The following is a 576,716-nucleotide window of genomic DNA, read 5'->3' as shown; positions in this document are numbered from 1 at the left end:
TCCCCGCTGTTGCAGATAGTAGCCATCTTGAAAAGCAAAATAGTTGTACCTTAAGACTACACCGAGCAGGTCCAATATGAACTCCCTAGCTTCATCTGTATATTGAGTGGAAATCAGGCATTTCCTAACTGCCTCTACACCCCTATCATGATTGATAGAGGTGTAGAGGCTCACCACATCAAAAGAGACTAGCAGAGTCCCAGCCGTCACTTGCACGTCAGCAATCTTATTCAGGAAATCACCTGTATCATGTATATATGATCTGGCTCCCACAGCAAACCTTCTCAATATCTTATCCAGAAAGATAGCTATGTTGGAGAACACAGATTCCCTCCCGGAGACAATCGGCCTCCCCGGAGGGTTTTGTAAACTCTTGTGAATTTTAGGTAGCACATATATCAATGGTGTTTTGGGGTGTGTTATCAATAGATACTTGTATAGCGCTTCATCGATCAAACCTCCTGTTTTTGCTCTATCAAGTATACCAGTGATAACCTTGATCACATCAAATTTGGGGTCATGGTTCAGCTGTCTATACACCAGGCAATCTCCCAGCTGTCTCTGTATCTCTGAGATGTACCATTGGGTGTCCATCACAACAACGGCTCCCCCCTTGTCGGCCGGTTTGACCGTGAGGGAGCCGTTGTTGCAAAGTTCACCCAATGCACGTATCTCAGCTGACTTCATGTTAGGATGTTTAAGCCCTCCTTCAGATATAGAGCTTTTTAACAGATCAACATCTGCCCTCACAGCATTGATATATGTGTCTATGGCTGGACATTTAATCTGCGGTGTGAAATCACTCTTGGAGTGTAGACCCACACTCTGAAGGGAGAGTTCACAACCCTGCTCATCGTCACCAACTCTCATATGCTGGTCACTATCAGAAAACCACACTTTTAATTTGATGCTTCTAAAAAACTTTTGCAGATCTATTTCAAGTTGATACCAATCGATTCCCACTGCAGGGCAAAAGGTTAACCCCTTGGATAGAAGCTCAGTTTGTGCATCAGTCAATTTGTGGGAAGATATATTTACCACTATGGATTCCTTTTCCTTAATGGCCGATTCCTCACGCTTCGTTGTTCTTTTTCGCCATTTAAATTGTCGCTGTCCACCACGTCTGGTCCTTTTGGATCCATGGCAGGGCCTAAAAAATCATCATTATGCTGCTGCGCAGGTGTGACTCCATCTTCATTGGCAGATGCCATTTTCCTCTTAGGATTGATGTAATTTCTCTTATTAGCATTGGGGTTACCATAGAACGGTGGTCGTCTTTGGCCTCTTGGTTCCTGCCAGGTGTACACGTTACCCCGTCGGTAATCCTCTTCATCACGCAACCATTTGCGCCGTTTAACAGCCTCTTGTTCTTTCCTGAATTTCTCCAGATAGGTAGAGCAATTAGTTAAATAAACATCATAGTCCTGTATAGGGAGGGCTTCTTTAAGCTTGTTAACAGCTTTATCAAGATGTTCCCGTATACTGCCCAATTCATGTTGCAAGAATTCCAAATTCAGCAATATCACATCCAGGGCATATTTATTTGAAATCTATGTAAACTTTTGTGCAAACTTACTGTCAGCTGGAAACAGACTCGGCTTCAGTTGGGAGCGCATACCCCTTGGTATTCTGTGCGACTTGTAGTATTACGCTAGGGTAGCTAGATGCAGCTCCATTGAAGCCAGCCTTTTACCATCAGCCTCATAGCCTTTCTTCAGCTCTGTAACAGATGGGGTGGATAAAAACGTGCAGTCGCTCACCAAGTCATGGAGGATAGTCTCCTCATCCTGTCTGGTGTAGGAGAACACATCAAGCGGGTCCCTCTCAGGTGGATCAGGCATTATAAAACAAAATTCAGTGCTCAGCTGCTAAGTCCTTATATAAAAAACACAAATAGTGCAGCAGCACAGTCAGATAAGGTACCAGGTGCAAAATCCCCACAGAGGTCGGCTCTTCCTCCACGAAATGTATCAGACGAATGAAGAGGCAGCACTTCCAGTATAGCGTAAACGGGTGAGGACCCCAAATTTATTAAAGCGACGTTTCGGCCTGCTCAATGAGGCCTTTCTCAAGCTACATAACAGTGCAAATCACAAGGTATATACACTGCGTGCAGAATTATTAGGCAAATGAGTATTTTGACCACATCATCCTCTTTATGCATGTTGTCTTACTCCAAGCTGTATAGGCTTGAAAGCCTACTACCAATTAAGCATATTAGGTGATGTGCATCTCTGTAATGAGAAGGGGTGTGGTCTAATGACATCAACACCCTATATTAGGTGTGCATAATTATTAGGCAACTTCCTTTCCTTTGGCAAAATGGGTTAAAAGAAGGACTTGACAGGCTCAGAAAAGTCAAAAATAGTGAGATATCTTGCAGAGGGATGCAGCACTCTTAAAATTGCAAAGCTTCTGAAGCGTGATCATCGAACAATCAAGCGTTTCATTCAAAATAGTCAACAGGGTCGCAAGAAGCGTGTGGAAAAACCAAGGCGCAAAATAACTGCCCATGAACTGAGAAAAGTCAAGCGTGCAGCTGCCAAGATGCCACTTGCCACCAGTTTGGCCATATTTCAGAGCTGCAACATCACTGGAGTGCCCAAAAGCACAAGGTGTGCAATACTCAGAGACATGGCCAAGGTAAGAAAGGCTGAAAGACGACCACCACTGAACAAGACACACAAGCTGAAACGTCAAGACTGGGCCAAGAAATATCTCAAGACTGATTTTTCTAAGGTTTTATGGACTGATGAAATGAGAGTGAGTCTTGATGGGCCAGATGGATGGGCCCGTGGCTGGATTGGTAAAGGGCAGAGAGCTCCAGTCCGACTCAGACGCCAGCAAGGTGGAGGTGGAGTACTGGTTTGGGCTGGTATCATCAAAGATGAGCTTGTGGGGCCTTTTCGGGTTGAGGATGGAGTCAAGATCAACTCCCAGTCCTACTGCCAGTTTCTGGAAGACACCTTCTTCAAGCAGTGGTACAGGAAGAAGTCTGCATCCTTCAAGAAAAACATGATTTTCATGCAGGACAATGCTCCATCACACGCGTCCAAGTACTCCACAGCGTGGCTGGCAAGAAAGGGTATAAAAGAAGAAAATCTAATGACATGGCCTCCTTGTTCACCTGATCTGAACCCCATTGAGAACCTGTGGTCCATCATCAAATGTGAGATTTACAAGGAGGGAAAACAGTACACCTCTCCGAACAGTGTCTGGGAGGCTGTGGTTGCTGCTGCACGCAATGTTGATAGTGAACAGATCAAAACACTGACAGAATCCATGGATGGCAGGCTTTTGAGTGTCCTTGCAAAGAAAGGTGGCTATATTGGTCACTGATTTGTTTTTGTTTTGTTTTTGAATGTCAGAAATGCATATTTGTGAATGTTGAGATGTTATATTGGTTTCACTGGTAAAAATAAATAATTGAAACGGGTATATATTAGTTTTTTGTTAAGTTGCCTAATAATTATGTACAGTAATAGTCACCTGCACACACAGATATCCCCCTAAAATAGCTAAAACTAAAAACAAACTAAAAACTACTTCCAAAAATATTCAGCTTTGATATTAATGAGTTTTTTGGGTTCATTGAGAACATGGTTGTTGTTCAATAATAAAGTTAATCCTCAAAAATACAACTTGCCTAATAATTCTGCACTCCCTGTATACCCACAATCCAATACAAATCAATTACAGAATGTGGTAGGGCGTATCTCTAGTCTGGTCACATGATCATTAACCATATCTTCACATGACATATGTGCATAGTAAACATTCTCATATAAAAAACATCAAAATTACATACGTGATCATAATAGTATCAAGATAATTCATTGAAATAAAATTACTGTGCCTCCATTACACTTAAGTAGGATATATCTATCCATTCCATACATAATTATACATAGCAACCACTGTGCATAAAGTGACAAGTGCATAAAGGGTTAAAATCACAATCGCTGGTACAGCTGTACCTAATCAAAAGTTAAAAACATCAGGACGGAGCTCACCACACTTAGACTCTTGAAACCGGCCGGCATTGGCGTCTCCTCGTCGACGATGCGCCTGCGCCGAGCCAGACGTCACTGGCCACGCCCCCGACACAGCCGCGTTCCCACGTGACCGCTCCATGGACCGCAGCGTCATCCATTGGAGCGCATCGTAAGGGAGATGGCTGTGACCGTAGTGTGGAGATCTGCTGGACTGCGACTGATGGCCAGGACTGATAGCGTGATGCACACTTTGCTTAATATGCCTGTGAGTTGTATTAATAGTATGGATGGTGTGTGTCATTTCACCTTCTACACTAATGTGGGCAGGTGGCGACACACATACATCAATGCCATGGGTGTAGACAGATGGGAGGTGAAATCACATACACACAAGGTGTATTTGTGATGATCACTGTTGACTAAGCAATCGCTTTTTGCGTGCAACTATAGTATAATTACCCTCCCATTGGGTGTTTTCATGCACCTCATGGCATACTGATATTTGGATTGTGTGCACAGTTATGCTTTCTGGAATCAGAGCGTATGTCCGCACTTCCCCTTAATGTTTACATCACTATGGTTACTTGTATACACCCCCGTGTGCGGCGCGCGTGACGCTGAGTCACATGTTCTGGCCTCCCTCCCCTCACAGCCGTCTCCCTTACGATGCGCTCCAATGGATGACGCTGCGGTCCATGGAGCGGTCACGTGGGAGCGCGGCTGTGTCGGGGGCGTGGCCAGTGACGTCTGGCTCGGCGCAGGCGCATCGTCGACGAGGAGACGCCAATGCCGGCCGGTTTCAAGAGTTTAAGTGTGGTGAGCTCCGTCCTGATGTTTTTAACTTTTGATAAGGTACAGCTGTACCAGCGATTGTGATTTTAACCCTTTATGCACTTGTCACTTTATGCACAGTGGTTGCTATGTATAATTATGTATGGAATGGATAGATATATCCTACTTAAGTGTAATGGAGGCACAGTAATTTTATTTCTATGAATTATCTTGGTAATTTTGATGTTTTTTATATGAGAATGTTTACTATGCACATATGTCATGTGAAGATATGGTTAATGATCATGTGACCAGACTAGAGATACGCCCTACCACATTCTGTAATTGATTTGTATTGGATTGTGGGTATATATACCTTGTGATTTGCACTGTTATGTAGCTTGAGAAAGGCCTCATTGAGCAGGCCGAAACGTCGCTTTAATAAATTTGTGCTGCCTCTTCATTCGTCTGATACATTTCGTGGAGGAAGAGCCGACCTCTGTGGGGATTTTGCACCCGGTACACCTTATCTGACTGTGCTGCTGCACTATTTGTGTTTTTTATATATATATATATATATATATATATATATATATAAAACACAGAATATTTTTGCTCTATAAGACGCAACTGCCTATAAGACGCACTGACGCTGCGCCTGAAATTCCATGCTCTTCCTGCGTGCTGTGACCCGACATCACACAGCGTGAAGTCACAGAGCACACGGATGTCCTCATGTTGTGCGCAGGTCACAGCATAGCATGTGGCCAAGGAAGACCAGGAAGTGGTGAGTACAAAGCCCGGGGAGTGCTGCATTCACCGCACCCGGTCCTCCTTTACAAATGAGCGCTTTCATAATGGAAGTTCTCAGTAGTATTCGCCCCATAAGATGCGCTGACATTTCTCCCCCCTCTATGCGTCTTATAGAACAAAAAATATGGGTATGGGAATTTTTTTTAATTTGATTATTTTAGTTTTTTTTACTATTTTAAAAGACTTTATTTGAACATGCGATACTTTGCACTGTAATAGGCAGAAGTTGGTACAAAGAACAAGCAAACAAAATAACAACACAACTTATTGCTCAGCCACCCTCCCACAGGGGAAGATTCCCTTAAATACCCCAGGGTCAATCCCTCGCCATTCAAAGCAAACCAACAGATCATAGATGACAATGTTTGTTCTCTGCAGCCCTGTACATTTGTGGTGTCATATAAAACATCGGTTGACCAAAAGGAGCTTATAGTCTCATGTCTGTGGACCAAAAGTAGTTTGGCAAAAATGCCTTGGAAATTTCCTCTATTCTGTGGCATTGGTGGGATGTAAGATCCTGTTTCTTTCATACTACTATATGGGCTAACTGGCCAGAGTATATAACTTCAGCTGGTATAAAATCTTAAAAATGCTCCTTATACAATATGTTATCAATTTTTGTTTGCAAGGCAAAACTGAATTTAGCGCAAAGCAATATTTGAGGGCACCCAAATGAGGTCACTTGAGCTAGAAAGACTGTTGATACACTTTGTCGCTAGGAATTGTGTCATCCTCACTGGCACAGCATGACATGAACCTCCATAAATATATTACATATATTTTTAAACCTAAAATGCCTGAATTGGGTTGTCTGGCCTAGGAGATGACAACCTGTATGGTCACCAATTTTCTGCTGATTCAATAACTGCCGAGTGCCAAACTTCCTCTGGCATTAACATTAGCAGAAAACCTGTACGTTGGGAGCTTTATGGCATAGGTTTTTATGGGCAATCAGCTGTATGCAAGCCTTATCACCAAGCACAACGCAAAGCATCGGATGGGGTGGTATAATGTATGGCGCCACTGGACTCTGGAGCAGGAGAAACGTGTTCTGTGGAGTGAAAAATAATGCTTCTATCTGGAAGTCTGATGGCTGGGTTTAGGGAATACCAGGGAAACATTACTTACCTGACTGCACTGTTCCAATTGTAAAGTTTGTTGGAGGAGGGATAATGCTATAGAGTTGTTTATCAGGGGTTGTCCCAGCCCCCTTATTTCCAGTGAGGGGAAATCTTAATGCTTTTTTTGGACAATGGTATCATTCCAAATTTATGGGAACAGTTTGGGGAAGACACTTTTCTGTTCCAGAATTGCAGTGCCCCAGTGCACAAAGCAAGGTCCATAAAGGCATGGTTGGGTGAGTTTGGTGTGAAACAACTTGATTGGCCTGCACAGAGCCCTGACCTCAATCCCCATTGAAAATCTTGGGGATGAACTACAAGGAAGATTGCGAGCTAGGCCCTAACATCTAACATCAGTCTCTGACCTCACAAAAGCTGTTCTGGATGAATGAGCAATCATTCCCACAGACAAAATCTTGTAGAAAGCCTTCCTAGAAGCGTGGAAATTGTTTTAGTTGCAGAGGTGGGGACCAACTCTCTCTCCCTATATACTGTATATATACACTCATCTAAAGAATTATTAGGAACACCATACTAATACGGTGTTGGACCCCCTTTTGCCTTCAGAACTGCCTTAATCCTACGTGGCATTGATTCCACAAGGTGCTGATAGCATTCTTTAGAAATGTTGGCCCATATTGATAGGATAGCATCTTGCAGTTGATGGAGATTTGAGGGATGCACATCCAGGGCACGAAGCTCCCGTTCCACCACATCCCAAAGATGCTCTATTGGGTTGAGATCTGGTGACTGTGGGGGCCATTTTAGTACAGTGAACTCATTGTCATGTTCAAGAAACCAATTTGAAATGATTCGAGCTTTGTGACATGGTGCATTATCCTGCTGGAAGTAGCCATCAGAGGATGAATACATGTTCTCATTCTGTTTACGCCAAATTCGGACTCTACCATTTGAATGTCTCAACAGAAATCGAGACTCATCAGACCAGGCAACATTTTTCCAGTCTTCAACAGTCCAATTTTGGTGAGCTCGTGCAAATTGTAGCCTCTTTTTCCTATTTGTAGTGGAGATGAGTGGTACCCGGTGGGGTCTTCTGCTGTTGTAGCCCATCCGCCTCAAGGTTGTGCGTGTTGTGGCTTCACAAATGCTTTGCTGCATACCTCGGTTGTAACGAGTGGTTATTTCAGTCAACGTTGCTCTTCTATCAGCTTGAATCAGTCGGCCCATTCTCCTCTGACCTCTAGCATCCACGAGGCATTTTTGCCCACAGGACTGCCTCATACTGGATGTTTTTCCCTTTTCACACCATTCTTTGTAAACCCTAGAAATGGTTGTGCGTGAAAATCCCAGTAACTGAGCAGATTGTGAAATACTCAGACCGGCCCGTCTGGCACCAACAACCATGCCACGCTCAAAATTGCTTAAATCACCTTTCTTTCCCATTCTGACATTCAGTTTGGAGTTCAGGAGATTGTCTTGACCAGGACCACCCCCCTAAATGCATTGAAGCAACTGCCATGTGATTGGTTGACTAGATAATTGCATTAAAGTAAACCTGTCACCAGGATTTTGTGCATAGAGCTGGGGACATGGGCTGCTAAATGGCCGCTAGCACATCTGCAATACCCAGTCCCCACAGCTCGTAGAATTAAGGCAGTTCTGAAGGCAAAAGGGGGTCCAACACCGTATTAGTATGGTGTTCCTAATAATTCTTTAGGTGAGTGTATATAGATAACAGCTATATTGCAGAGACCTCTGTGCTGTTCACTTTTTGAAGAGCTAACTGGCAAAAAGTTCTTGAATTAAAGAGGATCTGTCACTACTAAATGCAGTGTAATCTGCAGGCAGCGCTTTGTAGAGCACGAGGAGATATATAGTTATATATAGTTTTGTAGGGAAATATGCCCACAAAACTATATATCTGATCTCACACTGTCAACATACAGTGATGCCCCGTATTAAATTCAGTTGAGTTCAGGGCAGGTTCTGGACAGAACTGGCATCAAAATAGATGGACACTTTTTGCTGATTTGAATAGGTTTGGCTGGGATCACATCTGTGTTCTTATTTAGGTTTTTCTGTTCTACTGAAGAAACAGACTTAAATGGATGGTGGTGCTGGATGTGGCATGAGGGACACCTTGTCATTTCAGAAGGTTAAAGCATCTTCCTTCGTCAGGGACAACATTAGGACTGCAAAGAAAAAAAATGGGGGTTAGTCAGCATATCCCAATGCTCAGGTGCACGTCACCATGGCTGAAAGCACAAAAGCAACAACAAACACAATGCAACAGCTCTCTGCAAACTCAAATAATAAAGTAAATACAATAGTACCATACTCACTATAGTAAATGTGAGATTCTTGGCAAATATATTTTGTACAAAATGATTTGTGCCTGTCCGCCAGCGTCAAGGCGATCTCTTTAGGACAGGAACCTGCACTAAATACTACCTCCTCTGGTGCCATACTGGCCTCCATTAAATGCAGGAAGAGCAGGCGACAGCTTTATACTGGCACTAATTAAAATCAGCCTATAGGGCAGACAGGCTAGCTAGGAGTGCACAATCAATGGCGCCAAGGCAGACTGCAAAGAAAGAAATTAGGGCTAGTCAGCACATCCCAGTGCGTAGGTGCACATCGCCATGGCTGGAAGCGCAAAAGCAAAAACAAACACAATGTATTTAGTGTTAGGTTCCTGTCCTTAAGAGATCACCTTGTAGTTGGCGGACAGGCACAAATAATTTTATACAAAATCTCACATTCAGAGGTCGCACTACGCTTTTTCCAGAAAAGTAAAAATACTCCTCTGACCATTTTTGAGGAGTATTTTTACCAAAGGAGGAGTACGAAAGGTACGGTAATTAAAATACATAATACATAGGCCTGCACTCACTCACATCTGCATTTGGAGCCTCTGTTGCAGATTCTGTTGAAAGACCAGACAAAAAAGCCTCATATGCAGCACTTTTTTATCTGGTAAAAAGACAGGATCCCAAATGGAAACTGAACAGATCCAATCACAGTCGGCAGAGTCTGTTCAGCTTCTTCTCTGTGGGGTGACAGGATGAGGGGGGAGCAGGGTCAACAGTGGGGTGACAGGAGGAGGGACGAGCAAGGTTACTAGTGAGGTGACAGGAGGAGGGGGAGCAGGGTCACTGGTGGGGGGAGAAGGGTTACTAGTGGGGTGACAAGAGTAGTGGGGTACAGGGTCACTAGTGGGGTGACAGGAGGAGGGGGGGGAGCATGGTCACTAGTGGGGGGACAGGAGGAGGGGTCACTAGTGGGGTGACAGGAGGAAGGGGGAGCAGGATAGTGAACGGAAACTGAATGGATCCCATCAAAATCTGCAGAGTCTGTTCAGCTTCTTCCCTGTGGGGTGACAGGAGGAGGGGGGAGCAGTGTTATTAGTGGGGTGACAGGAGGAGGGGGAGCAGGGTCACTGGTGGGGGGGAGCAGGGTTACTAGCGGGGTGACAGGAGGAGGGGGGTGCAGGGTCACTAGTGGGGTGACAGCAGGAGGGGGGGAGCAGGGTCACTAGTGGGGTGACAGGAGGAGGGGGGAGGGGTCACTAGTGGGGTGACAGAAGGAAGGGGGAGCAGGATAGTGAACGGATACCATAATAGTAGACAGAGTCTGTTCAGCTTCTTCCCTGTGGGGTGACAAGAGGAGGGGGGAGCAGGGTCACTAGAGGGGTGACAGGAAGAGGGCGGAGCAGGGTAACTAGTGGGGAGTAGAGTTACTAGTGGGGTGACAGGAGGAGGGGGTAGCAGGGTCGCTAGTGGGGTGACAGGAGGAGGGGGAGCAGGGTCACTAGTGGGGTGACAGGAGGAGGGCGGAGCAGGGTCACTGGTGGGGGGGGAGCAGTGTTACTAGTGGGGTGACAGGAGGAGGGGTGGTGCAAGGTCACTAGTGGGGTGACAGGAGGAGGGGCGAGCAAGGTTACTAGTGAGGTGACAGGAGGAGGGGGAGCAGGGTCACTGGTGGGGGGAGCAGGGTTACTAGTGGGGTGACAGGAGTAGTGGGGTACAGGATCACTAGTGGGGTGACAGGAGGAGGGGGGGAGCATGGTCACTAGTGGGGTGACAGGAGGAGGGGTCACTAGTGGGGTGACAGGAGGAAGGGGGAGCAGGATAGTGAACGGAAACTGAATGGATCCCATCATAGTCTGCAGAGTCTGTTCAGCTTCTTCCCTGTGGGGTGACAGGAGGAGGGGGGAGCAGTGTTATTAGTGGGGTGACAGGAGGAGGGGGAGCAGGGTCACTGGTGGGGGGGGAGCAGGGTTACTAGCGGGGTGACAGGAGGAGGGGGGGGGCAGGGTCACTAGTGGAGTGACAGCAGGAGGGGGGGAGCAGGGTCACTAGTGGGGTGACAGGAGGAGGGGTCACTAGTGGGGTGACAGAAGGAAGGTGGAGCAGGATAGTGAACGGAAACTGAACGGATCCCATCATAGTCGACAGAGTCTGTTCAGCTTCTTCCCTGTGGGGTGACAAGAGGAGGGGGGAGCAGGGTCACTAGTGGGGTGACAGGAGGAGGGCGGAGCAGGGTAACTAGTGGGGAGTAGAGTTACTAGTGGGGTGACAGGAGGAGGGGGTAGCAGGGTCGCTAGTGGGGTGACAGGAGGAGGGGGAGCAGGGTCACTAGTGGGGTGACAGGAGGAGGGCGGAGCAGGGTAACTAGTGGGGAGTAGAGTTATTAGTGGGGTGACAGGAGGAGGGGGAGCAGGGTCGCTAGTGGGGTGACAGGAGGAGGGGGAGCAGGGTCACTAGTGGGGGGAGCAGGGTATTAGTGGGTGACAGGAGGAGGGGGAGCAGGGTCACTGGTGGGGGGGAGCAGGGTTACTAGTGGGGTGACAGGAGGAGGGGTGGTGCAAGGTCACTAGTGGGGTGACAGGAGGAGGGCGGAGCAGGGTAACTAGTGGGGAGTAGAGTTACTAGTGGAGTGACAAGAGGAGGGGGGAGAAGGGTCGCTAGTGGGGTGACAGGAGGAGGGGGGAGCAGGGTCACTAGTGGGGGGAGCAGGGTTACTAGTGGGATAGCAGGAGGAGGGGGAGCTGGGTCACTGGTGGGGGGGAGCAGGGTTACTAGTGGGGTGACAGGAGGAGGGGTGGTGCAAGGTCACTAGTGGGGTGACAGGAGGAGGGGTGGTGCAGGGTCACTAGTGGGGTGACAGGAGGAGGGGGGAGCAGGGTCACTAGTGGGGTGACAGGAGGAGGGGGGGCAGGCTCACTAGTGGGGGGGGAGCAGGGTTACTAGTTGGGTGACAGGTGGAGAAGGGGGGAGCAGAAAAATGGGAGACTGGACGGAACCATGATTGGGGGAGGGGGGAATCACTTCAAGACTGACAGGCCGGGCTTTTCACTGCCACAACACAGCTGTGGGAAGGGGGAAACAGACCCGGGGGCAGCTCTTCTCTCAGACCAGTCACATGAGTCCGCAGCTCCTTAGCTTTCCAGCGGCCCTGTCTTGTTTGCCGGGGTCCTTGGGCAGCGCACCCTGCTCTCCTTTCTACAGCCACCCCCGGGACCGGCCCCTCCACCTTCCAGCTCCCGTCGGCTTCCCCTGCCTGACCCGACCCGTATCGCTCTGGCGCGCCAATAACCAACCAATAACAAAGCTCCTTGCTATAAGGAGCTTTGTTCTTGGTTATTTCATGCACAGGCAGCATCGCTGATAAATGTGGGGGAAAAGTCTAAGGCGTATTGGTTTGCCTTAGACTTTTTCCAGGGAGTAAAATCGCCTGAACAAGAGTCATAGACGCTTGTACAGGCGTTATTGCGACCTCTGCTATAATGTATAGGGTGGCCAGACGTCCAGTTTTAGGCCAGACCGTCCAGTTTTCTGGCTCCCTGTCCTCCGTCCGGCGCAGGGCCTGGACGGACACAAGGATGTCCACCCTTTCAGTAGCTCACGCTCTGACAGCGGCATTGCGCTGTCTGAGCGTGAGCTGCAGCAACAGACTGAGGCTTTTCTCACCCCTAGTCAGTCACTAGAGCTGCAGACATGGCTCCCTATGGCTGACTGAAGGGGAGAGAAGCACCCTGGCTACCCCCAGCTCACCTTCCCTTCTGAAAGTTCTCCCACTCACCCTTTTTTGGCCGGTGATGGGGGCATGGTTTAGCCGTTTGGGGGAGTGGCCAGTTAGGTCCGGCTTTCTGGGGTGAAGCCAGTGGCCACCCTAATAACATATAGCATTAGTACATTTTCTCTAGTGAGTATAGCACGGTTGTATCTATTTTAGTATTTGTTTGCAGAGTGCTGTTGCATTGTTTTTTGCTTTGCTTTTATGACATTAGGACTACATCCCCGACGAAGGAAGACCTAGTAGTAGCGCACACTGTAATTTAACATCTCCATTCTGGCGTCAAATTTTCTTTACCAAATAAAATAGTCCTGAATGTTGCACTATTTTTCTACTGTTTATGTCTGGTCAGTTCTTCTGCCTAGAACCTGTTCAGGCCAGTCTGAACGCAGTCGAATGTAATGTGGGAATCACCCTCTGTATGTTGGCAGTGTGAAAGTAGAAACTCAAAGACATTTGGGCCACTTTAAAACACCAGTTACTTATTCCTATCAGTGAAAAGTGTCCATCTGCCCACTTTAATGCCAATTCTTGTGCCCGAAATCTGTTCTGGCCTAGGCTGAACTGAACTAAATGTTATATGGGGCATCACCCTCTGTATCTTGACAAAGTGAGATCAGTGCCCCAGCCATTTAAAGAGGTTGTCTCATGTTGCCATCACTAATACGAAATGGGACTATGCTGGGACCACCAGGTGGCTGGGATACAGGGGAGTGGGCCAGTGCTCTGATTGTTACCGCGGAAACAGCATAGCTTGCTGTGTGTTTCTGCAGCCGCCATGCACTTTAACCACCTCCGGACCGCCTAACGCAGATTCGCGTTCCGGAGGTGGCAGCGCTGCGCACAATCACGCATATACGCGTCATCTCGCGAGACGCGAGATTTCGCTCCAAGCCGGCCCGCGCATGCGCATCGCGGGCCGGCAAAAGTTAAAGAACAATTTCGTCACCAGCCTGCCAGCAATGATCATTGGCTGGCAGGCTGGCGATTTTCAAAAAATCCAATCACAAGTCATATAACAGATCATATTAGTAAATATGATCTGTTATATGGCTTCTCTGCTCCTCTGCTGGTCCTTTTCGTCGGTTGGATCCAGCAGAGAAGCAGACTGAACTGTAAGTACACCAAACACTACACCTTAGCCCCAGATCACCCACCTGCACCCCAATTAACCCTTTGATCACCCCTTTGATCGCCCCTGTCACCAGTGAAAGGAAAAAAAGTGATCAGTGTAAACTGTCACTTTTTTTTTTTCCACTAGTATTGGCTGTTAGGTTTTAGGGATAGTTTAGGCCCCTTGGTTAGGTAGTTTAGCGTGAGTTAGCGCCCAGCCCACCGCACCGCAGTCACTTATTCGCTGTTTAGCGTATCGCTAATCAGCATTTGTACTTTTATAGTATCTGTAAGTGATCAAAACTGATCACGGTCAGATCTATAATTGTATTAGTGTCACCTTAGCTTGCCCTCCACCCAAAACGCAGTGTTTGCCCGATCAGGCCTGATCGGTCGCCCACACGTGCGTTCACCCACGCCCGCCCCACCGCAGTGACAAAAAATATATATTTTTTTTATCACTGCACATTCATTTTACACGCACTGCGGCGATAAAAAAATCAGTTTTGATATTTTTATCAACCGCAGCGGCCTCCGGTACTTCGCTAGCCTCCCCTTTGTAAGACAGGCTTGCTTTTTTTCTTGGGTAGTCTCAGGGAATACCCCTAAATTTAGTAGTCCAAAATGTCAAACAGGGGGTATTCTTCTGAAGAGGCCTACAGGATTCTGACCCAGTCGGATGAGGAGTGGGAACCCTCATCTGACGAATCTAGCGGGTCAGAATATGAACCTGTGGAAAGCAGTGGCTCTCTGACCCAAAGTTCGGACGAGGAGGTTGAGGTCCCTGGCAGCACCAGGCGTACCCGGCCCCGTGTCGCTAGACCACAGGTTATGCAGGATCCGCTTCAAGAGCAGCAGAGTGGGGCTGTCGCTGCCGGATCACGTGGTGAGGCATACACCAGCAGCGCAGCCCTCCCTGGACCTAGTACCAGCACTGCCGTACAACATGGTGACGTGGCGAGCACCAGAAGGGCAGTTGAAGCTGGTACAGTGGCACGTGCACTAGTTACCCCATCGCAGCCACCGCACAGACAGGCCCGTAGAGCCCCTAGAATCCCTGAGGTGCTGGCAAACCCTGATTGGCAGTCACCAACTTCAGCCGCACCTGTAGTTCCCCCTTTCACCGCCCAGTCTGGAGTTCGGGTTGAGACGGCTCAAATCGGTTCGGCCCTGGGATTTTTTGAGCTGTTCTTGACTGCGGAGCTCTTGGACTTAGTCGTGGCAGAGACCAACCAGTATGCCACACAATTTATATCCGCCAACCCGGGAAGCTTTTATGCCCAGCCTTTCCGGTGGAAACCAGTCCAAGTTTCCGAACTTAAATTTTTTTTGGGCCTTCTCCTCAACATGGGCCTGACAAAAAAGCATGAATTGCGGTCATATTGGTCCACGAACCCGATTCATCACATGCCCATGTTCTCTGCTGCTATGTCCAGGGCACGATTTGAGGCCATCCTCCGTTTCCTGCATTTTAGCGACAACACCACCTCCCGTCCCAGAGGCCACCCAGCTTTTGACCGGCTCCACAAAATTCGGCCCCTCATAGACCATTTCAACCAGAAATTTGCAGATTTGTATACCCCCGAGCAAAACATCTGCGTAGACGAGTCCCTAATACATTTTACCGGGCGCCTTGGCTTCAAACAATACATCCCAAGCAAGCGTGCCCGGTATGGGGTCAAATTGTATAAGCTCTGTGAAAGGGCCACAGGCTATACCCACAAATTTCGGATCTATGAGGGAAAAGATCAGACCCTGGAGCCGGTCGGTTGCCCTGACTACCTGGGGAGCAGTGGGAAGACAGTCTGGGACTTGGTGTCACCCTTATTCGGCAAGGGGTACCATCTTTATATGGACAATTTTTACACAAGTGTGGCCCTCTTTAGGCATTTGTTTCTAGAACGGATTTGCGCCTGTGGCACCGCGTGAACTAGTCGCGTGGGCTTCCCCCAACGGCTTGTAAGGGGGGAGAGGGCTGCCTTGTGTAACGAAGAACTGCTCGCGGTGAAATGGAGAGACAAGCGTGACGTTTACATGCTCTCCTCCATTCACGCAGACACGACAATCCAAATTGAGCGAGCAACCCGTGTCATTGAAAAGCTCCTCTGTGTCCACGACTATAATGCGCTCATGGGAGGGGTGGACTTCAATGACCAGATGTTGTCTCCGTATTTAGTTTCCCGCAGAACCAGACGCTGGTATAAGAAGGTGTCTGTATATTTAATTCAATTGGCGCTCTACAATAGTTTTGTTCTCTACAGTAAGGCTGGGAGAACAGGATCCTTCCTCAAATTCCAGGAAGAGATCATCGAGAACCTCCTATATCCAGGAGGTTCCGTGGCCCCATCCACCAGTGTAGTTAGCCGTCTACACGAGCGACATTTCCCCAGTGTCGTTCCTGGTACCTCAACCCAACCGTCACCCCGAAAAAGATGTTGTGTCTGTAGCAGGAGTGGAATAAGGCGTGACACCCGCTATTTCTGTCCTGACTGTCCTGACCACCCTGCCCTATGCTTTGGTGAGTGTTTCCGGAAGTACCACACACAGGTACACCTAGCATAGGGATTGCATCTCACAGGACAGGCACACAGGGCTATTAGGGCCCTTTTACTCTCAGCTGCTGCAAACCTCTCCTTTCACCTGGGATAAAGTGCATAACGTACTTCGCCACATCTTTGGGCGATTTGCGCTTTGCACATTGTCCCATGGGGAAGGAGAGGTTTGTTCTATAAAGGTAAAAAAAACTAAACAAAAAAAAAATTACCGGTAAGTAAAAAAGTTAAAAAAGTTAAAAAAAAGTTAATATGTTCTGTTCTAAAGTTAATAAAGTTATTGCTTTGCGGCCTGGTTTTTTCTTTTTTGTTTTGTTTTTTTTACCTTCCAGGTGGACCAACCGATCAACTAGCTGCAGCACTGATGTGCATTCTGACAGAAGCATTGCGCTGCTGTCAGATTACACGCAAGTCGGTGTATGCGGCGCTGCAAGACGAGATTTCTCCTCTGCAGTAAAAGATACGTTTGCCGAGGCATATGAGCTGAGGAGGTGGCGGTGTTCATATACTTTGGAAAACACTTTGTATATATAAAAAAAAAATCCCGGCAATGATTTATTCATCCACATCTATTGATGTGAATGGATAAATCTGGTTTGCCAGGGCATACGAGCTGAAGTGGGTATGGATGTTGGGCGGAGCTCCTATGTCCTGGCAGACGCCTTTCCCCTCCTTTTTCTTTTTTTGGCAGAGATTTTTTCATCCACATTGATCGATGCGAATGAAGAAATCTGTGCCGTTCATTTTTTTCTTTCAGCCCAGAGGCTGAACGGAAAAAAAAAATCTCATTACCCGTATGCTCAATATAAGGAGAATAGCAGAAACTCCTAATGCTGGGCATACATGTAATGATTGCGGAGACCCTCAAATGCCAGGGCAGTACAAACACCCCACAAATAACACCATTTTGGAAAGAAGACACCCCAAGGTATTCGCTGAGGGGCATATTGAGTCCATGAAAGATTGAAATTTTTGTCCCAAGTTAGCGGAAAGGGAGACTTTGTGAGAAAAAAATCAAAAAAATCAATTTCCGCTAACTTGTGCCAAAATTTTTTTTTTTCAATGAACTCGCCATGCCCCTCATTGAATACCTTGGGGTGTCTTCTTTCCAAAATGGGGTCACATGTGGGGTATTTATACTGCCCTGGCATTTTAGGGGCCCCAAAGCGTGAGAAAAAGTCTGGTATCCAAATGTCTAAAAATGCCCTCCTAAAAGGAATTTGGGCACCTTTGCCCACCTAGGCTGCAAAAAAGTGTCACACATGTGGCATCTCCGTATTCAGCAGAAGTTGGGGAATATGTTTTGGGGTGTCATTTTACATATACCCATGCTGGGTGAGATAAATATCTTGGTCAAATGCCAACTTTGTATAAAAAAATGGGAAAAGTTGTCTTTTGCCAAGATATTTCTCTCACCCAGCATGGGTATATGTAAAATGACACCACAAAACACATTCCCCAACTTCTCCTGAATACGGCGATACCACATGTGTGACACTTTTTTGCAGCCTAGGTGGGCAAAGGGGCCCACATTCCAAAGAGCACCTTTCGGATTTCACAGGTCATTTACCTACTTACCAGACATTAGGGCCCCTGGAAAATGCCAGGGCAGTATAACTACCCCACAAGTGACCCCATTTTGGAAAGAAGACACCCCAAGGTATTCCGTGAGGGGCATGGCAAGTTCCTAGAATTTTTTATTTTTTGTCACAAGTTAGTGGAAAATTATGATTTTTTTTTTTTTTTCATACAAAGTCTCATATTCCACTAACTTGTGACAAAAAATAAAAACTTCTATGAACTCACTATGCCCATCACGAAATACCTTAGGGTGTGTACTTTCCGAAATGGGGTCATTTGTGGGGTGTTTGTACTGTCTGGGCATTGTAGAACCTCAGGAAACATGACAGGTGCTCAGAAAGTCAGAGCTGCTTCAAAAAGCGGAAATTCACATTTTTGTACCATAGTTTGTAAACGCTATAACTTTTACCCAAACCATTTTTTTTTTACCCAAACATTTATTTTTTATCAAAGACATGTAGAACTATAAATTTAGAGCAAAATTTATATATGGATGTCGTTTTTTTTGCAAAATTTTACAACTGAAAGTGAAAAATTTCATTTTTTTGCAAAAAAATCGTTAAATTTCGATTAATAACAAAAAAAGTAAAAATGTCAGCAGCAAAGAAATACCACCAAATGAAAGCTCTATTAGTGAGAAGAAAAGGAGGTAAAATTCATTTGGGTGGTAAGTTGCATGACCGAGCAATAAACGGTGAAAGTAGTGTAGTGCAGAATTGTAAAAAGTGGCCTGGTCTTTCAGGGTGTTTAAGCACTGGGGGCTGAGGTGGTTAATGGGAGCTACTGAAACTCGGCACCGGGCCACTCTGCTGGTTCCCAGCCACCCGGCATAGGCTCATCTCACCTTTGTAACAGCGAGATTAGACAACCCCTTTAAATGACACTCTTTTCTCAGTTATTTCAGTTTTCATGCAGCCTACAACGGATTTCCCCTCTGGACCGCTCAGTGCAACTTCTTTTATTGGTGACTTAATGTTTCCTTATAATTCCTTAATAAAAAAATAAAAATAAAAAACATATATAATGCGACTAAGAAACCAGCTTCAGCAGCGTCACGAGGAAAAAAAAAAAAAGGTGCCTATAACCTCCTAAAGGCTTTTTACCTGCGCCTCAGTCACATGACCTCTTCACGTGACCTAAACCTCAGGGGAGCCCATACATTGCTACCAGTACCTTTCCACCACAACTACACGATACACAGCCCACATCCGTATCCACTACACACTGCTCCCGCCCCAGCCGTGGCTCCGCCCACACGCCCTCTACCGTCCTTCCTCTTGACCTGAGTGTTAGGACCCGGATTTGGGTGTCCTAGTATCGCCTGTCGGTATTTGATTGGCCACCCAGTAGGCCCCGCTGATAGGTGTCCATGCAGTGCCTGCTGGTCCCAGGCTCGTGAGGAAGCTGTAGGCATTAGCTGTAGTTCCCGGCCATTCCCTGTCAGGTTCCCCCGTAGGTTCCTCCATATTAGCGCTGAGCAGAGCTCTCCACGGAGCGGCAGGATGCTGGAAGAAGCGGGCGAGGTGTTTGATAATATGCTGAAGGCGTCCTTTCCTCTCACGTTCTTTGTGTTCATCCCGGCGGTGCTGCTCCTCGTGTCTCCTCTGCAGGCCGAGGCGGCCCACGAGTTCACGGTGTACCGCATGCAGCAGTACGACCTCCAGGGCCAGAGCTACGGTCAGTCATCGCCTCTGCCGGCAGGCAGGGGTTAATGAGTGACAGCTCCGGGCACGCTGGGCGCCTGGATGGGTTAATGGTGACGATTTTGAACTGTATGAAAGAAGACTTGGTAGTTCCATGTAATATCTATCAGCATAGCCTTCTGCCTGCATGCAGCCATCAGCAGATCCACCACCATTTTGTGTCATTGTCGAGCTGATCATCCTTGCTAAAAATCCTTTCATAAAGGCAAAACCTCAGTCCAGATCATATAAACGAGGTTGCCACTGGGCTTGGACGATGGGCACACGAGTGCACAAAAACCGCACCTCCAGCGTGCTCCATTCAGTGTTATGGAAGCTGAGCAAATGTGCATGCTGGGAGTTGTAGTTTTACAACAGCTGGAGTGTGGGTTGCTGACCCCTCCACTATGTATGAATTGTAATGCCATGCGGGTATTACAGTATGTTGTGAATTGTGTTTGGCATCTGTCTTCTTTCTTGTGCCTCTCTGTTATGGTTGACTTAAAGCAGTATTCCCATCACAGACAATGGGGGCATATCACTAGGATATGCCTCCATTGTCCGATAGGTGTGGGTCCCACCTCTGGGACCTACACCGAGAATAGAGCGGGGGAGGGGGCATGCGCAGCTGCCCTCCGTTAATTTCTATGGGGCAGCCGGAAATAGCAGAGCGCTGGCTCAGCTGTTTCCGTCGACCCCGTAGAAATGAATGGGAGCAGTGGCCGTGCAAGTGTGGTGCGCTCCCATTCACTTGTATGGGAGAGCGATTGGCCAGACCCCGGGAAACCCAAGGTCCTCCAGCCACCACTCTCCACACTTCATTCTCGGCGTAGGTGCGGGTCCCACCTCTGGGACCCCCACCTCTCAGGCAATGGGGCATATCCCAGCGATAGGCCCCCATTGTCTGTGATGGGAAATCCCCTTTAAATGATTAAAGTGCTTTTTGTACTTCAGTGGCACATCCACTGGAAATCTCCCCTGCCAATTACCTCAAGAAAAGGGGAAGTTCAGACCATGAGGCATATGATTTATCAAACTGGTGTAAAGTAGAACTGGCTTAGTTGCCCATAGCAACCTATCAGATTCCACCTTTCATTTTCAAACGGAGCTGTGACAAATGAAAGGTGGAATCTGATTGGTTGCTATGGGCAACTAAGCCAGTTCTACTTTACACCAGTTTGATAAATCTCCCCAATAGAGTGTTATAACACTAGATGGGGTATCTGGGATTTAGAAATTGGCCTCAGGACAGATCATCAATATCAGATTGATGGGGTCTGACTAACTGTGGTTTGAATGGGGCTGAGCTACGCCTAAGTCATGTGACCGGGCCTAGGAAGAGGCCTAAGTTCTCACGGGGTGCCGTAATTTGTACTCCATCCATTTGGATATTGATGACCTATCCTGATTTATACAGGTTACAGCATCATAAACATTTGACTTAGTATAGGACATGTGTCAGTAGCCGTCTGGTTGCTGGGACCTCCACCAATGTTCTGAATGTTAATGGTGGAGGATAAGCGGGTAAATGCTAATAGCTGTAGGGGTTGTGACGATGGAATATAAACCTTAGTAGCTTTTTCGTTATTACATGTAGGTCCACTATAAATTCCAGCCATACACTGCTTCCCTCTGCAATAACAGCTGATCATTGTGGGGCTGGTGGGGTAGCCTGAACTGCGGCATTCTGTCAATCGCCAGCCCAGTTTCTTCACAACCCCTTTCAAATGGGGAATTCTCGTGGTCATCAGGCGTGTAGTGGAGACATGTTAGGCTACGTTCACATCTGCGTTTTTGCTGTCCAGTTTTGAGATCTGGAAGGGGATCTTAAAATCACAACAAAACGTTATAATAATACAACCGGCTGCATCCATTGAGAATGGCTCTGGTTGTATTGGGGTACTTCCACACTTGCTGCAGAGGATCCGGCAATCCGGACGCAAATGGATGCTTTTGTCAGAAGGATCCAATGCCTTGCAATACCGGATCCGTCTTTCCCGGTTGTCACCCGGAAAAACCGATCCGGTATGCACAAACCGCAAAACCGTATCCGTTTTTCTGGATACACTTGGGGCAGATTAATGCATTTTAATGGAAATTAATACCTGAGCCGGCATTCCGGCAAGTGTTCAGGATTTTTATGCGGAGAGAAAACTGCAGCATACTGCGGTATTTTCTCCGTCCAAAAAACGTAAGAGGGACAGAACTGATGCATCCTGAACGGATTGCTCTCCATTCCGAATGCATTAGGATAAAACTAATCAGTTTATTTTTTTTCCTGTATTAAGCCCCTGTGACAGAACTCTATGCCAGAAAACAAAAACGCTAGTGTGAAAGTACCCTTATATTGAAAATGAAGGAACCAGATCTGGCGCTAAAACCATTGTAAGTCAATGGGCACCAGATTCATGTCTGAAAAAAAACGCATCCAGCACCATTGAGTTAGGCTACTTTCACACTAGCGGCAGGGACCTCCAGCAGGCTGTTCCGGCGGGTGAACAGCCTGTCGGATCTGTCCTGCCGCTAGTGGACGCGTGCCCCCAGACTATAATGGGGGCGGGCGGAGTTCCGATGGCAGCGCACGCCAAGAGGCTGCCGGAATAAAAGTACGACATGTAGTACTTTTATTCCAGCGGCCTCTTGGCGTGCGCTGCCATGCTGCCGCTGGAACCGCCCCCATTATAGTCAATGAAGCCAGAGCGGTAGTCTGGGGGCACGCGTGCGCTAGCGGCAGGACGGATCCTCCAGGCTGTTCACCTGCCGGAGTCCCTTGACGCTAGTGTGAAACTAGCCTTACATGGTTTTCTTCAGTTTCCCATGCCGCACAGAAAAACATTGCTTGGGAACGCAACAAATCGGAACAGAACGCATTCTGGTGCACTCCGTTCCGGTTTGTTCAGTTTTGTCCCGATTGACAATGAATGAGGACAAAACTGAAGCTTTGTGCTGCTGTTCTGGGAGCCTGGGCCGAATCTCAAAACCGGAAAGGAAAACGCAGATGTGAAAATGACACTGACCAGCAGAACCCATTCAGCCCTACTTACACATTTTCATCAACCGAAAACCCCAACACGACATTCTAAATAATGACCATTCATATTAAAGTACATTTCCATACAATGTCATTCGCAGATTTCCAGTAACTGAAATCTTAGCTAAGACTATAGCAGGCCAAATGCTTGTTGAGCCGACAGCTATAAACATGGCGAGCATGCACCTACCTGGCACATCTGGTGACTGCTTACTGTATCTCCTTTGAAATCCAACATTCTTGACCCTTTTTTCCCCCCAGCATCTGCCATCTGGGAAGAGTTGGGACCCACCCATGCCCATTAGACCATTTAATGGTTTAGCCAGCATTCATCTAATGTATGTGACGACCATCTATAGAGCAGCACTGCCCATATATTCTGGATACCACTGGAGGCTGAGGCTGATTGTTCTGGGATTTCTGACCTGTGACCTTTGTTCCACGCAGGTACGCGGAATTCGGTTCTTAACACAGAGGCTCGTACAGTGGAGGCTGACGTCCTCAGCAGGCGATGTGTTCTCATGCGCTTAGTGGACTTCTCTTTTCAGCAGTATCAAAAAGCGCTGCGCCAGTCAGCGGGTGCTGTCGTGATAATCCTGCCTCCTGACATGGTGGCTCTGCCACAAGATATTGTACAGGTTTGAACTCTTTTGTTAGTTTCATGGTTTTTACCTGACACCCATTACAATTTTTTTTCTATACAAGAGATAATTGGATCTGGAGAGGAGACATGGACACATGCGGAAAGCAATGGTCCATTATCTGATGTATCATCCGGTGTGACATGGTAAACATGAATGAAGAAAGTCCTGTTGGGTTGACCGTTTCTCAGTGAACACTAACCTGTCTGAGAAATCCCATTCACTATGCTGTGCTGTCTGTTTTTGGTTCTGTGGTGTTGTGCTGTTTTGCTTCCCTATTACTTTTAGGCCTGGTTCACACCTAGAGCCTGTTTGGCAGTGCTGTATAAAAGGGTCTATTCTTCCTTCGCAGCAATGCTGCAGTAGACGTACAGATGAGGCCCCATATGCTAGAATACAATGGTGTTGTGCAGGAAACCTACTGCTCACTTACTGAGGAATACTCACTATTGCAGCGCTGCTTGCCTGCTTATCTTTTGCGGCTGCCTACCTAAGGTCTTTCTGACCTATTGCTGTGTTCTAGAGCTAAGGGGGAGGGGGGTCCCAGTTAGATAACCCTTTAAAATAAAAACTGCATGCCAGTCAGCTGCTGACCAAGGAACCCTGTAACCCTCCCAGGGATCAGCTGTTTTTGGTAAGGAAAGCTGCAGTGCCTGTAAACCATGCAGCCAAGGGCCCTCTACGTGTGACCTATCAGGACCTATAGAAAGGAGCTGCTTTGCTTTTAGTTGAATTGTAGGTGGTGAGATGAAATGTAGCATTGAATACCTTTTTAACTGGCTTTAATGTTTCGCTTCTAGCAATTCATGGACATAGAGCCTGAGATGCTTTCAATGGAGACTCAGGTTCCTGTCTACTTTGCTGTGGAGGATGCAGAGCTTCTGTCTATCTATGAGCAGACCCTTTCAGCTTCTGCTAACCAGGGCACCTCTTCTGCCGCCGAAGGTGAGATGGTAATAGTACGTGACCATTAGCTTTTGTGAATACATGTGTTTAGGATAAAGATTTGCCATGCTTTATGGTATTTACTGACTTTGCTGTTTATGCCCATGTAGTACTCCTTCATACTGCTACTGCCAATGGCTTCCAGATGGTGACAAGTGGCACTCAGAGTAAAGCAATCAGTGACTGGCTGGTAACCAGTGTGGAGGTGAGTGTTTGGGCTAGAATTTTTCATATTGCTCTACATTGCAGTGTTCCTCTGTTATTCCTCCTAGAAATTTCTGAATAAATTAAAAAGTACGGTAGGTGTTGCCAGTTGTGGATGTGCCAGTCTCATACTGTACAGGGACTCGCCCCTACAGCTAACACCAAGTTGTCACTTTGTTCACAGATATTCAGAAGTAATAAATGGAACAGCACAACATAGACTTAGAGAAAATATGTTCCAGAATTGTTATGGAGAATAGAATTATTTACAAAAAAAAACTAGGGGGGGGGAGGAGTATAACCTGTACCGTTTCTCTATTGCTGTGTCTGCATGGACATATTTAAACTGCTACAGAAAGCAGTCAGAAATGCCTCCTTCCTCCCAGCCCCTCCATCTTTGGCTGGGGACAACTCTGTGCACTAGCACCTGCAAAACGTCCCCCTGTATATGTGCAGATATACTATACAGTACTAGGGTTCTGACACTGCTGTAGTTTGATCATCAACGTACCTGCACATGCTACCCAGCTTTCCAAAGCTGGCTGAAAATCAAATCTGCACAATTATGTAGTGAAAGTAAGAATTATCACTGCATGACTTCACCGATTAGCTATTCAGCTGTCTACAAAAGTTGGGTGACTTTCCCTGTAGAACTGTAAACAAGCCCCATATGACTGAGCACACTGCTGTCCTGATGTCATACATACTGGTATTATGGCTGGTAATATTGGCACTATGTAAGCTCTTCCAAGATAACAAAGCGGAACAGAGCTGTCAACTTCTCTTTTGCCTGCCAGCCATGGGCTCCGCCCTCCCTCACTAGCGAGCTGCCACAACTGCGTGCCAATCGCTGAATGGGTGACTGCTTGTTCCATAAGCTGCTAAAGCAAAAAGGATGAAGATGGGTATTTTGGGATTAGGTATGTATCTGACTTACCCTGTGTAGGTCTTCCATGGTAGGCCTCCATTTCACTGGACCACTACCAACTCAGCCCTCCTCAGTACTCGAATCCCCAACCTTTGTGGTTCTTGGATGGATTCGGTGTAAGAGCTCTGGACTTCCTAGGCACCCCAAATCAGTTTCTCCTGCTGGGTCTCACACCAGTTCGCCAGACCTGCATTGTGCCAGCTCCCTCGGACCTGCCATCTATTACTAGTCAAGGTCACAGGTTTTGTGGCCTAGTAGACTGCATGTGCAGCAGCCGCTCCGTAGCATCTGGTGCTGCACCAGTGCTCAGGACAGGCAAATTGCAAAGACAGTAAGAGAAGGAAGCTCTGTATGCCACACGTGCCTCCAGCAAACAATCGGCAGTATACAGCATGAGACAGCTGAGCCTAGTGATTGGCTACAGTGGTCATGTCTGGTATATGGGCATATCACTGCGGCAGTCAGAACAACAAAGCTCTTTAGGGCTCTTTCACACGAGGGTGTGCAGTAGGGAAATCGTACTCTGTGTGAGCGTGATCCTCCGTTCTGGACACTGCTCATATTGCAGGAGCCCACGGCATTATACTGATTTTATAATGCTGTGTGTGTCTGCATGACCTTCAACAGGGTCACACTGACCTAAAGCTGCCACTATGATTCTGTAGCAATGCGGTCATGCAGAGGTACACAGCAACATGAGCTGCGTCCAGAACTGAGGATCATGCTTACTCACAGATCGTGATTTCTGGACTGCATGCTCTCGTGTGAAAGAGCCCTTAGAGAGGTAGACCAATTAAAATAATGGACGTGACAAATTAGTGACATAACTGAACGGAGCCAAGAAAGACCCCATTGACTTTTATATATTTTTTTTTTTTCAGGGACGTTTGGCTGGCCTTGGTTCAGAAGACCTTCCCACTATTGCAATTGTTGCTCACTATGACGCTTTTGGAGTTGCTCCGGTAAGTGGTGCATCATATGGCTTTTCAGCACTATGGCCCCTATTTAACTGGTGCAAAGGAAAACTGGCTTAGTTGCCCATAGCAACCAATCAGATTCCATTTTTCATTTTCCAAAAAATTAATGGTGGAATCTGATTGGTTGCTGTGCACATTTGCGCCAGTTTTGATGAATCTCCCCTATAATTTTTTCAAAAGCACAGTATTTGCCGGTGACATAATTTTGCTGAAAGTGTAACGGGGAGACTTGTTAATCATATCCGTTCTCAAAGTCTAATTTCCTTTTTTTGTTCCTAGTGGTTGTCTTATGGTGCAGATTCTAATGCCAGTGGTGTGGCAATCCTTCTGGAGCTGGCACGCCTCTTCTCTAGGCTGTACACATACAAGCGAACACATGCAAGGTAAGTGTCCCACACCCTGAAACTTTGGCCTTGTTTTACCAGCCTTACAGCCTGCTCGTGTATGTAACAGCTAGGAAATGGCTCAACGCTTTAACCTCTGCTTCACAGACTAATAGGATTTTTTGAAACTTGATTAGAGGGGCATAAATATGACAGGTTAATACATTTCATTTTCTTTCCTACTGTTTCATGCAGAGACCAGACCTATTAGGGCTAAAGTCATGTATGTGTAAAATTAAGTCTCTTAGTAGACCAGTACTGCAAATCATGTACAGTTTGAAAGCATACTGACAGGGCCTCCGAAAGGTGGGAAATTACTTTAAAGGGATTTCCAGGATTTTTATATTAATGGCCTATCCTCGTGATAGACCATCAATATTGGATCAGCAGGAGTCTGACACCCTGCAAATAAGCTAGTGTCCTGTAGCTTGGGCACCAGAAGACACTGAAGTGAATGGGAGAAGCTCTGCAGGTACCAGCTCCCACACTGCATGCTGCAGGTAAAATGACTGACTCCATGACTGAACCCAGGAGGCTCCACTACAAGCCACTGGTGTCCGTAGGACAGTGTTGGTGTCCATCATGTGACTGATCTGTCACAGCTTGAATCGCAATTGTTTGTTCCTATGATGGATTGTAAAAATGAAGGGGCACACTTATTAAGACCAGTCCATAGCTGGCGTTGATCCGCTGAAGTTATGAAGAGTAGCAGGCCTCTCTATAACTTTGGCGCATCCAGCGGCAGTTTTTAAATGTAGGTCTGTTTCTGAGCTGTCTTTACATTTAGACCATTTTCTATGCATAAAACAGGCGTAAAAAATGGTGAATGAGGCCGGCCTGATTTAGGCATATTTCAGATTAAATCAGCCCTGAAATCCCTAACACAGAAGTAAATTCAACCTGAGCTGTGAAAGGGTTGCTAAGAAGAAGAAATAATGTCATTTTAATCTGTACTTTCTCTTCCATTACTTCTTTTAGCGTGCTCTGTTTTCACCCTGTATTAATTAGTGTTACTGGAATATTCTGTTCATTTTATTTTGCTTGCTACTTACGGTCACCTGTCCTTACATTCACATTTCTCCCATGCACAGTTACAATCTGCTGTTTTTCGCATCAGGAGGAGGGAAGTTTAATTATCAGGGAACAAAGAGATGGTTAGAGGATCATCTGGACCACACAGGTAACATAGCATGTAGAATAGAAGCAACATTAGTAATGCCACCAAGGTCTCCTTCAGAAGGATGACTGGAAACCCATACTGTACTAGTAGGTAAAAGCCGTGCATTTGTTAAATGTAATTTTTTTTTTAGCACAAAGAATTCTCTTTGTATGCAGACATACCATGTAATGGCAATAAAGGCGTTTTATAACTTCCTAACCTCATAGATTGTGAATAACTGATTGACGGGAGTCCAACACTCTGCACTTCTGACGATCAGCTGTTTGAAGAGGAGATGGGCGCTCCATGTGAGCGCTTCTTCCTCTTCAATACACTACCCGTCCTCTCCCTTGCAGCGTAGTGTAATTACATATACTCGCTCCTTTCAAGTGAATGGAGCGAGTACTTCTAATTACACTCCCTGCCGAGACAACGTGCACTGTAATGAACATAAAGCAGCGCTCGCATGGAGCCTTGCCTCCTCTTCATACAGCTGATCGGCGAGGGTGCTGGGTGTCAGACTCCCGCCAATGAGATATTGATGGCCTATTCTGAGGATAGGAAATAGAATGATAAGCAGCACTACAACTCCCCACATAAGAATAAGAAATGCCATTAAGAAGGGTGATGGTGCTCGCAGATAGGGATCCTGGCCATGGGTCCCAGCGTGAAATAGGTATATAGAAATCCGCAGCACTCTTCCAGTAGTGAAAAAAAAAAAAAAAGACCAGAGACGGTCGAAACGTCGCTGGTTTAATTAAACTTCACTTCTGGAAGAGTGCTGCAGATTTCTATATACCTATTCTGAGGATAGGTCATCAATTTAAAACCCCTGCACAACCCCTTTAAGACAGAACATCCAGTGATAACCAGTCTTTACGTAGTCCAGAAGTCAACATCCATTAAAGGGGTTCTCTGCTTTTCCTATTTTAATGACCTATTCTCAGGATAGGTCATCAATATTAAATCAGAGGGGACCCGACTCCTGGCACCCCCACCGATCAACTGTTGAAAGAGGAACACACAGTGCTGCTGCGAGCACTGAGTTCTCTAATGTTTACTGCCTGCCGTCTACATTGCAGCAAGGTACAGGTGTAATTACAACTCCTCCGTCACCTCTGTCCTATTATCTTCATACAGCTGATCAGTGGGGGGGGCTCTAGTTGGGCCCCCGCCCATCTGATATTGATGACGTATCATGAGGATAGGTCATCAATGTAGGAAAAGCGAATAACCCCTTTCACTCCTAACTGTCTAACCCTTTCATATCATATCAATAAAACACTTTTGGGGTCATTTATCAAACTGGTGTAAAGTAGAACTGGCTTAGTTGCCCATAGCAACCAATCAGATTCCACCTTTCATTTTGCAAAGGAGCTGTCAAAATTGAAAGGTGAAATCTGACTGGTTGCTATGGGCAACTAAGCCAGTTCTACTTTACACCAGTTTGATAAATGACCCCATCACAGATACCCATTCAGCTTGATGGGTAAGCGTTCAGTCTGGGCACTGTCCGTACTGAATTCAGACAGCACCTGGACAGAAATCTCATCTGTCTGAAACGGGCCTAAGAAAACAAGGGGGAGGCATGGTGTGGTTGGTCCCTCAGGACTGTAATAGTCATATAGTTTGCATTCTTTCTAACCTGTGTCTTCAGCAAGAATACAGCTGCTTCTACTTCATTTTGTTTGAACCCAGGGAAGAAGGAACCATATGGATGTCTTCACATGCAGCAGATTTTGTTGCAAAAAATTTCTGCGACTTAAAGGGGTTATGTCATGATTGATGCAAAAATGAAAATCAGACATCATATAGTACATGACAATCTCTAACAAAGCTAGAACCATCACATGGATCCAAAGATCTTCCCCATTCATTGCTCCAATTGCTCTGCTAGATTATGTTCAGTCTGGCATGTCCTTTCTGTTTCAGCTTTCTCTCTCTGTAAGGGCTCATTCAGATGGCTGTATGCTGTCTGCCAAAAAGCGGATCCGTTTTTTTTGCGGATTAGATGTTGTCCCATTTATTTCTATGGGGCCCTTTTCTTCCATTGCACGGCTCAGCATAAAAAATGAAACATGTCCTATACTTGTCAGTGAAAATCAGGACATGGCCCTGTTGAAGTCTATGGATCAGCAAAAAAACGGATCCGCATTTCTGCTGACAGCATCTGAATGAGCCCTAACTGCCACAGCTACTAACAGAACATATGGTTGGTGATTTAAACTGAGCAGGTATGACCAGCTCAGTCAGACGGACAAAAAAAAAATAAAGAAAAGAGCAAACAGCAGGTGGTCCAATACAGATACACTTTATGGAATAGCTCACTGGCAAAAGTAAATGCTTAATTACATGCTATTACAAAAGTATTCAGATACAGGTGCTGGTCTGAAAACTGTAGAACATGTTTTGTGACACAACCCCTTTACACTCCCTTCCATTCATTTCATTGAGGTCGTTTTGGCAGGGATGCACATGGATTACTGCAAGCCCTATTCAGATGAGCAGAACTGATTTAGTCGCAGAAAAGTTTCTGCAAAAAAATCTGCGTGTGTGAACTGTGAAGTCACCCTTATGGAAATGCCAGGGTAACCTGAGAAATTTTAATCTCATCTCAATCTTGTTTTAGATTCAAGCCTACTTCAAGATAATGTGGCTTTTGTGCTGTGCCTGGATTCTGTAGGAAGTGGAAACAGCTTGCATCTTCATGTCTCTAAGCCTCCTAAAGAAGGAACTTTACAGCATACCTTCCTTAAAGAGCTGGAAATGGTAATTGAAGAAAGCAGATATTACTGTATTAAACAATGTTTTCATGATGGGGATAGGTAAATATTTTTAGTAGAAGTTTTAAAAATATAACCACCTTTCTTTACCCAGATTATTTCAACCCAGTTCCCTGAAGTGACGTTTTCTATGGTTCATAAGAAGATAAACCTGGCTGAAGACACACTAGCTTGGGAGCATGAACGCTTTGCTATCCGCAGGCTTCCCTCATTCACTTTCTCTCACTTAGATGGTCACCGTAATGGTCACCGCAACAGTGTTATGGATCTAAGGTGAGATAACTAGAAGAATCTCCCCCCAAAGCCCAAACTGGATCTTTCAAGAGAAGCTTCTCTGTATGTTTTTCAGTCCTGTACAGGAATAATTGTTCATAATAATCATTCTAGTAGAATACTGTACAACTTGTGTTGTCATGCACTTTTTCTAATAGCAGCACTGCTAGAAATAAGGCAAATAAGGTTAGCTTTACCATCACCTAATACTTAAAGGGGTGTTTGGTTTCCGATTATTGATGACCTTTCCTTAGGATAGGACATCAATATCAGTTCGGCAAGGGTCAGACTCCTGGCACCCCCACCAATCAGCTGTTGGAAGAGGAACACACAGTGCTCCTTAGAGCGCTGAGTTCTCTTCAATGTTTACTGCCTGCTGTCCGCATCGCAGCAATAAGCAGGTGTAATTATAGCTCCTTCGCCCCATGCACTTCACTGGGATGGAGCGTAACTACAATTGCTCTGTACCATTTTAGTGAATGGAATGGTGAAGCTGTAATTGCAGTGCACCACCGCTGCAGTGCTGACGGCAAGCAAGTAAACAGTGAAGAGAACGAGTGCATCATTCTCTTCAAACAGCTGATCGGTGGGGGTGCAGGTATTCAGACCTCTGCCGATCTGATATTGATGACCTATCCTGAAGATAGGTCCTCTATATCAGAAACCAGACAACAGTGGTAAGTGAAGATCTTGCAGTAGATCCGGTGGAAAACGTCTGCCATGTCTGAATATGTCCTAATAAATGGCTGTATTCCAGTTTTGTGTTTTTTCATTCCATGAACGAAAGCATAGCAAGCTGCGGACAAACGTGCATGCATTACGTTTATAGCATTATTCCACAGATAGGATTTTATATATTTTTTTTTTTTCCTGCTTTCCTATTAAGCAGATGGTTTCCATTTGTAAATGGAATGTTTCAGGGATTGTGAATAAGATTCTTATATATTAATTAGCTCAATATTCTGCCTGGAAAATATTAATAATTTTACAGCTTTTCTATGAAGGTGTGTGTTTTTATTATTTTAATTTTTTGTATCATGATAATCATGCTTGTAAATGTTGTTTTTATTTGTACCCTAGTTGGAAAGTGGACACAGAGGTGCTGGCCCGTAACACTCGTATACTTGCTGAAGCGCTTACGCGTGTCCTATATAATCTGACAGAGAAGGTACATGTATAACCTTATCCAATTTTAAGCTCTGCTATTTGTCCACAAGTCTGTGCTAACATTTAGCTTTGTCTGATTACAGGGAGCCCCGTCTGATCTACAGATCTTTACACAGCAGATGGTAAGCAGGAGAGTGAATGGCTCCAGAGGCCTGGGAGAAATACATGTTATATTACTTGTGTCTAATGAAATTACCATATTTTTTTGGAATATAAGACGCACCTAGGATTTGGCGTAGGAAAATAAGAAAAAATATATTTTCCATCAGACCTCATACCAGACCCCCAAGATCCATAAACCTCAGATCAGCTCCCCATCAGCCTCACATCAGACAGTAAAAATAAATAAAATAAACTTAGCTCGGACGGCGGTGCATATCAGGACTTACTGCACCGTTTCTTCCGGCCCGTGCTGCACAGTGACCTGACGTCGCAAAGTGCACTACGTCCTGACGCTGTGCTTGGCCAGGGAGGGTGAGTACAGCCAGCGGTGTGCTGCCCTTACCTTTTCATACCTCCCGCATGCTGATGACCGCTGCCATAATAAAAAGCGGTGTTTAGCATTCGGACTAGAAGATGCACTGCCACTTTTTGGAGTCCTATAGTCTGAAAAACTAACTAAACTAAGGCCCTTGCAGACGAGTGTTCCTCCCACAGTGAGTCCGCATCGCAGCACCCGGCCTGACCTCCCAGCACTGACTGGATTCACATAGCATTATATTGATTTATGATGCTATGTAACCCTTACAGTTCTGGAATGTATTTGATAACACTGGCATAATGCTGCCAGTGTTATCCAATACATTCCAGAATTGTAAGGGTTACATAGCATCATAAATCAATATAATGCTATGTGACCCCCGGCAGCGCTGGGAGGTCAGGCCGGGAGCTGCATTGCGGACTCGCTGCGGGAGGAACGCTCATCTGCAAGGGGCCTAACTAATTTGTGCTTAATGCTGTAATTAATACTATGAGAAGGATACAATGATCATTATCTATACCAGGGCAGGCCAACCTGCGGCTCTCCAGCTGTTGCAAAACTACAACTCCCAGCATGCCCATAGAGCCTACAACTATCAGCCTACAGCAGGGCATGGTGGGAATTGTAGTTTTACAACAGCTGGAGAGCCACAGGTTGGCCAGCCCTGATCTATACCATTGGTTTGTTGTCTTTATCTAGAATGTTCAGTTTTTTTTCCCCCCTCGCCTATGACAGCACCCATGGAGAGACCGCGTCCTACACCTCAAGACAGAAACCGCTTTAAAAGACGGACCGTCCTCTCCACCTCCAGTTCTGTTTCCTGTCCTAAGAGGACAGGAGGGAGTCGGAAACCGTTAATAGATGGAGCTGCGGGCGCCCCGACTGTAAAAGTGTGAAGGAGCGCTTACCCATGCGGCGTAAGTCTTCTTTAGGAGCCGCTGCTAAGTCTGGGCCTCTTTCTCCCTAATCCCCGCTCCGCTCCTTCGCAGCCCAGGGGGGGTTTTTTAACTCCCTGACGCTGGCGACTTCTGTCGCATGTCCGGCTGTACCGGGACGCCGCGGCCTGAACGGTGACTTACTTCTGGTGCGACAGTGGAGGGAAGCTATCCCTGTAAGCTGAAAGTGGGGTGAGAAAAGCCTGGTGAGAAAAGCTCAGCGCGCAGAAGCCACTGAAATCGCCAATGATACGCCGGTGTCTAAGGAGTCTAGGAAGGTCTCCAGATCTAAGGACAAGGGGTGTGCTATATGTAAAAAGAAACTACACTCTGCCTGGGCGAAGCCCCTTTGCCTGGCTTGTGTGAGCAAGTTAATGGAGGAGGAAGCTCCATCTCTGATGGGCAGCATCAAGCAGATGATCCGGGAGGAGGTTAAGGAGTCGGCTAGCGGTCTGCTAAAAAGCCGCCCTAGTACCTCTGCAGCTGCATCAAATCCCCCCTCCAGCGACAGTGATAAACTTTCTGGATTAGAGGAAGAGGGAGAATGCTTTTCATCAAATGACTCCTCTCATGAGGAAGCCGCTTTTTCATAGAGAACATTAATTCTCTAGTAAAGGTTGTGTAAGCTACTATGGGATTAGATGACCAAAAGCTGACGCAGTCTGTTCAGGACTCTGAGGGTCTGGGCCCTAAAATAAAAAGAAATATTCAGGCTGTTATTGCTAAAGAATGGAAAAAGTCAGATAGGAAGTTTTTTATTCCCTCCTCTGTGAAACGTAAATACCCCTTTGAGGAGGAGATGACTGCCTCTTGGGATAGAGCCCCTAAGCTAGATGCCCCTGTGGCCAAAGCAGCTAAAGAAAAAAAAACTGAGCTTCCATTTTGAGGATATGGGTTCTCTAAAGGACCCAATGGATAGAAGAGCAGACCTCTATTTAAAGAATAATTGGGAAGCCTCGGCAGCGGCCTTTAAACTGGCTATTGCCGCTACTTCGGTAGCTAGATCCCTTTAAGGCATGGTTAAAGGAGTTGGAAGATCACATTAAAGGGGGGACCCCTAGGGAGCAGTTGTTATCCTCTTTTTATAATGCCCTAGATTTTATGGCGGATGCTTTGGCCGACTCTCTAAGATTATCGGCCAGGGCTTCCGCTTTATCCAATTCTGCCCGTAGAGCGATCTGGTTGAAAAGCTGGAGCGGAGACTCTAGCTCTAAGGCTCCATTCACACGTCTGCATCCGTTCCGCAATTTTGCGGAACGGCTGCAGACCCATTCATTTTCAATGGGGCCGGAATGTGCTGTCCGCATTTGAGGATCCGTGCTTCCATTTCCGCAAAAAAAATAGAACATGTCCTATTCTTGTCCGCAATTACAGACCAGATTAGGCATTTTCTATTATAGTGCCGGCGATGTGCGGTCCGCAAATTGCAGAAATGCACATTGCCGGTGTCCGTGTTTTGCGGATCCGCAAAACACTTACGGACGTGTGAATGGACCCTAAGGCTAAGCTTTGTGGCATTCCGTGTCAAGGGGAATTCTTATTTGGCCCGGTCCTCGACGATCTTCTTGAGAAGGCCTCTGATAAAAAGAGGGGTGTTCCTTCCATCAGTCAGCCACCTAAAAAATCTTTCCTCCCCAAGTTTAACAGGGAAGTTTTCAGGGGAAGAGAACGATCTAGACAATATACAGGAGCGGCAAAAAAGTCAAAGGGTTTTTTTCCAGGGCAGAGGCCTAAAGACGCCAGGCCTCCAGTGGGTAGTCGTCTGTCTCACTTTTCAGTGGCAAAAAATCTCCAACAGCCCATGGATAAATGCTATTATAAAAGAGGGCTTAAAGGGAACCTGTCACCTGGATTTTGTGTATAGAGCTGAGGACATGGGTTGCTAGATGGCAGCTAGCACATCCGCAATACCCAATCCCCATAGCTCTCTGTGCTTTTATTGTGTAAAAAAAACTATTTGATACATATGCAAATGAACCTTAGAGGAGGGGCTGATGACTGCCGCGATTCCGGGAGTGGAATGGGCCTAGTACCACTCAAGGCCCCTTCAGCTTCAGATTCTGGAGGTTTGGGACATGCGTACTCTGTCTCTGTATCGGGAGTTTCAGCTATCATCCCAGACATTGCTTTCTCTGGAGTGGTGGATGAATCTTCACAATCTACAAAAGGGTGTTCCCTGGCACAGAGATGCAGTTCTCTCTGTGGCCACGGATGACCGTCCCTTCTGTTGGGGAGCCCATGTAGAGTCTCTACTACTGCAGGGAACCTGGGACTTTGGTTCCCGTACCCAGTCTCAAAATTTCAGAGAACTGAATGCTATCAGATTAGTCTTCCGTTAATCAGGGGCAGAAATGTCAGGATCTACTCAGACAATATGACAGCAGTTGCCCATATCAACAAGCAGGGTGGTACCAGAGCTCAAAGTCTGATGACCCTAAGCCACCAGATTTTCAGGCTAGCAGAGGATTTTCTCTTTCTGCAGTGCATCTAAAAGGGGTAGACAACATAGAAGCAGATTTCCTCAGCCGTCATCTATTCCAGAGCGAGTGGTCCCTAGATCAGGGGGTTTTCAACAAAATCTCGGCCTTATGGGGTATCCCTGAAATAGACCTCTTTGCCACCAGGTCAAACAGAAAGATGGAGGGGTTCTTTTCTGTCACCAAGGGATCAACCGAAGGCTGTAGAAGCGTTGGCTCAGTCCTGGAGAAGGCGGTCTTCTTTATGCCTTTCCCCCTCTGAAACTGTTGCCAAGAGTACTCAAAAAGATCAGGGAAGATTGTGCTACAGTTATAGTGATAGCCCCCTTTTGGCCAAGGAGGGTGTGGTTTTCAGAGCTCCGCAGAATGTCATTCGCCACCCCCTGGGTTCTTACAGTTTTCCGGGGTCTTCTAGCTCAGGGACCAATCCTTCACCCAGAAGTGGAGAGTCTTCATCTGACTGCCCGGATTTTGAGAGGAAAATTTTAAAAAGAAGGGGTCTCTCTGAGGTAATCAGCACTTTGTTGGCTAGTCGTAAGAAGGTCACTTCTGACATTTATTTGAGGATTTGGAGGGCTTTCTGCAGATTTGTCAATAAACCAGTGGATGTTCTGGAAGCTCCAGATATTCCTAGTCTTATATTTTTTACAGGAAGGTTGGAGGAAAAAACTCTAGACCTAGCACTTTAAAGGTACAGATCTTAGCCTTAAGTGCCCTATTTGAGTTTAAATTAGCGGGTCATCCCTGGGTAAAAAGATTCATCACTGCAGTTTCAAAATTATCCCTAGTTTGCAAAAATAGGGTCCCTCCTTGGGATCTAAACTTATTTCTTTCAGCCCTGACGTCGGATCCTTTTAAGCCCATAACCAGCATTTCCACTAAGATGATCTCCCTAAAGCTGGCCTTTCTCCTAGCTCAGGGATCCGCAACCTTCGGCACTCCAGCTGTGGTGAAACTACGACTCCCAGCATGCACACTTGCTTAGCTATTTTCAGGACTCCCATAAAAGTGAATGGAGCATGCTGGGAGTCGTAGTTTCAACACATCTGGAGTGCCGAAGGTTGCTGGCTGCTGTCCTAGCTATTACCTCTGCTAGAAGGGTTAGTGAGATGTCTCTTTCCATTGACCAGCCTTACTTAAGGATCTTGGAGGATCGGGTGGTTATATCTCCTGATCCTTCCTTTTTGCCAAAAGTGTCTTCTTCTTTTCACTGTACCCAAGAGATACGATAGTTCTTCCCTCCTTCTGCGCTTCTCCAAAAAATTAGAAGGAATCAGTTTCATTGTTTAGACGTGAGGAGATGTTAAATTCAATATCTGCAGGTCACGCAGCCATGGAGGTCTTCCTCCCGTTTGTTGCTTCGCTTTCAGGGAAGTAAGAGAGGCTCTGCTGCATCTTCCCAGACTATCGCTAGATGGATCAGGCAGGCTATTTACTTAGCATACTCTTCCAAGGGAGCTGTTCCACCATCGGGGTTCGGGGCTCACTCTACTAGATCAGTCTCTACTGCTTGGGCAGAGAGCGCTTCCGCTTCTATAGAGCAGATTTGCAGGGCTGCCACATGGAGTTCCCCGCATACTTTTTTCAAACATTATAAACTTCAGCTGCCTTCTAATGAAGGCCTGATATTTGGCCGTAAAGTACTTCAGGCCGTTGTCCCACCCTAGATCTCGCTTATATCTCCATGGGTGCTGTCATAGGCGAGGGGGAAAAATTTGATTACACTTACCAAGTTACCGGTAATTGGTTTTCTTTGAGCCTATGACAGCACCCGGCTAATTCCCTTCCCAAAAAAAATAAAAATCATGTGTATATCTTTATATGTCTTAGTTCTCGGAAAAGGACTGGAGGTGGAGATGGGGGGTCCCGCTTTTAAAGCGGTTTCTGGTTCCTGTTTCTTGTCCTGAGTAGAAGGGGCTCTCTCCATGGGTGCTGTCATAGGCTCAAAGAAAACAGATTACCGGTAAGTGTAATCTAATTTTTTTTTCTGTCTGCAGCAGGTCCAGAAGGAGCAGCTAGAAGCAGTGATGCAGTGGCTGACCAGCCAGCCTCGTGCAGCACAGCTGGTAGATAAAGATAGCAGTGTTCTCAACACTCTGGAATATTACATGAGCCGGTACCTGAAAGACGTCAAGCTTTATCACGTCAAGGCCGATAAAAGGTAAATAAGGGGATACAGGAGTAATGGGTAGTATGAAAATTTTAAGATACCAAAGGCATATATAGTTTACCAAACTCTTGATCTTGTTTGTAGTTAAGTGCCGTTCATTTTAAGTTAATTAATATTTCACTCCATGATGTTAAATACTTTTAACAAACAAAAATAAAAGTATTATAACAGTGATTCCTTTATTGGCTAACCAAACATAAATTTTGTTTGCACCCCATGCCAATCAGCTGTATGAGGAGACGGCGCGCGCAGTAGGCACGTGCTGTCTCTTTTCTCTCTTCCTGTCAGCTGCTGTTGTCTATGGCAAAGACCATACACAGCAGCAGTGGGCAGGAAGAGAGAAGGGAGACAGCACGTCCGCACTGTCTACTCATCCAGCTGATCGGCTGGGATGCCAAAGATGTCAGACCCCGGCCAGTCTGATATTGATAACCTATCCTGAGGATAGGTTATCAATAGAAAAAGCCCGGACAGCCCCTATAAATCATTGCTGGACAGCAGATTGTGCTGTGTAAACTGCAGTCTATTGCCCAGAAAAAAATTAATCCATATGATTACGAGTGATGGCAGTAGCCCATACAGTGGAGGTGATTAGGGTTGAGCAAAGCACACTTCGGATCATTGATCCGAAGTCACTTAGTTCAAAACTTCGTTTGAATGCTGTACGGAGACCTGTCTCCGTACAGCATTCAAATGTATGGCTGTATGGGCTGTGCGGAGGTGTTAACCCCGAAGTCTCGAGAGACTTCATTAAAGAACTTCGGACTTTGATTGTACAACTTGAAAACAGCTATCCAAAGTCTTCTTTGGTACTGACTGGTCCAGTGTTCTTCACCAAAGTTTCATGAGACTTCGGACTTAAAGGGGTATTCCCATGTTAGACAATGGGGGGGCATATTGCTAGGATATGCCCCCATTGTCTGATAGGTGCGTGTTCCACTGCCGGAACCCGCACCTATATCTAGAACAGAGCGGGGAGCGCTGTGGCTGGAGGACCCCAGATTTCCCAGGGTCCGTCTACCACCAAGAACTAATGCCCGCCTCTCCCATAGAAGTGAATGGGAGCGTGCCGAGCATGCGCCTCCCATGCTCCTATTAATTTCTATGGGGCAGATGGCAATAGCCGAGCCAGCGCTCGGCTATTTTCGGCGGCCCCATAGAAATGAATGGAGGGCGGCTGCGCATGTGCAGTGCGCTATCCTGCACTTTCGGGGCTCCGTTCTCAATATAGGTGCGGGTCCCAGCGGTAGGGCCTGCAGCTATAAGACTATGGGGGCATATCCTAGCGATATGCCCCCATTGTTTGAAATGAGAAAACCCCTTATAATAAGTTACCTCTGCGCAGCCCATACATTTAAATGCTGTACAGAGACAGGTCTCCGTACAGCATTTGAACGAAGCGACTTTGGATCTATCATCGAATGCGCACTTCCTTCAACCCTAGAGGTGATCTCTACATGTGAATGCAGCTCTTACCTTCACAGACAAGCAGGCAAATTATCAGGAAGGAACTGTTCTTTCCCTTTAGTGAAGATGAGTGGGAACAGGAGTGGAGCCTGATAAGACAGGTCATCAATATCGGATCAACCAGCACCCACACCGATCAGCTGGTCCGAGAGAAGGTGCGCACCATGTGACTGCAGCCTTCCCTTCATTGTTTAGCAACTCGCTGTCGCAACAGCAGGGGTAGGTAAAAGTCGACCCATTCACTTCTATGGAACAGCTCCTTCCTATACAAGCCATCCTGGCTTACATGTAATTACACCGGCTCACCACTGCTGTTGCAACGGCAATCATTCAAACAATGAAGGGAAGGCTGCGTTGGCATGGCACGCCCCTTCTCTTCAACAAGCTGATCGTGGGGTGCCAGGTGTTAGACCCCCGCAGATCCGATATTGATGACCTATCCATCAATAAAAAATAACTTGGACAACCCCTTTAAAGAACAGGATGAGCTGAGCAGATTGATATATAGTTTTGTGGGAAAAGATTTAGTATAACTTCTTGTATTGTACCGGTAATTTATACATTTAAATTCCTGCTCATTATGGGCTTTGAATTAACAGGGGCGGTCCCATCAGTGATTGACATCTGCATACAGAGATAGTTGTCAGTCCCTGCTAGGACGTCTCCTTGACTTCAAACATCAGAATGAGCAGGAATATAAATGTACAAATGAAAAGTGACCCTGAATCTTTCCTCAAACTATATATCAGCCTGCTCAGCTCCTCCTGCTCTATAACATGCTGCCTGCAGCTCAGACACCATGTTCAACGTGACAGGTTCCCTTTTAAGCTACCAATATGGACTAAAACATGTATGGCTGCATTAGTGAAAAATCATTCACTAGATGATTTTGTTCAACTATTTGCCTATTTCTATTTAGTGTGCGTTTCACTACCTTTACAATGAGTCCTTCTTTCCTGCCACCCAGTTTGCAGGGAACTGTAATACAGCTCCATTGCCACATCACATTGGGTGACCAGAAGCAGCGCTATACTTGAGACAAGCCAAAAGGACACCTTCCCCTCATCCTCTGGATTGGCAGGGGTTCCTTAGGTCAGATCCCATAGGTTAGATTCAGAATGTTAAGCTATATGTTGTAACCTTTGATGGCAATAACCCTTTCCATGATTTATGAATCCTTGTATGGATTTGCATGTGGTTTCAATGTCCTATTATAATCTTGTCTTCATTTCTCAAAGGCCATTTTTTTTCCCCACAGAGACCCTGAATATGTGTTTTATGATCAGCTGAAACAAACAATGAATGCATACCGGTGAGTAGACTTCCCTAATAAACTGCAGTTTCCGGTAACTTCTGTGTCAAAAATAAAATGTGAGCATACAGTATGGAATGAACCGGTGTTAAAAGGGGTTGTCACTTCAGCAAGTGTCATTTATCATGTAGAGAATGCTAATACAAGGCAGTTACTAATGTATTGTGATTGTCCATATTGCTACTATAGGGAAAAGCATCAGCCTGTGTGCGCCGCTCACCAGAGAGGCTGGCACTTTTTCTTATAGTGTGCAAGCACGACCACCGCTGATGGATTGCAGGGTGGTCGTAACCATGGAAACGAGCAGTGTATAATGTGATGGAAAAATGAATATAGCCAGCAAAGGAGGCAATATGGACAATCGCAATACGTTAGGAAGGGCCTTGTATTAACTTTCTCTACATAATAATAAATGTCACTTAACCACCTCCGGACCGCTGTACGCACAGACGCGTCCTGGAGGTGGTTGATTCATTCCGCCTGGACGCATATACGCGTCATCTCGCGAGACGCGAGATTTCCTGTGAATGCGCGCACACAGGCGCGCGCGCTCACAGGAACGGAAGGTAAGAGAGTTGATCTCCAGCCTGCCAGCGGCGATCGTTCGCTGGCAGGCTGGAGATGTGTTTTTTTTAACCCCTAACAGGTATATTAGACGCTGTTTTGATAACAGCGTCTAATATATCTGCTACCTGGTCCTCTGGTGGTCCCCTTTGTTTGGATCGACCACCAGAGGACACAGGTAGCTCAGTAAAGTAGCACCAAGCACCACTACACTACACTACACCCCCCCCCCCCCCCCCGTCACTTATTAACCCCTTATTAGCCCCTGATCACCCCATATAGACTCCCTGATCACCCCCCTGTCATTGATTACCCCCCTGTCATTGATTACCCCCCTGTAAAGCTCCATTCAGACGTCCGCATGATTTTTACGGATCCACTGATAGATGGATCGGATCCGCAAAACGCATCCGGACGTCTGAATGAAGCCTTACACGGGCGTGATCAATGACTGTGGTGATCACCCCATATAGACTCTCTGATCACCCCCCCTGTCATTGATCACCCCCCTGTCATTGATCACCCCTCTGTAAGGCTCCATTCAGACATTTTTTTGGCCCAAGTTAGCGGAATTATTTTTTTTTTTTCTTACAAAGTCTCATATTCCACTAACTTGTGTCAAAAAATAAAATCTCACATGAACTCACCATACCCCTCACGGAATCCAAATGCGTAAAATTTTTTAGACATTTATATTCCAGACTTCTTCTCACGCTTTAGGGCCCCTAGAATGCCAGGGCAGTATAAATACCCCACATGTGACCCCATTTCGGAAAGAAGACACCCCCAGGTATTCCGTGAGGGGCATATTGAGTCCATGAAAGATTGAAATTTTTGTCCCAAGTTAGCGGAACGGGAGACTTTGTGAGAAAAAAATAAAAAATATCAATTTCCGCTAACTTGTGCCAAAAAAAAAAAATTTCTATGAACTCGCCATGCCCCTCATTGAATACCTTGGGGTGTCTTCTTTCCAAAATGGGGTCACGTGGGGTATTTATACTGCCCTGGCATTCTAGGGGCCCCAAAGCGTGAGAAGAAGTCTGGTATCCAAATGTCTAAAAATGCCCTCCTAAAAGGAATTTGGGCACCTTTGCGCATCTAGGCTGCAAAAAAGTGTCACACATCTGGTATCGCCGTACTCAGGAGAAGTTGGGGGAATGTGTTTTGGGGTGTCATTTTACATATACCCATGCTGGGTGAGAGAAATATCTTGGTCAAATGCCAACTTTGTATAAAAAAATGGGAAAAGTTGTCTTTTGTCAAGATATTTCTCTCACCCAGCAAGGGTATATGTAAAATGACACCCCAAAACACATTCCCCAACTTCTCCTGAATACGGCGATACCACATGTGTGACACTTTTTTGCAGCCTAGGTGGGCAAAGGGGCCCATATTCCAAAGAGCACCTTTAGGATTTCACAGGTCATTTACCTACTTACCACACATTAGGGCCCCTGGAAAATGCCAGGGCAGTATAACTACCCCACAAGTGACCCCATTTTGGAAAGAAGACACCCCAAGGTATTCCGTGAGGGGCATGGCGAGTTCCTAGAATTTTTTATTTTTTGTCACAAGTTAGTGGAAAATGCTGATTGTATGGGGGAAAAAAAAAAAAAAAAAATCAGCATTTTCCACTAACTTGTGACAAAAAATAAAAACTTCCATGAACTCACTATGCCCATCAGCGAATACCTTGGGGTCTCTTCTTTCCAAAATGGGGTCACTTGTGGGGTAGTTATACTGCCCTGGCATTCTAGGGGCCCAAATGTGTGGTAAGAAGTTTGAAATCAAATTCTGTAAAAAATGACCTGTGAAATCTGAAAGGTGCTCTTTGGAATATGGGCCCCTTTGCCCACCTAGGCTGCAAAAAAGTGTCACACATCTGGTATCTCCGTACTCAGGAGAAGTTGGGGAATGTGTTTTGAGGTGTCATTTTACATATACCCATGCTGGGTGAGAGAAATATCTTGGCAAAAGACAACTTTTCCCATTTTTTTATACAAAGTTGGCATTTGACCAAGATATTTCTCTCACCCAGCATGGGTATATATAAAATGACACCCCAAAACACATTCCCCACCTTCTCCTGAGTACGGAGATACCAGATGTGTGACACTTTTTTGCAGCCTAGGTGGGCAAAGGGGCCCATATTCCAAAGAGCACCTTTCGGATTTCACAGGTCATTTTTTACAGAATTTGATTTCAAACTCCTTACCACACATTTGGGCCCCTAGAATGCCAGGGCAGTATAACCACCCCACAAGTGACCCCATTTTGGAAAGAAGAGACCCCAAGGTATTTTGTGATGGGCATAGTGAGTTCATAGAAGTTTTTTTTATTTTTTGTCACAAGTTAGTGGAATGAGACTTTGTAAGAAAAAATAAAATAAAATAAAAAATCATCATTTTCCGCTAACTTGTGACAAAAAATAAAAAGTTCTAGGAACTCACTATGCCCATCAGCGAATACCTTAGGGTGTGTACTTTCCGAAATGGGGTCATTTGTGGGGTGTTTGTACTGTCTGGGCATTGTAGAACCTCAGGAAACATGACAGGTGCTCAGAAAGTCAGAGCTGCTGCAAAAAGCGGAAATTCACATTTTTGTACCATAGTTTGTAAACGCTATAACTTTTACCCAAACCATTTTTTTTTTACCCAAACATTTTTTTTTTATCAAAGACATGTAGAACAATAAATTTAGAGCAAAATTTATATATGGATCTCGTTTTTTTTGCCAAATTTTACAACTGAAAGTGAAAAATGTCATTTTTTTGCAAAAAAATCGTTAAATTTCGATTAATAACAAAAAAAGTAAAAATGTCAGCAGCAATGAAATACCACCAAATGAAAGCTCTATTAGTGAGAAGAAAAGGAGGTAAAATTCATTTGGGTGGTAAGTTGCATGACCGAGCAATAAACGGTGAAAGTAGGGTAGGTCAGAAGTGTAAAAAGTGGCCTGGTCTTTCAGGGTGTTTAAGCACTGGGGGCTGAGGTGGTTAATTACAACCGCTTTAATAATGAGCAGGAATTAAAATTCATAAAATACAAGTTTTACTGAATCTTTTCCCATAAAACTATATTTCAATCTGCTCATCTCCTCCTGCTCTATAATATGCTACATTCAGATCGGACACCATGTCCAATGTGACAGGTTCCCTTTATATAGTGGACTACATGTGTGTTTTGCTAATTTGACTATTGTTAAATTATTTTATGGTTTATTGTTTTCAGCGTGAAACCAGCAATATTTGATCTCTTGTTGGCGATGTGCATTGCAGCCTACCTTGGTCTAGCATATCTTGCTGTTCAGGTACATGGGGAACTTCTTTTTAATTTTTTTTTATTAACGATTTGAAGTCCAAAAATAGCTGTTACCCACAGCACCAATCAAAGCACTTGTATTTAGCCTGCATTGGAAAAATGAAACCTGGATTGTGATTGGCTAATATGGGCAGCTGCAGTTTCTTTCTTGTACATATTAAATTTTTACCTTCTCATTAATGCCTACTCCAACTCCTCTTCTAAGTCATTGTGATATTTAGCTTTATCATGTCTGATACATTTTGTGTAATTGTAATTTGGTCTTTTCACAGAACTTCGGATTGCTTTATAAATTAGTCCAGAGAGTGGCTTTGAAACCAAAACAGTTGTGAAGACACGTTCCTTAGCCAAGTCTCACCACTTGGGATCCAGATACCTCTGGAGGTTCTGCTTCCCTAAAATCTTTTTTTTATCATTCTAGGCACTGAAGGCTGAAATTCAGACCTTTTACTCCTTTGCATGGATCTCAATGTGAAGCTTTCCTTTACTAAAAAGTTTTGAGCAGAATAGTCATTTCATGTTTTTAAATATTGTGTAAGGGCAGTAATTTCAATCATTTTTGTAATATTCTTTATTAGGGAAATGCGTGTTTTTTATTTTTTTGTGTTTTTTTTTTTTTTCCTTTTATCATTAGAGAACATGGTGTAAAGTGTCTCCTTAACAACACACTAACTGAGCATTGCTAAGAAGAGTCCATATTCAGCTTTCTACTTTGCTCCTGAAAACTACTATGTGGAGCATACAGAGGCAGTTTTCTCTTCCTTCTTCCCCCCCCCCCCCCCCCCTCCCCTGCAATATTCCTGACCTGTCCCTGCCTATCTGACTTGCTGCCAGCACTGATCACAGGCAACTCTGCTCATTTCTGTGTCCCCTATGCTTTTCTGTTAGTGCAGGGAAAAGAATGTCTGCCGCAGTCAACACTGACAATAAGTATACAGGAGCATACTGTAGTACACTTACTGCCAGCGCTGATGGCTGCAACACCACTCCTCTCCCTCTTTTCTGGTTAGTGCTAGAAGATGGGGAGCGGTGCTGCAGCGATCAGCACTGGCAGTATTTGTACTATGTTGTATACTTACTGTCAGCCTTAATTACTGCAGCCCTGATCCCTCACTTCCCAGTGCTTACTTACAGAGAAGCACAGGGAAGGTAGAACTGAGCAGAGCTGCCAGTGATTAGTGCTGGGAGCAAGTCACATAGGCAGGGACAGATCAGAGATATCATAGGAGATATGTAGGGAAGCAGAGGCTGGAGAAGAGGCGGTCTGTATGCTACACATAGACATCTTCAGTGTACAGTATATGCTGAAGACTGGCTCTCCTTAGCAACATTCGGTTAGTATTGTTGAGACTCTTCACTAATTTCTCTAATAAAGTACATTACAAAAATGGTTCAAATTACTGTCCCTACACTATTAAAAACTAAAATGACAGTTTACACTTTAAATGTGGTAATCAAAGAATGCAGATGTTCCCTTCTGCCTTCGAGAAAAAACTCTTCTCTTTGTTAGTACTCAGGATTTAACTGTGAGGGTTAAAGATTTTTTTAATATTTATGACACCGGGAATTATCCCACCATTTTGCCTTTTTTCTTTTTGGTTTATTTTCATTCATGCACTGAATCAACCCTCTGTAACTATTTAATTAAAGATTTTGATCAAAGTCTAAAATGATCTTATGAAATTATTGTGGAAATAATAAAGAAAACCTTAAAACAGTTGGTGTGAATGTCTGTCCAGATCATGATATCTTTATGACTGCTTTTTAAGATGAACCTACAAATTCAGCCACTGAACTGGAGGACAAATTTATCTTTGGTCCAGTTTAGCTAAACTGGGCAATGTACAAATGAGGTTAATAAAAAAATATATATATATTTATTATTTACACAGGGCTTTTTTTTTCTCAGAGAAAAGGTGGTGGAACTCACCCCTCCCCTCCCCTGACCACGCCCTACTCACCCTTAGGACCGCCCCTTTAGAGAACAGGGATACACTGTGCCACACAATACTGTATATTGTGTGGCACAGTGTAGAGGTATACTGTACATTGTATGGCACAGTGTAGAGGTATACTGTACATTGTGGGGCCCAGTGTAGCGGTATACTGTATTGTGTGGCACAGTGTATGCTAGATGTCTATAACATAAACATATTTCACATGAAAACTTACTGTTACTTGGCTTGGCCCTTGGGGATCTCGGACACCACTTCAACACTTTGGCCGGGGGCTCGGCGGAGCTGATGTTGTGTTTTATCCTAATGAGAGAGATTTTATAATAAGGATTTGGAGAAGGGGCTGAGGGGTCACAGAGCAGGGAGAGGCTGGTGCTGCTACTGGGGGGGGGGGGGCATACCATGGGGGAGTAATAAAGCCCACCATAATGCCCCCAGTAGAAATAATTCGCCTTAGAATGTGACAATGCAAAAAATACCCCCTTATGCCCCCAGTTGAGCTAATGTCCCCCATAATGTGCCAGTATAAAATGCCCCTATAGTGCTCCTTTCCCCCTTCCTCCTAGTGCCCCCCATAATGTACCAGTATAAAATGCCCCAGTAGATGCCCTCAGTGTCCCCCATAATTTGCAAGTATAAAATACCCCTCCTTAGTGCCCCCCGTAGATGACTCCATAGTACTCCTCTCCCCCCTTCCCCCTTAGTACAGAGCCCCCCCATATAAAATACCCCTTTATTGTGACCTCAGTAGATGCCCCTATAATGCCCACCAATAATGTGCCAGTAATAACTGCTAAGCAGCGGGGCGGCTGGGCCCAGTAACTAAAGCGGGGTGGGGGAAAATAGGTGGCGGAACGCTTAGTAACTCTTAGTAACCAATGAATGCATATGTCATTGGACACTAATGTATGGAGTGGGCTTATGAGCTGAGCTGCTGCATTCATGGCAGCTAGTGGCTTTGTTAGACACCAGAAACCTGACAGCAGCAGCCATCGAGATTGGCAATAAGTCCAATTCTGGCCATTTAACGCCTCTGATGACTGGCATCCCTTGACACCTATTGTAATGTAGTGTAATAAAAAGCTATATATTTATTTCCCCAGTCGTCTCCGTGACAGCACACACTGAGATTGACTTCCTCTGATAGGAAAAAGCACAGAGCGGTTAAAAACCCCACCCCACCCCTTCCCTTCATCGCCAGTGTTTTTTCCTGTCCAGAGAGGTGCTGGGAGCTCCTTTGGGTTCCTGGCAGCATTATTCATGGACATGGTACTTTTACAGACCGGAGGTCGGTGCCGACGTCTTCGGCTCTCACTCCTCCATTGGGGTCTGTGCCCGGGCCCCTGGTGAATGATGGGGCCCCAGCGAAGTTCCCTCCTGCAGCGGTCCAGGAGGGTTGTATTGCGGAGCAGTAGTGGCGGCTGGAGCGACGCTAGGATGCACTTCCCTCCAGCTGCCGGATGATGACGTCAGACGCATGGAGGCATGGCTTGCGCCGAGACATCACGCAGGCGCTCACCGGCGCTTGCCCAGTGCATAAAAAGAGGGCAATGCCAGATGGAAAATGGCGCCCAGTAGATCTTCACCCCTGTCGTGCCTCTGGCGTTTCTGGTGGACTGGACCTGTGCAACATGAGTGCCCCTACCACACCTGGCTCAGGATCGGAGCCCCCACTACCCAGGGTCAAGTGAGTAGCCTGAGTCAGGCACCCTTCATGTACTGTTATTGCCCTTTAGTGGTTGACCCTTCTTTCCCTTATATATTTTCAGGGAGAATATATGTTTTCCTCCTCTGTTAAAGTTAAGGCCAGGAAGTGCGGCTTGTGTTTAAAGCGTCTGCCCTCTTCCGGGTCTAAACCACTGTGCAAGCATGAGTGTACTCCATCAGTTGTGAAATCTGAGTCCTCTAGCCTGTTGGAGGACATCAAGCTTATGGTGAGATAGGAGGTTCAATCAGCCCTGGCCTCACAAAAAGGGAAGCTTCCCCCAGGCCCCCTCCCCCTAGACCGGGAACTTCTAGAGATCTTATTAGAGAGATTAGTGTGGGAAGTGACTCAGATTCAGTAAATCCTGATCTTGGATATGCCACAGGAATCTGATGATAACGAATACAGAAGGTTTCTGTTTAACCCTGCAGATATTGAAGAGTTAATCAGAGCTGTAAGGGCCACTATCAGGATGGAAATTCCTAGGAAGCCTAGAACAGTTCAGGAGGAGATATTCGGGGGTCTGGGGGAAAGACAAAGGTCTGTGTTTCCGGTGCCGGATAACGTCCAGAAGCTGATTAAAGCTGAATGGGATAAGCCGGAAAAACGGTTCCTTCATTCCCCGTGGCATTAAGAGGAGGTATCTTTTTAACGAAGCAAATTGCACAGACTGGGAGTCCATCCCTAGAGTCGATGCTCCTGTGGCCAAGGTCGCATAATGCACCGTCCTTCCCTTTCAGGACGCTGCGCAGCTGAAGGACCCTATGAACAGGAAGGCGGAGATCCTTCTCGAGAAGACGTGGGAAGCTACTGCAGCCCTTTTAAAACCGGGGTTAGCTGTGACGTGTGGACCGTACCCTAAAAGTATGGCTGGAGCAGTTAGAGTTACACTTAATTAATAAAACCCCGAGGGAACAGATCTTGGACAGCCTACCCCTACTGAAGATTGCCACTAGCTTTCTAGCAGACGCCTCAGCAGAGTCCGTAAGACTATCCGCCCGTTACTTGGCCAGTATGTATTCTGTCCTGACTTGGATAAAATCCTAAAAAAAAAAACACTGATAACAATTTTTTTTCCCCGAAGACAGATCTAAAAACAGGAGGCAGTTTTTTCGTAACAAACCACAACCTCAGGATACCAAAACAGGTGGAGGGAAAACAGGGAGGTGGAGCTATACGAAAGGGGGGAAAGAAAGGAATTTTCTCTTCAATCCCAATTAAGGGGATCCTTCACCTTGCTCCCCTAAGCAATGAGGCCATCAGAGTTGGGGGAAGACTCAGCTCCTTCATAAACACCTGGGAGCAAGTCATCGCAGACTCTTCTATTGTCAACATTATAAGAAAAGGTTATGCGATAGAGCTAGAATCTCTGCCCCCACAAAGATTCACCTTAACCCGGCTTCCCTTATCTCAAATGTCTTTTATGTCTGACATAAGAGAATTATGCCTAGGGGCAATATAATGTGTTCTCAGGAGGGAAGTAGGAAGGGGTCACTATTCACCTTTATTTTTTGTTCAAAAACCAAACGGCAAGTTCAGGGCTATAATAAATTTGAAGCCACTTAGCAAACATATCACCTATCGCAGATTCAAAATGGAAACCGTGAAGTCTGCAGTGAAATTTATCAAGACAAGGGGCTATGATGGCCACGATAGACCTCAAGGATGCGTACTTCCACATCCCGATCCACCCTCAATCCAGGAAGTATCTAAGATTCGCGATACAGCTGGAAGGAAGGGTTCATCAATACCAGTTCAACTGCCTTCCTTTTGGAATATCTTCTGCCCCTCGCATCTTCTCCAAAGTCATGGCAGAAGTAGTGGCCTCCTTAAGCCGGAAGGCAATACTAATAGTTCCATATCTGGATGATCTGTTAGTCTTAGCAGAGAGTACAGATCTGCTTCAATCACACATCTAGGTGGTCCTTGCTTATCTTCATGATCTTGGCTGGATAGTCAATTGGGAGAAGTCCAGCTTTTTTCCAGCTAATCAGAGTCTTTCTGGGCATCCTTCTAGACGCAGTCATCCAGAAATCTTTCCTACCGTCCCCAAAGGTCCAGGATCTGAAGGTCAAGATCCTCAGTAAATGGAACAGGTCTCGGCTAACTCTGGACCAGAAGATGTATATACCCAGGGACATAAAAATCTCTTTTACAGTGGTGGCTCAGAGACCAAAATCTACAGACTAGGGGTCTGCTGGAATCAGGAAGAAGTTTTCTCATTGAAGACAGACGCCAGCTCCTGGGGCTGGGGTGCCCTTGCAGCTGGGAATCCCTTCCAGGGGACTTAGTTCGAGTCTCAGAGGGGGATGTCATCAAATTACAGGGAGCTTCGGGCAATATGGGAAGGTCTAAAAGCAACACAGACCCAGTCAATAAACCAGCATGTATTGGTCCACTCGGACAACTCCACAGCAGTGGCCTTCATCCATCATCAAGGGGGTACGAGGCACGGTCATCTAAAGAGTCTCTCAAGACAAATATTCTCGTGGGCAGAAAAGAATCTAAAATCCCTTACAGCGGTACACTTAAAGGGCTCCCTCAATCTAAGGGCATATTTCTCAGCCGGCAGAGACTAGATCAGGCGAATGGTCTCTTTCTCTGACAGCCTTTCAGAAGATCCAGTCATGGAGACTTCCAGAAAACCGGCTTACTGGTGAGTGTGATACACACATATATACCGTATTTTTTGCCCCATAAGATGCATCCCCCTCCCCCCCTAAAATGGGGGGGGGGGGGGAATGTTAATGCGTCTTATTGGGAGAATACAGTGCAGGTGGGAAAAAAATGGCCGACGCATTGCATGTTGCCGGCACATCGGAAGGCTGTGCAGCATAGGGATAGCAGCCTGCAGTGTACCGGACATCCGTCTTACTCTGTCTGCAGAGTGAGTGCGGCGGGGGCTGGAGGCTGGAGGAATGTGCTGCTGGAGAGCCCGGCGGGGGAGGCTGAGGGAATGTGCTGCGGCTGGTGGTAGGAGAGCGGTGTCTGAGCCGGTGTTCTGAGATATTTTCCTACCCGGCAAACCTAGCATGCTCAGTACGAGTGAAGTCCCCACCCATTATATTTTCCTACTGCTTCTGTTCCCAATCTACTGGATTCATTGTGTCTCTTGCTGTCACATTCAACAATTTAAAACCAGTAGGAACTTACATGTGACAGCAGGAGACACAATGAATCCAGCAGATCGGGAACAGAAGCAGTAGGAAAATATAATGGGTGGGGACTTCACTTGTACTGAGCATGCTCAGTTCACGGTAGGAAAATATCTGAGGTAGGAAACCGGCAGATGCACAGTAGCAGGGAGACCAGGGGCTGGTGTGCTGGAGCAGGCAGACGATGGGCGGGAGCAGGGTTTCCTGTCACACATGGCTGCTCTTCCCTTACGTATTCCCACATGCCTGCTCCTGTGTCCCCTGGTGACTGTGCTGCTGTGAAAAATTCTCTGGAGTGGAGCTAAACTGCTGACAAAAGGTACCCTACAGTGTCCCCCTAATAAAGTGTCCACCAAAAGCCTATCACTGGACATCCCCCTATATATGTTTCCTCCCCTCCTCCTGTTAAGTGAGCAGTACCCACCTTCTCAGCGCAATGGTGGGGGGGGGGGCAGGGGGTTGTGTATGTTATGGAATATGTAACTATCTCTAACTCACTACATTACAGGGAATATCATTACAAAGAATATAGGTGATCTAATAATTAAAGGGAACAGAACCAATCAGTACTCAAGTATGTCAAATACCCTTGTAATACAACGTGTTAAAAATTTTAAACATAACTGAATAAAAAGTCACATGTACATAATAATTGTATCATTAAAGACTACAGCTAGCCTTCATACAACTTCATCAGTAGAAAAATAAAGCTATGGGTGTCAGAATATTGTGACATTAAGCAATTTTTTTAAGTTTCTAATTCTTCAAAAGTAGTAAAACATAAAAACTATGTAAATTTGGTATTGCTGTAATTATATTGAGCCACAGACTAAAGTTAACTTGTTTTTATGACACCTTTAAAACAAAATTCAGACGTGGAATTTATTTTTCCCTATTTTCACCCCACAAATAATTTTCTAAAACGGGGATCAGCAACCTCTGGCACTTCATCTGTTCTGAAACTACCGCTCCCAGAATCCTTATTTCACTTCTATGGTAATTACAAGAACAGTCAAGTATCTGTGCATTCAAAAATGCGTGGAGCTTTCCTCTCTTTTTGCTTTTAGGGAGCTGAATTGGTTTGAACGCTTGCTATCGTTCCCGGGTCAACCTAGACACTTTCTGTCCTTTTGCTATAGCAAAATTCTGACTGCAAAGGCTCCTCAGAAACCAACATATGTACTGGCTTGGAAAAGAGATGTGCAGCTTCAATTCACTGATTCTGAAGTTCAGATTTTGCTCCAACGATTGCATGGCCCTTCTAGGTGTGCCCCCCCTTAAGAAGAGAATTCATTTAAAATACTGACCTGGTGGCACAGGTCACCTGACATCGTGTCTGAAAATAACTACAGCTGTCGTAAATGGTTGGGAGTCCTGGTTCATTGCTTAAATTTGCGGTCCCCAACGGATGGGCACCATCCGTGCAGCTGCTGGAGACAGATCCAGACCCATTCAACTTGAATGGGTCTGTGATCCGTCCGCACCGCAAAACAAATAGAATATGAGGAGGCACGGAGAAAATCCCCACGGAAGCACTCCGTAGTGCTTCTATGGGGTTCCGTGCCTCCGTTCCGTAACTTCCGGATTGCGGACTTCCGCAAATGGGTCTGCATCCATGATTCGGTTCACAAATGGCTGGGGCCCGTATAATGTGGACCTACTGTTTGTGGGCTGCAATATGGGAACAGCCGCCTGCATGATCCCTTACTCTTAGGGCTTATTCACATGGCAGTAGTGCTCCCGTGGCCGTATTGTGGCCCGCATAAGGCAGGTCTGCAATACTCGGGGCACCGGCCGTGTGCATTCCGCATTACAGATGTGGACCCATTCACTTGAATGGGTCCGCAAATCCAAAGATACGGAACTGAACCCCATGGAAGCATGCGGCTGCCCCGCGGTCGGTGCCCGTGCATTGCGGACCACAATTTGTGGTCCACAGCACGGGCAGCACATGGTCGTGTGAATGACCCCCTACTCTGAACAAAATCTGTTCTACTTCACCTACCTGATAGGTTGTGCCCTCTAAACAAAAAACATTTACAGACCTACCTTATCATGCCTGCTAAAGTATTGATCCCATTGCATTGGTTGGATTCATCGCCCCCTTCAATAGCTGAATGGGTTGTGAAAGTACAGCAGATACAGTGCTGCCCATAATTATTCATACCCCTGGCAAATTTTGACTTGAAGTTACTTTTATTGAACCAGCAAGTAATTTTTTGACGGGAAATGACATAGGTGTCTCCCAAAAGATAATAAGACGATGTACAAGAGGCATTATTGTGGGGGAAAAACATTTCTCAGCCTTTATTTACATTTGAGCAAAAAGTGTCCAGTCCAAAATTATTCATACCCTTCTCAATAATCAATAGAAATGCCTTTATTGGCTATTACAGCAATCAAACACTTCCTATAATTGCAAACCAGCTTTTTGCATGTCTCCACAGGTATTTTTGCCCATTCATCTTTAGCAATGAGCTCCAAATCTTTCAGGTTGGAGGGTCTTCTTGCCATCACCCTGATCTTTAGCTCCCTCCACAGATTCTCAATTGGATTCAAGTTTGGACTCTGGCTGGGCCACTCCAAAACGTTAATGTTGTTGTCTGCTAACCATTTCTTCACCACTTTTGCTGTGTGTTTTAGGTCATTGTCATGCTGAAATGTCCACTGGTGCCCAAGGCCAAGTTTCTCTGCAGACTGCCTGATGTTGTTGAGAATCCTCATGTATTGGTCTTTTTTCATGGTGACGTTTACTGTGATTAGGTTCCCTGGTCCATTGGCTGATAAAGCACCCCCAAAGCATTAGGGGATGGTGTTCTTTGGGTTGAAGGCTTCTCCTTTTTTTACGCCAAATAAAGGAAAAATCATTGTGACCAAACAATTAAATTTTGGTTTCATCAGACCATAACACAGAAGACCAGGAGTCGTCTTCTTTGTCCAGATGAGCTTTTGCAAAAGCCAAGCGAGCTTTTGTGTGCCTTATCTGAAGAAGTGGCGTCCTCCTCGGTCTGCAATGTGCATTGTCCGTTGGATTGTCTGCCTTGAGACATTGCCACCAGCAGAGCCCAGATTCACAATGATGGCCTAGGTGGTGATCCTTGGATTCTTTTTCACCTCTCTAACTATCCTCCTGGCCAGCACAGGTGTCACTTTTGGCTTCCGACCACGTCCTCTGAGATTTTCCACAGTGCGGAACATCTTGTATTTTTTTGCTCAAATGTAAATAAAAGCTGAGAAATGTTTTTTCCCCCCACAATAATACCTCTTGTACATCGTCTTATTATCTTTTCGGAGACACCTATGTAATTTCCCATCAAAAAATTACTTGCTGGTTGAATAAAAGTAACTTTAAGTCAAAATTTGTCAGGGGTATGAATAATTATGGGCAGCACTGTATATTGCCTAGAGGAGCTTTCCAGTTGGGAGCAATGGGACCCACTCTAAATTTCTACACTTATGGGGCTCTTGGCTGACATGGACTTCGGCCAATCCTCCACCTTAATTATCTTTTGAAGTGATCTGCTATTTAATAATGCGTGGCTACAACTTAACGAGACTATAGGGGTCAACCCCGTTGCTTTCCACCATGAATACGGATGGACTCGGAATTTCCATTTCATACATTGACTGCATGTTTTGAGTTGCTTGGGTAACTTCAGGGCATTATTATTGTTGAAATTCCCTATCCCTCTCCCCTAGGTTTTCTTTCCAAATGCCCACACCCGAACCCTCTCCTGCCCCACCCTCTTCTTCTCATGTCTTTTCTATCATTGTTGTTAGGCTTACGTTATGTATCTCGTGTGTCCTGTATTTAATGTATGACTTTAATCATGGTCTTTTTCTGTGGACATTTATGACGATTGAGAATGTAAGTTCTTTTATATACTTGAAAATAAAGAATAAAAAAAGTAACTGTGCGTGCTGTAGTTTCACAACAGCTGAAGGGCAGCAGCGCTGTGTGGTACTACAGGGCGCAGCATCACCTGAAGACCTGCTACTGTATCATTGAACTGTTCTAAATATATGAAACACTGCTATCTAGTTACAAGTTGGTGACTTTAATACGTGCAGGAACATTTCATCCCTTAACGACCTTTATCGTACTAGTACGTCATGACCAGAAGTGACTTGACGACCTATCAGTGTGCGCCCAATCAGTGCAGAGTTCCTGGCTGCATCTGCCAGCATCGCTGCAAAAGCTGATGGTGCCGGATTAACCCCTTATATGCAGTGAATGCTGACCACAGCATTTAAGAGGATCACAGAGTTAGAGGGCTGCCTCTCCATTGGCCCCTCACGCTGCAGTGACAAGGGGCCAATGGCTGCCATGGCAATGCAAGGCCTCGGGGTCTGTCATGTACAGAAGTTTGTGAGACCCAGCCCCCAAGTCAAAATATCACATGATGTACCCCCTCAGGTGGATGTGGTAAGAAAAATTAAATCTGTGCCAAAACAGCAGTTTTTTTTGTCACTTTGCCCCAAAAAAGTGTAATATTGAACGATCAAAAAATCTTATGTACCCAAAAATGGTACAAATAAAAACATTAAGGGCTGTTTCACACGAGCGGATGCCGTGCGTGGCATCCGCTCCGTGAAAGAGTGCCAAGACCCGATGCAGACTGCAGAGGCACGGAGCATTAACATGACTGGTAATGCTCCGTGCCTCTCTGTGACCTCTTTACTATGAAATCACAGTTGTCACTGTGATTTCGCAGTAAAGAGATCACAGAGAGGCACGGAGCATTATCAGTCATGTTAATGCTCCGTGCTTCTGCAGTCTGCATCGGGTCTTGGCACTCTTTCACGGAGCGGATGCCACGCACGGCATCCGCTCGTGTGAAACAGCCCTAACACAAGACGATCAGCAGAAAAATTAGAAAAAATATGGCTTTCAGATGCTGGAGGAACACAACATTTTTTTTCCAAAAATTATGTAAAACGGAAACAAAAAAAATTAAAATAGACCTATTTTGTATTGTCACGTCCGTAACAACCTGCCCTTTAAAAATAACACATGATCCATCTTGTCAGGTGCCAGAACAGCCTTTTTTTTTTTTTTTTTTTTTACCGTTCCTCACAAAGTGTAATATCGAGTGATAAAAAACCATATGAACCCCTAAAAAGTACCAATAAAACTGTCTCCTTATCACGTAGTTTACAAAATGGGGTCACTTTTTAGGAGTTTCTACAGTAGGGGTGCATCAGGGGGTCTTCAGATTGTCTTGGTAACTTAAAATTATCCCAGTGAAATCTGCCCTCCAAAATCCACATGTTGCTTATTCTCTTCTGCGCCCTGCTGTGTGCCCATACAGCAGTTTATGACCACATGGGGGTGTTTATGTAAACTGCAGAATCAAGGTAATAAATATTGAGTTTTGTTTTGCTGTTAACCCTTGCTGCCTTACAGGAAAAAAATTGATTAAAATGGAAAATCACTAAAGTGAAATTTTGAAATCTCTCCTGTTTCACTTTAATTCTTGTGAAGCACCTAAAGGGATAACAAAGTTTGTGAAAACCATATTTGAATAACTTGAGGGGTGTAGTTTCTAAAATGAGGTCATTTATGGGTGGTTTCTATTATATAAGCCCCAAAAAGTGACATCATAACTGAATTGATCCTTTAAAAAGCAAGTTTTGGAAATTTTCTTGAAAAAAACAAAACATTCAATAACATTGAAATTTAGCAAATTGCGAATTTGTTTTCAAATTTTTGGTAATTTTTATTTTATTTTTATTTTTTATAAAATTTAAATATAGTGACTCAAATGTACCACTGTCATGAAGTACAATGTGTCACAAGAGTCTGAGTGGCTTGGATAAGGAAAAACGTTCCAAAGATAATATCACATAAAATGACATGTCGGATTTCCATAATTTGGCCTGGTCCTTATGGTGAAAAATGTGTATGTTTTTAGTACGCACAGTACTATTTTATAATAGATGTTATTAAAGGGGTTGTCTCACTTCGGTTAACCCCTTAAGGACTCGGCCCTATTTCACCTTTAAGGACTTTTTTGCAAATCTGACCAGTGTCACTTTAAGTGCTGATAACTTTAAAACGCTTTGACTTATCCAGACTATTCTGAGATTGTTTTTTCATCACATATTGTACTTCATGACACTGGTAAAATTAGGTAAAAAAAAATTATTTTTATTTATAAAAAAAAAAAAAAAATTTACCATTTCAATAATTCTCTACTTCTATAATACATAGTAATACCTCCAAAAATAGTCATTACTTTACATTCCCCATATGTCTACTTCATGTTTGGATCATTTTCGGAATGATATTTTATTTTTTGGGGATGTTACAAGGCTTAGAAGTTTAGAAGCAAATCTTGAAATTTTTCAGAAATTTTCATAAAACCCAATTTTTAGGGACCAGTTCAGGTCTGAAGTCACTTTGCGAGGCTTACATAATAGAAACCACTCAAATGACCCCATTCTATAAACTACACCCCTCAAGGTATTCCAAAGATTTTACAAACTTTGTTAACCCTTTAGGTGTTCCACAAGAATTAATGGAAAATAGAGATACAATTTCAAAACTTCCCTTTTTTGCCAGATTTTCCATTTTAATAATTTTTTTCCAGTTACAAAGCAAGGGTTAACAGCCAAACCAAACTCAATATTTATGGCCCTGATTCTGTAGTTTACAGAAACACCCCATATGTGGTCGTAAACAGCTGTACGGGCACACGGCAGGGCACAGAAGGAAAGGAATGCCATACGGTTTTTGGAAGGCAGATTTTGCTAGACTGTTTTTTTTTTTTTACACCATGTCCCATTTGAAGCCCCCCTGATGCACCCCTAGAGTAGAAACTCCAAAAAATTGGCCCCATTTTAGAAACTACTGGATAGGGTGGCAGTATTGTTGGTACTAGTTTAGGGTACATAAGATTTTTGGTTGCTCTATATTACACTTTTTGAGGCGCAAGATAACAAGAAATAGCTGTTTTGGCACCGTTTTTTATTTTTTGTTATTTCCAACATTCATCTGACAGGTTAGATCATGTGATATTTTTATAGACCAGGTTGTCACGGATGCGGTGATACCTAAATATGTATACTTTTTTTATTTATGTAAGTTTTATACAATGATTTCTTTTTTGAAGCAAAAATAAATCATCATGTTTTAGTGTTTCCATAGTCTGAGAGCCAGCGATTATCTCGGGTAGGGTATGATTTTTGCGGGATGAGATGACGGTTTTATTGGCACTATTTTGGGGTGTGTGTGACTTTTTGATCGCTTGCTATTACACTTTTTGTGATGTAAGGTGACAAAAAATGGTTTATTTAGCACAGTTTTTATTTTACATTTTTTACGGTGTTCATCTGAGGGGTTAGGTCATGTCATATTTTTATAGAGCCGGTCGATACGGACGCGGCGATACCTAATATGTATACTTTTTTCTTTTTCCTATTTTTTACCAATTTTTTTTTACTTTATTTGGGGAAAATGACATTTTTGTTTATTTTAACTTGAAACTTTAAATTTTTTGGGGGGGAAACTTTATTTTTTTAACTTTTTTTTTTTCACTTAATTTTTTGTCCCACTTTTGGGGGTCTAATCCTTTACAATGCATTCCAATACTTCTGCATTGGAATGCATTGGCTGTATGAGTAATACTGTGTGTATTACTCATACAGCTTCCGGCCAGTGAGATCCATATTTCCTTCATTTTTCCATCACATTATACACTTACGGCCACCCTGCATTCCAGCAATGGTGGCCCTGTTTGCCCACTATAGGAAAAAGAGTTGACTTTTCTGGTGCCCCAGACCACAGGAATGTACATAGGTCGGAACTTGTTCCTGTAGTGTGCAGGCATGGTCACCGCTGCTGGATTGCAGGGTGGTCATAACCATAGAAAGGAACAGTGTGATGCAAAAATAAATCTAGCCAGCAAAGGAGTCAATATGGACAGTCACAATACATTAGTAAGTGCCTTGTATGATCTTTGTCTACATGAAAAATGGCAGTTGCTGAAGTGAGAAAAACTTTAAGCCTACAATCACTTGAGCTAGTCTTTTGGTGTTTATGAAAAATAGTAATTCAAGTGTGTAACACATGTTTTACAATATAGAGGGTAGCGGTTTTAAATCTTTCAGTGAAAACACCGGAAATAGAAGCTGAACTATTTTACAGGGCATATGCAGATAGTTCAAGTGGTGTGTGTGTGTGTGTAAGTTAATATCATCGTAGGATTACAAATTTTTTTTAATTTTTTTTACACTGGCTGTATTCTGACTGTGCGTATTTGAACACACATAACACATTAGGCCCAAATCCGTTAGTGGCACCGATACCGCATTATTTCCAATGTAAATTGTCAGTAGCAGTGTCTTCAGTGTATTTGTAAAACAGGAAGGACATGTTATTTCACCTTCTTGTCTTTTAGAAAAGAGACTTGCAAACCGTTCCATAATGAAAGACCCAGTGCCAGGCCTTGTCCTCCTCCTAGTAGTAGTAGGCCGCATATTTCCCCGGCTTCAGAAAGGTGCACCATTATTATGGAGGAGAAAGAGGACTGTGAGGATTGTGGCTTGGATGGCTCACTCCTGCTCTCAGTCACAGCAGGATTATGTGGAGGGGACTTCTGAGTCTAAAACCGTCACAGCATTCCTCCTGTTCCTCCTCCTTGCAGCTCCAGAGAAGTGTTTCTGTGGAGTCCCCTCTGTCTTCACAGCCCCTTCCTAGTGGGACACCTTTTTTTCTAAAGCAACAAAATGCCACCACACCTTACGACAGATAGTCAAGAGTTTCCCTTTTGACAACTGTTATGAGATGATTTAATGTTTGGACTGTGCTGAGGAGGAAGTTTAGAATGCGGAGGACTCCATATATATTAGTGGTAGTGGTGGTGGTAATCGTGGCGCCGTAGTAATGATATTAACAGTGGGGGCAGAGATTGTGTCAGTCAGGGTAAATGCAGAGCAGGGAGTCGGGAAGGGGACCAAGGAGCCCACCATGATATATCACAATTTGATAAAAGTGGCATGGAGGACTCTGATGATGATTGCGTGTTGGACATGTAGTGTCCCACTATGTAAGGGTGGGCACTACACAAGGGTCAATTGGGTCACGTTGTTCTCCACCTCCTGTGGAACATGGTCATGGTATTTTATATTGCATTGTAATGTATAATTTCATGTTATTTCCTGTGTACCAGGCCTGCTAGGGGTGTAGTTTCTCCTCCTAAGCTGTAGAGGGAGCTAGGGAACCCCCTAGTATATATAGTCAGGTCCAGTTCAGGAAAAAGAGAGGAGAGTATAGTCAGAAGCCAGTGTGGACTTTAACCAGAAGATAGCTGGGAAGCAGCTTCTGACATGCAGCTAGATAGCCCAGGCTCCTAGCTTGCACCCAGGGGAAGAAGTTACCTCCTGAGGATATATAGCACCTTACCAAGTACAATGCAGAGCCACATTTATCCAGCCAAATAGAAAGCTGAAGGGCAGAAGGATATTTACAGCAAGAGGATATATACCGGAGGAAGGTTTCCCTACCCAAGGATAAAGCCAGCAATAGGGCATACGGGCCTTGGTGAAAGCCAGACAGGATATGAGGAAAATACAGCCTGATCTGCAAGTGTTATTCCCTCTGAGTATCTTGCAAAGACTTTGCCTGCCAATTGTATGAAGCCTGCCTGTATTCAACATTATACATATGGAACTAACTGAAGACTGTACATAGTTGAACTGTTCAGTAAAAAGAAGTTCTGGTTCACTGCAACTGTGTGTACCTCAATTCTTCCTACAATAAACCGATGTGCCACCGTTACCGGCACTGGCGTCATGAACTATAAGGGATCTTGCCACAGGCACACTAAACCTACAACACCCAGGGCACCTCACCTACCACCTGGCCTGGTCCCTATACACAGAGAGTGCCCCAGAGGATCCATGTGCCAGCCTCTCCATCACTGCTGTACACCTGTCCAGGGTATATAAAAACTGTGAGTACCAAGAACAACCTTCGGTTTGTTAACTACCCCTGTGACCTCACATTCGCTCACCCTGCAGGGCTGCGTACTGCAGACAGGACCTGGAAGCCAGATCAGGGAGCTAAGGAAGAAGAGGTGACATCAGAGGAGGAGGATGGTGGCAGCAGCAGCAATAAAGAGCAGAGGCAACGTGCCTCCTAAAGAATTGGTGTTGCCGCTGACAATGTGAGTCCATTAGCCCAAAAATGTGCGGGAGCTAAGCAAAGACCAGCTGCCACTAGCTTTGCGTGAGTATCTTTTTTTCTCCACACTGACGGATGACAGAAGCATTTCCCTGTTTAAACTCTACAGGAGTAAAATAAGCTGTGGGTAGTCAAACACAAGCATAGGCACCACAGCTCTATTGAAGGACATGAAGCGGCATCACCCTATCCCATGGGCAAAGAGGTGGCAGCCAACTACCTCAGCAAGAGTTTCCTCCTTCTCTTGGTTTCCCTTTTGGCAGCTAGGCCACCCTCAGTGCAGTACCATGTATTACATAGTCATCCTCACTTTCTGCCTCTCCCCCTCAGACTCCTTCTCCTCTACATTGTCAGTCATCGATAACGAATGCGTGGCCAGGAAACAAATTTACACCCCAAGCTTAATTCCCACCCGGCTAAGTTGCTGGCGGTGCAGTTGCTGCTGTACCATTTATTAGAGTCTGCTGCCTTTAGGGAGCTGATGGCGTGCGCTCAGCCTTGCTGGAAGATACCAAGATACCTAGCTGGCATTACTTCTCCTTAAGTCATCCCTGCCTTGTATTCTCACATGGTGGAGACCATGGGCAGCTCCTGAAGCAGCTGTTATGGGCAGGGACTATACATGTCTTTCACGGCACCCTGGAGTAATGTTTTTTGCATCAGCTGTGAGGTAGGACCCCCAGGTCCTTTTGAATTCCCCCCATGATTGAATCGGGTTGGCTCCCATACCTGGCACTTGCTCACCTCCACCTCCATGGACATGCTCACATTCCCGACAGCAGCATGACATAGCATCACTCCCCCTCCGTCCTATTACCTGTGTCATGTCAAGTGTTGCCATGCAGTGTTGGAGCTGATCGGCCTGGGCAAGAATAGCCACGCAGGCTAGCAGTTGCTAATGTACATCAAGCAGCAAACATCCCACTGGCTTTCACCCCACCAACTCCAGCTGGGCAAGGTGGTCAGCTACAATAGCTGCAAAACAGTGGCCACACGGAGTCTGGGTGAAAAAAAAACATGCTCCCTGCATGGTGCATGTCATTAACCTAGTTGTGCAATGCTTTTAAAAAAAAAAAAAAAAAAAAAAAGAATACTGGCTTGCGCAAGGTGAGGAACACTCTCCTGGATTTGCAGTGACAGAATGGTCTGCCATTTCACAGCTTAATCCGTAAAGTTCCAACTCGCCATAATTCAACATTGCACATGCTAGAGCGTCTGTCCGAGCAGCGGAAAGCCCTGAAGGATTTTATCATGCACCAGACCACCTCAGCAGGGAGCATGTGTTGTTTCAAGGTCGGGCAGTGGCAGCTCATCCGAGATGCCTGTCGGGTGCTGAAGCCTTTGGAAGCGGTCAGTAGGTACAATTGTGGTATGAACAATCTCATCTCCCTCATATTTATGTTAGAACAGACTCCCTCATGCAGCAGGAGGCAATAGTGGAAGAATGGCTAATGCATCTTGCTGTCAGGAGAAACTCCCCATGGAGGAGGAGGAGGAGGAGGAGGATGAGGAGCTACCACTGGAGAGGAGCAGTAGGATGAAGATAACAATGTCACCAGTCGCGACACCCAATCGTCTCAGTGGGAGGCATAACTAAAAACAACTGGCTTCTTGGGCACATTAGCCAGAATTGCAACCTGTATGCTCTCTTGCTTATGTACTGACAGGCATATCATTTACATCAAGCAGTCTGATGATTACTGGATAGCCATGCTTTTAAACCCTCACTATCAAAGCAAAATGGGGGAATGTTTTCCTCCCTCCGAAAGGGAGGACAAATTACATTATTACCAGGAAACTTTGTGTACGCAACTTGCTGTAGCTTTTGGCGAGCAGAAGCCTGTCGACAGAGTGTCTAAAAGAGAGGCCCCTCTCAGCCCTCTGCAGGGTCACCCACCTCCTGCCACCACAAGCAGCAGAAACCGCAGCAGCAGACAGTTCAGTCTCCATGATGGAGCAGTTATTTTATATGCCACGGCAGGCTGGGACAAATCAGCAAGCGGAAACTTCCTGCCTCAACGCTCAGGTTCAGGCCTACCCAGACTCTGGCTTGTCTCCGGCGCATACTGTAAGGAATATTCTTTTCTTTCCCTCTTATTTGTACCCCTGGTACAAGACTTAAGTATTTAGCTTGATTTGATTCTTATCTGGCGCCAGAGAGAGCAACGTTGACACAAGACACACTTCTAGTGTTGTTCAAAGTCACTAAGTTTTTATTGATCTCGTGAGACATATATAGTCCTAATCTAATGACATGATGTTTAAGTTAACCAATTACAAAGTAATACACGTCTTAGCCAGCTACACATTTCAGTTATCTTATATTTTAGAGTCCAAGGCTATATGTGAGCTATATGTGAGCAAAAACACTTAGCTCTTATGAAATAGTTTTCCAAGAACGCTTTACCCCCTATGTGTTACGTGATGATATATTAATGTATAGATAGTGATGAAATATAAGCTTATATAAGAAATAGATTTTGGACTGAAATAGAACCCTTCAATAGAACATCTACATATTTCTATAGAATGTGTTTTTTTTTTTTCAGTTCCTTTCTTGTTTTTCCTTAGTTTGCTTGTAAGCCTTTAGATATTCCATATACCCTTCAGGAGTATAATCCTCAGGCTTTGTTGGGGTTGTGTTTACCTCTTTTACCTCTACCGGAGTATAGAGAAATGTTGAGTGTACCCCTCTTTCGGACACATTTTTATATATGGTAAGAAGGGAAAGCACACACTGTAGACAACAGCAGAGACACACTATTGCAGCGACCACGGCGAGTGCCACTCCTAAAACATACCTTATTTGACCAAAGTCAGGTATCCAGCCAAAGAGCCAGTCCCACCAACCTTGGTCAACATCTTGTTTTATATGTTTAATCATCTCTTCTAGTTGGCCTATTTTATCTTTTATTCCACGGGAGTGATCTGATAAATTGAAACAACACATCCCTGCGAACGCTGAGCATCCTATACAATGTTGAAGCAATAAATAGTCAATAGTTGCCCTATTCTGCAAGATAGCCTTTGTATATCCAGCAGCATATCTTGCAGAATTGCACTAGTGACATTTATTTGTTTTACCATAAAACAGGCAAGTTTTGATATTGTCCTGTGGTTATATATGGCCAACCCTGGTACCCCTATCAAAGACATCCCTAAACTCATGTATTCTGATCTAGAGAGGAGATTCACATTATAGTCACAATTTTCTGGTAGCTGTAGGGATGTGTCTCTCGTGTGTCGTGTCTGCATTGCTGGGAATAGTGGTATCATTGCTAATGTCAACCTAGCTATTGTACAGGGTCCCGCTGTAATTTTGGCTGGTATGTACGTGTAACTAGTATTTCCACAGGCCAATACCCATCCTGTTGGTAGAGGTACATGTTTGTCTAGGGATGATACTGTTTTTGTAATATTACATTGCATATTCTTTCCTGATACTATCTTTTTACAACTTTCTAGATTACTTTGCAGAGTCTCATATGTAGGACAGTTATAACAAGCATGATAAGGATTTACATATCCATATTTAACATCATGATCCTGCAAATCTGAGTCATTCGATTGGGAACGTAGGAGCCCCGTCCATACATCTACTGGGGTGGGGACTGCTACCAGACATGTCTCCGAAATGTTAGATGCGGATAAAGTGGTTCGGAGACAGAAATCAGTTAAGTTCAGAGTTTTGGCCAGGTACAGCCATAAGTTCTCCTTTGTCTTCCACAGATTGTCTTCCCCTCTGCATTCCGTTTTCAGGTATGTCTGTCTGTTCCACAGCCGTGGGACAGTAAGTAGGAGACACAAAATTGCAATTATTAAGGCACTGCATCTCAGCCATCTCGAGGAATTTCCTGACTGCGTCATCTCGTTGGGGGTCAAGACTGTCTGCCTCCGTTAGTACCCCTTCTGTATCTTCTTCGAGGTCAAGGCTGTCTGCCTCCGCTAGTACCTCCGGGCCTTGTTGGAGGTCAGGGCTGTCTGCCCCCGTTAGTACCTCCTGTCCTTCTTCAAGCCCAAGGCTGTCTGCCTCCGTTCCTGCCTCCAGTCTTTCTCTCACAAGCTTCACTCGGGTGGCATGGATCCAAATTGGAGATTGTTCAGTTAGCACAGCTGTTCTGGTTACTGCAACCACGGTAGTAGGTGGGCCATATACAAAATCACCTTGAGCTCTTCCTTTCTTCAGTGTTTTGACCACCACCTCATCCCCCACCCTGTATGGGTGGGTGGGTTCCTGTGGAAGAGAGGGAGACTTACAAGCAACTTTTTTCCTCAGTTTTGTTAAGTACCTGTATCAATTTGGTGACATAGTCTTCCCTTATTAAATCAAGGTCTCCTCCCTGCACTATCATTGGGCCCAAGGGGTGGAGAAAGGCCTCCCCATGAGTATCTCAATGCTGTTATGTCCTACTCCGTGGAAATGTGCTATTAAGATGGAAGCACTGTGTTGGGGAATGCATAGCTTCCCCTCTTCGCAGACTAATCCAGTCTTAGGATTTTTCAGCAATACTGCATAACACCAGTCTTACTGTTCCTGTTCAGTGGCATACCTTTGAAGATCATTAAGCATTTGCAACATCTCAGGGGTTGGAGGTGCCAGACATGGCATCTCCCAATGGTTACACAAACCTGTGGGGTTGCATTTGGCCACTCATTTCGCCACCTTATCTGCCAGCGCATTGCCCTGTGAGACATGAGCCTTACCATCTGCTGCCATGAATCCTCTCCTCTGCCAGATCATACCATGGTCCCACACTACCCCATGTGCGTACCTACTCTCAGTATAAATGATGACAGGTCTATCAGCATGTAGAATACATGCTCTAGTGAGTGCCATGAGCTCAGCTGCCTGCTGTGTTGAGTGTGGATGCCCTTGAGTAGGCCTACAACATCATGAGTAGTGTGCAAAATGGTGTAATGTCACATTGTGAAAGGAGTTGCCAACTCTACCATCATAGCACAGGCTGCAAGAGAACACAGACATGCCGGCATCCCTTGAACAGGGGTGGGCATTACCTTTGAGAAAAATACACAAGGACGCAACTTGCCTCCGTTTTCTTGTGTCAGTACACCCGCAATGGTTTTACAATTTTGGCGTGCAAACATGTGGAAGGGCATATTATAGTCAGGGAGGCCCAGCCCTGGACTCGACATGAGTAAACATTTCAGATAATCAAATGCATTGTACATTTCAGAAGACCATTTAATCAAATCTGGATTTCCGTCCAGAGTGGCTTGCCTCAAAACATTGTCATAATAGGAGCAATCAGGAATCCATTGTCTACAGTAGCTTATCATACCAAGGAAAGATAACATTTCTTTCTTGGTGTGCGGGGTGACCAGACCCGCAATAGACTGGACTCTTTCTATGCTGATTCTCCTTTCACCTTTTGTGAGGACAAAGTCCAAGTATTCAACCTACATTTTACACCATTGCATTTTCTTAAGTGTCACTTTGTGACCACATCCCGACAACCATTGTAAACCATCCTGAATGCTGGCCTCCGCTGACATGCTACACAGTAACAGATCATCGACATATTGCAGCAGCACAGAACCTTGGGGTGGGGGGGGGGGGTACCATGGTTTTAACGTGGCTTGGAGGACTATGCTGTACACTACAGGTGAATCAGCATATCCCTGGGGTCTGCACCAGGTCAGTTGACGTCCGTCAAAGGAAAAAGCAAAAAGTAGTCTGGTTATCTTATCAACTGGGATAGAAAATAATGCATTTTTCAGATCTATCACACTGAACCAAACAGCGTCTGCTGGAATGGCAGATAATAATTAAGTGACATCAGGTACAACAGGGGCTATAAGCACAATGATGTTGTTGATGGCACTTAAATCCTGTACAAAGCGGGTAGCACCATCTGCCTTTGTCACTGGATTCACGGGCATGCTGTAGGGTGAAATCACCTCTTCCAGGATTCCCTTTTGTAGGAATTCTTCTATCATTGGTCTAAGTCCATCAAGTTTCTCTTTTGACAGCGGGTATTGTTTCTGGAACACTGAAATTACACCTGGTTTCGCAGTAGCTTTGTAAGGTGTGTAATCTATGAGCCCTGTGTCATATTCATTTGAAGACCATAATGCAGGGTTAATGTTATTAAGTTCTGGGTGGTCCTGTATGTTTGCAAGAATCAGTGGCACTGGTGTAGAGATTGGAATGAGATCTGAGTGTACTCTTATGTCCTGATTCTTTGCTGATACTTGCAGGTCAAGCTTAATGAACAAATCTCTCCCTAACAGGCTGACTGGGCAATCTGGTATAATGCTGAATACATGATCTGTGATGTATTCCCTGTCCATGGTCTCGAGTGGTAGTGCGTCAGTTTTGAAAAGTTTTGTCAAAACCCCATTAATTCACATAGAAGGCTCAGATCCTCCTTCCTCCCACTCTTAGTCATCTAAGTCCACCCCTTTTAGTCGGACGCTGTGGTCCTCCTTCTGTCTGTCATTAGTGTCCCAGCTGCCCATAAGAACAGAGCTCTGATGTTTAGCACAACACTTAACATGTAACACGTAACTGCAAACATTGAAACAAACAGATCTTACAATACAGAAATGAACACACAAAGGGCCCATAAAAACTTTTCATTGACTTCAATAAAAAAAAAAATGTACAGCTTGATCAATGCTGTTGGCACCAATAAAAACCAAAAACTTCCAAGAAAAATAAAATAAAATTCTCAATGCGCATATTATATGAAAACAAATACCGTATTCCACACGCATTCACATTTTCATGTACTCATTTTCACAAACAGCTCATAACCTTGCTCTCATACATAAAAACTGAATTGCACACACAGCTCTGCTAAAAACATCTCTGTCTTCTTATATTTTCAACTCCACTACAACTCAGAGCCACACCCATTCACATTCCACTGAATCATGTATCTTCCCACCCAGTCAAACGATTTCTTTGTTACATTCCAAAACTTGTAGCACAGACAAACACAGCTTTCCTGGAAACAGATATCCACACCACACCCAGAATTGCTAATGGAGTATGTCACTGTTTGTGCTGCATTTTCCAATGTCTTCTGGTCTTCACTCTGTGATTAATCAAATCTTATAGGAAGACAATATATATGTTATAATCATACAGTCATTTTGTTAAAAGCTGGATTCCCACATTACACTGCTTGGGAAAGAAAATTATTGAACAATTCTTTGTCTTGTATAATATATTACACATCATCACTTACTCTGCATGATTCCCTGCCCGCTTCCCTTATCTCAGGAATTTTTTGTGTGAAGGCGGGGGAAGTGAATCTCTGTAGCTCACACTGGATACATACAATACTTATCCAAAACTGACCATCTTTTACTGCTGTAATCTCTAATGCTAGGGCTATGGATTTCCCTATTTAAAACACACACATATCATTAGGGCAATAAAACTTAACCAGTTCATTTCTGAACATTTAACACAAGCCCTTTCTGATTGCAGACACTGGGGCACTTTTTCCCTTGCCATCAATTAACTTCCTGACACTGCTCTGTTTTCTCACTCACCAGAGCCCCCCCTTCACCATCACAGGAGTTCTGATGTACACAGTCTGTAAGCTCTAACTTCACAGATTCTTACAGATTTTCATCCCTGTTGCCAGCCGGGTAACCTGCTGTCCGGGGCCATACTTTCTGTATAACATTCTGCTTCCTGCATACGCATGTGTGGGGGCAGTGGATTTGCTAATGTCGAAACACCCTGCGGCTTCCTTTTCATAAAGGTGTTTTTCAAATTGATCTATGCTGTCTGAAGTCCACGTGGAGACGTTCTGTTTTACTGTAAGCATTAGCCTATCAGATAGATTGTTAATAAATGTGGAAATAATTAGACTGTCATTCTGGAGAACCGGTAGCCCTGCCTCCAATTTCCAGCAATCCATAAATCTCCTCCAGAAATCAGTAACGCTTTCTGAGGGTTTTTGCTTACATGCTACGGCTACTGGGAGTGAAGACTTTTGTTTAAATACCTCTATGATGTGTTCTTCTATCTCCTTTCTGCATATAATCCATATCCCATGAAGGGTCAGGTTCAAAATACGGCCAGGCGGCAGTGTCGCCTAAGCATAGACCCTTGACCATGTCCATGTGATATATGCTATTGTCTCCTTCCCTGGGAAAGGGGTCTACCGCTTCCATTGCCTCTGTCCACCCTGCCAAATTATCTACCCATGGGTTAACAAGGTAATACTTTGTAGGACTGACTCGGGCAACATATTGTTTACATGTTTCTCCTGGTTCTGGTTTAGGGTATTCTGTCTTAGATTTTTGACTACCCATTATTAAAACTTATTTTCTTACAAAAAGAATTCAAAACAGTAATAGCAAAAAACAAAACAGAATGTTAGTCTTGGGACGACAGCTGTACACTTACGACCCAGCCTGTCACTTCCCCTTATATAACTGTGTTAGACAAAACAACGTATCATGCAAAACTTCTACAATTATCTTATTAAGAATCAAATCAAGCTGTAAAACCTTCTGTTCCCTGAACAGATCTTTTACGGGACTCCCTGAGCCCTCTGAAGTGCACTTTCCTTATTACTGGACTTCCCTGAGTCCTTTCTGTTCCCGGAACAGATCTTTTACGGGGCTCCCTGAGCCCTCTGAAGTGCACTTTTCTTGTGGGAATTTGGTATCTGATATTACTGTAGGGGAAAGCTTGGGATCTAGTGATCACCAGTCAGTGTGGTTTACTATAAGTACAGTGACTGAGTCACACCACACAAAAACAAAAGTTTTAGATTTAAGAAAAACAGACTTTTCTAAAATTAGATTAGTGGTATACATGTCCCTATCAGACTGGAACAGTTTCATTGGAGTCCAGGAGAAATGGGACTACTTAAAAGTGGCACTATTGAAGGCAACAGAAAATTGCATTAGGCTTGTCAGTAAAAGCAAAAAAAAGGAAGAGATCACTGTGGTACTCAGCAGAAGTGGCCAAAATCATTAAAAACAAAAGGATAGCATTTAGGAATTATAAAAAAAAAAAAAACGAGGAGGACAGACAAATTTATAAGATTAGGCAGAGAGAGGCCAAACAAGTTATAAGAGCTTCCAAAGCACAGGCAGAAGAGAAATTAGCTCAGTCACGGAAAAAAGGCGAGAAGGCATTCTTCAGATACATAAATGAAAAAAGGAAATTAAAACAAGGAATTACCAAATTAAAAACAAAAAAAGGAAGGTATATGGAAGATGATAAAGAACTAGCTGACTGCTTCAATGAATATTTCTGTTCAGTTTTTACAAAGGAAAATGAAGGAGAAGGACCTCAGTTAGGAAAGAAGACTAATGAATCTTTTGATGCATGTGTCTTTACAGAGGAAGAGGTTCTAAGTCAGCTGTCTAAAATTAATACAAATAAGTCACAGGGGCCTGATGGGATACACCCAAAGCTATTAAAAGAGCTCAGCGGTGAACTAGCAAAACCATTAACAGATTTATTTAACCAATCACTGGCAACAGGAGTCGTCCCAGAAGATTGGAAATTAGCAGTAGTAGGGAGGAATCGGGCAACTATAGGCCAGTAAGCCTGACATCAATAGTGGGGAAATTAATGGAAACCATACTTAAGTAGAGGATTGTGGAACATCTAAAATCCCATGGATTGAAAGATGAAAAACAGCATGGGTTTACTTCAGGGAGATCATGTCAAACTAATCTTATAGATTTTTTTGATTGGGTGACTAAAATAATAGATGGAGGAGGTGCAGTAGACATCGCTTATCTAGACTTTAGTAAGGCTTTTGATACTGCCCCACATAGAAAGCTTATCAATAAAGTGCAGTCTTTGGGCTTGGATTCCCATATTGTTGAATGGATTAGGCAGTGGCTGAGGGACAGAGAACAGAGGGTTGTAGTCAATGGAGTATATTCAGACCAAGGTCTTGTTACGAGTGGGGTACCTCAAGGATCTGTTCTGGGACCCATATTGTTTAATATCTTTATCAGCGAAATTGCAGAAGGCCTCGATGGTAAGGTGTGTCTTTTTGCTGATGACACAAAGATTTGTAACATGGTTGATGTTCCTGGAGGGATAAACCAAATGGAAAAGGACTTAGGAAAACTAGAGGAATGGTCACAAATATGGCAACTAAAATTTTATGTTGATAAGTGCAAGATAATGCACCTGGGACCTAAAAACCCAACAGCAGAATATAAAATCAGTGATACAGTCCTAACCTCAGTATCTGAGGAAAGGGATTTAGGGGTCATTATTTCAGAAGACTTAAAGATAGGCAGACAATGTCATAGAGCAGCAGGAAATGCTAGCAGAATGCTTGGGTGTATAGGGAGAGGAATTACCAGTAGAAAGAGGGAGGTGCTCATGCCGCTCTACAGAGCACTAGTGAGACCTCATTTGGAGTATTGTGCTCAGTACTGGAGACCATATCTCCAGAAGGATATTGATACTTTGGAGAGAGTTCAGAGAAGAGCTACTAAACTGGTACATGGATTGCAGGATAAAACTTACCAGGGAAGATTAAAGGACCTTAACATGTATAGCTTGGAAGAAAGACGAGACAGAGGGGATATGATAGAAACTTTTAAATACATAAAGGGAATCAACAAGGTAAAAGAGGAGAGAATATTTAAAAGAAGAAAAACTGCTACAAGAGGACATAGTTTTAAATTAGAGGGGCAAAGGTTTAAAAATAATATCAGGAAGTATTACTTTACTGAGAGAGTAGTGGATGCATGGAATAGCCTTCCTGCAGAAGTGGTAGCTGCAAATACAGTGGAGGAGTTTAAGCATGCATGGGATAGGCATAAGGCCATCCTTCATATAAGATAGGGCCAGGGGCTATTCATAGTATTTAGTATATTGGGCAGACTAGATGGGCCAGATGGTTCTTATCTGCCGACACATTCTATGTTTCTATGTTACTGGACTTCCCTGAGTCCTAAGGCAAAACTCCCTGAGTTATGCTTACTGTATCCCTGACAAAGTACTTCACCCGAAGTCTATCTAAGGGTCCCTTATGTACTTACTTGAATCGAAACGTGGTCAGTGCCCTCGGATTGGCCAAAGGACAAAAATCGGTGTCTCTTCCCACCAGACCCGAGGATGACCTTCTCAATCCCGGACACAAGCCCCCAAATTGTAAGGAATATTCTTTTCTTTCCCTCTTATTTGTACCACTGGTAAAAGACTTCAGTATTCAGCTTGATTTGATTCTTATCTGGCACCAGAGAGAGCAACGTTGACACAAGACACACTTCTAGTGTTGTTCAAAGTCACTAAGTTTTTATTGATCTCGTGAGACATATATAGTCCTAATCTAATGACATGATGTTTAAGTTAACCAATTACAAAGTAACACACGTCTTAGCCAGCTACACATTTCAGTTATCTTATCTTTTAGCAAAGTCCAAGGCTATATGTGAGCAAAAACACTTAGGTTTTATGAAATAGTTTTCCAAGAACTCTTTACCCCCTATGTGTTATGTGATGATGTATTAATGTATAGATAGTGATGAAATATAAGCTTATATAAGAAATAGATTTTGGACTGAAATAGAACCCTTCACATAGCCTGACCTCATAGACTTCTGTGTAGGCAGACTAAAACAGTGGCCCGAACTGGTCTAGTATGCTCTGTTTTCTTTCTTGCCCATCCTCCAGTGTCATCTCGGAGAGGGTTTTCAGCGCCTCAGGAGGTGTGGTGACACCCAAACAGACCAAGTTGTCCTCTGCCAGTGTTCAAAACATCACAATTGTCAAAATAAACCAAGCCTGGATTTGGGAGGATGTTCACACTCCTACGGCTAAGACCCATGAATAGATGTGGACTTGCTGATGGTGCCCCATCTTGCTATCTGCTTACTATCATGTTGCCTGCCTACTATCATGTTCCGTACAGCTGCTGCTGCCATTATGCCACTACTGTTGTCTGCCTGCCAACTTGTACCATATGGCAGCTGCCGCACCTCGCTGCTAATCCCATACTGCCATCACTATTAATGCTACGCATCTACCACTACTACTACCACCGATATACAGACAAACTACTATTGTGGCCACGTGCCTCTAATACCCTACACTTTCCACATTCACACTGTACTACTGCTGCTCCCAATTAAAAGGAAGAATTTTTCACTTGTGCATGTCGTATGGGCGGGCATTCTGACCCCATCAAAGCATAATTTATGGACGGTTGGTCCCTCAACAATCCAGTTTTTTGTTTTATATCCCACAACACCGTGACTCTTTAAACACCACCTGCTTTCAATAAGGGACAATTTTTGAAAGCTTTGTAATATGAAATAGCATAATACATGCGTCTGCAAGGTGTGTTTTTAAAAACTCTGTTAACAACGTCAAACATTATCTTACCATAGCTATGTATGTCAGTGTCACTCTGACACTGTCTAATTTACTTGATTTACTATTGCAATCATTGCATTCAAGAGCTTAGGGAGGCAGAAGAGAAAGCGTAAAAATTCATTAAAGAAATTATGAAAAGAGATAACATGTTTTCCTAAAATGTCTGAGTCCTAGGAGGTTAGAGGGTGTTATATACCAATTTCCAGGGTAACTGGAATGACTTTGGTTCAGGCCAAATCGATTCCGAAATGAACTTTTTCAAAAATTTGGCAAATCAGAACCGAGTCTCAAAAGGTTTGCTCATCTCTACCCTGTACCTCACATGTATCCAGAGATCTCCCTATCCACCAATTTCAGGTTGGCAGCTCAGGGGATTGTACTTTCTGCTGCAACTCTCTTGCTATAAGTGTCACAGCTTTTAACAGTAGAAGTTGCTGGTGGCAGTTGATGGCTGGAACTGAGCATGTGCGTCCACCTCCATGATGTTACTGAGGTGGACAGAAAAATAAGGAAAAGAACAAACAGCAAGTGGTTCTATACTAAACTTTTAATCACATGCAATTACATATGCATTAAGATCCACGTGTTAGGTTGAAAGATGTTGAACATTTTTATAGGACAACCCCTTTAATGGCCAGGTTGCTGCAGTTCGTGTCCCTGGGGTACAGAACTCAATTCTAGTTTCTGTGTCACAGTTGCAAATGGAACAGTTGCAATCCACTTGTGCAGTAATATTGATGACCTGTTCTCAGAATAGGTAATCAATATCCCATTGGTGGGGAACTGACCCCTGACACCCTAACCAATCAGCTGTTTGAAGAGGTTTGCGTCACTCATGCGAGAGCAGCTTCCTGTTCAAAGTTTACTTACACTTCATCTCCTTTGCAGAAGTGGTGCATGTTAATTACATCTCCTCCGGCCCATTCAATTGAATGGGACAAGCATTTGTAGTTATACTGCATGGCCACTACAAAGAAGATGCAAGTAAACTTTGAAGAGGAAGCAGCTCTTACATGAGTGGCAATATAGTTGAATTTAGAAATCAGGAGGGGAGCATCAGATCATTACTTATCTGGCTGGCAGCCGTGAAGAGGGCTCAGGCGGCCCCATTGACATCGGCCCACCGGGAAGTTTCCCTGTAGGGTCTATGGCCAGTCCACCCCTGAGTGCCACCTACAGAGATCAAGTATAATGGAAAGCTTTGTACCTCTTCTGTGATTGGAACTTGCTCCTGTTTTTTGGCTTACAAATACCTATGAAAAATACTGACCAAATACTGACTGTGTGACAATGACCTAAGTCATTTTCATTGAAGTGGAATGGTGTGTGGGTCAGAAATAAAAAAAAATAGAAAATTAATGTATTTAAAATTAAACTGCAGAATAAGATTTAGCAAGTTAATTGGATGAAGAATGTGCAGACTCTTTAGACATGGCAACTACATTTTTCTACAAAAAGCTGATTTAGGCTACTTTCACACTTGCGGCAGTGACAAATGCATTGCAAGAACGGATCCGTCTCTCCGCTTGTCATGCGGACAGACGGATATTTTTTTTTTCACATTTTTACCGGTCTGCGCAGGCCGGAAGGACGGATCTGGGGAAAAATGCCGGCATTCAGGCAAGTCTTCAGTTTTTGTTGCTGGAGATAAAACCGTAGCATGCTGCGGTTTTATCTTTTGCCTGATAAGTCAAAACAACTGAACTGAAGACATCCTGATGCATCCTGAACGGATTACTCTCCATTCAGAATGCACGGGGATATGCCTGATCAGTTCTTTTCCGGTATAGAACCCCTGTGACGGAAAAGAAAAACGCTAGTGTGAAAGTACCCTTATTAGGGCTCATGCACACGAGCGTCTGCAGCCAGTACCATGTGGCCGCTATTTGCGGCTGCAGACCCATTCACTTGAATGGGTCCGTGATCCGCAAGAATCAGTCCACACTACAAAATTTAGAACATGTTCTATTTTTTGGTGATGCGAAGACATGAACCGAAATCCCATGGAAAGACTCCATAGTGCTTACGTGGGCTTCCACTCCATGCCTCCGCTACACTCTGCATCTTGTGGATTGTGGACCCATTCAAGTTTTGTGGGCTGCAAAACGGGCATGGGCCGCACATATTCGCCCATGTGCCCTTAGATTCCTCCATAATGTTTTATATCAGTGATGGGTGAGATCCAGGTTAATTTGCCCAGTGGGCAATTGACTCCAATATGGTCTCTTTAATTTACTTTAACTGGCTTTAAATTCCTTTGCACTTTCATGAAAGTTGAAACAAACATTATGATGTAAGTGATGAAGATGATCAGATTGATGATGATGACAGTGGTCTTATTGCTCTGTGAAAACAGGTTGTCTGGGGTACTGTAGCCCCCATTAATATTTAAATGAACAGAAAAATACACAGACATAGACAAAGACAGTTCCTGGTTCATTTTTTCTCTCTAAAAGTGTTGCTAGTGGAGTAAATTTATAGCATAAAGTACCTTGTGAGTATGTAGGTGCAGACAGCGCAGATGGAAGCAAAGGAATGATAAGACGGAGGTTAGAAGCCTGGAGAGAGAACTTTGCAGAAAAACTACAACAAAGGCCCATTCTCTTAGTGGCGTAACTAGAAATGGTTTGGGCCCCAATGCAGCCACTTCCCCCTATAGCTACACCCCTGCCCTTAGTGATATGCCATAGCATTATAAGAAAGGAATAGCCTTTTAAGGAAAGTCTATATACTTAGTTGGCCACAAGGAGGCAGCATGACACCTCTGGAAATTTGCAGACTTTACACAGATCAGATTTAATAATAGACATCCATTGATTTTTTTTAATGTTTTTCAAAATGATGTAAGATGTTTTCAGATTTTGTCTTCTGTTTGACATTTTTATTACTGAAATACGTCTGACATTACTTCACGTTCACGTCTAACAATTTAATCTGACTTGATTGGCTAATAATCATTGCATATTGGCAAGATCTCACAAGTACAGTAATTGATCGTGTCAGTTAGTAACATAGTACATAAGGCCGAAAAAAGACGTTTGTCCATCCAGTTCGGCCTATTATCCTGCAAGTTGATCCAGAGGAAGGCAAAAAAAAAAACCTGTGAGGTAGAAGCCAATTTTCCCCACTTAAGGGGAAGAAAATTCCTTCCCGACTCCATTCAGGCAATCAGATAACTCCCTGGATCAACGACCCCTCTCTAGTAGCTATAGCCTGTAATATTATTACACTCCAGAAACCCATCCAGACCCCTCTTGAATTCCTTTATTGTACTCACCATGACCACCTCCTCAGGCAGAGAGTTCCATAGTCTCACTGCTCTTACCGTAAAGAATCCTCTTCTATGTTTGTGTACAAACCTTCTTTCCTCCAAACGCAGAGGATGTCCCCTCGTCACAGTCACAGTCCTGGGGATGAATAGATGATGGGATAGATCTCTGTACTGACCCCTGATATATTTATACATAGTAATTAGATCTCCCCTCAGTCGTCTTTTTTCTAAAGTGAATAACCATAATTTTGATAATCTTTCAGGGTACTGTAGTTGCCCCATTCCAGTTATTACTTTAGTTGCCCTCCTCTGAACCCTCTCAAGCTCTGCTATGTCTGCCTTGTTCACAGGAGCCCAGAACTGTACACAGTACTCCATGTGTGGTCTGACTAGTGATTTGTAAAGTGGTAGGACTATGTTCTCATCACGGGCATCTATGCCCCTTTTAATGCAACCCATTATCTTATTGGCCTTGGCAGCAGTTTTTTACTGCTTAGTTTGCTGTTCACTAAAATTCCTAGATCCTTTTCCATGTCAGTGTTACCGAGTGTTTTACCATTTAGTATGTACGGGTGACTTGCATTATTCCTTCCCATGTGCATAACCTTACATTTGTCAGTGTTAAACCTCATCTGCCACTTCTCTGCCCAAGCCTGCAATCTATCCAGATCCCTCTGTAGCAGTATACTGTCCTCTTCAGTGTTAATTACTTTACACAGTTTAGTGTCATCTGCAAAAAAAAATATTTTACTGTGCAAGCCTCCTACAATAGTGACAGTGACCCAATCTGAGTGTGTACCATTAATAACCACCCTCTGTTTTCTATCACTCAGCCAGTTACTTACCCACATACAGACGTTTTCTCCCAGTCCGAGCATTCTCATTTTATATACTAACCTTTTATGCGGTACAGTGTCAAATGCTTTGGAGAAGTCCAGATATACGACATCCAATGATTCACCACTGTCAAGTCTAGAACTTACCTCCTCCTGACATGACTGATCCCTCATGAAGCCATGCTGATATGGCGTTATTTGCTTATTTCCGTTGAGATGCTCTAACATAGCATCTCTTAGAAAACCTTCAAACAGTTTACCCACAACAGATGTTATACTTACCGGCCTATAGTTTCCAGGCTTTGTTTTTGGACCCTTTTTAAATATTGGCACCACATTTGCTATGCGCCAATCCTGTGGGACATTCCCTGTCAGTATAAAGTCTGCAAATATCAGAAATAAGGGTCTGGCTATGACATTACTTAATTCCCTTAGGATACAGGGGTGTATGCCATCTGCTCCTGGTGGGTTTGTCTGTTGACAAACTAGATCTTCTCAAGTTTTAACCCTCAGCTTCATAAGATGAATACCATGCATAGCTTAAAGTGGTTGTGCAAAGTTTTCAAGTTATCTTCTATCCACAGGATAGGGGATCACTATTTGACTGGTAGGGGTCCGACCACTGGGACTGCTACTGATCCTAAGAACAGGGGTCCCCTTCCCCATCCTGATGGAGCGGCAAGATGAGCATGTGCCCTGCTGCTTCATTCATTCTCTATGGAACCGCTGGAAATAACAGCGCGCTGTACTTGGTTACCTCTGTCAGTCCTATAGATAATGGATGGAGTGGCAGGGCACATACTCGACCTGCAGCTTCATCAGAACATGGGAAAGGGACAGCTGTTCTTGTGTTAAGTCTTGGTCCCAACCAGCGTCGGACTGGGAATCCTTGGGCCCACCAGAGAAAATTATGCTCGGGGCCCAACCTCCATATCATCGATAAAGTCTTATTGATTTAAAACATAAGGCATAGAACCTAGTGGCCAGTCATTAGCGCCAAAGTCATTCAATTGCAATTTTTCTTGGACCTTTTGGGGCCCATTATGGCTTCATTGACTGGGCCCACCAGAGGATCCTCTGGTACTCTAGTGAGCCAGTCCGACCATGGTCCCAACAGGCAATCGATATAGATCAGTTGGTTGAAAACTTGGCTGGCACACCATTAGATTTTTCATCCATGTGCTATCCTCATGTTTGGCAGTTAGCACACTGACCTATTTATTTCTATGGGACCATGCAGACATCCATATTTTTTGTGGATATGTGTGGCCCTTCTGCAAATTATACATATTGCAAACATGAACAGCCGTTTTTATTGATGGGACCGAGAAAAATACAGAATATATCCATATTTTGCGGATCCATTGTTTGCGTACCGGAATACATACACGGCCGTGTGGATGAAGCCTAAACCACATGTCTAGATCCATAATGAGTGGTAGATAACCTGTAAGGTACATTGTATTTGGAAAGTTTTCAGACCCTTTCACTTTTTATTTTACATTTTGTTATGTTATGGCCTTGTGCTAAAATAGAAAGCAATAATCGAGTTTTCCACCATCAATCTGCACTGAATCCCCCTTAATAAAAAAAAAAATTAACAGATTTTTTTGACATTTTTGCTAACTTATTGAAAAGGAAAAACTAAAATTTCACATGGGTATATGTATTCAGAAACTTTGCTATGACACTTGAAATTTAGCTCTGGAGGCCTCCCAATTCTCTTGATCATCCTTGAGATATTTCTGCACCTTTATTGGAGTCCACTTTGGTAAACTGAGTTGATTGGACATGATTTGGAAAGACACATTCCTGTCTATATAAGATCTCACAGCTCACAATGCATATCACAGCAACAACCAAGCCATGACGAGTAATTAACTGCCTGTAGAGCTCAAAGACAAGATTGGAGGCATAGATCTGGAGAAAGGTACAAAAACATATATGCTGCACTGAAAGTTTTCAAGAGCACAGTGGCCTCCATAATTCTTAAAGGTAAGTAATCGGGGGAGAAGGACCTTGCTAAAATAGGTGACCAAGGACCCAATGGCCACTCTGGCAGAGCTTCAAAGATCCTGTGTCCAGATGGGAGAGATTTCCAGAAGGTCAAGCATCACTGCAGCATTCCACCATTCTGGACTTTATGGCAGTAGGGCCAGAAAGAAGCCTCTCAGTAAAAGACATGAAGGCTTCCTACACAACCTTTTATTGCAGTCCATCTGAATATTTTGACTCCCCAATAGTAGTCAGGTTTACAATAGGTTCTTCTATTACAGGACAATCTTAGTTAGGCTACTTTCACACTAGCGGCAGCCCTCTCCAGCAGGCTGTTCCAGCGGGTGAACAGCCTGCCAGATCTGTGCTGCCGCTAGTGCACGTGTGCCGCCGGAGGTGCGCTCTGGCCCCATTGACTATAAGGGGGGCGGGCCAGGCCGGGGTTCCGGCGGCAGCGCGGCAAACATGCCAAGAGGCGGCCGGAATAAAACTATGACATGTCGGAGAAGGCTGCCGCTAGTGTGAAAGTAGCCTTATAATAACTTCAAAGGGCAACCATATATTAGAGAGGCATATCAGGAGATCACATCAGTGGTGTTTCCAAGTATAGATCAGGTGCTGCTATACTATTACTTTCCAGTACGGAAGTATATGGGGAAAATGTGTGAAAGAACACACAGGGCATCCTGCAATTAAAAAAGGCCAAAAAATGCCAGGAAACTATCTTAAAATATCACTACAAATAATGCACCTAATTTTATCATTTCCTATCAGCTGGCAGGTAACATGAATGCTTTTTTTTTTTTCTTTTTATATACAAAAAGCAACAAAAAAGCTAAATTTTTGAAAATAAAAATCTATGCAACCAATATCAAAATGTTCCTGTCACATTTATCTATCGCATAAAAATATTTGGTTGGCTGTATTCTCCCCTTTAAGCACTTCTAGGACAAAATGCCCACTTGCATATCTTCACCCCCAATGTAATTGTTCCATGTGGGTAGCAATATAGTGAATGTTAGCGCCTCTTTCATCACTGGCCATTGCTTGGGGTTTTTTCACACAGCTATATTTTTTACCTTTGTCTTGTCTACATATTTCTTAGGCCTCTTTCACACTCCTGTGTCATTGATTTAGTCCATGACAAGTCAGTGTTTCATTGCTGAAGATGTCCTTGAAGGGTCCGTTGTTGGTCCGTGTGTCTGTTTTGCCCACCGCATGTCATCCATATTCCATGTGCACTGCTAGGCTTAAAGGGGTTGTCTCATCTCAGACAATGGGCTCATATCGCTAGGTGCGGGTCCCACCGCCGAGAACGGAGCCCCGCAAGGTGGAGGCTGGGGGACACCGGTCTGGCCACCACCTAGCATTCTCCCCATAGAAGTGAATGGGAGCATACCGTGCATGACCAGCCACCGCTCCCATTCACTTCTATAAGCCCGACAGCTATAAGTCCGGATATTTGCGGCGGCCCCATAGAAAATGAATGGAAGGTGGCTGCGCATGCGCAGTGCACCCTCCACCACTTTCTGGGCTCAGTTCTGGAGGGCCGGAGGTTGCTGACCCTTGCTCTAGCTGCTAGGATGTGATCAGCAGGGTCTGCGCCCATAACATGATAGACCCAGGGTGCCCTCACACACAGCAGATTCTGTTACAGTAAATAGTATCCGTTCCATTTGTTTTGGCGGTAAGCAAATGGATTTATGTAAGCCTTTCATGTGAATGGAACGGATTCTCAAAAATCTAGTTAGGCACCCTAGTTATCAGAAATGGCTCGCTCAGGGGGCAAGAGTTCAGGCCATTCCTTGGTCCACCATTTCCAGTGCATTTCCTATGGCAGGTGTAGGAACAGGAGCAGATCACTAGCACTAGTCCCGCCGCTGTTGTGCAGTACATTCTATTATTTTTCTGTTGTGGGTGAAGGAATGGGCACCTTCCCTCTCAGGCTACTGGCACTGGGGCGAGTATTAGTCTGACAAGTGTGAATGAACACTGTCCAAGGTTCTGGAAAGCAGCAGATTTGAGGGGAGCAGCGGCTGTAACGACGTTCAGCGAAGCCGCCAGCAGGAGGCGCTCTTACGTTCCGGCTGCTGGAATCGCTGCTGTTCAGCTTTTCACTCACACCCCAGTTTCCAGCTGAGAGCTCTGCCTGTGTGACTGATCCAGCCTACCGAGGGGCTGGAGATGGCCAGACTGACGGAGAGAGAGGCGAGGAGGCAGCAGCAGCAGCAGCATCCCCCGCAGCAGCAGCAGCCCCGAGCCTGCCCCATGAGCGGCCCCGAGCCCCCTGCTCAGCAGTCAGACAGCATGAAGGACCTGGACGCCATCAAATTGTTTGTGGGGCAAATCCCTCGCAACCTGGAGGAGAAGGACTTGAAGCCTCTCTTCGAGCAATTCGGCAAGATCTATGAGCTCACAGTGCTGAAGGACCGGTACACGGGCATGCACAAAGGTGAGCACTGCCTCCCCTGCACACACCTGCTGCCCCTCATATATCCAGGGGTATTCATTTATACATATACGTCCGGGGGCTTTTATACCGTGTTATATATACAGGGGTATTCATACAATGTCATATATCCAGGGGTATCATACAATGTTATATATCTGGGGGCTTTCATACCGTGTTATATATTCAGGGGTATCATACAATGTTATATATCTGGGGGCTTTCATACCGTGTCATATATCCAGGGGTATCATACATTGTTATATATCCAGGGGTATTCATTTATACATATACGTCCAGGGGCTTTCATACCGTGTCATATATCCAGGGATATCATACAATGTTATATATCTGGGGGCTTTCATACCGTGTTATATATCCAGGGGTATCATACAATTTTATATATCTGGGGGTATTCATACCGTGTTATATATCCAGGGGTATCATACATTGTTATATATCCAGGGGTATTCATTTATACATATACGTCCAGGGGCTTTCATACCGTGTCATATATCCAGGGGTATCATACAATGTTATGTATCCAGGGGTATTCATACCATGTTATATATCCAGGGGTATTCATTTATACATATACGTCCAGGGGCTTTCATACCGTGTCATATATCCAGGGGTATCATACAATGTTATGTATCCAGGGGTATTCATACCATGTTATATATCCAGGGGTATTCATTTATACATATACGTCCAGGGGCTTTCATAGCATGTGGTATCATACAATGTTATATATCCAGGGGTATTCATACAATGTTATATATCTGGGGGCTTTCATACAATGTTATATATCCAGGGGTATTCATACATTGTTATATATCCAGGGGTATTCATTTATACATATTCGTCCAGGGGCTTTCATACCGTGTTATATATCCAGGGGTATTCATACAATGTTATATATCTAGGGGTATTCATACCATGTTATATATCTGGGGGCTTTCATACCATGTTATATATCCAGGGGTATTCATACCGTGTTATATATCCAGGGGTATTCATACAATGTTATATATCTAGGGGTATTCATACCATGTTATATATCTGGGGGCTTTCATACCATGTTATATATCCAGGGGTATTCATACCGTGTTATATATTCAGGGGTATTCATACAATGTTATATATCTGGGGGCTTTCATACAATGTTATATATTCAGGGGTATTCATACAATGTTATATATTCAGGGGCTTTCATACCATGTTATATATGCAGGGGTATTCATACCATGTTATATATCCAGGGGCTTTCATACCATGCTATATATGCAGGGGCATTCATACAATCTTATATATCCAGGGGTATTCATACATGTTATATATCCAGGGGTATTCATACATGTTATATATCCAGGGGTATTCATACAATGTTATATACCTGGGGGTATTCATACCATGTTATATATTCAGGGGCATTCATTTAATGTTATATATCCAGGGGTATTCATACAATGTTATATATACAGGGGCTTTCATACCGTGTTATATATCCAGGGGTATTCATACATTGTTATATATCCAGGGGTATTCATACATGTTATATATCCAGGGGCTTTCATACAATGTTATATTTCCAGGGGTATTTATACATGTTATATATCCAGGGGCTTTCATACAATGTTATATATCCAGGGGTATTCATACCATGCTATATATGCAGGGGCATTCATACAATCTTATATATCTAGGGGTATTCATACATGTTATATATCCAGGGGTAGTCATACAATGTTATATACCTGGGGGTATTCATACCATGTTATATATTCAGGGGCATTAATTTAATGTTATATATCCAGGTGTATTCATACAATGTTATATATCTGGGGGCTTTTATACCATGTTATATATGCAGGGGTATTCATACCATGTTATATATTCAGGGGCATTCATTTAATCTTATATATCCAGGGGTATTCATACAATGTTATATATCCAGGGGTATTCATACATGTTATATATCCAGGGGTATTCATACAATATTATATATTCAGGGTATTCATACATTGTTATATATATCCAGGGGTATTCATACAATGTTATATATTCAGGGTATTCATACATTGTTATATATCCAGAGGTATTCATACAATGTTATATATCCAGGGGCATTCATACAATGTTATATATCCTTGGGGCATTCATACCATGTTATATATCCAGAGGTTATATATCCAGGGGTATTTATACCATGTTATATATCCAGGGGTATTCATATCATGTTATATATCCAGGGGTATTTATACCATGTTATATATCCAGGGGTATTCATATCATGTTATATATCCAGGGGTATTTATACCATGTTATATATCCAGGGGTATTCATATCATGTTATATATCCAGGGGTATTCATATCATGTTATATATCCAGGGGTATTTATACCATGTTATATATCCAGGGGTATTCATATCATGTTATATATCCAGGGGCTTTCATCCCATGTTATATATCCAGGGGCTTTCATACCATGTTATACAGGGTGGGCCATTTATATGGATATACCTTAATAAAATGGGAATGGTTGGTGATATTAACTTCCTGTTTGTGGCACATTAGTATATGTGAGGGGGGAAACTTTTCAAGATGGGTGGTGACCATGGTGGCCATTTTGAAGTCGGCCATTTTGAATCCAACTTTTGTTTTTTCAATAGGAAGAGGGTCATGTGACACATCAAACTTATTGGGAATTTCACAAGAAAACAATGGTGTGTTTGGTTTTAACGTAACTTTATTCTTTCATGAGTTATTTACAAGTTTCTGACCACTTATAAAATGTGTTCAATGTGCTGCCCATTGTGTTGAATTGTCAATGCAACCCTCTTCTCCCGCTCTTCACACACTGATAGCAACACCGCAGGAGAAATGCTATCACAGGCTTCCAGTATTCGTAGTTTCAGGTGCTGCACATCTTGTATCTTCACAGCATAGACAATTGCCTTCAGATGACCCCAAACATAAAAGTCTAAGGGGGTCACTGGATATGCAAAATTGCTACATGATGATGTGTTTCCCTCTTTATGCACTGAAGCTGGCACGTTCCCTGAGTTTTTCCAGCAAGATTGTGCACCCACCACCACATTATGGGTGTCAGGTCCGAACATTCCTAGATGAACAGTTTCCTGGAAAGTGGATTGGTCATCGTGGGCCAGTTGAATGGCCCCCAAGGTCTCCCGATCTGACCCCCTTAGACTTTTATCTTTGGGGTCATCTGAAGGTAATTGTCTATGCTGTGAAGATACGAGATGTGCAGCACCTGAAACTACGGATACTGGAAGCCTGTGCTAGCATTTCTCCTGCGGTGTTGCTATCAGTGTGTGAAGAGTGGGAGAAGAGGGTTGCATTGACAATTCAACACAATGGGCAGCACATTGAACACATTTTATAAGTGGTCAGAAACTTGTAAATAACTCATGAAAGAATAAAGTTACGTTAAAACCAAGCACACCATTGTTTTTCTTGTGAAATTCCCAATAAGCTTGATGTGTCACATGACCCTCTTCCTATTAAAAAAACAAAAGTTGGATTCAAAATGGCCAACTTCAAAATGGCTGCCATGGTCACCACCCATCTTGAAAAGTTTCCCCCCTCACATATACTAATGTGCCACAAACAGGAAGTTAATATCACCAACCATTCCCATTTTATTAAGGTGTATCCATATAAATGGCCCACCCTGTATATCCAGGGGTATTCATACCATGTTATATATTCAGGGGCTTTCATACCATGTTATATATCCAGGGGCTTTCACTCCATGTTATATATCCAGGGGTATTTATACCATGTTATATATCCAGGGCTATTCATACCATGTTACATATCCAGGGTATGCATTCATACAATGTTATATATCCAGGGGTATTCATACCATGTTATATACCTAGGGGTATTCATACAATGTTATATATCCAGAGGTATTCATACCATGTTATATATCCAGGGGTTTTCATACAATGTTATATATCCAGGGGTATTCATACCATGTTATATATCCAGGGTATGCATTCATACAATGTTATATATTCATGGTATTCATACAATGTTATATATCCAGGCGCTTTCATACCATGTTATATATCCGGGGGGCTTTCATACCATGTTATATATCCAGGGTATGCATTCATACAATGTTATATATCCAGGGGTATTCATACCATGTTATATACCCAGGGGTATTCATACAATGTAATATATTCAGGGTATTCATACATTGTTATATATCCAGGGGTATTCATACCATGTTATATATCCAGGGGTATTCATACCATGTTATATATCCGGGGGCTTTCATACCATGTTATATATCCAGGGTATGCATTCATACAATGTTATATATCCAGGGGTATTCATACCATGTTATATACCCAGGGGTATTCATACAATGTTATATATTCAGGGTATTCATACATTGTTATATATCCAGGGGTATTCATACCATGTTATATATCCAGGGGTATTCATACCATGTTATATATCCGGGGGGCTTTCATACCATGTTATATATCCAGGGTATGCATTCATACAATGTTATATATCCAGGGGTATTCATACCATGTTATATATCCAGGGGTATTCATAACATGTTACTGTATATATCCAGGGGTGATCATACTATGTTATATATCCAGGGGTATTCATACAATGTTATATATCCAGGGGTATTTATACCATGTTATATATCCAGGGGTATTCATAACATGTTACTGTATATATCCAGGGGTGATCATACTATGTTATATATCCAGGGGTATTTATAACATTTTTTATATATAGGGGTATTCATACCATGTTATATATCCAGGGTATGCATTCAGACAATGTTATATATTCAGGTTATTCATACCATGTTAGATATCCAGGGGCATTTATACAATGTTATATATAGAGGGGTATTCATACAATGTTATATATTAAGGGGTATTCATACCATGTTATATATCCAGGGGTATTCATACCATGTTATATATCCAGGGGTATTCATACCATGTTATATATCCAGGGGTATTCATACCATGTTATATATCCACGGGTATTCATACACTGTTATGTATCCACGGGTATTCATACAATGTTATGTATCCAGAGACATTCAGACAATGTTATATATCCAGGGGTATTCATACCATGTTATATATTCAGGGGCATTCATACAATGATATATATCCAGGGGTAGTCATACCATGTTATATATCCTGGGGTAGTCATACCATGTTATATATTCAGGGGCATTCATACACTGATATATATCTAGGGGTATTCATACAATGTTATATATCCAGGGGTAGTCATACCATGTTATATATCCAGGGGTAGTCATACCATGTTATATATCCAGGGGTAGTCATACCATGTTATATATCCAGGGGTAGTCATACCATGTTATATATCCAGGGGTAGTCATACCATGTTATATATTCAGGGGCATTCATACAATGATATATATCCAGGGGTAGTCATACCATGTTATATATCCAGGGGTAGTCATACCATGTTATATATCCTGGGGTAGTCATACCATGTTATATATTCAGGGGCATTCATACAATGATATATATCCAGGGGTAGTCATACCATGTTATATATCCAGGGGTATTCATACCATGTTATATATTCAGGGGCATTCATACACTGATATATATCTAGGGGTAGTCATACCATGTTATATATTCAGGGGCATTCATACAATGATATATATCCAGGGATATTCATACGATGTTATACATCCAGGGGCATTTATACCATGTTATACATCCAGGGCTATTCTCATTACATTATGCCGCCGCAGGGGCATTCTCCCCCTCTATCCTGGTGAATTTTTAGTAATAAGCTGTCTATCATACTTCGCTTTATATATTTCCACCACTCTTGCTCAAATTGTGCATCCTTCTATTCATTGACCATTTAGAATGGTAAAAAAGTGAGTATGTATTTGGAAGCCAGCATTATTGTACAGTGTCAATCATACATCCCTCCTCATCATCCACTGAGCACCTCACTTAAATTGTCAGATGTTGATTTTTCTGTCATTTACTCCTACAGGGGGCGTATATTGTGCAATGCTATCCACCCATGCATGATGAGTTTATAATCTGCTGCATCCCCACTCTTCTTTTTGTGTACGAATCAAGTCAGCAGGATCAACCCTATATGACTGAGAACACATATCAGTAGGAACAACTCTATAGAAAAAAGCAGGTTGCCTGGCAGGGTTAATCCTACTGATTAAAATAATACCTGTCCTGTGAATATCAGCAGCGTTACTTCTTTATGCAAATTAAGGAGTAAATACATCAAGGGCGGGGCCTAGCCCTTTAGTGGGCGTCAGCTTTCTAGTGCTGGCCACGCCTTTCAGTGCATTGAAGTCTTCATTTGCATAAAGAATAAAAGTCTTATTTCTTGGAAATGCCACAACTAATTTTCACAAGGCAGTTGTTATTTAGTCAGCAGGATAAACCCTACAAGGTAGCTTGCTTTGTGTAATGGGGTTGATCCTGCTGGCACGTGCTCTTTAACTGTACTCAGCACTCTAACCCTTTCATTGAATTATTTGCAATTTTCAAGCTCATCTGCATTGATCAGGTAGTTCGTACCACCCTTCTTTATCCACATACTGTATCTATACGATCATATATGCACAGGCCCACTTCACCATCTGAACCAGAAGTCTCAAACTCAGCCAGATTTATGGGCCGCACATAGAAATAATGATTGTAAATAGAATAAAGCACCACATACCTCTTACATCCAGTGATGTCTCCTCAGATGTAGATGTTTCATCTTCCCCATTCGGACCAGATCGCCTTGATGACTTCTTTCAGCCGCATATCCTCTCTGCAGAGTTTGGCTCACAGACAGGTTTCTCACTTTTACATGATCCTCCCCTTTCTGGTGCCCCAACATTGTCATCTTGCTGCTACCCCCCCAATATGTGACTGCTGTGCTCCCCAATGGCCACAAATATTATACTGCAGAAATAACAGTACCATACAGATAATCCTCCTAGTTGTATCCCCAATATTGATAATGCTCCCCAAGAATGCCCCCATTAGTAGTAATTATGCCACCATGGTGCCCCCAGTAGAAATAAGGCCCCCCTATAGTGCCTCCAGCAGTAATGAGGCCCTTCTATAAGGCTTCCCTTTAGAGCCCCCAGTAGTAATAAGACTGATCTATAGGCAACCCTATAGAGCCCACAGTAGTACGAAAGCCTCCTATTGTGTCCCCAGTAGCTGTTATGCCCTTATAGTGTCCCCGATATTTATGTGCCCCATAGTAGCTCTAGTAGTTATAATACCCCCTGTAGTAGCCTCAGTATTTACATAATGACCTCCTGAAGTGCCTCGTGTAGTTATAATGCCCCCTCCTGCAGTGCACCACATAGTTATAATACCCCCTGCAGTTATAATATCCTCCTGCAGTTATAACCCATCTGTAGTGTCCCCTGTATTATAATGCCCCTAGTAGTGCCCCCAGTAATTTAATACACCCCTTGTAGTGCTCCAGCCTGTATTATTTCCCCCAGTAGTGCTCCTGTAGTATAATGCCCCCTTGTACTGTCCCCTTTATTATAATGATCTCTCCTGTATTAATATCCCCTTTGTAATGTCTCCTGCATTATAATGCCCTCTGTAGCTATCTGCAATGTATTAATGCCCCCTTGGTAGTGTCCCCTGCATTAAAAAGTTCCCTATAGCGATCTGCTTTCTATTAATGCACCCCTTGTAGTGTCTCCTGCATTATAATGTCCCCTTTAGTGCTCTGGCCTGTACTAATGCCCCCCTTGTAGGCCAAAGCAGTACAGGAGGGCAATATAATACAGGGGGTACAACAAGGAGGGCATTAATATAGGCCAGAAGACTACAAGGGGCATTATAATACAAGGTGCACTACAAGGCGGCCATAAATGTAGGCCAAAGCAGTACAGGAGGGCAATATAATACAGGGGGTACAACAAGGAGGGCATTAATATAGGCCAGAAGACTACAGGGGGCATTATAATACAAGGTGCACTACAAGGCGGCCATTAATGTAGGCCAAAGCAGTACAGGAGGGCAATATAATACAGGGGGCACCACATTAATGGCCGCCTTGTAGTGCACCTTGTATTATAATGCCCCCTGTAGTCTTCTGGCCTATATTAATGCCCTCCTTGTTGTACCCCCTGTGTTATAATGCCCTGTCGTGCTCTGATCTATATTAATGCCCCCTTGTATTGCACCCTGTATTATAACGCCCTCTTGTAGCGCTGTGGCCTATATTAATGCCCCCCTTGTAGTGCACACTGTATTATAATGCCCCCTGTAGCGATCTGCTCTGTATTAATGCCCCCCTTATAGTGCCCCCTGCATTATAATGTCCCCCTGTTCGCTGCGATGTGATGAGTTGCAATGACATCACAGCGACCTGCTGGCGGCGTCAAAATGACATGATCACAAACACCTGCGTTAGGACACAGGTATCAAGGTGCTTGAGACCTGGTGCAGGAAGTCACAATGTCGTTGTGACCTCCTGCACGGTTTTTACTGCCCTAATGGCCTGTGGCCTTTGAGGATGAACAGTAGGGACCGTAGTCATAGACTCCAGTGGCCTGCCGCAAACTGACGGGGTTGCAGGCTGCAGAAAAGTGCTGACATGCCAGTATGAGCAGCAGCTTAGCTTTCGTTATATGGATGTGTATTAGGGTCCATTCACACGTCCGTATATGTTTTGCGGATCCGCAAAACACGGACACCGGCAATGTGCGTTCTGCATTTTGCAGACCGCACATCGCCGGCACTCTCATAGAAAATGCCTTTTCTTGTCCACAATTGCGGACAAGAATAGGACATGTTCTATTTTTTTGCGGAACGGAAGTGCGGATCCGCAAATGTGGATGCGGACAGCACATTCCGGCCCCATTGAAAATGAATGGGTCTGCACCTGTTCCGCAAAATTGCGGAATGGATGCAGTCCCATTTTGCGGACGTGTGAATGGACCATTGCTGGACATCCTCACTCTTCTATTAAGGCCTCCTGCAGACGAATGTTATTTTTTTCCGTTTCCGGTCCCTTTTTTGAGTTCCGTATAAGGAACCATTCATGTCAATGGGGTCTGCAAAAAAACGAAATGTACTCCGTATGCATTCCATTTCCTTATTTCCGTTTTTCCGTTCCGTTGAAAGATAGAACATGTCCTATTATTGCCCGCAAATCACGTTCCGTGGCTCCATTCAAGTCAATGGGGCTGTAAAAAAAACTGAAAGGATACGGAATGCATCCGTACGTCTTCCGTATCCGTTTAGTTTTTGCGGAACCATCTATTGAAAATGTTATGCCCAGCCCAATTTTTCTATGTAATTACTGTATACTGTATATGCCATGCTTCCGTTTCCATTTGCGATCTGCAAAAAACGGAAACCAAACATGGAAACACTACTGAAACAGAAAACGGAAAACGGATCCGTTTAAAACGGACCGCAAAACACTGAAAAAGCCATACGGTCGTGTGCAGGCGGCCTAAATTTGTTACCCATTTGTTTGTCACAGTTTTGGGGGTCATTTATTAAGACCGGCCTTTTAGACCTAGTCTTAATAAACCCTATATCTAGCGCCGGCCTCTACATAACCTCGCCACATCCAGCGCCAGTCTAAATGTAAGGCAGCTTGCTTGCCTTCCATTTAGACCATTTTCTACGCCTAAAACAGGGGTAGAAAATGATGAATGAGACGGGCCTGCGGCCTGTCCTCTTCCCCGCCCTTGCCACGTTCACTTTTTAGACTTGGCTTGGCTGAATAACCTTTGCTGTGCAATCTGCGCCTGAAATACGCCTAATATAGGCATACTTCTGGATAATAAATGACCCCCTTTATCTTCATGCACTAGATGGCTGAGATGTTCATTTCTGTCATTTTGATTATGCATTCCTATTGCGTTTTATGCTCTATTATTAACTAATTACTGTATCATTGCATGTGAAATACATATTCATGTCAAAGGGAAGGGGCTTTGCTTCTTCTGGTATCCCCTTTAATATATTATTAATTGAATCTATTTACCTATATAGTAGCACCACAGAAACTGCATCTAAATGAAGAGATTTTAATATCCTTCCCAATCCGTACGGACTACGCTGTATGTGAAATTCTGTAATGACCTAAGGAATAGTTTACACATTTTTACTTTGCAACCCATGCTCTGGGCTCAGGCTACTTGAAAGCCTAGGAGCAGCGCCATTTTTTTATTTTCTTTTGGTAGGCTATGCATAGTATTGTTTCTGAGTCCGATTCAAGTGAGCAGGGCTGTACGGCAATAGTAGACAAGAGTAGCACTGTCTAATGGGGATCTCATATGTAGCAGCCTTGGAGCAACTGAAAACGGCAGACAGATGTGCATTTTAACCGCAGATCGGCGCAGTTTTCAAATTGATTGTTAATGGTTGCATGGTTTTGCAGTAAGGCCAAGTCGTCATGTTTTTTGGTCATACTTTAGCTTTATGTGAACTCCCTCTGAGGATATTCATGACATATATTGAATTTCAGAATTCGTGGGCCCTTGATTCTGGGAGCTGTACATCATCTTTCACCTATTACAGATGATATACCCTGACCAGCCATAACATTAACCCTTTTGCTGCCAGGGGATTCTGGACAATTTGCGCATCTGGTAACCAGGGCAATTTTTGCAGTGTTGACATGTACAAACAAAACCTAAATTACAAAATAACAAAAGTCATACTAACCCCCCATATACCCATAAATTTTCTGAAAGTAGACACCCGGCACATTGTCAAAATGATTAGTCAAAATGTCATTTTTTTTAATAAAAGTTGATATTTTATGAAAAGTTGATAAAGTGTGACCAAGCAGAAAGCTATATACAGCACACCTCCTAAAAATAAAAGTTCACTCATACCTCTTAGGCCTAAATTTACATGTAGATATCGTCATACAATCACCAGAATCTGGTTTTAAGCTGTGAATTTAAAAAAAGTAGCAACCTATAAAATACAGGTATTACACACTTTGAAAAGTAAGTGCACCCACAAAACCTACAGTATATGTTTTGTGAATGCAGAAAACCTGATGATTTCAGTTGCCTTGATGGACTGATGACAACCAAGTCCACCTTCATGTAACTTTAACAAAATAATATATTGACGTGTGCAAAGCTCCTATTCAGACCTCAGATCAGACCCCAGTGTTTCTAAGACCCCCAGTCAGACCTCAGATCAGACCCCCATGTTAATCAGAACTCAGATCAGAGACAAAAAAATAAATCAACTTACCTCTCCTGCTCCAGACGCTGCTGCTCCTCCTGAGATCCAGCTTCCTGCCATGCAGTGACCCAACATCTCATAGCTTTAGATCACAGAGCGCGCCGATGTCCTTGCCCTGTACACAGGGTGCACAGGTCACAGCACAGCGTGAGGAAGACCAGAGTGGTAAGTACAGAGCCCACATAGGGAGCATTGGATTCACCGCTCCCCGATCCTGCTGTACTAATGAGCACTTCCATAATGGAAGCGCTCATTGGTATTCACCCCATAAGAAAAGCGGCTGAATACAGTTTTTTGTTTTTGTTTTTAAGTATGTTAATTGAAAACTATTATTTATGGAGACAGTCATTGAAAATGTCAATTTTGACTGATTAAAATCTTGTCCATCTGTCAGGAATATATATGACTTTTCTCTTCTGATCATTGTCGCTATTACTGCAATGTGTAATGTATATGTGACAGTCTGAAAGGAAATATATTCTTTGATGAAGGAATTGGGATTAATAACATGCACAGAAGTCCATGTTACCCTCCCCCTAGGGTCATATATAGTTAGACAAGGAGAGTAAGATCTGTGTCTCTCCTCTCCTCCTGCAACCTGTCACCACGTCCTCCACTAGCTCTTCTCTCCTTCTCCAGGCTGGCTGAGATCACAGCAGCCTGCTTTAACTCCTTCAGGACTGAGCGATTTTTCATTTTTTTGTTTTCATTTTTTACTCCCAGCCTTCCCAAAGCAATAATTTTTTTATTTTAACATCCACATAGCTGTATGAGGGCTTGTTTTTGCAGGACAAGTTGTACTTTCTAGTGGCAACATATACAGTTGCATACAATGTAGTGAAAAGCGGGGGGAAAAATCCAAATGGGGTGGAATTATAAAAAGATGTCACGAACCAGCGGGTGTGAAGCCACTGTGCCACGTGTCCTACCTCCTCTAAGGCAGCTGGTCCAGGCGGTACCTGAGAAAGGTACCAGAGGTACAGGCGTTGTCAGCAGGCTGAGTCATTACCAGGAGCAGCAGTGCAGGACCGAAGGATAAGGCAGAGGCGGTCAGACATTCAATAGGTGAGGGCAGGCGGCACAGGTCAGGCAATCCCGGTCGGCAACAGGAGTGTCAAGGCAAGCAGGCAGGGATCAAACAGGTAGCAGAGTCCAGGAACACAAGTATGAGTCAGGACCACAAGCAGATATCAGGAACCTTAGCAGGACACAAGGACCTTGACACTGAGGCATCTGGGAAGGAGGCTGAGCCACTTATATATGTGCAGGAGGGCTAGGATTGGTCAGAGAGGTCACATGACCTAACCCATAAAGCCGAGGAAGTGACGTGCGCCGGCCCTTAAGGAAGTGCTGCAGGAAACAAGCAGCAAGCATGCTGTGGCCAGGGCTGAGAGGAAACTGTGGAGTGGATCCTAGAACAACAGTACCTACACAGACAGAGCCCAGGACTGCAGCAGTGAATGGAAAGCACTGGCTGCAGATCACCGCTGAACACGGCGCCCGGGACCGCAGCGGTAAGCAGGGGAAAAGCGGCGCACAGCAGCCGCTGTTACAAAAGACACAATTCTGCCACAGTTTTATTGGTGTTTTTACAGTGCTTCCTATGCGGTAAAACTGACCTGTTACTTTCATTCTCTGGGTCAGTACGATTAAAATTATAACACATATGTATATATTTTTTTCTTGCGTTTTAATACTAAAAAATAAAATAAAAATTTTTGGGGAAAAAAATAATTTTTTCTTTGTATCGCCATATTCTGTGTATGGAGCTATGTGAGGACTCATTTTTTCTAGGTAATCTGTACATTTCATTTTGGGGTGTGCGTGATTTTTTGATCACTTTTTATAAAAAAAAATTGTGGGAAGTAAACCGACTGAAAAACAGGGAATCGGCCATATTGACATTTTTTTCAGTTTCGTCATTTGGGGTAAACATTTTTATATTTTAATAGTATGGGTGTTTTTGCACGAGGCGATACCTATGATGCTTATTTTTTTAATTGTTTTTTTATTTTTATTTTGGGGAAGGGGGGTTGAAGGGAGTTTTATATTTTTTATTTTATTTATTTATTTTCATCATAGATTGCTTCTCTCAAAGACTCAAATGCATTATCACTGGAGTCAATGAGAATTGTACTGTGTTCCTATGGAGCAGCCTCGGATCATTCAGGAGGACAGAGGCTGCTGCACACACCATCCGGCTCCCCCGATCCTCGTTAGGGGGAGCCGATGCACGGCCAGGAAAGCGCACTCATGGGTTTTAAACTCACAGATGTTGTGGTCGCATTTGACCACGGCATTCGAGGGGTTAAATGTGTGTGATTGACGTTATCGTCAATCGCATACTTTAGTGCTGGGTGCCTTCTGTTTAAAACAGCGGGCACCCCGCGGCAATTGCGCCTGCTGCACTCTCGAGCGGGCGCCATCTTTAAATGTCTGACTGGTGTCCAAACTGGCACAAGAAAGGACAACCTGTGACAGCTTCATTCACACTGCAAAACTTGTTCTGGAATTTTTTGAGGAATATAAAAGAGTTCAGGGTGTTGACATGGCTTCCAAATTCCCCAGATTTCATTCTGATCTGTGGGATGTGCTGGAAAAAAAGTCACATCCATGGAGGTCCCACCTTGCAAGTTAAAGGGTTTCTGTCACCAGAATTAACCCTATTAAACTGTGCTAATGTCATCAGACCCTAACTCTCCTATTCTTATGCTTATGGTTGCGCCCCTTACGGCACAATTTTAACTTTGATAATAAGCAAATTAGCCTCTAGGAGCAGGCGGGGCGTTGCTCCTGCTCCTAGAGCAGTGATGGTGAACCTGTTAGAGACCAGGTGCCCAAACTGCAACCCAAAACCCACTTATTTATCACAAAGTGCCAACACGGCAATGTAACCTGAACACTACAGCCCAATATAGTATATCTTCCATGTACTTTATCTTTTAGCTATAATAGCCTGCCTGCATTCAACGTGCTGCCTGTGCTGTTCATGGTGCGCCCTGCGCTGATGAATGGCAGGAAAGGTCTAAGGCATATTGGTATACACCAAAGACTTTTTCCACGGTGTGGGTGCCCACAGAGAGGACTCTGAGTGCCGCCTCTGGCACCCGTGCCATAGGTTCGCCACCACTGTCCTAGAGGCTCCGTTCTCCCACCTCAAGTCATGCCCTGCCGTCCTTGATTGACAGGGCCAGCGTTCGTCTTCTGCCGGCCCTGTGTGCTGGATAAATCCAGTGCCATTTACCCAGCACACAGGGCCAGCAGGAGGAGATGTCAATCAAGGACGGCAGGGCGTGACATGAGGTGGGAGATCGGAGCCTCTAGGAGCTACAACGCCCCCCCTGCTCCTAGAAGCTAATTTGCATATCATTAAAGTTAAAATTGTGCAGTAAGGGTCCATTTACATGTCCGGATCCGCAAAACATGGACACCGGCAATGTGCGTTCCGCATTTTGCGGACCGCACATCGCCGGCACTTAATAGAAAATGCCTAATCTTGTCTGCAATTGCGGACAAGAATAGGACATGTTAAAAAAAAAATCGGGAACGGAAATGCGGACCCGGAAGTGCGGGTCCGCATTTCCGGATCCGGGCCGCACATCGTGTGGCCCCATAGAAATGAATGGGTCCGCAATTCTGTTCCGCAAAATGGGGGGGCATCCATAAGAATAGGGGAGTTAGGGTCTGCTGACATTAGCACATGTCAGCCAGTTTAATAGGGTTAATTCTGGTGACAGAAAACCTTTAAACGGGTTATCCTGGAAAGGCCGCTTTACAAACGTGCGTATTTGCGTATATAGTCCAGATTTAATGTACCAGAATCCGCTGGCAATGTTAATGAATGGAGCTATTCACATAGACAATTAATTTCCGTCAGTATTTGAAATCCGCAGCATGTCCGAGTTTTGTGCGGATTAGTTTCCAAATACGCACATTACAGTCTGTGCAGTGCATAAATAATGAAGGAAGGAAGAAATACGCATGTAAATCCTGATGAAATCCTGAAGCAATCCTGATGACAATACTGATGTTATATCATCAGGATCCTGAGCCAGAATACTGACGGATTTCAATACACTCGTCTGAAAGCGGCCAAATGGTAATGATGACTTATCCTCAGAATAGGTCATAATTATCATATCAGCGGGGCTCCTGGCACCGCTGCCGAGCAGCTGTTTCAAGGAGAGCTGTGGTGTGCGTTGCAGGGGATGGAATGGGGCTGAGCTACTGTACAACTAGGCCACATGACTGATGTACAGTGACGTCACTGGCCTAGGAAGAGGTTGCAGCGCTCAAGTCCTCTTCTAACAGATCATCGGTGGGGGTCCCAAGTGTCGTACCCTGCAGATCTAATACTGATACCTATCCTGAGGATAAGTCATAAATATATTTTCCTGGATAACCCTAAATGATTTAAAAAAAATAGAGACATATCAAAAGTTTTGATTGGTGAGGGTGTGAGACTGAGTGAGGCGCTCACATAGCATACTCTTTTTCCTTGCTGCAGGAGACTGAATTGAGATGGGCCCATATTGCAATGAGGAGAGAGAGCTCTATGAGTGCTGCTCTCTCCTTCTTCTAGTGATGGGGTGGAGTTCTCAGCGCTTAGACTGCCACCGATAAAAACTTTTGACATGTCTCCATGACATACCAAACATCTTCTGAAAGTACAGTATCACAGTTAAAAGCTATGTACACCTTTGGGGGCAATTTTTTAAAATTATTGCATTGTACTTATTTTGAGCTAAAAATCACCTTTTGGTCTTTATTAATAATATGGAATCCTTTGTCGTGTACAGAGCTGACATGCTCTACTAGCTGCCTGTGGATTTTCTGTCTTTTCCGTCATCTGGGGAGCAGACGGACTCCTTATCTCTGCTGTTTGACATTATAAACACTCATTATAGCTCAGTTCTTATCTTACTCATAAGACTGTGGCTTAAAGGGAACTTGTCACCTGGATTTTGGGTATAGAGCTGAGGACATGGGCTGCTAGATCGCCGCTAGCACATCCGCAATATCCAGTCCCCATAGCTCTCTGTGCTTTTATTTTGTTAAAAAAAACAACGATTTTATAGATATGTAAATTAACCTTAGATTAGTCCTGTCTCCTCCATGCATGAGAGATGAGTCCAGCGTTCTCTGACTCTGAGCCCAGCCACGCGCTGCGCGAGCTAGCGCATGCACAGTTCGTTCCCTGAGGCTGATGCCAGCACATGGAAGGAACACTATACTGACACTGTGCATGCGCTAGCTCGCGCATCGCGAGATTACGGTGCTCTAGCTTTGTGACGTCGGGGAGCAAGGAGGAGATTCGGAGAATGTGGGGCGGTGCTGGGCTACTTCACAGTGGGTGTGCCTGGGCTCCAGAAACGTTAGTAGCCTAATTTACATATATATAAAATCTTTTTTTTGACACAATAAAAGCACTGAGAGCTATGGGGACTGGGTATTGCGGATGTGCTAGTGGCGATCTAGTAGCCCATGTCCTCAGCTCTATACCTGAAATCCAGATGACAAGTTCTCTTTAAATAAGTGTTTATGACCTCTTAGCAAATTAGAGATAAGGGTTATTAGATGATTGGCACAAAGTGAAAGTACCAGTCGCACAGCTAGAAAAACAGTTAACCCTTTGTGACAGAATGGCTCAATATTTTTAATAAAGGCCAATTGAAAATATGATTTTTAGCCAAAAATGAGTAAAACGCAATCATAAAAAAATACTTCCAAAGGTGTACATAGCCTTTAAAGTATTTGCTGCTAATGTCTTTGTGGCAGATACCACAGGACACCCATGTTTTGTTCTCATGAACTTAAAGGGATTCTGTCATCAGATTTAACCCCTCTAACCTAAACATATGCTCATGTCCAGACTAATAAGAAGAATCCTAAGCTGGCCTTATTAAACCTCACTGTGGCTCTATTTGCCCAAAAAACTGGTTTTTATAACCTGTCAATCACTTACTTAAGGTGACCAAGGGGAGGTCCGTTAATACAGGGTGCCAGGCCATCGCCGCCTTCCCTGTCTTCAGCGCCGCCTCCGCAATCCTCCCCGTCCCTCTGCCAGATCCCGCGCCTGCGCACTAGGCTCAGCCTGATGCGCCCATGCGGACTCCTGGCAGCGGCTTCGTTGAGCGAAATGCGCATGCGTCGGCCTGATGCGCACTTCGCTCAACCCTGATATGACCTGCAGATTGGCTGAGCCTAGTGCACAGGCGCGGGATCTGGCAGAGGGACGGGGAGGATTGCGAAGGCGGCGCTAAGCTGTATAAGGCGGCGCTGAAGACAGGGAAGGCGGCGCTGGGCACCGGACGACGAGGGGTGCGGCCGGGCACCCTGTATTAACGGATTTCCCTTTGGGCACCTTAAGTAAGTGATTGACAGGTTATAAAAACCAGTTTTTTGGGCAAATAGAGCCACAGTGAGGTTTAATAAGGCCAGCTTAGGATTCTTCGTATTAGTCTGGACATGAGCATGTTTAGGTTAGAGGGGTTAAATCTGATGACAGAATCCCTTTAATAATAGGCAGGTGGTATCAATGTTATGGCTGATGGGTGTACAGTCTTCTTTTCAGCTCTTCTTCTACATTTTCTTTACTACTAACCCATCATATACAGTATTATTACACTATCCATCAGTGTTGATAGAACAAAGCCCGGAAGATTTCTGTGCCTTAATTTACTAATCAATACCTTGTTCTTTTCCTATCCTCTCACTACTGTCATCTAGTATGGTCTATAGTCTTGTTTTGTATACTTTCTATTACCATTGCTGGGTTCATACCAGGCGTTTTAGGACATTCTAGCATTTCTTTCTTACTGTAGTTTCCAGATGTTTATCTTGCTGTGATTTTCTTCAGTGATTTTAGAACATTGAATAATAGCATGCTCTAGGTACAGGTGCAGATCCCAGACTGAGATCCAGAGGGTAAGAAAAATAGCAGAGTGGTAAATGCACCGCAGCAAATTTTGCTTTACATGGTCATGGTCCTTGCCACTCCCTTAAATATGTAAGGCTGTGGTTAAACAGTGATCTTGCCACGACACACATTGGATTGAATGCAGCAGTGTCACGGTTGCAACTAATTACAGTTGAGTCATAACCCCATTCAGATCAGCGCACTGCCACTCAGTGATCTTTGGTCACACGGTGAGTGTATCGGCAAAGATCAGCGCATGAAGCATGGAAACACCTAATCCCATGATTAGGGACACGCATGTGCTCACTTTTTCAGTCAAGTGTATACTACCACTATGCATACACTAGTAATACCACCATATAGTGACCATATAGTGGTCAGATACCAGGTCTACTTAAGCCCTCTGCAGTATATTATCACTATATACAAGAGAATACGCACTGTTCAGATGTAGTGTCAGGCAGAATGCTTTTATTCCCCATAAAATAATTCTGAAGCATCTTTTCTTACATACCTGCATTGTGCTGTTCCTCTGTTACTTTTCCTGGAAATGTATGACAACTGGGTGGTACCACTGCCCTTGTCCAAGGGCTGTATCCCTACACAGTCTGCCAGTGATCCATCATCACTGACGGGTGCTATTACACGTGCGATTTGAGCTCTGGGTTCTGCACTGTGGTTACCACTAACTGCCAGGTCGCATCGGTACTCTGCATCTGGAAATTAAATTAAGTAAAGGTACGGCCTGACAATTAGCGGTAACTATAGTGCAGTTGCTGCAGCTCAGGCACACACGTTCTAGTGCACAAAGACTTCCTGATTGATTTTAAAGAGAATCTGTCAGCAGTTTTGACAAAGTAAGACTGCTGACAGTAATATGTAGGGGCTGGAGAGGGCAGTTCAAACATAAGTTTTGTGGAGCTTTTATCATATGGAGACTATGAAGTTATAATATGTTTTATTCTTCTCCTTAAAAGGGTTGTCCCTTCTGAAACATTTCTGACATATTGACAGGATATGCCTAAATGTCCAATATATGTAGGTCCCACCTCTAAGACCCACTCCTATCTCCAGAACTAGACCCCATCACTCCTGGCTGGAAATGGAGAGGTATGTTGGTCTCATATAGAAGTATTCCTTGAGGGGGCACCATTAAAAAGAGTAATATTTTTCCTGCTTTGACTTCATTTCAATAGCATATTAGAAAATGTCTCATTCAGCTCTATTGAAGATGCTATTGAAGCAAATGCACAGTCACCTCTCCTTTCCTGGATGTATGTGGCAAGGCCTTGGAGAATGGAGTGGTTCCCAGAGGCTGGACCTGCACCTATCAGGCATTTATGCCATATCCTATGGATATGCCATAATAGTCTCATATAAGAATACTCCTTTAAGTGCACTGGAGGTGGAGTTTTACTGTAAAGTGCTCTTGACTGAGCTGCTTCATAACCCCTCTCCTCACTAACACTTTGCTCTGACATTAGCACATACTCCATATTGGTGAGTTTTCTTGTCAGGCTGCTCAGCCATGATGGCATATCATATGCAGGTTCACATCATTACCATGTGTTGTAGAGCAGTGTACTGTGTAGTGAGGCTCCGCCTCCTCATCCCCCTAGACGGTTCTGCAATTGGGGGCAATTGGTCCTGCTCACATTCTGGGCAAGGTTGCTTGTAGCCATTTTAAATCATTCCCAGAGAACACATTTAAGCAGAACCTGGCAGGATAAATGTTCATCTTCACAGTACTGCTGATAATAAAAGCTCCACAAAAGATATGTTTGTACCAGCCGCCACCTAGTGCCATCAGCAGTTTAGCATGGTCAAAACCGCTGACAGATTCCCTTTAATCAGTGACAGCTGCAGTCCACACGATTGCATGTAACTCAGTTGCTTAGTACTGAAGATGTAGCTCCATATTTCAAAATATTAGGTTGTCTCAATTTAGGCCAGGCCTTATTCATACATTTCCAAGAGGAATAATGTACGAACTTCCCAATATGGATTAAAAATGGTCCAGAAATCTTATGACAAAATAATGCTAATGTGAGTGTCCCGTGCACATACAATGTCAGTTCATTTTTTACAAATCAATGGAGAGTGGCTGCGCAAGCGCAGTGCGCCCTCCACCACCTTTTCCCTCTCTCCACTGGGACCTGCACCTATACCGATAATGGAGCGAGGAGAGCGGTGGCTGGAGGACTCCGGGTTTCCTGGGGTCCGGCCAACGCCAAGCGCTTTCCCCATACAAGTGAATGGGAGCACACCGCACTTGCGCGGCCACCGCTCCTATTCATTTCTATGGGGTCAACGCAAATAGCCGAGCCCCATATAAATGAATAGAGGGCGGGTGCGCAAGCACAGTGCGCCCTCCACCGCCTTTCCCCTCTCCGTTCTCGGGACTCGCACCTATCACAAAATGGGGGCTTATCCTAGTGATATGCCCCCATTGTCTGTGATGTCCTTAGATGGAAAAGAGAGATACAAATAGTGAAATACAATGATGTCAATATAGAGATATACCCGGACTTTTCTAAAGATAAAAGAAGAGAATATAAGGATGTAAAAAAGAGATTGATACAAGCACAACTAAAATACTCCATGATGTACCCTGCGAAACTACGGGTCATCTATAAAAAAACTGTCCAATTCTTTTCTAACCCAAAGGACGCAGCTGATTGGATGGACTCTAGGGGCATCAGATAATCTGCCTGTGGTGCTTCGAGGGGGAGCTAGGGGGGTCGACGGCGGGGGGGGAGGGGGGGGGGATAGTCTATAGTTAGAGACCTATGAGTTTTTTCGCGGGGAACTGTCGAGGTATGGAGGGCGTATCGTTTGGGGCGCCCCTGCCCCTCCGCCCAGTGCTGCCTTAAAGTTAGGGGAGACCAATTATAAAAAAAAAAAAAAGGGGATGTCTAGAATACTGACCTGGAATATCCGCGGTTTTGCGGATAAAATTAAGAGATGTGTAGTGTTTGATCTGGTTTCTAGACACTTACCAGCAATAGTGGCCCTGTTAGAAACACACCTTACAGGTGAAAAAGTGGCAGCGCTCGGCGGAAGGAGATGGGCCTCTCACGATTATCACTCTTGTTATTCCACATACTCCCATGGAATCAGTGTTTATGTGCATAGACAGGTAGAATATGAGCCGATAGAACAGCTAATCGACCAAGAGGGTCGGTATATTTTTCTTCACTGTCATTGGCAGGGGCAAAGGAGAATTATTGCCTTTGTATATATTCCACCTCCTTTTACGACGACGGTATTATGCAGACTTATGGATTATATCTCGACCCGAGAGGAATGCCCGGTGCTGGTGATGGGCGACTTCAACTCGGTCATGGACATTAGAAAAGATAGGACCTCTACCATAACTAACTATGAATCAAGCTCTGGTTCAAGTTCTTTACTATCTAGAATGTGTAAAGAAATGGCATTGGTCGACATATGGCGGTCTCTTTATGGAGATAAGCAAGCATTTTCATGTTTCAGTAATACATATAGGTCCATGTCGCGAGTTGATCTGGCCCTCGCCAGCCCCGGGCTCATTAATAAGGTTAAAAAAATGAACTATGAACGTCATGGCGTTTCCGATCACAGCCCGGTCATGGTAATACTGCATAACCAAAATAAAACAAACCAAAATAAAAAATTTAAACTCAATCCTCATTGGATGACATTAATAAGGGACCTGGACAAGATTAATGAAGAAATAAAGCTCTTTTGGAGCGATAATGTTAATTCAACCCATATTCATATGGTCTGGGACTCGCTTAAGGCATTCCTTTGAGGTAGATATTCATATCAAATTAGGAAACAGAAAAATGCCTTTGCAGAAACTCAAAAAGAAATAGAAGGCCGGCTTGGTCAGGCAATGGAAGAGATCACTCGTGTAAATACCCCAGAAAAACAACGTCAATTAAAAAAAGTACAAGATGAATATAAACAATATCTATATAAAAAAGCACAGAATAAAATGTTCTTCTCAGGGTTGAGAACCTTTAGCGAGTCTGGCAAACCAAGTAGACTGGTATCTATGATAGTAAAAAATCAAAGGGGGAGTAATAATATAACCGGAATTAGGACAGAGGCAGGAAATAGTCTACGAGACCCTGACGATATTCTAAGGGAGTTCACCAGATACTTTACGATGCTATATCAAGCTGTGCCTAAAAATCAGGGAGTAAAAATAGATCAATATCTAGACAACATCAAGATCCCTGAATTTGATCAACAAGATATTGAGTGGTTGAATAGACCTATTCAACTGAATGAGCTACAAGCCACATTACAATCTATTAAGGCCAATACCTCCCCAGGGATGGACGGCTTCCCATTTGAAATATACCGAAAACATGAGGGAATTATCCTTCCCCAAATGTTGGAGGTATTAAATCAATCATGGACAATGGGTTCTCTTCCCCCCTCATGGAGGGAAGCAACCATCTCTTTAATTCCCAAAAAAGGGAAAGATCCGCTGTCTGTCACATCCTATCGCCCCATCTCTCTGTTGAACACAGATTATAAAATCCTGGCCAAGCTTTTAGCTAATAGATTAAAAACAGTTATCCACAAAGTTGTTCACGTGGACCAAACTGGGTTCATTCCGAAAAGGAATATACAGGACAACGTAAGGAGAGCCTTTTTGAATATCCAGATGGGGGACGGGGAGGACTGCTCCATCCTGTCCTTAGATGCCGCCAAGGCCTTCGACAGGGTGGAGTGGCCCTTCCTTTGGAGAGTAATGTCTCGGGTTAAAATAGGTGAATACTTCTCCAAATGGGTTTGTATTCTCTATCAAAATCCAGTATCTAGGGTTCGAATCAATGGCGAATACTCTGCTCCTTTCCCCTTGACACGTGGAACACGCCAGGGTTGCCCCCTCTCCCCCTTGCTCTTCTCGTTGTTCTTGGAGCCAATGGCATGTAAAATTCGAGCAGATGGGGAAATATCGGGTTTTGGGTGTGAGGGAGAGGTAGATAAAATCAGCCTTTACGCGGAGTAATGGCTGGAGGACTCCGGGTTTCCTGGGGTCCGGCCAATGCCAAGCGCTTTCCCCATACAAGTGAATGGGAGCACACCGCACTTGCGCGGCCACCGCTCCTATTCATTTCTATGGGGTCAACGGAAATAGCCGAGCCCCATATAAATGAATAGAGGGCGGGTGCGCAAGCACAGTGCGCCCTCCACCGCCTTTCCCCTCTCCGTTCTCGGGACTCGCACCTATCATACAATGGGGGCTTATCCTAGTGATATGCCCCCATTGTCTGTGATGGGAAGACCCCTTTAAGACCAACATAATTTACAGTAAGGACTGTATTATTGATGTAGATTTTCTGTAGTTTGTGCATTTACCGTATATAGGCATGACGAATGATATGAGCTTATTATAGCTCAGGATTAGAATGACTGCATCTTTTCAGAAATAGTCTACCTGTCCATTGGTTGTGTGTGTGGCATTGAGGTTCAGCCCTGTTCTCTTCAGTGGGTTTACCAGGCCCAACCTGTGGATGGTTGTGTCGTTTATTGGTGAAAGCAGCCATGCTTTTCTCATCCTTTACTATCCCTTTATAAGCCTACGATATTGTGCTTTCTGGCACTATGCTACATTTCCAGTTCTGATATCAATACAACCTCTTATATATTCCTTTCACCTTTTCAAGCTTTCATGGCCTTGCTTTATTCCCTAGCTCCATAGTTACATAATTTCTCCTCTTTCATCTTCTAGCTCCTACTCCTACTGCTATTTCCTGATGCACATGATCACTGCCTTTCAATAAATGTCCTCCATTTTCTCCTACACACTCAGTAGATTTCACCAGTAGACCTAATAATTTTTAAAGAAATCTTTTTCAACAAAAACTGAGAAATCATAACCATTAAATGTATGATGTATGTAACTGTCAACCATAGAATTTTAGAAGCACAGCAAAATGCATCCCTTTGAATAATACAACTGGCTACATCCGTTTACAGCAGATCTGGATGTATTATATTAAAAATAAAGAAATCGGATTCGGCACTAAAGCCATTGTAAGTCAATGGTGCAGGATCCGTTTTTTTTTTCGGTTTCCCATGCCGCACACAAAAATGCTGCTTGCAGGGATTTTGTGTCCAACATGGGAACACAAAAAAACAGAATGGAATGCATTCTGGTGCACTCCATTCCAGTTTGTTCAGTTTTGTCCCCATTGACAATGAATGGGCTCAAAAGTAAAGCGTTGTGCTGCGGTCTTGGGACCCTGTGACGGATATCAATTCCGGACTGCACATCGCAGCCTAAGAAAGTGCTGACTGTCTGTCATCATGTGTACTGCTGCAGCCATTGTGATGCTTGGAAACTGAAATTGGTGTGAACGTAGGACAACACCTTTTAATAAAAAAAATTAAAAAAGAGGCAGGATAACTGAAAAGATTCATACTCTCCGTATCCATCCCCTGCTGCTTCCCGCATAGTAGCATAATACCCGCCTCTAAAGCGCTAGAGCTTATGGCAGCCTATACACCACCCATCTGTTCCAGTGACATCACTAGGCTCACTGCTAGGTGGAAGGTTCCGCCTGGCATAGTGTTGTGAACCCCGTTATTGTCACCGTCTCACAACAAACAGTGGTTCGAGCTGCTCAATGCAAAGGAAATGCTCCGATGCTCCTCTCATAAAGGAATACAGAAGAGTTGGTATCTGGGTTCAGCCCTCAACCTGGACAACCCCTTTAAGTCGCAGTAATTTTTTCCCTTTTTTTAATTTCTTTTTTTCCATAGCTGGACAACCCATTTAATGTATTAGGCTTAGAAAAGGTTATTAATGTTTGACTGTTGGCGGTTCAACCCCTGGAACCTGGTCAGTCAGCAAATTAAAAGGGCTCTCTATTTTTTTTAATATTGATGACCTATCCTCAGGATAGGTCATCAATATCAGATCGGTAGGGTCCAGGCCCCACTGCTGATCAGCCATTTGAGGAGGCCGCAGCGCGCCTGTGAGTGTTGTAGCCTCCTTTCAGCTTACCAAGCACAGCACCATCCTTTGGATAGTGGCTGTGCTTGGTATTGGAACGTAGCCCCATTTACTTGAATGGGACTGAGATCCGCCTAGGCCATGTGACCAATGAATGTGACATCACAGGCCTAGGAAGAGGCAGCAGCAATTACCGGAGCACCTTCAATCAGCTGATCGGCAGGGATGTCAGGAGTCAGACCCCCACCAATCTGATATTGATGACTTATCTTGAGGATAGGCCATCAATATCAAAATCTCAGACAACCCCTTTAATATAGCTCATTCATTATTTAAACAGCGGCTTATTAAACAGGTGACTTTGCCTGGTTACTACAGTTCAGTCCCATTCAGATAGTACTGACATAACTACGGTACCCTGTGTTGAGGGTAGACCATCAATGTTTGACTCCTGGAAAACCCCATTAAATACAGCATCTTCTCACCTGAAACAAAGTCACATTCATGGAATCCAGAAACCCGAGATTTGGGGTGTTCTACTATGGGTTTTTACCTCATGCCTATAGAACTGGCATGAAATATGGATGTCTCCATCTGTGTTTTTTGGTTTTGCAGGGCCAGGGAACACTTTTACCACCATTTTGTCAGACTATGAACAGGCAACCTTGCTTGATCCCTTCAAGAGCAATTCTCCAGTGTATGGTCCCTACAGTAGATCTCCCCATATTTCTTTATTTTCTCCTTGCATATATGACTTAGAGAGATGATGTAAGAGCTTTCTCTCTCAGGTTTGGGTAAAGTTGTCTTTTAAAGTGGTCTTACTAGTGTTAAAATGGGAGAGAATACGTCACCAGTAAAGGGTAGTAGCAGTTATCCTCTGGAAATATCCTGCCCTGTATGCTGATTAACATTTGTGGGGGATGGGGCCTGACATTTATAAGGGAATTTATAATGCTGAAGTTATTGCTTTTGAAAGATCAATAATATCATTGAATTAGATCTCATAGCTTCTGGCATTGTTGTATTGCCATCTGTGGGAAGGGTCTGAACGGGCTGGTGAAAAATGACAGTGCAAATAATAAGTCATCTTAAATGACAGTAGCATATAAAGTAGGTATTCCCCATGAACAGCAGACCCTGTTTGGGACTTCCCCTTTAAAAATCTGGGCTTTAAAAAGGAAGGTCTGTACAGAATTTAGTGTTTTCATCACAAAATTCTCTTTTCACATGATGTTGGTTATATAAGCAGTACTCCTATTAGGCCTTATTCACACCAGCGCTGTGGATTTCCATTGTTCGCTCCATTATAGCAGGTGCTGGCTTTGGCACATACCTGACAAGAACGGAGCCAAACAGATCCCATTGACCATAATGAGGTCCATTCGATTTCCTTTTTTTTGTAGCGGAGAAGAATAATTTTTTTCTCAGCTGTTTTTGACAGAATCTGCAGTGGAAGCCCCAGATGTAGTCTGCAACGGAGATGTGAGCAAGCTCTTACTGGTCCAGAATCTGGTGGCTTTTTTTGGCCCTCAGCGTGAAAATCGTCACCGTATGCAGTAACAAGCCATGTGATAAACAGCTGATAGTGTAGTCTGTGGTTGAGGTGTCCCATTAATGAGTAGATCAATAGCTATCACTAGGTGAGACCTGACTGCAGATAGAGGCTCTACTACGCAGTGGATAGGCACACTTACCTTCATTAGGCACACTTGTGCCTTCAATCTAGAAGGCTAAAATATTAAAAATATATTAAAAATATTAACTTGAAATGTACTTTTCATAGCTTTGCATCTTCTATTCTATATTTGTTTCATTTTTGTCATTCTATGTGAATCCGCAAGTATCAGAGCTTATTTTATTTATGAACCACAGCTTTCTTAAACAGATGTGTTAGCGGGCCTGTAGTTTGGCCCAAATTCTAGTCCCTTGGGGATATTTACTGTAAATGTGATGAAGTCTGTTTCCCTCTGGCTTTCTGGATTACAATCTGTATACACTGTGCCAGATGTGCAACAACTCACTATATCTGAGATCTTATGTGCACTCTTCTCTTTCAGTACTACTGTGGCTACACACTAATAATCCAGTTATACAAGATATCTTTATTTGAGTTTTTTCTATGTCTTGATTTAGGTTTAAAAAGATTATCTCATCAAGACAGTCCATTTTTATAATGAAGCCGGCTGTAGGGAGATATAGTATATTCCATGGCACAGATTCAAATGATTGAGTGAGCTTGTGGCTGGGCCGAGTTCACTAGATTATTCAACTATTATTTCACCTTGGTTAAAAAGGGAGATTCGAGTGGGTGACTGCCTCTAGGACAACCTTATAAAATATGTAAACTGCTGCTAGTTCTGGCAGGACTGGTTGGTAATTGAATGCATTTAGGGGGCCTCCCGACCATCAATCAATATCTGGATTTCAACTTGTTTCTACGGAAGATAAGCAGCTAGAAGTGTCTAATGACCACTGTAGTATACCAGTATGTGAAGAATTTGTTTAGCGCTTTTCAGTTTACTACTTACTTCTAGGGTAAACATATGTTTAGGAGGATATACTGTGTTAATTGTATTTGTTATTGGTTTTAGGTGACCTGCCCATCGTATACTCATTTTTAATATATCTTTTTTTGTATTTCAATAAAGATGTGCTTTATTCATTTGTAAAATTTCGGGATAGGAAGCACCCGTTACCGATGATTGGCCCATATAATTTTTCCACCAATGAACGAGCAAACCCTCATTTGCACCTTTCATCAGGATGAAAGATACGCGATTATTGGGCAGCTCATCTCCCTGTGTAATCTTGGATGTGTTAACGATAATGAGTTGAACTAAACGGGGGAAGAATAGCTGCAGTATCAATCATTTCTCCCATATTCACTTTGCATCATTGGGCAGGGCAGTGCAGTAGGGCCCTTTGAAACAGGGGGTCCCAAATATACCCACTTTACTCATTGTGATATTATTATATGATTAGCTACAGAGACTGTGTAATAACAATAGCAATCAATGTATAAAAGTAATTACAGAATGGTAATTAATGCAAGATTGACTCCAGCCAAAACCTATAAATGTATATCTTTAGAGTTTGAATCAGTGTCAGTTCTACAGACTTGGAGACAGTTAAGCATATTTGCTGACTTTTGAAAAGGGATATGTGAGAAATTTTAAATTAGGGGTGTACAAAGCTGTAAAAATTTCCCTCATGCTCTCCCCATTTATGTGAGACATTACCCCAACCTACAGCATGTGAATCACAAATAGTCCAGCAGTGAGCCTGATGACGCTGTAAAACGGCTAGGGCAGCGCTAAAGCCCGCCCATCAGAGCCGGTGACGTCACCGAACACACTGCTGGGCGGAAGCCTCCGCCCGGCAGTGTGTTATTGTAATTTAAAGAGCCCTTGCCCTGCGCGATCCAGCTCTGAACCCGGACAACCCCTTTAATGTTTAGTTACATTTCTAGTACTCCCATCTTATGGGAGAATACATGAAAGATACATGTGAGCAGCCACAAGAAATAGACATACCAGATGGTTGGGTGCCGCACAGAGTGGTATCGAGGGCTGCATGTGGCCCCCGAGACGCAGGTTGTGCACTCCTGCTCTAAACTAATTCCACAGACCAGACCCCAGAACCTCTAAGCCAATATAGCACCAGACAAGAACCCTGACATAACTATAGACCCCAGATCCCCAAACACATACAGCTACTTCAGAGTCCCTATACTTTGAGACCTCAGACTACCTATACTTTGAGACCTTAGACTACCTATATAAATACAGATCCAGATCAGACCATCTTAATAAATATTGACCCCAGACCAGACCCCCAAAATAAATAAAGACCAGACCAGACCCCCTTAATAAAGACCCACAGACAAGACCCCCTTAATAAAGACCTCAAACCAGACCAGACATGCAGATACGCACCTTTTTCCCACTCCTACGCTCCACTTCTGTGCTTCTGACGCACACAATGTCCTGATAATGGAAATGGCATCAGGTGCCTGTGAGTGAAGAGGAGTGCAGGAATGGGAAATGGGCAGTATGGGCAGTCTGAGAGAGCCTGCTCTTCTTGAAGTCTGTAGTCACTCCTTTTTCAAGTCTGAATTCAAACAACGATGTCCTCTGTGCAGACAGCGCATCTTATACAGAGGACATCGTTGTTTGCATTCAGACTTGAAAAGGAGTGTCTACAACTCCGAAACCCGTTGTCATACACGAACAATAAAGGATTTATTCAAAACCTCCTGAGGTCATGTCTTTGCGCCAAGAACTACCAGAAAACAGTGGACCATAACCACTCTACACCCCTACATTGTCTCTCCATCGCTGCTCCAGAGAACTGGCAACCCTACTAATGAGAAGCGAATGGTACTGGCAGCACCGACCACCTTATAATTATAGATACACGCCTACACTAGTGTTGTGCCTATGCATGCACAACACGAAAGGTGAGCATAAGTGATTTTATTTACTTTGTCAGTTATCCACAATGAAACTATTACCCTATGAGCGCATCTTCTCCCTTTTCTGCCACAATTGCTTCTTGAAGTCTGGATGATCTCCCTTTCTTTTTTTCTGGGAGTCTCCCAGACAAAATTTCCATGAGATTCGACAGGTATGAGCTAAAGCAGCTGTCCATTGTAAAAACCCTGCTAAACAACACAATAGATTGCAGCTTTGTGGAAAATTTACATCTAATGTGGAACAGTTTTTTTTGCAGTTAAACCGAAAAGTTCCAGTTTTGTAGTTAGTGTTGAATGCTTCCTTTCCCTACCCAGCAGACGTAGCATGTCTCCTATGCTACCCTGCCTGATGAGATGCTGAGCTCAAGGATATATACACTCACCTAAAGAATTATTAGGAACACCTGTTCTATTTCTCATTAATGCAATTATCTAGTCAACCAATCACATGGCAGTTGCTTCAATGCATTTAGGGGTGTGGTCCTGGTCAAGACAATCTCCTGAACTCCAAACTGAATGTCAGAATGGGAAAGAAAGGTGATTTAATCAATTTTGAGCGTGGCATGGTTGTTGGTGCCAGACGGGCCGGTCTGAGTATTTCACAATCTGCTCAGTTACTGGGATTTTCACGCACAACCATTTCTAGGGTTTACAAAGAATGGTGTGAAAAGGAAAAAACATCCAGTATGCGGCAGTCCTGTGGGAAAAAATGCCTTGTGGATGCTAGAGGTCAGAGGAGAATGGGCCGACTGATTCAAGCTGATAGAAGAGCAACAATGACTGAAATAACCACTCGTTACAACCGAGGTATGCAGCAAAGCATTTGTGAAGCCACAACACGCACAACCTTGAAGCGGATGGGCTACAACAGCAGAAGACCCCACCGGGTACCACTCATCTCCACTACAAATAGGAAAAAGAGGCTACAATTTGCACAAGCTCACCAAAATTGGACTGTTGAAGACTGGAAAAATGTTGCCTGGTCTGATGAGTCTCGATTTCTGTTGAGACATTTAAATGGTAGAGTCCGAATTTGGCGTAAACAGAATGAGAACATGTATCCATCCTCTGATGGCTACTTCCAGCAGGATAATGCACCATGTCACAAAGCTCGAATCATTTCAAATTGGTTTCTTGAACATGACAATGAGTTCACTGTACTAAAATGGCCACCACAGTCACCAGATCTCAACCCAATAGAGCATCTTTGGGATGTGGTGGAACGGGAGCTTCGTGCCCTGGATGTGCATCCCTCCATCAACTGCAAGATGCTATCCTATCAATATGGGCCAACATTTCTAAAGAATGCTATCAGCACCTTATTGAATCAATGCCACGTAGAATTAAGGCAGTTCTGAAGGCAAAAGGGGGTCCAACACCGTATTAGTATGGTGTTCCTAATAATTCTTTAGGTGAGTGTTGTTCTGTATGATTCAGAATTTGTGGATTTAAAGGGGGTATTCCTATCTCTGACATTGGGGGCATATCACTAAGATATGCCCCCAATGTCTGATAGGTGCAGGTCCCACCTCTGGATCGCATGCACGGATGCCCTCCATTCATTCCTCTGGGACTGCCAAAAATAGCCAAGCGCTGGCTTGGCTATTTCCGGCATCTCCATAGAAGTGAATGGAGCGGGGCAGTGCTTGCGCGGTGCGCTTGCCATTCATTTCAATGGGACTTCCAAAAATAGCCAAGCATGCCGCTTGGCTATAATCGGTGCCCCCCATAGGAATGAATGAAGGGCGGCCACTCATGTGCGTTGTGCCCTCTGTTCTAAGAATAGGTGCGGGCATCCTAGTGATATCCCCCACAATGTCTGAGATGGGAATACCCCTTTAAGCCCTCGCAGGTAGGGTCCTGTCTCCCTCTGTACCAGTCTGTCACACAGGTATTTCATATTTGGTGTAATTGTTTTATAGATTTTGTATGCATACTCTTTTCTTATGTACAGCACCCTGGAATTAATGGAGTTTTAAAATAATAATTTATCTGTGAGTCCTGACTAAATACAGTGATTGGCAGCTTAGTATTGCATGAACTGTCAATCAGAAATTGCTGGTGGTAGCAGAATTCACATTCTGGGCTTTAAAGTTAAGGAGGCTGTCCTATCCAGCCTTTCCTCTATGACTGAAATCAGAGCTAGCTGGTTAGATCACTGGACCGCCTCCTCGACTTCAAAGCCCAGAATGAGCTCGGATATAAATGCAAAAAGTACAAGTCTTACTGAATTTTTTACCATAAAATTATATATCTCACTCTGGTCAGCTCCTCCTCCTCCTCCTCTATAACTGCTACATTCAGCTCAAACACCATGTTCAATGTGACTGGTATCTTTAAACATTAATTACCTATCCTCAGGTTAGGTCATCAGAGTCAGATTGGAGGGAGTCTCACTCAGAAAGGCCATGTGACCTACGCAAATGACATCACGGGCCGAGGAAGAGACCTCAAGCTTCAAACAGCTGATGGGGTATCGGTAGTTGAACCCCCATGAATCAGATATTGACCTATCCTGAGGATAGATCAATAATATTTAACAGATATCTAAACTTTCAGATAGTTTTTCAGAATAAGCTGCCATATGTGTATACATGAGCTATGGTATTTTATCTCACAATTCTATGATTTGTATCTGGCATTTGTTTAGCAGATTTCACCTTTGAATGCTGCATCTCTAATTCTCAGTTATCTTAGAACTGGTGAGCGGAGATTATTTGTTCTCCATAGAGTACACAGAGACAGCAGATTCTGCCTCCTAACTCTCTCACTCAGACATACCATATACCACATTATAGAGAACAGCTGAGTAGTATAGATGTGACTAAAGCACTTGGGGTGAGATATAATACTACCATTGCTGCCGAATCATGTCACGCTCACTCTGATCCTTCGGTGAGCAAGCTGCCAGTCTTGATCGCGCAAGATGTATTTCTCAAAAATTTCAGTGAGAAAGTTAATTTAGAAAAAGGGGCAGGGAAAACAAGTGATAACTCTAGAGCAAGGCATTTTTTCTCTGATGTGAAATATTACAAAGTTTCTTATATTCACCTGTATTATTCATTTGTGCAAAGTTGCGTGAAAGTACAATGACCATTTAAGTCAACCCCTATAAACTGTAACAGTAAGTGAACTCCTTTTGATTAATCAGGTAGATGGTTTGCTTGTCAAGGTTAAATTGTTAAGGAGGGTATTCGCTAAATAATCAATGCTTCTTTCCCTTATATCAAATCAAATTTCTAGATTGCTTTAAGCAATTGAAAAAGGCTACTCTGGGGGTTATACAGTTCTTTTAGATATGAATCAGCTGCCAGTTCATCTGTGCCACATGTGTATGCTCTGCTTTGATTAAAATGAGGTTATTAAAATGTGTAATAATTGAATTGGTGACAATCCTGCAGTACAAGTATCTTAGTCATACGCTCTAAAAATGATCGTGGTACAGGGCAAGCCATGTTCCTTTTATTCTAAACTATACATTGCACACACGGGCGTTTAGAGCTGTATGAGTCAGATTCTCCATCTCCTGTAAAATTGTACGGGTAATTGTACGAGTTTCATTCAGGTTAGAAAGTCTGAATGTTGCACAACCACATGGTCATACATATTGACACTGTAAAAGGTGCATTGATTAAAGGTGCGAACACACAAAAGAAAATCACTAGATGTATTTACCAGTGCTAATTCCCTATAAATTGATTGTGTGCCACTTCAAATTAAGGAAAGAATGCTGAGAAGGCTTTAAAATAATAAAGAATGTCATACTTGCCTTACTAGCCCTCCTCTGCTCTCATTGTGATGCTCCCCAAGTCCCCTGCCGGTCTCCGTTTTCCTGGTCCCTGTCGGTCGTCATGTACATGAGACCTCTCAGCCAATCACTGGCCATAGCAGTCATCTATTGCAGCCAGTAATTTGCTGCACCATCATGTTTCGGTGTCGATAGAAGCAATGAAGTACAGAGACTGGCAGGGGATCGTAGGGGAGCATTTTTCCTTTAAAAATCTAAGGGGATGGATAAACCCTTTAAATGTCAATGATATAATAAACATTACTAGGTTAAATTTGAAAGCAAAAGGGTGTAAAACCCAGAAAAGTCAATATTAATAGGCAGGGAGGGCTAAGACATTACATGATATAATCGATTAGGTAAGAACCATCAATCTACACTGTCAGCCAATATTTCACATCAGTGATCCATCACTAGCAAATTGCATGTGCAGCCAATGTAATTATCTTTTTTTAAACATTTTCTCAACAGCTCTTCTATATAAAAGACTTTATGTTAAAAAAAAATCATATTCTTACATGGCTAATATTATTTCTTGAAGTAAACGTGAACAAAGGGCTGACTTTTGGTTGCACCTTTGCCTTGCTGCCAATAATTGTTTAACTTAACGACATGCAGGGAAGTAACCCGTTGTTAGACCTAAGCTAATTCCTCTGACCTCATTGCGTATAAAGTTGACTTCTTTGAGACGGACTCTGCCTATCTGAGGGCAGTATAAACTAGTAACGGAGACCATGATCGAAACACTGAGTTACATTTTTGTGCTGTAATTTTCTTAAACTCCCTGTTGAGAAGCTCCAGGGGGACCCAAGGCTGTAGTCCTCATATCCATTTCTTCCTATACTTTGTATAAGGAGAAAGCTGCCAATGATTGAAGCCGATGCTGCTCAACTACAGCACAGTTTTCCAATATAATTAAGAATCTCAGGCAGGCCCCTGGTTGATGTAAAATAAAAAATGTATTCTATACTTACCTGTTTCTCCGGCGCTGTTCTCTACGTGTTTACAGACTGTAGCAGTGACTTGCAGATATATGGTACATTACCATCGGTCACATGCCATATACATGCACGTCACTGATTTACTCTGTTAACAAAATAGCAGCAGAAGGCTGCTCCCCAGAACCTAAACCAGGCGTGGAAAATGATGAATGAGACAGGCATGCTGGCCCATTCCCTTTCCTGCCCACATCACACCCACAATTTTGGACCTGGCATATAGAAAAGCACAGCAAACTACTCTTAGAGTGAAACGAAAGGCATACTAACACAATCTTGGCGAGAATATGCCAAAGTAGAACCTTTTGGCATATGCTGGGTGCAAGCAGCCTTATGGGTACATTCAGTGGAGATTTATCAAAAGTAAAGTAAAGTAAAACTTTTTTAGTTGCCCATAGCGACCAATCATATTTCACCTTTCATTTACCTAAGGAGCTCTGAAAAATTAAAGGCGAAATCTGGCAACTAAGACCGTTTTTCTTCACCGCACTTTTGATAAATATTCCTAGTGTGTGAGTGTGTGTGAATTGAGCCTAACCTGTAAATATTTAGCATCATTATTTTATTCCAGTTTTTGTCCATTTTTTCGACAAACTGAAAAGGTAGCATTTCTGTTTTGATGCCATTAGATAGATCTCTTTATCTTCTAACAAACCTTACACTGTGTCTGTATATAGAAAGAAAGGGGTGCAAATGAGCTCTTAACAAGCTCTGCCTCTAATGCCACCAGATGTAAGGCAGCTATCCTATAAGTCAATGTTCGACCCTTTAAATAGTGCTTGAGACATGACTCGGATATTAAATAAGCCAGAACCTCATCTGCAGACAGCTGTTTCAGGGTGATTGCCCCTCATCAGTGCAGAGCAGAGAGTACTGGCTTAACTGGGTGAGAGGCCTAAGTCAGGATTTGGGAGGTACTATATCTCCTTATAGGCCATACTTGCTCCTCTGGAATTCTGGGAAGAAAGGGGTGCAAATGAGCTCTTAACAAGCTCTGCCTCTAATGCCACCAGATGTAAGGTAGCTATCCTATAAGTCAATGTTCGACCCTTTAAAGGGTAGAGTCCTGACCAAGTTTTCACCACAGGTAGAAGAGGGCATGATCCCAACTGGGCCCCTCTTGCCCTGGGCCCCATAGCAGTTGCATGGTTTGCCGCTATGGTAGTTACGACCCTGCCGTAGACACAGTGGTCTGGAGATGACCCTATTGACTTCTATAGGAGAGTCTTCTACGCATGCTCTGGAAAGAAAAGAATAGATAAGCTTTAACAATTACCCATCGTGAATGGTTGGTCCTGTGTTATCTATACACAGAGATGATATAATTACAGGCAGGATTAGAATGACAGATAAGCATATAACTGCAGTAAAGTGATCTGTACAGACCAAGAAGTGGTGCCTATTATTAGGCTTAGTGGGCAGTGCACAAACTACAGGATTTTGTGTTTTTTGTTTAAATATAGATGTTGGCATGGAAAATTTTAAATAACGTTGAATAACAATTTATTGAAAATATGTTAAACAGAAAAACGTGATTAAAAAAATAGGTCATTTTCTGATTAAACATTCTATTAAAGCCCCTGATATATTGATCAGCAGGGTGTGCATCCTTATAAATGTGTCACTTGCCTCTTTTCCTCCTAAATTTGTGTCAAAAGGGATAAGCATTTTATGACAGGTTTTCTAATAGTAGCAGTACCTTTAATATTAGAATTATAATCACTTTAATACTATTATCTGCAATGGAAAAAATCAAGAGAAGACTTTATTCAGGTTTAATGTACTTTACAATCCGTTTCCACAGGTAATGGTACATGTTAACCCAAAGGCTAAGCAGAGTAAAGACACCTTAGACTAACCAATTATGGTTATTGAATTTTTCAAGGGTTTACAGCTCTCTTTGACTGATATCTGTGTGACCTACATAGGATAGTTCTGTACAACTACCTTCAGATGTATTCTTTTTATTTTATTTTTTCCTTTTCTTCCCATTTCTTTATCACTTGCATTGGAAATAGAATTGTTTTGGAATGCTTTCTCTGTCCCATTTACTTCTAGATGCCTTAGGGTGAGTTCACACGGGCGTTGCGGGAAAAGGTGCGGGTGCGTTGCGGGAACATGCGCGATTTTTCTGCGCGAGTGCAAAACATCGTAATGCGTTTTGCACTCGCGTGAGAAAAATCGCGCATGTTTGGTACCCAAACCCCAACTTCTTCACAGAAGTTCGGGCTTGGGATCGGTGTTCTGTAGATTGTATTATTTTCCCTTATAACATTTTTTTTTTAACCCCTCCAGCCCTATTTTACTATGCATTCTGTATTCAGAATGCTATTAATTTCCCTTATAACCATGTTATAAGGGAAAATAATAATGATCGGGTCTCCATCCCGATCGTCTCCTAGCAACCGTGCGTGAAAATCGCACCGCATCCGCACTTGCTTGCGGATGCTTGCGAATTTCACGCAGCCCCATTCACTTCTATGGGGCCTGCGTTGCGTGGAAAATGCACAATATAGAGCATGCTGCGATTTTCATGCAACGCACAAGTGATGCCTGAAAATCACAGCTCATGTGCACAACCCCATAGAAATGAATGGGTCCAGATTCAGTGCGGGTGCAATGCGTTCACCTCCTGCATTGCACCCGCGCGGAATACTCGCCCGTGTAAACCGGGTACTTTCACACTTGTGTTGTTTCACACTTCTGTTGTTAGATTTCGGCAGGCAGTTCCTTCGCAATCTGTATGCAAACGGATACCATTTGTAGACAGGTCCGGATGCGGATCTGTCTCACAAATGCATTGCAATACCGGATCCATCTCTCCAGTTGTCATCCAGAAAAACGGATCCAATATTCACATTTTTCGCATTTTTAAAGATCTGCGCATGTGCAGCCCGCAAAACCGGATTCCGTTTTTCCGGAACACTTGGGGCCGGATCCGGCATTAATGCATTTCAATGGAAAATAATGCCGGCAAGTGTTCCGGAATTTTGGACGGAGAAAATACCGCAGCATGCTGCGGTATTTTCTCTGTCCAAAAACCGGACAGTGACTGAATTGAAGATATCCTGATGCATACTGAACGGGTTGCTCTCCATTCAGAATGCATTAACGCAAGTGTAAAAGTACCAATGAGATAAAAGGTAGCAAAAGGATTTATCCAAGGTCATAAGGAAGTGAGGGTCTTCTAGAGAAATTCTAGTACCTTTTAAATTACTAATGGTAGATACCTGATAAAAACACCCCAGACTGACCTTTCCCGATAATCCAAATGAATCAGTAGTAAGTAACCAAAGGAATCAAGCCTAATTATGTAATGTCTTGTTTCAGTCCTAATGTTGGCATGTTATGTTATGTAGATACTGTATGTTCCTAGTAGTATGGGAATTCTTATACAAGTAGGTTTTATAATAGCCAATCTGAATGGGTACACGGCTCCATTCATTAAATGTGTTGCTTATTGTTTTCCAATTGGACCTTACTACTGCTGTTTGTAGTTATCCCTACTCTAAAATATACCAATAAAAGGGTTTTATTTTAGAGTAGGGTTTTCCCCAATTTTTCATTGATAAGTTTGTAACAAGCCTAATTTTGTATATGTTGGAGTTTTAGTGCATTTATTCACTGTTAGTACTGGAAATGAATAAAAGTGTTGTCCCTGTTAATGGGAACCCCAGTTATCGCTCATAATCAATGCAGGAAACATGTGTAATCAAGTGTAAAATTCCCCCATAATGCCACGAGACAAGCAGGAGCGGACTGGCTATAGACTCTACATAGGATCTTTCCAGAGGGCCGCCAGAGCCCTCTCACCTGTTTTAACATTACAATGTCAATGCCTTGCACTGTAGGGCATGTTTACTAGATGTAATACAGTCCTGATCAAAAGTTTAAGACCACTTAAAAAATGGCAAAAAATCATATTTAGCATGGCTGGATCTTAACAAGGTTCCAAGTAGAACTTCAACATGCAACAAGAAGAAATGAGAGTGAGACAAAACATTTTTTGAGCATTCAATTTAATGAAAACAACGAATAAACTGAAACAGGCTGTTTTTCAGCTGATCAAAAGTTTAGGACCACACCTCCAAAAAAAAACAAAACCCCCCCAAAACAGAAATCCAACTTCCACACATGAACTCAGTAATGAGTAGCTCCGCCGTTATCACTTCAAAAATTAGTTTCTGCATGCTTGATGCAAGCGTTTCCATGAGGTGAGTGGGAACATTTCTCCAAGTGGTGAAGACGGCCGCACGAAGGCCATCTACTGTCTGGAACTGTGGTCCATTTTTGTAAACTTCCCTTGCCATCCATCCCCAAAGGTTCTCAATTGGGTTTAGATCAGGGGAACACGCATGATGGGCCAAAAGAGTGATGTTATTCTCCTGGAAGAAGTCCCTTGTCCTGCGGGCATTGTGTACTGTAGCATTGTCCTGTTGAAAAACCCAGTCATTACCACACAGACGAGGGCCCTCAGTCATGAGGAATGCTCTCTGCAACATCTGGATCCCAGACCATTATGGTGCCCCCTCCACTGTGGCGCGTAGAAAACATCTCAGGTGGGATCTGCTTGTCATGCCAGTAACGTTGGAAACCATCAGGACCATCAAGGTTAAATTTTTTCTCATCAGAGAATAAACCTTTCTTCCACCTTTGAATGTCCCATTTTTGGTGCTCTCTTGCAAAGTTCAAACAAGCAGTTCTGTGGCGTTCAAGGAGACGAGGTCTTTGAAGACGTTTTTTGTTTTTGAAGCCCTTCAGTCTCAGATGCCGTCTGATGGTTATGGGTCTGCAGTCAGCACCAGTAAGGGCCTTAATTTGGGACGAGGATCGTCCAGTGTCTTGACGGACAGCCAATTGGATCCTCCGGCTCAGTGCTGATGAATTTTTTTTGGTTCTTTCCCTTGAATTTTTTGTTCCATAACCCCCAGGATCATTTAAGAAATTCCAAATGACTGTCTTACTGCGTCCCACCTCAGCAGCGATGGCGCGCTGTGAGAGACCCTGTTTATGCAGTTCAACAACCCGACCACGTTCAAAAAGGGAGAGTTTTTTTTTCCTTTGCCATCACAATGTGTGACTACCTGACAGAAAATGACAATGAATCCACATCTTTGCACAGATTTGGCCTTTTAAAGGCATGTGGTCCTAAAATTTGGATCAGCTGAAAAATAGCCTGTTTCAGTTTAATCGTTATTTTCAATTAATTGAATGCTCAAAAAATGTTTTTTCTCACTCTCATTTCTTCTTGTTGCATGTTGAAGCTCTACTTGGAACCTTGTTAAGATCCAACAATGTAAAATATGATTTTTTGCCATTTTTCAAGTGGTCTTAAACTTTTGATCAGGACTGTATCACGAATTGTTTTTCTGATCCGTTGCGCCGTTGTGCCCCCCGTTCTGTTTTGGTGCCCTGTATGCTAATCAGTAGCGTCTGTATATGGAGGAAGAGATGGCAGCTTTTTTTCAGGGGATGTCTCCTTCTCCCTGGCTGTGATTGGACAGCCACGCGGACCACTGTGATTGGAGAAGGAAGACACCCCCTGAGAAAAGCTGCCGTCACTTTGTCACCTTCTCCCTGTAGCTATTCTTTTAATTAGCATACAGAGCACCAAAACAGAACGGGGGGCACAGCGGCGCAACCGAGCAGCGGATCAGAACAATAATTAGCGATATTACATCTAGTAAACATGACCTACAGTGCAAGGTATTGATATTGTAATGTCAGAACAGGTGAAAGGGCCTTTTTATTGTAGGAACATCAGGACCCTGACCAACAGCTGCAGGTGCCCTTCTGAATTCACGGTGATACAGTTGAATACTGTGCCGAGGGTGAGAGTATTTTGTACTGTGCTGTGGTATTTGGTTCTGCTGAGGCAGTAGTCTGTGCGGCACTGTGGTATTTGGTTTTGCTGGGGTGTTATTATGTGCTGCTCTACTGTATTGCTGACTCTGCCTACTTCTGTCCCTGCTAATTTATGCTGGACCTATCTACTTGTGTTGCCCCACCATCAATTTGGAACTGCCTACAACATGGGGCCACTTTAAGTTCCCAGTCTGTCCCTGCAGAGATGATTGTACATATTACATGTTACCCTCTGAAACCTATAATCTATCCATGTAAGGCCTCTTTCACATGTCTGTGTCTATGATGACATCCATGACAAGATGGTCAGTGGTTGATCCATGAAGGATCAGTGTTTGGTCCGTTTGTCTTTTTGTTATCCATGTGTCGATGGATCCGTGAAAACCATGGACCAAACACGGCAGCAATCATGTTGTGTCCGTGGTTTTCACAGGACCATTGACTATAATGTGCCTGTAGGATCTGTAATCATGAACGAAAATAGGGCATTCCTCCAAGGTGTCACCATGGACCCACAGCCCATGGAAAACCACTGATGTGTGAATGCACACATCAAAGTCAATGGATGCATATGCTGTCCATAGAGACCACAGACAGCACACATCTGTGATTTACTGACGTGTGAAAGAGGCCTAAGGCATGGTGGTGTCAGATTCTCCAGATAGATAGACATTCTTTGTAGCTTCCCTCCTCTCTGAGGCACCCCACATTTAATAACTAAAAATTCTCTAATAGGATGAATGGGTTTTCTGAACCTTTCCTAAGAGGTTAGTTTTAGGAACTATTCTGGAGCATTGTTTCATGTAACTCTGTGTTGCCATTCCTCTATTATTCCTTCTAGAATGAACTGCCAGCGGTCTGCAATAAAGATCCAATTGGGTAATACTGATTGGATAGTGTCAGACTGTGCAGGGACACCCCTCCATCTGGTAACACATAGTTTGACCTGCTGTCAATTAATTGTCTAACGCAAACAATACTTATACATAGGGGGCAATGGTATGTAGGTTTATTTGCACATTTTACAAAGTTGATCCAAATAGATAAAAGTAAAACAGTCTACTTGTTATAATACTGCTGGTAGCTTTAGTGTAAGTACCTATATGTATTTCTAACATACATATTTAAAACAGTCTTTTGGGAAAAAAAAGACTTCTCTTAGGCACTTGCCTGAAGTGGCATGAGAATGGTTTATTGACTTTTCATTTTATGTAATGTTTACATGTTCATTAACCAGTTCTGGGCTGCCCGTTGACAAAATACATACTGACAATGCAGCTGCTTCCAGGTTCGGTCCTAGCGATCATGTGATCGCTGGGGCCAGGTATCTGTGCAAGCTGCTGGGTCTTAGCAGACCCAGATCAGCTGTGCAGTGATGCTGAGCATTATTTGAACCTTTTTCCCAGGTATGAAAAAAAAAGGCCCAAAATGTATTTGCATAATGTAAAAAAGTTATGGCTCTCAACGACACATGTACTAAAAAACTAGAAGCTGTGTCTGGTAAATGGCCCGGGTTTGAAGTGGTTATTAAGAATATACATGGTCTTTGCTCACCAAGAAAAATGAGAGGCGGAAAGAGAAAGTATAAACACAGGTACAGTTTTAATAGTGCAAACACCTGCTTGTAAGCCTATTTTCAATCTCTAGCTTACTAACTAAAGAGGATTAGACTGGAGTTTGTGCATTTCTGACTATTGCGGGTACCAAAAGCTATTCAGTAATGCAATGCGGTTAAAAGCATTATATTAGATATAGTGTACATCATTAAAGGAGTGATCTGCTTTTTACAATCACTTTTTATAAATAAATAAATAAAAAGCTGTTGAATTCCCCACAAGACCATCACAGGAAAAATTAAACATTACACAGTTTTCTATGAAATCATTAGACTTGGTGTATAATGCACAGATGTGCCAGATCCTCGAGAGAGAGAGAGAGAGAGAGAGAGAGAGAGAGAGAGAGATGCTCTTTTTTTGGCTGCTTTATCTAATGGAAGGAGGTCTCAGATCAGGGGCACAACCCTACTACATATGCAAGAAAATGTAATTGAACCCTTGATTACTAATAAAATGTGGTCGGATTGTTACAAGTCACAATCTAAACTAGGGCTGCCACGAATACTCAATTAAATCGAGTAATTCGACACAAAAAAATCCTCAATGCACATTTTTTGCATCGAGGATTCGTTTGTGTCACGTGACCACGGAGCTGGAGTGAAGCTCTTGCTATTACTCCCGCTCCCTGGTCTCCCGCTGGCCTGCAATGCACTCAGAGAATGTGCAATGCGCTGTCCTCTTCTCTCAGAGAATACTGCCAGAGCCCCCTTCTCTCTCATACACTGCTCTTCTTTCCTCTTGTTCTCGGTCACTTCATCACTTTCCACCAAATTAGTAGCTTCCTCTCCCTTTAGTTTTCCCTACTTAGAGTTACATTGGGATAAGTCTCTCCCCCTTCCATGCCGGTAAAGTAACCTCACGTGACTTGTACTACACTACAGTAGTGCAAGGACTGCCCATAGCCAAAATGTCCGTCTTCCTTCTGAAACGTCACACCGTCCGTAGCCCTTCCCTATTGGTAGAAGAATCGTCACGTGGCCTGTATTGCGTCCTGCACTGGCTGATCACAGTTGTCATGGCAGCGAGCACTCTAGGATCATGGCGGCGGCGCTATAGATAGAGCAGGCCATCGGACTTGTGTAAGTAATCCTCCTGCATGTATGGTTCTGTGCCCTGCTCCATCCAAGTGGTCGTCTGAGCCCTTCTGTGTCTTGTTACCTCCAATACACCTACTCCTTTAGTTACCACTAACATTCCTATAGAGCAGAGGCAGCAGTCTGAGTGTGGAACTATAAGTGGCAGCATGTCCCGTCTGTATTAGAACATGTCAGCTTGCTGGGACTTGTAGTACTATGCATCCTGCAAGCTACAGATTAGCTGCCCAGCTACCTGGAATTTCTCCCTTGGGTCAATGCACAAAGCTGAAGGCATTGGGGTGGGGAAGAGCTGATGGCACTGGGTGGGGAGAGCTGAAGGCACTGGGGTGGGGAAGAGCTGAAGGCACTGGGGAAGTGGAGCTGATGGCACTGGGGTGGGGGAAAGCTGATGGCACTGGGGTGGGGGAAAGCTGATGGCACTGGGGTGGTGGAAAGCTATGGCACTGGTGGAGTGGAGCTGATGGCACTGGGGTGGGGGAGAGCTGATGCCACTGGGGTGGGAGAGAGCTGAAGGCACTGGGGGGACGGAGCTGATGTCACGGGAGAGGAGCGGATGGCATGGGGGGGGAGCTGATGGCACTGGGGGAACTGATGCACTTGGGCTGATCTCACAGGGGGGAACAAAGGGTGTTGGGACTGATGGCAGGGGGTCTGATGAGTTAATATTAAGGAAAACAGTCTATTAATTCATTTTTTCTTATTAGATTACTCAATTAATCGTAAAAAATAATCGGTAGAATACTCGATTACTAAAATAATCGTTTACTGCAGCCCTAATCTAAACTAATACCAGACAGTTGTACCATTCATGTCTATTATTAAGTACATTGAGAAAAAATCCACATTGCAGGGAGAAAAAGTAAATGAATCATTGAATTTAATAATCTATAGATCCTCTAATAGCAGCAATCACCTCCACCAAACATTTCCTGTAGATATAAATAAGATTTTGTCAGTATTTCTGGAATTCCTTGCATATACAACTCTCTTCAGGTCATTCTGCAGCATCTTCTTAGATTAAGACTCGGCCATCCCAAAATACAAATTTTCTATTTCTACCATTTTTAGTTGATTTAGTTTTGGGTTTTGGGTCATTGTCTTGTATCACCCAACAGCTCTTCGGCTTCCATGAACACCATTCATTTTAGTGTTTTTCTAATAGTGTACAAATAAATAGAGGTTTTTACCATTTACTAGGTTTTTTGCTGTTACCTTCCTTTAGGTTCTTTCTAACTTCTTTCAATATTGCCCATTACGCTCTTTGGTGTGATCTTAACAGAATGCCCTCTGCTAGCCAGAGAGCAACAATCCTGAATTTTCGACATTTGTGGATTGATGCGCAGGTCATTAACAATGCCTTTATAGCCTTTTCCATGCAGCTGTATAACATCCCTTCTGAAAGTTGTTTGCATCAGGGCATGCTTCACTCTAACTAGCCTTTCTTGAGAAGAATAGATTTGTCAGTAGCTAGGCTTTGTGTGCCTTTATTTAATTGGCAAAGCATCTGTGAAACCCACACTTCCTCATCATTTTCTCATCTCAAGCCTCTTTAATGTTGCCAATTAGCTCTTGGAGAAGTCATTACCACAGAGGTTCACTTAGGTTTTCTCCCTGTTATGTGGATATTGAGGACTCAGAGTCCTCAATAAAAGATATGAGCAGCACAACCTTTTGTCTGTTTACTTAGATTGTGTTTTTTTTGTATAATTGTGACTTGGATAATAATTATCCCACATGTTGTTAGTAATCATTGCAGAAATTCAGGTAATTCTAAAATATTCACATTTTCTTGCAACTGTAACTAGGAATGCCCTAATAGAGTATTTAAAATATAGATTTTTTTTTTTTTAAATAAACCCATTTATCTCTGCAGCGAGGAACATATGAAACAAACATTTGCTTCCCATCTTGTAAAGTTAGTACTCATTTACATAGGCACAGAATGTGCCTGGAAACGAGTGCCAGTGAACAGTATAGTGCAGGGATGCCCAACCTGCGGCCTTGCAAAACTACAACTCCCAGCATGCCTAAACAGCCTACCGCTATTAGGGCATACTGGGAGTTGTAGTTTTGCAACAGCTGGAGGGCCACAGGTTGAGCATCCCTGGTATAGTGTGTCATTATGCTTTAGTTTAGTACATTTAAATAGAGCTATCATTTTGCAGTATGGGGGCGAATGATCACTGGTGTGATCATTCATCCCTATACAGTTTTAAACCTTTGCCCCTCTAATTTAAAACTATGTCCTCTTGTAGCAGTTTTTCTTCTTTTAAATATTCTCTCCTCTTTTACCTTGTTGATTCCCTTTATGTATTTAAAAGTTTCTATCATATCCCCTCTGTCTCGTCTTTCTTCCAAGCTATACATGTTAAGGTCCTTTAATCTTTCCTGGTAAGTTTTATCCTGCAATCCATGTACCAGTTTAGTAGCTCTTCTCTGAACTCTCTCCAAAGTATCAGAGAAGAGCTACTAAACTAGTACATGGATTGCAGGATAAAACTTACCAGGAAAGATTAAAGGACCTTAACATGTATAGCTTGGAAGAAAGACGAGACAGAGGGGATATGATAGAAACGTTTAAATACATAAAGGGAATCAACAAAGGTAAAAGAGGAGAGAATATTTAAAAGAAGAAAAACTGCTACAAGAGAACATAGTTTTAAATTAGAGGGGCAAAGGTTTAAAAGTAATATCAGGAAGTATTGCTTTACTGAGAGAGTAGTGGATGCATGGAATAGCCTTCCTGCAGAAGTGGTAGCTGCAAATACAGTGAAGGAGTTTAAGCATGCATGGGATAGGCATAAGGCCATCCTTCATATAAGATGGGGCCAAGGGCTATTCATAGTATTCAGTATATTGGGCAGACTAGATGGGCCAAATGGTTCTTATCTGCCGACACATTCTATGTTTCTATGTTTGCATATTGTCGGCAGTACATCTTCTGTTTGTGCTGCTGATAACTAATTATTTAATTCCTAAATATAAGTTGCAATCAATATTTCAGCTGATCGCTGGGCATGTTTCAATGGGACATTGATCAGGAATGTGTGGTCATACAAGGGTTCATTCACGTGATCATGAGCCTGTGTAAAATGGCCTAAAAGTAACCTGTCACCATGAAAATGCAGACCAATTTACCAGCATCACATTATAGAGCAGAAAGAACGAGCAGATTGATATTTAGTTTTGGCTTAGGAGTCCAATGGGCAGTCTTGTCCTTGAATGAGCTTGTATAAAGAGAAAGCTGTCGGTCATTAATTATCACCGCCCACTGAAATACTAAATCAAGAATGAGCTGAGATTTTTATAAATAAGTTACAGGCTATACTAAACCTTTTTACACAAAAGTAAATATCAATCTGCTCAGCTCCTCCTGCTCTATACCATGATGCTGGCAGATAAGACACCAGGTTCACCATTCTGCTTAAAGGGAACCTGTCACCAGGATTTTGGGTATAGAGCTGCGGACATGGGCTGCTAGATGGCCGCTAGCACATCCGCAATACCCAGTCCCCATAGCTCTGTGTGCTTTTATGGTGTATAAAAACCGATTTGATACATATGCAAATTAACCTGAGATGAGTCAGAGCTTGAAAATATGACTCTTCTCTGGTCACACAAGTAATATATGACTCTTTTATGTTAATTTGCATATGTATCAAATTTTACACAATAAAAGCACACAGAGCTATGGGGACTGGATATTGCGGATGTGCGAGTGGCCATCTAGCAACCCATGTCCTCAGCTCTATACCCAAAATCCCGGTGACAGGTTCCCTTTAAAGGGCTTCAGACTAGGGCAGTGCTTACAGGCTAGGGCAGTGCTAAAGCCCGCCCATCAGTGCCGGTGATGTCACCAGGCTCACTGCTGAGCGGAAGCCTCCACCTAGCATCCCTAAGGAGAGCCCGGTATGTCACTGGATGTCCTGAAAATACCTTTGCCCTGCACGGTTCAGCGCAGGGCAAAGGAGAGTATCGGAGCATGTCAGGTGGGCTGCCTGGGTTAAAATATGGGTATGTCTGGGATCAGCTCTGAACCCGGACAACCCCTTTAAGTGGGAACACAAAAGACTACAGGGGAGGTTTATCAAACTGGTGTAAGGCCGAACTGGCTTGTTTGCCCACATCAAACAATCAGATTTAAGCTTTAATTTTCATTTTCCAAAGGAGCAGTGAAAAATGAAAGGTGGAATCTGATTGGTTGCTATGGGCAACAAAGCCAGTTCTACTTTACACCAGTTTAAGAAATCTCCCCCTAACTTTTTACCATGATAGCACTGATGCTAACAATAAAGCATCATGACAGCCAATCAAACTTGATCATTGCTTATGAAATTATAATTTAGGCACTTTCACATAGTCCGTGTTTGATCAGTTATTTCCATCAGGGATTGTAAGGCAAAACCAGGAGTGGAGGCTATACAGATATAAGGTATAAGGGAAAGATCTTCACCTGGTCTGTGTCTTTGACCCGCACCTGTTTTTGTCTCACAATCACTGATGGAAATCACTGATCAAACACTGATTGTGTGACAGCAGCCTTAAATGCTATATATGCTATATTTCATATTGTTTTTGTATATAGTATATTATTTTATCTGGCAAAAAACAAAAAAATTTTGTATTCTAAGTAATTCTCAGTAAGTGCTGTAACCCATTCTCCAATCTCCTGGTTTTGATTACTTGACTGTATATTCCCCTTTGTTCCTTTACATAACTATTAATATATTTTCTCTTTTTATTGTTCCCATTATTGCCCTTTATTCTGGAGTGTAGTGCACAATCTAGATCTTTCTATATTTTTCCTTCATACTTTGAGCAATTTTCTTTCAGGCGCTTCCCCAGAGTATTAATCCTGTCACAGCAGCACTGGGCTATTGACTACATCCGTTGTCATGTCGTGTCCCTGCATTTTATTATCCTTTTCTAGATTTACAGAGTTTAACCCTTATGCCATCATAATTCTTCCCATTTCAAGCAAGTGGAGCACAATATGAATTGAACTTTCAACTCGGTTAAAACCAAGACGCAAAGCAAAGTGAAATGTCACTTTGGATAGGTGTTTTTATTGTGAGTAGAGATGAGCGAATCGAAGTTGACGAAAAAATTTGATTCTCACCGAATCCGAATTTCCTCACGCTTCATGGCAACGAATCACATTTTTTCCTAAAATCGCTGCTGCACATGTGAGGACATGGAGCAAGGAACTCTGGGAAGGTGGGATCACCCATAAGGCCATGCATGCAGCCAATCAGCAGCCAAATAGCCCTGTGATGTCACAGCCCTAAAAATAGCCTCAGCCACCTTGGATTCTGCCATTTTCCAGTGTACTTAGTGCAGGGAGAGATGTCAGGAGGCGCTAGGGAAAGTGCTAGGAAATACTTAATTGTGCTAAAAAAATGATTTACAAGTGCAGGGAAAGATTATTCAAGGTTTAGGGAAAGGATAGGGAGGAATCATTCCACAGCATTTATGCAGAACAGGGTCCAGTAGGGGAGGTTACAGCCTGTGTAATAGGAACAATCCTATTACACCTTGCTGCACTGACTGGACACCCAAATTGCCATTATACAGCTCTGTAATTCCAGCAAACTGTTCTTGTTTTGGGGTGCAAGTGCTGTTTGATACAGCCATTAACAGGGTTTAAGGAAATATTTATACGTCTTATTTGCCCTTGTGCTGTGCAGTTATATGTTTTAAAGCATTTTTTGGCTTGTATTAGTGGGGGAAAAAAGGGCTTATTAGCCGTTTTGTGGTGAAGTGCAAAAATTACAGCCCTTTTTGTCATGTATAAGTGGCAAAAGAAAAATATATTTGCCATTCAACGGAGTAGTTATATGTTCTAAAGCCTTTTTTGTCATGCATTAGTGGCAAAAGTAAAATATATTTGTCATTCAGCGGTGCAGTTATATGCTCTAAAGCCCTTTTTGTCATGTATTAGTGGCAAAAGAAAAATATTTGCAGTTCAGTGGTGCAGCTATATGTTCTAAAGCCCTTTTTGCCATGTATTAGTGGCAAAATAAAAATATATTTGCCGTTCAGCTGTGCAGTTATATGTTCTAAAGACTTTTGTGGCGTGTAGAAGTAGAAAAATATAAGGGCCTGTTTGCCGTTCAGCGGTGCAGTTATATGTTCTAAAGCCCTTCTTGTCATATAATAGTAGCAAAATAAAATTTATTTGCTATTCAGCAGTGCAGTTATATGTTCTAAAGCACTTTTTGCCGTGTATTAGTGGCAAAAGAAAAAAATATTTGCCGTTCAGCGATGCAGTTATATGTTCTAAAGCCCTTTTTGTCGTGTATTAGTGGCAAAAGAAGAATATATTTGCTGTTCAGCGGTGCAGTTATATGTTCTAAAGCCTTATGTGGCGTGTATAAGTGAAAAAAAATAAGGGCCTATTTGTCATTCAGCGGTGCAGTTATATGTTCTAAAGCCCTTTTTCTCATGTAATAGTGGCAAAATAAAAATATATTTGCCATTCCGAGGTGCAGTTATATGCTCTAAAGCCCTTTTTACTGTGTATTAGTGGCAAAATAAAAATATATTTGCCGTTCAGAGGTGCAGTTATATGTGCTAAATCCCTTTTTGTCATGTATTAGTGGCAAAAGAAAAATATATTTGCCGTTCAGCAGTGCAGTTATATGTGCTAAAGCCCTTTTTGTTGTGTATTAGTGGCAAAAGAAAAATATATTTGCCGTTCAGCGGTGCAGTTATATGTTCCAAAGCCCTTTTTTGTGTGTATTAGTGGGGAAAAAATGGTTTATTAGCCGTTGTGTGGTGAAGTGAGAAAATTACAGACTTTTTTGAGGTGTTTTAATTTCCTTTTTATTTAATTATTTAATCTAACAGTATGTCAGAGAAGTGGCAGGCCCTGCACAGGGGAGTGGCAGAGGCCTTAAATGTTTTTGGCACAGGCAGAGGTCGCAGCAGAGTAAGGGGCCGTCACTTCGAGAGGCCTGAACTCTTAGTGTCAGCTAGCGGTCGTGTCTTGACCAGCAACCCAGCAGTTCTTGAATGGTTGACTCGATCTTCGACTTCATCGCAAGTGACATCAGACACCCCCAGCCAAGGTGGGTTCGTCAGACACAACCCTTAGTTGGCATGGCCCGGGAGCAGGCCCTGTGCCCTCATCTATCCTCAACCTGCCTCTGTCCTTTTCTGTTCCCTCAGTAGGAGAAGTGTTGTATGCTGTGGGCTCAACTCCACTATACAGTGGGGATGAGCTACTAAAAGACAGTCAGCAGTTACTGGCAAGCCAAGATATGGAGGAGACATCCGCCGCTTCCTCCACTAGGCGTGGGACCTGGTGTTGCGAGCGGTCAGGCAGTTGAGGAGGACATCAGTGACGTGCAGACAGTACTCGATGATGAGGATGTAGCTGATCTCACTTAGGAGTCGGGTGACGAAGGGGCTTCATCATCATCGAGAGAAGAGGGTTGCAGCTTGCCCGTGAGGCAATGCCGCAGCCAGCAATTCGCTAGCATGGGCGGGAGTCAGCAGGGTGGTAGCAGTGGGAGGTTAGTAGCCAAACGTGCCCAGGATACACCACCAGCTTCACAGGAGCCTACCTGCCCGGGAAGTAGCGGTGCACCGGATCGCGGAGGCAGCGGCGGTAGCAGTCACTCAGCGCATGTTGTTGGGGGTAAAATCACCTACTCGTGGTGTGGCAGTTTTTCGTTAGTTGCCGGTGGAGATGAACATGGCCATATGTAGAATCTGTGGGCAGAAGGTGAAGCATGGCCAGAGTGCCAATGTTGGCACCACGGCCCTGCGTCAACATATGCAGCGTCACCATAAAGTCGCCTGGGAGAACCGTGGCTCCGATGTGGTGGTCAAGCCTGCCTCAGCAACTGCTGAATAACCCAGAACCCAGTGGCACGCAGCTGATTTCAGGCAGTCAGGGCTCCACCACCTTAGCTGAAGGGAGCTGTCTGTCCTTCCCATCATCTACCGGTCCTGATGCTCCTGCTCCTCGTCCTCCTACTCCTCGTTACTCATTCCATCAGCAATCGATCACCGAAGCGATTTCCAAGAGACAACAGTATGTGTGCACTCATCCAAGTTGCTGGTGCTGCAGTTCCTCCCTTTCCAAGTGGTGGACTCTGCACCTTTCAGAGAACTGATGGCTTGTGCCAAGCCGAGGTGGAGAGTCCCAAGCCATCATTTCTTTGCCAAAAAGGCAGTACCAGCCCTGCACACACATGTAGAACAGAAGGTGGGAAAGTCCTTGAGCATGTCGGTGTCTGCCAAAGTGCTCGGCAGCTCCAACCTGTGGAGCTGTAACTACGGTCAGGGACAATACATGTCCTTTACGGCCCACTGGATAAATGTGGTTCCTGCACAGCCACACCATTAACTTGGCCAGGTGACGCCACTTCTGCCTCCACGTTCTCACGCTGTTGGTCCTGCGACAATGTCCGCCTCTGCCTCCTCATCCTCCACTGTGTCCTCAGCCTCCACTGCAGGGACAATTCACAGTTCCCCTCCAGCATACCACATGTGCAGAGCACGGCGGTGTCACGCTGTTCTGCACCTCGTTTGCCTGGGCGAACGGAGTCACATAGGGGAGGAACTGCTCTGTGTCCTTCATCAAGAAATCGAATCCTGGCTTTCTCCTCGACAACTGAATATCGGAACCAAGGTGACCGACAAAGGGAAGAGCATGGTGTCGGCGCTGCGTCAAGGAGGGCTGAGCCATGTGCCCTGCATGGCACACGTGTTCAATCTGGTTGTCCAGCGGTTTCTGAAGTCTTCCACCCATCTGCAAGACATCCTAAAAATGGGCAGGAAATTTTGCATGCACTTCAGCTACTCGTACACCCCAAAGCACACCCTCCTTGACCTGCAGCGGCAGAACGCCATCCTCCAACATAGGCTGATATGCGTTGGAATTCCACCATCCATATGTTGGACCGACTGTACGAACAGAGAAAGGCCATCAAAGATTTCTTGATGATACAAGCGGACAAGAGTAGTCCCCTGTGTGACTTTGATGTCAGCCAGTGGCAGCTCATGCGTGACACCTGCCGTTTGTTCATGCACTTTGAGGAGGCCATGTTATTTGTCAGTCACCAGGACTACGGGATGAACAATGTCATTCCACTGCTTCATGTCCTCGAACAGATGCTGGTAAATCTGGCTGGTCACGGGACTGGAGACGTGGCGCCTATATCTCACGACCACATGAGCCCTGTGGGGGCTGAACTGGAGGAGGCCATTGGAGCACAAGCAATGTGTAGTGAAATGGGTGGTTTTTCTACACAGGTGACAGGAGAGGAGGAGCAGGAGCAGCTAGAGGTGCTACAGGGCTATGAGGAAGACGAGGCAGAGAACCCAGACACACAGTGGCAGTATGCAGTGGAGATGGAGGCAGGGAGTCCCTCTCAGTCACTTGCACAAATAGCCAGATGCATGCTCACTTGCTTGCGTAGTGACAGCCGAATTGCCACTATTCGGTAGAGGGATGACTTCTGGCTCTCCACCTTGTTGGACCCTCGCTACCAGTCCAAAGTGGGGGGCTTTTTTACACCTGCTGAGAGGCAGGACAAATTGAACTACTATAGAGACATCCTATGTAGTCAGTTGGCCGCTGCCTATCTGCGCCATTGTCCATTATCTCGCAGGTCTGACGGGAGGGGCCCTCTGCACTCACATTCCACTGCCATGGCTGCTGGGAAGGGGTGTGGTGGGGTGGCAGGAGCAGTACCAGCTCCATCAGCAGCAGCCTGAGTCTAGAGTCACTGATGAGCAGTTTTCTTCACCCGCCTAGTGAAGAAACTACTCACCAGCAGCAGCATCTAGACCTGGATCAGAACCTGAACCAGCAGGTGGTGGCAACTTAGTGCAATGTTATAGTGATTTCTATACCAATCCCACGTTCCTTTCAGATGTGGTAGGAAAATACAAACAATGCTCACAATTAGAGATGAATGAATTTTTTAAAAAATTCGATTCGGCCGGTTCGCCGAATTTTTCTAAATAATTCTGTTCAATCCAAATTTATTCGCGGTGAATCATGTTAAAAAACGGTTATTTCCTGGCAGCAGAGAGCCTTTATAGTGGTGTAGAACACTGTGCCTTGCAGTAACAGACATCGGGAGTCTGCTGTGGTAGTGAAATAATACTGTGCGTCAGTATGACATGCAGATGACAGGCGTCGCTCTTAGAATTACTGCACACTTCACTTATTTAGGCAGTCACGGGGCCAAAACTGACCAAATAATTTACCCCACATTGAGGATCCGCTGGATTACTGGGCAGCCAAACTGGATTTGTGGCCGCAACTGGCCAAGTTTGCCCTGGAAAAGCTGTCCTGCCCGGCCAGTAGTGTGGAATCAAAGCGGGTGTTTAGTGCAGCGGGGGCCATAGTTACCCCAAGAAGAACTCGCCTGTTAACCCAAAATGTGGAGAGACTGACCTTTGTCAAAATTAATCAGGCGTGGATCAGCCAGGATTTTCACCCGGCAATGCCTGATGCATCAGACTAGATCATCCATGGTGCCACACCAACACCTTGACAAAAGAGACCGGTTTCTTCTGGCTACCTGCCTCAGCTACTATTCTGATGCTGCCACCCACCTGATGCCACACATCTGTTGCCAAGTGCTCCTTCTTTCACCCACCATCTTCAACTGGTACTGGTATTGCCACCCACCTCCCCACTCTGTCACCGGGTCACTCTGTGGTCTCCTGATGCCACCTCCACACTATGTCACCTTGCCACTCTGTGGTCTCCTTATGCTGCTGCCACCTCCACACTGTCACCTTGCCACTCTGTGGTCTCCTCATGCTGCTGCCTCCTCCACACTATGTCACCTTGCCACTCTGTGGCCTCCTGATGCTGCCGCCATCTCCACACTGTCATTGTGCCACTCTGTGGTCTCCTAATGCTGCTGCTTTCACCTCACAACTATGTCATAGGGCCACTCTGTGGACTCCTCATGCTGCTGCCACCTCCACACTGTCACCTTGCCACTCTGTGGTCTTCTGATGCTGCTGCCACCTCCACACTATGTCACCTTGCCACTCTGTGGTCTCCTTATGCTGCTGCCACCTCCACACTGTCACTTTGCCACTCTGTGGTCTCCTCATGCTGCTGCCTCCTCCACACTGTCACCTTGCCACTCTGTGGCCTCCTGATGCTGCTGCCTCCTCCACACTGTCACCTTGCCACTCTGTGGCCTCCTGATGCTGCCGCCATCTCCACACTGTCATTGTGCCACTCTGTGGTCTCCTAATGCTGCTGCTTTCACCTCACAACTATGTCATTGGGCCACTCTGTGGACTCCTCATGCTGCTGCCACCTCCACACAGTCACCTTGCCACTCTGTGGTCTTCTGATGCTGCTGCCACCTCCACACTATGTCACCTTGCCATTCTGTGGTCTCCTCATGCTACTGCCACCTCACAACTTTGTATAGTCCCATCAGAATTGGCTTGTGCTTTGGTAGCCAAAAGCAGGAGTGGGTACAAAACACAGAAGACATACAAATATTCCATTCACGTGTCATCTCTGTTTTGGATCCACTCATGTTTTTTTTTTTTTGGCATTAGCAATACTGATGGATTACTGACCAAATGCTGACCAAGTGAAGGCGGATGCTCCACAGACAGGATTCGTTTTTTGGGTGTTATTGTTCTGACGGATCAGAGGAAGGGCAAAATAATCAGTGACCTCAACACAAACTTACTGCTGACACCCTCTCCACTCTGTTGGGGGGGCTCTACTTGTATAATCGTTTAGTAGAACAGGTTCTGTAGACATCTATGTGGAATCAGCTGACGAGGGTGTAAAAGGAGTGCGCTTCTTGGCGCTAACATCGACCTGTAAGGCTGAGTTCATACTTTAGTTATTTGGTCAGTTTTGGCCCCGTGACTGCCTAAATAAGGGAAGTGTGCAGTGATTCTAAGAGCGACGCCTGTCATCTGCGTGTCATACTGACGCACAGTATTATTTCACTAGCACATCAGACTCCCTATGTGTGTTACTGCAAGGCACAGTGTTCTACACCACTATAAGGGTCCATTCACACGTCCGTTTTTTCTTTCCTGATCTGTTCCGTTTTTTCAGGAACAGATCAGGACCAGATCTGGACCCATTCATTTTCAATGGGTCCTGGAAAAAATCGGACAGCACAATGTGTGCTGTCCGTTTCCGTTGTTCCGTTCCGCATGTCCGAAAAAATATAAAACATGTCCTATTCTTTTCCGCAAAAATCGGATCCTGGACCAATACAAAGTCAATGGATCCGCAAAAAACGGAAGACATTCGTATGTCATTACGTATGTCATCCGTTTTATGCGGATTCCGTTCCTGGAAATTAGGCTTCCTCCCCAGTATTAAATGTGACCAGTGCGGCCCCCCTCCCTCTATATTTATTGGTGGCCAGTGTGGCAGTGCGGATTCCCAGTAAGTTTTCTACAGATCTGATTTTTCACTTCGTGAAAAACTCAGATCCGACAGTATATTCTAACACAGAGGCGTTCCCATGGTGATGGGGACGCTTCTAGTTAGAATATACTGAGAACGGTGTACATGACTGCCCCCTGCTGCCTGGCAACACCCGATCTCTTACAGGGGGCTGTGATCTGCACAATTAACCCCTCAGGTGCTGCGCCTGAGAGGTTAATTGTGCATATCATAGCCCCCTATAAGAGATCAGGGGCTGCCAGGCAGCAGGGGGCAGACCCCCCTCCCTCCCCAGTATTAAATGTGCCCAGTGCGGCCTCACCTCTCCCCCCCCCCCATCATCGGTAGCCAGTGCGGATTCCCAGTATTAATAAATGTGCCCAGTGCGGTCTCACCTCTCCCCCCCCCCATCATCGGTGGCCAGTGCGGATTCCCAGTATTAATAAATGTGCCCAGTGCGGTCTCACCTCTCCCCCCCCCCCCCCCCATCATTGGTGGCAGCGGAGAGTACCGATCGGAGTCCCAGTTTAAATCGCTGGGGCTCCGATCGGTTACCATGGCAGCCAAGACGCTATTGCAGTCTTGGCTGCCATGGTTACTTAGCAATAAATACAAGCATTATACTTACCTGCAACTGCGAGCTGCGATGTGTGTCCGGCCGGGAGCTCCTCCTACTGGTAAGTGACAGGTCTTTGCTAAAAGCAATGCGCCGCACAGACCTTTCACTTACACTTATAATGGTCACATCCGCACTGGCCACCAATGAATATAGAGGGGGGGGCCGCACTAGTCACATTTAATACAGGGGAGGGAGGGGGTCTGCCCCCTCCTGCCTGGCAGCACCTGATCTCTCACAGGGGGCTATGATTCGCACAATAATTGTGCGGATCACAGCCCCCTGTAAGAGATCGGGTGCTGCCAGGCAGCAGGGGGCAGTCATGTACACCGTTCTCAGTATATTCTAACTAGAAGCGTCCCCATCACCATGGGAACGCCTCTGTGTTAGAATATACTGTCGGATTTGAGTTTTCACATGTTTCCGTTTTTTGCGGATCCGCAAAAAACGGATGACATACGGAAACATTTTCAGGAACAACGGATCCGCAAAAAACGGACCGAAAATCGGGATGTAGAAAAATACGGACGTGTGAATGTAGCCTAAAGGCTCTCTGCAGCCAGGAAATAGCAGTTTTTTAACACGATTCACCGTGAATAAATTCGGATCGAACCAAATTTTTCTGGAAAATTCAGCGAACCGGCCAAATCGAATTTTTGAAAAATTCATTCATCTCTAATTGTGAGCATTGTATGTATTTTCCTACCACATCTGAAAGGAACGTGGGATTGGTATAGAAATCACTATAACATTGCACACTACAGAATTGTAAGGGTAAAGATGGACATGAGCAACTAAGTTGTTGGTTTTCATTCTTTTAGTATGTTTTTGTTGCATTTCTTCTCTGGCCATAGATCCAGTTTAATGTCAATACCATTTTATTGTATGATACACTGTGTATGGAGGCCTCCTTGCAGATGTCGTGTGGGTGGTGGTGGGGAGATTTTTCTTGCAGTAGCCTTTTTCTCATTAATAAAAGTATGCTTGGCTATGCAGTCAGGCAGAATGACGGGTGAAAAAGCATTTAGCTGACGGCTGTTAGTCTGCTGGGACCCCCACAATCACTAGAATGGGGATCCTGAGCCAGTCTCATTGACTTTGAATAGATTGGCAGTGTGTACTCTCAACCACCACTCTATTCACAGTTTTTCTCCTAGCTGATGTGGACCAGGAGGCTCAGGACCCCTGTTATCCTGACTGTGGGGTTCCCAGTGATCAGATAAGCATCTTTAAATGGGGTTTCCATCACTTTTATATGGATAACCTGTCTTCAGTGTCTGATCAGCGGAGATCCAACTCCCGCCATCCCCTCAGATAGGCTGTTTTTTTTTTTTCAGTAGCTTTGGAAACAGGCGCTGGAACACAGCTCTGTCCACTGTATTAGTGGACAGAACTGGTTCCTGCAGTGCTGCTCCCATTCACTTCACCAGCTTCTGCAGAATGTGCATGTGTTTTCAATGGGGAGTGAGGAGAGAGCCACTGCCAGACACTTCTGGCGGCGGCCTATGTAGAGGAGAACAAAAGGATCGGGTGCTGAAATTTAGTGTGCCCGATCCTTCTCTTTAGTTGGAAGCTCCCTATATGCATAAGATTATCGCACAACCCTGCTACTGTATATTTGGCGGATGATAATAGTTTAATGTGTATGTGGCGCCCGTAGACTTAAAATATTATTATATGATATACCTTTCCACTCCAAAATGTTGCCTACTGTGCTCTTTTCTGTTTTGTATGGCTATAGTAGCCTATGATAAATGGAAATCAGGGTTACAGAGATAGATGGCAGGGTGTTAATTTGTTCATCTGGTCTATTGCCATGGGTGGCTTCTCTCCTCCTCTATCACATATCTGTCCTTTATTGTCACTACGTTCCCCTATTTTTGTTTGTTGCTGGTCTTCTCACCATTACCAGCCCTGTGTGTGAGCCTACATAATTTTGATTATATTGTTCTTTCTTTTTATCTCTATCCACCCGTTTGATTTAGTTCTGCATTATAAACACGGACACACAGCCTCTTACTATCTTTTCTGTGCCACCCGTTATCTGTTTCTTTCCTGTCTATTTGTGTCTTTGTACATTCCCATTTCTCTCGCAGCCTGTGTTCTACTATTTTCTGTATCTCGCTTTTTCCTTTCTACCCAATCTCTCCCTTTCATCGCCCCCTCCGCTCAGGTCCCCAGCTGGCTTTATGGCTGTAAGGGAAATCCCCCTTGTGTTCACACAGTACCTCTGAAGCGATGCCTAGGAGATAGAAAGCTCATACACTTCTGGCTATAAAGTGCCTGTCCTACTCTGCCTCCCGCAACAAAAGGGGTTAATGAGATGGTCTCAGGGAGGGGGAGGATGTTTTCCGTTTTCTCATTTTTTTTTTTTTGGCTCCCAATTTTTTCGTTTAATTGTTTTGTTTTTTTGTTACCTGGAGGAGATGGTATTTCAGGCGTTTCCATGGAAACATATCCTTCCCATGTAATGAAGATGCTTGCGATAAAGACAGAAAAATCCCTTTTTCCCACCCCTGCCCCCATCCTCCCAATACACAGCCTTTAAGGGGGGTCTTGCAGAGAGACCTTGCATTTTGAGGGGGTGGCAAAAAGCTGCATGTCAAAAATCGGAGCCATTTTTTCATTTTACGAGCACATCCAGGCAAAGGAATTTCAGCTGGCACTGGAAAAGGGTCTCCTATTGATATATAATATTTTCTTTTGCCTAGGGGCAGAACAAGGAATGCAATTTATTGAGCTAGCCTCTTTTTCCCAGAATGGGGAGCTAATCATACTAGTTTATACGCTATAAAGATTAAAATTAAAAATACATCTAAAAGGAAAATATACTGTATATAGTTATTGTTGGTCCTACTGTATAACATAACCAAATCATGCCCTGCCTTCCTTCGTTATAGAAGTCTAGTGACTTCTTGCTTGTATGATAATATACAGATATTACCCTGTACATGAAATAATAAATGTCTCGCTCTCATTCCATCCTCAGGCTGTGCCTTCCTCACATACTGTGCCAGAGACTCAGCCATAAAAGCACAAACGGCCCTGCACGAGCAGAAGACTCTTCCTGGGGTGAGTGGACATTACATAGACTGATCTTGGTTGGAGGTTTAGGGTTAGGGTCAATGTCAGTGACAGAATGGGCTTAAATTACATCCAACTGCATGGCAGCCTTCTGTATCATTAGCATAATGACTGTGTTGCTGTAGCAATCTATAGAATGATGGGCTATCAATCAAAGATTTCATGTGAACAGAACATTTTATAAACATTAAGGTGTTCAGCCGAGCATGTCATAAGAAGAAAGTGATATATGCTGGGAACTGAGTCTGAGTCGGCGCAGTTTCAGGAGAAAATATGCAGTGCGTACACATTGCACAATTTAATTTATATTTTTTTGAATAATGGATGTTCACCATTGGTAATGGTGGAGAATCATAATGGATGAGTATAAAATGTTATTCTATATCAAGCTTGATTAAGGCATTCATTTGCAAATCCATTTGTTTCGGTGGTTTATAAGGGCACAGAATTTCTCATAAATCAACTTCTTGCACATGAACGTATTTTCTTTCCGTGTCCGTTCCGTTTTATTTGCGGACCATTCATTTCAGTGGGTCCGCAGAAAGCGGAAGTTACTCTGTGTGCATTCCGCTTCCGTATGTCCGTTCTGCAAAAAATAGAACATGTCCTACTATTGACGCATTATGGACAAGGATAGTACTGTTCTATTAGGGGCCAGCTGTTCCGTTCTGCAAAATACGGAATGCACACGGACGTCATCCGTATTTTTTGGTCATACAGTCATGTGCATGAGCCTTTAGATGCAGAGGAAAATCCATGAGGTTCAAACTCCAGAAAAAAAACAACTAAAATTAATTTAGGGACCACAATACACAACATCCTAACGCTGGCCTTGTGTGCCAATCACAACTGTATTCTGCCCTCCTCAAATACACCAGTTCTTAAGCTATTTAAGACCCAGTTTTTGGTTTGAGAGCTGGTGGTAGCAGAGAACTGGTAAGAGCAGTGAACTGGCCAATGATGGCGAGTCAGGCAGCAGGTCTCTGGGTAACCTTATTGTCTTACACAGCTCACAGTTACCATGTCTGTAGGTGAGGGTAGCAAGATATGGGTATATGTAAAACAAGAGTAGAAGGAGGCCGTTCCTCATGTGAAGTGCCTTTTATACAATGAAGATGAAGAATAGTGATCCTACTCACCTATGAAGGTTGTGACAAGCACTACACTTCAGAAAGCGATATATAGTTGTAAAGCCATTGACTCCAGCCTTGGATTAGCTCCAGTGGACCGCCAGGATCATGCGATGCGGTAAGTACAAAAAATGTTTAATCCTATTGGGGCATGTCATCTAGGGTATAGCTTGTAGGCTGAGCTAGGACACTTGTGCGTCTAAGTAGGGAATCCAGGTTGGCTAATGCATCTAGTTTCAGAGGATCCCAGCTGCAGAGAGGGTAAAGAGTAAAGAGCCTGTGTCTTTAACTGGGGAATCCAAGAGGGCAAATGTGCGCCCAGAAGATCCCTGCTATAAGAACCACATCAAAAATGTAGGCATGATGGCCAATATTATGCAGGCCATAGAGTGGCAGCGGCCATGGCTTCAGATGTCCCAGTCCCCACAAGAAACAGGTGGCATACCATTCACAAATTTTATTTGGAATATCTTAGGGAGAGTTCACATCACTGTTTTGTTTTCCATTCTTCTGGATAAAAAAAAAAAAAACAGGATCCTGTTAGAAGACTGATCCTGTGTATCAGGTTTTTTTTTTCTGTTCTTCTGATGGATTGGAAGGACAGAAAATGAAACGGTGATGTGAACTCTCCCTTTTGGTTGCTTGCCGGACTCGTCTGGGAACTGGATGTAGGCACCATGCCCTGCCTAGGTGTTAGGCAGGTCTTGGACTGCAGCCCACCAGTTGATTTTGCTGCTTTAGACACTGTTAGCAATTTGGAGAAAAGAATATTGGAATTATTTTGAGGTGTGATCTTTCAAAGAGAGACAATTCAGTTTGCAAATGAAGACATCCAGGTACTGAGGAATACCACCTAAGGACTCATGCACACAGCCATTGCTGTTTTTGCATTCCGCAAAGCACCATGTGTGTTCCGCATTTTTTCGGAACAGTAAGTTTTGCCCTATATAGAACTGTCCTGTCCTTGTCCGCAAGGAGTGCTGCCCCAGTGTGCTGTCCGCATGTTTTCCTGACCCATTGAAGTGAATGGGTCCACAAAAAAATGCAGATCAGATGTGGACAAAAACTACGGTCGTTACCGCAGATGAATAAACATTTGCAAAGCAGAGATTATTATAATAACAACCAATTTGAAACTTTTTTTTCTGTACTTCAATATATATATGGCCTATCCTTAGGCCCCTTTCACACGGGCGAGTATTCTGCGCGGATGCTATGCATGAGTTGAACGCATTGCACCCGCACTGAATCCTGACCCATTCATTTCTATGGGGCTGTGCACACGAGCGGTGATTTTCACGCATCACTTGTGCGTTGCGTGAAAATCGCAGCATGCTCCTCTTTGTGCGTTTTTCACGTAACGCAGGCCCCATAGAAATGAATGGGGTTGCGTGAAAATCGCAAGCATCCGCAAGCAAGTGCGGATGCGGTGCGATTTTCACACACGGTTGCTAGGAAACGATCGGAATGGAGACCCGATCATTATTATTTTCCCTTATAACATGGTTATAAGGGAAAATAATAGCATTCTGAATACAGAATGCATAGTAAAATAGCGCTGGAGGGGTTAAAAATAAATAAAAAATAATTTAACTCACCTTAATCCACTTGATCGCGAAGCCGGCATCTCTTCTGACTTCTTTCTTTGCTGTGTGCAGCAACAGGACCTGTGGTGATGTCACTCCGGTCATCACATGATCCATCACATGATCTTTTACCATGGTGATGGATCATGTGATGGACCATGTGATGACCGGAGTGACGTCACCACAGGTCCTGTTGCTGTACACAGCAAAGAAAGAAGTCAGAAGAGATGCCGGCTTCGCGATCAAATGGATTAAGGTGAGTTAAATTATTATTATTATTTTTTTAACCCCTCCAGCGCTATTTTACTATGCATTCTGTATTCAGAATGCTATTATTTTCCCTTATAACCATGTTATAAGGGAAAATAATACAATCTACAGAACACCGATCCCAAGCCCGAACTTCTGTGAAGAAGTTCGGGTTTGGGTACCAAACATGCGCGATTTTTCTCACGCGAGTGCAAAACGCATTACAATGTTTTGCACTCGTGCGGACAAATCGTGCATGTTCCCGCAACGCACCCGCACATTTTCCCGCAATGCCCGTCTGAAAGAGGCCTTAGATTAAGGCCATCAACATCTGATCAGTGCTGGTTCGATGTTCATCCCCCCTGCTGATCAGCAGACTGTAGTTGCCATAGCATCTTATGTTCCCTTCATTGTTTAACAGGCACAGTTCTGTACATTTTGTAGTTGCTGTGCCTGGTATTGCGGCCTTTGCAGTTAGTTCATCATTGGAGATGCTGGGATATCCCAAGCATAGGCCATTAGTATCAAAGTCCTGGAAAACCTCTTTAAAGGGCATCTGTCAGCACATTTGTACCTATGAAACTGGCTGACCGTTACACGTGCGCTTGGCAGCTGAAGACATCTGTGTCGGTCCCATGTTCATATGTGCCCGCACTGCTGAGAAAAAGTTTTAATATTTGCAAATGAGCCTCTAGGAGCAACGGGGGCGGTGCCATTACACCTAGAATCTCTGCTCTCTCTCTCTCTGCAACTGCCCAATGCTCTTTAACAGGGCCAGGTAGGCGTTATGATGTTTACACTGCCTGGCCTTGTACGGAAAGTGGGCACAGCAGATGCAGAGAGAGCAGAGCCTCTAGGTGTAACAGCAACGCCCCCGTTGCTCCTAGAGGCTCATTTGCATATATTTAAACATCATATTTCTCAGCAATGTGGGCACATATGAACATGGGACCAACATAGATGCCTTCAGCTGCCAAGCGCACATGTAACACGTCAGACAGTTTCGTAGGTACAAATCTTTAAGAGGCATGATATTTTATAGCAAAACCTACCGAGCCAAGATCTGATTTGATTCTTGATCTTTTAATTACTGTTAGCTAATTAAACAGAATATTAATGTATGGCATTTTTGATGCCTAATAAATGCTTACAGAATCCATATTTACACCATATAAACGTAGTGTATGTTGAAGTTTAAACTTAAAGGGAATACACATTGCCTCTGATTAGGATAGACCAATGATGTGTGATCAGTGAATCTTGTGCCCACCCCTACAATCATGTGAATGATGTTTATACAGTCATAGCGGCTCAGCATGTGACTACAACTAGGCCTCTAATGGTGTTTTACCCCCGTAGACTTTTACAGACCGCATCTTCTTTTTATGAATATACCATGTATAGCCACTTATTCACTGGCCTCTATATTCTTGGGATTGGTGGGGGTTCCAGCAGTCAGGCCACAACAGATCCTCCTTTTATGGCATATCTGTAATGACGTGGGTTGTGCACAAGACTGCAGAACTGGACTTCACCTGTAGCCGTTTTCTTTCCCACGTCCTGTGGCATATGTTACTCAGATACCCCTAGGACTTACAGTAGGGCCAAATTGCACAATAACTGGACAGTCACCAAAAACACATGACTGAGGCACATATCAATACTGGCAGGAACAAGACTCGAAAACAGACTCACAGGTGGATGGATGACAGGACCAAATGCTGAGGGTCGCAGAAGAAGGAGATAATCCAGGAACACAGTGGATGACAGACGTAGGTACAGGTAGATAGCAGATGAATGACATTGAACAGAAATGGAGCAGAACTGAACTGACCCTATCTGAAATCAGCACAGTAATTCAGAAAGATAAATACCACAGCACAGCAACCGACCAATCCCAAACACAGGAACAAACTCAATTTTGTGGAACTACACATGCCAGAATATACAGAAGACATCCTAAACTAGAACAAGATCCCAATAACAGAATCTGCACATGGCAAACAATAGACCTAATACCCATTATGGAGTGAGACCTATGTAAATAGGCTCAACCATCAACAACTTCACTCTTATCAACCAGGCAAAGCTAGGTGATAACCTGATTCAGATGCAAGGCAATCGCATAGCAACTGCCCAAACAAAATACTAAGAACACAGAGCAGCAAGAAGACTCCTATTGCTAATAATAGACAAGAGAAATGGCACACTTTGAGCACAATTTCAACGTGGCTGTTGCCCATATTGCGGCCCACAAACAACGGGTCCGCAATATACAGGCACCATCCGTGTGCACACTGTAAGGGTCCATTCACACGTCCGTTATTTCTTTCCTGATCTGTTCCGTTTTTTGCTGAACAGATCTGGACTAGATCTGGACCCATTCATTTTCAATGGGTCCTGGAAAAAAACGGACAGCTCAATGTCTGATTTTTTTCAGGACCCATTGAAAATGAATGGGTCCAGATCTGGTCCAGATCTGTTCAGCAAAAAACGGAACAGATCAGGAAAGAAACAACGGACGTGTGAATGGACCCTAACACAGATGCGGACCCATTCACTTGAATGGGTCTGCAATCCAGGAGATACGGTGCGGAACAGAGGCACGGATCAGAAGCCCATGGAAGCACTATGGAGTGCTTCCGTGGTTTTTTTGGTTCATGCTTCCGCAGCGGAAAAACATAGTGCACGCACTACTTTTTTGTGGTGTGGACAGACAGGCTGGCAAATGGTCGTGTGTATTTTCCTGGAGGACCTGTTCTAAATTATACAGGCAACCTATTGATTTAAATGGGCACTGTGCAAGGCATAATTTCTTCTGTGGTGGCGCTGCAGGGAAATGAAACACTAGGGCTCATGCACATGACCACGATTGAGCTGGGAAACGCGCTCCCTGTATCGGCCACATCTCCCGGGCCAACCGCGGCTCCCCTGACTTGAACTGAATGTATCATAATAATTTATGATGCAGTCAGTTTGTATACGATCAAGGGGCTATTGTTGTGTACTCACATCATCACAGCCAATACACAGACCGTGTTTCCCAGACTGGTCACGTTCGTGTGCATGAGCCCCACAGACAACAGTTAATTGCCCCAGCAGTTAGGCACTTTGTTATCAGCTGATTGTCAAGGGATGCTTCTAAAAAGCGTTAAGAAAAGAATATTTCCCACAATATGCACAATTTAAAGAAGTTGTCTCACCTCAGACATTGGGGGTATATCACTAGGATATGCCCCCAATGTCTCATAGGTAGCGACTGTTCAGCTATTTTCGGCAGTCCCATTGAAATGAATGGGAAGCACACCACGCATGCGCCGCCACCGCTCAATTAGCTTCTATGGGGCTGATGGAAATAGCCAAGCCAGCGTTTGGCTATTTTCGGTGCTCACATAGGAATGAATGGAAGGCGGCCTCGCATGCACAGTGTGCCCTCCTTCACTTTGTGGGCTCCATTCTAAAGATCAGACAATGGTGGCATATCCTAGCGATATCTCCCCATTGCCTGAGGTGAGAAAACCCCTTTAAATGATTTTTGTAGTAGGAAGTATCACTACCTTGTATTTCCAAAAGTGTATATTATGGTGTTGCTTTGGCTTTGTCTGAAGAAATCATTTTAGCGTTTTGTCAAATTGCCATTATTGAGTGTATATCCACCTGAAGTGTGAACTGTTGATGACAAATGTTTTTAAGTCAGCCATATGCAAGAGACAACTTTTAGGCTGGCCATCAAAGAAAGCTGGCAGACGATCTATGTACTGTATATAGGGGCCTCCTGACTCTCCTTTCATAACATTTCTTTTTTTTCTGGGGGCATGTCTGGCAGGGTCTTTTTTCTGTCTTCCTGGTCAGGCAACATCAGAGACATCTATTTAATTTGTGTAGTGAGCCTTAAGGGGTTGTGTCACTTCAGCAATTGGCATTTATCATGTAGAAGAAGTTAATACAAGGCACTTACTAATGTATAGTTATTGTCCATATTGCTTTTTTTGCTGGCTGGATTCATTTTTCCATCACATTATGCACTGCTCGTATCCAGGGGTTATGACCACCTTGCAATCCAGCAGTGGTGGCCGTGCCTGCACACTATAGGAAAAATCACCAGCCTATGCGCACTCCCGCAGTCCCTGCTACCAGAGAGGCGGTGCTTTTTCCTATAATGTGCAAGCACGACCACTGTTGCTGGATTGCATGGTGGTCGCAACCATGGAAACAAGCAGTGTATAATGTGATGGAAAAATGAATCCAACCAACAAAGGAAGCAATATGGACAATCACAATACATTAGTAAGTGCCTTGTATTAACTTTCTGTACATGATAAATGCCACAAATGCTGAAGTGACACTACAACAGGCGCCTCCCCCCAGGGCCCTCCTCTGACGCGACCCAGGTGTAGGAGGAATGCCGAGTGGTATAGTGTGGCCTATCTGTTTCTTCATGCGTCACAGTGCTCCTACATGGATATGGCTGGACCCCAGGCTTTGGCTCCGAAGCAATAAATAGGGGGAATAATTGAGGGATTGGAAAGAATAACTTAAGTCCTGACCTTCAGATGAAGTTCAATGGCAGTTTTACTTTGAATAAACGTTTCTTCAAACAGTTTACAGGCTTGGTCTTGGTTCCAGCAGGCTTTAGCATTAAACTGGCAGGCAAACTCAACTCTGCTCTATCCTTCTTTCACACTGCTGTACTGACAAGATGACTTTGTAATTTGGCTTCTTCTTTATGCTGCACTTCACCTTTTAGTCAGACTTATCTTCAGCCAAGGAATAGGTTAGAATCCTGGCAGCTCCAACATGGAGTCTCAACCAGCACAAGCCAGAACTGCCCCACCTCCTTCTGGTAGCAAGCAGGACTGGCCCACTTCTGACCAATGGGGGGGGGGGGGGGGGGGGGGGGGGGGGGGGGGAATGGTGAGTTCCATTCTATCTAACCATAGCTCTGCCATATTTGCTGCCACCTGCTGGGCACATTACATGAACAGTTACATAACATTTTTATAAATGCACAGTGTTGAGGGACCTGGAAATAAATATATAGGTGACATACAGGTTAGACCATAAAAGATAGTAGCAAGGTGCAGAAGTGGTAACACCACTCTGGGGTGTTACAACACAACCCCTTATGGCCCCATACACATTAATCTATAGTGTATTATTGGCCAAACCTGTTGAGAATCAACCAGCCAACAGTCTAATGTGTATGGGGAACTGCTGACTTTCATCCAACAGATGATGTGGGGCAAAGTGATATCATCTGATCCTTTTGTTTTTATAGGAGATAAGCTGCCACCAGAAGTGTCTAGCAGCGGTTTTCTCCTCTCTCTCCATTGAATACACATTTGGCCGAACCAAACGTGTGTGTGTGTGTGGGAGAATTGGGAGAAATAGCTGTTGACGGAACGATTGTCCAGCTGACATCTATTAAATACAGTATATGTAGCCGGCTGTAGCTTAGCTTATCTGTTAACCTGCACATTCAGCTTGTCAGAACTTCTCAGAGCAAAGCAGTGGGATTGAGCAGATGAAATTTACTGCACAGGATATAGTTCCCCAGCATCAAACCAACATGATATGCTGACTGAAATCCAATGTTCTTAGCCACCTTTATGAAGTCAAAAGTCATTTCAGTGAAAGGAAATAGTGGCACCGTCTGTTTCTGTAGGGCCCTATCCAGAGTGCTGAATTTTGGTATGAATTTATCATTTCCAGTCCAGCTTTTGTGTTTGGAAGCTCCTTACAAGTAAGGTTGGTTATTAAAGCCTGTTTTGGACTTTAATGACGAAGCTAAGTTTTTTATTTTTCCATCAATTTAGTTGTTTTTTCTGGGCAAGTTGTAGTTTTTAATGGCACCATTTGGGGGTTAAGATAACTTACTGAATCATTTTTACTAACTCTTTTTTGATCGGATGGGGAAAAACTGTGGTTTTTATGTTATATATTTTGCTACAATCATGTTTCAGTATTAATTCTTTTTTTTCTTTTTTCTTTTTGTTTTGTTTACATTTTATGACTTTTGCACTATAAAACCCTATTTAAATACTTTTTTTTGCATCACTGCATCCCAAGACTCATAGCTTTTTTATTTTTCGTTCTACAGAGCGTGAGGGCTTCATTTTGAGGTCCATAGCAGGTTTGATCGCTTTTTTTTCATTTTTCCAGTGAAAACGTTATTTCTTTTCTTGGAATTTTTTTTATTTAATAAAACTTTTTAAACTTATTTTAACCACTTACTTGTCCCGGAAGGAGACTTTAACAGGCAATCTTTTGATCACTTCTATGATATCCTATACTGATTATGCAGTGAATGGTATTGTACTGTCAGTGCTATACTGACAGTCACCAGCAGGCTGCGCCAGAGAGGCATCAAGATATTGACACCCTGCATTCTCATTCACGGGTTACTGATGGGAGACAGAGAGAGTGCCCTCCCTCTAAACTACTTAGATGCCACTGTTGCTATTGACTGCGGCATCTAAGGGGTTAAATGGCCCAGATCGGCACTTCTGCTAGTTTGAGCCATTACAGAAGGAGCCTGGCTTTCATGCTGAGCCACTACTCTCTGCCATACAGGAGACCTGTGCAGCACCTAGAAAAGGCCACCATAAAAAGGCAGCGGCCCAGCGCCAAAGGCCTCTTAGTAACTGCTGTAAAAGGGTATATTGGTGGTCACTAAGGGGTTAAAGGGGTTTTCCGGGATTAAAATGTTTTTTAAGAAATATGCTCATGTAGTTGCTTACCTCATGTACGTCTTCCTCATTCATTTTCAGTTTGGAACCCGTTTTCTCCATGTAAACTAAATCTCTCTGATTTCCATTCTGTATGTAGCACTTCCTATTACTGTATCCAACCAAACCCATGATGCACTTCTCCTTTCTCCGCCACAGCTCCAGCACCGCCCCTAACAACGTCCAGCTAGTTTATAGCTCCTCCTACCCGGCTAGTTACATAAGCACTACCTTATCACTGCCTCTGTTGCTGCCCATGGACATAACATTACTAGAAATAAGAAAGAGCTGCATGGACATGTGACCACAGCCCAGAACGAAAGATAAGAACAATAAAAGTAAAAGAAACACATTAAAAAATTCCAGCTAACTTCATAAGTGAATATTTTAATGTTGATACAGACTGGAATACCCTTTTAAGATTACCGTATTTTTCGCTTTGAAAGAGGCACTTTTAATCAAGAAAAAATCTTGATAAAAAGTGTTTGCATCTGATAAATGGCAGTCAGGGAAATCCAGCATGGCCAGACCCCCCGACTGCTTACACAATGATCCAGCATCGCGCACATTCAGCACTCTGCCCGATCAGTGAGAAAGCTCTGCATCTGAACACACTTCTCTCTCCCTGCGGAGGAAGGTCCTACAGCTGTAGTGAAAGGAAATGAAAACTCCAAGTACAGCTTAAAGACCTTTAATGATGTCATTAATGAGAGGGACCAGAGCAAGAAACCTATAAAGTGGGCACTAGTGCAACAAAATGTGAGGTTTTATAAAATATAAGTGTGTGTGTGTGTGTGTGTGTGTGTGTGTGTAACAGAACTGTATGTGTGTATATGGGTGTAGCAGAGCTGTATGGGTGTAGTCAAGCTGTATGTGTGTAGCAGGCAGTATCTGTGTATTTGTCGCAGACAAATACTTAAAAATAATCTAGCAGAACAAGAAGCATGGCATGGCACAACAGAGCAATGACAGGAGACACATTTATTTGGATAGGTACCACATGCAGGTGACCACATGCACCATTGCTGGTTGTTACAATGGTCATCAGATGACACGCTAAGACTTTCACACTAGCATTTCTGCTGGATCCGGCAGGGTCCAGCAAAAACACTTCCATTACTGATAATACAGCCATCTGCATCCGTTATGAACGGATCCGATTGTATTATCTTTAAAGGGAACCTGTCACCTCCAAAACACATTTTAAACCGAGATCATTATCTTACAGTAGCCCCCAGTGTGTTCCTAATCATGTTTTTCATTCCTCCACTGGTTGTTGTATACTTTATAAAAACGCTGTTTTAATCTGTGTTTTCGCTATCCTCAGAGTCAGTTTGAAGTCAAGGGGGCAGCAGCCTCCTTGCTACAAGTCAAGCTAAGCCCGCCCCTTACCCGTCCTCCCTTCACTGTGATTGACATCCTGCTGTGAGGCTGGGATCGTGCAAGTCTCGCGCATGCGCGGTGTGCTCCTTGTCACTGCGCGATCCCGTCTCCTGCTCCGGCACTCAGCCGGCCGCTTTCCTCTCCTGCGCATGCGCCGGGCATTTCCATCATGCACGTGCCCGGCGCATGCGCAGAGAGAGGAAAGCGGAGATGGGATCGCGCAGTGACAAGGAGGGCACCGCGCATGCGCGAGACTTGCACGATCCCAGCCTCACAGCAGGATGTCAATCACAGTGAAGGGAGGACGGGTAAGGGGCGGGCTTAGCTTGACTTGTAGCAAGGAGGCCGCTGCCCCCTTGACTTCAAACTGACTCTGAGGAGAGCGAAAACACAGATTAAAACAGCATTTTTATTAAGTATACAACAACCAGTGGAGGAATGAAAAACATGATTAGGAACACACTGGGGGCTACTGTAAATAAATGATGTCGGTTTAAAATGTGTTTTGGAGGTGACAGGTTCCCTTTAATATTGCCAAGATGGATCCGTCATGAACCCCATTGAAAGTCAATGGAGGACAGATCCGTTTTCTATTGTGGCAGATTGTGGCAAGTCCCCATTGACTTGCATTGGGGGTCATGACGGATCAGTTTTTTCGTTTTTCTCAGGACGGAAAGCAAAATACTACATGTTGCGGTTTGCTCTCCGGTCTGGGAACACAACTAAACGGAACAGAATACATTTTGGAGCACTCCGTTCTGTTCAGTTCAGTTTTGTCCCTATTGACAATGAATGGGGACAATGATGGAACTCAATACCGGAAAACTTTAACGCTAGTGTGAAAGTACCCTAAGGGTAACAGGAGCTGACCAAAACTATTTCCTCCCCACACACGGTACACCCTAAAGTTATTTTTCTAATTTTCTGTTGCCTAAACCTGGGTGCGTCTTATAAAGCGAAAAATACGGTACTTGTGTCATGGTCTCGGCTCTGGGTGACTATCACAGGCCAATATTTGACCAAATCATGTGTCCCATACTAAGCAATATGTATTGACCTATAATTACTGTTTTCTCTTCATCACTGTAATTAGCATTTCTTAGGCCTCTTTCACACTTGCGTTGTTGGGATCCGGCATGCACTTCCGTTGCCGGAGGTGCCTGCCGGATCCGTAACAACGCAAGTGTACTGAAAGCATTTGAAGACGGAACCGTCTTCCAAATGCTTTCAGTGTTACTATGGCACCCAGGATGCTATTAAAGTCCTGGTTGCCATAGTAGGAGCGGGGAGCGGGGGAGCGGTATACTTACAGTCCGTGCGGCTCCCCGGGCGCTCCAGAATGACGTCAGAGCGCCCCATGCGCATGGATGACGTGATCCATGTGATCACGTGATCCATGCGCTTGGGGCGCCCTGACGTCACTCTGGAGCGCCCGGGGAGCCGCACGGACGGTAAGTATGCTGCTCCCCTGCTCCCCGCTACACTTACCATGGCTGTCAGGACTTTAGCGTCCCGGTAGCCATGGTAACTATTCAGAAAAAGCTAAACGTCGGGTCCGGCAATGCGCCGAAACGACGTTTAGCTTAAGGCCGGATCCGGATCAATGCCTTTCAATGGGCATTGATCCCGGATCCGGCATTGCGGCAAGTCTTCAGGATTTTTGGCCGGAGCAAAAAGCGCAGCATGCTGCGGTATTTTCTCCGGCCAAAAAACGTTCCGTACCGGAACTGAAGACATCCTGATGCATCCTGAACGGATTACTCTCCATTCAGAATGCATTAGGATAATCCTGATCAGTATTCTTCCGGCATAGAGTCCCGACGACGGAACTCTATGCCGGAAGACAAGAACGCAGGTGTGAAAGAGCCCTTATTCATGCTATGAGGATGCACTAATATATTCATTATTTTTTCATTTGGTTTTATTTTATGAAGCTGTTGTAAGGTTGAGTTTAAGAGCGCATGCTGCACTGTAACTTTTAATTATCCTTACAAAAATTGTGCTCTTTGACCTCCTTCCCTATTGTCAACATTTTGTATCGCTGAAACAATGTATAATACTGCTTTACAGAATCAGCAGTGGTTTTAGCAATATCTTATGGGTTGATGATTTATTAACCTTAAAGGTTTTTTTCTCAACTCAAAGCTTTTTTTTTTTTTTTTGTTTTTTTTGCTGCATTCACTCATAATTTGTAATTGTGAATTAGACACTTTCATAATCTACTTTGTGCTTCCTCACCATGTTCAAGATTTCTGTTTGCTGTCAATGAATAGGAGCATACTTGTTTACATAACCAGAGATGGAAAATTTGTGGAAGCCTAATACTGTTCACAGCTGAGGATTTGCTATGGTTTTATTGTAGGCAGCTAATTGGTTATAGAGATGAGCATTCATGTAGCGACAGGTTCCTTAAATAGGGCTGTCCCACCCCCAGAGCAACTTTACATAAGCCCCCAAACTGCTTGGCATAAATAAAAAAAAAGCCACGTCCTACTTCTGGTCCACAGGGAACCACTGGTGGATTTAAAGGGGTTATCCGAGACTAAAAAATGTCCCCCATATGCCCAGGCCCCTCACACTGAATCTACTTACCTGGCTCCTCGCTCCCTGCGCTGGAGGCTCCTCCCCGTCACTGCCTGCCATTGGCTGTTACCCCCATACACCGGATGTTTTCATCCGCACACGATCTGCTGTGGTGCAGGGACCAGGAGCAGCACAGGGAGCAAGGTAAGTAGATTCAAGGTGAGGGGCCTGGGCATATGGGGGACATTTTTTAGTTCCAGATAACCCCTTTAAGTATTATGCTTTTCTTTAAATGCTAAGCACTTTAAGGGGCATAAGTAAAATTGCTTTGAGGTTTGGACAACCCCTTTAAAATTCAGTGTTTACTATGGTTATGCCTTTAATTGGACTATATAATCTTAGAACATATAAGAGCTTTTGACAGCATAACCGGTTGGTGTAAATATTATAAGAAATCTTATCACTAAAATATTTATAAAACATATATTCACTAATGCGATTCCCCTCAGTGTGTCTGCCACATCCCCCTCCTCCTCCTCATCACTGTCCTGTCCATGGCTGTAAGACAAGCGGCTGCAGCAGAAGACTCCTTGCTGTGCCCTGACTGTAGTAGGACAAAAAGATTAAGCCATGCCACATTACTAAGATACGGATACCGGCCGCGAGCTTTCTGCAATTTGCGTACCGCACATGGCCGCAACCAAAATAGAAAATTCCTATTCTTGTCCTTGATTGTAGACAAGAATAGGACATGCTCTATCCTTACTGCGGCGCTGCGGAACAGAACCACGGATGTTGACAGCACACGGTGTGCTGTCCATATCTTTTGCGGCCCCATTGAATTGGATGGGTCCGCAACTTTTCCGCAAAATTGCGGGAAGAGTGCGGACCCATTCATACGGCCGTCTGAATGGTCCCTAATAGTGATCAGACATGTAATTCCTCAGCAGCAGAGCAAGCAGAAGACAGTGATTTCTGGTCATGGTGGCCTCTCAATTCACCAGATTAAGGTCACTGACCCATCAAGATCGCGTGGATGCTGTCCACGCATACTTCTCCATTTCAGCTTTTTATGCACAGGCTCTCAGTAAGGTTCACCCACTGTATATAGTGTAATCAATATTACTACAAGGCATCCAAGAACATTGGATTAAAAAAACAGCGTAGCATAGCTAGTATTGCAGAAATTTCCCACACTAACATTCGTTTTTCCCGATTCCTCTTTAGCAATGGACTATAAAGAGAGTAACAATTTGCAGCTTGTTCCTCATGGGCAAATAAGAGGATTTTATATTTCCACGTAGGACATGTCTGCAAACAAAAGGGTATGTTCACATGATTTTTGGCATGTGTTTCAGAGCGGATTCGGTTCCAAAAACCTGCAATGGATCTACGCTGAAACCGCCTCCCATTGCTTTCTTTGTGGGAGGCCATGCCGTCATTGATGCAGCCGTGGATTTTTCACATACAGTTTTCTAGACTGCACCAAAAATATCCATTCTTGGCACGGTTACTGTTTGGACACCTTGGAAATCCATGGAGGGAGTCTGCCTGCGCTGTAGCTCCATTCAGTGGAGCTAAAGCAAGAGCGGGACTCCAGCATTCAAAATAAAAACCCATGGCAGAAGCCACAGAGCTTTCTGCTGTGTGATATGTGGCGGATTATGACACTGTAAAAATCCGTTGTGTTATCGCACCCAAAGCAGTTTCCTACACATTAGCCATAAATCGTTTAGTGAGTTCCTAGTGGTAGGCTCAAAGAAATTGTCTCAACTAGACTACAGTTGGGGAATACGTACATTCTAGATCTTCTGCTTGGGAACCTCCTCTATTAGCTGGATGGAAGAATTTATCAATACCATTTTACAGTAGATCTTACACTGAAGAACATACTCAGTTGCTGATGTCTGTTCTGTGAAGAGTTAGGTAAAGTTCACAAGTCACAAATTTCCTTATGGTAAATTTGACGTGTGTTTATGGGAGGATCCGCAGCTTCTGTGCTGACGTTGAGGTTTCTTCTCTGGATGTGCAGTAGATGTGTTTGCATGAGTAAATAACGTGTGTGTGTGGCTAATTCTTGGGTTCTTACAAATGCTCATTATTTCCGCTGCAGTGACAATAATCTGCCCACGTTTTGGAAACCACGTGAATGGGCTTGCAAAAAACCCATATACATGCATCAGAGAAGACATGCTAGCGTATTTCATGAGGGTTGAGGAGCAGAATCTGCTCCTAAACCTTGTACGTAGCCTTTGTAGCCCAACTACATTCCTACTTCTTTCATTATAGTCGTTTTATAGCATATCCAACCAATTACAAGGAGCAGTGAGGCATTTCACTATATATTCTTACAGATAAATGTCTGGATCTGTTCAACAAGATAGACGAAAAGTCACAACTCTTTTAACCCATTGCCACCAAATGAAACCTAGCAGTATTTAGTACAGTGTTTCCATGGAAACTAAGGGGTGAGTCAAGTTTGCTAAACCACATGACCTGCTTTGGGGCAACCTGAGGGCATCAAATTAGAGCGGACGCATCAAATGGAAGCATAATGAAGCACATCTCAGCAGTCATCCTACATCCTACGCCATTATCCTCCTTTAGAACTGGGATTTTCTCCTCAAACAACATGACAGAGGGAGAAAGCGCGAGAAAGATCAGTCTACAGAAAAGGAAGTGGTTGGGAATTGGATGGAATCTAGTTTGTGTTTCAAGGAAGAGCGCAGCAGAGAGTAGGAGAACCCTGAGGCAGATTTTATGTCTTGCCATGTCAGTAAGGTGCTTATGTCTTATCACTGTTTGCAGTACGGTAATTCAAAACCTTTCTTGGCACAAGATAAAAAAACGGAAAGCATTATAAAAACAGAGGCCAACTTAAACATGTCTTTAATTCAGACATCACAGAACAGTATTTAATGTACCATAGAAGCTTTATTTGGTGTGACCAGCATTTAACTAGCAGGCTTCTTCTGACCACGGAACTATGCCTAAATACTCATCCAAAGCCATGGAGACATTCCAAAACATGCTGTCTGGGACATGGTTACCATTCAGGTGTCAAGAACATTGTGAAGAATGGCAGAGGATAGCTATCTCCATCTATATCTCTATGTTATAGGGTAACTGTCATATTTATTTTTATTTGCTAGTTTATTAGAGCTAGGCATGTATACCTGAGTTAGTCTGTCAATGATTGTAAAAAAATCTGTAATTACCTTATAATACCAGCTTTCATTAATGTCCCCTGTCCCTTTCCACTGCTCCCTTAAAAGACAGTTGCTATGACTTGTCTGTCTTCCTTTTAGTATAAACAGAAGACAGAGGGGCGGTCCTTCACACTGCATGCCTGCATTAGGCTTCAGAGTGAGGAGGCGTGTCTCTCAGTAATCCAATCTGATTGGCTGGCAGGGAGCTGCTGGCTACACCAAGTGTGTATGGGAAGTGTGGGAAAGCAGTTTTGGCCTCAGAGAACTGTCAGAGGAGCCATCTTGAGAATGTCCTCATATTGTAAATGTTTAAACCGCCGTAACTAAGGGAAAAACTCAAGGAAAACAGCGGTATGTGAAGAAACTAAAGATTGCTTTATGCATAATGCTGCTGCAGCAGTAACATATGCTAAAATAGATTTTTTCATGAAAACATGACAGTTACCCTTTAAAGCTTCCTTTTTACCAGACGTGGTTCACTGATGTCCATGAAAATTAGCCTACTTTAAATGTATATATATATATATATATATATATATATATTTCTCTCAAATAGTGTTTTTTTAAATAACAGAGCAAATTTTGTAGAAATAATGTTATTCAGTGAAATGGTAAGTCATGGGAGCTTATCAGGACTTTCAAAAGGCAGTCATGGGCAGATACCTCATTAGGATGCCCCCATAGCACTATATGAGGCTGTGTTTTCTCTCGGGAAAAACAAAATGATGCAAACTCTACTCTTTATGCTCAGGAAGATTGAAATTCACTACAGTTAGGGTATGTTCACATGGCGGAAAAGTCCACCATGTAATCCTTGGGAGAAATCTGAAGCTGACCTTCGCTTTATTGCCACGGTTTTGCATGCCACAGATTTATCCCATTTTAATGGGGATAATTTGTATTTGGGCAACTGCCACGGTCTATGCGTGGAAGCTGCCTGGAAACCGTGGCAGTTGTCCAAATACAAATTTTCCCCATTAAATGGGGATAAATCTGTGGCATGTCCCTTCTTGATGCAGATTGGAAAATCATACAGAAATAATCCACGGATGTATGAACTGCAGGCCATTGAAAATAAGGAGTGTTTTGGGAAGTTATTTTTGTGACAAGGGTCCTTCAACGATAAGTAAATCTCAGATTGTCCTATCTCTTAGATCCCTGATGTTCAACTATAATCTGTAGGGGAACCCGGCAGCAAGCTTTCAGTTCTTAGCAGCGCCACCACCAATGGGGTAATAAAGCATTACACAGTGTTCATTGACATCATTGTTCTGTTTATGTAGTGCATGAACATGCTGGATCCTCTGAGGCAAGAGACACTATTTTGCAACCGCTAATATGACATTTCTAAACAAGGGACCTTCTCTGTTTGAGGGTTTTATGGGAGTACAATACAGATACTCTATCCTCACATTAGGTCTTATATCTAACTGATGGGAGTCCGACTTCCAGCCCCACCTTGATCAGCTGTTTGAAGAAACCGCGGCATTCCTGTGAGCTCTACAACTTCCTCACAGCATACCAAGTACAGCGTTGTACATTATATAGCGGCTCTGCTTGGTATTACAGGCCAGGCCTTTTTACTTAATTCGGACTGAGCTCTACATGGGCCATGTGAGCGATAAACATGACATCACTGGCCTAGAAAAGGCTGTAGTGCTTGTCGGAGCGCAGCAGCCTCTTCAAACAGCTGATCGGTGGAGGTGCTGGAAGTCAGACTCTCACTGATCAGATATAGATGACCTATCCTGAAGATAGGTCATCAATATTTTCCTCCCCGAAAACTTCTTATTCTTACGACCGTATTTTCGGTCTTATGATCTGTATTTTTTGCAGACTGCACGTGGACCCATTCATTTCTGTGGGTCTGCAAGAAACGTGAACAGCATACAGATGTCATCTGTGTTCGTTCTGCATCTGTGCAGTCATGCCACAAATGATAGAATATGTCCTATTCTTGTCTGTTCTGCAGACAAAGAATGGACATTTTTACAATGGGATGCACACTGCATCAGTATTTAGCGGATCTGCAATTTGTGTGTGAATGTAGCCTAACTTTAATTTTCCTAAGAGTTACATTTTCATTGAGATCCTAAGGCATGCCCACAATTTTCTGATCTCCAGCATTTCCTCTATGTTAGGGTGCCTTCACACCACGATTTTTATTTCCAGCAGGGTCTAGGGGTTACAATTTTCATCAGGGAGTCTGTTTTTTAGAGAAACTGGATGTGTTCCAAAAACTTATGCAAGGTGATGTAAATTTTTATGACTGATCTTTTTTTTTTTTTTTTCAGTTTTTACCTGGAGACAAGGCAAATATAGAAACAAATAGACCAAAGGCAAATTAGGCTGGCTCTCAAATAAACCTGTATAAATTTTAATCTAATGATATTTATTCTTTATGCATCAAATAGAGCTATTAAAATCCAAGAAAACATTAAAGGGGTTATCTGGAAATAAATAACTTTTCAGTGGTGCCCACAGCCTGCTTCCACTATGGAAAGAATCAAACTTAGGGTCCATTCACACGTCCGTAGTGTATTGCGGATCCACAATACACCCGGCCAGCACCCCCATAGAATTGCCTATTCTTGTCCGCAATTGCGGACAAGAATAGGACATGTTCTATTTTTTTCCGGAGCTGCAGACTGGAAGATCGGGGGCACGCTCCGGAAATGCGGATGCAGACAGCACACTGTGTGCTGTCCGCACCCATTCCTGCCCCCCAGAGAATAAATGGGTCCGTCTCCATTCCGCAATTTGCGGAACAGATGCGGACCCATTCTACGGACGTGTGAATGGACCCTTAGCTGCTCCCTAGTGCTCAGGTCTGGCTTCAGAGGAGCAGGTGACCATCACCCAGGAGGAAGTGAACATTACAAGCCATGCATCGGAAGATAGACATGCGGGAGTCAGCACGCAGGAACAGAGCATCTCTGAGAAGTTATTTATCCCTGGACAACACCTTTAACCTCCTAACAGTCACATTAAAATTGGAAAAACCCTTCTAAAAATGTAACTTTTCTAGTAACTTGTAGATTTTTAATGTGTAGGAAGTCAATATTGTTGGTGCACAACTCAGGCGACACAGTTGCATTTGTAACCCCTTAGTGACAGCTAATTTTAGCCTTAAAGGGGTTGTGCAGCAATATATATTGATGACCTATTGTCAGGATAGATCATCAGTATCAGATGCCGGGTGTTGAACCCCCGCTGATCAGCTGTTTGTAGAGGAGGCGGCACTCCATGTAAGAGCTTCATCCTCTTCATTACACTGCTTGTTATCTCCTCTGGAGCAGTGGCATAGTGTAATGACATGTATTCGTCATTACACTGCACCACTGAAACTTCAGAGACGACTAGCAGTGTAATAAACAAGAAGCAGCTCTCACATGGAGCGCCACTACCTCTTCAAACAGCTGATCGACAGGGGTGCCAGGTGTCGGACCCCCGCCAATTTGACATTGATGACCTATACTGCTCCAACCCCTTTAAGTGTGCAGAGGTTCAGAGAAGCACCATTTAGATTGATCACCTAACTGACTAATGTTATTTGATTAAATTAGTGGGCTTCATGGGCCCATATGCATTATATGTCACCCCCGTTAAGGACCAGTAGCATTTTCCCCCTTTGTGTTCCAGCAGTAGAATTTTTTTTGTTTAGACTTTTTTTTTTCCTCTCCAACTGCACCCATCCTTTTCTTCAGACTGAAGGGGGAAGGCTGCTTTAGCTTCTCATATTTTGAGATTGGTAGGTCTTGTTTTAAAGCTGGTATTCCAAGCTTTTAAACAAGACCAGGATTAGGAAGATACCTGACTCAATTTCTAACAGCTATATCTACCGAAGTAGTGGAGATTATGCTGTGATTCTGGTCTTGTTTAAAAGCTTAGACTGTCTACTTTCAAACAAGACCAGGCCCAATCCTGAAATATGAGCAGCTAAAGCAGCCCCCCCCCCCCCCCCTCCTAATGCTGCTGCCCAAGCTCTGCTGGGGCTGTACTGGTTTTTAAAAGCCAAAGTAGAGCTTGGGCAAAACTGTGAGTTGGTTAAAGGGGTTGTCTCACTTCAGCAAATTATATTTATCATGTAGATAAAGTTAATACAAGGCACTTACTAATGTATTGTGATTGTCCATATTGCTGACTTAATTAATTTCTCCATCATATTATACACTGCTCATATCCACGGGTTACCACTACTCTGCAATCCAGCAGTGGTGGCTGTGCTGCAACTTTATAGGAAAAAATGCCTGCCTATGCACACTCCCGCGGTCCTGGCCACCAGAGAGGCAGGTACCTTTTCCTATAATGTGTAAGTATAGACACTACTGCAGGTTTGCAGGGTGGTCATAACCCCTGGATACAAGCAGTGTATAATGTGATGGAAAAATGAATCCAGCCAGCAAAGGAGGCAATATGGATAAGAATAATACATTAGTAAGTGCCTTGTATTAACTTTCTCTACATGATAAATGCTATTTGCTGAAGTGAGACAACCCCGTCAATATGCAACTATACATCCATTATATATTACTTATGTCGCTAATTTAACTCTTGTACTGGAAACTTACACCCACTGTGGATGCAATTCCGTATTTACTGGATTTGAATATCTGTGAATGTGTAACTGAATATAAGTGTACTACAAGTAAAATAATTTGGTGTAAAGGATAGAACACTACTGGACAGCTTGTGGCAAGAACTTATTAAAGGGATATTCCTATCACATCCAATGGGGGCATATCGCTAGGATATGCCCCCATTGTCTGATAGGTGCGTGTCCCACCTCTGGGACCCGCACCTACAAGGAGAACGAAGCTGGGAGAGCTGTGGCTGGAGGACCCCTGGACCCGGGGGTCCGTCCACCACCAATCGCTGCTCCCCGCTGCTCCCATACAAGTGAATGGGAGCCCACCGCACGGCTATTTTCCGTGGCCCCATTGAAATTAATGGAGTGTGGCTGTGCGTGCTCAGGTGTGCCCTCCATTCATTTCCCCGCTCTGTTCTTGTTGTAGGTGCGAGTCCCAGAGGTGGGACCCGCACCTATCAGACAATGGGGGCTTATCCTAGCGATATGCCCACATTGTATGTGATGGTAAAACCCCTTTAAGTAACAACCATAGACGTGGATTGTTTTTAATTTAATGCAGGTGCAGTAGCTGTAAGGGCCCAGCAGCAAGTGACTTATTGTCGCCTTGACCAGGATTAGGCAATTATTATTGTAACCATTTGTACGGTATTTTTCCAGTTCTTAATGTTTTATTGGATTTAACTGTCTATTTGTTGCATGAGGAATACATATTACTAGATTGTCATCTATACAGGTGTATTTGAGAGCCAGTCTGATTTGTCTTTGATCATTTATTGTATTTTGCTGATGGTTGGGCAGTCAGGATAGAATAGGTCATCCTCATCAGCAGAAGTCCGACACCCCTGCTGATCAACTGTTTGAAGAGTAGGTGGTGCTCCATGCGAGCGCTGCTTCCTCTTCATTACACTATGCGTCGTCTCCTTTGCAGCGGCGGCATAGTGTAATTACAAGTACTCGCTCCATTCAAGTGAATACTTGTATTTACATCCTCTTTCGAGACGACGGGCAATGTAATGAAGAGGAAGCAGTGCTGGAGCGTTGCCTCCTCTTCAAACAGATGATCAGTGGGGGTGCTGGGTGTAGGACCCCCACCGATCAGATATTGATGACCAATCCTGAGTATAGGTCATCAGTATAAAACCTCTGTACAACCCCTTTAAGTATCCAGAGAAGAGCACTGCTATATTTGGATTGACCACCTAACTGCCTAATGTTACTTGATGAGATCAGTGTACTTCATGGGCCCATATGCATTATATGTCAACGGTCATGTTTAGTGAGAGCTTGTAAGGGGTGTCTCTTTATGAGGACGTTCTCTTCTTAGAAAGCACAAACTAGCAGACTATTAATGTTTCCATTTATTTTTGGAATCCTTTAGTAGAATCTAAAGGCTCTAAAGGTGTGGTGCAAAACTTATATGCCAGTCATTTTCTCCTGCTTCCTGTACCAGCCCCTCCCTCTTTTTCCTGATTAACAGGAACACGGGAGATGACTATACAGGAGCCTAGTCCTGTTAATCAAGAAGGAGAAGGAGGAGCTGGCAGAGAAAACGGGAGGAGCAAGGGTACACAGAGTGGCTCCACTCTGCCCATGTGGCACTTAACTGCTCATTTGCATGTGAATTCAAAATACTCCTCCAGAATAAAGGAATGGATCACGAAATGAAAAGTATCATTACATTCAGCTGAGCCAGCCCTACAAGGCGTTGTGCCTGGCTTTACAGTGAATTTGCTGGTGACTGACTCCCTTTTAAAGTGGCTATACACCTTAGGTAGCTGTTGACCAAACACCTGTTCAGTTGAGAGAGTTATTTCCCCCTTCCTTTGCATGCTTGGATTAACTGAGTGTACATGTATTTTCAATGGGGAGAAGGAAATAAAGTGCTACCAGACACCTCCAACAGTGTCTTATCTCCAATGAGAACAAAAGATGGGGCATGTTGGACCTCAACATGCCTGATCCTTCTTTTCCCTGACATCTGTCATCAAGGCATCTCTGTGTTTGTTTTATTTGTGATCCCCAAAGTTAGTCGTCTTTTAAAATTTGAGCTGCCTATGCAGTAGACACAGCAGAGAGAATGTAATATTACATGGCAGCCATTCAGATTATGTGTATATACCCTAGCAGAGCATGCATTTTAAACAAGTGTTGTCCTGACAGTAGAACCATTTTAATTGGATAAACTGGTTGTCTGGGTTCAGAGCTAAACCCGAACATATCCGCTTCTTCACCCAGGCAGCCCCTCTGAGATGAGCATCGGAGTATTTCACGCTCCGATGCTCTCCCTTGCCCAGTGCTGAATTGGGTGTTTTCATTAGATTCGGTGATGTACTGGGTCTCTGCGAGACTGAAGCTTCCTCCTAGCAGTGTTCCCGCTGACGTCACCGGCACTAATGGGCGGGCTTTAGCGCTGTCCTAGGGCAGCGCTAAAGCCCGCCTATTAGTGCCGGTGAAGTCAGCGTGAACACTGCTAGGCGGAAGCCTCTGCCTAGCAGTGTAAGTTTGTAAACAAAAAAGCGCAGGGCAAGGTAGAGCATTGGAGAATGAAATGCTCTGATTCCCATTTCAGAGAGGCTGCCTGGGTGAAGAAAGGGTTATGTCTGGGTTCAGCTCTGAACCCGGACAACCCCTTTAACTCTGCTGTTATTGTATATTCTCACGTCAATGCATTTTTTGCCACATGGTTTTTACCGGTGAAACAAGTTATTTCCGCGTGAATTGTGCAGCCAAAAACCACATTGCAAAATAGCAGTATGGTGGCACAATAAGTGCTAGTATTTTTTTTTTTCACCTTCAATTTTTTTTGTGGCCTTTTTCAGCCATTTTTTGCATACAGTGGCCTACTTTTACTAAGGCTACTTTCACACTGGCGTTTCTGGGTCCGCTTGTGAGATCCATTTCAGGGTTCTCACAAGCGGCCCCAAACGGATCAGTTTAGCCCCAATGCATTCTGAATGGATAAGGATACGTTCAGAATGCATCAACTTGGCTGCGCTTGGTCTCCGTTGCGTTTTTTAGACGGTCACTAAAACGCAGCTTGCAGCATTTTGGTGACCGCCTGTCTATGTGGAGCCAAGCGGAGCCGTCTTCACTTACAATGTAAGTCAATGGTGACGGATCCGTTTTTCACTGACACAATATGGTGCAATTGAAAACGGATCCGTCCCCTATTGACTTTCAGTGTAAGTCAAGACAGATCCGTTTTGACTTAGACTTTTTTTTGAATGAATAATGCAAACGGATCCGTTATGAACGGATACAAGCCTTTGCATTATTGGCTTGGATCCGTCTGTGCAGATACAAGACGGATCCGCACCAAACGTGAATGTGAAAGTAGCCTAATTAATGGCATAAGCCTAAGGCCCCTTCACACTAGTAGATAATCGTTTAAAAAAATTTGTAAAATCAAGCGAAAGTGATGAGTTATCAAGTAGTGTAAAAGCAGTGAGCGATCGAACAACTGCCGATAATCGTTTAGCTTTTCATTTTTTACGTTTGCTGATGTAGACACCTACGGTAAATTATCATTCATCGTCCAGAATTTCACAAGTGTATACAGGTATCATTTACACCACAGACAGTGGGCGTGGAATCATTACTGTCAATTACTTCAGTCGGAAATACATGCACAAACCTCAAAATGGTGTGGATTAGAAATTTGTTTGCTGCTTTCCTCAAGCTCCTTGTCTATAACATAATCCAATATTTCCTTGGCAAAGCAACGGTTTGCCAACAAATTCATCTTGCAACCGTGGGGTCTCAACTGAAGACAAAATGGAGATTGCATGCAGGAAGGAAGGCAGTCTTTGGTGGTAAAGAAGGTGGAACAAAGGGTCTTTACACTTCCTAGACCCTTTCAAGAGTATAACACAATCCTTTTTTTTTCCAAACACCACCCACAGAGTCACTTGGAACTGGCACTGAGACATTTTTACACAATACGCTGTGTATCTAAAGGGTTATCTTTCAAACAATAATGACTCGAATAACTACAAATTTGTCACTCGATCGAATCAATTATCTACTCGTATAAAGGGGTCTTTAGACCGGCTGTCTAGACCTGCACCAGATTTATCACAGGGGCTCAGGCTGGATGATAAATCTGGTGCAGGCTAGACACTATTCTCTGACTCAGTTCAAACTGTTGGTTGGCTTAATACTTTGGCGCAAAATAGCCCACTCCCTTTTCTCTAAGCTCCACACCCTTGTTGAGCATGTCAGAAGACAGATTTTTTGGTGCAGACACATTAGTAAATTTGGGTCAGTATATCTTACCACAACCGTTGTTTATGGCACTTTGTTTTCTCTATAGGAAGGTGATATGAAAACATGGCAAGAGCTACAAAGCGTTTTTGAAAAGAAGCCAGAAAGCTAAAACCCCACCTAATTAAAGAGGACCTTTCATGGGATTATTTATTAGAAACTGGTATGCTTACCAGGTAGGGTGGCCCCTACAGATGCCAGCACTTTTTTTTTTCTAAAATACCCCTCCGTGTCCCCCGCTGTTTTTGGCACATCATATGTTAATTCAGAGTATCGATACAGGGAGGAGGAGACGCCAGGGTTTCTCAATGGGCGTCTCCTTCTCCCTGGCTGTAGCGCGGTCTAATCGCAGAGGAGAGCGTCACAGCCAGGGAGAAGAAGACGCCCATTGAGAAACCCAGCCGTTTCCTCCTCCCTGTACCGATACTCTAAATTAACATATGAGGAGCCAAGAACAGCGGGGAACACAGTGCTAGATCGGAGGGGTATTTTAGAAAAAAAAAAGTGCTGGCATCTGTAGGGCCCGCCCTATCTGGTAAGCATACCAGTTTCTAACACATAAACCCATGAAAGGTCCTCTTTAACAAAAACTCCAGTAGCAAAAATAGTGTTGGTGCGTTCTGCGTTTCATATTTCCACTAGGCATTCAACCAACATCTTGAGCTGGTGTTTTTAATGGAAAAAGAAAAGGGAATCAAAAAGTGCAGGTGCAAAAGAAAAAACACCAGTAAAAACCTACATGTGAAAGGACCCTAATGCAAAGTCAAACAGATGAGATAATTGCGATAATTGGTTATGAGGATACCCCCTTATTCTTTTTGTTTGGGTGTGCACGATTCAGAATTATATACCAGAATCAAATGTCACACTATTACCTTATGTTGTGACTCCTAATTGCCATATTAATAGAATTTTCTTTTAATACTACTTAACACATTGTTTATTCATAGACTACATTAAATGAGCTTATTAGCTTATTGACCTATATTTACTACGCATCTCCTTTAACCCTTTCTACCCGCGGCCAATTTTCACCTTCCTTCCCAAGCCATTTTTTGCAAATCCGACATGTGTCACTTTATGTGGTAATAACTTTGGAACACTTTTATTTATCCAAATCATTCTGAGATTGTTTTCTCCTGACACATTGTACTTCATGATAGTCATAAATTTGAGTCAATATATTTCACCTTTATTTATGAAAAAATCCCAAATTTACCCAAATTTTGAAAAATTCACAATTTTCTAAATTTCAATTTCTCTGCTTAAAAACAGAAAGTGATACCTCATAAAATATTTATTACTTAACATTGCCCATATGTCATTTTATTTTTTGGGGAAATTAGAAAACTTAGGCCCCTTTCACACGGGCGTTGCGGGAAAATGTGCGGGTGCGTTGCGGGAACACCCGCGATTTTTCCGCGCGAGTGCAAAACATTGAAATGCGTTTTGAACTCTCGTGAGAAAAATCACGCATGTTTGGTACCCAAACCCGAACTTCTTCACAGAAGTTCGGGCTTGGGATCGGTGTTCTTCTGTATTCTTTCTTTAGGACCTGGGTAAAGGTCCTTTGGTGACGTCACTCCGGTCATCACATGATCCATCACCATGGTAAAAGATCATGTGACGTACCATGTGATGACCGGAGTGACGTCATCAAAGGTCCTTTACCCAGGTCCTAAAGAAAGAATACAGAAGGAGATGTCGGCTGCGCTATCAAGTGGACTAAGGTGAGTTAATTTTTTTAAATATTTTTTTTATTTATTTTTTAACCCCTCCAGCGCTAGTTTACTATGCATTCTGTATTCAGAATGCTATTATTTTCCCTTATAACCATGTTATAAGGGAAAATAATAATAATGATCGGGTCTCCATCCCGATCGTCTCCTAGCAACCGTGCGTGAAAATCGCACCGCATCCGCACTTGTTTGCGGATGCTTGCAATTTTCACGCAACCCCATTCACTTCTATGGGGCCTGCGTTGCGTGAAAAACGCAGAATATAGAGCATGCTGCGATTTTCACGCAACGCACAAGTGATGCGTGAAAATCACCGCTCATGTGAATAGCCCATTAGAAATGAATGGGTCGGTATTCAGTGCGGGTGCAATGCGTTCAACTCACGCATCGCATCCGCGCGGAATACTCGCCCGTGTGAAAGGGGCCTTAGAATTTTAGAAGCAATTCTTAAAATTTAGAAGAAAATTTCCAAAACCCACTTTTTAAGGACCAGTTCAGGTCTGAAGTCACTTTGTGGGGCTTACATAGTGGAAATCCCCCATAAATGACCCCATTCTAAAAACTACACCCCTCAAGCTACTCAAAACTGATTTTACAAACTTTGTTAACCCTTTAGGTGTTTCACAAGAATTAAAGGAAAATGGAGATGTGGCGTTACGGATGTGGCAATACCTAATATGTATACATTTTCTTATTTATTTAAGTTTTACACAATAATAGCATTTTTTAAACAACAAAAAAAAATATGTTTTAGTGTCTCCATTGTCTGAGAGCCATAGCTTTTTATATTTTTTGACTTAGGTAGGAACTCATTTTTTGTGGGATGAGGTGACGGTTTGATTGGTACTTTTTTGGGTGGCATACACCTTTTTGATCGCTTGGTGTTGCAATTTTTATGATGTAAGGTAAAAAATTGCTTTTTTTACATTGTTTTTATTTTTATTTTTTTACGGTGTTCACCTGAGGGGTTAGGTCATGTGGTATTTTTATAGAGAAGGTTGTTACGGACACAGCAATACCTAATATGTCTACTTTTTTATTTATTTCACTCTAGCACAATAAGGCCTCATGCACACGACCGTTCCGTTTTTTGCGGTCCGCAAATTGCGGATCCGCAAAACACGGAAGCCGCCCGTGTGCCTTCCACAATTTGCGGAACGGAACAGGCAGCCCATTGTAGAAATGCCTATTCTTGTCCGCAAAACGGACAAGAATAGGACATGTTATATTTTTTTGCGGGGCCACGGAACGGAGAAACGGATGCAGACAACACACGGAGTGCTGTCTGCATCTTTTGCGGCCCCATTGAAGTAAATGGGTCCGCACCCGAGCCGCAAAAACTGCGGCTCGGATGCGGACTAGAACAATGGTTGTGTGAATGAGGACTAATAGCAGTTTTGAAGCAAAAAAAAATCATATTTTAGTGTCTCCATAGTCTGAGAGTGATAGCTTTTTTATTTTTTGACCAATTGTCTTAGGTAGGATCTCATTTTTTGCGGGATAAGGTGACGGTTTGATTGGTACTATTTTGGAGGGCATACGCCTTTTTGATCTCTTTGTGTTGCAATTTTTGTGATGTAAGGTGACAAAAGTGGCTTATTTTTACACAGTTTATATTTTTTATGGTTTTCACCTGAGGGGTTATGTCATGTGATATTTTTATAGAGATGGTTGTTACGAATGTGGCGATACCTAATATGTATACTATTTATTTCACTTTAAAGAGGTACTGCAGTTTTTTTAAACTGATGATCTTTCCCACCGATCAGCTGTTTGAGAAGGCAGCGGCGCCGCGGCCTTCTTGCTGTTTACCGCAGGCCCAATGACTTCACGACAGTATCAATGGCCTGTTCACTTGAATGGAGTTTAGCCGCGCCCAGGTCAGTGATACTAGTCATGGCGTCACTGGGCCTGCGGTAAACAGCGAGAAGGCGGCGGCGCTACTCCCGGGTGTCGGACCCCCGCCGGTCAGATGCTGATGATCTATCCAGAGGATAGATGATCAGTTTAAAAAAATTGCAGAACCCCTTTAACACAATATCATATTTGAAACAAAAAAAATTATATTTTAGTTTTAATTTTTTTTTTTATGTTATTTATCGGACGGGTGGATCATGTGATATATTTATAGAGCTGGTTGTTACGGACGCGGAGATACCTAATATGTGTGTTTTTTTATTTATTTTTTTTCTTTATTATTAAATCAGGAGAAAAGGGGGCGTTTTTTCTTTTTTTACTTGAAACGTTATATTTTTTATAAAAAATACTGTTTTTAACTTTTTTTTTTTTTTTACTTTATTTCTGACTTTAACTTTTGGGGGTCTGATCAGTGACGTCTCTAGCTTTCAAATTTTGGGGGGGCACACTGGGGGCCAGGACAAAAGTAGGAGGGGCAGCTATAACAACGATACATTTACACAAGTACGCTTCGAAATGCTGCGATACTTTACCCAATACCTAAAACCGCAACAGGGAAGAAAAGTCCAGCTGTCTGTGGATGACACTTTTATAGAGAGGGGGATCTGTGGATGACACTGCTATGGGGGGGGATCTGTGGATGCCACATACCGTATATTGCATCTTATGCTATATGTGTCATCCACAGATCCACCCCATGACAGTGTCATCCCCATTTCCCCCTCCATAACAGTGTCATCCACAGATCTCCCTCCCTATAACAGTGTCATCCACAGATCTCCCTCCCCGCCTCTCACAGGAGTGTACATATATAAAATAAACATATTTCACATGAACACTTACAGTTACTTGGCTTGGCCCTTGGGGATCTCGGACGCCACTTCAACATTTTGCCGGGGGCTCGGCGGAGCTGATGTTGTGTTTTATCCTAATGAGAAAGATTTCATAATAAGGATTTGGAGAAGGGGCAGAGGGATAGCAGAGCAGGGAGAGGCTGGTGCTGCTATTAGGGGGTCATACCATGGGGGAGTAATAAAACCCACCATAATGCCCCCCAGTAGAAATAATTCTCCTTATAATGTGCAAAACATACCCCCTTATGCCCCCCAGTTGAGCTAATGTCCCCCATAATGTGCCAGTATAAAATACCCCTATATAGTGCCCCAGTAAATGCCTCCATAGTGCTCCTCTCCTGCTAGTGCCCCCCATAATGTACCAGTATAAAATGCCCCATATATCGTGCCCCAGTAGATGCCCTCAGTGTCCCCCATAATTTGCAAGTATAAAATACCCCTTCTTAGTGCCCCACGTAGATGACTCCATAGTACTCCTCTCTCCCCTTCTCCATAGTACCCACCATAATGTGTCCCAGTATAAAATGCTACTGTACAGAGCCCCCCATATAAAACACCCCTTCTTTGTGGCCTCAGTAGATGCCCCTATAGTGCCCACCAATAATGTGCCAGTAATAACGTGCCACTGCCAGTAACAAGAGCCCCCCAATGTGCCACTAATAAGCCCCCATCACGTGCCAGTAACAAGAGCCCCCTTCACGTGCCAGTAATAAGCCCTCCATCACGTGCCAGTAATAAGCCCCCCATCACATGCCAGTATTAAGCCCCCCCATGTTCCAGTATTAAGCCCCCCCATCGTGCCAGTATTAAGCCCCCCCATCATGTTCCAGTATTAAGCCCCCCCATCATGTGCCAGTATTAAGTCCCCCCCATCATGTGCCAGTATTAAGTCCCCCCCCCATCATGTGCCAGTATTAAGTCCCCCCATCATGTGCCAGTATTAAGTCCCCCCCATCATGTGCCAGTATTAAGTCCCCCCCATCATCATGTGCCAGTATTAAGTACCCCCATCATCATGTGCCAGTATTAAGTCCCCCCATCATCATGTGCCAGTATTAAGTCCCCCCCATCATCATGTGCCAGTATTAAGTCCCCCCCATCATCATGTGCCAGTATTAAGTCCCCCCCATCATCATGTGCCAGTATTAAGTCCCCCCCATCATCATGTGCCAGTATTGTAATAAGCCCCCCAATGTGCCAGTAACACTATTGTAAAAAAAACAAAAAAAAAAAACACTTATACTTACCTCAGTGTCAGCGATGCGATGCAGCCTCTTCCTGTGTTATAGGGAGGGAGATCCTGAAACGGATCTCACAAGCGGACCCAGAAACACCAGTGTGAAAGTAGCCTGACGTCCGTGTGCATTCCGTTTTTTTGCGGAACGAAACAGCTGGCCCCTTATAGAGCAGTACTATCCTTTACCGTTATGCGGACAATAAAAGGACATGTTCTATCTTTGAATGGAACGGAAAAACCAAAACGGAAAGCATACAGAGTACCTTACATTTTTTTTGCAGATCCATTGAAATAAATGGTTCCGTATATGGTCTGTATACGGAACGCAAAAAACGGAACTTAAACGTTTGTGTGCAAGAGGCCTAATACATGAACAGGTTGCCTAGGAGACCCAGCCCGAGGCTGGATCTCCCTGGCACCCGTAGGAGGCAGGTCCCGATGCCGTGCAAGGTGACCTGGACCAAGGTGATGGATCATGTGATGAGCACAGTGATGTCACCACAGGTCTTGAAGGAAGAACAGGAGATCGGCAACTACACGATCAATTGGAGGAGGTGAGTTAATTTAAAAAAAAATTTTAACCCTCAATTGACCTTCTACTTTGCATTCTGTATTAAAGAATGCTATTATTTTCCCTTATAACCATTTTATAAGGGAAAATAATACAGTGAATAGACTTTTATCCTAGCAACCATGCGTGAAAATCGCACCGTATCCGCACTTGCTTGCGGATGCTTGCGATTTTCACGCAGCCCCATTCACTTCTATGGGGCCTGCGTTGCGTGAAAAACGCACAATATAGAGCGTGCTGCGATTTTCACGCAACGCATAAGTGATGCGTGAAAATCACCGCTCATGTGTACAGCCCCATTGAAGTGAATGGGTTCGGACTCAGTGCGGGTGCAATGCGTTCACCTCACGCATCGCATCCGCGCGGAAATCTCGCCCGTGTGAAAGGGGCCTATAGGAGAGTTTTCTAGGCATGTTCTGTGACCTGTGCAGAGGTCATTGTACAAGGAAATAATAGATAAGCTGTGATATCACCTATTGTAAATGGTGGATCCTGTCTTATCTATACACAGAGGTGAGATCATTACAGGCAGGATCAGAATGACAGATAAGCAAATATCTGCAATAAAGTGATCTATGTGGACCATGAAGTGGGGCCTATTATTAGGCTTAATGGCCAGTATGAAAACTGCAGGATTTTATGTTATTTGTTTAAATATGGATATTGGCATGGGAAATTAAAAATAAAGTCATCGAGAATTCTTTAAACATGTTAGACATAAAAACGTAATTTAAACAATAGGTGATTTTTGATGATACATCCCCTTTAAATTATCTACCTACCATGGAAATGCAAGGGGCACACATTTATCCTACTTTTGATAAATATAACATAAAGCCAAATGCTAGAGCAGTTGGAGGAGGAGGAAGCTTTAACACCATTTTCAAATCTAAATTGTTTACACCTTTTATCTCTTCTGTTGTTTTGTCCCCTTTCCATGTTTCCCCCTTCTGCACACAATCTGTTATATTATTACATGTCTTTGTATTTACTAGCGTATACCATTCTAAACCTAGGCTTTATATAGAAAGCATGCTGTAGGCCATTACATCTGTTCTACGATTATGTGCCATATTTGGTGTATAGAAATTACACTTTATAGAAAAGGGCCTAATTGTCAGGAGGGGTGATTCTGCCAGAAATTGCACTGCAACCAGGCCTCAATTTGCAGATTGAATAGAGGGAGAGGTACATATGCTGCACACAGGAGGCCATGGCAAGTATTGTAATATTATAGTAACACCCCTGGTTACACTTTCTTAGGGCTCGTTCACACGAACGTTTTTTGCATTCCGTATACGGTCCGTATACGGAACCATTCATTTCAATGGGTCCGCAAAAAAAACGTAATGTACTCCGTGAGCATTCCGTTTCCGTATGTCCGCATTTCCGCTACATTTTGAGTCTTTTCCTATTATTGTCCGCAAATCACATTCCATGGCTCTATTCAAGTCAATGGGTCCGCAAAAAAAACAGAAGACATACGGAAATGCATCCGTATGTCTTCCGTATCTGTTCCGTTTTTGCGAAACCATCTATTGAAAATTTTATGCCCAGTCCAATTTTTTCTATGTAATTACTGTATATTACTGTATATGCCATATGGAAAAAACGGAATGGAAAAACGGAACCGAAACGGAAACACAACAGAAACAAAAAAAACGGAACAACGGATCCGTGAAAAACGGACCGCAAAACACTGAAATAGCCATACGGTCGTGTGAAAGAGGCCTTAAAGGTAATGTGTCATCAGAAAATTACCCACGTTTTCACATGAAACAGGAATGTGTCATGCATAGCTTTTTTCTGCCTGGCAATAGTGACACATATCCCTTTTTTCTAATCTGTTTTTATTTTCTGATTATAGTTTTTTTCTTCTGTGTTCTGAACATGGTTATGGGAGCTTTAGAGAAAAGCTTTACAAACAGCCACCATCGGCCATACACACAGTAGTCTGAAGCGGTTATTTTATAAGCGAGGAGTGGATGAAATGGGACATGTTACAATATTTTTTCCTATGGCACGCCCAATGTTAAAAATATTTTAATTTTAAAGTCTTGCAGTTTTCACTGTCCAGTGAGCCTTATAATAGGCTGACACATCCTGTTAGGCCTCATGCACACGAGAAAAAACAACTAATGCGGCATCCGTTTTTTTGGGAGGATCCGTTTTTTTTCCACGTATCCCTTGTAATAAATGCCTATCCTTGTCCGCAAATGTGAAAAAAGTAGGACATGCACTATTTTATTTGCTGAAGGGAAACACGGACAACGGACGCGGAACACAAACAGATAAACTATCAGCATTTTTTTGCTGACCCATTGAAATGAATGGGTCCCCATCCTATCCGCAAAAAAAACGGAACGGAGGCCGAGAAAAACAACTGTCGTGTGCATGAGGCCTTATGTGGAGATCCCTTTTCAGCAGCCATCTCACAATCATCACAGACAGCTTTGCAATCCACCATTCACAATAGGTGATAGTCACAGCTTATCTACTCCCCCTCCTTGTACAATGACTTCTGCATAGGTCACAGAGCATGCCTAGACGACTCTCACATAGAAATCGATGAGTCTCCTCCAATCTTCAGGTTCCTATGGTCTACATGGCTGCCGTAAAGCATATCTCTGAATGCTCAGGCAAGATTGCTTCCACCATAATCAAGCAGAGAATAATAAAAACTCTACAAGCAGAATAATCCAATTTAATTAGTAAAAATATAGGTACATATAATGGGATAGTCCTTTAAACTATGTTAAATTTGTAACAGGACTCGACCTCCCCTATGCCTTTTTTATATGCTGGTGTTTGATGTGAGCAGCCTGTCACTGCCTATTGCATGTTACTTCCTTGACCTTGGTAGGAGAAGGATGTCTGTGTAGCAGGAGTGCTCCATATGTGACGTCTTGTGCTGGAAGGTCGGGGCATAGTGTAGGAATGGGCACCATCTGTCAAAATGGTTCGTCCACCCCCCTTCCCCAGTCAAGGGAGGACCTTTCTTGGGAAGAGTTAAAATAAACTATTTTCATCTTGACTGCAGAAAATATACTGTTAAATAAAACAGCCATTTACTTACATACGATGTCCAGGATTAGAAAAAGAAAGAGCATCAAACCTGTCTAGAGGTTGTGTATGGTACTGCAACTTAGTCATGGTAGAATAGAGTAAACGCATATGTTGTATATTAGCATTTGTACATATTCCTAGAAATGTTTGTAAATGGAACACACGCATTTTATGTATTATCAGTTTTTATTGAAATTGTGTCAGGCCACGCAGGGTGTCCGGGTTGTAGTTGGACAGTAGCTGTAGAACCACATCTTGGACACCTGCTCCTTTTGGCTTATACATAAGGTCATACTGTGGAACTGCATTGCATGTAACACTGTACCCATATACTTCTATAGGCCCATAATGTACCGCTGTGTCTCCAGTTTTATACAGAGGCATACATTTTTTCTCACATGCTCAATATTTGGAAAGTTCTGATGCCATATTATGAAGTTCTAGAAACAGGCCTTCTAGAAGTGAGTGTGCATTACCAAAGTACCATATTATGGCACACAACATGCCTACAGTTCCATAATACAAAAGATTAGAGACTGTACCACCAATAAGCTTCAGTCACCTGGCTTTGCATTGTGAATGCAGCCTTAAAAGGGATTTCCCATTTCAGACAATTGGGGCATATCGCTAGAATATGCCCCCATTTTCTGATAGGTGCCGGTCCCACCTCTGTTTGGTTCTGCATCCGAGTTGCCTTTTTTTGCGGCTCAGATGCGGACCAATTCACTTCAATGGGGCCACAAATGATGCCGATAGCACTCTGCGTGCTGTCTGCATCCGTTGCTCCCTTCTGTGGCCCTGCAAAAATTATAGATCATGTCCTATTCTTGTCGGTTTTGTAGACAAGAATAGGCATTTCTATGATGGGCCGCCTGTTCCACTCCTCAAATTGCGGAAAGCACGCAGGCGGCATCCGTGTTTTACAGATCTGCAATTTCGTGTGCATAAGCCCATTACAGAATGAGTCAGGGTGTGTTCCCGGGAAAAACTGATGGTTCTGCATGGAAGTTGAATCTGTTTTGTCTGCGATTGCGTTCAGTGTTTCTTTTTTTTTTTTGTGCAGATCCAATCAGTTTTGATGTGCTTTCCATACTCATGGAAAAAAAACGAAGAATAACCATCTACATCTATTGCATCCATATGCCTTCTGTTTTTTACGCAAGCCCATTCACTTCTGTGGAGCCAGGGCTGCGTGAAAAACACAAAATATAGAACATGCTGCGATTTTCCCTGAATGCAGAAATGATCAGTGATAAACGAGGCTCATGTACACGGACCCATCGAAACGAATGGGTCAGGATTCAGTCCGGACACTGAGCGTTCTCAACATGCTTTGCTTCCGGACAGAAAACTCGCTTGTGTGAAAGTGAGGAGAAAAATAAAAATAATCAAGATAAAGGAAAAAGAGGCACCTGCATTTCATTTCATTACTTTTATTTTATTTTTATTTTTTTATCCTCCATAGATGTCAAAGGGAAAATACAATAAAAATGACTACCAGAATATTCAGCAATTTTAAAGAAACTCTGTACATGACTGGCAACCCTGTGTGATCCTGTCCTTAGAATTGTTGGTGATAATTTCACGCCCTTTTCCGTGTTCAGGGTGCTTCCACCGCTAGAAAACACTCTCCTAGGAATATAAAGCGTTGGATTTTTTTCTCCAATAGATTCACATTAGTACTAGTCTACATTCAACAATTGTTTAATCAATGAGTGTTTATAGACCGAAAGAATTAGTAGATGAAAAAGCTGCGTCTGGGGGTTTTCACGCAGCTTTTTATATCTACTGTAGGCATCTACAACCTGCAGCTTTCCAGCTGTTGCTAAACTTCAAATCCCAGGATTTTCCATCAGCCAGTGGCTAACAGGGGCTTTATTGGGAAAAGAGGCTGATGGTTATACTGCTGTCCTCAGAATTAGGCCTCATGCACGCGACAGTTGTTTTTTGCATCCGTAATTTGTGCGTCCGCCAAAAAAAACAAATGGGAGGATCCGTTTTTTCCACAGATCCCTTGTAATACATCCTTGTCCGCAAAAAGTAGGACATGCACTATTTTTTTCTGCTGAAAGGAAACACGGACAACGGACGCGGAACACAAACGGATGAACTATCAGCATTTTTTTGCTGACCCATTGAAATGAATGGGTCCCCATCCTATCCGCAAAAAAAACGGAACGGAGGTCGAGAAAAACAACTGTCGTGTGCAAGAGGCCTTACAATTTCCTTCCTTTAATGTAAATCAGATAGTTTTACTTACCAACAGCAAAGAGCTGCTGCTTTTACTCCAATGTGTGTTGTAGTATGAAGGATTTGTGTTCTGGTAATCTACTGCTGTTTCTGCATGGTTTCGTCACATGTCCAATATGCACATTAGCTCTTCTAGGGGGTGTTTTTCTGAATAATGGTACTACTATTCTAAAGTGCTTGGCTTTTAGTGTTCTATGGTTTTAAATCCTTAAAGGGTTATTCCAGTTATATTAAGCTATGGATAGGGGATAACTATTCGATCGATGAGGATCCTACCACTGCGTCCCCCACCGATCACGAGAACCAGGGCCCTGTACCCCGTGGAGCCCCTGAAATGAATGGCGCGGCTGGTCGGGCATGAACGCGGTCACTCCATTCATTTCTATGGGAACGCTGGAGATAGCCATGTGCAGCACTCAGCTATCTCAGGAGCCCCCATAGAAATTAACGGAGCGACTCCACAGGGTACAGGGCCCCCGTTTTCATGATCCATGGCAGTCTCAGTGGTAGGACCCCCACCGATCCATTAGTTATAGGGATAGGTGATAATTTAGTATAACTGGAATATCTCTTTAATAACCAGACACTTTTTAGTGTTTTTGTGCACATAGTGCTATCAGAATAATTGTTGTACCCTTCTTTTTTTTGCAACACATAGGGCTGAATATTAATACCCTTTTTAGAGAATTTTTTTTTCTTTCTTAGTTTTATTTGGGGTAAACTACAAAAAGTTAAACCAATGGTATTTTTAAGAGTATAATACTTTATTTTTAAAATGTCCAAATTGACACCAAAGTGATAATGTAAAATGGGTTCCTTATTGTATTTCAGTCATTTTCCTTTATTTGTATTTTATGTTTGTTTTTTTTAGCTTGTATATGTATATATTTTTTGTAGATAGTATGTCTCCCAGGAGGTTTTAAAAGTCTTCTGGGGGGCATTTACACTCTTTTTTTGCAATTTTCCACTGTAACTGGGGCATCCCCCTGTCCTGTCACCAGGAGACCCCCATCAATCACGTGGATCCACGTTGGATCCAGTAGAGGCAGCGGCATTGGCTATTCACTTGTTCACTACATTGTGCTCATTGAATGCTAGATAACCTGTAAAAAAGAGGTCAGAGGCAGCTGACTGGCAATATACCAATGCCAAAATACATTGCTGCAGACTAGTGATATAACTGCTCATCATTGAAAAACGATGGCAGCAGGTCATTTAATTGCTAAATGTGAAGGTGTGCCTCAGTTATGGTGCATTCACATCACCGTTTAGCTTTCCGTTCTTCTGATCCGTCAGAAGAAGAGAAAAAAAACAAGGATCCTGACAGAAGCTTACTGAACTACTGGATTAAAGTGTAACTGTCATATTTATTTTTATTTGCTAGTTTATTAGAGCTAGGCATGTACACCTGAGTTAGTCTGTCAATGATTGTCAAAATATCTGTAATTACCTTATAATACCAGCTTTCATTAATGTCCCCTGTCCCTTTCCACTGCTCCCTTAAGACAGTTGCTAGGGCTTGTTTGTCTCTGGCTAAGAAGACAGGAAGACGGAGGGGCGGTCCTTCACACTGCATGCCTGCATTAGGTGTCACAGACGTTCCTGTGACAGGTGCCAGGAGATCAGTGAGACTGGCAACATGTGGTTTGATCTGACAGGTTCCTTGTGGATCAATTTGTGTCTGTGTTGTTTGTGGTAATGGCCCCTTGCCTCAAGTGTTGCTTATGTGGTCATTTAACCTTTCCTATTTATTGTGGCTTCTCCCACCATGCTGTGCGGTTTATAGCTCCAGTCTTGTTGTGGATTGCTGGTGTTTGGATCTCAGCGGAGTTCCTGTAGTTCCATAGCCTTTAAAGTTAAGTGTCTCCTTCCCCTGTTTATTGTTGAGGTTTTCTTGTGTTGCTCTTTTACCTGCCATTTGTATTTAGGCCTGAGGGAGACTCCTGTTCGTCCTACCGTTTGGAGGAACAGGTTGTCTCTTGTCCTGACATTAGTATCAGGGTCCTACAGGGTGAGTTTGGACTTTAGCTTCCCGTGTATGAACTCACCTACCTCTGGGGTCAGTTCATACTTGCAGTCAGTCAGGACTTTGATTAGGGTTTCTCTAGGAGGTGACCTGCTCCTTTCCCTAGTTTCCTGGAATTTTCCCCTCACCCCTTTCCCTCCTACGTTTGGTCTCTCAGTAATCCAATCTGATTGGCTGGCAGGGAGCTGCTGGCTACAGCAAGTGTGTATGGGAAGTGAGGGAAAGCAGTTTTGGCCTCAGAGAACTGTCAGAGGAGCCATCTTGAGAAGGTCCTCATATTGTAAATGTTTAAACAGCTGTAACTAAGGGAAAAACTCAAGGAAAAAAGTAGTATGTGAAGAAACTAAAGATTGCTTTATGCATATTGCTGCAGCAGCAGTAACATATGCTAAAATGGATTTTTTTTTTTTTATGAAAACATGACAGTTACCCTTTAAAACAGGATTTTCTATTTTAAAAAAATTTGCAAACTTTACTAACATTTTATTTGCAGAATTACTCTTCAAATGATCTGCCACTGTTTAGTTTAATTTCTGGTTCCTAATCCCTAAAATATGCCCAAACATCTCATGATGCACAACATGTAGGTTATATGTGAGACCTTTCTGAAAAATGTCCCTCAAATGTTGCTAACATGAGAACTTTCCTAATTCAGTTATTGCTTATGGCATATATAATTGCTCCATTTTTAGCGCTTCCTTGCAGCAGTCTTACAAATACCCTACTCTGCATGTCTCCTTCAGCTTTTAACATATCGCCCTTCAGCTTTTACTGAATAAACCAATTTTACGTTCTGGTTTCACTGTTGATTATTTTGCCATAGAATAATATAATGAAGATTTTTTTGTATTGTTCTGGGATAGGACACAGCTGTTGTATGACTTCTCTAATAAATATGTAGGATCTGATTTTTTTTGTTCTCATATGTATAGGAATTGTTGAAGGATAAGTTAACCCTAGGATGTATGTATGTGGCCTTCCTGATGCTTGGATGTTGGCACTCGGCAGTAGACATTCTGTCTAGGTGTGGTAACAGAGAGTGAAGCTGAAATCGGCATTTATCATAACTTCTGATGATTCAATGAAAGATCTACACATATACATATAAACAGCCTTTGCAATAAATCAAATGTCCTATTTGACGACACAAATGCCAAGAGATAAGATGGGGCTCATCTTTGGGGCACAGGGCCAGTTCTATGAAGCAACCTAAACTTGCCATCGACTACTAGACTGCGCCTGACCAGGAATATGAAATGAATCCTTTCATTGCCTAACCAGTGTTCCCTAACTCCAGTCCTCAGGGCCCACCTACAGATCATGATTTGAGAATATCTCACAGAATCACAGTGTGGTAAGTCCTGAGCCATTGACACTAATTATATCACCTGCTGAATACTAAGGAAATCGTGAAAACATGACTGGCAGGTGGGTTCAGAGGACTGGACTTGGGGAACACTGCTTAGACCACAAGGAATTTACAATGTACCCGTTCACTTCTGTAAACCACCAAAAAATCTTGAAACAAGAATAAAAACTAGGCCCAGGGGTCATTCTTCTACAAAACCTGTCTGTGTGGGCATCCCCAAAATAAAACAATAATGGATTTCCTTTTCAAACTTGCTCCTGTCCACACTGGCCATGCAGACTATGTTTCTGTCTGTAACTGTCAGCGTGAGACTTTAGGAGAAGTCAGGGTGAGGTGTGATCACGTTTACACTGCCGGGCCCTGTCTTTTAAAGTGGAGAGGGCACGGCAGTTGCAGAGATTGCTGAGCCTCTAGGAATAACATAGGGTGACCATATTTTGGATTTAAAAAAAGAGGACACTTGGGGCAGAAAGAGCTAGTGTCCACCCAGTGACACCGCCCATCCTCTTCAGAATCCCAGACATTTTTGGTAATTTATAAAACCATCCAGACACAAGTGGAACTTCATTACACACCCTTTTCTCTGCCCAGTCATGGTGCCATGGCACCCATTATGTGCCCTGCCATTGACAGCCAGCCATCATTGCCTTTGTTTGCAGTGGTGTAGTGAACAAGAAACCTGGACTGAAACCATATAGTCTTCAGCAATGAATCCAGGTTCTGTTTGGGATCCAGTGATGGTTGGATCTGAGTAATGAGACCTTGTGGTGAGCTCTTCAATTCTTCCTTTGCTGTGGAGGGACATACTGCCCCAACTACTGATGTGATGATCTGGGGACATGGCCGTAACTACCATAGCGGCAGACCATGCGATTGCTATGGGGCCCAGGGCAAGTCTTAGTTGAGATTATCTCCTCATCTACTGGAGGTGAAAACTTAGTCAGGACTCTACCCTCTAAAGAAACAACTTTTAGCAAATGAGGCAGTGGAAAAAATGGCCCAAGGGTCATTGAAAAGGGTTTATGCGGAAACCCTTCTCTCCTGTATAGGGGGCCTGGTTCGATCATTGCTATGGGGCCCTTACTTCTCTATGTACACCACTGTCTGGGGAGACATTGCACACTACAGTTGGTCACCCCTAATAGTGATATGAGGGACACTAACAGCTCAGTCATATGTGCAGGACACCCTGTGGCCACGTGTGTTGCCTCTCATGGCAGGATTTCTAACTGGCATTTTTCAGCAGGATAATGCTTACCCACACACAGCAAGGGTTTCCTAGGAATGTCTCCACCATATTGCAACACTTTCTTGGCCTGCCCGGTCAGATTTATTGCCAGTCAAGCATATATGGGACTTGCTGGGACGCCAGCTTTGGCAACCTAAGAGTGTGCAAGATCTACAGGCCCAGCTGTAACATCTGTGGACAAATGTTCTAGGGGATGCCTTATGGTACATGTATGCCTCCATGCCCAACTGTATCTCATCTTGTATCCAGGCTAGAGACGGACCAACAGGGTCCTAAAGCCTCCTTTCAGTTGTACAGTTTCCCCCAATGATCCTTTCACTCTAATATTGTAATCACTTACATATAACATCATTACATTCACACATAGAAAGCTTCATACAATTCCAACAAGTATTTCTTGGTGCGTTATTTCAATGAGTGTAATAAAATGTACCATGTTGGACAACCCCTTTAACGCTTTCTCTTCGTGCGCATCTTGTGCCAGTGGCACACTGGGCCCTGTATATACTTAACTTGATATTCTTATACACTGAGCCTGGATGTAATAAAACCAATTCAAGGGTGTGCTGTGGATTATCCTTTCGATCGGCTGCTGGTGTGACTGGCTGTGTTATTTGTGTATTCACACTGATGGTGTGAATGAGCTGTTTGAACCATCCATAATGGTTTGCTGACCCCACCTACTTGGATAACACCTTCTACCCTTTGAGCCTTGCCTACAACATATGGCTACTTTTACTTTTTTTTTTGGGGGGGGGGGGGGGGCGGGGGTTACTTTGATTTCCCAATCTTCCCTGTTTTCCCTTGAAATGAGGAAAATTGGCCTCCAACTCATGGGTTTTTATGCCTTCCTCTGGATCAACTTGCAGGCTGAACTGGATAGACAGTTGTCCTTTTTCAGATTTACACACTATGTTACTATGTAACCAGGCAACCCCTTTAATCCAACGTGGAAGGGCTTTTCTCACAGCCATATGGACAATTCATAAACACATTTAAGACCTGTGGAAGTCTAATCAGTTGCACTAAGGTTATTCGGTCTCCCATTTATAGAGGAAGTTTAATCCAGTGTAACACAGGTATTAAGCCTTTGGACACACATATCTGTTCCTAGACGTTTGAAGGAATCCCCCTTCTGGAAGCCTCTAACCTGGATTCCCTAGCCAGGGACAATGGCTACTGTATTGTGACACCAGATACTGTGCTGTTGTGGTCATACATATCTACGGAAAATGATCACGAGCCTTTGCCTATTCACCACTTTGGGTTTTCCTTAGTTTATCCCTTTTGGCAGAATGTCAGCATCTGTGCATTTTACACAAACACTTCTACACAGATCTAAAAAAAAAAAAAAAGAAGAGGTACAAGTGGCGTGTGCCTCTAAGCGCTGGTTGCCAGGGCGACAGTAAATGTCAGGTTCCGTGCGGTGAATAGTCGTTTCCATGGTAACCCCATCCTTTTCAGAGAGGTGCTGTTATAGCTGGAGTGACAGGTCTGGGGGGGAGGGGAGAGGTACAGGGTAGCACAATGTGTGCAGCTTGTATGTCTGTCTGAGAATGTATGTGCTACCCTGTGTTATCGCTATACATGAGCTAAACATATTTCCATGCATTGCTCATCATTTTACATACGTAGTAATATGTACTCACTTACATGACTCTCCACATGGGGTTTCTGGGTTTATTCATGTAGCTTTTTTTTTTTCAAATAGACGTTAAAACTGATAGCTTTAGATAGTCATGTAGTACAAGTGAATACTGCCATGCATGTTACAGTATTTGTGGTATTATTGTACGGTATGTCTGAGACATATATATTACTTGTCTATGCAGATAGAATACTGGTAAATTTCTCCTTGGTTACTCTGTGAGTTTGTATAACTTGCTATGTGTGCTCTCAGGTATAAACTGTATATATCATAATCACATACCTCCAGGCTTGGACTGGCACACAGAGGAACAGGTGAATCCATTGGTGGGCCTCTAGTCCCCCACCGTCTGCACGAGTGGCACATGGCACATGAGACCGCACATAACATCTCAACCAAAAAACTAGGTAGATTAGCTGACAGACTGCCCAGTTTATTATCATACAAATGCCTATACAGGCGTTGAACCTGTCTTGCCCCAGGTGAAAATTTTAATACTTCACTTTTATTATTATTTGAGTTAAAATAAGTGCTTTATAACTGTATTTTAATTTTAATTAACGAACCAAAGAGAAAAAAGTTAAAAATACAGTAACCACTCCTCTGTACAAACAAATGATGCTAATTAGTCAAGAGGGAGAGCACGTGCACTAACTCTCACCCCTTCACTTACAGGCAGATTGCTGCCTTCATGCCGCTTGTAGCTACACCTACAACTAGGCTGAGTTGTGGGGACTGAATTCATTCATCCCACTATGTGTGTACAACACCTCAGTAGTACCATACGCTGACTGATCTTTGTCTATCCCTATGCTGGTGCACACTACAAGCGGTATGTTAACGGTTTTCATGCCGTATCTCACTGCTAAACTACTCTAGCTTTGATAAGTAGGCCAGCCGGACTACTACTAGCTAATTGGCAGTGGAGTGGATCGCCGACTTAAAAACTAAATCTGCCCCCCGAAATGTTTCACCAGATAACTGGCTTCTTCAGGGGATTTGGGCAGCCCAAATCTGGTTTAGCAGTGAGATACGGCATGAAAACCGTTAACATACCGCTTGTAGTGTGCACCAGCATAGGGATAGACAAAGATCAGTCAGCGTATGGTACTACTGAGGTGTTGTACACACATAGTGGGATGAATGAATTCAGTCCCCACAACTCAGCCTAGTTGTAGGTGTAACTGCAAGCGGCATGAAGGCAGCAATCTGCCTGTAAGTGAAGGGGTGAGAGTTAGTGCACGTGCTCTCCCTCTTGACTAATTAGCATCATTTGTTTGTACAGAGGAGTGGTTACTGTATTTTTTACTTTTTTCTCTTTGGTTCGTTAATTAAAATAAAATAAAGGTATAAAGCACTTATTTTAACTCAATTAATAATAAAAGTGAAGTATTAAAATTTTCACCTGGGGCAAGACAGGTTCAACGCCTGTATAGGCATTTGTAAATAAATTATTTGATAAACCTTACCCAGGGTAGGTCCTGATATGAACAACAGTTTATTATCATAGATGCATTGGGTGGCTCAGGTGACTTGGAGGCACAGAAGCAGGCCAAACAGTATCCTCTTTCATCAAGGACCCGCCTTCTCACAGTCTCTGCAGGGACCCCTATAATCAATCATCTTTAGGGTCTTGCTGCTGCCTGCCGCTGTGTGAGCAGGTAACATTTGCATGTAGCTGTACAGTGGGCCCCCCGAACAAATTTTACTGGTGGACCCTAGGCCAGCCCCACACTGCATACCTCCCACACAGTCAGCTTTCCTGATGCAGGTTTAAAAGCCAAAATCAGGAGTGGATCATAAAAGGAGAGAAAGTGTTAAGGACAGATATGACTTCTCCTCTTTCTTGAATTCACTCCTGGTCTTGGTTTCCAAAACTGCATCAGGAAACCTGAATGTGTGGCCGCCCCCTAAGGAGGGACAACAGCAGCAGCACATTTATTTGACTAAGCCATGCCTCTAACTCCATCCAATAAGTACTGTACCTATACACACCCAATCCTGCCAAGTCCCCTTAGTGTCCCTGCACAGTAATTATCCCCCCTTACTGCCCCCACATAGTAGTTATGCCTTTTTACTGTTCCCACATAGTAGTTATGTACCCTTATTGCCTACACCCAGTTGTTATGCCCCTTTACTGCACAGTAGCTACTCTTACTCACCTAGGCCTGTTCCCCAACGAACGAAGAACATCATGCTCTCCCCAGTAGCAGATGCAATGTGATGATGTCATCACACGGATTGGCACATTCCCCGGCTGAGGAATGATCCTCAGCCTCTGGGCTCAGGAGCGAAGTACTGCAGGCGAGATGACATCACAATATCGTGCCTACTGCTGACGATAGCACCAGCAGTTGAAAGGTGAAGCAGGGAGCCAGATAAAGTTGAAATTGGGATACCCTAGCCTAGCCTTTCCCGGACAGCCCCTGAAATCCTGGACTGTCCCATTGGATCGGGGATGGTTGGGAGGTATATCATCGTGCCAGGCTTTCTGCAGATTTCACATATTCCTGCTGATACATTGCATGGCTTTGGTCTGTGTCATCTATATTTGTTTTGTGGGTATTCCAAAGATTCTAACTTAACACTGGGTGTGTCTAAGGCATCAGTCTGCCTTTGCTTCTAGGACATAAAGCAACTGGAGACAAGCAGTTATATGTACCAAACTATGTACATAGTGTGAAAATAGACAGACCACTGTTTACCCTAAGAACTAGAGTATTTTAGGAGGAAGAGGTGAAAAGAGATAAAACACTAGCAAAGCTTCTCAACACAAACATAAAGAGCGGACTGATATGGGAGCCGGCCCAAAATGATACAGCACAGAGCCAGTGACACAGAAATATAGAGAGACAGATGCAAAGCCTCAGGCAGAAGCACAGAGGCCTACACAAACAGACAGATAGAAAAAAGCAGATATACATTTAGACAGTTATAAGCAAACAGAAGAGAGTGCGTGATAACTGAGCTGAGAACAGGAAAAATTGGAACTTTATTTACAACTGTGATTCTATCTATCTATCTATCTATCTATCTATCTATCTATCTATCTATCTATCCACACTTGTTAACAAAAAAAACACACCAAGCAGTAGTTGTTGGTATTTAATGAAAATTTATATGCATGAATGTTTTGATGATATATATAGGTTTATTGGGGAAAACTGTACATTTGAAAGGAGGCTTGAGTACTCTGTTGGCCCACGTCTAGCCTGGATACAAAATGAGATATGGTTGGGAATGGAGGCATCCAGGTTCCGTATGTTATCCAGTGGCACATTTGCTAACATTTTTCAACTGGGCCTGTAGATCTTGCACACTGATAGGTTGCTGAAGCTGGTGTCCCACCTGGTCCCATAAATGCTCAATAAATCAGGCAACCCGGCAGGCCAAGGCGGAGTTGCAATATGAGAGACACATTCTTGGGAAGCCCTGGCTGTGTGTTGGCGAGCATTATTTTGCTGAAAAATGCCAGTGAGAGGCAACACATGTAGCCATAGGATGTCCTGCACATATCACTGAGCTGTTAATGTCCCTCGTATAACTATTAGGGGTGACCAATTGTCGTATGCGATGGCTCCCCAGATCATCACACCAGCAGTTGGGGCAGTTTGTCACTCCAAAGCAAAGGTAGGATTGAAGCACTCACCACAAGGTCTCTATACACAAACCTGATTGTCGTTGAATCCCAGAAAGAACCTGTATCCATTGCTAAAGTCAGTACAATTGCAGTCTGTAGCAGTCCAGGTTTCTCATTCACGACACCACTGCATGCCAAGTTTTGTAGCAATCTAACATTTTTATCTAGGTGCCTTATTTTTTTTCTCAGTGAGTGTGTGTGAGCCTTTAAAACAGCATTAATTCTTCTAGGTACACATTTTTTGAATGGAACTTAGCAGGGGGATTGTTCCAAACATATTGGAGAACTAACCACAATCTTCTGTGGATGTAGACTTGTTCAAATCCTTCAGTCTCTTCCAAACAGACTCAATGATGTTGAGATTAGGGCTCTGTGGGGGCCATATCATCACTTCCTTGTTCTTCTTTATGCTAGTTCTTAATGACATTGACGGTTTGTTTACGGTTCTTTTCCTGCTGCAGCCAAGCCAATCAGATGCCCCCGTGATGGTATTACATGATGGATAAGTGTTCTTGGCATTGAGGACACCATTGCTCTTGACCAAATACCCAACTCAATTTGATAAAATGCAGCCTCAAATTTGCAAGGCCCTCCACCGTGCTACACTGTTGCTTTCAGACATTCGTTATTGTATCACTCTCTAGCCCTTCGACAAACAAACTGCCTTCTGTTACACCTAAATATTTCAGATTTTGGCTAATCAGTCCAAAGCACCTGCTGCTTTTTTTCTGCTCCCACGTTCCTATGTTTTTGTACATGGTTGAGTTGCTTGGCCTTGTTTCCATGTCAAAGATATGGCTTTTTGCCCCCAGTTCTTCCATGAAGACCAATTTTGGTCAGGCTTCTTCGAACAGTAGATGGTTGTACTTGGGTGCCACTGGTTTCTGCCAGTTCTGAGCTGATGGCACTGCTAGACATCTTCCGATTTCAAAGAGAAGTAAGCATGATGTTTTTCATCTGCTGCACTAAGTTTCCTTGGCTGACCACTATGTCTGTGGTCCTCAACGTGGTCATGATTAATGCTGTGGTCTAGATTAAAGGGTTTTGCCACTTACTGGTCATTGTTGACCAATGTGTATGAAAGATGACTATATGGTACTTTGTTGAAATTCTGCTACATTTTCTATATTTCATGCCCCTTTGTTTACAAAGTCTTTTCTGCTGTCCACATAGAGGTTCTGTCCATAAAATGGCTGCTCATGTGACGAGGAAAATCAGCTCCATGCGATGCCTTCTCCATTCAAATACACTGCACCTGCACTAAACTAACAGATGGCAGGTGCAGTGTAATTGAATGGAGGAGCCATCACATGGAAGTGATTTACCTGATCACATGACCCTCCATCAGCAGCCATTTTATGGACAGGACCTCTATGTGGACAGCCGAAAAGACTTTGTAAACATGGTGGCATACCTTATGAAATATAAAAAATGGTGCAATATTTCAACAAGGATTATATTAGTACGTGCCATATAATCATCTCACAAACACATTGGTCAACAATAACCAGAAAATGGCCAACCCCTTTAATGGACCACAGACATACAGGCAATGCCATTAAGAATTATCTTCAGCGTAAAGAAGAATAAAGAGTCTTGGTAGTGATAATATGACTCCCACAGAACCTCGATCTCAACATTGAGTCTGACTGGGATTACATGAAGGATTTAAACAAAGCCTACATCCACACAAGATCTGTGGTTAGTTCTCCAAGATGTCTGAAACAACCTCCCAGCTGAGTTCCTTCAAAAACAGTGAGCAAGTGTAACTAAAAGAATTGATGATGTTTTGAAGGTAAAGGGTGGTCACACCTGCCTAAAACTTTGCACAGTACCATCTATCTATCTATCTATCTATCTATCTATCTATCTATCTATCTACCAAATAACTACACAGTGTATTAACATTTTCCTGCAGTTCGGCACTATGAAGCTTTGAAGCTTGTCTTCACCCATTATTCTGCCCTATAAAAACTGAAATTTACATAAAATATAATTATTATGTAGTTCTGCAAGCCTGCATTTAATCCTGCCATCACATTATTATTGATTAAGATGCTTTTATAACTAAAATGACTACTAACTGTCCTTTATCATTAATATTATGAGACTGAAAGTTATAGTCATAATTCACTTGTGAAAAATAGCACATAAATTTGTTCCATATGCATAAATTTGCATCATTGTTTTATGTTCTCACACTTCTGGTAAAACTTCATAAGAGGTGCCGAATGTTACAGAAATCCTTTTTCAAGTACAGAAAAGTGTTAGAAATACAGTACATAGCTGTTAACATAGGTAGCATTTTGGGCTGTAAGATTTTAAAAAATAAATTTCGAGTGGCAAACATATTGGCCACAACATTGGCCATAGAGTTCATAGCATTCAGCAGACTACCAAGTTGTACAAAGTCAGAATAGAGGGCTTAGTTTATGTGGCTGTCCCATGTGCTTGAGGTCTTACCACTTTTTTGTTGCCATTCACTGCCCTGTATTGTTTGTTGTGCAGCGTATCTGATGTATATATTAGTCCAGTATTGCATCCTCATTCTCACACAGCCCATGGATAAGTTTTTAATTACATTTTTTTGCAGTGAAAAATGCTGCATCCAGATGTTGCATGTTGGGCAATAGTAAAAAAATAAATAAAGTGCCTTACAAACATAGGGAGGGTTTTGTGTGGTTTTATGATAGTTTTCTGCCTTTTTTGTCCCTTGGAGGTTTTTTATTTTTAATCACTGTATACTGGGTGTTTTTTATTTTTTTCAAGGATGCCCAACTCCCAGCATACAACTCCCAGCATACCTGGATAGTTACAGTTATTAGGGCATGCTGGGAATTGTAGTTTTGCAACAGCTGGAGGGCCGCAGGTTGTGCATCCCTGGATTAAGGCATAGGGGAAAAAAGTCTGAAAAAAATCTTTAGAAACATTGTATGACTTGGATTTCTTGACTAGGATTTTTTTTGATTTTTTAGAAGCGCAAAATACTGTATTCCAGGGGGGGAAAAAACTAGGCCCATATTTACTAATCCTAAAGATGGCATAAGTTTAGATAGGCTGTCTAGACCTGAACCAGATTTATCACAGTGGCTTAGGCACTTTTCACTGACTTTAAATCAGCTATTGGTTGGGTTACTTTGAGATAGATTTTTATGCCAGAATTGTGTTTATCTTAGGGCACGACAACGAGATGCTGCCCCATTCCGTTAAACCCCATCCTTTGACTGAAAAAAGCGTAGAAGCCCTAGATGTGCCAAATTGCACCACTGTTGCACAGCAGGTGGCCAACAGAGTCGCTGCAAATCCAAAAACTGTGAATGAGCAGCAGCACTTAACCAGCGGTCCTGCTTCTCCAATCTAAGGATTGGGGAATTTCTCAGCAGTCTGAATCCCACTGAACCCTAGAGATATACCATATCTTACCATAGTGGGAAAAAGATGCCACTGAACTATCTTCTTGTTTACAAGCAGCAGCTGCGACATGCCAGTATATGTGTAACAGACGTACCGAGACATACGGACGTTCCCGCAACAGGTGGCAGGAGATCGGTGAGACTGGCAACACGTGGTTTGATCTGACATGTTTTCCTTTTGGATCAAATGACATCTGTGTTGTTTCTGGTGCTTGGCACACCTTCTTTCCCCAGGTGTGGCTATTGTCATTTTACCTTCTCTATTTATTGTTGTTTCTTCCACTATGCTATGCGGTTTATGTTCTGTTGGACTTGTGGGTAGCTTGTGTTAGGTTCTCGGCGGAGTTCCTGGTGCTACCAAAGCTTCGTGGAAGATAAGTGTTTCCGTTTCCCTTTTGTATTTTGTTTATATATATATATGTGTGTGTTGCCTTTCCTTCTAGTTTGTCATTTGGCCTGAGGGAGACTTCTGTTTGTCCTTCCCTTTGGAGGAACAGGTAGACTCAGTACTGACATTAGTTCCAGGGTCCTATAGGGTGAGATAGGATTCTAGGTATCCGGTGTTTGAACTCGCCTACCTCTGGGGCCTGTTCATACTGGTAGCCTGTCAGGACTGGAGTTAGGGTTTTCTCTAGGAGGTGTCCATCTTCCTTCCCTTATTTCCAGGCCTTATTCCGGTATCCCCTTTTCCCTCCTATGCTTGGTGTGGTGTTTTCCTCCCACACACGAGCGTGACATTATGACATGTAACTGCTGCAGCCAATCACTGTCTTCAGCGGTCTAACACTGAGGACAGTGATTGGCTGCAGTGGTGACGTTCCGTACGCCTGCACATCACTGTGCACGTCACAATATTGGAGCCATGCACAGTGATGTGTAGTTGTGCGGCATGTAGAGCATGGCGCTGGAGAAAGGGGTGGGTTTTAGATGTTTAACTTATCTCTTGTAACCCTTCTAATAATAAATGTTAAATGAATGCAGTAACATATACATTACCCTCATACAGCAATGTAAAGGACGCAGGGCGGAAAATATTTCTGCTATTTTCTTCTGGGGATAGAAAGACATATTAGATTACGATATCTGGACACAATCTCCTGTGGGTCAAATACCACCTCAAGGTCTACCCCGTCATATCCATGAAGACCTGCCTGGAGCAGTGTCAGAGTGTGGATCTCATATCTGCTCTCTATGTTGCAAAGGTCATTTCAGTGCTAATGTGAACAGTGTTGAATTTCTAAATCAGCGTGCAGAATACGTTCATTACTTGTGACTTTTACACTAATGGAACATAATGAGAGACGCTTTCTTGTAGTGGTTCATGCATTAACAAAACATATCATTTACATTGAAAAGAAGACTTTTCACAAAACCTAAATGCTAATGTTAAGTAAACGACAAAGAAAAGGGAAGTCGTGTATTAACCCCTTAACACATGGGCTAATTTTGACCTTTACAGAGGAATTAAGTTTGTCATCTTCATCCCCTATCATTCTAGTGCTTTTAGTTGATAACTGTATTCCCCGGGTTGTAATGGCCAGAGATGCAAAATGTGTGCAAACTGATTTGTGATCTCATGCTAATCAAGTCTGTTTTTTGTATACTCATCTTACTTTTTATGTATTATAAATGTGTGTTGTCCATTAAGGACTTTTATGAGTTCAGTGCTAAGTGGCGCTGAACTCTCTGATATAAGGTTGGTCAGTGATTTCCATCAATGAATGTGAGCCAAAACCAGGAATGAAGCCTCCAAAGAGATAAAGTATAATGGAAAGATTTCCACCTGTTTGGTGTTTTTGATCCTCACCAGGTCTTGGGTCACAACCACTGATGGAAATCCCTGATCAAACACTGTGTGACAGCGGCTTTAGATGTAAAATGGTACCATTTGTATTGTATAGGTCTACATACTTTATTTCGTTATAAGTGAGGTTAGTTGTTACACGAGTACGTTCACGCGTGGGCCGTTAGTTTCAAAATTGTCAGCGACTTAAAACCCACTCCATACATCTGGATTCTTATAAACCTCACTCTAGTATACGGAGACATGATTGCTGCAGAAACGAGCTCATTCAGACGAATGGAATTGATTTTCAGCATAAAAGCTGCTGTGTGTGAATGTACCCTAAAACAGGCAAGCATATACACAGTGGTATATAGATTGCTGGTAAGAACTGATATCCTAATACTGATAGTTATATCCGACATGCATAGGTGATTTTGCAGTTTTTAATAAGATTTAACCTGGATAATAAGTAACTATGTAAACCCTTTGTATTACTTATCTAGTAGCGATCATGACATATAGTGAATTACCGTGTCTACAGTTTCGGCTGGTTACATCTGCAACGTATATACAGCTTGTCAACCGACAGTCCAGCGCTCTCTGCTGCTGCTTTATGTTTTTGGAAAGTTTTTTTATTTTCTTGAGGTTACTGTACACTACTGCCCTGTGTTCTGCTAGGACCAAATTGGAAATGAAGCTTAGTACAGATGTTAAACAAGCAGGGAACATTGGGATATTTGAGTCGCCTGAAGAACTGCAATATATGCTATCTTCACCGGATAAATCCAGCATTGTCTATAGAATCTGGAGTTTACTAGTAAACGGTTAAAAGCACATACAGGATAACCTCTAATGCGTTTCAAGCTTACATGTTCTTAATATCTGTAATGCATTTACACATTTACTAGTGTTTAGTTGTGTCTGTATGGTATTAGTGGCCTGCTAATTAAAAGTGAACCTACACTATAAAATACAGTAAAACTTCTATGAGATGACCACCCAAAGCCGCACTAAAAATTGGCCCTCTGAGGAGTTATTGTCGTAAAGAAGATGGTCAGTAAGAAAAACGAGTGATGTAACTAAAATTCCACGAAAATATGGTCTGGATAAGGAAAGGAGATGGTCTTCATAAAGAGTCTGCCTTTTACAGAGGGTTCACTCTGTCTATCTAAATTAGAATTTCTGAAGTGCTGAATATGATCAGATGTTTCAGAATTCAAAGTTTTAGGCCCAAAATTGGAGGAACATTTCTTGACTCTTGTGCAGTGCTCGATTTCAGGGAAATGCTGAATTTATGATCCATGACTAATAGTGAGTAGCCTAAACAGCTGCTGTGGCGCTCACAATGAAGGGGTCCTGACACTGCTTTGTCACATGTTTCATTCTTTCTTTTGTATTTTTTGCTGATAATGAGAGAGCATGTGGGGCCTGTACCTGCGTGGTGTCTCCCAGGGTTTTATGATCTTGGTCTTTGGCTGTCAGCAAATTGAGTTGAGGGTGAGTAGCCTTCTGGCTTTTGCTTTGGGCCATTTGAATAGCACTAAGGCCGTGTTCACCATAGAGGCATCTGAAGATTTGGCTGCTGGTTCCTTCATATTAGTAACACAGCAGTAACCAATATTTCCCTTGTTATGATATTTTTGGGTGGATTTCCTGTAAGTATTTCTTTGTCTAGTGGTCTTGTCCTTTACAATAATAAAGCAAGTGTTATCCTACCAAGGCTTTATTTGATCTGTAGCTTTTAATCCATTGAATCATTTTGGCTCTGATGACAGTTGTGTGATTCTCCTGGGACAGATGGAAGCCATTTTGCCATTTTTACATTACTATTGCATAAATGTTACATTTGTATATCTACTAGAGAGTCCTAACACCTAAATTTGGCCATTTTGTGGGGGGAGGAACAAAAAAACAACCTATTGAGTGGGTAATGGCTAAAGGTGTGGGTGAGAAACATTTATCCTGAGTGTTCTCTGGTTCCAGATGGCACGACCAATTCAGGTGAAGCCAGCAGACAGCGAGAGTCGGGGAGGTATGTATCCTAAAAGACTAGCCCTTATCAGGGTGCAGCAGTGTTGTCTGCTCATTGTTGAAGGATCCATCACCATTCAGAGCTGTCTGTTCATTAATGGCATTGATTATGTTGCATCCCAGATCCCAGCTTGTTCATTCTCAATGTATCATTATACAACACAGCATGTTCATTATTACAGCATCATACTGGGAAGCACAGCCATCATCAGTGTATACATACTCATCGTCATGAATAGCCTGAAGCATGATAGGTGTCATAAAACCTAGGTGCTTCTATTACATTTGCAAAATATTCATGTATCATTGGTGTAAATGACATTCTGTTAAAGACGTGGTTAATAAATAACTGATAACTGGATATAGGCTTCTGCCACTGTGTTACCTTCCATTGTGCAGTGTGTTTAGGCTCATCGACATGCTATGATTCTGTCTGTGACTTGCGTTGCAGTTAAATCTGACGATCATATCTCTGATCAGAGTCTGATGCTGGGAGGACATCATCCCTATGTTAGTGACATGCAGAAAGCACCACAATTTACCTTACCTTACAAAACATTTCAATTATTACAGAAGAGATCCTTCCGTGATCATTATGTATACCCACCATAACAGTCTGAATTGTCACAAGCAGCATATCCACTATCACTGTATGTATCATCATACGGGTAGGGCTTTCATTGCTATCCATACACTGAAAGATTTTAGTGCACCATGGTCCTCTTAATGCATGGTGGACATAGAAGGGGAGATTTATCAAACTGGTGTAAAGTAGAACCAATCAGATTCTACCTTTCATTTTTCACAGCTCCTTTGGAAAATGAAAGGTGGAATCTGATTGGTTGCTATGGGCAACTAAGCCAGTTCTACTGTACACCAGTTTGATAACTCTCCCCCACCATTTTCAAGCATGCCAGAAATGTACACATCTAATTGATTTTTCTAATATTAAGAGGTAAGAAACAATCAATACCTGCAAGATATCAACGTCTACCTTTTAGTTTAGAGACGGATCTCGGCTCAGACCGCCTTCATTAATAAACAGGCATCCAGATCTGTGTTGATTTATATTAAAAAAAATATAGCGACAGGCATTTTCCTATAAGTGACAACAGGCTGGTTGTCACTTTTGACTTTGCCTCTCAGAAACTGATGACGAGCTGTCAAGCAATAAAAAAGTGACAGTTTACCGGGAAGCTAATTCAAAGGTGACAACCAGTATCTCTGTAGGTACAAAACTACTTTTGAGTCATTTATATATACCCATTTAGATGTGTTGGGTGAAAATCCTCTTTAAAGGATGTGATTTCATTTATGAAATAATGATGTTACAGTGGCGAGCAGGAGGGAGTTGCTGTGCCAAAACAGTATGTGGACCCCTTGCTATTAAAAAGCTAGTTCATCACAAGTAAGGAATTAAAGGGATTGTCTCATGTCAGCAATTGGCATTTATCATGTAGAGAAAGTTAATAGAAAGCAGTTACTACTGTATTGTGATTGTCCATATTGCCTCCTGTGCTGGCCTGATTCATTCTTCCATTGAATTATACACTGTTTCCAGAGGTTAGGGCCATTGCTGCAGCGGCGATATGAGGTAGCTATGCATTCCTGTGCACGCTCCCAAGGTCCCGGCCACCAGAGAGGCTTTTTCCTATAGTGTTCAAGCACAACCACCGCTGCTGGATTGCAGGGTGGTCATGGTCATAACCATGGAAACAAGCAGTGTATAATGCCATGCAAAAATGAGTCAAGCCAGCAAAGGAGGCAATATGGACAATCACAATACATTAGTAAGTGGCTCGTATTAACTTTCTCTACATGATAAATGCTATTTGCTGAAGTGTGACAACCCCTTTAATCATAGAGCTCCTTTCAGTGACTCTCTTGACAATCCCTCATCTGGCAGATCAGAATCCATCAGTAATTTGAAGCCAATGGAACCATCTCTTAGACAGTAGGGGAAATGAACTCCATGCTGTTTGGTGTGCTTTTAGTACCCCCCGTGCAGTATGATGCGCCCTTAATGCCTGCCAATACAGTATTATGCACCCTTTTTGCCTCCACACAGTACAATGCCCCTTAGTGCTTCCCCATGGAGTATTACGCCCCTTCGGTGCCCCCCATGCAGTATGATAACACCTTAACGTTTCCTCATGCAGTATGATGCTCCCCCATCTAGTATCATGTCCACATAGTGATCCCCACACAGCATGACGACACCTTAATGCCTTAAAGTAATATTCATCTAGCCTCATTCTCAGTGGCATAACTAGAAATGACTGGGCCCCACAGAAAATTTCTGAATGCCACTCCCTTCCCCCCAGCAACTTCTGTGCAGCCCTCTCCGCCCATGCAACCCCCACTCCTATAGCTAGTCAAGATCTCTCTCTCAGACAAGGCACGGCAGCCCTCATCCCTCAATGCAAGCCTCTTCTAGCCCGTACTGTCTGTGGCTTGCAGCAGGTACGATGATGTCACTGCATCGTACCTGTGCTAAGTCGCAGACATCAGGGGTCACAGGGTGATTGGTGGAGCAGGGAGCTGACGGTGATCAACTATTTCTGCCTCCCAAAGACGTAGATACGGTTGAATTCTGGACATGCAGCAGCCTTCCTGGGACAACAGGACATTCCCTAAAATCTGGGACTCTCCTGCTGGATCCATACTCCAGCCCAATCGAATTCCATCCAACTAGACTAAGAGCAATTATTAATAATAATAATAATAATAGTAGTAGTTATCCAGCTAAACAGGCGGTGTATAATGGCAGTCTAATTTTCTAAAAATGGACTTCCTTCCAGATTGTCAGTCGGGGTTCATCTCGCTAACAATAATTACAATTTTCACACATTACTCTCAGACTGAAAGGACATAATCTTGTCTGCTTGGCTGAAGTCCGAATATCTTTCCATGTATGATCAAGCAATGAAAGCAATTTGTCACAGTCTGCAGTGGTTTTGGCATATTCACTCCTATGTCTACTGTTAGTGTGTGATTTTGTAGCATGTTGAATTCATCACAGACGATTATCGACATCTTGTATCCATTACACATTATATCCATTTTGAAGCGCACATTCGTAAACCCTGCACGGATCATTGTTTTCCATGTGGATATGACGGTATTATTTTGGTGTATCCTCATTGACGCTTAATGGGGGGCATTGTGGAGTAATGAGTGTTTATTATCAGTGTTTGGATTCAATATCATTACAGCCCTGCTTAGTCCAGCCTCCATGACCTGGTTTTGCCAGCTCTGTCTGCAGCAGCTGAGCGCTTCCTAAACCCTTGCAAAATACATCACCACCGCCCTGGCACACCGCGTGCCGGCACTGCCCATTGTCATGGTAACCAGATGCAGCTTCCAGCTTCAAACAAATTTTCATGGTTGCTGGACAGCATGTGAAATTGCCAATCAGAGGGTGAAGAGAGAGGGAATGGGAGGGGGCTCTTGTGGGAGAAAGGGGGGCCTAGTGTGTGTCTGTGTGGAGGGAGATTGTGAGGAAAGAGAGCAACAGAGCATGCAAGATGGGAGGGGGTGAGAGGAGGATGCTCTGTGCAGCATGTGTGTGCATGGGGGAGATGGGGTGGGGGCTGGATCAGCTGTGTCTACTATGTCAGTGCAAAATTGTGGAATGTTTAGTGGGTCACTGACATTTGTGTGCCATTCTGCATGAGTTACCCATGAATACGTATCACACCACTCAGTATGCAGACGGGCACATAACCTTATATTCTGATGCATGTGAACATATGGCAAATGTGCCCAACTGAACCATATGTGCATGCAAATGTATGTCGAGAATATGTACAAAATATATTGGTCAATCATTACATCCATCGTTTTCCGCTCACCTAAATGTCACTTTATATACATAGTTCATGTGTCTGATTCATTAGGCAGTACAGTATGTTAGTGTGCAGCATGGATCATCCTTGTCATATTTGTTTTCCTGAACATACATTTTATAGCCTCATTTCAAAAGCACGGTACTGGGGTTGTACAAATGAAAATGAGGTATATAAGAAGAATGGTACAGGTTTCCCTATTATCCTTATGAGTCAAAATGCAGAGAGAGACTCAGAGGGGGGGAGATTTAGCTTTAAAATGAGGAAGAGGCTTAGCTTTAGAGAGACGGAGAGACAGCTTTAGAGAGGAGAGACAGCTTTACAAAGGAGAGACTTAGCTTTAGAGAGATAGCTTTAGAGAGACAGAGTCTTAGCTTTAGAGAGACTAGAGAGATGGAGAGACTTAGATTTAGAGATGGAGAGACTTAGCTTTCGAGAGACAGCTTTAGAGAGACGGAGAGACTTGGCTTTAGAGATAGAGGGACATAGCTTTAGAGAGAGGAAGAGACTTAGCTTTAGAGAGAGGAAGAGACAGCTTTAGAGAGAATCAGAGACTTAGCTTTAGAAAGAGGGAGAGCCTAAGCTTTAGAGAGAGAGTAAGAGACTTAGCTTTAGAGATATGGAGAGACTTAGCTTTAGAGAGAATGAGAGACTTAGCTTTAGAAAGAGGGAGAGACTTAGCATTAGGACTCTTGCACACGAGCGTGTGTGCCCTGTGCCATAAACAGCAGGTCAGCAATATATGGGCACCGGCTGTGTGAACTCCGTATCACAGAAGCAGACCAATTGACTTGAAAGGGTCTGCAATCCTCAAGATACAGAGCAGTGCACTGCAAAATAAATAGAACATGTCCTATTTTTTTTGCAGTGTGGATCATCTCTTGTGGATCGCGGAACCATTCAAGTGAATGGGTCCGCATCTGCAAACGGAGTGCACCCAGCCTATGCCGGTGCATTGTGGTCCGCAGCATGGGCACGGGGCATACACGCTCGTGTGCATGAGCCCTTAGAGAGAGTCTTAGATTTAGGGCTCATGCACATGACCGTAGCCTGTTTTGCAGTCCATAAATTGCGGATTTGCAAAACACAGATACTGGCCATGTGCATTCCGCATTTTGCGGAACGGAACGTCCTGCCCTTTATAGAACAGTCATATTCTTGTCCATAAAGTGAATGGGTCCACAACCGACCCACACAAAATGCAGATTGGATATAATAAATGTTTGTGTGCACGAGCCCTTAGAGAGAGGGAGAGACTTAGATTAAGAGAGAGGGAGAGATTTAGGGCTCATGCACACAAACATTTTTTTTCCATGTCCGTTCCGTTTTTTTTCGCAGCCCGAATGCGGAACTATTCACTTTATAGGGGCCACATAAAAACGGAAATTACTCTGTGGGCATTCCGTGTCCATATGTCCATTTCACAAAAAAATACAACATGCTCTATTATTGTCCGCATTACTGACAAGGATAGGACTGTTTTATTAGGGGCCAGCTGTTCTGTTTTGCAAATTATGGAATGCACACGGCCGGTATCCATGTTTTGCGGATCCACAATTTGCGGACCGCAAAATATCCAACGGTCATGTGCATGAGCCCTCAGATTAAGAGAGAGGTAGAGACTTAGGCTAGGGCTACACGATGACGTGTCACATAGGGCACAACTACACTGCAACATGTGTTGCACGACATTGATGTTGCACCAATGTTGCGCAACAATTTTTATAATGATAGTCTATGGTGTCACACTGCGACATGCAACTGCGACGGAACAGTCACAAAAAAATCCAGCTATTGTCGTGTCGCAGTCGCAGCATGTCACCATAGACTAGCATTATAAAAATTGTCACGCAATATTGGTGCAACAAAATGTCGCACGACACATGTCGTCGTGTAGCCCTAGCTTTAGATTAAGGGCTCATGCACGCGACCGTGTGCTGGCCGTTCCATGCATTGGGGACCGCAATTTGCGGCCCCCAATGCACGGCAACATCCGTGCGGCGGCTGCAGACAGATTCAGACCCCCTCAACTTGAATGGGTCCGTGATCTGTCCGCACCGCAAAAAAGTAGTGCATGCACAACTTTTTTTGCGGTGCGGAGGCACGGACAGAAAACCCACGGAAGCACTCCGTAGTGCTTCCATGGGCTTCCGTTCCGTGCCTCTGTTCCGCATCTCCCATATTGCGGACCCATTGATGTGAATGGGTCCGCGATCCATGATGCGGGATGCACGCGGCCAGTGCCCGTGTATTGCGGACCCGCCGTATGCGGGCCGCAATACAGCCACGGGCAGCACACGGTCATGTGCATGAGCCCTAAGAGAGAGGGAGAGACTTAGCTTTATAGCAAAGGAGAGGTTTAAAGAGAGGTAGAGATTTATAGAGAGGGAGAGATGGAAAACAGGGGCAGAGTGACCACCAGGGATTAGGGCAGTAGCTGTCACCAGCAGGATTTGCGCAGTCCTTTGGACAATCAGAGCAATTTTTTAAGTTTTGGCCTGAAGGAGAAAGGAAAAGCAGGTGATAACTGTGGTAATATTACCTCAAATTAAAAGTATTACTATTTAATGCTTGGGGTCTCAGATTATACTCAGTCCACCTCTGCGCTAAAAGTAATTAATATTAGTAGAAGGAAACAGATGTTTTTCCAAGTTCCCCTCTTAATAGTATACCGTCACATAGTTTCACCAACATATTTAGACAAGCTGGACCTGTAACTGTCTAGTTACCGCTGCTGTATGTCACCATCTTTATAGTCATTGACATTGCGTGGGTAAGCCAACATTATTCATGAAGAATGATCGGCGAGGGATTTCTGGAACACCTTCATTAAAATCTGTATTTTACATAGACTTCCTAGAACATCACTTTGCAACAGTATTACCACAAGTTCTTCTAGAGTTTGTAAGTTTGAATTTTTCTTTACCAAGTAACTTATGTGACTAGGTGACACTAACCTGACACTTGGGACCACAGGTGATCGCAAACTGTTTGTGGGGATGCTTAGCAAACAGCAGTCAGAAGAAGAAGTGACCAGCATGTTCCAAGCCTTTGGCTCAATTGAGGAGTGTTCTGTTCTACGAGGACCTGATGGCAGCAGTAAAGGTAAGACCAGCTAGAAGAAAGAAGAAATATTTATGGCCGAACATGCTTAGTTCCACTATATCCTCCATAGGTTATATAAGAGTAAGGCTTTGTTCACATCTCCAGCACGCTGTACCGGCACAGAGCCCCATCGCCACCGACTGCAATGGGGTCAATTTCCGGCATAAATGCTGGGTTACAGCCGGACTTAAACTGTTGCATGCAACATTTTTTTGTCCTGCCAACAGCCAGCATTTGCACCAGATCAGGCCAGATCTCTGAGGCTGGGTTCAGACCTGAGCATATTTGATATGCGCGTTTAACGCGCGTTTGTGTCGCGTGTTTTTGTCCATAGTCAACGCGCGTATTACGCGCGTTTGTGTGATTAACAGCAGTGTCCTATGGCTGCAAACGCGCGACAAAACGCCCCAAAGAAGCTCAAGAACTTTTTTGAGCGTAGGGCGCTGTAAAACGCTCAAATGAGAGCCAGGGCCATAGGGAAGCATTGGTTTTCATGTGTTGAGCGTTTTACAGCGCGTTTGAACGCGCTGTAAAACGCTCAAGTGTGAACCCAGCCTGAAATGAAGATGTGAATGCAGCCTAACAGTTTCTGTTCTGAAATTCCAAGTGTTTTCCCTACTGTTTTTCTTTACACGGACCATATTAGAACTGGTGCTTTCTTCTGATGTAGACATACATGTAAAAAAATACTTAGTCACTGATATATATTTAGCAAGTTCTTCCTCCATTTACACATTTAGTATTGTCCTCATGAGACCGCTACAGTCATGACTGTTTTTACTAATATATTTTTTATGCAAACTATATACTGATATGTTTCCAGGCTGTGCTTTTGTCAAGTTCTCATCTCATGCTGAGGCTCAGGCAGCGATACATGCTCTACATGGGAGTCAAACAATGCCAGTAAGTATTCCCTTCTCTAGTCATAGCTCAGGTGCCCCTTTATGTTTATGTAAGTGAATCTGAAAGCTTCACCTTTCTGCCTGTCTATGGTATACCTGGCCAATGTATAAGAAATATGGAAAATACTATACGTGTACAACAGAATGTGTAACATATATAATCTTTGTTCAACGTCAATATCTTAAAAGGGATGGCCTACAAACAGCATTTATTATCTATACATAGGACCCGTGTGGTTGGAACTCCATGATCATGAGAACAAAATTCTTGTGTCACCTGTTTCAATGAAATGGTGGTCAGGTATGCACACTACCTCTCCATTCATTTTCTATGGCACTGACAGAAATAGCAGAATACTGTGCTTGGCTACTGTATGTCTGTTCCCTAGACTTTAAATGGAGTGATTGTGTGCATGTGTGACCACTACTCCATGGGCGTCTGTGGTCAAACTCTCAGCAATGATATATTAACAGCCTATGCTGTGGATAGTTGATGTTTGTGGGCCAACCCCTTCTTTTTATCTTTCCACTTATCAAATAACAGATGTTAAAATATATTTTGTTTTCAGTAATGAAATCTACCATGTACTAACCCCATCCAGACCAACTGGACTATTACTGGTTACAATGGTCATCCACCCAGCCATCCAATATATAACGTCTGCCTGCTTTGTTAAAATGTCATCCTTTTTGGCCAATATAATCTTAGAGGTTGCTTACCATAAAGGGGTTGCACAAGACGTTCTTTAACAGAAACTGTGCCATGGTTTTCAATGGGAGGTGACTGGTATTGCAGCTCATTTAATCTGTTATGGTTAGCCACTCATGTTTTCACCGATTCCCTTAGACCCCTGGTCTGTTTCTCTCTACACCCTGTTGATGATATTTTTTATTTTATAAAGGAAATATCTTACCTTTTTAACCCAAAGCCACTTCTTTAACTTTCTGTAAGCTTATTAAATCAAATAAATATTTCTGGTTTGAAAACCCTATAAGGGAACTTGGAGTGACTAGAGAGGGGTTACCAAAGAAGAGCGTCTCTTGTTTTGGTGTATCAAGAACAACCATGTATAACCTGTACAGATCACTGATTTCCATGCAGACTGGGGAATGCCTAGTGTCTCCTGTGCTGATGCTGCAGGCGGTTAAGGCCTGGTTCATACAGTCATTGTTTGGTCAGTGATTTCAATCAGCGATTGTGAGTCAAAACCAAGCATGGAGGCTACAAAGAGATAAGGTATAATGAAAAAATTTGCACCTGTGTTCACTGATGGAAATCACTGACCAAATCACTAAAGTTTGAACTAGGCCTAATTGAACATTTGCTACTAGCTGATCAGTGTTGATCCCAACGGCAGGACAATATTCATTTTTCCAATATATTTTCCTCACAAAGACCTCTCCCTTTAAAAATGAAGCCATCTTCTGTCACCACAGGGATTATCTCATATCAATGGATGATGCCTTGTCTGGACATACAGATGCTACAGGCTAAATACATGGCCATCCATGTATGACATGGACATGCCGGGTCTGCCAGAGTGGCACATGAGGTCCTAGGTGGATGACTCCCTATAATAAGGTCAAATGTCCTACAAGGACTTAAGGACAGGGGTTGTTGCCCTGAGACAACCCGTGAAGCTAAATATCAGTATGAAATGGTGCAACCTCCATCTGACCTACATGAATCTATAGGTGATGCTGATTTGCTTTGGCTTTCATTATGTAATCAGTGACCTACTTGCTTTCTATCAAAAGGAGGTAGAAGGTAGGAATTTATTCATAGCCCATGATAAACACAGGGTGCAACATTCAAAGACAATATAATAACTTGTAGTCTTCTCCATTTGGGTGGTAGCAATTTTTTCCATAAAGCAAATTTTTCAGCCTGAACCCACTGGATAGAGCCATTGGACAAATGTAGAATATCACCATCTGTACTCTTTGAAAAACCATGATGCGCAGACATAAATGACATTTTCCATCGAGTCTTTATGTTGTTTGAACACACCATAATTGTAATTACTGACTAAGGCATGTTGCATTATACGACCCTGGAATAGACCTGATTGTCTGTGCACACTGCTTATTGATGACTCTTCTGAGACAGTGGCTCCAGAAAGTCCAATCTACACATTGCGAGGAAAACCATTGGGCCCATGTCTGAAAATGTAACAGTAATTGAATGATCTCGGATCTATGCCATATGTGGAAAAAAAGTTTCATATGTCATTAAGAATAATGTACAAATCCAGATATAGTCACTAAAATGAACTGATGACTGCCAAGTGTATTTTAAACTAGTGGAAGAAGTAGCGCTGATCATTTACCGGTACCGCACTATCATTGGAAAGCGAATTGTAGAAGAATCATAGTACTGTGTGCCTGGTCTCTGGTTTTTGGATCACTAAAATTTCTATGTATAACCCAACCTCCAAATCTTAGTGACAAATAATTGAACTGACCTGTGAAGATTGAGGCACATAGAACCCTGTTTCACTCACATTAGTGTTATAGCTTATATTGTTAATGGAGCCAATGACTGGTTTGATAGATCCTGTGGACCTTTAATGGGGTCTATTGGTTTGGTGTACCTTTGTTGCGAAGAATAGTTTTGCAGGTTACATAATTTTTGCCATTAAAAAGCAGCATAAACCCAGTGGAACCAGTGTATGTATGAACAGGGCAATATTTATTTAAATTGAAATCCCAAGTTCCAATTCCTATACAAATAACAGTGTTTATTGTTTAGAAAAAGGGCAATAGGAGCCGCACTGCGACAAACGATGTCAGCGGAGTGCAAGCGGCTATGAAGGCGGTCCCCCTCCAAAGCATATAACAAAAAGAAATTCCGCAGCACTTCCAAGGCGTAAAAATGAAAAGATAGTTCTTTATTTACCAGACAGCAACGTTTCGATCCTTCTCTCTGGGATCTTTCACTTCTTTTTGTTAAGTGTTTATTGTTTAGATATATTGTTCAAATTGCATATATTATATCAAATTCATACTTGTTGCCATATTTCATTTTGTACTAGTAAGTGTGTCTGTTGGTTTGGCTATTGATATCATCTTGGCAATGTGTACCTGGCGTGGTAAAATTGGTAGATAATTTAATGTTTCAAAACCAAAAAACATAGACAGATGATTGAAATAAAAGCTAAGAATCCTATTATATATTTATCCTTCAGGATAAAAAGAGTAGCCAATTATTGCAATCTGCTAGTCACTGCAATTGGCTCTGATTACACAGGCTGATGGCAGACTAACTGGATCTAGTTTGGCCATCTACAAATGACAAACTTACAAGCTAGCATAATTTAAAATGTGCATTCAGGTTAGGTACACATTACTGGGATTATTGTAATGCTTTGTTTGAAAAAGATAACTATTTATGAACAAAACATTACATGTTCTACTCCTTTCCTCCTCTTTTCAGGGAGCGTCATCCAGCCTTGTGGTCAAATTTGCAGACACAGACAAAGAGCGAACTCTGCGTCGAATGCAACAGATGGTTGGACAGTTGGGAATCTTCACTCCATCACTGGCACTTCCCATAAGCCCTTATAGCGCCTACGCACAAGCGGTAAGTATTTTAGCCTTCTGCTCTTTGGAACTACCTGAAAAACCTTATAAAAAAGCATTAAATATTTATGTGTGTGTGTATATACAGTTACAGCAGCAAGTCTTTTGGGGTATGACTACCAGCTTTGCAGATCTAGAGGCTCGAATTTTTGCTCATTCTTTACAAAATAGTTCAAGCTCAGTCAGATTGGATGGAGCACATTTATGAACAGCAGCTTTCAAGTCTTGTCACAGATTCTCAATTGAATTTAGGTCTGGACTTTGACTAGGCCATTCTAACACATGGATATGCTTTGATCTGAACCATTCCATTGTAGCTCTAGCTGTATAGGTTCATTCTCCTGCTGGAAGGTGAACCTCCACCCTAGTCTTAAGACTTTTGCAGCCTCTACCAGGTTTTTGCCCTATATTTAGCACCATCCATTTTCCCATCAACCCTGACCAGCTTCCCTGTCCCTGCAGAAGAAAAGCATCCCTACAGCATGATGCTGCCACCATGTTTCACGGTGGGAATGGTGTGTTCAGGGTGATGTGCAGTGTTAGGTTCCCGCCACACATAGCGTTTTGCATTTATGCCAAAAAGGTCAACTTTAGTCTAATCTGACCCAAGAACCTTCTTCCACATGTTTGCTGTGTCCCCTACATGGCTTGTGGCAAACTGCAAATAGAACTTCTTATGGCTTGTTGTCAAAAATGGCTTTCTTCTTGTCACTCTTTCATAAAGGCCAGATTTGTGGAGTACACAACTAATAGTTGTCCTGTGGACATATTCTCCCACCGAGCTGTGTATCTCTGCAGCTCCTCCAGAGTGACCATGGGCCTCTAGGCTGCTTCTCCAATTAGTGCTCTCCTTGCCTGGGCCGTAAGTTTACATGGACGGCCATGTCTTGGTAGGTTTGCAGTTGTGCCATACTCCTTCCATTTTCAGATGATGGATTAAACAGTGCTCTTTGAGCTGTTCAAAGCTTGGGATGTTTTTTTTTATAACCTAACCCTGCTTTACACTTCTCCACAACTTTATCCCAGACCTGTCTGGTGTGTTCCTTCATTTTCATTATGCTGTTTGATCACTAATGTTCACTAAGAAACCTCTGAGGCCTTCACAGAACAGCTATAGTTATACTGAGAATAAATGCCACACAGTTGGACTCTGTTTACTAATTAGGCGACTTCAGAAAGCAATTGGTCACACTGGATTTTATTTAGGGGTATCAGGATACAGGCAGCTGAATACAAATGCGCTCCACACTTTTTAGATTTTTATTTATCAGAAATTTTGGATACCATGTATCATTTTATTTTCACTTCACACATAATTGCTACTTTGTGTTGGTCTATCACATCAAATCCCAATAAAATACATTTAATTTTGTGGGTGTGAAGTGAAAAAATTGAAAAATGTTCAAGGGGTATGAATAGTTTTTCAAGGCACTGCTGCAGAACCCGAAAAAAGGGTGCCACCATGGTTGTGTGATCATTGACCAAGCACCCATAGCTGCTCAATCGCATAAAGATTTCCAGGTGTTCTTTTTTTATTTCCTGGTAGTATGTGTGTGTGTGTGTGTATATATATATATATATATATATATATATATATAGTTCAGTGTATGCTGCTAGCTTGCATAGCTTGGCTTGTGTTCCGAAGTCAGATATAGTTCAGTACAAGGCAGTCCCACCTACTGGTCAGGATTTGAGAGAGTATCCCACACAATGAATAGCTGTGGTTAGTCCTGATGCTTGGGCACTAATTATATCACCTGCTCAATACTGTGGAAATCCTGAAAACATGACCGGCAGGTGGGCCCTGAGGACTGGTGTTGAGGAACACTGGTCCAGAGAGAACCAACCAAATGTAAGTGGCCATGACATCATCAGACCTGAAAACTGGGATCATTTTCCGGCCTGATATTCTGCCTGTCTGTGGTCTGCAATTATTCAGCTCTTAATAAAACCAAAAGGCAGACATTTATTTGAAATGTTGCTTTGGATATTCACAAAATGTGGACATCATACAGGTAGAGATGAAGAGGAGGTACAGCAGAATAAAGGACAAAGGAATACAGATTCTGTACATTATTGAAATAGACACTGAGAGTGTATAGCAGTGATTGCCTCAACACAATGTATTTAAATAAGCACTTATATGAGGCCCTAGAATTAATAAGTCATTAAAAATGGGTTTCAGCCCCAGAGCATATTCTGACTGAAGACAAAACATGACACTTTACATATGGTCTCTAGAATTAAAGAGGCATGAGCGCTGACCTGGAGATAGGGTGCTGGGAAGAGGGACTGATAAATGTTGCACTATAATTGACAGAGCTTGTAATAACATGAAATGGAGTATGGATTAGTGATTGATGTGACACAAGTGGAAATAAAAGAACCAGAGAAATATTGGGATGCTCCGAAAGCCAGCTAGAACTGAAAGGCGATAGAGCTCGGATTGGGAGGGAATGCAGCTGAGGGGCTGGAGGGATACACATAGTACGTCACAGCTAGAAAAGAGAAATCCATTCTCATCACTGGCTCCCCAGGGCAGATAAAGAGCAACCAACAGAGAAGGAGTTAACTGTGCTGTAGGATTGTGAGGAATGGCTGCCCCCTTGTGTTGAAAAATTGTATGACACATAAATAAATAAATATGTCATAATGTAGTATAGGGTGGTTTGTATTTGCCAAGGCAGACAGAATGATACACATTTTTTACTAATGTTTTTTCTGTCTACTACATGGTCATGTTTAACTAGAGTGGCTAGGAAATCTGCTGTAACTGAACCAATATTTCTATTGCTTATATACCCAAGGCTCAGCACTGCAGATGGTTAATGCCTAGTTATATATCACCATGGTCAGGATGATTTTTTCCCCCCGCTTCATATCTGTGCTTTGCAATTTTCCAATTCCAGCTGATGCAACAGCAGACAACAGTTCTGTCCACATCACATGGCAGTTACCTGAGTCCTGGTGTGGCATTTCCTCAATGTCATATCCAGCAGATTGGCGCTGTCAACCTGAATGGCCTACCAACCACACCCATAACACCAGCATCAGGTGAGCTTCATGAATCTAGTGTGTGCATTGCCTGCATAGCAACTAGGATGGTTGATCTTGTTTGCAAATATTACTTTATAAAGGCCCAAATGGCAGTGGAAGAACCTGACGATGATGATTAGCCGTAGTACGCTGAGTTACTTTGTAAAATGAAGGGTTTCAGTTGCTTAGCAACACTGGAAGCAGCCTTTCAGTATCACGAGTTGTGTTGCCTAGTAACATGAAAAAGAGTTAAGTTGCCTAGAGACACTGGGAGGAGTAAGTGACACTGGCATGCGTTGCCTAGTAACTGTGAGCAGCTGTTATTACTTAAAACTGGAAATTATCTGTGTTTGCTCTGCAGGACTACATTCCCCACCCGTCATTGGCACTGCCGCTGTACCTGGGCTGGTGACTCCATTAACCAATGGATTTCCTGGTCTTGTACCATTCCCTAGTAGTCATCCTGCCCTGGACACAATTTACACCAATAGCATTATGCCATACCCAGGTGAGATGAAACGCTATTTTAGATTGCCCGTAGGTTAGCTGGCACACTGATTTCATACATGTTCTGACTATGTCTTTATTTTTACCCCGTTCCCTATATTTGCTGCACAGCACAGAGTCCTGCGCTGACAGTGGAGAGCCTGCACCCTTCCTTCACTGGGGTACAGCAGTACTCAGGTATTTATGTACATGCTTGGCATCTATAACTAACAGCCCTAATAACCTTTCAGCCATCCTAGATCCAGGACATATCCTTCTCGCCAAAAATATGAGTCTTAGTATAAAGCAGAGTGCGCCAAATTTATTAACAGACACGGGCCTCTTAATAAATTTGGCGCATTTCCAGGCAATCTGTGCACCAGTCTTTGAAACCTATGCCAGCTATGAGCGGGCCTAGGCTTGAACTAGCCTTTACCCGAGTTTCTGGCGTAAATGATAGTAAGTTCATCAGGCCACTGGCTGACCTGTTACATGTGCGCTTGTGCCCACACTACTGAGAAATATGAAGTTTTACTATATTCAAATGAGCCTCAAGGAGCAACAGGGGCGTTGTCGTTACACCTAGATGCTCTACTCTGTCTGCAACTGCCGCACCCTCTCCACTTTGATTGACAGGGCCTGGTGTGATCATATTTACACTGCCTCGTCCTGTCAAAGTGGAGAGGGTGCGGCAGTTGCAGAGAGAGCAGAGCCTCTAGATGTAATGGCGATGCCCCCGTTGCTCCTCAAGGCTCATTTGCATATATTTAAACATCACTTTTCTCAGCAGTGTGGACACATATGAACATGGGACCAACACAGATGCCTTCAGCTGCCAAGCGCACATGTACCAGGTCAGCCAGTTTCATAGGTACAAATGTGCTGCCAGAAGCCCTTTAAGGGGGTTGTCTGACTTATAAGAAAATTACCCAGTGTCTCCAAATGCGATAAAATAATGAAAACATACACTCCCTACTTAATCCCCAGCTTTTTTCAGCACTGCCATTCTGGTTCCCACATTTGAGCTCACAGGATGCAGTGGTGACATAGCTGTATACAGTGATTGGCTGCAGCGGTCACATGCCTTATACAGCTACATCACTGCTGCAACCTGTAAACACAAATGTGGGGACCGGAGTACATTGAGTGGCGACTGTATGCTCTTTCATTATCACATTTAGTGGCACACAGAAATGAATGTCGTGGTGGACCGACATGCAGATTACCCCTCCATTCAGAGAGGGGAGCCTCGCTTTTTGGTTAATTGGGAGTCTCAGCAGTCAGGCCCCTACGACTGTTGTAGGTGATACATGATTTTCTTGGGATAACCCCTTTAATAAATGCTCATCATAATTCTGGTTAATTTTATCACATTTTCATTAGTAAATCTGCCCTAATATGTTAAATTATCAGAAAGCACTGATGCACATATTAGAACTATATAATTTTAAAACATATTTTCCGCCTTTTGTCTTCCCCTTGAAACACCATTTTACAGTGGCACTAAATATACAGCACTGAACCATAATACAATGGGTGATTTTTCTATCTCTGCACGTCGGTTGACCCTCAGATTTCTATCACTTATATGTAGCTTGATTGCCAAGGATAGGACTGCAGCTTAGTCCCATGTAGTGAGCTCCTCCTAAACCGCATACAAACTTGCCATGGAAACTGTGCCAAAAAGGGCAGTGTCCGGGTACTTTCACACTAGCGTTTTTCTTTTCCGGCATAGAATTCCGTCCTAGGGGCTCTATACCGGAAAGGAACTGATCAGTTTTATCCTAATGCATTCTGAATGGAGAGCAATCCGTTCAGGATGCATCAGGATGTCTTCAGTTCAGTCATTATGACTGATCAGGACAGAGATAATACCGCAGCATGCTACGGTTTTATCTCTGGACAAAAAAACTGAACACTTGCCTGAATGCCGGTCCCGGCATTTTTTTCTATAGGAATATATTAGTTCAAAATACTGAAATGCCTGATCCTTCCTTCCGGTGCCGTTTTTCCGGATAACACCATTTCAATGCATTTGTAAGACAGATCAGGATCCTGATCAGTCTTACAAATGCCATCAGTTGGAATACGTTTGGCCAGATTCGGCAGACAGTTCCGGCGACGGAACTACTTGCTGGATCACTCTGCCACAAGTGTGAAAGTAGCCTCAGTTATTGGCTACAGTTTTCTTGGATTCCGGCATAGAATACGCAACAAAATCCACAAACAAGCCGTCTGCACGTAACACTTAGCTCATGCCATTCTGCCTATATATGCTATTTTTTTTTTTTTTATATTCTTTCGCAGTTCACCATTTTTTTTTTCTCTCCCCCGTCCAGCAATTTATCCCACAGCCGCTCTTACGCCTGTCACACATAACACCCCACAGCCTCCTCCTATACTGCAACAACGTGAAGGTAAGGATAGCAACTTCAAAAGGTTGTCCAGGATTTCAAAATCTGTGCATATGGGTTCAAAACAAAATAATAAACCATGCAATATATTTACCTCAGATTCAACTCCAGTTGACACAGGCGATCTCATGCACCCCTCCACCCCCTGATGCTCCTTTATCGCAGGGGTGTTGCTAGGTTAAAACATTCGGGGCCTGGGCCCCTGATGTTTTGTCCCAGGACCCGAATATACTGCCTGCCTGCTAGATACAACTGTATTGCCATCCTCAGGATGGCAATACAATTGAATCTAATGCCCTGCAAGAGCTGAAGGACCTGTGATGACATCACAGGTCATGTGATCAGTGCTAAATGCAGTAGCTGAAAAGGACCTGCAGGAGAGGATGGCTCAGCAGTGAAGAGAAGTCCTGAGAAGAAGCTGTGGTGGGGTCTGCTACATGAGGAGAGGTAAGTGATGGGGTAGATTACTCAGTGTGAGAGACAGAGCAATGTTGGGAGTTGTAGTTATTTAACTGGGACTGTATGTTAGAGCTTAAGGGAGGGAAGTTATTTACATGGGACAGTGGGGTGGAGTGATGTTATTTACATGGGACTGAAAGTTGAGGGAGTGATGTTATTTACATGGGAATGCATGTTGGAGGTGTCTGGGGCAGGGTGATGTTATTTACATGGGACTATATGTTGAAGGCGGCTGTGGGAGGGAGTTATATTATTTACATGGGACTGAATGTTGAGGGGTAATGTGATTTACATGGGACTGCATGTTGGAGGTGGTTGGGGAGGGGATGATTTTATTTACATGGGACTGTATATTAAAAGTGATTGGGGGAGGAAGTGATGTTATTTACATGTGACTGAATATTGAGGGGGTGATGTTATTTACATGGGACTGTATCTTGAAGGCGGCTGGAGAGGGGGTTATGTTCTTTACATGAGACTGTATGTTAAAGGCGGCTGGGGAGGGGGTAATCTTATTTACGTGGGACTCTATATTGAGGGGGGCAGGAGAGATGGTGTCATGTTATTTACATGGGACTGTATTTTAGAGGGGGCTGTAGATAGAAAGGGATGTTATTTACATGGGACTGTATATTGGAGGGGGCTGGAGAGATGGTGTGATGGTATTTACATGGCACTCTAGGGCGGAGAAGAGAAATAATGTTATTTACATGGGACTGTATGGTGGAGGGGCTGAGGAATTATAATTTTTGAGGACAGTAAACAGAGAAATATAACTACAGGGGGCACTGCAGGGGGAATTATAAATACTGGGAGGGCTTCAGGGCGAGCATTATAACAGTAGGGGGCGATATAAGTACTGGGGCACTTCAGGGTGAGCATTATAACAGTAGGGGGCATTATAAATACTGGGGGCACTGTGGGGGCATTTTAAATCCAGGAGACATTAGGTGTTCTTATTACTAATGGTGGCTCTATAGGAGGGACTTATAGATATGCATTATTTCTACTAAGAGCACTGTGGGGGTCTTATTACTAATGAGGGTTCTGTAGATAGCTTTATTACCACTGGGGGAACAATAGGGGGCCTTATTTCTACTAGGGAATCTGTAAGGGCATTATTAATACTGAAGGGCTCTTCTACTAATGGGGGCACTCTTGGGGAGCATTATCACAGTTGGGGGCACTGTAGGGGGCAATATTACTAATGAGGGCATTCTAGAAGGGAATTACTATTGGTGGGACTATGAAGAGCACTATTACTATGGGGGGCACTCATTTTTATTCAGGATAGTATTTGGGGGTACAAATGAGGAAGCTAAGATGTCTGTGTGTCACACTCTGTAGAGACGCGGCGCAGCTGAGAGAAGTTGTCCGGACGGAATGGAGAAAATGATGACAGAGAAGATCTACATCAGAGGAGACGTCACCTGGGAGGAACTGGATGTGAGAGGTACGTGCTGCTGTATAGCTGTATAGCTATAGCAGGCTTAGGGGTCGGTTGGTCGACTTAGAGAATTGGGCCATATGCATTGGGGCTTGGGCCCTGGATCTTTTGAGACCCTAGCAATGCCCCTGCTTCATAGTAACGTCAGGTGTCATGTATTTCAAACATTGCCCCCTCACTTGATTTGTAGAGAGAGCAAGCACTGTGCCAGTTTGCACAGCACATGTCAATTTGTGTCATGTTCTGTGCATTCTGGTTAGTAATTTCTACCAATGACTGACCTCTAGACTGATTAAATACGATTTGATATGTTAAGCATACCAGCCTTTATTGAAATATGAGCACTAAATGAATAGCGCATTGTAAATGCTTGATGCTTATATTCTCATTCAGACACAAGAATACAAATAACTTGTTTCCTGCACAGTTAATGATAAAGCTGTGACAACCCGCAGCCACCACTAGGGGGAGCTCAGTGCATATGAATAGAAGCTGTAAGTATCTCAATGCAGTGAGCCCTCCCTTTTGGCTGATGTAGGAAAACCTAGGTTCAATAGCCTTTGATTGCCATATACTGTTTGAAGACTCTGCAGTATTACATATTTTCTAGTCTTTCTTCCAGAGAAAGTCTTCTTTTAAATCTCCATACCTATGAAACTGGCTGACCTGTTACATGTGCACTTGGCAGCTGAAGACATCTGTGTCGGTCCCATGTTCATATGTGCCCGCACTGCTGAGAAAAGTGAAGTGTTAATATATGCAAATGAGCCTCTAGGGGCAATGGGATGTTACACTTAGAGGCTCCGCTTTCTCTGCAGCTGCCGCACCCTCTCCAGTTTGATTGACAGGGCCAGGCAATGTAAATCTCATCACACTTGACCCTGTCAATCAAAGTGAAAGGGAGCAGCAGCTGCAGAGAGAGAGCAGAGCCTCTAGGTGTAATGGTAACACCCCCGTTGCTCCTAGAGGCTCATTTGCATATATTAAAACTTCACTTTTCTCAGCAGTGCGGGCACATATGAACATGGGACCAACACAGATGTCTTCAGCTGCCAAGCGCACATGTAACAGGTCAGCCAGTTTTATAGGTACAAATCTGACAGATGCCCTTTAAATTTAATGGAACATCCAAACTCCCAGACTCTACAAGTATAATCAACATACCTTTTCTATGACATATCAGTCATACCACTTTTGGGCAGTGTTTCCCTTTAAATGCCTTTGTGGACTGGCCTAATTTGGCATATTTTGAGTGTTGAGGCAAAGGAAAGGTACCAAGAAATCTGTATTCTATTTTGCATCTTGATCTGATTATGTCTAAAATCCACTGAACTGTGATGTCTTGTGAGTATTGTGGGAAGAATTTGGAAAACCTCTTCATTTAGAGAAGTGCGTCTGTTGTCAGCAATCAGTCTTTAGGAATGACAAGCGTCTACGATTCCCTCTTTGGGTGGACAAAAAAAATGAAAATCTTCTCTATCCAATCTGACGTGGTTGAATTTAGCTGGTGATCATCTCCTCCACCTTTATCAACCAGGCAATATAAAATGATCTAAAAAAGATGATCAACACATGTGAACTCTTCACAAGCTATAAATGTGCCATAATAAGAAGTCTTTATCAGCAGTTTCTGTGATCATGGTCTAATCAAGAATATGCAGCTTCAGAAACTGGCTTCTGAAATGACTTTTTTGGGGGGAGGGGTGCACAGTTTTTAATACAAGTTTGATTTGTAAATTATCCAAATCTTTGTTTCCTCTAGGATTTGCAAATTAGCTCGTCAGTAGTGTTGAGTAAACTTGTGTTTCCAAGTTCGGCGTACAAAGTTCGGGTTCACTACTAAGGACCATAATGAAATTCTGTGACTGCATGCACCATGGAAGCCTATAAGAGGAATTCCGTTTTGCATTTCATAATAATAGAAGTCTATGGCCAGCATAGACTTCATTGCACCTTAAAAGGGTTGTGTCACTGCAGCAAGTGGCATTTATCAAGCCTCCTTTGCCAGCTTGATACATTTTTCCATCACATTATACACTGCTTGTTTCCATGATTATGTCCACTCTGCAATCCATCAGCGGTGGCCGTGCTTGCACACTATAGGAAAAAGTGCCAGCCTCTCTAGTGGCCAGAACCATGGGAGCTCACTTAGGCTGGTGTTGTTTTCTATAGTGTGCAAGCACGGCCACCACTGATGGATTGCAGAGTGGACATAACCATGGAAACAAGCAGTGTGTAATGCGATGGAGAATTGAAACAAGCCGGCAAAGGAAGCAAAATGGATAATAGCAATACATTAGTAAGTGCTTGTATTAACTTTCTCTACATGATAAATACTATTTCATCCCTTTTAAATTACGTTAGGTGAGGAAAATGCAAAAGGTGGATGCAATGGGCCATCAAAGAGACTTCCTTTCAAATACTGTATATCAAACGTGTTGAAATGTTTATTTAAAACCTTTCCGCTATTAAGTCATGACAGGAAGGTTGTTCCTACTCTGTAATAGTACAGTATTGTGCAAAAGTTTTAGGCAGATATGGAGAAATACTGCAAAGAAAGAATGCTTTTTCAAAATAGAAGTGGTAACTGATAAAAATAAACTACTAACAAAATGCAAAGTGAATGAAGAAAAGAGAAAGCTAAATGAAATCAATATTTGGTGTGACCACCCTTTGCTTTCAAAACAGCATCAATTCTTCCTTCACTTTCACACAGTTTTTGAAGGAACATAGCAGGGATGTTGTTGCAAACATCTTGGAGAAGTAACCATAGATTTTCTGTGGATGTAGTCCTGCTCAAATCCTCCTAATGTAATCCCAGACAGACTTGATGATGAGATCACAGCTCTGTGGGGCCCATGTCATCACCTCCAGGACTCCTTGTTTTTCTTTACGCTGAAGATAGTTCTTAATGACATTGGCAGTGTGTTTAGGGTCCTCCTGCCACAGGACAAATTTGGAGCCAATCAGATGCCTCCCTGATGGTATTGTCTAATGGATAAGTATCTGCTAGTAGTTCTTAGCATTAACATTAATCCTGACCAAATACACAAGTCCATTTGATGGCATGCAGCCTCAAACTTGCAAGGAGCCTCCACTTTGCTTCACTGTTGCCTCCAGACACTCATTATTGTACTGCTCTCCAGCCCTTCGGTGAACATACTGCCTCCTGTTACAGCTAAATGTTTCAAATTTTGACTCATCGGTCGAGAGCATCGGCTGCCATCTTTCTGTTCCCCAGTTCCTATGTGTTTGTGCATAGTTAAGTTGCTTGTCCTTGTTTCCACGTCAAAGGTATGGCTTTCTGGCTCAATTCTTCCTCATTCAGGAGCACAAATGTACAACAACAGAGCTTGAAAAAGGGCCTCTTTAATCCTGAGTCCTGAAAAGTCCTGTACGGAATACAACGTCCTACTGAATACGATGCACTTCTCGGCTGGACCAATAAATGAAATTATCTTAATTACAACTGTGGTGTGCTGTCTCACTTTAGAATGCTTGCATGTTTTCAGGTCTCTACGGTGGGGAAGGGATGGAAGACAGGCACCCACCAAAAGCCATTAGAGGAGTGTACTGTTGCAACTTGGAGAGAACTACTGAATGCCATAACAGCAATAACAGGACCACTGAAATCAGCGGGACTATTAGTGGGACTCAGTGAGGGTGGCATACTACAGTTGACAGGTTCCCTTTAACAGGATAAATAACATATAATGGCATTTAGACAATCTTTCAGCTGTGGTGTACAGAGATATTAGCCTTGAGATCTTCATAAGCTAGGTGCCTATCTTGCATCATGTGATGTGACTTGAACTGAAAAAGTCATATGACAGCTTCACAGTTGCCTTTTCTACGGACACCCCCCAGCATGGCCATGCCCATGTTGGTAATAGTACTTACCTGATCCCTGTATCTGGGTTCCGGCTGCCCAGTCAGCTCTGCGGGACCTGGGCCTACCCGCTTCAACCTCCAGTTTGATGCCACATAACTGGCATCTGCCCATCCAGTTCAGCCTGTTATCCTAGCTTGTACATGTACATGCTACACATGTTAAATAAACCAACACGTTTCACATGCACATACAGTAATAAGAAGAAATAAAAAATTATACCCATTCCTTAAAGGATTTTTCTATTTTTATGTAAATAAAGCTTATACACTCACATAGTCATCATGTAACAAATACATTTTATTCACATAAACATCCTAAACCCTTTATCGTCTTTCAGCATGCTTATAAAAGTTTCTAGAGCAAAACTGACTCTCAGAATGTAGTTACTTGCTTTGGAGGCCAGGCAAGCAATTTACACAAGTGTGCATGTAGGCTGTGAAAAATACCCTTCCCCATTAAAGTAGGTGATCACTACTAATTTCAGAGTTCATAGGCCCTTAGTTCAACTCTCTATTATGTGTGTTCTTCTTTCCACAGGGCCAGAGGGTTGTAACCTATTTATCTATCATCTGCCCCAGGAGTTTGGGGATAATGAGTTGACACAAATGTTCCTGCCATTTGGTAACATAATTTCATCCAAAGTGTTCATGGATCGAGCTACCAATCAGAGCAAGTGTTTTGGTGAGTTTTAATGTACTTTCATCTTATGCAGTCTATTTTTTGCCGTACAGCATGTCTGTGCAGATATCTGTTGCAGTGATCACCATTCGTATACATTCCTTTTCACTCCAGGATTTGTCAGTTTTGATAATCCATCCAGTGCTCAGACAGCTATCCAGGCCATGAATGGTTTTCAGATAGGGATGAAAAGGCTGAAGGTCCAACTAAAGAGGCCTAAAGACACAACTCAACCATACTGACCATCCCTATACCTAAAAGACCAATCTTGGTCATACAGGTAGGATCTTATTCTCGAAATATCAGGTAGGTGTAATTGTGATAAAGTAATAATGATGTGATACATTTCTTTTTGTTGCAGATTCGCAATGGACCTTTGACCCTCAATTCTTCACTAGAGGATTATGGGAAAGAAGACTTTTTACCACTAAACACTATGTCCCACCCCTGAACCTCATGATCTTTGTCCCTCACCCACACCCAAGGACCAAAAGGTGGCTTTGGGGAGGAGCAGGAAGAACCAAGCTACCTAAACACAAGGTTGTGTCTTGTGAGTGTTCTATGTCTGTTTACCCAACGCCCAGGAGAGACCATCCATAAAGGAACAAACTTGCACCTGATGACCTCCCCCTCAAATGACCAAATATGTGAGGGGGTACAGGATGATACTCACACCAGAGACCCTTGGAATGACAACACCCTCCCCCACCCATAAGAGTGGCTACAGATTTGCAGTGCAAAGAACTATCTGTATACTTATTTATATGAACATATTTATTTATTGGGGAGGCCCAGTGCAACCTACTTACACCCTTTCCACTGCCAGAGGGCCGGTGTGGGATGGTGTTAGACATTGTTATATTTTGCTTTTTAGACTTTTTTTTCACGGAGGACAGGGTGTTCTGGGTGGGCAGGAGTGGAGTATAGCAGAGTTCAAAACTCATGTTTACAATAGCCCCACTCACAGGGCATCCCCATTTTTTCTGCTGCTCATACACCTGGCCCCCCAGAAAAGGGCTTGACTTTTGCATCTGCTCCAAAACCCTACTCTGTGTGTTTCAGGATTGAGAAAGAATTAACCTCTCAGTGTTGCTGCGTGAAGAAAATCTGCAGGGTGAACCTGTATCTGCTAACCATGCCTCATTTTCACAACAGATTTTTGGTTTCCCTTTCTATCATTAAGGGGGAAGTGGTTAACACCAGTGGTTGGATGATTAGCATAGTAGGAAGTCTTCCTACACCTAGAATAATATTCTGAATTGCTTAGCAATGCCAAGTATGCTCCGGCTGCTTTCCTATTTAGAGAAAACATCCTTCACTTAAATTAGTTCAGTGGTTATATGGCTCTGGCATAATACAGAGATGATCTGGTGTATGGAGTATTTTTCAGAAACAAAGGTTAAGGCTTATTATTTCAATCTACCAAAACACATCATTTACACTGCATTCGGAAAGTCTTCATGCCTTTCACTTTTTTCACATTTGGTTATGTTGTAGCCTTGTGCTGGAAAAAAAGTGAAAACAAAAAACAACTAAAATATCCCATGGACATAAGTATTCAGACCCTTTGCTATGACACTTGAAATCTACCTTTGGGTGCCTCCCATTTCTTGATTGTAGTCCTCCTGTGGTAAATTCAGTTGATCAGACATGATTTGGAAAGAGCAACCCTGTCTTTATAAGGTTTCTCAGCTAATAATGCATTTCAAAGCAAAAACAAAGCCATGAGGAAGAAAGAACTGCCTGTAAAGCTCAGAGACAGGATTGTATGGGGGCACAGATCTGGAGAACGGTACAAACACTTTCTGCTGCACTGACAGTCCCCAAGAGCACAAGGGTCTCCATAATTCTTAAATGGAAGAAGTTCACACTTATTTGATCAGTTGTGAGCAAAAACCAGATGCAAGTCAAAATTACAGAACAGGAGGAAATCCTCACATTATACCTTATCTCTGAGCAGGCTTCAGTACTGGTTTTGGCTCACAATAACTGATGGAAATAACTGGCTAAATAAGGAAACCAGACACTGCCAAATACCATCCCTATAGTAAAGCATGCTGGTGGCAGCATCATGCTGTGGGGGTGATTTCAGTGACTGGGACATGTAGACTGGTCAGAGTTCAGGGAAAGCTGAATGGAGCAAACTATTGAGATATTCTTAATGAAAGCCTGATCCTGTGTGCTCTGGACATCACACTGGGCTAAAGGTTCCCCTTCCAACAAGACATGAGTGTAGGTGGACAACTCTGAGAAGGTCATTGAGTGGCCCAGCCAGAGCCTTGACTTTAACCCAATCGAACATCTCTGTAGAGACCTGAAAATGGCTGTCCATATATCCAAGAAAACTGGAGGCTGTAATCGTTGCCAAAGGTGCTTTAACTGAGTCCTAAGGCTACTTTCACATTAGCGTTAGCAGGGTCCGGCAGGCTGTTCCAGAAGGGAAACAGCCTACCGGATCAGTACTAACGCTAGCACATGTGTGCCGCCAGAAGTCCGCTCCAGTCCTATTCACTATAATGGGACTTCCGGCGGCACACATGGGCTAGCGTTAGTACTATCCGGCAGGCTGTTTGTTCCCCTGCTGGAACAGCCTGCCGGACCCTGTTAACGCTAATGTGAAAGTAGCCTAAAGAGTCTGAATACTTATGTCAGCGCAAGATTCGTTTATCTTTTTCAATAAATTAGCAGTGATTTTAAGCATTCTGTTTTCAATTTCTCATTAATGTGTATTGTGTATCGAATGATGGCGAAAAATTTGAATTTTTTATTTTAGCACAAGGCCGCAACATAACAAAATGTGAAAAAAGTTAAAAGGTCTAAAGATTTCCCGAATGCACTCTATACTGTCTTGTAAGGATGTGTATTAACTTTTGCAAAATTGTGCAAAGATTTTATCAGGTCAGATCTTTGCATTGGATTTCCTATTCAAGCACACTTTTTACTGCACTCATGTTAGGTATCTAATTTGTGGGCTAAACAAAACAGCCTGTCATCTCATTAGCTCCGAGTGACACCATGAAACCCCATCTCCTAATAAATTGATAGGCTGATATTTCAGTTATCGATTCAGCGGACAGTACTGAAGTCTAACATGAACCCACAGTTGGCTGACGTTCGAGGCAGGGTTTGCACATAGTGAATCTATTATCTGACCACAAATGATCGATTATAGAGATATGGAGAAGGGTAGTTGAGAGCAGTACACTTGTCACCAATAAAGATAAAATGCAACAGTCCATCTTAGTGGGTTTGCTCTATCCCATATAGTGAAGATCCAAAAAGAAACCCAGAGGATATCAGCAATATCATCACCCTTTATTCAGCCATACATCTTACACCAATGGTATAAGATTTATGGCTGGATAAAGAAGATTTGTGTAACGCTGATGTCTTTTGCTTTTCTTTTTTTGGATCTCAGATACAATATAGAGATAATCACTGTGCATAGATGGCCAAGATGATTAGACCCGTTGGGTCTCAAAATTATCTGACCTCTTGACAAGTGTTTAAAAGGTAAGTTCAACTTTCATAATTCTCTAAAATTCCACCGAGCCATGCCTTTTGTAACCACTACCAATAATGTCTAGAATACAGGGGCTGTAGCACTCATCCAAGCACCACGATCCATGTATTTCATCAGTAAGATACCCTATTGTAGTAAATGGGAGATTCAGACTTTAGAACACAATGGCTTTAGGATTGTCCCTTCATTCTAGTGACCAGTGGCGAGGTCAGGTGGCACACATTCATTAGTAACAAAAGGAGTATTTTTTTCAGTAAAATCATCATATCAGAATGTGTAACTATGTAGCTTAGACAATCTTAAATGACTGGAACATAATTGGCTATAACATCTAAAAATGTTAACTATTAGTCAGCTAGCCTACATGCCAGACATTGCCACAGCCAATGGTGGGTTGTCTAAGAGCATTTCAGTCCAGCAATAACTACAAAGTCTACCACATATGCTAGACCTACAACAGCCAGGAAATTAGGCTAACCACACTTTGACCAGAAAAGCTTTCTAACAGCAATATCTCCTATGGAATGTTTGATTGTTAAATGAGGGGAGATAGGAACAGTTTGCCCCCTCTGCTGTGGGCTTCATAGCTGAAGTTTGACTATGCAGCATTTATACCACAATGTGTGAGATATGTTAAGTTTTCTCTAACAAGAAAATGGTATTTGGTAAAAAAAAAAAAATATCCCTGAGGGCATATAGGAGGAGATAAAGCAACATTATAATCCTTTAGCAATTTGATGCGGTACAAAATAGGCAGCATAAAACACTGTAAGTGCTGTTGATTCCCCCATAATCCTAGAAGCGAGGTAACAGCCAGCTCTGAGAACAAGGGATCGTTGCATCTGTGGTCGCTTGTAAATACCATTTTTATACTTCAAACATTCCTTATCTCAGATGTGAAAAAAACGAGGCCCTAGTTAAGCACAAAGAAGAATAGGGGGGCTTCTCAGCTTGCTTACCTCTCTCCATCCTCCAGCATATAACCTAGACTAAATAACTAATATGTTAATTTCTAAATGGATAGCAGCCGCAAAAAGTACAGGTTTTTTAATTGACCTCCACATACCCACATATGCTTGTGCAGGGTCTCTGAAAGGCACTATATGTATATAGAAACAAAGAGTATATTTGTGCTGCAGAGAAAAACAGATTACTACTTGTAAACCTTACCACGCTGAGTTGGGCCGCAATCATATTTTGACTTTAAGAAGCATTACAAGGCCCCTCTCACTGTGAAAAGTGAAACCCTTTAGGTGCCAGAAGTGTTTAGTAATATTGCGACACATCATTTGGAGAGACTTTTGACACAGAAAGGATTAATGCTTCATGCCAGAGTCCACCCTGAATGCTGTATGGTGGAGAACTACGACTTTAGTCTGCCTTTACTTACAATGAGAAAGTATGTAGTGGACTTTTCACAAGAAAGATAAAGCACAGTGTAACCTTCTTATGACTAGATGAACTGAATCTTAATTGGTGGGATGGAGTTAATGCAGCTGATTATTTAGCACTGAATATCTCTCATCATATGTCCAAGGATTGCTGGCTTGGTTAACTTATATAGTGCAGAAAGCTTTCAAGATGGCCACCACCATGAGCAGGAAATTTTCAGGGCTGTCAAAATTTATTAAACATATATTGTTATTTTCAGTGCAAAGTTGACATTAGAAGAGAAAGCCACACATGAAACTGTGCCTCACATGGACGAGAGCTTTCTCTGCATCCACTTTTTGCCTCGTCTAGGCTGCACATCCCCAGGATGTGTTTGAGATGTCTGTGGCTGAAATATCCAGGTGTTCAGAAAAGCTGCCGTTTATGAAAGAATTAAAAGATAATTCTTAAGGCTCTGTATCTGTTTGCCTTTTCATAAAATGGAGTGTGTTACCTGCTCTCTAGTGTTCAAACCATGAGCAGTGTGCGTGCATATGCGTGTGACTGCAGGTGTGTTGGTGTATATGGATATTTCTGTATGCCAAAATGCTTAGAAATATATGTACAATATATGTTGAAATGGTTATCTGCAATCCAGTGGGTAAGGGTTTTCTTGAAATTTCACTGGCTAAAAAGGTCAATTGAGCTCTGACATTTTTTTTCTAAAGCTCAGAAACTGCAGCTGTCATTATAACGGTAGTCATTTCATCTCAATGGGTAATGCAATAACGTAATACCACTTTCTCCACAAGGGAAAATGCTAAGCTGAGGTCACTTCGAGAGACTGAGTTGACATCTCAACGTGGCCTCCTCCATGGAGCAAGCAACAAGAGGCTGGTGATGTCATTTATCAGTATCTGTCCACTCTTTCACTTTGATTTTCTTTGAATACCTGCCAGCCACCACCCCCTGCACTTGGAAAAACATACTGTGTAACTCTCTTTTGCCCAGAGACCATTAAATGGTGACTGTACTTTCTACAAACTCTCATAACTCAATAGTACAGGCGACTATAAGAAACTTTGTAGTACACTAATTGGCAAAAAAATAACATCCAGATTAGAGATGAGAAAACTTCTTAAAATTAAAATCAGGTCTAAATCGATTATACACAAATAAGAGAGAGAGACACACACACACACACACACACACACACACACAAATCAGTTCTCCTAAAAGGGAGTAAAACTAAATGTCTCTGCATAACACTCCTCTGGACAACAGATGTGCAAACCAATCTTCCTTCCAAAAATAAAGGAAAATTGTCTCAAACCAGTAAACAACTTTTTTTTTTTTTAAGAAAACAGAGCTAAAGAGAGAACATTGAGAGACCTTGGTTGGGGTCTGGGGGAGGTACTGTTTTTCCTTATGGAGAGCACCGAGTACATGTGAGGACTATTGTAGTCCAATCAACACTCCTGTGGGTTTCTGGGAAAATATATGCAAGGCTTACCTTTCGTTGCCTTGTGGAAGGAAACCTAATTTGCATATCTTTCCCAGAAACCAACAATATTCAAAATAGCTTTCCTTCCAAAACTATAATGGGTCCTTTCCTGGACTACAGGGGCCCAGAAAAATTTCCCTGCACTTGGATCGGTAAGCAGTTTGTTGCTGGTGATAGGCTGGAGCCTGTAAAAGGCTACCAGGCCTATCACAGGTATATTCCAATATAGGCCTGCATGTGGCAGTGCTGCATTGAAATATACTGAACTTCCCATACACTACTGTATTAAATCACAGTAGTGTATGAGAGAAGCAATCTAATGATTGCAAGTTCAGGTATCCTAGGAGGGCTTTAAATAAAAAAAAATTAAAAAAGTCACCTCCTCTTCCCCATAAAAAAAAGATAATTTGCAATGCCGCGTCCCAAAACACCCAAGCTATTAAAAAATAAACTTATCCCATACGAAGAATGCCATAATTGAAAAAAAAAAAAAAGGCCAGTTTGCAGTTTTGGCGTCGCTTCATTTCCCCCAAAGAAATGTAATAAAAAGTGATCAAAAAGTCATGTGCACTCCAAAATGGTATCACTAAAAACTACAGATCATCCCATTTGGATTTTTTCCAGCTTCCTAATGCAATATTAAATGATACCATTACAAAGTTCAACTTTTCCCTCAAAAAACAAGACCTCATACGGCTATGTGAACAAAAAAATATATAAACAAAGTTATGGCTCCGTAAAGACATTTAGGGGGAGATTTATCAAAACTGGTGTAAAGGAAAACTGGGTTCGTTGCCCCAACAACCAATGAGATTCCACCTTTCATTTTCCAAATGAACTCTGAAAGGTGAAATCTGATTGGTTGCTATGGGCAACTAAGCTAGTTTTCCTTTGCACCAGTTTTGCTAAATCTGCCTCTCAGTTTTCTGTTGGAGGGAGGACTGATTTGCACATCTCTTTTCCAGAGGAGTGTTACATATTGGTCTGTCTGCGATTTGCTCAAAACCAGTCTGAAAACATTCGGGACAAATTCCGAATTAATTTGCTCATCTCTAATTCAGATAAAAATTTCAGATTGCTGCAACACTTGGCATGCAGTTATGTCTCAGGCATTTATGTCAATGATTACAGGTGTGGTCTGATTAGACAGTGGGTCTTTCCACAAGAGAACATAAAAGTGCTTCCCTGTTGCCCTATAAAAACATTAGAGATCATTGACCTCTGGGCAGTGGCGTACCGCCAATAGAGGCAGACCACGCAGCTGCTATGGGGCCCGTGGGGGAAGGGGGCCTGGCTGAGAATAGACCCGTACCCATAATTTAACTAAATACAAATGGTTGCTCAGAGTTCCTGTCTATGGGTCGAGACATGTCTTCTTGGTCCCTGCTTCCCCTGTGTTCGGATGGGCCCCTTACACAGTCCATGTTCCGCTGGCATTCACAGTCCCTGCTTGCAGCCTAGAGCGCTTCTGTCTGCTGGGCGCTGGTTGATTTGCCAATCAGCATTTAGCAGTGCTGTGCTAGCAGTAGCAGAGCATGCTGCTGATTGGCTAGCCTAGCGGTGCACCCAGCAGGGGAACGAGCCGGCCGTGCTGCGGGACTACTGTTGCTGCTGTCCTTGCTGTGACCTGACCTGACTGCCGTGATCAGGAACTAGCATCACCCTCCAGACACCAGCAGTCATCCTTCAGAGAGAGTGACTTATCGTCTCCTCCAGGATTCAGTTTGTTTGAAAATCTACTCTGCCTGCCGTTCTGCCACACAGTAACAGCAACAGCAAGTGCACAGTAAGTTAGCAGCAGTGTGCACTGAAATGCCAAAGTTCAGAGTTGTGGGGCAGTATTCACTATAAGCACCAATAGTTGGGGCTAGGGTTGCATACATAAGCAGCAGAGCAGACAGCAGGCACAGTCCATAAGGAGGGGCTAAGGTGGCACTGGCACAGTTCATAATGGGGAGCTATGGTGGCACCAAAGCCCCCACCATTTTGAACTGTGCTTGCCGCTGTGCTGCCTATTATTTAGTGTGACACCTTAGCCGCCTTCCCTCCCCCATGAGCTGTGTCTGCTGTGCTGCCTATTATATAGTGCGTCACCATAGCTGCCCTCCATGAACTGTGTCTGCTGTGCTGCCTATTCTATAGTGCGCCACCATATAATAAGCCGCACAGCAGGAACAGTTCATGGGAGGTATGGCAGTGGCACACTATATAATAATCAGCCGGCACAGTTAATTGGGTAAGACTATGTGAACTTTTGTGATCAGATTCTGGTATTCTATTCTAGCAAAGAAGCAGAATACTGAATCGCTGTGTCCGCCATATGCCAAACATTCATTATTGCATTCATTATAATGGTATCTGTTGGGTTCCAGCGCAAGTAGGTGAGTCGTGTGTGTAGTGAGAAGGGCTAAGAACAGGGCATGGGGGCCCAATTCAAATTCTCGCTATGGGGCCCAATGATTTCTTTGTACGCCCCTGCCTCTGGGCATGCATCAATAACGCACTTGATGCTCTGGCAATTTAAAAAAGAGGACGCATCCTTGGCCTGAGAGGAGCAGGATAGTCATTTCAATTAATTGCCTGCCATCTAGGGTGTTCTGGCCTGGCTGTTAGGAGGTGTTGGGAGCAATGGTTATGTGAGGGCACAAACACACCAAACAGACTCTGGATGGCCCAGACAAACCACCAGTAGAGAAGATCATTTTATCTGCCAACAAGCACAAGCAACTCCCATAGCTTAATTTCCCACCATCCAGACACAGGTGGCACCTTCATTACACATCCCTGTCTCTGACTGGACCATTTCCAGGCGCTTAACAGAAGGAAATTTGGTGTCACTGTGCCCATTATGTTTCCTGCCATGTACAGCCAGCCACCATCGCCTTTGTTTGCAGTGGTGTCATGAAACCTGGACTGCTACAGGCTGGCACCATATAGTCTTTTACAAATCCAGGTTCTGTTTGGGATACCACAACCAGTCAGGTTCTAGAATGGAGGCCTGGTGGTGAGAGCTTCAATCCTACCTTTCCTGTGGAGCGATACAGTGCCCCAATTGCTTGTGTGAGGATCTGGGGAACCACAGTCACCCCTAGTAGTGATACGAGGGACAGTAACAGCTCAGCGATATGTGCAGCACATCTTTCAGCCACATGTGTTGCATCATGGCAGAGTTTCCTTTCCATTTGTATTTTTCAGCAGGATAATGCACACCCATGCACAGAAAGGGTTTCCCAGGAATGTCTCCGCCAGATTATAACACTTTATTTGCCTGCCTGGTTGCCAGGTTTATCCTCAAGCATTTATGGGACCAGCAGCAATGCGCTTCATCAACCTACCAACCTACCAAATGTGCTGCAGGATACCATGCAGAAATTGTATGCCTCCATGCCCAACCGTATCTCATTTGTGTCTAGCCAAGAGGCAATCCAACAAGGTACTTGAGCTTCTTTTCAATTGTTCCGTTTTCCCCAATAAAATCCTTTTGCTCTAATATTGTAATCACTTACATATATCACCATTGCATTCACACATATCAAGTTTCTTTCAATTCCAACAACTTCTTCTTGGTGTGTTTTTTTCCCCCAATAAGGGTTCATTATACTTGCTTATGATATTCTGCAATTAGCACACTCATTGGATTTGCTCTCAGCCATGTGACAATGAATACGCTGCTCGGCCCCAGGCATATGTTTAATAGTCATGTCTCTGAATAGAGGAGTAACTAGAAATGACTGGGCAAATTTTTGAACAGTCCCTTTCCCCTTACCCAGAAACTTCCCCATAACCCCAGCAGGCAACCACCGCATATGGCGCAGGATCACCTTGTGACCAGGCCGACAGTGATGATCATACTTACCTGATCTGCACCTCTGGGTTCCAGCTCTACAGGTCCTGGTTCTCCCTACATCAACATCTATTTTGACACCAGAGTTAAAACCGCTGCAGCCAGTGACTGGCTACAACAGTGATGGGACACAGATGACTGTTAGCATTTCTACTCGGGAGGGAGTAGCCATAGCAGCTATTACGAGGCCTGCACCAACAAGGGGTCCAGGCGGTAGGTTCTGCTAAAGGCCTCATGCACACGACCGTTGTTCTGGTCTGCATCCGAGCCGCAGTTTTTGTGGTTCGGATGCAGACCCGTTCACTTCAATGGGGCTGCAAAAGATGCGGACAGCACTCCGTGTGCTGTCCGCATCCGTTGCTCCGTTCCGTGGCCCCGCAAAAAATATATAACATGTCCTATTCTTGTCCGTTTTGCGGACAAGAATAGGCATTTCTACAATGGGCCGCCTGTTCCATTCCGCAAATTGCGGAAGGCACACGGACAGCTTCCATTTTTTGCGGATCTGCAGTTTGCAGACGGCAAAAACCGGAACGGTCGTGTGCATGAGGCTAAAGGCTGATAACAGAGAGAACAAGAGAGCTCCAGACAGAACAGTAACTACTAACCAGGACCTGCCCTGTATCTACTACACTGCAAAAGCTGAAGGACCTGTGATGTCACCGCCTATGTGATCAATGCAGGAGTCATAGGTCAGAAGTGAAGAGGAGAAATGGTGGTAAAGGACCTGTGATGTTGTCACTCTCAAATGATCAATGCAAGAGGCGACAGAGATCAGCAGTGTGGAGAAGTGATTAAGGACCTATGATGACATCACCGCCATGTGATCAGTGCAAGAGAGGACAGAGAGCAGCAGTGTGGAGAAGAAGAGGTTGTTAAGGACCTGTGATGTCATAATGTGACATGAGGGGGAGCTTTGTGTGGAGAAAAATTATTTGGAGAAATAAAGAAATTAATGTGAGCCAGGAAAATGCTGGGAGTTATAGTTCTCTCCTCTTATACCACTCCTCTGATATCACATAAAAAAAATAGCCTGGACATGCTGGAGTTGTAGTTCTCTCCTCTTATACCTCCTCCCAGTAATGTTCTCTGATATCACATAATAACAGCATGGACATGCTGGGAGTTGTAGTAGTTGTAGTTCTCTCTTATACCTCCCTATAATGTTCTCTGATATCACATAATATGACATCTAGAGAGAAAAAAATGCTGATTGGTTTGAAGCTAACTGGGAATAGCAGCCTTATAAGCAGACTAAAATGGCGAGTTTGCGTTGATCTTAAGTCTGTTTTGTCTTCAGGGACTTTAGGAGGGAACTACATTTATTCATTTTTTCATTGCATTGTATAATTAACCTTGTTTTTTTTTTCTGGTGTAATTTCCATTAGCACGTGCTGCTGATTGACAATGCAGCCCAGTGTACATCTTGTGTAATGTATGCAGTCTTGGATTTGTGAGCAAATTGCATGTTTGAAAGTCTATGTCCTGTATCTAAATAAGTGAATTGCATCACCGAGATACCTTTACAATGTGGAAAGGAGTTTGCTGCTCACTGTGCAGACACTCAGTGGGGTAGATGATGGGGAGAGTGGTAGTATGGAGGAGCAGGAAAGTGAGGTAGCTAGCTGGGTAACAGAAGGCAGGGAAGAAGGAAGAGTTCCAGGGAGGCTAGCCTTGATCTAAACCACTCCAACAAGTTTGCAAGATGAGGGGGATGTCCTTTCAGGCATAGCACTGCTGCAGCAATACACTTCCTCTGCCAGTCAGGGGAATGTCAGTTCCAGCAAGGAGGAGACTAGAAGTGCAGAACAGATCAGAAAGGTGCTGGTAGTGAGAGACTCAATCATTAGGGATACGATCGGTCACAAATAGGGTTGAGCGAACCCGAACTGTAAAGTTCGGGTTCGTACCGAACTTTAGGATTTTTGGACCCCGGACCCGAACATTTCCGTAAAAGTTCGGGTTCGGTGTTCGGCGCTTTCTTGGCACTTTTTGAAAGGCTGCACAGCAGCCAATTAACAAGCGTCATACTACCTGCCCCAAGAGGCCATCACAGCCATGCCTACTAATGGCATGGCTGTGATTGGCCAGAGCAGCATGTGACCCAGGCTCTATATAAGCTTGAGTCACATAGCGCTGCACGTCACTCTGCTGTTACAAGTGTAGGGAGAGGATGCTGCTGGACTTGTAATTTCAGGGAGAGAATAGGAGAGAATCTAACTCAGCGATCTACAAACCGGATTCCAAAAAAGTTGGGACACTAAACAAATTGTGAGTAAAAAATGAATGCAATGATGTGGAGATGGCAAATGTCAATATTTTATTTGTAATAGAACGTAGATGACAGATCAAACGTTTAATCCGAGTAAATGTATCATTTTAAAGAAAAATACGTTGATTCCAATTTTCACTGTGTCAACAAATCCCCAAAAAGTTGGGACAAGTAGCAATAAGAGGCTGGAAAAAGTAAATTTGAGCATAACGAAGAGCTGGAAGACCAATTAACACTAATTAGGTCAATTGGCAACATGATTGGGTATAAAAAGAGCTTCTCAGAGTGGCAGTGTCTCTCAGAAGCCAAGATGGGTAGAGGATCACCAATTCCCACAATGTTGCGCAGAAAGATAGTGGAGCAATATCAGAAAGGTGTTACCCAGCGAAAAATTGCAAAGACTTTGCATCTATCATCATCAACTGTGCATAACATCATCCGAAGATTCAGACAATCTGGAACAATCTCTGTGCGTAAAGGGTCAAGGCCGTAAAACCATACTGGATGCCCGTGATCTCCGGGCCCTCAAACGACACTGCACCACAAACAGGAATGCTACTGTAAAGGAAATCACAGAATGGGCTCAGGAATACTTCCAGAAACCATTGTCAGTGAACACAATCCACCATGCCATCCGCCGTTGCCAGCTGAAACTCTACAGTGCAAAGAAGAAGCCATTTCTAAGCAAGATCCACAAGCTCGGGCGTTTTCACTGGGCCAGGGATCATTTAAAATGGAGTGTGGCAAAATGGAAGACTGTTCTGTGGTCAGACGAGTCATGATTCAAAGTTCTTTTTGGAAATCTGGGACGCGATGTCATCCGGACCAAAGAGGACAAGGACAACCCAAGTTGTTATCAACGCTCAGTTCAGAAGCCTGCATCTCTGATGGTATGGGGTTGCATGAGTGCGTGTGGCATGGGCAGCTTGCATGTCTGGAAAGGCACCATCAATGCAGAAAAATATATTCAGGTTCAGCATAGAACAACATATGCTCCCATACAGACGTCATCTCTTTCAGGGAAGACCCTGCATTTTTCAACAAGATAATGCCAGACCACATTCTGCATCAATCACAACATCATGGCTGCGTAGGAGAAGGATCCGGGTACTGAAATGACCAGTCTGCAGTCCAGATCTTTCACCTATAGAGAACATTTGGCGCATCATAAAGAGGAAGGTGCAACAAAGAAGGCCCAAAACGATTGAACAGTTAGAGGCCTGTATTAGACAAGAATGGGAGAGCATTCCTATTTCTAAACTTGAGAAACTGGTCTCCTCGGTCCCCAGACATCTGTTGAGTGTTGTAAGAAGAAGGGGAGATGCCGCACAGTGGTGAAAATGGCCTTGTCCCAACTTTTTTGGGATTTGTTGACTCCATGAAATTCTGATTCAACATATTTTTCCCTTAAAATGGTACATTTTCTCAGTTTAAACTTTTGTTCCGTTTATGTTCTATTCTGAATAAAATATTAGAAGTTGGCACCTCCACATCATTGCATTCAGTTTTTATTCACGATTTGTATAGTGTCCCAACTTTTTTGGAATCCGGTTTGTAAGTTTTTGATGCTATTTCAGATCCCCTATGAATATATTAAAAACACACATAAAACGCAAGTATTTATTTTCACCTTTATATTTAATACAAATATATATTCTTTCAGGGTAAGCCGGGGACGAGGCACGTGATCGGCGTACGGGTTAGCAGCCCATCTAGGGATGTCAGGGCAGCCAGGTGCCAGAGCTAGGTGAGTTAGAGGTCACCACTTCTCCCTCTCACTAGTGAAAGGGTACTCTCCTTCCCTCCCCTCTGCGCCGCACGTCTATTACCTGCCATATCAGACGTGATATCTAGTTTAGCTAGAAACTGTATATAAGGATAGATGTTAGAGCCCCTAGTCGTCTGCAAATAGGGACCAGTGTTTAATAGAAGAGACTCTGCCAGACAGCACCAGTGACCAGAAGCAGACGCTGAGACAGGTATACTCTGACACAGACCTTGGGATACCAGCCCTTTAACCAGAGGGTCAGCCTGGTGACTGAGCCACAGACCCTGGGCTATCATCCCTTTGGCCAGGGTTCCAGCCTTCTGAGAGAAAAAAAGGGACAGCTAGCTCAGGACTTTCCTCACCATGAAACCTTCTTCTGCCAGGTTGAAATATGGAAAAGCCAGCTCAGTGCCTTGCCTATATTATTTTGCACTTGGGTTTCTCCATTAAAAAAGTACACTGGTTTACTGCAAACCCTGGTTCCCTGACTTATTTCCCATTGGGGCTCACCATACCAGCAACACATGGTGACACCTCAACAGTGTCCGGTAGACCCAGAATAACATTGGGGAAACTGCAAACCTGCGGGTGTGATCCCACTGTGCCATGTGTCCTACCTCCTCTAAGGGCGTTGTCTAAGTGAACCCCTCGATTCATCACAGTACCCTGATGGTGGGGCTAGGAGGGGAACACCAGGTAGCTACCTCTTGAGGAGGATAGGCACACGGGCCAGGAGGTACCAGGGAAAGGTACCAGAAGTACAGGCAGAGTTAGGCAAGCAGAGTCGTTACCAGGAGCAACAGTGCAGGACCGAAGGGGATAAGGCAGAGGCGTAGTCAGACAGGAGAAAGGTCAGGGCAGGTAGCACAGGTACAGGTCAGGCAATCTGCGTCAGCAACAGGAGAGTTAAGGCTAGCAGGCAGGGATCAGACGGGTAGCAGAATCCAATAACACAAATACGAGTCACAAGTGGTTATCAGGACCTTGAGACTGAGGCATCTGGGAAGGGGGCTGAGACACTTATATATGCTCAGGTGGGCTAAGATTGGTTGGCGAGGTCACATGACCTTACTCGTAAAGCCCAGGAAGTGACGCGCGCTGGCCCTTAAGGAAGTGCTGCAGAAAACAAACAGAAAGCATGCTGTGGCCAGGGCTGAGAGGAAACTGTGGAGCGGAATCCCAGAACCACAGCACCCACACAGACAGAGCCCAGGACTGCAGCGGTGAATGGGAAGCACTGGCCACAAATCACCGCTGAGCGTGGCGCCCGGGACCGCGGTGGTAAGCAGCTGTTGCACTGTACCTTCACCAAGACTTAAGCCATGCATTTAGTTCACTGAACTCCTGCATTGTTTCCTGTGTTGCACATGGCACAGGAAGTATTCTGAAGAATACCACATTGGAGGTCCAACCCTTAAGCTTGGAACCTATAGTAGTTCTTTGAAATTACTAATAAAGGTGTTTTCAGAATAGTTCATTAATATCAGATTGGTGAGGGTCGAAAACCCCACATCCCCACTGATTAGCTGCTCCTTGCAGCCTCCGGTGCTGGTATTAGCGCTGTGAATGCAAGAGGAAGGACAACTCAGTTCAAAGTGTAGTCTTTGTGTCCTGTTACTGCATTTCAGCTCCCATTCACTTTAATGGGAGCTGAGTTGCAGTAACCCAGCACAGCCACTACACTTTGAATGGAGCTATCTGCTTCCTTTTTCATTCAGGTTCTGGTTCCAGAGCTGGATTGCTGATCAATGGGAGAGAACCGCTGATCAATGGGAGAGAAGAGTGTTGGACCCTCACTGATCGGATATTAACAACCTATCTTAATGGATAAGTAATGTATCTCAGGAGCTTGGAAAACCCTTTTAAGGACCCTCAACCTACCATGTATTCTGTTGTTGGTTCCAACATGGACTAACCCTGGCAAAACCTGGCACCAGGGAGACAGCAAACCATTTAGTTGAGGTGGTCTTGGCAACTAATTATTCTATTAGTAATCCTGTTTATATGTCTAGACCTAGCTGCACCTCCGCTCCGAGTAGTAGCTGGGCTGTCCTCCCTGCTGTTAGGGAGAACAGTGTCAGAACTATTGGGTATAAATAAAGTCCATAAGTATAAGGCCTATATAAAATGTATTAGACATGTGCTGAGTCTTGATGATTTTCAGTGTATAGAAAGACTCTAATCTTTCTTTGGGGTTTTTATATTAAGCAAAGTATGAGTGGAGTCTGAATTTTTTTTATATCATCAATTTAAATACGTGTGCTGTGTATATATAAGAGTGTGGTCTTTATAGATATATTCAGTTTTAAGGTTAGAAATGACGTACAGATTGCTCTGTTCGTTTTTAGAATTTCTCTCAAAGTAAAGCATAAATTAATGATTTCTTTCCTGAAGGTTTCTTGAATGGAGAAATGTGGACACAGGTGATCATAGACAAACCCTGTCTTTTCCCCAGAACAATGACTTAGGTATGGTCATGTGTATCTTGATTTAATTAGGTCTGGTCAAAAGATTAAGGGATGTGCGAGGTGTTTGACAGATACAAAAGTCATTGTCTATTCAAGATCTCCTCAAGGTTGTGTCTGAAACCTTAGTTAAAATGTATCGCTAGTAAATGAATAAGAGGATATATAGAAAATATAAATGAGTGCCTCGATTTTTGTATGGAGTACTAGTGCCATCTAGTGTTAGGGTAACATAAAGATCTAGGGTGTATTTTCCCTAGAGGGAGGTTCTATTAATTATAAGTGAGGTCACTAGTTAATGATAAAGCTTGGCCAAGCCCTTTCTAAGATAGGATAAAAAGATGGTCTGGGCTGACAGAAAAGATCAATCTCTGGAGTTCTCTCTCTAACTATCATCAAGGGACGATCATCAGGAAACCATCAAGGGAAAAGACCAGATCCAGCCCTGACCACCTTTTCAGTCATTGGAGGCAGCCATCTTAGAACCATTGAAACTGATTTCTGCTAGCTGACATTTTGGTATAGTATAACCTTACCTATATTTCATAGGATAATTAGGTAATATAATACATATCTATATATATTTAATTTACCATACCTTGTGTATAGTATCTGTTTTGGAATAAGATTGGGGTGTACCTGCAGCATCATCCTGAAAGTTAATCCAATACAGGGAGATTGAAAATATACTGGTGAAAACACGGTATTATCTCCAAGGAATTGTATTCAGTTCTAGACCGGTATGGTTGATTATATATGTATAAATATCTGTATAGATAAAAGATAAACCAGATTTGGGTTTAATCAGACATTTGTCGGCTGAGAGAAATCAAGTATTAAATTGATTTAAAATATAATTGAGGGGTATCATTATAAGAAGGCATAATTGTGTAGATACATATTCTCAATTATTTTTGACTTTCTCACTATTTTGCATATCATTGATTGAATTTTATTATCACCAATTTTATTATATATTATTTTGTACTAAAAATTGTATTAATAAATTACATATATATTTTGTCTGTAACTGGGTTTCGTCTTCAATTCAACGCAGATCACGAGCTTGTTTTAGCTTGATATTTATTCACATAAATAATATAGACTGTCAATCGGAGACAGCATAAATATTCCGACAACAGTATCTGCTAGGGCTGCCATTTCTGGATTGACACCGTTGCATCATCACCCAATTTAGCAATTTCACTTGGGATCACAGTAACAGGAGTGGACTTCCTTTTCTTGGACCTCTTTCTATTCCCTCTAACTACATTAACCCAGCTACCTACTGGCTCCTCCTGACCCATAGCTCCAACATTAATTTCTATGCCACTAACTGCTTGTTCATTGGGATGGTCAATTGCCCTCAGTGTTTTGCTCTTCTAGATTTCTAATGTGAGCTTCCAGAAGGGCAACACACTCAAATTTGGCAAAGTGGTATTCACCCTGGACCTCCTGCTCCCGCTGTGAATGTGCAGTGAGCCACAGAGGTGGTGCAGAGTATAGGAGTAGTCGTACTAACAGTTATGACATTCTTTGGGATGTGCAGTGTTGGGAAGGGTGCACCTTTTTCTCCTGGGCATTGGGGTTCTCCTGCCTGATGATGTTCAAGGGTGCCCTAGGTGTTAGTAGTTGTTGTGTGGTGTTAGGCAGGATTCCCTGAAACTTGAGGCAGTGACGAAGCCAGGGTTGATGCAACAACTTCTCTGTACTTTACTGCAGCAGCTAATGGATAGTTTACACATGCACTGTACATATTAAATGCAGTCTCTACAGTTGGCATATGCAGTTCCCAAGGCTGTGTATGAGAGATAGAGGGCTGAGTTTATTTCTTACAGTCTGCACAATCTTCCCAAATTGACTAAGGGGTGCAACTGATCCTTCTCACTCTTGTTATATGGGTGTCTTCCTCAATATAGCACAGTCTCTAAACAGGTGATCAGGCTATTTGTTGTATTGTGGGAAGCCTGAAGCTTATTTGCTTCCATCTCATGCAGAGAAGTCTTTAGCCTCAATATAGGTGCATTACTTTTCTCTGACAAATGCTCTGCAATCCTCTTTATATTGTCAATTAACTTTCTGCTGCATTCAGTAACCTCTTTGTTTAAAGGGTTTCTGTCACCCCACAAAACTCATTTTTTTTTTTTGGATAGTTATATTCCTTATAGCGCGATATAGGAGAATATAATAGTCTTACTTACTTTCATGCGGCCGATTCTTTAGAAAACGAAGTTTTATAATATGTAAATGAGGGCTCTACCAGCAAGTAGGGCGTCTACTTGCTGGTAGCCGCAGCAGAAAACCGCCCCCTCGCCGTGTTGATTGACAGGGCCAGCCGGGATCTCCTCGCCCATAACAGGTAGGTACTAGGTGTTAGGGACCACTCATAGAGACGACCTTGACGTGGTGAGTGGCTTATTGCGCTTTGGCCAAAATGTACACCAATGCCTCATTCAACATCCAGCATAGAGTGCTGGTTGCAGAGTGCTGGTTGCAGAGTGCTATTGCATTTGTATTTTGCGTTTGTATAATACATCACTATTAGCAGTGGGACAATAAATATACTGTACATTTGGCAAAGTGTGCACTGAAGAAAAGTTCCAATCCTACTAGCCATTATCCAAGTTACAACAACAGTGAACAGTAATGGGAAGTACAGTACGGTAGTTACATGGACTTTAACACCAGTTTTTGAAGTAAGCTTTTTTTTAATTTATTTTTTTACTTTCTTTAAGGTTCCAATAATAACAAACAATTTTATAAACACATATATATATATATATATATATATATATATATATTACCGTCATTTTCAAACCCCATATAACCCACCCAAAACCCCTCCCCCTTCCATCCCCTGATGTGTCCTTGAAGTCAGCTTTTTAACAACACTTAGTGCGGCAAGCACTCAGTAAAACAAGCTTACTGAGTCCTGAAGTTTAATTTGTAGCACCTGTGACACAGTGAGAGGTTTTGTCTGGGAAAACAGGTATTTTCCTCCCAGCATGTGCTGCTGGGTTGATTTACAGCCAGGTAAGGTCAAATACCGTACCAGATTTTAAGTGCCGGTCCGGGTTTTGGCAGCACCTGGCTGTCCTTAAATAGGCAGCTGGGCTCAGAAGCCAGGTCTCTGTGTTGGGATCTGGGAGCCTTGTGTCTGGATGAAGGCTTGCTACCTGTTTGGCGTGAAAACAGGTTGGTGCTGCTATGGTCAAGGACTCTTTGAGGCAGAATTGCCGCATGGTGTGAATTACCACCAACACTGCAAGGTGACTTTTTGTTTGATTATGACTGCTTGTCTTGTCACTTGCCTAAAGTGTGAATAAAACACTGAACTGTTTGATCCAAACAACTCGTTGTTGCCTCTATACTGCGTCCACTAATCCTGTCTACCAGAGCGAAACACCACAATTGGTGGAGGATGCAGGTATGAGCAGTAAAGCTGGCGTGAACGCCGATTTTTTGGGGTTTCTGCATTTTTCAGGCACCGTTGTATGTTGTACATTAAACCAGCTGTATTACAACCAGTGCCCCACGACAAATAGGAGGCTGTTGTGAAGGCCCTCATGGAGGCTAATCTGCAGCAGCGAGAGACAAACGTGCAGCAACGTGAGGCTAATAAACAGCAGCAGGAGACTAACCAGTTGTTGCTACATCACGTGATGGCTTTGCAGACAGCAGGAGCAACCCCGAGCGTCCACGATGCCCGGAAAGCAGTCCGTGCCGCGATTCCTAAAATGACCCCCGCAGCTGATATTGAAACCTGCCTGGCGATGTACGAGAAAGTGGCCATCAGGGAAAAGCTACCCCGTGACCAGTGGGCTGAGGTCGTCTCTCCGTTCATGGCATCCGATTCCCAGCGGGTGTATTTCGACTTGCCGGACGATCAAGCGACCGACTACCAGAAAGTCAAGGGTGACATTCTGGCAAGACTGGGGGTAAATGTGTTGGTCCGGGCCCAGCGGTTGCATCAGTGGGGGTTCAACCCGGCTGAGCCTGCAAGACCCCAGTATTATAGCTTACTTCACCTCTTGCAAAAATGGCTACAGCCTGACGTGCTGAGTCCCACTGCTATGCTGGATCGTATGTTAGCCGATATGTTCTGGAGGGCTTTGCCATACCCTCTCCAGCACTGGATAGGTCAGGCGTCTCCTGGAAATGCCCTTGAGATGGTGGACCTGGTGGAACGCTATGAAGCTACCAGGAATCTAAAGGAGGGTTCTGTCGGGAGGGGGGTCGGCAAATCTCCACCCCAGGCCCAGAGATTTGAGCCGATAAAACCCGCCTGGGATGTACCCACGGCAGACCTGGCTCCGATAGTCTGCTGGTGGTGTCAGGAGCCTGGCCATGTAAGGGCTGACTGTCCCCGTTGGGTTGAGCCCATGGATACTAACTATGGCTACCATCAGTCCCTATATGCCAGGAGGCTGTGTGCAACAGGTACCCCAGAGTCTCTAGATCATTTGTGCCTAGTGGAAGTGGGAGACACTCCGGCGGAGGCTCTGCTGGACTCAGGGAGTCTGGTGACCCCAGTAAGGGCTACCCTGGTGCGGTCCCTTGAGTATACTGGCCGGAAAGTCGGGGTGATGTGCATCCACGGAGACTTAAAAGACTACCCCACCGCGCAGGTGTCTCTAACTACGGTGGCCGGTAGATGGACCCACAAGGTGGCTGTCGCCACAAATCTACATTATGAAATATTAGGGAGAGACTTCCCGTGCTTCCCGGCACTGTGGCCTGCTATGAGAGTGACGGATACCCATGAGACAGCGGTAACCCTAGCAGAGTAGCCCGGCTCAGGGGGGAGATCAGAACCCTGGGATTCTGAGACCGAAGGGCCAGCGGTAGGGGTAACCGTCACTTTGGTGGAAGAGGGGGGGACAACCCCGCTAAGTGTGATGGTAGGAGACGTGGAGGACTTGCCGCCGGGTCCTGAATTGGCAGACCTCAATGTCTCCAGGGATAATTTTGGTACCGCCCAACATCGGGACCCAACCCTATCCCGCGCCTTGGAAAATGTACTAATAGTAGATGGTGAACCACAACAACCTGGGGCAGTGTTTCCCCATTTTGTGGTTCATCAGGATATGTTGTATCGGGTAAACCAACTACAGGGTGAGCCTATTGAACAGTTGGTGGTCCCCAAGTCTTATCGCAAGATTCTGTTAGATCTAACCCACCAACACCTTCTCGGGGGTCACCTGGGGCTGCAGAAAACTCAGGATCGTATTCTACAGCGGTTTTACTGGCCAGCATTTTCAAAGAAGTGGAAGAGTATTGTAATTCTTGCCCAACCTGCCAGATAACTAGCCCCCAGCCACATTTCTGTAGTCCCCAAGTACCTCTCCCAATTATCAAAGTAATGATTTGACCGAATAGCTATGGACCTCATAGGCCCAGTACCGAAGTCCGCCTGAGGGCATCAACACATCTAGGTCATTCTAGACTACGCCACTCGGTACCCGGAGGCGGAGCCACTGCGACATACCTCGGCCAACCTCATAGCTAAGGAATTAATGGAGATGTTTTCCAGAGTAGGACTACCTAAAGAGGTTCTCACCGACTAAGGGACCCCATTTATGTTCAAGGTGATGAGGGAACTCTGTAAGTTGCTGCACATAAAACAGCTACGGACGTCCGTTTACTATCCGCAAAAGGACGGTCTGGTAGAAAGGTTTAACCAAACATTAAAAAATATGAAAAGGATGGTAGCTAAAGATGGAAAGAACTGGGACCTTCTTCTGCCCTATCTCATGTTCGCAGTGCGAGAGGTACCCCAGGCCTCTACTGGGTTCTCGCCCTTCGAACTATCTATATGGCAGACACCCTCACGGTCTCTTGGACGTGGCCAAAGAAGCATGGGAACAACAACCCACTCAACATAAAAGTGTCATTGAGTACGTTACCCAGATGCAAGATAGAGACAGTGTTGCCTCTTATTAGGGTGCATATTAGGGTGCATATGGAGGCAGCTCAGCGAGCCCAGAGTCGGGTAAATAATCGGCAGGCTTAGGTCCGGACCTTTAACCTGAGTTTTGGTTCTGGTACCGACCATGGACAGTAAGTTACTGGCTAGGTGGCAGGGGCCCTACAAGGTACTGGAGAAAATTGGAGATGTAAACTACAAGGTACACCAGCCAGGGTGGCAAAAGTCGGAGCAGGTTTACCGTGTGAATTTACTCAAACGGTGGAAAGATAGGGAAACCTGTACAGAAGACAGCCGGGTTTTCCAGGAGAAGAGGTACCGGCCCCTCTGTCGGATGCAAGAGAGACGGCTGCCACAGTAAAAACTGCTGACAGCCTCTCCTCTAAACAGACTCAGGAGGCCAGGTAGTTCGTTAGACCTCCCTGGATGCACTTCCATAATCCAGCATGTCATTGTTACTGAGCCTCAGGCAAAAGTCAGATTAAAACCATACCGGGTATCCAAGGCTCGGCGACAAGCCATATTGGAGGAGGTGCAGCTAATGTTGCAGCTAGACGTCATAGAGGAGTCAAAAAGTGAGTGGGCCAGTCCTATAGCATTGATACCCAAGCCGGACGGGATGTTGCGGTTTTGTAACAACTTTCAAAAACTTAACAAGGTTTCCACATTCGATGCGTATCCCATGCCCCGGGTGGATGAGCTCATCGAGAGGTTAGGACAAGCCCGGTATTTTTCTATTTTGGACCTCACGAAATGGTACTGGCAGGTGTCCTTAATGGAGGCTGCCAAAGAGAAAACTGCCTTCATCACGCCTGAGGGGCTGTATCAATATAAGGTCTTGCCCTTTGGTCTGCATGGCGCCCCCACCACTTTTCAGTGACTAATGGACATCGTGCTTCGTCCACATCGTCGGTACGCTTCGACTTACCTGGACGATATTGTCATCCACAGTACCAACTGGGAAAGTCACCTACCCAAAGTGCAGGCTGTAGTGGACTCCCTTCAGAAAGCTGGCCTAACCACTAACCCAAAGAAATGTGCAATAGGGTTAGAAGAGACTAATTACCTGGGGTATGTCATTGGGCGCAGAGTTATCAAACCCCAAGTGAACAAAATAGAGGCGATACGGAATTGGCCCTGACCTGTCACTACTAGGCAAATAAAGTCATGGGAATGGTGGGCTATTATATGAGGTTTGTTCCCCACTTTGCTACTCTAGCCGCGCCCTTGACAGGACTCTTAAAGGGACACAAGTCAATGATGGTTCGCTGGGATGATCGGGCGGAAGAGGCTTTCTCCACTTTGAAGTCGGCCCTGTGTGGGTCCCCAGTTTTGGAGACGCCCGACTTCAAAAAGGAGTTTATAGTACAGACTGATGCCTCCGAAGTAGGTAAACGGGGTCAATTGGGAGGAGCATCCTGTTATCTTCCTCAGCCGTAAGCTCACCCCAGTGGAGACCCGGTATAGTATAGTGGAGAGAGAGTGCCTGGCTATCAAGTGGGCACTAGAATCTCTCCGCTACAAGTTAAGTTACAGGTGAACCTCAAATGGATCTGTTCCATGCCTTTTCTTTTTGTGGGGTATATCACTATTGCTATGTATCACGGAACATCGGATGTGAACCCACTGTGCCACTGACTAGCAATACTCCAGAGGGGCGTGACTAAGCAACTACCTGGATTTCACTAGAGCCTCAGATGGTGATGATAAGCTTGACCATCAGTAGTTGCCAGGGGCTACATTGGAGCATAAACCAGTCAGTGACAGCTGGTCCAGGCAGACCAGGAGGTATCTGCGAAGGTACCGACAGTACAGACGTAGTAAACCAGGCAGGGTCGTGACCAGGAGAAACAAGACAGGAACCGAAGGATGATGCAGAAACGTAGTCAGGAAAAGCAAAGGGTCAAGGCAGGTGGCACAGGAGAAAGGTCAGACAATCCGGATCGGCAACAGGAGAGGCGATGCAAGCAGGCTGGGATAGGAGATAAACGAAGTCTAGGAACAAAGCACGAAGTCAGGAACACGAGTGGTAAGCAAGCTCTTTAGCACAAGATTAGGACCTTGACACTGAGGCGTCTGACTAGAGAGTACAAGTGTGGTTGTTGTAGGAGAATTCTGCCCATGGTAGCAGTGATACCCAGTTGTCGTGTTACGTAGAAACAAAATGTCGACGATAGTTCTTCAAAATCTGATTGACCAGTTCTACTTGCCCATTGGTTTGGGGGTGATAACCGGAAGAGAAGTCCAGGTCAATTTCTAGCAGATGACAGAGGGCTCTCCAGAGCTTGGATGTCAACTGGACTCCTCGATCGGAAACAATATGCCCAGGCAAACCATGTAGTCGAAATATATGTTTTATGAACAGCTTGGCAAGTTCCGCAGCTGAGGGCAATCCAGGCAATGGAACGAAGTGTGCCATTTTGGAGAAGCGGTCCACCACTACCCAAATCACGGTACATTCAGCTGAATAAGGCAGATCTGTAATAAAGTCCATGGCAATGTGTTGCCATGGAACATCAGGAACATGTAGGGGTAGCAACAGGTCTGGTGGTTTGCTCCTGGAAAATTTATTTTGAGCACAGACGGTGCAAGCAGAAACATATGTCTTTGGACAATGTGGGTCACCAGTAGTGGCGAGACACTAGTTCTGTGGTCTTGCGGATCCCAGAATGACCGGTGTAACGGATCTCCTGGCACCCCGACTGGATACCTCCGTTGATGGATGCTCCTAGTGCTTCCCGAGGGCTTCAAGCACTCAACTTGACACCATAACCACCACAGACCCCACGAACCACCGCAGCTTGGTTGGGGTCTCACCGTCCTCCACCCACGCTGGACCCAAGACCGGGCTTCAGCTTCCAGTGGGTGAACCTCTCCTAAATCCAGAAGGCAGGAACCATGAACAAGCTCTTACAAGAGCTTATACTCAGGGGAGTATTGTGATATAGCAATCCCCAAAAGTGTAGTTATCCCATCCCCCAAACATGAGCCAAAACTTCATGAAGGGTTAATGTAGGTCTCGTTATTGAACACACAAGCATTGACTTATATACACATTTTCTAACAAAGGTACCACCCCCCGTGGACCTGGTTGGGAACTGAGGACATAACATAGCAGCCAATCCTTACAGTTTAAACACAAAAACTATACATTCAAGAAACACAATGGCATTGTCAGTGACGCAATTAACAAACACAATAGCATTGCCTGTGACCCCCTCAATAACAGAATAGGCATTGTCTTTGACGCAATCAACAAAATACAATTACCAAATATAATGGGCTCTGCCTGTGAGTGATTAAGTTAGCCCATTATGTTTGGTAATTGTATCAACACACATTTTTCCCCAAAACACAGAAAACACCTCAAAACCCCACATATCCCCATAATTTATACATCCATGGATAGATCTGATCTGGGTGAACAACATATCCAAAAATCACCCAGATCCGAGCAGGGGTTCCCGAATTCCATGGAAGTCACATTTGGCCGACCGCAAGCATGGCTTTCCTGCCCAAAACAGTTCCACAGATTTAGGCCGGTCTACCTTCTCCTTTAAAGTTAGTATATAGGCCATAATCCTGAGGCAAGAGGCTGGCAAACAGGACCCTCCAAAACCCAGTGGCGAGGTTATTTTCGCCACACATCTCCCCCTCCCAGGGAAGACCAACCAGATACCATACCTCACGCCGGTCGGTACCTGAGTTAGTCTGGCAGCCCACCCACAACCAAATACTGGACCTGTTGAATTTGGTAGCCTGTCTCTGTCCAGTGAGTCCACCAAGGTTGTGTTGGTAACTGGTACTCCCGGTCTCTGTGTTGCTCCCTGGCTTGGAGTGGATGTTGCTTTGTGGGCAGGGATCAGCGGTACTCTGCCCTGGTGCCAGCGCATCAGCTAGGCTAGTCTATGGGGAGTCAGCCTCTGGACAAGAGGATAAGGGAGGGCAGAGGCCAACTGTGCTCTGCCCAGATCCAGCTCTTCCGCTGGGGTAGCCTGTGGGGAGTCAGCCTCTGGACAAAAGGATAGGGGAGGGTAGAGGCCAACTGCGCTCTGACCAGATGCCAGCTCTTCCGCTGGGGTAGTCTGTGGGGAGTCAGCCTCTGGACAAGAGGATAGGGGAGGACAGAGGCCAATTGCACTCTGACCAGATGCCAGGTCTTCCGCTGGGGTAGCCTGTGGGGAGTCAGCCTCTGGACAAGAGGATAGGGGAGGGCAGAGGCCAACTGCGCTCTGCCCAGATGCCAGCTCTTCCGCTGGGATGGAGTCAGGGAATCCTACCCCCAGGACCTTGTTGCGGATCAGCTGTGGAGAGGAGGGATCACTTACCTCCTCCTCCTGGCATTCCTGCGGGGTTGGTGCGGGATCTGGACTGGCCGTCCAGCATCCCAGTAGGCCTGGTGCAGAGACTGCGGTCCCATCTGCACCATCGGAGTTAGGGGTGCTGTCCCCCTGTGGTTGGGGAGAGAGACCTGTTGTCTCCTCTCCCTTCAAGGTACACTGCCGCTGGGGAATGGAGACGATGCTCTTCTCTCCCTGCAAAACATACTGCCGCTGGGGAGCAGGACCGGCTGTCCCTACTCCCTGAAAATCCGGCTGCCATTGGGGATCTGGGCCGACTGCCCAGCATCCCTGTAGGGCCGGTGGAGAGACCTCAGTTCCATCTCCACCTGCCGTATGGGGTTCCCCCCAGGACCAGTCTTTGAGGTCCCCTACCTCCGCAGCTGGTACTGAAGCAGGGGATACTTCACTCGGGTCTTCCCAGCTGTAGGGTTGTAGGTCTGGGACTGCCACCCAGCTCTCCGGCAGTGTATATTGGGGCCGAATTTAGCTGAGGAAGTATTGGTAATCCTGCCCCAGCTCCCACTCCATTGTCACTAGAGATGCCAGGTCTTGTCTCACCTCTCCCGCTGTAGCCCAATCATGCATAGCCTCCCTGTAGTCATAGATATCCCAGAACCGGGACTCTCCAGCATCTCCGAACTCCGGTTCTGCAAAGGACTCAAACAACAGGCCAGGGCCATCATAATCCTCACCCTCGGGTCTGTCGTGCTCAGCCATCCAGGGGGAGTGCCGAATCACATACCACCAGAGTGCCTGGTAGGCGTCTAGCCAAAGCTCCTTCTATACCAGGCTCTCGAGTTCTGTCACCCACTCATCCAGGGGCTGCTGTCACGAGGGTGGCAAGAGCCACCACGCCTGACTCCGTTATACCCGGGGTCAGGAAGTCGCAGCGGGTGGCTGTGCGCTCTATGTCTTAAGACAGTGCTGTTTATTAATGGTAGCTTTCTGGGTTTGCCTTGCAAACCTTTTTGGCTCACTCAGGGACCGTAGCTTCTCCTCAGCTGTTTCTTGTCCAGTAATCCCAACCTCCTTATATTCCCATCTCTCACTTCTCTGGTTGCCAGATATAGAGCTTCCTGCCTGGACTTCTATACTGACCCACTGGAGCTGTGTTCCCTGGTTGTTGTTCCAGAGCGTTACCCTCCGGATCCCTGTTGGACTTATGTTGTCTGCTGTTGTCGCCCACCTGGGATTATATGTTTGTCTGTATTGTCTGTCCTCTCCTTGGTGTTTTCCTCTTAGTGTCAGTGGTGCGGACTAGTGATCCCACCGCCCTGTTCACTACATAGGGCTCATCTTAGGGAAAGCCAGGGTTTAGGCACGTGATCGGCGTACGGGTGAGGAACCCGTCTAGGGACGTCAGGGCAGTCAGGTGCCAGCCGCAAGGTGAGTCAGGGGTCACCATCTTTCCCTTTCCCTTGTACAGGGCCTTCCCATTTCCCTCCCTTTTGCGTGACGCCGGTCATTACATTATATCTGGCCTTTATTTTGTGTAGGTAAAAAAAAAAAAAAAAATACTTTTTCTTTCTACCTACTTAGAATCCAGTATGGATCCAATTGCTGCTTTGTCAAAGCAACTTCAAGGCCTGTCTTTGGAGGTGGCAGGATTGAAGGCGTCGGTCCTCCAGCAACAGCAGCAATTGCTACAGACCGCAAGCCCAGCGGTTGCTACAGGTAACCAGGTTGTTGCGGAACCCAAGGTTGCTCTTCCTGACAGATTTTCTGGGTGAAGAGACAAATATGTGAGGCCTGTAAATTATATTTTAAGTTGCGGCCCTTACTCCTCTGGTAATGAAGAACAGCGGGTGGGAGTTGTTATTTCCCTGCTTCAGGGGGACCCGCAATCCTGGGCGTTCTCTTTACCCACTGATTCCCAGGCTCTCCGGTCAGTGGATGAATTTTTTGGGGCCTTGGGTCTCATATATGATGACCCTGACCGAATCGCACTGGCTGAATCAAAGTTACGGAGACTCCTACAGGGAGAGCGGCCAGTAGAGGAGTATTGCTCAGAGTTCCGTAGGTGGGCTACGGATACCCAGTGGAACGATCCGGCTCTCAGGAGTCAGTTCTGCTCTGGGTTATCTGAAAGGATTAAGGATGCGCTCGCGCTGTATGAGACTCCCTTTTCCCTTGATGCGGTTATGTCCCTTTCTATCAGGATAGATAGACGTCTTAGGGACAGATTGAAAAATCCGGAGCAATTGGTAACCCCTCCCAAGCAGCAGTTAGTCTGTACGGACTTAGACGAGCCTATGCAGCTAGGAGGAACTACTCGTCAGGGCCATCCTCCTGAGGCTCGCCGTAGGCGTGGGGTTTGTTTTTTCTGTGGGGAGAGGGGTCATTTTATTAATGTCTGTCCTTCCTTTCTCAAAAACAAAAGACCGTCGGAAAACTACTAACCCCAGGCTGTGTGGAGGATGTCAGCCGGGGGGTATACGTTTCCTCCATACGAACATCGCAATTTGTGTTGCCAGCGGTTGTTGTTTTTGGCGTTAAGACGGAGACTATTTCTTTTTTTCTAGACAGTGGAGCAGGAGTAAATTTGATAGATGCCCATTTTTCCCACACTATGGGTTTGTCTCTCTGTCCGCTACAGAGACCTATTCCCATATTCGCTATTGATTCTGCTCCTCTGTCTCAGAGAAACCTCACTCACATTGTCCATAACTTACACCTTCGGGTAGGGGACCACCATAACGAGTTGCTTTCATGTTATGTTCTGGAGGGGCTTCCCACTCCGGTGGTGTTGGGTCTTCCCTGGTTGGTAGCGCACAATCCAGTGGTGGATTGGCAGCCAGGGAGATATTGGAGTGGAGTGAGCAGTGCAGAGAAAATTGCTTAAATAGCAATTGCTAAGTCGCCTCCATAGCTACCCTACCTACATTTGTTTCGGACTTTGAGGACGTTTTTTCTGAAAAGGGTTGTCAGAAGTTACCACCTGTCACGGCTGTATGTGAGCAACAAGAGCATACACAGTAAATGGAGCTACTGACCGGACCCAAACTAGGGAGGATAAAGGGTGACCCCTGTCAGACCCTCAAAGCTCTCCCTATGCTGCTAAAGCACATGCCCGGATCCAAATGGTGGAACGAGGCATGCCCGCGTACCTAAGACTGATGACCACTGTAACCCCTACAATAGTGGAAGGGGAACGGCCACCGGTGCCCTGCTCAGTATATGGAGGGAACCGTGGTCGCCTCAGATCCAGTCAGAAAATAAACAGATACACTACAATGTCTGCACACTTAGCTGAAGGAGCTTCAGCAGCAGAGAAGACGGATCCAAAGACAGCTGGCAATATCCGGAGTACTTGCTGCAGCAGAACACAGGTCCAGTGAAATGATAGCTTACAAGTGAAGATACTCAAGCAAGAGCTACAACTCAAATGAGAAATATAATCCACACCCTACAAAAGGAGGAGGGGTGATTTAAAGGCAGGGAAATCAAACGCAGGAGGAACAGCTGGGAGGAAGGAAACAGAAAGTAAAAACCTCATCACAGGGGCGGAGAAACAGAGCAGTGAGAACTCCTCCAAGCTCTAGTAGTGACATCATCACAGGGGTGGAGAAACAGAGCTGTGAGAACGCCTCAAAGCTCTGGTAGTGACACCACCTCACCATCCTTATGATTGCCCGGTTAACCTGATTCCCGGTGCAAAATTACCCAAGACCAGGTTATATAATCTTTCGGGTCCAGAGAGACAAGCCATGAAAGATTATATCTCCGAGAGCTTGGCTAAGGGACACATCAGACCCTCTTCTTCACCCGTGGCTGCAGGGTTTTTCTTCGTTAAAAAGAAAGATGGGGGCCTGCGTCCTTGCCTAGATTTTCGTGAATTAAACCGGATAACCATCCGAGACCCATACCCTCTTCCTCTCATTCCTGACCTGTTTAATCAGATTGCGGGTGCTAGGTGGTTCTCCAAACTTGATCTTAGGGGGGCCTACAATCTAATTCGTATGAAGGAAGGGGATGAGTAGAAGACAGCCTTTAACACCCCTGAGGGGCATTATGAAAATCTAGTCATGCCTTTCAGGTCTGACCAATGCTCCTGCTGTCTTCCAACATTTCGTTAATGACATTTTTAGTCATCTTATCGGCAGGTTTGTGGTGATATACCTAGATGATATTTTAATTTATTCGTCTGATCTGAAAACACATGAGGTGCATGTCAGACAGGTACTGCAGGTCCTACGGACGAATAAATTATATGCTAAAATTGAAAAGTGTGTCTTCCCCGTTCAGGAAATACAGTTCCTAGGTTATTTATTATCTGCTTCAGGTTTCCGTATGGATCCTAGGAAGGTCCAGGCAATTTTAGATTGGGATCTTCCTGAGAACCTCAAAGCACTGCAACGGTTCTTGGGCTTCGCAAATTTCTATAGAAAGTTCATTAAAAATTATTCGGTGATTGTAAAACCCCTTACTGACATGACTAGGAAGGGGACTGATTTTTCTAAATGGTCTGACGCCGCTAAAATTGCTTTTTCCTCTCTAAAAGAGAGGTTTACCTCGGCACCTGTACTAATCCAACCTGATGTCTCCCAGCCTTTTATTGTTGAAGTAGATGCGTCAGAGGTGGGAGTGGGGGCTGTGCTGTCTCAGGGTCCGTCTCCTGGCAAATGGCGTCCTTGTGCTTTCTTTTCTAAAAAACTATCTGCAGCGGAGAAGAACTATGATATTGGCAATAGGGAACTATTAGCTATTAAACTAGCGTTTGAAGAATGGCGTCACTTTTTAGAGGGGGCAATCCACCCCGTCACTGTGATTACGGACCACAAAAACCTTCTGTACCTCGAATGAGCTAAGCGTCTCACCCCTAGACAAGCTAGGTGGTCGCTATTTTTTACCAGGTTTAACTTTGTTATTACCTATCGTCCTGGGGCAAAAAATACCAAGGCAGATGCACTATCTCGTTGTTTCCCTGGAGGGGGTAATGTCAGTGATCCGGTACCCATTCTACAAAGAGGAGTGGTTGTCTCTGCGGTACACTCTGTTCTGGAGGGGAAGGTGTTAGAGGCCCAGGGGGACGCCCCGGTCTCTTGCCCCTCAGAGAAGTTGTTTGTACCGTTAAACCTGCGTCTCGAATTATTAAAGGAACATCAGAATTCGGCACTTGCTGGGCACCCGGGTAGTAAAGCAACCTTGGAGCTATTGTCTCGTCGTTTTTGGTGGCCAAGGTTGCGTCAGGATGTAATGGATTTTGTGTCTTCTTGTTCTACTTGTGCGCGCGCGAAAGTCTCTCATACACGTCCTGCAGGGTCTTTATTGCCACTTGTCATTCCCAATAGGCCATGGACACATCTGTCAATGGATTTTATCACTGACTTACCTTTGTCTGCTGGTAAAACAGTTATCTTGGGAGTAGTGGACAGGTTTAGCAAAATGGTACACTTCATTGCGTTACCCGCACTACCTAATGCTAAGACTCTTGCTCAGGTATTCATCAGTGAAATCGTGAAGCTTCACGGGGTCCCTTCCGATGTTGTTTCGGATCGGGGAACCCAGTTTATTTCTAAATTTTGAAAAACTTTTTGTTCCCGTTTGGGGGTACACTTGTCCTTTTCCTCAGCTTTCAATCCTCAGTCGAATGGACAGACTGAGCGTACCAACCAAAACCTTGAGACATATCTAAGGTGTTTTGTGTCTGAAAACCAAGAGGTGTGGTCATGATATTTACCGTTAGCCGAGTTTGCCATAAATAATCGCCGTCAGGAATCTACTGGCAAGTCACCATTTCTTGGTGCATATGGTTTTCATCCCCAATTCTGTACTTTCAAAGAGGGGGGGTCTTCTGGGGTTCCCGAAGAGGAACGGTTTTCGTCATCTCTTTCTTCTGTATGGCAGAAAGTGCAAGCTAATTTGAAAAATATGGGAGGTAAATATAAATGCATGGCTGATAAGAGACGGTCGCCAGGTCCGGACCTAGGAGTGAATGACTATGTGTGGTTGTCTACTAGGAATATTAAATTAAAGGTTCCCTCTTGGAAACTGGGTCCTAGGTTCATTGGCCCTTACAAAATAGTAGCCATCAGTAACCCCCTGGCTTTTCGCCTGGAGCTACCTCAGACTTTTAAAATCCATAACGTCTTCTATAAGTCGTTACTCAAGAAGTATGTTCCACCTCTAGAACCGTCACCGCTGCCACCCCCTCCTGTTGTTGTGGATGGTAATCTAGAGCTTCAAATATCCAAAATTGTTGATTCTCGTCGTGTCCGCCGCTCTCTTCAATATCTGGTGCATTGGAGGGGTTACGGTCCCGAGGAAAGAATGTGGGTTCCAGCGTCTGAGGTAAACGCCGACAGGTTAGTTCGGGCTTTTCATGCCTCTCATCCTTAGAGACCTAGTCCTGAGTGTCCGGAGGCCCCTCGTAGAGAGGGGGGTACTGTCACGAGGGTGTCAAGAGCCACGCCTGACTCCGTTATACCCGGGGTCAGGAAGTCGCAGCGGGTGGCTGCGCGCTCTATGTCTTAAGACAGTGCTGTTTATTAATGGTAGCTTTGCAATCCTTTTTGGCTCACTCAGGGATCCGTAGCTTCTCCTCAGCTGTTTCTTGTCCAGCAATCCCAACCTCCTTATATTCCCATCTCTCACTTCTCTGGTTGCCAGATATAGAGCTTCCTGCCTGGACTTCTATACTGACCCACTGGAGCTGTCTTCCCTGGTTGTTGTTCCAGAACGTTACCCTCCGGATCCCTGTTGGACTTATGTTGTCTGCTGTTGTCGCCCACCTGGGATTATATGTTTGTCTGTATTGTCTGTCCTCTCCTTGGTGTTTTCCTCTTAGTGTCAGTGGTGCGGACTAGTGATCCCACCGCCCCGTTTACTACATAGGGCTCATCTTAGGGAAAGCCAGGGTTTAGGCACGTGATCGGCGTACTGGTGAGGAACCCGTCTAGGGACGTCAGGGCAGTCAGGTGCCAGCCGCAAGGTGAGTCAGGGGTCACCATCTTTCCCTTTCCCTTGTACAGGGCCTTCCCATTTCCCTCCCTTTTGCGTGACGCCGGTCATTACAGCTGCTCTCCCAGAAGGGGCATTCACAGGGCCACTCGCATCCGCAACTACTGCTCCTCACTGGGGAGACTCTCGCCCCACCGACGCTGTACATTCTCCAGGGTCTCGTGCCAGACGCCTTTCTGGACTGCATCCCTCCTGTCCGGGTCATCCTCCTCCTCGTAGTGGAATGCTGTCCGAAGACTAGCCGATTCCATCCTGCTGTAGCCAGGGGCACTGTACGGATACTAGTGTTGCCCTCAATATACTCCACGAACGGTGTCTCCGGCGGATAAGATTATATCCACCGAGCAGGTCGAGTTTGGTGAAGAATTTAGCCCCCCAGGTTTCTGTCAAAGAGTTCAGAGATCAGCGGAAGAGGGTATCGGTTTAAGCGTGATCTTCTGCACAAAGAAGAACCCAGCCCCGGCTGGTGAAGTGGATTTCCGAATAAACCCCCTCTCAACAATACAATGTCAACAGCCCGATTCCACGCTGCTTGGATATTGTTTATTGAGGAATGGGTGCTGTTGGGTTTTTCATACACATACCACTCAAAATTTTCATCTAAATGCTTAATTTTTGTTTCATCTAACCAAAAAACTCGCTGAGTCACTCACAATCTCCAGAAATGCTTTAATGTGTAATGACCCCTTTTTAGATACCATCCTATACAGGTCATTTGCATACAGAGATTTTTATACAATATAATTGACTGGAGCCAGTGGCGTAGCTAAAGGTTCATGGGCCCTGATGCAAGAGTTCAGCTTGGGCCCCCCTTCCCTTGTTGGCAAGGGGCAGGGGCGCCCATAGCCTTCCTGCTGCCAGAAGCAAACATTGAAAGGGCACCCCTCAATCTAAATTCTTGACCTAACCCCCACCCTCCAGCCAGAGGTGTAAATTGACCAGCATGCACTTTCTATAATGCCAGTGTCTTATGTGGCACAAGGGTTTTTGTGCCCCCTCAGGCTCCTGGGTCCGGTAGCGACTGCTATCTCTGCACCCTCTATAGCTACTCCCCTGACTGGCGCACCTTTACTCCAAAGTGATTATTCTTATTGTGCCTCCCAAATAGCCTCCTTGCTCTGACTCTGTGATTTGGAGGTTGGCTAGGGATGAGTAAATTGATTCGAAACTAATCACAATTGCTACAAATTAAAAAAAAAAATATATATATCAGATTCTGTCAAATCTGAAACTTTTGCATTTCAACGAACAGTTCAAAATGGCGAAAGCCATTTTAGGCCCCTTGCACACGGGCAAGAATTCCGTGCGGGTGCAATGCGTGAGGTGAACGCATTGCACCTGCACTGAATGCGGACCCATTCACATCAATGGGGCTGTTCAGATGAGCGTTGATTTTCACACATCACTTGTGCGTTGTGTGAAAATCGCAGCATGCTCTATATTCTGCGTTTTTCACGCAACGCAGGCCCCATAGAAATGAACGGGGATGTGTGAAAATCGCAAGCATCCGCAAGCAAGTGCAGATGCGGTGCGATTTTCACGCATGGTTGCTAGGAGATTATAGGGATGAGCAACCCCGTTAAAGTCAATTTACTGTATTATTTTCCCTGTTATAAGGGAAAATAATAGCATTCTTAATACAGAATGCTTACTAAAATGTGGCTTGAGGGGTTAAAAAAATAAAAAATAACTCACCTCATCCGCTTGTTCGCGCAGCCGGCATGTCTTCTTTCTTCTTCTATCAGGACCTGCCAAAGGACCTTTGATGACGTAATCGCTCTTACCACATGGTGAGCGCGGTGACGTCAGCGCAGGTCCTGCTGAATTAAGATAGAAGATTCTATTTTCATTTAGCAGGACCTGCACTGACGTCACCGCGCTCACGTCATCAAAGGTTCTTTTCGCAGCTCCTGAAAGAAGAAAAAAAAAAAAATGCTGGCTGCGCGAACAAGCGGATGAGGTGAGTTATTATTTTTCTTTTTTTTTAACCGCTCAAGCCACATTTTAGTAAGCATTCTGTATTAAGAATGCTATTATTTTCCCTTATAACCATGTTATAAGGGAAAATAATAAAATCTACAGAACACCTAACCCAAACCCAAACTTCAGTGAAGAAGTCCGGGTTCGGGTCTGGGTACCACAATCAGTTTTTTCTCACGCGCGTGCAAAACGCATTGCACTCGCGCGGCAAAAACTGAGCAACGCAAAGCAATCGCAGTCAAAACTCACTGAAATTGTGTACGATTTTCACTGATCGCAGATGCAACGCACTCGGACCTAATCCAGACACGCTCGTCTGCAAGGGTCCTTACAGATCTGAAGACAGTACAGAAGGCAGGAAAAATGAAGGAGGAGGACCAAATGACCCCAGGTGGTGCTCTGTCTGGTGCGCTTGCCCATAATGCTTAGCAGTCAGCCTCGACCAATCAGCACTATCGGAACTACACAGACACGTGTCATAAGCACCATACAAGATCCCAACCAGAAAAGGCATGAGTTTTCAGGGTTATACAGTGCTGCCATAAGACATCTGACAGAGAAAAAGAGAAAGTAAATCTGATCTTTAAACACAGAATATAGCTAGTTTAATATCTAGGAGAGTTTAGTGAGACATTAGATTGATAGACAGAGAAATAAGATTGAGCTAGTGACAGGACAGGAGTCAGTGTAGTGTGTCAGGTTGCCAAACATTTATAAGAAAGCAGAGTTGTGTTCCCCTGGTGGTCCACAGGGCATATATAACCCCCTTGAGAGGATACAGAATGGGAATATTTCCCTTGGACCAATATTTTTGTTGTCGGACACCTGAGGCGGACATTTATCATTGCCTCTGGGGCTGCACACTTATTCAACAATTTAGGTCGAAAATTCCGACCTTTGCATCTACTCATCTTGTTTCCTATGTTCCATTAATTCATCTATGGGCCATATTTGGCAACCTAGGACACTCAGATTTCCCTTGTACTCCAGGTAGTAGCAAACTCCTCTATATGATAGCAGCAGCAGGGGTTAAAGCTATTCTACACACATGGATACACCAAGATCCACCTCCATTCAAGCTATTTTTAGACAAGCTATTGTTCCTCATGGAGATGGATTGGGTAGAGGCAGCCCCCAAGAAAGAACACCACATGGAACACTTCTTCCAACTTACGACTTGGTTCCAAACACGTCTCCTAAAAGGTGACACCCCTCCATCTCTTAAAGGGAACCGGTCACCGGGATTTTGGGTATAGAGCTGAGGACATGGGTTGCTAGATGGCCACTAGCACATCCGCAATACCCAGCCCCTATAGCTCTGTGTGCTTTTATTGTGTAAAAAAAACGATTTGCAAATTAACATAAAAGAGTCATATCTTACTTGTGTGACCAGAGAAGAGTCATATTTTCAAGCTCTGACTCATCTCAGGTTGCATATGTATCAAATCGTTTTTTTTACACAATAAAAGCACACAGAGCTATGGGGACTGGGTATTGCGGATGTGCTAGTGGCCATCTAGCAACCCATGTCCTCAGCTCTATACCCAAAATCCCGGTGACAGGTTCCCTTTAAGCATAATTAGAAAACAACAGTCACAGAAAACACATAGATTTGCGTTAACTATTTAGTGATCCTATGTGATGGGAAGTGCCCTATATAGTGAGATACCCACTCAGTGTACATAAGCATACACGAACAAAGGATAAACTGAGACTAGACTAGAAAAAAATAAACACTTTGGGGAACCAATAAAGGTTACAATAACGCGTGGGAGTCCCAACTCAAGGTCTGATGACGGATCAAACAGTAAACATGATGCTACTATGCTTAAGAGATGCACGAACAAAGGATAAACTGAGACTAGACGGGTATAGTAGAAAAAATCTACATATACTTTATTAAACAATACATAAAAAATCCATATTTAATTGGGTGATATATCACATCAGATCAGGGGATCAGAAGAAGGCATCCTAGCCGAAACGCGAGTCGGGGTACGTGGCTCTCCTGAGTTTGGACTGTCTTTATTATATGGGTACGTAATGTTATAGTGTGAGGCTCCTCTTTGCTTTGTCAGCTAATGGTTCTGCAGCATGATTCAGCTATGTTATTTTTAGTGCAGGACTCGATCTCAGTGACTGTTTCTGATACTTTGATTGTATCTATCTAGATATAGTCACTCAGTTGATTGATTTCTAGGGTGCATATACACTGCGTGCAGAATTATTAGGCAAATGAGTATTTTGACCACATCATCCTCTTTATGCATGTTGTCTTACTCCAAGCTGTATAGGCTCGAAAGCCTACTACCAATTAAGCATATTAGGTGATGTGCATCTCTGTAATGAGAAGGGGTGTGGTCTAATGACATCAACACCCTATATAAGGTGTGCATAATTATTAGGCAACTTCCTTTCCTTTGGCAAAATGGGTCAAAAGAAGGACTTGACAGGCTCAGAAAAGTCAAAAATAGTGAGATATCTTGCAGAGGGATGCAGCACTCTTAAAATGGCAAAGCTTCTGAAGCGTGATCATCGAACAATCAAGCGTTTCATTTAAAATAGTCAACAGGGTCGCAAGAAGCGTGTGGAAAAACCAAGGCACAAAATAACTGCCCATGAACTGAGAAAAGTCAAGCGTGCAGCTGCCAAGATGCCACTTGCCACCAGTTTGGCCATATTTCAGAGCTGCAACATCACTGGAGTGCCCAAAAGCACAAGGTGTGCAATACTCAGAGACATGGCCAAGGTAAGAAAAGCTGAAAGACGACCACCACTGAACAAGACACACAAGCTGAAACGTCAAGACTGGGCCAAGAAATATCTCAAGACTGATTTTTTTAAGGTTTTATGGACTGATGAAATGGGAGTGAGTCTTGATGGGCCAGATGGATGGGCCCGTGGCTGGATTGGTAAAGGGCAGAGAGCTCCAGTCCGACTCAGACACCAGCAAGGTGGAGGTGGAGTACTGGTTTGGGCTGGTATCATCAAAGATGAGCTTGTGGGGCCTTTTCGGGTTGAGGATGGAGTCAAGCTCAACTCCCAGTCCTACTGCCAGTTTCTGGAAGACACCTTCTTCAAGCAGTGGTACAGGAAGAAGTCTGCATCCTTCAAGAAAAACATGATTTTCATGCAGGACAATGCTCCATCACATGCGTCCAAGTACTCCACAGCGTGGCTGGCAAGAAAGGGTATAAAAGAAGAAAATCTAATGACATGGCCTCCTTGTTCACCTGATCTGAACCCCATTGAGAACCTGTGGTCCATCATCAAATGTGAGATTTACAAGGAGGGAAAACAGTACACCTCTCTGAACAGTGTCTGGGAGGCTGTGGTTGCTGCTGCACGCAATGTTGATGGTGAACAGATCAAAACACTGACAGAATCCATGGATGGCAGGCTTTTGAGTGTCCTTGCAAAGAAAGGTGGCTATATTGGTCGCTGATTTGTTTTTGTTTTGTTTTTGAATGTCAGAAATGTATATTTGTGAATGTTGAGATGTTATATTGGTTTCACTGGTAAAAATAAATAATTGAAATGGGTATATATTTGTTTTTTGTTAAGTTGCCTAATAATTATGCACAGTAATAGTCACCTGCACACACAGATATCCCCCTAAAATAGCTAAAACTAAAAACAAACTAAAAACTACTTCCAAAAATATTCAGCTTTGATATTAATGAGTTTTTTGGGTTCATTGAGAACATGGTTGTTGTTCAATAATAAAATTAATCCTCAAAAATACAACTTGCCTAATAATTCTGCACTCCCTGTATTTGTATGTGCGTGTCCTTGCATTGCTCCACTTTTGGGGCACTAGTAGTTATTTTCATCTGCCCCTGAGGCGACATGCACGTTCATGCATCCTACTCTTTATAATAGATGATAACATGCACACATGCACTTTTTTTTGCTGAGTTTAAGGCACTAGTCCCTCTTCCCATGTGGGGCTGGGTCTGTGCGCCAGGCTCGGACAGGCCCACAGGGATACAGGGGAATCCCCCGGTGGGCTCCTGAGCAAGGTGGGCCCCTAGTCTCCCACCCCCTGCACAAGGGGCACATAACACATTAGATTTAGTACACTACATACATATATTCAATGTACAGCACCTCAACCAGCTTATGTTCAGCTTATGTTCACATGTCCCCTCAGGTGTAGTCCACCTTTTTATCTGATGTGATATAATACCCAATTAAATATGGATTTTTTATGTATTGTTTAATAAAGTATATGTAAATTTTTTCTACTATACCCGTCTAGTCTCAGTTAATCCTTTGTTCGTGCATCTCTTAAGCATAGTAGCATCATGTTTACTGTTTGATCCGTCATCAGACCTTGAGTTGGGACTCCCACGCGTTATTGTAACCTTTATTGATTCCCCAAAGTGTTTCTTTTTTTCTGCAGAGATACTGTAGATTGTTGACATGAAATGACACAGAGATTGTTCTGCTTTAATGTTTGACCCTTCCCCCCACTTTTCCCCTTTTCCCTTCCCAACCCCTTTACCCTTAAACCCTCCCCCTCCCTATTCTTGCCTTCTGGAGACTATATCGGGCCGACTTAGGCTTCTGCATCTAGTATATGTATTCAACCTATGAGACTGGACCAAACTATTGAGGGATTAAGAATATACAAAGCTGGCGTGACCAGTTCAGACTATAATATCAAGCACCATTGAGCGCAGAGGGGGAAGAAAGATCAGTATAAAAAGACAGTCTTTGTAAATGACCCCCAATGTGTGTTACCTGATAAAATCTATCCTAGGGTACATGGCAGTACCAATACACCTTGTGATAAAAAAAAAGAATCAATCGGTCCTACCGCATCCAGGATTTCACTGGCATGTCGGCGTGATGTCCTCTGGATCCGGAACAAGGTCACTGTAGTGATAGAGAATAAAGAATAATCACCTAAGGAAGGGATGGTAACTGTCCCTGTTAAATTCCCAGCAGGGGTGCTGTGCTGCCCTGTAAGATTGAGCCATCCCAGTGGTATAACATGGTAACTTGGGGAGTTGCTTTCCCCTTAGTGATACCACACAGTACTAATTCCCACATTGTGCCCCTCACATTAGTAATGCGCACATTGTGTCCCTTACAGTAATAAAATCTACACTGTGCCCCTCACAGTAGTAATATTCACATTGTGCCTCCTTCCCAGTAGTATAGCCCATGTTGTGTCCCTCTCTCAGTAAAAATGCACACATTGTGCCCCTCACAGTAGTAATGCCCACATTGTGCCTCTTTCACAGTAGATATGCCCACATTGTGCCCTCACACAGTAGTTATGCCCACATTGTGCCCTTACAGTAGAAATGCCCACATTGTTCCCCTCTCGCAGTAGAAATGCCCACATCGTGCCCCCTCACAGTAGGAATGCCCACATGGTGCCCCCTCACTGTAGTTAGCCCACATTGTACCCCCCTGAGAGTAGTTATGTCTTCCCTGTGCACCCCTTACAGTAGTTATGTCCTCCCTGTGCACCCCTCACAGTAGTTATGTCCTCCTTTTGCCCCCTTACAGTAGTTCTGTCCTCTATGTGCCCCCTCACAGTAGTTATGTCCTCCTTGTGCACCCCTCACAGCAGTAATGCCCACATTTTTCACCCAGTGCCCCCTCCAGCTCCATTAATAAAGTTAGGCAACTTTCACGCTAGTGTTGTTTGCAGATCCATCATGGATCTGCAAAAATGCTTCAGTTACAATAATACAACTGCATCCATCCGTCATGAACGGATCCGGTTGTATTATGTCTTCTATAGCCATGACGGATCCGTCTTGAACACCATTGAAAGTCAATGGGAGACGGATCAGTTTTCTATTGTGTCAGAGAAAACTGATCTGTTCCCATTGACTTACATTGTGTGCCAGGACGGATCCGTTTGGCTTCGCTTCGTCAGGCGGACAGCAAAACGCTGCAGGTAGCGTTTTGGTGTCCATCTCCAGAGCGGAATGGAGACTGAACTGATGCAAACTGATGCATTCTGAGCGGATCCTTTTCCATTCAGAATGCATTAGGACAAAACGTATCCGTTTTGGACCGCTTGTGAGAGCCCATGACGGATCTCACAAACGGAAAGCCAAAACGCTAATGTGAAAGTAGCCTTAGAAAAAAACACAAATACTCTCCTGTTTCCTTCATGATCAGGCACATCCAGCGTTCCCAGCAGCATGATGCCGTCACACACACATCTCGCTGCTGGAGGTGTAGAAGGCTGCATCCCAGCCTGAACCACTCGTCACACACATCCAGTATCACAATGTGTGGCCTGCTGGGAAGTGCCGGAGCTCAGGGGAACAGTGAAGCAGGGAGTGTACGGCTGCCTAATTCACCATGTAAATGAATTGCCCCTGCGCACCCTCAACCCTCTGTGCCTGGTACACGTGTCCCCCCCCCCCCACCCACGCCACCTTACTACACCCCTGAAAAAAGTGCTGCAGGAGCATTAAATTGAGCATTTAATTCTATACAACTCAATTTTTTATGTGTATTATACCACTGTACATCACATAATTAACAAATATAGACAAATCTTTTACAATATTAATCCTGGAACTGATATTGTTCTCTTTCAGTTGCCGTATATTGTACTGTGCTGTCCAACTGACCATTTAAAAAAAAAATCTTGCAAAGTTTCTTAAAATAAATTTAGGTGATTACAAACTAGTGTACTTGGTGTATTTTCCTGCATAACAGTTACTTATATTTGTGGAAAATACATATATATTTTCTTTAGCATAACTCCAAACCTGTTGCTACTCATCAAAAAAGGATAATATATTGACTGTTTGGTAATTTTGGAAAGCATAAAAAAAATCTGTGCAGTACGTTTTTAAACAGGCAGTTTGTTACCACCGTCTACCATCCGTTTACTCATAGCCATGTATGTTGCTGTCACTTTGACATTAGTAATGCTGTATTGGTGTTTAAAGGGGTTGTCTCACCAAGCGAGTTTGAGCCATCCTCGGTCCTTCCAGCGTGCCTTTTTATGCTGAATGTGGGCGTTTGAATAACAAGTTTAATCAACCAATAAGAAGCAGGCCCTAAATCATGTAACCCCACCCCCCCCCTATGTACGTGCACGCTACCGTCAAGGCATCCTTCCGGCCTGTACGGTATAGCTTGGTTGGCTGACTAGAAAGGATCGTGACACATTCTTACCCATTTTACTGTGCCCCAGCTGTTCCCCAATGTCCTCTCAGTGCTGACAGGCGAGATACACTAAAAAATCCACTGTACCCCGGCTGCTCAGCTATTTCAGTCTGCCCCCATAGGAATGAATGGGGAGTGCGCTCCCCATACATTTTCATGGGGCTGACGGAAATAGCCGAGTACACTACTTGGCTATTTCCGTCTGCCCTATACAAGTGATCGGAGAGCGGCCGCGCATGCGCGGTGCTCGCTCTTCATTGCTGGCTCCGGAGCTGTCGGGAGCTAGTGAGCATGGGGGTATGCGCGCTGGGACCTACTAAAAGGAATGACAGAGTGGAATGCCTATAGACTTTAACAGGGAAGTGGAATGCCCATAGAGAATAATGGACCAGAGTGGAATGCCCATAGAGAATAATGGACCAGAGTGGAATGCCCATAGAGAATAATGGACCAGAGTGGAATGCCCATAGAGAATAATGGACCAGAGTGGAATGCCCATAGAGAATAATGGACCAGAGTGGAATGCCCATAGAGAATAATGGACCAGAGTGGAATGCCCATAGAGAATAATGGACCAGAGTGGAATGCCCATAGAGAATAATGGACCAGAGTGGAATGCCCATAGAGAATAATGGACCAGAGTGGAATGCCCATAGAGAATAATGGACCAGAGTGGAATGCCCATAGAGAATAATGGACCAGAGTGGAATGCCCATAGAGAATAATAGACCAGAGTGGAATGCCCATAGAGAATAATGGACCGGAGTGGAATGCCCATAGAGAATAATGGACCAGAGTGGAATGCCCATAGAGAATAATGGACCGGAGTGGAATGCCCATAGAGAATAATGGACCGGAGTGGAATGCCCATAGAGAATAATGGACCGGAGTGGAATGCCCATAGAGAATAATGGACCGGAGTGGAATGCCCATAGAGAATAATGGACCGGAGTGGAATGCCCATAGAGAATAATGGACCAGAGTGGAATGCCCATAGAGAATAATAGACCAGAGTGGAATACCCATAGAGAATAATGGACCAGAGCGGAATGCCCATAGAGAATAATGGACCAGAGTGGAATGCCCATAGAGAATAATGCAAATGTAATATTTGAATGAGAGACAAAACCATTTGACATCTCTAATAAATATTTAGCAGACATACTCTCCAAACTCGGTGGGATTATTTTAAATTAAGATTAAGTGGGATTATTATTGGTTTCTATGGAATGACAAGAGGAATGACAGAATGGAATGCCCATAGAGAATAATGGACCAGAGTGGAATGCCCATAGAGAATAATGGACCAGAGTGGAATGCCCATAGAGAATAATGGACCAGAGTGGAATGCCCATAGAGAATAATGGACCAGAGTGGAATGCTCATAGAGAATAATGCAAATGTAATATTTGAATGAGAGACAAAACCATTTGACATATCTAATAATTATTTAGCAGGCTTACTCTCCAAGTTCAGTGGGATTATTTAATGTTCAGATTAAGTGGAATTATCACTGTTTTCTGCAGAATGACTAGGGTGAATGACACAAAGGAATGCCCATAGACTTTAACAGGAAAGTGGAATGCCCATAGAGAATAATGGAAATGTAATATTTGAATGAGAGACAAAACCATTTGACATCTCTAATAAATATTTAGCAGACATATGGGGGGGCCACAAGGAGTATAATGTCTCCTTGTGGCCCCCCATACAGTATAATGTCTCCTTGTGGCCCCCCTACAGTATAACATCTCCCTGTGGCCCCCACACAGTGTAACATCTCCTTGTGGCCCCCACACAGTGTAACGTCTCCTTGTGGCCCTCCCCATACAGTATAATGTCTCCTTGTGGCCCCCCTACAGTATAACGTCTCCTTGTGGCCCCCCTACAGTATAACTTCTCCTTGTGGCCCCCATACAGTGTAACGTCTCCTTGTGGCCCCCATACAGTGTAACATCTCCTTGTGGCTGCCCCCATACAGTATAACGTCTCCTTGTGGCCCTCCATACAGTATAACGTCTCCTTGTGGCCCCCATACAGTATAACGTCTCCTTGTGGCTGCCCCCATACAGTATAACGTCTCCTTGTGGCTGCCCCCATACAGTATAACGTCTCCTTGTGGCTGCCCCCATACAGTATAACGTCTCCTTGTGGCTGCCCCCATACAGTATAACGTCTCCTTGTGGCCCCCATACAGTATAACATCTCCTTGTGGCCCCCATACAGTATAACGTCTCCTTGTGGCTGCCCCCATACAGTATAACGTCTCCTTATGGCTGCCCCCATACAGTATAATATGTCCTTCTGGCTGCCCCCATACAGTATAACGTCTCCTTGTGGCTGCCCCCATACAGTACAACGTCTCCTTGAGGCTGCCCCCATACAGTATAACGTCTCCTTATGGCTGCCCCCATACAGTATAATATGTCCTTCTGGCTGCCCCCATACAGTATAACGTCTCCTTGTGGCTGCCCCCATACAGTATAACGTCTCCTTGTGGCTGCCCCCATACAGTATAACGTCTCCTTGTGGCTGCGCCCATACAGTATAACGTCTCCTTGTGGCCCCCATACAGTATAACGTCTCCTTGTGGGCCCCATACAGTATAACGTCTCCTTGTGGCTGCCCCCATACAGTATAACGTCTCCTTGTGGCCCCCCGTACAGTATAACGTCTCCTTGTGTTTTTCTCTTTTAAACTGGTATTTATCGCGATATATATCGTTATCGCGATAATTTTTTTTATATCGTCTGAATATTTTTGATATCGCCCAACCCTAGACCAGAGTGGAATGCCCATAGAGAATAATGGACCAGAGTGGAATGCCCATAGAGAATAATGGACCACAGTGGAATGCCCATAGAGAATAATGGACCAGAGTGGAATGCCCATAGAGAATAATGGACCACAGTGGAATGCCCATAGAGAATAATGGACCAGAGTGGAATGCCCATAGAGAATAATGGACGAGAGTGGAATGCCCATAGAGAATAATGGACCAGAGTGGAATTCCCATAGAGAATAATGGACCAGAGTGGAATGCCCATAGAGAATAATGGACGAGAGTGGAATGCCCATAGAGAATAATGGACCAGAGTGGAATGCTCATAGAGAATAATGGACCAGAGTGGAATGCCCATAGAGAATAATGGACCAGAGTGGAATGCCCATAGAGAATAATGGACCAGAGTGGAATGCCCATAGAGAATAATGGACCAGAGTGGAATACCCATAGAGAATAATGGACCAGAGTGGAATGCCCATAGAGAATAATGGACGAGAGCGGAATGCCCATAGAGAATAATGGACCGGAGTGGAATGCCCATAGAGAATAATGGACCAGAGTGGAATGCCCATAGAGAATAATGGACCAGAGTGGAATGCCCATAGAGAATAATGGACCAGAGTGGAATGCCCATAGAGAATAATGGACCAGAGTGGAATGCCCATAGAGAATAATGCAAATGTAATATTTGAATGAGAGACAAAACCATTTGACATCTCTAATAAATATTTAGCAGACATACTCTCCAAACTCGGTGGGATTATTTTAAATTAAGATTAAGTGAGATTATCATTGGTTTCTATGGAATGACAAGAGGAATGACAGAATGGAATGCCCATAGAGAATAATGGACTGGAGTGGAATGCCCATAGAGAATAATGGACCAGAGTGGAATGCCCATAGAGAATAATGGACCAGAGTGGAATGCCCATAGAGAATAATGGGCCAGAGTGGAATGCCCATAGAGAATAATGGGCCAGAGTGGAATGCCCATAGAGAATAATGGACCAGAGTGGAATGCCCATAGAGAATAATGGACCAGAGTGGAATGCCCATAGAGAATAATGGACGAGAGTGGAATGCCCATAGAGAATAATGGACCAGAGTGGAATGCCCATAGAGAATAATGGACCAGAGTGGAATGCCCATAGAGAATAATGGACCAGAGCGGAATGCCCATAGAGAATAATGGACCAGAGCGGAATGCCCATAGAGAATAATGGACCAGAGTGGAATGCCCATAGAGAATAATGGACCAGAGTGGAATGCCCATAGAGAATAATGGACCGACTTTTTAGGGCAATCAGACCAGAATAAAATCTGACAGACGATTCATACAGACAGACCCCAAATGAATACCCATAGCAATTATTTAAATGGGTCCCCCGCCCTAGCTGCCATGCAATCCACGAGCACAGGGCATGAATGGGACAGAGGGGCGTCATTACATGTTATCATTATAATAACATAATCATTCACTTGTAACTGGCTGCCATCTCTTCATTTTCAACATATGTCTGAAAAAATTCAGGTGAGGAAATGTAGAGAATATGCAAGGGGTGTTATACATAATGTACATACAAACCTACAAATTGAGGTTTAGCTTACAAGGAGACAACACACATGTGCCCATGCCATGGAAACAAAAACAGGTCATGCCCTGCACTGCACTACTCCCTCTGCTGATTGTTACTTTCTGTCTCTTCCATAAACTGTTGTCGCTCTCATTCTATTGAGTATTAATGCTGACTAGGACCTACCTACAATGTGTACCAGGCTCCTCTGAGAGTACAGGTTTAAGGTTTCGCCAGTGGTCAGAAGGACTGAGGACTTGCGAGTAGGGTGGTTCTAGCATGGCACAGACCGCCTAAGAGCATACTACTAATACTGTAGAAGCCACTATGGCTGCTATGGCGGTAGTTCCGTCAAAGTCTTGAGTGGTATGGTGTAGTCTCTATTTCCTTACAAATGATCCAGTGCTCAGTAGAATATTCTTTCAAATGTATTTTTATTGATTAATGAAGAAGTAAAACATACATGGCTTATATAAATAGTACAAAGGCTTGAGATACAAAATTGACATAGCCATTTATCAAACATAGTATGGATCGTAACAGCAAATTGTCAGTAAAGTATCAGGTGCAGTTGGGATTTAAAAAAAAAATGGGGGTGGGGTATGAAGGGGTGGGTGGGGGAGTGGGACAATTTATCCCACGTCCACACCCCAGGTAGGCACACTTTCATCTTCCAAGTATTCAAATACACATGGGCCCGTGTGCATAAAAAGCGCATTTTTTTATGTTAAGCCTTCTGCAAGTATACTGGAAGTGACCAGCAGTCACATGGTGTTGTCAATGTTTGGGTTGTCAGAGTGTTGCCTGTATTCTGTGTACTCATGATTCCCTAGGTATCAAAATCAGGGGATTTGCTGAGCCTATAAGTCTTCCAGGGATTCCATATCTTTAGGAATTTCTTGTTTTCTCTCTTCCCAACTCGCCAACTCTTCTAGGCAGTATATCTGGTCTACTTTGTGGGCAACCAGATGTATGCAGCTTTTGGGGTCAAGGTAATAGTGAAGGGGGATAAGCTATTAATTAAGCATGGGATCTCCAACAAAAGGTTAGTATCTTTGGGCAGAACTAGAAAATGTGGCTCAGTGAGCCTTCTCCAGTCCCACATCTCCAGCATGTATCGGAATCTTGTAGACCCTTTAAGTACATCTGCTTTGGGGTTTTGTACCATTGTGTCAGTTCTTTATCAGAATGTTCCTAAACCCGTATGCGTCGTGAAAACCCATGAGAATGAGAACATCTATTTCAGAAAAATCTATGCCCAGTTCTGTAGCCCAGACCTTTATGTATTAAGGAGTCACTTTGTTCCTTGGTGTAACTGGAAGTGATACAAAAGTGAGATCAATTTGGGTGGGACAGTCTTCTTTTGCATTTAGTTTTCAAACCATGTATTATCCTCTATCTCTCCCAATTGTTTACATAATAGCCTGCAAGTTGACAGGAGTTCTGAGGTATCTAGAAGATTACCTTGTGTGGAGGTGAAAAAGGCAGACTGGGGATCTCCTTCTGGGTTAGGCATTTCCCCATGGAAATCCTCTAATGTGTGGTCTGGGAATCTGTCCCATACCGGGGCAAGATCGGTTATCCCTGGTCTCACCAAAAAGGGAATCAGGTTTGCCAGCATTGCAAGGGATGGGCTACTAAGCAGGTCATAGTCTTTATTCAGGTTTTATACAACTAATATTGTTCCTCTAAGAAGAGGACTATCCCCTATAGAGACAGCAGAGAGGCACCACAGTCCCGCTCTCTGTTGAAGTGTAAGAATTGTTAGTTCTGCTTCATTACCTAGGACTCCATAAATAGGAACTTGAGTTTGGAGCCATCTTTTCAAGTGGATCGCTCTATAGTAAGTCAGGGCATCTGGGAGACCAAAGCCACCATGCTCTTTCCTTAATACTAATCTATTGTAGGCTACCCTAGACCTCTTTCCATTCCATAGGAAGCTCGTGAATATTATTCTTATTTGAGAGAAAAAGGAGGTGGGGAGAAAGATGGGCAGCATTTGTAGGACATATAGGAGTTTGGGCATAATGAAGGTCTTTAACAGGTTTTTGCGACCCATCCATGATACATATGGGATCTTGAGGGACTTTAAATGTGTTTTGATTTCCTTAAGCAAAGGGACATAGTTCAAATGGAATAGCCTTCCGAGTTGGGATGGGATTTTGACCCCTAAGTCGGTAATATTGGATGTTTGCCACTTAAAGGGTGTGGATATCCTTAAAGCTGTCACCATTGCAGGGGAGGCTGAAATATTTAGGAACTCAGATTTGGAATGATTGACCTTGAAATTGGAGATGTGTCCATATTGGGTAAATAACTCTAGTAGGTATGGGAAGGCCTCGACAGGGTTTATGACCATGATGAGCAGGTCATCAGCAAAGGCTGCATTAGTGTAACTAGACCTATTGTCCACCACCTGAATTCCTTAAATATGGGGATAATCTCTGATGGCCTGTAACACAGTCTCCATAACAAGAATAAAGAGTGTGGGTGAAAGGGGGCACCCCTGCCTTGTGCCATTCCTGATTGGGAAAGAGTGGGAAAAGTCCCATTGACTCTAACTTTGGCAACATCGCCTTCTGCAGGAAATCCCAACGGACCCTGTCGAAGGCCTTCTCCGCATCAATTCCCAGGAGCTCAGTAGAATATTCAAAGATTTAGTTGGAGATTATTTCATATCTTTTCCAATCTTGGGTATTTTTCTAAAAATGTATCTTTAATTTTCTTAAATGCACTTAGTTTTTTCATTTTTACAGCATTTACAATTGAACAATTATATTTAAATGGCAGGAAAATGACCTTTTTAATAATTTGCAGGTATACACCAATTGTAAGCCAGATACTGCAGCAATCATTTAAGTGTGTACATGTGAAGCTTTCACAGCACTGGGGGTGAATACTTTCCACTACTGTGTGTACCAACAAATGCATGGGTCATCAAGTCCCAAATCATTTACTGTTAAGGAGAATTTAAATTTAAGGCGTTTAAAGGGGTTATATGCGTTTTTTATGAAAGTGCTGGGAGCCTAGAAAACCAATAAAAACACTTATCCAGCGCTGTAGCACTGTCCTCTTCCCCATGCAGCAGCCAGTAACATGTTGCAACTGCTATGCTGCTGCTGTTAATCACTGGCCTCAGCAGTGTAAAGTAGAAGACCACTGAGGCCAATGATGGGCTGCACTGGAATATGTGATGTCACTTCTGCAGCCACACAGTAGCGCTGCATCTGACGGAGAGCGGGAAAGTAAATGTGTTTTAATTAGTTTACAGCTAAAATTGTATTGATGGGTCTGTAAAATGTGTTTGATAATATAGGCTTAAAAAAAGGCATTTTGTTAAGCCTATATTATCAAACACATTTTACAGACCCATCAATACAATTTTAGCTGTAAACTAATTAAAACACATTTACTTTCCCGCTCTCCGTCAGATGCAGCGCTACTGTGTGGCTGCAGAAGTGACATCACATATTGATAATATAGGCTTAACAAAATGCCTTTTTTTAAAATTGCATTATACCTTATTTCCCACTTACTGTATCAGGAAATAAGCTGGAATTTGTATCTGATAAAATTCAGGAATGGGTAGAGCAGTATGCAGTCTAAGGAGACGGACGTAATTAGATGGTTGCAAGCCAAGGGCTCATGTCATGGGCTGATAATTAGAAGCTGCCAGTGTGCTCAGAGCAAAAATAAATGCCAGTGTAACAAGTGTAAGATTTCTTCTATACAGGAGGTATGAAATTGCCCTCTGATTGGAATGGCATACATAAGCTTACTCACAGCCCAGTGCCTATTTATTAGGCATCTGATTGCACTATTGTTTATTATTAATTAATGGATATGCAGAATGAGCTGTGATCTGATTAATGGATATGCAGAAGTTTCTTACACAATCATTGCAAGATATACTGATGTGTATATAGCTGCAAATCAATTAAATCCCAGTTCATTACAGGTACACTCAAAAGCTCCAGTTTTACCATAACAGACTGTGGTGGCATACTGTATGGCTAGGGTATGCCATCCTGAGAATAAGCTGCACAACGCCGGTATAGCACTGTGGTCTGTTTTCCCTGCACAGTGGTGCTCCCATCCATTGCCTGTGCAGAAAACCACACACTTGAATGGAGGGGAGAAAAACATTTATACCCCCCAATGTAAGTCTGTATATGAATTTGGCAAAACTGTTCTAATTGTTCCACTGAGCATACATGTTGTGGCTACATGTATAAAATCACAGAAAAAATGCACTATGCAAACACAACATATGGACTAAGCGCTCACTCTGATACTCTCCGTCAATATATTTTGATCAAAACACATCCATGCCCGCCTACCAGCACCGAGGTGGTCTCAGTCAGGTAGGTCCTACTCTAAACCTACCTATGCCATATGGCCATGTACATTAAGGAGAGCAGACCCTGCACATATAGTGTGCTGCTCCTAGTTCTCTCTGTGTGCATCCTGCAACCAATGAGAGGAGGAGCATGCACAGCTATATGTACCACCTAATCAAGGTCGCCCATGGGATACGCGGGGCAAAAGTGCACAAAAATGCTACTCCAAAAAGAGAAGCGCATTCACACCTGAAAGTAACACTCCTTTAAGACTATTCAGAAACTAAGCCCTCACTGTGATATAATAAATTCTGAGACTCTCAGTCAATATATTTTGATCAAAACACATCCATGCCCATCTACCCATGCCAAGGTGGTCTCAGTCAGGCAGGTTCCTTCTCTAAACCTACTTATGCCGTCTGGGCATTTACATTAAGGAGAGCAGACCCTGCACATATAGTGTGCTGCTCTAGTGTATGGCTACATGCCAGATCCATAGTATGTGAATGATTGTTATCTCCTTTGATAAACTCATTAACTCATATTTGTAATATTGATAGTTATTTTAACAACTTTAAAGTGAAGCACCTCTATACATAGTCTGGAAATGTAAAATCTTGCACTACTGGATTACCATATTAGTGTGGGGGGGGATGGGAAATGGCAGAGCATCTTATAAAGCAAATCTTAATGAGTGTTTCCATTATGGAAGAGCTCATTAGTAAGCAGGAGGCAAGGGAAGAAGGAGTGTAATGCAGCTAGTGCTAGGTGTACTCACTGCTCCCCAGTGCCGCACTGCACGTGTCCTGCCTGCATATAGCATCAGGATGTAGTGTAAATAGCCGTGCACTATGACCTAACACTGTTTGACATCAGGTCACGGTACAGCGCAGTGCCGGCAGAAGACCAGAGAGCAGTGAGTGCAGGAAGATCGCTCTGGATCTGCAGAGTGGCGGCGCCGTCCACAGCAGGAGAGGTAAGATTATTTTACTGTCTAATCTGTGGTCTAATAAAGATAGACAGTCTGATTGGGGGGGTCTGATCTCAGGTCTGATAAATATTGGTGATGTGATAAATGTTGGGGGTCTGACTTGGGGGTTGAAGATCCAGCACAAAATCTTGCGCGGTGCGTGATGTCACCACACTGACCGGCGTGGTGACGCCATAGGTCAGCGGGATCTTCAATGAAGATGACCACGGCAGACTCTTCGCGAGCAAATGGATAATATGAGTATGATTTTTTTTTTTTTTTACCGCCATTTTAGGGAAAATGTATTAGTTACCACGAAGCACAAGGAAATTCTGCTTTGCAGTGGATCAAATTTTCCCTGAAATTCATGAACTTCAATTCACTGAACACTACTAGAGATAAATCAATTCCATCATCCATCACTTTATATATACACACACACACACTTTACACAGGAAAGATGAGAATATGAAGAAGGATTACATGACCCCCATCCTGGAGGACTTGCCTATAATGCCTTGCAGTCAGCCACACCCAGTCATGGACTATAGCTGTGAACTTAGTAGTATTACTAGTATAGGCACTATAAGGGCATTATTACTTGTGGGGCACAATGGGGGCATTATTACATTAAGTGCACTCTGGCAGAGAACTATTACTATTAGTGGGACTTTTGGGACTGTGGATGCCCCCTGGAACAGTATCAGCTGAGCTTAGCACAATTATTTTTTGGAGACACTATGTTTATGTTACTATTTGCTGGGTGCATTTATTTTTAGGGCACTGTGTGACAATAATTATTGAAGGGGGCACCATTTGTGTGGTACTATTAGTTTCAGGGTGGTTATCTGTTTCTGCAGTATAGTATTAGGGAGTATAGTGGGCCCAGTATTGCTATATATTGCTTTAAATATGCTGTGTACTTCTGGACACTTGCTGTGTTTATGTTTGTTTAGTTCTTTGGAGTTGAGTACTCTGTATTATAACAGGTTTGTTTTATGGTAATTTGAAAAACCTAATAAATTGATCTTACAAGACTAGTGTACATGACTTACTGGAACACATCACAGTCACAAAACTTATATTATACTGGACTGTGTCCAAAGTTAATTTTAAAAAATTCAGTTGACCACAGAATAGTGTGCCTGACGTATTGATCTGTGTCAAGGATATTGTATTGGCTCTGTTCAATTGAACATTTTGGTAAAAATATCAATCAATTAAAAAATTCTGATTCAGTTGTTCACAGACTAATCTAATCTAATGTATTGAGCTTCATCACAAATATATAGCAATTATACTGGACTATGCCCAAGTGACCATTTCAGCTTCAAAAATGTTTTCAAAGTTAAATAAATTCTGTTGTTCAGCAGCAGTGTTAATTCACTGCAGTCTGTGGGACAAGCACAATTTAAAAATTGCTTGTTAAAGTCCTGTGGGGTAACATAAAAAAAAGTAAAAAAAAATATAATGTGTGTGTATATATATATATATATATATATATATATACACTGCTTAAAAAAATAAAGGGAACACTTAAACAGTACAATGTAACTCCAAGTCAATCACACTTCTGTGAAATCAAACTGTCCACTTAGGAAGCAACCCGTAGTGACAATCAATTTCACATGCTGTTGTGCAAATGGGATAGACAACAGGTGGAAATTATAGGCAATTAGCAAGACCCCCCCAATAAAGGAGTGGTTCTGCAGGTGGTAACCACAGACCACTTCTCAGTTCCTATGCTTCCTGGCTGATGTTTTGGTCACTTTTGAATGCTGGCGGTGCTTTCACTCTAGTGGTAGCATGAGACGGAGTCTACAACCCACACAAGTGGCTCAGGTAGTGCAGATTATCCAGGATGGCACATCAATGAGTCCTGTGGCAAGAAGGTTTGCTGTGCCTGTCAGTGTAGTGTCCAGAGCATAGAGGCGCTACCAGGAGACAGGCCAGTACATCAGGAGACGTGGAGGAGGCCGTAGGAGGGCAACAACCCAGCAGCAGGACCGCTACCTCCGCCTTTGTGCAAGGAGGAACAGGAGGAGCACTGCCAGAGCCCTGCAAAATGACCTCCAGCAGGCCACAAATGTGCATGTGTCTGCTCAAACGGTCAAAAACAGACTCCATCAGGGTGATATGAGGGCCCGACGTCCACAGGTAAGGGTTGTGCTTACAGCCCAACACCGTGCAGGACGTTTGGCATTTGCCAGAGAACACCAAGATTGGCAAATTCGCCACTGGCGCCCTGTGCTCTTCACAGATGAAAGCAGGTTCACACTGAGCACATGTGACAGACGTGACAGAGTCTGGAGATGCCGTGGAGAACGTTCTGCTGCCTGCAACATCCTCCAGCATGACCGGTTTGGCATTGGGTCAGTAATGGTGTGGGGTGGCATTTCTTTGGAGGGCCGCACAGCCCTCCATGTGCTCGCCAGAGGTAGCCTGACTGCCATTAGGTACCGAGATGAGATCCTCAGACCCCTTGTGAGACCATATGCTGGTGCGGTTGGCCCTGGGTTCCTCCTAATGCAAGACAATGCTAGACCTCATGTGGCTGAAGTGTGTCAGCAGTTACTGCAAGACGAAGGCATTGATGCTATGGACTGGCCCGTCCGTTCCCTAGACCTGAATCCAATTGAGCACATCTGGGACATCATGCCTGCTCTATCCACCAACGTCACGTTGCACCACAGTCTGTCCAGGAGTTGGCAGATGCTTTAGTCCAGGTCTGGGAGGAGATCCCTCAGGAGACCGTCTGCCACCTCATCAGGAGCATGCACAGGCGTTGTAGGGATGTCATACAGGCACGTGGAGGCCACACACACTACTGAGCCTCATTTTGACTTGTTTTAAGGACATTACATCAAAGTTGGATCAGCCTGTTGTGTGTTTTTCCACTTTACTTTTGAGTGTGACTCCAAATCCAGACCTCCATGGGTTGAAAATTTTGATTTCCATTTTTTTATTTTTGTATGATTTTGTTGTCAGCACATTCAACTATGTAAAGAACAAAGTATTTCAGAAGAATATTTAATTAATTCAGATCTAGGATGTGTTATTTTTGTGTTCCCTTTATTTTTTTGAGCAGTGTATATATATTTAACGTATATATATACACACTCACCTAAAGAATTATTAGGAACACCATACTATTACGGTGTTGGACCCCCTTTTGCCTTCAGAACTGCCTTAATTCTACGTGGCATTGATTCAACAAGGTGCTGATAGCATTCTTTAGAAATGTTGGCCCATATTGATAGGATAGCATCTTGCAGTTGATGGAGATTTGAGGGATGCACATCCAGGGCACGAAGTTCCCGTTCCACCACATCCCAAAGATGCTCTATTGGGTTGGGATCTGGTGACTGTGGAGCCATTTCAGTACAGTGAACTCATTGTCATGATCAAGAAACCAATTTGAAATGATTCGAGCTTTGTGACATGGTGCATTATCCTGCTGGAAGTAGCCATCAGAGGATGGATACATGTTCTCATTCTGTTTACGCCAAATTCGGACTCTACTATTTGAAAGTCTCAACAGAAATCGAGACTCATCAGACCAGGCAACATTTTTCCAGTCTTCAACAGTCCAATTTTGGTGAGCTCGTGCAAATTGTAGCCTCTTTTTCCTATTTGTAGTGGAGATGAGTGGTACCCGGTAGGGTCTTCTGCTGTTGTAGCCCATCCGCCTCAAGGTTGTGCGTGTTGTGGCTTCACAAATGCTTTGCTGCATACCTCGGTTGTAACGAGTGGTTATTTCAGTCAACGTTGCTCTTCTATCAGCTTGAATCAGTCGGCCCTTTCTCCTCTGACCTCTAGCATCCACAAGGCATTTTTGCCCACATTACTGCCGCATACTGGATGTTTTTCTCTTTTCACACCATTCTTTGTAAACCCTAGAAATGGTTGTGCGTGACAATCCCAGTAACTGAGCAGATTGTGAAATACTTAGACCGGCCCGTCTGGCACCAACAACCATGCCACGCTCAAAATTGATTAAATCACCTTTCTTTCCCATTCTGACATTCAGTTTGGAGTTTAGGAGATTGTCTTGACCAGGACCACACCCCTAAATGCATTGAAGCAACTGCCATGTGATTGGTTGACTAGATAATCGCATTAATGAGAAATAGAACAGGTGTTCCTAATAATTCTTTAGGTGAGTGTGTATATATATATATATATACAGTACAGTCCAAAAGTTTGGACACACCTTCTCATTCAAAGAGTTTTCTTTATTTTCATGACTATGAAGGCATCAAAACTATGAATTAACACATGTGGAATTATATACATAACAAACAAGTGTGAAACAACTGAAAATATGTCATATTCTAGGTTCTTCAAAGTAGCCTCCTTTTGCTTTGATTACTGCTTTGCACACTCTTGGCATTCTCTTGATGAGCTTCAAGAGGTAGTCCCCTGAAATAGTCTTCCAACAGTCTTGAAGGAGTTCCCAGAGATGCTTAGCACTTGTTGGCCCTTTTGCCTTCACTCTGCGGTCCAGCTCACCCCAAACCAACTCGATTGGGTTCAGGTCCGGTGACTGTGGAGGCCAGGTCATCTGGCGCAGCACCCCATCACTCTCCTTCATGGTCAAATAGCCCTTACTTTCAAAGTTTTCCCAATTTTTCAGCTGACTGACTGACCGACCTTAATTTCTTAAATTAATGATGGCCACTCGTTTTTCTTTACTTAGCTGCTTTTTTCTTGCCATAATACAAATTCTAACAGTCTATTCAGTAGGACTATCAAGACATAGTCTTGAAAATAAAGAAAACTGTTTGAATGAGAAGGTGTGTCCAAACTTTTGGTCTGTACTGTATATATATTTATTCAAATCACCCTCTTTTCCCCATAATTAAAATAAAAATAAACAAAAAAATATATATTATAGGCATCGCCACATCCCAAAATGTAACTGCCATTTCACTACCAAAAATGTAATTCCTAACATATGTGATGCTGAAGGGAAGATATTAATGAAGCTGCATTTTTCAGCTAATTTTACAGATGTCTGTATTCAGCCCTTAGCAACCATATTTCTCTATAGCTCTATTTCAGCAACTTCTTAAGATGGCCTCTGCTGCTCTTCCTGTGATGATCTTTGCCATTCCTTGAGGCCATCCTGTATTTCCCTCACTTCCCATAAGCCCTTGCTCTCTTCACATGAACTAGCAGGACCAATCAGAATACAGATAACTTCCCACAGTACCCAGAGCAGTGTGTATCCTCACATACATCTAACCAGAGACAAGCCCTGAAATTACATTAACCCCTTAAGGGCCGGGCTCATTTTCACCTTTTTTGCAAATCTCACCAGTGTCACTTTATGTGTGAAAATTTTTAAAACGCTTTTACTTATCCAGGCCATTCTGAGATTTTTTTTCCGTCACATGTTGTACTTCATGACACTGTTAAAATGGAATAAAAAAAATTCATTTTTATTTATAAAAAAATACAAAATTTACCAAAAATGTTGAAAAATTAGCAAATTTCCAAGTTTCAATTTCTCTACTTCTATAATACATAGTAATACCTCCAAAAATAGTTATTCATTTACATTCCACATATGTCTACTTCATGTTTGGATCATTTTGGGAATGCCATTTTACTTTTTGGGGACGTTACAAGGCTTAGAAGGTTAGAAGAAAACCTTGACATTTTTCAGAAATTTTAAAAATACCACTTTTTAAGGACCAGTTCAGGTCTGAAGTCACTTTGTGAGGCTTACATAATAGAAACCACCCAAAAATGACCCCCTTTTGGAAACTACACCTCTCAAGGTATTCAAAACTGATTTTACAAACTTTAGGTGTTCCACAAGAGTTATTGGCAAACACCATTACATCACAAAAAGTGTAATAGCAAGCGATCAAAAAATCATATGCACCCCAAATAGTGGCAATAAAACCGTCCTCTCATCCCACAAAAAATGAGCCCCTACTTAAGACAATCGGCTAAAAATAAAAATAAAATGACTCTCAGACTATTGAGATACTAAAATGTTTTTTTTTTTGTTTAAAAAAGGATATTATAGTGTAAAACCTAAATACATTTTAAAAAGTAGACATATTAGGTATTGCCACGTCCGTAAGAACCTGCTCTATAAAAATAACACATGACCTAACTCCTCAGATGAACAAAGTCAAAAAAATTAAATAAAAATGGTGTAAAAAAGCCACTTTTTACACCGTTTTTATTTTATTTTTTGACTGTGTTCATCTGAGGGGTTAGGTCATGAGAGACATATTTTTTATTATTATTATTTTTTTTCTGGGCGATTGTCTGTGGCCAAATAGAATTAAAATTAGGGAAGGGGATTATAAATTTAGTACTCCATGGAAGTGTGGTACTCCCTGAAGCAACCGTCAATGCAGAGGCCCGGATGATCGGGGCACATGTCACACTGAGTGGTGGTGTCCTTCCCTATCCCCCTCCTGTGACACACTCTGCACTTTTTTTTGGACCGTCGCTTCTTTACAGTATGGGGGACCACACCTGGAAAGTGTTGGCCAGGGACGATCCTGGCGCCTCCAGTTCCCGAGGTACTCCGGCCTGCTCTTTCCCGGTCAGAAAAGATCAGGGCCTTGAGGACTGCCTCATAGAACTGCAGGAATTTCCCTGTGTTGCCAGTGCTCCGGGACAGCACAAAAGAGTTGTACAAGGCAACCTGTACCAAGTAGACCGCAACTTTTTTGTACCATGCCCGGGTTTTGCGCATAGCGTTATATGGCTTGAGGACTTGATTAGAGAGATCAACTCCTCCCATATACCGACTGTAGTCGACAATACAATCGGGTTTGAGGACCGTTGCTGCGGTACCTCACACAGGGAAAGGGGTGATGCTGTTACCGTGAATTGTGGACAGTACAAGCACATCACTCTTGTCCTTATATTTGACCAGCAACAGGTTTCCACTGGTAAGGGCATGGGTCTCACCCCTGGGGATAGGTACCTGGAGGGGGTGGGTAGGGTGGCCGCGTTGATTTTTCTGCACGGTCCCACGAGCGGACGTGTATCTGGCTGCGAGGGACTGGAACAAGAGGATACTAGTATAAAAGTTATCCATGTACAGGTGGTAACCCTTATTTAGCAGTGGGTGCATAATGTCCCACACAAGTTTCCCGCTAACACCCAGAGTGGGGGGAGATTCTGGGGGTTCGATACAGGAATCTCGCCCCTCATACACACAAAACTTGTAAGTTCACCCTGAGGTACTCTCACAAAGTTTGTACAGCTTCACGCCATACCTCGCCCGCTTAGAGGGAACATACTGGCGGAAAATGAGTCTCCCCTTGAAAGCAATGAGAGACTCATCAACAGCGACCTCCCTTCCAGGTACATAGGCCTCCAAAAATTTTGCCCCAAAGTGGTCGATGACCGGCCTAATTTTGTACAGGCGGTCATAGGCAGGATCACCTCGGGGGGGGGGGGGGGGGGGGACATGCTGCATTATCTGCATAATGCAGGCATTTCCGGATGGCCTCAAAACGGGAACGTGTCATGGCCATACAGTAGAGTGGGGTCTGACACTGGGTTTTTTGACTAGGCCCATGTGCAGCACGAGGCCCCAAAACGTCCTCATCTCGGCTGCACTGACCGGAGTCCAGCCATCGGACCTAGCCAAAAAGGAGCCCGGGTGTTGAGCAATGAACTGTTCGGCGAAGAAGTTCATTTGCTCCACCATCAGCAGCACCCCTGGGGGGGTTTAGGGTCACACAGCTGAGTGTGCTGTGGACCCCAGACACCCGACCAGGGTAATGCAAAGATAAAACTTTTTTTTTTTTCCTAAACTTTCCCTGAGTATCCCTGCCTAATCTAAGCTCTCCCTAACCTGTCCCTAGGTACCTTTTTAGTGCCAGATGGCACTATGGTGGGTCAGTGGGGGTGCTGGGCTCAGGAGCTGGACAAAGGGCTGCTCTCTCTCTCACTCCAGGAAGCAATGTGGAGGAGGAGAGCAGAGCTGGTGGAAGTTAAACCCCGCCCGCCTGTCCAGCGAATCGGAAGCGATCCTGAGAGGTGATGTCACCATCACCTCTCAGGGTCTAAGGATGGTTATTGGTGGTGTATTATCACACCACCGATCACCATCCTATTCCAGGTTATCTGGTCACCAGAGACCCGAATAACCCGGAAACGCAGCAAACCGCAGGTCTGAATTGACCTGCGGTTTGCTGCGATCCCCGATATTGGGGGCTCACAGGATCCCCCTCGGCATTGTCACAGAGTGCCTGCTAAATGATTTCAGCAGGCACTCTGTTCCGGTCACCGCTCCGCCGCGCGGCAATCGGAAATACACAGGGCGTACCTGTACGCCCTGTGTCCTTAAGTACCAGGACATCAGGGCGTACAGGTACGCCCTGAGTTCCCAAGAGGTTAAAGGGGTTCTGCTTTTTTTTTTAACTGATGATCTATCCTCTGAATAGATCATCAGCATCTGATCGGTGGGGGTCCAACACCCGGGACCCCCACCGATCAGCTGTTTAAGAAGTCAGCGGCGCTGGCAGTAGCGCCGCGGCCTTCTTGCTCTTTACCGCAGGCCCAGCGACGTCACAACTAATATCAATGGCCTGGGCGGGACTAAGCTCTGTTCACTTGAATTGAGCTTAGCCCCGCCCAGGGCATTGATATTAGTTGTGACGTCACTGGGCCTGCGGTAAACAGCGAGAAGGCCGCGGCGCTACTGCCAGCGCGGCTGCCTTCTCAAACAGCTGATCGGCTGGAGTCCCGGGTGTCGGACCCTCGCCGATCAGATGCTGATGATCTATCCAGAGGATAGATCATCAGTTTAAAAAAACTGCTGAACCCCTTAAAATCAGTAAGCATTTCTTTTGACCTCTTAATAGCCAGCTGTCCCTCATTCTCTTCCAGACTGACAGGGAGAGGGGGGGCTGCTTTAGCTGCTTATACCTCTGGTTTGGTATCAGCAATAAATATGGGCTTTGTATTGTCTGAAAGCTGACATTCCAAGCTTTCGGACAATACCAGAATTACATAAATCTGTTCAGTACAGGGAAAGATAGCAATGATAGAAATTGGGATGCTGTGAATGAAGCTGAAAGTAAAAGCAGATTTTACCCGCGATTATTCCCGACTCTAATTCTAACAGTGATTTCTCTTATTTTGCTTGGACTAGAGCTGTCATTCTGGTCTTGTATGAAAGCCTGGACTGTCAGCTTTCAAACAAGACCAGTTGCATATTTCTACCATTGAGAAGATATCACCATCTAAAGCAGCCCTCCCACCTCCACTTTCTGCCTCAGCCCAGCTCCAGGCTGTCAGGGCTGAGCTCCTCCTCCCCCCAGAGCTCATCGGTCTCTTGTTATAATACTGAGAAGACGGACTGCTCATGGCAACGCTGTGAGATGAGAGCTGCTGAATAGGAAAGTAGCATGCATTTGTGGGAGTTATTAGCAAGTAAAACTGAAAATGATCAAATTTTAAATCACAAAAGCACTTATACAGCAGGGTGTACTATACCATTAGGGAATAAAAAATGAAACGGCAATTACACTTTAAAATCTAAACTTATTTATTCCATATGTTGAATGTTGTAACAGAAAAAAATCTAAATGGAAAATTCTGCCGCTTTACCTCCCCAAAAAATTTGAATAAAAAGTGATCAAAAAGTCAAACACACACCAAAATGATATCAATAAAAACTACAGGTCTCCCTGGAAAAAATAAGCAATCAGACAGCTCCGTAGATAACTATTAACTATATCAAAAACAAATGAATGTAAAAGACAGGTGAATAGGATAAGGTATGGTGCCCTGGAGCAAGGGTACTTTGGAGTCTGGATGTCTGTTGACATTTGCCCCTATTGCCACTAAGCAAAGCCTTCAACTCACTACTTTTGTGTACTTGGAAGGGTTAACTTGCACTGATTCATCCACTGTTATCCATTTTATATTGTTGAACTACAATTAATATGCTTTTTGTAATATATCCTGTTCATTTGCAGTGTTACTACACTGCACTGTGGAAAGGATTATTGCACAGCCAGCTATTACTGATGGACTTTGAGATTTTCCAGCCTGTGAACTGAGAAGCTAATACTTTTCCATTGTTACCATAAGGGACTATGAAGAGCTGAATTTTGGAGGGGAAAAAAACAAACACAGTGAACTTTTGATCGTCTGGTTTAGCTCTGTCAGACATCTGGAACTGTTTAGTCATTCCCCTTGACTTGTATTGAGGCACAATAAAAGTGAATGGCAGCTGTAAACTGTATAATGTCACTTTAAGGCTGTGCTTCTCCAGTTTCACCACTCCCACTAAAAGTTTCTGGATTAGTTATAAACTGTATAAAAGTGGGGCAGTCAGGGAGCCTAGATGTCTGCATATAGGGGTCAGTGTTTAGTATGAGAGACTCTGCCAGACTGCACAAGTGACCTGAAAAAGACGCTGAGATGGGAATACCCTGCCCGATGACCAAGCCATGGCCCACTAGCCATGGCCCACTAGCTAAACAAGCACACTAGTTTACTGCATTCCCTGACTCTCTGGACTTATTTCCCATTCGGGTTCTCCATGCTTTATCATCCTTTCCAGAGAGAAGCAATAGCTCAATGGTGTCTGGGAGTACCAGTGTAGTGTTGGAGCCACCCGACACCCAGCCACTTCACAGGCATAGTGTTAAAGATATCATATAATAGTTATGTATGGTATATAGTGTTCTATCTTCTTTCTGTGCAGGACTAGGTTTGAGGGTGGGAGGAGGGGGAAGTGGGCTAGCTTTATATTTTCTGAATCGGAATTTTAAATAAAGATATACAGTACAGACCAAAAGTTTGGACACACCTTCTCATTCAAAGAGTTTTCTTTATTTTCATGACTATGAAAATTGTAGATTCACACTGAAGGCATCAAAACTATGAATTAACACATGTGGAATTATATACATAACAAACAAGTGTGAAACAACTGAAAATATGTCATATTCTAGGTTCTTCAAAGTAGCCACCTTTTGCTTTGATTACTGCTTTGCACACTCTTGGCATTCTCTTGAGCTTCAAGAGGTAGTCCCCTGAAATGGTTTTCACTTCACAGGTGTGCCCTGTCAGGTTTAAAGGGCTTCTTTTTTTTTTTTTGCTTAATAATAACCCCTACACTGCGATTTATCCATACATAAGTAAAATAATAATTTTGGTTCAGTAGAATTTGCTAAAACCCTATTTTTATAATATGTAAATTACCTTGCTACCAGCAAGTAGGGCGGCTACTTGCTGGTAGCAGCCGCATCCTCCGATGGTAATGACGCCCCCTCTGCTTGCTGATTGACAGGGCCAGCGGACGGGATCTTTCTCTGCTGGCCCTGCCTGTTAGCATTCAATATCTGGCGCCTGCGCCGCGGCCGTACCTATCTTCAATCGGCGCAGGCGCACTGAGAGGCGGCCACTCACTCGGCCGCTTCATCCTCAATGCGCCTGCGCTGGGTGTAGATGTGACGTCATCGGCGCAGGCGCATTGAGGATGAAGCGGCCGAGTGAGTGGCCGCCTCTCAGTGCGCCTGCGCCGATTGAAGATAGGTACGGCCGCGGCGCAGGCGCCAGATATTGAATGAAAATAGGCAGGGCCAGCAGAGAACTATTCCGTTCCCTGGCCCCGTCAATCAACAAGCAGAGGGGGCGTCATTACCATCGGAGGATGCGGCTGCTACCAGCAAGTAGCCGCCCTACTTGCTGGTAGCAAGGTAATTTACATATTATAAAAATAGGGTTTTAGCAAATTCTACTGAACCAAAATTATTATTTTACTTATGTATGGATAAATCGCAGTGTAGGGGTTATTATTAAGCAAAAAAAAACAAAAAACGGTTTAGTGGGCTGACAGAAGCCCTTTAATAAGTGGGATTTCTTGCCTTATAAATGAGGTTGGGACCATCAGTTGCGTTGAGGAGAAGTCAGGTGGATACACAGCTGATAGTCCTACTGAATAGACTGTTAGAATTTGTATTATGGCAAGAAAAAAGCAGCTAAGTAAAGAAAAACGAGTGGCCATCATTACTTTAAGAAATGAAGGTCAGTCAGTCAGCTGAAAAATTGGGAAAACTTTGAAAGTAAGGGCTATTTGACCATGAAGGAGAGTGATGGGGTGCTGCGCCAGATGACCTGGCCTCCACAGTCACCAGACCTGAACCCAATCGAGATGGTTTGGGGTGAGCTGGACCGCAGAGTGAAGGGAAAAGGGCCAACAAGTGCTAAGCATCTCTGGGAACTCCTTCAAGACTGTTGGAAGACCATTTCAGGGGACTACCTCTTGAAGCTCATCAAGAGAATGCCAAGAGTGTGCAAAGCAGTAATCAAAGCAAAAGGTGGCTACTTTGAAGAACCTAGAATATGACATATTTTCAGTTGTTTCACACTTGTTTGTTATGTATATAATTCCACATGTGTTAATTCATAGTTTTGATGCCTTCATAGTCATGAAAATAAAGAAAACTCTTTGAATGAGAAGGTGTATCCAAACTTTTGGTCTGTACTGTACAAAAAATAACTTGGACCAGAAGAATGTTGGGAATAGAAGCATAGCATCATCAGAAGCATACCACATCATCTGTCAAACATGGTGGAAGCAGTATGACCAACAATTTAAATGGTTCAAACATAAACAACGGCAGCATGTCCTTCAAGGATTTCTTTAATGTTCAAAGCGAGTCCATAAATATGTACAAAAAGTGCCAAAGATCGTGCAACGTTTCGACTATAACATAGTCTTTCTCTATATATACAATACACTCCGATGGACCACCATATGCCCTGGAAGGCCCGATGCACTGGTGCGCACAGTGGGAAGACTGACATAGTGGAGGTATGCTCTGCTGATGCGCCGCTCTGCTGTAATGGTCTCCATGGGAACATGGGATGCATCTAGAGCTGGGCATGAGCAGTGGGGTCAGGTGGATGTGACGTATTTGGTCACGTGGTCGGGAGTTTGTGGAGTCTAACGTTTGTGGAGTCTAACAAATGAAGATTTAGGGGTGGAGTAGAGGTTGAGACATGCACAGTGCGCTTAGGCAATGCTGGATCCATGTGTACAATGTTGACAGCCCGTCTGCCTGTCCACATGATGTCACACTGAATGCACCTATGGAGATTGGTCAGTTGTCATGACTATTATTTATATGATATATTTGATTGGTGAACACTGAATGTAATCATGACCTAATAATAATGTCACAATATGTATTGGTCAATTGAGATGGGGGAGGTGCTTTTTAGGCTATATATGACATTATGGTTAACTCTATATTATGCTTGAGAAAGACTATGTTATAGTCGAAATGTTGCACCATCTTTGGCACTTTTTGTACATATTTATGAACTCTTTTTAAACATTAAAGAAATCCTTGCTGTCGATTATGTTTGAATTATCTAAGGAGCAACCGTAGAGGATTGGTGGTTGCTGACTGGCTGACCATTCCTAAGGAAGTCTGGATGGTATATTAGTGCTGCTTTCCTACACAGTTTTTTCTACAACAATGTAAATAGGTTATTGGTGTTTAGTGATGATGTAACTACAGACAGATGTAACAGGATGAATTCTCTACTGTATAGAGTTATACTTTCTACTCAGATTCAGCCATATTCTGCAAAAAAGACAGAATGGCTCTTCACAGTATAAACAAGCTACAGAAGAAACTCAAAAGTAAAGTAATTTAATATTCTTTAATGGTTGAATAAGTCAACAGACCTCAACCGGAATGCAAGCAGAAAGAGCTACAAACAAGCAGCAAACCAAGACGGCTGCAGGAAAGGCCTGGCAAAGCACTTCAAAAGAAGGAAACTTTGTTTTTAGTGGTCTATGCTTCAACCACATATTGAAATCCTGGAAATTCTCTATCAAAACCAGTGTGATTTTTTTGAATGGCTAACGTATGAAAATTGGGTTACTGTCCCAATACGTCTGAACCTGTCATCGTGAAAGTGCTGTACTGTATACGATATCTATTCATGACAATATTCATTACATACAAAAAGCATAATGAATCTGCAAGAGTGAAGATATCTGTACAAAGTCACATCAGACCCAGAAGTTGTATTATGCTGGAGGCAGAAAGCAGCAGTTGCCATGGTAACATCAGTACCTCAATTGGAGCAGGAATGGGAGTGTTGGGTCATTTTAGTACACTGAATGGAAACTCTCTGTACAACTCATGATAGACGCTGTTTTGAAATCACTGTCATTATTTCAGCAGGCCTCCAATTATTCCAAGCCCTACTAATTTTATCAAAGCTGTACACACTCTGATATATCATTTTATTATGCGCTGCAGAAAAATGCACATAAATACAAATATGCAACAATAACTGATCAGTACATTTGTTTATTAAAGTATTATAATCACAATGATACCAATGTCTCTTCTGGCTTGAACTGGTAAGACTTCTGCATCACCCAGGCTCTGCTTTGTGGAAACCAATCTCTGAAAAAGCAGAGTGGCCTTACATACCAGGGATAGTACATCTCCTCTACTCGGCTTGTTCCAGCGGACACCACTGCCAGGGCTGCATCCTGGGCAGGATATGCAGGCATGGATATCTTATCTCTGTTTAAAAAAACAGAACAAGATTAAGTAAGGTTCTGGAAATACAAAGAATCTGTCTGTGCAGCCACCGAAAATCAAACATGCTTTCATACTGTACTTCACTAGTTTTCAAAAACTGGAGAAGGAGAATGCCTTTAGAGGCATTCCGTTATTCACTCCGTCATAAAAGAAGTCTATGGGCTGCATAACGGATCCGTCCCGTTTCCGTTATGAAGGGGAGTCCTCTCATAACCGGAAATTCGCTCATCTCTAGTGATCTCGTGTTCCGGGGCTTCTTACATTCACTTTGTAACACGTGTAGCCACAAAGTATGAGGAAATTCGAATTCGATGCACTTCAAAGTTTTCCTAAACTTTGGACTGAATTCCTTGAGACATGACTTGGATAACTTGCAGATGAGGTGCTGACTTGATTATTACCCAGGTCATGTCTCAAGGCCTGTTTAAAATGTAGAACATTAACTTATAGGATAGCTACCTTACATATGGTGGCATTAGAGGCAGAGCTTGCTAAGAGCTTATTTGCATACCCTCTTTCAATCCCATACACTCAATTCTACTTCTTCCGTACCATCTGCTTTCAATCTTTCTCATACTGTAGCACACCTTCTTCTGTTATCACTAGTTCTACAGGTCATTGCACTATATCTATTCCTAATGCACATGTTTTTACATCATCCAAACCCAAGCTTTCCAGTTTGAATCTGCTTGACTCTCTGCCTTCTCCTCTTTTCCTGTTCCTTTAACTACCACTCCCTAAGTAAAACAAAAAAATTGACCCCAAGGTTTCCAAGACAGGGGCTGCTGCAGAAAACACAAATTCCCAATCTTACTCAAACAATAACAAAAACACTAAAAATAATATGACCAAAAATAACAAAACCCCTATATGAAGGGTTCATTTATATATTTTATAGTTGACACATATTTCCCTTTATGTTTACATCAAAACAAATAACCATAAAACTATAACTGCTTTGGATAGGTTAGGTTAGAAAGGTCATTGTGTGACAGTGGATTGTAACAATGGAAGAGTAAACTAACTAGTCAAACATGAAGCTGTATCAATGCAGACAAGAATTAAATTAAAAATATAGATGTGAAGTATACATGATGTCAAAATTTGTGTATGCAAATACACTATAGTTTTGTGTAACAATTATTTTCTTTTATTATCTTATTCTTAATCTTTTATTCTCACTTCATTTCACATTATTGAGCCTCCTTAACTGTTATTAAACTGCAGGTATGTTCACTACACGAAGTCTGAACATCACCCTACTGTATGCATCAAATTATCCTCCCCCACTACAACTTCTCACATCACACCTCACGTTTCATTTATTGATTTTGATTCAATTCCTGTCTGGTGTGTTTTTCATCTGGCTCCCATTTCCGGTTCATTGCTATAAACCTGGCATAATGGAGCCATTGTTTGGTCTAATGAAGGAGGCAGAGCACCTCCGAAAAGTATCGTTCCTTGCCACAACATCCTTTTAAAGACCTGACATACGCTGTACATGTACATATATAATGCTCGCCCATGCCCCCTGTACTGCCAGTATATAATGCTACTCGGTCCACCCCCGTAGTGCCAGTATATAATTCTACATCGTCCCCCCTGTAGTGCCAGTATATAATGCTCCTCCATCCCTCCCTATAGTGCCAGTATATAATGCCCCCTGTAATGAGCATATAATGCCCCCCTGTGGTTCCAGTATATATAATGCTCCTCTGCCCCCCCCCCTCCTTAGTGCTCATGTATAGTATTAAAGATTACGATGGAGGTTATCATGATTTTGAGACCTTCTGCACCATTCTACTTCCTAATGGACTTTAGGACTTTGTGGTCTATAAGGCTGAATGGCAAGGAAGGCAGCCACAGTCTCCCAAGCCCCACTGTAAACTGATGCACCCATGTGGCCCTGATTCCACTGGAAGGAATCCCTTTGGGGATGGGGGTCCTGGGCAATTGCCTGGTTTGCATATTCCCCCTTCATGCTGGCACTGACAGTTAATGCTATGTGTCAAAACCAGGATTTAAATTCAAATGAAAACCTGCTTGAAAAAATAGTCACTTGTACACTGACTGTAGTATAATATCACTGTAAAAAATGCTTGACACGGAACAAAATTAGAATTTTTGATGGCACTAATAGATAATATGTAATATGCAGAACAGTGAGTAACATCTCGTTTATGACGTCTATATCAGCAAGCAGTGGCATGCTATCAGCACCATAATTTAAATTTAAATTAAGACTTTTTGTTTTAAAAATAGTCACTTGGACACAGAATGAAATATAATGTGCTGTAATAAATGCTTGATACAGAATAATATAACAATTTGTGGTGGCACTATTATCTAATTCGCAATACAATGAATGATGTCTGTATCAGCAGGCAGCACCAGGATTAATATTACTAAAGATTTGTGAATGAAGTGATGACGATTGAATTGTATAGCTACAACAGTACTCAATCACAATAATGGATGTCTGAATGAGCTCGCCTAACACACTAACACTGACTGAGTCTGTCTGCTATCTTCTCTAAAATCTATCAATTTATTGTCAATCTGTCTGTTCTTCTCACTATGAAACACACTCACTGACACGAATCCACTACTTACTCGTATTCTGTGTATCTCTATCTCATTCTCTGCATGATGTCCTCTCTCTCCTATGTCTATTACCATAAAGCAGCACCATTTCCTGGTTGGGCTGTTTTATAGTAGCTAAGACTCATCCACTGAGTCACCAATGCCTTACGACTATAGCCTCTCTGCAAAACACTATGGTGAAGCCTGCTGGGCCGCTGCCCAAGGTCACGTGATCCTTCTTCTGGATCTAAAAAATTGTGGCCGGCAGCAGCCATTTTAAGCTATTTGTGTAGACAAATCCTAAAGGTTTTTTATTCATAGAAATCTGAAATTTTTGGGAAATGTAATACCTGTCTTGTAGAAAATGAGGTGCAGCACTTCCGAGAAAAATACTTTCACTTTGCATCAGGCCATGTGAATGGCCCTTTAAACAATGTCTCCTAACTCCCTCCAGACTCCCCCATACACATACACATTCAGTTTGCGTGTGGGGAGAGAGGAGAAAGCCACTGCCAGATACCTCTTGCAGCAGCTTATCTCCTGGGATGACAAAAGGAACGAGAGAAAATATTCACTTTGCCTAATCCTTCTACACCCTGACATCATCTGTCGAGGGAGGGTCTGGAGTAAACTGTTGGACGAACCCACTGTTCTTGGCAGGTTTGGCCAACAATAGACCAATGTGTATGAGATGCTTTAGATCGTACATACTTTTTTATTCTGAAGTGGCTTTGTTGGCAGGGCAAGATGATAATGCCTTAAAGGGAACCTGTCATGTGGATATTTGATTATAATCTAACTAATTATATACAATCATTAACTACTAAAAAGTACCTTAGATGTATTCACTTACTGGTGTGACAGATGGTTACCTCATAATATACACACAAAGATGCCACATGCCGCATGCTAATGAGCTGATTTGAGTCCAGCATGATGTCAGTGAGTCCAGCGTTTTTTTAAATTCAGAGCTATAGCCACTCCCCTGCCCACCTGCTGCTGATTCATATGGAAAATAACTGTCAGTCAGCAGCAGGTAGGCGGGGAGAGTCAGGAGCTCATAAATATTCAGGACTCATCATTATCAGCTGGAGCTTTTCAATACAAGATGTTGGCAGATTGACTGGGTCAATTAAAGAAAGTGACCCAGCAGTTTGCTAAGAGAATCAGTCACTTATTTATGTTGCCCTTAGTTAGGACACCATAAAACTGGTGACAGGTTCCCTTTAAAGTGGTTGTCTTTAGGGTTTAATATTGATGACCTATCATCAGGAAAGATCATCAATATCTGATCAGTGGCAGTCCAACTCCCGGCATCCCTGCTCACGAAGTGCATCAGCCTCTTCCTAGACCAGTGACATCACACTCAAGTGAATGAGACTGAGCTGCAATACCAAGCTGCAAGGAGGCCGCAGTGTTTATGCTGTACAATTCTGCAAACATATTGCTATTTGAGTCCCATGACTTGTAAACAACTGAACAGCAAAGATATCTACTGTAATTTTGTAAATTTGTACTGGATGTAAAAATTTCCCTATAGAAACCGATTAGGCAAATCTTCTCTATACTAGGGTGTAAATGGAAGAGTTCACTTTGCACAGAGCAATCAAAAGAATTCAGCCTACATAAAGAGTCACATTTTTACAATGTAAGATTAATTTCTTTGACAGAAGTAGTATGTATCATTACTTAAATACAATCAAATTGCATGCAAAATTGAACCATGTAAACCCCATCTTACTTTACTTTCTCCATGGCTGACTGAGTATCGATTAGCCCCAAGATACACAATGTGATGGAGACAGGAATCTTTTGCATGGCTAGCTCATGTCGCAGTGAACCAAAGAAACCATCCAGGGCAAATTTTGATGCACCATATGATGTGGTGTATGGAGTTGCAATTTTACCTAGAGTGACACATACATTTACATAATTGTTGAAAAACTATTTTGATAATTAGAGAACCTAGCACTTTTTCTAGCATACTTTTCATATTTTTTTTATAAATGCGTTATTCTAAATACAGCAAGAACACTAAATACAGCAAAAAAAACACTACAATTCTGAAATAGTAATGCTAATTCTTTTAAAGGGAACCTGTCATCAACTTTATGCTTTTATGCTGACCTCACTGAGGTGACAATAATGCTGATTTCAGCGGTGTATAACTCTTCAGCTAAAAGTAAGTGGTTGCTGAGAACCAGCATCATAATTACTGCAGCCCAGGCCTGGAAAAGAGTCAAATCTACCTGAGAAGAGTCATGGTTATTCATAATCTCCTGCTCTCCCGCCCATCTGCTGATGATTGTCAGTATTCTCCTAGAGAGAAAGGGAGAAAACTAGGTAGAAGACTGTCAGTCATCAGCAGGGAGATCAGGAAGTCATGAATAACCAGGACTCTTCTCAGGTGGCCGTGACTCTTTTCCAGGCTCAGTCTGCAATGATTGTCATGTCGGTTCTCGGCAACCACTTACTTTTAACTTACAAATGACAGACTGCTGAAATCAACTCACCTGTCTCTAATTTATTCTGCCATTAGTATGGGCAGCATAAAGTTGATGACAGATTCCCTTAAAACAATTGACCAAATTTATACATGCATAAATAACTATTAGATCGGTGTGGGTCCTACTGCTGGGACCCCAAACGGTAATGAGAATGGGGGCCCCATACCCCCTGCAAAGAAGGGAGCGGCCGTTCCATTAATTTCTACTGGAATTCTGTCAATAGGCAAGTGCTGTACTCGGTTCACATACTTTTGCCACTCACAGACATGTGATATTGGATCATTTTCCTCAATAAATAAATGGTCAAGTCTAATATTTTTGACTCATTTGTTTGATTTGTTTATCTTTATCTACTTTTAGGACTTGCGTAAAAATCTGATGTAGTTCTAGGTAAAATTTATGCAGAAATATAGAACATTTTGAAGGACCACTCGACATGCTTGATTTAGCTTTAATGTGTTGGCAAAGGGGATAGATGAGAAAGCCACTGCCAGACTCTTCTGGTGGTGGATTGTCTCCTGGAAGAACAAAAGGATCAGACATTGAAATTCAAAATGCCTGATCTTTTTCCCCTGAGCATCATCTGTCGGAAGAGAGTCAGGAGCTCCAGTACTGCTGAAGCTTTGGATATGCATGGGCATTACTTTACCGTACTTTCTTATATACCCAACTATTTTATATGCCCAACTTAAATGTAGGTGCTGCTAGGACTATGACTACTACAAGGGTGCTACATAGAGAAGTGTATGGCCACAACTATATGTTACAAGTGGCAGGGATTCCCCTATTATCTCATTTTCTCCTGTTCACTAGCGTTGTTTAGGCTACATTCACACCAGCATTTTTGCTGGATCCGTCATGGATCAGCAGAAACACTTCCATCGCGATAATACAACCGTCTGCATCCGTTATGAACGGATCCGGTTGTATTATCTTTAAAATAGCAATGACGGATCCATCATGAACTCCATTAAAAGTCAATGGGGGACGGATCCATTTTCTATTCTGTCAGAGAAAATGGATCTATCCCCATTGACTTACATTGTGAGTCAGGACGGATCCATCTTGCTTCGCACCACATCGCCGACAGAAAAACGCTGCTTGCAGAGTTATTCTGTCCGCGATAGGGACACAACCAAACCGAACGAAATGCATTCTGGTGTATTTAGTTTTGTTCAGTTCAGTTTTGTTCCTATTGACAGTGAATGGGGACAAAACGAAAGCGTTTTCCCCCCCGCTATTGAGATCCTATGACGGATCTCAATAGCGGGAAGGGAAAGCGCAGATGTGAAAGTAGCCTTAGGGATATTGCCATGCTACTGTCAAAAATTTGATCTCTTGGTCAGATGATTACCTTATTTAACATGATTTATTTAGGGAGAAGTTTTTGATTAGTTAGCCTTAACTTGAATATTCATGCTTTCTGGCTCCGCACTTTAGTTTCCAGGTACAGCATAAGTTCTCTGCATTTGTATCCACAATCCTTTGTATGACTTGTACGGAATTTTGTTCCTATCAAAACTTGTGTTGTGTAGCTTGATTCTTGTAGTCCTTCTAGCCCCTTCATTGCTGTAAGCATTGAGGTTTGTTGTTTTCCTGAGGATTCTGTTTGTGGAGGTTGGTTTTTTATTTTGTCTCTGGGTTCTAGGTGCTTCTTTTTATCTTGCTAGGGCAGTATTGCAGATTAGGCTACTTTCAAACTGGCGTTTTGGTTTCCGTTTGTGAGATCCATTTCAGGGCTCTCACAAGCGGTCCAAAACGGATCAGTTTTGCCCTAATGCATTCTGAATGGATAAGGATCAGTTCAGAATGCATCAGTTTGCCTCCGTTCCGCCTCCATTCCGCTCTGGAGGCGGACACCAAAACGCTACCTGCAGAGTTTTGGTGTCCGCCTGACGATGCAGAGGCAAACGGATCCGTCCTGACACAAGTGAGTCAATGGGGACGGATCTGTTTTCACTGACACAATATGGCACAATAGAAAACGGATCCTCCTATATGCTGGAGACTATATACCAACCATGGTTTTATATTGTTGGTAGATAAGATCCACATGATCCTTGTCTTTGTCCCTCAAATATATATTCAACTTTTTCCTCAGGGGTAGACCGCACTTTTATTTTAATATATGTGTATTTAATAAAGTATGTTTGTAATTTGAAGCCTGTCTAGTCTCACTAGTGCTAGTCTAGTCTCACAAGTGCTTGTTTTGTTCCAAGAACTACAGGTGCTGGACATCTTCCACTTTTACAGCAGATTTTTCTTTAGTGCTTTTCTATCTTAGTATATCTAGTATAGATTATCTACATTTACATATCTATATTTACATTAAATTTTATTTGTATATTATCTATATTTACATACTGTTTATACATGTTATTTGACAACTAAACAGTTATATATGTAATATACACTCACCTAAAGAATTATTAGGAACACCATACTAATACGGTGTTGGACCCCCTTTTGCCTTCAGAACTGCCTTAATTCTACGTGGCATTGATTCAACAAGGTGCTGATAGCATTCTTTAGAAATGTTGGGCCATATTGATAGGAGAGCATCTTGCAGTTGATGGAGATTTGAGGGATGCACATCCAGGGCACGAAGCTCCCGTTCCACCACATCCCAAAGATGCTCTATTGGGTTGAGATCTGGTGACTGTGGGGGCCATTTTAGTACAGTGAACTCATTGTCATGTTCAAGAAACCAATTTGAAATGATTCGAGCTTTGTGACATGGTGCATTATCCTGCTGGAAGTAGCCATCAGAGGATGGATACATGTTCTCATTCTGTTTACGCCAAATTCGGACTCTACCATTTGAATGTCTCAACAGAAATCGAGACTCATCAGAACAGGCAACATTTTTCCAGTCTTCAACAGTCCAATTTTGGTGAGCTCGTGCAAATTGTAGCCTCTTTTTCCTATTTGTAGTGGAGACCCGGTGGGGTCTTCTGCTGTTGTAGCCCATCCGCCTCAAGGTTGTGCGTGTTGTGGCTTCACAAATGCTTTGCTGCATACCTCGGTTGTAACGAGTGGTTATTTCAGTCAACGTTGCTCTTCTATCAGCTTGAATCAGTCGGCCCATTCTCCTCTGACCTCTAGCATCCACAAGGCATTTTTGCCCACAGGACTGCCGCATACTGGATGTTTTTCCCTTTTCACACCATTCTTTGTAAACCCTAGAAATGGTTGTGTGTGAAAATCCCTGTAACTGAGCAGATTGTGAAATACTCAGACCGGCCCGTCTGGCACCAACAACCATGCCACGGTCAAAATAGCTTAAATCACCTTTCTTTCCCATTCTGACATTCAGTTTGGAGTTCAGGAGATTGTCTTGACCAGGAGCACCCCCCTAAATGCATTGAAGCAACTGCCATGTAATTGGTTGACTAGAGAATTGCATTAATGAGAAATAGAACAGGTGTTCCTAATAATTCTTTAGGTGAGTGTATATATACACTGCTCAAAAAAAAAAAGGGAACACAAAAATAACACATCCTAGATCTGAATTAATTAAATATTCTTCTGAAATACTTTGTTATTTACATAGTTGAATGTGCTGACAACAAAATCACACAAAAATAAAAAAATGGAAATCAAATTTTTCAACCCATGGAGGTCTGGATTTGGAGTCACACTCAAAATTAAAGTGGAAAAACACACTACAGGCTGATCCAACTTTGATGTAATGTCCTTAAAACAAGTCAAAATGAGGCGCAGTAGTGTGTGTGGCCTCCACGTGCCTGTATGACCTCCCTACAACGCCTGTGCATGGTCCTGATGAGGTGGCGGACGGTCTCCTGAGGGATCTCCTCCCAGACCTGGACTAAAGCATCTGCCAACAGTCTGTGGTGCAACGTGACATTGGTGGATAGAGCGAGACATGATATCCCAGATGTGCTTAATTGGATTCAGGTCTGGGGAACGGGCGGGCCAGTCCATAGCATCAATGCCTTCGTCTTGCAGGAACTGCTGACACACTCCAGCCACATGAGGTCTATCATTGTCTTGCATTAGGAGGAACCCAGGGCCAACCGCACCAGCATATGGTCTCACAAGGGGTCTGAGGATCTCATCTCAATAACTAATGGCAGTCAGGCTACCTCTGGCGAGCACATGGAGGGCTGTGCCGCCCTCCAAAGAAATGCCACCCCACACCATTACTGACCCAATGCCAAACCGGTCATGCTGGAGGATGTTGCAGGCAGCAGAACGTTCTCCACAGCGTCTCCAGACTCTGTCACGTCTGTCACATGTGCTCAGTGTGAACCTGCTTTCATCTGTGAAGAGCACAGGGCGCCAGTGGCGAATTTGCCAATCTTGGTGTTTTCTGGCAAATGCCAAACGTCCTGCACGGTGTTGGGCTGTAAGCACAACCCCCACCTGTGGACGTCGGGCCCTCATATCACCCTCATGGAGTCTGTTTCTGACCGTTTGAGCAGACACATGCACATTTGTGGCCTGCTGGAGGTCATTTTGCAGGGCTCTGGCAGTGCTCATCCTGTTCCTCCTTGCACAAAGGTGGAGGTAGCGGTCCTGCTGCTGGGTTGTTGCCCTCCTATGGCCTCCTCCACGTCTCCTGATGTACTGGCCTGTCTCCTGGTAGCGCTTCCATGCTCTGGACACTACGCTGACAAACACAGCAAACCTTCTTGCCAAAGCTCGCATTGATGTGCCATCCTGGATAAGCTGCACTACCTGAGCCACTTGTGTGGGTTGTAGACTCAGTCTCATGCTACCACTAGAGTGAAAGCACCGCCAGCATTCAAAAGTGACCAAAACATCAGCCAGGAAGCATAGGAACTGAGAAGTGGGCTGTGGTCTCCACCTGCAGAACCACTCCTTTATTGGAGTGTCTTGCTAATTGCCTATAATTTCCACCTGTTGTCTACCCCATTTGCACAACAGCATGTGAAATTGATTGTCACTCAGTGTTGCTTCCTAAGTGGACAGTTTGATTTCACAGAAGTGTGATTGACTTGGAGTTACATTGTGTTGTTTAAGTGTTCCCTTTATTTTTTTGAGCAGTGTGTATATATATATATATATATATATATATATATGTGTGTGTGTGAAACCAGCTAGAATCTATGCAGCTTTTGGCTCCCTGCCTTGCTACTTACTCTGGCTTCAGGCTTACACAGGCTGCTTTAGACATAATTTAGTGTATTCACTTGTATAGTCTGCAGAACATCTGCACAGAACTGGTATCTACCATCATACACTATGGTCATTGTATAGTGGCAATTTTGGTCTTAGTACAGTGGTTCCTATGTAGAATTAGTATGGCGGTATTAAGTCACTCGGTGGTAATAATTTGTGTTCATGTGTTCTGGCGGTATTATTTGGCCAGTGTTATTATTGGTAATATTGATCTGGGTTTACTGGGATTTGTTCACTAAAAGCATGGTGATACTATTTGTTACTTGTATAGATGCATTAATTTTTAACCGTATGACTATATTTTAGAGGTGTATTATCATATATAGAAACTGCATTTTTAGGCGGAGATATACAGTACAGACCAAAAGTTTGGACACACCTTCTCATTCAAAGAGTTTTCTTTATTTTCATGACTATGAAAATTGTAGATTCACACTGAAGGCATCAAAACTATGAATTAACACATGTGGAATTATATACATAACAAACAAGTGTGAAACAACTGAAAATATGTCATATTCTAGGTTCTTCAAAGTAGCCACCTTTTGCTTTGATTACTGCTTTGCACACTCTTGGCATTCTCTTGATGAGCTTCAAGAGGTAGTCCCCTGAAATGGTTTTCACTTCACAGGTGTGCCCTGTCAGGTTTAATAAGTGGGATTTCTTGCCTTATAAATGGGGTTGGGACCATCAGTTGCGTTGAGGAGAAGTCAGGTGGATACACAGCTGATAGTCCTACTGAATAGACTGTTAGAATTTGTATTATGGCAAGAAAAAAGCAGCTAATAAAGAAAAACGAGTGGCCATCATTACTTTAAGAAGTGAAGGTCAGTCAGTCAGCCGAAAAATTGGGAAAACTTTGAAAGTAAGGGCTATTTGACCATGAAGGAGAGTGATGGGGTGCTGCGTCAGATGACCTGGCCACCACAGTCACCGGACCTGAACCCAATCGAGATGGTTTGGGGTGAGCTGGACCGCACAGTGAAGGCAAAAGAGCCAACAAGTGCTAAGCATCTCTGGGAACTCCTTCAAGACTGTTGGAAGACCATTTCAGGGGACTACCTCTTGAAGCTCATCAAGAGAATGCCAAGAGCGTGCAAAGCAGTATTTAAAGCAAAAGGTGGCTACTTTGAAGAACCTAGAATATGACATATTTTCAGTTGTTTCACACTTGTTTGTTATGTATATAATTCCACATGTGTTAATTCATAGTTTTGATGCCTTCATAGTCATGAAAATAAAGAAAACTCTTTGAATGAGAAGGTGTGTCCAAACTTTTGGTCTGTACTGTATATATATTTATAGACCCTTGTAATGCCACTGGGTCCCATGGGGGAGGGGGATCAGGTGCAAAATTTGTCTTTGAGCCTGTAGTACTCTAGTTACACCCCTGACTGTACATCACAAATACTGTATGCAGTTCTAGAACCACATGCCATATCTCAGCTTCATTAAGAACTCTAGTGATTTGAAATTTGAAAGGTTACTTTGTAATCATATATTGTATTATGTGCGTCATGAGTGTCTCTTTTTACTACTGCCAGTGGCTTGTACATCTAAGCATTAATTACCAGTGAGAGAAGACAGCACAATAATAGCGCCTCTTGACTCTGCAAGGTGTGGGAGAGCCTTGGTAGCAAGATGGATATAGCTGAGGAAGTTCACCTGGAAGACATTTAAAAATGTGAGTAAAGACAATAACAACAGGCATAAATTAAAGGGGTTGGCCACTTTGCAATGTAATTGGTAAAAATGCTATATACAGTCATGAATCTTCTATAGAAGCATTTATGACTGTATACTGTCCCCCAACTGTCCTAATGGACGACCCCAACTGCCCAGTGTCAATGAACAAAAACATACCTGTCATCTGCGTCCATGGGCTGCAAGATGGCGGCAATTGCTTCCTCTGGCTGCTTCTGAGTACCTTCTATTCTGTGCAAGTGCTGAAGGGGAAATGGACACATGCATACTCAGACATAGATATCAGAATACCTTGTATCTGCGCATGTACTAGACGAGTTTATTCGATTTTCAATGCCTGCAGATAAAAGTAGGTATCCAGGAGAAGCCAGAGGAAGCAATCACAGGCATGTCAAAGCCAGTGCAGAGAATAACAAGGTGAGTATGTTTACTTCACTGGGGGGACAGTAGAGTCATGTATGCTTGCATGGAGTATGCATGAATGTATATGGAAATTTCGACCGATTAAACTGCAAATTGGTCAACATCTATAAACACCTAACAGTTTTGCCCGAGCTCGGGCAGCATGGGGAGAAGTGTTTTAGCTGCTCATACCTCTGGATTGTTAGCAGCTAGACATATATCCAAGCTTTCATTCAAGACCATAATCACAGCATTATCTCAACATCAGCAGGCGATATAGCTGTTAGAAATCGAGTCAGGAATAAAAGCAGTAAAACCTATTTTTACTTTCACTTTCAGCTGCATTCACTGCCATTGTGATTTCTAACAGCCATATCTTCTGATGTAGTGAAAATAATGTTGTGAGTCTGCTTGGAATGCCAGCTTTCAAACAAGACCAGGCCCATATCTCTATGTGCTACCTATTCAGAGATATGAACAACTAAAGCAGCCGCTCCCCTCCTCTTCAGTCTGGAGGAGGAGGGGGGAGCAGTTGGGGTGCTGACAGCCTGCAGTAGAAAATAGAAAAATAAAACACATATATAACTTTGGCATTATCATCATTGTACTGGCCCACATAATAAAGTTATGTTATTTACACCACACAACTAATCCTGAAAAATAGTAAAAAAACATTTTTGAATAAAAAAAATTATGTTATGACTGCTGGAACACAAAGGGGGAGAATGTTACTGGTACTTAAGACTAAAATGAGTTATGTCACTAAGTGGTTAAAAATGCAATTGGGTCCCCTCAGTTGTGTGCCAATAAGATTTACCTCGCACACATATTGTATTAAAAATGTACAATAAAAAAGGGACATTTTTGGAGGGTTGTTCCAATTTTAATGTGACTGTTAGGAGGTTAAGCTGAAAATAAATCAAAGCAGGTCAATTTGACAATCATCTGATTGGCTGATTTCAGTGACAGAAGCTGCAGGGATGCACATTTCTCAGTAGGGTCAACTCTTTTGATACTGAAGAGCCATAAAATGGAGTTCAGATGCAAAAAATTATACCCAACCTTCAATCGGACATTTATAGTATATGCTGTGAAATACCATAAATATCTAAAGTGTCTAAAGTGGAAATCCAATTTAAGCAAACAATTTCTATAAAGAATTGTGTTTTTACTGAGGAAGAAAAAAACCACCCCACAATGATGTGCTTTTGACATGAATTTACAAGAATTTACACTTACTCAGCTAAGAAGGTGTTCAAAGTCTCATGAGTAAGCCTTGAGAAATTTGAATCCATGAGCATAGAATCAAAAATATTACGAGTAATGGCACACATTCAACCATTGCCAGCCAAATAATCCTGGACTGGTTTAGAATTTATTTGTAATTCTCAACAGGCATCTGTGAAGTTGGTTCCACAGTTGGATTTTAATAGTTGTACTGGTCCTCTGATGGCATTGATAAAACTGGAAGTATCCATGCATTCTATCACTTCCATGTGTATAGCATGTACACTCATGCATGTTAACAGCACTTCCCATGGTTTGGCTATCTTGAGAAGCGTTAGAAGTGCTGACAGCCCAAGGCAAATTTCCTTTGGATTTGGTTACAAGTCTTTAAACTTCAGGACATTATCCGGGTTTTGGAAGAAGGAATGAAAGCAGCACACACGGTCTCATCGGGTCACCAGAATGCAACAGTCGCCAAGAGGACCGCGGATCCACAGCAGTCACACCAGAAAGTTGAAGTAGAAAAGTCGCAGCAGCATCTCAGTTTTTTTCTTTTTATTGCAAAAACTTCACAGCATATACACAAATAAAGTGCAACGTTTCGGCTGTTACCAGCCTTTATCAAGCATAATGATATAATGATATGATATCATAATTATGCTTGATAAAGGCTGGTAACAGCCAAAACGTTGCACTTTATTTGTGTATATGCTGTGAAGTTTTCGCAATAAAAAGAAAAATTTGGAGATGCTGCTGCGACTTTTCTACTTCAATTATCCGGGTTTTGGAGACTGAAGACACCTGATCCTTTCAACATAATTATATTCATCTTTGGGAAGTCCACTGTCCATTATTCAAATACATTTTGCCTTCTATGGACAAGGCTATTTTGTTGACATCTTGTGTTGTGCAAAACCTAAACCATCATCATAAAAAGTAGAAATGTCATCTGGAACCCAGATGAGGTTGAGAGACTTTCACCTCGTAATGATCAGAGCATGGCTTAAAGGGGTTATTAAAGACTAAAATCTTTTAATAAACCTCTTCAGAGTGGCTGGACCCGCAGTGGGGTTTATACTTACCTGGTCCCCGTCGCTGAATTAACTTCAGGTTTGTGGCTTTTATCTAATCGTTCATCACCCAAAGTTCCTAAGTCTAAGGGTACTTTCACACTAGCGTTATTCTCTTCCGGTATTGAAATCCGGTAAAGGATCTAAATACCAGAAAAAAATGCATCAGTTTGGTCCTAATGCATTCTGAATGGAAAGCAATCCGTTCAGTATGCATCAGGATGTCTTCTGTTCCGTCCCTTGTACGGTATTTTTTCCGGCCAAAATCCCAGAACAATACCGCACTTGCCAGATCCGGCATTAATTTCCATAGAGATGTATTAATGCCCAATCCGGTACCAAGTGTTCCGGAAATTGCCGCATCGCCGGATCCGGTTTTCCGGTCTGCGCATATGCCAGGAAATAGAAGGAGCTATTTTTACTTTTGATCTTTAAATACCGGATCCATTATTCCAGATGATACCAGATGAGATGGATCTGGTATTTCACCGGATCCGTCTAACGAAGCCGGAAAAAAAGTCTTTCCATTTTTGTACACTGCTTGCCAGATCCGCCTGCCGGAATCAAAAAACACAAGTGTGAAAGTACCCTTAATCAAGTCTCAAGTGTGCATATGGGACATTGTCTGGACCACTGCATTGTTGACGCACCTTATGGACCCTCAGAACATCTCTCCCGAGTAAAATTATAATAGCTGCATTCGTGCCCAAAGGAGGAATTTCATTAGCTAGGTGCCTTAAGGTGGGATGATGCTCTGCAGCTTCTGGAGTAGGAATTTCTTCTCTTTCATTGGGTATCTGGTCACATTCAATTAAAGTTGATAAGAGTATGCGAGTATTGCCCTTTACTGAAGAGACAATATAACCAGTGGCTTGTCGGCCAAAAGTCTCTACACAACTGCAGCAGGTGTTGAGGGTATATAGTATCGCTTGCCCTTTTATATAAAGGATTTTAATGAATTTAGGTTTTTGCTAGAGACCTATTACTTTGTTCATTTATAATAGCGTGTATTCTGGTGGATTTCTCAGGTTGCCCTTCTGAGTAGACTTTGACCAGACACACTTTGGCACGGTTTCTTTCCCACATACTTACATGAATGAAGAGGAGACAGTGGTTGTAGTTAAATCTTGGACTTCTAGCTCCTCACCAGGCTTTTGGGGTTAAATGCTACTGAAGGTTGTGAGTTGTTGGGAGGTGGAGTCGGATGCATAGCTGTAACATATTTGTTACTACTGCATTCAATACACAATGACAGCTTTGCAGTCCTTTGCAATGTGGTTTGAAAAGAAAGACGCAACACTTTGAACACACCCTACGTTTCTTAAGAGTATCATGGCGCTCTTGCTCTGAGCCTACAATATTCCTTAAGAGGGTGAGGTCTCTTTTTTTTCAAAGCAGGAGCATCCTGCCTAGTGGTGAAAGGTGTGTTAAGGGTACTTTCACACTAGCGTTAAAGTTTTCCTGTATTGAGTTCCGTCATAGGGGCTCAATACCGGAAAAAAACGCATCAGGTTTATCCTAATGCATTCTGAATGGAAAGCAATCCGTTCAGTATGCATCAGGATGTCTTCCGTTCTGTCCCTTTTACGGTATTTGGCCGGAGAAAATATTTCCTCCGGCCAAAATTCCAGAACACTTGGTGGAATTCCGGATCTGGCATTAATTTCCATTGAAATGTATTAATGCCAGATCCGGTACCAAGTGTTCCGGAAAAACTGATCTGGTTTCCTGGTCTACGCATGCGCAGACCTTTAACAATGTGAAAAAATAAATACCGGATCCGTTTTTCCAGATGATACCGGAGAGACGGATCCGGTATTTCAATGCATTTGTCAGACGGATCCGCATCCGGATCCGGAAACAAATTGACTGCGGATTTCCGGATTGCCGGTTTCTTCTAACGCTAGTGTGAAAGTACCGTAAGTGGAACATCAATTTTTCTAACTGATACCGTTCCCCTTAAAAGGGTTGTCTCACTTCATCAAATGGCATTTATCATGTAGATAAAGTTAATACAAGCCACTTAGAATGTACTTGATTGTCCATATTGCCTCCTTTGCTGGCTTGATTCATTTTTCCATCGCCTTATACGTTGCTCGTTTCCATGGTTATGACCACTCTGTAATCCAGCAGCGGTGGTTGTGCTTGTACACTATAGGAAAAAGCCCCGGCTATGTACACTTCCATGGTCCTGGCCACCAGAGAGGCTGGAGCTTTTTCCTATAATGTGCAAACAATGATGTAGAGTAAGGCTTAAACTGTGGTTTAGTCTCTGGAGGATCTGCTGTCTTTATGCTGGAAGTTGCCTTGTCACTGGTAGGTGGTAATATCTGTTGCTGTGTGAGGACGTCCATATGGTAGATCAGAAGTGGCACTGGCATGTGCAAATTAGAAGTTTCAGCTTTTTTAACTTCTTTTTATTTAATTTACAAAAAATAAATATACCGAGTATAAACATAGCTGGTTGCTACCCCACCCTGAACATTGTAGGTTTAGGTTAGGCCCAGGTGAGGCAGTTATGTTAGTGTTAGGTACCCATCTGCAGAAGCCACCTTGACACCGGTAGATGGGCCCAACACATGTTTGATCAAAAATGTGCGCAAAGAACTTCCATTTTTAATTTATAGTAGGTATAGTACCCCTTTAATCCAGAATAATCCCTAATCTCTAGTTCTATTGTTTGCATATGTAACGGTGTGCTGCCATACATTCTTTGTTCGCTGTTTGCAATATATATATATATATATACAGTACAGACCAAAAGTTTGGACACACCTTCTCATTCAAAGAGTTTTCTTTATTTTCATGACTATGAAAATTGTAGATTCACACTGAAGGCATCAAAACTATGAATTAACAAATGTGGAATTATATACATAACAAACAAGTGTGAAACAACTGAAAATATGTCATATTCTAGGTTCTTCAAAGTAGCCACCTTTTGCTTTGATTACTGCTTTGCACACTCTTGGAATTCTCTTGATGAGCTTCAAGAGGTACAGTAGTCCCCTGAAATGGTTTTCACTTCACAGGTGTGCCCTGTCAGGTTTAATAAGTGGGATTTCTTGCCTTATAAATGGGGTTGGGACCATCAGTTGCGTTGAGGAGAAGTCAGGTGGATACACAGCTGATAGTCCTACTGAATAGACTGTTAGAATTTGTATTATGGCAAGAAAAAAGCAGCTAAGTAAAGAAAAACGAGTGGCCATCATTACTTTAAGAAATGAAGGTCAGTCAGTCAGCCGAAAAATTGGGAAAACTTTGAAAGTAAGGGCTATTTGACCATGAAGGAGAGTGATGGGGTGCTGCACCAGATGACCTGGCCTCCACAGTCACCGGACCCGAACCCAATCGAGATGGTTTGGGGTGAACTGGACCGCAGAGTGCAGGCAAAAGGGCCAACAAGTGCTAAGCATCTCTGGGAACTCCTTCAAGACTGTTGGAAGACCATTTCAGGGGACTACCTCTTGAAGCTCATCAAGAGAATGCCAAGAGTGTGCAAAGCAGTAATCAAAGCAAAAGGTGGCTACTTTAAAGAACCTAGAATATGACATATTTTCAGTTGTTTCACACTCGTTTGTTATGTATATAATTCCACATGTGTTAATTCATAGTTTTGATGCCTTCATAGTCATGAAAATAAAGAAAACTCTTTGAATGAGAAGGTGTGTCCAAACTTTTGGTCTGTACTGTATATATATATATATATATATATATATATATACAGTATATAATGTAAACTGTGAGGACTAGCAATTTGCCGTCCTATAGACAAATCTTGAATGACATAATGAAATAAATCATGACAACCTACATAAACCAAATATAACAATGGCCACTAGATGGCAGCAAAGTACACTAAGTATAGTGTAGTGGATAAAATAATCAAATGGTATGTCTACCAGGTATATTGTATGTCTATATATAAGCACTGTACTAGGTATATATATATATATATATACATATATATATATATATATATATATATATAAAAAAAGCAAAAAAGGGGCCACAGCAGCACAAGACCAGTGAAGGTGGGTGCAGGTAATCCTCACAGCCGCAGGCTCACACGGCTATCGTAAGTATAGCATCAAAGAATGAGGCAGCACTCCAAATAAAGTGAAAGAATGGTGGATCTTTTATTCCCCTTGCAACGTTTCAACCGCTCAATGCTTGAGAAAGACTGCATTGAGCGGTTGAAACGTTGCAAGGGGAATAAAAGATCCACCATTCTTTCACTTTATTTGGAGTGCTGCCTCATTCTTTGATGATATATATATATATATATATATATATATATATATATATATAAAATGTAAGGTTATGCACTTGGGAAGTAAAAATACAAGATACCAGTAGATACTAAAAGGTAAAACACTGGGTAACAATGACATGGAAAAGGACTTAGGACTTTTAGTGGACAATAAACTTAACTGTAGCAATCAGTGTCAGGCAGCTGCCAAGGAATATAAGATAATGGGTTGCATGCAAAGGTGCGTGATAAAAACATAGTCCTGCCACTTTACAAATCACTAGTCACACCAGACATGGAGTACTGTGTATAGTTCTGGGCTCCTGTGAACAAGGCAGACATAGCAGAGGTAGAGAGGGTTTAGAGAAGGACAACTAAAGTAATAATTGGAATGGGTGGATACAGCACTCAGAAAAATAGAGTTTACTTTAGAACAGGGCTCGACAAATCCCGGACGCCAGGTCGCCATGGCGACCAGGAATTTGGTCCTGGCGCTTGGGTATTTGTCAGCCCGTTTTCAAAGATGCGCTCTCGGCGCGCACCATGGTTTCCTGAGCGGCACAGTGGAGGAGAGGAGTCCCTCCCTCCCCACTGTGCGCGGCTGCCGCTGGCCACTAAGAACAGGGTAGGAGGAGGAGGGGAGGGACTGTGGCCACTGCGCCACCAATGAATGTGCCGGCCATATCCCGGCCCCTATGACTGCACGCTGTGATCCGCGCGATTAACCCCTCAGTTGAGGGGTTATTCGCGCGGATCACAGCGTCCTGTCAGAGGTCGGGGGCCGGGTTCTTCAGTCTCGACTCTCTGCATTGGTGGCAGTGGGCAGTTCCGATCGGAGTCCCAGCAGTGTAATGCTGGGGCTCCGATCGGTTACCATGGCAGCCAGGAGTCACGCTACTGAAGTCCTGGCTGCGATGGTATGTTAGTGAGCAGCATTATACTCACGTGCGCCGTGGCCGCCGGGTGCTCTTTCTTCTGTCTGTGCGGCTCATTGCTATGCTTATAGCATTAGCAATGCGCCGCACAGACCTATGAGAAGAAGGAGCTCCCGGCGATCACGGTGCACGTGAGTATAATGCTCCTCACTAACATACCATCGCAGCCAGGACTTCAGTAGCGTGACTCCTGGCTGCCATGGTAACCGATCGGAGCCCCAGCATTACACTGCTGGGACTCCGATCGGAACTGCCCACTGCCAGTGCCACCAATGATGGGGGGAGGAGGAGGAGGGGGACCCTGTGGCCACTGCCACCAATGATTAATACTGGGGAGGGAGGCAGGGTGGGTTTGTTACCAGAGGGGGCTGATAAGAGGGAGGCTGGAGGGGCTGATAAGAGGGAGGCTGGAGGGGTTGATAAGAGGGAGGCTGGAGGGGTTGATAAGAGGGAGGCTGGAGGGGCTGATAAGAGGGAGGCTGGAGGGGCTGATAAGAGGGAGGCTGGAGGGGCTGATAAGAGGGAGGCTGGAGGGGCTGATGGGAGGCTGGAGGGGCTGTTGGAGGCTGGAGGGGCTGATCAGAGGCTGGAGGGGCTGATCAGAGGCTGGAGGGGCTGATCAGAGGCTGGGGGGGGCTGATCAGAGGCTGGGGGGGGCTGATCAGAGGCTGGGGGGGCTGATCAGAGGCTGGGGGGGCTGATAAGAGGCTGGAGGGGCTGATAAGAGGCTGGAGGGGCTGATAAGAGGCTGGAGGGGCTGATAAGAGGCTGGAGGGGCTGATAAGAGGCTGGAGGGGCTGATCAGAGGCTGGGGGGGGGGGGCTGATCAGAGGCTGGGGGGGGCTGATCAGAGGCTGGCTGCCATGGTCAGCTCCCTGCTGTTGTGTGCACAAAGCACAGGACAGCAGGGAGAGTGTAAAGTCCTATTCACCCTAATAGAGCTCTATTAGGGTGAATATGACAAGGGTTCTAGCCCTTAAGGAGGCTAATAGTTATTAAATAAAGTAAAAAAATAAAAAGTTTGAACAACCCCCCCCCCCCCCAAATATAGAAAACGATATATTGCGATATACATGCTTAAAATTATATCGCAATATAGATTTTATGACGCGGCTCCGCCTGGCTCCTAACTTTTTTAGCTGGCTCCTAGATTCCAAGGAAATTTGTCAAGCCCTGCTTTAGAAAAAAAGACGACTGAGGTGAGATATATTAACTATGTATAAATATATCAGGGGTCAGTACAGAGATCTCTCCCATCATCTATTTATCCCCAGGACTGTGACCATGACAAGGGAACATACAGTACGTTTAGAGGAAAGAAGGTTTCTATACAAAAATAGAAGAGGATTCTTTACTGTAAGAGCAGTATTTGGGAGGTACTATATCTCCTTGGGGAGAGAGCACCTTAATCGGCTAGAGGAGACTTATAGGCCATTCATGCTCCTCTGGAATTCTGGGAAGAAAGGGATGCAAATGAGCTCTTAACAAGCTCTGCCTCTGATGCCACCAGATGTAAGGTAGCTATCCTATAAGTCAATGTTCAACCCTTAAAAGGGCCTTGAGACATGACTCGGATATAGCACCTCATCTGCAGACAGCTGTTTCGGGGTGATTGCCTCTCATTAGTGCAGAGCAGACAGTACTGGCTTAACGTGGTAAGAGGCTTTTAAGTCTCCTCATGTCGATTAAGGTGCTCTCTCCCCAAGGAGAGATAGTACGCCGCAAATCCAGACTTAGGCCTCTCACCGAGTTAAGCCAGAACTCTCTGCTCTGCACTGATGAGGGGCAATCACCCCAAAACAGCTGTCTGCAGACGAGGTGCTAAGGCCTTGGCTACACTGCGACTTTTTGTAGTGCGACTGATTGATTTTAATTGTTGAGTAACAGCTGCAGTCCACAAGATTGCATTTAATTGAATGCATTCATTTGGACTGCACCTGTAATTCAATAGTTAAAATCTATCAGTCGCACTACAAAAAGACACAGTGTAGCCGCCGTCCCATTCACTTCAATGGGACAGCTGCTTCCTATTCCAGTGAATACTACAGAGCAGTCCTATTGAAGTGAGAGGGGACGGAAGAGTTGAATCAATGTCGACAGAGAGAACACAGCACTCAAGCACATTGATCAAAGGAATTTTCCTATTTCATGGAGTTGGGAAGGAACGTTTTCTATATGACAGGGTAATTAGGATCTTTGCCTTGCTCTGGATTAAGCACAGTAGCAGTATAGACTGGACTAGATGGACTGGTATCTTTTTTCAGCTTTTTTGACTGAGTAACTATGGACAAAATACTGTCAAAGTCTATAGTCATAAATAAGATACACAGTATAAAAACCATATGAGCATTATAACGTTGGCAAGAATAATATATACAGCGCAACAGCTCATAAATTAAACAAACTAGTGGACAGTGCCCCACTTCACATCCACCTCAGGGATTTTTTAAATACAAAACAAAGCAAAAACACAAAACAGAAAAAGACAAAAGAAAAAATAAAAGTTGAAAAGAGGAAAAAGAGGGGGAAAGAAAGAAGACATACCAGGGCAATAATTCAAGACATGGACTAGAGGACATTCTGCAAGACCAAAAAATATGAAGGAAAGTACTCTCCTCCTCCATGCATCTCCAACACATGGGACACACTTCCGGAAACATAAAGTGAAGACAGGTGAGAACTCTATACCAGCACGTTAGCTATTTGTAGCCGCTTCTTGGAATCTAGAGCTAATGGAGGCTGGAAGATGAGTATAAAATCAGATGACTCTGTTTGGGTGTGAGCTCCAAATTCAACTCCGTCTCCCACTTAAGAATAAACCCAGGAGAGGGGCTGTCTAGGGGGATTCGAGAATACCATACAAAAGAGGAAAAGTGCACAAGGAAGCTTAAATCCATATAAAGTACCTAAAAAAGTCTTATCTCCATTAAAACAAGGCTTAGGGGCAAAGATGAGAGAAAATGTTCCAATTGAAGAGATCTAAAACTACCCAGTGTTTGCAGATCATGTATACCCATGAGTGATTCTAAGGTAAGCTACAAAGAAGCGTCAACAAATTGCAAAGCTATGTATTTACTAACAGTTCCAGCTTTTAAAGAAGGTTGTCCAGGCAGGATAAAAATCTAGAGTTTACCAGTATCAGGTAGAATGGCAATGGGAATGTGAGAGTATGCAGACGGATACTTGGATAAGAACAACATAACGATTTCAGCCGTATAGTAGGCTGAGAGCAGAGAGAACATAGGGGAGCTGCACTGACCCAAAGAATAAAGGCAAGCAGAACCAATGCAAAACTCTGTTCCAATTGCACCCAGGGCTTCAGATGAGCCTTGCGATACTAGTTTATAATGTCCGACAAGTGAGAAGTGAGTATGTATTAAAGTTGGGTAAACCCATCAGCCAGTCTTGAGTGGGACTCGCAGACTCCTCTCTCCTCCCATTGCTAGCATGGTTCCATGCTGAAGGTAACTGGTAAGTTGTCTGTGAGTCGGACCTCACGCTCCTGTAATTTACCCACTGGCCCCTGGTATTGCCCATACGGCTCAGGTAGGTGAGTGTTAGGACCCGAGCTACTTGAGAAACCTTGGTACGGTGCTCGGACTCAGACATGTCCTCCACAGTAGGATATGTTGGCTAATCTCTCAATTTTAACATCAGTTTTTAGGGTTTAGTAAGTCCGCAGAGTGCACCTGTCTTTGCTATTATTATATTGTTAAACCCATCCCTCCCCTATCCTTTGCTTTACATAGAAGGGTCCTTTAACCTTGATTTAACAGCCCAGACATAACTGATCTGTGTAGAATCTAGAGACTTTAAATGCTGAGTTGCGACCTTAACAGGAACATCTGAAAATAGAATAATATTCATGGAAGCAGGGATGGATTGGCCATAGACCTTACAAGCAAATTTCCCGGTGGGTCGATGCCCAAGGGGCCGCTCAAGCCCTCCTCTCTGCCGCTGGAGGGTATATAATGAGTGGTAATTAACACTGTAAGAATCAGCTACTCATATACCCGGGCAGCGACTGCACATACCCTCCTGAATTCAACTGCTGTGGCCCACATCTCACCTTCTAAGTCCCCTGCTCCATATCTTAAACAAAGACAATGTGGAGGAGGACAGAAAATGGCATCTATTGGTGGCCACCACAAAGTTACAGCTTTTGGAGCAATATATTGGGCTTCAGTGTGGTATATGGTTCTGATGGGACAGTATTTTGCACTATGGTATTGCTGACCCTGCCTAATTGTGTTGGTCCTGCCTCCTGTCAATTTGGACACACTTACAACATGCGGCCACTTTAGTTTTTTTCCAGGGCCACTTTAAGTTCCTAGTCCGCCCCTGCATGAAAGGATATTTATCTTAACTCCAGCCAGACCACATAAAATTACCTGACGACCAACAAGAACAGTCCTCTTGAATAGACTGCAGTAACTGTGGAAAGTTTAAGTTGTATGTGAAACATGGATCTGCAGGGAGATGAATGGCAAAGTATGTAAGAGCACGAGATGCCCAGAAGTTAACTCTCCAGTGAACCCGCAAGATCTGAAGGCATGGAAATATTCATGGCCACAGATTTAGAAAAGTTTATCTTAAGTTGGGAATACACTTCAAACTCTTTAATCAAATAGGGAGAGACCTTACAGCATATAAAATAAAACCAAGAGGTCGCCAGCGTAAGCTACAACCGAATATGTGTTGTTCTGAGATGTGATGCCTTTGATGTCTCGTTTTTTCCTAATAAGTTTTAGGAGGGGCCCAAAAGTTAAATTAAAGATAAGGGGAGAAAGGGAGGAACTCTGCAGTGTGCCGCTGTAGACGGTGAAATGTTTTGACATGCCATTCACCCAAACCTTTGCAGAAGGACCTGAGCATAGAAAAGAGATTCAGTTCAATGTTAATGTAATATCAATGTCAGGGTTAACTAATGTTACCCTTCACTACATAATACTAATCCATAAAGACCCAACTGTCCGCTTCAAAGGCCTTTTCTGCATTAGTAGAAAGCAACAGAAGAGGGATCTGATGACATCTGGCTATACAGATCAGGTACAATGCCTTTGTGGTTTTGCCTCTGGCCTCTCAACCTACTATAAAGCCTGCAAGCAAGGTGGATAGTCTGCTAAAAATTTTGCAAAAAATACCTACATTCAATAAGGAAATGGATTTATAGCTAGAACATTGAGTGAGTTCTTTGTTTATCTTGGGAATCACAGTAATATGGACTCTAAGGGAATCTCTAAGAAGGATAACTCCTTCCTTAAGTGAATTGACAGCTAAAATCAAATTGGGCTAAATATATCTACCAATTTCTTATAATAGGGAAGGACATCCAGTTTCAGATTCATAAATTGCCCACTGTAGTTCAGTATCTGAAATCAGATTCTCTAGAGCAGTGGTTCTCAACCTGCGGTACAGGGTTAGAGGGTACGTGGGACTGCTCTAGCATCCAGCAATGTTTCATTGCTGGTTGCTAGGGTCTCTCGACATTCAACTGTATCACTTTCCTGATGACAGCAATACAGCTGAATGCTGCTGCTGCGGGTCACGGTCATGTCTTCCTGCCCCGCCATTCACTCTCTTAGGCTACAGGCCAAAAGTCCTGAAGCCTATCAGAGGCTGCCTGAGCCAGGCTGAAAAACAGCTCAGGATGCAGGCTGAAAGAATACTGTGTCTTAGAGGTGAATATTTAACTTTGCTATTTTCCTTTGGCACTTTGGAGCAGCACTATTGGGCCACTAAAGAGAGGTCATTATCATTTTTGAGGGGCACTATGGGGACATTTGTACTACTTGGGGCATTATAGGGAACATTTGTACTACTAGGGGCACTATAATCAGGCATTATGACTTATGGGGCATATTATGGGGGCTTTATTACTATTGTAAAAACTATGTTTGGCTTTATTACTACTGGGGGTACTCTCTAGGGGGCATTAGTACTACTGGAGACTCTATAAAAGGGCATATTTACTACCGGAAACATTATGGTGGGCTCTATTACTACTGGGGGATAATGGGGAAAATGATTACTAATTTTGGCACTGTGGGCTTGATTACTTCTGAGGAACAATGGGGGGCATTATTATTGGGGCACTGTAGAGGAACAATTATTATTAAGGGCACTCTGGAAGAGAATTATTACTATTGATGAGACTTTTGGGAGCACTATTGCTGTGGGCGCTCTGGCACAGTATCAGCTTCACACAATTATTTTTAGGGGACACTATATTTATGTAGTTATTACTGTCAGGGACACTATATGTTTAATTTTTTAAGGTCACTGTGTGGCAATAATTATTGACGGAGGCACTGTGTGATACTCATATTTTCACGGGGACTGTTTCTGCAGTATAGTATTAGGAAGCACAGCAGAGAAGGCTGTTGAGAAGGTGGGAAGGATGATGGAAAAGTAAAAACCTAAGACATCTGTGGGGCAAACTCTACACAGACGAGGCATGGCTGAAAGAAGTCATTATGACAGTCATGGCACTGCATGCTGCGCTATTCTTACTGTCACATCTGATGGAACTGCTGACAGAGGCTTAGAACAGAGACCCTGATAGCTGCGTCAGAAAAGCCTTATTTTGTTAACATTTTATCACTGTTTGCTTCCTTCAGGTTACTCTAGCCGAACTTCTTGTCACCAGGGGGTTCTTGGCGTAAAAAGGTTGAGAACCGTTGCTCTAGAAAATCCACCTAAGTCTCATTAAACTGTTAGTGGCCACTAATACGCCTTATTGCGGCATTCACTAACGAGTCTTAGGCTAGTCCGCTGTCTTCTTTAAGCTTGTTGTACGCTGCCATATCTTACGCATAAGTTACATCCACTGCCAGCGCAGGGGTATTAAGACTGGTGTATAAATAGACCCCATATATGTTTTTGGTATTGCTGTAATCGTACTAAGCCAGAGAATAAAATAATCATGTTATTTATGCCAAAAACTTAACACCATAAAATTTGTAATGTAAAAACTCAATGGGAGGATTGCTTTTTCCTCTTCCCCAGAAAGAGTTAATAAAATTTCTGTAAAAATCTGTAAGTTATGTGTACCCGAAAATGGTGCCATAAAAAAACTACAATACATACAAAAGTTATAGCTTGTAGAACGTGACAATGAAAAAAATTTAAGAAATCGCTTGGTCACTAGCCCAAAACAGGCTGGTCACCAAAGAGTTAAAGGAGGGCAGAGTTGTGAATATATTCTTGAATATTAGTATGGAAATAAGGCTACAAAGTGTTTCAGTTAGAAAGGTCAGTAGAATAGACAGCCATATAGTAATCCCTAAAGGCAGCTGCTATATCACAGGAGAGAAAGTTATGTGACTGGGAAGCCAAGTGGATTTCTGGTACATTGGCACAGATCTGCTGCATCCTCAACACCCTGGCCAAGGATTCAACGCGTTTATAGCCAAATTTGTACTAGTAACTAAAATACCTAAAAAGTGACCATTAGTGAAGTCCTCTAAGTCCATTTAGTGAGATAACACACAGTCCTGACTAGTACTAGGAAGAGAGATAATTTTTTATAGCTATATAGATTCTTCACAATGAGAGCATCCTCATTGACAGCAATCTGAACAGCATTGTCCTGATAAAACCTGTAGGAGAAAGGAAGGGAAAGGGGAAGCAAAAAAAAAAGTAGAAAAAGAGTTGGAAGAAGGGTAAAGGGTTTTTCAAGTTTCATGATATTGATGACCTATCATCAATATAAGATCGGTATCCTCTTCCATGTTTACTGTCATTTTAGCGGCATTAAGGGTAATTACAGCTTGAATAGGAGAGGAAGCTGTAATTACCCTGCACTGTCGCAACAATGTATGTAGGCAGCATGTACTGTAGGTACACAGTGTAGAAGATACAGCGCTCGCAATAGTGCTTAGGCCCTTTCAGACAGCTGATTGACGTGGGTGCCAGGAGTTGAACCCCCCACCGATCTATTATCGATGATCTATCCTCAGGATAGGTCATCAGTATCAGGAAACTAGCCAATCACTTAAAGAGAGTGATAGAAGTACCAGTAAGGGCTCATGCACACACATGCAAAAAAAATGTGGATCGGATGCGGACCAAAAATACGTTTGTGTGCATGAGCCCTGAAGAGAACAAAGAGAAAAAGCAGCTAGTAAAAAAAAAAAAAAGAAAGAATAGGAAGAAATAAATTAAGATGAGAAAACTCCCAGCTACCCAGAGAAAACTACCAGGAAATTCCTTAAAGGAATAAAATATAAAGAAGTAAAATCATGAGGTGGAGCAATGCAACACACAAGAAAAAAAATGTGAACATCACTCCCCTCCCCCCCTTTAAAAATATAGAGAGAGCCAGAGAGACACATACACTTGTAAAGAATCGAAGGGCCTCAAAATGAGCTATACATATGCCCTGATGATATGATATCTTCTCAAAGAAGATATAAGATTAGTGCACGTCTATAGTACTACCCTAATCCCTCAGAGATGATCCACCATAGTAGGGGCACAGGACTATGTATAATATCAGATAAATTGTATAAGATAACAAGGGACAAAACTGGCAGAAATATAAGATCAGCTTAGTGCCCATTACTTCGGTGGAAAAGTCGCATATACCATAGAAAAAAACATGGAGCCCAGCAAAACACAAACATCTTATGAGAGAAGTACCAGAAAAAAGTTCTTCAGCAATCATGCTTCAAGAGGCAATCCTAGGAAAAGATGGCGAAGATATATCCGGTTGACTGGGTCTATTAGGGGTCTGATGATCTCTGCGTTTAGGCCAGTAAAGGTTGAGGAGCCGGATAGTCTGGTGAAAGCCAATTTGGAACCTGCATGTGGCACTTCCGAGCAGGGAAAATAGATCATCCAGAATGCTATGCCTCTTCAGCAAGAAAGTGGAGTCCCACTTTCTGATGATCAGGTGGAAGGGATGCCCTGATCTGTAAATAGTCCTAGCATCTCTAGTTTTAACCAAAAGAACGTTGAGCAACCTTCTTATGTAGAGGGTGTAGCGGTCAGAGGAGGGAGAGACCGCAAAGCAGGATTCAAGTACAGTACAGTGGACAAGGAGACTGAAGCAAAAGCCGGCTTTATTAAAGAACCAGATGTAACTGCCGGAAAATCGGATTAACAGTATAAACAGGTTTACACAGATTACATGAACACGAATTAGAATAAATGCGTTCCACAGTATACACATCAGAGTCCAGGCTACACTCAGCTAGTATACTCCTATCTAGCCCTGCTACCCAGGGGACGCTTCTACAGTGCACTGACTAAGTCCCTGACTCTATAACCTATCACAGGAAAGCACCGGTGCCACTCACAGTTCTGCAGATTCTCTTGGATCCAATAAGATGCAGTCTGGCTCCAGGTCCGATCGCTTGCTTGTCTGTCTTTCTCTCTCTGGTCACAACAATTGCAGCTCTCCACCTCTGGCAGGAAGGATCCGTCTGGTCTCTATACACGGCCCCACTTCTCTGGAACACACAGTGCAGTCTCTTCCTCTGGGTCACAGCTGCAGCACTTCAGTTCAGAGTCTATCTTGGACTGTCTCCAGCACAGCCAGCTTCTCAGGACTCCTTCAGTCAGGCTCCATGTCCCATCACTAGCCTTTACTTGGCTCCTAACATGGCAGCCATCCTCTCACAGCTCTCAGGACACTCCCACCTCCAGCCAGGACTCAAACCCCGGGAACTTCTGGCTCCTCCTACCTCTTGGGCATCTCAGCAACAGTTCAGCTTCCTCATTCTCAGAGCCACAGTGACCTCTAGTGGCTGAAATAAGTAATCACAGTCTATGTAACACCATATTGTAAGATATCTGTGCAAAGAACAGTGTTCTAGGGGCTGACCCTTACAAGGGTGCAGCCAGAGATGACAGAAGACAGCTTGAACTCAGCACCATCAAGCAAAACAGGGCCGTGCATCCAGGTGCTATGCTGCATGAAAGTTGTAGTGTAATCAACACACCACATCATGATAATGGTTATCTAGATTGGTGGAACTAGATCTGAATACCCCATTTACATCATATAATACAAATGTAGCCTCCAGTGGTCTTTTAAGCAGACATTGATATGGCGCCCCCTATTCTCCTAATCATCCAGGAGAAGGAAGAGGGACTGTACCTGTGAGTGTAACGATTCCTCTTCCCTCTATGGCAGCGAAATTAGCAGTAACTGTTTCAGAAACAGTTGTATGTGTCACTAGTGAATCAGTTTTCGCCCAGACACCATTCAGTGGCTGCTGTTAAGAGAGTTCAAAGTGCTGGACTAATGAGTCAACGTCCTGCTTAGAAGGAGGCACTTGAATTAGCTCCCAAAGGAGCTGTAGCTCAGAGTGAACTGTAGTGGCTGTAGATTATGGCGGTGAGGGGGTTGTAGATAACTCTATTTGTGTCTGACCTGGACCTCTGAGGATTCGACTTGTAGCCTCCAGGCCATCAGGAAAAGGAGGTTGGTGAAACAACAAGTCAAAGTCAACAAGGTCAACTCCAGAGGCAAAAAATATTCTGAAAGGTAAAGGTGCCATGTCTTCGGTGTCTGAACAGGCTGCAGAAGAAGTTGGTTGGAGAATATTTCTATCAATTCCACAACTGTTACCCAAACACCAGGTAGCTGAGACAGCAGAACAAGCAGTGCCTCCTCTCCTTCCTTAAGGCATCTCCAAACGGTAAGGTTCAAAATGGTAAGGTTCAGTCAAACTGAGTCTTATGGTCACAGAGCTCAAACAAACCAAGTCTTCACTCCAGATGCGTTTTGGAGTTTGAACTGACTCCTTTGAACTGACTCCTTTCACAGTGGCTGCATACACCTGAACATCATGCCCACTTTTATATCCACCTTTGCAATCATCATGAAGACCTGAACTGGATTCTTTGTTTTCCTAATTTTTTGCCCACTTTGTTTTTCCAAAAATTCAGGAAAGATTTTGTGTATATTCGCTTCTACCTGTTTAGAAATCTGTTTTCTTCTTATTAATCAACATATTGCTGTGTTGTCATGAAAAACGCATTGCGATTATTGTGCGTTTTCAATGCATTTTTTTGCATACCAATGCATTGTTTTTTTTATACAATTGCATTTTGTCATTAGTTATGACACTTTATAATTCTTTTTTAGTGATGAGTTTGCAAAGTCCTAAAAAGCATAAATAACAAAAAAAAAGATTAAAAAATACAAACATATGATAAGCAAAAAAAGTATAGACACTCAATCGCATCAACAAGCTGGAATTGGTATCCAGCTTCGTATATATATATATATATATATATATATATATAAAAGACCATTGTATAAGGGATGACCTATTATATACAGTCAGGTTCATAAATATTGGGACATCGACACAATTCAATTTTTTTGGGCTCTATACACCACCACAATGGATTTGAAATTAAACGAACAAGATGTGCTTTAACTGCAGACTGTCAGCTTTAATTTGAGGGTATTTACATGCAAATCAGATGAACGGTGTAGGAATGACAACAGTTTGCATATGTGCCTCCCACTTGTTAAGGGACCAAAAGTAATGGGACAGAATAATAATCATAAATCAAACTTTTACTTTTTAATACTTGGTTGCAAATCCTTTGCAGTCAATTACAGCCTGAAGTCTGGAACGGATAGACATCCCCAGACACTGGGTTTCATCCCTGGTGATGCTATGCCAAGCCTCTACTGCAACTGTCTTCGGTTCCTGCTTGTTCTTGGGGCATTTTCCCTTCAGTTATGTCTTCAGCAAATGAAATGCATGCTCAATGCGATTCAGGTCAGGTGATTGACTTGGCCATTGCATAAAATTCCACTTCTTTCCCTTAAAAAACTATTTGGTTGCTTTTGCAGTATGCTTTGGGTCATTGTCCATCTGCACTGTGAAGCGCCGTGCAATGAGTTCTGAAGCATTTGGCTGAATATGAGCAGATAATATTGCCTGAAACACTTCAGAATTCATCCTGCTGCTTTTGTCAGCAGTCACATCATCAATAAATACAAGACAACCAGTTCCATTGGCAGCCATACATGCCCACGCCATGACACTACCACCACCATGCTTCACTGATGAGGTGGTATGCTTAGGATCATGAGCAGTTCCTTTCCTTCTCCATACTCTTCTCTTCCCATCACTCTGGTACAAGTTGATCTTGGTCTCATCTGTCCATAGGATGTTGTTGCAGAAATGTGAAGGCTTTTTTAGATGTCATTTGGCAAACTCTAATCTGGCCTTCCTGTTTTTGGGGCTCACCAATGTTGTACATCTTGTGGTGAACCCTCTGTATTCACTCTGGTGAAGTCTTCTCTTGATTGTTGACTTTGACACACATACACCTACCTCCTGGAGAGTGTTCTTGATCTGGCCAACTGTTGTGAAGGGTGTTTTCTTCACCAGGGAAAGAATTCTTCGGTCATTCACCATGTTCCAAACAGTTATTTTGGCCACGCCTAATGTTTTTGCTATCTCTCTGTTGGGTTTGTTTTGTTTTTTCATGATGGCTTGCTTTTTTTTTTGATAGCTTGCTTCACTGATAGTGACAGCTCTTTGGATCTCATCTTGAGAGTTGACAGCAACAGATTCCAAATGCAAATAGCACACTTGAAATGAACTTTGGACCTTTTATCTGCTCATTGTAATTGGGATAATGGGAGAATAACACACACCTGGCCATGGAACAGCTGATAATCTAATTGTCCCATTACTTTTGGTCCCTTAACAAGTGGGAGGCACATATGCAAACTGTTGTAATTCCTACACCGTTCACCTGATTTGGATGTAAATACCCTCAAATTAAAGCTGACAGTCTGCAGTTAAAGCACAACTTGTTCGTTTCATTTCAAATCCATTGTGGTGGTGTATAGAGCCAAAAATGTTAGAATTGTGTCGATGTCCCAATATTTATGGACCTGACTGTAAATTTTTTACAATGTCAAAATTGCTTATATCCTTTTTTAAATATCAAATGTCACCTATATAATCACTAATATATAGTTATTTGTATTGTTTTTTGATCATTTTTCTTTCTTTAACCCCTTAAGGACACAGGCACCTTGGCTAAATGCATGGGGTCCTGTGACCCCCCCCCCTGGCCCCCCCGTGTAAGCGATCGCCGCAAACCGCAGGTCAATTCAGACCTGTGGTTTGCGGCTTTTCACTGTTGTGGCCGCGGCTGGCGGCGGTGCCATCGGGTCCCCATGCTGCTGTAGGGGGGACCCGATGACATGGAAGGCAGCGCAATGCCTTCCTGAGAAATCGTGCTGCCTTCCGGTGACGAGCCTGTGAGATTTAGGGGGCCGGAAGCTGTATGAGTAATACACACACTATTACTCATACAGCCAATGCATTCCAATACAGAAGTATTGGAATGCATTGTAAAAGGGATTAGACCCCCAAAAGTTGAAGTCCCAAAGTGGGACAAAAAATAAAGTAAAAATAAAGTTTAAAAAATAAAGTTTTCCCCCCCAAAAAATTTTAAGTTTCAGTTAAAAATAAACAAAAACTTCATTTTCCCCAAATAAAGTAAAAATTAATTGGAAAAAAATAGGCATATTAGGTATCGCCGAGTCCGTATCGACCGGCTCTATAAACATATCACATGACCTAACCCCTCAGTTGAACACCGTAAAAAATTTAAAAATTAAAACTGTGCTAAATAAACCATTTTTTTGTCCTCTTACATGACAAAAAGTACAACAGTAAGCGATCAAAAAGGCGTATGCCCACCAAAATGGTACCAATCTAACCGTCACCTCATCCTGCAAAAAATGAGACCCTACCTAAGACAATCACTACACATTATTTTTTTTGTTTTAAAAAAGCTGTTATTGTGTAAAACTTAAAGGGATTCTGTCATGAGATTTGAGCCCTATAAGCTAAACATATGGCCAGGTCCGTACTAATAACATGAATCCTAAACTGCCCTTATTAAACCTGCTTGTGGCTCTATTAGCCCAAAAAACAGGTTTTTATAAGCTGTCACTCACCTACCTAAGGTGCCCAAGGGGTTTTACGTTAACCCAGGGTGCCCGCCCGCACCCCTCGCCATCTGGTGCCTTCCTCACCTCAGCCCCGCCTCCGCAATCCTCCCGTCCCTCTGCTAGATCCGGCGCCTGCGCACTAGGCTCAGCCTGATGCGCAGCGGACTCCTGGCAGCGTCTTCGTTGAGCGAAGTGCGCATGCGCCGGCCTGATGCACATGCGCACTTCGCTCAACGAAGCCGCTGCCAGGAGTCCGCGGCGCATCAGGCTGAGCCTAGTGCGCAGGCGCCGGATCTAGCAGAGGGATGGGAGGATTGCGGAGGCGGGGCTGAGGTGAGGAAGGCGGCGCTGGGCACCAGACGGCGAGGGGTGCGGGTGGGCACCCTGGGTTAACGTAAAACCCCTTGGGCACCTTAGGTAGGTGAGTGACAGCTTATAAAAAACTGTTTTTTGGGCTAATAGAGCCACAAGCAGGTTTAATAAGGGCAGTTTAGGATTCATGTTATTAGTACGGACCTGGCCATATGTTTACCTTATAGGGCTCAAATCTCATGACAGAATCCCTTTAAGTAAATTTAAAAAAGTATACATATTTGGTATCGCCGCGTCCGTATCGACCGGCTCTATAAAAATATCACATGACCTAACCCCTCAGGTGAACACCGTTAAAAAAAAAAACTGTAAAAAAAAGCTATTTTTTTACATCTTATATCATAAAAAGTGTAATAGCAAGCGATCAAAAAGTCATACGCACCCCAAAATAGTGCCATTCAAACCGTCATCTCATTCCGCAAAAATCACACCCTACCCAAGATAATCGCCCAAAAACTGAAAAAACTATGGCTCTCAGACTATGGAGAAACTGAAACATGATTTTTTATGTTTCAAAAATGAAATCATTGTGTAAAACTTACATAAATTAAAAAAATCACCACGTCCATATCGACCGTCTATATAAAAATATCACATGACCTAACCCCTCAGATGAACACGATAAAAAAAAAAAAAAAAGTTTAAAAAATGCAATTTATTGACATCTTACATCACAAAAATTTTAATAGCAAGCGATCAAGAAGTCATACGCACACCAAAATAGTGCCAATCAAACAGTCATCTCATCCTGCAAAAAATGAGACCCTACCTAAGATAATCGCTGAAAAAACTATGGCTCTCAGACTATGGAGACACTAAAACATGATTTTTTTTGTTTCAAAAATCAAATCATTGTGTAAAATTTACATAAATAAAAAATAAATTGTATACATATTAGGTATTGCTGCGTCCGTGACAACCTGCTCTATAAAAATACCACATGATCTAACCTGTCAGATGAATGTTGTAAATAACAAAAAAAAAGAAAACGGTGCCAAAACAGCTATTTCTTGTTACTTTGCCTCACAAAAAGTGTAATATAGAGCAACCAAAAATCATATGTACCCTAAACTAGTACCAACAAAACTTCCACCTTATCCCGTAGTTTCTAAAATGGGGTCACTTTTTGGGAGTTTCTACTCTAGGGGTGCATCAGGGGGGCTTCAAATGGGACATGGTGTAAAAAAAAACAGTCCAGCCTTCCAAAAACCGTATTGCATTTCTTTCCTTCTGCGCCCTGCCGTGTGCCCGTACAGCAGTTTACGACCACATATGGAGTGCTTCTGTAAACTACAGAATCAGGGCCATAAATATTCAGTTTTGTTTGGCTGTTAACCCTTGCTTTGTAAGTGGAAAAAAAATATTAAAATGGAAAATCTGCCAAAAATGTGAAATTTTGAAATTGTGTCTTTTATTTTCCATTCATTCTTGTGGAACACCTAAAGGGTTAACGACGTTTGTAAAATCAGTTTTGAATACCTTGAGGGGTGTAGTTTATTAGATGGGGTCACTTTTATGGAATTTCTACTCTAGGGGTGCATCAGGGGGGCTTCAAATGGGGCATGGTGTGAAAAAAACCAGTCCAGCAAAATCTGCCTTCCAAAAACCGTATGGCATTCCATTCCTTCTGCGCCCTGCCGTGTGCCCATACAGCAGTTTACGACCAAATATGGGGTGTTTCTGTAAACTACAGAATCAGGGCCATAAATATTTTTGGTCCCTTAACAAGTGGGAGGCACATATGCAAACTGTTGCAATTCCTTCACCGTTCACCTGATTTGGATGTAAATACCCTCAAATTAAAGCTGACAGTCTGCAGTTAAAGCACATCTTGTTCATTTCATTTCAAATCCATTGTGGTGGTGTATAGAGCCAAAAATTTTAGAATTGTGTTGATGTCCCAATATTTATGGACCTGACTGTACGAAGCTGGATACTAATTCGAGCTTGTTGACGTAACTGAGTGCCTATACTTTTTTGCATATCATATGTTTGTATTTTTTGTTCTTTGTTTTTTATGCTGTTTATGACTTTGCAAACTCATCACTAAAAAATAATTAAGTGTCATAACTAATGACAAAATGCAATTGTATACAAAAAAACACATTGGTATGCAAAAAAACGCATTGAAAAACGCACAACAATCGCAATGCATTTTTTGATGACAACACAACAATATGTTGATTAACCCCTTCAGGACCCTGCCATTTTTCACCTTAAGGCCCCTTGCAGACGAGCGTTCCTCTCGCAGCGAGTCCGCATCGCAGCACCCGGCCTGAACTCCCATCGCTTCCAGGGGTCACACAGCATTATATTGATTTATAATGCTATGTAACCCTTACAGTTCTGGAATGTACGGGATAATATTGGCATAATGCTGCCTGTGTTATCCAATACATTCCAGAATTGTAAGGTTTACATAGCATCATAAATCAATATAATGCTATGTGACTCCCGGCAGTGATGGGAGTTCAGGCCGGGTGCTGCGATGCAGACTCGCTGTGGGAGGAACGCTCGTCTGCAAGGGGCCTAAGGACCAGGCCATTTTTAGCAAATCTGACATGTGTCACTTTATGTGGTAATAACTTTAAAACGCTTTTACTTATCCAGGCCATTATGAGATTGTTTTCCCGTCACATATTTTACTTCATGACAGTGGTAAAATTGAGTCAAAATATTTAATTTTTATTTATAAAAAAATACCAAATTTACCAAAAATTTTGAAAAATTAGCAAATTAGCAAATTTCTATTTCTCTACTTTTATAATAGATAGTAATAACTCCAAAAATAATTAGTACTTTACATTCCCCATATGTCTACTTCATGTTTGGATCATTTTGAAAATGAATTTTTTTTTTTTTGTGACGTTAGAAGGCTTAGAAGTTTAGAAGCAAAACCTAAAATTTTTAAGAACATTTCCAAACCCCAATTTTTTCAGGACCAGTTCAGTTATGAAGTCATTTTCTGGCGCTTACATATTAAAACCACCCATAAATCACCCCATTTTAGAAACTACACCCCTCAAGGTATTCAAAACAGATTTTACAAACTTAGTTAACCCTTTAGGTGTCCCACGAGAATTAAATGACAATGGGAATGAAAATTCAAAATTTCACTTTTTTTTAGCAGATTTTAAATTTTAATCTATTTTTTCTGCAACACATCAAGGGTTAACAGACAAACAAAACTCAAAATCTATTACCCTTCATCAGGAGTTTACAGAAACACCCCCTGTGTGCTCAAAAACTGATGTATAGGCACACAGCATGCTTCAGAGTGGAAGGAGCACCATATGGCTTTTCAAGAGCGGATTTAGCTGGAATGGTAGTTGGAAGCTATGTCGCATATGAAGACACCCTGAGGTGGCCCTACAGTGGAAACCCCCAAAAAGTGACCCCATTCCGGAAATTACACCCCTCAAGAAATATTTCAAGGTGTGTAGTGAGCATTTTTACCCATTGGGCGATTCACAGAATTAGGAAACGCATGGCTGTGAAAATCAAAAATGAAAAAATTTTCCAGAAAAAGTTGCTTTTACACCCACATTTTTCACTTTCACAAGGGGTAACAGGACAAAATGCACCACACATTTTGTTCCCCATTTCCCCCTGAATACGCCAACACCCCATATGTGCTAAAAAAATTATGTATGGGTGCATGACAAGGTTTAAAAGGGAAGTAGCGCCATACGGCTTTTGGAGGACAGATTTTGCAGGATTAGCTTATGAAACCCCCAAAGTGGAAACCCCCAAAAAGTGACACCATTCTGAAAACTACACCCCTCAAGGAATATTTCAAGATGTGTAGTGAGAACTTTGTCCTCAAAGGTGATTCATGGAATTGGCAGTGAACATTAAAAATTAAATTTTTTTCCAGAAAAATGGTCTTAAGGCCCAAATATTTCACTTTCACAAGGGGGGACTGGAGAAAAAATGTACCCCATAATTTATTGCCCATTTTCTCCTGATTACAGCAATACCCCATATGTGCTTGTATACTGCTATATGGGCGTACCACAGGGGTCAGAAGGAAAGGAGCACCAAATGGCTACTGGAAGGCAGATTTCACCGGAATAATTGACAGGCGCCATCTTGCAATTGAACACGCCCTGAGGTACCTCTAGAGTGGAAAACCCCAAATAATGTGGTTTGGCTGTGAAAATGAAAAATAAAATAAAAATCCAGAAAAAGTTGCTTTACACCCACATTTTTCACAAGGGGTAACAGGACAAAATGCACCCCGCATTCCCCCCGAATACGCCTACACCCCATATGTGCCCAAAAAATGATGTATGGGCGTATGGCAGGGCTCTAGAGTCAAACAGCTAAATATGGATTTTGCTGACCTGAATTGGCAGACATGTATTTTAGGTGCCATGTCGCATTAAATAAATTCCTGAGGTCCCCAGAAATGAAAAACCTCAACAAGTGACCCTATTTCGGAAAGAGCACCCCCATACGAACATTTTAAGTCGTAGAAAGGGTACTTTTCATCAAACAGGTGTCTCACAGAAGACAGAAATACTTGGAAAGCATTTCAAAGCACATATTTGTGTGTGTGGGGGGGGGGGGGGGAATAATTGCTAGCAGACCCCCAAATTTATTTTTACAAGGGGTTAAAGGAGAAAAATGCATTTTTCCCCTTTTTGCAAACGCCCCATGTGTGCTTGTAGCCTGCTGTATCAGTGCACAGCAGGTCTCTAGATGCAAAGTGCAAAAACAGTTTTTTGCAGGCCTGAATAAACAGACATGTATTTTAGGTGCCATGTCGCATTAAATAAATTCCCAAGGTCCCCTGTAATGAAAACCCCCAACAAGTGACCCAATTTCGGAAAGAGCACCCCCATACGAACATTTTAAGTGGTGGAAAGGGTACTTTTCAAACAGGTGTCTCACAGAAGGCAGAAATACTAGAGAAAGGATTTCAAAGCATACATTTGTAAAAAATAAAATAAAATTACAAGCAGACCCCAATTTTTCCTTTTAACAAGGGGTTAAAGGAGAAAATGTGCCCCAGTATATGCTCCCCATTTTCTCCCCTTTTTGCAAACACCCCATATGTTCTTGTAGCCTGCTGTATTGGCGCACAGCAGGTCTCTAGATGCAAAGGGCAAAAATAGTTAATTTCTAACGATAATTTGTTTTCCCTTAGTCCTAACAGCAGCACAGATGGGGTTAACTGCCCCCGTGGACTGGTAGGACCGACTGTTAGGTTCGCCCCCCAGCCCACCGTGTCTACAACAAGAAAGTACTTTAAGGCTGGGTTCACACCTGAGCGTTTTACAGCGCGTTCCTACGCGCTGTAAAACGCTCAACAGGCAAAAACCAATGTTTCCCTATGGGCATGGTTCTCACCTGAGCGTTTTACACCGCGTACGAACGCGCTGTAAAACGCCCTACGCCCCAAGAAGTACAGGAGCTTCTTTGGGGCGTATTGTCACGCGTATTGTGGCAGTTTTTCATTGGATTAAACACACAAACGCGCGTACTACGCACTTTTCCAAAATACAAAAACGCCCCAAGATACGCCTAAAAAACGCCCAATAAAAACGCCTGTAAAAAGCGCTTATCGAATACGCTCAGGTGTGAACCCAGCCTTAGGGTGGGAAAATTTGTGTGCTGCTGTTAGGACTAAGGGAAAACAAATTATCGTTAGAAATTAACGATTCCCTTACGTCCTACCAGCAGCACAGATGGGGAGATAGCAAGAAGAATCCCCTAGGGAGGGTCCTCATGCTCGGCAGAAGTAAGGACTGTCTGCCCAAAGGCCGAAAACTCTGCTACCTTAGCATCTATTCTATAATGGGAGATGAAGGTTGATTCAGAGCTCCAGGAAGCTGCCTTACAGATCAACTCTAGGGGGAGAAGACTTCTCTCCGCGACAGAGGTAGCTACGGCCCTTGTAGAATGGGCCCTCACAAACTCCGGAGGATCTAAGGATTGGGAGGTGAAAGCTTCCCTAATGGCTTCCTTGACCCAGCGACTAATAGTAGTTTTAGACGCCTTACGGCCTTAAGAGTTACCGGCAAACAGGATGAAGAGGTTATCATCTATCCTGAATTCTTTGGATCTATCCACATAGATCTGGAGGCATCTCGATATATCCAGTGGATCCACCTGTCCAAAGGACAGAAAAAAACACGGTGGGCTGGGGGGCGAACCACTCCCTTTAAGGGAGCTGGAGTTCTTCTATTGGTTATTCTTTGGGCTCATTAAAAATTCCGCCGGTCCTACCAGTCCACGGGGGGCAGTTAACCCCATCTGTGCTGCTGGTAGGACGTAAGGGAACAGTTTTTTACAGGCCTAAAAACATGTATTTTAGGTGACATGTCACAATAAATACATTTCCTGAGGTCCCCAGAAATTAAAAACCCCAAGAAGTGACCCAATTTCGTAAAGAGCACCCCCGTACGAACATTTTAAGTGGTGGAAAGTAGGGATCGACCGATATTGATTTTTTAGGGCCGATACCGATACCGATAATTTGTGAACTTTCAGGCCGATAGCCGATAATTTATACCGATATTCTGGGAATTTTCATTTTTGAGAAAAAAAAAAAATTCCTACACAAATCTGCTGAAAATTAATATGTTTATTGTTAATGTGTATTTTTTTTGTTTATTGTTAATGTGTATTTTTTTTTTATAAATCTTTTTCATTTATACTTAATATTTTTGTGTTTTTTTTTTTTTACTAACTTTTAACCCCCTTAGGGACTAGAACCCTTGTCCTATTCCCCCTGATAGATCTCTATCAGGGTGAATAGGATCTCACACTGTCCCTGCTGCTCTGTGCATAGTGCACACAGCAGCATGGAGCTGAACATGGCAGCCAGGGCTTCAATAGCGTCCTGGCTGCCATGGCAACCGATCGGAGCCCCAGGCTTACACAGCTGGGGCTCCGATCGGAGGAGCAGGGGAGAGGGGATCCTGTGGCCACTGCCACCAATGATTTTACTATTGGCCGGTATTGGGATGGGGGTGGGGGGCGCACTGCGCCACCAATGAAGATAAGTCTATCGATCATTCATATACAGGAGGCGGGAGCTGGCTGCAGAATCACATAGCCGGCTCCCGACCTCTATCAGCGGTAGCTGCGATCCGCGGCACCTGAGGAGTTAACTACCGCGGACCGCAGCTACCGCTGATAGAGGTCGGGAGCCGGCTATGTGATTCTGCAGCCAGCTCCCGCCTCCTGTATATGAATGAATGAAAGGCTTATCTTCATTGGTGGCGCAGCGGCCACAGCCCCTCCCCTCCTCTTATGTTCTATCCCCTCATTGGCGGCAGCGGCAGCAGCAGCACAGGGGGAGGAGACACTGCTTCCTTCTCCCCTGTGCTGCGGAGGGAACACAGAGAGCGCTGTCAGCAGCGCGTTCTGTGTTCCCCATACGTTATCGGTATATCGGCAAAATAGATGCCGATACCGATAACGTTCAAAATCCTCAATATCGGCCGATAATATCGGCCAAACCGATAATCGGTCGATCCCTAGTGGAAAGGGTACTTATTAGCAAACAAGTGTTTCACAGAAGGCCGAAATACTAGAGAAAGAATTTCAAAGCACACATTTGTAAAAATGAACAATTACTAGCAGACCCCAATTTTTCACTTTCACAAGGGGCTAAAGGAGAAAATGCACCCCAGTATGTGTTCCCCATTTTCTCCCCATTCAGGAAACCCCCTATATGTGCTTGTAACCTGCTGTATAGGCGCACAACAGGGCTCTAGATGCAAACTGCAAAAATATGGATTTTGCAGGCCTGAATAAACAGACATGAATTTTTGGTGCCATGTCGCATTTAAAAAATTCCTGAGGTCCACAGAAATTAAAAACCCCAAGAAGTGACCCCATTTTGGAAAGTGGACCCCGTACGAACATTTTAAGGGGTGGAAAGGGCACTTTTTACCTACCGTAACAGGTGTTTCACAGAAGTGAATATGTAGTGGTTGGTAAAAAGTGGATATGTAAGCTATGCGGACTAAATCAGAGGTATAAGGTGGTAAAACTACATGGTACATTAAGAATGAAATTGATACTCCATGGATGTGTGGTAGATTCTAAAACACTCCTGCATGCACAGGCCAGGTTTTTCAGGACAGGTTTCGCAGTGGTAAATGGTGTCTTTCCTTATCCCCCTTTTCGAACACACCCTGCATCTTTTTTGGGTCCTTCCCTTCCTTTCTGTCTAGGAGACTTGACCTGGAAAATGTTGCCCTGGTACAAAACCGGCACCATGACACCCTGAAGTACAGGGACCCTCCCCCGCCTGGCTTTGAAAAATTAGGGACTTGATAACCACCTCTTGGAACTGGAGGAAAGTTCCTGTGTGGCCTGCAGATTGAAATAGCACGTACGTATTGTACATTGCCACCTGTACAATGTGTACGGCCAGCTTTTTGTACCACACTTTTGTTTTTGGTGTGGCACTGTAGGGCTTCAGAACTTGATCTGAAAGAGCAACCCCTCCCATGTGCTTATTGTAGTCCAGGATGCAAACTGGTTTAGGGACAGAGGTAGTGGTATCTCGCAGGGGAGCTGGTATTTGTGTGAATGGTGGTCAGTAAAAGGACATCCCTCTTGTCCTTGTACTTAAAGGGGTTGTCCGGGATTGGGGACATTGTTGTAAGGGTACAACAAGCACATAAATATTACATACATTCCTGTCCTACCTTTGCCAGAGTTTTCTGATGCCCGGTATTTCTTTCATAAGTTCTCAGCCGGAAGTTCAGATTTTCAAAGATTCAGTGATGTACCGACTCCTTACTGGTGTGCTAAGCCTCTTCCTTCCGCTTAGCAAGGAGCCCGGTGACGTCACAAGCACACAGGATCGTTCTGCAGCTAGCAAGGAGGCTGTCAGTAGGAGGGAAATGTCGGAGCTAAAACACGCCCCTCTGTGACATCACCGGGCACAGAGGGCGTTAGTCTGGGAGGAAGGAGGCAGTATTGGAGGAGGGAACTCGCCTCACTAAGGAACGCCCCCCTCTGCCGATGATGTCACCGGCCATAGAGGAGTGTTATTAGGAGTAGAAGAAGGCTCTATTGGAGGCAGCAAACTATGCTATTTAGCATAGTGCACGCCTCCCATGGTCAGTTGCAATGAATGGGATGTGCTACAGCTCCCTGCCACTATTGTCTTTTATGCGATGCTAGCAGAGAGCAGATACATGGAAGCAGGGAGGGATTCAGTTTGTAGGCTTAGAAAAAGGTGGTTTTAGGGGAGGAATACTGATGAGGAGTATGAGTGGCAGGAGGCGGAATACTGATTAGGGGGAGTGGAAAGGCTTGTAAGATCCAGCTGCAGAGTCACGCAGCCTTGTGGGACCCATAAGGCAGTGTGGCCGGAAATGACATAGCACAGGAGCTGCTATGTAAACAATACTGACAGCAGTATTAGAGACTCATAGGAGCAAAGAGGATGAAAAAAAAAATACACAGAGCATCAGAATGACTTTACTGCGTAATATCAAGGTGATTATTAACGTTTTTAAAAATTACTTTGATCCCGGACAACCCCTTTAACCGCCAGCATGTTCTCATGGAGGAGAGCCCTGCTTTCACCTATTCTCAGTGGTTGCCCTACCAGGGATCTAGGGAGGCCTCTCTGGTATAATAGTTATCCACATAGAGGTTGTAACCCTTATCCAGCAGTGGGTGCAGTCCCACACAATCTTTCCACTAACTCCTATGATGGGGGGGGGCATTCTGGGGGTTCTATGCGGGAATCTTTCCCTTCATAAACGCTGAACATGTGGGTGTACCCGGAGCTACTCTAACAAAGTTTGTAAATTTTTATGCCATACCTTGCCCGTTTGCTAGGCAGGTACTGGCAGAATCGAACCCTCCCTTTGAAAAGTAACAGGGACTCATCTACAGATACATTTTTATCAGGGGTGTACACCTCAGCAAACTTGGTGTTAAAGTGGTCAAGGACGGGCCTAACCTTGAACAGACGGTCAAATGTCGGCTCATTTTGGGGTGGGCACTGTGTATTGTCGTTGTAGTGTAGGAATTTACGAATTGACTCAAAATGCTTCCGGGTCATGGTGTTCCGGGTTATGGTGTTACTGGTAGAAAATGTCCGAACTCCAATATTGTCTGACGTTTGGCTTCTTTACTACGCCCATATGCAGCACGACTCCCCAAAGTGTCATAATCTCTGCTGCACTTACTGGGGTCCAACCTAGGGGTCTAGCATATGGCGAGGTAGGGTTCTGAGCTTTAAATTGTTGGACGCACAAATTGGTTTGGGCCACCATTATATTCACAAAATCTTCAGAGAAGAAGATTTTGAAAAAATCTTGTTCTGTAAAAACCCGCACTGTCTATCTGTATTCAAGAGTTGCCAGCAAAATCCAGAATTTGGGGCTGATAATCGTCAGGGGGTGGGGTCCATATGGGGTCACTCTGGGGGCTGCCTCGGCTGCTACCCTGGGGTGCCTTCTAGAGGGTCCCTCATCAGCGGATGATGATGATGAGGGGGTAGAGGCGTAGACAAAAGTGACATGCTCTTCTCCCTCACTGGCAGACTCAGTATCAGAGGCAAGATACATGTATTCCTCTTCAGCTGAGTAAACTCGTTGGGACCGACAGGCCATTTTTATTTTATTGGGGTGTTTTGTGTGAAATGTGTAAAACTTTATTTAGTATGGGGTGTGTATGTAGTGTTTTCACCCGCGAAGGGGCTTGTTATAAATTTGAAATATAGAGATAAGAGTAGAAAAAAAAAAAAAGAATTGCTGGATGCATGCACGCACAAACCTACACTAACACTACCTAACTAAAATTTATTTCTATATATATGTATATGGAGATTTACAGTTGCAAGAAAAAGTATGTGAACCCTTTGGAATGATATGGATTTCTGCACAAATTGGTCATAAAATGTGATCTGATCTTCCTCTAAGTCACAACAATAGACAATCACAGTCTGCTTAAACTAATAACACACAAAGAATTAAATGTTACCATGTTTTTATTGAACACACCATGTAAACATTCACAGTGCAGGTGGAAAAAGTATGTGAACCCTTGGATTCAATAACTGGTTGAACCTCCTTTGGCAGCAATAACTTCAACTAAACGTTTCCTGTAGTTGCAGATCAGAGTGCACAACGGTCAGGAGTAATTCTTGACCATTCCTCTTTACAGAACTGTTTCAGTTTAGCAATATTCTTGGGATGTCTGGTGTGAATCGCTTTCTTGAGGTCATGCCACAGCATCTCAATCAGGTTGAGGTCAGGACTCTGACTAGGCCACTCCAGAAGGCGTATTTTCTTCTGTTTAAGCCATTCTGTTGTTGATTTACTTCTATGCTTTGGGTTGTTGTCCTGTTGCAACACCCATCATCTGTTGAGCTTCAGCTGGTGGACAGATGGCCTTAAGTTCTCCTGCAAAATGTCTGGATAAACTTGGGAATTCATTTTTCCTTCGATGACAGCAACCCGTCCAGGCCCTGACGCAGCAAAGCAGCCCCAAACCATGATGCCCACACCACCATACTTCACAGTTGGGATGAGGTTTTGATGTTGGTGTGCTGTGCCTCTTTTTCTCCACACATAGTGTTGTGTGTTTCTTCCAAACAACTCAACTTTGGTTTAATCTGTCCACAGAATATTTTGCCAGTACTGCTGTGGAACATCCAGGTGCTCTTGTGCAAACTGTAAATGTGCAGCATTGTTTTTTTTTTTTTTTTTTACAGCAGTGGCTTCCTCTGTTGTATCCTCCCATGAAATCCATTCTTGTTTAGTGTGTTATGTATCGTAGATGTTAGCATATGCCAGAGACTTTTGTAAGTCTTTAGCTGACACTCTAGGATTCTTCTTCACCTCATTGAGCAGTCTGAGCTGGGCTCTTGCAGTCATCTTTACAGGACGGCCACACCTAGGGAGAGTAGCAGCAATGCTGAAATTTCTCCATTTACAGACAATTTGTCTTAACGTGGACTGATGAACAGCAAGGCTTTTGGAAATACTTTTATAACCCTTTCCAGCTTTATGCAAGTCAACAATTTTTAATCGTAGGTCTTCTGAGAGCTCTATTGTGCGAGGCATCATTCACATCAGGCAATGCTTGTTGTGAAAAGCAAACCCAGAACTGGTGTGTGTTTTTTATAGGGCAGGGCAGCTGTAACCAACACCTCCAATCTCATCTCATTGATTGGACTCCAGTTGGCTGACACCTCACTCCAATTAGCTCTTGGAGATGTCATTAGTCTAGGGGTTCACATACTTTTCCCACCTGCACTGTGACTGTTTACATGGTGTGTTCAATAAAATCATGGTAACATTTAATTCTTTGTGTGTTATTAGTTTAAGCAGACTGTGATTGTCTATTGTTGTAACTTAGATGAAGATCAGATCACATTTTATGACCAATTTGTGCAGAAATCCATATAATTCCAAAGGGTTCACATACTTTTTCTTGCAACTGTATATATATAGATAAACTAACTACACGGGGGAAAAAAATGTGCACAGTAAACTGAGCAGACCTGCCAGAAAAATGGATGTTTCTTGAGAAGGGAGAGGGGGGATAGGGATTAGGGCTTGGGAAGGGGGGTGGATTAGGGATCTGGAACTTCTGCTGCAGAAAAAAAAAAAAAAAAACACTGCAGATGTCTTCTTCTATACAGGAGCAGTAAAGGCAATGAAAGCTGTGGTAGAACCACAAATCCCAGCAGATCGAGCACAGAGAAGCACAGAACCTCTCAGCATGCAGTCACCGGCTAGAATGGCTGCATGCAGGGAGGTTCTGCCCTTTCCTTTGCAGTTATAGCACTGCCATTGGCTGGAGCGTTGTCAATCACGCTTTGTAATTTGTATGCCCCGAAAACAATTTCCTTAGAGTGTTTCACAGAGTTTTCGGATTTCCTAACCCATTAGTCCTACTGGGAGGAGATTTTAACATAATTGTTTTTTACTCCATGGACAGGTTGGCCCTACCAGGAAGGCCCTTACATTCAACACAGCAGCGGTTAACTAGGGATTTTCGCTAATTAATCAGTAGATACTCCTTATACGACCTCTGGCGACTTAACCACCCCCCTGATAGGTTCTTCTACTCTGCTCCCCATGATACTCACACCAAAACTGATTTCTATTTTGTAACCATTTCCACCCTCCGGGTGCTGAAGGGAGCTAATATGGGTCAAATCCCTTGGTCTGACCATGTCCCAGTAATGGTCAGAATAGACCTTGGTTCAGGACATACACGCCAATGTCATTGGTGTCTTAATGACACCCTCCATAAGAGGCTACTACTACGGGATGAATTGTGCAGTCACCTTAAATCTTACTTTGAGCTTAATGAATGGTTGGTGAGGGATGTACGTTCCCTAAGGGAAGGCCCATAAAGCGCTAATGAGAGGGCACTGTATCGCCCTGGGCACAAGACTAAAAAAAGGATTCAATAGCTACAGTACGGTCCCTCAAATTCCGTTTGCATAACTTGGAGGAGGCAATGTCTGCCCATCCCCCCTGCCACACGCTTAAGCGCATAGGTGACACCCGAGTCCATCTGCATAGGATAGCTCTGGGTAGGGTCGACAAACTAATGTTATATACTTAACAACGGTATTATGCCTGGGGGAATAAGCCTCATATGTTGTTGGCCAAGCAATTAAATCGCCCCCCACAAACAGGCCCATGTGCAGTCAAGGGAGCAGACGGGACGGTCCACAATGACCACAAGGAAATTGCAGAGCGATTCTCGACCTACTACACCGCCCTCTATAATCTGCCTAGTGATTTCCCCACAAATGAAGGGAAGCAGGAAGCGATTATTGCAGACATACTTGACCTTATGTAACCTTCCCACCTGTCGACTACAGATATTAATGGCCTTAATGGACCTGCAACTGGGGATGAGATAGAGGAGGGAATTGACCACTTACCGGAGGCCAAGTACCCGGGCCCTGATTGCTTTTCCTATAAATGCTACAAGACTTTTAAAACAGAACTGACGCCACATATGACAAATCTCTTTAATCAATTCCTATCAGGTGACGCGGTGCCTACTGCCATGTCCCATTTGTATCTCACGTTAATCCCAAAACCCGGGAAAGACCCCCTTGATTGTCAAAATCATAGGCCCATTTCATTACTTAATTCGGACATCAAGATTTTCACTAAAATACTGGCCTCTTATCTAAATGCTTTTCTCCCCTCATTGATCCATAAACATCAGGTAGGTTTTGTCCCATGTTGACAGGGCAGTGATAATACACGACAGAACATTGACTTGATGGAGGTGGTTGGTTGCTCGGGGGAGAAGTTATTGCTTCTTAGTTTGGACGCTGAAAAAGCGTTTGACCGCCTAAGCTGGCCATTTCTGTTTGCGACCTTGAAGGCATATGGTCTCTCTGACCCTTTTGTTCAGGCCATGCAAGGCTTATACTCCTCCCCCGTGGCGACAATCAAGCTTCCACACACTGAGTCTTGACCAATACACATAGCCAATGGGACAAGACAGGGATGTCCCCTATCCCCCTTATTATTCGCAATGTGTATTGAACCCCTTGCGAATAAAATTAGGGCCTGCCCGGATGTCAAGGGTATTATAATCAGGGATAAAGAGTTCAAGCTGTCACTATATGCGGACGATGTCCTCCTCACCCTCACTAAACTCCATATTTCCCTCCCAAACCTCCACTCCATATTACAAGAGTTTGGACGACTGTCGGGGTATAAGGTCAACACCCATAAAACTGAGGCCCCCCCCTTCAATATACCTCAGACGACCCTTGGCCCCCTTCGGGCAAACTTTTTCTTTCCATTGGAAGGAGGATTCCTTACGATACTTGGGTGTGAAGTCTCAGGGTGGCCTGGGAGTACCTGACCTGATCAAATATTATTGGGCAGTTCAGTTACATTGCATCACAGCTTGGGCATCTCTGCAACCTTATTCTGCAACCTTATTGTATCTGGATGCAGATAGAGAGACTCTGGATGGCTCCCATACATCCTAATTCTCTGCTATGGTCTAGCCCCTATAGTGTGTCATCACCTAGGGAACTTTTAGGGCCCATGGCCTGCACTAAATCCATATGGCTGACCTGTAGTAGTAGATTCCCTCTGATCTCCCACCACTCCTCCATGACTTCTTTTTTATATCATCCACTACTCCCAGCAAGTCTCACCACGTCAGCAACGAGACTATGGTTTCAGCGTGGTGTCTTTTGCTATGCAGACATTGTAGACCCATTCACTAGGGACCTATTACCTTTCTCAGATGTTCAGAGCAAATATAGCCTTCCCTCTTTGACTAATTACTTCTATGTTTAGATTAGACATTTTGCCCAATATATCTTCTCGGGGCTCAACGTCTCTCTCCCGACGGCATTTGAGCGCCTTTGTAGAAGAGGGGTTCATATGAAGGGATTAATATCTGAGATCTACTCCATTTTGTCAATCCTCTTCCCGGAACGGATTCATAGACACTCTTATATGGTTCGATGGGAGGAATATTTAGGGAGAACTCTACCAGATGCACGTGCCACGCCTTATATGGAGGATCCTAATGTACTGGTACCACACTCCTGATCTCCTCCATAGATTGAATCCAGCAGTCGCGGAGATTTGCTGGAGATGCGGGACAACTAAGAGAACACTACACCACATTTTCTGGGACTGCTCCTTAACACGCACCTTCTGGTCCAGAGTCAGCTCTCTTTTGAGTGATATTTTTGGCTGCAGTATACAGTACCTCCTGATCCAATATCCTTCCTACTTAATATTACACCAGCAAATATAAAGAAAAATTCACTTAAACTGTTGATACAAGTACTGACTGCAGCTCGCTGCCTTATTGCCTGCCTCTGGAAAGATCTGACCCCCCAAAAATCTCCGACCTATATGCTAGAGTGACGGAGGTCCAGACCCTGGAATACACGACCGCTATGTTCCAGGATAAAGTAGATCTATTTCATGCCATTTGGGATCTCTGGGACAACTATTGGGCTACTAGACAACCCTGAGACGAGCTTAAGAGAATACTTTACCCCCCCCCCCCCCCCCCCGATGTGTCTTTGTCTGTATTGTCTGTCTTTCTTTCCTCTGTTGTTACATTCTTTACAACAGTGATGTTCTGATAGGATTCAGAGTAGATCATACTCACCCTAATAATAGATTTATGTAGCTAGTTCCTCAGGAACGTTCTTTTAACGGTGAGACACCATCGATAATTGTTTTTTTTTTTTTGTTTTTTTTCTGCTGAGTATGACAATACGCTGGATTTTCACATAGCCTTTATTGTTTTTTGTCTGATTTATATTGCGCATATCACCTGATGTTATATTATGTGTTCTTATGTGGAATACCTTGTGCATTCTGCCTTGTTCACATAAAAATGCAATTATAAAAAAAAAAAGTACAGGAACATGAGCCATAACAGGTTGACGCATTTCAACATCAAGTCTTAGTCATAACCTGACTATACAACCTGACATAACTATTTTTTATAGTATACTTTTCCACAGTAATTTGAGTAACTATGCAGTGCAGAGTGGCTATGCAGTGCAGTGACAGTTTTCACTGATAGAATAGTGCTGGGACTAGTTAGACCCAGCAGTAGCATTCTACAATCAGCATCCCTGCGATCATGTGATCAATCGTGTCAGCTAGGAGTCCAGGACCAATAGAGGCAGCAGAGCCACTGCCTTTTTTCCATACATAGCCCACACTAAACACTGTGTATCTGAAAAAATGACAGAAGCAGTAAAAGCTCTCCAAGATCTACAGCAGTCTCCGACAGAGCAGTGCTCAACATGTGACTGCCAGATTAATGATGTCCTCATTGTTGAGAAATACAGGCAGATATTTATCCATCATGCAGTGCCATCAGGGAGACATCTGACTGGGTCCAAATGTATTCTATAGCATGACAATGACCCCAAACATACATCAAATGTCATTAAGAGCTATTTTCAGTGTAAAATAAATAAATAAGGAGTTCTGGAGGAGATCATATGGCACTCCACAGATCCCTGATCTCAACATCATCGAGTCTGTCTGGGATTACATAAAGAGACAGAAGGACTTGAGCAAGCCTACATCTACAGAATATCGTCAATTGACTCCCTGCAATCCCGTCATTGGATGTCAATGCAGAGACAGGGGCAGCACCTTGCTTTTGTCTAATTCAATGCCATCAAGTGGAAATACAAAGTTAAAGCAGCCACTGTTTGTTTTCGGCAGCTTACAGCTGACAGCCTACTGCTATGACATATTTTGTCGTTCAGCAGTAGCCAAGTGGTAAAGGGCTAGTTCATCAATGCTATAGCTTTTGAATGTAGCATCACTTTGCATGCATGACCATTGATGCTTTAAAAAAAGGGGCACGGACAGTGTCGGACCGGCGTGCTTAGAATCCACTAGAAAAATGTATTCTGGAGGTCCAATGTACAGCTACATGCAAATACAAAAAAAAAAAAGAAAGACGTCAGAGAAACGTGTGTCGGGGTTCGGTGGTCTCTCCAAGTTCTTGGTCTGTATAGGAAACTCCTCATAATGATCTGGCGTTATTTTGGGGTATTTTATTAAATATGTAGCAGTAGCCTGGTGCCCAAGTGGGGTATTATGGTAATTTTTTTGCCTTAAATATTTTGGGCTGCTTTTTGAATGTATGCTCCCAATGCCTTGTGCAGGATCAGGGTGGAGTATATAAGTGTGGTACACTACCGATTATAGTGGTCACTATACATTGACTTTTGTCTATATATGTCGTGTGATTTATAGTTAACATGTGACCATAACCTTGGGGAGAGTATTTTTGTCATGGCATCTCATGTATTGCTGCTAAACATTTTATAATATTATTTATTGAGTTTTGTATTAAATTGCATCAATAAATTATCATTTTACATTATATGTGTGTGTGTTTGAATATTTGGTGATTTTACATGCAAATCCTACCTGATTGAACAGCTGCAAGAAGCAGCAAGATGCTCAAAATGATTGATTATAGGGTCCCTGCAATGACTTCGCGACAGCAGGTCCCTGGGGAAGGAGGATACTGACTGGCGTGCCTCTGTGCCTAGAAGTCTTCTCCGTCACCTGATGCATCTATAATAATAAACAGGGTAGTCTCTATCTAATCTAATATTCTACTGTTTTTTAAATGGACGCATAGGCTGGATGACATTCTGTATGCTGCCTATTCATATGTAGTGCAGTCAATCTACTGTGCCTTGTGCAACTTGTGCAATGGGTTGGGGGACTAGGGGCCCACCCATGCTCAAAGGCTCACCGGGAGATTCACCTGTCCAAGCCTGGACGCGGTACACTCGTTCTTGTGATGAAAGGTGGTTCCAGCAGTAGGACCTCAGCAATCAGACACTTAGCACCAATTCTGTGGATATGTGATAAGTGTTGATCCTGGGACAACCCCTTTAAAGGGAATCTTTCAGCAGTTTCATGCTGCCCAAACCACAGGCAGTATGAAATGCCAATGGGGTCCCTCATAATACCTAAGAGCTATGTAATCACAGTTTCAAAGACAATTCTAGAGTAAATAATACGGGCACGGGGAGACGTGTCTACTGCCTGGCTCCCTATTGTCTTTTCCTTCCAGGTTTGTCTTGTTTGACAGGTCTATTTGCATATGGGGCAGACCTGTGTAAGACAAGCTGAGTGGGGAAAAGCCAGAGGGGAGCTGACTATATACACTTCTCCCCATATCCAGCATGTTTTGAAAGCTATGTTTTCCCAATGTTTCAGACTAAAATCTAGATCTCTATAATGAGGGACCCTATTGGGATTTCATTCTGCCCACTGTCAGCTGTCAGCTGAAACTGTTGTCAGGTTCCCATTAAACAAAGAATGTATTTTCTACATATGCAAGCAGGGATACAAACCTCCATTAGCCATCTTGTGTGATTTATATCGCCATCCCACATCTGAAACGGGGTAGAGCCAATGTGATTTAACACCAGGTAATCCAAACCTCCTGCAGGGTTAAACAAAGTAGTTAGTATCTGTTAGATATTGTTTATGAAAAAAACTTAGAAATAGAATGGGTTAAATGAATGACAATGTTCCCAGACAATCGGTTTGGGTATCAATTAAATATTTTAGAAAGCATTGAGTAAGGCTAAATGCAGGATTGCATCTGGATTTTCCGTGCGTAAAATCCGCATCGTAGATCCTGTACATTGCATTCTATGAGAATTTGAAATTCTCAATGCACATGATGCAGATTTTTTCCTCGTGGATTTTGACCTGCGGTACGGATTTTAAAATCTGCAGCATGTCAATTTATTTTATTTTTCCTGACCGGATTTTCTTCATTTACTGCACCAAATCCGCACCAATTGATGCGGATTGACCGCACGGATTTGCCTGCGAACACCTGTGGATTTCAGTGCGGATTCTCCGCACATGAATCCAGAACGTGTGCATGTACCCTTAACCCTTCAGAATTTTCTATATTTCTGCGTAAATAAGACCTAAAACTACATCAGATTTTCGCACATGTAATGAAAGTAGATAAAGATAACTAAATCAGACAATGAGCAAAAATATTAGACCTGGTCATTTATTTATTGAGGCAAATGATCCAATATCTCATGCCTGTGAGTGGAAAAGTATGTGAACCTTTAGGATTAGCAGATAATTTGAAGGTGAAATTGGAGTCAGGTGTTTTCAATGGGATGACAAATGTGTTATGTAAAGAACAGGCAACTATCAAAGTCTAATCTTCACAACATATGGCATCATGGCATAAACCAAGCAGATTTCTGAGGACCTCAGAAAAAGCCTTGTAGATGCTCATTAGGCTGGAAAAGGTTACAAAACCATCTATGGACTTCGCTGATCCAGTTAGATTGTTTACAGAGGAAAGTCAGGACTATAACTACCCTTTTCCAGGAGTGGTCGACCAACAAAGATCATGCCAAGAGCAAGGTGTGTAAAAATCTGCAGAGTCACAAAGGAACCCAAGGTAACCTCTAAGCAACTAAAGGCCTTTGTCATATTAGCTGATGTTAAAGGGGTATACTGCTTTGCCCATTTTTATGACCTATTCTCAGGATAGGTCGTGAATATCAGATTGGCGGGGCACAACTCCCGACACTCCTGCCGATCAGCTATTTGAAGAGAACTCAGTGCTCATGTGGGCACTGTATTCTCTTCACTGTTTACCTGCCTGCCGTCGACAGGAGACCAGGTGTAATTATATCTCCTCCATCCCATTCACTTGAATGCAACGGAGTCTAACTACAATTGCTCTGTACCATTCGTTTTTCCATCACATTATACACTGCTCAATTCCATGGTTACGACTGCCCAATCCATTAGCGTGACTGTGCTTGCACACAATAAAAAAAGCACTAGCCTATGTGAGCTCCCACGCTCCCAGCAACCAGACGGGAAGTCACTTTTTCCTATAGTGTGCAAGCAAAGCCGCTGCTGCTGGATTACAGGGTGGTCATAACCATGGAAACGAGCAGTTTCTAATATGATGGAAAAATGAATCCAGCCAACAAAGGAAGCAATATGGATAATAACAATACGTTAGTAAGTGACTTGTATTAACTTTCTCTACATGATAAATGTCACTTGCTGAAGTGACAAGACCCCTTTAATTCAACAGAAATGTTGTGGAAGGACCTGAATTGAACAGTTTATGGGAGGAAACCCACCAACATAACAGAGGAGAAGCTGTTTTATACCTTAGGCTACATACACACGAACGTTGTTTGTTTCCATGTCCGTTCCGTTTTTTTTGCAGATAGGATGCGGACCCATTCATTGCAATGGGTCAGCAAAAAATGCGGACAGCACACCGTGTGCTGTCCGCATCAGTATGTCCGTTCTGTAGCCCCGCCAAAAAAATAGAACATTCCTATTCTTGTCCATTTTAGGCATTGTTACAATGTCATTGTTTTTTTTTTTTGCGGATCCGCAATTTGCGGACCGCAAATCACATACGGTCGTGTGCATGTAGCCTTATAGAGTGTCATATATGACTTTTCTGGGCAATCTAAATACTTTTGATTTAGGTTGAACCTGAATTTATTTGTACATGAATCTAATCCAAATGAGTTTTCAACTCATGTCAGTTTTGGTGGCAGTTTTTTTTTAAGCTAAAGCCAGAAGTTTTTTGTGAATTAACGTTTACAGTATTGATAGGGGGAGTGCCCCTTACCGACAGGAGATCCCATGTCTTGCTGTTTATCAGCACTGGGATGTACCCTTGGTGATGGGCAACCCCCTATATATCATCTGATGCATCAAGCAAATTTCCCATCTCATCTAATATAATATTTTATATCCAGCAATCTATGTATATTTTATATCCAGCAATCTATATATATATATATATATATATATATATATATATATATATATATATAGATTTGTTACTTTTTAACCTCTTCAGGACACATGACGTACCGGTACGGCATGTTGTCCTGGTACTTAAGGACACATGACGTACCAGTACGTCATGTGTGTTTCCGATCACCGCCGCCCGGCGGGTGGTGATCGGAACAAGATGCCTGCTCAAATCATTGAGCAGGCACCTTGGCTAAATGCGCAGGGGGGTCCCGTAACCCCCACGTGTTGGCGATCGCCGCAAACCGCAGGTCAATTCAGACCTGAGGCTTGCAGCTTTACCTGCGGTTTGCGGCTGCTGGCGGCGGTGCCATCGGGTCCCCATGCGGCTGTAGGGGGGACCCGATGGCATGGAAGGCAGCGCGATGCCTAAGAAAGACATCGCGCTGCCGTCCGGTGACGAGCCTGTGTGATCCAGCCCCCTGGATCTCACAGGCCGGAAGCTGTATGAGCAATACACACAGTATAATTCATACAGCCAAAAGTTTAAAAAATAAAGTTTTCCCCCCAAAAAATTAAAAGTTTCAAGTAAAAATAAACAAAAACGTCATTTTCCCCAAATAAAGTAAAAAAAAATTGGTAAAAAATAGGAGGAAAAAAAAAGTAGACATATTAATTATCGCCATGTCCGTATCGACCGGCTCTATAAACATATCACGTGACCTAACCCCTCAGATGAACACCGTAAAAAAAATAAAAAAAATGAACTGTGCTAAATAAACCATTTTTTTGTCACCTTACATCACAAAAAGTACAACAGCAAGCGATCAAAAAGGCGTTTGCCCACCAAAATAGTACCAATCTAACCGTCACCTCATCCCGCGAAAAATGAGCCCCTACCTGAGACAATCGCGCAAAAAAAAACCAAACTATGGCTTAGAATATGGAGACACTAAAACATAATTTTTTTTGTTTCAAAAATGATATTATTGTGTAAAACTTACATAAATAAATAAAAAGTATACATATTAGGTATCGCCGGTCGGTATCGACCGGCTCTATAAAAATATCACATGACCTAACCCCTCAGATGAACACTGTAAAAAATAAAAAATAAAAACTGTGCTAAGTAAACCATTTTTTGTCACCTTACATCACAAAAAGTGTAATAGCAAGCGATCAAAAAGTCATATGCACCCCAAAATAGTGCCAATCAAACAGTCATCTCATCCCGCAAAACATGTGACCGTACCTAAGATAATCGCCCAAAAACCGAAAAAACTATGGCTCTCAGAATATGGAGACACTAAAACATGATTTTTTTTGTTTGTTTCAAAAATGATATTATAGTGTAAAACTTACATAAATAAATAAAAAGTATACATATTAGGTATCGCCGCGTCCGTATCGACCGGCTCTATAACAATATCACATGACCTAACCCCTCAGATGAACACCGTAAAAAAATTTAAATAAAAACTGTGCTAAATAAACCATTTTTTGTCACCTTACATCACAAAAAGTATAATAGCAAGCGATCAAAAAGTCACACGCACCCCAAAATAGTGCCAATAAAACCGTCATCTCATCCCGCAAAAATCATACCCTACCCAAGGTAATCGCCCAAAAACTGAAAAAATTATGGCTCTCAGACTATGGAAACTAAAACATGATTTTTTTTTGCTTTAAAAATGAAATCATTGTGTAAAACTTACATAAAAAAAAAAAAAGTATACAGGTATCGCTGCATCCGTGACAACCTGGTCTATAAAAATATCACATGATCTAATCTGTCAGATGAATGTTGTAAATAACAAAAAATAAAAACGGTGCCAAAACAGCTATTTCTTGTTACCTTGCCTCACAAAAAGTGTAATATAGAGCAACCAAAAATCATATGTACCCTAAACTAGTACCAACAATACTGCCACCCTATCCCGTAGTTTCTAAAATGGGGTCACTTTTTTGGAGTTTCTACTCTAGGGGTGCATCAGGGGGCTTCAAATGGGACATGGTGTCAAAAAAAACAATCCAGCAAAATCTGCCTTCCAAAAACCGTATGGCATTCCTTTCCTTCTGGGCCCTGCCGTGTGCCCGTACAGTAGTGTCACCGCCAGTTCTGTGAGAAGATCTGGCAGACGTTCTTCTCTACCTCTTGTATGATCTTCTTTGTTTTGGTTTCACTTTCTCATCTCCTTTCCTTCTGCCAGGTGTCACTTATTTTGACTAATTGTCTTCCTTTATAATCCCTCCCATACTGCCTCACTTTGCGGTTTATACTACTTCCTGGATGAGGTGTTCACTGCTGGAGGCTGCTTCTGCTGTTTGTTCAGATAAGTCATTTACTTTATTGTGTTTCCTTGCTGGCTTGATTCCAGGTGACCCTGACTCCATCCGTATTAAGTGCAGGGAGCCGGTGGTCGTGTCCCCTCACTATTATAGGGTTTTCAGGTGTCACACAGTATTAGGTACGCGGGCATGCAATCATCTACCATACAGACTCTTGCATGTGCATAGCAGTCAGGGAGAGCTCTTAGGGTTTTATAGGGCTCACCTATAAGCTCCTTAGTTTGGGATCAAGCCAGTTGCTCGTTTATTTATATGTTCCAGCTATCTGCTAACTTCATCCGTGACAAGTAATTTACGACCACATATGGGGTGTTTCTGTAAACTACAGAATCAGGGCCATAAATATTGAGTTTTGTTTGGCTGTTAACCTTTGCTTTGTAAAAGTAAAAAATTATTAAAATGGAAAATCTGCCAAAAAAGTGAAATTTTGAAATTGTATCTCTATATTCCATTAATTCTTGTGGAACACCTAAAGGGTTAACGACGTTTGTAAAATCTGTTTTGAATACCTTAAGGGGTGTAGTTTCTTAGATGGGGTCACTTTTATGGAGTTTCTACTCTAGGGGTACATCAGGGGGGCTTCAAATGGGACATGGTGTAAAAAAAAACAGTCCAGCAAAACCTGCCTTCCAAAAACCGTATGGCATTCCTTTCCTTCTGCGCCCTGCCGCGTGCCCGTACAGCGGTTTACGACCACTTATGGGGTGTTTCTGTAAACTACAGAAACAGGGCCATAAATATTGAGTTTGGTTTGGCTGTTAACCCTTGCTTTGTATCTGGAAAAATAATATTAAAATGGAAAATCTGCCAAAAAAGTTAAATTTTTAAATTGTATCTCTATTTTCCATTAATTCTTGTGGAACACCTAAAGGGTTAACAAAGTTTGTAAAATCAGTTTTGAATACCTTGAGGGGTGAAGTTTCTAGAATAGGGTCATTTTTGGGTGGTTTCTATTATGCAAGCCTTGCAAAGTGACTTCAGACCTGAACTGGTCCCTAAAAATTGGTTTTTTGAAAATTTCTGAAAAATTTCAAGATTTGCTTCTAAACTTCTAAGCCTTGTAACATCCCCAAAAAATAAAATATCATTCCCAAAATGATCCAAACATGAAGTAGACATATGGGGAATGTAAAGTAATAACTATTTTTGGAGGTATTACTATGTATTATAGAAGTAGAGAAATCGAAACTTGGAAATTAGTAATTTTTAAAAATTTTTTTGTAAATTTGGTATTTTTTTATAAATAAAAATTCATTTTTTTTTACTTCATTTTACCAGTGTCATGAAGTACAATATGTGACAAAAAAAACTATCTCAGAATGGCCTGGATAAGTCAAAGCGTTTTAAAGTTATCACCACTTAAAGTGACACTGGTCAGATTTGCAAAAAATGGCCTGGTCCTAAGGTGAAATAAGGCTGTGTCCTTAAGGGGTAAATATGTTTATTGAATACAGATCGGTTTTATTAAGTGTATACAGCATATCTTTTAATTTGAAATTGGGAAAACTATTCTAAAACATTAGTTGTTACTGACACCACATTTAGCAACTAATTGCAAACAAAACGCATATGCATTTGAAAAAACACATCGATAACGCATCATTACCGCAATACCGCAATATGGAGAAAAGGGCTGTGTGGGATCTCCCAGTCCACTTTTTATCCATGTTTTACATCCTTGTCCAATTTGATAGGATCCGCCTTTCAATTAGCACTGAGGCAGATGGATATACAGTCAGGTCCATAAATATTGGGACATCTACACAATTCTAACATTTTTGGCTCTATACACCACCACAATGGTTTTAAATTTAAACGAACAAGATGTGCTTTAACTGCAGACTGTCAGCTTTAATTTGAGGTTATCTACATACAAATCAGGTGAACGGTGTAGAAATTACAACAGTTTGCATATGTGCCTCCCACTTGTTAAGGAACCAAAAGTAATGGGACAATTGGCTTCTCAGCTGTTCCATGGCCAGGTGTGTTATTCCCTCATTATCCCAATTACAATGAGCAGATACAGTCATGTGAAAAAATTAGGACACCCTTTGAAAGCATGTGGTTTTTTATAACATTTTTAATAAATGGTTATTTCATCTCCGTTTCAACAATACAGAGAGATTAAAGTAATCCAACTAAACAAAGAAAACTGAAGAAAAGTCTTTTCAAGATCTTCTGTAAATGTCATTCTACAAAAATGCCTATTCTAACTGAGGAAAAAGATAGGACACCCTCACATGTATTCCCTCTTAAATTGGCTCAGATCTCACACAGGTATATCACACCAGGTGCACATAATTAGTAGATCGTTACTCTGCATGTTGAATGAGGCTTGCCCTATTTAAACCTCAGACATTTAGTTTGGTGTGCTCCTGACTGTTGAAGTGAGAGTGAGCACCATGGTGAGAGCAAAAGAGCTGTCAGAGGACTTCAGAAAAAAGATTGTAGCAGCCTATGAGTCTGGGAAGGGATTTAAAAAGATCTCAAAAGATTTTGAAATCAGCCATTCCACTGTCCGGAAGATAGTCTACAAGTGGAGGGCTTTCAAAACAACTGCCAACATGCCCAGGACTGGTCGCCCCAGCAAGTTCACCCCAAGAGCAGACCGCAAGATGCTAAAAGAGGTATCCAAAAACCCTAAAGTGTCATCTCGAGAACTACAGCAGGCTCTGGCTACTGTTGATGTAGAAGTACATGCCTCTACAATCAGAAAGAGACTGTACAAGTTTAACTTGCATGGGAGGTGTGCAAGGAGGAAACCTTTGCTTTCCAAGAGAAACATCGAGGCCAGACTGACATTTGCCAGCGATAAAGTTGACAAAGACCAGGACTTCTGGAATAATGTTCTTTGGACAGATGAGTCTAAAATTGAATTATTTGGACACAACAGCAGAGGACATGTTTGGCGTAAACCAAACACAGCATTCCAAGAAAAGAACCTCATACCAACTGTGAAGCATGGAGGTGGAAGTGTCATGGTTTGGGGCTGCTTTGCTGCAGCAGGACCTGGTCAGCTCACCATCATAGAATCCACGATGAATTCTACTGTGTATCAGAAGGTGCTTGAAGAACATGTGAGACCATCAGTTAGAAAATTAAAGCTGAAGCGGAACTGGACCATGCAACATGACAATGACCCAAAACATACTAGTAAATCAACCAAAGATTGGCTGAAAAAGAAGAAATGGAGAGTCCTGGAATGGCCAAGTCAAAGTCCAGATTTGAATCCCATTGAGATGCTGTGGGGTGACTTGAAAAGGGCTGTACGTGCAAGAAACCCCTCAAACATCTCACAGCTGAAAAAGTTCTGCATTGAGGAGTGGGGTAAAATTTCCTCAGACCGATGTCGAAGACTGGTAGATGGCTACAAGAACCGTCTCACTGCAGTTATTTCAGCCAAAGGAGGTAACACTCGCTATTAGGGGCAAGGGTGTCCTATCTTTTTCCTCAGTTAGAATAGGCATTTTTGTAGAATGACATTTACAGAAGATCTTGAAAAGACTTTTCTTCAGTTTTCTTTGTTTAGTCGGATTACTTTAATCTCTCTGTATTGTTGAAACGGAGATGAAATAACCATTTATTAAAAATGTTACAAAAAACCACATGCTTTCAAAGGGTGTCCTAATTTTTTCACAAGACTGTAAAAGGTCCAGAGTTCATTTCAAGTGTGCTATTTGCATTTGGAATCTGCTGCTGTCAACTCTCAAGATGAGATCCAAAGAGCTGTCACTATCAGTGAAGCAAGCCATCATTAAGCTTAAAAAACGAAACAAACCCATCAGAGAGATAGCAAAAACATTAGATGTGGCCAAAACAACTGTTTTGAACATTCTTAAAAAGAAGGAACGCACCGGTGAGCTCAGCAACACCAAAAGACCAGGAAGACCACAGAAAACAACTGTAGTGGATGACCGAAGAATTCTTTCCCTGGTGAAGAAAAGACCCTTCACAACAGTTGGCCAGATCAAGAACACTCTCCAGGAGGTAGGTGTATGTGTGTCAAAGTCAACAATCAAGAGAAGACTTCACCAGAGTGAATACAGAGGGTTCCCTACAAGATGTAAACCATTGGTGAGCCTCAAAAACAGGAAGGCCAGATTAGAGTTTGCCAAACGACATCTAAAAAAGCCTTCACAATTGGAACAACATCCAATGGACAGATGAGACCAAGATCATCTTGTAACAGAGTGATGGGAAGAGAAGAGTATGGAGAAGGAAAGGAACTGCTCATGATCCTAAGCATACCACCTCATCAGTGATGCATGGTGGTGGTAGTGTCATGACGTGGGCATGTATGGCTGCCAATGGAACAGTTTTTTTTGTATTTATTGATGATGTGACTGCTGACAAAAGCAGCAGGATGAATTCTGAAGTGTTTCGGGCAATATTATCTGCTCATATTCAGCCAAATGCTTCAGAACTCATTGGACGGCGCTTCACAGTGCAGATGGACAATGACCCAAAGCATACTGCAAAAGCAACCAAAGAGTTTTTTAAGGGAAAGAAGTGGATTGTTATGCAATGGCCAAGTCAATCACCTGACCTGAATCCGATTGAGCATGCATTTCACTTGTTGAAGACAAAACTGAAGGGAAAATGCCCCAAGAACAAGCAGGAACTGAAGACAGTTGCAGTAGAGGCCTGGCAGAACATCACCAGGGATGAAACCCTGCGTCTGGTGATGTCTATGCGTTCCAGACTTCAGGCTGTAATTGACTGCAAAGGATTTGCAACCAAGTATTAAAAAGTGAAAGTTTGATTTATGATTATTATTATGTCCCATTACTTTTGGTTCCTTAACAAGTGGGAGGCACATATGCAAACTGTTGTAATTCCTACACCGTTCACCTGATTTGGATGTAAATACCCTCAAATTAAAGCTGACAGTCTGCAGTTAAAGGGAACCTGTCATGTGGATATTTGATTGTAATCTAACTAATTATATAAAATCATTAACTACTAAAAAGTACCTTAGATGTATTCACTTACTGGTGTGACAGATGGTTACCTCATAATATACACACAAAGATGCCGCATGCTAATGAGCTGATTTGAGTCCAGCGTGATGTCATTGAGTGCAGCGTATATTTAATTCAGAGCTATAGCCACTCCCCTGCCCACCTGCTGCTGGTTCCTATGGAAACAAACTGTCATTCAGCAGCAGGTAGGCGGGGAGAGTCAGGAGCTCATGAATATTCAGGACTCATCATTATCAGCTGGAGCTTTTCAATACAAGATGTTGGCAGATTGACTGGGTCAATTAAAGAAAGTGACCCAGCATTTTTCTAAGAGAATCAGTCACTTATTTATGTTGCCCTTAGTTAGGACACCATAAAACTGGTGACAGGTTCCCTTTAAAGCACATCTTGTTCGTTTAATTTCAAATCCATTGTGGTGGTGTATAGAGCCAAAAATGTTAGAATTGTGTCGATAATATTGTCCATAAATATTGTGTCCCAATATTTATGGACTTGACTGTATAACTACCTGGACTCTCTCATATGAATAAACCCACTGAGGAAGAAATAGGGATCTATTTCGAAACGCGTCTGGGACTTAAGGTTTATTCATAAAGAGTCCAGTACATCAGCATGGCCATGCACTACTGTAAGAATACCTACGAAAAGATTGTTGTGATGTCAAAGTATTAATTTGCTATAAAACGAGCGAAGACTCACTGCGAATCGAAGTCATTTACGGCATTACACGAAAGAAAGGTAATCTCCCACTTTCGCGATAATACGAACGAAGATTTACTGTGAATTGAAGCTATTTAATATACCATACGAAAGAAAGGCAACAGTTTATCTCGCGAGAAGAGTAACGAGTCATTGTTGTTCCGATCCACTTTACCAGTGAGCAACTACATTCTGCCTTATGCTTCCGATCAACCTTACATCAAGGTAAGCGCCTGTACACGTGGGACGCCACAAGTACGCGCACTACCGAACAGTGAGTACCAAAGAGCCATACATTGTTATTTATTACCACAAACTTTATGAAACAGGAACTAAAAAGTTACCAGTGTAACGGGATGGTTTCTCCACACTTGCACGCTACATTTGGCATATTTATCTAAGCAGCTGTAACAACCTGCAGATCTTTCAGCGATAATTATCAGCACGCGGCATTGCGGATTCCTTATATGAGACTGCGTATCTATTATTATCCCACGTTTATGTTATTGTATTTTTTATTTTAATGAGATTTTATTGTGCATTTTGATATTAAATTGTATTTTATCACATATCTCCTGAGTCTCCTACGTGATTCCTCATGGTCGAGTGCCGGTCTATTCTATTATAAATATTTTACTATTTTGAAAGGGTGATTCATATTAGACACAGGCACCTAGCCGTGATTATAGGGAGTGAGCCGTTTTACTATCAAACTAGATTAAAGCCAGAAGTAGATTAAAAAAGAACAGGAAATATAAAGGAAGGATGTTTCCTTCCTGCTGCATCCACTTGTGCCTTAGCATTCAAAAATAATGTTTTTAAAAAAAAAAAAAAAACACTTTGGGAGGAATCACTGCTGTCTAAAATTTAGATGTTGGTCAAACCTGTCATTTTTGGCCAGACCAGCTGACGGTCTGCTGTGTATGGGGAGCTTCTACCTCTCTTTTGACAGATGAAGTTGGAGAAAGAAAGATCAGGTGTTTTGAATTTCAATGCCTGATCCCTTTGTTATGCCACTGTGTGAGGGTATGGGGAGAGATAATTGTCAGTTGATTGAGCGTTCGGCCAGCAGCCTATTGAAGATGTACGGGCACCTAAAGGCATATGTGACAGAATTCTGGCACATCTGCAATAGTAGATCTGTCCCTGTGTGTGAAATCACCCCTAGGGCTCATGCACACAAACATATTTTTTTTCCGTGTCCATTCCTTTTTTGTGGACCGTATGCAGAACTATTCATTTCAATGGGTCCACAAAAAAATGGATGTTACTCTGTGTGCATTCCGTTTCCGTTTGTTCGTTACGCAAACAAATAGAACATGCTCTATTATTGTCTGCATTACAGACAAGGATAGGACTGTTCTATTAGGGGCAAGCTGTTCCGTTCCTCAAAATATGGATTGCACGTGGACATCATCAGTATTTTTTGCGGATCCGTTTTTTTCCCCGACCACAAATACATACGGTCGTGTGCATGAGCCCTTAGTATGGTTACAACTTTTAAACATCAGAAACCATTCAGTGTGAACAAAATATCGTATTATGGTGTTTTATGTAACAAAAAAAATTAAAGCACTGTTTGTTCTATATATATTACTGTGAAAACTTTCAGGAAGGTGTAGAAAAATGTTGCCAATAATGCTTTCAAAAATAGAAGTGTTAATAGTTTATTTTTATCAATTAACAAAATGCCATGTTCCTTCAAAAACTGTGTTCAATTGTACCTAGAACTGATGCTGTTTTGGAGGCAATGAGTGGTCACACCAAAAATTGATTTGATTTAGATTTTATTTATTTACTGTGTGTGAGGAATATGGATTATTATTAACTGGCAGCCCTGATTTTCATTTGGTTCACCTTTTGCTTGTACACAGTCAGTGTACATGCAAAATATGTTCTCACCCCACAGTCATCTGCTGTCAGATAGCAAGGGAGAAAACACCCCAGGGGTCCAGGATTCAAGGAGGCCCCAGGTGGATAAAGACACACCTCTTCTAGCCGACAAGCACCAGGAGGATGTAGCAGGCAAACTCCCGGCAGGAGGTCTCAGCCCTGGACCAGATCTATCACTTTCCCACAGACATGTTGGCACCAACATTTCATAAGGAATTATGAATCATCCGTCCATCCCAGGCATAATTCGTGACACAATCTTTTTGCAATCCTGGGGCAAAGCCAAACATCCACGTGGTCTTGGCCTGATGCTAGGATGCTCGGGAGGGTAGATATACAAATCTCCCCACAGAAACCAACTAACGGTACCATGTTTGGAATCTACTTGTAGCCGGAATCCAGGCGGATCTGTTGGTCCCAGTACCATCCCCCTGTGACGTTCTGGTCTGGAGCTATGAACCCTAAAGGGTTGTGTGGGTCATTGAGCGGCCAGGATCAGCAGGGAGGGGGGGACCACTCCCAGAGGCCGGCTACAGGTTAAAAGACTTGTGTCAGCCAGCAAGCAGGCGTGTCTTTTTCTGAAAGGGGGACACATCGTGCAAATGTGTTTGGAGAGACCTGGAAACCAGCTGACATCACTGCCCTCCATGTGAATACAGCAAAGAAACATTAATCTACCCGGTAACTGACTTGTAATCTGTGTAACCCTGTTTGTACCATTTTACCTGTATTTGTAACCTCAGACCACTGTACATATTCTGTGTGTATAGTGTTATATCTAGTGTGCCCTTAAGGCAAGTAAATATATAATTTAATCTTGTGCTGTCTTGTATCTTGATCACGAATACCCACGTCCGTGTTTCGGCTTAGTTATAAGCTACCGCGTTTCTCGTTAGCGGACCGGGCTTATATCAAACGAGGAGCTGGTGGCAGATACCCGGGCTGAGAAAGCGCTGTTTTACGGCGGCAGTGAAAAGGCTCTCTCAGCTTGTTGCCTCTCTGTGCCCACGTGGACAGGAGGTGTCTGTGTAAACTGTACCAAGCTGACCTTTCATGCTCCCCTGGGAGGGCGTAATGTCACGCCTTGGTACCCAGGGACCATACCGCATCTCGTGAGCTCGACGTAGGACGTCAAGCGGGCACGAGGGGTGGTATTCCTCACATATTGGTGGCAGCAAAGTGGGATCGAGATACTAGTGTGTGTGAGTGTGAGACCTATACTCCCAGACACTAAAGACTACCAAGCTGACCTTACATGCTCCAAGCTGACCTTACATGCTCCTCTTGGAGGGCGTAACGTCACGCCTTGGTACCCAGGGACCATACCGCATCTTGTGAGCTCGACGTAGTTGACGTCAAGCGGGCAAGAGGGGTGGTATTCCTCACATATTGGCAGCAAATTGGGATCGAGATACTAGTGTGTGTGAGTGTGAGATCCATACTCCCAGACACTAAAGACTACCAGCAGTAGCTTTTGCCGCTGGAGTCTTAAGATCAACACTAGACAGTCTGAGTGCAGATACAATAAGGTGTGTGTGTACATCAGGTTGCAGTTTGTGTCAGTGACCATCCGTGGCAATGATGGCCAGTTACACAAGAAGCAAGGCTAAGGAGGTGGCCGAGGCTATGAATGATGGCGGGGAGGACGCAGTCCAGATAGGGGGCCGAGAGGAGGTGGAAGGCAACTTTATTCAAGGTGAGGGGGAGCACAGCCAAAGCTCCCCAAGGAGACAGTTACTGGAGGTGAGGTCTGCGGTGGGCCTCACTCCACCTGCCCATCCCCCCAGCCTGGCAGGCTCGGCTGCTCTCCTACAAGCTGCCCTGGACCGTCTCCAGGCTGGAGACCAGGCAGCCTCTGAGCTCCTCCTGGCGGCTGCAGAGCATCACGAGCAAGCAGAAGCTGCAAAACGTCGTGAGCAAGCACAGGCCGAGCGTGAGCATCAGCTGTGAGTGCTCCAGCTCCAACTCCAGCAGCCCTCCTCAGCCCGATGTGAGTCTCCAGAGATCCGGATTCCCAAACTGCGGGCAGAGGACTTCCCCCTGCTGGACAATGATGAGGACTTGGACACTTTTCTGTTGGCATTTGAGACGGCCTGCCATCAGTACAAGCTGCCGGAGGACCAGTGGGTCAGATTCCTCACGCCACGTCTCAGGGGAATAGGCCTTGAAATCTTCGGGTACCTGCCCAGCGAGACCATCCTGAGCTATGAGGACATCAAGCAGGCACTGGTAAGGCAGTACAACCTGACCCCTAAGACATACCGGAAAAAAATCCGTAGTTTGCAGAGGGGTTCTACTCAGAGCTGGGCCGATCACATGCAGGCCCTGCTGAGAGTGGTCGACCAATGGACCACCGTCCAGTAGCTGAAGGAGCTCATCGCCACAGAGCAGTTCTTGTGGAATTGCCCGGAGGACCTACAGCAGTACCTCCGCAACCGGAAGCCAAAGGGGGCCTCCGCAACAGCAGCCCTGGCCGATGAATACACCAACAACAGGACTTCAGAGGCCCGGAAACCTGTCGGCTGGAGAGGGGGTAAGACGCACCTGCTACCCCTGCCCCTAGGCCCAAGTGGGCACCGGCCCCTGCTACACTTTCCACGTCAGTGGGGGAACCCTGACTTTGCCACCTGTGTAAGCAGCCAGGACACTTCAAAGGGACCCGTCCCAGTTGCCGACCCGGAAACCGTCCACTATGTTGTGTGTGGGTGGGGGTGGTGGGAGGTCCCTTGACAATTTGCAACTGGTCACCGTGGGCCAGGCCGTGGCCATGGGACTTAGAGACACCGGCACTGAGAAGACTCTAGTACGGCCTGAACTGGTGGCACCCCATGATTTATTGCCCGGTAGGTCCCTTACTGTCTCCGGGATTGGAGGAGTAGAACCGGCGCTGCCCGTCGCCAAGGTCTATTTGGATTGGGGCGCCGGTAGAGGAGTAAGGGAGGTGGGGGTGTCCTCAAATATACCTGCCAGTGTTTTGCTTGGGATGGACCTGGGGCGGGTTGTGTCTAAGTATGTGGCCGCTGACACCCCCCGAGGTCCGATCCCCCAGAATGTGATGTAATGTCCACCCCTGTTGATACTGTTAATGTTCATAACATGCCTGTTGATGGGGATGTGGGGGTGGGGGATGTAATGTGTGCCTCTCCTCTCAAGGGGGAGGGAGTCATTCACGCCATGTGCAAGCATGCTGGGACCTGTTGTCCTCAGGTGTGGCTACTGAGGGTACAAGCAGGGGGCAGACAGCTGCGGGGTAGGAGGATGCAAATGAGGTCAGGGCTGTCCCAGGAGAAGTAGGGCTGCCAGGTTCCTCCACAACTGGAATGTCAGAGGGCCAGGTTAGTCCGTCTGGACTAGCGACTTGGCCGGAAGCAGAGGAGAAGCAGGCACTACCAGCGGTGGCAGAGGCCATAGCTGCTGTCACGCGCAGTGGGAGTGCTGGGGCCCTAGGGGCCCCTCACGGTCTGATGGCTTTCCCACTTCCAGCCAGTAGATAGGTCCCGGAGACCTGACAGGGGACGTGGCAGTCTCTTCTATTCTGGCCAAGTCCGGTCAGGGGTTTCAGGTGACGTTAGTGGCTGACGGTCCAGCAGGGCTCACCGAAAGAGTGGCCTAGGGACCGGCAGTTAGTAGAACTGACAGGGGACGTGGCAGTCTCATCTATTCTGACCACGTCCCACCAGGGGTTTCAGGTGGCGTTAGGGGCTAGCGCCAGCTTGAAAGCTCTCACGGAGCAGGTGGCACGGCCTCCCTTGGACTCAGACCTCCAGAGAGCGGTCTGGGACCAGGAACGATTGTGCCGGGAAACGGTCCAGCAGGGTTCACTGGAGGCGTTGCCTAGGGACCGACAATTCGTGGTACCTTATCCGTTCAGGGAGTTTTTGTAAATTGCGCACGAGATTCCGATGGCCGGATACCCGGGGGCCACCAGGTCAGAAACCTGGATGGGAGACGTGGCCACCCCTGGGGTGCCGATCATCGAGTGTGACGTGCGCTTCCAGGAAATGGCGCAGGCCTTGTCGCTGCTGGTGCACGACAGTGTGGGGCAGGGCCAGACCTTCCAGAAGCGGGGATACGACCAGATGGCTTGTGAGAGGACCCACCAGGTGGGTCAGCAAGCATGGATGCTGGTTCCCGTACCCCAGGACAAGCATCAGGCGGCCTGGGGGGGGCCATACCTCGAGCACCAGCGGCTCAATACCAGGATGTACCTGGTCACCCTGGACCACGCCCGGGGAAAGGTGGACTTAGATGACTCAGAGCGGAGGGAGGAAGATAGAGGTGGACGTTACAGACAACGACAGCCCTTGTGCCCATCCCCTAGTTATTAGACACTCCCATGGAAGATGAGAAGTCCTGTTTTCCAGTCTATTAATTCCGCGATAGGAAAAGGTGGATACTTCTGTAAGCCAGAATGCAGAGTAACATCAAGCAGCATTGGTGGTTCAGTGGTGCCAACCATAGGTAGTGTTCCTTTGGCATTGCTTCAGCCCTGATGTCAAACGCCTCATTGAAGTGAGACACCCATGTTTTTTGTCATAAGGAGAACACAAAGACAGGGAGGGGGGGAGTTAGATCAAGATTAGGTAACAGGAAATCCAGTATTGGCTCTACTTTTAAACATTTTTAGCAGATTCAGTCTGGCCCAATGATATCCCTCACTCTGGGTGATAAAGAAGTAGTCCCGTTTTTGATTGATACTGGACCAGCCAAGACAGTTGTGCACAGCAAACATGGCCGCCCCTAATTTACTCTCCAAGGACACCAGTCTTTGGGTAGAAGTGGATGGGAAAGTAGTACACTCCCCTTTCAACAGAAACCATCCATATTAGATTTGCCCCTAACCAAGATGCGCTTGCCCGTTTGCTGGTCAGTGGTAACGCCCCTTGTTGCCTCCTGGGTTCAGATTTGCTTGCAAAAGTACATGCTAGTATCTCATATCAGGAGGACGTCACTGTGAAGCTTACAGGTGCCCTCAATGACCAGGAACTTTGTTTGTTGGCCATTAGTGATAAAATTCCCTGGTCCATGTTTGTATCAGTACTCCCAGAAGCTTAGAAAAGCAAACCCACTCACCATTGGATGGTACATGACCTACATGCCATTAATGAAGCCACAGTTTTTAACACCCACATCGTGCCCAATACACACACCTTATTGGCTCAGGTTCCCATTACCTCTACTCACTCCACTGTGATTGATTTGTCCTTTAGTCCCTACCGCCTCACAGATGAGGTGGTAGATGCTTTTTATGCCTAGAGCTGGCAATTTTGTGTTCCCCCACACTGGGCCTATCAGATTATTACATTTAGATTGTATTGTTATAAAGTGAGTGGCCATGACTCAGCTGTCCTCACCCAACCGTATGGCCAGCAATAACGCCCCGTAGCATATTATTCAGCCAGACTTGATCCCGTGGCCAGAGGTGCCCCTTTCTGCATCAGAGCTGTAGTAGTTGTACTAGCTATGCTTGATGAAAGCTCTGAGATAGTTCTGAACCACAAAGTGATGGTGATATTACATCTATCCTCATGAACGTACAATCCAAATGATTGTTTTGTTGCCCGTTATTTGAGAATGCAGTGTTCCATTTTGTTGCCTGACAATGTTGCTCTCCAAAGGTGTAATACTTTGGACCCAGCCACCCTGTTGCCTCTGGATCAAGGGGAAAGGGAAGAGTTAGGGCACCGCACTTTAAACTTTTCTTCCAGATTCAAAGGAAGAGGCTCCTGACTGTTTGCAGATGATGTCACAAGAGGTAGTGGGATTTGGTAAATCAGCCATTAGGTAATCTAGATCATGTGCTCTTTGTGGATGGATCGAGGTATGGCCAGGATGGCAGGTACTACACAGGTTAGGCAGTGGTGATTAAACGTGAACTACCACACATGTCTGCTCAAGAAGTGGAGCTAAAATACTCTGAAGATGGCTTGCAGATATGCAGATGGAAAAAACAGCCAACATTTACACTGATTCCAGGTGTGCTTTTGGGATAGCCCATGACTATGGGCCCATATGGAAAGCCAGAGACTCCTTGATCGCTTCAGGTAAACCCATCGAAAATGGGGAAGCAGTGAGGTCTCTGATGGAAGCCCTCTTGTCAATAACATGAGGGGTGATGATAGCAACGAAAGGCCACTGTAAACAGATGCAGAGGAGGCAAAGGGGAAAGACACGGTAGATCAGGTGGCAAAAATGGCTGCCAAATTACCTAAGCAGACCCCTGTCTTAAGTGGCCACAGTTCAGGTCCCTGAAATAACTCCTCCTGTCTCCCGAAAGTTCTTAAGACCTTACAGAACCAGATGGGAAAGGGACTGGTGGATGGAAAAGGGGGGACTACAAATAAGAAGTTGGGATTAGGTGGTTACTAGGACCTGAGCGTAACTTTGCAGCCTCACTGACTAGTGTTAAAACTCAAACTTTTATTTCATTCTGTTAAAAGTGCCTTCTTGGGAACATGTGTTAACCTGTATAGTTTCCCCTGAGGACGCCGAGAGGCTCGGCGAAACATGTAGGGGCACAGGACTTAGGTTTTAGGCAGGAATTGAGGCAGGGTGCTCACTGCAAAAAAAAATTTTTGGATACTTAGAGGGTGGACTATCCCGCAAGCTAGTTGAAGCACGGAGTGTGATTACATACATACAAATATCAACACAAGTGGTATATGTCCCTGATTCATTCAATTCCTGAGATTTTTAACACATGTTTCCAAGAAGTTTTTTGGCACTTTTAACAGAATGAAATAAAAGTTTGAGTTTTAACACTAGTCAGTGAGGCTGCAAAGTTATGCTCAGGTCCTAGTGACCACCTAATCCCAATTTGTTATATTATAATAGCGTAGCAACCTCCTGAGGGATCTTCCCGTCTGTTATATTTAAGTACAAATAAGAAGGGCCTAAAACAGTTCCTTCCCAGGTCCCTCTACTCCACGATAGCACAGGCAACCCATGAGTGATGCACCAGACAAAAACTGCTATGTGTGATTTAGTACGTAGCATATGGTACGCCCCAGGGTTCAGCACTGTAACAGTCAGATATACTCAAGGATAAATGATTTGTGCCCAGAACAACGTGGGCAAAGTGGTTAAGGTACCCAAGAAACATGTCTTGCTTTTTGTATCTGCTTCAACGTTTTCAGACTACCTTCAACTACCCAAGGTGGGCATGTATGAGTATGTATTGATATGTGATGACTTGTTTTCAGGATGGCCAAAACCGTACCCAAAGAAGTAAAGAAGATTATGGCTGAAGTTGTGTGCAGGTATGGGGTACCTTAGATCAGTGTTTCCCAACCAGTGTGCCTCCAGCTGTTGCAAAACTACAACTCCCAGAATGCCTGGACAGCCTTTGGCTGTGCGGGAATGCTGGGAGTTGTAGTTTTGCAACAGCTGGAGGCACACTGGTTGGGAAACACTGCCTTAGATCATTGAAAGTGACACAGGTGTTCACTTCACAGGTGAAGTGATGCAGGGGATGATGAAGGTTTTGGGTGTAGGACAGGCCTTGCATGCTTCGTACCATCCACAAAGCAGCAGTAGAGTAGGAAAAAGGAACTGAACAGGACACTAAAGTTAAAGATTCATAAAGCCTTAACAGTGTGCCTGCTGGTAGCCCTCTTTTAGTAAAGGTATACGCCTAACCGTGAGACAGGGCTTTGTCCCTATAAGGTCCTTTTTGGGTCAGCCCCTAGGATAGGATTTTATTTCCCACAGCAGCTCCAGATGCAACATGGTTGTCTGACAGATTATGTGATCAGTTTTGTACAAGCATTTTTTTTTTTTTTTTAATAGTGTTTATTTAACATTTTGCATTAAAATACAACACTCCCAAGTGGAGAACAAAGAAGAAGAAACAATTTTCCATGATACATGCACTCACATCAGCAAGTCTATTATTTAACATATATCTTGACCATAAAAGACATATAAATGACTTTAATACAAGGTGTCACTGTTGTCTCTAAGATGCTTCTAGAACTCACACAATCGCATACACAATCGCATACACTCCCACATACATACAATGGGTGATGCATTCGCCACCGTCAATGACTCAAGTCGTGCCCTCAGCTTGGACCCAAAGGCCCCAGATATCATCAAATCGATCAGTCAATCCCCTTGCCTCGTATGTCAATTTATACATTTGCAGGTCATTATTTATAAGGAGTACCCATTGGCTCACTGTAGGACACTTGGGCGGTTTCCAGTTCAAAAGTATATTCTTCCTCCCATAGAACATCAACAATCTTAACAGTATTCTATTATATTTGGAAGGAGTAGCATCAGAAACTAACCCTAGTAGGCATATTACAGGATTACAAATCCCTGGGAGCCCCAACCTAACATTAATAAAGTTACAAATTCCCTTCCAGTATGTCTTCATCACCGGGCAGAGCCACACCATATGGAAGAAAGAGCCCCTCGCCTTTCCACATCTATCACATCCCGGATTCGGTATTTGTCGCATCTGATAGAGACGCAGTGGGGTCAAGTACACTCTGTGCATCCACTTCACTTGGATGAGCTGATCTCTCGCACTTATAACCGACGTCCTCCATCTCAAACGCCACTCCTCCAAATGAGAATCCTCCAACTCTGGAATATCCTCAGCCCATTTAACAAAGGAACGCCTAATAGGAGATTCTTGCATTTTAATAATTTCAACATAAAAGGAAGAAATAGGTTTGCATGGGATTTTTCTCCTGGCTACTGACTCTAATGGGCCGCACTCTAAATTTAGGGATAGGGCTTTAAATTGTTTCTCACAGGCATGTCTCAGTTGGAGGAAGCGGTAAAAACTCGTCTGGGGCAGCCGGAACTCAGCTCGTAGGCTCTCAAAGGAGCGGAAGATCCCGTCATGGAACAATTGTGTTAGATATTTAAGACCCTTCCTAGGCCAGAATTCAAAGTCGGAAAGGTGCAAGAGCTCTGGAAGAAGCTTGTTACGCCATAGTGGGATATAGGGGGACCAGGTGTCTCCCGCCTGATTTTCCGTATGTATCTCCACAAACCTCACCCAAGCCTCGCTAACTGTTACCATAGAGTCGGTATAAGTCCCCGGACCTGCGGGTTTCCCCCCCCTGTATACCAGATTAGTTAGAGCTTCATATGATCCAGCCAGTGCCGCTTCTAATACCACCGCAGGGTTATTGGCATCTGCCCTAATCCACCAAGATGCATACATTAGGCGCGTAGCTATATAATAAATATACATATCTGGTAGCTGCAAACTCCCCTGTATGTAGGAAGCCTTCAGCGTCTTTCTCGCAAGTCTGGGGGACCGATGGAGCCACAAGAAACGGGAAAAGGATCTATCCAAAATGTCAAAATGGGACTTAGGGATCCTTACTGGCGCTGCTCTATAAATATACAGAAGTTTGGGTAGTAACACCATCTTGACAATGTTAATTCTTCCCACCAGGGTCAGCGGAAGATTTTCCCAGGCCTCCAGCTTACGCGTGACATATTCCATGGTAGGCCTCAAGTTCAATTGACAAAACTGTCTAGGGTCCCTATGGATATGTATCCCTAGGTAAAGAAAGCTATCTACTACTCTCAGGGGGGATATCGGGGAAATATCTACAGCTTCATCTACATCTATTATACATAAACTAGACTTGGCCCAGTTTACCCGTAATCCTGAGTACCTCCCATAACCATTCACCACATCCAGCAGGGTTTCTAAGGAGGGGCCAGGGTCAGCCAAGTAGACTAACAGGTCATCCGCGTATAGTGATACCTTCTCCTGAATACCCGCTACCGTCCACCCCTCTATCAAAGAGCTATTATTGATCAATTGTGTCAAAGGTTCCATTATCAGGGTGAACAACAATGGGGACAAAGGGCACCCTTGTCTAGTGCCTCTATACAACCTGAAGGGCCGGGATATAACTCCATTCACTCTAATCCGTGCTATAGGTGTCTGGTATAGCAATTGGACCCACTTGACAAAGGAGGAAGGGAAACCAAGACGGGACATTGTCTCCCAGATAAAATGCCACTCCACAGAGTCAAAGGCCTTCTCGTTATCCAGGGACGCCAAGACTCTTGAACCCGCATTATCATGCCTGACCTGCAAGTTGGTGAATAATCTTCTAAGATTTATATCAGTCGTCTTCCCGGGCATAAAACCAGATTGATCAGGGTCAATAATGGACAGTATCACCCCGCCAAGACGCCTAGCCAGGACTTTGGCCAAGATTTTCGCGTCCGTGTTTAGAAGGGAAATCGGCCTGTATGATGCACACTGATCCGGAGGCTTCCCGACTTTGTGAATTACGACGATAGTCGCCTCCCCAAAGGAAGAAGGCAACTTCCCGGATTCACATGCATAATCAAAAAGCCTGAGTAAACGTGCAGATTGTAAATTAACGTCTAACCTGTACCATTCAATCGGGAAGCCGTCCGGACCAGGTGACTTCCCAGATGCCATGTCCTCGATTGCTGCCCTGACCTCCCCTTCATCAATGGGTCTCGCTAGATATCTACTATCAGCCGCAGCCAAAGGAGTAAGTGGGATGGATTAAAGGAATGAACGGATCCCATCTGGGGAGGAAGTGGATTTAGAACTGTACAGGTCAGTATAAAACTGAACAAACTGTTCACAAATATCCGCCGGCCGATATACCTTCAAGCCATCCCCGCAGGTAATGTGCGGAACTACCGTCTGCTGCGCCTCAGTCCTAGCCAGGAAAGCTAAGGCACTCCCATTTTTGTCGCCATCTGAAAAGACCAGGCGCCTCTGGAACAGCAACCTCTTCTGGGTGTACTCACAAGCATTTGACTAAAGTATATTTTCGAGTCTTTGCTTCACTTCCAGGTTTTGATAAAGTACCAGGAACCCACCCACTTGTGTCTGGAGATTGGGTGGTAGTAAAAAGACACGTTAGAAAGGTCCTAAAACCCTGGTTTAATGGTCCATTCTGAATGTTGTTGACCACAAACACAGTGAAGCTCAAAGAAAAGCATAATTGGATTGATTTCAAGGAAATGTTCAGACTGGTTTTCCCTTGTGTCACTGTTGATCATGACTGGAAAATTGTATGAAAACTTCGATCCAGACAAATCAGAAGCACTGATGACCTCCAGTCTCCCCCATATGTCAACGCAAATTAGGGAAAGATCATCTGACTTCCCCGTGCTCAAATCCAGTGTCATGGGAGGCTGTTCACTAGGAATGGCTTGACGTGGAAGCTGGTGAAGAGGAGGCGGAGCATTGGGACAGATGTTTAGGTTTAGGGAGAGAATTAAAATTCAAGGGGGGGACTGTTAGAGATGTGTGAATTTTATTCTATATTGTTTGTAGGACTCTAGGACTGTAACTGGTCAATCTTAAGTTGTTACAAACTTCTTCTTATCTCAGGAGCCTCCCCCCTCCCCTTTCTGCTGTTAGTCGAGCTCTGTCTATGCAATGCTATGAAGGGAAGAAGGGGGGGGCAGAGAACTGTGCTGTGGGCAGCGTTTGTCTTCTATCTCCCCACAGATGCTTTGAAGAAGATGTGTGCACTGTGAAAGGATGCCAAATCCAATCCCTTGGCTGGATGAATATGATACACACATATTACTCACTGCCTATAGAAGAACGCCTCTTTGAAGTGTCATATATGACGTGTGCAGTATTATTGTTAGGATAGACGCCATTACAACATGGCGATGATAACCAGATGTTTAGATTAGTTCACATTCCAAAGTAGTGCACAGTGCGCAGATGCTAGAGTGTTATCTCTTCTTCTCTTATCTCTTCTTCCTTTTGAGCCAATGAAATAATGCCTGGGCCTCAGAAAGTACTGCCCTTTTCTGAAGATGTATATACCGCTTACTTTCTGTAATAAAGTAGAGATTGCATTGACCATCTATGTGTCAGTGTCTAGTCTCTCAGCCACGCATGGATATTAACCCCTGGGGGGTACTTTGATTCGGAGCACCAGAGTGTATCTTAAAGGCTTTAATTAAAAGCCGCTTTATCACCCTCATTCGTGTTTCGGCCTAGTTCTAAGCTACCGCGTTTCTCGTACCCAGGGACCATACCGTGACTCATGAGCTCGACGTAGTTGATGTCAAGCGGGCACGAGGGTTGGTATTCCTCACACTGTGCATTTTGTTAATTGGTGAAAAAAAAACTATTAACTTTTTTTGAAAGCCTAAAACCTTTGTCCAATACTGTATATACATCTCTATAAGTAAATATCATTTGTATACTTTACATAAAGGACATAGAGAATAATTTAACACCTTAATGACTGCCCACTGTTTTTGACTGCAGACTATGCAAGTGCATAGGCTATGGCAATGTATTTTGTCATCGCTGCAGCCACAATCTTGCTCCTGCAATCTAGCAGGTTACATAGCGCTCATTTAGCACTATGTAGCGAACAAGCAAGTTCTCTAAAGGCACACTGTTGATCAGCGGAAAAAAATATCAATAAGTTGTTATCAGCCTGAGGCATATGGACAAGGAATGTCTTGATAAATGAGAATAATAAATTCTTCCATGTCATATTCGTTCTAGAACAGGACCTGCTATTGATGGTTATTCACACCTACTGGTTGCGATGAGGTAAAAAATGTGTCTTTCAATACTGGTGTATTGGTAAAAAAATATATATTTTCACATGCAGTTTTACATTTTATTGGGCCCACAACCTATATATCAATAATATAGATAATCGATAATCTATAACCATCGATTTCAACGAAACTTGGTATACACATCCTTTGCAACCTGGAAAGAAATCTTGTGGGGTCACAGCTCTCTAGGAGGTACCGTTCCTGAGATATTCCCCAAAAATTTCCTGCATTAGCCAATACAAGCCTGCAATTCTTTTTCTTCATATCCCAACTGCCATACACACGGTCGCATGTCCCATCAGCCAATAGAAGCTCGCAGGCCCTTAGTCTCCACATACATACAGTTTTACTTTTACAGAACTTCAGCTGTGTTTTTGGTGGCTGCTCAGACACTGTGCTTCAAAACAGGTAAGAAATTTGTTAGACAGGTTTTTGCTATTGTCTGATTGCAAATGAGCATAGGGTGATTAAGGTGTTAAATTTGTTGTTGGGGAGGAGCTTTTATGGGAGTGTGTGTGTATATATAGCAACATAGTATTAGCTTGCCTAATTATAGCTTGCAGCATTACTAAATGCATCTGAGATATTCAGGAGATACTCAGGAGGTAATCTGGAGGTGGATACAATCTAAAAAAGTTAGATTTGTTTGTTTAAAATCTTTACCCTCTTTACAATGGCAGAAATGGTTCTGTGCAGGAATTGTTGTGCTTTTATTTCAGGTTCCACTGTTCAGAGGTTTGGATGCTGTCTGATCTGTAGATAGCTCACCATAATGCAGCAGGAAATTGCATTTTTGAAATCTGAGATTTGTATATTAACTGTTAAACAAACTCAGGCTGGGAACGTTGCAATGCCACTGCCACAGAGGCCCCCTAGAAATGGAAGATGGGTTACTGCAGGTTCTGATAGACTTAGAGTTGTGGATAGAAGACATGTTGCACAGTCTGTGGCTTTCCATAATTCATTTGCAGCACTTTCAGAGCGCAAGAGCAACATGGAGGATGGCTCAAGCACAGTGGGTGAGGAACAATCATCTCCGATGCCTAAAGTATGCAAGACTGCAGCCAAAGAAATAAAAGGATAAGGTGAGGACTGATAGTAATCACCTGTTGGTGAGCGATTCTATCATAAGAGGTGTGAAATTTGAGGAAAATAGTTTTGTGAGATGTCTCCCTGGTTCTACCACTAGCAGGGACAGACGACGTATCCTTAATATTGTTAGGCAAGCAAAGCAGGAAAGGGAGGTGGATGTTATTGTTCATCTTGGGACAAATAATCTGGGTTGCAATGAGGTTTTAAAGGTGAAGGAAGTTTTTCACACACTTGGTAATGATATATGGGAGGTTGCATCGACTGTTTCATTCTCTGCAGTTTTGCCTGTGCATAACCTTCAGCATGACAGGAAGATGCGCATTAAGGAATTCAATGTATGGCTTGGTGAATGGTGTCTGAACCAAGGGTTTGGCTTTGTGTCTCATGTTAGCTCTAGTTTAAATGGAAAAGAACTGTACAAGAAAGATGTTTTGCATCTTTCTCTCAAGGGAACGAATGTCCTCAGTGAACAGTTCAAAGTATTTGCTAGGGAGCATTTAAACTAGGAAAGGGGCGCAAAATATTGATAATGCAGCAGTCCGACTGCCCCCCTGAACAATGCCAGAAGATGCCAGTAGCACATAGGTTAAGAAATGACAAGCTCAGAGTCTTGTCTACAAATACTCGCAGTTTAGGGAATAAGATCAATGAACTTGAGCCTATAATGGCATCTGAGAATATAGATTTAGTGGCTGTTACTGAGACATGGTTCAATGGGAGTAATGACTGGGATGTAACAATACCAGGGTTCTCTCTATATAGTAAAGACAGAGAAGGCAAGAAAAGGGGAGGGGTGGCCCTGTATGTAAAAGATAGCATAAAATCGAATCTAATACAAGTTAGCGAGACCAATTTAGAGTCAGTTTGGGTTACGTTGCAGCTTGATAATCATAAGGTAACTCGTGTAGGTGTGATATATAGACCACCTAGCCAAATCAAAGAATTAGATGATCTACTAGTTGAGGAAATAGCTAAAATGACATTGAAAGGGGAAGTTATAATTATGGGAGACTTTAATCTTCCTGATGTAAACTGGAAAACCAAAATAGCTAGTTCTGCCAGGAGTACAGATATTCTAAATTCCCTACTGGGATTATCTCTACAGCAAGTAGTTGAGGAGCCAACCCGGAAGGAGGACATTTTAGATTTAGTATTCACAAATGGGAATTTTGTATCTGATATTACTGTAGGGGAAAGCTTGGGATCTAGTGATCACCAGTTAGTGTGGTTTACTATAAGTACAGTGAATGAGTCACACCACACAAAAACAAAAGTTTTAGATTTTAGAAAAACTGACTTTTCTAAAATTAGATTACTGGTATATGAGTGCCTATCAGATTAGAACAGTTTCAATGGAGTCCAGGAGAAATGGGACTACTTAAAAGTGGCACTATTAAAAGGCAACAGATAATTGCATTAGGCTTGTCAGTAAAAGCAAAAAAAGGAAGAGAGAAGTGGCCAAAATCAGCAGAAGTGGCCAAAATCATTAAAAACAAAAAGATAGCATTTAGTAATTATAAAAAAAAAAACAAGGATGACAGGCAAATTTATAAGATTAGGCAGAGAGAGGCCAAACAAGTTATAAGAGCTTCTAAAGCACAGGCAGAAGAGAAATTAGTTCAGTCAGTGAAAAAAGGCAATAAGACATTCTTCAGATACATATAGTCAGGTCCATAAATATTGGGACATAGACACAATTCTAACATTTTTGGCTCTATACACCACCACAATGGATTTGAAATGAAACAAACAAGATGTGCTTTAACTGCAGACTGTCAGCTTTATTTTGAGGGTATTTACATCCAAATCAGGTGAACAGTGTAGGAATTACAACAGTTTGCATATGTCCTCCCACTTGTTAGGGGACCAAAAGTAATGGGGCAATTGACTTCTCAGCTGTTCCATGGCCAGTTGTGTGTTATTTCCTCATTATCCCAATTACAATGAGCAGATAAAAGGTCTAGAGTTCATTTCAAGTGTGATATTTGCATTTGGAATCTGTTGCTGTCAACTCTCAAGATGAGATCCAAAGAGCTGTCACTATCAGTGAAGCAAGCCATCATTAGGCTGAAAAAACAAAACAACCCCATCAGAGAAATAGCAAAAACATTAGGCATGGCCAAAACAACTGTTTGGAACATTCTTAAAAAGAAGGAACGCTCAGCAACACCAAAAGACCCGGAAGACCACGGAAAACAACTGGGGTGGATGACCGAAGAATTCTTTCCCTGGTGAAGAAAACACCCTTCACAACAGTTGGCCAGATCAAGAACACTCTCCAGGAGGTAGGTGTATGTGTGTCAAAGTCAACAATCAAGAGAAGACTTCACCACAGTGAATACAGGGAGTTCACCACAAGATGTAAACCATTGGCGAGCCTCAAAAACAGGAAGGCCAGATTAGAGTTTGCAAAACGACATCTAAAAAAGCCTTCACAGTTCTGGAACAACATCCTATGGACAGATGAGACCAAGATCAACTTGTACCAGAGTGATGGGAAGAGAAGAGTATGGAGTAGGAAAGGAACTGCTCATGATCCTAAGCATACCACCTCATCAGTGAAGCATGGTAGTGGTAGTGTCATGGCGTGGGCATGTATGGCTGCCAATGGAACTGGTTATCTTGTATTTATTGATGATGTGACTGCTGACAAAAGCAGCAGGGTGAATTCAATATTATCTGCTCATATTCAGCCAAATGCTTCAGAACTCATTGGATGGCGCTTCACAGTGCAGATGGACAATGACCCAAAGCATACTGCAGAAGCAACCAACGAGTTTTTTAAGGGAAATAAGTGGAATGTTATGCAATGGCCAAGTCAATCACCTGACCTGAATCTGATTGAGCATGCATTTCACTTGCTGAAGACAAAACTAAAGGGAAAATGCCCCAAGAACAAGCAGGAACTGAAGACAGTTGCAGTAGAGGCCTGGCAGAGCATCACCAGGGATGAAACCCAGTGTCTGGCGATGTCTATGCATTCCAGACTTCAGGCTGTAAATGAATGCAAAGGATTTGCAACCAAGTATTAAAAAGTAAAAGTTTGATTTATGATTATTATTCTGTCCTATTACTTTTGGTCCCTTAACAAGTGGGAGGCACATATGCAAACTGCTGTCATTCCTACACCGTTCACCTGATTTTGATGTAAATACCCTCACATTAAAGCTGACAGTCTGCAGTTAAAGCACATCTTGTTCATTTCATTTAAAATCCATTGTGGTGGTGTATAGAGCCAAAAATGTTAGAATTGTCTCGATGTCCCAATATTTATGGACCTGACTGTAAATGAAAAAAGGAAACTAAAACAAGGAATTACCAAATTAAAAACAAAAGAAAAGGAAGGTATATGGAAGAAGATAAAGTACTAGCTGACTGCCTCAATTAATACTTCTGTTCAGTCTTTACAAAGGAAAATGAAGGAAAAGGACCTCAGTTAGGGAGGAAGACTAATGAATCTTTTGATGCATGTGTCTTTACAGAGGAAGAGGTTCTAAGTCAGCTGTCTAAAATTAATACAAATAAGTCACAGGGGCCTGATAGGATACACCCATAGCTATTAAAACAGCTTAGCAGTGAACTAGCAAAACCATTAAAGGGTTTCTATCACTTCGTTTCACCTATTTAGATTTCAGACACTAGCGATCCGCTAGTGTCTGCTCTATCTAACCATCCTAATATAAGAGCTTATTGTCCTGCCGTTTAGCTAAAAAAATAACTTATATAGATATGCAAATGAGCCTCTAGGTGCTATGGGGGCGTGATTAGCACCTAGAGGCTCCGTCTACCTTAACAAACTGCCGCCGCCCAGCGCGTCCCTCCAGCCCGCCCATCTCCTCCGGAATGCGATGCTCCTCGTATTCGGCGCATGCGCAGTGAATGTCTGATCGCTTCCCTGCTCAGACATCTCCACGGCGCCTGCGCCGATGACGTCATAGTGCTCCGAGGAACAGGCGCAGTGGAGATGTCTGAGCAGGGAAGCGTCAGACATTCACTGCGCATGCGCAGAACAGAGACGCGCACGGAGAGGATCGCTTCAGCTGGAGATGGGCGGGCTGGAGGGACGCGCTGGGCGGCGGCAGTTTGTTAAGGTAGACGGAGCCTCTAGGTGCTAATCACGCCCCCATAGCACCTAGAGGCTCATTTGCATATCTATATAAGTTATTTTTTTAGCTAAACGGCAGGACAATAAGCTCTTATATTAGGATGGTTAGATAGAGCAGACACTAGCGGATCGCTAGTGTCTGAAATCTAAATAGGTGAAACAAAGTGATAGAAACCCTTTAACAGATTTATTTAACCAATCACTGGTAACAGGAGTTGTCCCAAAAGATTGGAAATTAGCAAATGTTGTGCCCATTCACAAGAAAGGTAGTAGGGAGGAATCGGTCAACTATAGGCCAGTAAGCCTGACATCAATAGTGGGGAAATTAATGGAAACCATACTTAACCCCTTAAGGACTCAGCCCTATTTCACCTTAAGGACTTGGCCATTTTTTGCAAATCTGACCAGTGTCACTTTAAGTGCTCATAACTTTAAAACGCTTTGACTTACCCAGACCGTTCTGAGATTGTTTTTTCGTCACATATTGTACTTCATGACACTGCTAAAATTGGGTCAAAAAAGTAAAAAAAAATTCATGAAAAAGTACAATTTTTACCAAAATTTGAAAAATTTGCAAATTTCAAAGTTTCAGTTTCTCTACCTCTGTAATATATACTAATACCCCCAAAAATTGTGACAACTTTACATTCCCCATATGTCTACTTCATGTTTGTAGCATTTTGGGAATGATATTTTATTTTTTGGGGATGTTACAAGGCTTAGAAGTTTAGAAGCAGATTTTGAAATTTTTCAGAAATCTTCAAAATCCCACTTTTTATGGACCAGTTCAGGTTTGAAGTCATATTGTGAGGCTTAGATAATAGAAAATTCCCAAAAATGACCCCATTCTAGAAACTACACCCCTCAAGGTATTCAAAACTGTTTTTTCAAACTTTATTAACCCTTTAGGTCTTCCACAAGAGTTAATGGCAGATTGAGAAACAATTTCGAAATTTCTATTTTTTGGAAAATTTTCCAATATAATCAATTTTTTTCAGGAGTAAAACAAGAGTTAACTGCCAAACAAAACTCAAAATGGGTTGCCCTGATTCTGTAGTTTGCAGAAACACCCCATATGTGGTCGTAAACTACTGTTTGGCCGAACGGGAGCACATAGAAGGAGGGGAACACCATATGGGTTTTGGAAGGCAGATTTTGCAGGACTGGTTTTGTTTATACCATGTCCCATTTGAAGCCCCCTGTTGCACCCCTAGAATAGAAATTTCAAAAAAGTGACTCCATCTAAGAAAGTACACCCCTCAAGGTATTCAAAACTTGGTTTACAAACTTTGTTAAACCTTTAGGTGTTCCACAAGAGTTAATGGCAGATGGAGAAACAATTTTGAAATTTCAATTTTTTGGAAAATTTTCCAATATAATCAATTTTTTCCAGGAGTAAAACAAGGGTTAACTGCCAAACAAAACTCAAAATGGGTTGCCCCGATTCTGTAGTTTTCAGAAACACCCCATATGTGGTCGTAAACTACTGTTTGGCCGAACGGGAGCACATAGAAGGAGGGGAACACCATATGGGTTTTGGAAGGCAGATTTTGCAGGACTGGTTTTGTTTAAACCATGTCCCATTTGAAGCCCCCTGTTGCACCCCTAGAATAGAAATTTCAAAAAAGTGACTCAATCTAAGAAAGTACACCCCTCAAGGTATTCAAAACTGGGTTTACAAACTTTGTTAACCCTTTAGGTGTTCCACAACAGTTAATGGCAGATGGAGAAACAATTTCGAAATTTCTATTTTTTGGAAAATGTTCCAATATAATCAATTTTTTCCAGGAGTAAAACAACGGTTAACTGCCAAACAAAACTCAAAATGGGTTGCCCTGATTCTGTAGTTTTCAGAAACACCCCATATGTGGTCGTAAACTACTATTTGGCTAAACGGCAGGACATAGAAGAAGGGGAACGTCATATGGTTTTTGGAAGGCAGATTTTGCTGGACTGGTTTATTTACACCATGTACCCTTTCAAGCCCCCTGATGCACCCCTAGAGTAGAAACTCCATAAAAGTGACCCCATCTAGGAAACTACGGGATAAGGTGGTTGTTGTTTTGGGACTATTTTAGGGGTAAATATGATTTTTGGTTGCTCTATATTACTCTTTTTTGAGGCAATGTAACAAAAAAATTAAATTCTAAAATTGTTTCTACATTCGCTATTTAGTTTTGTGGAACACCTAAAGGGTTAACATAGTTTGTAAAGTAACTTTTGAATACCTTGAGGGGTGTAGTTTCTTAGATGGGGTCACTTTGGAGTTTCTAGTCTAGGCTACATCAGGGGGGGCTTCTAATGGGACATGGTGTCAAAAAAAAAAACTGTCCATCAAAATCTGCCTTCCAGAAACCATATGGAGTTCCCTTCGTTCTATGCCCTGCCGTGCGGCTATATAGCCATTTACGACCACATATGGGGTGTTTCTGCAAACTACAGAATCGGGGCAATAAACATTTAGTTTTGTTTGGCTGTTAACACTTGCTTTATTACCGGCAAAAAGGATTCAAATGGAAATTTTGCCCAAAAATGGGTGTTTTGGCACCGTTTTTAGTTAATATTTTTAACACCGTTCATCCGAGGCGTTTGGTCAAAAAAGTTATTTTTATAGCGACGACTTTTACGCACGCGACGATGCCCAATATGTATGGTTCTCAGACTTTGGAGACACTAAGCAGGCATCCTAAAACTGCGGCCCTCCAGATGTTGTAAAACTACAATTCCCACATGCCCTGCTGATGACTGTAGGTTGTCTGGGCATGTTGGGAGTTATAGTTTTACAACATCTGGAGGGCCGCAGTTTGAGGATGCCTGCACTAAAACTAATATTTTTTTGGGGAAAAAAAATTGTTTCCGTGTCTCCAAAGTCTGAGAGCCATAGTTTTTTATGTTCTCTAGTGGACTGTTGGGGATTATAAAAATTTAATACTCCATGGAAGTGTGATACTCCCCGAAGCAATCGAGGCCGGGATGATCGGGGCACGTGTCGCACTGAGTGGTGGTGTCCTTCCGTATCCCCCTCCTGCGACACACTCTGCACTTATTTTGGGTTCGTCCCTTCTTTCCAGTATGGGGGACCACACCTGGAAAGTGTTGGCCAGGGACGATCCGGGCGCCTCCAATTCCCGAGGTACTCCGGCCTGCTCTTTCCCGGTCCGAAAAGATCAGGTCCTTGAGGACTGCCTCATAGAATTGGAGGAATGTCCCTGTGCTGCCAGCGCTTCGGGATAGTACAAAAGAGTTGTACATGGCAACTTGCACCAAGTAGACCGCAACTTTTTTGTACCATGCCCGGGTTTTGCGCATGGCGTTATATGGCGTGAGGACTTGATCAGAGAGATCAACTCCTCCCATATACCGATTGTAGTCGACGATACAATCGGGCTTGAGGACCGTTGCCGCGGTACCTCGCACAGGGACAGGGGTAGTGCTGTTACCGTGGATTGTGGACAGCATAAGGACATCCCTCTTGTCCTTATACCTGACCAGCAACAGGTTTCCACTGGTAAGGGCACGGGTCTCACCCCTGGGGATAGGTACCTGGAGGGGGTAGGCAGCGAGGTCGCGTTGATTTTTCTGCACGGTCCCACAAGCGAACGTGGATCTGGCGGCAAGGGACCTGAACAAGGGAATGCTGGTATAAAAGTTGTCCACATACAAGTGGTAACCCTTATCCAGCAGTGGGTACATAAGGTCCCACACGAGTTTCCTGGTAACACCCAGAGTGGGGGGACATTCTGGGGGTTGAATCCGGGAATCTCGCCCCTCGTACACACAAAATTTGTAAGTGTACCCTGAGGTACTCTCACAAATTTTGTATAGCTTCACGCCATACCTCACTCGCTTTGTGGGAATATATTGGCGGAAACTGAGTCTCCCCTTGAACGCAACGAGAGACTCATCAACCGCGACCTCCCTTCCAGGTACGTAGGCCTGCTGAAATTTGGCCCCAAAGTGATCGATGACCGGCCGTATCTTAAGTGCAAGATAATGCACCTGGGGCGTAAAAACCCAAGGGCAGAATATAGAATATTTGACACAGTCCTGACCTCAGTATCTGAGGAAAGGGATTTAGGAGTAATTATTTCAGAAGACTTAAAGGTGGGAAGACAATGTAATAGGGCAGCACGAAATGCCAGCAGAATGCTTGGATGTATAGGGAGAGGTATAAGCAGTAGAAAGAGTGAAGTGCTTATGCCGCTGTACAGAACACTGGTGAGACCTCACTTGGAGTATTGTGCTCAGTACTAGAGACCATATCTCCAGAAGGATATAGATACTCTAGAGAGAGTTCAGAGAAGAGTTACTAAACTAGTACATGGATTGCAGGATAAAACTTACCAGGATAGGTTAAAGGACCTTAATATGTATAGCTTGGAAGAAAGAAGAGACAGAGGGGATATGATAGAAACTTTTAAATACATAAAGGGAATCAACTCGGTAAAGGAGGAGAGCATATTTAAAAGAAGAAAAACTACCACAAGAGGACACAGTTTTAAATTAGAGGGGCAAAGGTTTAAAAGTAATATAAGGAAGTATTACTTTACTGAGAGAGTAGTGGATGCATGGAATAGCCTTCCTGCAGAAGTGGTAGCTGCAAATACAGTGAAGGAGTTTAAGCATGCATGGGATAGGCATAAGGCTATCCTTCATATAAGATAGGGCCAGGGACTATTAATAGGATTCAGATATATTGGGGAGACTAGATGGGCCAAATGGTTCTTATCTGCTGACACATTCTATGTTTCTATGTTTCTATGTTTCATAGGCAGGATCACCTTGGGGTGGACATGCTGCATTATCGGAATAATGCAGACATTTCCGGATGGCCTCAAACCGGGAACGTGTCATGACCATACTGTACAGTGGGGTCTGTTTTAGGACGTCCCCACTCCAGTATTGCCTGACACTGGGTTTTTGGACTAGACCCATATGCAGCATGAGGCCCCAAAATGTCCTCATCTCGGCTGCACTGACCGGCGTCCAGCCACCGGGTCTAGCCAAAAATGAGCCTGGGTTTTGAGCGACGAACTGTTGGGCGTACAGATTCGTCTGCTCCACCATCAGATTCACCAGTGGGTTACTGAAAAAAAAACTAAAATAGTCAATTTCAGTAAACCCCACTGTGGGAATCTGGATTCCAGGATTGCCAGCAAAATCCAGAATCTCAGGCTCAAAGTCCACTGGGGGACACCAACTAAGTTCATCGGCAGGGGGCTCTGGTGGGCTTATTTGGTGGGCCGGGAAACCAGTACGAACCCCAGGGCGGCTCGTACTAGGGTGGGCCACAGGATCCCTAGCATGTGGGGCCCCTGGCTCCGCCTGGCGGCATCTCCGCCGCCTTGGGGGCTCATCGTCATCAGATGATGATGATGAGGATGCGGATGATAAAAGGAACGTGGGGTCATCCTCATCCTCACTGGGGCTCTCAGAGTCGGAGGCAATCTGGGCGTATGCCTCCTCGCCCGAGAACACCCGGCGGGCCATGGGTGTGTGTGCGTGTATGTGTGCGTGTGTGGAAAACTTTATTATATGTGCGTGTGTGTGGGGGCAACGGGTGTTCGCGTACTAAAAAAGGCAAAAAAAAAAGGGCAAGTGTTAGGAAAAAAAAAAGTTCAAACTTGCTGATCAGCGGTACAACGCTGATCAGCGGTCGGTGGGGTGGTGGGGCGGGCGATGCGCTAACAGTGGACGGACGCTAAAAAGTGCCGGCCAGTCAGCGCACGCAGAAAAAAATAAAAAGTGGTGGTAAGGGGGCTGGTGGTCAGGGGAGGGGGGGGCTGGTGGTGGGGGGCAAGTGGCAGGGGGGGTCTGGGGTCTGATAGATGGATCAAAGAAAGTTTTGAATAAAAGTGCTTTTTTTTTTTTTTCCTAACTAACTTTTCCCTTCTTTCCCTGCCTAACGGTGCCTCTCCCTCACTGACCCTAACCTACCTGGGTGGCGATGGGTGCAGGAGGGTGATGGATATCGATTAGGGGGACTCAGGAGCTGGTGCTGGACGATGCTGCCGGGTGCTCGTGCAGAACAGGAAGAGGAGGGGAGAGAGGAGCGCAGGAAGTTTGAATCTCGCGCCTCTCTCCCCTGCACCAATCAGCACCCTGGACAGCAGTGTTCAGCACCAGGACCAGCACCGCCTCTCCAAATCCTCGGACTGCGGTAGGTGGTGTATAATTACGCCACCGATCGCAGTCTTTTTCCGGTTCATCGGATCACAGGACACCCGAATGGACCGGAAACGAAGAAAACCGCAGGTCTGAATTGACCTGCGGTTTTCTGCGATCGTCGATACGGGGGGGTCAAATGACCCCCCCCTGCATTGTTACGGGATGCCGGCTGAATGATTTCAGCCGGCATCCCGTTCCGATTAACCCCCGCGGCGCCGGAATCCCGATTTCAAGTTAGGACGTACCGGTACGCCCTGAGTCCTTAAGGACTCGGGAAATAGGGCGTACCGATACGCCCTGCGTCCTTAAGGGGTTAAGGAGAGGATTGTGAACATCTAAAATCCCATGGATTGAAAGATGAAAAACAGCATGGGTTTACTTCAGTGAGATTATGTCAAACTAATCTTATTGATTTTTTTGATTGGGTGCAGTAGACATCGCTTATCTAGACTTTAGTAAGGCTTTTGATACTGTCCCACACAGAAGGCTTATCAATAAATTGCAGTCTTTGTGCTTGGACTCCCATATTGTTGAATGGATTAGGCAGTGGCTGAGGGACAGACAACAGAGAGTAGTAGTCAATGGAGTATATTCAGACCATGGTCTTGTTACCAGTGGGGTACCTCAGGGATCTGTTCTGGGACCCATATTGTTTAATATCTTTATCAGCGAAATTGCAGAATGCCTTGATGGTAAGGTGTCTTTTTGTTGATGACACAAAGATTTGTAACAGGGTTGATGTTCCTGGAGGGATACACCAAATGGAAAAGGAATTAGGAAAACGAGAGGAATGGTCAAAAATCTGGCAACTAAAATTTAATGTTGATAAGTGCAAAATAATGCACCTAGGGCGTAAAGACCCAAGAGCAGAATATAAAATCAGTGATACAGTCCTAACCTCAGTATCTGAGGAAAGGGATTCAGGGGTCATTATTTGAGAAGACTTAAAGGTAGGCAGACAATGTCATAGAGCAGGAAATGCTAGCAGAATGCTTGGGTGTATAGGGAGAGGCATTACCAGTAGAAAGAGGGAGGTGCTCATGCCGCTCTACAGAGCACTAGTGAGACCTCATTTGGAGTATTGTGCTCAGTACTGGAGACCATATCTCCAGAAGGATATTGATACTTTGGAGAGTGTTCAGAGAAGAGCTACTAAACTAGTACATGGATTGCAGGATAAAACTTACCAGGAAAGATTAAAGGACCTTAACATGTATAGCTTGGAAGAAAGACGAGACAGAGGGGATATGATAGAAACTTTTAAATACATAAAGGGAATCCACAAGGTAAAAAAGGAGAAAATATTTAAAAGAAGAAAAACTGCTACAAGAGGACATAGTTTTAAATTAGAGGGGCAAAGGTTTAAAAGTAATATCAGTAGAGTATTACTTTACTGAGAGAGTAGTGGATGCATGGAATAGCCTTCCTGCAGAAGTGGTAGCTGCAAATACAGTCAAGGAGTTTAAGCATGCATTGGATAGGCATAAGGCCATCCTTCATATAAGATAGGGCCAGCGGCTAGTCATAGTATTCAGTATATTGGGCAGACTAGATGGGCCAAATGGTTCTTATCTGCCGGCACATTCTATGTTTCTAATATAGGACAACATAGCTGATTTGAAAAAAATTCTCCAATTCAGCTCACTTTCCTATTCAGTTATGTTGTCCTAGATTGTTCCCTTCTCCAAACTCTTCACCCTTTTGTGAATAAGCCTGTGAGCGTCTGTTCATTGGTCTTCTTTAGTTACATGTTTAACATATGGGATTATTTACACAGCCCTAGTGTTTGCTGAAACTGCTTTAAACTATAAAGAAAAGTTTTCGAGAGTGTTTCTCTCTTTCTCAGGTCTGAAGCAATACCGAGGAAGAAAGGAAAACTCTTGAAAGCTTGTCTTTTAAGTATTAGGTTAGTACAATAAAAAGATATCCCTGCATACCGCAATACTCTCGTATTTTGTAATCTTATTTATATATACTTATTTCGTTTTTTTCAGTAGTATGATTAAGTGGTGAAAATTATTAGTGCCCCCCCATTTTTGACTGTGGTATCTTATGTGCCCCCCATATATATTATTCCTAGAGTCGCCACTGATAAGCTCTATTTCTGACTTCCTGCGAATATAACCCACTTTTGTCAAACATAAACTTTAGGCCTCATGCACACGACCGTACTGTGCTTTGCGGTCTGCAAATTGCGGATCTGCAAAACACGGATACCAGTCATGTGCATTCCGCATTTTGCAGAACGGAACGTACCATGCTATGTGCAAAACAGACAAGAATAGGATATGTTCTTTTTTTTTGCTGGGCTGTGGAACAGAGCAACGGATGCGGACAGCACACGAAGTGCCATCCGCATCTTTTGCGGCCCCATTGAAGTGAATGGGTCCGCATAAAACTGGGTTTCATTAAAACTGTCTAAGTTGGTGCAAAGGGGTGATTAGATGGGTAAGCCTTAATAGGAGTAACAATGGTTTTGTGACATTCATTTAATAGTGATTATATATATATATATATATAATCACTATAATATATATTAGTTGTATATATACTAATATATATTATTATTATTTTTTTTTTAAACAAACAAAACAATCCTACAATGTAACCATGCGAAGAACACTAGTGAGATTGTTAGTGAGAGAGAATCCTTCCATTGACAAAATGAAGTCTGTGGCTCAATGGTAGCGTTTATGCCTCCTATATCGCAGGTCCTGGGTTTAAGACCCAGCTGAGGCAATCCAATAAAAGAGACAGTTAGACATGAACACCTTTGGGGGCATATTTTTTATTATTGCATTTTACCTATTTTAGGCAAAAAATTCAACAACTAAAAAAATTCAACAACTTTTCTTCTTTAGCTTTCACTAAAGACTTTGCAGACTAGTAGGCTTTTTGCCCTGATGCCTCAGTCTGTAGCCCTTATCTCTGAACTCATAAACACTTTTTCTAAAAGGCAATCTAACATTTCAGAAAACCTTTGATATGTCATAGAGACATATCAATACTTTTGATTGTTGAGGTTGTGAGTGCTGAGAGCCCTACTGATCTATAGAATAAGGGGAGAAAAGTTCGCATTTCATGCTCCCCTTACTGCTAAGGAAGGAATCGAGATAGGCTCATAGACGTCTATGGACCTCTTTACATGCATTGAGGAGAGAGAGCGCAATATGCGCATGCTTCTCAGCCCTCGTTCTAAAGATCGATGGGGGTCACAGCATTCTGAACACCAACAATCCAAACGTTTGATATGTCTCTATGACATGTCAACAGTGTTCTGAAAAGTTAGTGATGCTTAAAGTTAAATTCTTATTGAACTGATGAAGAGTTTATCTATAATAAACCAGCAGAAAATTGTTGATAGAAGTGTTTTTTTTTATAAAAAAGTAACAGCTGTAAAAATGGATGTAGCTGGTGTAGCCTTTTAAAAAAAATGTCACATCGTACAGAACTCTCAACGTTTTTTAATAAATAAAACTGAAGATAAATGGCCTTAGATGTAGAAGCATCTGATTTGGTTTTTGAGTGCTTTTGTTCAGCCTGTAAGCTATCATTGAGATATCAGATATTGAGATAATTGAGATAACAGAAACACAGGACTACGGTCACCACACGTGCCCATCATATCGGAGCACCCTTTGACGGTCGTAAGTCTATAAACTAAAATATTCTAGCCACAGTTAACATTAGCAATTACCAATTGTCCAGCATTCAGTGTATTATGGAAGAAATTGAATTTAGCATGTGATGAACTGATTTTATCATTTTGCTTGCTCTCCCTTTTCTTACCCATATCAATGATGGCTTTTTCCACAACTCTCTCCCGAGCCTCTGGTGATCCCATGTCAGCAACAACCAGAGACACACTCTTTGCCCCAAGCTCCAGACACCTACTTCTCACCTATAATGAAGCAGAAATTGCCGTCAATTAAAATAACTACAATTTAGAGTCAAACATAATGGCTCACTTAAGGCCCCTTTACATGGGCCAATTTTGCAGACGATTGTTGGGAAGGAAGCGTCCCTTCCCGCCAAGCGTCTGCTCGACAGCAGCGGAGACCACTGCATTTACATGCAGGGATCTCCTCCATAGTATGGGGGGAACGATCGCTAATGCCATCGCTCATCCCCTTTCAGACTTGTTTTTTGCTGGCAGCAGAGCGTGTTTACACAGCACGATCTTCTGCCGGCAAACAATGATTTTTGTGACTGCATGAATAATGCGATTAGCCGACGAACAAGCATTTCACTTGTTCATCGGGGAATCAGCAGCAGTTTTACACCGCTAGACAGGGGCGTAACTACCATAGCGGCAGACCATGCGATTGCTATGTGGCCCATGGCAAGAGGGGGCCCAGTCTTAGTTGGGATTATCTACTTTTCTATTGGAGGTGAAAACTTGGTCAGGACTCTACCCTCTGAAGAAACAATTTTAGCAAATGAGGCAGTAGAAAAATGTCCCAAGGTTCAGTGAAAAGGGTTTAGGCAGAAACACTTCTGCCCCGTGTGGGGGGCCTAGTTTGATCCTTGCTATGGGGCCCTTACTTCTCTATGTACGCCACTGCCGCCAGATAATCACTAACGAGCATTCCCATGAACACTTGTTAGTGATCATCTGACCAAGATTTGCCCTGTGTAAAGGGCCCTGTGTAAAGTGTTTACCTGTATCCTTCTTCGATTTTATATTACTTATATCAAAACACAATAAAAAGGTACATCTTACAAATATGAACATATTATACAACCCTCATTCTACCAAGCCCTGCACTACTAGTGGATGAAACCGTTTAAGAAGAATTTCTTAACTCTCCAACAAGAAAGATACTGTAACCTTTGTGATATAATTGCAGCGGCCTAGTGAGGAGGTGGAGAGGATGAAAGTAGCAGTAGTGAGAAAGATAGGGGTTGTAGTAGTCACAGTGGTTGTCCTCACAAGCGCTTGCTGAGACCATGTAGTGAAAATGATGATGCAAACTGTAGTACAATGCGGTACAAGACACAACCAAATTTCAGTGCAACAAACCACAGTACTTTATTGAAGCCAGTCAACAGGTGATTCACACAAGCATTGCATACATGAAATGCAATCTTTACAGCTGACATAAGCAATTCCCAAGGTTGAATTCATGGAGGCTAGTTTCTCTCCTTTAGGGTCCATTCACACGTCCGCAGTGTTTTGCGGATCTGCAAATTGAGGATCCGCAAAACACCGGGCCAGCACCCCAACAGAAATGCCTATTCTTGTCCGCAGCTGCGGACAAGAATAGGAAATGTTCTATTTTTTTGCGGAGCCGCGGACCGGAAGTTCGGGCCGCGGTCCATAAAATGCGGATGCGGACAGCACACCGTGTGCTGTCCGCATCTTTTCCGTCCCCATTGAAAATGAATGGGTCCACATCCATTCCGCATAACTGCGGAACGGATCCGGACCCAAAGTTCGGACGTCTGAATGGAGCCTTAATCAGGCTGTACAATCTCTCCTTTTTCAGCCTAAAATGATGCACCTTCTCTATCACCAGATATATATTTATATCCACAGTTTCCTCAACAGACTACAGTCTGTGGGGCCCTTTCTGCCCTTTGGCTATGATGGGAAGCCTGAGGTTTGTTTGCTCCTATCACATACAGAGAAGCCTAAAAGCCAGGGTGTAGGCAGTTACCTTTTTGTGACCACTAAACATTCTGGAATGTCTCTTTCTTTTGAGGGCTGGCATGTAAACTGTCACTTGTATATGTTTTAATCCGGTAGGAGGATTCCCTACGTCTCTGCTCTACAATGCTGTTAGGTGTTCACTCTACTAGAGCTAACTCTAGACTGACTAGGAACTTCCTCCCTGAGAGGAAGAGAAGGTCCCAGCTCCCCCTAGCTACAAAACTAGGTTATTAGTAACATAGTAACATAGTACATAAGGCCGAAAAAAGACATTTGTCCATCCAGTTCGGCATGTCATCCTGCAAGTTGATCCAGAGGAAGGCAAAAAAAACCTGTGAGGTAGAAGCCAATTTTCCTCACTTTAGGGGAATAAAAAATTCCTTCCCGACTCAAATCAGGCAATCAGAATATCTCCCTGGATCAACGACCCCTTTCTAGTAACTATAGCCTGTAATATTATTACACTCCAGAAATACATCCAGGCCCCTCTTGAATTCCTTTATTGTATTTGCCATCACCACCTCCTCAGGCAGAGAGTTCCATAGTCTCACTGCTCTTACCGTAAAGAATCCTCTTTTATGTTTGTGTACAAACCTTCTTTCCTCCAGTCGCAGAGGATGTCCCCTTGTCACAGTCACAGTCCTGGGGATAAATAGATGATGGGATAGATCTATGTACTGACCCCTGATATATTTATACATAGTAATTAGATCTCCCCTCAGACTTTTTTTTTCTAACGTGAATAACCCTAATTTTGATAATCTTTCAGGGTACTGTAGTTGCCCTATTCCAGTTATTACTTTAGTTGCCCTCCTCTGGACCCTCTCCAGCTCTGCTATGTCTGTCTTGTTCACTGGAGCCCAGAACTGTACACAGTACTCCATGTGTGGTCTGACTAGTGATTTGTAAAGTAGTAGGAATATGTTCTCATCACGGGCATCTATGCCCCTTTTGATGCAACCCATTATCTTATTGGCCTTGGCAGCAGCTGCCTGACACAGTTTTTTGCAGCTTAGTTTGCTGTTTATTAAAATTCCTAGATCCTTTTCCATGTCAGTGTTACCGAGTGTTTTACCATTTAGTATGTACGGGTGACTTGCATTATTCTTTCCCATGTTCATAACTTTACATTTGTCAGTGTTAAACCTCATCTGCCACTTATCTGCCCAAGCCTCCAATCTATCCAGATCCCTCTGTAGTAGTATACTGTCCTCTTCAGTGTTAATTACTTTACACAGTTTAGTGTCATCTGCAAAAATTTATATTTTACTATGCAAGCCTTCTACAAGATCATTAATAAATATATTGAAGAGAATAGGGCCCAATACTGACCCCTGAGGTACCCCACTAGTGACAGTGACCCAATGTGAGTGTGTACCATTAATAACCACCCTCTGTTTTCTATCACTCAGCCAGTTACTTACCCACATACAGACGTTTTCTCCCAGTCCGAGCATTCTCATTTTATATACTAACCTTTTATGTGGTACAGTGTCAAATGCTTTGGAGAAGTCCAGATACACGACATCCATTGATTCGCCGCTGTCAAGTCTAGAACTTACCTCCTCATAGAAACTGAATAAATTAGTTTGACATGACCGATCCCTCACGAAGCCATGCTGATATGGCGTTATTTGCTTATTTCCGTTAAGATGCTCTAACATAGCATCTCTCAGAAAACCTTCAAACAGTTTACCCACAACAGATGTTAAACTTACCGGCCTATAGTTTCCAGGCTCTGTTTTTGGACCCTTTTTAAATATTGGCGCCACATTTGCACCATATTCACACTCTATACAGCCAATGGCACATGATACATGAAATACAGTGTCCTTAACACGTTCAATGCTGTGCAGTGGATTTTAGGAGACTGCATAATGAATGAGACAACCACTCTAACTGCATATTGGGTCCATCCCACTAAAAATTTCTGCTGTGAGGCAGAATGTATGCATTTTGAATCAACTGTGAAAATGAACTGAGAGAAGTTGACAAAGAAGAACATATGAATGTATAAAATATATAAGTGCTAAAAAAAAAACAAGGTCAGAGAAGGTAGGTCCCCTAATTAATGGTAAAGGGGGATAGGTAAAGCGGTTTTTACCGCTTTATATACAAAGGAAGATAAAGGAGATTTTATTGGTGGTGCCAGAGCTATTAGTACATCCAGTAATATACTCAACTGGCTAACTGTAGATGAGGTCCAAGCTAAGTTAAATAAGGTAAATGTGAACAAGGCTCTAGGTCCAGATGGATTACACCCAAGAGTTCTTAAAAAGCTCAGTTCAGTCATTGCTGTGCCCCTGTTTAAATTTTTTAAAGGGACTGGTATAGTGCCAAGTGACTGCTGCAAGGCAAATATGGTGCCCATATTCAAAAGGGATCTAGGTCTTCCACAGGTAATTATAGACCAGTTAGTTTAACTTCTGTTGTGGGAAAAAAACGTTTGAAGAGCTCTTAAGGGACTATATACAGGAGTATGTGACTGTAAATAATATCATAAATGATAATCAATATGAGTTTACCAAGGACAGACGTTGTAAGATAACCCAGGTTTGTTTTTATGAGGAGGTGAGTAGAAGCCTCGACAGAGGGGCAGCTGTGAATGTAGTGTTTCTGGATTTTGCAAAGGCTTTTGATTCTGTCCCTCATAGATGTTTAATAGGTAAAGTAAGGTCTATAGGCTTGGAAAGTATAGTTTGTAATTGGATTAAAAACTGGCTGAAGAACCGTGTCCAGAGAGATGTGGTCAATGATTCCTATTCAGAATGTTCCCGGGTTATAAGAGGTGTACCCCAAGGTTCAGTGCTGGGTCCTCTATTATTTAATTTATTAATGATATTGAAGATGGAATTAGGCTACTTTCACACTGGCGTTTCTGGGTCCGCCTGTGAGATCCGTTTCAAGGCTCTCACAAGCGGCCCAAAACGGATCAGTTCAGCCCCAATGCATTCTGAATGGATAAGGATCCGTTCAGAATGCATCAGTTTGCCTCCGTTCAGCCTCCATTCCGCTCTGGAGGCGGACACCAAAACGCTGCTTGCAGCGTTTTGATGTCCGTCTGACAAAACTGAGCCAAACGGATCCATCCTGACTTACAATGTAAGTCAATGGGGACGGATCCGTTTTTACTGACACAATCTGGTGCAATTGAAAACGGATCCGCCTCCCATTGACTTTCAATGTAAGTCAAAACGGATCCGTTTGCATTATCATTTGCATTTATTTATTTTTTCATGGTAATGCAAACGGATCCGTTCTGAACGGATACAAGTGTTTGCATTATAGGTGCGGATCCGTCTATGCAGATACCAGACGGATCCGCACCTAAACGCAGGTGTGAAAGTAGCCTTAATAGCACCATTTCTATTTTTGCAGATGACACTAAGCTATGTAGTACTCACTAAGCTATATAGCTATAAGAAAGATGTCCAAAAACTGCTGGACACTGAGTGATTGGGTATCAACTTGGCAAATGAGGTTCAATGTGGATAAATGTAAAGTTATGCATCTTGGTAGTAATAATCTCTATGCATCATATGTCCTAGGGGATGCAACACTGGAAGAGTCACTTGTAGAGAAGGATTTGGGTGTACTTGTAGATCATAGATTAAATAACAGCATACAATATCAATCAGCTGCTTCTATGGCTACCAGGATATTGTCATGTATTAAGCGAGGCATGGACTCGCTGGGCAGGGATGTAATACTACCACTTTACAAAGCTTTGGTGTGGCCTCATTAGGAATATGCAGTTAAGTTCTTGGCACCAGTCCATAGAAAAGATGCCCTGGAGCTGGCAAAAGTACAAAGGAGAGCAACTAAACTGATAAGGGGCATGGTGAAAAACTTTTCCATATAAAATGCCCTCAAAAGACAAGGGGGCAGTGCCTCCGACTAGAGAAGAAAAAGTTCAGTCCCTAGAAGCGTCAAAGCTTCTTTACTGTAAGAACTGTGAATCTGTGGAATAGACTTCCTCAGGACGTGGTCACAGCAGGAACAGTGGACAGTTTTAAAAAGGGTTTAGATGAATTCTTAAAAGTAAATTACATTAATGCTTATGAAAATATGTAGAAATCTAAATCTCACTTCCTTTCTGGGATTCATGTCCCCTCCTATCCTTTAGTTAAACTTAATGGACTTATGTCTTTTTAACTATGTAATTAACTATGTAAAATGAAGAACGGTAGTAGAAGCCCTCATGGAAAACTCAGTATTAACATTGAGATGATTGACTGATTTAATCTGCCACAATACAGCACAGTCAGTGGGCACGAAGGAATACATCACGCAGAAACCTTTGTATGCTTTGTATCTGTTAATAAAACAAACTCCATTCACATTAAATGTGTCAAAAAAGAACAAAAAAATCCTTATTAATACTGTACACTGAAAACAGTGTGAATTTTCCTGTTGTAATAATTTTTAAGTGCCCCAAGCATGTCTGTTAAACAGAAGATTCATACTTACCTGTTCCATGACGCTCCAGTCCTCTGCAAAGCCTCTGCTATCTCCATCTTTTTGTCCCCACGCTGTTTACAACCGGAGGTGCATGGACATGGTCACATGCACCACTCCAGCCAGTGTTCTGCTTGTGGCCACATCACCGCTGAAGAAAGTCATTAGCTGGAGCGGCACTTGTGACCATGCCAATGCACCACCGGAAGAAAGCGGCATGAAGCAGGTAAGTATGAATCTTCTGTTTCAGCAGGCAGGCAGGCGGCGCGCACTTGCTTAAAAATCATAAAAAGCAGAAAACCTATTTAAAGAGAGTCCTTTATATTGAAAATACATTACAGAATGTGAACATCATGTTATACAAGACCTGAGTAGATTAATATATATTTTTCTGCTGAAACATTCAGTATAACTTGTGCTTTATTCATTTACATCTCTGTTCACGGTGGGTTTAGGAGTCCAGAGGCAAGTACTAATCCATGACTGACAGTTATCTCTGCTTAAAGGGGTTCTGCAGTTTGTTTTAACTGATTATCTATCCTCTGGATAGATCATCAGCATCTGATTGGCTGGGGTCCGACACACGGGACCCCTGCCGATCAGCTGTTTAAGAAGGCAGTGAAGCTCCAGCAGCGGCACGGCCTTCTCACTGTTTACCGCCTGCCCACTGACGTCACGACTAGTATCAACTGGCAAGGGCGCGGCTAAACTCCGTTCACTTGAATGGAGCTTAGCCCCGTCCAGGCCAGTTGATACTAGTCGTGACGTCACCAGGCCAGCGGTAAACAGCGAGACGGCCGAGGCGCTGCTGGAGCGCTGCTGCCTTCTCAAACAGCTGAGTTATGCGAAACATAACTGACATAAAAAGAAATTACAACAGATATTGTAGAAGGCAATTGTCATATTTATTTATTTTAGTTTCCACTTTTATTTTTATGAAGATTTGTCTATAGTTGTCCACTATGTTAGTTTCTATTGATACTCAAGTAGGAGGGTTGTCAGTCAACTCTGAACCATGAGAGGAATCAGAGGAGGGTTATCTGCAAGGCTGAAAGAAAGACAGGTATAAAACCCCTCGAGAGCTTTAATAGATGACAGGAAATATTTGTCAGACATCTACTTCCTGTTCAATGGCATAACTATAGGAGAGGGAGCAGTCACAGCTGTGACAGGGCCCACGAGCCAGGGTGGTCCACAGATCCCAGATACCAGACTGAATACTTGTTTGATCTCATTTGATGTCTGGCATCCAAGGTACAGTATTGTAAAACTTAGAGATTTGAGTGGATAAGGCAGGGGGAGATTTATACTGCTGGACATTCCCCACTATCAGAAAGGAAATTATCAATATTTTATTGCCAAAAACATCTGTAATATCATAAATGTGCTTTTCTTTCAGTTATTCATTTGTAAATCTGCCTGATGAACCTTGCAAATATAATTTTCTGGCCAGCCAGAAAATATTCATGATTACGAAGATATAGCACTATATTCTAGATCTTCGAGAATTCTCGTAGTGCCGAAATTCACGATAAAAATTTGCGATTAGAATATTCGGACTAAATTTTGGACTAAATTGCAGAACTGATGTCCCAACCCTGCAAACAGTAGTCAAGTCTATCAATTTATCACTGGAGCAATTATGGCACCAGGTCAAACAATGAAAACATTGGGGGAGATACATTCCTCAACATTGAAATTGCACCACCAAGAAAGACAAGAGTAAGTAGAAGGTGTCAGTAAGGTCTGCAAATGATCTAATTTTCAAGCACCTAGCTCTAATCTGTGGGAGGGGCATAAAAGCCAAATTGAAAGCATAGTTTTTACAGACATGAAACCTCAAAAATCGGATGAAGTTGTGTGGAATGATTGTGTGATGCCTCCTGTTTGTTAATGTGCCAGTTATCACCACTTGTCCCAAACTGAGAAGGACAGAATCCTTGAACTGAGAGATTGCTAAGCGCCTAGGCTGAGATGTAGGCCCTGTTCAATGTTGTGTGTCCCGATGGTTGGGAGAACAAGTAACTGAAATGACAGCAAGAGGAGCACAGACGCAAACCTCTGCATGGATGGAGCATATAATTAAAAGAATGGCACATAGTGCCCCATTATGTATCCCAAGCCTAGGGTGGCAAAAAGTGTCTAGACAAACCATCAGAAGGCAATTGCATGAAAATGGGCTACAAGCAGATGTCCAGCTACAGATATTCCATTGATTTCAAGGCATCGCTCACAAAGGCGATGTTGCACAGCAAGATGGCAAAGCAGGCTGGAATAGAGGTCTATCCTCTTCAGTGATGAGTCCTGCTTTTGTCTCAGATGCAATGATGGCTGTGAATCGATCTGGAGACCATGTGGGCAATGCCATGAAGAGGCCTTAACAAGTGAACGGAACACCAGTCCTACCCCCATGATTATGGCATAATTTACGGTAGTTGGACACCTCTAGCATTCATTTCAGGTACACTAAAAGTTTGGCGTTACATTGATTTGATTGTGAAACTAGTGGTATGGCCATTTCTCCAAAGTGCCCAGGAACAAACAGGACAAAGCCAGGCCGCATGTTGCTTGTGCTACTATGAGCAACCTGCGTTGCCTAAATGTGCTACTATCGCCTGCAGCTTCTTCGGACATGTCTCCCATCAAGCACATCTGGGACATCATTTGGTCGGCAATTGCAAAGGGAGCTGCCAGTAATAGATCTTGATGATTTGCATGCCCAAGTGCATACAGCCTGGCAGAACATTGCTCAGACAACAATTATTAACCACACTGATAGCATGCCAAGGTGTCTAAGTGCTTGTATTTCTGTGCATGGCACTTATAATCAGTACTGAATAAATCATGATGTTTTGATTACCATTTGCATTATTAACATGTCTATAGATCCTGTGATTTTCATAATTTTGACTTTTTCTTCTTGGTGTTCCAATTTCAATGTTGGAGAGTGTATATCAATGGCACTCCGCCTGGAAAGTGCCTTGATTTGTGCCAGAATTTGTGGCACACACTTGCTTTGCCAAATACATACACTAATTTGCCAAATAAGTGTATGCTCCACAATTTAGTTTGATTTACGACATGCTAGACATGAGTTTTTTTTAGACAACTTCTGAGCCAACTTTTTGTCTAGTCCTATGTTGCACCTTGTTTTGTCGCAGTCTATACCAGCTCCAATGTGGTATAAAAAGTGATGTAACATTCTGATAGTATAAAGCCAGATGTTGCAAATAGGGATTTTTTTAGTGCATAGTGTCACATCTTCCTTTCAGTACATTCTACATTACAGATTCAGACACATTTATGAATCCAAATTATAAATTAAGTGCAAACTAACAATGGCGCAAGCACAATATTCTTAATATCTTAATATACAGTAGCTGCCCCACTGAATCCTGTGACTATTATAAACATATTCAAAAAGCATTTACTGGCAGAGGTCACACTGCATTGTTTCTGCCAGAGTAAAAATACTACTCTCAGGGTACTTTCACACTAGCGTTTTTCTTTTCCGGCACTGAGTTCCGTCAAAAGGGCTCTATACCGGAAAAGAACTGATCAGGTATATCCCAATGCATTCTGAATGGAGAGTAATCTGTTCAGGATGCATAAGGATGTCTTCAGTTCAGTCTTTTTGACTGATCAGGCAAAAGAGAAAACCGTATGCTACGGTTTTATCTCCGGCAAAAAAAAAACTGAAGACTTGCCTGAATGCCGGATCTGCGACGGAACTGCTTGCCGGATCACTCTGCCACAAGTGTGAAAGTAGCCTATGCATTGCTAAGCAGTATTTTCATCCGGATGGGAGTATAAATTTTTTTATTTTTCTGTTGATGTAGCCGTGTGACGGCTTGTTTCTTTGGGATGAATTATATTTTTAGTGACTTCATTTTGAGAAACATATAACATAGTACATACATAAGGCCGAAAAAAGACATTTGTCCATCCAGTTCGGCCTGTCATCCTACAAGTTGATCTAGAGGAAGGCAAAAAAAACCCTGTGAGGTAGAAGCCAATTTTCCTCACTTTAGGGGAATAAAAAATTCCTTCCCGACTCCAATCAGGCAATCAGAATAACTCCCTGGATCAACGACCCCTCTCTAGTAGCTATAGCCTGTAATATTATTACACTCTAGAAATACATCCAGGCCCCTCTTGAATTCCTTTATTGTACTCACCATCACCACCTCCTCAGGCAGAGAGTTCCATAGTCTCACTGCTCTTACCGTAAAGAACCCTTTTCTATGTTTGTGTACAAACCTTCTTTCCTCCAAACGCAGAGGATGTCCCCTCGTCACAGTCACAGTCCTGGGGATAAATAGATGATGGGATAGATCTCTGTACTGCCCCCTGATATATTTATACATAGTAATTAGATCTCCCCTCAGTCGTCTTTTTTCTAACGTGAATAACCCTAATTTTGATAATCTTTCAGGGTACTGTAGTTGCCCCATTCCAGTTATTACTTTAGTTGCCCTCCTCTGGACCCTCTCCAGCTCTGCTATGTCTGCCTTGTTTACAGGAGCCCAGAACTGTACACAGTACTCCATGTGTGGTCTGACCAGTGATTTGTAAAGTAGTAGGAATATGTTCTCATCACGGGCATCTATGCCCCTTTTGATGCAACCCATTATCTTATTGGCCTTGGCAGCCGCTGCCTGACACTGTTTTTTGCAGCTTAGTTTGCTGTTTATTAAAATTCCTAGATCCTTTTCCATGTCAGTGTTACCGAGTGTTTTACCATTTAGTATGTACGGGTGACTTGCATTATTCCTTCCCATGTGCATAACTTTACATTTCTCAGTGTTAAACCTCATCTGCCACTTATCTGCCCAAGCCTCCAATCTATCCAGATCCCTCTGTAGTAGTATACTGTCCTCTTCAGTGTTAATTACTTTACACAGTTTAGTGTCATCTGCGAAAATTGATATTTTACTATGCAAGCCTTCTACAAGATCATTAATAAATATATTGAAGAGAATAGGGCCCAATACTGACCCCTGAGGTACTCCACTAGTGACAGTGACCCAATCTGAGTATGTACCGTTAATAACCACCCTCTGTTTTCTATCATTGAGCCAGTTACTTACCCACTTACAGACGTTTTCTCCGAGTCCGAGCATTCTCATTTTATATACTAACCTTTTATGAGGTACAGTGTCAAATGCTTTGGAGAAGTCCAGATACACGACATCCATTGATTTGCCGCTGTCAAGTCTAGTACTTACCTCCTCATAGAAACTGATTAAATTAGTTTGACATGACCGATCCCTCACGAAGCCATGCTGATATGGCGTTATTTGCTTATTTCCCATAAGATGCTCTAACATAGCATCTCTCAGAAAACCTTCAAACAGTTTACCCACAACAGATGTTAAACTTACCGGCCTATAGTTTCCAGGCTCTGTTTTTGGACCCTTTTTGAATATTGGCACCACATTTGCCATGCGCCAATCCTGTGGGACATTCCCTGTTAGTACAGAGTCCGCAAATATCAGAAATAAGGGTCTGGCTATGACATTACTTAATTCCCTTAGGATACGGGGGGTGTATGCCATCCGGTCCTGGCGATTTGTCTATTTTGATTTTTTTAAGTCGCTGTTGTACTTCTTCCTGGGTCAGACAGGACACTTTTAATGGCGAATTTATTTCAGCATTCAGCATTTCATCTGACAGTTTATTTTCCTCAGTGAATACATTGGAGAAAAAAATATTTAACAGCTTTGCTTTCTCCTCGTCGCTCTCTGCGACTCCCCCCTCATTACTCTTTAAAGGGCCGACACCTTCAGATTTATACTTTTTAACATTTATATAATTGAAGAACATTTTAGGGTTAGTTTTACTCTGTTTGGCAATTAATCTCTCGGTCTCTAGTTTGGCCGCTTTTATTTGTTTTTTACATGTTCTGTTTTTTTCCTTATAGTTTTTCAGTGCTTCCGTGCTACCCTCCTGTTTTAGGGTTTTATATGCTTTCTTTTTGTCATTTATTGCTTTCTTTACAGTTCTGTTTATCCACATTGGTTTCTTTTTGTTCCTTAACCTTTTATTCCCATACGGTATGTACCTCTCACAATGAGATTTTAGGATGTTTTTAAAGATATCCCATTTTTTGGCTGTATTTTTATTTTTGAGGACTTTGTCCCAGTTAGTTAGGCCTATGGCCTCTCTTAGTTGGCTAAATTTAGCTTTTTTGAAGTTTGGTATTTTTGTTTCTCCCTGTAGAAACGCTCTTTTGAATGATAATTGGAAGGTTATTACTTTATGGTCACTATTTCCCAGGTGTCCCCCAACCTGCACGTCTGTTGTTCTGTCAGGTCTATTGGTTAATATTAAGTCCAGTATGGCCGTCCCTCTAGTCGGGTCCTGAACCAGTTGGGAGAGATAATGGTCTTTGGTTATTGCCAAGAATCTGTTTCCTTTATGAGATATACAAGTTTCAGTTTCCCAGTCTATATCTGGGTAGTTGAAGTCCCCCATAATAACCACCTCATTATGATTTGCCGCCTTGTCTATCTCGTTTAGTAGTAGATTTTCTGTGGACTCTGGTATATTAGGTGGTTTATAGTAGACTCCTATTAGTAATTTATTGTTGTTTTTAGCTCCATGTATCTCTACCCACAGTGACTCCACATGTTCATGTCCCTCACTTATATCTTCACGGAGTGTGGGCTTTAGACAAGATTTTACATAAAGGCAGACCCCTCCACCTCTCCGGTTTTGACGATCCTTTCTGAACAGACTGTAACCTTGTACATTAACTGCCCAGTCATAGCTATCATCCAGCCATGTCTCAGTTATTCCCACTATGTCATAGTCCTCCTCACACATCACTAATTCCAGTTCACCAGTTTTATTAGTCAGACTTCTGGCATTAGTATACATACATATGAGAGGTTTATGTATATTTTTTACCCTACACCTTTCCTTCTGAACTGTTCTTGTCCCTCCTTCCATTTCTCCCCCAGTCCCACTACCTTGCCCCCGGTCTCTATCTGCACTATCTTCCCCTTCTATAGTGTAATTACCCTCCCCCCCAGTCCCTAGTTTAAACACTCCTCCAACCTTCTAGCCATCTTCTTCCCCAACATAGCTGCTCCTTCCCCATTGAGGTGCAGCCCGTCCCTACGATAGAGGCTGTAGCCGACAGCGAAGTCGGCCCAGTTCTCCAGGAACCCAAACCCCTCCATCCTACACCAGTTCTTGAGCCACTTGTTAATTTCCCTAATCTCCCGCTGCCTTTCTTGTGTGGCCCGTGGTACCGGTAGTATTTCGGAAAATACTACCTTTGAGGTCCTTGCCCTAAGCTTTTGCCCTAAATCCCTGAAATCATTTTTAAGGACTCTCCACCTACCCCTAACTTTGTCATTGGTTCCGATATGGACCATGACCGCTGGATCTTCTCCAGCCCCTCCCAGTAATCTGTCAACCCGATCCGCGATATGTCGAACTCTAGCGCCAGGAAGACAGCACACTGTTCGGCGATCACGGTCTTTGTGACAGATTTCCCTATCTGTTCCCCTAATAATTGAGTCTCCCACTACCAGCACCTGTCTGGCCTGCCCTGCTCTCCTGGTCCCCTGCTTACCGGAGCTGACATTCCCCTGACTGGCAGAGGAAGTGTCCGGCTGCGGCAGTGCCGTCCCTGGACTGACATCCCCCTCATCTGCCAAACGTGCAAACTTGTTGGGGTGTGTCAGATCAGGGCTAGCCTCCCTGGCACTCTTCCCTCTACCCCGCTTTCTAAATGTTACCCAGCTAGCTACCTCACTTTCCTCAGCCTCCTCTCTGTCACCCTCTCCCTCATCTACCCCAAAGAGTGCTTGCTCGGTGAGAAGCAAACTTTTTTGCAAATTGTCAATGCCTCTCAGTGTTGCAACTTGCCCATTTAGAGACTCGATTAGCGATTCCAAACGGGTAATTTGCTCACATCTTGAACAAAGAAATTCACCCTGGAACGGCTGTTCCAGGACTGCATACATCATGCAAGATGTGCACTGGACTGCGTTGTCAATTGTGCAACACATACTAAATGGGGATTACACCACAAAAGAAAAAAATACAATACAATGTAGTAATAATATACAGGCTAATTGCAGTCCCCCTCTGAAGTCCCTGAATCTAAAGTCACTTAATCTTAAGTCACACACTTACACAACCACACTTAATCAACCACGTGTCGCGGTCAAACTCGCGTTATATATCTGCTTATATTAATATAAATGCAGCTCACTGCACCAGCCTGGTTTGCTTCCCCTCTGGAATCAAAAAGGCTGTGCTGTTCTTACTGCTGAGTTTTTAAAGTCTCCTAATTAGACAGCCACACCCTAATTAAACAGCCACACCCTAATTGCTCACCTGTGCAACCCCTGGAGAAAGAAAAAAAAAAAAAAAGTGTTATCACAGCACAAAATACAGTCAAACACAGCCACTCATCAATGTCCACAAATTATTTAGCTCTCAGATACTCCCTCACTTAATCTTAAGTCACACACTTAATCAACCACACTTAATCAACCACGCGTCGCGGTCAAACTCGCGTTATATATCTGCTTATATTAATATAAATGCAGCTCACTGCACCAGCCTGGTTTGCTTCCCCTCTGGAATCAAAAAAACTTTTTTATTAATGTTTTGGGGATGGTAATGGAAAAAAAAGGAGTTGTGCCATTGTTTTTTGCACTTTAATATTAAGATGTTCACAATGCAGCATAACAAGCATGTTTCTTTCATTCTATGGGTCAGTATGATAACGGAGATACTAAATATGCATACTTTTATGTGTTTTTACTACTTTTTAACAATAATAGCACTTCTCATGCAAAAATAATCTGACATATCATGCAAAAATATGCCTAAGGCTTTTTGCATAAAATTGTTCGTACAGGCGTATATGATGCCTATACAAGTGTTGCTGCAACCTTTATTGGCTTTTACACCTTACAGATGGCAACAACCTGCCCCACAAAGGGGATATATAAATAGTAGACGATAATGCATGAATATTAAAGTTTTGTGCTGTAAGGATATTGATGACCTATCCAGAGGATAGTTCATCAATATCAGATCGGCAGGGGTCTCACTCCCAGCACCCCTGCCGATTGGATGTTTGAAGGGGTCGCGGCACTAGTGTGAGTGCTGAGTCGTCTTCAATGGCTAACTGCATGCTATATTATAATGGCGATACAACTGCTCATCTCATTCAAGTGTATGGGACTAGAAATTGTAGACTGTACACTGCACAGCCGCTACAAAAGAAAAAAGTGTGCAGTTAAACATTGAAGAGGACGCAGGGCTCATACAAGTGCACAATGGAGGAGAGCTGATGGCACAATGGGGGGAGAGATGATGGCACAAGGGGGGAGAGATGATGGCACAATGGGGGGAGAGATGATGGCACAATGGGGGGAGAGATGATTGCACTGGGGGAGTAGAGCTGATGGCTATGGGGTGGGGGAGAGCTGAAGGCACTGGGATGGGGGAGAGCTGATGGCACTGGGGACTGGAGCTGATGGCACTGGGGTGGGGGAAAGCTGAAGGCTCTGGGGTGGGGTGAGCGGATGGCACTCAGTGGGGAGAGCTAAAGGTACTGGGTGGGGAGAGAAAAAGGCACTGGGGTGAAGGAGAGCTGATGGCACTTGGTGGGAGAGAGCTGATGGCACTGGGGGAGTGGAGCTGATGGCACTGGGGTGGGGGAGAGCTGATGGCACTGGGGGAACGGACCTGATGGCATGGGGGAAAGCTGATGGCACTGGGGGATAGTGGAGCTGATGGCACTGGGGGGAACGAAGCTGATGGCACTGGGGGGGAACTGATGCACTTGGGCTGATCGCACAGTGGGGAACAAGGGGTGTTGGGGACTAATGGTAGGGGGTCTTATGAGTTTTTATAAAGGAAAACAGTCTATTCATTTTTTCTTATTAGATTACTCGATTAATTTTAAAAAATAATCAATAGAATACTCGATTACTAAAATAATCGTTTACTGCAGCCTTACCTCCGGGGCACTCTCTATTGCAGGGAACACCAGTCAAATGGAAGTTGAGGTGCCCTTGATGGTAATGGGTGTTTAGGGTGCTTTTGTGGCTGGCCCCTGTGTTCGTGACGCCAGCACCATTAGGTGCAAATGTTGAGAGTAGTAGAAAGGATGAGGAGTCAGTTGTAATAAAACACAGTTGAACTTTTACTGAATCAATGGTCTCAGGACACTTGGTACAATTCATTTATATATCAAAGGTAATAATCCAGATGTTATTTAGCTGAGATCCTTATACCAGGTCTGGCAATGGTCAGTTGAGGAGTTCTCTAATGCTGTTACTTTACCGGCAAAGAATGGGTAAATTTGCGCTAAGTCGCTTTCTAGAAACTCAGGTACTTAATATAATGATTTCCTATTTATCTTGAGAAATCCAATAAGGGCGTTCTCCCTCGTGGCAGGCAAACTCTCTGCTACATTATTCTATGCAGGATGCTCTCCTGAAATATTCAGGTTCACTATGTCCCAGAAGGCATTTAGTGGAAAAAAGATAATTCTGCGGGCTAATCATCCAGTTGTGTCTAGGTACAGATGTAGCAGGGGTAACACACACACCATTAACTCAAATTTCTTAACTCATCGTGTTATCTTGAAACAAAATCCATTGAAAAGCAATTGCTTAAAGGGAACCTGTCACCAGGATTTTATGTATAGAGCTGAGGACATGGGTTGCTAGATGGCCGCAACCACATCCACAATACCCAATCCCTATAGGTCTGTGTGTTTTATTGTGTAAAAAAACTGATTTGATACATATGCAAATTAACCTGAGATGAGTCCTGTCCCTGACTCATCTCAGGTACAGGACTCATCTCAGGTTAATTTGCATATGTATCAAATCTGGTTTTTTTACACAATAAAAGCACACAGAGCTATGGGGACTGGGTATTGCGGATGTGCTAGCGGCCATCTAGCAACCCATGTCCTCAGCTCTATACACAAAATCCTGGTGACAGGTTCCCTTTAACGCATTTAGTTGCATTTAGTTTAGATAACATGTCTCATAAAGCATATGTGTTAACCCTGCTACATCCGTACCTTTTAAGTTACTCCTGGTCACTGATGCTTATGAAGTCCCTTGGCTAGACAGCTCTAATCTTCATTAGACTTGCTCTATATTCATACTTACATTTACTATTTTGTGCTGGACTGCAGTAAACTCTTGGTTTGTCCTCTCCAGGCTTGATCAGGGCCCAGAGGAAAGAAAGGCAACATTTTGGACTGAGCCCGTTTTCCGCTATACATCTCCTTCTTCTCTCTCTCAACTACTTCCTTCTACTTACTCTCTCTAAGTCAGCAAACCCCAAGCTATATATAGTATGTGGCGCCAGCACCACCTAGGGGCGAATAAATGTAATGACAATGCCAGCCTAATATTAGGAAATACAATACAAATAATTATCCAGAAATTAAGGGGACCACTTGTACACACATAAGTGGGACGCTGCATATATGCCTCTGAATGCTGTAAAAAAAATGAGGTCATACTTATCTCTTTCTCCAGCACTGTTCTCTGTACAGCTTGTTCAGTCCTCCTGTACATGCTTCTACAGAATCCATTACAGGATATGTCTACCATATGTGAAGGTGGGTACCAGCATAATTACAGCCCCCTCCCCCACCCTACCCCCGAAAATAAATCTGAAATGTCAGGCTAAATTTTGTGCAATTTCATATGTACCATATATGCTCAATGTAACTAAATCTGCCAGCTGTTTTTTACCTGGAGTGATACATCAATGGTGCCAATGCTTTACAGTTACAGACAGTAGTATTTACATCAGTTTCCCACTGAAGAACATAGGGATATTTATGTTGTACAGTATCATTAATCACTCTTTATGTCAGAAAGGATCCCAGGGGGTATAGCTGAAATTTACAGACAGACTCCATAACTCTCTAGTTTATAGCATATTTTGATTCCAAGACTTTCATTCCACGGAGTTATCAATTTATATTATTTTTATATGCATATCTGTTGCTTACCGTGGCCAGAACACTTTCCCTCCTTGCAGTCAGTACAAGATGTGCTCCAGCTCTGGCATAGTTATATGCCATCTCTGCCCCAATGCCAGTGCTGGCACCAGTAACTAGAACCCTAGCGTCCAAAAGGCTTGCTGTAAAAAAAGAAACAGGCTTCATAAATGGCTTAAATTGGGTGAAAGAATAAAATGTATTCTTAAATGGGATGTCCAAACAAAATGATTATCTGATTTAGGGCTCATGCACAAAAAACTTATTATTTGTCCACAATTTTTTGTGGGTCGGATGCAGACCCATTCACTTCAATGGGGTTGCAAAAGATGCAGACAACACACAGTGTCCACATTCATATGTCCATTCCGCAGCCCCACAAAAAAATTGAACATGGCCTATTCTTGTCTGGATAGGACTGTTCTATCATGGGCCGGAGGTTCTGTAAAATGGGGAACACACAAGGCCGATATCCGCGTTTTGCAGATCCGCAATTTAGAGACCGCAAAAACGTCCACGGACCATGAGCACCATATTATAGATGATTATCTGATTGGTGAAGTTTGAGGCCTTTTTAATATTAAAGCCAGTGCTGAATTGAGAGGATAACTCAGATCATCCATTGCAATCACAGATAACGCTAGAATGCAAAAAAATAAAAATAAAGTTTTTTAACTACAAGTTCCTTCTTCACAATGTAGGCACAGGTAGTGCTATCGTTCTTAACAAGGAAGCAATAACTTTGTGCTGTACTGCCTTTTTATTGAGGGACACAGCAATGTAACAACATAATTGGTAAAAGCCCTTCCACTTTTTGTTCTCATGCAGATCACTGAATGCAGAGTGCTGCTCAGGAAGCTGAAGCCAAGTATAAGTGTGCGGCCACACGGTGCAGTTTTGTAAGCCAAAACCGGGAGTGAATTCAAAAAAGTGGAGCAGTTGGATCTGTCTTGAATACTTTCTCCCGTTTTATGATCTACTCCTGATTTTGGCTTCCAAAACTGCATGCAGAAACCTGAACGTGTGGCAATGTGGTGCCTTACTGCATTCCCACGTGCATGTACATGATGTGATCGGGCGCGGCTGTTACTATCCTGCTGCATCCACCGGCATCGCTGTATGCGGTCATGCCGGTGGATTAACCCTTTCACATGCCGCGGTCAGCGCTGACTGCGGCACGTGCAGAGTTTACAGAGGGAGGGGGCTCCCTCCGATTCCATCGCCCCTCCGTGCTGACAGGGGACCGATGGTTGCCATGGCAGCCGCCAGCCCCGATGCCTTCCACAGGCCTCGGAGCCTGCCAGCTACGGAAGCCCAGGAGATCCAGCCTGAGGGCTGGGTCTCCTAGGCAACTGTCAGTGTCTTACATAATGTATTGTACTGAATTGAAACAGGGATCAAACCCTGAAAACGTGAAGTCCCAGAGGGACAAATATAAAAAGTTTTTTTTAAAAAGTGTATTTTTTTATAATAAACAATATTTAAGTTTCAAGTTAAAAAAAGCCTCCTTTTTCCAAAATAAAGTAAAAAAAAAATTTGGTCACTAAAAGTGCAACATCAAGCGATCAAAAAGGCGTATGCCCCATAGAATAATACCAATCAAACCGTCACCTCATCTCGCAAAAAATTAACCCCTACCTAAGACAATCGCCCAAAAAATAAAAAAAAATATGGCTCAGACTATGAAGACACTAAAACATGATTTTTTTAGTTTCAAAAATGTATTTATTGTGTTGTGAGAGATGGATTTTATTTCTCTACATTCTGTAGTACACATTTTTGTCCACTGGATGGCAGCGAACTAGATGTATGAGCCATGTGTGCATTCTTTGTTTTAAGGTCAAGGGGGAAGGGGGGAGTTGGAGTTAGATTGCAGTTTTCAAATCTACCTATGAACTCAGAGTTGAAGTTGCTGAAACCACTCCTATCAGGTTAAGGAGCCAATAGTCTCTTCTTAAGGAACACCCCTTTTGTGATGTCATGTCTGCTATATATGTGAATGTATTTTCAAATAAACGGGGTCTTGCTCAGGGGAATGAGGAAGTGCTTTCCCATGAAACCACCTAGTGTGCCTGGTCTCATTATGAAAGCTGTATGGCATGCAGATACTTATACTTCTAATTGATTTGGCAGTACACAAACAAGAAGAGAATCGCATGAATTGCGATGACAGTGTTAAATGAAAAAAAAAACAGACATATTAAGTATCGCCGCGTCCGTAACAACCTGCTCTATAAAAATACCACTTTTTTTTTTTTTTGATTCCAGAGGGGAAGCAAACCAGGCTGGTGCAGTGAGCTGCATTTATATTAATATAAGCAGATATATAACGCGAGTTTGACCGCGACGCGTGGTTGATTAAGTGTGTGACTTAAGATTGAGTGACTTTAGATTCAGGGACTTCAGTGGGGGACTGCAATTAGCCAGTTTCTTATTACTACATTGTATTGTATTTTTTGCTTTTGTGTTGTAATCCCCATTTAGTATGTGTTGCACAATTGACAACGCAGTCCAGTGCACATCTTGCATGATGTATGCAGTCCTGGAACAGCCGTTCCAGGGTGAATTTCTTTGTTCAAGATGTGAGCAAATTACCCGTTTGGAATCGCTAATCGAGTCTCTAAATGGGCAAGTTGCAACACTGAGAGGCATTGACAATTTGCAAAAAAGTTTGCTTCTCACCGAGCAAGCACTCTTTGGGGTAGATGAGGGAGAGGGTGACAGAGAGGAGGCTGAGGAAAGTGAGGTAGCTAGCTGGGTAATAGTTAGAAAGTGGGGTAGAGGGAAGAGTGCCAGGGAGGCTAGCCCTGATCTGACACACCCCAACAAGTTTGCACGTTTGGCAGATGAGGGGGATATCAGTCCAGGGACGGCACTGCCGCAGCCGGACACTTCCTCTGCCAGTCAGGGGAATGTCCGCTCCGGTAAGCAGGGGACCAGGAGAGCAGGGCAGGCCAGACAGGTGCTGGTAGTGGGAGACTCAATTATTAGGGGAACAGATAGGGAAATCTGTCACAAAGACCGTGATCGCCGAACAGTGTGCTGTCTTCCTGGCGCTAGAGTTCGACATATCGCGGATCGGGTTGACAGATTACTGGGAGGGGCTGGAGAAGATCCAGCGGTCATGGTCCATATCGGAACCAATGACAAAGTTAGGGGTAGGTGGAGAGTCCTTAACCACTTCAGCCCCCAGTGCTTAAACACCCTGAAAGACCAGGCCACTTTTTACACTTCTGACCTACACTACTTTCACCATTTATTGCTCGGTCATGCAACTTACCACCCAAATGAATTTTACCTCCTTTTCTTCTCACTAATAGAGCTTTCATTTGGTGGTATTTCATTGCTGCTGACATTTTTACTTTTTTTGTTATTAATCGAAATTTAACGATTTTTTTTGCAAAAAAATGACATTTTTCACTTTCAGTTGTAAAATTTTGCAAAAAAAACGAGATCCATATAGAAATTTTGCTCTAAATTTATAGTTCTACATGTCTTTGATAAAAAAAAAATGTTTGGGTAAAAAAAAAATGGTTTGGGTAAAAGTTATAGCGTTTACAAACTATGGTACAAAAATGTGAATTTCCGCTTTTTGAAGCAGCTCTGACTTTCTGAGCACCTGTCATGTTTCCTGAGGTTCTACAATGGCCAGACAGTACAAACACCCCACAAATGACCCCATTTCGGAAAGTACACACCCTAAGGTATTCGCTGATGGGCATAGTGAGTTCATAGAACTTTTTATTTTTTGTCACAAGTTAGCGGAAAATGATGATTTTTTTTTTTTTTTTTCTTACAAAGTCTCATATTCCACTAACTTGTGACAAAAAATAAAAACTTCTATGAACTCACTATGCCCATCACGAAATACCTTGGGGTCTCTTCTTTCCAAAATGGGGTCACTTGTGGGGTAGTTATACTGCCCTGGCATTCTAGGGGCCCAAATGTGTGGTAAGGAGTTTGAAATCAAATTCTGAAAAAAATGACCTGTCAAATCCGAAAGGTGCTCTTTGGAATATGGGCCCCTTTGCCCACCTAGGCTGCAAAAAAGTGTCACACATCTGGTATCTCCGTACTCAGGAGAAGGTGGGGAATGTGTTTTGGGGTGTCATTTTATATATACCCATGCTGGGTGAGAGAAATATCTTGGCAAAAGACAACTTTTCCCATTTTTTTATACAAAGTTGGCATTTGACCAAGATATTTATCTCACCCAGCATGGGTATATATAAAATGACACCCCAAAACACATTCCCCACCTTCTCCTGAGTACGGAGATACCAGATGTGTGACACTTTTTTGCAGCCTAGGTGGGCAAAGGGGCCCATATTCCAAAGAGCACCTTTCGGATTTGACAAGTCATTTTTTTCAGAATTTGATTTCAAACTCCTTACCACACATTTGGGCCCCTAGAATGCCAGGGCAGTATAACTACCCCACAAGTGACCCCATTTTGGAAAGAAGACACCCCAAGGTATTCCGTGAGGGGCATGGCAAGTTCCTAGAATTTTTTATTTTTTGTCACAAGTTAGTGGAAAATGATGATTTTTTTTTTTTTTTTTTTTTTCATACAAAGTCTCATATTCCACTAACTTGTGACAAAAAATAAAAACTTCCATGAACTCACTATGCCCATCACGAAATAACTTGGGGTGTCTTCTTTCCAAAATGGGGTCACTTGTGGGGTAGTTATACTGCCCTGGCATTTTCCAGGGGCCCTAATGTCTGGTAAGTAGGTACATGACCTGTGAAATCCGAAAGGTGCTCTTTGGAATGTGGGCCCCTTTGCCCACCTAGGCTGCAAAAAAGTGTCACACATCTGGTATCTCCGTACTCAGGAGAAGGTGGGGAATGTGTTTTGGGGTGTCATTTTACATATACCCATGCTGGGTGAGAGAAATATCTTGGCAAAAGACAACTTTTCCCATTTTTTTTATACAAAGTTGGCATTTGACCAAGATATTTATCTCACCCAGCATGGGTATATGTAAAATGACACCCCAAAACATATTCCCCAACTTCTGCTGAATACGGAGATACCACATGTGTGACACTTTTTTGCAGCCTAGGTGGGCAAAGGTGCCCAAATTCCTTTTAGGAGGGCATTTTTAGACATTTGGATACCAGACTTCTTCTCACGCTTTGGGGCCCCTAAAATGCCAGGGCAGTATAAATACCCCACATGTGACCCCATTTTGGAAAGAAGACACCCCAAGGTATTCAATGAGGGGCATGGCGAGTTCATTGAAAAAAAAAATTTTGGCACAAGTTAGCGGAAATAGATTTTTTTGATTTTGTTCTCACAAAGTCTCCCTTTCCGCTAACTTGGGACAAAAATTTCAATCTTTCATGGACTCAATATGCCCCTCAGCGAATACCTTGAGGTGTCTTCTTTCCAAAATGGTGTTATTTGTGGGGTGTTTGTACTGCCCTGGCATTTGAGGGTCTCCGCAATCATTACATGTATGCCCAGCATTAGGAGTTTCTGCTATTCTCCTTATATTGAGCATACGGGTAATGAGATTTTTTTTTTCCGTTCAGCCTCTGGGCTGAAAGAAAAAAATTAACGTCACAGATTTCTTCATTCGCATCGATCAATGTGGATGAAAAAATCTCTGCCAAAAAAAGAAAAAGGAGGGGAAAGGCGTCTGCCAGGACATAGGAGCTCCGCCCAACATCCATACCCACTTCAGCTCGTATGCCCTGGCAAACCAGATTTCTCCATTCACATCAATCGATGTGGATGAATAAATCATTGCCGGGATTTTTTTTTTTATATATACAAAGTGTTTGCCAAAGTATATGAACACCGCCACCTCCTCAGCTCATATGCCTCGGCAAACGTATCTTTTACTGCAGAGGAGAAATCTCGTCTTGCAGCGCCGCATACACCGACTTGCGTGTAATCTGACAGCAGCGCAATGCTTCTGTCCGAATGCACATCAGTGCTGCAGCTAGTCGATCGGTTGGTACACCTGAAAGGTAAAAAAAACAAAACAAAAAAGAAAAAACCAGGCCGCAAAGCAATAACTTTATTAACTGTTGAACAGAACATATTAACTTTTTTTAAACTTTTTTAACTGAACATTTAACTTTTTTACTTACCGGTATTTTTTTTTTTGTTTAGTTTTTTTTACCTTTTATAGAACAAACCTCTCCTTCCCCATGGGACAATGTGCAAAGCGCAAATCGCCCAAAGATGTGGCGAAGTACGTTATGCACTTTATCCCAGGTGAAAGGAGAGGTTTGCAGCAGCTGTGAGTGAATGGGCCCTAATAGCCCTGTGTGCCTGTCCTGGTGAGATGTGATCCCTATGCTAGGTGTACCTGTGTGTGGTACTTCCGGAAACACTCTCCATAGCATAGGGCAGGGTGGTCAGCACAGTCAGGACAGAAATAGCGGGTGTCACGCCTTATTCCACTCCTGCTACAGACACGACATCTTTTTCGGGGTGACGGTTGGGTTGAGGTACCAGGAACGACACTGGGGAAATGTCGCTCGTGTAGACGGCTAACTACACTGGTGGATGGGGCCACGGAACCTCCTGGGTAAAGGAGGTTCTCGATGATCTCTTCCTGGAATTTGAGGAAGGATCCTGTTCTCCCAGCCTTACTGTAGAGAACAAAACTATTGTAGAGCGCCAATTGAATTAAATATACAGACACCTTCTTATACCAGCGTCTGGTTCTGCGGGAAACTAAATACGGAGACAACATCTGGTCATTGAAGTCCACCCCTCCCATGAGCGCATTATAGTCGTGGACACAGAGGGGCTTTTCAATGACACGGGTTGCTCGCTCAATTTGGATTGTCGTGTCTGCGTCAATGGAGGAGAGCATGTAAACGTCACGCTTGTCTCTCCATTTCACCGCGAGCAGTTCTTCGTTACACAAGGCAGCCCTCTGCCCCCTTGCAAGACGGGTGGTTACAAGCCGTTGGGGGAAGCCCACGCGACTAGTTCGCGCGGTGCCACAGGCGCAAATCCGTTCTAGAAACAAATGCCTAAAGAGGGCCACACTTGTGTAGAAATTGTCCACATAAAGATGGTACCCCTTGCCGAATAAGGGTGACACCAAGTCCCAGACTGTCTTCCCACTGCTCCCCAGGTAGTCAGGGCAACCGACCGGCTCCAGGGTCTGATCTTTTCCCTCATAGATCCGAAATTTGTGGGTATAGCCTGTGGCCCTTTCACAGAGCTTATACAATTTGACCCCATACCGGGCACGCTTGCTTGGGATGTATTGTTTGAAGCCAAGGCGCCCGGTAAAATGTATTAGGGACTCGTCTACGCAGATGTTTTGCTCAGGGGTATACAAATCTGCAAATTTCAGGTTGAAATGGTCTATGAGGGGCCGAATTTTGTGGAGCCGGTCAAAAGCAGGGTGGCCTCTGGGACGGGAGGTGGTATTGTCGCTAAAATGCAGAAAACGTAGGATGGTCTCAAATCGTGTCCTGGACATAGCAGCAGAGAACATGGGCATGTGATGAATTGGGTGCGTTGACCAATATGACCGCAATTCATGCTTTTTTGTCAGGCCCATGTTGAGGAGAAGGCCCAAAAAAATTTTAAGTTCGGAAACTTAGACTGGTTTCCACCGGAAAGGCTGGGCATAATAGCTTCCCGGGTTAGCGGTTATAAATTGTGTGGCATACTGGTTGGTCTCTGCCACGACTAAGTCCAAGAGCTCCGCAGTCAAGAACAGCTCAAAAAATCCCAGGGCCGAACCGATTTGAGCCGTCTCAACCTGAACTCCAGACTGGGCGGTGAAAGGGGGAACTACTGGTGCGGCTGAAGTTGGTGACTGCCAATCAGGATTTGCCAGCACCTCAGGGACTCTAGGGGCTCTACGGGCCCGTCTTTGCGGTGGCTGCGACGGGGTAACTATTGCACGTGCCACCGTACCAGCTTCAACTGCCCTTCTGGTGCTCGCTACTTCACCATGTTGTACGGCAGTGCTGGTACTAGGTCCAGGAAGGGCTGCGCTGCTGGTGTATGCCTCACCACGTGATCCGGCAGCGACAGCCCCACTCTGCTGCTCTTGAAGCGGATCCTGCGTAACCTGTGGTCTAGCGACATGGGGCCGGGTACGCCTGGTGCTGCCAGGGACCTCCACCTCCTCGTCCGAACTTTGGGTCAGAGAGCCACTGCTTTCCACAGGTTCATATTCTGACCCGCTAGATTCGTCAGATGAGGGTTCCCACTCCTCATCCGACTGGGTCAGAATCCTGTAGGCCTCTTCAGAAGAATACCCCCTGTTTGACATTTTGGACTACTAAATTTAGGGGTATTCCCTGAGACTACCCAAGAAAAAAAGCAAACCTGTCTTACAAAGGGGAGGCTAGCGAAGTACCGGAGGCTGCTGCGGTTGATAAAAAATATCAAAACTGATTTTTTTATCGCCGCAGTGCGTGTAAAATGAATGTGCAGCGATCAAAAAATATATATTTTTTGTCACTGCGGTGGGGCGGGCGTGGGTGAACGCACGTGTGGGCGACCGATCAGGCCTGATCGGGCAAACACTGCGTTTTGGGTGGAGGGCGAGCTAAGGTGACACTAATACTATTATAGATCTGACCGTGATCAGTTTTGATCACTTACAGATACTATAAAAGTACAAATGCTGATTAGCGATACGCTAAACAGCGAATAAAAGTGACTGCAGTGCGGTGGGGTGGGCGCTAACTGACGCTAACTACCTAACCAAGGGGCCTAAACTATCCCTAAAACCTAACAGCCAATACCAGTGAAAAAAAAAAAGTGACAGTTTACACTGATCACTTTTTTTCCTTTCACTAGTGATTGACAGGGGCGATCAAAGGGGTGATCAAAGGGTTAATTGGGGTGCAGGTGGGTGATCTGGGGCTAAGGTGTAGTGTTGGTGTACTCACAGTTCAGTCTGCTCCTGTGCTGGATCCAACCGACGAAAAGGACCAGCACAGGAGCAGACAAGCCAAATAACAGATCATATTTACTAATATGATCTGTTATATGACTTTGGATTGGATTTTTTGAAAATCGCCAGCCTGCCAGCCAATGATCGTTGCTGGCAGGCTGGTGACGAAATACTTCTTTTAATTTTGCCGGCCCGCGATGCGCATGCGCGGGCCGGCTTTGAGCGAAATCTCGCGTCTCGCGAGATGACTCGTATATGCGTGACTCTGCGCAGCGCTGCCACCTCCGGAACGCAATCCTGCGTTAGGCGGTCCGGAGGTGGTTAAAAATGAGTTCAGGGATTTAGGGCAAAAGCTTAGGGCAAGGACCTCAAAGGTAGTATTTTCCGAAATACTACCGGTACCACTGGCCACACAAGAAAGGCAGCGGGAGATTAGGGAAATTAACAAGTGGCTCAAGAACTGGTGTAGGATGGAGGGGTTTGGGTTCCTGGAGAACTGGGCCGACTTCTCTGTCGGCTACAGGCTCTATCGTAGGGACGGGCTGCACCTCAATGGGGAAGGGGCAGCTGTGTTGGGGAAGAAGATGGCTAGAAGGTTGGAGGAGTGTTTAAACTAGGGACTGGGGGGGAGGGTAATTACACTATAGAAGGGGAAGATAGTGCAGATAGAGACCGGGGGCAAGGTGTCACGGAACCATGAACCAGACGTACAACAAGAGATAAGTGAAAATAAGAAGGCTTTATTGAAAATAAAGCTGTAAAGCAAAAGTCCAAACGGATGGTGAAACCGAGCAGAGTCTTTGCGAAGCCAGAGGTCAGGAACCAGAAGGGTAGTCAGACAAAGCCAGGATCAGGAACCAGCAGGGTAGTCAGACGAAGCCAGGATCAGGAACCAGCAGGGTAGTCAGACGAAGCCAGGATCAGGAACCAGCAGGGTAGTCAGACGAGGCCAGGATCAGGAACCAGAAGCAGCAGCAGTCTTAGAAGCATGTGAACACAAGAGGACCAAGCAAGGAACTGAAGCCACAGACCTCCTATATATATGAGCTAGGCATCCAGCTCCTCCCAGGGGAAGGAGGAGCCGCAGGGTGGAAGGCTACAAGAAACCCAGGACCCAAGATGGCCGCCAGCACATGTCAAACGAAGGAGAGCAGCAAGCAGGTAAGACCATGACAGTACCTCCCCCTCAAGGGCCCCTCCTCCGCGGAGCACAAAACGGTTTCTGAGGGAAGCGTGCGTGGAAGGCTCGGAGCAAGGCAGGAGCATGGACATCTGCGGAGGGAACCCAGGAACGCTCCTCTGGACCATAACCACGCCAATGGACCAAAAACTGCAACCGACCGCGGACCAGGCGTGAGTCCAGGATATTGCTCACCTCATATTCCTCACGATTGCCCACTTGGACCGGACGAGGCCGAGGAACCGAGGAAGTGAAACGATTACACACCAGTGGCTTCAACAGGGAGACATGAAACACGTTGGAGATCCGCATGCCAGGAGGAAGCGCAAGGGCATAGGCTACCGGGTTTACCCTGCGAAGCACTCGGAAGGGACCAACAAAGCGAGGCGCCAGCTTGGGAGTGGGCACTCGAAGGTTGAGGTTGCGGGTGGACAACCATACACGGTCTCCGACCTGGTAGGAAGGAGCAGGCGCTCGTCTGCGATCAGCCTGGAATCTCTGGCGCTGCGCAGAGACCTCAAGGGACTTCTGGATCTGTACCCAAGAAGCACGTAGGACGGAAAGGTGATCCTCCACAGCCGGAATATCCTGGGGAGAGAATACCTCCGGTAACACGGCAGGTTGGAACCCATAATTGGCCATGAAGGGAGACGTCCCAGAGGAAGAGTTCACCGCCGTGTTCCTGGCAAACTCAGCCCAAGGCAGGAGGTCAACCCAATTGTCTTGGTGATCGGAGACATAGCAACGAAGGAATTGCTCCAAGGCCTGATTGGATCGTTCTGCGGCCCCATTGGACTGAGGGTGGTAGGCCAAGGAGAAGGAGAGATGAATCCCCAACTGGGAGCAAAAGGCGCGCCAGAACCTGGACACAAACTGACTCCCCCGATCCGACACAATCTCCTTAGGCAAACCGTGCAACCGGAAGACCTCCCTGGCAAAAATCGTGGCCAACTCTTGTGCAGAGGGTAACTTCTTGAGAGGAACACAGTGGCACATTTTGGAAAACCGATCCACAATCATGAGAATGACCGTATGGCCTCGGGATGCAGGGAGGTCCACAATGAAATCCATCCCCAGGTGTGACCATGGGCGCTCCCCGGTGGCTATGGGTTGCAGAAGGCCCAACGGAAGGTGCCGAGGGGACTTACTCTGGGCACAAACGGAGCATGCCGCTACATATGCGGCGATGTCGGAACGTAGGGAAGGCCACCAGAACAGACGTGAAACAGCCCAGGACAGCTGATTCTTTCCAGGATGCCCCGCGGTCTTGGAGTTATGGTAGGTTCGCAACAACCGAGTGCGCAACTCCTCAGGCACAAAACATCTGCCGTTGGGTCTCCCAGAGGGAGCACCAGATTGAGCCGCCAAAATCTGCTCACCCAGGGGAGAGGTCAGGCTGGTGCGAATGGCGGCCAGGATCTGATTCGGAGGTATGACCGAAGTCGGAATCGACTCCTCCCTGGACAGCTCGGAGTACTGCCGTGATAAGGCATCCGCCCTGATGTTCTTGGAACCGGGCAGGTAGGAGACCACGTAATTAAAACGTGACAAGAACAGAGCCCATCTGGCCTGACGTGGTGTCAATCTCTTGGCCTCAGAAAGGTAGGTCAGATTCTTGTGGTCCGTCAGGATGAGAACCGGAACCACCGAACCCTCGAGCAAGTGCCTCCATTCTTTAAGGGCCTGCACGATGGCCAATAACTCCCTGTCACCAATCTGATAGTTGCACTCCGCGGAAGACAGTTTCCGGGAGCAAAACCCACAAGGGAGCAGAGGACCCTCTGGTGTTCTACGCTGAGACAGAAGGGCGCCTACTCCCGTCTCAGACGCGTCCACCTCGAGGACAAAGGGCAACCCAGGGTTGGGATGCGACAGAATCGGAGCCGACACAAAGGCGGACTTTAGGGCCTCAAAAGCTCGGATGGCCTCGAGCGGCCAGACCTGGGAATTACTGCCCTTCCTGGTCAGATCCGTGAGAGGCTTGGCCAGCATGGAAAAGTCCCTGATGAACTTCCGATAATAATTGGCGAAGCCCAAAAAGCGCTGCAGGGAACGAAGACCACTGGGCTGGGGCCACTGTAAGACAGCCGAAACCTTCTCAGGATCCATGGAGAACCCCTCAGCGGAAATGATGTAACCTAAGAAGGTTACCTGGGATCGGTGAAATTCGCATTTCTCAAGCTTACCGAACAGCTTGTTCTCTCGTAACCGTTGCAACACTCGTCTGACATCCAGAATGTGGGCCTCCATGGATTCAGAATATACCAAGATGTCATCCAAATAGACTACCACACACTGCTGCAACAGGTCACGGAAAACATCGTTGATGAATTCCTGAAAGACTGCGGGCGCATTGCACAACCCAAAGGGCATAACCAAGGATTCGTAATGACCGGTCCTGGTGTTAAACGCGGTCTTCCACTCATCGCCCGCCTTGATCCTTACCAGGTTATATGCCGCCCTCAGGTCGAGTTTGGTAAAGACCGTGGCCCCTTTAAGGCGATCGAACAGCTCGGAAATCAAGGGTATCGGGTAAGCGTTCTTGATCGTGATGCGATTGAGACCCCTGTAATCGATGCAAGGCCTCAACTCACCGCCCTTCTTTTTCACAAAGAAAAATCCAGCCCCTGCCGGGGACGAAGATTTGCGAATGTGTCCGCGTGAAAGCGCCTCCCTCACGTACTCCTCCATGGCCTCATTCTCCGCTACCGACAGTGGATAGACTTTGCCACGAGGAGGAACGGCACCAGATTGTAACTCTATGGCACAATCGTATGGGCGGTGCGGAGGTAGGGTAACCGCGCGCACCTTATCGAATACATCCCGGTACTCCTCGTATTCAGGAGGCAACAGAGAGTCCGAGGAAGTACACAGCAACTTGACAGACCCATGGATGCAACTAGCCCCACACTGCGGTGACCGCGAGAGGATCTCGACCGATCTCCAATCGAAAGTCGGATTATGCTTCTGGAGCCAGGGGTACCCCAAGACCACCGAGTAGTGTGGAGACGAAATAACCTGGAGGCAGACCGACTCTCTGTGAACGGCACCAATGGCTATTCCCACTGGAAGGGTCTCATGAGTCACGTGTGGCGGCAGAAGGGGTCTGCCGTCTATCGCCTCAAGAGCCAGTGGGGAACCTCGAGCCTGCAGAGGAATGGAATTGGCGGCAGCGAACACACTATCAATGAACAAACCACCAGCACCAGAGTCCACCAACGCCTGGGTCGTCACCGAGCCCCCGACCCAGGAGAGGACAACAGTGATCAGTGGTTTGTCAACACGGGAAACCGGGGACGAGGAGACTCCACCCAAGATCTGCCCCCGACAGGATCTCAGGGTACGAGCGTTTCCCGGACGGTTCGGACATGCCACCCGAAAATGCCCACCGAGACCACAGTACATGCATCGGCCCTCGCGTCTCCGGAGTGCCCTCTCCCCCTCGGACAGGCGAGCAAACCCCAGCTGCATGGGTTCACCCCCAGACAAGTCATCCCCAGGAGGCGTGGGAGGAGAGGGAGGCACGGGTGGGACAGCAAACGTAGGCACCAATCTGTTAGAAGACCTCCGCAGGTTCTCCTTAAAGGAAGGTCTCTCCCTGAGTCTGGTGTCAATCAAAATCAGGAAAGAAATAAGAGACTCGAGCTCAACTGGTAGGTCCTTAGCTGCAACCTCATCCTTCAAGGCATCCGAGAGACCATGAGAGAAAGCAGCGACCAGAGCCTCATTATTCCAGCCCACCTCTGCTGCCAGGGTACGAAACTCAATGGCGTATTCAGCTACGGATCGTGAACCCTGTCTGATGGACATAAGGAGCTTCGCAGCAGAGGCAGCACGAGCCGGCACATCAAATACCTTCCGAAGAGAAGCAACAAAACCGGAAAACTCGGCAACCACCGGATTGTTGTTCTCCCATAAAGGGCTGGCCCAGGCCAAGGCCTTGTCCGAGAGCAGCGAGATCAAGAAGCCCACCTTTGATCTCTCAGTAGGAAAGGCATGTGGCAGCAACTCGAAATAAATGCCCACCTGGTTAAGGAAACCTCGGCACTGAGTTGGCTCTCCCCCAAAGCGCTGTGGAAGAGGGGCAGAACCGGTCATACCCCGAAACACCGCAGGCGCAACAACAGGTGTCGGGGTAGACTCTGGCGCAACAACCGGAGCGGCAGTAGGAGCGAGCCCAGGAGCGACAACCGACCCATCAGCAACGGGAGCGAAATGAGCCGTGCGTTCAAGCAGGGTTTGCAACGCCACAGCGAACCGACCCAACAGGTGATCCTGCTGATCAAGTCTGGCAACCAGCGTGGGTAGCGAGGATGGCCCTGTACCGTCAGAATTCATGGCTTGGTCCTAATGTCACGGAACCATGAACCAGACGTACAACAAGAGATAAGTGAAAATAAGAAGGCTTTATTGAAAATAAAGCTGTAAAGCAAAAGTCCAAACGGATGGTGAAACCGAGCAGAGTCTTTGCGAAGCCAGAGGTCAGGAACCAGAAGGGTAGTCAGACAAAGCCAGGATCAGGAACCAGCAGGGTAGTCAGACGAAGCCAGGATCAGGAACCAGCAGGGTAGTCAGACGAAGCCAGGATCAGGAACCAGCAGGGTAGTCAGACGAGGCCAGGATCAGGAACCAGAAGCAGCAGCAGTCTTAGAAGCATGTGAACACAAGAGGACCAAGCAAGGAACTGAAGCCACAGACCTCCTATATATATGAGCTAGGCATCCAGCTCCTCCCAGGGGAAGGAGGAGCCGCAGGGTGGAAGGCTACAAGAAACCCAGGACCCAAGATGGCCGCCAGCACATGTCAAACGAAGGAGAGCAGCAAGCAGGTAAGACCATGACACAAGGTAGTGGGACTGGGGGAGAAATGGAACAGTTCAGAAGGAAAGGTGTAGGGTAAAAAATATACATAAACCTCTCATATGTATGTATACTAATGCCAGAAGCCTGACTAATAAAACTGGTGAACTGGAATTAGTGATGTGTGAGGAGGACTATGACATAGTGGGAATAACTGAGACATGGCTGGATGATAGCTATGACTGGGCAGTTAATGTACAAGGTTACAGTCTGTTCAGAAAGGATCGTCAAAACCGGAGAGGTGGAGGGGTCTGCCTTTATGTAAAGTCTTGTCTAAAGCCCACACTCCGTGAAGATATAAGTGAGGGACATGAACATGTGGAGTCACTATGGGTAGAGATACATGGAGCTAAAAACAACAATAAATTACTAATAGGAGTCTACTTTAAACCACCTAATATACCAGAGTCCACAGAAAATCTACTACTAAACGAGATAGACAAGGCGGCAAATCATAATGAGGTGGTTATTATGGGGGACTTCAACTACCCAGATATAGACTGGGAAACTGAAACTTGTATATCTCATAAAGGAAACAGATTCTTGGCAGTAACCAGACAATTATCTCTCCCAACTGGTTCAGGACCCGACTAGAGGGACAGCCATACTGGACTTAATATTAACCAATAGACCTGACAGAACAACAGACGTGCAGGTTGGGGGACACCTGGGAAATAGTGACCATAAAGTAATAACCTTCCAATTATCATTCAAAAGAGCGTTTCTACAGGGAGGAACAAAAATACCAAACTTCAAAAAAAGCTAAATTTAGCCAACTAAGAGAGGCCATAGGCCTAACTAACTGGGACAAAGTCCTCAAAAATAAAAATACAGCCAAAAAATGGGATATCTTTAAAAACATACCGTATGGGAATAAAAGGTTAAGGAACAAAAAGAAACCAATGTGGATAAACAGAACTGTAAAGAAAGCAATAAATGACAAAAAGAAAGCATATAAAACACTAAAACAGGAGGGTAGCACGGAAGCACTGAAAAACTATAAGGAAAAAAACAGAACATGTAAAAAACAAATAAAAGCGGCCAAACTAGAGACCGAGAGATTAATTGCCAAAGAGAGTAAAACTAACCCTAAAATGTTCTTCAATTATATAAATGTTAAAAAGTATAAATCTGAAGGAGTCGGCCCTTTAAAGAGTAATGAGGGGGGAGTCGCAGAGAGCGACGAGGAGAAAGCAAAGCTGTTAAATATTTTTTTCTCCAATGTATTCACTGAGGAAAATAAACTGTCAGATGAAATGCTGAATGCTGAAATAAATTCGCCATTAAAAGTGTCCTGTCTGACCCAGGAAGAAGTACAACAGCGACTTGAAAATATCAAAATAGACAAATCGCCAGGACCGGATGGCATACACCCCCGTATCCTAAGGAAATTAGGTAATGTCATAGCCAGACCCTTATTTCTGATATTTGCGGACTCTGTACTGACACAGGATTGGCGCATGGCAAATGTGGTGCCAATATTCAAAAAGGGTCCAAAAACAGAGCCTGGAAACTATAGGCCGGTAAGTTTAACATCTGTTGTGGGTAAACTGTTTGAAGGTTTTCTGAGAGATGCTATGTTAGAGCATCTTAACGGAAATAAGCAAATAACGCCATATCAGCATGGCTTCTAGTTTCTATGAGGAGGTAAGTACTAGACTTGACAGCGGCGAATCAATGGATGTCGTGTATCTGGACTTCTCCAAAGCATTTGACACTGTACCTCATAAAAGGTTAGTATATAAAATGAGAATGCTCGGACTCGGAGAAAACGTCTGTATGTGGGTAAGTAACTGGCTCAATGATAGAAAACAGAGGGTGGTTATTAATGGTACATACTCAGATTGGGTCACTGTCACTAGTGGAGTACCTCAGGGGTCAGTATTGGGCCCTATTCTCTTCAATATATTTATTAATGATCTTGTAGAAGGCTTGCATAGTAAAATATCAATTTTCTCAGATGACACTAAACTGTGTAAAGTAATTAACACTGAAGAGGACAGTATACTACTACAGAGGGATCTGGATAGATTGGAGGCTTGGGCAGATAAGTGGCAGATGAGGTTTAACACTGACAAATGTAAAGTTATGCACATGGGAAGGAATAATGCAAGTCACCCGTACATACTAAATGGTAAAACACTCGGTAACACTGACATGGAAAAGGATCTAGGAATTTTAATAAACAGCAAACTAAGCTGCAAAAAACAGTGTCAGGCAGCTGCTGCCAAGGCCAATAAGATAATGGGTTGCATCAAAAGGGGCATAGATGCCCGTGATGAGAACATATTCCTACTACTTTACAAATCACTGGTCAGACCACACATGGAGTACTGTGTACAGTTCTGGGCTCCTGTAAACAAGGCAGACATAGCAGAGCTGGAGAGGGTCCAGAGGAGGGCAACTAAAGTAATAACTGGAATGGGGCAACTACAGTACCCTGAAAGATTATCAAAATTAGGGTTATTCACGTTAGAAAAAAGACGACTGAGGGGAGATCTAATTACTATGTATAAATATATCAGGGGGCAGTACAGAGATCTATCCCATCATCTATTTATCCCCAGGACTGTGACTGTGACGAGGGGACATCCTCTGCGTTTGAAGGAAAGAAGGTTTGTACACAAACATAGAAAAGGGTTCTTTACGGTAAGAGCAGTGAGACTATGGAACTCTCTGCCTGAGGAGGTGGTGATGGTGAGTACAATAAAGGAATTCAAGAGGGGCCTGGATGTATTTCTGGAGTGTAATAATATTACAGGCTATAGCTACTAGAGAGGGGTCGTTGATCCAGGGAGTTATTCTGATTGCCTGATTGGAGTCGGGAAGGAATTTTTATTCCCCTAAAGTGAGGAAAATTGGCTTCTACCTCACAGGGTTTTTTTGCCTTCCTCTGGATCAACTTGTAGGATGACAGGCCGAACTGGATGGACAAATGTCTTTTTTCGGCCTTATGTACTATGTTACTATGACTTAACCCCTCAGATGAACACCGTAAAAAAGATAAAATAAAACACAAAAAGTGTAATAGCAAGCGATCAAAAAGTCATATGCACCCCAAAATTGTGCCAATCAAACCATCATATCATCCTGCAAAAATGATACCCTACCTAAGACAATCGCCCAAAAAATAAAAAAAAAACATGGCTCTCAGACTATGGAGACACTAAAACATGACTATTTTTTTTTTGTTTCAAAAATGATATTATTGTTTAAAACTTAAATAAATAAAAAAAGTATACATATTAGGTATCTCCGCGTCCGAAAGAACCTTCTATATAAAAATATCACATGACCTAAACCCTCAGGTGAACACCATAAAAAATAAAAAGTGTGAAAAAAAGCAATTTTTTGACACCTTACATCACAAAAAGTGTAATACCAAGCAATCAAAAAGTCATATGCACTTTAAAATAGTACCAATCATACTGTAATCCCATACCGAAAAAAAATGAGTCCCTACACAAGACAGTCGCCTGAAAAAAATAAACTATGGCTTTCAGAATTTGGAGACACTAAAAAATCTTTTTTTTCAAAAATGCTTTATTATGTAAAACTGAAACAAACAACATATTTGGTATTGTCGCATCCGTAACAAACTGCTCTATAAAAATACCACAGCTATTTTTTGTTACCTTGCCTCACAAAAAGTGTAATATAGAGCAACCAAAAATCATATGTACCCTACAATAGTACCAACAAAACTGCCACCTTATCCCAAAGTTTCCAAAACTAGGACATTTTCTGGGAGTTTCTACTCTAGGGGTGCATCAGGGGGGTCTTCAAATGTGATATGGCAACTTAAAATTTTCCCAGTGAAATCTGCCTTCCAAAAACCATATGGTGTTCCCTTCCTTCTGCGCCCCGCCGTGTGCCCGTACAGCAGTTTACGACCACATATGGGGTGTTAATGTAAACTACAGAATCAGGGCAATAAATATTGAGTTTTGTTTGGATGTTAACCCTTGCTGGATTAAAATGGAAAATCTGTCAAAAAAGTTAAAATTCTGAAATTTCATCTACATTTTCCTTTAATTCTTGTGGAACACCTAAAGGGTTAACAAAGTTCGTAAAATCAGTTTTGAATACCTTCAGGGGTGTAGTTTCTAAAATTGGGTGATTTATGGGTGGTTTCTAATATGTAAGCTGAGGATCTATCCAGAGGATAGATCATCAGTTAAATGAAAGTGCAGAACCCCTTTAAGGAAAGCGCGTATGCGGGAGATGTTTTTGAGTTGGAGGCGGCAGGTGGTGGAAAGGGCTTGGATGTGCAGTCGGAAAGGAAAGGGCAGAATCCAAGGTCACTCCAAGGCAGCGGACTTGGTTGACCGGGGATAGTGTGCAGCCATTGATCATGATAGATAGGTCTGTTGGGGGGGGGGGTTAAGCAAGATGGGGGAAAGATGATGAGGTATGTTTTATCCATGTTAAGTTTTAGAAAGCGAGAGGCAAAGAAGTATGATATGGAAGATAGGCATTGTGGGATTCTGGATAGTAAGGTGGTGATGTCTGGACCAGAGAGGTAGATTTGTGTGTCGTCAGCGTAGGAGTGATACTGAAAGCCATGGGACTCTATGAGCTGTCCCAGGCCAAAAGTGTAGATAGAGAAACACAGGTACTGTTGTTTCAACAAACTTTGTGTAATTCAATATCACATGCAAAGATAAGAAATGTTGTAATATATCCAATTTAAAAAAATTCTTCCTTCTCTACTATTTTTCCCATATGTCTTCTGAAGTGTTCACTAATGCTAAGGTTAGGTTTACATCTGCATTAAGAAATCAGTCTGTGACAGATCGATCCCATAATTGAAGATAACAGCATCCAGTGAACCTCACTTAGGCTACTTCCACACTCGCATTTTGTGCGGATCCGTCATGGACGGATCCGTTCAGATAATGCAACCGTTTGCATCCGTTCAAAACTGATCCGTTTGTATTATCTTTAACATAGCCAAGACGGATCCGTCTTGAACACCATTGAAAGTCAATGGAGGACGGATCCGTTTTTTATTGTGCCAGATTGTGTCCGAGAAAACGTTTGGCTCAGTTTCATCAGACAGACACCAAAACGCTGCAAGCAGCATTATGGTGTCCGCCTCCAAAGCGGAATGGAGACTGAACTGATGCATTCTGAGCGGATCCTTTTCCATTCAGAATGTATTAGACTGCAAACTGATCCGTTTTGGACCGCTTGTGAGAGCCCTGAACGGATCTCACAAACGGAAAGCCAAAACGCGAGTGTGAAAGTAGACTTACTTATAATGGGTTCTGATGGGTTGGAATCTGAGATGGAGGTTCCCACTAGAACCTCTGATGCACATGTGAACCTAGCCTCAATTCACTGCTTAACTCCATAATGAGAGGCAGAGATAAGATGGAGTCCAAACTTAACTGAGTGATCAGATTACAGCTACAGCCCACAGGTGTCTACAGAGAGTTGAGGGGAGAAGCTGCAGAGACAGAGATACAGAAACACAGAGAGGCTGCAGCTGGGTCTAGTAAATGTTTTACTGTCTCACCACAGTAATCCATGGGGGTATGACACAGCGGTAGGGGAGCAGGACTGCTTCTCTACGTGTGCTGTGTATAAATGATATTATAGCAGCTAGTCTCCGCCCACTCTGGAGTTCAGTTAACCACCTCCGGACCGCCTAACGCAGATTCGCGTTCCGGAGGTGGCAGCCCTGCGCAGAGTCACGCATATATGCGTCATCTCGCGATGGCCGAGATTTCCTGTGAACGCGCGCACACAGGCGCGCGCGCTCACAGGAACGGAAGGTAAGCGAGTGGATCTCCAGCCTGCCAGCGGCGATCGTTCGCTGCAAGGCTAGAGATGTGATTTTTTTTAACCCCTAACAGGTATATTAGACGCTGTTTTGATAACAGCGTCTAATATACCTGCTACCTGGTCCTCTGGTGGTCCCCTTTGTTTGGATCGACCACCAGAGGACACAGGTAGCTCAGTAATATGTTGCACCAAGCACCACTACACTACACCCCCCCCCCTGTCACTTATTAACCCCTTATTCACCCTTGATCACCCCTGATCACCCCATATAGACTCCCTGATCACCCCCCTGTCATTGATTACCCCCCTGTCATTGATCACCCCCCTGTAAAGCTCCATTCAGATGTCCGCATGATTTTTACGGATCCACTGAAAGATGGATCGGATCCGCAAAACGCATACGGACGTCTGAATGGAGCCTTACAGGGGCGTGATCAATGACTGTGGTGATCACCCCATATAGACTCCCTGATCACCCCCCTGTCATTGATCACCCCCCTGTAAAGCTCCATTCAGATGTCTGCATGATTTTTACGGATCCACTGATAGATGGATCGGATCCGCAAAACGCATACGGACGTCTGAATGGAGCCTTACAGGGGCGTGATCAATGACTGTGGTGATCACCCCATATAGACTCCCTGATCACCCCCCTGTCATTGATCACCCCCCTGTAAAGCTCCATTCAGATGTCCGCATGATTTTTACGGATCCACTGATAGATGGATCGGATCCGCAAAACGCATACGGACGTCTGAATGGAGCCTTACAGGGGCGTGATCAATGACTGTGGTGATCACCCCATATAGACTCTCTGATCACCCCCCTGTCATTGATTACCCCCCTGTCATTGATCACCCCCCTGTAAAGCTCCATTCAGATGTCCGCATGATTTTTACGGATCCACTGATAGATGGATCGGATCTGCAAAACGCATACGGACGTCTGAATGGAGCCTTACAGGGGCGTGATCAATGACTGTGGTGATCACCCCATATAGACTCCCTGATCACCCCCCTGTCATTGATCACCCCCCTGTAAAGCTCCATTCAGATGTCCGCATGATTTTTACGGATCCACTGATAAATGGATCGGATCCGCAAAACACATACGGACGTCTGAATGGAGCCTTACAGGGGCGTGATCAATGACTGTGGTGATCACCCCATATAGACTCCCTGATCACCCCCGTCATTGATCACCCCCCTGTAAAGCTCTATTCAGATGTCCGCATGATTTTTACGGATCCACTGATAGATGGATCGGATCCGCAAAACGCATACGGACGTCTGAATGGAGCCTTACAGGGGCGTGATTAATGACTGTGGTGATCACCCCATATAGACTCCCTGATCACCCCCCTGTCATTGATCACCCCCCTGTAAAGCTCCATTCAGATGTCCGCATGATTTTTACGGATCCACTGATAGATGGATCGGATCCGCAAAACACATACAGGCGTCTCCCTGGAGCCTTCCAGGGGGGGTGATCACCCCATATAGACTCCCTGATCACCCCCCTGTCATTGATCACCCCCCTGTCATTGATCACCCCTCTGTAAGGCTCCATTCAGACATTTTTTTTGGCCCAAGTTAGCAGAAAATATTATTTTTTTCTTACAAAGTCTCATATTCCACTAACTTGTGTCAAAAAATTAAATCTCACATGAACTCACCATACCCCTCACGGAATCCAAATGCGTAAAATTTTTTAGACATTTATATTCCAGACTTCTTCTCACGCTTTAGGGCCCCTAGAATGCCAGGGCAGTATAAATACCCCACATGTGACCCCATTTCGGAAAGAAGACACCCCCAGGTATTCCGTGAGGGGCATATTGAGTCCATGAAAGATTGAAATTTTTGTCCCAAGTTAGCGGAAAGGGAGACTTTGTGAGAAAAAATAAAATAAAATCAATTTCCGCTAACTTGTGCCAAAAAAAAAAAAATTCTATGAACTCGCCATGCCCCTCATTGAATACCTTGGGGTGTCTTCTTTCCAAAATGGGGTCACATGTGGGGTATTTATACTGCCCTGGCATTTTAGGGGCCCTAAAGCGTGAGAAGAAGTCTGGGATCCAAATGTCTAAAAATGCCCTCATAAAAGGAATGTGGGCCCCTTTGCGCATCTAGGCTGCAAAAAAGTGTCACACATCTGGTATCGCCGTACTCAGGAGAAGTTGAGCAATGTGTTTTGGGGTGTCATTTTACATATACCCATGCTGGGTGAGATAAATATCTTGGTCAAATGCCAACTTTGTATAAAAAAAATGGGAAAAGTTGTCTTTTGCCGACATATTTCTCTCACCCAGCATGAGTATATGTAAAAAGACACCCCAAAACACATTGCCCAACTTCTCCTGAATACGGCGATACCACATGTGTGACACTTTTTTGCAGCCTAGATGGGCAAAGGGGCCCACATTCCAAAGAGCACCTTTCGGATTTCACAGGTCATTTACCTACTTACCACACATTAGGGCCCCTGGAAAATGCCAGGGCAGTATAACTACCCCACAAGTGACCCCATTTTGGAAAGAAGACACCCCAAGGTATTCCGTGAGGGGCATGGCGAGTTCCTAGAATTTTATATTTTTTCTCACAAGTTAGCGGAATATGATTTATTTTTTATTTATTTTTTTCCTTACAAAGTCTCATATTCCACTAACTTGTGACAAAAAATAAAAACTTCCATGAACTCACTATTCCCATCACGAAATACCTTGGGGTGTCTTCTTTCCAAAATGGGGTCACTTGTGGGGTAGTTATACTGCCCTGGCATTCTAGGGGCCCAAATGTGTGGTAAGAAGTTTGAAATCAAAATGTGTAAAAAATGACCGGTGAAATCCGAAAGGTGCTCTTTGGAATATGGGCCCCTTTGCCCACCTAGGCTGCAAAAAAGTGTCACACATGTGGTATCTCCGTATTCAGGAGAAGTTGGGGAATGTGTTTTGGGGTGTCATTTTACATATACCCATGCTGGGTGAGAGAAATATCTTGGCAAAAGACAACTTTTCCCATTTTTTAATACAAAGTTGGCATTTGACCAAGATATTTATCTCACCCAGCACAGGTATATGTAAAATGACACCCCAAAACACATTCCCCAACTTCTCCTGAATACGGAGATACCAGATGTGTGACACTTTTTTGCAGCCTAGGTGGGCAAAGGGGCCCACATTCCAAAGAGCACCTTTCGGATTTCACCGGCCATTTTTTACAGAATTTGATTTCAAACTCCTTCCCACACATTTGGGCCCCTAGAATGCCAGGGCAGTATAACTACCCCACAAGTGACCCCATTTTGGAAAGAAGACACCCCAAGGTATTCCGTGAGGGGCATGGCGAGTTACTAGAATTTTTTATTATTTGTCACAAGTTAGTGGAAAATGATGATTTTTTTATTTATTTTTTTATTTTTTATTTTTTACAAAGTCTCATATTCCACTAACTTGTGACAAAAATTAAAAACTTCCATGAACTCACTATGCCCATCAGCGAATACCTTGGGGTGTCTTCTTTCCAAAATGGGGTCACTTGTGGGGTAGTTATACTGCCCTGGCATTCTAGGGGCCCAAATGTGTGGTAAGGAGTTTGAAATCAAATTCTGTAAAAAATGACCTGTGAAATCCGAAAGGTGCTCTTTGGAATATGGGCCCCTTTGCCCACCTAGGCTGCAGAAAAGTGTCACACATGTGGTATCTCCGTATTCAGGAGAAGTTGGGGAATGTGTTTTGGGGTGTCATTTTACATATACCCATGCTGGGTGAGAGAAATATCTTGGCAAAAGACAACTTTTCCCATTTTTTTATACAAAGTTGTCTTTTGCCAAGATATTTCTCTCACCCAGCATGGGTATATGTAAAATGACACCCCAAAACACATTCCCCAACTTCTCCTGAATACGGAGATACCACATGTGTGACACTTTTTTTGCAGCCTAGGTGGGCAAAGGGGCCCATATTCCAAAGAGCACCTTTCGGATTTCACCGGCCATTTTTTACAGAATTTGATTTCAAACTCCTTACCACACATTTGGGCCCCTAGAATGCCAGGGCAGTATAACTACCCCACAAGTGACCCCATTTTGGAAAGAAGACACCCCAAGGTATTCGCTGATGGGCATAGTGAGTTCATGGAAGTTTTTATTTTTTGTCACAAGTTAGTGGAATATGAGACTTTGTAAGAAAAGAAAAAAAAAAAGAAAAAATCATCATTTTCCGCTAACTTGTGACAAAAAATAAAAAGTTCTATGAACTCACTATGCCCATCAGTGAATACCTTAGGGTGTCTACTTTCCGAAATGGGGTCATTTGTGGGGTGTTTGTACTGTCTGGCCATTGTAGAACCTCAGGAAACATGACAGGTGCTCAGAAAGTCAGAGCTGCTTCAAAAAGCGGAAATTCACATTTTTGTACCATAGTTTGTAAACGCTATAACTTTTACCCAAACCATTTTTTTTTTACCCAAACATTTTTTTTTTATCAAAGACATGTAGAACAATAAATTTAGAGCAAAACTTATATATGGATGTCGTTTTTTTTTGCAAAATTTTACAACTGAAAGTGAAAAATTGTAATTTTTTTGCAAAAAAATCGTTAAATTTCGATTAATAACAAAAAAAGTAAAAATGTCAGCAGCAATGAAATACCACCAAATGAAAGCTCTATTAGTGAGAAGAAAAGGATGTAAAATTCATTTGGGTGGTAAGTTGCATGACCGAGCAATAAACGGTGAAAGTAGGGTAGGTCAGAAGTGTAAAAAGTGGCCTGGTCTTTCAGGGTGTTTAAGCTATGGGGGCTGAGGTGGTTAAAGGGGTTGTGTCACTTCAGCAAGTGGCATTTATTATGTAGAGAAAGTTAATACAAGGCAGTTACTAATGTATTGTGATTGTCCATATTGCCTCCTTAACTGGCTGGATTCATTTTTCCATCACATTATACACTGCTCGTTTCCATGGTTAGGACCACCCTGCAATCTATTAGTGGTGGCTTTGCTTGCACATTATAGGAAAAAGCGCCAGCCACTCTGGTGGCCAGGACTGTGGGAGCGGGTGTAGGCTGGTGCTTTTTCCTATAGTGTGGTGGTCTTATAGAAGGTGTTCGTAACCCCTGGATACAAGCAATGTATAATGTGATGGAAACGGATGCGGACAGTAAACTGTAAAATGAATGGGTTGACACGTGTGCGGACCCAGAATTACGGTCGTGTGAATGCACCCTTAGCTGAAGTTGCACAACTCCTTTAAGAGAAAGTTGAGAATGGAGATGGTGCCTGCAGACGGGATAGCTGGTGATAAATGCAAGCGATTAGTCATATACTGGCCAAATATAGTGCTACTCCTCATGTATACACACCAAAGCTTACTCTAAAAAGTCATCTGAAACGACAGGAATGCTTTAAATGTGAAGATCAGAGACACTGCCAGCAGATTGGTATTTGCTATTGCCATAGCAACCATAGGGCACCAGAATCCTCTCCTGCAAAGCTCCTATAGTGGAGAGACTTCCGGTGTCCTCTGGTTACCTTGGTAACAGTACCGTGCAATTTCCCGAATCCTACTCCCACTGTCACATTTAAAGGGGTTCTCTGGGAATTAAGAAAATACCTAAATATTACTTTGTTATAAATATATTCCCAAACACTTTTCATTAGGTATAATGGCTCGTTTTGTCTGGGGAGCAATCATTAGGAGAAATAAAATGGTGGCCGTCCTATTAGTACACACAAAACCTGTCCTAATTACACAGGAGGACAAGTTACTTCACAACACTGAGGTAAAGAGCTGCCTCATCCTCCTCTCTGCTCTACTTGTCAGGGATTATGGTCCTGAATACAGTTTAATAAGATCTTCAGCTGAATCTCTATAGGAATGGAGTTCATGAGGAGACATGAAGTGCAAGTTGGGGGTAATGAGCAGCAGCTCTAGTATGCAGTCTCCATTACCACAGTCTGTCCTGTCCGTCCTCTCTGTACTTCATGTCTCCTCATAAACTCCATTCATACAGAGATTCAGCTGAAGATCTTATCATCTGTATTCAGGATCATAATCCCTGACAAGCAGAGCATAGAGGAGGATGAGACAGCTCTTTACCTCAGTGTTTTGAAGTAACTTGTGCTGCTGTGTGATTAGGACAGGTTCTGTGTGTACTAATAGTACGGCGGCCATTTTATTTCTCCTAATGATTGCTCCCCAGACAAAACGAGCCAATATAACTAATGAAAGGTATTTGGGAACATATTTATAACAAAGTAATATTTAGGTATTTTTATAATTCTCGGAGAACGCCTTTAAAGGGCTATTCTGGTTACACAAAGTAGTATCTATGTTACAGAGTTTTACCATGCAAATAGCTCACTAATGTAATGTTATTACCAATTTTTCAGTCTTTATCTGTAATAAAAGTACAGTTTTTGGGCAGCCAGCCTTTTGTTTATTCAAAGTTTTCTACGGATACGACCTATAGTTTTCGGTGTAGCATGGTCGAGCATGCACAGTTATTCTATGCCAAGCTTACTTCCTCATAAGCAGGGTGAGATGAGCGTTTTCCTTCAAGAAAAGCACAGAGACATGGGGGCATTTAACCACCTCCGGACCGCTGTACGCTCAGACGCGTCCTGGAGGTGGTTGATTCATTCCAAGTGGACGCGCCGGCGCGTCCTCTCGCGAGGCGCGAGATTTCGTGTGAACGCGCGCACACAGGCGCGCGCGTTCACAGGATCGGAAGGTAAGCGAGTGGATCTCCAGCCTGCCAGCGGCGATCGTTCGCTGGCAGGCTGGAGATGTGATTTTTTTAACCCCTAACAGGTATATTAGACGCTGTTTTGATAACAGCGTCTAATATACCTGCTACCTGGTCCTCTGGTGGTCCCCTTTGTTTGGATCGACCACCAGAGGACACAGGTAGCTCAGTAATATGTTGCACCAAGCACCACTACACTACACCCCCCCCCTGTCACTTATTAACCCCTTATTCACCCTTGATCACCCCTGATCACCCCATATAGACTCCCTGATCACCCCCCTGTCATTGATTACCCCCCTGTCATTGATTACCCCCCTGTAAAGCTCTATTCAGACGTCCGCATGATTTTTACGGATCCACTGATAGATGGATCGGATCCGCAAAACGCATACGGACGTCTGAATGGAGCCTTACAGGGGCGTGATCAATGACTGTGGTGATCACCCCATATAGACTCCCTGATCACCCCCCTGTCATTGATTACCCCCCTGTAAAGCTCCATTCAGATGTCCGCATGATTTTTACGGATCCACTGATAGATGGATCGGATCCGCAAAACGCATACGGACGTCTGAATGGAGCCTTACAGGGGCGTGATCAATGACTGTGGTGATCACCCCATATAGACTCCCTGATCACCCCCCTGTCATTGATTACCCCCCCTGTAAAGCTCCATTCAGATGTCCGCATGATTTTTACGGATCCACTGATAGATGGATCGGATCCGCAAAACGCATACGGACGTCTGAATGGAGCCTTACAGGGGCGTGATCAATGACTGTGGTGATCACCCCATATAGACTCCCTGATCACCCCCCTGTCATTGATTACCCCCCTGTCATTGATCACCCCCCTGTAAAGCTCCATTCAGATGTCCGCATGATTTTTACGGATCCACTGATAGATGGATCGGATTCGCAAAACGCATACGGACGTCTGAATGGAGCCTTACAGGGGCGTGATCAATGACTGTGGTGATCACCCCATATAGACTCCCTGATCACCCCCCTGTCATTGATTACCCCCCTGTCATTGATTACCCCCCTGTAAAGCTCCATTCAGACGTCCGCATGATTTTTACGGATCCACTGATAGATGGATCGGATCCGCAAAACGCATACGGACGTCTGAATGGAGCCTTACAGGGGCGTGATCAATGACTGTGGTGATCACCCCATATAGACTCCCTGATCACCCCCCCTGTCATTGATTACCCCCGTCATTGATCACCCCCCTGTAAAGCTCCATTCAGACGTCCGCATGATTTTTACGGATCCACTGATAGATGGATCGGATCCGCAAAACACATACAGGCGTCTCCCTGGAGCCTTCCAGGGGGGGTGATCACCCCATATAGACTCCCTGATCACCCCCCTGTCATTGATCACCCCCCTGTAAGGCTCCATTCAGACATTTTTTTGGCCCAAGTTAGCGGAAATTATTTTTTTTTTCTTACAAAGTCTCATATTCCACTAACTTGTGTCAAAAAATAAAATCTCACATGAACTCACCATACCCCTCACGGAATCCAAATGCGTAAAAATTTTTAGAGATTTATATTCCAGACTTCTTCTCACGCTTTAGGGCCCCTAGAATGCCAGGGCAGTATAAATACCCCACATGTGACCCCATTTCGGAAAGAAGACACCCCAAGGTATTCCGTGAGGGGCATATTAAGTCCATGAAAGATTGAAATTTTTGTCCCAAGTTAGCGAAAAGGGAGACTTTGTGAGAAAAAAATAAATAAAATCAATTTCCGCTAACTTGTGCCAAAAAAAAAATATTTCTATGAACTCGCCATGCCCCTCATTGAATACCTTGGGGTGTCTTCTTTCCAAAATGGGGTCACATGTGGGGTATTTATACTGCCCTGGAATTCTAGGGGCCCTAAAGCGTGAGAAGAAGTCTGGGATCCAAATGTCTAAAAATGCCCTCATAAAAGGAATGTGGGCCCCTTTGCGCATCTAGGCTGCAAAAAAGTGTCACACATCTGGTATCGCCGTACTCAGGAGAAGTTGGGCAATGTGTTTTGGGGTGTCATTTTACATATACCCATGCTGGGTGAGATAAATATCTTGGTCAAATGCCAACTTTGTATAAAAAAATGGGAAAAGTTGTCTTTTGCCGAGATATTTCTCTCACCCAGCATGAGTATATGTAAAAAGACACCCCAAAACACATTGCCCAACTTCTCCTGAATACGGCGATACCACATGTGTGACACTTTTTTGCAGCCTAGGTGGGCAAAGGGGCCCACATTCCAAAGAGCACCTTTCGGATTTCACAGGTCATTTACCTACTTACCACACATTAGGGCCCCTGGAAAATGCCAGGGCAGTATAACTACCCCACAAGTGACCCCATTTTGGAAAGAAGACCCCCCAAGGTATTCCATGAGGGGCATGGCGAGTTCCTAGAATTTTATATTTTTTGTCACAAGTTTGCGGAAAATTATGATTTTTTTTTTTCTTACAAAGTCTCATATTCCACTAACTTGTGACAAAAAATAAAAACTTCCATGAACTCACTATGCCCATCACGAAATACCTGGGGATGTCTTCTTTCCAAAATGGGGTCACTTGTGGGGTAGTTATACTGCCATGGCATTCTAGGGGCCCAAATGTGTGGTAAGGAGTTTGAAATCAAATTCTGTAAAAAATGGCCGGTGAAATCCGAAAGGTGCTCTTTGGAATGTGGGCCCCTTTGCCCACCTAAGCTGCAAAAAAGTGTCACACATCTGGTATCTCCGTGTTCACGAGAAGTTGGGGAATGTGTTTTGGGGTGTCATTTTACATATACCCATGCTGGGTGAGAGAAATATCTTGGCAAAAGACAACTTTTCCCATTTTTTTATACAAAGTTGTCTTTTGCCAAGATATTTCTCTCACCCAGCATGGGTATATGTAAAATGACACCCCAAAACACATTCCCCAACTTCTCCTGAGTACGGAGATACCACATGTGTGACACTTTTTTGCAGCCTAGGTGGGCAAAGGGGCCCACATTCCAAAGAGCACCTTTCGGATTTCACAGGGCATTTTTTACAGAATTTGATTTCAAACTCCTTACCACACATTTGGGCCCCTAGAATGCCAGGGCAGTATAACTACCCCACAAGTGACCCCATTTTGGAAAGAAGACACCCCAAGGTATTCGCTGATGGGCATAGTGAGTTCATGGAAGTTTTTATTTTTTGTCACAAGTTAGTGGAATATTAGACTTTGTAAGAAAAATAAATAAATAAAAATCATCATTTTCCGCTAACTTGTGACAAAAAATAAAAAGTTCTATGAACTCACTATGCCCATCAGCGAATACCTTAGGGTGTGTACTTTCCGAAATGGGGTCATTTGTGGGGTGTTTGTACTGTCTGGGCATTGTAGAACCTCAGGAAACATGACAGGTGCTCAGAAAGTCAGAGCTGCTTCAAAAAGCGGAAATTCACATTTTTGTACCATAGTTTGTAAACTCTATAACTTTTACCCAAACCATTTTTTTTTTACCCAAACATTTTTTTTTTATCAAAGACATGTAGAACAATAAATTTAGAGCAAAATTTATATATGGATGTCGTTTTTTTTTGCAAAATTTTACAAATGAAAGTGAAAAATGTCATTTTTTTGCAAAAAATTGTTAAATTTCGATTAATAACAAAAAAAGTAAAAATGTCAGCAGCAATGAAATACCACCAAATGAAAGCTCTATTAGTGAGAAGAAAAGGAGGTAAAATTCATTTGGGTGGTAAGTTGCATGACCGAGCAATAAACGGTGAAAGTAGTGTAGGTCAGAAGTGTAAAAGTTTAAGCCATAGGGGCTGAGGTGGTTAAGCCACGCCCACTTATGGACAGAGTTTATTAGCTCCACCCATTTTGGCCCGGAAACTGCAGTGCAAAAAAATGATGGGCAATGTTGGTTTCCAGCTCATGTGATGTAAGGGAAAGCGCCATAACAGTAAGAGCGGATTACAGATCACAACAGGAGAACAGTAGTAGTACAGTAGTAGGACCCCATAAAACTATTTCTGTGTGGGTTAAGACTTTGACACATTGCAGCATAACAGTGCAGTTTAAAAAAATAGCTTACACAACCGGAATACCCCTTTAAGGCTAAATTCACACCATCAGGATTGCGTGCAGATTTTCTGAGCGGAAATTCCGCACCGTAGGTCATGTACATTGCATTCTATGAGAATTTGAAATTCTCATGCACACAATGCAGATTTTTTTCTGTGCGAATTTTGACCTACGGTGCGGGTTGTCTGTTTCAGGTAAACACTAAAATCACAGTGTTTGTTCTCTAAAATGGACGTGGGGCAATGGAAAGGAGCAGTATTTATCACCATAAAAGCAATTCTGCTGAATAACGGTTCCATACGTTCTTGGTATTGCAGTTGTATTCTACCCATAGGGAACATCCTCATGCAGTTACACAAACCCATGCACTGCCTGTGTTATATCCACACGTCACTGAAGTACTGTGGGTTTGTGTGTGGCAAATCGACAGCATTGTACTGTATCAGCAAAGTGAAGGAAACTTTCAGAAATCTCACCCATAAACTGCGTAAAAAAAAAAAAAAAAACATTACGTCAATTTATACTGTAGATCTCCACTGTGGATTCCACCCTTTGCAATCGAGAGGGTTTTTTGTTGTGGTCAGGGTAAAAAAAAATCGATTCATTTATTTACCTGGATCAAAGGTGTCCCTGTACAGATATCCCAATACAGCCACGAATGCGACCAAGCTCAATCCTTTTATTTTCAAGCCCATATTGGAACTTGATATACTTCAGTGCAGAAGGTCTGTCAAACAAAGTACTTTCTGTGTGGACTCTTGTCCTTATAAGCAGGATCAGCCAGCTACAGTATAGTACTTCAGAGATCACATGGTAGAAATTACCATTGCATATCTGCAGTGATTTAACCCTGGACCTGCCAGCATTCTAGCAGAATGATCTAAACAGACACCCCATACATTGTAACTCTCCTACCCACATGGTTACGTAGCATGTAAATGACCAGAAACATGGAATAATGAAGGCTGTAGATACATATCAGCAACCCGTGAAATAATAGAAGAACACAAAGAAGGGAAGGGACCTCAGTAGTAGAAACATTAATGTGCCTGCTCCTATGGATATATAGGGTACAAAGTGTAAGGTCAGCTTTCTTATGGCTGATTGTTCCTAGCTGCTAAGTAAATGTTTAACATATTCAGCTCCAATGGCACTCCCAGAAGTCTCCATTCATTCATTTTATGATTATTGTAATAACCCACAATCCACAACTTCTTCCTCCCACAGTCTCTGAACTTGCTGGCCCTTACAGAAACCTGGATTAAACCTTCTCACACTGTCTCACCTGCCGCCTTATCCTATGGTGGACTTCCCTTCTCCGATACCCTCAGACCTGGTGACAGGCATGGAGAAGGAGTAGGCACACTACTTTCTCCACAGTGCACATTTCAGGTCATTCCTCCTGTACCCTTTCTCACATTCCACTCTTTTGAGATCCATACCATCGACTCTTCCATCCATTCCCACTGCAAGTTGCTGTTGTCTATTGTCCCCCAGGCTCCCCCCACCAATTTCTGGATCACTTTGCTGCCTGGCTTCTTCACTTTCTATCCTCTGAATCACCAACTCTTATGGGTGATTGTAATATCCCCTTTGATGATCCTATCTCCCCATCAGCCTCTTACTTTCTTTCTATAACCTCCTCTCTTGGCCTATCACAACCACTGCAATACACTTGATCTAGTCTTCTTCCGTCACTGCTCAGTCTCAAACTTTATGAACTCATCCTTCCCACTTTCTGACCCCAATCTTCTTTCCTTTAGTACTAAGACTTCTTACAACATTCCTACTTTTCACACTGATAGAAACCTACACACCATTAACTGCCAGCAACTTATTGACACCTACAGTTAGCTCTTACCCCAATCTCTTCCCTCTCCGGTCCAGACCTGGCTGCCAATCATTACAACCATACCCTCAAAACCACCCTGGGTGAGGCAGCTCCAATACCAACCCTCCTGATACAGAACACGGCAACCTTGGCACAGACTGGAAACACGTTTTCTCCAGATGTGCAAAACGCTTATAGAGAAAATCATGAATATGAGCAGACTTCCTCCATTATAAATTAATGCTTAAAACCTACAATTCAGCCCTTAACATTGCCAAACAGAACTACGTACTTCACCTCTCTTACAGTATCTCCTCACTCTCAAATAACCCAATACGACTTTTTGACACTTTCATTCCCTTCTAAACCCTAAAGTTCACGTACCCATTACTGACCTCTGCGCTGATGACACGGCCATTTACTTCAGAGACAAGACTGGTAACATCCGGCAGCAAAAATTCTCCCAGTACCCAACGAATTTCAATCCTCCTCCCTCCCACATGCTTTCTCTCTTATAACAGATGAAGAAGTCTCCAGGCTTCTCTCTTCTTCTCAACCACTGACCTAAAACAGTGATCCTATTCCCTCACACCTTCTTTAGTCCCTCTCCCCAGCTGTTTTTACTCACCTTACTATGATACTTAACCTCTCTCTTCTGGTATCTGTCCGTCCTCTTTCAAACATTCTGTAATAACCCCACTACTAAAAAAAACATCTGTAAACTCCTGTAACGTCTTGTCTACTCTCGCTTAATAAGCTATCTTTCTGCAAGCTATCTTCTTGACCCCTTACAATCTGCATTTCGCCCTCTCCACTCCACAGAAACTGCTCTTACTGAAGTGTCTAACGATCTCCTGACAGCAAAAAGCAATGGCGACTATTCTCTACTTATTCTTCTGGATCTCTCTGCAGAGTTTCATACGGTAGACCACAAACTCCTCCTCTCCATACTCCATTCAATAGGCGTTAAGGACACTGCTCTCGCCTGGTTCTCTTTCTATCACTCTGGCTGCTCCTTTAGTGTATAATTCACTGGCTCTACTTCTCCTCTTCTTCTTCATGTTGGGGTTCCTCAGGGTTCAGTCCTAGGTCCCCTACTATTCTGTCTCTACACAGACCCCAACGGACAAACTATCAGTAGATCTGGCTTTCAGTACCATGTCAACTATACACTTCATCCCCTGACATCACCCCTGCTTTACTACAAAACAGCAGTAATTGTCTGGCAGCTGTCTCTAACATTATGTCCTCTTCTGTATCTAAAACTGAACCTCTCAAAAACGGAAATTCTTATCTTTCACCTATCTACTAACCAACCTAAAATTGATATTTTAATTTTGGTCTGCAGAACTATCATGGACAGCACGCCTGCTTTCTTGGGGTCATTTTTTATTCGGATCTTTCCCCATATCCAATCACTTGCACGCTCTTGCCTCCTGCACCTAAAGAACATTTCCAGAATCTGCCCTTTTTGGAAATGGCCAAAACTCTTGTTGCTTTGATTCATTCTCATCATGACTACTGTAATTCATTACTAATTGGTCTTCCTCTCACTAAACTCTCCCCCTTCAGTGTGTCCTAAATGCTGTAGCCAGGCTCATCTGTCTGTCCACCCTCTAAACTGATGCCACTAGCCTGTGCCAGTCACTTTATTGGTTGCCCATCGACTACAGAATACAGTTCAAATCTATCACCCTCACCCACAAAGCTCTCCACAGTGCTGCAACTCCATACATCTCCTCCCTCATTCCCATCTACCATCCTACTTGTCCATTCTGCCAGTGATCTAAGACTAACATCCTCCATAATTCGTATCTCTAACTCCTGTCATCAAGACTTTTCTGAACCAGCTCTCTGGAATGCTCTACAACCGAATATCAGGTCAATTCACAACTTCCCTACCTTCAAACATGCTTATCAAGCTTCTACATTTTTAAAACCAGCACCTCTATTTGAATACTTTTGTAATTGCGTGCAATAATAACATTTTTATAGCCACTGAGCTATTCAATAATAAAATGTATCTGGTGGTCACACATACTCAGTTCCGTTCTTGAAATGCCACCAGCTATGACAGAGAGACTGCTGCAGCAAAAATGACATGCCCCTGAGAAAAGACACACACCCCTGGGCTGCAGCAGAAAGGACATGCTCCTTGTGCTGTGCAAAGAATGGAGATCTGGATTCATGTGAGGTACAGGGCTTTTTCTATCTACTAAATTATATCTGATAACTCTGTCTAACCCACATATGCTTCTGTCATTGCCAACCACTGATGACAGTGATTGGCTGCAGCTGTCACATGGTGTGTAAGCAGTCTGAAAACAAGCAGAGGTGAGTATACCATATGGTTTTCTTTTCACTATTCTGGGGGATGTCCGAGATTTTGGAATATCTTGCACAACCCCATTAAGTCTATGGGCTGTGCACTTTGCCCTCCCATTCCTGAAAAGGTGGCATGGCTAAGGTCTGCAGCATAGAGTAGGCTATGCAAGTAATTTTTCCTGACTACTAGAATTATGTCTTCTCATAACGAATTCACTTATGTGGTTGTCAATTACAAATGGGTACAAATCGGGCCAATTAACAAAATGATTTATGTTATTAAGGGGCTATTTACATGGGCATGTTCAGGTTGCATCCATATTACTTGCATGTGTCACAAACCCTAACCAGGGGTGCACCACCAATGAGGCCAGGTGAGGCGATCGCCTTAGGCAGCACCAGACAGGGGCAAGAGGGAACCAAAAGAGCCATGGGCAATGAGCGCTCTTATTGTGGCAAAGGGGTTAGATTAAGAAATTGGAATGGGGGGGGGGGGGGGGGCGTTTCAAAAAGGCTAGGTGCACCCCTGGGCCCTGACCCTAACCACGGGTTCAACAGACACAAACTCAAAGCATCATAGGGATCTATACACTTGTGTAAATATACATTTTTACAATGTATTGGTTACTTTAGGCCCTCTCCTGACTTTCCTCTACTATGAATGCCCCCAATCATTTGCAAACTCCTTCCAATATCTCAGAAATCTTTCTAAATAACTAATCACCATGGAAACTGGACTTTCAGCATCTGCAGACCTCTGTGGGCACCAGCAGAATATTTTGGGCACAGAACCCTGACTACCATAAAAAGCTGCTATACCATGTATCTGCTCTCCTTGCAGTGCCAGCCTCCCTGGTCTGCTAAACCAGGGTCACTGGGTAACTACCTTTGGCGAAAAAGGTGAAGTTTTTGTGTGAAAACGAAACCAGCTTCAAATGTAAATGCAAAAAAATGGCTGAACAATAAGCCAAGTTTGGCCCAGATATGCCAGTAACAGAACGTGCCCCGTTCACTGAGCCCCAACAACCCGCCATTACCATACACTCCCTGTAAGAGCCTCACGGCGCAGCTAGGAGAATGTCAAAGAAAACTACAAGTACCGACGTGCATTGCGCCTCCTTCTCACGTGACCGGAAGCTGCGAGGTTACGGGTGTCCTTGTTGAACAGAGTCATGGCTCCTACTGTGTGGAGGCTGCTGAAGTGAGTGACACCGTTCTTTGCTCTAGCTTTTTGAATACTTCTATTGAACTATTTGGTGACCCGGACCGGGGGTTTTCTCCTCAGATTGCCGCTACGCTTAGTGTTTGCATTGGGGATATAATGCTCTAATGGCTTTGTTGGGTTATCAGGAATTCTGGCGTTTTCAGGGTTAACAGTAATTAAAGGGGTTCTCCAGGACTACAAAAACATGGCTGCTTTTTTTTTATTTATTTATTTTTTCGAAAAACAGCACCACCCATGTCCACATGTGTCTGACCTTACAGCTCAGCCCCATTCACTTCAATTGAGCTGAACTGCAATACCAGACACAACCCATGCACAGGTGTGGCGCTGTTTTTGATAGAAACAAACCATCTTTTGTAGTCCTGGAGGATCCCTTTAAATTCGTTCATGATTGATTAGCAGTTGTACTAGGCAGATTTTCTGGGACTGATGCATTTTACACCTCATTCCAGGTTTACCACAAAGGCACTGGTGGCCGGAGGGGCGGCCTATGTGGCCTATGACTATGGCCTGCTGGGAAGTGGTGCTCAAGGCCAGGAAGTTCTGAAGAAGACCTCCACAGCTGTACCCCCTGCGCTACACCAGTGGGCAGATTACTTCGGTGTACAGGTAGATGAGAGAATTGAACTTCTGTGTCTGAGATTTATGGGGATGTGTGAAATAAAGGTGCCTTAAAGGGGTTGGCCAATTTCAAAAAATATTTCCTAATGGCTTCTATCTCCTATTTGTTGCCTGACATACATCTGCATGTCCCATCATATCTTGCCCCATTGGTGGTCTACGTTATCACCACTCCTCAAAATGTAAGATGGGGGCGGTGATTGACCCATGTCACCGCTTTCTGTGCTGACCCTTTTCTACGATTGTGATGTACATGTCAATTCACTATTTAGCGCGTGCACAGAAAACGACAAAGTGGGTGAATGACGTCCCAGCCACCATCTTGCATCCTGAAGAGTGCTGATCTTTACACGCCCACAGATAGGGTCTAGTGGGGGAGAGATACAATGGGGCATACAGATCTATGCCAGACAATAAATAGGTTAGCCACTATTCGCAAATATTTTTAGAAATTGGCCAACCCCTTTAAAAGGGTTTTCTATGAAGATAGCCCATGTCCTGGTGTCCTTATAGGGTATATAGAAGTCAATGGGGACAGAGCTGTAGTGACGAGCTCCCTCCACTGACCTGAATAAATGGTATAAGACCCCAGCTAGTGATCGTCTGGCCGGTGGGCATGTGCCAAATCTGATGAATTCTGCCAGGCTGTTTCCTGCAGATGTGAAACTAGTAGGGTTTAGTGTTGAGCGAACTTCTGTTTTAAGTTCGGCGTCTAAAGTTCGGCTTCCGGTTAGCGGAGGATCCCGATATGGATTCCGAATTACGTTGTGGTCCGTGGTAGCAGAATCAATAATGGCCGATTATTGATTCCGCTACCACGGACCACAACGGAATTCGGAATCCATATTGGCATTCTCCGCTAACCGGAAGCCGAACTTTAGACGCCGAACTTAAAACAGAAGTTCGCTCAACACTAGTAGGGTTGTCATGATACCAAAATTTTGATTCGATTTCGATACCATAAAAAAAATATTGCAATACTCGATACCACGCGAAAAAAATAAAACACCAAAAAAGCCACGTGCATTCCACATTTTCTGGAACGTCCGGCCCATAATCAAACAGTCCTATCCTATTTTTGGGGGGGACAAGGTGACAAAAAAAAAAGGCAAATCGCGCAGTTATGGTGTTCACCGCATAGGAGATATTTTTTATATTTTAATAGTTTGGACTTTTTCAGCTGTGGCAATATGTAATGTTTGTTTATTTATTGTTTATATATTTCATTTGTAAAACTGGAAAAGGGAGTACTTAAAGGGGTTGTCCGGGTTCAGAGCTGAACCCGGACATACCCTTTTTATTCACCCAGGCAGCCCCCCTGAGGCTAGCATCGGAGCATCTCATGCTCCGATGCGCTCCCGTGCCCTGAGCTAAATCGCGCAGGGCACGGGCTTTTTTGTTTTCAATAACACACTGCCGGCAGTGTTCAGTGACGTCACCGGCTCTGAGGGGCGGGCTTTAGCTCTGCCCTAGCCGTTTTACTGTCTAGGGCAGAGCTAAATCCCGTCCATCAGTGCCTGTGACGTCACCGGGGTTCCTGTCAGCCCCATGGAGAACCCCGGTACGTCACCGGAACTCCTAAAAATGCCCTTGCCCTGTGCAATTTAGCGCAGGGCAAAGGAGAGCATCGGATCATGAACTGCTCTGATGCTCATGTCAGGGGGGCTGCCAGGGTGAAAATGGAGGGATGTCCGGGTTCAGCTATGAAAACGGATCCGTCCCCATTGACTTACATTGTGTGTCAGAATGGATCCGTTTGGCTCAGTTTCGTCAGACAGACACCAAAATGCTGCAAGCAGCGTTTTGGTGTCCGCTTCCAAAGCAGAATGGAGACGGATCGGAGGCAAACTGATGCATCCTGAGCGGATCCTTTTCCATTCAGAATGCATTAGGGCAAAACTGATCTGTTTTGGACCGCTTGTGACAGCCCTGAACGGATCTCAAACGGAAAGCCAAAATGCCAGTGTGAAAGTAGCCTTGGGGGCTAGAACCTGGGATCTTTTAATCCCTTGTGCTATTCACCCTGATAGATCTCTATTAGGGTGAATAAGACTTTACAGTCTCCCTGCTGCCCTGTGCATAGTACACACCGTAGCAGGGAAATGACCTCCATGGTAACCGATTCGGGCTCCGATCGGAACGGTGTCTGCCACCAATGAGGAGGGGATCAGAGGTTGCACTACATTTTTTCCAGAAGAGTAAAAATACTCCTCTTAACAATTTTGAGGAGTATTTTTAGCCGAGGAGGAGTACAAATTTTGCGGTAATTCACATATATAATGCATAGGCCCACATAACGTTATGAGGCTGATATTTCTGCAGGGAAACCATTGCTAGTCTCCCATGCAGAAATAAATGTAGACAATTTTACCTTTATCCAACATCATACACTAAACATAAGACCACTGCTGCCATACACGGCGCCCACCCGGCGCTGCCATACACAGTGCCCACCATCAAGGATAGACACCTTCTCTCTTCCATGGCCAAATCAGCTTCTGTATGCCTTTCCTCCTCTAAGACTTCTTCCGAGGGTATTACAGAAGCTGAGGCAGGAACAGACAAGGCTCATTCTAATTGCTCCTTTCTGGCCAAGGAGAACGTGGTTCACTGAGGAAGCTATCTCTTGCAGATCCCTGGATTCTTCCGGACAGGCAGGATCTGTTTCAGGGTCCTGTCTTCCATCCAGAAGTGAGAAATCTTCATCTAACAGCCTGGTATTTGAAGGGGAAATCCTAGAGAGTAGGGGGTCTATCTAAGGAAGTTATATCTACCCTTTTATCATGTAGGAAAGAAGTAAGGGCTCTTTCACACTTGCGTTCTTTTCTTCCGGCATAGAGTTCCGTCGTCGGGGCTCTATACCGGAAGAATCCTGATCAGTTTTATCCTAATGCATTCTGAATGGAGAGAAATCCGTTCAGGATGCATCAGGATGTCTTCAGTTCCGGACCGGAACGTTTTTTGGCCGGAGAAAATACCGCAGCATGCTGCGCTTTTTGCTCCGGCCAAAAATCCTGAACACTTGCCCCAAGGCCGGATCCGGAATTAATGCCCATTGAAAGGCATTGATCCGGATCCGGCCTTAAGCTAAACGTCGTTTCGGCGCATTGCCGGATATGACGTTTAGCTTTTTCTGAATGGTTACCATGGCTGCCAAGACGCTAAAGTCCTGGCAGCCATGGTAAAGTGTAGTGGGGAGCGGGGGAGCAGTATACTTACCGTCCGTGCGGCTCCCGGGGCGCTCCAAAGTGGCGTCAGGGCGCCCCACGCTCATGGATGACGTGTCGCATGGATCACGTCATCCATGCGCATGGGGCGCCCTGACGTCATTCTGGAGCGCCCCGGGAGCCACACGGACTGTAAGTATACTGCTCCCCCGCTCCCCACTACTACTATGGCAGCCAGGACTTTAATAGCGTCCTGGCTGCCATAGTAACACTGAACGCATTTTGAAGACGGATCCGTCTTCAAATGCTTTCAGTTCACTTGCGTTTTTCCGGATCCGGCGTGTAATTCCTCTACTATTTACCTCAGAGTATGGAAGACCTTCTTAAACTTTTCTAAGGTCCCAGTAGATCCTTTGACTTCCCTTCCTATATCCAAAATTCTGGATTTTTTTACAGAATGGTCTTGATAGGAACCTAAGACTTAGAACCCTTAGCCTGAGTTCACACGGGCGAGATTTCCGCGCGGGTGCAATGCGTGAGGTGAACGCATTGCACCTGCACTGAATCTGGACCCATTCATTTCTATGGGGCTGTGCACATGAGCGGTGATTTTCACGCATCACTTATGCGTTGCGTGAAAATTGCAGCATGCTCTATATTGTGCGTTTTTCACGCAACGCAGGCCCCATAGAAGTGAATGGGGCTGAGTGAAAATCGCAAGCATCCGCAATCAAGTGCGGATGCGGTGCGATTTTCACGCACTGTTGCTAGGTGACAGTCTATTCACTGTATTATTTTCCCTTATAACAATGTTATAAGGGAAAATAATATCTACACAGCACCAATCCCAAACCTGAACTTCAGTGAAGAAGTTCGGGTCTGGGTACCACAGTCAGTTTTTTATCACGCGCGTGCAAAATGCATTGCACCCGCGCGATAAAAACTGAACAACGGAAGGCAATCGCAGTCAAAACTGACTGCAATTGGGTACCTACTCGCGCGGGTTTGCCGCAGTACACCCGGGACGCATCCTGAACAAATCCGTAACGCCCGTCTGAACTTAGCCTTAAGGTTCAGGTTTCTGCCTATAGTGCTTTCTTTGATTTCTCTATTGCCAATCATCCTTGGATTAGGAGGTTCTTTAAAGCGTTCAGTAGGATTAAGCCTGTGATTAGATCTTCTGTTCCCCTGTGGGATCTTAATCTAGTTTTGTCTAGAATGATGGAGCCTCCTTTCGAGCCTCTGCAGGATTTGTCTATTAAAACATTAAAACTGCTTTTCTGGTGGCCATCACCTCAGCGAGACGAGTGGGTGAGATTTCTCCCTTTTTCATCCTGTCCTCCTTATACTAACATCCTGGAGGACAGAGTGCTCATTAAACCAGATCCTTCTTTTTTTACCTAAAGTGGTCTCCCTGTTTCATAGATCCCAAAACATTGTTCTTCCATCCTTGTGTCAATCCCCAAAGAACGAGAAAGAGGAGGCTCCATTGTCTAGACGTTAAAAGATTCCTATCTGACTATCCAAAAGTGACTGGTCAGTGGAGGAAATCCTCTAGTCTAGACTGTACAGTTTGGTGGAAGAAACAAAGGTAATAAAGTTTCTTCTAGAACTACAGCCAGATGGATAGTGGGGGCTATCGCTTTAGCCTATTCCTCAGCAGGTGAACCTCCACCTTTGGGATTTGGTGCTCACTCAACCAGATCCATTTCTACTTCCTGGGCAGAGATGGCTGATGCATCTCTAGAACAAATTTGCAGGGCTGCTACCTGGAAGTCTCTGTGTACTTTTTTTTCGACACTACAAGTCTGATTTAGACTCTAAGGACCGTCTATCTTTCGGCAGAAAGGTCTTGCAGGCAGTAGTCGTCCCCCTAAGCTAGTTACTATTTTAGTCTTCTCTCAAGGGTGCTGTCATGGGTGTAAGGGAAATTCAGGATTACACTTACTAATCGTTTTAGGACAAGTTTTCGCAAGTAACTGGTGGTATAGGGGCAGAGCCCCTCCTTAAGAGCTCTCCAAAAAAGTTCCTGTCCTGGATGGAGGTGGTCTCTCAAGGGTGCTGTCATGGGCTCGTGGAAAAACGATTACCGGTAAGCGTAATCCTGAATTTCTGGAGGACCAGCAGCGCACCTAGCGAACGGATTTATCGTCTATCCCCTTTACTTCATATCATGGATTACCTTACTAACCGGCAAGAAACCTGCCCATCTTGTTGCACAGACAATTCGACTAATCAAAATAACTCGCATGGAAACAATCCCTTTAGATGAACTTAAAGGAATGACCGATCTTTTTCTTGTACTTGAAGATGCACGCAAAATAGAAGTACATCATACAATGGATGTTCTGTTCCTCCAGATGTACTTGAGGAACAGATCATACTTAGGGGTTTAAGAATCCTCTTTCCCTGATAATGATCTCTTTTTACCAAAGAATGGGACATATATTTAATTCAATGTTCCTTTGTCCTTATCGACAAATGAATACATAAAAGGAGAGAGAGATCACTGTTTCAGCGATCTGTAATATTGAAAAACATGAAATCACAACATAACTAACACAATATAATAGTTACATTGACTTCCAGAAATTGAATCTCTCCATCTTCCAGATATTAGAGAAATTTGAGTTAGATCTGGTCACCAATAAAGCTGAAAAAGATTTTGTCAACAATCAGAAATCCAATTCGCAAATAAACAAATCCAATCAGAAATCTCAGAATCACATGGACAAATTAGTTCACCCATTGACTCCCAATCCCGCCACTATAGACATAAGAGAGCACTTCAACAAAAAAACAGAAACCAACATACTTCTCCTCAAATAATCAGATCATTACCAATCGCAAATACAAACATAAACAACGTGCATCCCAACTTGCTAGCAGTCTCGTATCCTGTTTGGGCAATTCCACATTATCCATTACTGGTTCTTTCAGACCTACCATACAGAACAGCACAATAGGAATCTGGACAAACAGGGACTCTCTCCCCACCTTCAAAGAGGGGCGGATTGGAAACTCATAGTGGTCCTGGAAAAAAAAACTAAGTGGCCGCCATTTTGTAGTCGGGTCCAAATTGACAAAAGAGAGCCAAAGTGGTGGGGGGGGGGGGCAGCTATACTGTATTGAGGCACATTATACCACCCCTGTACAGCCAAATACCTCAGTGCATTAAAAAATACCGCCCCAGCAGCACAAAATGCCTTCCCGAAATCTTCCCCTCTGAAGTGGCCAGCGCCGGCTGTCATGTTCTGTCCTCCTACTCCAGTTGCTTTAGGATGGCAAGGCAGTTTAATTCAGGAGAGGAATGTCAAATCATTACTTACCATAGCTGGCGGCCATGAGGAGGGCTCGGGCGGCCATGAGGAGGGCTCGGGCGGCCCCCTGGGAAGTTTCCTCTAGGGTCCACCCCTGCCTCCAAACATATCTGGTGTATTGATAGACCTCATTAATGATATCATTTTTTTTAAACCAGATCTCTCTCTTAACTCGTCAGTTCCATCCATACCAAAGCAGAACTTTGATTCTCTTCTAATCTTTCCATGACTACTTTTTTAGACTACCGTCATGCACTGCCCTCACTGCCAATCCGACACAAACCCCACCATTATCAGTCCTCTACCCAGCAACAATTGCACCACAACTTTACCATGCCCCCCCCCCTCACAAACAAAGCCACAAAAAGAAAACATCTAGAGGGTTTAGGGGAGGAAAACCGCTAGAGATGATCATTTACAATCTGCAAACCAACAGCCACAAGAAAAACAAAATGAGCACATAAAAATATTCAATCTATCCAATAATAGTGAAATAAAATAATTAGGTTGTGGCTTATCCTTCTATCCCAGAATTTCTCACTATCAAACAAACTCCTATTACTTACCAAAAATACACAAATGCCTACAACAACCACCTGGCAGACCCATCATCTTAGGGATAGGGCCCATCACATCACATTTATCTCCCTACATAGATCTGTGCAAGAATGCAGTGGATATAAAAAGTCTACACACCCCTGTTAAAATGTCAGGTTTCTGTGCTGTAAAAAAATGAGACAAAGATAAATCATTTCAGAACTTTTTCCATCTTTTAATGTGACCTATAAACTGTACAACTCAATTGAAAAACAAATTGAAACCTTTTAGGTGGAGGGAAGAAAACCTAAAAAACTTAAATAATGTGGTTGCATAAGTATGCACACCCTCTTATAACTGGGGATGTAGTTGTGTTCAGAATAAAGCAATCGCATTCAAAATCCTGTTAAATAGGAGTCAGCATAAACCTGCCATCATTTAAAGTGCCTCTGATTAACCACAAATAAAGTTCAGCTGCTCTAGTTTGTCTTTCCTGAAATTTTCTTAGTCGCATCCCACAGCAAAAGCCATGGTCCACAGAGAGCTTCCAAAGCATCAGAGGGATCTCATTGTTAAAAGGTATCAGTCAGGAGAAGGGTACAAAAGAATTTCCAAGGCATTAGATATACCATGGAACACAGTGAAGACAGTCATCATCAAGTGGAGAAAACATGGCACAACAGAAGAACTGGACGTCCCTCCAAAATTGAAAAAAAGAAAACTGGTCTGGGAGGCTACCAAGAGGCCTACAGCAACATTAAAGGATCTGCAGGAATATCTGCCAAGTACTAGCTGTGTGGTACATGTGACAACAATCTCCCGTATTCTTCATATGTCTGGGCTATGGGGTAGAGTGGCAAGACGAAAGCCTTTTCTTACGAAGAAAAACATCCAAGCCAGGCTACATTTTGCAAAACACATCTGAAGTCTCCCAAAAGCATGTGGGAAAAGGTGTTATGGTCTGATAAAACCAAGGTTGAACTTTTTGGCCATAATTCCAAAAGATATGTTTGGCGCAAAAACAACACTGCACATCACCAAAAGAACACCATACCCACAGTGAAGCATGGTGGTGGCAGCATTATGCCAAGGGGCTGTTTTTCTTCAGCTGGAACTGGGGCCTTAGTTAAGCTAGAGGGAATTATGAACAGTTCCAAATACCAGTCAATATTGGCACAAAACCTTCAGGCTTCTGCTAGAAAGCTGAACATGAAGAGGAACTTCATCTTTCAGCATGACAACGACCCAAAGCATACATCCAAATCAACAAAGGAATGGCTTCACCAGAAGAAGATTAAAGTTTTGGAATGGCCAAGCCAGAGCCCAGACCTGAATCCGATTGAAAATCTGTGGGGTGATCTGAAGAGGGCTGTGCACAGGAGATGCCCTCGCAATCTGACAGATTGTTTTTGCAAAGAAAAGTGTCACGATACCAAATTTTTGATTCGATTTCGATACCATAAAAAAGTATTGCGATACTCTATACCATTCGATACCACGTGAAAAAAATAAAACACCAAAAAAGCCACATGCATTCCGCATTTTAAAAAAAAATGGCGAATCGCACAGTTTTTATTTTAATTTTTTCTGTTTCGGCGTTCACCACATAAAATATTATGTCCTTAATAGCTTCAATTAGATACCCAAAACTGACAAATCAGGACAGCATGTAATATAGAATCACAAATTTTTATTGAACATACACTTGTTTAAAACATTTATAGAAATCCATATACATTAGCAGCATTAGTCACACAGGAATAATATCCACAGATCTGTCTCTTATAATACATATAACTGGCAATAAGTCTCCCAGGCTATGAGTAAAAATAAATCACAGCCCTCAATCAATATATAAAGTGCATAGTGCCACAAAATACAAATCACATACAGGAGAGAAATGCAGTAGAAAATATACAGACCAAGACAGTCCTGGATCCCGACACGTGTTTCGCGGTCGCTTTCTTAAGGGATACTAGTGGTGTGTGTACACTGATCATATATAGTCTGAGAATTGGGTCAATTAGAGACACATGAGACCAAACAGACGCCCAAATCGAGAACCGGAAGTGCGGTGTTTTCCAGCTTGGAACGCACCAAATCACTTCCGGTTCCATCAGTGTCCGGACACCAAACCACTCACATTACTCATACACACAGGTGGAGCGAAGACAGAGTGAAGCAAACCACATGGGGAAGGTATTGGTTACAGCAGAGTCCAGTATGACCATCCTCAAGGGTGTGAAACCGCGCTGCTTAAGATCCAGTCGAACGCTGCACAGGTGAAAGAATCAGGGTATTTAGCCTCCGTCCTCCTCTCTCAAGGGGTTCAATCCTCCTCTGAAACCTCCTCTGTAGGATTAAATGACTGGCATATAGTGAAGTACCCTCTACGTTGTTATTAAAAAAAGGTTTTATTCTACTCACAAACAATGGTAGATCACAGGCATGTCACAATAAAATCAATTCATACTCCTGCCCACCACACTACATCGGAACCAGCAGCGCAAGTAATTGTCCGTGTTCTGGGACACAGGACTGACATTTCTGTTTTTATTTTATCCTCAAGGGTGGATGGAGGCGGAGAGCTCCACGGGAGACCGTATTATAAGTGACAGATCTGTGGATATTATTCCTGTGTGACTAATGCTGCTAATGTATATGGATTTCTATAAATGTTTTAAACAAGTGTATGTTCAATAAAAATGTGTGATTCTATATTACACGCTTTCCTGATTTGTCAGTTTTGGGTATCTATATATTTTTATATGTAAAATTGGGAAAGGGGGTGATTTATGCTTTAATATTCTGGTGTGTGTGTTTGTGTTTTTATTTTTATTTTTATTTTTTATTTAATAACTATTCCACAACTATTCTCCCCACCCCCCCCCCCACCAGGGATCTCCCTCAACTTACTAATATTCCTGGACACTGCTCCGTTCGCTCGCTGTGGCCCAGTTACAGTCTCCTGCTCCGTATGCTAATTACTACTATCGGAGCAATGGGGAGGTGACATCAGCTTCTCTCCTGGGCGTTCCTCTATGTAGTAAGTGCAGGGAGATCCCTTGGCGCCGTTCTATGTAGCCTGCTACTTAAACTCCAGACCCATGAAAAGTCCTCCTATCATTGGTGGCGCAGTGCGCCCGCCCCTCTCTCTTTATTGGCAGCGCTGCACAGGGGGAGGGAGAGCCCGCTTCCTTCTCCTCTGTGCTGCTGAGGGAACATGACAGCAGCGCGCTCATGTTCTGTGATACTAGACTGCGCAGCCCGGTATCGAATGGAAATCCTGGTTTCGTATCGATACCGGGACAAAAGTATTGCTTGGGTATCGAAATTTCAATACTTGCAACAACCCTACTCAAAATGTGCCATGCTGATAGACTCAGACTCATACCCAAAAAGAGTGAGTACTGTAATAAAATCAAAAGGTTAGTTTAAAGGTGTGCACACTTATGCAACCATATTATTTTATTTTTATATATTTTTTTTCTTCCCTCTACCTAAAAGATTTCAGTTTGTTTTTCAATTCAGTGGTACAGTTTATAGGTCACATTAAAGGTGGAAAAAGTTCTGAAATGATTTATCTGTCTCATTTTTCTTACATCACAGAAACCTGACATTTTAACAGGGGTGTGTAGACTTTTTATATCCACTGTATGTTCTAGAATTGCCTACATAACTAAAAGACTCCACACAATTAATAGCTGAACTACAAACCATACAGTTAACGGCTGGTTATTCCTTTTTCACACTAGATGTTACCTCGCTATATTCTAATATCTCACACCAATTGGGACTAAAAGCAGTAGAAGAAACTCAAATCAGTTACAACAGACTCGACATTGAACAGATTCATTTTCTTCTCAAAGGAATTGAATTCATTCTTTGCAATAATGTTTTTTTTTCATTCAGTTACACTCTATACCAAAAGATAAGGGGCTGTGCAATGGGCACCAAGTTACACCAATCTCTTTATGGGCCGGTTCGAACAACAACCCGTTGTTTTTCTCTGTTCATTGTGTATTATAAAAGGTACATAGATGATTTGCTCATCATTTAGAGGGTAAATAAAAAGAATTGAACCGCTACTCCTGGGGCAAATTTTTCTAGAGATGGAATTTGTTTTCCTAGACGTCACACAAATGGCTGAAGAATATCCCATAAGGACAATACCGCAGCATAAGGATAAATTGTACCACAACTGAAGATTTCCTCAAACAAGCCAGAGTCCTACAAAAAAGGCTTAAAGAGAAGAAATACCAATAACAAATTCTATCCACAGCATACAAAATAACTTGTCGCCTCCTAACTCAAAATGACTGTCGGGAGTACGGGGAGTAAAAAACAACCAATAAAAATGAAGCTCAATTTCAAATACAATTTTATTACCACCTATAATACTGCTCATAACGAAATAGAAAAATATCTTTACAAAAAACTGGAACATTTTACTAAATGAACCTATTCTGAAAAAAAGATATTACCAAAGAAACCAAACATCACATACAGAAGAAATTAAACCCTAAAAAATATCTTGGCACAGAGTATGGTGAATTTTTCAAAAAACAAAAACTAAGCATGCTCACAGATCCTCAGGGTACCATCGGAAATTACCAATGTGAACATGTCAAATGTTTATGCTGCCGGAATATTGCCTCTGGACAATCAGATTTTACTTCACATATCACAGGGGGTAATTTTAAAGGGAGTCTGTCACCACTATATGACCATATACAGCACTTACATGGCGCTGTAGCACACCTATACATGATTCTAATGGTACCTTTTTGTTATTTTCTTTAGACGTCCAGAAGCAGAAAAAAAACGACGTTTATTTTATATGCAAATGAGCACTCTCAAGTGCCCAGGGGCGGCGTTCAGTGTGTAGGTGCCCAGGCTGCTCTGCCTTTTTAACCGTTACTCCTCCCCCAGCCTCTTCCTTTGCCCGCCATCCTATTCCCTTGTGGGATCTCGGCCGGACCTAGGGATGATACAAGGGAATAGGATGGCGGGCAAAGGCAGAGACTGGGGAGGAGTAAAGTGAAAAGAAGGCAGAGCAGCCTGGGCACCTACACACTGAACGCCGCCCCTTGGCACTTGCGAGTGCTCCTTTGCATATGAAATAAACGTCGTTTTTCCTGCTTCTGGACATCTAAAGAAAATAACAAAGATACCATTAGAATCCTGTATAGGTGTGCTACAGCGCCATGTAAGTGCTGTATATGGTCATATAGTGGTGACAGACTCCCTTTAAAATAAAAATGCACTTGGACTGTGGCTCACCTTTTTGTCATCTATCTTTTGGAGTGTCCCTGCAATAACCCAGTATATGAGAACCAGATTTAAAAAACATTGATTAGTAACAAAAAACACCACCACAGTGTCTCTAGACATTTTGACACACAGCATAATCACAATATATCTGTTCTAAAACTCAAAATCATTGACTGGATTCCTCCAAATACTAAAAGTAGATTCCAACAATTAGTAAGGAAAGAATCCTACTGGATATTTCACCTACAGACCCTAGTACCTGAAGGTTCAATGAAATCATAGAGCACATTAAAAATTAGTATTCAGTCTCCCTACCACAAGTACTTGTTATAGATGAATAAATACCTCTTTTAACAGAATTTTCTTTTACAAATACTGATTTTATGCCAGCAACCTTGATTGATTTATTTAATTTAACTCTCATTTGTCACCGAAACAGTATATTGCTGCACTTTAAAGTCTAATTTTATTAAAATATATATTATATATTTGCCTATATACATTACTCACAAAAAGATTGTGGGTGAAATTTCAGGATGAACCTAAAATGCACTCTAACCTTTACAGGAGAACTTAATGTGACCGTCTCTAAACTTTTGAATGCACATGTCCAACTGTTCAGTGTTTCAATGCTTTTTCCACCACTTGCTGTTCTCTAACAAGGAGCTTAACAGAAAAATTTACAACAGTTGTTTGATCCATGAATCGCCTAATAAATTTCCTGGTTCAATTATAATTGGTATTCAAACAGCCCTATAATACCACCTTTTGACATCATGAGTCCACGGCGACACCTAACAATTGATCCAACAGTACCTCGCTATTGCGAGGCTTCATGCAGGATGTTATCAGATGGAAGTGGCCAATGAGCTTTAATTGTGACAGTGTGTCATCAGCAGAGATACAGAGAGACTAGAAGAGTCATATAAAGGCATAGAAGTGGACGTCCTTTAGTCACATCCCACACTGATGACCGCTTCATTGTGAACAATACCCTGCGGAACTGGATGATGAATGCCACACAACTCTAGGCACATTTAAGTGAGGTGAGGGGCACCCAAGTGTCATGTCGGACCATTCGAAACCATTTACATCAACGTGGTCTGCGTGTTAGATGATCTGCAAGGGTACCTGACCACACCACCAAGCACAGGCGTAATCATCTTGCATGGGCCAGGGAGCATCTACGCTGGACAAGGGACCAGCGGGCCTCAGTGCTGTTCACTGATGAAAGTGGATTCATGGTGAGCAGATATGATTGCCACCAACGATATTGGACACGTCAAGGAGAGCACTGTGCGTCAGCCTCGGTTGTCACCAGACGAGCCTTTGGTGGTGGTGGTGGTGTTACAGTGTGGGCAGGTGTTTCTAGTCAGTACAGAACTGCCCTACACTTTGTGAATGGTACAGTGACAAGCCCATACTACTTGAATAACATCATTAATCCAGTGATTGTGCCTCAGCATGAACACCACAGGCCTAATTTCATCTTCATGGACAACAATGAGCCACTGCCAGCTCATCAAGGTCGCATCATTTGGGAATGGCTGCTGGAGACTGGGGTACCTCAAATGGAGTGACCTGCACTTTTTCCAGACCTGAATCTCATTGAAAACCTAGGAGATTAGCTGAGTCGCCGTGTGAAGGCTCATAACTCTGTGCGCCAGAACCTCAATGATATGAGCAAGAAGAGTGGGATACCATGCCTCAGCAGACAATAAGTCGGCTTGGGAACAGCATGCGACGTCGTTGTCGAGGTGTAATTGATGCTCAAGGCCACATGACAAGTTACTGAGACATTGATATTTTTTGTGAGGGTATACAAACCACTGTGTTTGAGATGAGGAGATCACCATTGCATGCTTCTACTTGAATGCCCTACTTTAATGCTATATCATGAATATCGCTGTAGTCAACTTTTTACGTTTTCCATATTTCACCCAAAAGCCAAATATCACAAACTTTTTGTGAGTACTGTATAATATATTTGCACAATGTTTCATTTAGTTTTTATTTATGAATGTATCTATGGACCAAACTTGTCAATCTGATGTCATTTCCTGTTTTTCTGTTTAAATTATGTTGTTGGCCACTCCTCTGGGGCAGTCTGAAGAAGCCGACAAAGCGTTGGTGAAACGCATAGCTAAACTAAGACCCGATGACTTTGTTTCTACTTTTATATTAAATAAATTGTGGTTATAACTTGGCACCCCAGCAGTGCTGCCATTTTTCTTTTCCTCCTAAACTTACGCCTAATTTATTAAGAGGCAGATGTAAATTATTCATATCTCTGGCAGTCAGTGCGCCAGAAACTGAAGTCTATTCTTCAGCTGTAACTTAAAGGGGTTTTCTCATCTCAGACAATGGGGGCATATCTCTAGGATATGCCCCCATTGTCTTATAGGTGCGGGTCCCAGCGGTGGGACCCACACCTATATCTAGAACAGAGCCCCGAAACTGAAGGAGAGCTCACTGTGCATGCGCAGCCGCCCTCCATTTATTTTTATAGGGCGCATGCTTGGCCTGCTCCCATTCATTTCTATGGGAGAGGAGGGGATTAGCGCTTGGTGGTGGACGGACCCCGGGAAATCTGGGGTCCTCCAGCCACAGCACTCCCTGCTCCGTTCTCGATATAGGTGCGGGTCCCAGCGGTGGGACCCGCACCTATCAGTCAATAGGGGCATATCCTAGCGATATGCCCCCATTGTCTAAGATGGGAATACCCCTTTAAGCCAGTTTCTGCCATAAGTTATAGTAAATCTGGCAGGTCGGGCTAAGCCCTGCCCATCCCACCTTTTCTCGCCACTTTAGAAAAGTGATGAAGCTTAAAAAGTTTCAAATTATTGCGTACATATGGCATGCTCCATAATTTGCGACACTTTTATGCCATTATTGTGGCTAAAAACATTAATAATTATAAAATACCCCCAACTGCATTAAATTACGGCCCTTTTTGTGTGCTTTGTACTTACTATGTGACTTGCAGGCACACATTCACAGCAGTGTATTATTAGTTGTTTCGCTGGTGGCTTTCGGTATGTTCATTTGGTCTCTTTAGTTATGCACTTGCTGGTTGTTACCTTGCTGCTGACAGCTTGCAGAGCTATGTTGAAGCCATAGCACAATAATTTGAGCTGGTTGTTTAACCCTTGGAGTTTTTTAGGGAATTTTGTTAAGTTACGGTATTTTATATTGGCATATATTGTTCACAGAGTGAAACAAGGGTAAACATTTTTGCCTTCTGCAATTTGTTTTGTTACCATAGAGGTTATTCCCTCACCTCTCTGGGTCCTTTTTATGACTATCTGGGTCCTTTTTATGACTATCTCTTTTTTTTTTTTTTTTTTTTGTCCACAAACGCTACAGAAGGGAAATGTATCATTGCAATTGGCTGAGCTAGCCCAATAAGACATTATGTCTGGTTTAACAGTGAATTTCCTGGTGACAAACCACCTTTAATTTTGCCTTTGTCAAGATACTACTTTTCAAATGTAAATGTCCAGATGGGAATAGCCCAAAAAAAATTCCTAAGGCCTACTGCTATCTGGCTATTATATGTATCATTTAGCAATGTAAAATGGCACACAAATGCCCTGATTTTTATAAAATAATGCATTTATTTTCCCTTGCAGCTTCCATCTACCCCAAAGTTGGATTTCTCCATCTGTGAGTCCTGGAACTGGGGTGAGTATTTTGCCATCGTTAGAACTGCTTCCACCATTCAGCGCAGTTGTCAGTACAAATGCACCATGCTAAGGGTGTTTCTTCAATAAATTGCAGTGGAGCTTACAAACCTTTACAAATGGGCACTGTCGTTTTAACAAACGTTGCATGAATCATTAGTACAAATGAAAATAAGAAACTTTGTAATATGTTATTAGGGGAAAATGCCTCTTTCTCCACTCCCCAGATCCCTCTATTCCTCCGCCTACCTAATGCACTGATCACTCGCTCTCAATTCACTGATAAAACCATTCTTAAACCTTATTCACACATCTGTGTTTGATCAGTGATTGTCATCATTGATTGTGAGCCAAAACCAGGAGTGAAGGCTACAAAACAGATCAGGTGTACTGGAAAGATTTCCACCTGTTCTGTTTTTAGAGCATCACCTGGTTTTGGCTCAATCACTGACCGAACACTGACTGTGTCAGAGATCAGACAGATCTTCAGCTGCTCTGAGGGATCAGGTTACAGCTGTTGTCTCTAGAATTCTATGGAGAGAAGAAGGAAGGCGTGGCAGATATAGGGAGACACACAGACAGATATACTGCTGGTTCCAGTACATTTTACTGTCTCACCCCAGTGCTGCTGTATAATATCCCCCATGCGGCTGCTTCTAAGGGCTCATTCACACGACCGTGGTTTGGTTCCGCATCCGAGCCACATTTTTTGCGGCTCAGGTGCGGACACATTCACTTCAATGGGGCTGCAAAACATGCGGATAGCACTCCGTGTGCTGTCTGACTCCGTTCCGTGGCCCCGCAAAAATTATAAGTCATGTCCTATTCTTGTCTGTTTTGCGGATAAGAATAGGCATTTTTATGAAGGGCCTTCCGTTCCGCAAATTGCAGAAGGCACACGGGCGGCATCCATGTTTGGCGATCCGCAATTTGCAGACCGCAAAAGACGGCACGGTCGTGTAAACAAGCCCTAAGGTTCTGCTACACAGATAGGAGAGCAAGATCTCTTCTCCGTGTGTGCAGTGTATGGGTGACGAGGTAGCAGCTAGTCTTCGCCTACCAGCATAAGGACAACTGAGAAGTAGAGGGTGCCTCCAGATAGAAAAGCTGCTTCTGTTTCAGAAGAAGCATAACTTCCTAGATACAAATCTACAAGGCCTCATGCACATGACCGTATGTTCAGTCCGCATCTGTTCACATTTTTTGCGTATCTGATGCGGACTCAATGGGGTCACAAAAGATGTGGACAGCACCCCATGTGGTCTGCTTCTTCATGTCCGTTCTGCGGCCCCGCAAAATGATAGAACATGTCCTATTCTTGTCCGTTTTGCAGACAATAATAGGACATTTCTAGTGAAGTTAAAAAAGAAATGGCTGCATGCACTTGGCCGGTTTCTATGTTTTGACGTGTGATTATACAGCCTAAACAGAATATTGCTTTCCAAAGGCAGGTCAGACCTGGTGTGTACAATCTGTTTAGGTTGTGTTCACATCTGTGTCACGGCCTCTGCTTGGAGCAATGTTTGGCAATTGTGTGACGTCTGACAGTGTGCATTGCTTCCCTTCTGATTACAAGCTAGATGGACCTCTTTGATTGCGTTTGGTCGTTTTGACAGTAAAATTCTTATGACGTATACAGCAAAGCGGATCCATTGGAAGCCATGTTGCAGCCCATGTATAGCATTATAATTAGAGATGAGCGAATCGACTTCGGATTAAACATCCAAAGTCAATTTGAATAAATCTTCGTTCTAATACTGTAGGGAGCAGGAGCTCTGTACAGTATTAGAATGTATTGGCTCCGATGAGCCAAACTTTTTACTTCGCGAAGTCTCGTGAGACTTCGCATAATTTCAGAAATTAATTTATACTGTACCTTGGAACCGAACCAGAGTCCAGGAAATGGTTTTTACAGTAAAAATTTATTTATGAAGTTATTGCGACTTTGCAAAATAATAACTTCGGCTCATCGGAGCCAATACATTCTAATACTGCAGGGAGCTCCTGCTCCGTACAGTATTAGAACGAAGTTTTATGCGAATCGACTTCGGAAGTCGATTCGCTCATCTCTAATTATAATGTATGAGAATAAGGGCTTGTTCACGCGACCGTGCCGTGTTTTGCAGTCCGCAAATTGCGGATCCGCAAACCGCGTATGCTGCCCGTGTGCCTTACGCAATTTGTGGAATGCACAGCCTTTTATAGAAATGCCTATTCTTGTCCGCAAAATGGACAATAATAGGACATTACTTATCATTTTTGCTGGGCCATGGAAGGTAGCAACGGATGTGGACAGCACACTGAGTGCTATCCGCATCTTTTGCAGCCCCATTGAAGTGAATGGGTCCGCATGTGGAGCCAAACCACGGTCGTGTGAATGAGTCCTAAATCAGACGTTGCTCTAGTTAATGATTTTACTTTCTCCTCAATGTCTCAGTGCAGATACGTCCCTTTTTAATAATCTGTTTTATTTCTAGGTGTACAGAAGTCTGTGTCTGCTCTCTCTGCAGCCCCAACCAAAGCGTGTGATTACACGGCCGAAGGCTGGAAGTATGTGAAGGATTTGGTCAAGTGAATGCAATCTATTTAAATAAAAAACTCTTTATTTATCATTTTATAGATTTTCAAGTGCATTTCTTACACAGCCTCTGCCTTTGTGACATTTTAATCTCTACCAGGATATCTGTATGTTCCCTGCCTCATCTGTGATATTCATCTTCAGTAACCACCTCTGCTGGAGAGTCCATGGCCACTTTATACGGAGAAAGTGTGTACCACAGTACCCCTTATAACACATTGAGGTTTCTTCCCATAAAAGCTGCTCTCTTGTCTCTAAATACATTTCCAGTACTTTTATGTAAATCATAGGAGGGCTTTGTGGTTTGGATTGAATTCTTGACAGAATAGAACTGTCAACTTCCAGTTATGTGGTGCCAGTTGTTGAAGGCTCTGATGCCCCGATCTTGACGTCCTGTAACACTGTTTTATGACTTGGACTGTGACAGCCATCCATACCCTATTTACCAGTATGCATGGCTGTCCTCAATTGTAACTGAATTGAAGAAAAAAAAGCCAAATTCAGAAAGTTGTCTATTTCTAATGTAAGGAAATCAGAGCCACAATGTCCCAGCTGGCACCTAAGGTAAGTGTTTGGTTGGGGCTATTAGGGAGGAACCTGCTTCAGAGGCAGGGAAGGGCGACATGCTGCATACAGTATGCGCTCAGTGCTCCATTTTTCTGCGTTTAAAACTTTTAACCTCTTAAAGGTGTTGTCTGAGAATGAACAAATTACAGTCAACCCCTACAATGTGTTAAAATGAAAAATAAATAAATAAAACATTTAAAAATTCATATACTCGCCCCTTTCACACCTGCACTGAATCCTGACCTCTTCATTACAAGGGGTCTGTCTTGCACGAGTGTCGTTAATCACACATCACGGCAGGTTGTATATTATTTTTCATGCAGCTCTGGCTCTATAGAAGTGAATGGGGGATGTAATCAAGAGGAAATGGTTGGTAGGAGATGTAGATTGTTATTCTTCAGTTGTTTTTTTTCCCACCAGATGGAAAAACCACACACACTGAACACAATCGCAGACAAAACTGATTTAACTTGTGTGCAAAAGTATCCGTCTTTTCCCTGAACAGATCCTGACACGATCCGTATCGCTCGTGTGAACGAGGCCTTATATACCCAAGTAATTCTGAGGTTTTTGTGACACAATAATTGTACAGTACATATGTTGGTGGTGATTTGAAATTCTCTGCTTCTAAAATGGATAGGGATTCACACAAATTAATGCACAGTACACTATATGGCATAATAATGTGTATTATTGAGGAATTCCTCTTGCACAGGGTTAAAGTGAGAAAATTGGGCTGTCTGGTATTTCTATATATTGATGGCATATGCACAGGATAGGCCATCCATATCAGAACAGCAGGGGTCTGGCACCCATCACCTCCACCAGTCAGCTCTTCGGTTGTACAGCTCCATCCATTGTGCAGTGGACAGAGCTGGTTACTGCAGTTCTGGTCCCATTGAAGGAAGTGGGAGCAGCGATGCAGTAACCAGCTCCGTCCACTGCACAATGGATGAAGCTGTGTACAGTAGTTTCAGTACCATTTTTCCAGAGCCAAACTTGAACAGCTTGTCAGCAGAGAACCCTTTTAACTTTATTTTAATCCAACACTAGGCTACTCTCACACTAGTGTTATTTTTCCGGTATTGAGTTCCATCATAGGGGCTCAAATGCTGCGGTATTTTCTCCGGCCAAAATTCCGGATCCAGTACCTTAATACATTTCCATTGAAATGTATTAATGCCGGATCCAGTACCAAGTGTTCAGGAAATTGCCGCATCGACGGATCCGGTTTTCTGGTCTGCGCATGCGCAGACCTTTAAAAATGTGATAAAAATTAATACCTGATGCGTTTTTCCTGATGACACCGGAGAGACGGATCCGGTATTTCAATGGATTTGTCAGACTGATCCGGAAACAAATGATCCCTGTTTGCATATGGATTTCCGGATTCTTCTAACGCTTGTGTGAAAGTACCCTTACTCATGTCAAGTGAGACACATGCTTTTGGGGCTAATACAGATGGTCGTAATGTGGACTTAGTGTCCGTGGCCTGACAGTGATCCTAAGGACCTGAAATTGCATCATCATATACACTGCTCAAAAAAATAAAGGGAACACTTAAACAACACAATGTAACTCCAAGTCAATCACACTTCTGTGAAATCAAACTGTCCACTTAGGAAGCAACACTGAGTGACAATCAATTTCACATGCTGTTGTGCAAATGGGATAGACAACAGGTGAAAATTATAGGCAATTAGCAAGACACCCCCAATAAAGGAGTGGTTCTGCAGGTGGTAACCACAGACCACTTCTCAGTTCCTATGCTTCCTGGCTGATGTTTTGGTCACTTTTGAATGCTGGCGGTGTTTTCACTCTAGTGGTAGCATGAGACGGAGTCTACAACCCACACAAGTGGCTCAGGTAGTGCAGCTTATCCAGGATGGCACATCAATGCGAGCTGTGGCAAGAAGGTTTGCTGTGTCTGTCAGCGTAGTGTCCAGAGCATGGAGGCGCTACCAGGAGACAGGCCAGTACATCAGGAGAAGTGGAGGAGGCCGTAGGAGGGCAACAACCCAGCAGCAGGACCGCTACCTCCGCCTTTGTGCAAGGAGGAACAGGAGGAGCACTGCCAGAGCCCTGCAAAATGACCTCCAGCAGGCCACAAATGTGCATGTGTCTGCTCAAACGGTCAGAAACAGACTCCATGAGGGTGATATGAGGGCCCGACGTCCACAGGTGGGGGTTGTGCTTACAGCCCAACACCGTGCAGGACGTTTGGCATTTGCCAGAGAACACCAAGATTGGCAAATTCGCCACTGGCGCCCTGTGCTCTTCACAGATGAAAGCAGGTTCACACTGAGCACATGTGACAGAGTCTGGAGACGCCGTGGAGAACGTTCTGCTGCCTGCAACATCCTCCAGCATGACCGGTTTGGCATTGGGTCAGTAATGGTGTGGGGTGGCATTTCTTTGGAGGGCCGCACAGCCCTCCATGTGGTCGCCAGAGATAGCCTGACTGCCATTAGGTACCGAGATGAGATCCCCAGACCCCTTGTGAGACCATATGCTGGTGCGGTTGGCCCTGGGTTCCTCCTAATGCAAGACAATGCTAGACCTCATGTGGCTGGAGTGTGTCAGCAGTTCCTGCAAGACGAAGGCATTGATGCTATGAACTGGCCCGCCCGTTCCCCAGACCTGAATCCAATTGAGCACATCTGGGACATCATGTCTCGCTCTATCCACCAACGTCACGTTGCACCACAGACTGTCCAGGAGTTGGCAGATGCTTTAGTCCAGGTCTGGGAGGAGATCCCTCAGGAGACCGTCCACCACCTCATCAGGAGCATGCACAGGCGTTGTAGGGAGGTCATACAGGCACGTGGAGGCCACACACCCTACTGAGCCTCATTTTGACTTGTTTTAAGGACATTACATCAAAGTTGGATCAGCCTGTAGTGTGTTTTTCCACTTTAATTTTGAGGGGGGCTCCAAATCCAGACCTCCATGGGTTGAAAAATTTGATTTCCATTTTTTTATTTTTGTGTGATTTTGTTGTCAGCACATTCAACTATGTAAAGAACAAAGTATTTCAGAAGAATATTTAATTAACTCAGATCTAGGATGTGTTATTTTTGTGTTCCCTTTATTTTTTTGAGCAGTGTATAATTATGATGCTGTGAGTTCCGGTCATGAGACCTGAGGTAAATTTCCCTCCATTGTGTGTGTAACCAGTCACATTTTATGGTCCGGCTTTAGTTCTAATGACCCAAAAGAACAGCATCATAGGGATCTATGCTGCTGCATGTTTGGATCATTAGACCTGTGATCGGGCCAGGTTTTGTGGCTGTAATATGGACTCTGAAATGCACCCACTTTATGGCTGTGCAGTAAAATCACAGCCACCGCGTGTTGGAAGTGCTAGGCTGTGTGTTCCGCCGCACCACATGGACTTACCCTAAGGGCTCATGCACAAGACCGTGTTTTTTGGACCCATTCTCTTTAATGGTGTTGCAAAAGATGCGGACAGCACTCATTGTGCTGTCCGCATCAGTATGTCCATTCCGTGGCACCCGCAAAAAAATAGAACATGTCCTATTCTTCTCCGGTTTACAGACAAGGATAGGACTGTTCTATAGATGGCAGGACGTTCCATTCTGGAAAATGCAGAACACACACGGCCAGTGTACGTGTTTTGCGGATCTACAATTTGCAGACCGCACAAACTGCAACGGCTGTGTGCATGAGCCCTGACACAGACGCTATAATGCACACAAATTAAGGTCGCTTTCACATTTAGTCTGCATTTGTGGGCTAAAACCAGGAGCAGGTTGAAAATACGAAAGAGACAAAGGGGATAATGGTATAATTTGTTACAAATCAATCAAGTGGTGATTTGTTTCACCTCCTATATCAAAAGGCCCTCTCCACTGTGATCTTTTAAAATGTTAACTTGGTTATCCGCCTATTTCCCTTTAACTTGCGACATTTTAACGCCAATAGCACTAAAATGCTACTTTTTAAAAAAAATGAAATGCGCCATTTCAGCCAATCCTGCCCAGACCACCCTTGCGACTTTTGACGCGAGATGCTTTCGTTGAATGTCATTTTACTGACAAAACCCTGTGGTTTAGCTCATTGATATTAGATAAAATAAAAGCGTCCTGTTTTAATACTTGCCTATCACTTGTTCAAACGACGAGTTGTTTTTTTTCTTTTCATAAATGCGACTTTCTGACAAAAAAGTCACATCTTTCTACCATAACTGCGACTTTTTACACAAAACACCACCACAGAAGCTGGTTAATTGTCCGCAACAATTGGAGCCATTTCTGCCTATAAGAGGACGATAAATGAGGCGTAATGTGCGCCAATTTGATAGCCACGCCCACTTTTACATTTATAACTCACTTCTGGCGTGATGCATTCTTTGTGCTCAAAAATCTGGAGAAAACGGTTGATAAATTTGGCACAAATCAAAATGCCATTCTTTTTGGTGCATTTTACACCATAATTCTGGTGCAACATGCTTAGGCCTTATGCACACGACCGTTGTGTGTTTTGTGGAACGGCACGGACAGCCATTAATATAACTGCCTATTCTTGTCTGCAAAACGCGTATTTTTTTTTACGAAGCAACGGATCTTTTGCGGCCCCATTGAAGTGAATGGGTCCGCATCCGAGCCACCAAAACTGCGTCTCTGATGCGGACCAAAACAACGACCGTGTGCATGAGGCCTTAGTAAGTGTCCCCCAAAATCTTTCCATTATTCCTTTTCTCTGTAGGCTCCACTCTTGGTTTTGGCTCATAAATCCTGATGAAAAAAATGACCAAATACTGATTGTTTAAATGTGGCCTTACAGATGCTTATTAAACCTTTCCCAACCTCCGCAGTGCACGTGCTGCGGAAGTCTGGTCTTTAAAAATTACGCCTGCGGCACTCGTCTTTTAAACAGCAGATACCTGGGGATAATGTCTGTGATCAACGTTCTCAAATGTGACCCCAGCATCTGAGAGATGAAAACCTGGAAGCGATCGGCGATCCTTTCATTGTTGTGAAATGCCTGAGCCTGCTGGAGACTATCAGGCCTTTCACGGGTATTATTTATTTTACGCACTTATATAGCGCTGACATATTCCACAGCGCCTTACAGACATTAGCATCACACTGTACCCAATGGAGCTCCCAATCTAAGGCTACTTTCACACTAGCGTTTACATTTTCCGTTTCATTGTCAATGGGGACAAAACGTAACTGAACAGAACGGAATGCGCCAAAATGCATTCTGTTCCAATACCGGAGAGCAAACCACAGCATGCTGCGGTTTTCTTTCCGTCATGGTATGCGGGGCAAGATGGATCCGTCATGTAAGTCAACGAGGACAGATCCATTTTCTCTGACATAATAGAAAACGGATCTGTCCTCCATTGATTTCCAATGGAGTTCATGACGGGTCCGTCTTGGCAATATTACAGATATTACAACCGGATCCGTTCATAATGGATGCAGATGGTTGTGTTATCAGTAACGGAAGCGTTTTTGCTTAACCCTGCCGGATCCAGCAAAAACGCTAGTGAGAAAGTATTCTTAGTTCCTTATTATTATGTCTTTGGAGTGTGGAAGGAAACACGCAGACACGGGGAGAACATACAAACTCCATGCAGATGTCCACAGGTATATTCTAATGTAGGCCTGCGGGTGGCAGCACTACATTGGAATATACAGAATTTTCTATTTAGCAATATATTGAATCCCATTGCTAAATAGAAATGGCAATCTGAAAAAAAAGTTAAAAGAAAATCTAAAAATTCAAATCGCCCCCAATTCCCCAGAATAAAAATAAACAAAAAATAAACATTATGGCCACTGCCGTGTCCCAAACTTTGGAGTTTTTTTCCAGCTTCCCCACTACATACATTGTATGCCAAGAGAATGTATAACTTGTCTCGCAAAAAAAATATATGTGAAGGCAAAAATAAAAAAAAGTTAAAGGGATTCTGTCATCAGAATTTAGGCCTATAACCTATGGCGATGTCCCTAGTAATACATGGAATCCTAAAGTGACCTTATCAAATGCGCCTGTGGCTCTATAATCCTATAAAACAGGTTTATATAACCTGTCACTCACGTCAAAATGTGTCCAAGGGGTCGTCTCACGATGAGATGGCTGCAGCCGGGCACCCTGCCTTTCGGTGCCCAGTGCCGCCTTCTGAATTGAAATTGCCGCCCTCTCTTTCATTAGAGCCGCCTACCTCAGTTCATCGCCGCCTCTCTAATGTCTGCTCTCCTCAGCCAGATCCCGCAGGTTCGAGCGAACTGCGCCGGCCAGCGCATGCGCACTTCGCTAAACGAAGCCACTGCCAGTAGTCCGCACGGGCGCATCAGGTTATACCTAGTGCGCACGCGCGGGATCTGGCTGAAGAGAGCGGACGTTAGAGAGGCGGTGATGAACTAAGGTAGGCGGATCTAATGAAAGGGAGGCGGCGCTGGGCACCTAAACGAGATGGCTGCAGCCGGGCACCCTGCATCGTGAGACGTCCCCTTGGACACATTTGGTACGTGAGTGACAGGTTATATAAACCTGTTTTATATAATTATAGAGCCACAGGCACATTTGATAAGGTCACTTTAGGATTCAGTGTATTAGTAGGGACCTTGCCATATGTTTAGGTTATAGGCCTAAATTCTGATGACAGAATCCCTTTAAGGCCGCTGCTAGTAGGAAACAGAAAATCGCAATGTCAAATCCTGCCTGAAGTACTTAGAGGGGCAGACTAGTGGGTACGTCCACATGGAAACCAGTGGCTGGCATACGTGTTATGGGTGGTTTTGTCGCTAATATTTTGGCCAGCAATGCTATACGTGTGGATATAATGAACTGTGAATATAAGGTGCCACCAGCATTGGATTGAGAGAAGTAACTTGGGATTCACCGCATGTCATGCCAGTGTTCTCATGGCATTAGGCATTGTCACAGATTTCACACACTGCATACTGGGAGCCACCGAACATAGGATTAATACCTCAGTATGGGCGCTAGGTGGCGCTGTCCCGTCGGTCCCGCTCTCTGGCTCGCTGCTTGTGCAGTGCAATGCATTCTGGGAGATGATGCTTGATGGTGATGCAGCGTATCTTCATCTGCGGACAGAGGACTACATTTCCCAGAGATCTCTACATGTGGTAGACTGGCTGCAGGATGGGGTGCCGGTGGTGGCTGGGATGAGTCTAAAGCACTGACCGGAGGATGGCAGCCTGTGACAGGGAGATAGTGTATCACAAGGACAGCTCCCAGGTGACAAATAGCCCAGTGTACATGTTGTGGTCATGGATGTACGTGGTTGTGTGATGCAGGGATGCAGTCATCAGCTGGCATATACGGGGCTCATCATCATTGTCACGGTGGGCATGTTAATGCATCTGCTCCATTCCCTATGTACTGTGCATACTCCATAGGAAAGCCTAGTGCAGATTGGCTTGTGTTGGGGAGTAAAGGAAACGTATTTCATCTGCCTAGCAACATGGAAGAGGCAGACAGCAAACTAGTCCATTGGTCACAAATTCATTGGAAGACGGGTTGAGATGCTGTCAAATTAGCAGATATTAGGGACCGTTAAGGGTTAAATGCCTGCTTGGAAATGTATTTCTCTTTCTGATTTGCTATTTTGTAGATAACTTGCCTGTCCGTCATATTTGTCAGTACGTGGTGCGATCACAGGACGCCATTCCCACGGCTGTTGTAGCCGTGCAGTCCGTATTCACACGAGAAGACGTCACCTGCTCTGTCACCCCATTTTATACCTCGCCCTATAGTATATGTTTCGTGTGACTAGTATAGAAAAGAATGCTTCAATTTAAAGGACTGTTCCAGTAGCATCAAGTGTTTTCCGCTGTGTGCTCTTGTAGTCTGGTGACCCAGCACGCAAGCCATGTACTTGTAGACAGTCAGTATTTGGTCAGTTATGCCTCATTCACACGTCGGTGATTTCCATCAGTGATTGTGAGCCAAAACTAGGATTGGAGCCTCCACAGAGATGAGGTAGAAGGGAAAGATCTGAACCTCCAGGCTCCAATCCTGGTTTTGGCTCACAATCACTGATGGAAATCACTGACCGAACACTGATTGTGTGAATGAGGCATTATTGTGAGCAAGGATGGAGACTGCACTGACATAAGGTATAATGGGAGGATTTGCTCCTCATCTGTGTTTTTGACCCACACCTGGTTTGGATGGAAATCACTGGCTGTGTCAAAGCGGCATGTCAATATCCAAAAAGTTGACTGGGTGTCCCTTGTGCCGAGATCCATTATAGAAAGCCATATGGGAGGACAGATCTCATGATGTGACCTGAAGGGACTTAAAGGGGTTGCCTCATCATGGACAATGGGGGCTTATCACTAGGATATGCCCCCATTGTCTTATAGGTGCGGGTCCCACCACTGGGACCTGCACCTATATCGAGAACGGAGTCCCGCAAGTAAAGGAGGGCACACTGCGCATGCAAAGCCTCCCTCCATTCATTTTCTATGGGGCTGGCGAAAATATTCGAGCCCTGGCTTGGCTATCTCCATCTGCGTCATAGAAATCAATGGGAGCGGGGGCTGCGCATGCGCAGTACGCTCCCATTCACTTCTATGGGGAGCCAGCTTGGTGGTGGCCAGACCGGAGCCCACCAGCCACCACCTTGCGGGGGGCTCCGTTCTCGACGCACCGATAAGACAATGGGGGCATATCCTAGCGATATGCCCCCATTGTCCATGATGAGACAACCCCTTTAAGATGTTTACTGCTAAATGTTTGAGTTTGTGTTACCAGGAATGAAAGATAAAAAAAAAAAACATGGAAATTGAATGTATTGGGTTTAGCTGATTATTGATTAGATGGTTAACCGATGCAGGGTGAAAACCACTAAGTGTGCGGCCACAAGTTCAGGTTTCATGATAAAAGCCAAAACCAGTAGTGAATTTGGAAAAGTTGTATCTGTCCTTTATACTTTTTTTCCTTTTATGATCCATTCCTGACTTTGGCTTTTAAAACTGCATCAGGAAACCTGAACGTGTGGCGGAACGCTAACAGCACCTATTTTCATGCCAAAGTGTTGTCACCCTTGAAATGAACTGCTTTCTTAGAGAACATTCTGATCTGTGGTATGGGGCCCCTCTCTTCCATGCATGTTATTGTCACAGCCCCTCTTCTCTCTGCTGTGTGTCAGCTTGCAGTGTAGTTTGACCTGTGATATAAAATTACTGGCTTTATACTAGACTGCCTTAAAGGCTATGTACACCTTTGGAGACAGTTTTTGTTTATAATTGCATTTTACTCATTTTTGGCTAAAAATCATATTTTCAATTGACCTTTATTAAAAATATTGAGCTGTTCTGTCACAAAAGGTTAACTGTTTTTCTAACTGTGTGACTGATACCTTCACTTTGTGGCAGTAATCCAATAACTCTTATCTCTAATTTACTAAGAGGTCATAAACACTTATTTAAGCCACATTCTGATCAGGAAGATAAAGACTGAGCTTTGATGAGTTTTATAATTTCAGAGAGCAGAGATAAGGAGCCTGTCAGCTCCCCAGATGACGGAAAAGACAGAAAGTCCACAGACTGCCACTACAGCATCTCAGCTCTGTAAAGAAAAAAGGATTCCATATTTTTAATAAAGACCAATTGAAAAAAAGATTTTTAGCTCAAAAGAAGTACAATGCAATAATAAAAAAAAAATGCCTCCAAAGGTTGACATAGCCTTTAAAGGGGTTCTTTGGTAAAGTGACATTTTACTAAGTGTCCCATGAAGCTAAAGATTCATACTTGCCTGTGCCAGTCCTCTGGGGTATCCATGTTCTGGTTCCTGCGGTGTTTACATCTTGTAGTGCATGGGCATGGTCACATGCACCACTCCAGCCAATGACTAGCTTCAGCCGTGAAGTCACTACTACTTTATTATTTAGCTGTTTTGGTGTCTATTGCACTTTAGACTCAGTATACTTTTACATTATTGACATGTCAGAGGGGCACAGATTCCATTGTGGGGTTGCAGCGAGCACTATACAGGCAGGAGCACATAGGGTCTCCTGTACCAATGTGCTGTGCCTGCTCTGCTAAAAGTTCTGCATGGCACATGGTTGCAGGGTCTTCTGTACCAGTGTGCTTTTAGCTGAACGGAGTGGGCTCAGGCCGGAACTCTGCTCCGCTAAATCCTAGACATAGCACGTTGGTACAGGAGACCCTGTGTACAGCTTTTAGCAGGACACTCTGGACCCCTGCCGATCAGCTGTTTGAGAAGGTATCAGCGTTTGCAGTAGCACCGTGGCCTTCGCGCAGCTTTTTCCAGTGACCTAGGCACAGCTCAGCAACATTGAAGTGAATGGGGCTGGGCGCGATACCAAGCACAATGCTCATAGAAGCGCCGGTGCCTTCTCAAGCGGTGAGGTCCGCAATGCACAGGCACCGACCGTAGGGCAGCCACATGATGCAGAGTGCCCGTGTATTGTGGACCTGCTATTTTTGGGCCACAATATGCCCACGGCCGAGCAACGGCCGTATGCTTGAAGTCTTCCGTGGTGCATTCTGTCATAGAATTCCGTTATATTCCGTGGTGACGGAATTCAGGCTAAACCAGAACCTGAAGTTCAAAACATGAAGTTCGCTCATCCCTACTGATGACCTATCCAGAGGAAAATCTCGGAAAACCCTTTTAATGATTTGTCGGATGGAGGTTGGCATGTCCAGCTTTCATATGAAAGATCTTTCCATATCTTTTATATATATCCCCCCCCCCCCCCATTTAAATCAACGGTTCTATCACATTTAGCTCAATATATATCTACTAAAAATCAATGTGCCTTATTTGTGGCAGGTGACTTTAATGCGGTACTAGACCCTGAGTTGGACCGGTTCTCTTCAGTCTCCGGGCGCGGTTGCAGTGGGTCCCCCTTGACTGCTGTGTGCCAGGAGCTGGCGCTGGTCGATATCTGGCGCCACCTCTATAGCAATAAAAAAAAATTTTTTCATGCTTTAGCCAGTCATACGGGTCTATGTCCCGTATCGACCTGGCATTTGCTAGCCGTCCTGAGAATGAGGTACGAGCCTCATGGAATCTCGGACCACTCTCCAGTCTTGATTTCGTTTGTGGAGGCTCCTACTTTAGGAAGAACCTTTAAACTGAATTCACATTGGTTTGAGGTGATAGGGGAGCAAGCCCGTGTTGATCAGGATATCCAGGAATTTTGGGGCTTCAACGTAGGCTCAACACATATTCATTATGTGTGGGACGCGTTGAAGGCCCATATTAGGGGTTTGTATTTCAATAGAATCCATAGATTTAGAATTGAAATACGACGTAGGGAAAAATATTTGACGGATTCAATAAGGAGTTTGCGTGCCGCACTGATTAACTGTCATGAGGAGCAACTTATTAGGCAATTAAAGGAGGATAATTCTCAGCTTAAGACACTTTTATATAAAAAAGCACAACATAAGCTCCTTTTTCAGGGTCAGAACCGTTTCTGCGAATCTGGGAAAACCGGAAGGTTCTTGGCTCGTTTGGTTGCCAACCAGAGAGAGGTTACCACTATAAAAGAAATCAGAAATTCTCAAGGAATTGGGGTGAGATCCGCAGAGGAGATTAGAGAGGAATTTGTGAAATATTATACTACCCTCTATAAATCTGAGTCTACGCTTAGACGTATCGACATGGACCATTACCTTCAACAATTGGCGCTCCCCCAGTTATCTACCCAGGAGAGAGGGATGCTGGACTCCCCCATCCTCCTGGAGGAACTCCAATCGACTCTTCCGCTCTTAAAGTATAATTCATCTCCCGGCCCAGATGGATTGCCGTTCGAAACCTATAGTTATCATGCCAAATCTCTTCTGCCGATTTTACTCCAAGTTCTTAATGAATCCTGTGCACTTGGTTCTTTACCACCATCATTTAGAGAGGCGGTGATTGTTCTGGTCTTGAAAAAGGAGAAGGACCCATGCGATGTGGGGTCATATAGACCCATATCGCTTTTAAATACGGACTATAAGATCTTTGCAAAAATCTTGGCTAACCGCTTGAAGCGGGTTATAGCCGGTCTGGTTCATCCTGACCAGACGGGCTTTATCCCGGGCCGCAAAATACAGACAAGCATATATAGGGTCTATCTGAATCTTTCTGTTGGGGGTAGTGTGGACCACTCTATCCTGTCATTAGATGCCGCAAAGGCGTTTGACAGGATGGAGTGGCCTTTTCTTTGGGCTACGATGTCTTGTTTCGGCCTTGGGAATTCATTTTTGGAAATGACCCAAATGCTATATGAACAGCCAGTTGCATGTATTAATATCAACGGTGTGAGTTCATCTCCCGTTGAGATGCGGAGAGGGATGAGACAGGGTTGTCCCCTGTCTCCCCTCCTTTTCGCTCTCTTTATTGAACCATTGGCTTGTCGGATCCGCTTGGAGAATCGTATAGAAGGCTTCGGGGTGGCGGGAGTGAGCGATAAAATAAGTCTTTATGCAGATGATGTGATTCTGTTCCTGGATCAGGGATGGAAAATTCTTCCATATGTCATAGAGGTAATAGAGAATTATGGTAAAAGATGGCTATATGATCAACTGGACAAAGTCATCGCTCCTCCCGCTGAACCGGAAAGCTGTAGATGTAGGGAGCCGAGTCCGTGTCTTGGCCCCGAACGATTCTTTGAACTACCTGGGGGTCGAGATCGGGGTTCCAATAAGTAGGTATTATGACCTGAATCTGGCCCCAGCTTTGAATAAAGTTGGGACCAAAGTTGGCGCTTGGCGGAAATTAACATTGGCACAGACAGATCGAATTGCATTGATCAGGATGATTATTTTGCCTATAGTTTTGTTCCCGATGTGTGCCTCTCCTATCTGGATTGACGATATCTTTTTTCATAGATTGGAGACCTTGATTAACGACCTAATCTGGGGCAGAAAGAGGGTGCGTATAAAGCAGAGATATCTATGGCTGTCGGAGGCAGATGGTGGGCTGTCGCTACCTTTTTTTCAAGGTTACTTTTTTTGTGCACAGATCCAGCGTTGCTGTTATTGGAAAGAGAGTTTACTTTCACGATATCTGAATAAAGTTATTGACAGGCCAATAGAGAATGCTTTTGCGTGTTTGGAAACTGGGATTATGGGAATGAGGAGGTCCTTGCTGATCCCTTGCTCACTACAGAGGGTGTGGAACAGGCTGAAGGAGATCCTTAAAGTCTCCGGTCCGTTTGGATTCACCCCTCTGTGGGGGAACGGGGGGCTGGAGGAGTTCTTCAAAATTACAGATTTTGGTTATTGGTCACGAAAGGGCATCTATTTGGTGTCTCACCTTTTTTATTTAGGACGCTTTAAATCACTTTTGGAATTCGGTTTTAATCAACATTCACTACTTGATATATTTATGTATGCACGTTTGAAACATGTATTTGAAGCCTCTAGGAATAGGGGTCGTATTTTTCCACGAGAGAATATTTTCTTTGATTACTGTGACGCCCAGAAGGATGAGAAGGTGAAAATATCTAGACTATATACTAAACTCCGAATGGCACTGGCAACTGTAACGCCTTTTAAAAGCTCAAGCAAATGGGAGCAAGAGTTGAATTGCCCTCCTTTACAGTGGCCCACTATCTATAGGAGCGTGAGAAAGGCGACAGTCTCCAGTGCACATAGACTAATTCAATTTAAGATCCTCCATAGGTTGTATTATACGCCCAAAATCCAAGGGAAATTCCCCCAAAATAGGGGCCGGGACTGTTGCTGCCCTAAATGTGGCTATGTTAATGCGGACTATGTCCATCTGCTTTGGAGTTGCACTAAAATAAGAAAATATTGGTACGAGGTTTTCTTTGCTTTACAAAAGGAATCCTCAATGAACTATAACCCGGGGATCTTGATAGTGATTTTCGGTGACTATGGCTCAGAAACGGAAGTCCCCCCCCAGATTAGACGGATTTGGATGAGAGGTTTGATGGTAGCGAAGGCTATATTGGTGAAGTACTGGGGCTCTGTCTCTCAGCCCTCTTTTAGGGAGTGGGATCTATACCTTCAACAAATCAAAATCTATGAGGATATTGAAAGGAAGCGGAGAGTAGCACGCAGAGCCACGTAGATATCTCTAATGTTTGTAGTCTGTTGTATTTGAATGAATTGAGGAGAACGACAGCCCTCCCCCCTCCCCCCCAATGGGGGTGGGGGGGAGGGATATAAGGATATTTATGACTATTATATTATTTACACTGATCTGTTCTGAATCGGTCTATGTATTAATTGTATGTCTTTTTCAAAATAAAAATATAAAGGAAAAAAAAAAGATCTTTCCATAAACAGGCGCACTAAGCGCCATGAAAAGATTCATTCAGATCACTTGGGCAGTGGCCTTTCTTGGGGAAAACAATAGTGATTTCCCCAAAAAGCTAATTATTTTAGCAATATCCTAATGGACATTCTGCGTACGAAATCGCTGCCTTTAGAAGCAGAAGAAATAGGTGGGAGGAGGAGATGGGAAATATCGTTTGCTATTCTTACTCCTTCTGGCACAGTCTCCATGTACAGTCTGTGGAGCAGAGAAGGTTGTTGTAACGTTGTAGACTACAGAGAAGATTTGATTTCCTTCCACTTTTTCTTCCTTATCACTCGGATAATAAATAGTAGTAGCTATATATTAAGGAACTGGCGTAAATGAAGATGCAGGAAGTAAAGAGAATCTATCATCTGATTTTTGGCTATTAAAACGCATTGACTGCAGGCTTGGACTGTGTATCACGGCCCTGCGACTTTGAGTAGAATTCCCTTTCTTCAGAAAGATAAGTTTAATTCCAGCACAAGAGGTATGCAGATGTGATATCAGGGAGTCCTTGCTGTAAACCTCCAGGGTGATTGAGATCCCTCTTGCCTCTGACGTGTCTCTGAAATGCCACAATAACCCTTCTACAGGCGTCTGTGCAAGTAACTTTATGCCTTGCAAACAGTCTCATGTACATTTATACGCATGAGACTTTTTTTGGTCTAGAGCGGTGTACCAGCGCAGCCTGCGTAGTCTGTTCAGAACTTGCTGCACATCCCTAGATTCCCTGTGGGAGCCTGACACTGACTGATTCCGGATGCTTAAACCCTTAGATGCCGCGGTCATCTGCGTACACAGCATCTAGGCAGTTAGACAGAAGAGAGGGATCCCTCTGTCACATCAGTCCCCTACACACACAATCCCAGGGTGAAAATACATTGCCATGGCGGCCGACAAAGGCCCCCAGGCCTGCAATGACTGTATTCCTATTAGGCTGTGCCAGAGTCGTAGGCTATTATGCATTTATGTACAAGGTATACCAATGCATTGTACTAGTCATATCCCCTAGTGCAGTGATGGTGAACCTTTTACAGACCAAGTGCAATGTACTCATTTATTGCAAAGTACCAACTCGGCAATGTAACCTGACTACTACAGTCCAATATAGTATATCTTCCATGTACTTTATCATTTAGCTATAATAGCCTGCCTACATTCAGTGCCCTGCCTGTGCTGTTCATAGTGCGACCTGCACTGATGAATGGCAGGAAAAGTCTAAGGGGTCATATACACGAACGTGCGCTGCCCGTTGCCGTATTGCGGATCCGCAATGCACGGGCACCATTCTGTGTGCATTCCGCATCACGGATGCGGGCTCATTAACTTCAATGGGTCCGCAAATCCGGAGATGCGGAACGGAAGCACAGAACGGAACACTACGGAAGCACTACAGAGTGTTTCCTGGGGTTCTGTTCCGTGCCTCCGCACTGCAAAAAGATAGAACATGCTCTATCTTTTTGCGGAACGAACAGATCGCGGACCCATTCAAGTGAATGGGTCCGCGATCCCCATGCGGCTAGGCCACGGTCGGTGCCCGTGCATTGCGGACCGCAATTTGCAGTCCACAGCACGGGCTTCACACGGTCGTGTGAACAAGCCCTAAGGCATATTGGTACACCATAGACTTTTCCAGGGCGTGGGTGCCCACAGAGAGGGCTCTGAGTGCCGCCTCTGGTACCCATGCCATAGGTTCGCCACCACTGCCCTAGTGGAACTAAAATCTAATAAATAATGGTTAATTTAATAGAATGAAAAATAAAAAAAGTGAAACATTTATTTTCTATAAAAATAGTTTACCTTTATAAATTCTTAAAGAAAAAACATGTGCACACATATATAATATTGCTGTCTTCACCAAAACCTGGATAATAAAAATGTTTTTAAACTGCTGCATGGACAGTGTAAAAGAAATGCAAGGAAATAACAATAGAAATGTTTATTTCTTATCTACCCCCAAAATAAATTAAAAATGGTAATCAATAAGTCCCATGTATAAATGAAAAGAATATCTTGTCCCGACAAAAAAAAAAGCCGCATACAGCTACGTTGATGGAAAAAATGAGAAGTTGTGGCTCTTGGAATCGGGTTATATAAAAAATATATAATTTTTGCCTGACATGCTATTATTGTTTAAAGTAATAAAAAAAATTGTAATCATCCTTAACCCCGCGGGTCTTTAAAGATGGCGCCACTCCTGAGCGCTGCGGGCGCCATAGCCGAGGGTGGCCGCCCACTTCTTAGAGCAGACACCCACGGCTCATGTCCGCAACCTGCAGTAATGCTGATTGCGGACATTTAACCCCTCAGATTCCGTGGTCAATCCTGACCACGGTATCTGAGCGCGCTGAAAACCGAAAGCACGCGCTTCCGATTACGCTCCGGCTCCTCCGTGCGGCGTGTGTGGAAAGTACAACTTGTCCCACAATGTGAACAGACAAAAAAGTTATGGCTCTGGGAAGGCAGGGAGCGCAAAACGAAAAAAACAACCTCCGGGCCTGAAAGGGTTTAAGGGGTTCTCCAGGAATTTAAAAAAATGAAAATACTTAAATATTACTTGTCCTCGTGTGTGTGATCAGGACAGGTTTTGTGTGAACTAATGGGACAGCGGCCATTTTATTTCTCCTAATGATTTCTCCCCAGACAAAACGAGCCATTATAACTAATGAAAGGTATTTGAGAATATATTTATAATAAAGTAATATTTAAGTATTTTCATTTTCTTAATTCCCGGAGAACCCCTTTAAAGGGTTTGCCCCATCGGCACCAGGATCTGAATACTTTTGTAATTGCACGTAATGAAAAGATTTAGTATAGCCACTGAGTTATTCAATAAAATGTACCTGTATGTAAAATGTACCTGCTTCCACAAAATACTGATTGAGGGGTGCGATATACCTGCGTCCACCAAATATTGATTGAGGCCTGCAATACAGTACACCTGGTTCCACAAAATACTGATTGAGGAGTGCGATATTCCTGCTTCTACAAAATACTGATTAAGGGGTTCTGTATGCCTGCTTCTACAAAATACTGATTGAGGGGTGCGATATACCTGCTTCCACCAAATATTGATTGAGGCCTGCGATACACTGGCTTCCACAAAATATTGATTGAGGGATGCGATATATCTGCTCCACCAAATATTGATTGAGGGGTTCTATATACCTGTTGCAGTAAGCCGGATTGGAATAATGCACACTGACACTATAATATGAAATGACTGGGTTAGGTGTAAGTAATAGTTAATAGTTTTTGTTCTTGACTCCAATTGCAGTGTGCGCAGGGTACAGTCTCAGGGCCCTTTAAGGTGTTGCAACTCACGTACCAGGCTAGGAATGCCAGAGTGGTATAATGTCTCTGTGTGGTAGTAGTAATAGTGTCAACGGTGTCTCCTACCTTGGTACGGCTGGACTCCTGGATCCTGGCTCACTTGCAATAAATGAGTCTTGCTAGTAGGAGTAATTGAGGGATTTGGTAGCAATAATTGAGATCCAGACTTGGAATATAATTCAAACTAGTCTTTACTGGATGCAGCATTAATCCACACGAGATACAGCAATAGTCTTTGGTCCCAGCAGGTATTGGCAATGTATGGCAGGAATCTGTCTTCTGCTTTTATCATGTGCCTGGAGCTCTCTACAGGATAAGTCGTCTGCTTGTGGCTCTTAAATGTGGCAGGAATCTACATCTTCTGCACTGTCTATCTTCTGCTGTGTATGGGACTGACTAGCTGAGGAGGAATTTGGCTTCTCCTGGTCTCTGGATGGTACTCAGTTAGCTCACAGGGTATGCTTCTTCCTGGAGTTCTGGAGGTGGCTGCTTGCTTTCCATCAGCTGAGGCTGAAGGGCTCAGACTGGGAATTATGATCTTTGGTCTCAGCCGAGACAAGATCCTGGTCTGGAATCCCTAGAACTGGGAGCTCCTACCAGCACAGCCTTCCCCTAGCCGGGGTGGCTGGCACACTAACTGAACTTCCTTCCCTCCCCATGAGCCAGGACATGGGCGAGCCCACTCTGCTCAAAGAGGGGGGAGCTAAACTGGAATGTACTATTCCAGTCTAGAAATGCTAAACTGTTACTAAGGCCCTGCTAACACATTGCTGCCACCTGCTGGTGAACATGAAAATTACAGCAAATACATTTAACAAGGGTTTCAATGCACATTAGTGAGGATGTGATGTTAAATTACACAGGATGACAATGCAGATACACTTAACAGGTTGTAGCGGAGTAAAAGAGTTTCGTAACATAACTCTGGGATGTTACACTGTTTCCACAAAATACTGATTGAGGGGTGCGATATACCTGCTTCTACAAAATACTGATTGAGGGGTGCGATATACCTGCGTCCACAAAATATTGATTGAGGGGTGCGATATACCTGCTTCCACAAAATACTGATTGAGGGGTGCGATATACCGGCTTCCACCAAATACTGATTGAGGCCTGCAATATTCCTGCTTCCACAAATACTGCTCTTCTCTAGGGACTTTGGCACAGGGTCATTTTGAAAATGACAGGCAGAGGAAGAGGCAGGCCGTTCCGCAGGGGTGGTAGGAGTCGGGCAGGTGCACCAGGCCGGAGCCTAAGTGGGAAGTTGGAAAAGGTGCGTCAAAGGATGAACCAGAGTTGGTTGAGTGGCTCACTCAGCCTTCTGCTTCTGCACCCTCCTCATCCTCTGTATCTGCACCCTCCTCACTCTCTGCTGTGTGCACCCCCAAACACACCACCATAGCCCCTCCACTCGAGTCAGAGGAATTATTTTCCCATCCATTCCCAGACCTTACTGATGCGCAGCCATTCTTGGCATCGAATGAGGAAGAGAAGATAGCAACGGCCGCCACCCAACAGTCTGACGACAGTACCCAGATCAGCCCAAGGAGTGTGGTCCCCGCTGTTACTTCCTACTCCGAGATCTCTAATGTCAGTGGTGGTGAAGGTGACAATGATGGCGTATCGATAGACGTCAAGTGGGTGCCCACAAGAGAGGAATAGGAGGGGAGTTCAGAGGGAGAGACGGAGCAGCAGATAGGGAGGAGAAGGACGAAAAGAATGCAGAACTCGCAGTGCACAGGAGGAAAAAAGCAGACTTCAAATGTATCTGGAGCGAGCCATCCACCATGCACGATCACATCTTGCGCTCCCAGGACGCCGGCACATGGCTCCGCAGTGTGGGCTTTTTTTTAACGTGTCAGCTGCTGACAATAGTGTTGCCATCTGCAGCCTGTGCTGTCAATGCATAAGTAGCGGTAAGCCCAACACTCACCTAGGGACGACCACCTTAAGAAGACACCTGGCCTCCCATCACCGAGCTCAGTGGGAGCAACATCGTCAGAACCCACAAAGCCACACTCCCGGCGCTCCACGTCCTGCCTCTTTTCCTCCCATTGGTCCTTTACTCCACCTTCCACAGTGACGTTGTCGCGTTCATCTGGCAGAAGGCAGGCTTCCGTGGCTCAAATGTTCGAGCGTAAAACGTTGATGAAGCCGGATAACCCTCTTGCCCAACGGCTGACCGCTGGCTTGTCGGAACTGCTAGCCCGCCAACTACTGCCATATCAACTGGTGGACTCGGAGGCTGTAATGACCGACGACACGCACAGGGAGGAAAACAGGGAAAGCCCTGCCCAAGGGAGAAGGAAAGGTGGTGACCCCTAACTCACCTTGCGGCTGGCACCTGACTGCCCTGACGTCCCTAGACGGGTTCCTCACCCGTGCGGCGATCACGTGCCTAAACCCTGGCTTTCCCTAATATGAGCCCTGGATAGTGAACAGGCCGGTGGGATCGCTAGTCCACACCACTATCACTAAGAGGGAAACACCAGGGAGAGGACAGACAAAACATACAAACACATACACCCAGGTGGGCGACCACAATAAACCAAAAAGGTCCAACAGGGATCTGGAGGGTAGCGTACTGGACCAACTACCAGCGGACGCAGCAACACAGCTCCAGAAGGTCAGAATAGATGTCCAGGCAGGAAGCTCTATCTCTGGCAACCAGAGAAGTGTGAGAGAGAAATATAAGGAGGTCTGGGAGTGCTGGACAAGGAACAGCTGAGGAGAAGGAGCTACGGATCCCTGAGTGAGCCAAAAGGGTTTGCTAAGCAAACCCAGAAAGCTACCATAAGGAAAACAGCCCTATCTTAAATAGAGCGTGCAGCCAACCGCTGCGACTTCCTGACCCCGGGTATAACGGAGTCAGGCGTGGTCCTCGACACCCTCGTGACAGTACCCCCCTCTCTACGAGGGGCCTCCGGACACTCAGGACCAGGTCTCCCAGGATGAGAGGCATGAAAAACCCGAACTAACCTGTCGGCGTTTACCTCAGACGCAGGAACCCACATTCTTTCCTCTGGACCGTAACCTCTCCAATGCACCAGATATTGAAGAGAGCGGCGGACCCGACGAGAATTAACAATTTTGGATATCTGAAATTCTAGGTTACCATCCACAACAACAGGAGGGGGTGGCAGCGGTGATGGTTCTAGAGGTGGAACATATTTTTTGAGTAACGACTTATGAAAAACATTATGAATTTTAAAAGTCTGAGGTAACTCCAGGCGAAAAGCCACGGGGTTGATGATGGCTACAATTTTGTAAGGGCCAATAAACCTAGGACCCAGTTTCCAAGAGGGAACCTTCAATTTAATATTCCTAGTAGACAACCACACAGTCATTCACTCCTAGGTCCGGACCTGGCGACCGTCTCTTATCAGCCATGCATTTGTATTTACCTCCCATATTTTTCAAGTTAGCTTGCACCTTCTGCCATACCGATGAAAGAGATGACGAAAACCGTTCCTCTTCGGGAACCCCAGAAGACCCCCCCTCTTTGAAAGTACAGAATTGGGGATGAAAACCATATGCACCAAGAAATGGTGACTTGCCAGTGGATTCCTGACGACGATTATTTATGGCAAACTCAGCTAACGGTAAATATGATGACCACAACTCTTGGTTTTCAGACACAAAACATCTTAGATATGTCTCAAGGTTTTGGTTGGTACGCTCAGTCTGTCCATTCGACTGAGGATGGAAAGCAGAGGAAAAGGACAAGTGTACCCCCAAACGAGAACAAAAAGCTTTCCAAAATTTAGAAATAAACTGGGTACCCCGATCCGAAACAACATCGGAGGGGACCCCGTGAAGCTTCACGATTTCACTGACGAATACCTGAGCAAGAGTCTTAGCATTAGGTAGTGCGGGTAACGCAATGAAGTGTACCATTTTGCTAAACCTGTCCACTACTACCAAAATAACTGTTTTACCCGCAGACAAAGGTAAGTCAGTGATAAAATCCATTGACAGATGTGTCCACGGTCTATTGGGAATGACGAGTGGTAATAGAGACCCTGCAGGACGTGTATGTGAAACTTTTGCGCGCACACAGGTAGAACAAGAAGACACAAAATCCAATACATCCTGACGCAACCTTGGCCACCAAAAACGACGAGACAATAGTTCCAAGGTTGCTTTACTACCCGGGTGCCCAGCAAGTGCCGAATTATGATGTTCCTTTAATAATTCGAAACGTAAGTTCAACGGTACAAACAATTTCTCTGAGGGGCAAGAGACCGGGGCGTCCCCCTGGGCCTCTAACACCTTCCCCTCCAAAACAGAGTGTACCGCAGAAACAACCACTCCTCTTTGAAGAATGGGTACCGGATCACTCACATTACCCCCTCCAGGGAAACAACGAGATAGTGCATCAGCCTTGGTGTTCTTTGCCCCAGGACGATAGGTAATCACAAAGTTAAACCTGGTAAAAAATAGCGACCACCTAGCCTGTCTAGGGGTGAGACGCTTAGCTGATTCGAGGTACAGAAGATTTTTGTGGTCCGTAATCACAGTGACGGGGTGGACTGCCCCCTCTAAGAAATGACGCCACTCCTCAAACGCAAGTTTAATAGCTAATAGTTCCCTATTGCCAATATCGTAGTTCTTTTCTGCTGCAGATAGTTTTTTAGAAAAGAAAGCACAAGGACGCCATTTGCCAGGAGACGGACCCTGAGACAGCACCGCCCCCACTCCCACCTCTGACGCATCGACTTCAACAATAAAAGGCTGAGAGACATCAGGTTGGACCAGTACAGGTGCTGAGGTAAACCTCTCTTTTAGAGAGGAAAAAGCAACTTTAGCGGCGTCAGACCATTTAGAAAAATCAGTCCCCTTCCTAGTCATGTCAGTAAGCGGTTTTACAATAAGTGAATAATTTTTAATGAATTTCCTATAGAAATTCGCGAAGCCCAAGAACCGTTGTAGTGCTTTGAGGTTCTCAGGAAGATCCCAATCTAAAATTGCCTGGACCTTCCTAGGATCCATACGGAAACCTGACGCAGATAAAAAATAACCCAGGAATTGTATCTCCTGAACGGCGAAGACACATTTTTCAATTTTAGCATATAATTCATTCGTCCGTAGGACCTGCAGTACTTGTCTGACATGCACCTCATGTGTTTTCAGATCGGACGAATAAATTAAAATATCATCTAGGTATATTACCACAAACCTGCCGATTAGATGACTAAAAATGTCATTAACGAAATGTTGAAAGACGGCAGGAGCATTGGTCAGACCGAAAGGCATAACTAGATTTTCATAATGCCCCTCAGGGGTGTTAAACGCTGTCTTCCACTCATCCCCCTCCTTAATACGAATCAGATTGTAGGCACCCCTAAGATCAAGTTTGGAGAACCACCTAGCACCCGCAATCTGATTAAACAGGTCAGGAATGAGAGGAAGAGGGTATGGGTCTCGGATGGTTATCTGATTTAATTCGCGAAAATCTAAGCAAGGACGCAGGCCCCCATCTTTCTTTTTAACGAAGAAAAACCCTGCAGCCACGGGTGAAGAAGAGGGTCTGATGTGTCCCTTAGCCAAGCTCTCGGAGATATAATCTTTCATGGCTTGTCTCTCTGGACCCGAAAGATTATATAACCTGGTCTTGGGTAATTTTGCGCCGGGAATAAGGTTAACCGGGCAATCATAAGGACGATGAGGTGGTAACTTCTGACAACCCTTTTCAGAAAAAACATCCTCAAAGTCCGAAATAAATGTAGGTAGGGTAGTTATGGAGGCGACTAAGCAATTGCTATTTAAGCAATTTTCTCTGCACTGCTCACTCCACTCCAATATCTCCCTGGCCTGCCAATCCACCACTGGATTGTGCGCTACCAACCAGGGAAGACCCAGCACTACCGGAGTGGGAAGCCCCTCCAGAACATAACCTGAAAGCATCTCGTTATGGTGGTCCCCTACCCGAAGGTGTAAATTATGAACAATGTGCGTGAGGTTTCTCTGAGACAGGGGAGCAGAATCAATAGCGAATATGGGAATGGGTCTCTGTAAAGTACAGAGAGACAAACCCAAAGTGCGGGCAAAATGGGCATCTATCAAATTTACCCCTGCTCCACTGTCTAGAAAGAAAGAAATAGTCTCCGTCTTATCACCAAAAATAATAACAGCTGGCAACACAAATTGCGATGTACGTATGGAGGAAACGTATACCCCCCGGCTGACATCCTCCACACAGCCTGGGGTTAGTAGTTTTTCCAACGGTCTTTTGTTTCTGAGGAAAGAAGGACAGACATTAATGAAATGACCCCTCTCCCCACAAAAAAAACAAACCCCACGCCTACGGCGAGCCTCAGGAGGACGGACCTGACGAGTAGTTCCTCCTAGCTGCATAGGCTCGTCTAAGTCCGTACAGACTAACTGCTGCTTGGGAGGGGTTACCAATTGCTCCGTTTTTTTCAACCTGACCCTAAGGCGTCTATCTATTCGGATAGAAAGGGACATAACCGCATCAAGGGAAAAGGGGGTCTCATATAATGCAAGCGCATCCTTAACCCTTTCGGATAACCCAGAGCAGAACTGACTCCTGAGAGCCGGATCGTTCCATTGGGTATCCGTAGCCCACCTACGGAATTCAGAGCAATACTCCTCTACCGGCCGCTCTCCTTGTAAGAGTCTCCGTAATCTTGATTCAGCCAGGGCGACTCGGTCAGGGTCATCATATATGAGACCCAAGGCCCCAAAAAACTCATCCACTGACCGAAGAGCCTGGGAATCAGTAGGTAAAGAGAACGCCCAGGACTGCGGATCCCCCTGCAGCAGGGAAATAACAACCCCCACCCGCTGATCTTCATTACCAGAGGAGTAAGGGCGCAGTTTAAAATATAACTTACAGGCCTCACGGAATGTCAAAAACTTGTCCCTTCCCCCAGAAAATCTGTCAGGGAGAGGGACCTTGGGTTCCGCAACAACCTGGTTACCAGTAGCAACCGCTGGGCTTGCAGTCAGTTGTAAATGCTGCTGTTGCTGGAGGACCGACGCCTTCAATCCTACCACCTCCAAAGACAGGCCATGAAATTGTTTGGACAGAGCAGCAATTTGATCCATACTGGATTCTAAGTAGGTAAAAATATTTTTTTTTTTTTTTACCTACACAAAATAATGGCCAGAGATAATGTAATGACCGACGACACGCACAGGGAGGAAAACAGGGAAAGCCCTGCCCAAGGGAGAGGGAAAGGTGGTGACCCCTAACTCACCTTGCGGCTGGCACCTGACTGCCCTGACGTCCCTAGACGGGTTCCTCACCCGTGCGGCGATCACGTGCCTAAACCCTGGCTTTCCCTAATATGAGCCCTGGATAGTGAACAGGCCGGTGGGATCGCTAGTCCACACCACTATCACTAAGAGGGAAACACCAGGGAGAGGACAGACAAAACATACAAACACATACACCCAGGTGGGCGACCACAATAAACCAAAAAGGTCCAACAGGGATCTGGAGGGTAGCGTACTGGACCAACTACCAGCGAACGCAGCAACACAGCTCCAGAAGGTCAGAATAGATGTCCAGGCAGGAAGCTCTATCTCTGGCAACCAGAGAAGTGTGAGAGAGAAATATAAGGAGGTCTGGGAGTGCTGGACAAGGAACAGCTGAGGAGAAGGAGCTACGGATCCCTGAGTGAGCCAAAAGGGTTTGCTAAGCAAACCCAGAAAGCTACCATAAGGAAAACAGCCCTATCTTAAATAGAGCGTGCAGCCAACCGCTGCGACTTCCTGACCCCGGGTATAACGGAGTCAGGCGTGGTCCTCGACACCCTCGTGACAGAAGCCTTTCGAAAATTTGTGTCCATTGGCACACCGCAATGGAAGATCCCTGGAAGGAAATATTTCTCCCCGCAGGGCATCCCAGAGCTATATGGCTACGTTCAGCGGCAATTGAATATATCTCTGGCACACAGTGTCGGTGCCAAGATACATCTGACCACAGACACGTGGTCTAGCAAACACGGGCAGGGAAGGTACATAACTTTTACTGCCCACTAGATGAACCTTTTGATGGCCGTCAAGCATGTAACCCGTGGCACCTGTGTGGATTTGTTGTTACCGCAACGGATTGCATGCAGGCCTGCCTCTTCTTCTCCTCCTCCTACTACATCCTCCGTCTCCTCCTCGGCTGACTCCTCCTTTTCCACTGCTACCGCTTCTTCTGCTGCACCCCCCAAGCTTCCCAGAACCTATTCAACGTGCCAGGTGAGACGTTGCCATGCTGTGCTGCGACTGTTGTGCCTGGAAGCCAAGAGCGACACCGGTCCTGCACTGCTTTCAGCTCTGCGGTCACAGGCCGATCAGTGACTAACCCCGCTCAATTTGACAGTTGGTAAAGTGGTGTGCGACAACGGTGTCAATCTGCTGAGCGCGCTTAACCAGGGCAAAATGACGCACATGCCGTGCATGGCACACGTCCTGAACTTAGTCGTGCAGCGATTCGTTGCCAAATACCCCGGGGTCCAGGACGTCTTGCGGCAGGCCAGGAAAATCTCTGGCCATTTTAGAAGATCTTACACGGTCATGGCTCGCCTTGCTAACGTTCAGCGGCGACACCACCTGCCTGTCAGACGTCTTGATTTGTGACAGCCCGAAGCGCTGGAACTTCACCTTGTATATGCTTGATAGGCTGCTCCAGCAGCAACATGCCGTTAACTACTACCTGTATGAACTCTGCAGCAGGACAGGTTCTGGGGAGCTTGGTTTCTTTTCACCGTGCCAGTGCTGCTCATGCGCGACGCATGCAGACTTACTGCGGCCATTTGATATCACCAAACTGGTCAGTCGCAGCCAGGGCATCGTCAGTAACATCATACCTTACGGCTTCTTTCTGGAGCGTGCATTGCATCGTGTCATTGATCAAGCCATCGAGGAGCAAGAGCTGGAAGATGAGGAAGTCGTAATGCTGAATAAATTCCCAGGGGAGGCTACTCCATCTGAGACAAGTCAGCAGGAATCTGAAGAGGAGTCAAAGGAGGATGGTTTCTGGGGAAGGAGGAGGAGGAGCAAGAAGAGCAGGCTTTGAGGGGGACTTTAAACTTTTGGTCCGTGGCTGGGGGGAGGAGACCAAGGACAACATTCTCCTGGGCGATGAGCAGGAGCCAGGGCGCTCCACCGCTTCCAATTTAGTGCAAATGGGGGCCTTCATGCTCCAGTGTTTGAAGAGGGACCCCCGTATAAAAAGCATAAAGGGCAAGGACCAGTACTGGGTGGCAATGTACTTAGAAACCCGGTACAAACACAAAATGGCGGTCATGTTACCAGCATCACAGAGGGCTGTCAGAATGCAGCATTTCCAGGCCTTGCTGCCAGAAATACTGCATTCTGCTGTTGCGGGTGCTGGCAGAGGAATTTCCACCCACAGTGAAACAGGTGCGGGTACCAATCATACCGCACCTGCAAGAAAGAGGGTGGTTTGAAGATTTGTTGGTCACTTCTGATATGAGATCATTCTTGCAACCAACCCATCGAGAGCCGCCCTCCGGATCATGCCTCAGGGAACGCCTAGACCGACAGATGTCCGACTACATTGGGTTAACGGCCGATGTGGACGCTCTAAGAAGCGAGGAACCCCTGGACAACTGGGTGTGCAGGCTTGACCTGTGGCCAGAGCTGGTACAATTTGCCATGGAAATCTTGGCTTGCCCCTTGTCGAGTGTTCTGTCCGAAAGGACATTCAGCGCAGTAGGGGAGGATCGTGACCGATAAGCGCACTTGCCTAGCTCACGACAGTGTGGACTACCTCACATTTCTAAAAATGAATGAGGCATGGAAATCGGAGGAATTCAACACCTGTGACGACCACATGTAATTGAATTTCCTCATGCCAGCCCACACATATCCGCCACCACCGAGAACAAAGAATGGTCCTTGTCTTATGTATATACAGCGGCATAAAAGGCCTTTTCTGTCAGGTGAATGCCTAATTTTTGGGGCCTCTACTCCAGTGGCCTACAGTAAAATTTCTATCCAGTGACCGCCTAATGTACCTCCAGACACATAATCACTACTTCTTTTCTGTCAGGTGAATGCCTAATTTTTGAGGCCTGTACTGGCCTACAGTAAAAATTTTAGCCACTGACCGTCTAATATACCTCCAGCCACATAATCACTTGTTCTTTTCTGTCAAGTGAATGCCTAATTTTTCGGGCCTGTACTGGCCTACAGTAAAATTGTTATTCAGTGACCGCCTAATATACCTCCAGCCACATAATCACTTGTTCTTTTTTGTCAGGTGAATGCCTATTTTTTGGAGCCTGTACTCCCGTGGCCTAAAATAAAAATTTTCTAGGCTCCAGCAGGGCACATTTTTGAGAGTTTCCCTTTAAGACGCATAAAAATGGCCCCTGATTAAAATACATATTTTCGTGGGAATTTTTGCCATTGATCCCCCTCTGGTATGTCAGTGTCCATGTTGTGGGACTATTTGTGCACTTCTAGTAAGTATTTGTTCGCTGTAAATATGACCTGAAGGTTTTTCATGTTCGCCTGCCATTCAAGTGAATGGGGCCCGCCACCAACGTGCTGTTCGTGAACATTTGATCGCGAACTCGCGTTCGCGAAACGTCCCGGCCGATGTTCATCCATCACTACTTATTAACCCAAAGCCCCCAGCCACCCAGGGTCTTATTAAACATAGGCCCCCAGCCACCCATGGTCTTATTAAACCTAGGGCCCCAGCCAACCAGAGTTTTATTAATCCCAGCCACCCAGGTTCTTATTAACTTCAGGTTTTATTAATCCTGGGCCCACATCCACCCAACATGTTATTAACCCCAGGCTCCCAGCCAACCAGTATTTTATTAACCCCAGGCTCACAACTACCCAGCATCTTATTTTGTACTCATCTTTGCCTATAAATACTCCCCAAAATACTAAGAGGAGTATTTTCACGCTGCTGGAAAAATGTAGTTCAGTTTAAGTGTGAAAAAACTGATGACAGGTTCCTTTTAACCCCTTAAGGACTTAAGTGCTGATAACTTTAAAACGCTTTGACTTATCCAGGCCATTCCAGGCCATTCTGAGATAGTTTTTTCGTCACATATTGTACTTCATGACACTGGTAAAATGAAGTAAAAAAAAAAACATTTTTATTTATAAAAAAATACCAAATTTCAATTTCTCTACTTCTATAATACATAGTAATACCTCCAAAAATAGTTATTATTTTACATTCCCCATATGTCTACTTCATGTTTGGATCATTTTGGGAATTATATTTTATTTTTTGGGGATGCTACAAGGCTTAGAAGTTTAGAAGCAAATCTTGAAATCTTTCTGAAATTTTCAAAAACCCAATTTTTAGGGACCAGTTCAGGTCTGAAGTCACTTTGTGAGGCTTACATAATAGAAACCACCCAAAAATGACCCCATTCTATAAACTACACCCCTCAAGGTATTCAAAACTGATTTTACAAACTTTGTTAACCCTTTAGGTGTTCCACAAGAATTAATGGAAAATAGAGATACAATTTCAAAATTTCTCTTTTTTGGCAGATTTTTTATTTTAATAATTTTTTTCCAGTTACAAAGCAAGGATTAACAGCCAAACCAAACTCAATATTTATCGCCCTGATTCTGTAGTTTACAGAAACACCCCATATGTGGTCGTAAACTACTGTACGGGCACACAAGGAAAGGAATGCCATACGGATTTTGGAAGGAAGATTTTGCTAGACAGTTTTTTTTGACACCATGTCCTATTTGAAGCCCTTCTGATGCAACCCTAGAGTAGAAACTCCAAAAAAGTGACCTCATCTAAGAAACTACACCCCTCAAGGTATTCAAAACAGATTTTACAAACGTCGTTAACCCTTTAGGTGTTCCACAAGAGTTATTGGCAAATGGAGATGAAATTTCAGAATTTCAATTTTTGGGCAAATTTTCCATTTTAATCCATTTTTCCCAGTAACAAAGCAAGGGTTAACAGCCAAACAAAACTCAATATTTATGGCCCTGATTCTGTAGTTTACAGAAACACATCATATGTGGTCGTAAACAGCTCAACGGGCACATGGCAGGGCGCAGAAGGAAAGGAATGCCATACTGTTTTTGGAAGGCAGATTTTGCTGGACTGTTTTTTTTCACACCATGTACCATTTAAAGCCCCCCTGATGCACTTCTAGAGTAGAAACTCCAAAAAAGTGGCCCCATTTTAGAAACTACGGGATAGGGCGGCAGTATTGTTGGTACTTGTTTAGGGTACATATGATTTTTGGTTGCTCTATATGTGGCAGTCCGTTATTTAGCTCACCTTTCCAGAGGTGAAAAGGTAGGGGGATTAGTCAGATTATTTCGCAGAAGGAGACCTCAGGAGACAGAAGTGCATTTCAACTGGCGTCCTGCCAGCTTTATTTCACAGGTTGCATTAAAACACAAAAACATAAACGGAACACCTAGCCTTGTCCAGGCTCTAACTAAACAATAGGTCCCTCTCTAGGACGTGGATGAGCTATCCTCAGTCCACCCAAAATAAGCACGCTGTCTGAACAGCAACCTGTGATACTTGCAGTTTGCAGGCTCTGGACCTTCAGGGTCCCTCAGTGAGATGTGGCTTCTCTCACTCCCAGGAAGTTCTGAGCAAGTGTGTTGACAGCCCAGTTTTCTAGCAACTCCCCAGGTGCAGCTCATCAGGACCCAGGCTTAGGTTTTTTAACCATTTCCTAAATAACTTTCTTCAGCATATGCTAAGAACCTGGGAGACACATATATACCCTCAATTACTTCACCCTGTGAGACACCACATATATTACACTTTTTGTGAGGCAAGATAACAAGAAATAGCTGTTTTTATTTTTTGTTATTTACAACATTCATCTGACAGGTTAGATCATGTGATATTTTTATAGACCAGGTTGTCACGGATGCGGCGATGCCTAATATGTATACTTTTTTTTTATTTATGTAAGTTTTACACAATGATTTCATTTTTGAAGCAAAAAAAATCATGTTTTAGTGTTTCCATAGTCTGAGAGCCATAATTTTTTCAGTTTTTGGGCGATTACCTTGGGTAGGGTATGATTTTTGCGGGTTGAGATGATGGTTTTATTGGCACTATTTTGGGGTGCGTGTGACTTTTTGATCGCTTGCTATTACACTTTTTGTGATGTAAGGTGACAAAAAATGGTTTATTTAGCACAGTTTTTATTTTAATTTTTTTACGGTGTTTATCTGAGGGGTTAGGTCATGTGATTTTTCTATAGCGCCGGTCGATACGGACGCGGCGATACCTAATATGTATACTTTGTTTTATTTATGTAAGTTTTACACAATAATATCATTTTTGAAACAAAAAAAAATCATGTTTTAGTGTCTCCATATTCTGAGAGCCATAGTTTTTTCAGTTTTTGGGCGATTATCTTAGGTAGGGTCTCATTTTTTGCGGGATGAGATGACGGTTTGATTGGCACTATTTTGGGTTTTGATCGCTTGCTATTACACTTTTTGTGATGTAAGGTGACAAAAAATGGTTTATTTAGCACAGTTTTTATTTTTTACGCGCTGCCTTCTATGCCATCGGGTCCCCCCCACAGCCCCATGGGGACCCGATGGCACCACCGCCGCACCAGGTAAAAGCTGCAAACCGCATGTCTGAATTGACCCCCCCCCCCCCCGCGCATTTAGCCAAGGTGCCTGCTCAATGATTTGAGCAGGGACCTTGTTCCGTTCACCACCCGCCGGGCGGCGGTGATCTGAACAACACATGACGGACCGGTACGTCATGGGTCCTTAAGGACTCGGGAACCATGCCGTACCAATACGTCATGGGTCCCTAAGGGGTTAAATGGAGTCTGGCAGCAGTTTTGACCCTGCAAATCTGCTGATAAGGGTAAGATCTACACTTGCTCTGTGTTTAGAGTTGCACCTGTGTTTGACTCAAAATCACTGATGAAAATCACTGACTGTGTGAATAAGGCCACAGTGAATATATTCAGGGAAGCGCTTATACAGTATGTATGTGCATTCTCTTATCAATTTAGATAAAAATGGCATCAAAAGCCTTTCTGCACTGTTGCTGGGCAAGGGCCCATATTTGTTCTATCTATCATCCAGTACATGTTACCTGTGTGTGAAAAAATAGGAGCAATAATTGGCATGGGTGGAAAGAGTAAAAATTTGAGCCAACTGATTTTCAGTATGAGGCCTAATCTATGTATAGACATAGATGCCCTATGTTGACTGGAAAGACCGAGGGGGAGATTTATCAAAACTGATGTAAAGGAAAACTGTCTTAGTTGCCCATAGCAACCAATCAAATTCCATCTTTCATTTTTCAGAGCTCCTTTGGGAAATAAAAGGTGGAATCTGATTGGTTGCTATGGGCAACTAAGACAGTTTTCCTTTACATCACTTTTGAGACTCTTTTGTCAGACATCTTAGGAACCCTAGGTGCTTTAAAAGTTTGCACTCTTTGTCTTTCTAATAAAAGGTATCACTTTAACAACAGCTCCTTCTACATGTCAGCTCTCCTAAAAAGTTTGCTTTAGTAAATACTTGTATTTCCTATGAAATTCTGCATTATGTCATTGTTCTGTTATTCCTCAAAAAAACAACTCCTGAATAGATTGACTACTTTGAGCTACCGTTTCCTTTGTCAAAGGGGTGTGTCCTACATAGCACTGATTGAACAGTGTCATAATATACATCTCACTGGTAACCCCCAGTTGACATTTTATTAATATTTCTATAAAGTTTATTTATGCTATGTACACCTTCGGAGGCAATTTTTTTTATGATTGCATTTTACTCATTTTTGGCTAAAAATCATATTTTCGATTAGCCTTTATAAAAAATATTGAGCGATTCTGTCAAAAAGGGTTAACTGCTTTTCTAACTTTGTGACTGGTAATTTCATTATCACTTTCTGTCTGTAATCTAATAACCCTTATCTCTAAACTACTAAGATGTCATAAACACTTGTATAAGCCACGTTCTTTGCAGAAAGATAAGAGCTGAACTATAATAAGTGTTTATAATCTCAGAGAGCAGAGATAAGGAGTCCATCAGCTCGTCAACTGACGGAAAAGGCTACTACAGGCAGCTAGTAGAGCTCTGTACAGAAAAAAGGATTCCATGTTTTTAATAAAGACCAATTGAAAAAAAGATTTTTAGCTCATAATAAGTACAATGCAATAATAAAAAATAAAAAAAATGCCCCAAAAGGTGTACATAGCCTTTAACAGTGTGATTATTCCTTTTTTATTTATTTTATTGCTCCACTAGAGGGACATAAAAACTGGGGGGAAAAATGATTCATTTTAATTCATATTTGTGTTTGAATGGGTTATTTTGAGAACCAGTTGTGTTCGGTCTGTATTAGTTCTATCAGGTTTGATGGAAGAATAAGTCCATCTACTTGTCTCCTGTCAAAAATAACCAAAACCTGGTGGAACTGACACAAACTGATGCAACGAAGTTTCAAAATTAATCTGATAATTTTTTCCTGGGTCCTAAGAACTGATTCTCCAGAATTATAATACTATGAGGAATACAAGTATTTGCTATGTACAGTATGTCAGGAGAAGCCACTGGGTTTCTTTAAAGGGGTTGTCTGGGTTACAGATATTGATGACCTATCCTCAATATCAGATTGGCGGGGGTCCGACTTCCAGCACCCCCACTAATCAACTGTTTGATGGGGCCATGATGCTCATGTGAGTGTCCTCTTCAGTGTTTACCTGCACGCCATCTCCACTGTAGAGGCAGAGCAGGGTAATTACTGCTTCCTCTGCCATTCAGCTGATCGGTGCCGGGAGTCTGCCCCCGCCAATTTGACATTGATGACCTATCCTGAGGATAGGTCATCAGTGTCATAAAACCAGACAACCTCTTTAACTAAAATCCAATGTCCTATGATTAAAATGGAACGAAAGTATCTTAAAGGGGTTATCCCACTTTGCCTTTTCATACTTACCTGCTGCCAGCGCGCCCTTCACTTCCTGGATTCTGCCTGGGGACGGGCTTCATCTTGATTGAAGTCTTCTCCCGGCCGGGCCGTGCGCTGGGCTGAACGCGCACGTCGCCGCGCATGCGCCATGGTGACTTATTCTTGGTTAGTATAGTACAGAGTCGTCGTGTGCGTTCGCGGCTCTGTACTATTCTGGCCGGGAAGAAGTCACCATCGCGAATGCGCGGCGGCATGTGCGTTCAGGACAGCGAGCGGCCCGGCCGGGAGAAAATAAGGAGTCTTCTGCGCAAACGCGGCCACCGGGATTCTGGAGAAGAGCGGTGGCCGTAACCAGGGGAGACCGAATGACAACAATGAGGTAAGTGGGGATGAATTTTATCCTAAACGGTGGGAATTTGTTAATCAAATATATTTACAAAAATTATCACTGTCAAATCATTAACAGATTTAACAGTGATCATTATGATGGGATAACCCCTTTAACCATAATCTGTTTCTAGAGGTGTCTTCCTGATCGACAGCACTTTGGTTGTTGTCCGAAAAATGTTTTGTTTTTTTTTGTTTTTTTTTATAGTCTTTATTTAAAGCTTTTCTTTTTTTTTTTTTTTTTTTTAAAAGACATGAAAAACCGACTTACAACACGGTTTCAAGACTAGAGTCAACAGCATTACTTGTACATGCTCAATATTTGTGTACATCATAATGATACTTCTTTACATACTTTTGTTTAACAACATTAGTACATATCAGTTTATGGATTGTTATTCAGCTTCATCAACTCCAGAAGGGATACCCCATCCACTCACACATTCACACACACACCACAGCACTGCAGTTCCTCTTCCTTCAACTAGTTATTGTAAATGGTCAATCATGGAAGGTTCCGTCTCTTCTCCACTCCCAAATGCGGTCTATTGCTAATAGGATCAGCTCAGCAACTACCATATGTTGAGCGGTCTGACCTACACCTCCCACCCCCATCCCTTAACTGATTGTCTCCCTCGATTCTAAATTATCACTAATCTAGCTCTCAACTAATGCCCCCAGATTTTATCAAATTTTTCCGCATTTCCCCTCGCCATAAAGGTCAATTTGTACATTGGCAGAGCCGCATCTATAATCTGAGTCCAGTGTTGAACTGATGGGACTGCCGGAGGCTTCCAATGCAGCAAAATGGATTTCCTGGCATAAAACATCAAGAGTTGATAAAGTATCCTAGCGTATTTTGTTTGGATCAGATCATTTACCAACCCTAACAGACTATTCTCTGGGGAGCAGACTGCTGGTAGACCCAGTTTTTCATTGAGGAACCCATGAATTCCCGACCAATACTCTGCTATCACTGGGCAATTCCAAATCATATGAATCAGGGTTCCCCTATCATTGCCACATCTAGTACATTGAGCACTATCTAACCTACGCATCCGTTCCAGTCTTACAGGTGTCAGATATGTGCGATGCAGCCATTTAGTCTGAATTAGTCTGAAAAATGTTGCATGTTTTCTATAATATAAACAAGGATTTTATATATTTTTTGTTGGAAGCACGGTCCATTGCTGCTGTAAAGAAAAATAATCACTCGGCATTCTGTGTGCATAACTGAAAATGTGCAGATATATTACTACATACATCCAGGTCAGTCATAGGATCACATCATGATACCACTGTATAAGGCCCCATGCACACGACCATTTCTGTTTTACGGTCTGCAAACCGCAGATCTGCAAAATACGGATGCAGTCTGTTTGCCATCTGCATCTTTTTTGGAGACTCATTGACTTCAGTGGTTCCATGATCTGCATTTTGCGGACATATTCTTTCTTTTTGCCGAACGGACGTACAAAAAGATATAACAAGTTCTGTACTTTGCCATAAAATGCAAGTTGGAGAAAATAAGAATAAATGGCCTTGGTTATAAATAGGTAAGAGGCTTTTAAACCAATGATCTTCTACTTGTATATTATGAAATGAAGAGTGATTCATTTCCTGGTGACTGAGTTTTCTATCATGATGACTGTCCTTATGAGTGAGCATTAAAGGCAGGGGATCCTGTATGTGTTCTGATCTCAGAAGCTGGTTAGGACTGTGTATTACAAGAATGGATATGACGAAGCCTGTGTGCTAAGTAATGACTGTATTTGCCCTAATGCAGGGATGGCCAACCTGCGGCTCTCCAGCTGTTGTAAAACTACAATTCCCACCATGCCCTGCTGTAGGCTGATAGCTGTAGGCTGTCTGGGCATGCTGGGAGTTGTAGTTTTGCAACAGCTGGAGAGCCATAGGTTGGCCATCCCTGCCCTAATGGATATGTGTGCTAATGAAGAGAAGATGAGAAACGTATGTGTCTTGAAATATCTTCTCTCGGGTCTTTCAGAGTGAAGATATTGATGAGTGGGACGATGCTGCTCTTATTAAATCCTATGAAAAGGCTGTCCAATCTTTCCAGGTACCTAACACCTAACTGCATTTACCTAATCTTTCTCTCTAAGGGCTCATGCACACGGCCGTAGTTTTGGTCCGCATCCAGTCCACGTTTTTTGTTGACCTATTCATCTCAATGGGGCTGCAAAAGATCCTGCATCCATAAGTCCATTCCACAGCCCTGCAAAAATATAGAACATGTCCTATATCTTGTCCGTTGCAGACAAGGAAAGGACATTTCTGAAGGAGTAAAAAAAAATAATTAAAAAATGCCGGCAGGCCCCCAGTAGTTTTGGTCTGCATCCGATCCGTGTCTTTTGTTGATCAGATGCAGACCCATTCATCTCAGTGAGGGCGCGAAAGATGCAGACAGCACACCCATGTGCTCTCCGCATCCATAAGTCTGTCCCGCAGCCCTGCAGAAACATAGAACAGGGCATTTCTGAAGGAGTAAAAAAAATGGTGGCAGGCTCTCGGACGGTATTTGTGTTCTGTGGATCACAAAAACAGATACGGTCGTGTGCAGGAGCCCTAAGGGGAATATACCTAATTAATTCCTAGTCTCCAGCGAAACATCACGTTATACTCTGCTCTGGTTAAACTCATGAAGACTGTTAAAAGACTAAAATCAGAATTCCAGCTGTCTCCTGGAATGGAATGAAGAATGACAGTTTTCACCTTACACTTTTTGCAATCCTGATCAATCAGCTAGATGTGACTCTGAGCCTTGAGGCTCCAATTGGGGCTGAACCCAAAAGTTGCATTTATATTATTGTAAGGGAGGCAGTGTGTAGGAAGATAAAGCGTATGTTCCTCTGTTCCTCACATTTGCTTTCATTATCTAGAGAAATTGGGTTTCTAAAATTCAGGTGAGCCTTCTGAGATTGACAGTTGCTGAAATGCCTGGTCATATTTCACTGACCTAAAAATTGTTAACCTCTTTAAAAGCTCACTACAGCCACTCAGGGTGGTGTCACACTCGGGTTTTTGTGGCAGTTTTTGATGCCAAAGTCAGAAATGGATCCCACAGGAAGGAGAAGTACAGTTCTTATGCTTCCAACCCACTTCTAGCTTTGCCCCAAAAAACTGCATAAAAGAATTTCCAGCGCAGCCGCTCCTGTCCTCCGTGCAAGAATTCATTTACTTGACTGTAGTGATGGCATACCGTATACCACACCTCACAGCTGCAGCCACTGACTGGCCTCAGTGATATATGGCGTGAGACAGCTGAGGCGGTCATGTGGAGTGTATAGCTATATCACAGCTGCAGCCATGTAAACTCAGACCAGAACTGAGGACTGGAGCAACGATGGAGGGATTAACTGATGAGTATAGGATTTTTATTTTATCACATTTAGTGCCATTAGTCTTTTTTAAGTACGTTGGACAACCCCTTTAAGTAAGAACCAGAAGAGCCCAAGGAGTAAGGCTTTAAAGGGATTGGGTAATTGACCAGTTGAAATCTTTACTAGATCCCTTATGCATAAGCTCATTCTAAAAAGACATTATAATGCTGAAGTTTGAACTAAAAGCATAGTTATAGGGGGTGCAGAGGTTCCCTGGTTCCTGAGAGGAGCCTAATAGCCTTTTTACTGCATAAGACTCCATTAGTATAAGGGACATTTGGCAGGTAGGATCCCTATTACAGATTTTGCATTGGGCCCATGAGCTTCGAGTTATGCCTGTAATCAGGTCAGTTTACAATCGAAAAAAAGTTAGTCTTTCCCACCTCTTTGTGATATAAACTAATTTTCCCCTATAAAAACAGATACATTACTAGCAATCACTTTCCTTTCATTGGACATATCTGTGCTGTTAGAATTGTACCAGACTGTGGGTTTTGTAGCTTGAGTCCCTGTGACCACCAAGCAGCAGGGGTGAAGTATCACAATAGCACCTACAGCCTAGCACACATTGCCAGTGCTGCCATTCTCTTTAATGGTGCCATATTAGCAAGGTGATTTATAGCACTGTATTGCAGCTTTTAGGTCCTATTAATTTCGCGAGCTACTGTAGTGTGAGTGCGATGGACTAAGAGTGCCTGCACAAGAAATATGTGCTCCTGAAATCATGGGCAGGAGAGTTAGGGGAGCACAGTTGACCTGCCCATACATGGTTACCACTGCTGGAAGTTAAAGTTGTCCAAGGGCAGCTCTTCATAGCACGGCTATAACTTTGTACAGTTGGTGAGCAAATATCTACAGAACTTTGCATTTTTAATGAAATATATTTGGTAAAATTTTAGTACTGGCTATCACTGATAATAATAGGATAGGAATACCCCTTTAACTGTATCATTCCTTACCCTCTAGGATATGCTTAGGTGCAGTGATAAGAATCGGAGACAAGAAGGAGCCACTGCACCTGGTGATACCCAAAAAGATTGTCAACGAGAAACACCTAGAGAATCAGAGTGGGACAGAGATGGCTACAGGGATCACCCAAAAGATGACGGAGAGAAGTGGAGCAAGAAAAAGAAGGCGCAGCCTCCTCCACCTCTCACCCACGCAACCACACAGCCTCGCTGCCTTGTATCCAAAGTGAGTACTCAACTGAAAATCTGTAAATGCCCTATGACTAATGCACAGTTGTATATGTGTTGATGCTTTTTGTATAGAGTTTGTTTTCTCACTATGTGAAATATTTTAATACAGTCTTATGCAAACAGGATGCTTTGTCAAATGACATGTTCTGTAGATTTTGGAAGTAAAAAGGCCTTTTCTCTAGAACGAGAAGCGCTTGCATATTGCACTCTCTCTCCTTACTGCAGGAGATGGAGGCCTATTGAGTCCGCCTCGTTTCCTTTCCTGCAGTAGAGCGCTTCTCTCTCTTCATTCTAGGGATCAGTGGGGGTCTCTATGACATATATCAAAAGTTTTCTGAAAGCTCATTGACCCTTTGACACCACCTGCAGCCAATGAATGGCCGCAGTAAAGTGACCATTGATTGGCTTCAGAGGGTGTCTAGCCAGATGTTTTCAGAGGGAGCATTGCAGGCCAGGAAGAGAAGGAGCTGGGAGCCAGCACCTGGAAGCAGGTAAGTAAGCTCCTCTTCACAGGTCCGGCCAAGCGTGGGGGGGGGGGGGGGGGGGGGTTTCCCTCTTCATTCTTGGACAACCCTTTAAGCCTTGATTTCTAGACAACTCCAGAATATAATAAATTCTGTGACTGGTCAATTTTTTCACTTTATTGTACTTACACGTATTGGGGCAAATTTACTAATCTTAGATGAATCTTAGACAGCCTGTCTAGACCTGCACCATATCAGATTTATCACAGCGGCTCTGGCTGGATGATCTGATTGGTGCTGGCTAGATGCTTTTGTCTAATTTTACACCAAATATTGGCCGACTTACCTTGTGGTACAATTTTATGGAGGAATAGTGGCGCTGTTTTGGTGAAAATGTTGCATATTAAGCCATACTCCCTTCCTGTAAAGTCACTACCCTTTTCTGGGAAGCTCCACCCCTTATCAGGTTAGGGGCAGATACTTTTTTTAAACATTTACTCCAGAGTCTAGGTGCACTCACATTAGTAAATGTGCACCGTTATGCATAATCTGGGGGTGTCCAGAATGAGAAAATAGGATCTATATTTTTTTGCCTAGAAACAGTGCCACACCTGTCTGTGAATGTTAGTTGAATGGAAGTGGCTGCAATACCAGAATTAATCCAAGGGCTAGGGTGGCTCAGTGGTTAGCACCGGTACTGTGGTTTCCTCCCACACACCAAAGGCATACTGATAGGGAATCTGGAATATGAGCCCCACTGGGGACAGTGAGTGATGACATTGTCTTTGAAGCGCTGCGGAATATGTTGGTGCTATACTAGAGAGGAATAAATAAATAACCCCTTGAAGTCGCTGACTGAAAGGGTCACCTAGTTTTCAGAAAACGTTTGATATGTCATAGAGACATAGCAAAAGTTTTGATTGGTGGGTTCTGAGAGCTGAGATCCCCACCTATTGCTAGAACGAGTAGATAGAATCACTCACATATTGAGCTCTGTCTCCTCACTGCAGGAGACGGAAAATTGAGATGGCTCCTGGACTTTGTATTCAGTCCATCTCCTGCAATGAAGAAAGAGAGCTCGATATGCGAGTGCTTCTCTTTCCTCTTTCTAGTGATCCAGTGGGGATCTCAGCACTCACTGCCACCAATCAAAACTTTTGATTTGTCTCTATGGCATATCTGAAAACTCAGATATTCTGAAAACTCAGTGAATCCGGCAGTTTAAGGCCTATTGCACACGACCGTATGGCTTTTTCAGTGTTTTGCGGTCCTTTTTTCACGGATCCGTTGTTCAGTTTTTTGTTTCCGTTGTGTTTCCGTTTCTGTTCCGTTTTTCCGTTCCGTTTTTCCGTATGGCATATACAGTATACAGTAATTACATAGATAAAATTGGGCTGGGCATAACATTTTCAATAGATGGTTCAGGAAAAAACGGAACGGAAACGGAAGACATACGGATGCATTTCCGTAAGTGTTCAGTTTTTTTTGCGGACCCATTGACTTGAGTGGAGTCACGGACCGTGATTTGCGGGCAATAATAGGACATGTTCTATGTTAAAACAGAAATACGGAAACGGAATGCATACGGAGTAAACGGGGAAAAAAAACGGCCGTGTGCAGGAGGCCTAATACTGCCACGGATTACCCGATGAATGAGCAAACGCTCGTTCATCGGGCAATTGGAATCTTTCAACAGGTTTAAAAATAATTGTTTGTCAGCAGCAGATCGTATAGTGTAATCACGATCTGCTGCTGGCAAATAATGATTTTGTATGGGGGCGAGTGATGGCATTAGCCATCACTCTTCCCCATACTGAGGAGGGGATCGCTGCATGTAATAGCAGCAGTCTCCTTCGCTAGCGATAAGGCGATAGCCGGGAAGGAACGCTTCCCTCCCAAGAATTGGCTGCAGGATCATTTAATCTAATACAGCCTTAAGACTGGAAAAATACAGTGTAGATAATGAAAAGACTTAAATCTATTAAATGTCTACAAATGATGGACGCCCGTATCCTACAGTCAATGAAAAAACTGGAGCTGAAAAGAAGTTAGATCTTATAACAAGTCAATGACCAAAATATACTTCAAAATCAACCTTCGACTTCTTCAAGAAAGACTGTTTATAAAGGTTGTCCGAGTTATAATAAATGAAGGTTGCTCCCACAGACAGGAATTGTCTTAAACGAACATATAAAAAGTTTTCATCCCCTGCTGCACCAAGTGCAAGCACTCAGATCTTCCTCATCAATGAAGACATGACAGCATCTTCTTGGCTGCAATGATCATGCGTCTGTATACTTTGAAGCCGATCACGCTCCTCAGCAGTGTCCGTGTAAAGACTGCATGGGAAACACTTCTTGCCTTTAAAGGGCTTCTGTCACCCCACTAAACTCATTTTTTTTTTTTTGTGTACTTATAATCCCTATCCTGCCATATTGCCATACATTATGTTATTAATAATTTTCGTTCAGTAGATTTAGCAAAAAACTTACTTTTATGATATGCTAATTACCTGTCTACCAGCAAGTAGGGCGTCTACTTGCTGGTAGCAGCCGCAGAAAACCGCCCCCTCCTTCTGTTGATTGACAGGGCCAGCAGCGATTTTGAAATGCTGACAGGGCCGGCCGGCCGGAGGAGGAGATCGCGGCTGGCCCTGTCAATCAACAGAAGGAGGGGGCGGTTTTCTGCGGCTGCTACCAGCAAGTAGACGCCCTACTTGCTGGTAGAAAGGTAATTAGCATATCATAAAAGTAAGTTTTTTGCTAAATCTACTGAACGAAAATGATGAATAACATAATGTATGGCAATATGGCAGGATAGGGATTATAAGTACACACAAAAAAAAAAATGAGTTTAGTGGGGTGACAGAAGCCCTTTAATTTATCACGTGGTATATACCATAGTTACAGTGTAGAGACATATCCCATTATGGTTCTTATCGCATGTAAAGTTCATAAATGGTGGCCAGCTAAAATCACTTATAGTCCATAAGATCCATAGATCCCCTTTTTCAAGCGTGAATAGTGAAACACTGTAGGTGCTTAAATAGTGTTGAACCCTCAACCAATAAAAATACACACAGGGACATTTATTTCCCATACACCAGTCATAATTCCGTGACTGAGATGCTCTTAATTTATGCTTGAAAGTTATAGTAAATCTGGCTGGCCACTCTAAGCCCCACCTCCTTATCCCCTTAAAGGGAACCTGTCACCAGTTTTATGGTGTCCTAACTAAGGGCAACATAAATAAGTGACTCTCTTAGCAAAATGCTGGGTCACTTTCTTTAATTGACCCAGTCAATCTGCCAACATCTTGTATTGAAATGCTCCAGCTGATAATGATGAGTCCTGAATATTCATGAGCTCCTGACTCTCCCCGCCTACCTGCTGCTGATTGACAGTTTTTTTCCATATGAATCAGCAGCAGGTGGGCAGGGGAGTGGCTATAGCTGTTAATTAAATTAACGCTGGACTCAATGACATCACACAGGACTCAAATCAGCTCATTAGCATGCGGCATGTGGCATCTTTGTGTGTATATTATGAGGTAACCATCTGTCACACCAGAAAGTGATCACATCTAAGGTACTTTTTAATAGTTAATGATTGTATATAATTAGTTAGATTATAATCAAATATCCACATGACAGGTTCCCTTTAAGGACCGGGCTTATTTTCACCTTAAGGACCAGGCAATTTTTTGCTAATCTGACCAGTGTCACTTTATGTGTGAATAACTTTAAAACGCTTTTACTTATGCAGGCCATTCTGAGATTGTTTTTTCGTCACATATTCTACTTCATGACACTGGTAAAATGGAGTAAAAAAAGTTCATTTTTATTTATAAAAAAATACAAAATTGACCAAAAATTTGGAAAAATTAGCAAATTTCCAAGTTTCAATTTCTCTACCTCTATAATACATAGTAATACCTCCAAAAATAGTTATTAATTTACATTTCCCATATGGGAGGTTACAAGGCTTAGAAGTTTAGAACCAAATCTTGAAATTTTTTACAAATTTTCCAACTTTTAAGGACCAGTTCAGGTCTGAAGTCACTTTGTGAGGCTTACATAATAGAAACCACCCAAAAATGATCCCATTTTAGAAACTACACCCCTCAAGGTATTCAAAACTGATTTTACAAACTTTGTTAACCCTTTAGGTGTTCCATAAGAGTTATTGGCAAATGGAGATGAAATTTCCTAATTAAATTTTTTTGTCAAATTTTCCATTTTAATCCATTTTTTCCAGTAACAAAGCAAGGATTAACAGCCAAACAAAACTCAATATTTATTGCCCTGATTCTGTAGTTTATATAAACACCCCATATGTGGTCGTAAACTACTGTACGGGCACACGGCAGGGCACAGAAGGAAAGAAACACTGTATGGTTTCTGGAAGGCAGATTTTGCTGAACTGGTTTATTTACACCATGTCCCATTTGAAGCCCCCCTGATGCACCCCTATAGTAGAAACTCCAAAAAAGGGACCCCATTTTGTAAACTACACCCCTTAAGGTATTCAAAACTGATTTTACAAACTTTGTTAACCCTTTAGGTGTTCCACAAGAGTTGTTGGCAAATGGAGATGAAATTTCAGAATTTAAATTTTTGGGCAAATTTTCAATTTTAACCCATTTTTTCCAGTACCAAAGAAAGGGTTAACAGCCAAACAAAATGTAATATTTATTCCCCTGATTCGGTAGTTTATAGAAACACCCCATATGTGGTTGTAAACTACTGTACGGGCACACGGCAGGCCGCAGAAGGAAAGGAACACCATATGGTTTTTGGAAGGCAGATTTTGATGGACTCTTAGGTAGGGGCTCATTTTTTGCGAGATGAGAGGACTGTTTTATTGGCACTATTTTAGGGTGCATATGACTTTTTGATTGCTTGCTATTACACTATTTGTGATGTAAGGTGACAAAAAATACCTTTTTTTGCACCGTTTTTATAAAAATTTTTTGACCGTGTTCATCTGAGGAGTTAGGTCATGGGGTATTTTTATAGAGCAGATTCTTACGGATGCGGCGATACCTAAAATGTCTACTTTTTTTAAATTTATTTAGGTTTTACACTATATTAACCTTTTCTAAACAAAAAAAATAACATTTTAGTATCTCCATAGTCTGAGTCCACTTAAAAAAAAAAGTTTTTAGCAGATTATCTTATGTAGGGGCTCATTTTTTGCAGGATGAGAGGACGGTTTTATTGGCACTATTTTGGGGGGCATATGACTTTTTGATTGCGTGCTATTACACAATTTGTGATGTAAGGTGACAAAAAAATACCTTTTTTTGCACAGTTTTCATTTTATTTTTTTGACCGTGTTCATCTGAGCGGTTAGGTCATGGGGTAATTTTATAGAGCAGATTCTTATGGACGCGGCGATACCTAATATGTCTACTTTTTTTATTTATTTTAGTTCTACAAAATAATATTTAAAAAAATAATAATTTGGGGTTTTAGTGTCAAGTCTGAGAACCATTTTTTTCCCCGATTGTCAGTGGCTAAATGGAATTAAAATTGGGGAAGGGGATCATAAATGTAGTACTCCATGGAAGTGTGGTACCCCCTGAAGAAACCAATAATGCAGAGGCCCGGATGATCGGGGCACGTGTCACATTGAGTGGTGGTGTCCTTCCGTATCCCCCTCCTGTGACACACTCTGCACCTTTTTTGGGTCCGTCCCTTCTTTCCAGTATGGGGGACCACACCTGGAAAGTGTTGGCCAGGGACGATCCGGGCGCCTCCAGTTCCCGAGGTACTCCGGCCTGCTCTTTCCTGCTCAGAAAAGATCAGGGCCTTGAGGACTGCCTCATAGAACTGGAGGAATTTCCCTGTGTTGCCAGCGCTTCGGGACAGCACAAAAGAGTTGTACAAGGCAACTTGTACCAAGTAGACCGCAACTTTTTTGTACCATGCCCGGGTTTTGCGCAAGGCATTATATGGCTTGAGGACTTGATCAAAGAGATCAACTCCTCCTATATACCGATTGTAGTCGACGATACAATCTGGCTTGAGGACTGTTGCCACGGTACCTCTTACAGGGACAGGGGTGACATCCCTCTTGTCCTTATATCTGACCAGCATCAGGTTTTCACTGGTAAGGGCACGGGTCTCACCCCTGGGGATAGGTACCTGGAGGGGGTGGGTAGGGAGGCCGCATTGATTTTTCTGCACGGTCCCATAAGTGGACGTGGATCTGGCGGACGAGGGATTGGAACAAGGAGATACTAGTATAAAAGTTATCCACGTACAGGTGGTAACCCTTATCTAGCAGTGGGTGCATAAGGTCCCGCACAAGTTTCCCGCTAACACCCAGAGTGGGGGGACATTCTGGGGGTTCAATACGGGAATCTCGCCCATCGTACACACGAAACTTGTAAGTGTACCCTGAGCTACTCTCACAAAGTTTGTACAGCTTTACGCCATACCTCGCCCGCTTAGAGGGAACATACTGGCGGAAAATGAGTCTCCCCTTGAAAGCAATGAGAGACTCATCAACCACGACCTCCCTTCCAGGTACATAGGCCTCCAAAAATGTGGCCCTATGCTGGGGGACATGCTGCATTATCTGCATAATGCAGGCATTTCCGAAGGGCCTCAAACCGGGTACGTGTAATGGCCGTACTGTAAAGTGGGGTCTGGTAGAGGACGTCCCCACTCCAGTAATGCCTGACATTGTTTTTTTTTTACTAGGCCCATGTGCAGCACGAGGCCCCAAAACGTCCTCATCTCGGCTGCACTGACCGGAGTCCAGCCACCGGCCCTAGTCAAAAAGGAGCCCGGGTGTTGAGCAATGAACTGTTGGGCGAACACGTTCGTTTGCTCCACCATCAGATTCACAAAGTGGTCACTGAAAAAAAGACTAAAATAGTCATATTCAGTGAAGCCCACTGTGGGAATCTGGATTCCTGCTTGGCCAAAAAAATCAGGAATCGCAGGCTCAAAATGCTCTGGGGTACACCATACAAGTTCACCGGTAGGGGGCTCCGGTGGACTTAACTGGTGGGCCGGAAAACTAGTACAAGCCCCAGAGCTTCTCGTACTAGTGTGGGCCACAGGGTTTACAACTGTGGCATAAAAGCTTTAGTAAATGTCCCACATTGCACTTTTAAGCAATATTCAATAGAATTACTTTGTTTCTCAATCACATATTAACATGTTCCTACTATAAATCTTTATGAATTTTGTAGCAATTCTTCACAAACATATAGGTCACCATATTTTAAGATGAGCTCATATCACGGGATTGCGCGATTTTCCTTTTGTTATTTTGTGCTGTTTCTATTAATTCCGTCAGGTTTAAGTTACTTTTCACGGAAGTTAAAATCCTGTCTGCAGGACTTTTATTTCCAAAAATAATGGAAACAAGACTTAAAGGGGTTGTCTCGCCAAGCCATTTTCAGTCACTCCCTGTCAGTCCAGTGTGCATTTTCAGGCTTTCTGGGGTCGTTTAATATCAGTGTATTTCACCCAATCAGAAGCAGCCCCTGAATCCTGTAACCCCAACCCCATTATGTACGGGCACGCTCCGAACCAGAAATCATTGTCAGACAGTAAACTGAAGGAGTACAAAGTCTCATGTTACAAAGTTGGAATTAACTGAGACATAGACGTATATATTATACTTGGGAATTTTTGTTAAAGCACACAAACTACCTGTCAGTATGGATCAGCCACAGGGCAGTAGCAAGAGTCATGCCGCCATAACAGGTAGTTTGTGCAAAGACAATATGCCGGCAGATTTACGAGTTGGCCGGAAGCTAGTGCACATGCGCTGCCGACCTCATTTCATTCCTATGGGAGCGTCGAAAACAGCCGGCACTCCCATAGGAATGAATGGAGGATGGTCACGCATGCGCAATAGCTCCCAGAGCCAACAAAGTGAAGGAGGGCGAGCCACGCTTGCGCTCGCTCCCTGCAGCTCCAGCCAAAAGTACAAGCAGCAAGAACTGGGGGCACCGCGCCTGTGCGGCCACCGCTGTTACTGTGAGAGCAGTGGCCGGATCCCCTGGCAACGAGCAAAAGTAAAGGGTCAAGATTTTGGAAAAAACAAGATAGAGGAATAAAGTACACAAAACAAGGTATTTGCAAAGTTGATGATAGAGATATCATTTGTTCATTTAACATTGATTGCTGTGAAGAGACACCCCCTTTAAAGGGAACCTGTCATCAACTTTATGCTGCCCATACTAACAGCAGTATAAAGTAGACAGGTGAGTTGATTTCAGCAGTCTGTCATTTAAAAGTTAAAAGTAAGTGGTTGCCGAGAACCAACATCACAATCATTGCAGACTGGGCTTGGAAAAGAGTCCCGGCCACCTGAGAAGAGTCCTGGTTATTCATAATCTCCTGCTCTTCCTGCCCACCTACTGATGATTCTTCTACCTAGTTTTCTCCCTTTCTCTCTAGGAGAGAACTGCCAATCATCAGCAGATGGGTGAGAGAGCAGGAGATTATGTATAACCAGGACTCTTCTCAGATAGATTTGACTCTTTTCAAGGCCTGGGCTGCAATGATTATGATGCTGGTTCTCAGTAACCACTTACTTTTAGTTCATGAGTGACACACTGCTGAAATCAGCATTTCTGTCACTACTTTATGCTGCCCTCAGTGAGGTCAGCATAAAGTTGATGACAGGTTCCCTTTAAAGAAGCACTTCCATAAAAATCTTTATTCTCTGGACCATTAGAAAGATATAAATGGTAGTGAAAGGTTATAACCTCCCTTCTGATCCTCTGCTGTGTCATGTGATTAACACTGATCTCCAACTGACACAGGACAGGAAGTCAGTTACTTCTCTATTCATTGCTATGAGACTGACCTTGAGACTCCCATAGGAATACATAGAGAAAATTGGTTTCTGTCCACACATAAGATGCTGTGTTATTTGGAGAGTAACAGTGTTGGTCATAGGACATAGCTGAGGACTAGAATGGAGGTTACAACACACAAATACAGTCACTGGTAAGAAAATTACCTTCACTAGTTTCCAGCATATACCTTTCTAACGGGTCAGAGAATAACATTTTTGTTGGAGTGCTTCTTCAAAGGAGCATTCCACAATAACAGAAAAGTCAGCACAGATGTGAACTTACCTTGCCTTACCTTTTTAATATACAAATCATAGTTGTTCCCTGAAAACATATTAAGTATCTTTTGTCAGCATCCCTTAAATTTACCTTGTACATAATCCCTCAAATCATAAATGTGTAGCAATCATATGTAGCTTTAAGATCCTTCTGTCATCACAATAGTCCCAATCTCAAGTCCTGTTTTAACCACCTCATCCCTTGGTTAGCCCAGCTGGTTAGGGCCAGTTTTACAAACTTCTTAAACAAAATTCCCATCTATTGCATATAGACTTTCCCACTCAGGGATTTTAATGTATAAACATTCCCATCTGTATTGCATGTTCTTCCTCACTACTACAGTTTCTACTGGCCCTAAAACACTGGTTCATAGGGATGCCTTTAACCCCTTAAGGACGAGGTCTACTTTAGTTCTTAAATGGTCCCTAACTTTTTCACAACTTTGCATAAATCAATAGTATAAGCGACTATAAGGAACTTTGCAATATATCTTACCAGAAAATAATGTCATGTTCTAGAGTTATCAGCTGCCCTCCCCCTTCTTTGAAAACTTACCATGTCTCTAAAATTTATGAAAACTCTATCTTGTAAGACCAAGAGGGCTGCCTGCCCACTAAGAGATTTGATGACATCATTTTATAGAAGTCTATGGAGGAGTGAGCAGGAGCTGAGTTGGAAGGTAGAAATGTCGCACAGACAAAAAGACTGCACAAGCTAAATGTACAGTTTCTATCTCAGACCAAGTGGTTTATTCATATCAGTACAGGTCAAGTCAGTATATCTCTATATAATGTATTCTATGATCTTGGGACTGCTTCTGAGTGAGTGAGAGAGATAGAGAGTTAGAAAGCATATTCTCCTCTACTTTCTGTGTTCAGTGAATGGGGGATAGATCTGGGAGAAGTGATAACTAGAAATACAGTGTACAGATGAGAAAACTGCAAAAAATGCCAGATACAAGTTATATAATGGTCAGAAATAGTGTCATTCCTCTTTTACAGTACACACTGTACTGTTGATTAATGCAAAGTTTTTTGAAAGGTTAGCTATGCTTCAAAGAGGCTCTGTCACCCGAATCACCCCTATTAAACCAGGCACATAGCTTGGTAGGGGTGGTCCTGCAGTTTAAAATAATACCTTTCTCCTCATTGTCAACACTACGGTTATTGATAAAATTGTACTTTTATTCCTTTCCTGGCAGGCAATTTCGAGCACCAGGAGGCAGTATTTTTTAGTACGAGCACTGCTATGCAACACCTACCGACTTCTAAACACAATCCCCCTCCCCTTGGTTGACAGTGTGTTTAGATGTCAGTAGGCATCACATAGCGGTGCTCGTACTGAAAAAGCCCGCCTCCTGGTGCTCTGAATTGCCTGCCAGCAAAGAAATAAAAGTGTGATTTTATCAACATCTTCACCATTCTTATCAGTAGACTTACTGGAGTACATCGTAGTTCCAGTACATCTTAGTTCAAAATTGTTTCACTTGGTCTTTTTCACCCCATCTCAGGAGCATAATCCATATAGCAGAGCCAAAGCATCATCTGATCTGCAAAAGTAGATTCCATAACAAACGGTGTTTAAAAAAAAAAGACATGAATATAGTCTAATAAGGCCTGCATGCGTATTTTGCAGTTCCACGATTTGCAGTCTGAAAAACGGATACTGTAGTGTGAATGCCCCCTAACTTGATGCTACAGGTGACTCTGTCAAGGATCTCTAGCTGGAAGCAGAAATCATCTCGAAAATGTTGTAGTCAAAGTAACATCTATCAAAGACATCAAAATCTGGATCTTTTCATTACTTTGCCATTCCATCTTTGTATGAAATATTTGTATATAGGCTGCTTATGTCCAGAGTTCATAGAAACGAAACCTCAGATACATTGATTGATGTGATCCTTTGTAGAAAGTGTATGGTGTATGTTTTAAACAATTAGTTAGCTGTTTGACAATATTTTGTTGGTATAAGTCCACATAGCATGCTAGAGGGTATAACTCTGAATTAACCCCACTTATCATAGGTCTTCCAGGGGGTTTAGACAAATTTTTGTTTACTTTGGGCAACAAATACAAGATAGGGACCGGTGGATGATCATATCCGTGTGATATCAATAATCTCTGCTCAACTTTCTGCTGACCTCACTGAGGGCAGTATAAAGTAGTGACAGAAATGCTGATTTCAGCGGTGTGTTACTCATGAGCTAACAGTAAGTGGTTGATGAGAACCAGCATCATAATCATTGCAGCCCAGGCCTTGAAAATAGTCAAATCTACCTGAGAAGAGTCCTGGTTATTCATAATCTACTGCACTCTCACCCATCTGCTGATGATTGGCAGTTCTCTCCTAGAGAGAAAGGGAGAAAACTAGGTAGAAGACGGTCAGTCATCAGCAGGTGGGCGGGAGAGCAGTGATTTATGAATGACCAGGACTCCTAGAGAGAAAGGGAGAAAACTAGGTAGAAGAATCATCAGTAGGTGGGCAGGAAGAGCAGGAGATTATGAATAACCAGGACTCTTCTCAGGTGGCCGGGACTCTTTTCCAGGCCTGGGCTGCAATGATTGTGATGTTGGTTCTCGGCAACCACTTACTTTTAACTTACAAATGACAGACTGCTGAAATCAACTCACCTGTCTACTTTATACTGCTGTTAGTATGGACAGCATAAAGTTGATGACAGGTTCCCTTTAATGCTTCTTTCAACATTGAATTCATTCTGTGTTTTACCTTTACTGTGGGGGTACCATTAAAGGGCATCTGTCAGCAGATTTGTACCTATGAATCTGTGTGCTTGGCAGCTGAAGACATCTGTGTTGGTCCCATGTTCATATGTGCCCACATTGCTGAGAAAAGTGATGTTTTAATATATGCAAATGAGCCTCTAGGAGCAACGGGGGCGTTGCCGTTACACCTAGAGGCTCTGCTCTCTCTCTGCAGCTCTCTCTGAGTTGAACGCATTGCACCCGCACTGAATACCGACCCATTCATTTCTATGGGGCTGTGCACATGAGCGGTGATTTTCACGCATCACTTATGCGTTGCGTGAAAATCGCAGCATGCTCTATAGTCTGGTTATAAGGGAAAATAATAGCATTCTGAATACAGAATGCATAGTAAAATAGCGCTGGAGGGGTTAAAAAAAAATTAAAAATGATTTAACTCACCTTAGTCCACTTGATCGCGAAGCCCGGCTTCTCGTCTGTCTCTTTTGTTGAACAGGACCTGTGGTGAGCATTAATTACAGGAAAAGGACCTGTGGTGACGTCACTCCGGTCATCACATGATCCATCACCATGGTAAAAGATCATGTGATGGATCATGTGATGACCGGAGGGATGTCACCACAGGTCCTTTTCCTGTAATTAATGCTCACCACAGGTCCTGTTCAACAAAGGAGACAGACGAGAAGCCGGGCTTCGCGATCAAGTGGACTAAGGTGAGTTAAATTTTTTTTTTTATTTTTTTAACCCCTCCAGCGCTATTGTACTATGCATTCTGTATTCAGAATGCTATTATTTTCCCTTATAACCATGTTATAAGGGAAAATAATACAATCTACAGAACACCGATCCCAAGCCTGAACTTCTGTGAAGAAGTTCGGGTTTGGGTACCAAACATGCGCGATTTTTCTCACGCGAGTGCAAAACGCATTACAATGTTTTGCACTCGCGCGGAAAAATTGCGGGTGTTCCCGTAACGCACCCGCACATTTTCCCGCAACGCCCGTGTGAAAGAGGCCTATGTGTAACATCCCATTGCCCCTAGAGGCTCATTTGCATATATTAACACTTCACTTTTCTCAGCAGTGCGGGCACATATGAACATGGGACCGACACAGATGTCTTCAGCTGCCAAGTGCACATGTAACAGGTCAGCGAGTTTCATAAGTACGAATGTGCTGACAGATGCCCTTTAAGTTATTTTTTTTCTATACACAGACATTAGAAAGTTGACTAGCTGCTTCTTGACGTACTGCCCATATTCATCACCAGCTCCTTTGTCTGCTCTTTTCACCACAATTTAATCATCACTTTTCAGATCCTAGCCTGTAATTCCTGATCCAACTAATTATGCTTCCCATAATAAGCTTTTTCAGATGTAAAGTGTGTTACACGGGAGGTGCCCCTACACCTCTTAGATATTTGTTTTTGGTGCGGCTTGGTTGTATACAGCACATGACTTCTGAGGCCAGTGATTGGCTTCAGTGGTCATGTGAAGTATATGAACACGTTATCGCTGCAACTGCAAAAAACTAATTCTTTTGGGGAGGAACAGAGGGACGTTGCTGGAATCAGCAAGGGGTGAGTATATGTTTTATTATTTTATGACCTGGGGGTTCATTTTTTATACCTCAGACAACCACTTTAACGTAGTGGCATGGCCAAGATAACCAAATATCTCTGAACTAGAAGTCTTCTGAAAAAGCAAAGTCCACCAGTTATTTTGCTCGAAGAAACGTTTAGAAACTTCTAGTTTCTGCCAAATGGCACTTTACGAAGTACTAAGTGATAGGATACCCACAGGTTCGCACATGCCACCTTTTATGATTCATTTTAGAATTGGAGGTAATGCATTACATTGTGCAGAGGTGCGTCATATTTCAGGAGCTTGCATGCTCTACTTTGTTGTAGCACAAGACTGTATGAAATTGTATTATGTTTCTTAACTTAATCTCTATCTTGATTTTTAGTGGAAGGTGGGAGACCCTTGTAGTGCTGTTTGGTCAGAAGATGGATGTGTCTATCCTGCAACAGTAAAATCCATTGATAGAGAAACAAGGACGTGTGTGGTGCAGTATAATGGCTATGGAAATACGGAGAGGCATCAGCTGGATGAAATAGTGTCTGTGGGGAGTAGTGGGGATAGCACCCCACCTGTTAAACAGGTGACTAAATCTTTCTTGTTAGTCTTGTCATTGATATCACCTCCCTATGGTCCCTCACCTCCTATAGTGTCGTCACAGGTTCTTTCTTTTAATTTACCCTTTCTGACAACCTTTTACCCTAACACGTTGATGAACCCTGTTAAACCCATGGCATTTAGTGGCATTTTGAGCTGTATTTAGTACATACAGGGGGATATTTATTAAAAGTGGAGTAAAGAAAAAGTGGCGTAGTTGCCTATAGCAACCAATCAGATTCAACTTTTCACTTTTCAAAGGAGCTCTGATAAATAAAAGACGGAATCTGATTGGCTGCTATGGGTAACTAAGACAGTTTTCCTTTAGGCCGCATGCACACGACCGTGCTGTTTTTTGCGGTCCGCAAAAAAAAAGGAAGCCGCCCATGTGCCTTCCGCAATTTGCAGAACAGAACGGGCGGCCGTCAATATAAATGCCTATTCTTGTCCGCAAAGCGCGGACAAGAATAGGACATGGTATTTTTTTTTAGCGGGGCCACGGAACGGAGCAACGAATGCGGGCAGCACACGCATCTTTTGCGGCCCCATTGAAGTGAATGGGTCTGCATCCGAGCTGCCGAAATGGCAGCTCGGATGTGGACCCAAACAACGGTCGTGTACATGAGGCCTTACTCCACTTTTGATAAATCGGCCCCATTGGTGACACTTTTTACACTGGACGCTTCTGTTTATGTTTAACACCTTAGGCTAAATGCACACGATCAGGATTGCGTGCAGATTTTCCGTGCAGATTTGGGTGCTGAAAATCCGCACCATAGGTCATGTACATTGTGTTCTATGAGAATTAAAAATTCTCAATGCACACGATGCAGATTTTTTCCGCGCGGATTTTGACCTGATCGGATTTTCTCCATTCACTTAGTAAAATTTGCATGCGGAAAATCGCCACCAAATCCGCATGTAATTGATGTGGATTGACCGCACGGATTTGCCTGCGAACACCTGCGGATTTCAGTGCGGGTTCTATTTTCGTAACTCCTGTAGTGATGAATGGAGAGCGCACTGTGCATGAGCAGTGTGCTCTCCTTCGCTTCAGGGTTCACTGTTCTCTGGATAGGAGCCGATCCCAGAAGTGGGACTGGACATTTCTGATATTCATGGCATATGCTAGTAGTGATATGCCATCAGTGTCCCAACCCCCGTTAAGGCTAGGGCTGCACTGCAACTTTAGTTGTGCGACAAAAAAAAATTATATGGTTTGGCTGCAATCTGCTGTCAAGCAACTATGCTAGATTTGTGAATTGGGACTGGAAAAAAAAACGACCAAATCGCAGGCAGGCTGCTAGCAAATCTCAGTCTAGGATGACCTCTTCGCATGTAACTTCCAACCTGTGACTAAAAATCAAGCAGGGTTGAATATGTAGCGACAGTCATGTCACAATTGCTGTAGGTCGCTGTCGCAATGTGACATTACAATCTTCATGTCGTGCAACCAATGTTGTTGTATAGCCCCAGCAGAAGCCTCTTCCTTTCACCGTATTTTTCCTCCAAAAAGTCACATCTGCTTTGTTCATCTGTCTAATGACCCACAAGTGACAAAACTATGACATTTTGTTTTCATGACACTTTCAAGGCCACGCTAGTGAAAATACCTTCCAAACCGTATTACCTAAGTATGACTAATATTCCTTTCCCCTAACTGGTGGACCGGTAGTACTGTATATTTCTTTTGCTGCTAATTATATGTTTCTTAGATTTATAACGTTATAACAGAACCTACAAGTGCACCATCTCTCATTTTTCTCTCTCATTTAGTGGAAGGTTGGTGACCGTTGTTCAGTACAGTGGTCTGAGGACGGACAGCTATACTCAGCCGTTATTCGCTCTGTGGATGAGGTGTTGGGCACCTGTGTGGTGGTGTATGAGGGATATAAGAATGAGGAGGAGCAGAACTTGGCTGATCTGATGCCTCCATCCAGTGTCCACGCACGCACTCGCAGCAAGAAGCAGGCGAGTCCTGCACCTCTAGGACTGGACAGCTCAGGGGTACACAGCCTGATATGTGTGGGGCCGAATGAGGTTTGGTGAAGAGAACCTTGAGTTTTCAGCCAGATTCAGAATGATGCAATGTGCTACCGGTACCTGGGGATGGATATACTGACCTTTGTAAGATTAGACTGAAGTGCGTAAAGTAAAAAGGTTGATTCACATCTCAGGCTAGAGAGAACAAAGGAGGAGATTTATCAAACTGGTGTAAAGTAGATGTGGCTTAGTTGCCAGTCAGATTCCACCTTTCATTTTCCAAAGGAGCTCTGAAAAATGAAAGGTGGAATCTGATGGGTTGCTATGGGCAACTAATGCTACTTTCACACTTGCGGCAGAGAGATCCGGCAAGCAGTTCCGTCGCCGGAACTGCCTGCCGGATCAGGCAAAATGTATGCTAACTGATGGCATTAGTAAGACTGATCAGGATCCTGATCAGTCTTAAAAATGCCTGATCAGTCGAAAAAATGCATTGAAATGCCGGATCCGTCTTTCCGGTGTCATCCGGCAAAAACGGATCCGGCATTTATTTTTTCACCTTTTTTTCAGTCTGCGCATGCGCATACCGGAAAGACGGATCCGGCATTCCGGTATTCTGAATGCCGGATCCGGCACTAATACATTCCTATGGGAAAAAATGCCTGATCCGGCATTCAGGCAAGTCTTCAGTTTTTTTAGCCGGAGATAAAACCGTAGCATGCTACGGTTTTCTCTTTTGCCTGATCAGTCAAAACGACTGAACTGAAGACATCCTGATGCAAACTGAACGGATTACTCTCCATTCAGAATGCATGGGGACATACCTGATCAGTTCTTTTCCGGTATAGAGCCCCTGTGACGGAACTCTATGCCGGAAAAGAACAACGCAAGTGTGAAAGTAGCCTAAGTCAGTTCTACTTTACACCAGTTTGATAAATCTCCCCCACAGTCTTTAAAGGGAGTCTGTCAAAAGTTTTGACCCTGCAAAACTGCTGAAAGTGAAAGTGGTTGGAGAGCTGGTTAAATATACATGTTTCCATTATTTTATTAGCAGCGTCACAGTGCAAAAGAAACTTGAATCCAGTGTGCACTGCTCCTGCAAGTCCTCAGAGACACAGCATTTACGGGAGTAGTGGCCCCTGGTTTAAAACTTCTTTTGAACAGTGATGCCACTAATAAAAGCATGGACAAAGGTATGTTTAAACAGCTGTCCACGGCTCTTACCTAGCAAAGCTGCTGGCAGACCCCCTTTGAAGTTAAAGTGCACCCCTGAACAATATTTTTATTTAAATAGGTTTAAAATTCTGTGGTGACTGATTTCTTAATATATCTTTATAGGTGTCATAGCTTCATTTTTTCTTATACGGTGCTCCAAATCACTGCATAGATATCAATTTAAAAGTAAACAGACTGGCAGCAAGAGTGTTGAACAAGCAAGCACTTACTTTAAACTGTTAGGCCCCTTTCACACGGCGAGTATTCCGCGCGGATGCTATGCGTGAGTTGAACGCATTGCACCCGCACTGAATCCAGACCCATTCATTTCTATGGGGCTGTGCACACAAGCGGTGATTTTGACGCATCACTTGTGCGTTGCGTGAAAATCGCAGCATGCTCCTCTTTGTGCGTTTTTCAAGTAACGCAGGCCCCATAGAAATGAATGGGGTTGCGTGAAAATCGCAAGTATCCGTAACCAAGTGCGGATGCGGTGCGATTTTCACACACGGTTGCTAGGTGACGATCGGGATGGGGACCCGATCATTATTATTTCCCCTTATAACATGGTTATAAGGGAAAATAATAGCATTCTAAATACAGAATGCATAGTACAATAGGGCTGGAGGGGTTAAAAATAAATAAAAAAATTATTAAACTCGCCTTAATCCACTTGATCGCGCAGCCCGGCTTCTCTTCTGTCTTCTTTTTTGCTGTGTGCAGGAAAAGGACCTGTGGTGACGTCACTCCGGTCATCACATAGCCCGTCACATGATCTTTTACCATGGTGATGCATGTTCCCGCAACGCACCCGCACCTTTTCCCGCAACGCCCGTGTGAAAAAGGCCTTACACATAGACTGCAGTACTACAACAGTTCGCAAAAAAGCTACCTCCAGTGCCAGGTGCAGTCAACCAGAATTTTATGGTTTAAAGGGGTTCTCCTAGTTATTTTTTTATTTTGACAAATGCAGGGAGGTTTTTAAAATAAAAAATAAAAAACTAAGGGCTCATGCACACGAACGTTTTTTGCGTTCAGTATACTGGCCGTTTTTTAGTTCAGTATGTGTTACTTATACTGAACCATTCATTTAAATGGGTCAGCAAAAAAAACGGAAGTGTCTCCGTGTGCATTCAGTTTCCGTATTTACGTTCCTTTGAAAGATAGAACATGTCTTATTATTGCCCGCAAATCACGTTCCGTGGCTCCATTCAAGTCAATGGGTCCGCAAAAATGGAACACCATACGGAATGTACTCCGTATGTCTTCCGTATCAGTAGCGTTTTTGCTGAACCATCTATTGAAAGTTTTATGCCCAGACCAATTTTTCCTATGTAATTACTGTATACTGTATATGCCATACAGAAAAACGGAACTGAACCGGAAATACTACTGAAACAAAAAACGGAAAAACAGATCTGTTAAAAAACGGCCCACAAAACACTGAAAACGCCATACGGTCGTGTGCATGAGCCCTTAAAGGCTATGGACACCTTTGGGGCATTTTTTTAGGATTGAATTTTACTCATTTTGGGCTAAGAATAGTTTTTTTTGTTGGTCACTTCTCGTCAGCTGTCACAGTCGCATCAACTGATGGCTCATCTGAAGCATTATCTCTGATCTCCTGACCTAAAATAAATTGTCATTATAGCTAAACTCTTATCAAACTGATAAGAATATGGCTTAAATGAGTTTTTTTCCACATAAATAACATGATAACTTTATTCTCTGTGTCAGTACAATTACAGTATATATATATATATATATATATATATACACACACACACACAGGTGAAACTTGAAAAATTTGAATATCGTGCAAAAGTCCATTTATTTCAGTAATGCAAATTAAAAGGAATTGCATTAATGGAGCTTAAAATTAGAATTTTGTGAAAAGGTTCAATATTCTAGGCTCAAAGTGTCACACTCTAGTCAGCTAATTAATCCATACCCCCTGAGCAAAGGGCACCTCAAAATTGTGACTTTAAGGTTTCATAAGCTGTAAGCCATAATCATCCAAATTATAACAAATAAAGGCTTGAAATATCTCGCTTTGCATGTAATGAGTCTATCTCATATGTTAGTTTCATCTTTTAAGTTGAATTACTGAAATAAATGAACTTTGCACGATATTCAAATTTTTCGAGTTTCACCTGTGTATATATATATATATATACAGTACAGACCAAAAGTTTGGACACACCTTCTCATTCAAAGAGTTTTCTTTGTTTTCATGACTATGAAGGCATCAAAACTATGAATTAACACATGTGGAATTATATACATAACAAACAAGTGTGAAAAAACTGAAAATATGTCATATTCTAGGTTCTTCAAAGTAGCCACCTTTTGCTTTAATTACTGCTTTGCACACTCTTGGCATTCTCTTGATGAGCTTCAAGAGGTAGTCCCCTGAAATGGTCTTCCAACAGTCTTGAAGGAGTTCCCAGAGATGCTTAGCACTTGTCGGCCCTTTTGCCTTCACTCTGCGGTCCAGCTCACCCCAAACCATCTCGATTGGGTTCAGGTCCGGTGACTGTGGAGGCCAGGTCATCTGGCGCAGCACCCCATCACTCTCCTTCATGGTCAAATAGCCCTTACTTTCAAAGTTTTCCCAATTTTTCAGCTGACTGACTGACCTTAATTTCTTAAAGTAATGATGGCCACTCGTTTTTCTTTACTTAGCTGCTTTTTTCTTGCCATAATACAAATTCTAACAGTCTATTCAGTAGGACTATCAGCTGTGTATCCACCTGACTTCTCCTCAATGCAACTGATGGTCCCAACCCCATTTATAAGGCAAGAAATCCCACTTATTAAACCTGACAGGGCACATCCCAAGACCCATAACTTTTTTACTTTTTTATTTTTCTTTCGACAGAGCTATAGCATATTTGTGGGACAACTGTCTTCACTAGTATCATTTTGGTATACTTAAAGGGTTTCTATCACTTGGTATCACATATTTAGCTGTCAGACACTAGCGATCCGCTAGTGTCTGCTCTAACAAACCATCCTAATATGATAGGTTTTGGGGCAGCCGTTTCGCTAAAATAAGAACTTATATCTATATGCTAATGAGCCTCTAGGTGCTATGGGGGCGTCATTAGCACCTAGAGGCTCCGTCTACCTTCATAAACTGCCGCCGCCCAGCGCGTCCCTCCAGCCCGCCCATCTCCTGCTGAATGCGATCCTCCCCGTGCGCGTCTCTGTTCGGCACATGCGCAGTTAATGTCTGACCGCTTCCCTGCACAGACATCTCCACTGCGCCTGTTCCTCGGAGCACTATGATGTCATCGGCGCAGGCGCAGTGGAGATGTCTGTGCAGGCAAGCGGTCAGACATTCACTGCGCATGCGCCGAACAGAGACGCGCACGGGGAGGATCGCATTCAGCAGGAGATGGGTGGGCTGGAGGGACGCGCTGGGCGGCGGCATTTTGTGAAGGTAGACGGAGCCTCTAGGTGCTAATGACGCCCCCATAGCACCTAGAGGCTCATTAGCATATAGATATAAGTTCTTATTTTAGCGAAACGGCTGCCCCAAAACCTATCATATTAGGATGGTTTGTTAGAGCAGACACTAGCGATCCGCTAGTGTCTGCTCTAACAAACCATCCTAATATGATGCTAGTGTCTGACAGCTAAATATGTGATACCAAGTGATAGAAACCCTTTAAGGGTTTTTTTTTTTTTTTTTGCGTATAACCAAGAAAAATGGAATTCTGACTTTTTTTTAACTTTTATTATGACATTTTTGTGCGGGATAAATAATGTCATTAGAGATTGTGCCGATACCAAATATGTGGAGAGGATTTTATGCTTTCAGTGTTTTCCATTTAAAAACTTTTTTTTTTTTTTCAGGGAAAAAGGCGGATTTTTATTTATTTATTTTACTTTGGGATTTTTATTTAATTAAACTTTAATTCTTATTTTTTACTATGCTGTCAGTGGCAAAATGGCAGGCAATCTAGTAGGGCATTCACCTGCAAGACCTAATTGGCATATACAGAAGGCAGAGCTGGGGGCCCTCATTAGACCACATTAATTGACATGTAAAGGCATCGGCAACCCATTGTCACATTCATGGGGGCCAATGTATAATAGATATTGACCGCAGCATCTAAAGGGTAAAAGTGGAGATTACTCCAACCCCGGCCATTAGAGCAGATGCACTAAACAACTTCTGCACCTTGGCACAGGACACCCAGAAACAAGCATATGTGCAGGTTTAAAGCCCATTAGTGACCACTGTAAAAATATGTATGAGTGGTCACTAAGGGGTGAAATCTATGTCTATGCAGGGGATTTGTAGCTGGTACTCCAGATGCTGTAAAGATATGTTAGACAGAATCTGTCACCACAAAATGCAGTGCAGTCTGCACGCAGCAGAGTGCGAGGAGCTGAGCAGATTTTGTGGGATAAGATTTAGTAAATCATGTAATTTATACATTTAGGGGGTCATTTACTATACTGAAATACATCTAAATTAGGCGTATTTCAGAGGCAGATGGCGGCGCAATGGTTAGTTGCACCACAATCTGCCACTTCACCCTGCTCATGCCAGGTCTAAAATTGTGGGTGTGGCGGTGAAGGGGATGGGCCAGCAGGTCGGTCTCATTCACCATTTTCTACGCCTGTTTTAGGCATAGAAAATGGTCTAAATGTCTTACATCAGAAGCTGTCTTACATTTAGAACTGGCGCTGGATGCGCAGAAGTTATGGAGAGGACTTCGCCTCTTCAAAACTTCGGCAGATCACTTCCAGCAACAGGGCCTTTATTAAGATCTAAAATTTTTAATGTACAGTAAAATGTTTAATTAACCCTCACATTAACTGTAAATAACATCACTTCCCTCCCTCCAGTCTTCTCTAACATCCAGTCCTATGTAAATAACATCACTCCCCTATCTCCAGTCTTTTGTAAAATCCTGTCACATGTAAATAACATCACTTCCCTCCCTCCAGTTTTTTGTAGCATCCAGTCCCATGTAAATAACATCACTCCCCTCTCTCTAGTCTTCTGTAACATCAAGTCCCATGTAAACAAACATCACTCCCCTCCCTACAGTCTTCTCTAAGATCCAGTACTATGTAAATAACATTGCTTCCTTCCGTCTAGTCTTCTTGAACATATAGTCCCATGTAAATAACATCACTCTCCTCCCTAGTCTTCTGTATCATACAGTTCCATGTAAATAATCTCCCCCCTGACCACTATACATGTGTAAACAATAACACTGCTGTTGCTACCTGCCCTTATCAGATTACATAGCTAGTGTACCGTGACCAGAAGCCCTGCCTCTTCCTGTGACATCACATCTGCCTGGTCACATGACTAGTGAGTAGCAGGAAAGTGTGAAGTAAAGAGCAAGCAAGAGAAAGGAGATGCTACAGAGACTGGACAGCTCAGTCCTCATAGTGCGCTTTCTTGACTCTCACCCCTGGGGTCTTCACGGCTGCTGCTGTGCATTCCCCCGGTTCCACTGACACTGATGAGAACATTGGGTGCGCCACATTGTGCATGTGATATGTTCTCTCCTCTGAACTGCAGGCATTGCTGTCTCTGGCCAGCTCTCCGTAAAAAACGTCTTGTCATTCTGCCACTGTAGCGCACTTTCGCATCTTCAATAAAATTTTATTAATCAGACATTGCTATCTCTGGCTAGCTGTCCGTAAAAATTGTCTCATCGTTCTCCTAATGTGGTGCATTTCTGTGCCTTCACCAAAATGTTATTCTTCTTTATAAAATTCATACTTTTTGCCAGCTGCCATACTTGTCTCATCGTTCTCCAAATGTGGCACAGTTCCATGCATTCAAGCACTTCTGGCCAGCTGTCTGTTAAAATTGTCTTATTTTCTAAATGACTGTGACCTTTCTCTGGCACATAACTTGTTCCTTGACCCCATGGACATCTGGGGGGCAGATTAGAACAGTGGCTGGAATTGCACAGCTTAGTATCGCAAAAATGACAATCTCAGCATCGAACAAACCAGGCATTTAAGTATCGAAGAAATATTGCTTGGATACCCAATGCAACCCTACTCTGAACACACACTTAAGCAGAGAATGCTATCAATCACTGATAACACCTCCCCGTGTACAATTATCAGCGACTAACAGCTATGTCTCTATAAGACTTACACAGAGAATGCTATCAATCACTGATAACTCCTCCCCTGTGTACAACTATCAGTGACTGACAGCAATCTATGTATACACATTTACACAGAGAATATCAATCACTGACAACACCTCCCCCATGTACAACTATCAGTGATGGCAGACTATGTATACACACTTATACAGAGAATGCTATCAATCACTGATAACACCTTCCCCGTGTACAACTATCAGTGACTGACAGCTATTTATGTACAGTCGTGGCCAAAAGTTTTGAGAATTACATAAATATTGGAAATTGGAAAAGTTGCTGCTTAAGTTTTTATAATAGCAATTTGCATATACTCCAGAATGTTATGAAGAGTGATCAGATGAATTGCATAGTCCTTCTTTGCCATAAAAAATAACTTAATCCCAAAAAAACCTTTCCACTGCATTTCATTGCTGTCATTAAAGGACCTGCTGAGATCATTTTAGTAATCGTCTTGTTAACTCAGGTGAGAATGTTGACGAGCACAAGGCTGGAGATCATTATGTCAGGCTGATTGGGTTAAAATGGCAGACTTGACATGTTAAAAGGAGGGTGATGCTTGAAATCATTGTTCTTTCATTGTTAACCATGGTGATCTGCAAAGAAACGCGTGCAGCCATCATTGCGTTGCATAAAAATGGCTTCACAGGCAAGGATATTGTGGCTACTAAGATTGCACCTCAATCAACAATTTATAGGATCATCAAGAACTTCAAGGAAAGAGGTTCAATTCTTGTTAGGAAGGCTAAAAAAAACATCAGGGACAGATTGATCTTCTGCAGAAAGTATGGTGAATGGACTGCTGAGGACTGGGGCAAAGTCATATTCTCAGATGAAGCCTCTTTCCGATTGTTTGGGGCATCTGGAAAAAGGCTTGTCCGGAGAAGAAAAGGTGATCGCTACCATCAGTCCTGTGTCATGCCAACAGTAAAGCATCCTGAGACCATTCATGTGTGGGGTTGCTTCTCATCCAAGGGAGTGGGCTCACTCACAATTTTGCCCAAAAACACAGCCATGAATAAAGAATGGTACGAAAACACCCTCCAACAGCAACTTCTTCCAACAATCCAACAACAGTTTGGTGAAGAACAATGCATTTTTCAGCACGATGGAGCACCGTGCCATAAGGCAAAAGTGCTAACTAAGTGGCTCGGGGACCAAAACGTTGACATTTTGGGTCCATGGCCTGGAAACTCCCCAGATCTTAATCCCATTGAGAACTTGTGGTCAATCCTCAAGAGGTAGGTGGACAAACAAAAACCCACTAATTCTGACAAACTCCAAGAAGTGATTATGAAAGAATGGGTTGCTATCAGTCAGGAATTGGCCCAGAAGTTGATTGAGAACATGCCCAGTCGAATTGCAGAGGTCCTGAAAAAGAAGGGCCAACACTGCAAATACTAACTCTTTGCATATATGTCATGTAATTGTCGATAAAAGCCTTTGAAACGTATTAAGTGCGTGTAATTATATTTCACTACATCACAGAAACAACTGAAACAAAGATCTAAAAGCAGTTTAGCAGCAAACTTTGTGAAAACTAATATTTGTGTCATTCTCAAAACTTTTGGCCACGACTGTATACGCACTTACACAGAGAATGCTATCAATCACTGATAACACCTCCCCTGTGTACAACTATCAGTGACTGACCGCTATCTATGTATACACACTTACACACAGAGAATTCTCTGTGTAAGTGTGTATACATAGATAGTTGTCAGTCACTGATAGTTGTACATGGGGGGTGGTATTATCAGTGATTGATAGCATTCTCTGTGTAAGTGTGTATATATAGATAGCTGTCAGTCACTGATAGTTGTACATGGGGAGGTGTTATCAGTGATTGATGGCATTCTCTTTGTACAACTATCAGTGACTAACAGCTATCTATGTATACACGCACAGAGAGAATGCTATCAATCACTGATAACACCTCCCCATGTACAACTATCAGTGACTGACCGCTATCTATGTATACACACTTACACACAGAGAATGCTATCAATCACTGATAATACCACCCCCCATGTCCTGATGAACGGGGCCCTCCGCCGTTGAAATGCGTTTACTGTAAATAAATAGTATTGTTTTACCGATACCTGCATCTGACTCCTGCGGACAGCGCCACCACAAAGGTTCAGTTTTTTCCTGTCTTCTATTGTATTTATACACACTTACACAGAGAATGCTATAAATCACTGATAACACCTCCCCATGTACAACTATCAGTGACTGACAGCTATCTATATATACACACTTACACAGAGAATGCTATCAATCACTGATAATACCACCCCCCATGTACAACCATAAGTGACTGACAACTATCTATGTATACACACTGTAAGGGATCGTCTCTCTTTCAGGGGGTCACACTCACAGACATCTTCACAGACACCAGGATTTAAGGGCCAAAACTGTGTTTTATTGCGGCACGTCCGCGTAAACATAAACAGTTGTACCTAAACACATAGGTTTCCCTGACTCACCTCTAAGTACCGCTTAGTGTCAGGGTCTCAGGCTCCAAGCCTTTGCAGGTTCCACTCATTAAATATCAGTCCACACAGGGGAGAGATCAGGCTTCGCATAGCCTTGTGGCCCCTCAGTCTTCCTGACTGAGATCACACACAGAGCCTCTGCTCCAGTATCACAGACACTTCTCCCTCCTCCCAGACTGACCTACTCTGAGGTGCTTTATGCCAGCCTGATTACAGCAGGCCTCACCTGCGATCACATCAGGTAGAAAGGAAAACCCGTACTGGAAGAGTGTGGACTGGGAACTCCCTCTACCAAGCCTAGCCACCAGTCCAAGTAAAATCCAGCCCAACAAATGCATACAGAAATGTCTCAGCAAACTATGCTTTGCTGAGACTACTGCCACTCTCTGGATTTTATCTGTCTCACCAATCTGAGGTACATGAAGTGGGACAACACACCTTCCAGCACTGTTCACATTACCACAACACTTACACAGAGAATGCTATCAATCACTGATAACACCTCCCCTGTGTACAACTATCAGTGACTGACAGTTACCTCTGTATACACACTTACACATAGAATTATATCAGTCACTGATAATACCTTCCCCCATGTACAACTCTCAGTGCCTGACAGCTATCAATGTATATACACTTACACAGAGAATGCTATCAATCACTGATAACACTTTCCCATGTACAACTATCAGTCACTGACAGCTATCTATGTATACACACTTACACAGAATGCTATCAATCACTGATAACACCTTCTTTGTGTACTGAAGTCAGAAAGAGCAGAGATATAAATGTACAAATTACTGAACCTTTTCAAATAAAACTATATATATATCAATCTGCTCAGCTCCTCCCGACATAGGGTTAAAGGGAATCTGTCACCAGCGACTTCCCTATCCAGCTGTTTGCATAGGCATATAGCTGTGGTTCACCTGATAAAAAGACTGTTTTTGTTTTGTTCATTCGAGACTCTGTTCCTTAGTTATGTTACTTTTTTCTTAATATGCAAATTACGCCTTTGGTGCAATGAGGGCGTCACCATTACTCTTGTTACACCTAAGCGCCACTCCTTTCTGTGGCTGGCCCTTCCCTAGCTGCTTTGATTGACACGGCTAGACAGTTTCAACGCATTGAGGGAGGGGCTGGCCACAGAGGAGTGGAGCTTGGGTGCAAAAAGAGCAACAGTGACACCCTCAATGCACCAAACGGCGAATTTGCTTATTAAGTAAAATGTCATAACTCGGGAACGGAGCCTCAGATCAACAAAAGAAAAATAGCAATTTAATCATGTGAACCACAGCTATGTGTCTATGGAAACTGAATAGGGAGGTCGCTGATGACAGACTCCCTTTAAAAGATGGAGATTCATTTAGAAGCAGGTCGTGTATAGCAAAAAACAATATGAAATCAGTAGGATATAGCAGTCACTATCAATCCAGTCACTGACACCAAAAAAAATCCAAACACCTTGCTGTTATAAGCTGAGATGCTGTGGCTATAAATTGGTCTATTTGATACTAAATGGTTTATGACTATTAAGGCTACTTTCACATTAGCGGCAGCCTTCTCCGGCAGGCTGTTTCAGCTGGTGAACATGTCGTAGTTTTATTTCGGCCTCCTCTTGGCATGTCTGCCGTGCTGCGGCCGGTCCTCCTGCCCGCCCCCATTATAGTAAATGAAGCCGGAGCGGACTTCCGGAGGCACCCGTGCACTAGCGGCAGCCCGGATCCGGCATGCTGTTCACCTGCCGGAGAAGGCTGCTGCTAGTGTGAAACTAGCCTAAAATACTCTGGGAGGCTGTACTTATCTCCAGTAAACAGGCACATAGGAAGCCTAAACACAGCAGAGGCAGGCCGGCTTTCACATTTTACAGCTTTGATTGGCAGGATGAGGAAGACACCGATTGGCTGTACACAAGGAGGAGTTCTACCTCTTCACCTGACTTATCCCGCAATTGGAGGAAACAAGGGAAGAAGTCTGAGTGGATGTACGCTTTTCCACCTCCGCCACCGCCTCCACCTCCCCCTCCACCACCTCCACCTTCATTACCTCCTCCACCACCTCCTAAGGTGAGTATTGTATATTACTGCATTATTTGGGCCAGTTTGTGGGAGGTGGGATGAACAAAAAACAGCTGTTCTGGCATTGCTTTTAGTTTGTTCGCCGTGTGGGGTAAATAATCATTTATTTTATAGTATGGGTCATTACAGATATGGCAATATCAATTATATCATATGTACTTTTTGGGGATTACTTTTTTCCCCCACAGTCAAACTCTATGTACTTGTTTGATTTTTACTTATTTTTGAGTCCCACTAGGAGATCACTTCAATAATGCAAAGTGTATTATGCCTGTCAGTGTTTTACTGACAGGCGGCATGTTAGGTATTGATACGTAGCAGACATGGCAGCCTTTCTTAGGTCTTCAGTTGTCATGACAACCATATGGCACCCGATGATCACATCACGGAAGTGTCAGTGAGCTTACAAAAGGAGCCTCCTATCTTTGTAAAACCACAGAGGTGTCATGGTTTTTAGTGACTACGTCATCTAGAATAAGAGTTAGGCCTCATGCACATGACCGTATGTATTTTGCGGTCCGCAAAAAATACGGAGGACGTCCGTGTGCATTCCGTATTTTGCAGAACGGAACAGCTGGCCACTAATAGATCAGTCCTATCCTTGTCCGTAATGCGGACAATAATAGGACATGTTCTATTTAATTGCGGAATGTAAATGCGGACATACGGAAACGGAATGCACACGGAGTAACTTCAGGTTTTTTTTTTGCGGACCTATTGAAATGAATGGTTCCTTATACGGTCCGCAAAAAAAACGGAACGGTGATGGAAAGAAAATAAGTTTGTGTGCATGAGGCCTTATCCTAGCTGTTTCAGCAGGATGCCAGCTAAGCCAGCAGTGTGTTACGTCTGATAACAGGTGTCATGCGGGAATGAAATCCCTGAAGTGCTAGAAATGTATGGCACAGTTCGGGAACGGTTTAAAGAACAAATCCACTATTTCTACAGTCTTACATCTAATAAAATACTTCAGACATTTCTGTTCCTACACATTAATAGTTCTATGCATCTGATCTTTTCAGTAACCAGTCAAGCCCAGTATTTGAGATCTCTTTAGTATACTCACATCTTTTATGGCTTTTAGTTATTTTTTATAAAAAAAGGCATATTGTACAAGTTGCTTTTAAACTTTACTGCTGCAAATGCACAGAATTGTATGGTTACAACTGTTGTCAAATAGGGGAAGTAATATAGTATATCTCGTATTCAGAGGCGGATTGGGAACTTCAAGTGGCCCTGAAAAATATGAAAGTGGCCTCATATGATGGGTGTGGGTTTGTACCATATTTGTGCCAGTGTAAAAATACAATGAGATGCATTTTAAAAAAAAATTGGACCTAGCCCCCCAACCATTATTGACAGCTCTGTAGTCAAATATGGAGGACCATCATGTTATATTCAGCCCTATAGTGACATGTGGGCAGCATTGTAGCACAGTGGTTAGCACTGATGTCCAAATCCAACCATGGAGTTCGTATGTTCTCCCCGTGTTTGTGCGGATTTTCTCCAAGTACTTTGGTTTCCCCCCACTCCAAAGACATACTGATAGGAAATTTAGATTGTAAACTCCACTGTGGACAGTGAGTAATGATAATCAGTGATGGCCAGTTCGCATTGTTCGCCTGCGAACATATGCAGGCTGCCATCTTTTTTCACAAGCCCGGCGAGGCACAGGTAAGCCCTTACCTGTGCCGCGAGCCGGTCTGAAAACACCGGGAGCAGGCAGTTCCGAGAACAGCCCGATGAAGGCCCCCGGTGGCTGTTCTCAGAACTGCCTGCTCCCGCTGACCGCACTTGTTTTCAGATCGGCTCGCGCACAGGTAAGGGCTTACCTGTGCCTCGCCAGACTTGTGAAAAAAGATGGCAGCGCCCATATGTTCGCGGGCGAACAATGCGAACTGGCCATCAATGATGATAATGTCTGTAAAGCGCTGCAGAATATGTCAGCACTATATAACTGAGTCAAATAAATAAAAAATAAATGTGGAGCCTAGTCATTACTTATATTGTCCGGTAGTGAGACACTATAACTATATATAGAGCCCTATAAAGATATGGAGCAGAAAGTCCAAGAAAATTTGGGAAAACAAGGTCCTATTTTTTACTGTTTTTTCATTTTTGTCATTACAGGGCTGCTTTTGGCCACCACCGCCACCTCCTGTGAGAGCTCATCTTCCTGCCTGGCACAATTGGCCCCCTGTATGTCACTGTCACCTCATACCCTGTAATTTTCCCAGTGTTCTTTCAGACCGATTTGTAAATGTTGCTTGTTTTTATTTTCTTCCCCCTAGTCAGCACCCCTTCCCCCACCTCCACCACCACCCCCTTTCTTCAGCACAGAGTGGGAGGATTATGATGAAGAGGAACAAGAGGATGAAGATGTATTAGCTTGTATGCTTATGGCTTGGTACATGACTGGATATCACACTGGATTTTACAAGGTAATAGCTTCAGAAAGTATTTTCTGGAATTGTAGCATAACTGTTACCCACACTATATTTCATGTTAACGTTAAAAAAAAAACTGTCACCATGAAAATGTGCAGTGGAGAAGAAGCTGAACAGAGTGATACATACAGTACAGTACAAAAGCTTTAGGAAGGTATGGAAAAAGTGTTTAAAATGAGAATTCAAAAATAGAAGGGTTAATCGTTTATTTTTTGAATGAACATATGAGAATTTTAAGCAGCAGAACAACGGCCCCAAAACATACAACCAATGTCATTAAGAACTATCTTCAGCATAAAAAAGAACAAGGGGTCCTAAGAGCCCTGATGTCAACATCATTGATTCTGTCTGGGATTACATGACGAGACAGAAGGATTTGACCACGCCTACATCCACAGAAGATCTGTGGTAAGTTCTCTGAGATGTTTGGAACAACCTCCCTGCTTCCTTCGAAAAAACTGTATGCAGTGTACCTAGAAGAACTGATGCTGTTTTGAAGGCAAAGGGTGGTCACAGCAAATATTGATTTTAGATTTATCTTCTGTTCATTCACTTTGCACTTTGTTAATTGATAAAAAATAAACTATTAACACTTCTAACTTTGAAAGAGTTCTTACTTTACAGTATTTTTTCCACACCTGCCTAAGGGTACTTTCACACTAGCGTTATTCTTTTCCGGCATAGAGTTCCGTCCTAGGGGCTCAATACCGGAAAAGAACTGATCAGTTTATCCTAATGCATTCTGAATGGAGAGCATTCCGTTCAGGATGCATCAGGATGTCTTCAGTTCAGTCTTTTTTACTTTCAGGACGGAGATAATACCGCAGCATGCTACGGTTTTATCTCCGGCCAAAAATCCGGAACACTTGCCGGAAACTGCATTTTTTTCCATAGGAATGTATTAGTGCTGGATCCGGCATTCAAAATACCGCAATGCCGGATCCGAAAAAAATGTGAAAAAATTAAATGCCAGATCCATTTTTCCGGATGACACCGGAAAGACGGATCCGGCATTTCAATGCATTTGTAAGACGGATCAGGATCCTGATCAGTCTTACAAATGCCATCAGTTGGCATACATTTTGACGGATCCGGCAGGCAGTTCCGGCAACGGATTCCTCTGCCGCAAGTGTGAAAGTACGCTAACAGTACTGGAGAGTTAGTATAACTTGATATCTCTTGTAATTTAATCATTTAAATCTCTACACTTTCTAGGAGACCAGTGCGGCTGCCTACACGACTACTGAGCTCAGAATGAGCAGAGATTCAAATGAACAACTTAAAAATGTTACTAAATTATTTCCCATAAAGATATATATATATATATATATCTCCAATTGCAATTCTGGCCACCCACCTCATGTCCCAAAAAATGAAATAAAAAGTGATCAAAAAGCCAAATGTACCGCAAAATAGTACCAATAAAAGTCCCGTAAAAAATGAGCCCTCACACAGCTCAGTCAGCAAAAAATAAAAGTTACAGCTCTTAAAAACCACTTACAAAATTCTGATGCTTCCATTCTAAGTGCTGTTGTGTAAATTTTGGTCTAAAACACAGTACATACCAGTGGGGTCAATCACTACACTACATCATTACACCCCTAGCAGAATTCCTTGGGGATGTAGTTTCAAAAATGGGGTTATTAGGGTTTCCACTGTACTGTTACCTCAGATTTGTTGCAAGGTCTTTGTTTCTTTTGAGCCATTTGGAGGTGGGCGAATAGACAGGCGAACATTCTGCTTCATGATTTTCTGATAGAGAGCAGAATTCATGGTTCCATCAGTTATGACAAGTTATCTAGGTTCTGGCAAAGGAAATCCAGACCTTCACACTACCACCACATTTGACTGTTGGTATCATGTTCATATAGTGAAATGTGGTGTTAGGTCCTCTTACATCTGGTGTAAAGCTATGTCTTCTAAAAGATTGCACCTTCAGACTAGTTTCTTTCTTACAGTATTGTGGAATCATGAACATTGACTTTGAATCAAGTGAGACATGCAGTCCTCTAGATTTTCAGATTACAGGCTATAGCTACTAGAGATAGTTCGTTGATCCAGGGAGTTATCTGATTGCCTGAATGGAGTCGGGAAGGAATTTTTTCCCACTTAAGTGGGGAAAATTGGCTTCTACCTCACTTTTTTTTTTTGTCTTCCTCTGAATCAACTTGCAGGATAACAGGCCGAACTGGATGGACAGATGTCTTCTTTCAGCCTTATAAACTATGTTACTATGACTCATCTATGTGTCACGGCCTATGCTGTGACACTGTTGCCACACTTGCTGTTTCCCGCGGCAACGTGTTGCTGTGAGAGCATGCGGTGGCAGTGTCTTGGCCTTCTGGGTGATTGCTGTGACATGGTTGCCACGCATGCTGTTGCCGGTGGTAACGTGTGGTTTGGAATGCTTGTGTGTGCACTTCCCCTTTAAGTGGCTTCCTTTCTCTGTCTGGTGTTGGAAGGGTTAACTCCCTTCCTAGTGTTTTGTGAACACTGGGTTTGTGTGTGTGTGGGTGTGGCTGCTTGGGCTATTTAGCCTTTGCTGGATGCCTGAAGCTGGGGGTTCCTCCAGCCTTTGTGTATGCTGGTGGTTCTCTGTTCCTGGCTTTTACCATCTGTCCAGTGAGGGCCACCCTTGTGGTCATCAATGTTATCTCGGTGTCTCCTTCCCTTCCTGTCCCTATTTGTATGGAGTGGGTTATGCTCAGGGTGTTTGTATGTCTAGTTTGGTGTTACATGTCTGGTGGTGTTTGGTGTCATGTTTACTAGACATCCCCCTGTCTCATGTTATTGCAGCTATGGTTGTCCTGGGTTCCTGTGTGGTTTGTGGTGTGTGCTGTGTCCTTTAATGTTGGTGTGGACAGCAGCACTAGTGCACGGGTTCCAGTCAGTGTGTCTGTGGCAGGTAAGTGTGTTATTGGTTTCGCTTACCTGCCATCTCCATATGCTGTATGTGTTCCCCTCTCCTTGCAGCCTGGCCTCAGATAGAGACTCCTGTTCCTCCATTACAGGGATGAACAGGTCATCTCTTCCCTGCTCCTTGGTGAGGGATTACCAGGGCGATTTAGGGTCTCTAGGTATCCTGAGTATGAGTCGTCCTAACATCGAGGTCCGCTCATACTGTGAGGAGTCAGGGAGAGGATTAAGGTTGCTGTAAGAGGGGACCTGCTCCCTTATTACTCCTTTTTGGCCAGGCTGATCCCCTTTTACCCTTTGTCACCGCACGGTGGGGGGTTTCCCCCAGTCCCCGCCGTGACACTATGCCCTCTTGGTGAAATTTTGGTAGGTTGGCCATTCCTTGTAAGGTTCAGCATCGTTCCAGGTTTTTACTATTTGTGGATAATGGCTTTTACTATTTTGCTGTAATCCCAGAGCCAAATGCTTTGTAACCCTTTCTAGACTGGTAGATTTAAATTTCTTTTTCGCACCTGTATTTGAATATCTTTAGAACATGACATTATGTGCTGCTTTTTGAGGCTTCTAGCTTGCTTCATTAAGCTAAGGAGGCATTTAGATTTTTACATAGGGCTAGGTAGAGCTAAACAGAATTTTTCCTTAAATAAATTAATCATTTAAGAATAGCATTTTATTTTCACTTGGGGTATCACAGTAGCTTGATGATCTGAAACATTCAGTTGTGACACATATGTAAAAATAGAAGAAATTCGGAAGGGGCAAATACTTTTTCTCTATATTACTTTAGTTTAGGGGTGCTCAACCTGCAGCTTTGGGTGCCATATCCAGCCTGCGATGATGTTCATATGCATCCCACAACCATTTGTGTCTGTTGGTTGCTCAGATGTATTTTACACATGAGAGGACAATAACAGGTATTAAAAGGGTTGATCCCCTTTTTCACCCAGGCAGCCCCTCCGAGTGGAGCATTGGAGCAAGGCAAGGGCTGTTTTGTTTTTATTTTTACACTGGCAGGCGGAGGCTTCCACCTAGCAGTGTTCCTGGTGATGTCACCGGCACTAGGGCAGCACTAAAGCTCACCCATTAGTGCCGGTGATGTCACTGGGCTCATTGGTAGACGGAAGCCTATGCCTAGCATTCCCATAGTGAGATCTGTAACGTCATTGGATCTGCTGAAAAAGCCCTTAACCTGCGCGTTTCAGAACAGGTCAAGGGAGAGCATTGGAGCATAAAAAGCTCCAATGCTCAACTCGAGTTGCATGGGTGAAGAAGGGTTCTGCTGTGAACCCCGGCAACCCCTTTAATGGTGCACTGTGTAGTCATCTCTTGGACCCATTTACATTGCTATAATGGAGGTGTGATCCCTATGTGACATTCCAGAAAGGAGTAATTGAAGTGGAGAAGGGGCCATGTATGGTATGCTGTTATCTTCATGGTCATTAATGAGAATAGTGAAGCACTTAGATGTTTCAGCAACTCCCTTAAACTATAATGGAGAAAAACACCCCTTCTGGAGTGCAGAGAAAAGAAGACCCCATTCACCCACAAGATGGGAGTTATGGATGTGGAACTGCCATCTCTGGCATATACTTTTGACATGCCATTAATATGTCAGATGGAAATGGTTCTAGTGCTCCAGATGGCGACCAAAATGGTCGCCAATGCGACTTAGAATTTACAAATGGCGACAAGACTTTTTAGTCTTGTCGCCATTTGCGACTAGACCCGCCGCTGCAGCTCTGCAGTTCAATACTGTGGCAGGGCACAGGAGATGACAATTCTCTGCCCTGCCGCTGATCACCCTCATAGGCTTCAGGCTTAGAAGGCCTGAAGCCTATGAGGTAGTAAATACCCGCGCAGGTGTGCGTGATGACGTCATCATGGCTGGCGCATGTGTGATGACATAATCACGCCTGCCTGCGCCGGGACACAGTGAAGCGATGTGGCCGTAGACCAGAAAAGGTTGTGGCCTGCATCGTGAAAACCGGCAAACGTGACATACAGGTGAGTATTAGGTGTTTTTTTTTCACTGCCAACTTGGGGGCCTTTACTAACAGGAAGGATAGCACTGCAGGGGGCATTGGGGACATAATACTCAAGGAGCACTTTGGGGCATTACTCAATCGGACCACTATGAGGGACACTACTGGAGGGGCACTGTGGGGGACATTACTACAGGAGGGGCACTGTGGGGGACATTACTTCAGGAGGGACAATGCATTTCTATTACGGGGACATTATTTTTGAGGACACTATACAGGCATTACTACTGGGAGCACAATATAGGGTTTTATTATTATTACTGGGGGCATTTTAGCGGACATTATTATTACTGGGGGAGGGCACTCTAAGGGGCATTATAATTGCTGGACGCACCATAGGGACACGATGTCTACTGGGGTCACAATTTTTTCAGCAGGGGCATTGGGGAGCACAGTGGGCACAGGGCTGGGAGGGACAGCAGGATGACATTGTTGAGAAACCAGGGTGGAGAGGTTGTGTTGAAAATGTGGGGAGGCTTATAGAAAAATTAAGAACTCTAACATGTTTTTAACAAACTCTTCAGAGCCTAGATGCGGCTGAAAGAATTTGTCATGGAGTTCTGGGTCAAACAAAGGTAAAGAGGAAAGAGAACGTCTACATGACAGGAGATGTCAATGGATGGAAGAGGTATGTGTTGCTGTAGTCTCCTATATGGTTCCCAGTTCTGGCAGTAAGTATGCTGTATGTAGAGCTGGCTCACTACTGTCTCATCTTCTCCTCCAAGTCTTTTTTTAATTATAATTACCGTATTTTTCGCTTTATAAGACGCCCCTGATGATAAGACGCACCTAGGTTTTTGAGGAGGAAAATAAGAAAAAATATATTTTGAACCAAAAGGTGTGCTTTTGGTGGGTTTTGAACTAATGGTGGTCTGTGGATGACACTAATAATGGGGGATCTGTGGATGACACTGTTATGGAGGGGATCTGTGGATGACGCACTGTTATGGGGGCATCTGTGGATCCCCCCATAACAGTGTCCCTGTGTAAATAGTGACCCCCAATACAGGGGGTGGAGGCCGGCAACTGGTGTTGTAATCGCGGCGGGGCCTGGTGCAGTCACTGTACTCTATTACATCGGGCCCCGCTCACAGCAGTCTTAGTCATGGGAGCTTTGTTAAAGTATGGCAATCCTCTGCAGTAGCGCAATCCTCTGTAGTACTCACTGTCAAACTACCGTAGCAGGCAGGCCGGCCGGCAGTGTAACATCACTCACTACCTCATGCACCTGCTCCTCCTGCTTCATTAATAAAGTGGGAGGAGCAGGCGTGTGACGAAGTGAGTGACGTTACGTTGCCGGCCGGCCTGCTATGGTAGTTTGACAGTGATTACTATGGAGAATTGCGCTACTGCAGAGGATTGCCGTACTTTAACAAAGCTCCCATGACTACACTTTATATATAAAGACTGCTGTGAGCGGGGCCCAATGTAATAGAGTACAGTGACTGCACCGGGCCCCGCTGCGATTCTGATACCAGTTGCCGGCCTCCAGCCCCCTCTTTCCTCCCCGCTGATACATTGCAGGCCGTGCTGTGCAGTATAGCGGCAGAGTAAAAATGGCAGTATTCCCTTTATAAGATGCACTGCAATTTCCCCCCCACTTTTGGGGGGGGGGAGTGCATCTTATAAAGTGAAAAATACGGTATATGTATTGAAATTTGGCAACTAAAAATGTAATTTGGCGACTAAAATTTTCAGTTCAGTAGCCAATGGCTCCTAGTTTTTTTTTTTTGTCTGGAGCACTGGGTTCAGTCTGACAATGTGGTGGCCATTAGACAAGAAAAGGTTGTGCGTTATTGCTGTAGGTATTGCTATGTCATATTCTTGACTTTGAGTTGATCACTTTACATTACAAATAATTGGGAGTCCACTTGGACAGCAAACTAGACTGGAGGAGCAATACGGAAAGAGTTTACAAAAAGGGGGTGAGCAGACTGTACTTCCTATAGAAACTAAGGTCGTTTAATGTGTGAAGCAAAATGTTAAAAATGTTCTACCAGTCTGTTGTGGCAAGTGCCATCTTTTTTGCAATCATATGCTGGGGAAGTAGTGTGCGGGTGGCTGATGCTAATAAGCTCAAAGCTTATCAGGAAGACAAGCTTGGTTGTTGGTTGCCATTTAGACACTTTTGAGTAGGTAGTGGAGGAATAATGCACACCCATTATATGAGCTGTTTATGAGGCAGAGGAGCAGCTTCAGTAATCGTCTTATCCTACTAAGGTGTAAAAAAGAAAGATACAGGAAATTGTTCGTGCCGACTGCTATGGGATTGTATAACAACTACCTAAGTGTGAAATCCTTCAAGTGACTCCTGTATTACTGTTGTACCAATGGTGTATTGTACTGGCCTGTCATGAATAGTAATGTATGGGAGTATACTGTCAATTGTCTACTGTGATCTATGTCTATGTTGTGCTAGTGTGATACTGAAATTTCCTTCGGGATCAATAAAGTGTATTGTATCGTACTAAATCAAAACACGTGTTTGTTGTCCGAGTGAGTGTTGTCTAACTAGCTAAACAATAGTTCATCAATGCTGCAATATGAAGCGGGCAGCAGATACTGGTTTTAGACTATTACTTAGGCTACTTTCACACTTGCGTTTTAGTTTTCTGGTATTGAGATCCGTCATAGGGGCTCAATACCGGAAAAAAACGCTTCAGTTTTAACCCCATTCATTGTCAATGGGGACAAAACTGATGAAAATATTCCATTCCGTTCCATTTAGTTGCAATCCCATACCGGAGAGCAAACCGCAACATGTTGTAGTTTGCTTTCCGTCCTGGGATGCGGAGAAAAATGGATCCGGCATGACCGCCAATGCAAGTCAATGGGGACGGATCAGTTTTCTCTACCACAATAGAAAACGGATCCGTCCTCCATTGACTTTCAATGGAGTTCATGACGGATCCGTGTTGGCTATGTTACAGATAATAGAACCGGATCCGTTCATAACGGTTGCAGATGGGTGTATTATCAGTAACCGAAGCGTTTTTGCTGAACCCTGCCGGATCCAGTAAAAACACTAGTGTAAAAGTAGCGTTAGTGGAGTGAAAATGGCAAAAGTGGGGTCACTGTAGTCTTATTCCACAGATCAGTAAGTTAAGGTTTATATGGCATAACATAACATCTGTCGGGAAACCACTTTTGTTTTAATTCCGGTTGACATTAGAGTTGTTGCGATACCAAAATTTTGATTTGATTTCGATACCATAAAAAAGTATTGCGATACTCGATACCACGCAAAAAAAATAAGACACCAAAAAAGCCACATGTGTTCTGCATTTAAAAAAAAAAAAACGAATCGCGACGTTTTTATTTTATTTTTTTCTGTTCCGGCCTTCACCGCATAGGAGATTTTTTTTATATTTTAATAGTTTGGACTTTTTCGATGTGGCAATATGTGATATGTTTATTTATTTATTGTTAATATATTTTATATGTAAAATTGGGAAAGGGGGTGATTTAAACTTAATATTTTGGTGGGGGTTTTTTATTTTATTTTTTTAATTTTATTTAATAACTATTAGCCCCCTTTTAATCCCTTGTCCTATTCATCCTAGTAGAGCTCTATTAGGGTGAATAGGACTTCACACTGTCCCTGCTGCCCTGTGTATATTACACACTGCCCTGTGCATAGTGCACACAGCAGCAGGGAGCTTACCATGGTAGCCAGGGCTTCAGTAGCATCCTGGCTGCCATGGTAACTGATCGGAGCCCCAGGATTACACTACTGGGGCTCCGATCAGAAGCTGCCACTCTCACCAATGAGAAGGGGAGGGGACCCTGTGGCCACTGCCACCAAAGATTTTAATAATGGGGGGGTTGAGGAGCATGGGGCGCACTGCGCCACCAATGTTTTTATAACTGGGGGAGGGTGCACTGCGCCACCAATGATTTTAATACTGGGGGTGCGGGGGAGGGAGCACTGCGCCACCAATGATTTTGATACTGGGGAAGGGGGGCGCACCGCGCCACCAATGATTTTAATACTGGGGAGGGTGGGGTGGGCAGGCGCACTGCACCACTAATGATATATAATTAACCTTTAATACAGGAGGCGGGTGCCAGCAGCAGATCAGGGGCAGTTAACCCCTCAGGTGCCGCACCTGAGGGGTTAACTGCCGCTGATCGCAACTCCTTGTCAGAGGCAGGGAGCTGGCTATGTGATTCTGCTGCCAGCACCTTCATCCTGTATTAAAGGTTAACTATCATTAGTTGCGAAGTGCGCCGCCCCTCCTCCACCCCTCTCTCTTCTTATTGGCAGCAGCGGCACAGGGGGAGGGAGAGAGTGACTCCTTCTCCCCTGTGCTGCTGAGGGAACATAAGCGCGCTGACAGCAGCACGCTCCATGTTCTCTGATACTAGGCTGCGCAGTAGGGCAGCCTAGTATCGATAAATGTCAAATGCCAGTATCATATCGATACCGGGACAAAAGTATTGATTGGGTATCGATATTTCCCTAGTGGACAGCAACTGCTGGTGCTCTGTGAATACTGCTAGTGAATGTGAGAGATAAACATGGAGGGGATTGTACTACATTGAGGTTTGCAGGATTTCAGATACCGTTTGCACCTAGTAGTAGTTTGGATCAGCATACCAAACTATACTCCAGTGTGAAGCACTATGTATCACTAAATCTGGGTCTTTAGGTCAAATGGATGTAAATGAAAATAATGATTTATCCTCCTTTTTGTTATGTTTGTTGTAGTTATTAAATGACATTGTAGCAATCGTATGTCTTTTTATAGTGTTTTACATGTTGCATATGTGTAAAAAGGTGGTTGCACGTCCCCTATTGGCCATGAGAAAGAGTCTGTTCACATGAAACGGCCGTTGGGTTTCATGCCATATTTTTACCTGCTTTGGAGCCAATAAAGACCGCTATTTTATGAAAACCAGTAACTGCCGTGACTTCTCTTCCCATTTTTAGTTAAGCTTTACAAAGACGGCGCATATCCTCACACACAATGTAGACTGTGGCAAATGGCATTCATCACATGACTGGCACTCACGGCGAACAGTATGGGAAGATTTGGTGATCTCTCCAGTGGTCAGGAGTCACTGGACTGTAATCTGTAATTATTGGTTAGGGATTTGACTGCTTTAAACAGAGATCAGTAACTTGTCAGAGCAGGGAATTTATATTCATGCTATCACTAACCTAGTGTGAAAAGTAACCTTTCATTTCACAGTTAAAATAGAAAAGAGATGTATTCAGTATCAAAAACACAAGGCTGCAATGTCAAAATGTCCATTGTGTTTTATCGGCTTGGAAATCTGTTAATGTATCACTATCCAACAATATTCTCCCTGTTATACCTGATTTTCTCTAATACAGTAGATAGTCTTGCACGCACCTTGAAAAAAGTGGATTGGTGCAGCAGAAAATCAAGGCTCCTAGCCCAATTTTTTCTTATGCATTTCATCAGTGGAAGATGGAGTGAGAAAGTTAAGTATATAGAAGATGGTAAGGTTTAGAAGTATGAGGGTGTCCCTCTTGTTTATTCAGCAAAAAATGTTTTTTAACTTACTGTAATAGCAAAGCAAAAAACACAACTACAATAAAGTGGTGGTGACCACGTAAATTGCAAAAAAAATAAATGTTGACAGCTAGATTGTAAATTGACCAGAGAAATCTCCTTTAAATAAAGAACAATGTAAAAGTAAAACTTAACTTTTCATAAGAAAATACTAAAATGTATCCAGTATAAAAAGTATTCCTTCTGACAGGGTTGCCACGGTCAACAAAACAACCAACAGTAGGCAAAAAGTGATGATTAAAACCAGCTCACATATGGTTGAAAGGAATGGTCTTACCAGGTCTTGTAGATCAAAAGCATAAATTAAAAGTAGTATATCTCCAGAGAGGGTCAAGGCGGGGTTGGGTAGCTTTCTCTAGTTGTCCCTACTTGGCCTTCTCTAACCTTTACATCCAGGTAGGCGGAGCACATGTCCTGAAAAGAGCAACCACTCTGGACCATCCCTAGCAGCTGGCTAGGATGCCCTAGTTTCAATCCTAAGTAGGTGGTACCAATCCCGCTCACATAATATACTGGGAAGGCTATAGGGCAAAGTAGCCAGTAAACAAAAATAATGTGTTCCTAATGTGTTTTAATTGGACTATGGCATCTTATCTCACCAGGAGGCAAAACTCTAGAAACACACCTATGACTGGCTTTGTGTTAACATCCAAAATCAGTGGTAGCCAGATGCAGTCAATCAGTCTGGCTAACTCCTACCCAATATATATATATATGTCAGGTTCATAAATATTGGGACATAGACACAATTGTAACATTTTTGGCTCTATACACCACCACAATGGATTTGAAATAAAACAGCTTTAACTGCAGACTGTCAGCTTTAATTTGAGGGTATTTACATCCAAATCAGGTGAACGGTGTAGGAATGACAACAGTTTGCATATGTGCCTCCCACTTGTTAAGGTGCCAAAAGTAATGGGACAGAATAATAATCATAAATCAAACTTTCACTTTTTAATACTTGGTTGCAAATCCTTTGCAGTCAATTACAGCCTGAAGTCTGGAACTCATAGACATCACCAGACGCTGGGTTTCATCCCTGGTGATGCTCTGCCAGGCCTCTACTGCAACCGTCTTCAGTTCCTGCTTGTTCTTGGGGCATTTTCCCTTCAGTTTTGTCTTCAGCAAGGGAAATGCATGATCAATCCGATTCAGGTCAGGTGATTGACTTGGCCATTGCATAACATTCCACTTCTTTCCCTTAAAAAACTCTTTGGTTGCTTTTCCAGTATGCTTTGGGTCATTGTCCATCTGCACTGTGAAGCGCCGTCCAATAAGTTCTGAAGCATTTGGCTGAATATGAGCAGATAATATTGCCCGAAACACTTCAGAATTCATCCTGCTGCTTTTGTCAGCAGTCACATCATCAATAAATACAAGAGAACCAGTTCCATTGGCAGCCATACATGCCCACGCCATGACACTACCACCACCATGCTTCACTGATGAGGTGGTATGCTTAGGATCATGAGAAGTTTCTTTCCTTCTCCATACTCTTCTCTTCCCATCACTCTGGTACAAGTTGATCTTTGTCTCTTCTGTCCATAGGATGTTGTTCCAGAACTGTGAAGACTTTTTTAGATGTCGTTTGGCAAACTCTAATCTCGTCTTCCTGTTTTTGAGGCTCACCAATGGTTTACATCTTGTGGTGAACCCTCTGTATTCACTCTGGTGAAGTCTTCTCTTGATTGTTGACTTTGACACACATACACCTACCTCCTGGACAGTGTTCTTGATCTGGCCAACTGTTGTGAAGGATGTTTTCTGTGGTCTTCCGGGTCTTTTGGTGTTGCTGAGCTCACCGGTGCGTTCCTTCTTTTTAAGAATGTTCCAAACAGTTATTTTGGCCACGCCTAATGTTTTTGCTATCTCTCTGATAGGTTTGTTTTGTTTTTTCAGCCTAATGATGGCTTGCTTCACTGATAGTGACAGCTCTTTGGATCTCATCTTGAGAGTTGACAGCAACAGATTCCAAATGCAAATAGCACACTTGAAATGAACTCTGGACCTTTTATCTGCTCATTGTAATTGGGATAATGAGGTAATAACACACACCTGGCCATGGAACAGCTGATAATCCAATTGTCCCATTACTTTTGGTCCCTTAACAAGTGGGAGGCACATATGCAAACTGTTGTAATTCCTACACCGTTCACCTGATTTGGATGTAAATACCCTCAAATTAAAGCTGACAGTCTGGAGTTAAAGCACATCTTGTTTGTTTCATTTCAAATGCATTGTGGTGGTGTATAGAGCCAAAAATGTTAGAATTGTGTCGATGTCCCAATATTTATGGACCTGACTGTATATAGCAAAAAGTAAGTACAACCCTCACATTTTTATTTATTTTTTTATCTCTTCATGGGACAGCACTGAAGATATGACACTTTGAGCGGAAGAGCAAACTCAGCTATATGTATCACCTAATCAAAAGCAGCCTGTGGAATAGAAGTGCATTGGAGACAGCCACTCCTTAGATGGGATGATAGGATTTAGACTAAAACCTTATTCTGATATTATGAAATCTGAGTTTATTGGCCAATATATTTTGATCAAAACACATCTGTGCCATCCTTCCACAGCAAGGTAATCTCAGTCAGTCAGGAACCTACTCTATTTCATACCTGTCACCACACTTCAAAGTCTGATTGCACTCCTATTATTCCACCTAAGGAGTGGCTGTCTCCAATGCACTTTCATTATCCCACTTATTCCACAGGCTGCTTTTCATTAGGTGATACATATAGCTGTGCCTGTTCTTCCTCTAATTGGATGCTTGATTGCACACAGAGGTAACAATTAGCAGCACACTATGGGGGGAATTTATCATGAGGAGAATATTTGCTTGAGTCTGCATTTGAGTACTTTGTGCCACATTTATCAAATGTCTTATGTTACTTGATAAATTTGCCTTGTTCTTAAACCTAACACTTCTGTCTAGAGAAGCTCCTCCAGTTTTCCTACTCCACCCTCTCCTCTTGGAGTGAGATTGTGACTTTTTTGTGACTTTTTTTAATTTCCCATGTCAATATCTATATTAAAACAAAAACCATAAACTCCTGCAATTTTCACACTGACCACTAAACCTAATAATTGGCAGTTATCTGCTTATCTGTCTTTCTAATCCTGCATGTAATGATATCACCTCTGTGTATAGATAAGACAGGATACACCATTCACAATAGGTGATTGTCAGAGCTTATGTATTCTTACCTTTTAAAATGACCTATGCAAAGGTCACAGAACATGCCTAGAAAACTGATGTATTTATTTTTTCCCTTTCTGGACATACCCTCTTGTTCATTCATGATTCAGATCCACAGGACCTGGTAAGACCGTTCCTTTCATCTATACATATGCTAGTTTTAATCATCACTTTTTGCCTACCATTGGTTGTTTTGATGACCGTGGCACCCCAACCAGTGAAGATTTATGGGGTCATTTATGACCAGATATATCTGTCGCAGATTCTGTCGCACACCATGGTGCGGCAGAATCTGCGACTTCTTCCCTGCTCATGCCAGGTCTAAAAAAGTGGGGAACGGGATGGGCCGGTAGGCCCGTCTCATTCAACATTTTCTCCGCCTGGTTTAGGTGTAGAAAATGGTCTAAATGTAAGACAGCTTGGAAGCTGTCTTATATTTAGAAGTGGAGCTGGATGCGCCGAAGTTATGTAGAGGCCGGTGCCACTGCCGGCTATAGGGGATAGTAAGACCGGCGTCTGAAATGCCAGTCTTAATAAATGTGCCCCTTAGTCTTTTTATACTGGATACATTTTTAATTAAAAGTTACCTTTAACTTTTACATTGTTCTCTATTTGGAGAATATTTTGCTGGTCATTTTACTAATTTAATAGTAATACCAATTTGTTTGCTGTTTAGGGGCTAAAACAGGGTCGCGCTGAAGCTTTGAGACCCAACCTTAAAAAAGGATCCAGAAGAAAATAGCGTGATCAGGTGAGCATTTTTTTCTCTTCCAGGAATGGGTTTTTTGTATAGTCTGACTGAAGCAGCATCTTTTTTCTCATTGTGTCATGGACATATGGAATTAAGAACTTGAGGATCCTATCTGTGTAATTTAAAGAACTATATAAAAATATAGTTTAGAAAGGACTGTGTTTTAGGCACATAAAACCATATAAGTGCAGTGATTTAAAAGGGTTTTCCCGAATTTTTTTTTTTTTTTTTTTTTACTCATGACCTATGACCTGACCTAATAAGGCGGACACCTGGGACACTTGCCGATCAGCTGTTCGAGAAGGGAGCAGCGCTTGCAGTAGCACCGCCTTCTCTCTGCTTTTTCTTAGGCCGAGTGACAGCACATTCATCGATTACATGGCCTAGGAGCAGCTCAGCCCCATTCAAGTGAATGGGGCTGAGTTGCAGTACCTAGCACAGCCGCTGTACAATGTATGGCACTATTCTTGGTAAGCAGTGAGAAGGCAATGGTGCTCACAGGAGCGTCGCTGCCTTCTCAAACAGCTGATCGGCAGGAGTCCTGGGTGTCGGACCCCCACTAATCAGATACTGATGACCCATCCGGAGGATAGGAAAACCCCTTTAATGTTAAAGCATTCTTATCATAGCAGGTCCGTTTTCTGAACAAGCCATTTTGTGTATTGACGTAAAAACAGTATTGTTGACAAAAATGTTATCACTAGTGTTCTCCTTTGCAGACTGCATCTTTAATTGAGTGTTAAATGAGTTCAGCTCCAGAAGGCTTAGGCTACTGTCACACTAGCGTTTTTACTGGATCCTGCAGGGTTCAGCAAAACGCTTCCATTACTGAAAATACAACCATCTGCATCCGTTATGAACTGATCCGGTTGTATTATCTGTAACATAGCCAAGACGGACCCGTCAGGAACTCCATTGAAAGTCAATGGAGTACGGATCCGTTTTCTATTGTGGCAAATTGTGTCAGAGAAAACCGATCCATCCCCATTGACTTGCATTGGGGGTCATGCCGGATCCGTCATGCTCTGCATCCCAGGACGGAAAGCAAACTACAACATGTTGCTGTTTGCTCTCCGGTATGGGAACGCAACTAAATGGAACGGAATGCATTTTTGAGGATTACGTTCAGTTCAGTTTTTTCCCCATTGACAATAAATGGGGACAAAATTGAATAGTTTTTTTCCGGTATTGAGCCCAATACCGGAAAACTAAAACGCTAGTGTGAAAGTAGCCTTAGGCACTACAGCTATGATCTCCCACACTCTGGATCATGCACCCTGTCCCACATAGCACTGTGCCTCCCAGAGTCCTGAGTGAGCTTCCCATGGTCCTCCAAGGCTTACTAGTGTAAAAAATTGTTTGCTCCTCCATGAGACTTAAGAACTGCCAACCTATCTACAAACCCTAAAATGAATTGAATTAAAATAAAAATTATCTGCAGCTCTGGTCTGGTTCTTCTGTCACTGTTTTTACAAACAGCGTTATTAATCCTGGAAAAGGCATGTGACCACTGCAGCCACTCATTGTCCTCAGCAGTCTACATCACCACTGCTGTTTGTAAACAAAAAGGAGAACTGGACCGCACCGCTTGTCCAAGATTTTTAATAAAAGGGGTTTTCCAGGATTTTAATATTGATGACAACCAGAGCGCAGCCTTTTCTTTAACCAGCTGATTGGCGGGGTGCCGGGTGCTGAACCCCCGCCGATCAGATATTGATGACCTATCCTTCAATTACACATCCTCTTTATACTTAAAAAGACTGAGCAGTGCTACTAGTGTCTCCGCAGTACATTGTAACTTGTAGAAATATTGCACCATTTTACAATTGTACAAGAAGCCAAATGCTTAGTTTATTAAATCTTTGTATTTTTTATTTTTTTTTGCTTTCAGGACAAAATGATTATCTCTCCCATGGAGAAGGCAGGATGCTTGACTAAGTTCCTCTATGCCCCTATGGACAGCCTCCTCCGCCTCCCTTTACCCATCTCCGTATAAATGCTCACAGATGTTGAGAAACCCAGATATTAAATAAAATATAAAAAATGAAGTGCTATAATAAAAATTATTTCCAAATATTTGCTTATTCTTTTGGTGTATGTACAGTTTATAGGGAACCTGTCACCATGACCCTGCGAAATATTCAGCAGGCAGCATGTTATAGAGCAGGAGGAGCTGAGCAGATTGATACATAATTTTGTGGGAAAAGATGCAGTATAACATGTATTTCATTTATTTAAATTCCTGCTCATTCTGAACTTTGAAGTCAGGTAGGTGGTCCTATCAGTGATTGACAGCCTTCCCCCTATGACTGTGCATGCATAGCTGTCAATCACTGATAGGATCACCTCCTTGACCTCAAAGCCTAGAAAGAGCATAAATGTATAAATTACAAGTTATATTGAATCTTTTCCTTGAAATTTTTTTATCTGCTCAGCTCCTCCTGCTCTATAACATGCTGCCTGCAGCCCAGACACAGTGTTCAATGTGACAGGCTCCCTTTAATAGATTATTGCCAAGATGAATGTGATTATGTTTTTTTCACAATCTGAATGGATACAGAGTCTGAGATTTGTCAATAATGGGCAAACAAAAATCGGAAGTAATATGACTAGCATTGACGTATTGTCAGTGACCCTGTGTCTTTCCCCATAGATACAGCCAGATTATGTAAACATGCATCTTTTCCATTTTCCATTTTTTATTTTCTACATTAGCAAACAACATGAATGATAAATCAGGCATGTGCTTGTTTATACTGAGGGATTAGGTTGGTAGATATGACCATAAGGAAGCCATTTTTTCATAATGGTATTTGAATTAACACTGTATGGTATGTGCACAGGTATAAATTGTTCAGTATATACAAATATATACTGTATTTTTGCCCTATATGAAGCAGGTTTTAGAGGAGGAAAATAAGAAAATAAATATTTTTCATTAGACCTCAGATCAGACCACCAATGTTTTTTTTTTTAATACTTAATCTTTATTGTTTTTTACCAATTTAATACAATAGACAGTCTAATTTGCTTTACAATGAGCAACAGCATATCCACAATTATACGTAGATATAATATTCCCGCCCCACTGCTTGCTCAGAAGAGAAAAATAAAAAAAGATTTAAAAAAAGTTAATTCACTCTCCTTCCATACCTGTCCCAGTCTGAAGATTCCGTATTTCCACCAAATTTTCTGTTCAATTGACTTCAATTCTGTGAGAAGTATGTTATCCCACAGTAAGGTATCTGTGTGTAATCTAGTCTGGGGCCACAGTTCTCTTGCTTCTTTATAGATTTTAGTCCATAGCCCAAATAGCAGTATTTTACTAATTTGCTGCTGTGACAAAATGTCGGCTTCCACCACTTGAAAAATACTGCATTTATCCATTTTTTTATTAATACCTGCCACCATGTTCTTATATCTTTGTGAATTACTCCATATTATCATATTTCTAATGTGGCCAGAAAGGAAATATAGTTCCATATCCGGGGCCGATAATCCACCCTCCTTCTCCCGAATCTGCAATATTTGTGCTCTTATTCGCGTTTCTTTTTCCAGGCCAAATTAAATCCGCCAGTAAGGAAGTTCTTTTTTAAAAAACCTTTTTAGGAATTATTACCGGCGCATTCCATAAGATATAATTCATGGAAGGTAGAATACACATTTTCACTAGTGAAATTCGGCCTGCCATTGAAACATATAGTTTTTGTCATACTTCTACTTTCTTCCTAATTTCTTGTATTTTAGGTATTACATTTAACTGGACATAGTATTTAGCATTAGGCGTTATTTGAATCCCTAGATATTTTACGGGTTCATCTATTCTCTTGATTTCAAGTTGACCCAGTATTAACCCATTCAGGGGATCAATCGGGATGCATGCCGACTTAGACCAATTTATATTGAGTCCAGCATATTCGCTGTACTCTTCAAAAATCTCAAAGATCCTGGTAAGTGATCCATGGGAGCCCACGAACAGCATAATATCGTCTGCATACAAAGCTATTTTTTCTTCGTGAGATCCATACCTAAATCCTTCAATATCTTGCCTAATCAAGTCTGCCAAGGGTTCCATAGCTATAGCAAATAGCAGGGGGGAGAGGGGGCAACCCTGTCTAACCCCCCTGCGAATAGGTATGCCTTCAGAGTGTTCTCCATTCAGAATCACCCTCGATGATATATCAGTATATAGTAGCTTAACCCAGGAGATAAATATTTCACCAAATCCCATTTTCTTCAGAGTTGCCATTAAAAAGGGCCATTCTATGGTATCGAAGGCTTTTGAGGCGTCTAGAGTTAGGATCATTCTCTCGCCACTATCTCCATTTGGATGTTCACAAAATGCCTCATAATATTTTCAGTTGTGGTTCTGCCCGACATAAATCCCACCTGGTCCTCATGCACAAGCCCTAGCATTACCCCCCCCCCCCCCCCCCCCAAGCCTAGCTGTCAAAATCTTTGCCAGTATTTTATTATCTGTATTAATCAGTGCAGTGAGAGAGAGCGATATGAATCTGATAACATTGGATCTTTCCCGGGCTTTAAGATGAGTGTGATTCCCTCAGTGAGTCCGGCAATTTACCTGACTCTCTCGATGCTGTCCACATCTTTAGTAGTTTCGGGATCATTATTTCTCTATATTGGGAGTACACTTCAAACGGGATACCATCTATGCCTGGCGTCTTATTTTTGGTGATCTTTGATAGTATTTTATCCGCTTCTTCGGGGTCTATTGGAATTTCTAAACTTCCCCTTTGTTCTGGAGTTATAGTGGTGATAGTAATTTTATCCAAAAAAAGTTGTATTTGCAACATGTTTTTCTTTATTTTACTACTATATATATCCCCAAAATATTCCTTAAATAGTTCTATTTTGGCCGTTTGTTCAGTGATTTTATGTCCTAATTTATCTACTAAACAGTGGATATAATTATTATTTTTTGTCTGTGCTGCAACCAAGGCCGCTAACTTTTTACCCGGTATATGTGCGTAGATGTAGTTGTCCCTCACATAATTTTCCTTTTTGTTGTTCAGCCTGCAGAAACATTTCATCTTCCATTTTAGTAACTCTATCCATCCATTCTTTGTAATTTACTTCTATGGGATTTTCAACATATTTTTTTTCATACATTTCCGCCTCTTGTTCTAATGCTAGTAGTTTCTTCCTTAGGCTTTTCTTATGTAATATCATATATTTTGTGATAATCTCCCTAATGAAGGCCTTTGCAGCATCCCAGACCATATTATTTGCCGCTGAACCCTCATTTATATCAAAGTATTCCCTAATGTCTTCCAAAACCTTATCATGTTTACCCATTATATTTATCCACCCTACGTTTATATTCATGCCCCTTTTTTTTTTTTTCCACCTCCCTTTTTATATTTAGATTTATGGGGTTGTGATCCGAAATCCAGCGTTGACCATACCTAACTCGTTCAATATCCAGTGTACCTTTATTATTAGTGAAAGCCAAATCAATCCGTGATAAGCTCCGGTGTGTTTTTGAAAACATGAATATTTCTTTAACTTCGGGTGCATTATCCTCCAAATATCAATCCATCCCAACTCTTCTGTGATAATTTTTAACTTGGTGTCCGTACCCTTTCCCTGTGTGTTACCTATTCTACATCTATCTATAATACCGTCCATTACATTATTAAAGTCTCCCATTACCAGAAGTGATTTATCCCCCGCGTTAATCGCAAGATCGTGTATTTTTAGCAAAACATCTGTTTTAAAGGGCGGAGGTATATAGACATTTGCTATCAACCATGCTTTTCCTTCCAGTAGGCAGTCCATAAAAACGTAACAACCTTGTGTATCTATCACAGTTGTAATCACCTTGATATCTATGTCGCGATGTATTAATATGCTCACCCCTCTCGCATATGATGAATAAACTGAATGGAAGGTGTACTGGATCCATGGTCTATCTACCCCACCTTTTGTCTCATCTGTCAGATGTGTTTCTTGTAAACAAATTATGGCAGGTAATGCCCTTTGGATTGCATCAAACACAGCGACTCTCTTTACGCCCCTACTCAAGCCCCTAATATTCCATGAGACTATTCTCATAACGGCTAATTAATACTAACTATCTTTTACCCGATTTGTCTAATCCGATAAGAGAGGAAAAGGGGGCAGGGAGAAGGTAACCGGGAGGAGGGAGAGAGAGAGAAGAAAAAAAAAACATGTTAATCAGACATCAGATCAGACCCCCAATGTTAATCAGACCTCGGATTATACCGCAATCAGACCACAGCTCAAACAAATGTTCATAAGACCCCCAGTCAGACCTCAGATCAGACCCCTGATGTGAATGACCCCCATTCATACCTCAGATCAGAGCCCCATGTTAATCAGAGCAGACAAAACATACAAACCGGATTCCAAAAAAGTTAGGACACTAAACAAATTGTGAATAAAAACTGAATGCAATGATGTGGAGATGGCAAATGTCAATATTTTATTTGTAATAGAACGTAGATGACAGATCAAACGTTTAATCCGAGTAAATGTATCATTTTAAAGGAAAAATACGTTGATTCCAATTTTGACGGTGTCAACAAATCCCCAAAAAGTTGGGACAAGTAAGAATAAGAGGCTGTAAAAAGTAAATTTGAGCATAACGAAGAGCTGGAAGACCAATTAACACTAATAAGGTCAATTGGCAACATGATTGGGTATAAAAAGAGCTTCTCAGAGTGGCAGTGTCTCTCAGAAGCCAAGATGGGTAGAGGATCACCAATTCCCACAATGTTGTGCAGAAAGATAGTGGAGCAATATCAGAAAGGTGTTACCCAGCGAAAAATTGCAAATACTTTGCATCTATCATCATCAACTGTGCATAACATCATCCGAAGATTCAGAGAATCTGGACACTCTCTGTGCGTAAGGGTCAAGGCCGTAAAACCATACTGGATGCCCGTGATCTCCGGGCCCTTAAACGAAACTGCACCACAAACAGGAATGCTACTGTAAAGGAAATCACAGAATGGGCTCAGGAATACTTCCAAAAACCATTGTCAGTGAACACAATCCACCGTGCCATCCGCCATTGCTAGCTGAAACTCTACAGTGCAAAGAAGAAGCCATTTCTAAGCAAGATCCACAAGCTCAGGCGTTTTCACTGGCCAGGGATCATTTAAAATGGAGTGTGGCAAAATGGAAGACTGTTCTGTGGTCAGACGAGTCACGATTCAAAGTTCTTTTTGGAAATCTGGGACGCCATGTCATGCGGACCAAAGAGGACAAGGACAAAGGAATTCCAAAAAAAATGGGACACTATACAAATCGTGAATAAAAACTGAATGCAATGATGTGGAGGTGCCAACTTCTAATATTTTATTCAGAATAGAACATAAATCACGGAACAAAAGTTTAAACTGAGAAAATGTTCCATTTTAAGGGAAAAATATGTTGAATCAGAATTTCATGGTGTCAACAAATCCCCAAAAAGTTGGGACAAGGCCATTTTCACCACTGTGTGGCATCTCCCCTTCTTCTTACAACACTCAACAGACGTCTGGGGACCGAGGAGACCAGTTTCTCAAGTTTAGAAATCTCCCATTCTTGTCTAATACAGGCCTCTAACTGTTCAATCGTCTTGGGCCTTCTTTGTTGCACCTTCCTCTTTATGATGCGCCAAATGTTCTCTATAGGTAAAAGATCTGGACTGCAGACTGGCCATTTCAGTACCCGGATCCTTCTCCTACGCAGCCATGATGTTGTGATTGATGCAGAATGTGGTCTGGCATTATCTTGTTGAAAAATGCAGGGTCTTCCCTGAAAGAGATGACGTCTGGATGGGAGCATATGTTGTTCTAGAACCTGAATATATTTTTCTGCATTGATGGTGCCTTTCCAGACATGCAAGCTGCCCATGCCACACGCACTCATGCAACCCCATACCATCAGAGATGCAGGCTTCTGAACTGAGCGTTGATAACAACTTGGGTTGTCCTTGTCCTCTTTGGTCCGGATGACATGTTGTCCCAGATTTCCAAAAAGAACTTCAAATTGTGACTCGTCTGACCACAGAACAGTCTTCCATTTTGCCACACTCCATTTTAAATGATCCCTGGCCCAGTGAAAACGCCTGAGCTTGTGGATCTTGCTTAGAAATGGCTTCTTCTTTGCACTGTAGAGTTTCAGCTGGCAACGGCGGATGGCACGGTGGATTGTGTTCACTGACAATGGTTTCTGGAAGTATTCCTGAGCCCATTCTGTGATTTCCTTTACAGTAGCATTACTGTTTGTGGTGCAGTGTCGTTTAAGGGCCCGGAGATAACGGGCATCCAGTATGGTTTTACGGCCTTGACCCTTACGCACAGAGATTGTTCCAGATACTCTGAATCTTCGGATGATGTTATGCACAGTTGATGATGATAGATGCAAAGTCTTTGCAATTTTTCGCTGGGTAACACCTTTCTGATATTGCTCCACTATCTTTCTGCGCAACATTGTGGGAATTGGTGATCCTCTACCCATCTTGGCTTCTGAGAGACGCTGCCACTCTGAGAAGCTCTTTTTACACCCAATCATGTTGCCAATTGACATAATTAGTGTTAATTGGTCTTCCAGCTCTTCGTTATGCTCAAATTTACTTTTTCCAGCCTCTTATTGCTACTTGTCCCAACTTTTTTGGGATTTGTTGACACCGAGAAAATTGGAATCAACGTATTTTTCCTTTAAAATGATACATTTACTCGGATTAAACGTTTGATCTGTCATCTACGTTCTATTACAAATAAAATATTGACATTTGCCATCTCCACATCATTGCATTCAGTTTTTATTCACAATTTGTTTAGTGTCCCAACTTTTTTGGAATCCGGTTTGTATGTATATATATATATATATATATATATATATATATATATATTGTGGGGTTTCGCTCTGGTAGACAGGATTAGCGGACGCAGTATAGAGGCAACAACAAGTTCTTTGGATCAAACAGTTCAGTGTTTTATTCACACTTTAGGCAAGTGACAAAACAAGCAGTCATAAACAAGCAAAAAGTCACCTTGCGGTGTTGGTGGTGATTCACACCAAGCGGCAATTCTGCCTCAAAGAGTCCTTGAGCATAGCAGCACCAACCTGTTTTCATGCCAAACAGGTAGCAAGCCTTCATCCAGACACAAGGCTCCCAGATCCCAGCACAGAGACCTCGCTTCTGAGCCCAGTTTCCTATTTAAGGACAGCCAGGTGCTGCCAAAACCCGGACCGGCAATTAAAGTCCAGTCCGGAATTTGACCTCACTTGGCTGTAAATCAGCCCAGCAGCACATGCTGGAAGGAAAATACCTGTTTTCCCAGACAAAACCTCTCACTGTGTCACATACTGAGGGGGTGAACACACACCAGACAGTGTAGTCAGGACAGGGTATCCGCGTTTCCCTGTAACCGGCCTGCCCTGTGTTCCACCGAAGATTTTAAGTTTTGTAGGGAGAGAAACCATCAGCACTCTCTCTCCACTATACTATACCGGGTCTCGTCTGGGGTGAGCTTACAGCTAAGGCTACTTTCACACTTGCGGCAGTATGATCTGGCAAGCAGTCCCTTTGACGGAACTCAGTGCCGGAAAAGAAAAACGCAAGTGTAAAAGTACACTAAGAAAGATAACGAGATGCTCCTCCCCGTTGACTTCCTGAGACAGTACAGCACCGAGGCCTACTTCGGAGGCATCGGTCTGTACTATAAACTCCCTTTTGAAGACGGGCGTCACCAAAATCAGGGACCTGCACAGGGCCGACTTTAAAGCAGAGAAAGCCTCTTCCGTACGATCATCCCAGCGAACCATCGTTGACTTGTGTCCCTTCAAGAGTCCTGTCAAGGCTGGAGTAGCAAAGTGGGGAACAAACCTCATGTAATAGCCCACCATCCCCAGGAATTACTTTATTTGCCTAGTGGTGACAGGTCGGGGCCAATTCTGTATCGCCTCTATTTTGTTCACTTGAGGTTTTATGACTCCGCGCCCAATAACATACCCCAGGTACTTAGTCTCCTCCAACCCTATCGCACATTTTTTTGGGTTAGCGGTTAGGCCAGCTTTCCGAACGGAGTCCACTACAGCCTGCGCTTTGGGTAGGTGACTTTCCCAGTCAGTACTGAGGATGACGATATCGCCCAGGTAAGCCGAAGAGTACCAACGATGTGAACGAAGCACAATGTGCATTAGTTGCTGAAAAGTGGCGGGGGCGCCATGCAGACCAAAGCGTAAGACCTTATATTGATACAGCCCCTCAGGCGTGATGAAGGCAGTTTTCTCTTTGGCAGCCTCCGTTAGGGGCACCTGCCAGTACCCTTTCATGAGGTTCAAAACAGAAAATTACCGGGCTTGTCCTAACCTCTCGATGAGCTCATGCAGCCGGGGCATGGGATACGCATCGAACTTGGAAACCTTGTTAAGTTTTTGAAAGTCGTTACAAAATCGCAATGTCCCGTCCGGCTTGGGTATCAATACTATAGGACTGGCCCACTCACTTTTTGACTCCTCAATGACGTCTAGCTGCAACATTAGCTGCACCTCCTCCGATATGGCTTGTCGCCTGGCCTCGGGTACCCGGTATGGTTAAAATCAGACTTTTGCCTGAGGCTCAGTGATAATGTCATGCTGGATTATGGAAGTGCGTCCAGGGAGGTCCGAGAACACATCCGTGTTCCGACTAACGAACTCCCTGGCCTCCTGAGTCTGTTTAGAGGGGAGGCTGTCAGCAATTTTTACTGTGGCAGCCGCCACTCTTGCATCAGAAAGAGGGGCCGGTACCTCTTGTCTTAGAAAACCAGGCCGCGGGCGGTTTTCTGTACAGGTTTCCCTAGCTTTCCATGGTTTGCGTAACTTCACATGGTAAACCTCCTGGCTGGTGTACCTTGTAGTTTACATCTCCAATTTTCTCGAGTACCTCGTAGGGCCCCTGCCACCTAGCCAGAAACTTACTGTCCACGGTCGGCACCAGAACCAAAACCCGATCACCCGGGTTAAAGGTCCGGACCCGAGCCTGCCAATTATAGACCCGACTCTGGGCTCGCTGAGCTGCCTCCATATGCTCCCTAACAAGAGGCAACATGGTCTCTTTCAGATCTTGCAACTGGGTAATGTACTCAATGACACTTTTATGTGGAGTGGGTTGTTGTTCCCATGCCTCTTTGGACACGTTGAAGAGAAAACGAGGGTGGCTGCCATATAGCAGTCTGATGGGCGAGAACCCAGTAGAGGACTGGGTTACCTCTCGCACTGTGAACATGAGATAGGGCAGAAGGAGGTCCCAGTCCTTCCCATTTTTAGACACTACCTTTTTTTAATGTTTGGTTAAACCGTTCTACCAGACCGTCCGTTTGCGGATGGTAAATGGACGTCCGTAGTTCTTTTAGGTGCAGCAACTTACCCTCCTCACCTTGGACATAAAAGGAGTCCCTTGGTCAGTCAGAACCTCTTTAGGTAGTCCCACTCGGGAAAACATCTCCATTAACTCCTTACCTATGAGTTTGACCGAGGTGGTACCGAGTGGCGTAGTCTAGAATGACTAAGATGTGTTGATGCCCTCTGGCGGACTTCGGTACTGGGCCTATGAGGTCCATAGCCAGGGGCAGGCATGCAATTGCCCCCAGGCCGCCCTAAAGTATGTTCAAAACGGCCACAGAGGACCAGGAAGCGGTGAAATAACTTGCGCACCGCCGGTATGGTCTTGGTATCTTCTCTCTGGGCTCCCGACAAGTTGTTAAGGACCTTTCCTACTCAGTGGCTGCAGCTGTGTCACGTGTCAGGCCAGTGATTTCCTGCTGAGCCAATCACTGGCCTGACACATGACACAGCTGTGGCCACTAATTGGCTGAGTGTGATAGGTCCTCAACAACTTGTCGGGAGCCCAGAGAAAAGATACCAGGACCACACAGGAGAAGGGGAGCTGCTGCAGACTGGACCAGGGCCAGGTGAGCATAATGTTTTTTACACAACATTAATAGAGGGGAGGGGGGAAATGTGACATTGGGGGGTTAAATGTGACATGGAGGGTGAAATATGACATGGAGGGGGAGAAATATGACATTGAAGGGTGAAATGTGACATGGAGGGGGTGAAATGTGACATGGAGGGGGTGAAATGTGGCATGGAGGGGGAGAAATGTGACATGAGGGGGAGAAATGTGACACAAAGGGGGTGATGTAAAAAGGAGGGGGTGATGTGACATTTCTCCCCCTCCATGTCACATTTCTCCCCCTCCATGTCACATTTCTCCCCCTCCATGTCACATTTCTCCCCCCTCCGTGTCACATTTCTCCCCCCTCCGTGTCACATTTCTGCCCCCTTCATGTAACATTTCTCATCCCTCCCCATGTCACATTTCTCATTCCTCCCCATGTCACATTTCTCTTTCCTTCCCATGTCACATTTCTCATCCCCCTCCATGTCACATTTCTCCCCCTCCATGTCACATCACCACCTCCTTTTTACATCACCCCCACCGAGTTCTGGTGGGGGTGGTGGTGGTGGGGGCGCCAAAATGTACCTTCGCTTGTGTTGGCAAAAATCCTTGCATCGGCTCTGGCTGTCAGCTGTGCAGGGCTGCGCACAGGCGTAAGGCGCTCTGTGACGTCACGCTGTGCGCACCCTTAACAGCACAACCGACAGCAGGAGGATGCAGATCGCGTTGGAGGAGAGGAGCGGCCGGGTCCAGGAGAAGAAGATTTTTATTTTATATTTATGAGGCTGATGGACACTTCTGGGGGCTGGTGAGGGCACTGGGGGCTGATGGAGAGGTTGCTGGGGGCTGAGAAGCTACTGGGGGCTAATTGAGAGGCTACTGGGGGCTGATAAGCTACTGGGGACTGATGGAGAGGCTGCTGGGGGCTGATGAGAGGCACTGGGGGCTGATGAGAGGCACTGGGGGCTGATGGAAAGGTTGCTCGGGGCTGAGAAGCTAATGGGGGCTTATGGAGAGGCTGCTGGGGACTTATGAAATGCACTGGGGGCAGATGAGAGGCACTGGGGGCTGATGGAGAGGCTGTTGGGGACTGAGAAGCTACTGGGGGCTGATGGAGAGGCTGCTGGGGGCTGATGAGAGGCACTGGGCGCTGATGGAGAGGCTGCTGGGGACTGAGAAGCTACTGGGGACTGATGGAGAGGCTGCTGGGGGCTGATGAGAGGCACTGGGGGCTGATGGAGAGGCTGCTGGGGACTGAGAAGCTACTGGGGGGTAATGGAGAGGCTGCTGGGGGCTGATAAGCTACTGGGGGCTGATGGAGAGGCTGCTGGGGGCTGATGAGAGGCACACTTCTGGGGGCTGGTGAGGCACTGGGGACTGATTGAGAGGTTGCTGGGGGCTGAGAAGCTACTGGGGACTGATGGAGAGGCTGCTGGGGCCTGATGAGAGGCACTGGGGCTGATGGAGAGGCTGTTGGGGACTGAGAAGCTACTGGGGCTAATGGAGAGGCTACTGGGGGCTGATAAGCTACTGGGGACTGATGGAGAGCCTGCTGGGGGCTAATGAGAGGCACTGGGGGCTGATAAAAGGCACTGGGGGCTGATGAAGAGGCTGCTGGGGGCTGATAAGCTACTGGGGACTGATGGAGAGGCTGCTGGGGGCTGATGAGAGGCACTGGGGGCTGATGAGAGGCACTGGGGGCTGATGGAAAGGTTGCTCGGGGCTGAGAAGCTACTGGGGGCTTATGGAGAGGCTGCTGGGGGCTTATGAAATGCACTGGGGGCAGATGAGAGGCACTGGGGGCTGATGGAGAGGCTGTTGGGGACTGAGAAGCTACTGGGGGCTAATGGAGAGGCTGCTGGGGGCTGAGAGGCTGCTGGGGGCTGATTAGAGGCACTGGGGGATGATGGAGAGGCTGCTGGGGACTGAGAAGCTACTGGGGGCTAATGGAGAGGCTGCTGGGGGCTAAGAAGCTACTGGGGGCTGATGGAGAGGCTGCTGGGAGCTGGTGAGAGGCACTGGGGGCAGATGAGAGGCACTGGGGGCTAATGAGAGGCACTGGGGGCTGATGGAGAGGCTGCTGGAGACTGAGAACCCTGACAGAACCCTCCTTTAGATTCCTGGTAGCTTCATAGCGTTCCACCAGATCCACCATCTCAAGGGCATTGCCAGGAGACACCTGACCTATCCAGTGCTGGAGAGGGTATGGCAAAGCCTTCCGAACGGCTAACAGACGATCCAGCATAGCAGTGGGACTCAGCACATCAGGCTGTAGCTATTTTTGCAAAAGTTGAAGTTATAATACTGGGGTCTTGCAGGCTCAGCCAGGTTGAACCCCCACTGATGCACCCGCTGGGCCCGGACCAAGACATTCACCCCCAGTCTTGTCAGAATCTGAACCCTTGACTTTCTGGTAGTTGGCCGCTTGATCGTTCGGCAAGTCGAAATACACCCACTGGGAATCGGATGACAGAGCGACGACCTCAGCCCACTGGTCACAGGGTAGCTTTTCTCTGATGGCCACTTTCTCGTACATTGCCAGGTAGGTTTCAATGTCATCTGCGGGGGTCATCTTAAGAATCGCGGCACAGACTGCTTTCCGGGCATCGTGGACGCTCGGTGTTGCTCCTGCTGTCTGCAAAACCATCTCGTGTTGTAGCAGCAACTGGTTGGTCTCCTGCTGCTGCTTATTAGGAAAATGAAAGGTGAAATCTGATTAGTTGCTATGGACAACTAAGACAGTTTTCCTTTACACTAGTTTGATAAATCTCCCCCATAATGCCCATGCATTTTTGTTCCAAATCCCGACCCCCCCTTCCCCCATAGAGTAATGACCATTTGTCCTGCTGCTGGAAGCTTCAGCGATCAGCTGTAACTCATGAGGAACATAGCTGTGAGTTACCCCCAGCACACCAGTGGCTTATCTTTATAGTGTAAGGATGAAGTACTGAGTACTTTAGAGAAATAGGTGCTCCTTGTAACCTCTTTTCTGTCTAAGGACTCGTTCACACAAACGTTTTTTTTGCTTTCCGTATACGTGCCGTTTTTTGAGTTCCGTATACGGTCTGTATACGGAACCATGCATATCAATGGTTCCGCAAAAAAACGGAATGTTTGCATTCCATTTCCGTTTTTCCGTTCCGTTCAAAGATAGAACATGTCCTATTATTGCCCGCAAATCACGTTCCATAGCTCCATTCAAGTCAATGGGTCCGCAAAAAAAAACAACACATACGGAATGTACTCCATACGGAATGTACTCCATATGTCTTCCGTATCCGTTCCGTTTTTGCGGAACCATCTATTGAAAATTTTATGCCCAGCCCAATTTTTTCTATGTAATTACTGTATACTGTATATGCCATACGGAAAAATGGAACGGAAAACACTACTGAAACAAAAAATGGAAAAACGGATCCGTTAAAAGACTGATTTACTTATTGTTTATATATTTTATATGTAAAATTGGGAAAGGGAGTGATTTAAACTTAATAATTTGTGTGTTGTTTTTTTTTACTTTTTATTTACTAACTATTAGCCCCCTTAGGGGCTAGAACCTGGAATCTTTTCATCCCTTGTCTTATTCACCCTAATAGAGATATATTAGGGTGAATAGAATTTCACACTCTCCCTGCTGCCCTGTGCATAGTGCACACAGCAGCAGGGAGATTACCATGGCAGCCAGGGCTTCAGTAGCGTCCTGACTGCCATGGTAACCGATCAGAGCCCCAGGATTACACTGCTAGGGCTCTGATCAGAAGCTGCAACTGCACCACCAATGAATGAAGAGGAGGGGAGGGGACCCTGTGGCCACTGCCACCAATGATTTTGGGGGGGGGGGGGGTTGGGGGGCACACTGCGCCACCAATGTTTTTAGTACTGGGGGAAGGGGGGGCACACTGCACCACCAATGAAGATAAGTACGTTTTTAATACAAATATAGGAGGCGGGTGCCGACAGCAGAATCACATAGCCGTCACCTGAAGGAGTAACTGCTGCGGATCGCAGCGCCCTGTTATAGAGGTCGGGTGCCGCCGCCTATATTTGTATTAATGAGTGAGTTATCATCATTAATGGCCACAGCCCCTCCCCTCCCCTCCTCTGCCCCTCTCTCTTTTTATTGGCAGCAGCGGCGGCACAGTGGGGAAGAGAGACTCTCTCCTTCTCCCTGTCACGGATGTAGTAGGGGAAAACACCAAAAGACAACCAGAAGGAAGGGGAAAGACACTAGGCCTCACCGCTAGGGAAGGAAAAGGGTCACCACCTATAAAACCCTGCTCCTGGCCCTAACTCCTATCCGTATGGGCATCTCTTGATGGTAGAGATGCCCATACACAGGAACCTACAACACCCTGGTGACCCTCAGATGCCCTAAAGGTAATGACAGGGCAGAGACAACCCGTTCCTTCCCTGGTGAAGGAACCAGCATCTTGCTGAGGCCTAGTAAACAATCAGGAAAGGGGGAATACAAAACACAAGCGAAACACATAACTTCTGAGGATGATGGAAGAACAGGACTTCAACAAGAACCACGCTCCAGCTCTTTCAAAACCAAATGAAGCTATCCAGAGCAAGGAGTGATGGGTGAAGTCAGACTAAATAGGGAGAGGTAAAGGTCACATGATCTACACCTGAACAGGAGGTGTGGACCTACCAGCAACACACAGACAAAGTGAAACCAAAAGAGGCTGTCAGATCACTCATGTGCAGTCAGTCTTTCATACCTTCTAACACCTGTCACATGTGTGACACTCCCCTGAGCTGCTGAGGAGAACATGGAGCGCGAGAACATGTCAAATCCCGGTATCAAATTGATACCGCTATAAAAGTATCGATTGGATATCGATAATTCGATACCCGATACAACCCTAGTACCTGCACACTCAGGCAGCCTGGAGGACTGATATCATGACGCCTGACAGCACTAGCGAGAGATTAATTCTCATACATGCACTGTGATAATGGGGGGCAGGCCATCAGTGATGATTGACACATTCATTGTGTGTTGGAACCAGGCTAGGATCATGTGCACAATGTACGGCACGTGATCCAGGAGCATTTGACCGGAGACTGCAACAGTGGCCAGGTAGGCAACTTTTAATAAGTATCAATGGAAAAGTTTTTAGTCTCAATATGGAGAGGAAGGGGGTGGGACATGAAATAAAAAAACTTGGAATATCCCTTTAATATGGAGTTGGTCCCTCCTTTGCAGCTATAGCAACTTCCACTCTTCTGTGAAGACATGCCATGCTGGAACATAAAAGGTCATACAGTGTCAAAAATGTCTTGGTATGCTGAAACATTAAGGTTTCCTATCACTGGAACTAAGGGACCTAAGGCAACCCCTGAGAAACAAACCCACAGTATTATACCTCCTCCACCAAACTTTATAGTTGGCCCAATACAGTCAGGCAGGTAATGCTCTGATATTCACCAAACCCAGACTCGTCCATCAGTCTGCCAGAGAAGCGTGAATGGTCACGAATCAATTCACTCATCCCTACTCATTGCACACTATGTAGGGGGAAAAACATCCTATAGATGGAGAATAGTAACACTTTTCCAGGAGATGTAGAGGAAAGACACAATGGGGAAGATTTATCAAACTGGTGTAAAGTAGAACTGGCTTAGTTGCCTATAGCAACCAATCAGATTCTATCTTTCATTTTCCAAAGGAGCTGTGAAAAAGCTGGAATCTGATTGGTTGCTAGGGGCAAATAAGCTAGTTCTACTTTACACCAGTTTAATACATCTCCCCCATTGTGTTCTAAGAACAATTGCTCTAGAAGTGTTAGTTTATGGGGAGAGCTGACAGGTCATCTTCAGTGAACTTGTCACTATACTGCCCTTGTACAGTGCTGTGTGTGTAATAGACTATGCAAAGTATACCATGGGCTCGAGCTTAGGAGTCTAAGGCAGTGGTGGCGAAACTATGGCACCCTGTAAAAAGTCTATGGTCTACCAATGTCACGACGTGGTGTGGGAACTAACTCCACACCGAACACAGAGGGGGAGGGGAAAGGTGTTAGGCCTGGAAACTAGGGATTGGGGAATGGTCACACCCAGTTAGTCCTTAATCCGAACCCTGACTACTGACAGTATGAACAGACCTTGATGGTAGGAATATTCATACACAGGAACCTAAGCCCTATCTCACCCTAACAGGGCCCTGGAGATAGTGTCACGACAACGGATGGCCTGTTCCTTCCCAGCTAAAGGAACAGGAGACTCCCTCAGGCCTAATACCAAAAAGGTAGGGGAAATACAACAAACAAGAAATAAAGGAAAGACACTTAACTCCGAAGTATGCGGACAAGCAGGAGAACCAACACCAGCACTTCCAACATCCAAAAGGAGCTATCAACCGCATAGCATGATGGGTGAGGCAAGACTAAATAGAAGAAATGGAATGACCACTTAAGCTACACCTGAGACAAGAGGTGTGGTCATCCCCAGCATCAACACAGAAAAGTGAAACCAAAGAGGCTGTCAATCACATGCAGCCAGTCTCCTCGATCTTCTAGTCCCTGTCACAGACGGGACCGTAACAACCAATATGCCTTAGACTTTTCCTGCCATTCATCAGCGCAGGATGCACTATGAGCGGCAGAGGCAGCGCATTGAATGTAGGCAGGTTATTATAGCTAAATGATAAAGTACATGGAAGATATACTATATTTGTATTCAGGGTAAATTGCCATGTTGGCACTTTGCGATAAATAAGTGGGTTTTGGGTTGCAGTTTGGGCACTTGGTCTCTAAAAGGTTCGCCATCACTGGTCTAGGGTATTCATAGGGAGTATACATCTCTGACTGTCCTTACTAACAGGGCCGTTTCTACAGCCAGGCAAGGGGTGCCTCAGGACAGAAGAGGGGGGCGCCGTCAACAGGGCCCAGCACCTGAGGGGGGCCCTTTCTGTCCAGAGGCAGCAGGAGTGGAGATGAGTGCTTCCATTGTGGAAGCACTCATCTCCATATTCATCTGTATTGCTGTCCTCAGGACAGCAAGACAGATGAATGGTGCGGAGGAGCAGGGGAGAGGCGTCTCCCTTGCCCATTCCTCTGATAAGCTACAGGCCTAGTGCCTGCAGTGAAAGGAATGAGCAGTTGTAATTACATCCAAGACTTTCTCTGGTGATGGGTCCATATTTTGTCCGCATGTCTGTTTTTAACCCTCCTTGTGTTTTCTGTTTACCATGAGTACTGCTAGGCTGAAAAGATGATTTCCAGAGCATGTCCTTCCAGTGGCTCAAGAAAACCACATACAAAATGCACAAATGCTGTGTATGAATAGCGCTCGTCGTCTCTTTAAAGACGGCATGCCTCCAGAGTAGAGTGGACGCCATAGCCACCGGGTGCTTGCTGTTTTACACAGCAGGCACTCGGAGGCAATCTAACCCCTTAGATGCCATGGTCATTTGCTGCATCTGAGAGCTTTTTGTGGTAGTGCTGACTCCCAGGGTCTGAACAGCTCCCTCGCGTGGTAATCGAGGGAGCTGTTCAGTTGCTATGGCAGCCTCAGGCCTTCTGAAGGATCCAATGCCTGCCACAGCAAAGTTTCTATAGAGCACATGTGGAGCTGCATAGGAACACAATTAAAGTTCCATAGGCTGCAATAAGAATTCATTGCAGTCTATGGGAGAGGCGATCAGATGATCACATGTTAAAGTCTCCTAGGGAGACTTTTATAAAAGTTTTTAAAAAGTATTTACGGTAACCATAACCACTTCATTACCAGGAGATTTTCAAAATTTGCCTTTTCATTTTTTGCTCCCTGCCGTCCTAAAGCCAAAGCTTTTAAATTTTCATTCCATTTCCATTCACATAGATATATCAGGGCTTGTTTTTTGACGGACAAGTTGTACTTTCTAATGATTTAATAATCATTTAGTATTACATATGATGTAGTGGTAAGCTGAAAAAAAATCCAAATGGAATGAAATTGAAAAAAAATCCCTGATTCCGCTGCAGCTTTATGGGTTGTGTTATTTATGGTGTTCCCTATGCGGTAAAAATGATATGTACACTCCATTCTACAGGTTAGTACGATTACAGCAATATGACTCTTGTATAGTTTTAATAAAGCTCATTTTTTATGGGGTAGTCTGTAGTTTTTATTGGTACCGTTTTTCAGTGTGCATGACTTGTTGATCACTTTTTATTTAGTTCTTTGGGAAGGAGAAGAGGCAAAAAAAATGCTGAACTGGCCATTTTTTGGGGGGTGGGGGGTTCTGTTAGGTCGTTCACCATATAAATACATTTATATTATACATTTATTACATTATATTATACATTTATATACATTTAAATACATTTATATTTTAATAGTATGTACATTTTGGCATATGGCGATAACAATGATCTTTATTTTTTATTATTTTTAAAATGGGGAAAGGAAGGTAATTTTAATGTTTAGATTTTTTAAAATATTATTATACACATTTTTTCACTTTAAAAGTCCCCTAGGGCAGGGGTGGCACGGTCCCTCAGGTGATTGATGTCAGGAAATCAAGGAGATTGGCTGAGCGTGGAGGAATATAACAGCCTCCTTGATTTCTCTTGATTCAGTGTTGATAAGGGTAATGACCACCTCCCTTTTCTCAGCTGTTGCTCAGTGGTCATCACTTCTACCCTTTATAGTCTGACCCCTTCCTTCTGACTATGCGGTAAATAGCTTCATTTGGGTTTGGCTGAGCTGGTATGAGTTTGTCGTCTCTACAGAAGTTAAGTGTCGCATTTGTTTGTGTTTGTTATATTCCCTGTTGTTTGTATCTGGGCCTGAGACAAAGACTTCCATTCGTCCATCTGGGGAGGAATGGGTTGTCTCTGGTCCTAACCTTTTCTAGGGCCTTAAAGGGATATAAAGGCCTAGGTATCCTGCACATGAATATTCCTACCTTCAAGGTCTATTCATATTGATAGATAGTTAGGGCCCGGATTAGGGTTGTCTAGGAGGTGACCTGTTTCTTCCCTAGTTTCCAGGCCCAGTTACTGTTCCCCTTCCCTCCTGTGTTCAGTGTGGAGTTTACCCCACACTGATCGTGACACCTGTGGCTCTTGAGCCGCATGCGGCTCTTTGCTTCTTCAAGTGCGGCTCTAGCTGTGGAGCCGGGAAGCAGTCAGGCCGGCTCACTCTCCACCCTATGCTCAGATCTCTTTTTCTGATCGGGCTCTTTGCTTCTTCAAGTGCGGCTCTAGCTGTGGAGCCGGGAAGCAGTCAGGCCGGCTCACTCTCCACCCTATGCTCAGATCTCTTTTTCTGATCTGGCACTGTTGCTACTTTTCAGCTCCAGCTCACTCTCCACTATGTCCTGATGCACACAGTGTGAGAACGTAGTACGTGGAGACACGCACTATGACCTGACGTTGTGCTCATCAAGTCATAGTGGAGAGTGTGTCAGACCTGCAGAGTAGCAGGTGCCCGAGCAGGAGCCCAGTGCCTGATCAGGAGAGGGAAGAGATTTTTTTTAAATTATAGAACTGAGCATGGGGGTCTGATCTAAGCATGGGAGGTTCTGATCTGGGCATGGGGATGGGGGGTCCTGATCTGGGCAATGGGGGTCTGATCTGAGCATGGGGGGTCCTGATCTGAGCAATGGGGGACTGATCTCAGCATGGGGGGCAGATCTGAGCATGTGGGGGTCTTATTTGAGCATGGGTTGGTCAGGTCTGAGTATGGGGAGTCAGATCTGAGAAGGGGGGAGATCTGAGTATGGGGGGAAGATCTGAGCATGGGGGGGAAATCTCAGCATGGGGGGGGGGAATGTGAGCATTGGGGGGGAGATCTGAGCACTGAGGGTCTGACACTGGGAGTCTGATTTGTGTTGTCTGATCCGAGCATTGGGGGTCTTATTTTAGGGGTCTGATTTGAAGGCCTGATGAGGTTTGGGGATCTTATTTTAGGTCAGATGAGGATTGGGGATCTGATTTAGGAGTCTGATCAGAGGTCTGATGAAAAATATTTTTTTTCTCTGCTAATAAAAAATAAGACCTCAGATCAGATGAAAAATATATATTTTTCTCTTATTTTTCTTTGTTAAAACCTAGGTGCATCTTGTCGGGCGAAAAATACGGTGACTTGTGTGTAAATGTATAGCTTGTGGCTCCTGGTAGTCATACTTTTTTTATTTTGTCTCTTTGTGTCTGTAAGGTTGGCCACCCCTGCCCTAGGAGATTTGAATATGCCCCGGAGAGGCAGCATCTGAGGGGTTAAATGTCTGCGATCAACATTATCAGCAATTACAGACATTGCCTCCCGGTGTCAGGAGCTATGGTAGGCAGTAGGGAAGTGGTTAAAGGGGTTGTTTCACTTCAATCCATCAGTGGTGGTCGTGCTTGCACACTATAGGAAAAAGCGTCAGCCTCTCTGGTGGCCGGGACCATGGGAGCACACATAGGCTAGTGTTTTTTCCTATATTGGGAAAGCACAAACACCCCTGATGAATTGCAGGGTGGTCTGTAACCATGGAAACGAGCAATGTATAATGTGATGGGAAAATGAATCCATCACAATGTATAATGTGATGGGAAAATGAATCCAGCCAACAAAGGAAGCAATATCGATAATAACAATATATTAGTAAGTGGCTTGTATTAACTTTCTGTACATGATAAATGCCACTTACTTAAGTGAGACAACCCCTTTAAAAATACTTTAAAAAAATGAACAATTATAAAAAGTCAAACCAATTTCTTTCCCCATATTAAAATTAAAAATAAATAAGTTATAAGTTAAAATAATAATTTAAAGAAAAAAAGATAATTGGCATTGCCATATCCCGAACTATTGAAATATATTTATCCAATGCAAAAAAATCTAAATGGCCAATTCGCAGTTTTTCCATCATTTCATCTCTCAAAAAGAATTAAATAAAAAGTGGTCATAAAGTCATACACAATGCAAAATTGTGTCAATAAAAACTACAGCTCACCCCATATAAATGAGTCCCCACATACACAGGTATCAGAATCTGGTGATGCAAAGAAAACAAAATCTTTTTTTTTTCCCAGTTTTTAATTTTGTAAGTATTAAAGCACAAGAAAAACTATATACACTACTCACAAAAAATTAGGAATATTTAGCTTTTGGGTAAAATTTATAGAAAACGTAAAGTTCTGCTGAGGCATAGCATCCCACTCTTCTTGAAGGGTGGCCCCTTAAGTCATTGAGGTTCATAAGTTTTCAATGGGATTCAGGTCTGGAGAAAGTGCAGGTCACTCCATTTGAGGTAACCCAGTCTCCAGCAGCCTTCCTTAATGATGCGACCTCGATGAACTGGGACATTGTCGTCCATGAAGACGAAATTAGGCCTGTGTTGTTTATGCAGAGGCACAATCGATTCATGATGTTATTCAAGTAGTATGGGATTGTCACTGTACCATTCACAAAGTGTACTGACTAGACATACCTGCCCACACTGTAACACCACCACCACCAAACGCTCGTCTGGTGACAACAATGGCTGATGCATAGCGCTCTCCTTGATGTCTCCAACATCGTTGGCGGCCATCATTTCTGCACAGTGTGAATCGACTTTCATCAGTGAACAACACTAAGGCCCACTGGTCCCTCATCCAGCATAGATGCTCCCTGGCCCATGCAAGATGATGACATCTGTGGTCAGGTATCCTTGCAGGTCGTTAAGCACGCAGGCCACGCTGATGTAAACTGCTTCAAATTGTCTTGGGTGCCTCTTACCTCCCTTAAATGTGCCTGGAGTTGTGTGGCATTCATCATCCGGTTCCGCAGGGCATTGTTTGCATTGAAACGGTCATTGGTGTGGGATTTGGCCAAAGGATGTCCACTTCTATGCCTTTCTGTGACTCTTCCAGTCTCTTTGTATCTGTGTTGCAACCTGCTGGTAACACTCTGTGACACTCGAAGCTCAGTGGCCAATGCCGTCTGAGAACATCCTGCTTGAAGTCTCGCAATGGCGAGGTACTGTTGATCAATTGTTAGGTGTCGTCTTGGTCTCATGATGTCAAAATGTGAACAACATGATGAGGAGGACTGTTTAAATACAAATTATAATTGAACCAGAAAATGTATTGGGCGATTCATGGATCAAATACCTGTTGTGAATTATGCTGTTGAGCTCCTTGTTAGAGAGCAGCAAGTTGTGCAAAAAGTACTGAAACACTGAACAGCTGGACATGTGTATTCAAAAGTTTAGAGACGGTCACATTAAGTTCACCTGTAAAGGTTAGAGTGCATTTTAGGTTCATCCTCAAATTTCAACAACAAGCCAAATATCCCTAACTTTTTGTGAGTAGTGTATATCAATATAACATAAATGTCTATTGATGATTTTTACAACCCTCAAAAAGAAAGAAAAATCATCTAACAAAAGAAAACTCATATTTTATCAAATTCCCTTTCAGAATAAAATAAATCATATATTTCATATGTATAGTATATTATAACTACAACTTCAGTCAATAAATAACACTAAGAAGGGTTAACACGTCTTGCATCAGGAAATTGATTCTAATTATACAATGCTTACAAAACCTCCCACCTCTTAATCCATCTAGGCTCCCTTGGGTATGACTATAATGCCTCATATCCAATGACATGAAATATGTTTCTGTTTAAGTCAATGGGTTAATAGGAAACGTGAGTGCCAGGAAGAGAGGTGATGTATCTGCAAACAACAAACATGAAGAAATCCGGTGGAGGAGAAATTAGACTGACGTTATTTTCTTAATAGTTGTGTAGAGATGAGGTATAAAAGTAGACCATAGACTGCCCAGGAAAAAGGAATCCACTGGACCTGCACCATGTTGAGCTGCCGCCTGTCGCTCATCTATGTCTCTTTGTCCCTGTTAATGCTGCTCGTATGCAGCGAGGAGACAGTTGGGGTCAGATCATCAGAAGTCTCGGACAACAATAGCCAGGAAGAAAAGGAGCTGGTAAGATTTTGAATGCTATCGATTTAGACACCTAATGAATTTAACCCCACCTGTTTAGCTGTCCAGTTATGATGAACTTTTACTTATATCATAACTGTAATTTAGCAAATTCCCTTGTTTTAAAAGTTGACAAAACATTAATCTCGTCTGCCTAGGCTCATAGGAGCACATTTTATGCAGAGTATGACACATGCCATATTTACAGCACAATTTGCGACCTTTCACTTCTCTCACCACTTTTCATGGTCCATCAGATTTAGGGCTCATGCTCACGGCCGTATTTTGGGTCCGCGTCCGATTCACAGTTTTTACGGGGCCTGTGCCTCCTAATAAATTTGGCCCATCATCCTCCAGCAGTTTTTTTTTTACCAAGACTGGTGTAGAAAACACCAATCTTAGTAAGTCTGCCCCATAGTGTGCACTATGGTTAGAAATGTTTTTGTTTCCCAGTTGTAATTATTTTTGTATTTAGCTTATTAATTGATATAGCACTAAGCCTACGTTTACATCACTGTTCTATTTACATCATTACCAGTACATCCTTCAGAAGAACAAAAAGAAAAAAAATGGATTCTGTATTTTAAGCATCCCCTATGCACATTTTGCATCAATTTTTGCAATTTTTTTGGACAAAAAAAGGCCTGCATGCAGGACTTTCTTTTCTGTCTAAAAAAAACAAATCTCAGACAGAAATGGCTAAAATGGATGCAAAATGTGCATAATAGATGTTCATGATCCTTTTTATACAGGATCCGTTTTTTACAGGCCCGTTTTTTTACAGGATCTGTTCTTGTTTTTTTTTTTCCTGTTCTTACAGATCCGAAGAACGGAAGATGAAACGGTGATGTGAACCCACCCTTACATATAGGTGTTTGGTCTAAGGCTCCATTCACACGTCCGCAAATGGGCCCGCATCCGTTCCGCAATTTTGCGGAACGGGTGCGGACCCATTCATTCTCTATGGGGACGGAATGGATGCGGACAGCACACCGTGTGCTGTTCACACCAGCATTTGCGGAGCGCGGCCCCGATCTTCCGGTCTGCAAAAGATAGAACATGTCCTATTCTTGTCCGCAGCTGCGGACAAGAATAGGCATTTCTATAGGGGTGCCGGCCGGGTGTGTTGCAGATCCGCAATTTGCTGGTCCGCAACACACCACGTACGTGTGAATGGACCTTAACAGTGATCTTCCTGGTGACAAATTTATTTTAAGCTCATTTACTACAAAATGTTGAGAGTCAATGTAAGAGACCTCTTTATAATTTTATTTGCTGCTCATCAATGTGTAGTAATTTAATGGAATACTTGTTAATTTCACCACTCTACCATTTATCCCTGCATGAGTGAACATGCTGCCCGATCCTTGATGAGCCAGGTTATCTCCATGGTAAAGCATGTATGATTAGGGGCTTCATTAAGAACAGGGTTACATAGAGAGGTTAGAGAATAGGTTCCAGTGTTGGTTGGGGTCGCCCTTGTCAGGGTGAGTGCTCTGCAGAGCCAACATTAGGGCAGAGCTTTTAGCGGACACCTCAGCAAATAGACAGTAATAGGGCTGAATAGCGACCCCGCCATCCCCATTTGTTAGGAACCAAATATTTAACCCTGTCTTAATTCTTTTAATGTAGCAACAATATAACAGTGGCTAGGTGGTTATCACTGGTGCCTTGCAGCACTGGGGTCCCCGTGTTTACGTGGGTTTCCTCCGGGTACTCTGGTTTCCTCCCACACTCCAAAGACATACTGATAGGGACCTTAGATTGTGAGCCCCATTGGGGACAGAGTGATGCAAAAGTCTGTAAAGCATTGTGGAATATGTCAGCTCTATATAAGTGCATAAAATAAGCTGATTTATGTGTGTTAGTGCTACTCAGATAAAGGTTATGTAATATAATGGAATGGCTCATGACTAGAGATGAACAAATCTATTACACACAAATCAAATTTGTTAAAAAATTCCCAAAAGCTTCAGCTTTCTTGAATTCAAAACTTTTGGGATTTGTCCCACAAGATTTGCTCAAAATAGCATCCACCACTTTATACTGTAGATCCGAAGACATAGGGATTATAGGTAAGATGCACTGATGACTATGTAACATCCCAACCAGGAAATGTGGCATGTGTTTTCTGGGGTTAGACATAGGAGAGATAGGACATCTGAGAGAGGGAGATGTTAAAATTGAGAATATAGAGAGTTTAGTGTCAGTTAGTGTGTTTCTCAGCAAGGAGAAGACAATAGTTAGATTTACAATTATAATTTATAATTTACAAATAATTTATAGAGAGCTAGTAGTCAGAATCAGTCAGTGTGTCCTTGTGTTACTTAGACTAAGGCAGGCTGGGAGCCATTGCTGTGAGTGCTGCACAGGTAACTTTATACAATTCAATTTCTTATTAATGTGAATCACCCCAATCTTCATCACATTATACATGATCACGAAACGTCTACAACATAGTAATCCTAGTGCTGATAGTGTGCCTGATATACTGTTCTGCATCACAGTTATTCACCAGTTATACTGGATAATAATTATCCAAGTGAGCCTTTTTCCTTCAAAGATTTTTGCAAATGTAATAAATTCTGTTGCTCATAGTGTGCCTATCGTATTGTTCCACATCACAGTTATTATACTGGACTCTGTCCAGCAATACAGTGAACTTTTAGTCGATAGTCTGTGTGAATTCGGATTGTTTTTCTTTATAACTATAGACTTACAAATAAAACTTCTGGTAGTGACAGTGAATGGTGGAATGTAAAACGAACCAACTGTTCCTCATCATCCGCCAGTGAAAAGGAAGCATGAGCAGTAGCACTATTGGCACCACACAGGTTGTTTGTTACCACCAGCTATCATCCGTTTGCTGCTGTCACTTTGACACTATTAATGCTATCTTGGCATTAAGCTTGAAAGGGTCTGGATACAGTACTAGGAGACCTCAGAGTGTCATACGCAACTTTTTAAGGCAATCGGGGCGCTTTCAGTTTGGATCAAATTTATTTGTACCAAATCGGATCTGGCAGCCAAATTGATGAAATCAGATGAATTTTGGGAAATTCGCTCTTCTTTATTCATGACACTGTGCTGACTCTTTGTCTTGAGTAAAATCGATGGCCTTTTAATTATCAATTTGTTGTGCATTTATAAGCACAGTTATCATCCAATAAAAGAATTAATTTGGGGCATTTGCAACTCAGGAAATCAGGTCCCCGTCAGTGGGTTCTCCAGTCTCGGCAAAAGCCAGCATATGACAAGGACATGCCATCACTTTCCTGTTGTAGGGGACTGACCACTAGATTCCCTTCTAATTGCTAGAATAAAGGAGCTGCCATACTGCAGTTCCTTATATATTTTCCCTGCACAGTACTACGTCTATCCATTTGCAGTAAGAGTACAGAGCATTCTCTTGAATTGATCTGAATGGGTGTCCCTGAAGGTGGACTTCCTCTGATCAACAAGTAACGGTATATCTGGAAAAACCCTTTTAAAAAAAATGAAAGCAGCATACAAATAATATGTGTATACTTCTCTTTTCAGATAGAAGCTTTGCAGGAAGTTCTGGAGAAACTCAAAAGCAAAAAGATCCTTCCTCTGGACAAGAAGCTAGGATGGGTACCTTCCGTAAGTGGTGATTATGACAGACTTCATTGATGTGGCATTTAATATTCCTAAGACATATGCAAAAACTTTTTGGGTTTGTGCAACAAGTGGGTGTGGCTTAGTGGAAAAGGAGTGTGGTTTATATTTTTTAAAAAAGCTTGGCTTAAAGGGAATTTGTCACCAGGATTTTGGACTATTAGCCACGTTCACATGACCGTAGGACAGCCGTGCTCAAAGCTGCACTGAAATATATCGTCAAGACTGCTGTGCATGCGCACAGGGGTCCTGTCTATTTTGTCAGCATCACAAAGAGCATTACCGCTTAGCGAAAAAAAACTGCATGACCAGGGTATGTCGGAAACCTTCTTTTATTGTTTAGATAATTAGCAATATATACAACGCGTTTCGGAGATATAAATTTCCCCTTCCTCAGGTTAAAAATTGCTTACCTAAGGATGGAGAAATTTATATCCCCGAAATGCTGGTTTTACCCTGGTCACGCTGGTTTTTGGGTCGGTGCCTGTATCTAGCACAACTTCACAAGGTAAGCCTCCAATTAGAGTTGTAGTCTTCGGCACTGAGCCTTAGACATAATTACCCTACTGTATGTTGTGCCTCTGTTGTTTTCACAGCAATTTTCGCCTCGATTCCATTATGTCAGCATGGCATAGCAGTCCGGGCTGTGTATTTCAGCACAGCTTTGAGTGAGATAATACTTTAAGATCTTGGGGACAGATTCCCTTTAAGATGCCCAAATGTGCGCCATAGTTTTGCCACAAAGTAGGCAACCAATAGGGTGTATAACGTTAAACAGGAGTGTTTATCATCCAGCATGAAGTACTGTGATAAATTTGGCGCAGTTTACACTCTCTAAATATTAGACAGTATTAGTAAGTGTGTACCACTGTGTTTGTTTTTGCCTTATTTTTTTATAAAAGGAGAGTGAAGAATCACAGAAGAACGTAATCACCTCTTTTTAAAACTGCAAAATTAGTCATAAAAATGCAAGGCAATAATTTTAAAATTACACCTAATACATTTCTCCTAAACTATTATAAATCATTAAAAAACATGATACTTAGTGTAACAAATATAACTTCTATAGCCTACTGTTTTTTCTAGACCAAATGTATCACTATAACTACAGATGGATTTTTCTCTACATACTGTAGAACAGTTATCTCTTCTATGACACCAAAATATAACACAGTAAGCTAATGCTGGGAATCCCCTTAGTTCGGGGATACCCAATCTGCGGCCCTCCAGCTGATGAAAAACTACAACTCCCAGTATGCCTGTGCAGCCTACAGCTATTAGGGCATGCTGGGAGTTGTATTTTTGCAACAGCTAGAGGGCTGCAGATTGAGCATCCCTGGTTTAGAAGAATGCATTCCGTGTCCGTATGTCCGCATGGCCAATCCGCAAAAAATAGAACATGTGCTATTATTGTCCGCATTACGGAAAAGGGTAGGACAGTTCTATTGGGGGCCAGCCCTCCCGTCACGCAAAATGCAGAATGCACATGGTCGGTGTCCGTGTTTTGCGGTCTGCAATTTGCGCACCACAAAATATGCTACGGTCGTGTGCATAAGCCCTTAGGTTTCACATGCAATGCTAGGTGTATTTTTTATAGCAATTTTTCTAAAGAACATACGAAGTTTGAAAACTGTTGAAAACTGTTCTAATTTCACCCGTTTAAAATAATACAATTTATGAAATTTTAGCAGGAGATTGCAAAATCATCACTGTCCCACAGAATAACTAATTAATATATACAAACAATTACAAGGTCTATGATAGAGTATATAGGGGAGACTTATCAAACTTTTTTAAAGGAAAATTAGAGATACTAGAGATGAGCGAATTTCATATTTTGAAATTAGTTCACGCTTCGTTTGGTAGTAAAAGCAGAATTGCACTATGGATTCCGTTACCACGGACCATAACGCAATTCTATGACAGAATGCATAACGGAATGCCTTTAGAGGTATTCCATTATTCAGTCCGTCATAATAGAAGTCTATAGGCTGCAAAATGGATCTTTCCCGTTTCCCTTATGCAGGGGAGTCCTCTCCTGCATAACGGAAACGGTACGGATCCGTTATGCAGGCCATAGACTTCTATTGAAACAAAATGAATAAAGGAATGCCTCTAAAGGCATTCCGTTATGCATTCCGTCATAGAATTGCATTATGGTTCGTGGTAACGGATTCCATAACGCAATTCTGCTTTTGCCACCAATTCTGCTTTTATGGGAATTGTGCTTTTACTACCAAAAGAAGTGTGAACGAATTTCATAACATGACATTCGCTCATCTCTAATAGTAACCAATCAGATTTACCCTTTGATTTTTCTGAGCTCCACTGAAAAATTAAAGGTGGAATCTGATTGGTTGCTATGGACAACTATACCAGTTCTACTTTACACCAGTTTGATAAATCTCCCCCTAGGTTTTTACTTTTAGTTGGACAATGCCTTTCACCACATGAAAATCATAGTAAAATAGGGCACTAGATAGGAAAATGAATGGCGTATTTCTCCTATGCAGCACTGTGTGGGCAGAGCTTATGCAGATTTCTGGGCTTCGAGCTCCGCCCACACATGCTGGCAGCCCGATCTGTGTCTGCACGCTGAATGGTGGAGCCGGGAGAAGTCTTCCTACTTCACGATTCAGAGCGCCGCCGGCCTGAAGGAGGGGAGGAGCACTGGGAGCTGATCGGTGAGTGACAGGACTGCAGATCCCAGCGCTCTAGCAATGAGCGCTTCCATCTGTATTGATGGAAGCGCTCATTGCTTCTGGCAGCCCCCTGAGAGCCGGCCCTTAGTATGCCACTGCATGTCCTATTTTTTTAGGTGCAGAGTCATGGAGAGAAACCCTACGAAGCACTCCGTAGCGCTTCCTGCGGGTTCCGTGCCTCCGTTCCGCACTGCACCTTCCTAATTGCGGACCTATTCAAGTAAACGTGATGCGGTGCAAAAACGGCCAGGCCCCGTGTATTGCAGACCCGCTGTTTGCGGGCCCAGCCAGCACACTTACATTCACATGTGGCAGAAGTGCTGCACAAATATCTGTGTGAAATTTCAACAATGGTCAAGAATGTGCGCTGCTGCTTTATTCAGACTCTATGGGCGTTAAGGAAAACAGTACTGTGGAAGTCATGCACTCATGACTAAATTCTTAACCCCTTCATAGCCACCATCTGTAAATATAAGTTCTAATTGTCAATGCACTATGCAGTTAGGACTTATATAAACGTCCTCTACTTTAATGGTTGCATGACATGAAATAGATTGGTCTGGCACTTAGTCAGATCCTACTGAAGTGATAAAGAATGTAATGACCAGCTCTAGGTCACAAAAATTGCTGAGTCCACTAGTGCTCAAAGCAAGCCCTAATACCCAATAATGGCAGAAGATACAGAAGAATAAGGCTACTTTCACACTAGCGTTCGGAGCGGATCCGTCTGATGAAACATCAGACGGATCCGCTCCGATAATGCAGACGTTCGCATCCGTTCAGAACGGATGCGTCTGCATTAAAACTTAGAAAATTTTCTAAGTGTGAAAGTTGTCTGAGCGGATCCGTTCAGACTTTACATTGAAAGTCAATGGGGAACGGATCCGCTTGAAGATTGAGCCATATTGTGTCATCTTCAAGCGGATCCGTCCCCATTGACTTACATTGTAAGTCTGGACGGATCCGCTCGCCTCCGCACGGCCAGGCGGACACCCGAACGCTGCAAGCAGCGTTCAGGTGTCCGCTCACTGAGCGGAGCGGAGGCTGAACGCTGGCAGGCGGATGCATTCTCAGTGGATCCGCCTCCACTGAGAATGCATTGGGGCCAGACGGATGCGTTCGGGGCCGCTCGTGAGCCCCTTCAAACGGTGCGCACGAGCGGACACCCGAACGCTAGTGTGAAAGTAGCCTTACAATGTTCTCAGGTATTCAGATGCAGCAGAGCTAAACTTAACGCATTAAGTAAAGAATGGCAAGAAAGTGTTAACTAACTTTTTAATGGATTTCAAGGGCTTTTGTCACGATATTACCAGAATAACACTGTGACGTGTTATCAGAGTCAATTTTAGCTTGGCTACATCTGTGGATTCCAGGGTATGTACACTTTTGGGGGCATTTTTAATGATTGCATTTTACTCATTTTGGGCTACAAATCATTTTTTGAATTGGTCTTTAATAAAAATGTTCAGCAGTTTGTGAGATACAAGAATTACAAATCAGTCTGTTTGCAAGCTGTCACTTTGTGTTTTCTTTGAATCCTGTCATCTGAGGGCTCATGAATAGTTCTTATCTAAATCTCCTGACCTTATAAATACTTATTTAAGCCATATTCTTATCAGTTTGACAAGACTTGAGCTTTAATGAGTGTTTATGAGGTCAGGAGATCAAAGATAAGAAGAAGAAGGTGTCCATAGTCTTTAAACAAAGCACACATATTTGGTATTGTTATACACAGGATAGCGAGAAGGTTTTTTTGTATGAATTTTACCAAATTTGTTACATTGACTACTTCAGATAGCCATTAAATAGTATCGACAACTGAGGACTCTCAGTTTTTATCTTTTCTTTTTTTTATAGTACAAAGAGATTTTTTCTTTTAACTAAAGGTCTTTCAAGCATCCAGCTCATAACCTGGGGGTGAATATTTCACAGGATGGAGCTCTTTTTTCATCCGCTCATCCTGTAAGATGTTGGTTACTGGTAAACAGACTTTAGAACTCTTTTATGTTGGCTTTAACATTTATTGTTCTTGTTCTCCTGGTTAATCTCTCGGTTTCCTTTAGTGTGATGCTGGGGAGCAATGTGCAGTAAGAAAAGGAGCACGAATTGGGAAGCTGTGTAATTGTCCAAGGGGGACGTCTTGTAATTTCTATATCCTCAAATGTTTGTAAGCAGCCAAAGCAGATGATATGAAGACTGAGATACTTCATTAAAGAAGGAGAAGCAAGAAGAGGCATTCTGATTTGTCCCAGGTTCCATTGTTACCCCTTAGCACTGTCTGGTAAAGAAAAAATGAATTAATTCAGTGGATTGACATCTCTACCTTAAACCCTGAAAGATACACAGTAAAGACTTGTCCTAACATTTCAAACTTCCTCCACCTTGCTGTACATGTCACTGTATTGTCCATTTTTTCCTAGTGATCTTGGAATAGTGCAGGAAGAACACGTCATGGATATGCGCTAAAAGATTTTTAAAATAAATATAAGTACTGTATAACATTTGATGAGTTCTTATTTAAAACTGTGTTTGCACTGTGCCTTTATCTACTCACATGCTTAATTGAAAGTATTGAAGGACAATACACAGCAAAATGACATGTACTTGAAGTGCTACTTGTAGTGAGAAATGAAGGCATAAGGAAGCAGGAACGCACATTTACTCCAGAAAAAATGTTTCATAGCCCATAAAAAACCCCGAAAAGTGCAACCCTATTGAAATTACTGTTACACTTCTCACAAAAAAGTTAGGGATATTTGGCTTTTGGGTGAAATTTATGGAAAACATAAAAAGTTCACGCTACAGTGATATTATATCATGAAAGTTGGGCATTTAAGTAGAAGCATGCAGTGGTGATTTCCTCATCTCAAACAATTTATTGAAACAAAAGCAAACAACAGTGGTAGGTATACCCCCACTAAATTGTCAATGTCTCAAAAGCTTGTTATGTGGCCTTGAGCATCAATTACAGTTTGACAATGATGTCTCAATGATGTGCTGTTCACAAGTCGATTTATTGTCTGCTGAGGCATGGCATCCCACTCTTCTTGAAGGGTGGCCCTCAGGTCATTGAGGTTCTGGGGTACAGAGTTACGAGCCTCTACATGGCGACTCAGCTGATCCCCTAGGTTTTCAATGGTATTCAGGTCTGGAGAAAGTGCAGGCCACTCTATTTGAGGTACCCGATGAGCTGGCGCATTGTTGTCCATGAAGATGAAATTAGCCCTGTGTTGTTCATGCTGAGGCACAATCACTGGATTAATGATGTTATTCAAGTAGTATGGGCTTGTCACTGTACCATTCACAAAGTGTAGGGCAGTTCTGTACTGACTAGAAACACCTGCCCACACTAACACCACCACCACTAAAGGCTTGTCTGGTGTCAACAGTGGCTGATGCATAGCACTCTCCTTGACGTGTCCAACATAGTTGGCGGACATCATTTTTGCTCAGCATGAATTGACTTTCATCAGTGAAGAGCACTGAGGCCCACTGGTCCCTTGTCTAGAGTAGATGCTCCCTGGCCCATGCAAGATGATGACGTCTGTGCTTGGTGGTGTGGTCAGGTGCCTCTCACCTCCCTTAAACAGGACTGTTTAAATACCAATTCTAATTGAATCAGGAAATGTATTGGGCGATCCATAGATCAAACACCTGTTGTGAATTTTGCCTTTAAGCAACCTGTTAGAGAACAGCAAGTTGTGCAAAAAGTACATCCAAAAGTTTAGAGAGGGTCACATTAAGTTCACCTGTAAAGGTTAGAGTGCATTTTAGGTTCATCCTGAAACTTCATCCACAAGCCAAATACTTTTTGTGAGGAGTAGTGTATATATATTTATATCCCTATTCATATCAGAGTGCCGAGACTCCATATAAAAGAGCAGGGACTCCTTATAGTGCAGGAAATAGGGAAGGGATCAAACAGTGACTCCATACAGAAGAGCAAAGACTCTTTACAGTGTCTCAGCTAGGCGTCCAACTCCATGGGTCCCCACAGCAACCACATAGTCTGCCTCCATTGAGAGTACATCACAGCTCTGAATTAAAGGGCGAAAGCAGGAAAGGACATATAGCAAGGGAGGTGGAGCACTTGCATTATGGAGCTGTTATTTTCATGGTCCCATTTAATCAACTAAAATGCCCCACACACAGAACAGAAGAAGATAAATAAAGTGCATGTGATAACAATATCAGTTCAGGTAATATGGAATTTCTTTTTGCATGAAATTGGTACCATATGTAACGTCAGCAGAACACTAGACGTCAGAACTGGACTTCACCTATAGCAGTTGCCTTTTGTAGGTGCTCAGTTTCCACCAGTACTCAGGTTCTCCCAAGACTTACAGTAGCCCTGAATTGTATAACAACCAGGCCATCACATGAGCAATAATAAGAAGCACATAGGCTACAAGAATACAAGAAAATTGGAACTCACCAAGAGATGACAGGAGCTATATTATGACAGTAATGGGTGATAGCCCAAATGGATGATGGTAATGATAGTCAGCTAATGTAGCAGATGGATGATGATAACTAGACATGAACAAACAACTGACCCAAAATGCGCATGTACACTGCACCGATGAACAGATGAGTGTTGGGAAGAGAGCGTTCCTTTCCAACAATTGCCTGCATGTGGGTGGAGGTGAAGAACAGCATTCACATGCAGGGATCACCTCCACGGTATGAGGACCAGCAATGGTTACAGCTATCGCTTGTCAGAGAGCTGTTCAGAATCTGCTAGTCAGAAATGATGATTGAAGTAGTGTCTGTCGGCATCTCATTGAGGTTTCACTCTTTCATCGAGTGGTCGGTGAAACATTCATTCCCAAATATCTGCCCCAAAATTGGGCAGTGTAAACAAGGCATATGTCTCCCTGAATCTTTCCATAGATCTATTTCTGAATACTCACCCTAATACCAACATGACTTACCCTCATTCCCCTATAAGATACCACTACTGAAAACCGTCATCTGCAATACTTACCCTAACAGGAGGACACTAGCACCTAGAGAAAATAAAGCCAAACTGAGAAAAGCTGAATTGGTATCAAGACAAGACAGATTCAAACGGGGAGAACAAGACTAAGATGCAAACCCACATCTTTGGCCTATCGCTTTTCCATCATCCACCCTATCTTTCCTATACAAAAACTCCTCATCCTGATGATATTCTTAATTCTGTTCCTATTGCTGCCCCTGTTTCTGTAACTCCTGTGTGGCACCATACCCCCAAATACTGTTCTTAAGTAGCATTGATTCGTAACTATTACCTCCTAAAAAATAGTGTCACAAATATAACAGTGCCCCCCATATAGTGCTCCAGATGGTTATAGTATACCACACATTATACCACCTAGCAATAGTACCATATGATTTGCCACTGATTCTTTCTGTGCCCTACACAGTAATAATGCTCCTTTTGTGTTCCCACAAGGTAATAGGGCCTCCCAAAAAGCAATAATGCTCTGGTGCTTCCCCTATAAAACCTATTAATGCCCTGAATTGCCCCTTAAAAAGGAATAATGCCCATAAGTGCACCTTAAATAATAATGTCCCTTAAGTATTCCACACACAAATGTAGCCATTATGCCCCAGAAAAAAAGAAAAAAAATTTCCCTTCATTCAGTAAACATTACCTGCAGGCACCACTAGGGGGAGCTCATTATTGTGCAGAAATGCAGCTACTATTGAGTTAATTGGAAGCTGTACAAATCACGTGATCTGCCTCAATGAAAGGTAGAGCGCTGTCGCCAGAGGGAACCAGCTCCACAATCCATGGTAATCATTTCTATAATTGTGTTGTTTCCATCTGCACTTTCTTGGTTAGCTGAATGTCTACAAGAGCAACACTTTTAAATGCCAAACTAATGGTCAGATTTAGGATATGCGCCCAGGCTCAGACAGGCCCACAGGGGAACAGGTGAATCCCCCAGTGGTCCCCTGAGCAAGGTGGGCCCCTAGTCTCCCACCCCCTGCACAAGTGGCACATAACACAGTAGACTTACTGCACTACATACATATATTCAATGTACAGCACCTCAACCAGCCTATGTTCATATAAAAAACTTCATAGAATATTAAAGAAACTCCCCAGTTTTTTGTTATAGATACGAT

General features: G+C 43.6%; 6 protein-coding genes across 25 annotated transcripts; 5 read left to right on the top strand and 1 right to left on the bottom strand.

Annotated features, from left to right (window-relative positions):
• The first annotated feature begins 19,327 nt into the window (after positions 1–19,327).
• On the top strand, positions 19,328–46,598 carry NCLN (nicalin). Of its 2 annotated transcripts, none has more exons than XM_040417493.1 (15): positions 19,328–19,662; positions 23,146–23,336; positions 24,140–24,284; positions 24,395–24,489; positions 26,298–26,378; positions 26,673–26,776; positions 27,868–27,956; positions 30,565–30,704; positions 30,813–30,991; positions 32,072–32,159; positions 32,242–32,280; positions 38,052–38,212; positions 40,947–41,000; positions 44,795–44,873; positions 45,157–46,598. In XM_040417493.1, exons 1-15 carry the CDS (start codon positions 19,488–19,490, stop codon positions 45,214–45,216), a joined length of 1,680 nt encoding a protein of 559 aa, XP_040273427.1. In that variant the 5' UTR covers positions 19,328–19,487; the 3' UTR covers positions 45,217–46,598. The 2 variants fall into 2 exon arrangements, with proteins under 2 accessions (XP_040273427.1, XP_040273426.1); XM_040417492.1 differs by having other exon boundaries at positions 19,329–19,662; positions 38,049–38,212.
• A 35,916-nt stretch (positions 46,599–82,514) lies between these two features.
• On the top strand, positions 82,515–220,428 carry CELF5 (CUGBP Elav-like family member 5). Of its 16 annotated transcripts, none has more exons than XM_040420387.1 (14): positions 82,515–82,782; positions 141,785–141,867; positions 196,290–196,338; positions 200,984–201,010; positions 203,162–203,290; positions 204,114–204,193; positions 207,629–207,775; positions 210,684–210,828; positions 211,172–211,318; positions 211,429–211,494; positions 211,933–211,938; positions 213,636–213,713; positions 220,046–220,129; positions 220,301–220,428. In XM_040420387.1, exons 1-14 carry the CDS (start codon positions 82,515–82,517, stop codon positions 220,426–220,428), a joined length of 1,437 nt encoding a protein of 478 aa, XP_040276321.1. The 16 variants fall into 16 exon arrangements, with proteins under 16 accessions (XP_040276321.1, XP_040276315.1, XP_040276320.1 ...); XM_040420381.1 differs by having other exon boundaries at positions 220,046–220,189; XM_040420386.1 differs by lacking the exon at positions 200,984–201,010.
• A 66,850-nt stretch (positions 220,429–287,278) lies between these two features.
• Positions 287,279–431,256, bottom strand: HSD11B1L (hydroxysteroid 11-beta dehydrogenase 1 like). The gene is made up of 7 exons (XM_040417489.1): positions 431,099–431,256; positions 398,957–399,087; positions 380,616–380,727; positions 340,556–340,647; positions 299,364–299,457; positions 291,861–292,026; positions 287,279–287,518 (listed from the first exon to the last, which is right to left on the bottom strand). Exons 1-7 carry the CDS (start codon positions 431,178–431,180, stop codon positions 287,314–287,316), a joined length of 882 nt encoding a protein of 293 aa, XP_040273423.1. The 5' UTR covers positions 431,181–431,256; the 3' UTR covers positions 287,279–287,313.
• Positions 431,257–435,738: 4,482 nt separating this feature from the next.
• On the top strand, positions 435,739–455,083 carry MICOS13 (mitochondrial contact site and cristae organizing system subunit 13). The gene is made up of 4 exons (XM_040417491.1): positions 435,739–435,842; positions 436,319–436,475; positions 452,418–452,469; positions 454,946–455,083. Exons 1-4 carry the CDS (start codon positions 435,814–435,816, stop codon positions 455,041–455,043), a joined length of 336 nt encoding a protein of 111 aa, XP_040273425.1. The 5' UTR covers positions 435,739–435,813; the 3' UTR covers positions 455,044–455,083.
• Positions 455,084–462,722: 7,639 nt separating this feature from the next.
• LOC120991595 (survival motor neuron protein-like) lies at positions 462,723–541,489 on the top strand. Of its 4 annotated transcripts, XM_040420374.1 has the most exons (10): positions 462,723–462,849; positions 491,532–491,603; positions 493,891–494,118; positions 508,383–508,577; positions 510,368–510,373; positions 522,329–522,511; positions 524,654–524,722; positions 524,815–524,964; positions 539,356–539,430; positions 541,322–541,489. In XM_040420374.1, exons 1-9 carry the CDS (start codon positions 462,802–462,804, stop codon positions 539,419–539,421), a joined length of 1,017 nt encoding a protein of 338 aa, XP_040276308.1. In that variant the 5' UTR covers positions 462,723–462,801; the 3' UTR covers positions 539,422–539,430; positions 541,322–541,489. The 4 variants fall into 4 exon arrangements, with proteins under 4 accessions (XP_040276308.1, XP_040276310.1, XP_040276309.1 ...); XM_040420376.1 differs by lacking the exon at positions 491,532–491,603; XM_040420375.1 differs by lacking the exon at positions 510,368–510,373.
• A 22,623-nt stretch (positions 541,490–564,112) lies between these two features.
• On the top strand, positions 564,113–573,055 carry LOC120991593 (cocaine- and amphetamine-regulated transcript protein-like). The gene is made up of 3 exons (XM_040420373.1): positions 564,113–564,261; positions 567,799–567,882; positions 572,663–573,055. The coding sequence occupies exons 1-3, from the start codon at positions 564,130–564,132 to the stop codon at positions 572,768–572,770; spliced, it is 324 nt and encodes a 107-aa protein (XP_040276307.1). The 5' UTR covers positions 564,113–564,129; the 3' UTR covers positions 572,771–573,055.
• Positions 573,056–576,716: the final 3,661 nt, after the last annotated feature.

This window comes from Bufo bufo, chromosome 2 (genome assembly GCF_905171765.1).
Source record: "Bufo bufo chromosome 2, aBufBuf1.1, whole genome shotgun sequence".
Lineage (NCBI taxonomy): Eukaryota > Metazoa > Chordata > Amphibia > Anura > Bufonidae > Bufo > Bufo bufo.
The sequence above is the reverse complement of the archived record's forward strand: the minus strand, read 5'-3'. Positions and strand labels throughout refer to the sequence as shown.

Coding starts and splice junctions, on each gene's coding strand:
- NCLN (XM_040417492.1), top strand. CDS start 19,488: ATGCTGGAAGAAGCGGGCGAGGTGTTTGATAATATGCTGAAGGCGTCC. Junction 23,337..24,139: donor TGCCACAAGATATTGTACAG/GTTTGAACTCTT, acceptor TTTCGCTTCTAG/CAATTCATGGACATAGAGCC. Junction 41,001..44,794: donor CAAACAATGAATGCATACCG/GTGAGTAGACTT, acceptor TATTGTTTTCAG/CGTGAAACCAGCAATATTTG.
- CELF5 (XM_040420381.1), top strand. CDS start 82,515: ATGGCCAGACTGACGGAGAGAGAGGCGAGGAGGCAGCAGCAGCAGCAG. Junction 207,776..210,683: donor ATAGCGCCTACGCACAAGCG/GTAAGTATTTTA, acceptor TTCCAATTCCAG/CTGATGCAACAGCAGACAAC. Junction 210,829..211,171: donor ACCCATAACACCAGCATCAG/GTGAGCTTCATG, acceptor TTTGCTCTGCAG/GACTACATTCCCCACCCGTC.
- HSD11B1L (XM_040417489.1), bottom strand. CDS start 431,180: ATGGGCTTGAAAATAAAAGGATTGAGCTTGGTCGCATTCGTGGCTGTA. Junction 299,458..340,555: donor ACACAAGATGGCTAATGGAG/GTTTGTATCCCT, acceptor AATGTCTTCCAG/GTGAACTTCCTCAGCTATAT. Junction 292,027..299,363: donor TGTGCTGTCTTCTCTCACTG/GTAATTAATGCT, acceptor GTGTCACTCTAG/GTAAAATTGCAACTCCATAC.
- MICOS13 (XM_040417491.1), top strand. CDS start 435,814: ATGGCTCCTACTGTGTGGAGGCTGCTGAA. Junction 435,843..436,318: donor ACTGTGTGGAGGCTGCTGAA/GTGAGTGACACC, acceptor ACCTCATTCCAG/GTTTACCACAAAGGCACTGG. Junction 452,470..454,945: donor CTGTGAGTCCTGGAACTGGG/GTGAGTATTTTG, acceptor TTTTATTTCTAG/GTGTACAGAAGTCTGTGTCT.
- LOC120991595 (XM_040420374.1), top strand. CDS start 462,802: ATGGCAGCCTGTGACAGGGAGATAGTGTATCACAAGGACAGCTCCCAG. Junction 494,119..508,382: donor CTCGCTGCCTTGTATCCAAA/GTGAGTACTCAA, acceptor CTTGATTTTTAG/TGGAAGGTGGGAGACCCTTG. Junction 524,723..524,814: donor CCTGGCACAATTGGCCCCCT/GTATGTCACTGT, acceptor TCTTCCCCCTAG/TCAGCACCCCTTCCCCCACC.
- LOC120991593 (XM_040420373.1), top strand. CDS start 564,130: ATGTTGAGCTGCCGCCTGTCGCTCATCTATGTCTCTTTGTCCCTGTTA. Junction 564,262..567,798: donor GCCAGGAAGAAAAGGAGCTG/GTAAGATTTTGA, acceptor TTCTCTTTTCAG/ATAGAAGCTTTGCAGGAAGT. Junction 567,883..572,662: donor AGCTAGGATGGGTACCTTCC/GTAAGTGGTGAT, acceptor GGTTTCCTTTAG/TGTGATGCTGGGGAGCAATG.